The 558,169-nt window shown below is 56.3% G+C and overlaps 12 protein-coding genes, 4 long non-coding RNA genes and 2 pseudogenes across 26 annotated transcripts; 7 read left to right on the top strand and 11 right to left on the bottom strand.

The window, feature by feature from the left end:
* Positions 1-14,694: 14,694 nt before the first annotated feature.
* On the bottom strand, positions 14,695-20,937 carry CBX4 (chromobox 4). The gene is made up of 5 exons (XM_012756309.2): positions 20,637-20,937; positions 20,449-20,492; positions 19,239-19,304; positions 17,140-17,206; positions 14,695-16,884 (listed from the first exon to the last, which is right to left on the bottom strand). The coding sequence occupies exons 1-5, from the start codon at positions 20,703-20,705 to the stop codon at positions 15,460-15,462; spliced, it is 1,671 nt and encodes a 556-aa protein (XP_012611763.2). The 5' UTR covers positions 20,706-20,937; the 3' UTR covers positions 14,695-15,459.
* Positions 20,938-33,508: 12,571 nt separating this feature from the next.
* On the top strand, positions 33,509-36,877 carry LOC142861896 (uncharacterized). Its single transcript, XR_012912993.1, has 3 exons — positions 33,509-33,849; positions 36,015-36,273; positions 36,383-36,877. It is a non-coding gene; the product is annotated as an uncharacterized LOC142861896 (long non-coding RNA).
* Positions 36,878-102,755: 65,878 nt separating this feature from the next.
* TBC1D16 (TBC1 domain family member 16) lies at positions 102,756-179,709 on the bottom strand. Its single transcript, XM_075994014.1, has 12 exons — positions 179,631-179,709; positions 164,939-165,178; positions 161,506-162,103; positions 113,702-113,863; positions 112,976-113,123; positions 111,871-112,035; positions 111,214-111,362; positions 110,327-110,461; positions 109,365-109,551; positions 106,404-106,583; positions 103,931-104,077; positions 102,756-103,047 (listed from the first exon to the last, which is right to left on the bottom strand). The coding sequence occupies exons 2-12, from the start codon at positions 165,114-165,116 to the stop codon at positions 102,802-102,804; spliced, it is 2,295 nt and encodes a 764-aa protein (XP_075850129.1). The 5' UTR covers positions 165,117-165,178; positions 179,631-179,709; the 3' UTR covers positions 102,756-102,801.
* Positions 179,710-185,878: 6,169 nt separating this feature from the next.
* Positions 185,879-220,567, top strand: CCDC40 (coiled-coil domain 40 molecular ruler complex subunit). The gene is made up of 17 exons (XM_075994013.1): positions 185,879-186,004; positions 188,348-188,505; positions 189,287-189,370; positions 189,446-189,665; positions 198,921-199,078; positions 199,245-199,367; positions 202,559-202,680; positions 203,998-204,241; positions 204,328-204,510; positions 208,991-209,236; positions 210,441-210,654; positions 211,929-212,098; positions 212,793-212,884; positions 214,527-214,647; positions 216,024-216,212; positions 218,121-218,279; positions 219,398-220,567. The coding sequence occupies exons 1-17, from the start codon at positions 185,908-185,910 to the stop codon at positions 219,644-219,646; spliced, it is 2,829 nt and encodes a 942-aa protein (XP_075850128.1). The 5' UTR covers positions 185,879-185,907; the 3' UTR covers positions 219,647-220,567.
* LOC109729484 (uncharacterized) lies at positions 185,998-192,993 on the bottom strand. The gene is made up of 3 exons (XR_002221521.2): positions 191,587-192,993; positions 189,326-190,257; positions 185,998-186,110 (listed from the first exon to the last, which is right to left on the bottom strand). It is a non-coding gene; the product is annotated as an uncharacterized LOC109729484 (long non-coding RNA).
* Positions 220,568-220,814: 247 nt separating the features above from the next.
* LOC142861895 (uncharacterized) lies at positions 220,815-221,903 on the bottom strand. The gene is made up of 2 exons (XR_012912992.1): positions 221,551-221,903; positions 220,815-221,083 (listed from the first exon to the last, which is right to left on the bottom strand). It is a non-coding gene; the product is annotated as an uncharacterized LOC142861895 (long non-coding RNA).
* Positions 221,904-221,978: 75 nt separating this feature from the next.
* GAA (alpha glucosidase) lies at positions 221,979-235,933 on the top strand. The gene is made up of 20 exons (XM_012756287.2): positions 221,979-222,142; positions 225,341-225,942; positions 226,559-226,704; positions 227,685-227,850; positions 227,933-228,029; positions 228,390-228,509; positions 228,593-228,711; positions 228,789-228,920; positions 229,824-229,934; positions 230,553-230,666; positions 230,778-230,862; positions 231,827-231,944; positions 232,436-232,569; positions 232,674-232,825; positions 232,972-233,120; positions 233,472-233,613; positions 234,033-234,182; positions 234,603-234,767; positions 234,975-235,127; positions 235,460-235,933. The coding sequence occupies exons 2-20, from the start codon at positions 225,376-225,378 to the stop codon at positions 235,517-235,519; spliced, it is 2,880 nt and encodes a 959-aa protein (XP_012611741.2). The 5' UTR covers positions 221,979-222,142; positions 225,341-225,375; the 3' UTR covers positions 235,520-235,933.
* A 3,579-nt stretch (positions 235,934-239,512) lies between these two features.
* On the bottom strand, positions 239,513-253,555 carry EIF4A3 (eukaryotic translation initiation factor 4A3). Its single transcript, XM_075994012.1, has 12 exons — positions 253,322-253,555; positions 250,674-250,746; positions 249,585-249,651; positions 248,763-248,825; positions 248,017-248,149; positions 247,717-247,797; positions 244,633-244,774; positions 244,084-244,222; positions 243,359-243,474; positions 240,107-240,214; positions 239,881-240,008; positions 239,513-239,758 (listed from the first exon to the last, which is right to left on the bottom strand). Exons 1-12 carry the CDS (start codon positions 253,488-253,490, stop codon positions 239,742-239,744), a joined length of 1,236 nt encoding a protein of 411 aa, XP_075850127.1. The 5' UTR covers positions 253,491-253,555; the 3' UTR covers positions 239,513-239,741.
* Positions 253,556-260,891: 7,336 nt separating this feature from the next.
* On the bottom strand, positions 260,892-261,650 carry LOC105866730 (lactoylglutathione lyase pseudogene; annotated as a pseudogene).
* An 8,960-nt stretch (positions 261,651-270,610) lies between these two features.
* CARD14 (caspase recruitment domain family member 14) lies at positions 270,611-295,156 on the top strand. The gene is made up of 20 exons (XM_075994011.1): positions 270,611-270,895; positions 272,381-272,518; positions 274,026-274,351; positions 277,230-277,397; positions 278,138-278,257; positions 279,118-279,243; positions 279,758-279,913; positions 280,900-281,013; positions 282,730-282,872; positions 283,061-283,155; positions 285,113-285,176; positions 285,385-285,577; positions 286,924-287,050; positions 287,283-287,523; positions 288,589-288,652; positions 289,208-289,322; positions 290,422-290,595; positions 292,798-292,919; positions 293,568-293,683; positions 294,145-295,156. The coding sequence occupies exons 1-20, from the start codon at positions 270,685-270,687 to the stop codon at positions 294,350-294,352; spliced, it is 3,021 nt and encodes a 1,006-aa protein (XP_075850126.1). The 5' UTR covers positions 270,611-270,684; the 3' UTR covers positions 294,353-295,156.
* A 166-nt stretch (positions 295,157-295,322) lies between these two features.
* On the bottom strand, positions 295,323-304,410 carry SGSH (N-sulfoglucosamine sulfohydrolase). Of its 3 annotated transcripts, none has more exons than XM_020280979.2 (8): positions 304,278-304,410; positions 301,643-301,803; positions 300,925-301,030; positions 300,556-300,706; positions 300,095-300,251; positions 299,740-299,821; positions 297,780-297,983; positions 295,323-296,771 (listed from the first exon to the last, which is right to left on the bottom strand). In XM_020280979.2, the coding sequence occupies exons 1-8, from the start codon at positions 304,363-304,365 to the stop codon at positions 296,212-296,214; spliced, it is 1,509 nt and encodes a 502-aa protein (XP_020136568.1). In that variant the 5' UTR covers positions 304,366-304,410; the 3' UTR covers positions 295,323-296,211. The 3 variants fall into 3 exon arrangements, with proteins under 3 accessions (XP_020136568.1, XP_075850125.1, XP_075850124.1); XM_075994010.1 differs by having other exon boundaries at positions 296,269-296,493; XM_075994009.1 differs by having other exon boundaries at positions 296,351-296,725.
* SLC26A11 (solute carrier family 26 member 11) lies at positions 304,364-323,125 on the top strand. Of its 3 annotated transcripts, XM_075994007.1 has the most exons (17): positions 304,364-304,546; positions 305,665-305,913; positions 306,452-306,644; positions 307,020-307,105; positions 308,863-308,942; positions 310,107-310,249; positions 312,259-312,434; positions 312,844-312,916; positions 315,964-316,014; positions 316,253-316,313; positions 317,049-317,104; positions 317,333-317,473; positions 318,532-318,659; positions 318,991-319,090; positions 319,445-319,578; positions 320,700-320,772; positions 321,913-323,125. In XM_075994007.1, the coding sequence occupies exons 1-17, from the start codon at positions 304,364-304,366 to the stop codon at positions 322,002-322,004; spliced, it is 2,019 nt and encodes a 672-aa protein (XP_075850122.1). In that variant the 3' UTR covers positions 322,005-323,125. The 3 variants fall into 3 exon arrangements, with proteins under 3 accessions (XP_075850122.1, XP_075850121.1, XP_075850123.1); XM_075994006.1 differs by lacking the exon at positions 312,844-312,916 and having other exon boundaries at positions 315,964-316,141; XM_075994008.1 differs by lacking the exons at positions 318,991-319,090; positions 319,445-319,578; positions 320,700-320,772; positions 321,913-323,125 and having other exon boundaries at positions 315,964-316,141; positions 318,532-318,661.
* A 2,674-nt stretch (positions 323,126-325,799) lies between these two features.
* Positions 325,800-328,277, bottom strand: LOC142861850 (uncharacterized). Its single transcript, XR_012912956.1, has 3 exons — positions 328,015-328,277; positions 326,910-327,078; positions 325,800-326,602 (listed from the first exon to the last, which is right to left on the bottom strand). It is a non-coding gene; the product is annotated as an uncharacterized LOC142861850 (long non-coding RNA).
* Positions 328,278-328,829: 552 nt separating this feature from the next.
* LOC142861849 (10 kDa heat shock protein, mitochondrial pseudogene) lies at positions 328,830-329,195 on the bottom strand (annotated as a pseudogene).
* Positions 329,196-332,123: 2,928 nt separating this feature from the next.
* RNF213 (ring finger protein 213) lies at positions 332,124-426,881 on the top strand. 5 transcript variants are annotated; one of them, XM_075994001.1, is made up of 69 exons: positions 332,129-332,310; positions 333,952-334,182; positions 342,001-342,158; positions 345,439-345,582; positions 349,504-350,025; positions 350,287-350,409; positions 350,997-351,172; positions 351,578-351,736; positions 351,948-352,150; positions 353,814-354,097; positions 354,680-354,936; positions 355,941-356,138; positions 358,889-359,111; positions 359,454-359,509; positions 360,952-361,105; positions 361,996-362,157; positions 363,144-363,233; positions 363,925-364,047; positions 368,052-368,232; positions 370,276-370,449; positions 370,806-370,955; positions 373,464-374,050; positions 375,269-375,434; positions 376,250-376,467; positions 377,431-377,571; positions 377,678-377,842; positions 378,523-379,675; positions 380,662-380,855; positions 381,417-381,572; positions 382,523-386,131; positions 387,661-387,797; positions 388,190-388,285; positions 389,500-389,618; positions 390,336-390,455; positions 390,893-391,038; positions 391,384-391,531; positions 391,800-391,938; positions 394,142-394,333; positions 395,182-395,327; positions 396,527-396,681; positions 398,250-398,462; positions 398,806-398,984; positions 399,569-399,689; positions 403,374-403,474; positions 403,585-403,767; positions 404,493-404,662; positions 404,759-404,858; positions 406,903-407,014; positions 407,565-407,778; positions 408,013-408,203; positions 409,033-409,155; positions 409,740-409,850; positions 410,263-410,502; positions 410,850-410,931; positions 411,737-411,771; positions 413,106-413,200; positions 414,354-414,513; positions 415,081-415,261; positions 416,803-416,894; positions 417,518-417,769; positions 418,494-418,626; positions 419,014-419,097; positions 419,421-419,601; positions 419,852-420,053; positions 421,489-421,566; positions 422,076-422,270; positions 422,789-422,878; positions 422,971-423,149; positions 424,830-426,881. In XM_075994001.1, exons 2-69 carry the CDS (start codon positions 333,981-333,983, stop codon positions 424,981-424,983), a joined length of 15,777 nt encoding a protein of 5,258 aa, XP_075850116.1. In that variant the 5' UTR covers positions 332,129-332,310; positions 333,952-333,980; the 3' UTR covers positions 424,984-426,881. The 5 variants fall into 5 exon arrangements, with proteins under 5 accessions (XP_075850115.1, XP_075850116.1, XP_075850113.1 ...); XM_075993998.1 differs by lacking the exon at positions 345,439-345,582 and having other exon boundaries at positions 422,971-423,177; XM_075993999.1 differs by lacking the exon at positions 345,439-345,582 and having other exon boundaries at positions 332,130-332,310; positions 334,037-334,182.
* On the bottom strand, positions 404,852-440,923 carry ENDOV (endonuclease V). Of its 3 annotated transcripts, XR_012912990.1 has the most exons (10): positions 440,821-440,923; positions 440,319-440,490; positions 436,727-436,861; positions 436,436-436,475; positions 435,368-435,480; positions 434,376-434,444; positions 433,866-433,994; positions 431,534-431,607; positions 430,273-430,621; positions 404,852-405,819 (listed from the first exon to the last, which is right to left on the bottom strand). XR_012912990.1 is itself a non-coding variant. In XM_075994004.1 (9 exons), the coding sequence occupies exons 1-9, from the start codon at positions 440,874-440,876 to the stop codon at positions 430,387-430,389; spliced, it is 1,023 nt and encodes a 340-aa protein (XP_075850119.1). In that variant the 5' UTR covers positions 440,877-440,923; the 3' UTR covers positions 430,047-430,386. The 3 variants fall into 3 exon arrangements, 2 of the variants coding, with proteins under 2 accessions (XP_075850119.1, XP_075850120.1); XM_075994004.1 differs by lacking the exon at positions 404,852-405,819 and having other exon boundaries at positions 430,047-430,621; XM_075994005.1 differs by lacking the exons at positions 404,852-405,819; positions 434,376-434,444 and having other exon boundaries at positions 430,047-430,621.
* Positions 440,924-442,908: 1,985 nt separating this feature from the next.
* On the bottom strand, positions 442,909-546,712 carry LOC109729477 (E3 ubiquitin-protein ligase RNF213-like). The gene is made up of 67 exons (XM_075994002.1): positions 546,665-546,712; positions 545,619-545,764; positions 539,569-539,726; positions 537,746-538,033; positions 537,063-537,238; positions 536,498-536,656; positions 536,083-536,285; positions 534,124-534,407; positions 533,284-533,540; positions 532,082-532,279; positions 524,777-524,993; positions 524,232-524,287; positions 522,621-522,774; positions 519,970-520,131; positions 517,298-517,387; positions 516,485-516,607; positions 511,667-511,847; positions 508,781-508,954; positions 508,287-508,436; positions 504,818-505,404; positions 503,433-503,598; positions 502,407-502,624; positions 501,304-501,444; positions 501,033-501,197; positions 499,199-500,351; positions 498,030-498,223; positions 497,312-497,467; positions 492,750-496,358; positions 491,085-491,221; positions 490,599-490,694; positions 488,916-489,034; positions 488,085-488,204; positions 487,502-487,647; positions 486,997-487,144; positions 486,594-486,732; positions 484,565-484,756; positions 483,529-483,674; positions 482,225-482,379; positions 480,463-480,675; positions 479,942-480,120; positions 479,235-479,355; positions 475,241-475,341; positions 474,948-475,130; positions 474,066-474,235; positions 473,870-473,969; positions 471,323-471,434; positions 470,566-470,779; positions 470,141-470,331; positions 468,472-468,621; positions 467,545-467,634; positions 466,861-467,100; positions 466,432-466,513; positions 465,591-465,625; positions 457,467-457,561; positions 456,035-456,194; positions 455,275-455,455; positions 453,643-453,734; positions 452,767-453,018; positions 451,165-451,297; positions 450,716-450,799; positions 450,212-450,392; positions 449,761-449,962; positions 448,223-448,300; positions 447,517-447,711; positions 446,906-446,995; positions 446,635-446,813; positions 442,909-444,965 (listed from the first exon to the last, which is right to left on the bottom strand). The coding sequence occupies exons 2-67, from the start codon at positions 545,716-545,718 to the stop codon at positions 444,812-444,814; spliced, it is 15,174 nt and encodes a 5,057-aa protein (XP_075850117.1). The 5' UTR covers positions 545,719-545,764; positions 546,665-546,712; the 3' UTR covers positions 442,909-444,811.
* A 5,273-nt stretch (positions 546,713-551,985) lies between these two features.
* On the top strand, positions 551,986-556,579 carry LOC142861890 (uncharacterized). The gene is made up of 5 exons (XM_075993984.1): positions 551,986-552,055; positions 552,623-552,737; positions 552,857-553,110; positions 555,449-555,879; positions 556,261-556,579. The coding sequence occupies exons 1-5, from the start codon at positions 551,986-551,988 to the stop codon at positions 556,453-556,455; spliced, it is 1,065 nt and encodes a 354-aa protein (XP_075850099.1). The 3' UTR covers positions 556,456-556,579.
* The last annotated feature ends 1,590 nt before the right edge of the window (positions 556,580-558,169 follow it).

The raw sequence follows: 558,169 nt of genomic DNA, 5'->3' as shown, positions 1-558,169 counted from the left end.
CCAGCACCTCCAGGAATGCACCACTGTCCCCACTCACCATGGGGCAGCAGCAGGGAGACCAGCACCTCCAGGAATGCACCACTGTCCCCTCTCACCATGGGGCAGCAGCAGGGAGACCAGCACCTCCAGGAATGCACCACTGTCCCCACTCACCATGGGGCAGCAGTAGGGAGACCAGCACCTCCAGGAATGCACCACTGTCCCCACTCAGCATGGGGCAGCAGTAGGGAGACCAGCACCTCCAGGAATGCGCCACTGTCCCCACTCACCATGGGGCAGCAGTAGGGAGACCAGCACCTCCAGGAATGCGCCACTGTCCCCACTCACCATGGGGCAGCAGCAGGGAGACCAGCACCTCCAGGAATGCACCACTGTCCCCACTCACCATGGGGCAGCAGCAGGGAGACCAGCACCTCCAGGAATGCACCACTGTCCCCACTCACCGTGGAGCAGCAGCAGGGAGACCAGGACCTCCAGGAATGCACCACTGTCCCCACTCACCATGGGGCAGCAGCAGGGAGACCAGCACCTCCAGGAATGCATCACTGTCCCCACTCACCATGGAGCAGCAGTAGGGAGACCAGCACCTCCAGGAATGCACCACTGTCCCCACTCCCCATGGGGCAGCAGCAGGGAGACCAGCACCTCCAGGAATGCACCACTGTCCCCACTCACCATGGGGCAGCAGCAGGGAGACCAGGACCTCCAGGAATGCACCACTGTCCCCACTCACCATGGAGCAGCAGCAGGGAGACCAGCACCTCCAGGAATGCATCACTGTCCCCACTCACCATGGGGCAGCAGTAGGGAGACCAGCACCTCCAGGAATGCACCACTGTCCCCACTCACCATGGAGCAGCAGGGAGACCAGCACCTCCAGGAATGCACCACTGTCCCCTCTCACCATGGGGCAGCAGCAGGGAGACCAGCACCTCCAGGAATGCACCACTGTCCCCACTCACCATGGGGCAGCAGCAGGGAGACCAGCACCTCCAGGAATGCACCACTGTCCCCACTCACTCCTTTCCTCCTGCTTGGGCATGGAAGGGTAACACAAAACACATGGACCCCAGATTGGGCTTCTTCCATTTCCACCCTGCTCATACCTGTCCCCCACAGTCACCGGGATACTCCGCACACCTTCCTAGGAGCAGTGGCCAAAGAAAGAGGGGGCAGAATTCCAGTAACCAGAAAAAAGAGAGAACTTAGTCACCAACCACTTGCGGTTGATATTAAGCCAGGGGTGGACAGCCTCCTGGGGGCAGTTTTAGCAGGAGGCCTCCGGGGTGGTGGCCTGGAGAGACTGTAGGGGCGGCAGGAAGGTGGGGAAGGAAGAGAGCATCGGCTCGGCCCCTCTGCTCACTCTTCTGCTCAATGGGACGGTCTCATCTTTGGAGAACAGGGCCATTCTGGTCATCTGGCATCCCAGAAAATTTTCCACTCATTTCCTCAGTACCCGTCCGTCCATCCGCCCATGCTCCTGCCTACTTCTCCGTGCTGGCCACGCTCAGTGTTCAGGGTTAGGGGTGTTTTCACGAGTAAGACAGACCTGAACTCTGCCCTCGTGGAGCCTACAGCTTGGGTGCCAGGACAGGAATCCAAAAGCCACCCGAGTTATGTAATTTACAGTCGGTAAGCTCCACGGAGGGCGCGCCTTGGCTCCCGTTGGGAGCATTAACAGAGGTTACCTGGGGCGGGGGCGGAGCAAGGTCAGGTGGAAGTTTTCCGAGCAACCTGGGCTTCTGGCTCAGGACTTGTAGGGCCGGCAGCTCAGCCGCTGGGGATGGGGCCTGAACTGGCGCGTGAACGGAGTAGCCACGGACACAGGCAAGGTGGGAGTGACCACCGTCTTGTCAGCTCTCAATTTGGGGAGAGGAGAGGCTGCAGAGAAACTCAGGTGTGAGGACAGAGGCGGAGTTGCCAGCGCTGCAGAGCAGGTGGGGTGACCGCAGCCGCTTGGTCCTGGAGGCTGCCCTGAAGCCGCGCCTGACTTGGGAGGCCCCCAAGGGGCCGAGCCGGCTCTGGGGTAGGCTGAGGTGTTTGGGTCTGAGCCGGGACTTGGGCACATCCCATGCAAGCGCTCTCACCTGGCCTGCGGGAGCGTGGGTCCCCAGGTGGAGGCCGCAGAGGACGGGCTGTTCCCTGGTGCTCTGAGAAGCTTTGTTGGCTGAGGAGTGGGGCTCAGTCTCATTCACCTGCTAGAGGAAGGGTCCCCGGGCCCCTCCAAGGCTCCGTCCAGCTCCATTCTTGGGGTGACTCTCTGGTCCCAGGAAGCTATTCACATTTTTTTTTTTTTGAGACAGAGTCTCGCTCTGTTGCCCAGGCTAGAGTGAGTGTCGTGGCATCAGCCTAGCTCACAGCAACCTCAAACTCCTGGGCTCAGGTGATCCTCCTGCCTCAGCCTCCCGAGTAGCTGGGACTACAGGCATGCGCCACCATGCCCGGCTAATTTTTCATATATATATTTTAGTTGTCCAGCTAATTTCTTTCTATTTTTAGTAGAGACGGGGTCTCGCTCTTGCTCAGGCTGATCTCGAACTCCTGAGCTCAAATGATCCACCCGCCCCGGCCTCCCAGAGTGCTGGGGTTGCAGGTGTGAGCCACCGCGCCGGGCCACCATTCACTTTTTAGGGTTCGTCTCAGTCCAGGGCCGATGCCTCAGGTGCGTGGGCGGCTGTGGTGGCTCTGCCGCCACGTCTTCAGGGGAAGCATCCTGGCCAGCATGTTCCTCGCATGGAAGACTCCCTGTGGCAGTGGCACAGCGCCATGGTTAGGGGCCCGGGCGACCTGGATCTAAGCCGGGCTCTGACACCCACGAGCTGTGTGACCCCGGGCCAGGTACCTGGCCTTTCAGGGCTTCCGTGTCCTCAAGGGGGTAATAGTGGTACGTGTATTTTCAGGTTACGGCAAGGACTAAAAGACAGAAGGCGTGTAAGGGCTCTTCCATCATGCTGGGCTCGGTGAGCAATCGCTAATTGCGAGTTATTACTGTTAAGAGGTCATGGGGACACCAGGCAGTGGTGTGTGCCCAGGGGCTGGTGTCACCTGGCATCTTTCCTAAGTTTGAGCTGATGATGAAAATCATCAGAGAGAGAGAGAGAAGGAGGGAGAGAGGGAGGGAGAGAGCAAACAAAACACCCACAAGCTCTGCAAAAGGAATCTCTATTTCGTAAATCAAAGAAAAGTAAAGGACAAAGACCAAATCCAGTAACTATCGTTAGACATGAGAGACAGAGACATGAGAGACAGAGACATGAGAGACAGAGACCTCCCTCACCCCCACCGCCATGAGCAGGTGGGAGATAACAGCGACGGCCCCGGGACCCTTGGAAAGTCCCTGAGGACGCCGTGTGGCCGGAGAGCCAAGGGTGGTCACGGTCCCCTGGGATTGCTACTCTTTTCTGAGGCAGCGGCGGCAGCTGAGACCTTGTAAACGGAACTCACTCATTCGGTCAATATTTATTCAGACCTTCCGGACACTGTGCCAGGCTGTGCTGGGGAATGAGGGTGACATTGTCCCTACCAGCGAGAGACATTCGGTCCAGCGGCCGAGGGAGACAGCACAGGGACCCCCACAGGGTGCTGCCCGGCACGCAGTCCCCGTCTGCAGCCCCGGCCGGCGCGGTGGAGGCTCTGCACCTCGAGCTGAGGGTGGAGGTGGAGGTGGAGGTGTCGAGCTGAGGTGGAGGGTCGAGCTGGGGACTTAAAAGCCCCAAGAGTGGGGGCTCTTTCCTGCCTCGGGTAATTTCCGGGCCTCTGCGTGGCTGCAGGGCATGCCGAGGGGCGAGAACCGTCTTGCGGCTGCCGAAAAGCTCCTCGCTCCTTGCGCGGTGCTGGGCAGGGAGGGCCAGGAGGACACTTCCATTAGGGACTTCCGTGCGCCCGGGGCAGCGCTGAGCCAGCCAGCGCCGTGTCCGGAGCCCGCGCCTGCAGAGCTCGGGAGGCGCTTCGGGAAGGGCCACTCTGGAAGGCATTATTTATAGATCCGACTGCCCACTCTTATCTTGAGGACAGGAATTTGGGGCACCAGGTCACAAGTTGGTCTCTTCCTTCGTCAGCAATCCATTCGACGCGGCCGTTCCCACGCCCACCGCCCAAAGCCTGGGTGACACGAAGAGGTGGCTTGTCTGCAGGAGGCCCAGCTGGTCCGGAGCTGGAGGCAGGTTTCATCTCCCCGGCCAGCCGGGGAGGCGGCTGGAGCAGACCAGGAGGCCGCCTCTAATGTTTTCAGCGTCAGTACCGTCCCTCCCTGCTGGCGCGCCAAGACTGGACCAGCTACACTGGCCCTCTCGGTGTGTTCCCTGTAATGCGTGGTGTGAGTTTAGATCTTTCGACAACGCCACAAGGGAAGCTAGACAGCCGTCGACAGCAGCGTGCAAACGGCAGTGGACGGGGTTCGGAGGGCCGCCTGCCTCCTCCATCTCCCGCTGCTTCCTGTCTCTTAGTGGCTCGCGTTTCCGTACGGTTCCTCTCCTGGCCCTCACTGGGATGGGGCAGGGGCCAGTTCTGTTAGGCGAGGCTCCTCTGCGAGCGTGTTGGCCTGCGCCGGTTCTGCACGAGCCAGCTTTCCTGGGAGACCAAGGTCAGGCCTAGCTGGGGTCTGTCATTCCCAGCGTGTCACGTGTGCCAGGGGACAAACCAAACTGTGAGCCACACTGAGCCAAACGACCAGAGGGTTCCGTTCCTTCCTTCACGCGCCCTGTCGGTCATGACGCGAGAGAATGGAAGGCGTCACTCTTCTCCGGCATCGCCTGAGGTCGGAGCAGGAGCTCCCAGCAGGAGGAGGGCGGCCCCGGGGCCCAAGGGAGCATTAGTCTTAGGTCTTCTCACCAGAGGCCTGACGGACATCCCTGGGCCCAATGCCGTCTCCCAGGGCCTGGCCTTGCACCTGGCCCCGTCATGACAAAATAATTCACCTCTTCCAACCTACACTTCCCCAGATGAAGTGAAATGACCAGGTGGCCAAATTAACGACCAAGTCAGCAGGCAGGAGCGTGCTGGCTGTGACCAGCCCTGGACAGGGCGCAGGCGGGCTGGGTGGTCATAGTAACATTCTCTGCTCTTCACCGCCTCCGCTGAGCTGCACCACCCGGGTGCTTCTCTAGCCCATCTCTAAGCGTATGGGACAGGGATTGTCACCTCCACTTTACTGGCGAGAAGTCCAGGACTCCCCGTCCTTCTCCCCTCTGCTGCTTATTTCCTTCCCTCTTGTCCTCTCTCCCTTCCTCCCTTCACTCAGCGGGTAGCCCCGGAGCACCTGCCAAGCTCTAGGCACAGCGAACAGCAGTGAGCAAGACCCAGGTGCTACCAGGGGAGGGAGACAGGAAAACACATCTGTGATCCAGGCAAGGATGCCTGCCCTAAAGAAGGAAAACTGCACCATACAGTGGACCCTACTTTGCACCAGTGGCCAGGGACGGCTTATCCCAAGAGGTGGCGTTCAGGAGATGACCTGGTAAGATGAGCCACCTTTGGAACCGCTCTTGGGGCAGAGCCACCGGCCCCAGGTGCGGAGCTGGTAAGCACAGGCAGGCAGGTCCGCCTGGCCCCCCAGCCCTCACCCTTCCTGCCACATCCTGCATCCTCACCGGCCCAAGCCCACGGCTGGGCTCAGCAGTGCGGTTCAAGGGGCCAGACTGAGCTGCAGGTGGCTGGGAGCTCCCTGGTGCAGGGCCTGGGCAGCCGTGGCTTTGCCCTCCAGACCCCCATTCATGTTTGTGGGGAAGGTGGGGTGAGGTGGGAACACGTGCACTCAGGCCTTCAGGCAGGCGGCGGGAAACAACTCGCCCGGACTGTTCACACCTGTTCCGGGCTCCCAGCTTTGGGGTCCTTCCCAGACCGCCGCAAGGCTCCAGGGCCAGCACCTGCCTCTCACGCCAAGGGGGCGGCTCCGGGGACCTCTTTTTAAATTTCAACTCAGCATTTTTTTTGCCAGTTTACAAAAAAGTTGCAAGATTAGTAAAGAGACTTTCATATATGGTCTTCATCTGCGTTCAGCAGCTGTTAACGTCTGCCCCGTTCACCTTATCATCCCTCCCCGACCCTGGGAAATACACGTGTGGGTAGACATTTTTCCCAAACCATTTGAGGGTCTGAGAGTGAACTGGAGACTTTGTGCCCCTTTGCAGCCAAACAGAGCAGTGCGTTTTCCCTAAGAACAAGGACTTTATCTGACACAAGCACGGTGCGATGATCAGAATCAGGATGTTTAACATCCACCCAAGGCTCTTGTCTAACCCACGGTCCATATTCGATTTTGTTGATTTCCTCAATAACGCTCTTTATAACTAGTTTTTTTTTTTTTCCTATTCCCTATTCCAAGGGCCAAACCAGGACTGTGAACTGCATTCATTGTCCTTTCTTTCTCGTCTCCTTTCACTGGGGCTGGGCCTCAGCCCCTCTCTGTGTCCCTCACCCTTGGCTTTTGGACAAATGCACGTCTGACCTTTCCCCTCCCCCGGTGGGACTCAGGCTCTGCATCTTTGGCAGGGACGCCGCCGCAGCGCCGGACACACACGGCGTGAGTTTGGCATAACACTGGCAACGCTGGCTTCCTTCCCTTCCAACTTGGTGTTTTCGAGCCACCCGGTTTTTCCCAGCCTCGTTTCTGCCTTTGTGTCTTTCTGTCTCCGTTTCCGTTACGATCCTTCTCCATTTCTTCGTCCCTGCCCCGTTGGTCTCCTTGCCCTTGCTCCTGTCTCTCTGTCTCTCAGGTCTTCTCCTGGCTTCCTCTCCTGCCGCTGCTTCCTCCCTCGACTTTGGTCCTGTCAGCACTCTCGTCCCCTTTCTCTCTCCAAAATGCTGAGATGCCCACGTGAGTGCAAGTGCATAACAGACCACCCGCCAGGTCAGCGGCAGCTGAAGACCCCGTTGGATGCACCCTCTGGTTCGTGCTGCTTTCGTAAGAGGAATCGGGTGGAAATGAGGAGAGTTCACTCCTAGGGGTAGACCTGGGAGGCGTCGTAGTCTCCCCGAGGCGAGACCTCATGCTCCAGAGCTGACCCCAGGCCCGGGAGAAAGGGCTTCAGGGAAAGCCTTTCTGCGCCAGAGTCCCCCTTCCCCGCCCGCCGACCGCCTTCGGCCTGCCCACTGCCTTGGGTCCTTTCGCTCGGGAGGGTGCACAGACCCCAGACTCCCCTCCAGACCCAGGGTGGAGGCTCACTGTGGTTTGGCCAGGGCTGAGCAGACACTGTCTTTCTGCCAAGGCAGAGCCACCTGGAAGCTCTGAGGTTAGCAGGTTTCTCACCACCGTGGACAGCGGGGCCCACGGCAGCCTTCGTCCCACTTGGTGGTCACTGGGTTGGAGGACGACCAGACCCTCACATCTTTCTGGGTTAGGCCCAAACCACGGTCTGGAGAAGAGACGCTGCACCACGGCACTCTGACAGCCACACTCGGCCACTCACTCTCTGCTTAGGCCTTGAGTCTTGAATTCTGTTCTCATCATTCCTATTACTATATCCAACTTTATGGTAGACGGACTGATGAACACTGCTCCTCATCAGAACTCAGATATCCACCTGCGGGCAGAGAACGACCTCTCTTGGATGAAACTGGCAACTCACCATGATGTTGGCTTTCGTCTTCTGGGGGCTCAATTTCCCCATCTGTAGAACAGGGGCTTGGACTAGAAACTCCACGGCCCTCTCTGACCCGAGCTTCCAGGAACCCATGACCCCGTTGTCAGTGGGCCAACCTTCTCCTCTTGGAAGGGCAGGTGACGCCATTCCCTGCCCACTGCCCCATGGAGCTGATCCTGCTCTGGCCCTGATCATGACCATGATGGTTATTAGGTGCGTTTCTGTGTGTTTCTGTCCTGGACCGGCCCCAGAGACTTTTTAGCCTTCCGGTCCCTCTGCAGACATTTGTTTTCATCCGAGTCTGTAAGAGGAGACATCTCTAAGGACCACAGTGAAGAAAAAGACAAAGGGAAGAAACGTTCCAGGCCACCCGTCTGGTTCTTCCCGCCGGGCCAGGGCTGGGTGGCACCATGTCCAGCCCCTGGCAGCCATCGGTGCGGGGTCGGCCAGGCGCAGGTTCGGGAGTGAGCAGCTCAGAGGCTGGGACCAGCCTCCTCTGTGCCTCTCTGGTGTGACACAGGCCCAGCAGACTTCAGAGCCACAGAGGCCCCGAGAGCTCACGCCCCACGCAACCCTCTCCTCCTGCACACGAGACGCCCAAGGCCCAGGAAGGGGAAGCGATGTGCGCGGCAGTGGCAGAGTGGGGACCAAACCCGGAGGCGCATGGCGCTCCCTCATTCGTCTCCCGTGTTTCTCAGCTCGCAGGCTCAATAACTCTCTCCCATCCCCAGACTCCTCGGCAGGCGGGAGGAATAGCTCATGTGAGTCAAAAGCAATTTGCAAACATAAATAATTTTCAGTGCCAGGAGAGGAGCGGTGGGAATGCACGGAAGGCTGGGAGGCGCACCGCCGGCCCTGAGTCCCCCCAGCCCGCTGGTGGCACAGTCCAAGAGCCCTGTCCATGGAGCAGGAAACGGACACAGGGTTTTGGGGTCCCAGCTTCTCTACAGGGGCCGAGGAAAATAGATGGTCCCTGCTTGCATTTGGAAGAGCCCGGCCTTCCTCCTCCCAGCCTGTACTCTTCCTTGTCCCCAACCCCAAACGGCAAGTATCCTAAAAAAGGGTGGGCGGCACACCATTATTTTGTTACATTAATATCATCTCAGTGTCCTATTCCAAAGGAGCGTCACGTAACTGTGCTGTTCTTCTCAGTTTGGACACAGCTTTACAGAAGCCAGGTGACCACCCAAGACCACTCTCTGACCGTGATGAGTATTTGCCATTTCCCCAGCATACCTGGGCTCACGCTGCCAGCCACCAGCGCCGCCTCTCAGGAGATTTTGGAGGACGGTGGTGGGAGGGGCTGGAGAGCCGGTGCCACTTTGGAGGGCTGGGAGCCTTCCACACACCTTTTCCAAAGCCCACCCCAAGAGGCCGTCTACAGCAGAGAAAAACAATGAGAAACCAGATACCATGGAATTAGTGAAGAATTTCCCAGATGAAACAGGAAAGGGAGGAAATCCAGGGGGGTTGCATTACACCTGGCGCAGGTTGAAAGGGTCCGGGCCCGTTGCTGGCAGTATTAAACTCCAGGGTGCGTTTGAAAGGGCCTTTCACTCGGGCAGCAAGTGAGAGGCATGCCTGCCAGGACAGGCTGTGTCGCGGCTGCAGCCCCGCAGCCCCCTGCCTCCCACACGCACACACACACGCACACGCACACGCACACATGCACACAGGATGCCCCTTGTGAATGCCAGCTCTCTGCCCCAAACTAGGGGCAGAAAACTTGCAGATAACTGGTTACGAGAAATAATTATCGCCGCCAACATTTATTTACTTATTTATTTAATATGAGCAGAGAGATCGTTTGGACCAAGTTTGAGGACTGCAACCTGGGAGCACAGTTTCACGTTGCCCTGAATATATGGTCCCCACGCGGAGCCAGCATTCAGTGAGCCCTGACAGTGTGTCAGGCCTTCTCCATACAGTGCACGTGAAGACCAAATCCCAAAATAAAAGAGTGCGTGCTCTGTCCTCTGCGTGTTGCTCACAGCGTGTGTGCGCGCGTGTGTGCACTGTGGGGGCACATGCCCGGCCACACCTCTACCGTCCCGAGCTGCACATTAAAGCTGCATACATGAGGATGAGGTGGTGGCCGTGGTGTCAGGAAGCGTATGCCATGTACCGCCAGGCGAAATACAAGAATTAAACCATGAGTCTTCTGGTACTGACTCCAGGATTATCCTCAGGGTCTGTTTCCCAAAATTCAATTACTACATAATTACCTGGAGTCTCCTGAAATGCTCACAAATGCATCAGGTGAGGAGCGAGGGGGCGGCAGGGCCCCAGAGCAGCTGAGCGTGTGCCTGCCAGCTCTCTGCCCGCGGAGGGGGGAGAGGGAACAGCCTCTGGCTTTGGGGAGCTGAGGCTCCTGAACGCTGGGGCTCCTGGGGACCGCGCTGGGCCCGGGTTTGTGGAAGATGTTACCGGCTTGCAGAGCAGGCACCGGCTTCCCTGCCTGAAAGCTGCAGTCTCTTCCCCACACACACGCACAGAGGACTCTGTACAGACACGGGCGCGAGGCATGTGACTCCAAGGTATCGGAGAACGGCGTGCCCGCTGGGGGAGTGCAGGAGATACCCAAGCCCTGCCCTGAGCCTCTCAGGAGCTCCAGGCTCCGTCCGTCCGTCCGGGTGGAGGAAGGAGGCCCATGCTCGCATGTATATTGCAGTGTGCAATTGATTGACAGTGAGTGGTGGGCGGGGGTGGGGAGGGCAGTGAACAGTGAACACTGTAGTATTTCTACAGAGCAGGCCCTGGTAACGGCTGGAATAATCTAGAATAACCTCAGGGAGAGGATGGGGCCTGAACTGCTCCTGAAGGACGCACAGAACCCCAGAAACTGGGGGCAGGGCCCCAAGGACACAGAAGATGCCAGCTCGGAATCCCTCTCTCTCTCCACGGACAGGCCGTTTGACCTTGGGCAGGCTACTCAAGCCCACGCCTCCCTATTGCCACCTTCAAGACAGGGAGGATGACAGGACCCACCTCATGGAGGTGGCGTGGGAATTGAATGAGATAATCCCCCTGAAGTATCTAGCCTGTAATAAGCACTCAATCAATGTTAGCTGTTGTAGCCAATTGCAAAGGGAAGAGGCCAGGAGGAGGGCAGAGTTGGGGGTGGCTTCCAAACTAGTGGCTGCAGGAAGTCGCTACTTGCATCCAAGAATAACAGCCTCGCCTTCTCGGAGGAGCAGCAATCCAGAGAGCCATAGGGTGCGCCTGTTTGGAGAAGCATGAAGATTTGGTTTTGTCCAGGTGCAGGCTTGCTAATGTGTGGCTTGTCCCAACTCTCTCCTGTCCCCATGTCATCCTCAGCAATCCGGCATAAAGCTGGGAGGCTGACACTGAGGTCCCGGGTCAAGAACTAATCCACCCAGCAGGACCCCAGTTCTGGAGAGAGGGAGGGGCTGGACGGTTGTTCAGAGGTAGCTGTCACTGCAGACTGTCCCTTGGTCAAGCTTAAGGCTCCAGGCCAGAAGTCATTAGAAGACATTTAGATCTGACCTGTGATGTCTAACGTTCCCTCGTGAAAAAATGACCTGAGTGTACACTCAGGGGGTTTCCAGACATGCTCAAGGCTTTCCTCTTGTCCCAAACCATCTTTACCACCATGGCTCTTCTTTTAAGGTGACGAGGAAACTGAGGTGTAGTGAGGTAGCAGCTCTTTGGTAGGGGCCTGGGTACACCACACAGATCCATTCAGTCCTCCTCGTATGTTCTAGAAGCTTGCTGTTTGGTGTTCGGGGGAGTGGCGTGGAGCTTTAATTCAGGAGCCCAGAGTGGGCCAAATGACACAGGGGCCAATCTGGTCTCCCCACTTCTTTGTCTTGGTTGGATCACGTGCACAGAGAATTCCTACCCCACCTTCACCTTAAATCACAGGTGAGGGCTCACGGCATCCGGTCACCCAGCAACTACTCCATGCCCTGCCAACCTGCCCAATATCATTATCATAACCGCACTTACAGGACAGGTGGCTTTCAGCTTTGTGAGCCTTCTCTCTCCTTTGGACTAAAATGTCCCCATGGGCAGAGACAGACCGTGTTGACTATTCAAGACTGAAATAGAGCTTCCAGGGAAAATCCAGGATGCCCAGCCAAATTTCAATTCTTACATAAACAATGCTTCCTTTTTAAAAAAAAAAAAAAAGTGGAAATATGTTGCAAATATTTCATGGGGCATACTTCTACTAAAAACTCATGGCTTGTGCTTCTGAAATTCAAACGGAACTGAGTGCCCTAGAGTTTTATTTGCTCAATCTGGTAACCCTGGACCCCAGGCACCCCACGTCGGTGGCTCTCCTCTCCCGAGCCCCAGTGGGATCCAAGGAGCGAGCTAACACTGCAGGGCTGACCTTGGCTCTTCTGGAAATGAGTTGGGGGGAGGGGCGAGCTCCAGGGAGACAGAGCCAAGGACTGGATGGGGCTGGTGCAGCAAGGGCCTCCTCCTTGCTGGGTTAGCTCAGGTGAGGGCCCCACGGCATCCGGTCACCCGGCAACCACTCTATGCCATGCCCACGTCAGTGATGCCAGCATCTCTGTCGTAACCACACTTACAGGATGGGTGGCTTTCAGCTTTCCGTGCCTTTTCTCTCCTGTGGATCAAAACGTCCCTATGGGCAGAGCCCCACCACGTGGGCTCAGCACCGCTAGAAAGGTTCATCTTGAGAAAAAGGAAGATGTTTGGGTTTCCCAGTGTGCAGTGTTAGGACCCCGGCTGCCTGCTCTGCTCCTCTTCCCCGAGCTTGGGCTCTGAGTGGGGGCTTGCGGACAGCCCTTCGCTTGTGAAGTGCTGGGCACAGACATGTCCAGGCCCCCCTTGGGAAGAAGCTGTCTGCGCCCAGGAGAGCTGCAGCCACTCGACTCTGCCCACCCCAGGAACCCTTTGAGGAGAAACTCTCCAATGCCAGGGCCCCGACCCCCTCAGAGCATTTCAGAACGTTGGATGTCTTTGAAGGTCTATGTCCCAGGAGGCCCCGGGGGTGGGTCGCCGTGAGGTTCTCCCGACAGCCAGCTTGGTTCTAGAATCAGCAGAGAACTTGGACACGCTGTCAGCCCATCAGGACTTCAGACTCTCACCCCAGAGAGGCTCAATCTCTCTGGGGACTTAGTAGGACAAGATGCTCAGGTGGCACCTGGCATATCTGAGGAGGTCAGCAGATGACAGGGCCTTGCCTTCTAGGGACAGAGGGGGTCTTGGACACTCTGTTGGGTCTGACAACAGGCTGGATGCCCCCCCCCCCCCCCCCCCCCCCCCCCCGGGAGCTCCTCCGACCTACCCACTAGGCCCCTGCCCCCGTGTCTGCCTTCTGGCCTCAGGCTCCAGGCTCTTTCCACGCCCACCCTCCCTCCTCCAAGCCACATCCCAAAGGGCCCTGCTACTTGGCCTGGTTTCCAAGGCCTCAGGCCACCTGCAGGCCACATCTTTCCAGGAATCTGTAACATCTTCTTTCCCTGCCCCCCCTTCTGGAGTGCCACCCCTACCTCCCCTCCCGCACCCCTAGGCCCAGCCTTCAGAGGCCACCTACTGGAGGGCCCTCCGCAGGGGCTAAGGCTCACTCCCAAGTCACCAGCTGTGCAAGGGTGCAGACCTGAGCAAGGGCTCCCCTTCTCGCTCCCGAGTTCTCAGCTTTCCTCGGCTGGAGACACAGGGAGACGCAGCCCATGTCTGGCACGGGCCTTTGTGCACCAGCAGCGAAGACGGGCCAGTTCCAGCGCTGAGCAGGCCATTCGCCAGAAGCAAGATCACCCGCCCTCCGCTCCCAGGGTGGCAAAGGGCATTCATTACTTGGGGGTGGAGAGGTAACTCACTCTAAAGGGTGTTTGGGGTGATGGGGGTGGTGGGAGGGACAATTCACAACAGCCAGGGCAAGGAACTCCCAACGGCTTTTTTTTTTTTTAAAGAACTTCCCTTCCCTCCTCCCCTCCCCCGCTGGGCTCCCCTCCCCCACCTCCAGCCGCTGGTGGCCTGCAGCCAACACTGGCCACACTGTCCGCATTCAGGCCTCCCCGCCTTCCTGGCCCTCTATCTCTTCCCTGGCCTGCCCACCGCCGCGCTCCCCCCCCACCCCCATTCTGCACCGCGTGGACCTCTTCTGCCCCGGTGCCCCGCACAGGCTCGGCCCCTGGCCAGGCCCGGAGGCCAAGGGCTTTGGAGGACCGCGGCCCCGGCCCTGCCCGGCCACCTCAGGCAGGAGGAAGATCGCTGCGTCTGCAGAAAGCTGGCTAGGCCGCCACACTCCCGGGTCACAGCTCCCCCGCTGGCCGAGCCGCACCCAGGAACACAGCCCACTCCCCTCGCCCCCTCGGGCCCTTAACCCCTTCCTCCCCAGCGACACCAGGGCCTCAGCCTCGCCACCCCAAGGGACATGGGTAAGGACTCCCGCTCTCCTGGCTCACTGAGGAAGCAGGGGTGGCAGGTCGTGCTCGCCCCGCCGCCTCGCCCTCCCCATCCACCTCGCAGGAAGCCCCCCGCCCCCCACCCCGGCCGCTCGCTGCGCCTCCACTCCGGGCCTCGGCCTGGCGGTTTCCGGGGAGAGCGCCTGACAGAGCCCCAGCGGCTTCCTCGGTGGGGCGGGGCCGGCAGGCTCGCTGGGGAGGGTGGGGGGGTCCCCGCCCCGCGGAACCTGCCCTACCGGGCGCGGATTATTAGGAAGGAACTCCCCTGCCCGGCCAGAGCCCGGGCGTGCTATGCCCCCGGGGGGTGGGGAGGGACAAAGGTCAGCCCCTGGCGTGCGGGGGCCGCGGGGTTCTAGCCCCACCCGCGTGTCCGCGCCGCTCGCCTCTGCACCGGCTCCTCCACCACCCAGGTCCCGGGGCTCGCCAGTGCCGTGGGCAGCGCCAGCCCAAAGGCCCTGGGGGCGGGGATGGCTTGCCCCCCCCCCGCAGGAATTCCCCTTTCCAGCCCAGTGCCTCCCGACTTCCCGGGGAGCCGGGTCACCCTCCCGCGCCGGCGCCGCGGCCCGCGAAACCAGTCCACTCCGCTTGTGCGGAGGCTGAGCGCGGGACGCGAAGCTCTGCCCCGGCCGAAGGCGGAAGTGGGTGGGGAGAGGGGAGAGCCACCTACCCCGACCTCCGACGTTCCCTAGTGCTTGTCTCAAACAACAAAAATGCACCTTCAACATCTCCATTTAATATTTACATTCAAGCAGGTAATAATTGGAAGCTTATAGTTTAGACATTTCTAGTAGCAGCAGTTTCTAGAGAACTCCTTTAGCCTTTTAACAAACTCTTTTTTTTTTTTTTGCACATAGAAACAACACATCCATGTGTACAGTATCAAAAAATATATACCAAGGTTACTGGTATTGCAGTTCCTGGAAGGGGAGGAAATGAAATCAACCAAAACACTGTAGGTGGGGGAGTCAACAGAAAATAGTTTGTCTGATATAGAATATAACATGATCTAGAGGAAACTCCATAAATCTAGGTTTTTATATTTCAATATATAAATACCTACAAATAAATATATATATAGCAGCCCGAATGGGGGGTGATCGGGCCTTTTGAGCTCAAACAATACATTTCAATAATAACACCACGTACAAAGGGGTAGAGTCAGCACTTGACAAGTTAGCACGGTTAAAATATAACACTATAGAACTCTGAGGCCGCCGCGCGCGGCTGCTGTCAGTCCCGGGGGTCCACAGGGGAGGAGGGGCCGGTAGCTCGAGACCCGCAGGCACCAAGTGGAAGGAGCCTCCGCCGGGATCCGACAGACAGCCGCCCGCCCTCCGAGGGACGTGGTCACCGAGGTCCGACGTCCTCGCCCCGGGGCCAGCCCAGATCTCCCGGGGTTGGCGCGAGGAGAGCCGGCCCGAGGCCCCAGGTGCTAAGCCCCCTGCGGAGGTGGGCCTTCCCCTTCCGACGCCCTCCGGCTACACTGTCACGTACTCCTTGAATGTAACGGTGAGGCAGTTCGCGGTGACGTCGGTGATAATTATATTCCCAAAGAAGGGCTTGAACTCGCTCAGCGGCTCCCCGGGCTCGTCCTGGGCCTCGGCCGCAGGCTTCTCCGCTGCCGTAGCGGTCGCCGCAGCCACCGCCACCGCCGCGGGCGCCTCGGGCTTCACGTGGAGGGAGCTGGGCGGCTCCCCGGCCTCGCTGCGCGTCTTGACGCAGCGCAAGTCTATGGGCTCGTCCAGGTCTGAGTCCAGCAGGATGACCTCCGGCTGCGGGAGGGCGGCGGCGGCGGGAGCGGGCGGCGGCACGTCGGCGGGGTGCTCGGCTGCAGGGCTGCCCCCCAGGCAGGTGGGGGTGCTGATGCTGCGCGCGGTCAGCCGCTTCTTGCAGGGCTCGCGCTCGCCGTGGGTCTCGGACAGGCAGCGCTTGCGCGCGTGGGAGAGATTCAGGCCCACGTTGTGGTGGTGGTGGTGGTGGTGATGGTGGTGGTGGTGGTGGTGGGAAGGGGGGTGCGTGCCCCGGGCCGGGTCCCAGGCCAGCAGGTCGGGCTTGGTGGTGAGCTGCAGGGGCTGCTCGCCAAAGGCCTCCTTGGTCGGGGACAGCTTGCGGGAGATGGCGTCCTGCGGCGGCTGCGGGTCGACAGCCCCAGGAGCTTCTTCCTCCCTCCTCTTGGAGGGCGCTTCCACCTTCTTCTCCTCCGTGCTCGCTGCCTTTTTAAAAGTCCTGTCGCCCGGGGGGTGGCGTTCCTCCGAAGCCCGCTTCTTGTGGCTGGGGGAGCGGGCCTCGCCCTCGGCCCCCTCGCCGGACTTGATCTTCACGGCCTGCATGCCATTCTCCATGTACTTGCTCATCACGATCACGATGCGTCCGTTCTTGTTCTTGTTCTTGACGATCTTCATCTTTCCTCCAATCCCGTTGCCTGTCACAGCCTCCTTGGGGGCCGGCGTCATTCCGTTGGGGGGGCCCTTCTCGGGGCCTTTGCCCGGAGTGCCAGCCGCACCGGCTAGGGGCTTCACAGCTCCCAGGTAGCCCTTGGCTCCGGTGCCGTGCGCCCACTTGTCAGGCGGGTGGCTCTTGGCCCCCAGGTCCGGGCAGGTGGGGCTGGGTGCCTCCTTGTGGCCACCCTGGTACTGCAGGTCGTACATTTTGGGGTCGGGCTGGTAGGGGTGGTGCTTCTTGCTGTTGAGCTGGTAGTAGTACTTGCCGCCCTTTCCCGGCGGCGGGGGCTTGCCCGCCCGCTCCTTGCTGTGCGGCTGGTACTGGTGGTGCTTCTTGCTGTTGAGCTCGTACTGATGGCCCTGGCCCTTGCCCTGCGAGCCCAGCTCCAGCTTGTTACGGTTGTCAGTGGAGGAGTCCTGGAGACCCGTCAGTACATTGGAGCGACGGGCAAAGGTGGGTACCTGAGGGAACGGGGTAGGGGAGGTGAGTGGAGGGAGCAGGCTGGCCCCACAGGATGCTGGGAGCATCAGAGGGTCCCAGCCCCCACTGGTTTGTCGCTGTGTCGTGGGGGAGGGGTGGGGAGGCCTAGTAGAAAGGAAGCGGAATTGGGGTGTTTCGGAGGAATTGCCCCCGCCCTCTGGCCCTGGAGGCAGCTATGGTGGCAAAGTCAAGGGAGGGGCTCCAGTGTGGCCCTGGGGCACGCTGCATGTATTCACCTGCACAACCAGCGGTTTGGGCTTTGGCCCTCTCTTCCGATATCCCATCAGCTGCTCCTGCCGTTCCCTGCGGGGAGGGAGCAGAGGGGCAATGCTGTTAGCCTCAAGGTCGCCTCGCCTTCTCGTTACAACCTTTGATGACAGCCCCCTCCCTTCCGAGACCATCAGGTAGGCTGCCAACAGGGCAGGAAGGGATAAAGGAGCTCCAGGCAGAAGGCTGCCTGTCACCAGCTGGGTGCCTCATCCAGGTCCCAGAGCCCACTTATGCCGGCACTAGCCCTCATCTGCCCAACAGGTCCTGGACAAAGGCCTCTCCCACCTCTGATGCCGCACCTGAGCTGGCACCCGAAGCCTTGCCTACCTGCTCGGGAGGCAGCAGCTCAGGGCTGCACCTCCAGCACTGGCGCCCACAGCCTCAGGCCTGTGGCTCTGCGCAAAGTGGAGTGGACGGGGGTCCAGGGAATACAACCGAGTCCAAATGAGGTGTGTGCGGACCTTGTCCCTCCCCTTCAGATGCAGGGGATGCTAATGACCTCATTAAGATTCAGATAACGAGTGCCGCCAGCAGAAGGGAGGACTCATTTTCTTAAAGGCCAGCACTAAACAGGGGGAGGGGCTGTGCCCTTGTTTACACAGCGGCAAATGAGCCAATTAGGGGCTGGGGGTGGGGGCAGGCCACCGAGGCCAGGGTCTGGTCAGGTTTGCAGCCACCAGGTGAACTGGCTTTGCGCTGCCGGCTGAGCAGGTGGGCAGGGCGGGGACGGAGAGGCCCCGCCTCCTAGTTGGAGCCCAGCTCCCGGCCGTCTCAATTTCCAAATTATTAATAAAGCCCACCGGCGGAGGCTCTGGTCATTATAGCCACCAGGCTTCGGTCTGCCGGGCCAGCTTAAGGGTGACCTGTGGCTGGGGGATGGACCGTCCCAGGCACAGCCCAGCCCGTCCTGGGAGAGGGTGCATCTCCAGCGTTTGCCAAAGTTTTAGCCCACACCTGGGCCAGAACCCTGCTCTCCAGCGACCCTAGTCACCACCCCATACCCTCCAACTGCCCGTGGGCTAACCCACAGGAGTTCCGCCACTGCCCTGGGGCGGGGCGGCCTGACTCCGAAGTTGCGTGGCATTGCAACAGCCTGGGCTTTAATTCTTCGGGGACCCATTATGCAACATGGCATCAGCCGCTGACATGGTTACAGGGCGGTGAACTCCCAGGTGGAGTCGGGCAGGATCCCCGCTCGGCGCCACCCCGCGTTGCGGGGGAGCAACTTCCCCGCCAGCCCAGCCGCTGGCTCAGAGGGTCTACAGTTAGGAGTTTTAGCGCCAAATACGCCACAGGAAATAATGCAAAATAAAAGGGGGAGGAGGGATGGAAGGCGGCGGGTGGCCGAGCTCCGAGGGCTCCGGCTGCTCCTCCTCCTCGCCCTTCCCCCTTCTATCCTCCCCGAAACAGAGAACCGCAGCAGCCACCGCGGCGAATCCAGCTGCAGCAGCTGCAGCGTGACAAGCATCTGCGCGCAGGAGGATGAGCCCCTCGGAAAAAGCCACCCCTTCACCATCAGGCAGCACCCACCCCAGCCCCAGGGCCAAACTCCCCCTGTCCTGAGGATGGGCACCGTGCCCCACCAAAAAGCCCGGTGAGATGTGAGTGAAGGGCACCTGCAGCCAGACAGAATCTACTCCCGGCCTAGCCCCAGCTCCCTGGGGGGTGAGGGTGTGGTGTCAACTTTTCTCCAGCCGCCAACAGGTTAAGTTCAGTTCCGTGACGTCCGGGCAGTTTCACAATGCCAGCTCCTCAGAGCTGCACCGCAAGGTGCCAGTGCCAAGCGGCCAGTGGCTGCAGGAAAGCAACACCTAGGCTCCGGGGGTGGGGCTCCAAGGTTGCAACAGGAGGGGGCTGCGGAGAACCCCACAGCGCAGCCCCGAGTTCTCCCGGTGGCTGCAGGGCCACCGTACACACGCTTCCCAAAGTTTCCCCAAAACACAAGCCTCATCTTCCCTACCCCTGCCCCGCCCCCACCCACAAGCTGCAGCAACCGCCAAGGACATTGGTTAGAGGAACCGAGGCCGCAGCCATTGCCCGTTCAGGCCGGTTGGGGGGCGCTCACCTGTTCTGGAAGGCGATCAGCAGCCTGGGATCCAGGATGTTCTCCTCGGGTTCCCACGTGTTATATCTTGCAAGGGAAAAGGGAGGGGGACACCGTGTAAAAAAAGAAAAAAGAGCCAGCTTTGCGGCCTCCAGGTGGGGAGTGACATAAGGCCCTACTCTATCTTCATGAACCGAAAGCTATTTAGCTGTGTATGTGGAGGGTGGGGGGTAGATTTCTGCAGGCCTGACATGGTCCCTACGTTGTCCCCCCCCCACAATCAAAATAAACACACAAGGGCAGGGAGAAAGGGGAAGGGGAAGGAAAATGGAACTAGCAGTTTATTTTGCAGTTGTCAAGAATTTTAAGCATGTTACTGCGACATGTTCCAAAGCCACTTTGCTCACCAGGAACCCTGCGTGCAAAGCAGCCCAAATGCAAAGTCTCAGTCCCCTCCTCCTCTCCCCAGCCCCGAGTCTCCGAGAGGGCTTCAGCCTTCCTCCATCTGACCCCTAATCGGATAAGCAACAGCAGAGCGGCCCCCCCACACCCCTTCGCGGCTCCGGAGCCCGCTGTCACGGGCAAGCAAACCCCAAATACTCAGCAGCACGAAAATATGCCTCAGTGTGTGTGTGTGTGTGTGAGTGTGTGTGCGTGCCTGCGCGTCTCTCTCCATCCGGTGCCTTCGCATTACAAATTAAAGAAAAAAATTCCCCACCAAAAGCGCTGCAGTGACAGTTCCCAACATTTTCTGCCTTTTTTCTTCCCCACCCTGCACCACTAGGAGGGAGGAGGCACACAATTGCAATTTCGTCGCTTTTTAATTTTTTTTTTTTTTTTTTTGGTTTTGCAATATGGAGCCGTTCGGTGGAGGGAAAGGGGAAAGGAGCCATTTTCTGCTGCACATCAGTCAGTGCCTGCGCCCTCCCTCCCTCCGCCGGCCTCCCCGGCTCGGCCCCGCGTCTCTCCAGCTCCTCCGGCTCCTTTTAGTGCATAAATTAGTGATGGCATTTCCCGGAGAGCGGAGCACAACACAGGGCGCCGGGCTCGGGCTCGGCGGCTCGGCTTCCCCAGTGCCTGCCACCGACTTCCCCACCCCCTCCTCCCTCTACCCCACCTCCACCCCGCCTCCCGTCCGCTCCCCCCACCACCCCACCAGCTCGGCGGGTCCGGCAGCCCCGCGCCCCGCGCCCCGGCCCCCGCCCGTCCTCCGCCCTCCGCCGCTACTTACTTCGGGGACCAGCCTCTCCATTTCACCAGATACTCCACTCTGCCCTGAGGGGAAGAGACAGCACTCCATCAGCTTCCGCGGGATCCCCGGCTCCGGCCCGCAGCCTCCCCACCCCCTCCCCGCCTCCTCGCGGGCTGCTCCGGCCGCTGCTCGCTCGCCGCCGCGCCGCCGCCCCCGCGCCGCCCTACCTTGCGGATCCGCTTCTTCTCGATGCTCTCCACCGCGAAGACGTGCTCGCCAACAGCTGGCAGCTCCATGGCCGAGCCGGAGCGCGCCGGGCGCGGGCGGCTGGCGCGGCTGCAGACGCTGCTGGCTCCCGCCGGCGCCCCGCTGCCGCCCCGGCCGAGGCGCCCCCGCTGCCCGCGCCGCCCGCCCCGCTGCCGCCGCCGCTCGCCCCGCACAGCCCGGCCGGCCCGCCTCCGCCCGCGCCCGCCCCGGCTCCCGGCTCGCGCTCGCTCAGACAACTGAGCCCGGGCCGCGGCTGCACAAGAACTCATGCAAATCCCGGACGTCAGCGGGCGGGGCCTCGCAGGGCCAGCTCGGCGTCAGGGGGCGGGCCGCGCCGCGGATTGGCGCAGCCGGGCCTACCGGAGGCCCCGGGCCCGGGCGGCGGGGGGAGGAGGAAGGACGCGGGAGGGGGCAGCCGAGGAGGAGGGCGCCGGGGAGGTGCAGGGGGAGGGATCTGCGAGCCTGGGAGACGGAGGCTGGAGGGAGGGAGCGGGACCGGGGAGAAGAGGTGTGCCGGCCCGGGGCGCAGAGCTTGACAGGGCCGGGAGTGTCTCCGCGCGCACGGCCCGGCGTCTGGGGCTCCCCGCCTCGCCGCTCGCCCTCAGTGTGCACGGCCCGGGGACCCCTGCTGGGGCCACGGAAGCCTCCGCTGCAGTCCCGCAGTTCCAGTTGCGCCGAATTGCGTCATGTGCGGCTCGGGAGGTTGGGGACCAGCCGGCAGGCGGCGGAGTCGGGGCAGGGGCAGCTCGCGCCCCACTCCGCGCGCCCCGCCCCGAGGCTTCGGGCATTTAGGAAGGCGAGGAAGGGAAGAGAGAGGGCGGGAGTAGACACAGGACTGGGTGCAAGGAGAGCGCGAAGACAAGGAAGGGGACAGAGCAGCAGCCAGCCCTGGGGCCCTGGCGCTCAAGAGCCTCGGCATGACGGGGCTCCGATTCCGGTCGCACCCAGATCCTCCGCGGCTCCGAGTTTACTCTTGGCCCTCTCGCCAGCGGGGCGAGCTGTCCACTTTCTAGGAGCCCCCAGAGCCAAGCCGGGCGAGAGGCGCGGAAGACAGGGCGGGGCGGGGATGCCTGGCTGTGCTTGGGGCCCGGAGGGACTTCGTGGGGTCCCAGGAAGGGCCTCGAAAGAGGGAGCGGGGAGGGCCGAGAAGTCGAGGCTGAGCGGGGAAGGGCTCGGCGCGAAGGGGAGGCGAGTGGAGTGGCCGAGGAGCCACGTATTCGTCGGGAGCTCCGGGACCCCGGTTCCCGGCAGGCAGCGGCGCCCAGGCCCTGGCCGCGGGAGGAGCCGCGAGTGTGAAGTTTAGCACCTCCGGCGGCGAGACGGCGCGTTCCAGCGCGCGGCTCCTGCGTCCGGCTGGGGGAGCTGCTGCGCCCCGTTCGGCCTCCCGAGGGCGCCGCTGGCGGCCCGTGCGCTCCGTGGGGTCGGGGTGGCCGGCCTGGGAGGGGACGCCTGGCCTGGGGTGGGTGCGGGGCCCCCCATCCCCGCTCATGAAGGGCCACGAGCAGGAAGCTTGTGCAATCTCCTGGCTGAGTCTCCACGGAGAAAGCAAAAGAGCAAAAGCCTAGGAGAGTGGAGCGAGCGAAGGGGCGGGCAAAGAGCCATCCGGGTCTCCACAGAATGCCGGGTGGGGACGGTGCGGGGGCTCGGGGGAGCAGGGCAGGGATGAGGTGCGGCAGCCAGCCCCGAAGCCCGCGCGGGGCTCGCGTTCTCCCAGGAATCCAGGAGAAGCCCGCCCGAGGGCTGCCTGGCGCTGAATGCACGCGTTGACTCCACCATTTCATCGCCACCTCGCAGCTTCCGCGGCCGCCGAGGCTCCTGCTGTCCGGAGGCCGCCGCGGACCGGAGCCCACGTGGCTCCGCCCCCGAGGGGTGCTAAGGGTGAGGGTCGGCTTCTGGCTACAGCAGAGGGGCTGGGTCTGCGATGGAGCTCAAAGGAGCTTGAGCACAAACCTGGGATTTTCCCGGAGTTGTGGGGGTGGGGACAAGCAAAGTGTGACGATGGCTGCCTGCATTTCCCCCCTCCACAAGGGGCTCTCGGGGGATTATAGAAGCTGGGGGGCTGGGGGTGCACAGGAAAAGGTGTTTCTACTTCTGCTGTTTGGCTTCTTCCTGGCATTCTTGCCCATGGCGAGGAACTGTCCTGCGGGACAGCTCTGCAGCCAAAGGAGAGAGGTCCCCGAAGGCCTGCGGGCGAAGCTCCTGTCTGCGCGACAGTCACCGGTCCACGCTGAGCCAGCCGCCCAGGCCGTGGTCTGCGCTGTCAGTCGATCGGGAGGTCTGCAGCGACCTTGTCCCGGCTAGTCCCCTCGTCCGGGAAGGGGCTGAGCTTCCCGACACTCTGCCCGCCCCCTTACTTGAAAATCCCCAGGAAAATCTGTTTGCAATGGGTGTTTCCGTGGCATCCAGGTCGGGGGCGCCAGGGAGGGCGAGCAGCCGCTGCAGCCTCCCTGCCACCAGGGGCGTCGGACTCCGCTCTGCTTGCTCAGCCCAGGCCCCTGGGGGGCGGGGGGACCACGCGGGATCTCGGGGCCACACGGCGGGACCCGGTGCCCCGACGGCGAGTTTGCGCTGGAGCCGGGCTGAGCCCGCCGCTGAGCTGGGGAGGAAAGGGGGGCTCCGGATCTTTTCTGGAGCTGCCTGTGCGGCGCTGGCGCAAGGAGACTTCAGGCTCCCCAAGACTGTGGGAGGGGCTGCCCCAAGCACTTCAGAAGCGCGAGGAGACCCCGGCCACCCCCTCTCCTGGCCTTTTTGCTGAAGACGACTCGGAAAGTGACCACAATACACGAGCACCCGCCGAACGCAGCAGCTCGATTCCCTCGCGCAGTTATTTTGACCTCCTGGAGGGTGGGCAGATAGGTAGAGGGGCCGACTGACTCCCAGACCCCTATTCTAAGCTCAGTGGCCCGGCCCTAGAGCACCCCTCAACTGCTAGCGGCTGTGGGCAGGGGTCCAGGTCCGCAGGAGAGCGAGTGGGCGGCAGGGAGCAGGCGGGGACAGAATCCTGGGAGTGAACCGTGGAGCCCCTGGAAGCTCCCCTGAAGTGCCCCGCAAGCCCTTCCTGGGAAACCTCCTGGGGCTGCCATCGCCATTCCTCCCCCTGTCTTGATTCCCCCAGGGAGCCGCAGGCAAGACCAGCCCGAAACCGGGGATTCCCAGAGGCTTCGTGAGGCTGGGGCCCCTGTCCCCGACTGGGGACACCCAGACCCCTACAGGGAACCCCAAGAAGGGTCGCTGGCCCATGCATTTGACTCTGCCCCCTCCCAGACAGAGTAAGGTCGCGCCCCTGGGCTGCACTGACAGGCAGAAGCCAGCCAGATGCCACCTGGATCTGGGCCCCCAGGGCCCCTCAGGGGCCCCTGAAGAGGAGCCACGCCACCTCGCCCAGCAGTCGGCCGTGCCTGGATGGGGAGGAGCTGGAGAGTGGACCCTGGACAAGTCGGGACCTTTCAAGGCTGTGGACTGGAGGAAAGAGACATGACCGCTGCCAACCCCAGAAAATAAACGGGTTTTTAAAGGAGCCCTCTCCCTGAATGGGTGCTCTGGGCACGGAGACTGCCGCCCCCGCCCACGGAGCCTAGGTCTGGGCTCTGCCGGGAAGGGGCCGCTTGTGGCTTCCCGGACCAGTCCCCGGACTCGGAAACCTCTCGACTCGGTGTGGTTTTCCAGGTCCCCGGACGAAATTTCAGATAGCCGAGGGGGGATTTACTAGTAACCGATACAAAATCTGCCCGAGCTTTGACAAAGAACTCACTTCTCCCCCTCGTCCTCGGCAGGGAAATTTGCCTTTGACTTTAGCGCTGGTGTCTGCAATATCGTGCCGGTGGCGGCGGCTCAGGGGGAGCTGAGCTGGAGGGGCCGCGCTGGGAGGGGAGGCGGCGCGGCAGCCCCGTACTCCGCCCCCACCCTCCCGGAGAGGTGGCTTTGTTTCTACGGGTGCCCCTCCGGCCTCTTTGTCCCGACTCCCAGGTTTCTGCTCTTTGTCACACGACCCGCATAGGGTCAGTTTTCATTTGGGTGGCGAAGCCCCCGACGCCCCTGAGTGCCCCCCACCCCCAGCGGACCGGACAGCCTGGGGGCTGTAGCCCAGGTTCCAGGCGGGATGACCCGGCCGGGAGCGCGGGCCGGGCGGGGACGTGGGCCCGGAGCCCCGCTTGGCCTTGGTCCTTAGGCAGGGCCCGGGTCCCCCTCGGGGCCACGCGGCGCCCGCAGGGCCGCACCTCCGCATTGCGGAACGCTGGGGTCGCGGGCGCAGCCGAAGCAGGACGTGCGTTTTCTACGACGTCGGCTGATCCACCCCCTCCCAACGCCGGGGCAGCCTCCCAGGCCCGCCCGCAGGAGCCCACCCGGCCCGGCCCGCGCGCAGTCGCCAGGCTCCGCCGGCCTGGAGATCCGCGCCCCCGGGATCCATATTTCAAATATGATCTTTGGAACCGCTTCCACCGCCGCCGCCGCCGCGCCGCGCCGCGCGCTCACAACGGCTTCGGCGTACTGTGTGTTTTATTCGGGTTTCGTTTGTACAAGGTCTTCCCGCGGCTCTCCTCTGCCCCGGAGGCGCGCCCCTCCACGCCCGCCCCTGCGTTTTGCTTTGGGGTGCCCCCGCCGCGCCCCGAAACCCAGCGGGGCCCACACACAGGGCAGATTTCTTTCTTCCTTTTCCCAACCAAGAGCTGCTGCAGTAAAACCCGGGAATGAAATAAAAATCTCTAGGCGGGCCCCGAAGTGGTCGTCAGCCGAAGGGTAACCGCCACCCCCGCTCCCCTCCCCCCTCGACCACCCTCCCAGCTCCCGGGCTCCCGGCGCGCCAAGGGTTAAGCGCGCGCCCGCGAGGGGTATTTGGCGTGGGGGGCGGGAAGAGGGGGCGCGGAACGCCCGCGGGCGGGGAGGCCGGGCTCGCGCTCCTTCCCCTTTCCCCGACCGGGGAGCAGGGGGCGGCAGATCGGAAGGGCCCAGTGCGTCTCGCCTTCCCGGCTGGCCTGGAGCCGGGTCTGGCCGCGGCCCGGAACCGCGAGGACGCTGCTTGGAGGCCGCGTCCTGCGTAGCCCGAGCGGGGGAGGGGGCGGAGGCTCGGGAGCCGCTGCCGCGCGTCGCTGGCCAGCTATCGATCCCCCCGGGGCGGGAGAGCGGGGAACCCCGCGGGACACCTGGGGGGATGTCTCCGCAGGATCGAGGGGCGAACGGAGGGGGTGTTCAGGAATCCTGTGGCCGTGGGATGGCGGCCGGGAGGGCCCAGCCAGACCGCAGCTCGGCCTGTACTACAGGGGGCGGGGGTCTGGTGGTAACACCTCGGGCACCCCCAAAATTCCATATTGTCTGCCTTGGGCCGGGGCTTTGCACACTTCCGAAGCTGAGTCTGGCCGCAGTGGAACGTCATCCCTCCCCTTCCAGGCCCCCACCCCCACCCCTCTCCCCATCCATCTCCTCCCCCCTGCCCCCACTCCATCCCCTCCCCTCTGCTCCCCATCCCTTGGGCACCCAGTCCATCTCCTCGCCCCTCACTCCCAAATCTGATAGAAATGCGTGGGTGTCCCCCCAGCCCCACCTCCAGAAAGATACCCCAGGCTTGCCCGGGAAGCCCACCTCCCCAGCTTCTCCGGGAAGGGAAGGCCGTTTCCTGGGAAGGTCCCCGAGGACCGCCCCGCCCTCCAGAGATCTCTCTGGCTCCTCACCTGCCAGCCCCGAGTGCCCAGGCGGGGCCGGGGCGGGGCGCACCGGAGCCTGCACTCGCTACGCCCTCCCCTAGGGGGCGGGCTCCCCCCGGGCTGGCGGGCGGCTCCGGGCCTGCCCGGGCGGTCCCTGCGCGCCTCTCCTCCCGGGACGGAGTCCGCACGCGGGCAAGGTGGGGGGCTCGCTGCGGTGGGGGCTGGGCGGAGGCGCCCGGAGCACCTCGTCTCCTGCGCACCCTGTCCCCTCCCCCTCGCTCCTGCTGCTGCCGCCTTTGCAGCCAGGAACGACCAGCTCCACGGGGACTTTGGACCTCAGGAGCCCCTGCACGCTAGGGCGACACGTGTCTCGGTGGGGAGGGCCGTTGTCTCCCCAAACCGGTCTTTGCCCGGCGTCCTTCCACTCCGGGGAGGAAAGGCCACACGAGGAGGAGCATACACGTGTCTTTTCATTTGAGGCTTTAAAAGGAAGTCGCAGGTCCACAGCATCACAGAGCCCCTGGTTCTGCTGCCACACAGGGCCAATAAGAAGCAAACTGGTCTTACAGGGCGAGTGTCCGCAGAAACCCAGCCTGCTCACCATAGGAACCAGGGGCGGGGGAGCCTAGAGCCAGAGCCCCGCCAGGAGCTGCTGTCTCCAAGCCAGGTTCACTAAAACAGTGTTTGCGTGGCTGAGAAGCACTGCCTCTTGGAAGTGTCTCTCAGACCTTTCTCCGCAAGGGATGTCCCTCCTGGGTTGCTGACTTAGGAAACTACAGGCCCAGGAGGCCCTCCAGGGAGGGGGAAGGGGCCCCAAGATCTAGACCTCTGGTGGAGACAGTGACCTTGAAAGAGGACAGGCACTGGGTTGGAACATTCTTGAGATTATTTAGAACCACTGGATGAAGTTCCAGATAAAATTCAGTATTTCATTTTTTTCCGGGCTCAGACGGGCGCTGGAAGAAATATTCTGAGTGTGGCAGTGGGCGTGTTCGGCTGGTGAAGGGCGTGAGTGGGCACACGTGGGGTGGGGCTGCTTCAGTCCCGGGAGGCTCAGTGCAGGGCCCGCCACACTTTTCAGGGCCCAAGAAAATGTTAATTTTTAAAAAATTGTTTATTTTTAAAATTAATTGTGGTAAAATATATACAACAAAATGTATCATTTTAACTTTTTTTTTTTTTTTTGAGACAGAGTCTTGCTCTCTTGCCCAGGATAGAGTGCCGTGGCGTCAGCCTAGCTCAAAGCAACCTCAAACTTGTGGGCTCAAGCAATCCTCCTGCCTCAGCCTCCTGAGTAGCTGGGACTACAGGCATGCGCCAGCATCCCCCGCTAATATTTTATATATATTTTTAGTTGCCCTGCTAATTTCTTTGTATATTTAGTAGAGACGGGGTCTGAGCTCTTGCTCAGGCTGGTCTTCTGGCACTCCTGACCTCGAGCGATCCTCCCGCCTCAGCCTCCCAGAGTGCTAGGATTATAGGAATGAGCCACCACACCTGGCCCATTTTAACAATTTTTAAGTTTATAGGTCAGTGGCATTAAGTACATTCACAGTGTTGTACAGTCATCACCACCTTTTATCTCCAGAACTTTTTCACCTTCTGTCTCAATGACTTTGACTACTCTAGAGACCTTGTGAATGGAATCACACAATATTTGCTTTTTTGCGACTGGCCTGTTTCACTTAGCATAAAGTGCCTAAAGTTCATCCTGGTATAGCATATGTCAGAATTTCTTTCCCTTATGAGACTGAATAATAGTCCATTGTACGTATATATAATTTCTTTCAAAATAGGAAGAAAAAAACCTTTAGGTCAAAAAGAATGTTTTAATATATAACATGGATGTGTTCAATTTTATACCAATGCAGTTGTAAAATGTAATTTTTAACATGTTTTTGTGGAGGAAGAAGCCAAAGTTGGAACATAGTCTTGTTCTGGGTGGGGGGGAGAGTTTTGAGAACTCGCCTCTGGGGAGACTGGTGGATGGGGCCACCGGCTTGGCCCGTGGACGGCTTTCGGCAAAGCAGCTGTTGGCCCCAGACTGATGGCCCTGGGGGCCCAGAGCCCACCTGAATACCTGCCCTGGTACATGTGGGCGTCCTCGGGCCAGCTCTCGCTTCAGAACGCTGGCTTCTGCTCGACGCTGCTAAGATACAAAGCACGTCAGTGAAACAAGGAAGACCAGGAGAGGAACACACAAGGCCGGCCTTTCTTCCCCGGTTTTATGTGAAGAGTTCAATTCCGTGGAGCTCTGAACCAGCCCTGGCACTAGGAACCCTCCCGGATGTCCATCTGGCCTGTGTCAGCGAGCTGATTGCCCTGCGATTTGACAGTAATGGTTATAATGGGGCGATTTTATATTCTTGGACTCATTCGGATGGGAAGGTTCAGAGATGGACCCGTGTTCCCCACCCCCCACCCCCGGGCTGGATACTGGTGCTTTCTTTGATTCTAAAGAAATGGCAGAATCTCGTGGAAGAAGGGCTGTATGGAGAAACGGTCCTTTTTGGACCCGTTGGTGGATTGCTGGGTTTTCCTTTGTTCAGCCTGGAGACCAAGGACTAGCACCGCAGAAGCCAAGAAATGCCGCGCAGAACCAGAGAAGCCCTGCGGCGGAAGCCTGTGTGGGAGAGACGTCTTTCTCAGGATGTTGAAGAGCAGCTCCAGCTGTACCCGCGCGGGGCGTCTGCGGCCGGCTCCCTCCCACCCACGCTGCCGACGTGACTTTCCCTCTCCTTCTTGCTTAGCCAGCGGGCGGCGAAGGTACCTTCCCATGTGCGCTAAGCCCGGCTCTGCCTTCTTTCCCCAGATGGGCCCTGACAGACAGACAGGCAGACGGGCAGATGGGCGCGGATGCAACGCTGCAGGTGCCAAGCGACAGAGCCAAGGGGCACTGGCTGGGGCCCTGGTCATTTCCCGCTGGCTTCTCTGCCGGACCCAGGAGAGCCACGCCCACCTCTGACCTCGCACATGGCGAGAATCACGAAGAAACGCTGTGGCACCTGTGTGTGTCCCGGAGGACGCGTCCCCGCGCTGGGCCAGCCCTGGCGTTCCAGAAAGGCAAGGCTGACGCATGCAGCCCGCAGAGCTGTGCACGCCGCCGCTGAGCGGCATTGATTACGCCACTGTCGTTTTTCATGTCGCTCATTAGAAGCCCGATTAGCAGCAGTGCACGCCAGCGATTTCCCGCTCGAGTCAGACCCGCTGGTCCCACGGGGGCGTCACTGGACCTGCCACCTGGGGGTCTGCGTGTCCTCCCCCTGGGGCACGCTAGGGTTATAGATAGAAGGGCACCCACCTGACCACCGCAGCCCCAGGCAAACAAGAGCTTTCTCGTGAGGTCCTGGGACTGGGGGCAGCAGGAAGGAGGAGGCTGCCTGGTGCAGAGTGGGTGTGGGGCTGTGCGTTGGGCAGGGAGGAGGAGTCCCCCACCTTTGCTGGTGCCTGTGTGGCCCCGTCCCTGCACGGGGGCCTTGCACAGGCTGGGAGACATGGAAATGCGCCTTTAAGACCAACGCAACGCCAGAAGGTAGAGACACTCACGCAGGAGCCGGGCTCCAGGTTGCCAAGGTGAACCCGTCAATAGAGTATTGAACAGGCCCGTGCGCCTGGCCGTAATTGTCTGTTTCGAAACAGCCGGCCTCTGGTCCCCTCGCTGGGCAGGGGCCGGGCTGGGCAGGAGCGTCTGGGAGAGTGAGCAGCAGCTTTCTGGAACAGAACCCGCCAGAACCCCGCTCCTCCCTCCCCAGGACACGTTCGTCTGAAACCTAAGAGACCTAGGAAAGCTTTCTTTCCTTGCTCACTCCTACCTGGGCTTGTGACTTGAAGTGACACAAACAGCATCCCAGCCTGCCGGAACTTGTCCGCCCTCTATCAGAGGACCCTGCTCTCCAGGGACCTTCTCACCAGACTTTCCCAACTCCCTGCCAGACAAGGCCCGTGGGCTGTCCGTTAGCTCTGCAGGACAAAATGACAATGTGGGGCCCCTTACTCAATAATTATCAATAATTTCAAGATGGCGGCGCATTCAACTGGCCTGGGGCCATTCTGATCTCGGCCGGTGGGGCTGCACAGGCTCCACACCCACAAAACCAGCCCTGTCCCCTCCTGCGGGGCTCACCGCCCCTGTCTCTCCGTGGATGTCCTGCTCCTGTCTGGTCTCAGCTTCCCTCCGGGTCTCTCGGCCTCTGGCCTCCCGCCCCCAGCAGACTGGCTCACTCCAGCAATCAGAGTCCTCAAAAGAGGTGAGCTGCCCCATTAATCTTTGTCATCCCTGTTGGGGGAAACTCCAGTGGTGGCCCCCGGGGTCAGGGGTCCTGCTCTGGCCCAGATGACCAGGCCGGCGCGGCAGTGGGCAGAGTCAGGACAGGCCAGGGGCAAAGCAGGCATCTTGATGTGTGGCCTCGTTGGTCCATAAGCCTGCTAGGACCCCCCAGCTGTGGTGTGTGCACACTCAGTCACCCCCTCCCAGCTACACGCACCCTTGCTTCTCCACTCCACCGCATGCGCCTCCCAGGCCGGCTGCAGCTGAGTGAGCAGCTCACTCATGCGGTGGAGACACCCCTACATGTGGGGTGTACCCCAACTCGTCTGCTCCTTCCAGACAGCTTTTGTCTTCACCTCTGTCGTGGGAGCCCCCTTGGGTCCTGGGTCCTAACGCCCGATGTGGTGTCTCCACTCCTCCCAGCTGGCCCCGCCAGCTACTGGTCAGAGGTCCAGACTCCAGGGGCTTGGGCCTGATTGGACTCTCAGACGTGGCCAGTCGGGGCAGTTGAGATGGGGGGATGCGGGGTGCGTCAGACACCTGTCTGCATCCCCCTGCCACATGGAAACAGGAGAATAGAGTGGTTAGAGCCAGACTGGCCCAGGATTCTCCTAGCATCCCCACCTGCTGCCTGTGTGACTCCAGGCCTCAGTTTACTCATCTGCAAAAAGGAGATGAGACCTTCTCAGCTCAGCACCCTACAGAGTCCTCCAAGGCCCCACCTCAGGTGTCCCCATTGCTCCCTGGCTTCCTTTCCTGCCACTCCCTCCCTAGCACACTCTGCTCCTGGCACACGGGCTGCTCCTCTGGTCCTCACACATGCCCGGCGTGGTGCTGCCTCGGGGCCTTTGCACGGGCTGTGGCCACAGCCTGGAGGGTTCTTCCTCACACACCTGTGTGGCTCCCTCCTTTTCACTCAAGTCTTCGCTCGGATGTCAGCAATGTCAGCAATGAGCTGAGTCCAACCACCCTGTCTATGGTCCCACCCTGCCCCCGCCGGCATTGCCAGTCCCGTTTCCTGCTCCGGCAGCACCTTCTCCCCCCAACAGACAATATCATCTGTGTGCTGGTGACATTCCTTGTCTGTGTCTCTCGCCGGAACTGAAGAACCTCAAGGGCAGGGACCTGCTGAACACCCTTCTCTGCTGTGTCCCCAGCATCTAGAACAGTCTCTGGCACGACACAGATGTCCGGAAAACATCTGTCAAACCAATGTTGGACAAATAGGACTTTTGTGAGGACCGAGATGAGTTTACGCAGCCAGCAGTGTGCTGGAGCTAGAGCCTACTGGCTTGCGAGAGCCGTTGGCCACATTGTCAGAAACTCTGCGACCAGTTGTTAAACACAGCCATTATCAAAAATGAAATAATTTAAATTTGCAGCGAAAGAAATTATATTAAAAATAAAGGTAATAAATGCTCAAAACTCCCTCTTTCCTAGTTATGTTAAACATTTTACTGTTAACATGTTCTTGAGGTTGTTTATGCGTATTGCATCTGTATGTTGCAAACACCACGTGGCACAAGTAGCGTTCAGTGGGGTCACCGTGGTTGCTTGAGATCAGCCGTGGTGGGAGTGTTTACACCACAGCAAGCAGCAGACGCTGCAAATCCTGGTTCAATTTATGGTTTTGTTGACTGTCTAGATAGTCTAGTGACAGACAAAATGTCAATGATGCAAATTAAACTTCAAAGTGTGTCCTGTCTGTAGCCCTTACGTTGTGAATAGCACAAAAAAAAACTGAGGAAATGCTCTTCCAGTATTGTAAAACTATTAGCTGCTTCATCAAAGACGTCACTGGCATCATTACAAACAAGTGAAGTTTGACCTATTCCTTCATTGTTTCACTTTCCCTTTCCTGGTTAACTGAAACGAGAATATCAGTGCCCCTTCAGGCGAGAACTACACTCATTTACCAAGGACAAGCCCAGGCTGGGAACTGATCCGAGAGTTTGGCAAAAAGCAGTGAGAACGGCCTGTGATTCCGTTGGTTATATGGCGCTGACAGTGAAGAGTGTTGTATGTTTCATTATAATTTGTAAATTGCGTGCTATGCATCCTTTGTATCAGTAATATTAATAATAAACAATTAGACATATATGCATGCATACTTTCCCCACCCCCACCCCGCCCCAGAGAGCCAGTTGCGACTGCTAAACATTTAGTAGCACCTCAGACAGGGACCAGCCCAGAGGAAGCATTTAGATTATTGTAAATATTGTAATAAATGAAATGAACACTAAAGTGGGGCTGAGGCTGAGGGCACTAATTCAGCCCCATAGGTAGCCAGCCCCCCAGAAGGCAAGGACACAGGAGAGAGACCAGGCTGAGGGCACAGAGCAGGTGTCAGTGGACTGGGACTGCAGGTGGCAGGAGCCATGGCTTATTAGACATGGCCACGGCAACGCCCAGCCAGGCCTGTACACGATGCCCTTCAGCTGCTTCTCCCAGGGTAAGACGCTCCTTCATGCAGGGCACAACCCCCTGGTGCCCGGCCCCCGGGCACTGTCCTGAAGGCAGAGGGCCCCAGGCCCCTGGACGAATGCCACACTGTCCTTGGGCCTGCCCACTGCTGCTGCTTCCTCTCTGTCCTCCTTGCTGTTAGGGGACCTCGTGTCCTCAGACTGACCGGGTCCACTTCCCCAGCCTCTGCATCTGCTAAGCCCAAGGAGGGGCTGGTCCAACCCAAGCCCCGACCCTCCTCCTGCTGTTGGGAAGGAATTATCCTTTTTTCAGTTTGTTTTTAAAATATGTTTGCATGAAGCGTGCTTCAGTTGGGGTGGCCAGGGAAGGCCTCCCTGAGGAAGGCGCGTGTGAGGTGCAGCCTGGATGTGGGGGAGGAACCAGGCGCGTAACCATCCAGGAGGAATGACCAGGAGGTCATTCCAGGGAGCTGGGGCAGTGGGTGCAAAGGCCACAAGGCCGGCACCAACTGAACTCATTGGAGGACCAGAAGGAAGGCAGGGGGCGGGGCCCAGGCTGGAGCAGGAGGAAGGAGACTGGATTCCCGTTGCTTTGGGAAGCCTTTGGAGATTTTGAGCAGGGCAGTGGGGAGCCAGGTGGCAACGGCAGGCCCAGCCCCTGGGCCACATTGCACTTCCCAGGACTGGAGGAGGAGCCTGCGGGGTCAGCGTGTGCTGGGGGGAGACAGCAACCGGGCAGCGCCCCCTCCGATGGGCTTGCCCCACCAGCGAGGCGCCTCGTCAGGAGGACCACCTACCTCTCCCTCTGAGGGGCGCGGGTCTGGAGGCCTGAAAGCCAACGACGGTAAGGAGAGGGCTCGGGACAGACTCCGGCAGCCAGGCTGCATAGGTTCTCGTCCCAGCTGGGCCGTTGACTCACCCTGTGACCTTGAACAACCGGTTTCATCTCCCCATGCCTCAGTTTCCCCTTCTGAAACCAGGGCTAAGGATAAGATGGTCGGTAGTCATGGAGGTGAACTGGATTCCTCAGCAAAGCGCTCGGCACAGCGCCGGGCACGGGTCCGTGTGCAGCACACGGTAGCCGCTGCTGCTGCGTTGATTGCTTTCATCGTCACTACTGAGACCAGGGAGCGCCCAGGGCAGCCAAGCCCGGCCGGAACCCCTGCCCAGGAAGCCAGTCACACGTCCCTGTTGGCCGGAGGGTGGGCTGGGGAGTCTGTGGCCAGGGCCTCCTGGGTCGCGCCCACTGGGATAAAGTCTGCCGGAGATGGCCCTGCCCCTCCCCAGTGGCTGAAGAGTTCCCCCGGCCAGTTGCTGGCCTTCCTGGGACCTCGGAATGTGACCTTGTTTGGAGCCAGCGTCTTCGCAGGTGTAATTCAGGTGGGGCTCCAGAGACCAGAGCACCCCAGGTTAGGGTGGGCCCTAAATCCAGCGGCGAACAAGACTGAGAAGGAGTCTGGCACCTGGACTTACGATCTCTGGTCTTCAGAACTCAGAGAGAACAATTTCTGTGGTTTTAAGCGCCAGGTCTGGGGGTGTCTGCCGTGAGCCTCACCTCTGGTCCCGGCGTAAGTCCTGCGTCCTTTCCTCGCCGGTGGAGACAGAAGGGCCGCTGCGCCGGTCTCCCGAGTGCCGGCCGTGGGCCCGGCGTCGTGATGGGGCTTCTCATGTCATTTCCACGCCGAACCTGCGAACTCTCCGTTGTTATCCACATGCAGATGAGGGGACACGCGTGACACGGCCCTGACCTGGCCCTGAGAACACGGGAGGACACGCAGAGAGAGAGGGGTGACTAGCCCCGGAGCCGCTGCTTGCGTCTGCCCTGCAGGACTCCGGAAAGCAGCCACTCGGGGAGGCACGCGGGCACGCACGGGGACTTAGCATGGGAGCCGGCGCTCAGCTACGGAGGGGAGAGGTCCCAGGGCCTGCCGCCTGCGAGCTGGAGGGCCGGGAAGCCAGCTGTGGGACTCAGGGTGGGTCTGAAGGCCCGAGAAGCAGGCGCTCCGATGTCCGAGGGCAGGGGAGGCGGGTGTCCCGGCTCCGGAAGAACCGCTCTTTCTCTTCCTTCCGTCCTATTAGCATCTGGCCCCACGGATCGGTGATGCTGACCCGCGCTGGGGGGGTCTCCTTTCCTCCTCTACTGATCAAAGTGCCAATCTCTTTGGGACACACCCTCAAAGACACACCCAGAAATAATGTTTTACCTGCTACCTGGACAGCCCTCAGCCCCAGCTCCTATATATCTACACCCGATTAAATAAAGCGAATCATCCCATCACCAAAATGCCCCGAGTGTGCAACATACAGCTGAGTGGAAGAAGCAGTTCACCAAAGGGATGAAGCGCGATAATGTTTGAAACCCCATAGTCCGCCGGGCGGGGGCAGTCCCAGCCACCCAGGAGGCCGAGGCAGGAGGATGGCTTGAGCACAGGAGTTCGAGACCAGCCTGGGCAACATATTGAGACCCCCGTCTCTAAAACAAAACAGAATAAACCCATAGTTCTCTCTGAACACACGTGACAGGTCCGGAGAGAGATTTCCTGGGGCCGTTCTCTGCCTGCCCCCCCCCCCCCCACGGCTCTGCCCTGGTCCAGCCCTCACCACCAGGTGCCCGGAGCAAGACACCTGCGGCCCTGGTCTCTCAGCTCCCTCCCCTAATCTGCCTCAAATACCCTCTCAGTACTTCTTCCCTCCCAAGCTGCCCAATTCCCTTGTCTGAGCACCAAAGACCTTCTCCTGGCACCCACCTCCTGCCCAGGTCCTCCTCTTAGCCTCGTGTCTGCTCCCTGCTCCCCTCGGGGAAGCCCTGTCCCAGCTGGGCAGCCTCTCTGCAGCCCACCTTTCAGTTTCCGGCCTGCTCAGGGGGTGCCCCTTCCCTTTCAGGGGAGGGAGCTGGGGGACAGTCCCCTCCGGAGCAACCCTGCATCCCAAGCATGGCTTTGAGGCCCTTTACTCACATCTTGGTTCCTCACAGGAGCCCTGACATCTAATTTTATCTCCACTTTACAGATGGGAAAACTGAGGCTCGGGCACCGACTGAATGGCCTCACTCGGCGGCCGGGTGTCCGGTTTGGGGTTGCAGACAACGGGGCTCCCCGGTCTGTGCCTTCCCAGTCACCCGGCTCCTGCTGGGTGCCCGGCACCTCGTGTCCAGCCGCTGGCCAGCCGGTCCCCCTGCCCCGCGTGAGCTCCCCCTCCACGCCGGCACTCACATCTGCGGCTCTCGTGTTGACACTTCACCCCGCCGCATGGGACGGCGACTTGACCGGTGGGTGTCTGTGTGTGCGTTCATGCCTTATCTCCTCCGCCGGCCTGTAAATTCTGGGCTGGCGGGACGTGCCTGCCATTTCTCCTTTATCTCCTCGCGTCCCCGGCAGGCTCTCAGGCACCCGCGTGGGGACCCTATTTGAAGGAATGTGTAACATGTGGAGTAAACAGCGCCGCCGACCATGGAGGATGCCTTGGCAGGGCGTCGCAGCGCCAGCTACGTCCTGACCTTTGCTCTCGGCGCGTTGCGAAACGCCTCCTTCCGTGCTCCCAAGGGGCTGGGGCGGACATGGAGGCGCCCGCGTGGCCGAGGAGACTCACAGGGGCCAGGTGACTTGCCCTGCTGCCCTCTGCCCTCCTGCGACTGTGCAGAGTGGTAGGCCTTTCTATTTTTGGCGGCAGCCAGGGGCGGCGCTGACCCATGGAAATATCAAATGAGCCACTCGACGGATTTGGACACATTAAAAAAGTGAACAAACAAACAAACAAACAAACAAAAAAACCCCAGGCAGTGTTCATTTTAATAGCATATCTTATTTTAGCCTAGCATATCCAAAATATTTTCATTTCGACGTCGGATTGGCATAAAACTTATTAATAAGATATTTTACTTTGTTGTTGTTCTAAGTCTTGGGAATCTCTGTGGAGTTTGCCCGTGACGGCCCCTCTCCACTGGGACCCCCTGAAACCCAGGTGCCCTGTGGCCACGTGTGGCTTGTGGCCTCCGTGATGGGCAGCACGGGTTTGGGGCGAGATGGGATGACGTCCAAGTCCAGGTGGAGCAAACTCCTCTGGAACCTTCCGTTATGTCCCTGGAAGCCCCCGGGGCCCGAGGCGGCCAGTGTCTGTGGTCATGGGGTCATTTGTGCATCTGTGTGGCCGGCCCGGCATCGGCTTAGCTCGGGGGCTTCCTCCGGGCCCAGACAAGTACAGACAGAGAGAGCAGCCTCCAGCCCGCCTCCCCGGGAGGCCCACCCAGGTGGACTTAGAAAATGCGATCAGAGGCAGGATGGGAGGGATGTCGAGCCGGGTCCCTGGATCCAGAAGGTCACATCAATAATGTGTCATCCACTCGCCAGAGCTCACCGCGGGGCTCCCGCCCTGGGAGACGGCGTCCTGCAAGGGCCTGTGAGGCTGGCTGGCCGGCAGGTGTGGCCGGGCTTGGGTTTCCTCTGGGGGAGGGTTTCTTCCTCCCCTCGAGCATCCCGGGCCTGGGCTTCGGTTTCGGGCGGTGAAGCCGCTGATGTCAGCGGCCGGCGCCTCCAGGTGTCTGTGGCCTCCCCTGGAGGAGTCTGCGGATCGTTTCGGTGGATGCCCTTTGCCGGCAGCTGAGGGTAATTACGGGCTGCGTCCTTGCAGACCGGTCTGCGCATGTGTCTCTCGCAGGGCTGGTGGCCCGGCCGGCCGGGGCGGCCTCTGCGCCTGCAGCTGCTTGGTGAGATGTGACGAGCTGGGACTCCGAGGGGGGCCTTCCCTTGGCGGCAGCCGGGGCCTGGGACCGAAATGCCAAAGCCCTCTGTGGCAGAGAGGGCCGGGCCTGCGGGGCTCCTGCCATCGGCGGGGCTGTGCTGGGGGTGTGGACCTCCCACCGCCAGGCACAGACTCTGCCCCCAGGGGCTCTGCCCATCCCCGGGGGTCCCTGTGCTTGTCCTCTGTCCCTCCGTGTCTGTCCTCCTGTCCTGGTTGAGCAAGTTCCACCCACCAGCCTCGGGGTCCTCCAGCCACGCCAGGTCCCCTGCCCTCGCTGGGGTGTGTTCCGGCTGCTCCTGGGTGCTTGCCGCCGGGGTGTCTGAGGTGCTGGCGGAAGTGTCCCCCACCTGCCCCCAAATTAATGACCCCAGAACGCGACCTTGTTTGTAATCAAGTTTAGGTCACAGTGGACTAGGGTGGGGGCCCTTAACTCAATATAACTGGCGTCCTCGTAAGAAGAGAAAGACTCGGGTGCAGGGCACGGACACACAGGGAAGGGCGTGTGAAGTGGAGGCGGAGGCTGGGATAGTCCATCTGCCAGCCGAGGAGCACCAAGGGCTGCCGGGAGCCCCGGAAGCTGCAGGAGGGAAGGACTGTCCTCGTGAGTGCGGCCCCGCGGCACCTGGATTTTGGACTTCGGGCCTCCGGGAGGTTCAGAGAATCAACTATCGTTGTTTAAGCCACCCAGCTTGTGGTCATTTGTCACGGCAGCCCTAGGACGCCCCTCGCCTGGGCTTGGCTGCAGGACTAGGAGAGTCCCGCCTCTGCCCCTGCTCTCGGGGCACCCCGGGCCTCCCCGGGCCTCCCAGGCCGTGGCTGAACCCGGCTCCGTGTGCAGGATCCCTGAGCTTGCACATTTTCAGGATCCCAAAGGATTTATCTGAGCTCACCAGACGCGATCACAGCCAAGCCGTGACCCGCACTTGACAAGTGATGCAATCGAGCCTGACTCTTGACAGTGTTTTCGGGAGATTAATCCGGCAGCCGAGGGCGGGGTGGACGAGAACAGGCAGACCAGAGCAGGTTAGGGCAGCAGGACCTGCCGAAGCTGTCAGCACCCGAACCAAGGTGACGGGGTGGTTAGAGGTGACAGTCCCTGGGAACCGGCCGAGGGCAGAGTGTGCCCGACAGCCTGGGCACTGTGGCCCGGCAGGAAGGTCAGCAGGCGGAGCCGAGGGGGCCCGGCCAGCCAGGAGGACGCTCCGTGGGCCACTGGCAGTGCCAGCAGGGAGGGCTGTGTGGCGTGGTGGTGAGCGGCCACCTGTGCCGCAGCCTTGGCTCCGCCCTGCCCGCGGGTGGGGTCCTGGCCTCAGTTCCTCGTCTGTGAAACGGGCCCCACATGGCCCAGCCCGGCCCCGCAGGGCGAGGTGCAGGAGGACGGTGCCCAGCTGCTGCCGTGGCCGTGCTGTGGAGAGCAGTCTGGAGCGTGGAGAGGGTCGCTCTCTGTGGAAAGCAGAGGGAGGAAGCTCGGGAGGCCGGAATGTCCGGGAGGGCAGGGAGGAGACGGTGCCACAGCCAGCAAAGGAGAAAGGGCTGGGAGACCCAGGCGAGCGGAGGGCCCTGGGGACGGAGCCTGGCTAGAGCACCACCACTGACCGGGCGGAGCAGACTCGGAGTTCCCGAGGGATGGGGCTGGGGTACACACGGGCACACACACATGCACACGGGCACACACAGGCACACACACATGCACATGGGCACACACAGGCACACATACATGCACATGGGCACACACATGCACATGGACACACATACATGCACATAGGCACACACCGGCACACACACAGGCGCACACATGTACATGGGCACACACAAGCACACACACACGCGTGTGCAGGCAGCAAGACTGCTTACTGCCCATGTCAGTGCAGACTGCCAGAGAGGAAGTGAGGGAAGGGCCATCCGGGCGGAGGGTGGCTGGGGATGGTGCGCGTGTCCCCCTGACGGCAGAGACAGGTGTGGGGCAGCAGCAGGAGTGGGAAGGATTAACATGGGGGGAAGTGGGCTGCGGGGAGCTGAGACAGGGTCTGCTCGAATAGGGGCAGGCCGGTGGACAGTCCTGAGGCCGGCGTGCAGCACCGAGGCCCAGGCCCCGTGCCCTGGCATGCCAGGGCAGTGAGGAGGCACTCACCCTGGCCGTGGTCTTTCCAGAAAAGCCAAAGACAAGGTGGTCTGTTGGGGGGAGGGGCCGGGCCTGGCAGAACCTGCAGGGGCAGAGGCTGCACGAGCCTGCCCTGTCCCTGGTGGGGACCTGCCACCTGCCACGGGTGGACACAGCGGCGGCTCAGGCCGAGGGCTCGGCCTGGCTGGTGTCCAGGGGCTGAAGGCCTGAGTGTTGGTCTGCACAGGCTGGAAGTGGCCCAACTCCCCCTCCCGCCCCGCCCGTTGGGCGTCCCAGGCCGCCAGCAGAGAGCTCTGAGCTGAGCGTGCCGGGACCACGGCCCGCGTCTCTCCACGGCATGCATCTGCACAGAGGTGCCCGGAGGGACGGTCACTCCGTTGTCATCACCTCGGGGCCGTAGCCTTCTGGTGATTTTTATTTTCTTCCTTTGCTCTTTTGTGGTTTTACATTTAGTTCACAGTCACCACTCACTGTTTTCTCCAAAAACAATAGAGCCACGGAGCGCCTCCTCCCCAGCAGCCCCTCGTAAGGACGAGCTGGAAGGAGGAGTTTTTCTGCCTGTGCGGAGCGTCTCGCAGGTTCTGAGAAGAGGGATGGCTTCTCTGAGCCTGGTGGGTCCTGGGGGGACCATCGGCACCACCCCTGGACGCGACAGCCCCCCAAGCCCTTCCCAACCTTAATCACAGTCCGCACCTGCCCAGCCACCTGCCTGGCTCTGCCCTGCGGCCCCTCCCCGCTTGTGGCTGCGGGACCTCACCCCTCCTGCCCTCCCAGGAGGCAGCACCTCCGGCCAGAGGGCTTCGCTCACAAGCAAAGGCACTGGCAGGCCTCCCGTGACCCCACGACCCTCTCTGGCCACTGCCCTGATTTCTCTGCTCCCTCCACTTTCTCTTCTTTTCTTTTCTTTTTTTTTTTTTTTTTGACAGAGACTCACTTCTCTTGTCCAAGCTAGAGAGCCGTGGCATCAGCCTAGCTCACAGCAACCTCAAACTCCTGGGCTCAAGCGATCCTCCTGCCTCAGCCTCACAAGTAGCTGGGACTACAGGCAGGGGCCACCATGCCCGGCTAATTTTTTTCTGTATATTTTTTAGTTGGCCAATTAATTTCTTTCTATTTTTAGTAGAGACGGGGTCTCGCTCTTGCTCAGGCTGGTTTCGAACTCCTGACCTGGAGCAATCCGCCCCCCTCGGCCTCCCAGAGTGCTAGGATTACAGGCATGAGCCACCGCGCCCGGCCTTCCCTCCACTTTCTCATTCCGTCTCCCAGGGCGGGTCTGGGCACTGGACGTGATCAGGGGTCCCCGGGCCATCCTCACGTGTGGCCGAGCGGAGATCCACCCAGCCCACAGCCTTCCAGAATAGCACCCATCCTCGTTGCCTTAACCGACGGCATGCTGGTAAATGTTTAATGATCGGCTCTGGAGGATGGGGACAAAAAGCCCATGTGTGTCCCGTTAGCCAATCTCCCTGGTGTGAATGTCCCCACTGTGCCGTTCAAGCTACCAGTGTGAAGTGTCCTGGCCAGCACGGTCCTGGAAAGGCCACAGCCTGGCACAGCTCCACCTGCCGGGGGGTCTCCCGGGCCCCGCTCTGGTCCCTGCGCTGGCTCACCTGCCCCTCTGGAAGCTGGCCGGGCCGTGGATGAACATCCGCTTTGACGCCTGCCTCGGAGGGAAAGATGAGGGGCCTGCACTGGGCGGCTGGCAGGGGCAGACAGGGCCCCGCTTTACAGTTTTGCAAAGCTCTGTGACGATGTCAGACTGGAGTCTGCAGCGATGTGGCCCTGAGCACACAGCTCCAGTCCTCGTGCCTGAGCCTCCCGAGGGACGGGTCCCAGGCCGGGGGTGGTCTGCGGTGGCTGGCTGGCACTCAGCAGCTATTCTGCGCCTGCCCCCTGTGGACAGAGGGCAGAGAAGGGCGTTTCTCAGACTTCCAGGCCTGAGCCGGCACGTTCCTGGGGAGGTGGAGAGTGGTACACGGGGGCCCACCTTTTCCCTGGCACTCGGGGTGCTGGGCAGTGTTCTGGGGCCAGTCACTGGCTCTGGGGGTGCTGGGAGGCAGGTGAGGGTGTCCATTTTGTGGCCAGCATGGATCTAGCAGGTGTGGCGGGTCACAGCCACGACAGGCTGACCACCCCCAGCCCCACGACAGGCTGACCAGGTGTTCTGGAGCCAGCGGCCCCACCCCCACCCTCCCGATGTGGCAGAGATGTGGGCCCCTGGTGAGTCCACCTGGGGGTGTCTTGGGAATCAGCTTGGAGGCCCAGGGCGCCGCAGTCTTCTTCTTCTGCAGCCCTCCCGGTGATTCGCGACCTCCTACGCTCGTTTTCTGCCATAGGTGGCTGGAGCGGCTTCCTTTTTCTGTCTGAACCCTGGCCTTGGTCACCTGGAATCCTTATGACTTGTGGCCTTCGTCTGAGTCCTGGGGCCTCCAGCTCCACAGGGTAGGGGGTGTTCTTTTGTCGTAGCGGAAATTGGTTGTATGTGTTAAGAAATGCAGACCCTGAGCTGGGACTGTGCCATCTTTTCAATAGGTCCACGCACCTGGCAAACACGCACCTGGAGAACACGCACCTGGCGAACACGCACCTGGAGAACACACACCTGGCAAACATGCACCTGGCGAACACGCACCTGGCGAACATGCACCTAGAGAACATGCACCTGGCGAACATGCACCTGGAGAACACGCACCTGGCAAACATGCACCTGGAGAACACGCACCTGGCGAACATGCACCTGGCGAACACGCACCTGGCGAACATGACCTGGAGAACATGCACCTGGAGAACACGCACCTGGCAAACATGCACCTGGAGAACACGCACCTGGCGAACATGCACCTGGAGAACACGCACCTGGAAGAACTGCAGTCACCGCAGCACAGGGTCTTGGAGGGAGGGGACGCCTGTGTGCAGCGGCCGTGGACCCTAGAGGAACGCTGCCAAGCCCGTGCCCCAGAGTGTCCCCACCGAGCTCCTCCCAGACGCCCCTCCCCCGTGACTTCACGCGTGATCTTAACGACCTGGCGGAGGGAGGACGAGAGGGACGACGCAGAAGTGAGACTGGCTGCTGGGCAGGCGGACGGCGGTGAGTAATGGCAGTTGACAGCGCGGAGGAAACTGAAAACTATAAAAACAAACGCAGCGCCAGAACGCAAAACCATAACCAGGTCGGGGGAGGGGGTTGCCGGGTCCGGAAGTGCAGCGTGGCCCCCACCCTGGGGCCCTGAGGTTGTCACCACCTGAGGTTGTCACCAGCCCTGCCGTGCTGTGAAGGCCACACCCCAGACCCGTCAGGGAAACGGCCGACTGCGCCGGGCCCTGCGGTGGGGCAGCGCCATCAGCCCCCACGCACCCTCCGGGGACCTTCGAGAGGTGCCGGGCGGGAGGACGAGGCGGCGTGGATTTTTGCCTTTGTTTGGAATTCGGTCGCTCCTTAACAATGCAACAGTGTCTAAAGAGACTGTCCACATAAGTGACTGTTTTATGAAATACATATTTTTATCATAAAGTAATACATGTTTACTAAAAAATACTGGAAAATGAATATAGAAAGGAAGGAAGGAAGGAAGCCTATAATCTATGACCCAGAGACGGTCACTGCTGACCCTTGGGGATTTCCTTCCAGTCTTTCTCCGTGCCTGTCTCTCTTCTGTCTCCGTCTCAGGCTTGGTTCGTGTCTATATCTGGGTTGCTCTCTCTCTCTCTCGCTCGCTCTCTATGTGAATATATTTTCAATTTTAAAAACAGGCCAGGCTTGGTGGCTCATGCCTGAAATCCCAGCACTTTGGGAGGCCAAGGTAGGAGGATCACTTGGGGCCGGGAGTTCAAGACCAGCCTGGGCAACATAGTGAGACCCTGTCTCTACAAAACAATAAAAAATTAGCCGGGCATGGTGGCACTCGCCTGTAGTCCCAGCTACTCGGGAGGCTGAGGCAGGAGGATCGCTTGAGTCCAGGAGTTAGAGGCTGCAGTGAGCTATGATGACGCCACCGCACCCCAGCCTGGGGGACAGACTGAGACCTTGCCTCAAAAAAATAAAATAAAATAAGAAAAAGAGAAAACAAAAATTTTAAAAACAGATAATGACACCAGTGTGTTCATTCGTCTGTGTCCTGCTTTTCCCTTTTTTTTTTTTTTGCCCCTCCCAACAGGGGATTTAAAAAAACCCAAACCCAAACCAAAACCCCAGTTACTTGACACCTTTCAGTGAAGGTTGCCAGATTTTGCAAATAAGAATATAAAACACCTGCTTAAATCTGAATTTCAGATAAACAATGCCCCTCCCGTGCTAATTTGGGACGCGCTCATGCTGCAAGGTGATTCGTTGTGTATCTGACGTCACCCGCCACCGGGCTGTATTTTGTCTGTGGGCCGTCTCTTCCGCGTGCCGAGCGCTCAGACGCTGGGTGGGGGGGATTCAGTCTGGGCCCCTGCACACCTCCCTGGGTGGGGCCCTGAGGCCGGTGACTCTTGGCTTCGGCCTGGTGCCCCCATACCTGCCACGTCCCAGCGGGGGGTGGCGGTTACCCTCATTGTTCGTTTAACCCCCACAAGAGCCATGAAGCCCATTTTTCAGAAAAGGAAGGGCAGCCTCGGGCTGAGTCACCGTCCGGGATTTCTCAGCCAGGGCGAGGTTCGGACCCAGGCCTGCCTGACTGAGCTCTTTTTGGTGTGAGCTGAAGAGAGTCACCGCAAGCCAAGCCAGGTGGCCACGAGTTGGGCCCCGAGAGGAGCAGGCTGACGCCAATCCTCCCAGGTGTCCCCACCCTGGGACACCCCGCTCCCTGGTGTGCCCTCCCCCAGTTGCAGGTCTGGGCAGGTGGCAGCTGGACGCAAAGCCAGGGCCTGCCCCTAGGGCTCCGGGCTTTTGAATTGCTGGCGGCAATTTCTCCCGCGCCCTCAGGGCTTATTTAAAAGGAGTTAAAGTGCGGCAGTCCCGGAGGGAGAGGTTAAATGGCAAGGATGGAGGGTTAATTGCTGGCTTGGGGATGGGCAGGCCTATGGAAGGCTCTGGAATGGGGAGCTCAGTCTCCTAGCTTTCCCACCTCTTGCAGAGCCCCAGGCCTCAGCCCTTTCCCGACCAAGGTTCCCAGACGCAGATGGGCCTGCGGATCGGGCAGAGAGGTGGGTACAGCACGGGCCTGGGACTCTGCGTTCAAATAAACACGACAGGACTCGAAGGCAGGAAGCCCACTCCGGACACTGCCCCTTAAGCACTGGTCCCTGAGACCCCAGCCCGAGAACAGCCCTGGGAAAGAGGGAAGGAAGGTGACCTCCCACCTTTCCACCCCCTCCTTCCTCCCTTTCTCGCTCCCGGCCCCTCCCTTTGCTGGGTTGGGAGTCTGGGGGCGGGGGGGGGGGGGGGGGCTGACCCTGTGGCACCCCAAGGGCGCCCTGGAGGTCCTTCCCCAGAGCTGCCAAGAGGCCGGTGGATGGGACAACTCAGTGGGCCCCCCACCGCCCCACTCGCAGGCACAAGCCTGGGCCCCCCTGGGAGTCTCAGCCCTGGAGGTGCAGGGCAGAAAGGACCTTCCACAGCCTGGGAAAGGAAGCAACCAAACCATCCTGCCCCAGCTGCAGGCGCACCTGGGCGCGGGCCCTGTCGGCTGGGGGCACACATGGGGGGGGAGCCACAGCAGCCCTGGGCTTTTAATCCAAGCCCCGAGCGGGGTGCTCCCTGCAGGGGTGCTGAGTGCTCCAGCTGGGAAACGTGTCCCGGGGGTGGGGGAGGGAGCGGCAGGCAGGACGCTTCTGCGGCATTTACTCCCGTGCACGGGGAGCAGACAGGTGACAGCCGAGCAGAGGGTGGGAGGTGGAGCCGGGCTGAGCTGGGGGCGCTGGGTGGCCGCTCAGGGCTCGGATCCAGGGTGCAGGGCAATGTGTGGAGTGAGTGCTGCAGGGGCCACAAGCAGGTGCCGTCTACCCCTGGGGACAGAGCGGAGGGCCAGCGTGGCAGCAAGAGAGATCCGGATAGGATGGAGGGAAGGCCCTGCTTCCTAGACGTTTCTAGACGTCTCCTTGCAGACTGACGGGTGTCTCGGGTGTCTGTGAGCAGCTCCCTTTTCCCCGCGCTCGGGGTGGGCTCATTAAGAGGGTTTGCAGGCTCTGAAAGGCGTGGCTCTGGTTCCGGAGGCCACTCCGGTGGAGAAGGTGGCGGAAATCACACTCCCGGAGGAATCTGGCTTCCCTCGAGTCGCTGGCCCGGCGGGATCCCTGAAGCCCCCCGAAGCTCCCCCACCCCCCCAGGCCTGGCACAGCCCCTGCCTCTGTTTCAAATGCTCGGCTGTCACTGTCGTGAGGGTCCCAACACGTCATGAACAAGGCACCCTGCGCTTTCACGTTGCACCGGGCCCTGCAAGTTACACCTTTGGTCCTGCAAGTTACCACTCTGGTCCTGCATGGGGCCTCGCGAGCAGAGGCTCGGGCTCAGCGCAGTGGTGCGTCTTCCGGAGGGAGACCAGGTCAGGAGGGCCCATCTCTTGCCCCTAAGCTCACCAGCCAGAACACCCACTGGGGGAGGGGCACCAGGACATCCAGGGAAGGAAACAGGAGGGGTGGGGCACACATGGCCCCTGACACCCACCTGCGTGGAGGCCGGGGGAGGAGGCAGGGCCGGGGGAGGAAGCACCACCAATGGCCTTGGCCTGTCCCACCTTTCCACCCTTGGAGGCCTTTTCTTTCCCACCTCTGCCCTCATTTACTGCCGAGATGTCATTGTTATCACCCCATTTCACAGAGTGAAAAATAGAGGCTCGCAGGCTTAAGGCTGAGGGTCCCAAACCCGGGTGTCCGACTGGCTGCCGCCCGATTCTGGTGTCTGGCTAAACTAGAAACAGCAGGGTCCCACTTCCAGAGTCCTTATTTAATAGGCCTGGGATGGGATCTGGGGTTCGTATTGTTTAAAACGCCCCAGACTTGTCCCCGACTTGGGGACTTCCATATTAAGTCTTTGTCCAGGGCTACACGTCTGGAAAACATCAACTTCAGGATTTGAACTCAGGGCTTTCACAACACTGGGCAGGACTTGCTGCCAGGGGCGGTGGTCCTGGGACTGAGGGTGAGTGCAGTCGGGAGGAGTTTGGTTTGGTTCGTTTTTAAAAGTCACCTTTTTGGCCAGGCACAGTGGCTCACGCCTGTAATCCTAGCACTCTGGGAGGCCGAGGCGGGCGGATCGCTCAAGGTCAGGAGTTCTAGACCAGCCTGAGCAAGAGCGACACCCCATCTCTACTAAAAATAGAAATAAATTAATTGGTCAACTAAAAATATGTAGAAAAAATTAGCCGGGCATGGTGGCACAGGCCTGTAGTCCCAGCTACTCGGGAGGCTGAGGCAGGAGGATCGCCTGAGCCCAGGAGTTTGAGGTTGCTGTGAGCTAGGCTGATGCCACAGCTTGGCCAACAGAGTGAGACTCTGTCTAAAAAAAAAAAAAAGTCACCTTTTTGTTTTGAGACCATCTTTTATTCACACGTTGCTGTACCGCTTGGTACAGAGTGACCCCCGTGTGCCCTCGACCCAGGGTCCCCAGTGGGGATGTCTTGCAAGACTACGGTGCAATATTGCACCGAGACACGGATGCTGATGCAGGACACTGATCTCCCTGGCAGTTCCCCGGTTCTGCTGCACGTTTTGTGTCTTTTGTTGACACAATTCCATCACCCGTGTGGCTCCACAGATCCACCACCGCAGCCAGGATGCTGCCCGTCCCAACCCCACGGGACCCCTCGGGCTGCCCTTCTGTGACCCACCTTCCTCCCCTCTCTCTGCCCACCCCACCCGCAACCAGGAACCACTACTACAACTGTTCTGTCTCCATTTCTACAAACTCGCCACTTCAGGAATACTACATGAATGAAATCATATGCCATGGAACCTTTTGGGATTAGCTTTTTTTTTTTTGAGACAGAGTCTCACTTTGTTGCCCAGGCTAGAGTGAGTGCCATGGCGTCAGCCTCGCTCACAGCAACCTCAATTTCCTGGGCTCAAGCAATCCTGCTGCCTCAGCCTCCCCAGTAGCTGGGACTACAGGCATGCGCCACCATGCCCGGCTAATTTTTTCTCTATATATTAGTTGGCCAATTAATTTCTTTCTATTTATGGTAGAGATGGGGTCTCACTCTTGCTCAGGCTGGTTTCGAACTCCTGACCTGGAGCAATCCGCCCGCCTCGGCCTCCCAGAGTGCTAGGATGACAGGCGTGAGCCACCAGGCCCGGCCAGGATTAGCTTTTTTTTTTACCCCAATAATAATTTCCTGGAGATTCACGAAAGGCGTGTGTGTCGACAGTCAGTGCTTAGATCGCTGAGTAGTGCTCCACGATGTGGATGTTCCACAGTTTGTCACCACTGAAGGTCATGCCGGGGTTTCCAGCTTGTGGCTGTTATGCATAGAGCTGCTGTGGACATTTGTGTGCAGGTTTTGACGTGCACGAAAGCTTCCCTCTTTCTGGGATAAATGCCACGAGTGCAGTTGCTGGATCGTATGGTAATCGTGTGGTAATTTTTTCCCGGCAAACTGCCAAACTGCTTTGCAGACGGCTTAGCCATGTATGAGCGATCCGGTTTCTCTGCACCCTCACCAGCACTTGATGTTGTCGCTATTTTTTATTTCCGACAGGAGTTAGTGACATCTCACGGCGGTTTTCATTTGCGTTTCCCTGGTGGCTGGCCATGTTGAGGGGGTCCCTTCGTGTGCTTACTCCGCCTGTATATCCTGTTCTGCAAAATGTCATCATTGAATTTGAAGTGAGTTTCTTATAAGCAGCATACACTTGGGTCATTTTTGTGTATGTGTGTAATTGTAGGAAAAAGTTTATTGGCTGATCATTGTTTGAATCTCGGAATTCCCCCATTGATGGAACCGATACAAAATGTTATTAATAGGTATTAATCCATGCTCACCCCCCAAATAAAGTTAACATTATGGTAAAACTGAGTCATTTTGGGATTGCTGTTAACACTTGAACTAATATGTAAATGAGTGTGCACTAACACTTGAGTTTCCTTCTCATCCTCATACAATTTAACTTCTAGTTTCAACCATCTGATGCCAAAGTCTAAAGTATCCTCATGGGTGAAAAGTGTGTGACAACCATTTAGACAGTCAAACGAGACAGTGATCGTTATTTGGTGGTGACAAAAAAGGCTGCAGTTTATGCTTATACCTGCAGTTAATGGAGATCATTCTATCCAGGCAAAGAAATTAAGGAGAGCTGTGAAATCCGAAAAGACAACTAGAGGAGCCCAGGAGAAAGAGGCAGCCTGAGCCCAGCCACTGCAAGCTGGTACGCACCCTGTATTTTCAGAAAGTAAGCAAGCCAAAACTGCACACTGCTCTCCTTACTGGCCAAATAGTATGTTTTTCCTCAAAAGGTCTTGTCCAGGGTTGCATTCCACTGTACCTGGTATGGAATTAGCCCACAAAACACAATCACATTTTTCAGAAGAAATATTATACATAATACATTCAGAATCGCTGATTGCTTTTTGTTTGTCTTTCTGTGAATGTGTAGGTGCTTTTATGTTTGTTTGTTTGTTTGTTTGTTTTGAGACAGAGTCTCACTCTGTCACCCAGGCTAGAGTGCAGTAGCATCAGCCTAGCTCACAACAACCTCAACTCTTGGACTCAAGCGATCCTCCTGCCTCAGCCTCCCGAGTAGCTGGGACTGCAGGCATGCATCACCGCGCCCGACCATCCACAGCTCCTTGAGGCCCTGGTTTTGTTTTTTGTTTTTCCTGCCAGTACATTGGCTTTCTATTGTTCAGATTGGGTAAATTATACTGATCAAGCCCATTGATTGTACCTCTATTATTCCATTCCACTATTAAGCTTGCTAATTTCTGTTATTGTATTTTTGAGTTCTATAATCTCCATCCTGTTCTTTTTTTATATAACTGTTTATTTGCTGAGATATCTTTATTTCAAGAGAACTTGCAATTGCTTGCTGAAGCATGGTTGCGCCGCTGTAACATCCTTGCCGGGGATTCCCACATCTGATTCGTCCTGGTGTGCTGTCAAGGTTGTCTTTCCTTGTTCAACTTGGGGCTCTTTCTGGTCTTGCCATGTTGGGTGACTTTTTTTTTATTGTACCCTGGACCTTTAATCTATCATATCAGGAGACTCTGGGTTCTCTACTAACCTTTTATTTTCGCAGCGTTCACTCTGCTGTGGTCCAGCATGCCCGCTGCTGTGGCCGTGGTTCCCGTAGCAATCGAATCTGCAGAGCCCTTGGTGTTGGCTGGTTCTACTGCGTTAGTCTCACGCCGTCGGGGCTGCTGCGGTCCCTGCTGGTTCTGTGTAAGGGGCAGAAGGACTGTCCCGGGTCAGGCCTACTGCTGCCTCTGGGTAGTGCAGGGAGTGTCCCGCCTACAGGACAAGGGGGATGGGGTTCCTCTTGCGGGGGTCCCTGCCACCTGCCTCTCTCAGCGGGGACCGGGGGAGACCAGGCCTGGTAGGGGGACGAGAGGCCTCTCCTGGCCACTCACTGTCCGTGGGCAACGGGGCTCTGCCCGGTGCCTTTGCGGTCCCGCAGCTCACCAGGTGCTGTGGGGGGACTTTAACCCGGGGGAGGGACGAACCTGTCCGGCTTGCCTGGTTTTGCCAGGTCACGGATCAGGAAACTCTGGGCCCGGGTCCTCTTCCTCTGCTGGGCAGAGGCTCACAGGACGCTGTGGCGCCGTACCGTTGTTGCTCGCGTCTTGTGTGTGGGTCCTAACCTGCCTGCTTCTGCCCGTCAGCTCTCAGAGCTCCCCTTGGCTGGTCTCTGGCGTTATGTCCAGGGTTTCCAGCTGTGCTTTGCAGGGAGACGCAGGGAGAAAGGAGCCTACGCCGTCTTGTCTGGAATGCACGTTCCGTTTCATTCCGTAAGATGGGCCGTGTGAGAGTAAGCTTGGAAACCAGTGGGAGGGACGCGGTGGAGGGAAGGTTGAGGTTGCAGTCAGAGAGGGGAGACTGAGGATGTGGCCGTCCCCCAGGGCTGGGTGGTCATGTGCTGCCCTGTCCGCAGCACCTGCTACAGTGCCTGGAACACACCAGGAGCTTGGTACCGGTTCTGGGGTGGAACCGACCCAAACCTGCGGGGAGGGGCTCCCGTGAGCAGATGGGAGAGAAGGAGAGCCGGTTTGGGTGGCGCTGGGGGGGTGAGGATGACGAGGACAGTCTCCCGCAGGGCAGACGCAGCCTGGCGCTGACACAGAAGTGCGGGGCGCTGGGGGCTGGGAGGTCTGAGGATGCAGAGAGTAAAAGGACAGGGTGACATCGGCACACAAGTGGCCACATCTCCCCTCGAATGCCTCTCAGTAGGCCATCTAACAAATACTGGGTTGTTGGTTTTTGTTCTTTTGAGACAGGGCCTTGCTCTGTCGCCTGAGCTGGAGTGCAGTGGTGCCATTGCAGCTCACAGCCAACTCCCCCTCCAACTCCTGGGCTCAAGCAATCCTCCTGCCTCAGCCTCCCTAGTAGCAAGGACTACAGGCTACTATGCCTAGCTAGTTTTTCTATTTTTATTTATTTGTTTATGTTTTGAGACAGAGTCTCACTCTGTTGCCCAGGCTAGAGTGAGTGCCGTGGCGTCAGCCTTGCTCACAGCAACCTCAATCTCCTGGGCTCAAGCAATCCTCCTGTCTCAGCCTCCCAAGTAGCTGGGACTACAGGCATGCTCCACCATGCCCAGCTAATTTTTTCTATATATATTAGTTGGCCAATTAATTTCTTTCCATTTATAGTAGAGACAGGGTCTCACTCTTGCTCAGGCTGGTTTTGAACTCCTGACCTTGAGCAATCCGAGCGCCTCGGCCTCCCAGAGTGCTAGGATTACAGGTGTGAGCCACCGCGCCTGGCCTAATTTTTCTATTGTACAAATGAGGTCTCACCTTTGCTCGGGCTGGTCTCGAACTCTGGGCCTCAAGCCCTGCAGGCCCCCGAGCCGCCATCTCTGCGCCGGCCCCACCCAGGCAGGCGCGCACCCCAGAGCTTCCCCCAGTTAAAGCTCTAGGAGCAGAGACTCGTGAGCGGGAGGGAAGAGCTATTCCCCGCTCAGCCTGTCAAAAGCCGCTCATCCGAAACACCGCAAAGAGATGCGGGCGGGGGGAGATCTGCGCCAAGGCTGGAAGCCATGCTGGCGGGCCAGGCGGGGCCCATTCCCCAGTAGCCGGGGCGGGGGCGGGGGTGGGCGTGAGGTGTGCTGGGGCACAGGAGAAGGAGAGGGGTGCCACAGCAGGCCAAGGGGCCCCCCACACCTTTCCCGGGCTCTGGATTGGCTGTCCTGTTCACCCTAGGCCCCCCAGCCCTCGGCTGCATGCCTGGCCCCCGCAGGGCCTGGGCCTTCCTGCGGGGAGATGTCCTGGAAGTGCCGTCTCCCCACATGGGGTGTGTGTGAGAGAGAGAGGGACATGCACGTGTGTACACGCATGGTGTGTGATGCTTGCATACGTGTGCCTATGCATATGTGCGTGTGTATCATGTTCAATTTCCTCAATGTTCAAAAAGCTCATACATTTGATAAGAAACAGATAAACAACTTGGCAGGAAAATAGGCAAAGGATATAGACAAGTAATTCATAGAAAAAGAGATTCAAATCATTGCATTTAAAACACATGTAAAGGCGGGGCGCGGTGGCTCACGCCTGCAATCCTAGCACTCTGGAAGGCCGAGGTGCATGGATTGCTCAAGGTCAGGAGTTCGAAACCAGCCTGAGCAAGAGCGAGACCCCGTCTCTACTATAAATAGAAAGAAATTAATTGGCCAACTAATATATATAGAAAAAATTAGCCGGGCATGGTGGCGCATGCCTGTAGTCCCAGCTACTGGGGAGGCTGAGGCAGGAGGATCGCTTGAGCCCAGGAGTTTGAGGTTGCTGTGAGCTAGGCTGATGCCACGGCACTCACTCTAGCCTGGGAAACACAGTGAAACTCTGTCTCAAAAAAAAACAACACATGTAAACCCCAATAAATATAACATTACTTAAATATATGGCTACGATGACCACATGGTTTCTTGTGAGCAAACAATGTTTAGCCTCATTGATAAAAAATGCAAATTAAGACAATGAAGTGATACACTGTTCATCCTTTAGGTGCTAACATTGAATATAGGCACTAAGATCCACTGAGGCGAGAAAACAAAACCAAAAGAACCCTGGGGGAAACTGACATTGGGTGCATGCCTGGTGGAAATCTGAATTGCAAGAACTTTCTGGGAAAGTGATCGAGCAGTGTATCTACTGAAAGGAAAATCATACACGTGAGCTTTGGCCCAATGATTCCACTTTGGGGACCTTCTTTAGTAGTATATGAAAATAAATGTCAACATATCTCAAAAAAGCGATTATAATTTTTAAAAGAAGAAAATCAAAACTCCCGCTCTTTGAAAGACACTGTTAAGGGAATGGAAAGACATCAACTAGGAGAAAATACCTGTAAATCATACATCCAACGAAGGACGTGTAAGAAGAAGATAAAAAGAATGCTCAAAACTCTATAATAAGAAAACAAACAAGCCCCCTCCTGCCCTCCCGCCAGCTCCCCTAAATACAACGATATATGAAAATCGATATAAAGGCATTGTTTACAGTGGACAAAATGAAAGCAAAACAGAAACAAAAAAACCCAAAGAAATTGGAAGTAATCTCTAAATGCACATCTCTAGGGGAATGATTATCTACATTGTAGCATATTCACACCGCAGCCTTGGGAGGGAGCAGGTTGAATCTACACCGTGGCAGGGGAGGACCCCCAAGCATTTGGTAAGCCAGGGAACAAAAGCCAGTAGGAGCCGCGCGGTAGGAGCCCCAGTTTTTGATATGATCAAGCAATAAGTAGCCCCCACCGCCCTGCACTGGACGATGGTGGTGTGAATGTAAGAAATCTGTGACAGGCCGGGCGCGGTGGCTCACGCCTGTGATCCTAGCACTCTGGGAGGCCGAGGCGGGCGGATTGCTCAAGGTCAGGAGTTCAAAACCAGCCTGAGCAAGAGCGCGACCCTGTCCCTACTAAAAATAGAATGAAATTAATTGGCCAACTAAAAATAAGTAGAAAAAATTAGCCGGGCATGGTGGCACATGCCTGTAGTCCCAGCTACTCGGGAGGCTGAGGCAGGAGGATCATTTGAGCCCAGGAGTTTGAGGTTGCTGTGAGCCAGGCTGACGCCACGGCTCTCTAGCCAGGGCAACAGAGTGAGACTCTGTCTCAAAAAAAAAAAAAAGAAAAAGAAAGAAATCTGTGACAAAATCCCAAACCGACTGCTGATGCTCGGTGCCCTGGAGAAGTGAGAATGGACGGAAGGGGGGGGGAATTATGAACTTTTGTCTTTCCATGACTTCGTTCGTTAAAATGAGGATGTGCTGCTTTTTAAAAAGTTTTACAGATATAAAATTGCGATACTAAAACTCACATAGTTAAAAGGTATAATTTGATAAGTTTTGACACATGTATACACGCACCCATCAAACTGTCACCCCCACGGATAGGGAACACCTCTGTCACCCCCCAGAATTTCTCTCTCCGGCCGTCCCTGCTTTTCCACCCCCTAATCCCGGCTCCAGGCAACTCCTGGCTGCTTTTTCCACCTGTCCCGTGGATCCGTCTGCACTTGGATGAGCGGAATCGTGCAGTAGGAAGCCTCTTTGGGCTCTTGCACCCAGCACAGTCACGCTGAGCCTCATTCATGTGTCGTCCTTACGAACAGCGCATTTATTTTTATCGCATAGTGCCGTTTCGTTGTATGGAAATAACACAGTTTGTTTATCTGTTCACCTGCTGAGGGGTCCTTTCCGGTTTTTGGCTATTACAAATACAGCTGCTTCGAACATGTCTGTAGCAGACTGTGTGTAGACTTGCACTTTCATTTAAATACCGAGAAATGGAATGGCTGGGCCACATGAAAGGTGTATCTTTGACATTTTAAGAAACTGCCATGCTTTTCCAAACCGATTGTACCATTTTTCATTCCCACCAGCAATGCAGAGAATTCTAGTTCCTCCACGTCCTCATCAAACACTTGATAGCATCCCTCTTTTTATTCCGGACATTCTGATAGGTGGGTAGGCGTATCCGGTCACGGTTTTTTTTGTTTGTTTGTTTTTTTGTTTTTTGTTTTTTTTTTGAGACAGAGTCTCGCTTTGTTGTCCAGGCTAGAGTGAGTGCCGTGGCATCAGCCTAGCTCACAGCAACCTCAAACTACTGGGCTCAAGCGATCCTCCTGCCTCAGCCTCCCGAGTAGCTGGGACTACAGGCATGCACCACCGTGCCCGGCTAATTTTTTATATATATATCAGTTGGCCAATTAATTTCTTTGTATTTATAGTAGAGACAGGGTCTCACTCTTGCTCAGGCTGGTTTTGAACTCCTGACCTCGAGCAACCTGCCCGCCTCGGCCTCCCAGAGAGCTAGGACTACAGGCGTGAGCCACCGCGCCCGGCTCCGGTCACGGTTTTAGCTTGCATTTCCCTAATGACTCATGGCATGCCTCATCTCTCCAAGTGCGTATTTGCCATACGTGTATCTTCTTTGATGAAACGTCTATTCAGACCCTATGCACAGTTGTTTTGTTTGTCTGGGGGTTTTGTTTTTCAGGGGAGCAGATGGGGGTTTGTTTTCTTATTATGGAGCTTTGAGCATTTCTTTTTCTATTGTTCTTACACGTCCTTCGTTGAATGTATGATTTACAAGTATTGTCTCCTAGTTGGTGTCTTTCCATTCCCTTAACGGTGTCTTTCAAAGAGCGGAAGTTTTAATTTTTTCTTTTAAAAATTATAATAGCTTTTTTGAGATATACTTCACACACTGCAGAATTCACCCATTTAGGTGCTCGACGCAAAGATCTTTACTATGCAGGTCTGAACTGCACCAGTCCGCTTAGGTGCAGATTTTCTCCTGCCTCTGCACCCCCTGAGACGACAAGACCAGGCCCCCCCTTCCTCCTCCTCCTCAATGGGAAGACATGGGGATGGACACCTTTATGGTGATCCACTTCCACTTAATGAGCACTAAATATGTTTTCCTTATGATTTTCTTAATAATCTCTTCCCTAGCTTCCTGTATTGCAAGAATGCAGTATGCTATATATATAACAGACAGAATACATGTTAATTGACTGTTTCTGTTATCAGTGAGGCTTCTGGACAACAGTAGGCCATTAGTAGTTAAGTTTTGGGGGAGTCGAAAGCTATACATGGGCCGGGCGCGGTGGCTCACGCCTGTAATCCTAGCACTCTGGGAGGCAGAGGTGGGGGGATCGCTCAAGGTCAGGAGTTCAAGACCAGCCTGAGCAAGAGCGAGACCCCGTCTCTACTAAAATAGAAAGAAATTAATTGGACAACTAAAAATATATTGAAAAAAGTTAGCTGGGCATGGTGGCGCATGCCTGTAGTCCCAGCTACTCGGGAGGCTGAGGCAGGAGGATGGCTTGAGCCCAGGAGTTTGAGGTTGCTGTGAGCTAGGCTGACGCCACGGCACTCTAGCTTGGGCAACAGAGTGAGACTCTGTTTCAAAAAAAAAAAAAAAAAGTTATACATGGATTTTTAACTATGTAGGAGGTTGGCAGCCCTAGGCCCTACATTGTTCAAAAGTGAACTTATGTTAACAGATATGTGTAAACAGTCAATTTTAGAATATTTCGTCACCACAAAAGGAAAACCCATACCTATCAGCAGTCACACCCCAATTTTCCCGACCCCCCAGCCCTAGGCGATGACTAATGAATGTTTTAAATTTTGATAACTCCAATTTATCAAGGTTTTCTTTTGTGGAGCTAACATTTGGTGTTGTATCGAAGACATCTTTGCCTAACTCAAGATCAGAAAAATTTCCTCATATTTTTTTCTTAGAAGTTTTATAGTTTTAGGATTTACATTTAGGTCAATGTTCCCTTTTGAATTAATTTTTGTATATGATTCACAGCATGGATTGAAACTTTCTTTTTGTACATAGATATCCAAATATTTCATTTTTTGAAAAGACTTCCCTTTCTCTACTGAATGGCTTTTGTGTCTTCATAAAAAAAAAATCAGTCCTTCATGTATGTGCAAATCTATTCTGTTCCATCAAATCTATTGGTCCGTCTTTGCACTAATATCACACAGTCTTGGTTACTGCAGCGTCCTAATGATCTCGGTACTGGATAAGGTTAGCTCTCCCACTTTGTGCTTCTTTTTCAAAGTCATTTTAGCTAGTCTAGGTCTCTTTATATTTCTATATGAATTTTAGAATCAGCTTCTCAATTTCTACCAAAAAAAAAAAAAAAGCCTACTGGGATTTTGGTTAGGATTTCACTGAATGTGTAAATAAATTTTGGGGGAAGTGATATCTTAACAATACTGAATCTTTTAAGCTATGAACAGAATATCTCTCTCCACTTATGTAGGTCTTCCATCATTTCTCTCAGTGATGTAGTTTTCAGGTAATACGGCTCTGTCCTCTTTTGCCAGATTTATCCTTGAGTGTTTCCAACTTTTGGTGCTATCGTAAATGACATTTAAAAACTTTTTTAAAAATGTTTGTTTCTTGGCCGGGCGCGGTGGCTCACGCCTGTAATCCTAGCTCTCTGGGAGGCCGAGGCGGGTGGATCTTTTGAGCTCAGGAGTTCGAAACCAGCCTGAGCAAGAGCCAGACCTCATCTCTACTATAAATAGAAAGAAATTAATTGGCCAACTAATATACATAGAAAAAATTAGCCAGGCATGGTGGCGCATGCCTGTAGTCCCAGCTACTCGGGAGGCTGAGGCAGGAGGATCGTTTGAGCCCAGGAGTTTGAGGTTGCTGTGAGCTAGGCTGATGCCATGGCACTCACTCTAGCCTGGGCAACAGAGTGAGACTCTGTCTCAAAAATCAATCAATCAATCAATCAATCAATGTTTGTTTCTTGTTAGTATATAGAATACAATCGATTGTTACCTATCGATGTTTATCCCGAAAACTTGCTAAACTCACTTATTAGTTCTAGCAGAATTTTTGGTAGATTCCATTCCACTTTCTACATAGATGACGATGTTGCGTGCAAATAAAGACAGTTCTACTTTTTCCTCTCCAATCCGGATGCTGTCTTTGTCTTCCTTATTCTCAGGCTAGAACCTCGAGTGCAAGGCTCAGTAGCGGTGGGGAGAACGGACGCCCTCGCCTGGTTCCCCTGGGGGCAGGCCTTTAGCTCTTCAGCGTTTATTTTGATGTTCACTGTGCCTTTCTCATAGATGCCCTTTACAAGTTGAGAAAGTTCCGCCCTGGTTCTCCAGCCCCCGCAGACGGTCGGTGGTGGGACTTCTCCAGCTGCACAGCTGAGCGAGCCGGTTCCCCTAATAGATCCCTCTCCCGTATATATGTGTGGGGAGGAAGAGAGAGAGAGAGAGAGACTCTCTGGAAAGTTCCTAGCCACTGTTAACATCATGAGAACAGTTTGGGCGACACCGAGGTAACCCGGCGCCCAAGGCGAGTGGGCTGGGCCTCACATGCGTGGACGAGGGCGCATGCCCTGCGCTGGCCACTGGGGCGCCCGGCGCTGTTGAGTGAGCGCGTGCGCTGTGTGGCCGCCACGTTCAAAACGCCTGAGCGAGGAGAGCAACAAATCCACACCGAGCTTTGCGTGAAGCTTGAACGTTCCTCCGCGGAAACCATTCGGATGATTCAGAAGCTCTCGGGGACGGTGCAATGAGCGCAGTGCAAATAAAGGCGTGGCACAGACGCCGGAGGTGGCCGAGAACCTGCTGACCGCGGCCAGGCGCTGCAGGGCCTGCAGCAGCAGGCACCCGGGCACGCCGCGCGCACGGTCGGGCACAGAGGCCGGGAGGGCTGCGTGCGGCCCCAGGCGCCCGCCTCCAAGGGGACTGTGCTGTGTGCAGTGCCGCTCGCAGCTTGTGTCTTCTTTCACAGATGTCTCTTTTTCACCTTCCATGGCTGGATGCTTGCGTGTGTGCGCACCCGCGTGTGTGTGCACGCGTGTGTGTGTGCGCGCGCGTGTGTGTGTGTGCGCGCGCGTGTGTCTCCCTGGAGGACTCTGACGGAAACAACCTCTTTATGGGACAAAGGCTGTCTGGAGCCCCTGCCCCTGCTCCAGCCGGAGGGTCGCTGGGGAGCCCTGCCCTGCTGGTGTCCTGGGACTGCGTCCCGCGTGCCTCCCGGGGTGGAGCCAAGGATGCCGGTGCCCCGTTGGTGCTGCCACCCCCCCAGTAGTACTAGTGCCACAGCCACACCCCAGTACTCTGGTGTGTCCTGGGACCCCGTTGGTGCTGCCACCGTTGGTGCTGCCACCCCCCCAGTAGTACTAGTACCACAGCCACACCCCAGTACGGTGTCTGCCCCGTTGGTGCTGCCACCCCCCCAGTAGTACTAGTACCACAGCCACACCCCAGTACTAAAACTGCTAGTGCTACTGCTGCTGCTATTACTACTAGTACTGCTGTTGCTACTACCACCAGTACTACAACTGCTAGCACTAATACCACCACTATTACTACTAGTACTGCTGTTGCTACTACCACCAGTACTACAACTGCTAGCACTAATACCACCACTATTACTACTAGTACTGCTGTTGCTACTACCACCAGTACTACAACTGCTAGCACTAATACCACCACTATTACTACTAGTACTGCTGTTGCTACTACCACCAGTACTACAACTGCTAGCACTAATACCACCACTATTACTACTAGTACTGCTGTTGCTACTACCACCATTACTACAACTGCTAGCACTACTACCACCACCACTATTCCTACTAGCACTGCTGCTGTTACCACCGCCAGTACTACAACTGCTAGCACTATTACCACCACTGTTACTACTAGTACTGCTGTTGCTACTACCACCAGTACTACAACTGCTAGCACTACTACCACCACTATTACTGCTAGTGCCGCTGTTGTTACCACCACCAGTACTACAACTGCTAGCACTACTACTACCACTATTACTACTAGTACTGCTGCCACCCCCTAGTACTACAACTGCTAGCACTACTACCACTGATGTTACTACTAGTAGTGCTGCCACCCCCAGTACTACAACTGCTAGCACTACTACTACGACTGTTACTACTAGTACTGCTGCCACCCCCAGTACTACAACTGCTAGCACTACTACCACCACTGTTACTACTAGCACTGCTGCTGTTACCACCCCCAGTACTACCACTGCTAGCACTGCTACCACCACTGTTACTACTAGCACTGCTGTTCCCACCACCACCCGGCAGGGACACACAGAGGGCCCACGGAGGGGGAGCCCTGCCCTGTGGCCATGGTGCTGGACAGGGCTGGACGGGCGGGGCAGACGGCCTCAGCCATTGCAGCTCAGAGCGGAGGGTGGCACGTTCTAGAAGCATTGGGGCTAGGGCGCAAGAGACGCCCCGAGGTCTCGGCCGAGCCCTTTGGTGCTGCTCGGGGCTCCCGGGCTCTCGGGGCGCTGCTGGCGAGTGAGGGGCTGAGATCGGTGGCCAGAGCAGCTCTGGGAGTGTGGACTGTCCCGCCGCCCCGCCCGCCGGCGTGACCTCGCGGGACCTCCTGCCCTCGCAGATTTCGCCTCCTCCGGCTGTAAATGCGCAGACGGGACCAGACGGCAGACTCGGCGCTGTGACTGCAGACGAGCTGGGCCGCCCCGGCTCCTTCCCAGGGTGCTGTTCTCCAGGCCACGAGCAGAGCAGGCCCGGGCGGACAACGGACGGAGGTTTGGGCTCCTGTCCGGCAGTGAACTCGGAGAGGTCCGGCGGGTGCAGGCTGGGGTGTGCTGGCATGTGCACACAGGCATGAGACGGCATGTGCACGCGTGTGAGAGCGTGTTTGGGGAAGCGCCCCGCACCCACTGGAACCCCCAACCCCCCAGCACTTTCTCCAGGCGGCCAAGGCCGAATCCTAGGCAGCCTGGGTGGGCTGGGCCCCGTCCCTTTTCCTGGCCTCTGGGAGCCCTGGCTTCCTCTGACCCCAGTTATTTTTAGGCCGTCTCCCTGGGGCGGGCTCCCTGGGGACCTGGTGCAGCGAGTCTGCCGCTGTCGCCTCCAGCTCCTTCCAGGCGGGGCAGGGCGGGGTGCAGCATGAAGCCAGGCAGGCTCTGGACCTGGGTTCCGGCAGCGAGATGGGGAGAGCAGACTCGGGGGTTGGCGGGAGGGGGTGTGGGGCAGGTAGGGGTGACAGGAGCACGGAGGGGGCTCGGCGCAGATCCTGGATTCCCGCAAGAGCTTGACAACCTCCACTGGGCCCAAGGCCGGGTGCATTTGTCCTGGGCCAGCCGGCCGGTGCTCCTGCGTTTGCAGGCGTCATTGTCATTCCGTCCCACCCTCACGAAAGCCTGGGGACAAAGACAGGCAGCCATAGATAGTGATAGCCAGTCTCCTCCCTCTCTGCTCCCCGTGCCCTGCCCCGGGGTGTCAGTCCTGCCGGGAGGTGGCTGGGTGTGAGGGCAGGGAGGGCCCTCTGCCGGGTGGCCTGTTGGCCTTTGAGGCTGGGTAGAGGGCCTGGACCAAGGCCGCGCGGACGTGCACGGCCCTGAGCGGGCGATGGCGGCACACGGAGGGCGCTCAGCAACGGTCAGACAGCTTCCCTCCTCCTCCTCCTCCTCCTCCTCCTCTGCCCTCGTTGTCACCACTGCCATCTTCCTTGTCCTTGTGCTGCCACCGTCCTGTCCTCACCACGACCTCAGCAGCGTTGTCGTCACCCTCGCCATAGTCATCGCGGGACAGGGAAGAGGGAGCCGGGGTGGGGCCACACCCCATTCCTGACGTCTTGCCTGCCCAGGGCTGTGTGGCCGCAGCCGGCTCCCTCGCGTCCACAGGGGCCGAGTCTCCACGGTGCACAGGCCCACGCTGGGACCCAACTTCCCGAGGGCGGGTGGCCGACTCTTCTGCTCCTTCCCCAGACGTGGGCGAGAGGCTCAGCCGCGGCCCCTGACCCCTCGCTGGAGGCTCCTGCGGGGACCCACAGGGCTGGGGCGCCAGTCCAGAGATGGGGCGCGCGCTTCCGCTTCTGGGTCATGCCCAACCTGGCTTGGCTTTGTTGTTATTGTTTTTTTTCTTTTGAGACAGAGTCTTGCTCTGTTGCCCAGGCTAGAGTGAGTGCCGTGGCGTCAGCCTAGCTCACAGCAACCTCAATCTCCTGGGCTCAAGCAATCCTCCTGCCTCAGCCTCCCGAGTAGCTGGGACTACAGGCATGCGCCACCATGCCCGGCTAATTGTTTCTATATATTTTTAGTTGTCCAATTAATTTCTTTCTATTTATAGTAGAAACGGGGTCTCGCTCTTGCTCAGGCTGGTTTCGAATTCTTGACCTTGAGCAATTCTTGACCTTGAGCGATCCTCCTATCTTGGCCTCCCGGAGAGCTAGGATTACAGGCGTGAGCCACCACGCCCGGGCCTGCTGTTATTGTTTTGTAAAGATAGTCCCTTCCTTCCTCTGGCTGCCTTCCTTCCATTTGAATTTAAATTGTTTTAGAATAGGTTACACCATCACTGGCTATAAAATCTAAGAGATGCCAAGGGTTTGAAATCTCCCGCCCTGTCCCAGGGCTGTGAGGGCTCAGTGCAAAATGAAAAAAAATCATTAAGAATCATTAGGGAGATGCTAATTAATGCTACAATTGGGTACCAGCTACTGCAAACAAAAGGCAAACACAAAGCAAAAACTACAAGTGTGGGCTGTCGAGGGTGTGGAGACGTTGGAAGCCTCGTGCAGCGTCAGCAGGAAAATAAAAACGGAGCAGCCACCGTGGAGAGGAGTGCGGCCGCCCCTCAGATGATCAAAACGAGAGCTGCCCTGTGAGCCGGCAGTTCCACTTCTGGGCACGTGCTTGCTGTGGTTGGAGCCATGGTGTCCGCTCCAAATTTATGTCGAAACCTAACCCCCAACCCAACAGGGTTAGGAGGCGTGGCCTTTGGACGGTGGTTAGGCCATGAGGACTCTGCCGCCACGGATGGGACTGAGGTCCAAGGGGGCTCCTCCCTGGGACACCAGTGCCCTGGGCTGGGGCCTTCCAGCCTCCCAGGACTGGGAGAAATCAGTCTATGCTCTTTAGAAATGACCCAGTCTTGGCCGGGCGCGGTGGCTCACGCCTGTGATCCTAGCACTCTGGGAGGCCGAGGCGGGCGGATTGCTCCAGGTCAGGAGTTCGAAACCAGCCTGAGCAAGAGCGAGACCCCGTCTCTACTATAAATAGAAAGAAATTAATTGGCCAACTAAACACATATAGAAAATTTAGCCGGGCATGGTGGCGCATGCCTGTAGTCCCAGCTACTCGGGAGGCTGAGGCGGGAGGATCGCTTGAGCCCAGGAGTTTGAGGTTGCTGTGAGCTAGGCTGACGCCATGGCACTCACTCTAGCCGGGCAACAAAGCGAGACTCTGTCTCAAAAAAAAAAAAAGAAAAAAGAAAAGAAATGACCCAGTCTAAGTATTTTGTTTTAGCAGCACAAACAGACTGCAACTGCACTCAAAAGAGTCTAAAGCAGGGTCCTACAGAGGCCCACGCTCACAGCGGCATTATCAGCAGTGGCTGGGACGCAGGAGCAGCCAGTGGCCGTGGAGAGAGGAACAGACAAGCAAGGAAGCTGTGGTCTACCCGCACGGTGGAGTAGCACGCAGCCCCGAAGAAGGACGTCTCGACGCACACTCCAACACGGGGGATCGGGATCACCGAAGACTTCGCGTGCTGAGCGAAATAAGCCAGACACGAAGGACAGACACTGTGTCTGTCGATTCCACTCCTGCCAGGAGTCTGGAGCAGGCAGACTGGCAGAGACAGACAGTAGGGGGTGGCTACCAGGGGCTGTGGGGACGCGGAGGGATGGGAAGTTACCGTTTCATGGGAACAGAGTTTCAGTTTGGGAAGATGAGAGGGGTTCTGGAGGTGGCCGGTGGTGGCGGCAGCACGGCAATGTGAATGTACCGAGTGCCACTAGACACTTTAAACAAAGGTTGAGAGAGTACATTTTCTGTCATGCATATTTTGCCATACTGATAAAACTGGGGAAAACATTATTAAGAATTGCAAGGTGGTGGCAGGAGGGCCCTCGGAGCCAGGCTGTGTCACTGCACGGGTGGCAGCTCCGGAGGCGGGCCTGTTCCTCCTCCCCGGGGCTTCTCCAGGTGTGTCTCCTCTGCGCCTTCCAGAGATGCCCTAGGAACACCACGGATTGGGGAGCTTTCCCCCTGCTCTCTTCACACGAGCCAGGGCACGGCCCTCCCTGGACCCGGCTGTCTTCCTCTCGTGTCCCTAAACATTTCTCCGTCCCAGAACAGAAAGGGCTTCCTCATGTCCCCGACAGCTGCCAAGTGGCCCATGGCAGGGACCTGCCACAATTTATTTAGCTGCATCGCCGATGAACATTTAGGTGGTTTCCGCCTTTTTTTTTTTTTTTTTTGAGACAGAGTCTCACTCTGTTGCCCAGGCTAGAGTGAGTGCCGTGGCATCAGCCTAGCTCACAGCAACCTCAAACTCCGGGACTCAGCGATCCTCCTGCCTCAGCCTCCCGAGTAGCTGGGACTACAGGCATGCGCCACCATGCCCGGCTAATTTTTTTTTTTTTTGTATATATATTTTTAGTTGGTCAATTAATTTATTTCTATTTTTGGTAGAGACGAGGTCTCGCTCAGGCTGGTTTCGAACTCCTGACCTTGAGCAATCCACCCGCCTCGGCCTCCCAAAGTGCTAGGATTACAGGCGTGAGCCACCACGCCCGGCGGTTTCCGCCTTTTGAGAACACAAAGGACGCTGCGACGTCAGTGAGCGCGCACTACTTGCACCGGCGTGGTAATTTCCAACGCGCCGGTGCACCCGGGAAAGACTCCCAGACCTGGGATTTCCGAGTCAGAGTCAAACCAAACTTGCGTAACTTGGTCAGATACCGAGAAATGCTCGGCGAAGAAGTTGTGCTAATTTATATGCATGAGAAATGTGTTTACCCACGAACACAATCTGCAATCAAAGTTTCTGATCCTTGCCAAATAAATAAGTGAAAAATTGTATTCCAGAACAGTTTTTAATTTGCATTTGTCTCGCAAAAAGTGGAGTTGATGATACCAGAAGTGTGAGCAACAAAAGGGAAAAAGAAAAAAAAAAAGATAAACTGGACTTCATCAAAACGAAAACTTGCATGCGTCAAAGGACATTATCAGGAACTTGAAGAGACCACCCGCAGAATAGGAGACAATATCTGCAAATCGTATATCTTGTCAGGGTCTAGTAGCCAGAATATATACGGAGCTCTTATGATTTGACAACAAAAAGACAAATAACCCAATTAAAAAATGGGCAGGGGACCCGAACAGACATTTCTCCCCAGAAGACGTGCAAGGGGCCTACAGACTGGAGACGTTGCCCAGCGTCACTAATCGTTAGGGGCACGCAAACAAAGCCGCCATGGGACACCGCTTCACCCCCGCTGGGGTGGCCGTTATGGAAAAGGGAAGGCGGGGTGGCGACAGCCGGGAAGAGGTGGAGAAACTGGAACCCGGGTCCGTTGCCAGTGGGGTTGTAAACCTGCACGGCCGCTGTGGAAAACAGGTTGGTGTTTTTTCAAGAAGGGAAACATGGAAGGCCGGGCGCGGTGGCTCACGCCTGTAATCCTAGCACTCTGGGAGGCCAACGCGGGCGGATTGGTCGAGGTCAGGAGTTCGAAACCAGCCTGAGCAAGAGCGAGACCCCGTCTCTACTATAAATAGAAAGAAATTAATTGGCCAACTAAACACATATAGAAAATTTAGCCGGGCATGGTGGCGCATGCCTGTAGTCCCAGCTACTCGGGAGGCTGAGGCAGTAGGATTGCTTGAGCCCAGGAGTTTGAGGTTGCTGTGAGCTAGGCTGACGCCATGGCACTCACTCTAGCCTGGGCAACCAAGCGAGACTCTGTAAAAAAAAAAAGAAGAAGAAACACGGAATCACCATCGGATCCAGGAATCCCACTCCCAGGTGTGTCCCCAGCAGGGACGACGGGAACCCCGACAGCCAAGTGCACAGACACGGTCACGGCAGCATCACTGAGGACGGCCGAAAGGAGAAGACGGATGATGTCACCGACAGGTCGAGGGCAAACTGCGCCCACCTGCGCAGGGGGACGTCACGGGGCCAGGAGAAGGGGTGAAAGTCTGGCACGCGCTATGACGTGGGTGGAACCCTGAACACGTGCTGCGTGAAAGGAGCCACACACAAAGGCCCACGTTTTACGTGAGTCTATCTGTGCAAAGTGCCCGGCATGAGCAAACCCACAGGGAGACGCTGGTGGCTCTGGCGTCGGGGGGGGGGGGGGAGGCGACTGCCAGTGGGTGTAGGACGGTGAGATGGTGAGGGTGATTCGGAGCCGGACGGAGGTGGTGGCTTCACACCATGGAGGTGCTTCCTAGGTGCCAATGAACTGTTCGCTTTAAAATGACTAATTCCGTGATGCCAATTTAACTTCAATTAATAAAAAAAAAAGTGGAATCGGGCATATTTTAATGCGTTCGGGAGCCACGTGTGTTTCCTTGCCTGTGAGCTGGTGAGGGCGTCTGACCGTTTTTCTACCGAGTCATTGATTTTTTTTTTTTAAATGAATGTGTAATTCTGTGCTTTTAAAGAAAATGATCTTTTGTGATGAACTGCAAATCTTTTTCTCCGTTTTAAATTTTTTTTTTTTTCTGAATTTGGTTATGGTGGTTTCTGTTCTGGAGATCTATAAAAATAATACAGTCATTTGTAATTGAATTTAGTATTGTTTTTTTTATGGCACCTGGTTTTGGAGTAAGATTTAGAAAGAGCATTAGAAAGTTCCTCTGTGCTTTCTTTTTTTTTTTTTTTTTTTGAGACAGAGTCTCGCTTTGTTGCCCAGGCTAGAGTGAGTGCCATGGCGTCAGCCTAGCTCACAGCAACCTCAAACTCCTGGGCTCAAGCGATCCTCCTGCCTCAGCCTCCCGAGTAGCTGGGACTACAGGCATGCGCCACCATGCCCGGCTGATTTTTATATTATATATATTAGTTGGCCAATTAATTTCTTTCTATTTTTATGGTAGAGACGGGGTCTCGCTCAGGCTGGTTTTGAACTCCTGACCTTGAGCAATCCGCCCGCCTCGGCCTCCCAGAGTGCTAGGATTACAGGCGTGAGCCACCGCGCCCGGCCTCTCTGTGCTTTCTTAACAGAGATGTTTAGGTGTCTTAGAGCCGTCCGGAATTTGTTTGGTGTTGGGTGTGATTAGGTTCGGATTTACTGTGGGTGGTGGCTGGGTGGTCCCCACACTGTTGGCGAAGTAGCTCATCCTTGCCCTCTGGGCTGAGGTAGGTGCCCTGCAGGTTGGTCCCAGGACGGGACGCTGAGACTCTGGGGCTGGTGCCCACTCTCAGGCACACCACCACGGGCACCCAGGGAGGCGAGGTTGGGCAGAGCTGGGCCGCCACGCCGTTGGAAGAGTGGCCTCAGCCCACCCACGGGAGCTCCGGAGCTGGGATGGCCCCCTAGAGGGCCCTGAGTTGAGGCCTGAGGCCAGAGACCCCGGCCATTGTGCCATGACCTCAGCCAGTCCCTGGGCGAGGCTGCCCCAGCAGGGAGCAAGGCCCTCCGGATCCTGGTTGGTTCCCTATCAGCTTCCTGGGGCTGCTGCAACAAATGACCATGAACTTGGTGGCTCAACTAGAAATGCGTTCTCCCTCCCCCAGTTCAGGAGGCCGCTGTCTGCTCCAGGTGTGGGCAGGGCTGGGCTCCCTCCAAAGGCTCCCGGGCAGGGGCCTGCCCGACTCTTCAGCTCCTGGTGGCCCCTGGCCGTCCTTGGCCTGTGGCTGCCTCTGTCGTCACATGGTCTTCACCCGTGTCTGTGTCATCTCTTCTGTCTCTTATAAAGACACTTTGTCATTGGATTCAGGGCCCCCTTGGGTAATCCAGGATAAGCTTGTCTCCGGGTCCTTCGTTTAATCACATCCGCACACGCCCTTTTTCCGGGCAAGCTCCCATCCGCAGGTCCTCGGGGTCGGGACGTAGACGTACCTCTCTGGGGGCCGCTGTTCCACCCGCCAGAGTCTCTCCGCCCGGGGAAACGTGGAGGGAAGGCTCTTTGTTCAAACTCTAGCTCCCACCCCACGGCTGGTCCCAAGGCCAGAGGTGACGTCATCTAGACGCCATGGCCCTCCGCTGGCGCCTCTGCTGACCTAGGTGGCTTATCCGGGTGGGGGATCCAGACCCTGATCCCTGAGGGCTCTGAGCCCCTGGTGTCACCGTGTCCTTCTCAGGCTGAGGCCACTGCGCCCGTGCATTTGCCATGAAACTGGGCACGGGAGAGGAAGACGCCTCGCTGGACTCTCCCTGGCGCGGCTCACGTCCCTGCCCTGCATGTAACCCCGGCTGCCCGATGCCAGGACGGTGGCTCCCCTCTTGCTTGCTGGGTTCTTGGCACAAGGACCCGAAGTGCTCAGCCAGCGGCTGGCCGTAGCTTCGAGTTTAACGGCAGCCTTGATGCAAGTCCTGGTGGGAAGGTGCCCCCCCCCCGCCCCCCCGGAATCCGGGCTTGCAGACTCGCCAAACCTGGCGGGGTGAGGTCGGATAGCAAACCCCACCCCCTGCAAGTGAGCCATTGGGGTGGCAGTAGGTAGGGACACTCCTCCTTTCACCACCTTCCACGCCCCCCCCCCCCCCCCACGCAGACCCTGTCACGGTGGTTGACCGCAGGTGTATTCTGCATCCCAGAGGATGACGTCACGTCCTTGCGTCATCTCAGCCACACCCTCAAAAGGCCACTGTGGCCTCCGGGTGGTGCAGTGTGTGCCAGAGCCAGTGGGTGCCCTGGCCACGGGCACATTCCCACACCCCCGTGGCCATAAATGGGCCCCTTGGGCCAATGTGGGCATTTTCACTTTCTGTCCCCCCGAGGCTGGGCTCTGAGGGGAGCCTGCTCCTGCCTCTGGCCGTGCTTGTGCCCGGTCTGGATGGACAATCCCCATCCCACGATGGACCCCGCAGGGCCTGCCTGACCTCCTGGCTTGGCGGCTCCGACGCGCCCAGCTCCAATGACAGGCGGGTGCAGCTGCACGCCTGTCGACACTGCCCGCCCGGCAGGCCAGCTCTGGTCGGGCCCAGGAGCACACGCGGAGCTGGTTTTCAACCGACGCATAGCTCTCTGCTGCAAATTGCAAGTGGCGTGGCTTTGCTCCAGCCCCCAGGGGGTCTATACTGTGATTCTCCAACTGGGGCTGGCTGTCGGCAACGTGTGGCATCTTTTTTTCCCTGCAAGACACTTCTAAAGCCATCGGGTCTGCAGGGTCATGTGTTCGGGGTGGCAGAGCCGTCTCCGCTCCAGGTCCCCTGCAACCTGGCGGCCTTTCCTGGGTTTCCAAGTGCGGAACACGCGTCCCCTCACAGTGGGAGCAGGTATGAGACACGATCGTTTGTCCGCTTTTAACGCCTCAGCAGGCCTCAGACATCCAGCCCCGCGCAGACCTTGCAGGGTTTAGCTTCCACCCCCTGGGCCGCGTGTGTCTCACCCGGGTTTCCAGAGTGCTAGCCACTTCTTGCCCATCTGCTCTGATTAACACGATGACATCAACCTGGTGGACCTGCATGGTGTTCTCGGGAAAGTCCGGGTCCCGCAGGGCCACGGTGTGACAGATGGAAGGAGAGCTAACACAGCCTCGGGGCAAGACAATAATTGCACGCCGCCGCCCATTCCCCGTGAGCGCCGACTCCCGCTTCCTTTGTGATGGGGGGCGGGGGGGGGAAAGAACGCATTTGCCGGATCAATGGCCACATATCACGGACCCGAGGCCGCGTCACTGTGCGTTGGCGGAGGTAGCACATCTGGAAGAACAGCTGCAGTTGGGGCGCCACTTAGTTGGGTTTGCTGCAGTCCACTGTCACGCTCCAGGATTTATCTGTGCTTTTAAGAGTGAGGCTAGAAGATCGAATGGGCACGCGAGAGGTGACCGCCAGCCCTGCAGCCATTAGGTCTTGGAGGGCGGTGCTAATCTCTGCCATCCCCCCTCCCCAGGAGGACACGCCTTGTGTGGACACCCCCTCAGCTGGGGGTGGCGGAGTGTCAGATTCCTACTGCTGCAGTAACAAAGCGCCAGCAACGCAGCGGCTCAAAGCTACACTGATTCATGGCCTCACAGCTCTGGAGGCCAGGGGTCCACAGCGAGTTTCACCGGGCTGAATTCCCAGGTGTGGGCGGGGCCGGGCTCCCTCCTGCAGGCTCTGGGCACAATCTACTCCTCGTCTATTCCGCCTTCTGGAGGCACCTGCGCTCCTGGCCGAGGCCGTCCCCTGTCCTTACACCCGGTATGTGGGGCTGAGTCCTGCTCACCTGGCTTCCACTCACTTCTTCCACCGCCACGCCCCTCCCTGGCCTCCCTGCCTCCCTCTTCCACCTACAGGGTCCCCGGTGATCACATCGGGCCCACGCAGATGGTCCCGAGCGATCTCCCTATCTCAGATTCACCTGCTTCACAACTTTGATTCCAGCTGCAAACTTCGTTTCCCTTTACGTGTAAGGTGACAGGGTCCCAGTCTCCAGGGACCAGAGCGTGGGCTTCTTTGGAGGCTGTTTTCCTGCTGCCGTGGTGAACGTCTGTGTCCTCCGCAGATGCATGTGCTGAAATCCTAACTCCCGAGGTGATGGCACTGGGAGGCAGGGCCGTTGGAAGGGGGTGAGGTCCCCGGGGCAGAGCCCTCCCGCACCGGCGCGGTGCCCTCACGAAACACGCCCCGGGGAGCTCGTCACCCTCTTCCCCGCGTGAGGATGCAGGGCGAAGGTGCCACCCGTGAACCAGACGCTGAATCTGTGGGTGCCCCGATACGGGGCTTCCCAGCTTCCAGGGCCACGAGTGACACATTCCTGTTGTTTATGAGCCTCCCAGTGCCTGGTGTTTTGTGACAGCAGCCTGGGCAGCGTGGACACCCGCCCACCGCACAGTGGGTGCCATGTCAAAGGCTTCCGCTTGCTCCTCGTTACAACAGCTCTTGCTTCATGGACAGATGGATGAATGAAGGAATGCATGACTGTAGGGGTTACATCCAGGCCACGAGACATTCGGGGACCAGGAGGTGGCCCTGGGTGGGCCTGGGGAGACAGCGAACCCCTGTGAGCCACACCAGGCAGGACGCTATTTGTTACTTGGCCTTTGCACTCTGCCAGGGTGGGGTGGGGCACAGTTACACTTTGGGTCCCCACAGGTCACCTTGGACACCGTGGGAACAGTCCCTTCTCTCCAGTGCATGGTAACCTAGGAAATGGCCACAGGTCCTTTAGGGAGGCACTGGGGGACTGGTCGTGGGGCAGCAGCCCCCACCCCCCTGGCAACCTCGCCTCTCCTTAGGCAATGGGTTTGGGGTCTGAGAAGTGCCACCAGTCTGCAAACTGGACAGGGGACCACGGCTGCTTCAACTGGGCAGCTGCCCCCGACGCCGGTCATGCGTCCGCGATTCCCGCAGGTGTGCCCGCGAAGCCACGCCCCTGCTGGCCGCCCGTCCGTCTTGCCCCCTGCTTGTGAGCCGTCCTCGCAGCCGGCCGAGGGTCAGCACCCGCTGCCCCGACAGTCTGCCCTGGCCGCCTCTGCGAGAATGGCATCCACTCTACCCGCCGGTGAAGCTGGGTTCCGACGTCCCCAACGCCGTCGGGCGGCCGGTGCGGGACTGGCGTCCTCCACCGACATTCCTGCCCACAGAAGAGTTTTCCACGTCCCTTACTGTGCGGGCTGGCGGGTAAACCCTCCGGGGTCGCCCGGAACACGGGCGGGTGGCCCGTCAGCCTGGCGTGGGTAGCCACCTCGGCGGGGAAAGGTCGCCCAGCCTGCGTGTGGCCCCTTCCCGCCGTCTGGCACGCTTGCTCTGGCATTTTGACTGTACTTAAACACAAAGCTTCCTCCCTTCTCCCTTTCCGCAGACCCCCTGTCTACTCACGGTGCGCTGTTTGCTATTTAACACCACACTCAGTGACGAAAAACTAAAGGTTAGAATTATTAGCATGCATTTCAGCATCTGCCTTTGTAGGGTTTGATGACAGTTTTAATTGCAGAGGTGAGAGCATTCAACTCACACGCGGAGTCACTGAAATAGCGCGATCCCCGTTTCCTGGCCTGTCCGTGGGCACACACCTCGCCACCAGCAGTGGAGTGGAGATGCCGACAGAGCTAACCCAGCTGCCTTTCCTACTTCTCGCTGGGCGCACTTCCCGCCAGCACCCCGGCTCCAGCCTTCTGCGAGCAGGAAGGACTGGGGGGGGAGGGGAGGCGCAGCGGCCAGCCCGGCATCGTCCCCTGCCATCGGGTAGGTAGCCTCAGTGGTCGGCCGACACAGGGGAGTGACACGCGTCAGAAAGGGCACAGCGTGGGGCCTCGGTCCTCCCTGCTGCTTAGAATTCCATCGCTCGGCTCTTCCCACGTGCGCAGCAAGCTCTGGTTGGAACAGAAAGCGTGGGCTCTGAGCCGTCCGCCTCCCTGAGCCCTCGGCGTGGACGTCACTTGCCTCCTCGTACCCGCTCGGAGCCTCGCCGGACGCCACGGGGCGAGCTCTGCGCTGGGGGGCACTGCCAGCGCCGCGTGCCGACAGCCGTGCGCTGCGTCTGCCCGTGCCCACGCCCCGCGGGCCCCGAGCTGCAGTCACAGGACGCAGTTCAAAGATGGAATTATCACGAATTTCGAGTCGGCAACGGCAGGGCATTAAACGAAGCGCAGGGTCCTTCTAGGCACGGGGCCCCTGTGACCTCGGAAGTAGTATTCCCGCTGCACCAGCCTCTCTATGCGCACATACGCCTGCACCTGTGCGTACATCATTTACTTGTTTTACAACTTGCTTTTTGTTGCCTAATAATAATACGCCTTGGAAAACTCTCTATATGGGAATATACATATTCTATAAAAATATACTGAATTCCCGCATAGAATTCTAATAATGTATCAAAATCTCTTTAGTCATTTTTTTTTTTTTTTTTTTTTGAGACAGAGTCTCACTCTATTGCCCGGGCTAGAGTGCCGTGGCATCAGCCTAGCTCACAGCAACCTCCAACTCCTGGGCTCAAGCGATCCTCCTGCCTCAGCCTCCCGAGTAGCTGGGACTACAGGCATGCGCCACCATGCCCGGCTAATTTTTTCTATATATTTTTAGTTGGCCAATTAATTTCTGTCTATTTTTAGTAGAGACGGGGTCTCGCTCTTGCTCAGGCTGGTTTTGAACTCCTGACCTTGAGTGATCCACCCACCTCGGCCTCCCAGAGTGCTAAGATTACAGGCGTGAACCACCACGCCCAGCCTCTTCAGCCAATTTTCAATTGACAAGACTCTTTCTTCCTCAATATTTCACTCTTACAACTGTACTTCAAACATCTCTGTGCACTTGCACAAATGTTCCTGTCCCTTTGCTCCTGCAGGCTAGCTGAGCTTCTAGAAGTGGGAGGTATGACCCACGGCGCATGGAGATTGGATGTTGTGACAAATGTTACACATTTCCAGTTGCACCCCTCCCCCACGGCGCACGCCTGTCCCGCACAACTCCACCGCATTGGCATTGTCAGAGTTTTGCCTCTTTGCCAACAGGATAGGTAAAAATAGCTCATTGCTGTTTTTACTTTTGATTAATTATCGCTAAGATTGAGGATTTTTGTCATATGTTTTTTGACCCATTTGTATTTCTTTTTTTTGTAAACTGACTATCTGTATTCTTTTAATGATGGGCCACTGCTTTAAAAAAAAAAAACAAAAACCAACAACGATAGACTTCTAACGCTGGAAAGTTTTAGACACGCAGAAAGGCTTGGAGGACAGCGCAGGGGTTCCCATGCACCCTCCACCCGGTTTCCCCGTCACTAATGTCTGCCGGGAGCCTGGGTATCTGCCACAGATAGTAAGCCAACGCTGATGTGCTGCAGCTCACACTTCATTCACAGGTCCTCCCCGTTTGCCTGTTGTCTCCCCCCAGTCCCGGGTCCCACAGGCACCAACCCCTCCCGTCTCCTCCGGCCCCCGTGGCTGCGGCGGACTCTCAGCCCGCCGTGTGTGTCACCACCCCTGCAGTTTGCAGGTGCGCTGGTCCGTGTCTCATACAGTTTCCTCCAGTGCGCTTTGTCTGACGTTCCTCTCCTGATCACGCAAGGGCTCTGTGTGTTCGGGGGAGACCACGGAGGGGACGCGCCCTTCTCTCCCCATCACGCCCAGGGTCCACGCGCTCAGTGGGTCGCCCACCTGGACCCTGGCTGAGGTGGAGGCGATAGGTTTCTCCGTGGCGATGTTCCTCTTTTCCTTTCTTCTCCTGCTTCCCCGCTGCCCTTACCGTGTTTCCCCGAAAATAAGGCAGGGTCTTATATTCATTTTTCCTCAGGAAGACACCCTAGGGCTTACACATTCTCAGGGGATGTGTTATTTTATTTTATTTTTTTTAAGTACGGTACAACAATCTACATTGATTCAAAGAGAGTGAAGTCGTCTTCTTCTGGAACATAATCATCACTCTCCAGACCCCGAATTCCATCCTGAATTTCTTGCGACTCTATTTCCTTTTCTTGCGACTCTGTTTCCTTTAGAACCATCGGCTCCAATCTCTCCTGTCGAGCACCAGAGCTCTCACGGGGCAGAGGAGAAGGGCTGCTCGTCTTCTTTCCTGCTCCTCAACGAAATGCGTGGGTTGTGCAGATGCGCTGCGTAGCCACGCCGTCACTAGGTCTTATTTTCGGGGTGGGGCTTCTATTGTACAAATGCTTAGAAATCCTGCTAGGGCTTGTTTTATGGGTAGGGCTTAATTTCGGGGAGACACGGTACGTTTTCCTCTGCTTTGATGTGTGTGAACACATCGGAAAATAAGCCGTTTCCCTGCTAGCGTGGCACAGCCCTCCCCCCCCCCCGCTGTCTTCTGACCCCGCTGGGGTGCTGGGTGCTTGGCCCCCCGCTGCCGGGTCCGTGCCACCCCTTCCAGCCCTGCCCACGACCCGAAGCCTGGAGCGCTCCCCGGGTGATCAGAGCCAGGCCCCCCAGTGCCCAGCCCTTTGCCTTCTGGCTCCAACTCCAGTGTCAGGCTGGGCCTAGCTGTGCTGCAGGTCCCAGGCCTGTCCCCAAAGCCAGGTGACCCGCCAGAACTTCAATTTCTATGTGTCCAAAGTGAAACCCATCTTCCCCAGGAATAGCCCCTCGTCCAGCCTCGACCGCCCCAGACCCTTCCGTTGTCCCTGGACGTTTCCAGAACCTGCCCCTTCCTTTGCTGACCTCACGACCTCTACTCGATGTGCCAGAAAGGCCTCCGGACCGGACCGGTCAGGCTGACCAACCAACCAGGCTTGCACGGACTGAGGGCGTCTTGGGGGATGGGACATTCGGTGCTGAAACGGACGCTGGTCACCCTACAACTGCGTCCCTGTGTCCTCCCCACCTTTCCTCCAGCAAACACCAGGTAACAGCTGCAAGGCAGCTCTTCCCGTAACTAAAATCCAATTTCATTTCTCTCCTGCTTAAGACTCCAAACACCTCTGGATAAATGTGCCCCTTAGCGCAGCCTGCCCTGCCCCTCCCCTGGAGCTTCCAGGGCAGTTCTGCACCGAACGGCATGTGCCAGGGAAGGTGGCCAACAGGCAGGTGCAGGCCAGGACACATCTTTGTGTCTGCAGACCATTTTTCCTTTGAAATTGCGTTGGTTTCCTGGGGCCGCTGTAACACTACCACGAGCTGGGTGGTTTGCAGCAACAGGAATCTATGGTCTTGCAGTTCCGGGTGCCAGGAGTCCCACAGCCGGCGTCCGCGGGGCTGGTTCCTTCCGAGGCTCCGAGGAGAGTCTGTTCTGTGTGCCTCTGGGCCGCTCCTGGGCCGTGGGCAGTCCTTGGCCTTGACGCGCAGACACGTCACTCTGGCCTCCGCCTCCACCTCTGCACGGCCTTCTCTCTGTGTGCGTGTCTCTCCGTCCTCTGCTCCCCTCACAAGGTCACCGTGATTAGTCTTAGGATCTACCCTACAGCCAGGAGGACCTCATTTCGGAATGCTAAACTGATGACACCTGCAAATACCGTATGTCCTCCTTTTCTGAGGCTCTGGCTGGACGTGAGTTTGTGGAGGACACTATGAAACCCGGGAGATAGTCTGGAGGCTGAGGGTGTTGTTAGAGAAACTGAGGCAGGTGCCTGCATCAGTTCTCAGGGCTGGGGGTGTGATGAATGGCTTTGCTGGCAGCATGCCTGCCCCCAGCAGCAGACGCAGGGGGCCCCTGGGAGCACGCCTGAGGAAGGACCAGGAGGCAGGGCAGGCAGGGGGAGAAGCCAGGGGAGCTCTGCAGACCCTGGGGCACTCTGCAGACGGGGCGGCCCCTTGGCGCTGGCCTGGGCTGGGGGACGGGGGCTGGAGCCCCAGCGGTCACTGTGCCTTAGGAGAGGCCTCTCTGCCACAGTAACCCTCCCAGGGGGCCCACAGGTGAGGGCTGCTTGGTTTGGGAAGTCAGCCCTTTATCCCAGAGGGGGATCTGGGTGTCCGCCACCATGGGTCCTTAGGTGAACCTTTCCGTCCCTGAAACTCCCTGACTGCACAGGACGCCCACCCCTGACTGGTGGCCACGTTCACCCTGACTCAGCCACACCCACCAGACCCGAGCCACGCCCACTCCTGTCTCACAGCCCCGCCCACCAGGAAGAGCAGCCACAGCCACCTGACCTATGCCCTCCCCCACTAGATAGCAGCCACGCCCACTGACCCACAACCACGCCCATTCCTGCCTCACGGCCCTGCCCACTGACCTGTGTCCACGCCCACTATGATGAGTAGCCCCACCCACCGCCTTTAGCCCATGCCTACTGGGATGAGCAGCCCCGCCCACCGACCTGTGCCCTCACCTGCAGGCAGGCCATAACCCCGGACCCAGCAGGAGGCCCTGGAGTCCCAGTGGGCCTCCCCACGGGTTTCGGTGGGTGGGGTCAGACCCCTCGAGGAGAGGAGGAGCTAGAACGAGGCAGAGCTGGGATGTAAACCCATTTCTGGAGCCTGTCATAACCTCCAGTGACCTCTCTGTGCCAAGGTGAGCCCCTTGGCCAGGCCACGCTGTGAGCTTTCTGTCGGCCCGACCTTCCCCAGGCCAGTGCCTGCTGGTGGCTGCACCCGTGGTCTCCTGGGCTCCCCTGGGCTCTGGAGGCAGCAGGGGCAGCCGGTTGCCCTTTCCTTGCTCCCACCAGCCTGGCCAGCTGCAGGGGGGTGGAAGGGGAGGGCTAATTGGGGCTCCGTATTCACGGTCACATCCCTATTGCCTGTGTGACTGGCCTGACCCTGCAGTCCCCAGCAGTGGGACTCAGCTCCCAATCTGCCCACTGACCCCTTTGATTAAGGGCCAGGGAGCCCCAAAAGCAGCCAGGCTGACCTCGGCCTCCTGTCCCTAAGTACTGTGTCCAGGACGCCTGTCCCCAACCTCTAGCCCACCCGACCTGCCTTCTGGAAGACTTCCCACCCGGGCCCCAGACACCCATTCCCTGTTCCCGCCAGGGCTGAACTCCCCCACGGTGGCCTCACCAAGCCCGGGGTGGTCAGGCGGCTGCTCTGAGGCCCCTCGCTCAGCCCTACTCCTGCCTCAGATGTTCTGGAACAGGAAAGTGATTCAGATGGTGCCGGCAGCAATGACCCCACTCCCTTAAAAGGCTGCATGTGACCAGAGGTGACATGCAGAAGCACCATCCACTTCATCTATTCATTCATTCATTCACTCACCCGCCATGGGTCTGCCGAGCCAGCGCCTGTGCACAGCTCCGGGGTGTGACCCGGAACAGGGTTCCCTGCTCCTCACTGTCTGCGATCCCTCAGTGGAGGGGAGCAACCAGCAGACGGCCACTCGGTCAAAAACAGTGGCCGCCGCCGAGTGCCAGGGAGAGAGCAGCACAGGGAAGGGGCTGGGGGTCCCTGCGTATGCACGCGTGTGTGTGTGTGTGTGCACAGTGCGTGTGCGGCCTGGGAGAGGGCAGGCAGTGCAAGTGCAAGTGACCTTGGAGGAGAGCTGGGGGGTGGGGGGCCAGGCGGGAGCATGTCTCCAGGAGCCCGGCTGCAAGGAGAGGGAGGCGGCCAGCAGCTGAAGGTGGAAGCTGGGCGGGTGGGCAGGTGGGCGTGCAGGGCAGCTGGAAGGAAAGCTCCGGCGGGAGCAGAGGAGGTGAGGCCAGGAGCCTGGGGGGCGAGGGGCAGATGGAGGAGGGGCTGGAATGCTTGGAGGACTCTGGGCGCAGTTGGGGATGTGGGGTGGTGGGCAAGCCGGATCAGGACAGACTGGTGGGCACGGTGGGGGAGGGGTGACACCTTGACTGGGGGGTGCTGAGGGTTTACCAGGGGCTCAGAGTGAGAGGCCCTGCCTGCTGTCCCCCAACCCCACCCCCGGCCGGCCCCGCCCACTGCCGGACCTGTCCTGAGGGGCGTGTCCAACCCGCCAACTCTGCTGCTGGGCGATGCCACCAGGCGGGCCAGGGCACAGGGTGACCTCTCCCCTTGGGAATGAAGAAGGAGGGTGCCAAGTCGGGCGCCCGCCGGTGGGGTAATTGCCACTTGGTCTCCTGCCCATTTGCCTTGAGTGGAACCAGCTGGTGCTCAGCTGGGGCCCAGGGGCCGGCCTGCCCCCCACGCCCGCCGAGTGCCTCCCTGCCCGCCCCGCCAGCCCCACTGCATTCCCCCCAGGGAGGAGCTGCCCTCTGGCCGCCTGATGCCTCCGCAGGTGAGTCACGGCTGCCTCGGGGAGGGAGGGGCTGGTCCAGGGGCTCGCCCGGAAGTCAGCATCACCCCAACTCCAGCCGGACCTGCCCAGGGCTATTTGCACGTGAAGAACCAGACATTTTCTTGGATCCTTTACTCGGACAAATCCACTGTGGACGTTTGGGGTATTTCCTTCTGGTCTCTTTACTGTGTACACCTGTGCACATATTTCCTTTAACGGTGACATCAGAATGTACGTGCCCATTCATAACTTCAGGGACATTTATTTCCTCATGAGTCTTAAAATATTTAAAATGAGATATAATTAATATACCATAGACTCTCCCATTGAAAGTATAAAAATTCAATGGTTTTCAGTAAATTTCAGTTGTCAACCATCACCATCATCTAATTCCGGAACATTGTCATTGCCCCTAAAGAAACCCTGTTCCCATTAGCAGTCACTGCCCACCCCTCCCCCACCCCAGGCAAACCACTAATCCGCTTTCTCCCGGTGGGTTTGCCTGTTCTGCATGATCACATCAATGAAATCACACAGAAGTCTTTTGGCGTCTTAATATTTTCGAGCCCCCATAGTAAACGGGTGTCCGTGCTATGTCGGGTGTTTCGGTTGTCTGGGGCGTGCTCTTGCTTTGGCCCGGTCAGGTCTAAAGGGGGACTGTGAGCTGGACCCTAGTGCCCTCCCGGCCTTTGCACGCCCATGCTGTGCTACCAGAGGGGCCCACGGGCACTGGGTCTTCCCCCAGACCCACCCCACCCGAGAGGGTACCCCAGTGCTGTCAGCATTGGCCAGAGGGGATCAACAAATGTTGGGGGGTGACACACAGATGGGACCGTTGCCTCCCCGCATGCTCGGCTGTCCTGCCAGTGCCATGGCCCTGCTGAAGCTGGGGGACACGTCTGGAACTCCTCTCCCAGCACCCAACACGTGCTCCCGGGAGGTCCTTTCCGGTGGGAAACCATCATTCCCTGACAATGGAGACGATTATCGGAAAGAGCCACCCAGGCGTGGCCAAAAAAGTGAGCAGTCCTGCTTGGAAGGACGTACTGTCCAGCTGAAAGCAAAACCAGTGCTGGGCGCGGAGGCTCCTGCCTGTAGTCCCAGCATTCTGGGAGGCCCAGGAAGGAGGACCAGTTGGGGCCAGGAGTTCAATCAGCTTGAGCAACATAATGAGACTCCTTCTCTACCCAAAATAGAAAAGTTAGTCAGGAGTGGTGGCACACACGTGTAGTCCCAGGTACTCGGGAGGCTGAGGCAGGAGGATCATCTGAGCCCAGGAGTTTGAGGCTACAGTGAGCTATGACGATGTCACTGTGACGTCACTGCACTGCACTCTAGCTCACACAAGAGACTGAGACCCTGGCTTAAAATTTAAAAAAAAAAGAGAAAGGAAGCAAAACCTGAATCAGGCTGCAAAGTAACGGGAGCGGAGTTTTCACGTGTCTCGTCAAACCGATTCTAAAAGGCAGCGCCCAAAATATTCTCAGCCACGGTCAAGCACCAAAGCTACGGGCAGGTCACCCCAACAAGCCATCTCCCCAGGGACTCTGTGCTGGAAGAGGGGGTGTCTGTGGGAAGTGAAACTGGGGCCCGGTGGGGGGGAGCTGTGTCTATTTCCCTCCTGTGTGCCAGGGCAGGGAGGCAGCAGTTCTGGTCACGGGGCAGGAGTGACCGGCTGGACGCTGCTCGGGGTCCCTGGAAAGCCCCTTCCCTTGCAGAGTGCTTAGTGTGTCACCAACAGTCCCTGGAAAGGCAGTGACCCAGACGCTGCCCTGTGTGCGTGCCCGTGTGCGCACGTGTGCGCGCGCCACACACCGGACATCTCCCTGTGCACGGTGCACATGCACACACCCACCCCACACAGACACACGGGCAAATCGTCACCCACAGACACGCCGTGTCCTCTGCGGAAGGCAGGACCCCACCACCCCGGCGTTTCCAGACTCCCTCCGAGCAGCACCTGTTTCGGTCGTGCCCAGGCTGGTGTGAAGTGCACTGTCTCCTGCTCCATCCCTCTGGGGCAGTGGACCTGCGGTCCTGGGTCCCGACTGGCCCCGCCCCTCCTGTGCCCTGTGCCCTGGGCCAGCCCAGTCAGGACATGTGAGTGGACGACACACAGGCCACCACCGGGACAAGTGGGGCTGTCCCCACAGAGAGGGCTCCCCTCTTCCACCAACCTCAGCTGCTGGGGAGAGAGGCAGATGCAGGTGGTGGTGGGTGCACCAGCTAGATCAGAGGGGGCCGACTTTTCGGGGGAGGGGGTTCTTTTATTTATTTATTTATTTATTTTTAAGACAGAGTCTCAATCTGTCGCCCGGGCTAGAGTGCCGTGGCGTCAGCCTAGCTCACAGCAACCTCCAAATCCTGGGCTCAAGCAATTCTCCTGCCTCAGCCTCCCAGGTGGCTGGGACTACAGGCATACGCCACCATGCCTGGCTAATTTTTTCTACATATATTAGTTGGCCAATTAATTTCTTTCTATTTTTAGTAGAGATGGGGTCTTGCTCTTGCTCAGGCTGGTTTCCAACTCCTGACCTTGAGCAGTCCACCCGCCTCTGCCTCCCAGAGTGCTAGGATTACAGGTGTGAGCCACCGCGCCCGGCCAGGGAGTGTCCTTTTAAAACCATAGAAACTCACAGGCCTGTATGAGTTAGATGGCAGTAGCATTTCGGGTGTCTGATAAGGACAAGGCTTACTCTGAATCCCATAATAATTTCAGAGGACTTTTGTCACAACAGGACTGGGACGACTGGAAATTGCTGAATGACTCTCTGGCGATTGAGCAATCACAGATGAGTTACTTGGTGACCTTCGCTGAACATGGGTGGGCACAGGATTCTCGGAGCCCCGAGGGACACCAAAGAGAGGATCTGTGGCCCCTAGGGGTGGAGGCCACCTGCTGGGGCCCCATGTCAAGACAGGGGGAGGACACCTCCCCTGGCAGCCTCCACCAGCTGCCCAGGCCGGGCCTGCAGGGGAAGGGGCCCTGGAGTTCAAACCCAGTCTGGTGGCATCCCCTGTCCTCACTGCCCTGGCCACTGCTGCCTGGGTCCCCTGTTGCAGGAGGTGGCTATCCTGGAGTCCAGGGTCCCCCCAGTCCTGGCCCCCTGCTCCTTCCTCCCCAGGTGCCTCTGCTCTGAGGAAGTAAGACAGCCCAGCTGGGGCGGAACAGGTCAGGCTGCACCTGGCAGCCAGTCCCAAGAACGCGGCCACATGGCCCTCCCCGCTGAACTCTGCACACCCTCCAGCCTTCTCCATCCCTGCCAGCGCCGGGACTCTCCCTGCCAGCGAGCAGCAGCTCCTCGGCCCTGCGCCCGGCCTGCGGGGTGTGCAGCCAGGGAGGGAGGGGCCCTGCCTGGTGTCACCCGCAGGCCAGTTACCTGTGGGCAGTGGGAAGAGCAGCAGAGACTGGGGTGACCGGCCTGGGTTCCAGGCCCAGCTCTGCCTGCAACTCACGATAAAACCTTGGCTAAGTTATGGACGGGCTCTGGACCTCAGTTTCCCCGCAGGAGGCATCCGATCTCCTTTGAAAGATGCCCCCTTCCATCTTCTGGGGACTGTCAGAGCAAAACAGCTGGAAAGGCAGGAGCCAGACTGGGGACTCGGGGTCCTCATTGCCTGGAGTCCCGCAGGCCCAGGCGGCTCTTGCTCAAATGTCAGCGGCCGTGGGGGGAGGAGGGCGTCCTGCTGCCCTCTGGCACCCCGCCCCCACCCCCGCCGCGCAGTGGGCATGTGCAGGCCCTTGAGGGCTGGAGGGCGCAGGCGGGGGTGCAGCCGTGGGGTGGGGGAGGGTCCCAGCGCAGTGCCCGCGGCCGCCCCGGGGGGCGTGTGCGTGAACGTCTCCACTGGCAACGGGCGGTCGCCCGGCAACCTGCGCACCCCAGGCCCCCGCGCCCCGGGGAGCCCCGAGGGGGGCGGAGGCGCCTGCGCTCCTCAGCCCCTGCTGCGGCGGCGGGGGCGGGGTGCGTGCGGTTGGCAGAGGGAAAGGCAGCCTGCTCCAGGGCCCGCGCCAGGTCCCCTCGCTGGAGCTGCTGGCGGGCACCTGGGCGGACACGTGCTGCCGCCAAGCAGGCGGAAACCCAGGCTGCCCGCTGGGGCCCTAACTAGCCCCTTCCCTTCCCGGGAGGGAGAGCAGGGCGCCCCAGCAGAGCCAGTGCCCTGGGCGGCGGGCCGCGGTGCTGCGTGGGATCCGGGCTGTCTAAAACGACGTCCAACTCTGGGCTGGCCCCACTGGGGGCTGCTGGGGGCTGAGGGCCCTACCTTGCCTAGTCCTCGGGGGCTGGTCCCCCACCGCACCTGGCTGATTAGGGGTTTCCCCGGGGGTGCCTGCATTTCTAGGGGTTGTCAGCCACTTCCTGCACCAGCCTGATTTGGACTTTCCTCCCCACTTGAGACCGAGCAGTCCAACCAACCCAAGTACCAGCGCAGGAGTGTGGCCCGTGAGCTCGGGAAACGGCTGCACCCCCCGACTCTGGTAGGAGGGGGTTTGGCCGCTGCCGTGGTGACCCGCGGCCTCACCCCTCTCCTGGGCGGTTCACACTGCACCTTAGGCCTCCGAGAGCCATGGGAGCTTCTACAGACGTAGCCTTCCGTGGTTTCCCACCAAGGACCATGGTGAGGAGCATGGGGTGCCGGGAGGGTGGGCGCACAGGCTTAGACGCAGCCAGGACGGCTGCCACCCAGTGCCACCGCTCTGTCCCTGGCAGCCTTGGCTGTGAGGCTCATCTTCTCTGCGCCTTGCTATCTGGAAACTGAGGGAGAGCCCCCCCCCAGTGCCTTCTCAACATCCATGGTGACCCCACATAGCTTCAGGGCACTATGGGGCTGTGCCACTTCCCAGCAGGGTGACTGTCAGCAGCTTCCTGACTTTTCTGGGCCTCGGCTTCCTATGAAATGGGGACGGACTCAGGCTTTGTGGGGCTGAGTGTGGTTGTCCTGCTGTGAGTGGGCCTGTGGGCCTCTCCCTTCTGGGTCCACTTCAGGTCCTTGAAATCTTCCTTGCTACTTTGCCCCGAGGTTTTTTCCTTTGGGCCTCTTCCTCCCCTACACCTCCCCACCCCCACCCCCGCCCCATCATTTTATTTCATCCCCCTCGCTCCCTTTTCAGGATGTATTTCTTCTCCTCTGCCTGCATGTGCATGCGCCAGGCCCTGCCAGCCCCTGCCTGCCACCCGCCCCGCTTCCCCAGGGCTTGCCCTCTTGTCGCCAGGGGCCGGGGCCGGGGCTGGGGGCGGCTGTGCTGACATCACGACGTTTGTCCGCCCGCTCCTTGCCCAACGCAAATTCCACCCTCGTTCTCTCTGAATCAATTCACTTTTATTGCCTCAGCTGCTCAAAAGCAATTTTTCAAGAACAAAAAGGTCAGCACGTCCAAGACTAATCAATTCTCGGGGAGCTCCTGCCACCGTCAGGGGAGCGGGGAGGCGCCCCGCCCTGCCCGCCAGCCCCTCCCGCCAGCCCCATCACTTTATTGCCTCATGATGCCTGTCATTAGCGACGCGTTTGAGACGCCCCACGGTGTTCTTACAACATAAAACCTGGCGACGCGCAGAGGAGGGGCTGGGCTCGTTTATGGCCACTGGCTGGCGGGCTCCGGAGGGAACGGCTGAGCTGATGGATGGCCGGGGAAGGGGAGCCGGGACAGGCAGCGTCCAGCCACTTGTTTAAAGGGACAACCCCAGAGGAGCCGGGCCCTGCCTGCCAGCTGCAGGCCCAGCCCTCTACCCCATCTCCATGGCCTTGTGTCACCTCACTGTCACCCCTTCCGGGAATCTCCCCTCGAAGCCACCCTGGCCCCTACCGCAGCCCTGCTGGGAGGCAGCATACACCTTCCCGAGACTCTCCCCTCCCCCGGCCCCCCACCTCTGGGACAGGGTCCCTCCAACCCTGTGAGGTCTGCACTGCCATTCCACAGATGGGGAGGTCGAGGCTGAACGTCACAGCAGTGGGGGGTGGCAGGCACAGAGCTGGAACGGCGCTGTGGCCTGCTGAGCTTCCGTGCACAGGCTGCGCCCGGGGAGAGCCAGGCCTGCCCCTCCAGGCCCCAGCTGGCCCCGTCCCTCCCCGTCCTGACACCTGAGACCTGAGACCACGGCAGCTAGACGCACGGAGGCGCCGCACTGCGCGTGGATGCCCCTTCATCCCCACGACAAGCCTGTCGCAGGCGCCCTTACGTCCGTTTTCCGGACAGGGAAACTGAGCCGGGAGGGGCAGCACCGCGCTCAAGCCCACACAGCTGGAATGTGCCGGTTGGTGGGGGGGGGAGCGGAGTGGAACCCAATGTCGGCATTTTGCTCTTTTAATCCTCTTTTTAAAATGCCTCAGACTACGGAACATCTGGACTCGGCGCATCCGTAGATGCAGAAGGCAGACTGGGGGCTGCCGGCTCGGGGAGGGTGCTGGGAAGGGGGAGGGACTGCGTGATGAGCAGGGGTCTCCTTCCGGGGTGACGAAAATGTTCTGCGACTCGACAGAGAGATGGTTGACTGACGCCGTGAGTGTGCTAGACGCCACTGAGTCGCACACTTTATTTTTTTTATTTTTTTTTTTATTCTTCTTTTTTACAGTTGAGGGTGAAGGGAACGAGTTGCACACTTTAAAAGGGGTGATCTTGGCCGGGCGCGGTGGCTCACACCTGTCATCCTAGCACTCTGGGAGGTCGAGGCGCGGGTGGGGGGGGATCGCTCAAGGTCAGGAGTTCTAGACCAGCCTGAGCAAGAGCGAGACCCCGTCTCTACTAAAAATAGGAAGAAATTAATTGGCCAACTAAAACAATATATAGAAAAACATTAGCCGGGCATGGTGGTGCATGCCTGTAGTCCCAGCTACTCGGGAGGCTGAGGCAGGAGGATCGCTTGAGCCCAGGGGTCTGAGGCTGCTGTGAGCGAGGCTGACGCCATGGCACTCACTGTAGCCCGGGCAACAGAGTGAGATTCTGTCTCAAAAGAAAAAAAAATGGTGTGTGTGTGTGTGTGTGATTTTATGTAATGTGTGCTTCACGTCGATAAATCATTTGGGGGGAAAAAACAGCCACCTGTTTGGCAAGAGGCTGGGTGACCCGCCAGCCCTGGTGTCCCTGAGAAGGGGCCTGCGGCTGCTCTCCTGAGAGAAGGATGTCCCCAGGAGAGACTTGGAGACATCCTCCACCCAGCAGGAGGGTCACCTGTCCCGGGAAGCCCCCCCAGCTGACCCCACCTGCTTTGACGACTCCCCCAAACACGGTGGCCTCTTCGGGGTCCGGGAGTGCAGTCTGCGCCCCGCTGTGTCCTGTGCGCAGGAGGCCTCCAGTCTTGTCCTCTGCAGGGCCCCGTCCAGGCCAGACCGCAGCCCGTCACGCCTCGCTCTGCCCGGCGGCTCCTGCCCTGCCAGGCGGGACACGCACACCATGCATTTCCAGCTCCTCCCGAGGGCCCGGCTGCTCCTTCAGCCCTTGGCCTGAACTCCCCCGTCCCACCCACCCCCATCTGAGCTGAGCTCCCAGATGCTTTGGCCTTCCTGGAGGCCCGAGAGGTCATCTGGGGAACCCTGGGCCTGCCAAGGCGCGCCCCCCCCCCTGGCTATCTTGCACTGGACAGTGACGGGGAGCTCACTGCTCTGTCTAGGAGAGAACTCAGCGAGTCTCCGTGGAGTCCTAGACGGGCTGCCCTGCCGCCAGAGGCTGGGCACACACGGGGATTCCGGCTGCTCCCAGCTCCCCGCCTGTGGTCTCCGAATGTCCCCGACGTGGGCCCCTCCCCGCCTGCCCCTCCTGCCCTCCAAGGCCGAGTCCATCAGGAGCCCCTGCTGGCCAGGCCTCCCTGCCACCCGGGAAGGTGACACTGGGGCAGGGGCCGATGCCCAGTTTTTTGTCCCAGAGGCCTTGGGCGGCCTCTGTCCCAGGATGAGACGGGGCTCAGAGCAGAAGTAGAGCCTCGGACAGGTGAGTCTCTGTGGCACGTGGGCCTTGAGGCAGCCAGGGGACTCGGCCCCTGCCAGGAAATGGGCCCGGGGCCAGGCTGGAGCCTGCCCCTCCCTGCTCCGAGTGCGGAAAGACCCGGTGGGATGACGGTGCCCGAGGACAGCAAAGGCCAGTGTCTCTAAGCGCATTTGTTTCTTTGACAACAGCAACGACCTTTGGTGAGCCCTCTCCCTGTCCTAGGCCTGGCGGTAATGCCAGCCGGACCCGTTCCCCTTTAACCCTGCCTAGCCAGTGCCGGAAGGCCTGGCCCTGGAGGTGCTGCCCTGCACACGGGGAGGCATGGCAGGAGGCCCACCAGAGCTCCTCTCGAAGTGGCAGGTCCCGGCGTCCACACCCGGCATGGCCCGCCCCGCTGGTCCCCCGCCAGCACGCCTGGCTCCCAGGCCTCAGAACTTGATCTGTTTCCCTGTGCCGGTGGCCGGGGCCCCTGCCAAGTCCTGGGCTGTGCCCCAACTGCTGAACGTTCTAAGAAATCCCTCCCGGGGTTTTCTCAGAGCCCGGGTGAGGCAGGAAGTCCCCTGGGGCTGAGGGGACCGTGGTGGCAGGTGGCACCCAGAGCTCCAGGCGGGGGCACTGGTGTCCGGCACCTACCCGATGACGGGGGTTCGCCCCAGCGGGCTGGGCTCCCCGCCGCCTGCCCTGCTGACAGAGCGTGCACCCCGGGGAGCCCGCGTGCCCGGGCCACAGAGCCGTGCCAAGCCCCCGTCCTGTCTGACTCTGGTCCCCCCAGCCTGGTCAAGGAGGCTGGCTCCCCACACAGCCGGCGGCCTCCCCGGGGCATATTTCTGACAACAGTGGCTGTTGTCACTTCACACTCAGATGACCCCGGATCAGCTCTGCCCGGCTGCTGCGTCCCACTGGCCGTGCACCGGGGCAGTGCAGCGATGGAAATTGACAACCTGTTTTATTTCTTTATAATGGAGTAAAAATAAACATTTGTGGTTTGACCAATAACTATATATTTTCAAACCCAGCCAGTCAAGGCAACGGTGTCTCCGGGCGACCTGCGTGGAGCAACACCGCTGAGTGGCTCTGAGATTTCCCTCGGTCGTCCCAAGGCCTGGTGCCTTGGGGTCCCCCCACCCTCCATCCCCCACCAGCTCCTATTACCCGCCCCTTTCGTGCCTCTGAACTCAGGGGCCACACTGTCCCCTGAGCTGGCCATCATAATGGGATCCATTATAGTTCCAAAGATACAAAAAAAAAAGTGTGGGGGGTGCCCAGGAATTTAGCCGCACCCGGAGAGCAGCACAATCAGCCATTGTTGTCAGAAGTCTCCCGGTGATAAGAAGGGTCTAGAAATGCCGATTGCAAAACGGAACAGGAAAGTTCAAGGCCGAGAGATAGCCAAGGAGGTGGGCGGCCCCTCGGGCCACGGCCAAGCCCCGGGGCTGACCAGCCCCTCGCCACCAGGCGTGGCGGGTCCCTGTGTGTGTCTTCACGGCTCCCAGGAAGGGGCATGGCTCCGTGTCCCCCACGGCGCCCGGCTCCCTGTCCGCACGGGGTGGTCCAGCCCCCTCTCTGAAGCCACTCACACCTCCACGAGGGCACCCAGGCACGGGCACTATGACAGCCGCTTTGTTTGCCTGGGGTGTCTCCTGGCCTCTTCACACCCTCCTCCCACTCCTGCAGGCAGGGAAACTGAGGCACAGAGATGGGGACCAGCTGCTGGGACCTGAACTCAGAGCCGTGGGCTCCAGGTTTTCCTTCGTGTCACGCAGCTCCCCATGTATCCCGGGGGACCGTCCTTGGGTGTCTGTTTGCAGGAAGCACTGCCGGTGGCCTTGAGCTTCCTGCGTCCTTCCCGCTGGCCGGTCCGAGCGTTCTCTCTGACGGCATCAGTGGGCCCCCGGCCAGGTGCGGTGGGGACTGCGTTGCCCCTCCCCAGGGCTCAGTGCTGTCAAGGCCGCCCCCACCCCCGTGCCTAGACCCCCATCTGGCAGATTCTTCCCGGGGACACCTGTCCTGAGCTGTCACTCCCCTTGGCATTAGCAGCCCAGAGGTAGAAGGTGAGTGGGGCCCGCAGAGACCCCTACTGGCTTCGGGTGCGGGCTCCAGGCCAGGCTGCCCCGATTTGAACCCAGCTGTGCGACCTCAGGCAGGTTGCTTCACTTCTCTGTGGCTCAGTTCCCTAATCTAGAAAACGGGTAATCATGGCCTCCCCCCACCCCTGCACGTGGCCATTGTGAGGAATGACGGCGAGTGCTCAGCCAGGTCCCTGCCACGTGGTGGGTGCCCAGAAAGTCTCCGCCCTCTGAGTTAGCTCCAGCCCAGCCCTCGCTGTACAGACTGACCACCCAAAAGCTCAGGTCCCCCCTTTTTCTGGATCTGGTGCTCTTGCCATCTTGGGGTCACCTTTCCAAACTGAATTGCTGCAGCAGCCTGCCCCTCCGTCTGCCGACCGGCAGCCAGAGAGCCCCGTGCCGGTTCCTGGCCCTTCCCCAGTGGGCACCCGCCACTTGCTGGGAGCAGACGGCATCTGGGGTCCACAGGGCCAAAGGCATGGGGTGCCAGCAGCACAGGCACAGGGAACCCCTGGACCTTGGAGCTCCCCTACTGGGGTAGGCTGGTTAGGGGCAGGGAGGACACCTGCCAGTCAAGCCTCCAGAGCTCCCCAGCCTCCTGGGCTTGGGAGGGGTCCCATGCCCCTCCCCCCACATGGTGGCTCCTGGCCAGCAGCCCCCCCAGGGACACAAGATCGTCCCAGGGCAGAGTCCCTCCTCGTAGATGCCTCATCCCTCCATGGGGCTGTGGGACCCCTCCCCTGCCACCGCCTTCCCCAGCCCAGTGAGGCCAGCTCTGCCCCGATGCCCCCTTCCCCCCTGCCAGAAGTCAGCCCAGCGAAGGATACACAGCCACGGAGCCACTCGGGAGGCCCCTGCTCGCTGCCTGGCCTGGGCCACAAGCGGCAGGTGCGCAGGGCTGCAGGAGGCGTCTCTGTCCAGGTCCCCCAACCCCCATTGGCCGGGGCTGGGTACATGGTGGCCGCCTTGGGGCCGGAGACCTGAGTGTCACAGTAGCCATGGTGGGCGGCTAGACCCAGGACTCCCTCGCTGGCCACGTGGGGCTGGGCACGGGTTCGCAGTGACCCTGGGCGGCGGCCAGGCCCAGGCAGACTTCCCAGCCCGGGATGCCCCTCCTTTCTGCCCCTCTGAGTCCGTGCCCCCACCCTGCGCTGGGCTCACTGCCCCACCCGCCCGGGTTGCCTCTGAGCCGGAGCCGTTCCCTCTGCAGCTGGCCACACTCAGGCCAAATTGTCCCCAAGCTCTGTGCCTCCTTTTCCTCCTCTGTGAAATGGTCCGGCAGCTGCTGGTCTGCCGGGTGCTGTCAGGGCCGGGCAAGCCATGGACAGAGACAGCTGGGCCAGCACCGCCATCCCGTCCCCTGGTCTTCCCCTCTCGTGCCTGCTGTGAGGTTGTCACCTCGCCCGTGGTAGGTGAGGCCCAGAGCATGGCCATGTTTGGCTGGGGCTGTGCAGGGCAGCAGAGGTGGGGACGCCCAGGCCAAGGAGGCTGTGTGCACGGAGCTAGCTCCCCGCCGCTGTGTGCTCCGGGGCCTCCCGTGCCCAGCACCCGGCCGTGCTCTGCACCTGCTATGTCACGCTTTTCATCCCATTCCTGAAACGAGTGCTAGCCACGGCTGCCCTTACTCTCTGCCTTTCATGGGGGGAGCAGAGTGAGGCTCAGAGAAGCTGAGACACTGGCCCCAGGACACACAGCGAGAGAGAAAGGCCTTGATCAGAACAAACGACCCTTGGTGCCCAGGAGACCCCATGGGGCAGCGAGACCCTTCCCAAGCTCGGCGTCTCCGGCCCCCCGCCCGCCTCTGTGACTGGCTCCGCGGCCCCGGCGCTCAGGGCTCTAATCTTATCGGCCCATCGGCACTTGTCACGGCCTCTTTTATGGTCTGTGTACTCTGACATGTGTCCATACTGGTGGCGACGTTCCTTCATTCAGACGGTATTTGCCCAGCGTCCGGGGGGGCTGGGTTATTAATTATTACCCGGCAAACACCCAGAGGCCGCGCAGGCCAGGGCCCGAGCGGGTGTGGGGGACTCGCAGGCGGGCCGGCAGTGCGGCCGAAGCTCCCCGGGCCAGGTGGGGTCACCGGCCTGCCTCAGTGGTGGAGGTGGGGGTGTCCAGGCGTGGGGGGGCCGGTGGGGGGACAGAGGTGGGTGTGGACAGAGAAGCCGGGGGCGGGGGTGAAACTGAGGGCGTGGATGCATTGATTTGGGGGAGGAGCCGACTTCATTTCCTTGGAGCCCCCCACATTTCCGGGGGGACAAGCAGTGTGCCAGGAGCCCACTGAGGTCAGAGAGATGGCGTGACGTGCCCGGCAGGGACAGGGCGCTCGGGGCAAGGTGCAAGCGCAGGCCTTGCTCCCCCGTGCAGGACACAGCTCTCCGAGGCAGGGGCGGGAAATGAGGTGCAGGTGGGGTAAGGTGGGGAGGAGTGAGGCGGGGGGACGTGGGGGAGAGCCCGCCCCGCGTGGCCCGTCCCTCACCCCCAGGTGGCCGGGAGAGTCCAGACAGAGAAGGGGCAGCCCACAGGGCGGGTCGCACCCCAGCCCGGAGTGGGTCTGATGACCTTGAGGTCCCCCCCACCCGACTATAAGACACTTAATAACTCTTCCAGGAGCCCCCCAGGAGGCGTCCCGACTGGCAGGGTGAGCTTGGGGGTGTCCCGCAGACAGCCTGGGACAGTGGCCACTGGACACAGGGCTCTGTTTACCCAAATACAGAAGACAGAGCGGTCGTGACGCTGTTGTCCTGATAGGCCGTCCGTCCGTCTGCCCGGGGCCGGGGCGGGGGCCGGGGGCCGGGGGCCAGGGGCCGGGGGCCAGGGGGCCGGGGGCCGGCGCTCCCAGCCCAGGTCCGAGGCTGTGCATGTCCTTGTCCAGGGCTGCCTGTCCCTGCGGCCCTTCCAGCTCCGGCTGAGCCAGGCCGAGCCGACGACCGCCAAGGAACACCGGGAGCTCACAAGGCCCGGCCAGCCTGAGTCCCCAGGACAAGGGGCCCGTGGGGCAGACAGACCCCGCCTGGGCTCTGGGGTGGGGTCCAGGCCCAGCCCTGGACGTGGGTCCACAGCTGGTGAGGTTTGCCGGAGACCAGCGCCAGCTCTCAGCGCACTGGGACGCGTCACGGCTGTGGGCGTTACCGAGGTGCTCGGCGCCCGCCCGGGCCCCCAGGTGCCTGGTGTTCCTCCCGGGCCCAAGCGTCCCTTCTTTCGGCCTCTGGAGGCAGCTGGGGCTTGCTCAGGCTTTGTAGAGAGAGGTCAGCCGGGCAGGGACGGACAGAGGGAGGCTGGTGGCGGAGGGCTGGGCCCCTGCGGGGTGGCGAGGGGCCCTTGCTCCAGGGAGGCGCTGGCTCGCTGGGGCGGGGGCTCAGGGGTTCGCAGGTCCTTGCCGCCCTGGCCGGCGTGCAGAACTCTCCGGCAAGTGGGCGGCCACGGGGATGGGCAGGGACATCCTCCTGCTGGAGCTCCCTCTGCCCTCGGGATTCGCCGGAGTGACTCCTTGGCAAAGCCGCCGGCTCGCACCGTGTCCTTCTAATCAGATTCTCCCAAACTCCGGCTGTCACCTGCTGATTGATATTTATCTGCAGCACACCGGATGCGCTTAGACGGGTGGGCCGGAGGGACGCAGGCGCCCTCCCCGCAACCCTGGCCGGTTCCCTGCCCCCATGCCCCCTCCCTCGGCGCCCTCCCCGCCCCCACTCTGGGCGGTCGCTGCGGCACTTGGGCTCTGAGGCGGAGGTGGCTGAGCCTGAGAAGAGGCCGCTGGGTGTGAAATCAAAAGAAACTGCAACAAAGCCCCGTCCGCAGCTACGGGGTGCATCTGGGCGGCCGGCCGTCTTCCTACTGAAATGGGGACCAGCGGAGGATTATACTTGAGGACGCCAGGTCCCACTGTGCCTGCACGCGCCTCCTTCTGCCCCGCCCGGCGGGGACCCCTCGCTCCTTTGACCTCGTGAGGCTGGGGGCATGGAAACGCCGCGGCTGGCAGCGTCGGGACAGCGGGACAACCTCGGGAAGGCCACCTCCCTTCTCGGCGCCCCACAGGGCAGAGGGGAGCCCCCTTTCTGCCTAAGATGCCCTCTGCCAAGCAGGCCCCAACCCAAGCTTTGGAACGTGCTTTCTAGAAAGGCCCACAGCCTAGGGCGGTCCCAGTGCTGTCTGGGCACCGCAGTCTCTCAGGTACCGTCCATGCCTGGTACCATGGGCGTGGGGGGGGGTACACTCGGGGAAGCCACAGGGAGTCTCCATCGTTGTATTGTCCGGATTTGGGGAACTGGCCGCCCACCCTACAAACTGACCTTGGTGTTGTGGGTCAGTTTCAGGTACGTGATAGGGTAGGGGGCTCCGTGTGGAGGCCCAGAGGACCAGGCTATCTGGTGAACCAGTAGCTGAGTCTCAGACCCCGGGGGCCCCTCACCCTCAGGGGACCTCGCTGGGGCTGCCCTGGCAGCTGCGCCCCGGTTCAAAGGGTCGCGGGAAGGGCAGCGGTCCCTTTGCCAACACTCTCACGTCTGCAGGATCCCGGGAGTGGGTGGGCCGCTGCCCTGTGGCCACTGTGTGGGGGAGGGGAGGCAGAGAGGTCGGGAGGGGCTGCAGGCAGGAGGTGGGGGGCCAGCTCCCAGCCTCTGTCCCACCTGCGGGCATTGCAGAAACACCTGTGCGGGCGGCACCTGGCCCCACCTGCACTAACCACGGATCCGAATCCAGTCTGGGGGACTCCCCGACCCTGAAAGACCCCCACCCCCATCGTGCAGAAGACCTCGGTTCTTCATCTCACCCTCCCTGGACACAGGCAGCTCACCTGCCCTGGGCACCTCCTCGCCCACCTGCCCCTGTCCCAGTGGAGCTCCCGCCCTGCCCCCACTCTCTCAGGCTGGCTGACTCTGAGGCCGGAAGTTCATTCTGCCTTCCTGGTTCAGGAGGTCACGTGGGAAGACACGGACCTGGGAAACTGCCACCTAAATGCATCACTTGGCAGAAGCTGGGGGTTTATCAGAAAACTGAGAGGATGCCCGGGCTTGGAAGAAGGGCCACACGTGCCCGGAGGAGTCTCCAGGTGTGCGCCCTCCTGTGCAGGTGCGTGGGTGGCAGTCCCGTGGCCTGGGGCTCTGTGGGTCACCGACACGGTATTTCAGGAGGTTTCCAGTTTTGGCAGATAGAGGGTGGAGGCCGGACAGCTGGACACTGCTCAGGGAGACCCCATCTGGCCACCACCCACCCACCCCGAGACACGTGTGGCCGGTAGGTTTTGTGTCTCCGTGAGTCGTGCTCACGTGGGCTGGATTCCCTCACACGGAGGAGACTGAGCCACACCGAAGGGGACTGTCCACCCCAGCGTCCACCCGCCTGTTGTGGACCCTCCGCACCCTGGGACGAGTCAGCGGCGGGTGTCTCCCCACCGAGGACACGTGTCCATACCGGCAGCCTACGCCCGGGACCCTAGGGGTCCAGAAGGCCTAGTGGAAGGGCCACCAACAGTGGCTCTCCTGGTGCTGGCCCCTGGGCAGCTCCTCATGCGGCCACTAGCGCCCTGGCCCAGTTCTCCCCACCAGACAATGGGGAAGGGCTGCTTGGTGCTCACTCCACGGACTCATTAGCCCTTGATAACCTTTATTATGCTTCAGTCTTTATTTTAAACAAGGCCCCGTCCTATATGCTTTTGAGGCCTTGGGAGCCGCTCTCAGAAGCCTCCACCTGCCCCCTGCAGCTGGTGTCCAGGCACCAGCCACAGACCCCCAGTGCACCTGGTCAGAGCTCTGACCTCCCACCCTGCAAGGACTGCTGGCCCTGGCCCGCCGCAGGGCTCCCGTTAGATTGAAAACTCACCACTGGCTTGCAGCCACTAGGACCCTCAGTGTCTTTTTCTATTGCGCTTCCCCGTGGCCAGGAATCGAGAGCTTTATCAGTGAGCTGTGCGTGTGGGCCCGGTGGGGGCTGCCCCTTTTGCTGACCCACACGCGCCCCTCGTTGCCGGGGGGCTTCGACACCGCGCCTGCTTCCTGGGGAGCCCGCGCCGCGGCAGCCCCGTGGCGGCATCCTCTTCTCAGCCTCCAAACGCCCCATCAGGAAAATCATTGAGTCATTCTCTCTAACGGCTCCAGATATCAGGCGCCTTCTTTTGTTCCGCGTTGAAGAGCTGATGGCATCTGACCTGTCAAGGCAGACTTCGCTCCCCATTCAAAACCTGAATGGCATATTTTCAAACCACTTTGTCTAAATTACATGGTGCACGCCCCGGGAGCCGGGGGAGCCGGGCGCTCTGCGGAGACGCGGAGGAGGAGGACCACGGTGGGGGGGCAGCGGGGGGGGGCGTGGATGGAGGAAGAGCCATGGCCATTGCAAGTGTCGGATGCCAGACTCGGAACGCTTCCGCGAGGTCCCTGGCAGGTGGCTTCTGGTGGGCAGAGGGCACGGAAGTGGTTACAGGTCGGGGAGAGGGCCCCACGGTGGCCCTGGGGTCTAGGGCTTCCCTCCTGCATGTGTGTGGGGTGGGGACGCCCGGGACGACTCTCACGGGGACGAGATGCAGGTGTCCTGGGCGCCAGAGCCCCAGCCAAAAAAGCAGCAGAGCCAGACCTCGGGAGACGTTGGATTTGGACCCAGGGTATCTCGGCGACAGCAGGGGCCAGGCCAGAGAGCCCCCCCGCAGCCCTGGCTCATCGTGTGGAGGAGGGCGGGTGGAGGAGGAGACGCCGGCACTGGGTTGCGGGGGTCGTGCTGGGGTGCGACTTGATGGAAATGAAATAAGGTAAGTGACGTTTCCTGCTCACCCAAGCCTTTGGAGCAAGAGTCACCTGTGGAGACAGTGGGGAGCCCAGCAAGCCGGCCCCAAAGGCACGAGGTCCACGTCGCCTCACCTGGGCACCAGGAGGGCAGCTTTGCTCATCTGAGGGTTTGCAGGCTCCATGCACGTCTGTTCCGGAAACCAAGCAACCCCGATGTGCCCCTGCCTTGCCTCCCTGGGGCGAGCACACAGTGTGACGGTGCTAGCTGCATGGATGCACGAATGCATGAATGAATGATGTGGAAAACCCCCAGCCAATAGGGCTGTGCACAGGACGCCCTCTCTGATGTGAACAAGACGCCGGATGAACGTCCGTCCCCATGTGGCCTCCGCCGCTGGCTGGGGTGTGAACGCCGGGTCACACACACTGCCCCGCCGTGCTGCAAACATTCCCTGGCCGGGCACTGGCCACTGCACGCCGGCTACTTACGGCAGAGCTAAGGCTTGGATGCTGTATCCCGCCTCGGCCACGTCCAGGGAGCCGGGAGGGACAGGGCCAGCCAGGGGCCCGAGGCTGGGGTCACGATAGGCCTCGTGCCCCTACAGGGCAGACCTGTGGGGTGGGGAGGGTGTCCCTTCCCAAGGACGAGCTGGCCCCTGCCCTTGGGTACAGCCGCACCCCTCCTGCTGCTCCTGCTGCTGCGGCCATGCCGTGGAGGTGCTGGGCCGAGCCCTGCGCACACAGGCGCCTCCCCTCCCCTCGGCCATCGCGGTTGCAGCTGGGGCTGGGTCTGCAGGCACCGTGGGGAGGCAGCACCTCCCGCTTCCAAGTGGACAGGGGGTCCTGTAACCGAGCCAGCGCCACGCACGGGGGCGGTGCCAGTTCAGGCGTCTTTCCTGGGAGAGGCCTCTGACTGTCCTGGCACCTGCCCCAGGTGCCCTGGCACCTGCCCGGCCTTGGGCAGGGGCACCTGGCACTCGGAGAGGGCTGGCGAGGCCCTCAGATGTCAGGCCAGGAGGGAGGGAGGCGAGACGCACCCTGCAGACGCGAGGCCCACGGTGGTATAGACAAGTTGCTGTGTTTCCCCGAAAATAAGGCAGGGTCTTATATTTATTTTTCCTTAAGAAGACACCCTAGGGCTTATTCTCAGGGGATGTATTATTTTTCTTAAGTACAACCATCTACATTTATTCAAATAGAGTGAAGTCGTCTTCTTCTGGAACATCATCATAACTCTCCAGACCCCAAATTCCATCCTGAATGTCTTGCGACCCTATTTCTTTTAGAACCATCGGCCCCAATCTCTCCTGTGGAGCCATAGAGCTCTCACGGGGCAGGTGAGAAGGGCTGCTCGTCTTCTTTCCCGCTCCTCGACGAAATGCGTGGGTTGTGCAGATGCGCTGCGTAGCCACGCCCAGCACTAGGGCTTATTTTCGGGGTAGGGCCTATATTGCGCAAACGCTCAGAAATCCTGCTGGGGCTTATTTTATGGGTAGGTCTTATTTTCGGGGAAACACGGTACTAACATTACCCCGAACCCTCGGCAGGCAAAACGGTGGAAATATATAATAAGGGGAAAACAGCTCAAAACCCCAGAAGGGCACTTCAGTTGGGGGATGGACTTGCCACCCTGCCCGGTGCTCCCGGAGACCCAGGAGTGACCTGCCCACCCTGGACGCCAGAGCCTGATGCCTGAATTTTCCCTTTAACTCCCACCCCTAACAAGGTCAAATTCACCTTGTTTGCCTCCTTTAAAAAGTCCACAAATGGCAAGACTCAGGCTTTTCCTGAAACCGGAGCCCGGGCAGCTAAGGCCCAATGAAACACTGTTTGTGTTTCCAGGCGCGGGCTCGGGGCTCGGGCTCCCAGTGGCTCCGGGGCTAACGGGCCCTTTCCCATTTCGCCAGTTCTCCCACCGTCTCCCAGGGCAGCCCTTCCTCCTGCCCCCCCGCAGGCCAGGTGCCACCCCTGGCGAGCCCTTCCAGCTCCTGGTCCCCTCGGCCCCCACACAGCTCCCCTTCGCTGCCCCGCCCCCACCCCGGGCCGGCTGGGCGTCCCTGCTCTTCCGAGAGGCCCTCTCTGCGTGGCGCCCGCCAGGTCCGACCCAGCAAACCCCACGGAACCTTCTAGAGGTGCTGCGCAGCGTCCGTTTGTCGTCAGAACGGTTTTATTTACTCTGCAGTGGGATCCGAGAGAGAGCAGGAAGCCTTGCTGGGGCCATGGCTAGAGGGGTCGCGGTGGCCAGCCCTGGGCCTGACCAGGGGGCGACCGCGTTTAAACAACAAAGCAAAACGACACAGAGAACAAATCGCTGCGTGGACGTCAGCCACTGCCTGGTCACGCCGGGACTTCCATGGCATTTCCCACCACACTACAACAACAACAACAACAACAGAAAACTGTCCTCCTCCCCCCGAAGTGCTGGGTCTGTCTTTGAACTCGAGACGTGGGAGTCAACGCAGCGGATGTAAAAGGCTGGGCGTCTGCAGGCCGTCCGCATCTCCCGGCTCCGCCCAGGCTGCCCCCCACCCTGCCCCCGATTCAGACCCGGGAGGCCGGAGGAACCCCTTCATTCAAGGGGGCGCCCAGGGAGCTCTGCACACGCATGTGCACACACACGGGCACACACGGAGCCTCGGGGCGGCTGGGGACGTGTTTCATGCTGCTGCTTCTTCACCACGGGGGTGGGCGGGCGGCGTGGAGTGAATGTCACGCAGGAGGCACAGAGAGGTTCGCCGCCCGCTGGGGACACACAGCTCGGCGGAAGGGAGCGCGAGGGTCTGCTGACTGCAAACCCCACCGGGGGTTGCTCTTCGACCGGGAGCTGCTGAAGGCTACGGCCAGAGGTCTCTTCCCTGAGTGGCAGGCGGGTCCCTGGGACTTGGTAAACAGCCTCGAGGCAGCTTTCGCACACTCGGTTCCCCCATAGCAGCAGCCTGGGCGGGCATCATGATTCCCACTTTACAGATGAGGAAACCGAGGCTGGGGAAGGCAAAGGCCACATGCCTGGCTAACTGGGTCGGGGCTGTCCGACTCCCCAGGACTCTGGGGATGGGCCAGGCCGGTCCTGGCCCCCTTGGCTCCGGCGGCACCCTGCACATGTGTTTTCCCAGGGGACCCCCTCCGTCTCCCCCCCAGGCACAATGGCCTGCAGGGGCCTGTTGGACAGACGTGCGGAAGGTGCTTCTGCCCAGTGAGCCCCGGCACCCCCAGGCTCCCGGCAGGGCAAGGGGAGGCTGGACAGGAAGGAGTTTCCGCTTTCCGCGGGGCCTGGCCACAAGTGGATTCCCATCACCCTGGGGCTGCACACCCCCCCCCCCCTCCCAGTTATTTCTGCCAAACAAGCAGCAGACACGGGAGCTCAGAGGGGCCTTTCAGGAACTGAGCCCCATGCCCCACAACCATGGTGTACAGCCCTCACCCCATGTCCTGCTGCCCCCACCTCCCTGCCCAGCGGCCACCCATGAAAGGCCAGAGCCAGGCGCCCTCTGCCTGCCACTGCCCCTTAGCCCGAGAGAAGCCCCTGTTTCAGAAGCAGCACCCTCACCCTGCCCAGCCGCCCTGCCGCCCCTGCAGGGCTTCAGCCTGGGCGGCCACGGGAGACACAGGACAAGGGGCAAGGTCCTCTCCCACCCGGATTCGTGGCACTGTCTGCTGATGACGTCCACGCCCAAAGCTGCTCGCGGAGCGGCCGCCCCCACTGCAGGCCCTCCTCCCTGTCTAGTTGCCCACGACTTTGTGAGTTCTGAGTCTCCCTGGCTGGGACGTGACTCAGAACCTTCCGGAATAGCACGCCATTTCCCTCTGCACCCTGGGGAGGACACCAGGCTCCTTCCAGCCCAGATCACTGAGGGCTCACCTGCCCCCAGGGCCACCATCGCCCCAGTGGGGGTCCTGGGAGGCGAGCGCTGGGCCCCACCACAATCGTCCAGCCCGACCACGCCACCCCTCGGTGCCTGCGGACCACCGTCAAAGGCACCTCTGTCCCCAGGGCCCCGAGTGACGGTCGCTGTGTGGCACTGTCAGCGCAGAGACTAGCAGGGGGGCCAGACCCGCGTCAACTTCTAAGTATGCGCGCCCACGTCCACCGGCCGATAACATTAAGTGTCATTTTAAAAAATGGGTTAAATAAGCAGCGTTGCTGAGGAGGGCGTGCGGGGCTGACTGCGCCGTGTGCACGCCCTGGCGGTGGGAAGGCTTGGAGTCTAATGACTGAATTATCACCCTAATGCCTTTTGCTGGCTGGAAATAATCCCGGGGCAACAGCTGCCGCAGGGTTTTGGCTGGTTTGCTCTAATTGCATCCAGATTAAGGGAGTTGTATGAGAGGCGGGTTTCTCTCTCCCACCGGGGTAGTGTTTCCTCGGCCCCTGCCCTGCACACCCGCTCTGGGCGCCCAAGGTCCTGGCTGGTCCAGGAGGTGCAGATCTCACTGGGGCCCGGGCCAGCCCACGGGGAGCGTGCAGTGATGGGGGTGTACTCAGTATGGAAGGTGTGGCTGGTCAGTCTGGGGGGCCCGTGGGGGCGAGGGATGCGGGAGCCGGGAGTCCAGAAGGAATGCCTTCCACCCAGAGCCCTCTAGAGTGAGTGGACCCCTGCCTGGGCTTGCACCCTCCGCCCCCAAACACAGCAGCCCGAAGGCACAAGGCATCTAGTAGAACACAGGAAGGGAGCGGGCACGGTGGCTCCCGCCTGTGACCCCAGCATTTTGGGAGGCCAAGGCGGGAGGATCCCTTGAGCCCAGGAGTTTGAGATCAGCCTGAGCAACATAGTGAAATCCCATCTCTACAAAAAATTTTTTTAAAACATTAGCCGGGCATGGTGGTGGCACCTGTAGTCCCAGCTACTCAGGAGGCTAAGGCAGGAGGATCACTTGAGCCCAGGAGTTGGAGGCTGCAGTGAGCTATGATGCCAACACTGCACTCCAGCCCGGGCAGCAGAGCAAGACCCTGTCTCAAGAAAACAAACAAAAACACCCCACAAAAATCCAAAGCAAAGCAAAACAAACAAACAAAAGGCATGCTGTCCTGCTGGGGAGGGAGGGAGTGTTCCGGAGCGGTGTTGCTTCGACCAAGACCTCCGGTGGTGGCAGACTGACTGTCACACTGGTCCTAGTCCTTTGCTCCTCCAAATCCTCAGCCTTCTGCCAAGTGGCTGTGCAGAGGGGATGCTGAGGGGAGGGTCCATTGCCCCAGCCCTCGGTCTGGCCACGCGGCCTGCTTTGGGGGCAGGCGTGGTCCCGCCAAGGCTCGGACAGGCACCGGCCCACTTCTGCCTCCTCCAGGGCCAGCCTGCACGGGGATGTAGGGACGCAGAGAACAGTGCCAGCTTCCATCTCCGCACCTGCGGCACCCCGGTTGGCCCCAGACAGGGGCGAGTGAGGCCCACCTAGGCCAGAACCGCCCAGCCCAGACCTCTGCTTTGCAGGCTCCTGTGCCGGGCGGACGCAGGTTGCTTTTGGCCACTGAGTTTTGGGTTGTGTGTCCTCCAGCCACAGCAGTGTGGCAGCGGACAACTGATAAGCCTGCTCGGGGGGTGTGGCCCTGGAGGGGGTCAGGAGCTATGAAGAAGGGCAGCCCCCTTTCCCAGGCGCAGAGTGGAGGGGCAGCCCTCCCCCACCGCCACCCCCAGGGCCCTGCTGCTGGACGGTAAGGGCCAGACCCCCAGGGGCTGGGCACTGATGGGGACCCAGGATGGTGTCCCCAAAGGCTCTCGGACACAGGGACTCACGGACATGGGAGCGTCTGCCAGAGACCGTGGGTTCCTGGAGAACAAGGCAAGCCGGGCGGGCGGCGCTGGCACGTGGTACCCTGCCCTTCCCGGCTGGGAAACGTCTTTCCCGAGTGGCGCCGCCCCGCAGCGCCAGCCTGCGGCGAGAAGGGCTGTGAGGGGAGGAAGCCCTCGCTCTCCGCCCTGCGATGACTCGTGGCACAGCGAGGACTTCTCCCAGGATACGCTGGCGGGTTCAAGGAGGCACTCGAGTCTCCGTGCGGCCACCAGGCTAAGACGTGGCTTTCGGTGCAAACATCTCGGACACTCGTGAGCTGGCCGGGAGGCCTCACGCCACAGCTCACACGCCTGCCTCTGTCCGTCTCTGAGGCCCAGCGAGCAGCCGACGCAGTCTTTGGAGGTGGGGAGCGTGCTGGGAAGGCCTCGTTCCCTGAGCGCTGCTGCCATAGCAGGGTCGCTCTCGCGCCTGACCCCTGAGAGGCTGACTTCTGGAAGACTCACGTTCACGGCAGAGACTGCAGGGAAGCGGGAGAGTCTATTTGCAGGTGCCTTGGTCTGGGTTGGTCAGGTGACACACTAGCACTTCCCTGGGACAGAGCGGGTTCTCTTCGGAGAACCTTGTACACACATGCGTACACACATACACACACACACAGATGCACACACAAATGCACACATATGTGCACACAATGCACACAGACGCGCACACACAAATGCAGACACGTGCACACACACATGCACACAAACGCACACACGTGCACAAATGCACAGACTCACTGACGCACACATATGCACATGCACACACACATGCAGACACAGACGTGCACACACACATACCACACATGTGCACACATGTGCATAGACTCACACATGCACACACATGCACACACAAATGCACACACGTACACACACATGCACATGCACACACATCCACACAGATGCACACACAAATGCACAAACTCACACACATGCACACACATGCACATACATGCACACACGTGTACACACAAATGCACAGGCATACACACGCACGCACACACACATGCACAGGCACACACATGCAGATAGACACACATGCACACACATGCACACACGAATGCACAAACACAGACTCACGTGCACACATGCACGCACACACAGACACACACACAAATGCACACACAGATCCATTCATCCCCCAGTTGGTTGCAGTATTCAGCGGGGCTGACGTTAAACCACGCCGAGCCCCACGCAGAAGACCCTCGGCGACGGGAAAGGAATCCTGCTCTTCTCCCACCAGGGGCCAGCCCCGCGGCAGGCAGTGTCCTCCACACACCAGGGGCGTGACGTGTCTGGGTGGACAGTGGTGAAGCCCCACGCTCCTCTACCCTGAGATCAGCTGGGCTTTTCCCCTGTGTTTTGGGCAGACGTCTTCACCTCGGTGTCACAGCTGTGGCCGGGGAAGCTGTGGGGCGCCTGCTTGGCTCCCTCGGAGGGGACGGGTGCGACGAGGAAGCGTGTCTGGCTTGCAAAGACGTCGCTGGGGCTGGACAGGACCCCCGCCCGTTCCGCAGCCCTCGGTGTTGGTGGGTGAACAAGGCCTTCTGCTCTTCTCAGTGCCCGGCCGTGCCACCTGGTTGCCAACGAAGTGGGAGGAGCCCCGGGGACGAGCCGGAATCCTCCAAGGCAGCCAGCAAGAGCGCCTGGCCGGCCTGCGTCCGGGTGGCGGCCACGCGTCCCTGTCCGGCATCCCCCGCTGGCTCCTGGGGCGGCTGGTCGGCCTCACTGCTGTCGCTTCCAGACTGCGACTTTGCGTTGATACGCAAAGGTCCCCTTCATGTTGCCCAGAGGCATTTCCTCTCGTTTCTTCCGTCCCTGTCCCCTCCACGCCCGCCCCACCCCCTCCCACGCCCGGGACCCCCGGCGAGGGCCCCCAACCCGTGCACCGCAGGCGGAGCCCACCCTATTTGCGGAAACCGAAGCCCTCTCGAGGCGACTTCGGGCCCTTCTTGCCGTCTCTGGGGGGCTTGGGCGAAGGCGTCTCCGCCGTGCCCCCGTAGGGACAGCCCTCCGCGCCGGTGTGGCCGGTGCACTCCACGGCAGGCATGTACCCGCTGTCCCACATGCCCGTCCCGCACAGCTTGCACAGGTCGTGCAGGCTGCAGGGGACCCGAGGCAGCAGGCGGAACTGGTAGAGCAGACTCCTCGCCTGCAACGAGACAGCACGGGCTGTCAGGAGGGCGAGGGGGACAGCCCGGCGGCCAGGGGTCCCCCCAGGAGGGGCTCAGGAACAACAGCAGCCAGGCAGACACCTGGGGGCTGTGTCCCAGGCTCGGGCCCCAGGGCTGTGCCGCCACGTCCCATCAACACCAGCACGCGGGGCCCCTGGTCTCCCGTGGCCGCAGTGCCAGGCCCCAGGGGGCCCGGGGCGGTGCTCGCATGTGGCCCGAGGTTAAGAAGGCACCCAAGCAGCCCTCATCGGCAGGGGCAGCAGGGCGCTGTCTGGCCCCTTGGCAAGACCCCATTCCAACTCAGACCCTGGCGCTCTGCTCTGGGGCCCGCCTTCAGGCCCTGCAGGCTGTTTCGGGCGCCCTGTGCAGGCGGCACCACTGACCCGGGACCCCTCCTTCTGCCCCTAAGGGCCGGCAGAGAGCTCTGACCGGCAGCATCTCCAGGAGCAGTCTGGGAAGCCAAGGAGGGGGCAAAAGCCCCTGGTCCCTCCGTTCCAGCCAGCCTCGGGTGAGAAGCTGCTCCCCAGAGGTGGGGAGCCTGTCTATCAGCCCCGGGAATGTGTCCATTCCACCCCGGAGAGGGAGGCTCCTGTGTTGGAGGCTGATCAGCGAAGGAGCCCCTGAAGAGCGTGTGCACAGCCCTGCGGTGACGCTGCCAAGCCAGAGGGGCTGTGACAGGTGCCGAGGCCTCAGCCTGGAGCAGGAGCTCCCAGGCAGCAGGGTGGGTGGGGGAGGGGCTCCATAAATGTGGAGGGTGTGGCAATGTGTGCAGGGCCAGGGCCCCAAGTATGGGGGCGGGGCTTATGCGTGGGGGCGGGGCTTATGCGTGGGGCGGGGCTTATGCGTGGGGGCGGGGCTCACCTTCCTGAGAACCAGCTCCCCGTTCATGTGCATGGCCAGGTTCCCGAAGTGCAGGAGCATCTGGTCGGTTGCCAGCTGCTGCTCGATAACGTCATCCCCGTAGATGGCCACGATGGCCACGCAGATGAAGAGGTGGAAGTAGTCTGTCTGGGGGGGGGGAGTGGAGTTCAGATAAGGGTTCTGGTCGAGCCCCTGGCCCAGCCTTGAGAGGGAAACTGAGTGCAGAGGTGCAGGATGAGGGCCCCAAGGCAAGGTGTGTGGGTTCGGAGCCCAGGCACTTTGGTCCTCAGTTTCCCCACCTGCGAATGGGACCATTCCTACATCCCCAGGCTCTGTGACACCCAGAGGGATGAAGGTGAGCTGAGCACACAGGGGCTGCTAGGACTCCTTTGGGAAGCAATGTGGGTGGGCTCGTGGCGGGGCAAAGACCACCCTTCCTCTGCAGACAGGTCTGCTCTCCCATGGAGTCACTTAGGAAGGTCTCGGGACGGTGTGCAGGGAAGGCTGGGTCAGAGCACACCCGGGTGGGTGGTGGAAGATGTCCCCAAGGAAGAGCCTGTGGCTGCCACCCACCGGTCAGCCTGCCCTCCGCCACCAGGCCGAACGTGCCCCAGACCCCACTCCACGGAGCCGGATGTTCTCCTGCCCGGATGCCTCAAGGCATGCACGTGCCTTCCATGCACGCTCGCTTCCCGGGCAGGGAGAGGACCCGGAGCACCAGGAAACCCGAGTTTGGTCTCCCGACATCGACGGCCCAAACCAGGCGGAACGGCGTCCCCAGCCCAGAGCCCACGAGGAGGGCAGAGGCCGCAGGTGGCTACTCCCGCACCCCAGCCTGCGCCGGGGGACCGCCCCCAGGCTGCCCGGCCTCTGCCTCTGAACTAAGCCGGAGGGTCTTGCTTGGCTCCCTCTGATCCTTTCGAGGGGTTTGCACTCTGGCTGGGGTGAGAAGCAGGGGAGGAGTTCCAGGAGGTGGACGCCAGCTTCCCCCGGGCGGGAGTGTGGGAGGGAGAGGCAGCGCAGTCTGCGTGGGCTGCACGCAGCGCCCGGGGCAAGGAGCCGGGCGGGCGGCCCCCACGGCAAACCAGCAGGGCCGCTGGAATCCAGCCTTTTCTCGCTCAAAGTTAGCGGCATAGCCTGGCAGTGGCCTGCCCTTCCGCACAGCTCACTCCTGGCTAACTATCCTCCCCCTCACCATCATCTCAACCCGAGACCCGAATGCCACTGCGCTGACCACGGCGTGGGCCCACATGCGGCTGCATTCAGCCCGAAGCCGGAGAACCAGGGAAACTCCGCTTTGTGGCTTTAACGGAAACGGCAGCCAACGGAAAGGAGCCCGTGGTCCTCCCTCCTGTGATTTCCACCAGGTTTCATTGAAGCTGGGACACGCACAGAGCGCAGCCACGAACGTCGCCAGGAGAAACGGCCTGTCCGTTGGGCGCTCCGAGTCCACTGTAACATTCGCCTGAAATCACGGGGCGGCGGTGGCGGCTTTGCTGCTGGGAGAACACGCAGCGAGGCTCGATTTATTTATTTCTGGGGGGAGACCCGGCATTTCGGACCCTCCCTGCCGCGTTTCGCCCCGAACATCCGCATGGAGCACGTTAACCACGGCGGGAAACGCCTCGCTTCATTCTGCGAGAGACCCCGGCCAGGACGCGTGAATTCGAGGCCGCTCGTGGCATTTCTGCAGACTCGCTCTCATCCGATACGGTGCCCGCACGACAGCAGGATGGGAGACGCTGACGCCGATTTCTGCAGCTGGCGGCGTTGGCGCCTGCCCGAGGGGCTCCTGCACTGGCAGCGGCGTTGGCGCCTGCCCGGGGGGCTCCTGCACTGGCAGCGGCGTTGGCGCCTGCCCCGGAGGCTCCTGCGCCGGAGGTGGTGGAGCTGCCGCGGTGGAGCACGGAGCGGCTCTCCAGGGAAGGGTCCTCCCTCCTGCAGGCCTCAATCCTCCTTTTTTAAAAAAAGGCGGATGGATCCACAGACACTTGCCTTTCCTTTAACGAGGGCCAGCTTGTCCCTGACTTGGGCGGCAAAGCCACGTGACTCCCGGAGGGGCTGACACGGAGGCCGGATTGGGCCCCTTCCCTGCAGGAGGGTGGTGGTGAGCGGGACTCCGAGGCTGGGCAGTTTCAAGGGGACGGGTGTTGATGGCCCGGCTCCTGGGTGCAGCGTCCTGGGCTGCTGTGGCCTTGCTCCGGCCCCGACGGTGTCGCTCACACCGATTGGTCGCGACGGGAAGGGGCTCAGCCCCAGAAGGCAGCGATGAGCGCGGCGGGCAGGCCATCTGCCCACTTCAGCTACTTGGGAGGCGCGGCGAGCTCCGCAGCCGGCCGCGTGGGAATGGAAGCAGTGCCGCGCACGGGGCTGGCCCCTGGCCTACGTGGGCAGGGGCGGGGCCCTTCCCAGAGGCCGCGCACAGGCAGGTGAGGGTCGTTCAGGGGCTACAGTCCCGGCTTCCCCGGCTCACCTGGTAGTGGGCCCAGCAGGCCTCCCAGATCCGCAGGGCCTCGGCCTCGGGGAACTCCCGCTTGAAGCAGAGCAGGAGCCAGCGGTGGCAGAAGAGCATCTGCAGCCCGTCCTCGCCCAGCGAGACCAGGTGCTGGTAGAAGCGCAGGTGCGTCAGCCGCAGCAGCTCCCGCAGGTACAGCTGGGGGCGAGGCCGGGCACGTGAGCCCCGCCCCTCGTGGGCTCGTCCACCCGGCCCAGGGGCCCCGCTCCCACTGGGGCCCTCCACCCACTGGCACGCCTGCCACCCGCTCATGTCATCCTGCCTCTCGCATTTGGCTGCCCCTCCCTCTCTGCCAGTGTGTCCCAGACGGAAGCCTGCTCTGGAGGCTGTGGGGTGGCCTCGGGCAGACAGCGTCACAGCCTGGTGTGGTCGGGAAGCTGGGCAACCGCCGCCCAGCCTCGCGGGCACACGGGGCTGTTTCTAGAGCCCACCCCGCCCAGGGAAGGTGGGCAGGTCATCCGGGGACCCCTGACGGTCCAGCCCCTCCTGCTCTGACCACGAGATGCGTCCTCTTTCAGGACTGATTTAGGGCAGGAAGAGGACGTGTGTGAGCCCCAGGACACTGGATTCCTGTGGCGAAGGTCACCTCCCAGGGACCTGGGACAGGATCAGGGATATTTCTGGCAGCGCCCGCACTCGGGCTGCTGACTCCACCAATGCCACTGGAAAATCCGTCTCTGCAGTTAATGAGTCAGCCAGCCACGTGCGGCCGTGAGCCTGTCGGGGCGAATGGCGTCAGACCCTGTAACTGCCTCCCAGGTACCGTGGAAACCTGACATCATACCAAGGGAGAACCTTGGGGCAGGGCTCAGTGGCCACACACCGCCCTCCTGCACTCACGGCCGCCCTCTTGCTTGAGACAGCTGCTGGAGCCGCGAGGATCCTGCTGACCGGCCAGCAGGCCCCACTGCAGCCAGGGCAGGCCCCACTGCAGCCAGGGCAGGCCCATGCAGGCGGCTGACCCCACTGCAGCCAGGGCGGGCCCCACTGCAGCCAGGGCAGGCCCCACTGCAGCCAGGGCAGGCCCATGCAGGTGGCTGACCCCACTGCAGCCAGGGCTGACCCCACTGCAGCCAGGGCAGGCTCCACTGCAGCCAGGGCAGGCCCCACTGCAGCCAGGGCAGGCCCACGCAGGTGGCTGACCCCACTGCAGCCAGGGCTGACCCCACTGCAGCCAGGGCAGGCTCCACTGCAGCCAGGGCAGGCCCCACTGCAGCCAGGGCAGGCCCCACTGCAGCCAGGGCAGGCCCACGCAGGTGGCTGACCCCACTGCAGCCAGGGCTGACCCCACTGCAGCCAGGGCAGGCTCCACTGCAGCCAGGGCAGGCCCCACTGCAGCCAGGGCAGGCCCACGCAGGTGGCTGACCCCACTGCAGCCAGGGCTGACCCCACTGCAGCCAGGGCAGGCTCCACTGCAGCCAGGGCAGGCCCCACTGCAGCCAGGGCAGGCCCCACTGCAGCCAGGGCAGGTCCCACTGCAGCCAGGGCAGGCCCACGCAGGTGGCTGACCCCACTGCAGCCAGGGCTGACCCCACTGCAGCCAGGGCTGACCCCACTGCAGCCAGGGCAGGCCCCACTGCAGCCAGGGCAGGCCCCACTGCAGCCAGGGCAGGCCCACTGCAGCCGGGCAGGCCCACACAGGCGGCTGACCCCACTGCAGCCAGGGCGGACCCCACTGCAGCCAGGGCGGGCCCCACTGCAGCCAGGGCAGGCCCTACTGCAGCCAGGGCGGGCCCCACTGCAGCCAGGGCGGGCCCCACTGCAGCCAGGGCGTCCCCCACTGCAGCCAGGGCAGGCCCCACTGCAGCCAGGGCAGGCCCCACTGCAGCCGGGCACACAGGCGGCTGACCCCACTGCAGCCAGGGCTGACCCCACTGCAGCCAGGGCAGGCCCCACTGCAGCCAGGGCAGGCCCTACTGCAGCCAGGGCAGGCCCACACAGGCAGCTGACCCTGTGCATCCCCCTCATACCTGCAACTAAGGTGCCTCCAGCTTCCAGCTGCAACCCCAGCCCCCGCCCTCAAGTCCTCTCTGCTGTGGGCTCCCCCGGCTGGGCTTCAGCAGCCCTAAGGGTTAGTCTAAAGGACATGCTCCCCCGAGAAGCTCTGCCCTCACTTCACATGGCAGGTCTGGTCCAGCAAGACCAGGTCACTCGGTGTCACCCTCCCAGATGCTGCGCTCGGCCCAGCCTTGGCGAGACACCGAGCCCAGGGCCCTGCTGTCCGTCACGGCGTGTTCTGCATCACCGTCCGGCGCTCGAATCCTCTGCACACACTGCCAGCTCCCAGGCCCAGCTTCCTCCCAGCCCGGAGGGTGAGACCACGCCCCAGTGCCCGGTGATGACACCTGGCAGGTGACATGGGGCACACGCAGGGAACATGGGGTGCCCTGGCTCGGTCCCTGGGCCACACACTCCCTGGCCGCCTCACCCAGCTTCCCTTGTCCCCCAACACTCAGTGCCGCCTGGTCTACAGAGGGCTGACCCTTGTGGGGAGCCCTTGAAGGGAGGGGTGCCAGTTGGGCCCCCCAGTAAAGGCCAGCTGTCCTCAGGCTTGGGTCTGAGAACTGCCCTGGGGCCTCAGGAGCCTCAGCTGTGCTGGACGCCTGCAGGGGCAGCCCAGATGCCCCTGAGAGCCTCTGTTATAAAGCACAGGTCCGGGGGTGCCGGGGCCTCCCCTTCCTGGCCCTGCCAGGGGGCCTGTGCAAAGAGGTGGTGGTGGGGGCACCCCAGAGACCTGGGAGCAGCACCCCTCCTGGAGCTGGCTGGCCCTCCCCCAGGGCCCAGGGCTAAGTGCCCACTGACCCCGGCAGCCAAGCCGCACACCACCACCCAGACCCCACCGGCAAGAGGAGGGGCAGCCTGTGCCCACCCCTGCCCCCGGCACCCTCAGACGCGCGCACGCCCCACCCCCAGCCTCACCAGCTGCTTCTCCATGTCCTCGTCCCGGGGAGAGCTGACAAAGATCGTGTTCTGCATCAAACCCACAAAGCACCAGAAGGTGTCGGACTCGTCCAGGACCTCGGCCAGGATGGGGGCCACCAGGTCCGACATGCCCTGGGAGTAGCCGACGGCGGGGTTGTACACGGCGTAGTTGAGCAGGATCCTCCTGCGGGGCGGGGGGACAGCATCGGGTGGTGACATGCCCCGCCCCCCCGCCGGCCTCGTCCAGGCGTGCCACCCACAGAGCCCTGGGCTGGGGACCTCGGCTGCCCGGCCCCCACCTGCCTCGGCCTCGAGGGTGGGGTGGGGCAGCAGGTTCCCGGCAGCTCTGTGGCTGCTCGAGAGCCCACACGTGTGGGGTCAGACACACGGGCCCCGCTCTGCGAGGGTGGCAGCCCGTGATTAGCCGTGTGCCAGGCCCAGAGCCTCGGGAGCAGGGGGCTGGGAGCGGTGTCAGCCTGATCTTCTCAAGGGTCGACTGCCTGGGACACGAGGCGGACACAGGCAGGGACGTTTCCATGAGCTGCTAATTTTGTGCAATTGCTTGCCAGGCTGCAGCAGCATGCGGGAGATGCCAGCCCCCCACCCCCCCGCTCCGAGTGGCAGGACCCCTGGAAGACCACCCACGGGGAGGCCCCTCCACGGGCGGTGTGAGCCAAGCGAGGACAGGCTCGGCGGGCGCCCCGGGACAGCTGGCCCCCTGCGAGGGACCTGCTCGCCTACGGGCCTGGGCCTGGGTTTCCACGGCCACGAGGTGCCAACCGAGGCAGCCCGTGAACAGCTCATCCCCGTGGCTGAGCCTCGACAGCTCGGATTTGGGGGGAGGGCCCCACGGAAGCCTCCTTGGGCTCGCCCACCGCCCGCCGGGGTCAGGCGAGGCACCGGCAGGTGCGCACGGGGAGCGGACGGGAGGCTGGGCCTGCCCCCGGGCAGCGGGGTACCTCATGCTCTCCACGTTCGGGTTGCCTTCCCCTCGGAAGAACTGGTTGCTGCGATCCGTCCGGACCACGTCTTTGTCCACGGTGAACTGCACGTTGCGCCAGAAGGCGCTGTGCTCCTCGGGCGTCATGGAGAGCCTGTGTGGGGCACAGCGCCCCGCCCGGCGTCGGCCACCAGCACGCCACCCGGCGGGGCTCTGAGTCGCCCGCTCCAGGAAGGGGCCTCCCCGGCCCCTGTGCCCCGCATGGGAACCGGCTGCTCCTGCCGCTGGCAGGCCCTCCCCTGGCACGGGAGGGGGGTTGGTGCTTGTCCAAGGTCCCCCCCAAATTAACCCGGCCTCGCCGGCCCCGGCGTCCCTCCCAGAGGGGAGAGGCGACTGCTGCCCGACGGTAATGAGGCCTGGGCCCCGGCCCAGCGTCCCGGAGGGGGGCCGCGCAGGGCCCGTGGGGGACCGGGGGCTTCGCCCAGTCCTGGCCTCCCGGAGAGAAGAGCCCACGGCAGCCCCGTCCGTGAGGCCCAAGTGGGACGGGGCAGGGGCGGTCCTGATCCCGATTCCTCCGCCCAGGGGCCCCTCCCCGCCCGGCCTTCAGCTGCGGGATGTCAGCGCCTGGTTGAGTCTTTTGAGCGAGAATTCTAAAACCTTGACATGTGAGCTAACGAGCCCCTGGGCCGCGAGGCCCGCGGGAGCGAGCGCTTGGCACGGCGGCCACCCTCGCCCACCCCACCGCTGGCACTCCCGGGAGACCCCTTCTCGAAGGACGCTGCGGGTCACCAAACGTACCACCAGCGGGGCATGGCACCCCCCACGGCCTTTTCGGATGGCATTTCCCCCCCCCCCCCCCCGCGGCGCGGTGGGCGGGGCGGGGCGGGTGGCCACGCCTGCGGTTACCTTTTCTGCTGGATCTCAGAGTACTCCTTCCGCTTCTGCACACGCAGCGCCTCCCGCTCCTCGGACGTGGACCCGTGGCTGTAGTAGCGCAGCAGGAAGGGCCAGACCTCCCCCCGGATTGACACGTCAATGCCGCCAAAGAAAATGGCCTGGAGGGAGCGGCGAAAGTTGGGGAGGGGATGAAACAGGGCAGCTCAAAGGACCCCCAAATCCCCGGGGATGTGTTTTGGTGGCTCTGGTGCGCCTGGATTCACGCCCCTGCGATTTGCACATGTTCACAAGGGGAGCCCGGGCCTCCTCCGTTCCCATACTGCACACAAACCCGGCTCATTTCAATGTCAATGCCCCCCCGGGGCGGCGCTCCGATTAACGTGTGGTTCTCACGTCATGGCCTAATCCCCGTTTTGGAAATGCCGCGTTTCCCTGCAGACACTTCTGTGCAGGCTGACACGGTATAGCCCCCCGGCCCGGCCGGGAGGGCGGTCCTTCAATGCCGTCGCTTTGATTGCTTTATTGCTTTATCGACAGGTTCGCGCCGGGCCTCCCGCGAGGGAGTGGGACCCTCCCGGGGGAGGTGGCCCTGTGGGTACGGCCCGCCGGCTGGCCGCGCACACGCAGCCCTCCTTCCCCCGCCGGCCGGGCCCGGTGGGGCCTCACCTTGCGCAGCTTGTACTCCTCCTCCACCTGGCCCAGCTCGTTCAGGTGGCCTAGCCAGGCGGAGACGTCCAGCCGCCGGTACATGCTCTCCTCGGGGTGCGTCTCGGAGGACGGCAGCTTGGGGCGGCGGATGGAGAACTGCATGCACGTCTTTTCCTGGGCGACCTGCCGGACAGGAGGAGAACTGGGCAAAGGTAAGTATCCCCGAGGCAGGGCTCTGCGGGCCAGCAGTGCGCTTCCCAGGGCCTAAAAGCCTCTCTCTCTCTCGCAGAGGGAGGGGAAGGGCATCCCCCCTGCATACAAACCCCTAAATGGCAAGTGTAATTAGGCGCAATTAAAATGAAAATACCTTCATCTTAAAATCGGTTTCCCTTTGGTGCTCCCTCCCCCCCCCACTCTCCCTCCAACCCCAGCAGCAAAAAAAAAAAAAAAAAAAAAAACCGGGATGAATGCCTCTCATGGCCTAACTTCCCTCTGCCGGGAGGGCCCGCAATAAATCACATGTGATTGGCCACATACAAAGGGATCGCTGTTCTGCGAGCAGGGAGCCGGCCTGTCAGATTGTCTCCGCGAGCAGCCACGAATCCCGGGCAAAACTGCAGCTGACATTTAATTCAAAAATCAAAGGTTGTGCGGAGTAGGGGGAAAAGAGCCGTGCTACTGTAATAAGGGGAGCCGGCGGGAGGCTCTGTGGGAAGGAAGGGAGTTTTAAAGTCAGCTCCGTCCCTAATAAGCACATACGGCATCTTAAACAGATAATTAAAGAGCTCTTATTACATTTGTATGTAGGTTGAGCAAAATATGGCAGGAAGTTCTTGTCAAAACACGATTTTTCAAGTGCAGGGCGCTGACGGCACAGCGAGCCCTGGGCACACACGTCTCAAGCCCAAAGTTGCTGCTACCCGGCAACCACGGGGCCACCGGAAGCTTCCACGGGCCACGCCCCGGGAGCCCACGGACACGGGGACCCAGGAGGAGAGAGGCGTGCTGGGGAGGTGCCGAGTCCCCGGTGGGGACGAGAGTGCTGGCAGCCCGGTGTCCCCGGGGTGGGGGTGGGGGAGTCCTGTCCCCGACCCAGGGCAGCGCGGGGGACCCGCGGGGCTACCTGGTCCTTGAGGTGCGTCTCGGCGCAGTACTTCCACTGCTGGAACACCTCCGACAGCTTGTCCAGCCCTCCGTGGTGGAAGTGGAAGACCTTGTACTGGCTCTCGCGGCTGGCGACCACCAGCTGCCCGCTGGTGCAGGCCTCGTCGCTGCGGGGCGGGGGGCGAGGCCCGGTGAACACGCGAGCACAGGTTTCTAGTCCCCAGCACGACCAGGGCCCGCGCCCACCAGCCCCAGGGGCAGGACACAGTGAGTCCCAGTGGCGTGTGTGGCCACAGGCGGGAGGGGACAGAATGGCACCCACGTAAAAACTATCGCCTCCTGGCCGGGCTCGGTGGCTCACGCCTGTAATCCTAGCACTCTGGGAGGCCGAGGCGGGAGGATCGCTCAAGGTTAGGAGTTTGAAACCAGCCTGAGCAAGAGCGAGACCCCGTCTCTACTAAAAATAGAAAGAAATTAATTGGCCAACTTATATATACATAGAAAAAAAAGTAGCCGGGCATGGTGGTGCATGCCTGTAGTCCCAGCTACTCGGGAGGCTGAGGCAGGAGGATCGCTTGAGCCCAGGAGTCTGAGGTTGCTGTGAGCTAGGCTGACGCCACGGCACTCACTCTAGCCTGGGCAACAAAGTCAGACTCTGTCTCAAAAAAAAACCAAAAAAAACCCACTGTCACAGGCCTCCTCTGTGCACAGGGCGGTGGCGAGGCAGCCGGGAGTCCCCGCTTACCTGAAGAAGAGGCGCAGGGAGCGCATGTGGCCCAGGTCCACCCGGAACACGCCGCAGATCTGCTCCAGGGCGCACGCCCGCTGCGGCTCGTCCCAGCGCGGGGTCTGCGGGAGGCCGTTGCTGTCCGGGAGTCGCAGGCCGGCGTCCGAGCCGGACGGGGGGCTGGGGGGGGGCAGGTCACGTGAGGGCCACACGCCTCCCTGCCCGTGTGCGTGGGCCGGGGGAGGACGGGGCGTGGGGGAGGCCAGGCACACGCACGGACAGACACCGTGACCGTGCCTGGCCCGTGGCAGGCTCCGCGCGGCCACCTGCGGATGCGTGACCGTGCGCGTCCCACTGCTGATTGTGTGCAGGTGCATTTCGGCGGGCGGGAGGAGGCACCGCAGTGATCAGATTCCGTCCTGCTTCCGTGGAGAGAGGGAGTAAGTCGTCATAGAGACGGTAAGTCGTCATAGAGACGGACGAGGCGGCACTGACTGCGGGTCCTCGCTGTGTGACCTGGGGCAGGTTACCAAGCCTCTCTGAGCCCTTGTTTCCTCGTTAATAAAGTGAGGGTAAGAAAGGGCTTTGTGCAGAAGGAACGACCCTGAAGCGCTCGGCACGGGGCCAGGTCCTCGGGGCTTACTGTGGGTAGCAGTTTTGTGACAATTTCGGAGAGCATAGGGCTTCTGCTTTGATTTAAACTGGTTCATTATGTCCCTGAAAAAAACATAGGCTCACTTTAAGGTTCAGGAAGGAAACATTTGGATTATTGATACTATTAATAGTGAGCGTTTGTAATATTAAAACACTTAGTGTGGGCCCGGCCCTGGGTTAAGGATTTCTCTCGTGCGTGTGCTTTTATTGCATATTATTCTCAGAAAAAATCCTACGAAATGAGTAGTGGTACTATCCCCTTTGTACAGAAGAAAAACCCGAGGCCCAGAGAGGTTAAGCAATTTGCCCATGGTCACACAGCTAGCAGGTGGTAGAGCTGAGGTTAAAACCCACTTTGGAGCCCATGTTCTCAACAGCATAGTTTACAGTGTCTAAGTCTGCAGTTCAGCAATAAAACCCCATTTTATTCTGCTTTTTAAAAAAGTCACGAATTTGTTGCATTCTTGATTGCAAAATATCCTACTCCATTGACTCAGCCACACCACAGATGACATCCTGTGTCTTGAGTGACGTTTAGAGACGCCTGCTACGTAAAATCAGATTGACAGCAAGAGTCATCTCTGGACCCCCACCCGGGCACCCCGCGGAGACTGGGCGGCACGGGCCTCACCCCGCTTCCTGTCTGAGCTCGGAACGGGCGGTCAGACGCGGTTACCCCAGAGGCGGCCAGGGTCTCTAAGGGAAGCGCCTTTGGGTGTTGTGAGCTCCCTCCTTCTCAGCTTGGAACGTCCTGCAAGAGAAGCCCGGCCTGTTTAGACCCCGTTGCTGCTTCCGGAACGTACCGGGCCTGCCCGAGGCCGCCCGTGAGCCGGGTCCTTCCACAGCCGGGGCCGCTGGGGCTCTCAGAGGAAACACGACAGCAGACGGGCAGGTGGGCCGACCACCCGAGCCACCGAGCCACGCGGCAAACCGGGCTCCAAACCAGGGCCCATGTCCCAGGTCTTCCCCGTGGGCGCTGACGGCGCTGCCCCGTGACATCGCTGCTCGCAAAACAAGGCACGCGCAGGTCTGCGCACGGCCCCGCCACCCCGCCGACGCCGCCTTTCACATCCGCTCGCCCAACAGCGGGGTGCAGTGGCCGGGGCGCCTGTACCCCACTGGTCTCCCGCCAGCACAGCCTGACCCCAGACCTCCCAGCATTCTGTGTCCCGCTCACCCTATGGGCAGGCCGAGGTCTCCGGAAACCAGATAGAAGACAGAGACTCGCTGGGGCAGAGTCTCAGACGGGAGGCCCCCGCCCGCTGCTGTGGCCCCCGGGTGTTGGGGGGAAACAGCCACTTTCAAACCTGGGGAGTCCTGGAGAGAGGGCCCCCCCCCACCTCCCCCAGCAACTGGCCTCCGGGCAGAAGTCTGCTTAAACCCTCTCCCGGCTCCTCAGGGGCAAATTATTTGCATTAACTTATTGATTCACTTATTAATTCAAGACACTGTGCTTGGGAGCCACAGCTGGGTTTCCAGGGGTTCAAACTGGAGGCAGGTTGAGGGAGGCTTCATCTCTGTTTATCTGGGGCTCCTCGTAGCAGACTCCGCCCCGTGTGGTCCAGCAGGATCCCCGTCGGGACCCCATCTGGACCCCGTCTGATCCCCGTCGGGACTGGCTGCCATGGGTTGGGCGGCATCTTTCTCCACCCCAGCGCCCGGCACTGGCTTGGCACGGAGCACACAGCCATTTCACACTTGTGCCTGCAATGACCAGGCACAATGTCTGGGAATTTTGAAGTCATAGAAAAAAAATATTTTTTTTTGAGACAGAGTCTCACTGTTGCCCGGGCTGGAGTGCCGTGGCGTCAGTCTAGCTCACAGCAACCTCAGACTCCTGGGCTCAAGCGATCCTCCTGCCTCAGCCTCCCGGGTAGCTGGGACTACAGGCATTCGCCACCATGCCTGACTAATTTTTTATATATATATTTTTAGTTGTCAAGCTAATTTCTTTCTTTTTTTTTTTTTTTTAGTAGAGACGGGGTCTCACTCTTGCTCAGGCTGGTTTCAAACTCCTGACCTTGAGCGATGCTCCTGCCTCGGCCTCCCAGAGTGCTAGGATCACAGGCGTGAGCCACTGGGCAGGGCCAGAAAAAATTTTTTTAAAGGAAATAAACCCTGGGGAAAATGGAAATACATACAGTTTTCAATTTTTGATTCTCTTTGAATACGGGTAAAGCAATTTGGTTTTGAGAATATTCATAGATGCTACAAATAATTTGGCTTATTTATAAAATTATTATGCGTGATGCATTAGAATTAAAAGGATGGGTTATTCAGGCAATAACTCCCAAGACGCTATTGAGTTAAAAATGTCTTATGGATAGAAATAGATGATGTTCAACTTTAGGAAACGTAGCATTTCTTCGTCTCTGCCATTCGCTGAGGATCACCAACATGCAAAAGCAGAAATGAAAAGGAGAAGTCGGCACCATCACAGCAAAACGGAAAATCAGTTCTTTCTTCCCCAGCATGGTAAACTAGGCAATGTCAGAAACAGCTGTGGATGGAAAATGGCCTCCGGTGCTTTGCAGCTTGTCTTATCAAGGGCGGCGTCTGTGTCCCCAGCCCTGAATCTGGGTGGCCCCGGCTTTGACCAATAGACTGTGGCACAGGGGTGTCCGGTGAGCGCCCGAGCCTGGGCCTCGGAAGCCTGGCAGTTGCTGCCCCCCCCCCACCCCCCTGCCGGCACAGAGTTGGCAAGAAAGATGTGATGGTGAGAGACACGCAGCTGCCAGGCAGCACGGGAGCCCCCGCACCCGAGAACAGGGACTGCCTCGGACCCTCCACCCCAGTGCGGTCTCTGGATGGCGCACCCACCTGAGTCCACCCCGGAGAGCCCAGCAAGACAGCCCGGCCCGGCGTGTCCAAACTGTCCAACCTCGAGAAGGAAAAGGCTGTTTGCAGTTGCTAAGTTCGGGGAGGTTTGTTACACGGATAACCGATGACACACGGCGGCGTCTATTTTCAGAGAAGCTTGAGCAGGAGGAAGACGAAACCATCAAACACTGAGTTGTGGTTCTCACGTCCAAGGGACACTGGGCCCGGGCCTTAACGTTATTTAAAATATCCGAACCTCTAAGTTCGCTCTTTGCTTTTCTTCGCCCCGAGCCCGTTTTGTCGGCTGAACAAAAAGTCGATGGCAAGCCAGCTGTGGGTCCCAAGCACAGTGTCTTGAATTAATGAATCAATCGATTAATTAATGCAAATAATTTGCCCCTGAGGAGCCGGGAGAGGGTTTAAGCAGACTTCTGCCCGGAGGCCAGTTGCTGGCTGGGGAGGCGTGGGGGGCCCCCTCTCTCCAGGACTGCCCAGGTTGGAAAGCGGCTGTTTCGCCCCCTCCCCCGGATCACGGCAGCAGGCAGGGTGGCCTCCTGTCTGAGTCTCTGCCCCAGCAGGTCTCCGTCTTCTATCTGGTTTCCGGAAACCTCGGCCTTCCGCGTAGGGTGAGCAGGACGGTGTGCCGGGGCGTGTGTTAGGCGTGGCGGTAAGAAGGATGGGGAGGGAGGGGCCTGCAAACAACGGCACCCCCAAGCGGCCCCCATCAGTGCCCAAACTTGGAAGCCCTTTTCAAGACAGATGCCGTTTGGTAAGGAACGGATAAGTAAATCTACATAACCGTGGTACGCCCAAGCAAGGGAGTATTGTTCATCGCCGAAACACAAACAGGAGCTGCCGGGCCGCGGGAAGACAGGGAGGAGCTTAAATTAAGCATATCACCGAGCGGAAGAAGCCAGTCTGAAAGGCCACATGCAGCGTGACCCCAACTCCGTGACGCTCAGGAAAAGGCAAAGCTGTAGGGACAGGGAGAAGATCGGTGGCTGCCAGGGGTTTGGGGGAGGCAGGGGGAACAGGGGGAGCACTGAGTGTGTTTAGGACAGTGAGGCCACCCTGTGTGACTCTAGGGTGCTGGACACCTGTCATCATACCCTTGTCCAGAACTACAGGACGCATGGCACCGAGAGCGGGCCCTACCGCAGCCTACAGACTGTGGGTGACAACGACGGGCGCTGTAGGTTCACAGAGGGTGACAAATGTCCCTCTCTGGTGGGGAATGCTGATGACAGGGGAGGCTGTGCCGTGTGGGGGCCGGGGGTGCCCAAACTCTGTACCTTCCCCTCGATTTTGCTGCAAACCTAGCACTACTCCAAATAACAAAGTCTGGTTTTTTTTTTAATGAACAAAATGAAATAAGCCAAGGAACAAACTGGGATATATATATATATATAAATAAAATAAAGATTGATACTTTTAATATGTAGAAAAACAGGTAAGTCTAAAAGAAAAAATAATAAATGCCCAACAGAAAATTGGCAAAGGAAAAGAAAAGACAATTTAGTGGATGATAAATACAAGTAACCAATAACATTTTCATGTCCAGAGTAGTGAGATAAATTCAAATGGAAATAAGATAGCTTTTGAGGAGAGGGGGAGCCAGGGACTTATGAAATTGGCAGCAATTAAAAAAATTATAAAATCCAATGCAGGCAAGGATTTGGGGAAACAGACACTCACACACGGCTTGGTGGAGGGGTGGGTATGAACTGGCAAAGTTTCTCTGACTGGCAGTTTGGGACCAGGATGCAAAAGGCTTAAAAATGTTTATCCATTTTTCACTCCTTACTTTAGTTTCTAGGAATTAATCCTAAGGAAATAGCTGGAGGTGCCCCCCAAAATACATACATGTATAGATGCAGAAAAAAGCACTTGACAAAAATCCAGTTCTCATTTATGATAAAAACTGTCTGCAAACTAGGAATAGAAGGGACCCTCCCTCCTCAAACTGATACCTACAAATATTCTGCAGTCGGCGTGGTACCTAATAGTAAAAGCCTCAACTGTTTCCCCCCAAGACCAGGAACAAGATAAAGACTCTGCTCTCACCACTTCTAGTCATTGCTGGCAGGAGGCCCTCCTCACCCCAGCTGCATACGACAAGAAAAGGAAGGAGAAGGCCTAAAGATTGGAAAAGAATAAAACTGTTCCTATTTGCAGATGACACAATTGTTTATGTGAATAAAAACTCATGGAAGTGACAAAACAACTATTAGAAATAATAAATGAATTTAGCAAAATTGTAGGATAAAAGGTTAATATAAAAAAAGTTAATACAGAAAAATTAATTGTAACCTTAAACACTAACACGCTAGCAATGCACAATTGGAAAATGAAATAAACATTCAATTTATAGTAGCAAAAAAATAAACCCCAAACCCCACATAAACTAATTAGGAATAAGTCTAACAAAAGACATTTAAGACCTGTACAGTGAAAACCACAAAAGATTGCCAAGAGAAATCAAAGGCCTAAATAAACAGAGCTACACCAAGCCCATGGATTAAAATAGTCACCACTGTTAAGATGGAAATCTTGCCAAACTGATCTATAAATGCAACACAATCCCAGTCAAAATTCCAGCAGGAATTTTTGTTAGAAATTGACAAGTTGGCTCTAAAATTTTGAGCTGGCACAACCAGAACAGTTATTAAAAAAAAAAAGAACAAAGTTCAAGGACTTATGGGACGTTGAGACTCATAAAGCTAGTTTGGTATCAGTGAAAAGATAAATGTGATAAAATAGACAAATAATCAATAGAACACAATAGAAAATCCAGAAATAGACAAATATGATCCACTGATTATTGACAAAAGGGCAAAAGCAATTCAATGGAAAAAGGATGGCTTTTCTCCGAATGATGTTGGATCAACTGAGTATCTGCACGAAAAAAGTTAATATCAACCCTTTCCTCATGTCATACCCAAAATTAACTCAAAATGGATCACAGGCAGATGTGAAACTTAAAGCTATGAAACTTCTAGAAGAATCCTTCACAGAAAACCTCTGCGACCTTGTGATAGGCCCAGATTTCTTAGGTAGAACACAAAAACTCAGAAACTGAAAAAGAAATAAGAAATTGGAAAATTAAAGACATTATTTTGTTCACAATACTCCATTAGAGGAAACAAAAACGCGCAAGTCACAGCCTGGGAGAAAATATTCACAAACATGTATTTAAAAAAGAACTTGTATCCAGAGTATGTATAAGAAACTCTTAGAATGCAATGGTTTTGGCTGGGCAAGGTGGTGCACACCTGTAACCCCAGTGATGTGGGAGGATGGCTTGAGCCCAGGAGTTTGAGGGCAACATGGCAAGACCCTGTTTCTAAATATATATCTATATCATATATATATATATCCAATATACATATATATCCATATATATATCCATATATATATCTCCTATATATATATATATCCAATAGTACTGTTAGACAAAGTTTTCTTCAATACAAAACCAAGTCAACTGCCATGAAGTGAGTCTGTAAAAACAACAACAACAACAACAACAACAAAACCAAGTCATTACCATGAAAGAAAAAAAGAAAATAAATTAGGCGTCGGTAAAATGAAAAACTCCTGCTCTTGGAGGGACATCCTTAAGAAAACAAAAGACAAGCCACAGGCTGGGAAAAGATATTCGCAAAACAGACACCTGATAAAGGATCTGTACACAGAATATGTAAAGAATCCTCAAAACTCAGCAATAAGAAAACACCACAATTTAAAAAGAGGCGAAACGTTTGAACACTTGGCCAAAGAAGACCCCCCGGGCGGCGAACACGCCCGGGAGGAGGCGCTCGGCACGATCCGTCGCCGGAGAAACACAAACGGGAACCTCAGCGCGCGGTCGGGAAACACGGTGCGACAGGCCGCGCACCTAAGAGCGACTGCGGACCGCCACTGCGCGGTGCTGGCCGGGTGCCCAGCCACGGGAGCCACCAAACCCGCTGCTGCCACGGCGCAGGAAAGAGCCGCTTTGGAACCCGGTCTGGCCGTGTCTCATAAAGCCAGACAGGCACTTACCGGTGACTCAGCGCTCCCCTCCTGGGTCTTTACCCAAGACTCCATGTGTGAACTAAGCTGATGGCGGTCTTAGTCACGATGGCAAAGCCAGAAATGGACACCTTTCAACTGGTGAAGGAAGGAACAAACAGCGGCACCTGCTGCAAAAGGTTCACGCTATTTGGCAATGAAAAGGAGGGAACTGGCCGGGCGCGGCGGCTCACGCCTGCAATCCTAGCACTCTGGGAGGCCGAGGCGGGAGGATCGCTTGAGGTCAGGAGTTTGAGATGAGCCTGAGCAAGAGCGAGACCCCGTCTCTACTATAAATAGAAAGAAATTAATTGGCCAACTAAAAATATATAGAAAAAATTAGCCGGGCATGGTGGCGCATGCCTGTGGTCCCAGCTACTCGGGAGGCTGAGGCAGGAGGATCTTTTGAGCCCAGGAGTTTGAGGTTGCTGTGAGCTAGGCTGATGCCACGGCACTCACTCTAGCCTGGGCAACAGAGCGAGACTCTGTCAAAAAAGAAAAGAGAAGAGAAGAGAAGAGAGAAGGAGAAGGAGAAGGAGAAAGAGAAAGAGGAGAAAAGAGGAAATTGCGTATACACACAACATGGGTGGATAGCGAATACATCATGTTAAGTGAAAGAATCCAGACCCAAAAGGCCACGTGAAAAAATAGCATCCTTAGTAATCAAGGAAACGCAAATTAAAACCACAACGAGATACTCCCAGACACCTGCTGGAATGGCTAAAAGACCGAGATCACACCAGGTGTTGGTGAGGACATGGGGGACCGGAGCTCTCTTACACGGCCGGTGGGAATGCAATATGGTACAGCCACTGCGGAAAACAGCTTAGCGATTTCTTAAAAATTAAACAAATACCTGCCATATGATCCAGTTATCCCACTCCCAGGTATTTACCAAGAGAAATGAAAATATGTCCACTTGCAAAGTCTTGGATGCAAACATTCACAGTAGCTTTATTTGAAACAGGTAAGAACTGAAAACGACACACTCTGTATTCATGGCTAAAAGTAGAAACAAACTGTGACGCGCACACACACCGCAACACTGCCCAGCAACGAGGAACGAACCATCGACACAGACAACGGGAGGCTATATCGCAAAATTGTGTCGAGTAAAAGCAGCAAGGCAAAAAAGAGCACATACTGTATGGTTCCATTTATATAAAATTCTAGACAAGGCAAACTCATCTATAGTGACAGGAAGCAGATCAGTCATTTTTTTTTTACTTTTTCCAAATTTTATTGTGTTGAAATACAGCTAACATCAAATTTACCATCTTAATCATTTTCAAGTGTGCAGCTCGGTGGTATTAAATGCATCTTCATGACACTGTGCAACTACCACCGCCTTCCATTTCCAGAACTTTCCATCCTGCAAAACTAAAGCTCTGCACATATTAAACACCAAGTCCCCGTTGCCATTCCCCACCCCCGGCCCCAGGCGACCGCCCGTCTGCGGTCTGTCTCCACGAATCTGGCTACTCTATATATGTGGACTCACACAGTGTCTGTCTTTCTGTTCCTGGCTTATTTCCTCAGCATGGCGTCCTCAACCTTCATCCGTGTTGCAGCGTGTGTCAGAACTGCCTCCCTCTGTGAGGCCAAGTAACGTCGATCGTATAGACGGACCACGTTTTGTTCCCCCGCTCATCTGTCGATAGGCACCGGGACGTTTCCGTGCTTTAGCCATCCTGAACAACGCCGCTACGAACACGGGTCTACACACATCGCTTTGTGTCCCTGCTTCCGATTCCTTTGAGTATAGACCCACAAGTGGAATTGCTGGATCATCTGGTGACTCTGTCTTTAATGTTCTGAGGAACGACCAGACTGTTTCCACAGTCTGGGATCTACTGGGATGCCCCACTTCACGTCCCACGGCAGGCCTCAGGGTTCCGGTTTCGCCACATTCTCCCGACACTTATTTTCTGCTTTTCGATAGTGGCCATCCTAGTGGGTGGGAGGTGGCCTTCCTTACAGTCCTGATTTGCATATTCCTAAGGATTAGGGGCACCGGGCACCTGTGCATGCAAGTATGGGCCATGTATACGCCTTCTTTGGAGAAATGCCTTTCCAAATTCTTTGACCATTTTTGAATTGGATTATTTGGGTTTTTTTGTTGCTGAGTTTTAGGAGTTTTCTATGTATTCTGGGTATTAATCCTTTATTAGATGCATGATTTGCAAATATCTTCTCGCATTCTGCGGTTTGCCTTTATATCCTGTCGATAGCGTGTTCTTTTTTCTTCTTTTTTTTATTTCAGCATATTATGGGAGTATAAATGTTAAGGTTACATATATTGCCCATGCCCCCCACCTCGAGTCAGAGCTTCAAGCATGACCATCCCCCAAACGTTGCACATCTCACTCGTTGTGTTTGTATATACCCCCCCTCCTCCCCCTCCCACCTGCCTGACGCCTGATAAATGTTTTTCCTATATGTCCACTTAGGTGTTGATCCATTAATACCAATTTGCTGGTGAGTACATGTGGTGCTTGTTTTTCCATTCTTGAGATACTTCACTTACTAGAATGGGTTCCAGCTCTATCCAGGAAAATACAAGATGCGCTATACCACCACTGTTTCTTAAAGCTGAGTGGTATTCCATGATATACATATACCACATTTTATTAATCCACTCATGAATTGATGGGCACTTGGGTTGTTTCCACAACTTTGCAATTGTGAATTGTGCTACTATAAACATTCGAGTGCAGGTGGCTTTTTCATAAAGTGACTTTTGATCTTTTGGGTAGATGCCCAGTAGTGGAATTGCTGGATCAAATGGTAGATCTACTTGTATCGCTTTAAGGTATCTCCATATTGCTTTCCACAGAGGTTGAACTGGTTTGCAGTCCCACCAGCAGTGTAGGAGTGTTCCTCTTTCTCCACATCCACGCCAACATTTATTGTTTGGGAACTTTTTGATAAAGGCCATTCTCACTGGAGTTAAGTGATATCTCATTGTGGTTTTGATTTGCATTTCCCTGATGATTAGAGATGTTGAGCATTTTTTCATATGTTTGCTGGCCATTATTCTGTCTTCTTTTAAGAAGTTTCTGTTCATGTCCTTTGCCCATTTTTTCATAGGGTTGTTTAATTTTTTCTTGCTGATTTTCCTGAGTTCTAAATAGATTCTAGTTATCAGCCCTTTATCAGATGTGTAGCTTGCAAAAATTTTCTCCCATTCTGTGGGTTGTCTGTTTGCTCTCTTGACAGTTTCTTTGGCTGTGCAGAAGCTTTTTAATTTGATCAGGTCCCATTTGTTTATTTTTGTTGCTGCTGTGACTGCCTTTGGGGTCTTCTTCATAAACTCTTTGCCTAGGCCAATGTCTAGAAGAGTATTTCCAATGTTTTCCTCTAGAATTCTAATAGTTGCACTCCTAACATTCAAGTCTGTTATCCAGCGTGAGTTGATTTTTGTGAGAGGTGAAAGGTGTGGTTGATTTTTGTGAGAGGTGAAAGGTGTGGTTGATTTTTGTGAGAGGTGAAAGGTTTCAGTCTTCTACAAGTGGCTTCGATAGCGTGTTCTGATGCACAACATTTTAAAATGTTCATAAGATCTAATTTGTTTATTCTTTTATTGCCTGTGTTATTGGTGTCACATCCAAGAATCATTGCCGAATTGCAGATAAGCCATTTTGGGGGCAGGGGCTGGAGGGAGGGATAGGTAACAAAGGGACACACATGTAGGGGTGACATCTGTGTCCATTATCTTGACTGTGGTGATGATCTCATGGGTGTATGTTACATACATCAAAACCGATCAAATTGAACGCTTTAAACATGAGAAGCAGGCCGGGCTCGGTGGCTCACGCCTATAATCCTAGCACTCTGGGAGGCCGAGGTGGGCGGATTGCTCGAGGTCAGGAGTTTGAAACCAGCCTGAGCAAGAGTGAGACACTGTTTCTACTATAAATAGAAAGAAATTAATTGGCCAACTAATATATATATGGAAAAAATTAGCCGGGCATGGTGGTGCATGCCTGTAGTCCCAGCTACTCGGGAGGCTGAGGCAGGAGGATCGCTTGAGCCCAGGAGTTTGTTTGAGGTTGCTGTGAGCTAGGCTGACGCCATGGCACTCACTCTAGCCTGGGCAACAAAGCGAGACTTTGTCTCAAAAAAAAAAAAAAAGAAGTATATTGTACAACATTTATACCTCAATACATTTGTTAAAAAAAAAAAACAAACCCACCAATAGTCAGCTCAGTATTATTGCTACATTTTCAACCATGGAGAATATTTTAATATATTTCGGTAGATTCATATAATTAATAATACCACTAAGTGATTATAAAGTATTTTATAAAAATATTTAATGGCCAAAGAAAATGCTCAATGCGATTATGCTGAATGAGGAAAGACACAAACCTATATGAAAAATATCAATATAGTTTTTCTATAACACACATTTATAGGTATTTCGTATTTACATAAATTCATTGCAGGAGTAGAAAATGATGCTAACATCATAATGATCCTCTCTAGGTGGTACGATTATAGTTTGTTTTCATCTTGTTCTTTAGTTTTTCAAATTTTCCGAAAGGAATAATACATCATTTTGATAATCAGGAATAATGAGCTAATCTTCTATGCTCATTTTTTTAAAAAAGAAGTCTGCATTTCTTATATTATTAAAGCAGTAAGGAGAGTTCAGAGAAGTAGAGGGCGGGTGAGGCATAAATGACAGCTCATCGCCATGGCTACCACTTAGTGGCCGTGGCGGCTCTGGGCCAGGAGCTCCGCCTGCTGCTCTCCGTGGCTCCGAGGGGGATAAAATCAACCCCACTTTATAGCTAAGGAGGCTGAGGCTAGAACACCGCCCCAGGTTTCACAGCCGGCCAGAGACAGGGAAGGGACAGACAGCCGGCTGTGGCTGACCCCTTTGGCAGATGACTTCCAGAGACAACGGTGACAACTACTGGGAAAGAACACACCCAATTCTAAAAAAACCAAAGTTTCTCAAAGGATCCCCCTGAGACCATGTCAGCTTCTCCCCTCTTCCCCACCGTGCTGGTCTGAAACCGTCCGTGGGCAGGTCCTGCCGAGAGTCCGGCTCCCACCCCAGCCCGGCACCGTCCCCTCCACAGCTGCCCTTCGCTCCTGTCCTCCTGCCCCGCGAGGGGTCTCCTGGGGCTGCCGCAAAACCACTGCCACAACTGCGTGGCTGACAACAACAGGAAAGTGTCCCCCCGCCGTTCCGAAGACCAGAAGTCTGAAACGGCGGTGTTGGGCAGGGCCACACTCCCTCTGGAAGTCTAAGGGAGATGCCTGTCCCCGTCCCCGACCCCGGCGATCTGTGGCCTGCCTGGACTTGCAGCTGCGTCCGATCTCTGCTCCCATCACCACGTGGCCGTCTGTGGACCTCTGAGAGTCTATTTTCTCATGAGGACAACACCATTCACTGCATTAGGCCCACCCCAATCCAGAGTGACCTCATCTTAACTAATTATTAAAAATCTGCAAAGACCTTATTTCCAGGTTCCAAGTGGACGTGAACTTGGAAGGACACTGTCCAACCCCTTAACATGCCCCCACTATATCACAGGCAAACTTGGCCGATGGCTTCCTCTCCGTGTCCCATAGCCTCCTCTCTCCCTGCTCAACCTGCATTGCCCTCTCTCTCTCTCTCTCTCTCCATTCCCCTCAATCTTTGCACTCTCCCAGGCCCAGCTGAACCACCACATCCCCCACGCCGCTTCCCTTTGATCCTCAGACACTAAGCAGAGTGTCTGAGACACGTAGCAGCTCCAGTACACGCTGACTTTTCTTTATCTCTTGGCAAATCTTCAGAAATCTATGAGTCATCTTTGTGTTTCACTTTCGACTTTGTATGAAAGTCACTTGCTGATGCCAAAACCAGACAAAGACATCACCACAAAATAAAACTTCAGACCCTTATGAAATCCCTTTTCAATAGATACAAAAATCCTCAACAAAATACTAGCAAACGGAATCCAGCAGCATATAGAAAGAACCGTACACCGTAACCAAGTGGGATTTATCCCAGGAACGCAAGATCGGTTCAGTGTATGAAGATCCATCAATGTAATATACTAGATCAATAAAATAAGGGACAAAAACCACATGATCATCTCAAATAGATGCAGAAAGACATTTGACAACTCCGATATCATTTCATGATATAAACAACCACCAGACTAAAAATAGAAAGAAACTTCCTCAATCTGATAAAGGGCATCTATGAAAAACCAGCAGCTATGAAAAATCCCCAGGTTCAATGGTGAAAGACTGAAGCTTCCCCCATGAGATCAGAAACAATTCAAGGACTTTTACCACTTACCGCTTCCATTCCACACTGTACTGGAGGCTCTACCCAGGGCAGTTCGGCAAGATAAAGAAATGAAAGCCATCCAGAAGGATAACAAAGAAGAAAAGCTATCTCTGTTAGCAGACAACATGATTTAGCAGATAGAATACCCTCAGGAATAGAAACCCCCACACAAAATATCTACTGAAACTAACAAATGAATTCAGTAAGATTGCAGGATATAAGATCAATATACAAAAATTAATTGTATTTTTATACACTAGCAATGCACAATCCAAAAGCGAAATTAAAGAAAAACAATTCCATTGACAATACACACACACACACACACACACACACACACACACACACACACAAGACGTATGAGACTTTTGCACTTAAAACTACAAAACATCGTTGAAAACAATTAAAGGCCCAATAAATGGAAAGACATCCCATGTTCATGGATTGGAAGCCTTATTGTTAAAATGGCAATACTCCCCAAATTGATATATAGATTCAACATGATCTTTATCAAAATCCCAGCTGCCTTTTTGGTATAATTTATTGGCAAGCTGATCGTAAAATTCATATGGAAATGCAAAGGACCCAGGATAGCCAAAGCAATGAGTGAAAAAGAAGAATGAAGTTGGAGGCTCACACTTCCTAATTTCAAAACTTACTGCAGAGCTACTATAACAATCAATGAGGTACAGGCATAAGGATAGACACACTGATCAATGGAACAGAATCGAGAGTCCAGAAACAAACCCACACAATCTATGGCCAGTTGTTTCCAACAAGAGTGCCAAAACAAATCGGTGGGAAGAGAATATTCTTTTCACCAAGCGGTATCGGGAAGACTGGATATCCGCGTGGGAAAGAACACAGTTAGACCTTAACCTCACACCATCTGCAAAAATGAACTCAAAACTGATCAAAGACTTAAGTGCAAGCACTAAAACCATAAAACTCTTAGGGGAAAACATAGGCATAAATCTTTATAACCTTGAATTCAACTATGTTTTCCTTGATATGACATCAAAAGCACAAGCAGCCAAAGGTAAAAATAGATTTAATCTGACTTCAGAAAAACGAAACACTCCCGTGCCTCGAAAAACATAATCAAGAAAGTGAAAAGACAACCTCCAGTATTGGGGAAAAAAACATTTGCAAGTCATCTACCTGGCAAGGGACTAGTACCTAGAATATATATATTTTTAAAAATCCCTTTAAAAGAATAAAAAAATGCACAAGGGGTCTGAATAGACATTTCTCCAATGTACATATATAAATAGCCGATAAGCGCGTGGAAATGAGCTCCACACCATTAGTCACTGGGGAAATGCAATCAAAACCTCAACGAGATGCCGCTCCGTGCCCACGCGGATGGCGGTAATGAAAAGGTGGACAAGATGCGTGCTGCTGAGGGCGCAGAGAAACCGGAACCCTTGCGCACGGCTGGCGGGGACATAACACGGAGCAGCAGCTACGGGAAACGGTTTGGCAGCTCCTCGAAAATTAAACATAGAGTTAACATGTGTGACCAGACAATTCCCTTCCTAGGTATGTATCCAAGAAAACGGAACACACATGTCCCCATAAAAACTCGCACGCAAATGTTCAGAGAGAGGCATTATTCATAATACCCCAAAAGGGGAGGCGGACACAAACGCCCATCCACGGGTGACTGGAGAAACACAACGCGGTGCACGTAGAGAACGGAGCATTGTTCAGCGATGAAAAGTAGTTAAGTTACAACCCAGTTCAGTTGTGACGACGCTATGCTCAGCGAGGGACGCCAGCCGCAAAAGGCCCCACGCTGTGTGACCCATTCACAAGAAACATCTAGAACAGGCAAACTCGGAGAGCACGCAGGTCAGTGGTCGCCAGGGGCTGGGGGCGGGAGGGATGCGGCTGTAACTGCTAAGGAGTGTGGCGTTTCCTTCTGGAGTGGTGAGAATGATCTAGCATTAGACAGTGACGACGGTCACACGACGTCAGGAGCGTACTAAATAAATGCCCCTGCCCCTGCACCGTGCACTTCACAAGGGGGACTTTCATGGCGGGTGAATTATCTCGATAAAAAGTCACCCTGGGCCGGGCGCGGTGGCTCACGCCTGTGATCCTAGCACCCTGGGAGGCCCAGGCGGGCAGATTGCTTGAGGTCAGGAGTTCGAAACCAGCCTGAGCAAGAGCGAGACCCCATCTCTACTATATATAGAAGGAAATTAATTGGCCAACTAATATATATATATATATAAAAAAGCTGGGCATGGTGGCACATGCCTGTAGATCCAGCTACTCGGGAGGCTGAGGCAGGAGGATCGCTTGAGTCCAGGAGTCTGAGGTTGCTGTGAGCTGGGCTGACGCCACGGCACTCACTCTAGCCCAGGCAACAAAGCGAGACTCTGTCTCAAAAAAAAAAAGTCACCGTGCACCCATTCTCTCTGGTCCGATCCATCTTGTCCATCTCTTAGCAAAAGTCCTTGCACACATATCTGTTAATTCAACAAAACATTCCAAGTGTCCCCCTGCCCTGTGGACAACCGTGCAGAGCTTCATTCTGGTGGGGACAAGGCAGCACACGCACGGACATACCCGTGTCATGGGGGCCTCAGGGCCCTGAGCACGGGGTGGGAGGCAGAGGGGGTCTCGGGGAGCCTCGGTGGGGCCTGCAGGGTGGGAAGTGCCAGCGAAGAGCCTGGGGGATATAAGGCACGAAGCCAGCTGGGCACGTGAGAAAAAGCCCCGGCCGCTATGTCTGTTCTATCGCGAGCACGGCACCGCCCTGGAAACACGGCTCGGTCTGCTCTGACGCTGCTGGTCTGCCTCTCCTCCTGGTGAGCGATCGTGCAAATAACTTCACGGGAATATACACGCTCCCTTTGTTTCTTAGTTGCTTAACATTTGCAAGCAATGATCGAATCCATTTTTGTGGTTAAAAAATTAAAAACACGCTGGAGTGTGCAGAATTAGCGCTGGAAGCCCCGTCCCGGGCTCTCCCCGTCCCCCTGGGAAGTCACTGTCGTCGGTAGTTGGGTGACTCTTACGTGTTCACACGTGTGGCCCGCGGCTCTGGCAGGGACAGCGCCCGTGCCGGGCAGCCTGGGGGCCACGCACAGGCCACACAGGCCGGGAGCTGGGGCTGGTGGGAAGCTCTGTCCACGCTCGCCACCCACGGGGACCGCCACGAGGGGTCTGTGGTCCAGGTTCGGAAATGTGGCAAGAGGATGGAGGTGGCGGCCACCCTGCTTTCGAAGTGACTGTGTGGCCGTCTCCCCGTCGAGATGCTGCCGGAGCCTTGGTTTTCCATCTCTGAGCTGGGCTGGGGCCTCGGCACCTCACCCCAGTCCCGCCCCCTCGCCCGCCCGCCCTCTCCAGGTAAGGCAGCCCCGGGAGGACGCCATCTGCCCGTCACTGTGTCACCGGCCTTGGCCCACGGGCAGCAGGTGCAGGAGACGCCAACGGCTCACCTCTTCACTCGCAGGGCCACAAGGACCGGCCAGGCCGCGCGGCCTTCCCCACCCCTCCGGCAGGCTTCGGATTTCTGGACAGCAAGCTTGGTTTTGGTTTGGCTTCTTGCCTTCAGATTTGGTGGACCTGACGTCAGGAAAGCCAGTCTTTGGGGTTCAAGGAAGAGCCAGCCACACCTGCTCCCCTGTGACCCACCTGGACGGACACGCCGGGCGTTGCGCAGCCCAGCCCTGGCCGGCGGGCGTTTCTGCCGCGGCGGGCCCTGCCGCGCTCGGCCCCAGCTGGCCGCGAGGTTTCTTGGAACCTTTGCCTCCTACTTAAAAGGGCGCTCCGAGCCAACCAGGTGTTCTCTAAGCCTGGCTGTGAAGATTCCTTGATCAGTTAGACACAAAGCTTGCTCAAAAGAATGAGACCTGGAGCCCCCGGAATGTCCTCTGAAGCCCCTCCCCCTACATCCCCCCCACCCCGCCCTGATTTTGCAAGATCAGTGCATGACAAAAGTCCTGCATGGGTGAGGGTGGGGTGGGGGTGTCGGGCATTAGGAGAGGCGACACCCACAACAGGGCCCCCCTGGAGCGGGAGGACACACATCACTCTCTACCCAGGTCTGCCACCGACCACTCGCAGCTTCAGGTCCCCACCAACCCGCCGAAGCTTGCCGCCGGCCGCCCACCAACCCGCCCCTGGGGCACCGAGCACGATGCAACTCCGGGCGACGCCTGCGTCTTCCCACGGCTGTGGCGCAGGAGCCCCACGTCCGAAAGGCCCCTGGGGCCGGTTTTGGGGCCACTTTGGGCCACTTTGCTGGTGCCGAGGCCTGGCAGAGCCTCCGGGTCTCAGGATGGCAGGGCCTTGGCAGGGGGCTCCCTAGGCCACGTGCACAGACCACCCTGCACCCGCATGAACCCTGCTGGTCGGCAGGCGAGGCCACCAGCCGGGTGTGGGGGCACCAGGAAGTAGTGACGGCCCTGGGCGCTTCCAAGTCTGTTTCGTCCCTGGGAGGCTGAGGGATCCACACACCGGTCGCCTTGTGATCCGGACGTTATTAACTGTAGCCTGTCCAGGCAAGGCCGAGAGCAAGGACGGGCTGTTAACAAAGGAGGAACCAAGGCTGGGCGCGGTGGCTCACGCCTGTAATCCCAGCACTCTGGGAGGCCGAGGTGGGTGGATCATTTGAGCTCAGGAGTTCGAGACCAGCCTGAGCAAGAGCGAGACCCCATCTCTACTAAAAATAGAAAGGAATTAACTGGCCAACTAAAATATATAGAAAAAATTAGCCGGGCATGGTGGCGCATGCCTGTAGTCCCAGCTACTCGGGAGGCTGAGGCAGGAGGATCGCTTGAGCCCAGGAGTCTGAGGTTGCTGTGAGCGAGGCTGATGCCACGGCACTCTAGCCTGGGCAACAGAGTGAGACTCTGTCTCAAAAAATGAAATAAAATAAAGTGTAGCTATCAGACCGACATAAATACGCCCAACTGATTTTGCACTGTGGCAGGGGCCGCACGGAGCTCGGGGGTTGGAGATTTTGCTGACATCTCTGTCATCGGAGTGCCCCACTCCACTCTGCCGCCTCCTGGCCTGTCCCCTCCCGGTTCACACGGCCGGAGTGGGGGTGCCGCAGGGACACGAGATGTGACAGTCTCTACCTGCTGGTGAGCCGCTGTGGTGACTTGGAACGAAAGTCCAGGGACCCTCTGTTGGGAATCAAATCCAGCATGCGACCCAAGCATTTTTGCTGCCCACGAGTTCACTGTCAATGTCCCACCCACCACAACGTTCCGCCTTGCCTGGGGGCATCTCACCCCTTCCCCCAACAGAAAGAGCCCCCCGTTCCACGCTCAAAGCCGTCCTGAGGCCCCATCTCCTCCACGCCCCTAAGTGAAGAGAGGGGAAGACACACGGACCCCCCCAATCATGGGGAACACGATGCGTCAGCCACACAATTACAACGCCGGGGAGAGGAAGAGGATGGCACCAGAAGGGATTAGCGGGCAGCAGCGGCCTCCACCTGCGGGCCTCTGACCCCACAGAGAGGGCGACCGCCTTCCCCGATGCCACCCCCGGCCCCATCCCTTTCCCGGGCTCTCTGGGCTCCCCGATGTCCTCACAGCCACCAGGGGGTCGGAGTCCCGCTCTCTGCTCCTGAATTTCTCTGTGAAAGAAACGCTGACTCGGCCGCTGGACTCTAGATCTCTGAGACCCCATCAGGCTCCAAAGCCCCGGCAGTTTCCAAACTGCACACTAGGCTAAGCGTTCCCCGAGGGGCCGAAGCCCGTCTGGCACGATTAGCATCTCACTCACTCGTGCAGTGCGCTGGACCCCCCAGCTCCCACCGCCGGGCTGGACCCCCTGCCACCCAGCTGGACCCCCCACTGCCAGGCTGGACCCCCCACCGCCGGGCTGGACCCCCTGCCACCCAGCTGGATCCCCCACCGCCGGGCTGGACCCCCTGCTACCCAGCTGGACCCCCCACTGCCGGGTTGGACCCCCTGCCACCCGGCTGGACCCCCCACTGCCAGGCTGGACCCCCTGCCACCCGGCTGGACCCCCACTGCCGGGCTGGACCCCCCACCGCCGGGCTGGACCCCCCACCGCCGGGCTGGACCCCCTGCCACCCAGCTGGACCCCCCACTGCCAGGCTGGACCCCCCACTGCCAGGCTGGACCCCCCACCGCCGGGCTGGACCCCTTGCCACCCGGCTGGACCCCCCACTGCCAGGCTGGACCCCCTGCCACCTGGCTGGACCCCCCACCACTGGGCTGGACCCCCAGCTCCCACCGCCACGGAGGCCTCACGGTCCTCGCTCACACAGGATGACGAGGGATGTCGCTGCCGGAGCGGCGGCCAGAGCAATAAACCGTGGCCACGGTGGCGACTTCCGCAGCGGGGGCGGGGCCCTCAGTGCTGGGAGTCCCACGGGGACATGGTCCCACTGGGCTGGAGATGCCACTTCTGACGGGAGCGGAAATGGAAAGCCGTCAGACCAGAGGTGGCCGATGTCTGTCGCCACAGCCCCTGGAACCCCGCCCTGAGGTCGAGCTTCGGAGTGTCACCTCTGGGCACCGGACACAGTCGGGCTCTGCCGGCCAGAGGGATTTGAGAGTCACGAGGCAGAACAATGGGGACAACCCCCAGCTCCTGGCACGGCATCGCTCTGCCGGGGCCGGGCGGGCAGCACTGGGGCCGGCGCTGAACCCCCAGAGCCGCGGGCGCGGTGAGCTCGGGCGGGGTCCTCAGGAAAGGTGTGGATGCCGGGCAGGCTCGAGCGGGCACCGTGTTTACCACCAGCGTAGTTTGGGAGGAGACAGCCAGGCCCAGCCTCTCCTGCTTCCTCCACCAGCCCGTGGGGGTCGGGGGTGGCGGGTCGGGGCGTGACGGCCTCCCAGGAGCCCACGGCAGGTAGGAGGGGAGGATGCACCTGTCCTTTGGGTGCTATTTTTATTTTCACTTCTGCTTAGTCAAGCGGAGTGATTGCATCAGATCTCCCAGGAAAATGAATTAAAAAAATCCACTCAACAAATGCGACCGCCGTCCTGAGTTTCCGAGTTTCCGTGTGCATTTATAACTGTTACACGGCGGACACGCCACGGACACGTGACACCGTGCTGGGCTCTTTCCGCTTAACGTCATTACACGGTGTCATTCATTACGGGCTGGAGACTGCGATGGCAGCAGCCATTTGTTTTCCCTTCTCCCTTAAGGCATCTGCAAATCTGCTCGGAGGCAAAGGGACGCGGGTACGTCTAATAAATAAAGCAAAATAATTAATAGCGCCGGCAGCCTGGAGACCACTCCCAGCCGCTCCCGCCCGGGCTCCTGAGGACCAGCTGTTCCGTCCCACCCCCTCCCGGGTCCTCCCTGGATCTCGCGCCAACTCGCAGACGGTGGCAGCGGCCCTCCCCAGCCCGACGGGAGGGACAGTGCGGTGAGCACTCTTCCCCCGGATTCCAGAGGGAGCCAACGTGGGTGAGCAAAGAAGGTGACTCTAAACCAACGTGCTCTCATTGGCATCAGGTGCTCAGCCCTTCTGGTCACAGGCACACCTGAGAAATTTCTAGAAAAAAACGAAGGGCCACACAGGTTCTGGCAGGAGCCGGTCCCTCCCCAGGCTGCGCGGGCCCCACCCTGGAGCCGGGCAGAGAACACACCTGGTGTGTGTGTGTGGGAGGCGGGGCACACCCCCCATACGTCCAGCAGGGGGAGGGGGAACTCGGAGGTCCCCTAGTGTCACCAATCATGTGGCCCTTTCTAAATGAAACGGTGACACCGCCGTACCCGACGCCAGCACAGTTCTGGGGGAAGACGGGGAGGGCCAGCGGGCAGGAGACGGGTGGGACCGGCCACTGCAAATGCCCCCGGGCGTGAACATGTTCCCACGCCGTCTCGGTGGGACCAGACATTCAAGCGTCATCCAAGCACTCTGTGGGGACAGGCAGAAGCTCTCGCTGCTTCTCACGGGCCCGGGTTAACGAGTGCCACAAAGAGGCCTTGTGCGGTTTTCTGCAAAGACGCCCCGGGCCCTGCCACCAGCCCCGAAGGAAGTGGCTCCGTGACCCGCTGGGCTCCAAATCACACGGGCCTCGCCAGGAGCAGGCAGGGACCCGGCCTCCTCTTCACGCCCCCAGACACGCGCCCCTGGTGGGTGGAGCTCGGAGAGCGGCTCAGAAGCCCTGGCAGGTGTCTTTGCTGACGGGAGTCTGGGTCGGGGCTCTGCTGGCCAGCGCTTGGGGCTCGCAGGACCACGACCCTCCTGCGATTCCCGAATGGGTCTGTGATGGTCAAACACAGGGCGCTGCAGGCTCGCCGGGGTCTGCCCCGGCACCTGCCCGTCCCCAGGCCTCTGGGCCCCTCGTCCCTGGCCTGGAGAAGCAGCTCCCTATTCCCAGATGCAGCCGAGAGGCTCCCCGGGCCTCCTGTGCCTCCCCACACGCCCCTCCGCTCTGCAGAAACCGAGTAATCACCACCCGGGCCGGTGGTTTCCCAGCTTTCCCATGACGTTCCCCTAGGCAATTTAAAAACGGAATGAATACTAGTAATAATTTGACTAAATTTAGGTGTCCCCCTGAGGCACCTGATTAAATTTCATGAACTCTTGTCAGGCTTTCAGCCCAAATTCCCCTTCTCTGTCGGCTTCATGGTGACCAGCATATAGGGTCAGCGAATTCCACCGCACGGGCTGGCACTTTGCTTCCCGGGGTGACAGGACAATAGGAAGAGGCTCCCGGGGAACGAGCAGTGGGAGTTTGGGGTGCTGTGTCATGGGTCAGGGAAACCAGGGTTTGTCCAGAAAAAGAGCCTGTGGTCATAGAACCCCAAAGCCCCTTAAAGGACCCCGAAGATCATCAGGCCTGGTGCATTCACTTCCCTAACGAGGACACTGAGGCACAGGGGGTGAAGGAACCAGCTAAGAGACACGGCTGGTGGGGGGGGATGGGGAGAAGCCAGAACCTCCCAGATTGGGAGCCACTGGGCTTTGTGACACCCCAGGAGGCTCTGTCCCACCTTTCGGCCAGTCTGGGTTCAGCTGAACCACCTCTGGGAGCCCCAACAGCAGAGACGACCTGACCTGACCGGCTCCTCCAAGCACACCTCCTAAGGTCCTCGGAGTGCACACCCGGGACTGCTCGAATCCGTGCCTGTCCCCAACACCAACAGTCCCTGCAGCTGCAAGCGGGGCCCGGAGCTGGCCCTGAGCCGCTGGGACCCAGGCTGGAGCTGGTGTCCGTGACCCGGGCTCCGGGAGGTCCCAGGGGAACTGAGGTTGTTCTCTGATGCTCCCAACCCCAAACTGCAAGTCACAGCGATGACAATCACCTGCACCCTTTGGCAGGGCCGTGGCCGAGCATTGATACTCATTTAAACTCCATCCACACGCTTGACATCAAGAAACCGAACTTTTTACACACCGCCTCACGGCATGAGCGTTGTAAGAATAGAATCGGCTTCAAACCCCTTTCCTCCCTGTCCTTGTTCTCCAGCCCCGGCCTTGGCGTCCGGCGCGGCCACGGCGCCCCCCGGCCAGGCCCCGCCCGGGCCCGAGCATCCAGTGCACACCAGGGTTGGGACCCTGGCTGACGACGTGCTCAGAGCAAAAGGGCCATTTGCCAGCCGGGGGAGGGTGGCCCCTGGAAGGCGGCTCCCCTGGGTGCTGCGGCCGCCTTGGTCAGTCCTGGGGGAGGCTCTGCCCCAACCTCCGTGCCGGGCCTCCGCCGGCAGCTGCACTTGCACAGAGCCGGCGCAGGGCGGAGGCGTGAGGTTGACAACGCCCCGGTTAGCGGCCTGCAGGGAGGGGCTGCACGGCGGAGGCCCTGGGTGTCCCCAGCGGGTTAGCGCCTTCCTTCCTTCACACCCATGTCGCAGAAGACGCCGAGTGAACACGCAGGCAGAAATCTGCTCGAAACCTATCAATTACAGAGAAATGCAAACGAACGTGATTTTTAACCCGCCCTACCGCAGCCCTGTATTTTCTAAGGGGTGGAAACCCGTGCTGGGAGGTGTGCAGTCAGACGGGCACCCTCCGCCAGCAGCGGGGCACCCGCCCTCTGAGCACCCACTGGCTCTTCTCTAAGCGCAAAAGGAATGTGCTCATTGCCACAGAAGCAACACGCCAAGTGTGTGAAGGGAAACAGCCTGCCCTTTCGCTAGCCTCGGCCCAGCCTCAAACCTGCTCCTCTGGGGCAGCGCCGGGGCGTTCTGTGTGTGTGCACACGCTCACACACGCGTGCACACACGCTCACACATACACACATGCTCACATGTACACTCACACACGCTCACATGCACACATTCACACACATGCACACATGCTCACACATTCACACGTACACACTCACACACGCTCACATGTATGTGCACACATGCTCACACACGCACACATGCACACACTCACACACATGCACACACGTACACACGCTCACATGCACGTGCACATATGCACACACGCTCACACATACATGCTCGCACATGCTCATACACACACATGCACACACGCTCACACGTACACACACTCACACGTACATACACACACTCACACACACACTTACACACACTCGCACGGACGCGCACACGAGAAAGCAAAAATGAGGCCCCGCTGTCAGTGCTGTGTCAGCCTGGACTGCCCAGGGCATCTGTCCCAGCAGGCCAGGGTCGGCCGTGGCTCCCCCTAAGGGCTGCTTCAGGCTCCGTGTGTTTCTTTAAACCGTCCCTACAGAGAAAGACTTGGGACGTGACTGATTTCATTTCTTCGTGAGATAAATAACATTGCACTGAACGTCTCCGCGTGTGCGTGTGCGTGTTCCCACATTCATGCCTCCTCTTTTGTCTTTTCCCTACTTTCCAAAATTTCCTTAGGGAGCAAGTGTTACTTTTATCACTAAAAATGAAAAACTCTCCAAAACATGGGAAATATCAAAAGAAAAAAAAAAAAAAAAAAGCAAAGCCCACCTTCCGTGAAATGATAAATTATGCCACGCAACCAACCCACAGGACCAACAGGGAAATCAAACAAGTAGGTCAAAGACCACACCTAAGTCAGCTCCAGGATCCTAACAGAAAATAACAGCAGGCCCTAATGCCGCCCCACCCGGCTCCCGTCTGAGAGGGGGGCCCAGCTTCCTCCTGGCCACCAAGCCACCCTCTGGCTTCAGACCCGGCCCCTCGCCGGGGCTCCACACAGGACCACACCCGGGGCTCTTCTTGCACAGCCCCGGAGCCCAGGAGCCCGCGATCGAGGGGCCAGCAGGGCTGAGCTCCCTCCGAGGCCCCAGGGGAGGGTCCTCCTGCCTCCACTGGCTCTGGTGGTCACCCTGACCCTTGGCTGAGCCTGAGCCCGCAGGTGCACTGCGCCCACCTCTGCCTCCGTGTTCAGGTGTCTCCTCCTGGTGGCATGTGTCGTTTTCTGTCTTTCAAGAACACTCCTTGGATGCAGGGCCCACCCTAATCGGGGATGACCTCATCTTGCTCCTTGCCTGCAAAGACCCTATTTCCAAATAAGGTCACGTTCTGAGGTTCTGGGCGGACGTGAGTTCAGGGGTGGGGGAGCTGCCCAACCCACTAGACACCGTTCCCAGCCACTGAAGACACATTCAATGACGTTTTGGACAGGGAAGCCCCACCACACGTGTGCAAGGCAGGAAGGCCACTCCGAGGCCAGGCAGGTGACGGCGGCCTGGCCGTCACTCTCGGGGCCCACAGCTGCTGGTAACGTGGCTCAGCCCGGCCCGTGCACCCTTCGCCCCGCCAGGGAGCCCCGCCCCCGCCCGAGACCTGGCGCTGGGTCCAAACCGGGGGTCAAGGCGCCTGCGGGCCACGCCACCCCCGTCCTTGTCGCCGCCATTTCTCGTGGATCTCCATTTGCTTTCCAAACGTGCATTTCCCATCATAAACTGCGCTAAACGCTATTTAGTAGCTAATTAGCTTTCCTGGCGAAGACCTCTCTAATTGCGCGCTCCCCCCCCTCCGCCGGGCCCTCGGGGACGCCGAGCTGTCCTAGGGCATTTGTTCCGCGGGTTCCTACCTCTCAGGCGCAACTCCGAGGCTGACGACAAACTGCCAATCACGGCTGCGGAGGTCAGGGGGGACCAAATTAGGAGCCCTCCCCCACCGCCAAACCTGCCTGGCGAAGCTTCATTTCAATAAGAAAGCAAAAAGGCTATGAAAAATAATTTTTCCCACCGAAACTCTCCGCCGGGCGGCAGAGGGGACGCCGGACCCCGCGCTTCGGCAGGGCCGATCTCTGCTTTGAAGCCTTCTAAGGGGACTCTGTGTTTTGGCTGCTCTGGCACCTGCCGTCCGTCAGACGGAGAGATAATCAGGAAATAAAGGCTTTTGATTAGCGCTCGCATAAATCACCGCGGTGCCAATCACCTCCAGGTCCCCGAGCTCGGGAGGCGGCAGAGGCGTGTGGGGTCCCCGTCCACATGCCGGCCACATGCTGGCCGACAGCCAGCCCGCGCCCGTCTCGGACTTCGTATTTTAGGAAGGTGTAGAAATGCACACACACAGTCCACACCACGGGTCCACGTCCACTGCGTGGATGCAAGGTGGTCCTGGCGAAGTCCAACCCAGGCAGCTCGGACTCACAGAGCTCAGGAGCAGACTCTTCAGCGAGCCCCACTCTGGGGACGTTTCCAGAGCACCCCCGCCTGCCGGCCAGCAGCTACATCTCCCTGATGTTCCATCAGAAAAGACAAAAGAGACCACAGCCGCCGCCCCGTGCCAAAGCCCGGCCAGGGTTCTGTCTGCCCCGACGAGGTGACCTGCGCCCACGACACCCGAGGTCCTCGCCTCCCACTGAAGGGTAGGGCCAATGGGCTTCACCTTGGAAGCCGCCACTCGGGTTGGGTTTCCCATTCCCTGGGACGGTCTCAGCAAGCCCGAGCCCCTAAGCGCCGCGGCTGAGCCTCCGCGGGGTGACGCCCTGGGTCAGGCCAGCGGGAAGGCCTGGCTGGAAGAGAAGCCCGAAGCCAGCCCGGTGCAGGTGTCGGCGGCCGGCTGGGGCATTTGCCGTGGCCCCTGGCAGGAGCTGGGCCCTGAGGTCCGCTGGGCCCTCTCGTCCTGGGGTCTAGGCTGCCGTGGACCCGTCTCCCCTCCGCAGGGGCCTGGGAGCGACTCCACCTGGGAAGTATTTTGTCCCCAAGGAGAGACCCCGAACGTGAGGTGGGGACCTGGCACCTCCACGGAGGGCCACGGAAGGCCAGCACCGGGCTGTGTCCAGTGTCGCTGTCCACGGCAGAACTGGCCTCCAGCCAGGAGCGGGAAACAGGATCCTGGAGAAAACTGTTCCGGAACATCTTGGTCTGGGTGGGGGCGGGGAACACGCATTTCTTTCAGCCTGGCTATTTTACGAACAGAGTAACTGGGTACCAGAGCCTGCCCAGTGACCGGGAGCCATTACTCCTGCGGAGAGTGAAGGCTGGGGCGGGCGCGGAGACCGTCCCCACGGAGGGGACCCGTGGCTGGGCCTGTGTCCCTCCCTGCCGTGGCCTCTGTGGGGGAACCCCGGGCGCCACTGGGAGCGGGGTCTCAGGGGGAAAGGGAGTTAAGTCAGAAGCGAGAGACTGGGGTGCAGCGCGTGGGGCGTATCGCTGCCCGCAAACGGCGCCGGCTTCCAGGCCGGTGAGGAACCTTCCTTCACGCAGCTGTAGCACAGACAGACACGTGTGCGCCGTGTGCCGCGTGCGGGCTGGGGAGGAGCAGCTGGCGGTGCGCAATCCCACACCCTCCGATGTTCTCGGAGTTTTGCGGGTATGGGATTTGGATGGGAGTATCTTGTTTTCATTTATTTATTATTTTTTTAAGAGCAGAGTCTCACTCTGTTGCCCGGGCTAGAGTGAGTGCCATGGCGTCAGCCTAGCTCGCAGCAACCTCAAACTCCTGGGCTCAAGCGATCCTCCTGCCTCAGCCTCCCGAGCAGCTGGGACTACAGGCATGCGCCACCACGCCCGGCTAATTTTTTCTATATATTTTAGTTGGCTAATTAATTTCTTCCTATTTTTAGTAGAGACGAGGTCTTGCTCTTGCTCAGGCTGGTTTCGAACTCCTGACCTTGAGTGATCCTCCCGCCCTAGCCTCCCAGAGTGCTAAGATTACAGGTGTGACACATTGTGCCTGGCCTGGATGGAAGTATCTTAAATACGGAAAACCTAGGTTGCCCAGCAATTCTGAAAGTGGTTTTAAAAAAAGGAAAAAAAACAAAACAAAACAAAACAAAAAAAACCTAAGGAAGAATTTAAACAGGTGTAGGAGAAGGAGAGGGCACTGAAATATTCCTCTTCTGACTCCGAGGATTTTTAAGTTCTTCTCTCTGAAACCCTGGTGCGTGTGTAAGTGTGTAGAAAGGAGACAGGGAAGATGGTATCATGCACTCCCAGAAATAATGCCATTTATTTACTCCGAATGTTCTCCCTGACCCCTACCTGGGAGGCGCTGGCCTGGCCACCAGCCTGGGCCCGGCCAGTGGGCATCTGCTGAGTCTTTTACAAATTCCCAAAGTCACAGAGCAAAAACCACACCCTGCACAAACGCCACCTCCCTGCAAAGCCACCCGACGGGCCGCTCTCCCTGGCTTCAGCAACAGTCGTGGCCAACCTGCCCAAACCGAAACCGTGTTCCTCCTGTGGACTGTGCACGGCCACAGGCCCAGCCCAAAGCCCGTTCAGTCTGCTCCCCAGGCAGTGTTCCCCAGGGCACAGCAGGCAGGACCGCCGCATGCCACGCAGTCGTCATGTAGTGCACACACAGCCCGCCTCGCCAGCGGGGTGCACCCAGTGCACCAGGTTCCTGTGTTCTGCACCCCACCATCCTGTCTGCACACACCAGCAACCTAGCAATGCACTTCCAAGCAAAGGAAAAAAACTGACTTTATGGCTTAAAAAGACTTTTTTCCAGAGGCTCTATACACGGCCCTTTCCTCGTCAGGCCCTGCTTGTTGTGTCAGCTAGAGCCACGCACAAAGTCTAATTCTGCTGGGTGGTGGTGTGTACCCCCGCCACCCCCGCTGGGAACGGTCCTGCCTTCTGGGCTGCGCCAGGCTGGACGGCGCCACCTTCCCCAGGTGCTTCCGGCGCCCTCAGTCTCCCTGCCGAGGAAAGCCCTTTCTTCAGACAGTAAAAGAAAGTAATGTTTCCCCAAAGGAAGCTTTTTAAATTGGGAAAAAACAAAAAAATCAGCGGGCATGAGTAGGGACGTTTTTCCATCATCCATGATACAAAAGCAAACCCCCGGCCGCCTGCCGACAGGATTCCCAGTGGCCCGAAGGACACCCCACACTGGAGGGACCGCCGGAGACCTTCGAATGCATCACCCCGCACCCTGAGTCGGAGATCCCCGCGGCAGACGAAACAGCTGCGGCCACCAGCACGGGAAGGAATTCTGCCCGTTCAATAACGGCGGCGAAGTCCTCAAAGTCAGAGCTGCTCCCAGGCCCTGCCCGGGGTGGCACGGTTCAGTTCAGCATGCCCAAGCCCCGCCCCCAGCAATTCAGCCCCGTCATCTCCACCGGGTGGCCTTGACCTGGCCACCTTGCCACTCTGCACCTTGTGTGAGCCAGAGGCTCAGGAATGTGCAACGTGCTGGGTTATTTCCAGGATGAAAAGACATAAGTTTTTTCACCTGCCCACAGAGACAGTCTTCCCTCCCAACCGTCGGGCACGGCAGACGGACCTTGTAGAGTTCAGAAATGTTCCTAATACTTCCCACGTGGGCAGGCCACACGGGTTGTTTGCAGACGGGCAAGTGTCCACGCGCACATCTGCAGATGGCCCTGGTCACGGTGACAGTGTGCAGAGCCAGCCAGGCTCTCGGGCTCCAGGCTGGGCCATCCTGGAGCAGTGACCCCAAGATCCTCACTGGGGCCTCCTTCGGGGCGGTCCCAGCCAGCTGGCCATCGGGGTACACCTCACAGGTGTCTCAGGACCCCTGGACTTTGGACCATGCACATGCGTCTGGGCTGCCGGGCGTCGGCCTGGAAGCCTCCGTGCCTCTGGCATCCCCACCCCTGACAGTGACCCCGCTGTGTGGCCGCCTGGCGAGGTCCAGCCCACTAATGGGAGGCCGGTTCCTGGGAAGCCGCTTCTCCCAGCTCGGCCCCGCAGAGCCAGCACCACCCTTTGCTATGGGCCGCGAGGCCAAGACACAGCAACCTGCACGAAACACGTGACCGTCCTCACGCCATGCACGGTGGCCCAGACTCTGGCCCTGGCCAGTCTCACCGGAGGATATTACAGGAAAAGATTAGTGGGGTGGGGGTGCGGGGGAGCCGCTGTGCCCTCAAGGCTGGAGGCCAAGCCAGCCCCTCCCTGGCACCTCCTTCCGGATTCCCAAAGCGCTGCCCGCGGGTCCCCACCCTCCTTGGGGCCTGGCAGCCAGCGCGGCCTTCCGTGCAGCGTCCACGCCCAGGCACGTGTGCTCGCGGTTACAAACTCCCAACGACAATGGGGAGCGTCTGTTTTCCTAAGCTCATAAAAACGCTGGGAAAGCGTCACCTCTAATCTTGACAAAGCTCTGGAAGCTTCTGTCCAGGTTTCTCTGCCCTTCCCGGCAGGTCTCTCGGAAGGACCAGCTTTCAGAACCCGATAACTAGACTTCGCTTTCCGCTGCCTGGACGGAGGCTTCGCCGACTCAGACGGAACAAGCCACGTGGATGGTGGGTCCCTCTCACAAGGCGCGCGCGGTGCCCGCCCTGGGTGCCCGCCCTGGGTGCCCGGCTGGCTCTGGGCGGCGGGAGCCCAGGTTCAGCGCTCCGGCCGCGGCGTGGCGTCTGCCCTGCGCGACCCTCCCTCTCGTTCCAGCCGGGGCAGAGGTGAGCCTGGCGGCACCTGGGGCGCGATTTCCCAACACCTGACGTTCCTGATTACCGGGGTGGAGACACCTGCACAGGCTCGTGGGCCCTGATCCAGAAAAGTCGGCTCTCAAACGGCTGGAAGATGTATACCAAAGGTTGTTTCTCACGCACCTAGTTACCCTGGCGATCACCATAACTTCTTTTCCTTTCCCTTTTTTTTTTTTACACTGTGGGATAAAGTGCGCATGGCATGAAGTTCACCTTTCCAATCACTGTTGCGTGTGCCGTGTGATGCACCAGGCACATGCACACGGCTGTGCGACCGTCACCACCAGCCACCTCCTGGACTCTTTCGCCTTCTCCCACTGAAGCTCTGTCCCCACTGGACACTCGCTCCCACTCCCCCAGGCCCCGGCACCCTCTACCCTACTGTCTCCATGAATCTGACGGCTCTGGGTGCTCACATGGGTGGCATCACAGATTTTGGCCTCTGGGGACTGGCTCATTTCACCTAGCACGGTAATGACATCAGGGTCCACGCACATTGCGACCTGTGTCGGCGACTCCTTCCTGCTGAAGGCTGAGCAATAAATACTCCGCCGTGCGCAGGGACCGCACTTTGTCATCTGTCGGAGGACGCTGGGCTGCTCCCACCTTGGGCAGCCACCGTGGATGACGCTGCCGTGAACAGGAGGACACACGTATCTGCTGGAGTCTCCGCTCCCCATTCCTCTGAGAACCTTCTGTCCGTTTCTAACATGTTTATATGGGGCATGGATGTCTATGCAAGCATAAGAATTTTTTTTTAAAGGCAGGAGGCCACGAAAGACAAGGTCGCCCTGGAGACTCAGCTGGGCTGTCCTGTGGTTCACGTGTGCACACGGGGTGGGGTGGGGTGGGGACGGGAAGCAGGCTGTGCCCGGCTGCATGAGTCCACCCGGTCAGCCGAGCGTGTCTGGGATCCAGCTGGTCTCTGGGGGGCCGAGGCGGGCACCAGGTGGGCGGGCTGAGGTCACGCTGGCGGCTCTCCACCCACCAGACACCCAGAGAGGGGGCAGAGAGTAGATGGGGCACAGGAAGCTCGTCCAGCAAAGCCCTGGCTGAGGGGGGCCCTGGCCTGGAGCTGAGTTGCGCCCCAGCCCCAGCCCCTGGCACTGCCGTGTGTGTAAGGGACGGCCCAGCCCTTGTAAGTGCTCACGGGCACTTGCTAGTGAATGTCCATATTATTTAGGGTCCACCAAGATCAGCCAGGGAGGCGGCGGGGGAGGAGCGAGGGAGGACAGGGAGGGACGGCAGGTAGAAGGAGGTCCCTGCAGTCCTTGGCAGGTGGGGCGGGGGCGGGGCGGGAGGCGGGCGCTGCGGCTGGGACGGCCCCGGGCTGATCTGGGGGAAGCCCGCCATCTGCTGGGCACCCGGGCCTCCCTCCCCAAGCGGGTGCTGCCTGCACGCAGCGGCGGAGTTTCCACGGGGCCCAGGGGGGCAGCTCGGGGCGGTGCCAGGGCCACGGTGCCCAAACCCAGTTCTGGACCAGGGGGAAAGGGGCTGACTCTCTGCAAGGAGCCCAGGGCCCAGGCGGCCCCTCCGTCCTCACCCCCCCCAGCCACGGCTGCAGCAGGGCCTGCGTGGCCGCCTGCCTGCCTGCCCGCCCGGGAGGCTGCTCCCCCTTGTCGGCCCCACAAAGACGCCTCTCTGCAGCTCCCCGCGTGCGGCGGGCGCATAAAGCATCCTTTCACCCAGGGTGGGTCTGGCGGCAGAGCGAGGCCACCTCCCCCGGGGTGTCCCCGGCCAGGCTCCCGGCTCCGCACGGCACTGCTGTTCTTGGCCTGCTGTCCGTCCAGAAACTCGCGGGACCGTCCCTTTCAGCCACTGCCAGGGAGACTTTCCGGACACAGAGTCCACCCTGAAGGTGACGCCCACGACTGTCTATCCGTGTCTCCCCAAAGCGGGGGGACGGTGACCCACATCGAGCGGGGGCCACCGGAACGGCGAACACGCAGAGCCCAGGTGGGGGGAGGGCTGCCGTGTGCCCGATGTCACTCGACACCCGTCCCGGCAGCCCGCCAGGCGGGCAGAGAGACCGTAGCTACCAAAAATAATCCTCCCAGTGTTTAAATATTTACAGAAGCAAGACAGATCCTGATGCCTGCACAGCCCACCGGTCCTGCCCCAACCGCCAGCCTCCAGGCGCCCCCGAGGGGGGCACGTCTACCACCCACCCCCGTCTTTGAGGTCCTGGGTCTCCTTTCCTCTCCCTCCCTGCCGCCTTCCCCAGTGACCACGAGACAGCCTCTAGCCCCCCCTTCCTGCCAGGACACCCCACTTCCACCTCCTTGCTCTCACGTCACCCCAGCCCTGGCACCGCCCGCCCCCAGCACCTCCTGCTCCTGAGCCCCTTGAAAGCAGCCTCCTCTCTAACCAGGGAGCCTGCACCCCACCCTGGAAACCGCCGAACAAAATGTCACACAAGTGGCATTTGGCCATCTAACCCCAGGGGCTGGTCTCACTGTCCCCTACTCCAGGGACCCGAGGTGAGGCCGAGGCCGCAATGCCAGGCCACACGCTGGAGGAGCCAACGCCAGCCCCAGCCCAGGCGGGAGCCGGGCCCACACTCGGATGCCAGTCCTCACGGCGGTCTGACGGGGAGGTGGCAGCCTCGCGGTGCGGACGGGAAACAGCCAATGAGAGTAACGGCCGGCCAGCACACGTGGCCAGGCAGAGCCAGGACGTGGCCCAGGGACTTGGCTCCAGGGTCCCCCACTTGGAGACCCCCTGCGTCACCGCCTAGGGCCAAGGAAGGAGGGGCTCGACCGAGGCCACATGCTTCTACCAGCCGGTCCCTTCCAAGGGGCGGGAGGTGCACAAGTGTGGCCGGGTGTCCGGCTGCCCTCGGTCATCAGGGAAACCCTATTTTCAGGTTCCTGAAGCAGATTCCCCACCGCAAGGAAGCACGTTCTGTCTGTGCGTGGGGGTGGCGGCCACCAGGCGCCCTTTGTCCCCTGCCCCTGCAGTGCAGGTGCTTAAGGGCTGGACTGGCCGGACTGAAAGGAAAATCCACGTGAAAAATGCCCTTTCTGTTTGCTTTGCAGGGGAGGCCGGGAGGGCAAACAGACGCGGGTACCAGAGTATTTCCACTGCCAGTCGAAAGGTCGTTTGCCTGCCCCCTCCCTGACTTTTTGGGAGGATTTCGTCAGCGGCTGGGTCACGTTACAACAGCCAGGCACGGAGTCCCAAAGGCCCCGCACGAGCTCCCCGACTGCCCCCGGGGGGTGCTGCCACGTCACTGCCTCTGTGACCTCAGATCTCTGGAAACCCAGGTGGGCCTCCGGGGCCCTGCCGGGGCTGCTGATGCAAGAGTGGGGGTGGGCTCTGGGGGCCTCTGGCTTCCTGCCCCCAAGGGCCCGGAGAGCGTCCACGAGTCCCGGTGCAACCAGTCAGCCAGGTTGCATCAAGCCCTCCCAGCGCGGCTGTCTGTCACTGACGGGTCTCATTTCCCTGGTGACACCGGGAGCGCCAGTCCCGGGGGAGCTGCCTCTGCAGGAGCCCGGACTTCCTCCTTCCTGGTGCGGGAGGGCTGATGCCCTACTTCCTCCCTGGCCCGACAGCTCCAACAGAAAGAGGCCAGCTTTGTGCAGGCTGTCTGCGCTCCGGAAGGCGGCCGGCAATAGCCTGGGCTCACGATGAGCCACCAGGTGCAAGGGCGCCACCGGGCAGCAGCTCCCCTGGGTGACACGCTTGGCTGGTGGCTTCCGGAATCCCAGCCCAGAGCCAGGCTCAGGGCTGCCGCCCTCCCTACAAGGGCGACAGATCCCTTCCCGACCGCCTGCACCGCTCTCCACTAAGGACGCGGGAACAGGAGTCTATGAGAAAGGACTGGCCGGAGAATGTCTTTTTGTTTTTTGTTTTTTAAAAGCAGGTCACCAATCTGTACAGACCCATGCTGGCCAGTCCGGTGACCTCAAGCTGCACGTGGCATCGGCACTCGAAGTGTGGCAAGCCCGACCTGAGCTGTGTTCTCGGTATAAAGTGCGCACGGGATCACCAAGACTTGGCAAAAAGACAGCATGCAAAATCTCTCTCACCGACAGCGGTTTGTACTGGTCACGCATTGAAACCACGCCATTTTGAATATACTGAGTAAATTCAAAAATTAATTTTACCTTTTTCTTGACTTTAACCACTTCAGTACCAGCGTTGCCTACAGTCGCCAGCCACAGATGAACGCGCACAGCGACTCTAGCCGGCAGCCGGGGTATATGACTTTTCCGATTTTTCATTTATCAAAATAAAATTGTGAACATTCGAAAATAACGCAATGAAAACATATATGTACATGTTGCCTTTTCTGATCTTTACATGACAAGTAAAGCTGCCTGTAAAGTAAAACAAGCTTCCGGTGCTTTCAAGCTTTCCTCATCGCACGAGAGCAAAGCGGACCCGCCGTCGATGCGCAGCGCAGGCCGCCGTGCGGACCGTGGGCGCCGCTGCGGGCAGGGTTTCGAGGCCAGTGAGCGCCGCGCCCAAGTGGTTAAAAAGTGTAGCTATCAGGCCGGGCGCCGTGGCTCCCGCCTGTAATCCCAGCACTCTGGGAGGCCGAGGCGGGAGGATCGTTTGAGCTCAGGAGTTCAAAACCAGCCTGAGCAAGAGCAAGGCCCCGTCTCTACTAAAAATAGAAAGAAATTAATTGACCAACTAAAAATATATAGAAAAAAATGAGCCGGGCATGTTGGTGCATGCCTGTAGTCCTAGCTACTCAGGAGGCTGAGGCCGGAGGATCGCTCAAGGTCAGGAGTTTGAAACCAGCCTGAGCAGGAGCGAGACCCCATCTCTACTAAAAATAGAAAGAAATTAGCTGGACAACTAAAAATATATAGAAAAAATTAGCCGGGCATGGTGGCGCTTTCCTGTAGTCCCAGCTACTTGGGAGGCTGAGGCAGGAGGATCGCTTGAGCCCAGGAGTTTGAGGTTGCTGTGAGCTAGGCTGACGCCACGGCACTCACTCTAGCCTGGGCAACACAGTGAGACTCTGTCTCAAAAACTAAAAATAAAATAAAGTGTAGCTATCAGACCCACATAAATATGCCCAACTGATTTTGGACAAAAGGGCAAAAACACGTCAATGGAGGAAGAATAGCCCTTGTGACAAACAGCGTTGGACATCTGGACACCGAAACTGAACCTTGGCCTAAATAAAATGTTTAGGGAAATCACAGGAGAAAATCGTCAGGATCAAGAACTAGGCCAGGAGCTCTCACACTTGACATCAGAAGCGTGATCCATAAAAGGAGAATTTGATAAACTGGATTCGTCAACATTAAAGTCTTCTTGCTTTGTGAAAGATCCTGTTGTATGAAAAAAAAAAAAATGCAGACTTGCAGGAGCGTGTGAATCCCACACCCACAGAGGACTGTTTCCAGAATGTGTAAAGAACTCTCAAAACTCAATAGGAAAACCTGCAGTAGAACATGGGCACTTTGGCTTGAAGAAACATTTCGCCAAAGAGGACGTGCAGACGGCAATAAACACACGGAGGGTGCCCACGTCACCAGCCGTCGGGGAAACGTGAGCTAAACCACGGCGAGCTGCCGCTACACGCCCGTCAGAATGGCTAAAAAAGAAAAAAAATAGTGACACCACCAAATACTGGTTAAGATGTAGAAAACCTAGGTACTCATAAATTGCTGGTGGGAATATAAAATGGTACAGCCACTCTGGGAACATTTTAGCGATGTCTTCTAAACCTAAACGTACAATCGGTCTCTGCGCGACCAGCCCTCGCATTCCTGGGAATCCATCCCAGGGAAATGAAGGCGCAAGTGCAGACGAATCCCACACGGGGACGTCCACAGCGGCTTCCCTCGGGACGGGCCCAGGTGGAAACAGCCGTTAATGTCCCTGCGTGGGTGGGTGGCTAAACACACTGCAAGGCACCCACACCCTTGCTACTCAGTAATAAAAAGGAGCAAATTCTTGATACATGCCACCTCGATGGCACTTACGGGGACCATGCTGGATGAACAAAGGCCACATCCTGTCAGACTCTATTTACATAAAATTCTCATAGACAGAGGTGGCTGCCAGGCTCAGGGCTGGGGCAACCACACCAGGGTGGCAGGAGGGAGCCCTGTGGGAGGGAGCCCTGTGGGAGGGACCCATTCTGCGTCTTGGTCGTGACGGTGGCGACACGAAGCTACACGTGATACAGCTGCACAGGGCCCTACACGCCACATGATACAGTTGCTCGGGGCTCTCTACCCACGTGATACGGCTGCACAGGGCTCTACACCCACGTGATACGGCTGCACGGGGCTCTACACCCACGTGATACGGCTGCACGGGGCTCTACACCCACGTGATACGGCTGCACGGGGCTCTACACCCACGTGATACGGCTGCACAGGGCTCTACACCCACGTGATACGGCTGCACGGGGCTCTACACTCACGTGATACGGCTGCACAGGGCTCTACACGCCACGTGATACGGCTGCACAGGGCTCTATACCCACATGATACGGCTGCACGGGGCTCTACACCCACGTGATACGGCTGCACGGGGCTCTACACACCACGTGATACGGCTGCACGGGGCTCTACACACCACGTGATACGGCTGCACGGGGATCTACACACCACGTGATACGGCTGCACGGGGCTCTATACCCACATGATACGGCTGCACGGGGCTCTACACACCACGTGATACGGCTGCACGGGGCTCTACACGCCACGTGATACGGCTGCACGGGGCTCTACACCCACGTGATATGGCTGCACGGGGCTCTACACCCACGTGATACGGCTGCACCGGGCTCTACACCCACGCGATACGGCTGCACGGGGCTCTACACCCACGTGATACGGCTGCACGGGGCTCTACACCCACGTGATACGGCTGCACGGGGCTCTATACCCACGTGATACGGCTGCACGGGGCTCTACACCCACGTGATACGGCTGCACGGGGCTCTCTACCCACGTGATACGGCTGCACGGAGCTCTACACGCCACATGATACGGCTGCTCGGGGCTCTCTACCCACGTGATACGGCTGCACGGGGCTCTACACCCACGTGATACGGCTGCACGGGGCTCTATACCCACGTGATACGGCTGCACGGGGCTCTACACACCACGTGTTACGGCTGCACGGGGCTCTATACCCACGTGATACGGCTGCACGGGGCTCTACACGCCATGTGATACGGCTGCACGGGGCTCTCTACCCACGTGATACGGCTGCACGGGGCTCTCTACCCACGTGATACGGCTGCACGGAGCTCTACACGCCAGGTGATACGGCTGCACGGGGCTCTCTACCCACGTGATACGGCTGCACGGGGCTCTCTACCCACGTGATACGGCTGCACGGGGCTCTACACGCCTCGTGATATGGCTGCACGGGGCTCTCTACCCACATGATACGGCTGCACGGGGCTCTACACGCCTCGTGATATGGCTGCACGGGGCTCTATACCCACGTGATATGGTTGCACGGGACTGTACGCCCATGTGATACGGCTGCACGGGGCTCTACACCCACGTGATACGGCTGCACGGGGCTCTACACGCCACGTGATACGGCTGCACGGGGCTCTATACCCACGTGATATGGTTGCACGGGACTGTACGCCCATGTGATAAGGCTGCACGGGGCTCTATACACCAGGTGATCTGCACGGGATTCTAGATGTCATGTGACACAGTTGCATGGGACTCTACACGCCAGCTTGAGAGCTGCAGGTTTCTGTGCAACCTCTGTTTCCCGGTGTGGAGACTGGACTGGTTTTACCGGGATGTCACTACTCAGGGAAGGTGGGGAAGGGTACCTAGGACCACCCTGTACATTTATTTGCAACTTCCTGGGATTCTACAGTTATTTCAAAATAAAACTTTTTAAAAAAGTGACTAAGAGACTATTTCAAATCACAGATGTGGCTCACGTGGCATTTTGCTGGACCATGCTTGTCTAGACCAGGGGTCAGCAAACGGTGGCCTGAGGGCTAAACCGAGGCTGCCGTTGTCTTTGCACAGCCTGTCAACTAAGACTCTTTTTTTTTTTTTTTAATGAATAGACTTTATTTTTTAGAGCAGTTTTAGGTTCAAAGCAAAATTAACCAGCTTACGGTGTTCCCGTGTGCCTCCCCGGGGGGACACGCAGTGTCCCTCTGTCAACACCTTGCACTCCTGTGGCACATCGGCCACCGCTGACGAACCCGTATTGATCGCCCGTCAGTAATGACCAAGGCCCCCGGTCGACGCCAGGGCTCCCCCTCAGCGCCCTGCAGGCTGCGGGTTTGGACAGACGCACGGCGTCACGTATCGGAGGGGCCAGCTTCACGCCCCCAAAACCCTCCACACCCGCCGATTCCTCCTTTCCCCCCTTCACCGGGAACACCCGGCAGATGCCGATCTTCTCACTGCTGCCATAGTTCTGCCTTTTCCAGAACGTTCTACGGCTGGGAGCAGGCGGCATGCACCCTTCTCAGACCGGCCTCCTGCCCGGGGCGCCGTGCACTGCAGCGCCCGCCAGCGCTCCGGGGCTGGGAAGCATGCAGACCTCTCCTTAGCGACAGACAGCGTTCCCTGCACGGACGCACCGGGGTCTGCGTCCCCCTCTGCCCACTCGGGGACCTCCTGGCTGTTCCCACGTGGGGCGTTTATGAATGAAGCTGTTAGAAACATTTGTGTGCATGGTTTTGTGTGTGTGTGTGAAAGATGGTTTTGAACATTTAAAAATGCTGAAAAAAAATCAAAAGGAGAATATTTCATGTCATGACGCATGAAAATTATATGAAATGCAAATTTCAGTATCCATGCTAAAAGTTTTCACGGCACACAGCCACGCCCACGCACGTATGTTGTAGAGCGCGGCTTTCTTGCTACAAGGGTTAAGAAGCTGCAGCAAAGACCACGTGGCCCCCAAACAGAAAATACCTACTATCCGGCCTCCCCGCCCACCGCAGGGACAAACAATTATGCTCCCCAACTCTGAAAGGCCAGGAGGAAAGGAACCAAAATGCTTAGCGGCAGTGTTGGTGGGGTCAAAGCCGTGTTACGTTCACCCCCTTTCTAAAATGTACACGGATCACGTTTGTCACCGTTACAGCAGTTTCTACGGCTTCTCTGCTCGGGCCCCACCAACCTCTCTGGGGATCTGCTCAGCCCCGGGGGCCGACGGGCTGGGCCACGCCTGGGAAACTGAGGCATGACAGAGACGAGGGCTTCACAAGGGCCTGATTCCGTTTTGGTCTTTTTTGCTTCTTGTCTTAAACTCCAGAGTCACTGTCTCGGCCAAGAACTCATGTGCCGCGGCTCCGTGCAGGTGACTTGAGCTCTGCCTCTCAGCCTTTCCTAAAACGAGGTGAGGACAACCTGGGCCTGGGGCGTTGAGTCCAGGATTACAGTGAGCACCCACAGAGCCTGTGCTGGGGAGACTAGTGCCCCCCAAAACTCATGCCCACCCGGAAACTCCAAACGTGAATTTATCTGGGGACGGGACCTTTGCAGATGTGGCCAGATTAGGATGAGGTCACACTGGAGTGGGGTGGCCCTAATCTGACGGCTGGTGTCCTCCCGAGAAGAGGGAAGTCTGGACGCAGAGACGCCCAGAGGAGGCCACGTGAAGACAGAGGCAGAGGCTGGGGTGAGGCTGCCACAGGCCAAGGAACACCTGGGGCCACCAGAAGCTGGAAGGGACTAGGAAGGAGCCTCCCCCGGAGCCCAGCCCCGCAGCTGCCGTGACGTTGGACTTCCGGCCTCCAGAATCGTGAGGGACTCGTCTCTCTTGCTTCAGGCAGCCCACTTTGTGGCACTGTCTGACAGCAGCCACAGGACACTAAGACGACACTGAGAACCTCCAGCAAACTGCTAAGTGTCAGGCCGGCGCGGTGGCTCACGCCTGTAAACCCGGCACTCTGGGAGGCCGAGGCGGGCGGATTGCTCAAGGTCAGGAGTTCAAAACCAGCCTGAGCAAGAGCGAGACCCCGTCTCTACTATAAAATAGAAAGAAATTAATTGGCCAACTAATATATATAGAAAAAATCAGCCGGGCATGGTGGCGCATGCCTGTAGTCCCAGCTACTCGGGAGGCTGAGGCAGGAGGATTGCTTGAGCCCAGGAGTTAGAGGTTGCTGTGAGCTAGGCTGGCGCCACGGCACTCACTCTAGCCTGGGCAACAAAGCGAGACTCTGTCTCAAAAAAAAACAAAACAAAAACAAAACTGCTAAGTGTCAGAAAAGTGCCACCTGCGATTGTTACCATCGCGGTAACGGTTGCCACCCACCTATCCTGTGCTTTACTCGCATTGCCTTGCCTGGTCCTCACGAGGGTCCCATTTCTCAGATGAGGTCACCGAGGCCCAGAGAGGCCAAGGCCACACCCTCGGGATGTCAGGTGGCGTCTGGACTCACAACTGGGCGTCTGACCCCAAGCTTGCCCCGGGGCCTCTCTGGACCCAGCCGGCCAGCCCTGCCCCCTCCCCAGACACCGAGTGCGGGCCAGACGGACGCTCCGGAGCCGCCAGGCACCGTGCAGACCCGGCGCGAATTCCTTGGCAGCCCCTGCAAGCTCCCGGAGCTGGCGGCAGCTGCCTTCTGCTGGGAGCTCCCAGAGCGGAGGGCAGCCAGGGAGGAGGGCCGGGCGTCCGCCTGGCTTCCTGGCCTGGCAGCGAGACTCCCAGGGTGCGACCGTCCCGCAGCCATTCCTAGACCGACCGTGGCCGCGGGCCAGCCCCCAGGCTCGGACCCGCCAGCTGCCCTTCCTGTAGCAGCTTCCCTCGGACGCCCAGTGACCGCCACCCTCCGGGCACTGGGGGAGCAGCTAGTGACTAGTGCCGGCCACCTCGACTGGGGGAGGGGGAGGCAGGGGGAGGGAGAGACGCCGCGCAGAGCCTGCCAAGTGCTGCAGAAACACAAGACAAGATTAGTCCCCACGAAGCGCAGAACAGATTGCAGGGTGTCGGGCGATGGGATGTTTTAAAGAAATAAATCTCAGCTCCCGGTTACAGAAGCGCAAACAAACCCAAACAACAGATCCTCGGAAGCTGCCAGCTTCCCGGCTGCCAGGCTGCTGCTGGGGGCTGGGGTGGGGCTGTCCCCGGAGCATCCTCGGGGGACGGCGGGTGCCCGCGGGCGCGCCCGTGTGCCAGCGCTGTTGGCCCACGACGGAGCTGACGCTGGGGGTCTGGTCCTGAAATCCGGGAGGATCAGGGGGCGCAGCCCCCCTCACCCCGCTCCCAGCCACCCCACTTCCGAGGTTGCTCTGGGCCCCCTCGCCTCTCGCCTGGGTGGTGGCAGCAGCCCCTGGACCAGCTCCCCGCACCTGCTCTCCCCGCCACACTCGTCCCCGGTCCTCGCCACTGCTGGGGCGGCCCCTGAGATGCGCCATCTGCACCAGGCCGCGGTGGCCAGGAAGAAAAGGACCGGCAAGGCTGTCTAGGAAAGCCACCGCCGGCAGGAAGGACCTGGGTGGGCTCTGGGGGGCCTGGGTGGACGCTGCAGGGGCGCTGGGTCTCAGTCCACCGAGCTCAGTTATTCTGGATCTTTCTTAGAGCCTGGGATTCTTCCCCGAGAGCCTCATTCCTGTCCTCCGTGGGAGGACGGGCCATTACACCGAGTCATAGTGCCATCAATAATTCAGCCGCTATTAACTGCGATACCCTGTTGTCAGAGCGCCTTCTCCTCCTAAAGGCAAAAGCACTTAGGATGCCTTTTATTTCGGCCTCGTGCGCCCTGCGGGGGTGGGGGGAGCCGGCACCTGCCGGGTGGACCCAGAGGTGGGGCAGTAACCCACGCGGCCCCTGTCACCAGCCCTGGCCGGCTCCAGTCTCCTCCTGTGGCTTCAGCAACCTGAGCCCTCCTGCCGCCACGGCCCCTCCCGAAGGCAGGGTCGGAGGGGGCAGCTGTTGGGCCCTCCTGCCCTCGCCCCCTTCGCTCCAGCAGACTCCCGAGGGCCTACTCTGCGCTGGGAGGGAGGCTGCCAAGAACGTCTCCTCTAGACCTGCGCCGGCCAACCCGGAAGCCCCTGTCACAGGTGGCCATTAAAATGTAAAGTCACCGAAGATAAATAAGATTTAAAAATCCAGTCGCTCGGTTGTACCCGCCACATTTCCAGCACATGACAACCAAACCCTGCAAGGACACCACCCGGCCCGTTCCATAGCCCCACATACCACCATTTACCTGGGCTGGCCACCCAGAGGACCCTTGGCAGGAACGACAAGAGGGTGCCATTTCCCCGGGGAGAGGCTAGCAGGTGCGGGTCGAGGAGCCCAGTGCCCAGGTGCAGGGCAAGCCCCGTGCAGGGTGGCGGGCGGCCGGGCCGGGCCGGGCCTGAGGGTGCGGGCCCCCACCTGTCTGTCAGCAAAACGTGGGTTCCATGCTCAGATCAACATCATCACAGAATGACATTTCTGAAAATTGGGAAAGGGGAAGTAATGTGCTAATCACCGTGCTGACGCGTTGCCGTCCACCCTGGTGGCCACTGGCCACGCCTGCTGTTGACGTTTATGTGGACAGAACGTAACGTTGAAAATTTGGCTGCTCAGTTGCACCGGACACAGGAGCCACGTAAAGGTGGCAGCTGCCGAGAGGGACGGTGTGCACAGCCCCGGTCCTGGCGGAAGTCGCGCGGGCAGCGCTGCTCTGAGCTGCCCCTCACGCCTCAGGCCGTTCAGGGCACAGCCACAGCGGGAGCCCCGCCTGTCCCCCCGCTTTCCGCACACTGCATCCACGCTGCAGCACGGCCCTGACCAACGCTGCGTATGCTTCCGCCTGGTCGCACCGACGTGCTGAACCTCTTGGGGGTCACAGACTCTTGGGGAAGTCGCGGGGTCCCCTCCTCTTAAGCATGTGCCCCCCGAGCATGCACACAAAGCGGGGTGCCCCTGGGCCTCAGTGGAAACTCCTGGATCCCACAGATGAACCAACTTTGATGTACCCCCTCCTCTGCTGTTGGGTATTTAGGTTCTTTTCTTTGTTTCCGGCTATAAAGAACACGGTGATGAACATCCTCACGCACGTGGGTTCTTCCTCTCTTGCTGCAATTCGGGTTGTTTCCCAGGATGGGTCCCGAAGAGGCCCTGTGACTTGGGGAGCAGAGACCGTGCTTTGGGTCTCACCCGGGTCAGCCACGCACATACCCGGGCAGGACCGCCGACACCGCGCCGGCCCCGCAGGGTTCTGTGATGTCACGCGCTCGCCCACGGGCTCCTTACACTGCACCGGGCGCCTTTCGGCACAGAAGCCAATGACAGGCTGCCCCTGGCCTTGCCTGGTGGCCACCCTCCCCATCACAGCCTAGCACTTGGTTTCTGGCACTGGCGGGCACAGGACGAGACAGCCCAGAGCCCGGGCCTGCTCGGGAAAGCTCAGGCTCTCAGCGCAGCCGTGACAACGAGTCGGGGGCAACAGCTGTCCCCGTCAACCCGTCCCCCAGGTCGGCACCGAATGCTGATCTGGTCAAGGACGTCCAGGCCGTCAGTGTGCTGGGGGCTGGGCAGGCGCGCCCGCCTTGCAGGAAGCAGGCCCTGCCCAGCTGTGGCCCACAGGTGGCACACCGTGGGACACTGCCATGTCTAACCACTCGGCCCTTCCGTGACCGGCTCCTCCGAGATCCCAGGGGGCCGGCCCAGGCAGACGCAGCGTGCCAGCGCAGTTCTCCAGGTCCGCCACTAGAGGGGCCCCGCGAGCCAGCCTGCAGCTCTGCCCTCCTGGGGCCTCTTCCCAGTCAACTGGAACCTTTGCCCCAGGAGCCGCGACAGGTGCACGAGGTCCTCAGAGCCACTCCACACACACGGGGTGGCCGGTGCTCTGGGGACCTCGGCCCTGACGCCGCTCCCTGCCCCAGGGCACAACCTCTGTCCCTTTGGTCCCCTTCACCGGGAGGGGGGTTCTCATCTCTGGCTGCACCCTGGGGAGCCCCTGTTGGAGCCCCCTGGGGAGCTCACGCTGGCCCACCCCGCGACGCGGGTCCCATTGGTCTGGATGCGGCCTGGGCATCGGGATTGCGAAAAGCTGCCCCGGGGTCCTCGTGGGCAGCCGGCTGGGGACACCAGCTCCACCGAGTCCACGCCCACCGGTCCACGCACTGCAGGGGAGGGGGAGGGTCGAGGAGCGGCAGCTGCGCTTCCGGGGCCCACGACGCGGTGGGGGCCGAGGCCGCACCCGGGACGGCAAGAGCAAAGAAGCAGGGAATGCTGGGAGACGCAGATTCCAGCCCCTTCCGGATCCACATCTGCTTTTTTCTAAGCTCCCAACGGTCTGTCTCTGGCCACGGGCTGGCTGTGGTTGCAGCCACGGTGACTCCGAGTCACACCTGTTACTTCCGCCCTGGAGACAGGCCTTCTCCACATCCTCCCCGAGCTGAGGCCCTCGCTCCCGGGAGGCAGGCAGGGTCCCATGCATGTCCACCTCGTCCCCTCACCGTAACCGTGCTCAGCCAGCCGCAGCTGAGTTGGACCGATACAGGTCTGAAGGGCCACGAGGACCCGTCCGGGGCTCCGTGGCAGAGCGGCCCACGAAAGGGCGGCACAGACGGAGCCGCCAGCCACGCGGGCATGAAGCCTTTTCTGCACCCTCGTGGGGGTAGGCGGGGAGGAGGTGAGCACCCCAGCCCCAGCCTCCCATGGAGGACGTTCCCCCAGGCCCGGCTCGCCGACCACGTGCCCCAGGCTGGCGCTCAACCTCACCCCGACCAACCCTGGGAGGGGGCTCTCGGCCCCATTTCACCCCCGAGGCAGCCGAGATTCGGGCTCGGGGGGTGACTCTCAAGGTCACACGACTAGGCGGTGAAGCCAGGATGGGAAGCAGATGTGTCGGGCTCGAAAGTTCCCACCACCATGGCCACCGCTCCACCGCTTGCCTCCCAAGAGTGGGCCATGCAGGGCGGGGTAACAGCGGGCCGAGCAGGAGAACAGAGAGGCCAGCCACCAGTAGCACCCTCCTTGGCCAGGGGACGGAGGAGGTGGCCCCAAAAACCAAACACGGAGGCACCACGGGGGCTGAACCTCACGCACACCAGCTGGGCGGGAGGAGCCTGGATGGAGGGGTGGGCAGGGCAGGGCCCCAGCCAAGGAGGCGAAGCTTCACCCTGCCGGGTCCCAGGCAGAGGCAACTCAGCACCACAGTCCTGCAGACCCCTCGGCAGTGACAAAAATGTCTCCTGACACTGCCACTAGTCCCCTGGGGACAGAATCAGCCCCGGTGAGAATCCTTGCTCTGGAAGAACCCGGAGACGCCGGGCACTGGGTGTGTAAAAGCTGCCCTGGGGCAGCGCCCCGTGCGGCCTGGGGAATGCGGGGCCGAGAGTGCGTTTTCATAACCCAGAAAACGCATATGACTGTGCTCATCTTGCAAACGGGGAAGCCGAGGCTCACAGAAGATAAAGAACTTTCCGTGGTTCACACCAGCCAGTGGTGCCAGGACTCAGCTCCGAGCTCCTTACGAGGGGCTGCTGGACAGAGAGCTGCACGGGCCAGGTTCTGACTCGGGTTCTGCTGCGAGGTCCTCGGCCCGAGAGTGTGGGCCCAGCCTGCCACCCCTCTGGGGCTCGGCGGCACAGACAGACCTCTCCCTGCACCTGGGCTGGGGGTGCACAGACGCCGGCAGGTGCCGCCGCACTGCCTGCGTGGCACCACCAGGGGGCGCTCTGGCCGAGCCAGGCCAGGGCTGGAGTCTTAGCCCCAGCCTGGGGGGCTCCCTGGCCCCAAACTCGGCTGCTGCACAGCTCAGCGGACCTCGCCAGGGAACTGGCCTCTGCGATTGCACCTGACTGCGTGCTCTTATCTGCGCTCTGAGTGCTTGGGATAAATGGCACCAGTTCACCCTCGGGCTTCAACGGACCAAATCTTATTGAAGGGATGAAATCAGGAAATAATCATCTCAATCCAATTCCTGCCGCAGCCAGCAAAGCGTTTGGTCCTCACGCCCTGTCCCTGTGCTCCCTGGCTTACCTGGGTCTGCTGTGACCTTTTGTGCTCTAGCTCTGGTGCAGAGGCAGCTGGGTTCGAACCCCGGCCCGGCTTAAGTCCTGGCTGGGTGCCCTCCAGCAGGTCACTCACCCTGTCCGAGCCTCCCTTTCCCCTTCCACACGAAGGAGGTAATATTAGGACCCCCCTCCCTGACCGGGTTTGGGGCTGTTGAAAGCATAGAAAACGTACAGTCCACAGCACAGCGTCCAGTCCCAGGCAATGCTCCAGCCACCGACCGTAGCAGGAGCCCGGCTCGTGGCGTGAGCTCAATAATTAATCACGTGCCCCCTGACTAATGCCGGCTCTTCTAATGTCCACTGTCAACGCCATCATTCACCTGGAACCCTAACCAGGGCAAGGACCACAGCCACAGCCAGAGCAAGGGGAGGGGCTGCGGGAGGCGGTGCAGCCCCACCTGGCCTGTGCAACCCACGCACTGCTCACCCTCCTTGTCACACCCACCCCGAGTGGCCCCGAGGACCCCCGTGACACCTTCCAGGGGTGAGGGACCTGCGGCCTCAAGGCCGTATGTGGCCCTCCACAGATCCCTTCAATCAAACCCAAACCTCACAGGACAAATCCCTCATTAAAAGCATTTGTTCTGTACATTTGGATCCAGCTAACCGGCTGCACAGGAGGATCCAGAAGGCCACACGTGGCCCCCAGGCCGCAGGTCCCCAGCCCCAGCCTCAGCCTGGGCTCCAAGGCCGAGGGAACCCGCCGCAGGGCATGGGTTGAACTCTTGCTCCCCTGGCCCCATGAAGAGCTGCCACTGAGTCCCCCCGTTCTAGGCACTCCAGCTCCCCCGGGGTGCCCAGCAGCTGCCCAGGAGGGTAAAAGCCACCAACACTCCCCCAGGGCTGTGCTCCGGCCTTGCAGATGCAAGGAGGAGAAAGGCTAAGGCTCCCCAGGGTCCCAGTGGGCCGGGTCACGTGCCTGGAGGGTCACAGTGCGGAGAGGGCTGGCTGGGGACCACGTGGAGCAGCCGGCCCTGTAATACGCCTTACGACGCCCAGGCCTCTGGGCATCTGCCTGGGGACTACCCTCCGCGAGGAACAGACGGCACCAGGACTCCTGGGGCCCTCGGCCTGGAGGGACTGTTTGGTCCCAGGTGAGGATGCTACGGACAAAGTCACCAGCCACCGGGCCAGGGACACAGAGGGACACCGTGCAGAGCCCTGGCCTCGGGGAGGGGCCGCCAGAGGTCAGCATCCCGGGCAACGACTCAGCTGGTACCCGCAGCCCAGGTCGGGCCTCAGGGCCACCCCAGATCCCCCTTGGCCGGGACCAGGGACTCACCTGCTGTCGCTTTCCAGAAACACAGAGCCGTGGCTGTCGGCCAGGGCCGCGCGCACGGGCGAGAGGCAGAAGGGCGAGGAGAAGGCGTCCAGGTCCGAGTCGAAGGAGCTGTCCCTGCTCACGCCCTCGGCCGACAGCTCCAGGGAGCCGTCCCTCTCTCCGGGCTCGGGCCGCGGCTCCGGCCCCTCCTCGGTGCCGTCCTGGGAGCTGAGGGTGGACAGGGTTCCGGAGTCGCTGTGGGCCGGCTGCAGGGCCGGCAGGGGGCTGTCCTCCCCCAGGCTCTTGGCCAGCTTCTCCCCGTCCTCCAGCGAGGGGCTGGGGAGCGCGGCGTCGCCGGCGCTCTGGGCCACCCCCAGGATGTCCTCGTCTCTGGGGGTGGGCGGGGGCCGTGGCTCCGTGGGGGAGGACTGGTGGAGGCCCCCCGAGCTCTGGGCGCGCCGGGCCCGAGGGCGGGGCGCCTTGCGGACGGGCGAGCTCTCGGGGGTGATGTATCGCAGAGCCTCCTCGTCCTGCCTCTGGATGCGAGAGTTGGGGACCCACGCCAGGATGAGGGTGGCGCCCAGCGTCTCGTCCTTCTCCATGTACAAGCACAGGTAACCTGTGGGGGCAGCAGGGCGGGTGGGTTGGCGGCGGCGGGAGCCGCGGGCGGGGCCCTGGCGCTGCTGCGCAGGCCTGCTCCTCCTAGAGCTCCCGCCCCGGGCAGACCAGGGCGCAGCCGGCCCCAAGCAAAGCACGCGAGGGGGGCTCGGTGGAAGCTCACACACACTTCCAGCAGAGCCAGGGGGACCTGGTCCCCGAGCTGCTACGGCCTGTCCCGGGCTTTTGCAATCAGGAGGAGGTGTGCTGGGTCCCAGCGCCCACCCCGCCCCAGGGCTCTCCTGGCTGCGGCAGCCTCCGCTTCTGAGCAAGCCCGGCTGCACAGCACTGGCAGGGGCGGTAGAGAATGGAGACTTTATGTCACAGAAGGAACACATCCCGGCTGGGGTGCCTGGGCCTCTTCCAGTCACCTGTGGCTGTAGGGTATTCCTTTTTTTGTTGTTTTATGTGGCTTTTTGGACAAAAGGGCCACCTCTGAAGCTGCTGGGCGAGCGAGGACGGCAAACACCGGGGTGCTGGTGGGGACGGACAGGTGCGATTTCTCCCAGGCCAGCAGCAGCGGGGGCTTGGGGGAGCCTGGGTTTGGGGGAGGTGGCATTTCCTCACGCAGCACCAAGCCCTTTCGGGATACCTGGCGCCAGTCCCGCCCCCTCTGTGCTGGGAGGCCTCCAGGGCGGGGACCCCCAGCGCCCGCTCAGCTCTGCCCCATTTCCGACTGAGGCTGGGAAAGTCGGGGTGTCCCTCGGTTGTGCGTAAGCGTGGCCCCAGCCGCCAGTCACGCAGCTTCTTCGGGACTGGGTGGAACCGAGCCCCCGCCCCTGCCTTGATACCCCTCTGCCTCCCAGCGCCACGGGAAGCCGTCCAAAGGCCTGGTGCGAGAGCCTCCGCGCCCCTCCCACGGGGCCGTGCCACCGGGGGCCTGCACCTCCCCCAGGGGCACAGTGCCTGGGACTCGGGCCCAGAACCCCCCACCCGCGTGGCTGAGGCCGGGAGTCCAGGGCAGGAGGAGTGGGCTGGCGGCCGCTCTCCTGCTCCGGGCCCTGGATTCTGCCCCTGAACCTGACGTCCGGGTCACAGGAAGATACGCTTATCAAGGCAGGAGGACACAGCACGCTCTTTAGACATTCCATGAGCATGATTTAATCTGTGTGGTTTTTTGTGGGTTTTTTTTTTTTTGAGACAGGATTTTGCTATACTGCCCAGGCTGGCCTTGAACTCCAGGGCTCAAGGGGTCCTCCCACCTCGGCCCCCTGAGTAGCTGGACTCCAGGGTGCCCCACCACCAGGCCCCGCTGAACTTTTTGTCTTGTTTAGCAATTTACGTGTTCAAAACTCTACTGAAACACAACCTGCATACGGCAGAGTGCCCAGATCGCGCTGTGACTTATAACTTTTAAATATGTCGAGGTCTGGTCTGGGGCCTGTCTGTGCCTCTTGCCCTGGGCCCATGCAGCAGAGGGGGGACAAGTCCCTGTGGGCCACAGGGGACTGCAGGAGCCCGGGACTACCTGGAGGCAGGCGGGGAGAACCGAGGACAGCCCAGGGAAGAAGGCTCAGGACCCCACCCTCACCCCCATCCCCACCCCCACCAGGCAGGCTCTCTGAGCAGCGGGGGCCTCACCCGCCACCGAGGCCCTGCCCACTCCCATGGGGCTGTTGTGCAAACTCAGTAAAGCAATAGCTGTATAAAGCAATACGTCTATTTGTTGCAAGTCACTCACACAAACGACAAGGGACCTTGTAGGCCTCGGGTATCACTAACCCATCTTTTTGGTCCACCTTTGGGGACAGGAGGGCCAGCCTCCAGGGCGGAGCTGGACCTATCACCCCAGAGCCCCCTTCTGGGAGGACAGCCACAGTTAGTTTCACATTCTAGAAAAAATACACCAAATGCACTCATCTCTCTTACGAGCTATGGCCCGGGGCCTAGGATGTCCTGGCTCAAATGTAACCTGGGCCCTGCCAAAAACAAAACAAAACAAAAACACATAGTCTCCTTCTCTTTGGCTCAGCCCAAGAGGACAGCGTCTCCGTCCCCACAGGAGGAAGTTGCCCCCTCCAGGAACCACAGGAACAGGCCTGCAGGTGTCCCAGGGAAGGCTGCAGGTGACGGGAGCCCAGCACGGGGTGGGGGGGCAGAGAGGCCCTTTGTCCATGTCCACCCTGAGCGCCCGGCCAGAGCTTCTGCCCGACTTTTGAAACAGTTTGTTTTCCAGGGCAGAGGGTGACCAGGAGCAGGGATTCCTAGGGGGTTCCGGCCCATCCCCCGACCACAGCCCTGCCTGACGCTGTCTGTTCTCACCTCGGCCTGAGGGACGGGGTCCTGACGCCAAGCTCGGGGTCCTAGAGGGGAGGGCCCCACTCCCTCGCCTGGCGGGCAGGGGGCTCCAGCCCCCACCTTCTGGGACCTCAGTGAACTTGTCAGCACAGTGGTAAATTCCTTAACCCATTCTGCCCCACCCCGTGTGCACGGGTCAGAGGTCACTGACGCCCCGCACAGCTGGGGACATGAGGCCGGAGGAAGTGAGACACAGCCTGCCAGGCAGAGCCGGTGACTGGAGAGAGGTCAGCAGATCAGCTGGGCCCTCCCCAGGCCTGTGACCTTGGGGTCCCCCGTTCCCTAGGCCTGTGACCTTGGGGTCCCACCTCCCCAGGCCTGTGACCTCAGGGTCCCCCTCCCCAGGCCTGTGACCTCAGGGTCCCCTGTTTCCCAGACCTGTGACCTCGGGGTCCCCCGTTCCCTAGGCCTGTGACCTCGGGGTCCCCCCTCCCCAGGCCTGTGACCTCCGGGTCCTCCCTCCCCAGGCCTGTGCCCTTGGGGGCCCTCCCTGGCTCACCTGGGTGGTGCTCCCCCAGCCCCTGCAGCCCCTCCGGTGGGTGCACGCAGACATTGTTCTTGGAGTAGATGATCTCACCATCCAGGACGGAGGGGGACCCGCTGCCACCGCCCGGGGTGAGGGTCAGGAGGTCGGAGGCTTTGGAGGAGGCCCGGCGAAGGAGGCGGCCCAGAGACATTGCCGGGCGAGTGTTTCCATCCTCCGCACGCTTAGGCCCGGGCGGGGCTCGTCAAGATCTGCCTGGCAGGGGAGAGAGAGGAGATGCTTCAAGGTCAAGGTCGAGGACTTGTGCCAGGCCATCCCTAGAGCTATGTCACACCAGCGGGCACCCAGCGGGTGCTGGTTAACTAGAGGAAGGGGTCCTGCTAGTGCACAGCCATGTGCGGGGCAGGCCAGGGCCTCCGCCTCGGGGTGGGGGGTCATTCTTTTGTATAGGGGAGCAGCCTGTGGGGTGCAGGATGCAGAGCAGCCCCCCGGGCTGGGCCCCCAGATGCCACTCGCATTGCCCCAAGGAGAGCCACTAGGCCAGAGTACACATGTGCCAACCTCCAGGGCTTAGTCTCTCTGCTGGTACTGCCACAAGTGGGCACCGCCCCCCTGAACCTCCCACCCTGTCCCCGCTGTGTGTCCCCACATCCTGATGCCCAAGGTGTCACAAGTACCATCTGAAGAGCCTGCCTTTACATGCAATTCATTTGTTATAAAAGACACTAGAAACAAAAGGATCAGTATCCATGATACATAAAGAACTCCTACAAACTCACTGGAAAAGGAGCAACACCATCCCAACAGGAAGACCAGAGATACACACAGGAAGAAAACCAAAGAACTGATAACCATAAATTCTCAGTTTCAGACAAATGTCCAACACACAACAGACTGGCAGAATCAATTTTAAGTCTTAATATACTGCAGGTTGGTGGGGATTTGGGGAGAGAGCTCTCAGGGGCTCTGGTCCACTCAAAGGCCAGGGAGTGATGTGGCCACGTAGGGCACAGGGCCGACCCCAGAAATTCCACTTCCAGGTGGAATTTAAGGTGGTTAGGGGACACACCCACTGGGGGTGACCCCTCGGTGCACAGGTGAGCAAACTGCTCTGCAAACGGCCAGAGAGTGACCGCCCAATGCTGCCCTTGTCGGGAACAGCTGCAGACAACAAATGGGTGTGACCAGTGAAAATTTACGGGGAGACATGGAAGCTGGAATTTCATATCATTTTCACGTGTCACCAAAAGAAAAAATCTTCTTTGGACCTTTACCAACCATTTTAAAAATTCAAAAATCACCCTTAGTTCTGGGGCTGTGCAGAGCAGGCAGAGGCTGGATTTGATCCATGGGCTGCAGAGGGCAGCCCTGCATAGACCACCCAACTGCATCCGAATACTCCACTCTACCTGTCCGATCACCTCCTGCCACCCCCTCCAGGAAGCCCTCCAGCCACCCTCGGTCTAAAGGCTTCATCTCACATTATGACATATGGTAACCAAGTTGTGAACATTTTTTAAAAATCTCATGGTAACCTATACATCAAAAACTACGTTGTCTTTCCACATAAATCGCCTGGAAGAGCTGTATCCTTACTCTAACAATGCTTCCGTTGTCCAGAATATTTTTAGAATTCAGGAATTACAAGGCCAGTTCACGAGTGACATAAGAAAACAAGTCTCCTGTGTCTAGACCAGCCATGCCCGATAGAAATATAACAAGAACCACATATACAATTTAAAATTTCCTGGTAGCAGCTGGGCGCGGTGGCTCACACCTGTAATCCCAGCACTTTGGGAGGCTCAGGCAGGAAGAGATGTTTGAGACTAGCAGTTCAAGACCAGCCTGGGCAACATAGTGAGACCCCACCTCAACAAAAATTAAAAAAAAAAAAAAAATTAGCAGGCATAGTGGTGCACGTGCACGCCCAGCTACTCAGGAGGCTGAGGCAGGAGGATTATTTGAGCCCAGGAATTCAAGGTTGCAGTGAGCTATGATTGGGCCACTGCACTCCAGCCTGGGCGGCAGAGCAAGACTCCGTCTCAAAAAAAAAAAAAAAATTTTTTTTCCTGGTAGACACATTTTAGAAAGTAAAAAGAAACAAGTAAAATTAATTTTAATACTTTCTAACCCATTGTATCCAAAATATTATCATTTCAGCACGTAATCCACGTGAAAAAAATCATTAAAGAAATATTTTACATTCTTAAAGTTTTCAAAGTCTGGTGTACACTTTGCACATAAGCACGCTGAAGTTCCGACCAACCACGTATTGCGTGCTGGTGACCTGGCGTGGCCGTGGCATCCGCAGGGGACGAGGCCACGGCAGGGCTGGATCCTCCCCTCCTCGGGGCCGCAAATGGTGTGAGTGTAACTGCCGGGGTTGGCCGCAAACAACTCTCAGCTGCTTCCAGAAATCAAAACCATCTTTAAAGTGAAGATGTTTTGCCACCACTGAGGATAATTAAAAGAATGTGCTGGAGGTTTTGAAGGAGATTCCAAAATACAAGTGCTCCGAATGTGGTGTTTTCCCACCTACCAGCACGCGTGGCACCTGGCGTGGGCTCTAGGAGGTACGTCCCAGGTGTGCACTCGTGTGCAAATGGGAAAACAGGTGCCAGCACCCAGAACATTTGGAACAGGAGACCTTTGTCCGCCACCTGCAAGTTCCGGCTCCTCCCCCATCCTGCTGGGGCCGCAGGGCCAGGCCTCCCTCCGCCTCCCGGATCCTGCTGGAAAGACCAGGCCCCCTTTGGATAAAGCAGGGCATGTCTGTTAAACATTAGCCAGGATTATTTGCTCTCTTTAGACAATTCGTGGCCGGGCACGGTGGCTCACGCCTGCAATCCCAGCACTCTGGGAGGCCAAGGCGGGCAGATCGCTTGAGGTCAGGAGTTCGAAACCAGCCTGAGCGAGAGCGAGACCCTGTCTCTACTAAAAATAGAAAGAAATTAATTGACCATCTAAAAACATATATACAAAAAATTAGCCGGGCATGGTGGCGCATGCCTGTAGTCCCAGCTACTGGGGAGGCTGAGGCAGGAGGATCGCTTGAGCCCAGGAGATTGAGGTTGCTGTGAGCTAGGCTGAAGCCACAGCACTCACTCTACCTGGGCAACAGAGTGAGACTCTGTCTCAAAAAATAATAATAAAAAAAATAATAATAATAAAAGACAATTCTGACTTACTTTTAAAATCTACTTGCTCCTCCGAGAGCCTGTTCCGTCTAAGTTAAACCTGGTCCCCAACCTCTGGCAGCCCTCAAAGTAGAAGTGAACACCCCTTCACTGAGTGTGCATATCCCTTAAATCTTCCAATACATATTTGCGTATTTTCTGCCATCTTCCACGTCCTATCTAAAAATAAACAAATGAAAAATGTAAAAAACTCCCCCACTGGAATGCTATCGTATCTTGCTTTCAGTGACATCATAAATATATTTCACTAGGTGATGTGGGTCGAACTGTACCCCTACGGTTCACGTGTTGAAGTCCTCACCCCCAGTACCTCGGAACATGACCTTATTTGAAGATAGTGTCTCTTTTTTGTTTTTTTGAGACAGTCTCACTCTGTTGCCCAGGCTAGAGTGCCTTGGCGTCAGCCTAGCTCACAGCAACCTCAAACTCCTGGGCTCAAGTAATCCTCCTGCCTCAGCCTCCCGAGTACCTGGGACTACAGGCATGCGCCACCATGCCCGGCTAATTTTTTCTATATATTTTTAGCTGTCAAGCTAATTTATTTCTATTTTTTTTTTTTTAGTAGAGACAGGGTCTCACTCTCGCTCAGGCTGGTTTCGAACTCTTGACCTTGAGCGATCCTCCCACCTAGGCCTCCCAGAGAGCTAGGATTACAGGGGTGAGCCACTGCGCCCAGCCGAAGATGGTGTTTTTATGGAAGTGACTGAGTCAAAATGAGGTCATTAGGGTGAGCCCTAATCCAACGCCATTGGCGTCCTCATAAAATGGAAGTTTGGAGACAGACACGAGTATACCAGAATGCCACGTGACCTTAAGACAGCATCCACAGGAGAGAGACCTGGGACAGATCCCTCCCTCACAGCCTCAGCAGGAACCAAACTTCCCGACACCCTGACCTTGGACCCCTGACCTCCAGAACAGGAAAATGGCTTTCTGATGATCCACCCACCTGAGTCAACTGTCCTGTTTATGAGACACTTGTGTTTCTCTCGGTGTGCTTTGTCAATTTGCTGGGCTGTTGGAATTCTTATTTGATGCGTAAGAACTCTTTACAAAGCAAAGATCATAATTCCCTGCTACAGGTGCTGCACGCTTGTTTTTCCTAATTTGTTTGCCTTTTAATTGTATCATATATCTTTAAGTAGAGAAGTTTTAGACTGTCGTGACAAATTGTAGTAACTTTTCCTTAGTGATTTCTTTTATGACTTTTGTACTTTATATAATCCTTCCCAAGCCAAAGATCTGTTAAGCTTTGGTTTATATTTTCCTATAATTTTCTTAAGCTTTCACTGTCTAATGAACTACCTTTGGTATTTCAAAAAGCCTAATTCAAAGTGCACATTTACCAGAAAAGGCCTCAAATGTTCAAGTATCAACCCGTTCAGTGAATGAGTGTTCATGTTGTTTTTATTTAATATTTCTTGTTCTTATTGTCACTCCATTATGCCTGATAAAAACAGAGAAATTGGTCATAGCTTAATAAAGCTGGGATGGTTGTTATATAAAACTTCACAGAGGCTGGGCATGGTGACTTATGCCTGTAATCCTGGCACTCTGGGAGGCCGAGGTGGGAGGATCGCTCAAGGTCAGGAGTTCCAGACCAGCCTGAGCAAGAGTGAGACCCCGTCTCTACTAAAACAAAAAAAATAGAAAGAAATTAGCCAGACAACTAAAAATCTATATAGAAAAAAAAAAAACTTAGCCGGGCATGGTGGCGCATGCCTGTAGTCCCAGCTACTCGGGAGGCTGAGGCAGGAGGATCGCTTGAGCCCAGGAGTTGGAGGTTGCTGTGACCTGGGCTGACGCCACGGCACTCTGGCCCGGGTGACAGAGCGAGACTCTGCCTCAAAATAAATAAATAAATAAAACTTCACAGAGAGCTTACAAAGAGTGTGGCCTTGGCTGTGCCGTGAGACCTGTAGGGTTTGGCCCACATTCCGGTCCCGACCCTCGGCCCCTCCCTCCCTGCACAGGTGGTGGACGGACGTGTGCAGGACCCACGGTCCTCGTGCCGCCAACACGCCCCCGGGGGAGTAACTGCAGTGCAGGCACAGCTCGGCGGGCAGGAGGGAGGTGGGACTGTGACAACAGCCTCTGCCTGCTGACGGCACCGCTAATAAAACACGTTCTCGGAAACTCACGGGACTGCCCTGCGGGAAGCCACGCAACAGCTCCTCGCCCTGCTGGGCGGGCGGCTCGGCCCGCGGGCTCCAGGCCGGCCCCGGGAGGCTGGGGGGCGTGCGCGGCCGGCCGGCGCCCTCGGGCCACAGCTCCAGCCACCGCTCCCCCGGGAGGGCCGCGGGCCCCCAGAGACGGCCTCCCTGCGCCCGCAGTCCCCCACCCGTGTCTACACTGCCCTCTGTACACCCACTCCCGCTGTCCGGGTGTACCTCGGACAGGACTAAAGGGCGTCTTGGTTACACCCAAATTTTGGCAATTATGAGCACAGCAGCTATAAACCTCTGTGCACAGGTCTGTGTGGAGGACTAAGGAAGTAGACGCCATGGCACTCTAGTCCAGGCAGACTCTGTCTCAAAAAAAAAAAAAAAAAAGAATGACACAATAGTCTCCCTGCCACTTCCTTTATTTTGTAGGGCAGTTTTAGGTTTGCAGAAGAATGAACAGAAAGTACAGAGTAAAAAATATATAATATATTTCTGTATTTCTGTTGATGTTAAAAAAAATAAAAAAATAAAATATAAAAAAAATATATAATATAAAACACCCCGGGTTTGCCTATTCTTTTTATTTGTGCACTGCACACTAGACACACTGCACACATAACCACACACTGACACTACACACACATTACACACATACACCCCCACACCACACACACTGTATATACACACTGCATACTGCCCACGCTACACACGCATACCACAGGCACTGCACGTTCATCACATACACACCACACACCACACACATGCCACGTACACAGTTCACCCCTCACCCACACAGACGCGCTCCCCAGGTGCCCCTCCCCCGCCAGCACTGGGGTGGCCGTCAGCTGCAGGGCTGGTCCCTCCGGCCAACGTCACAGCAGACGATGACGGGACGGGCGTCGTGGATACCAGGCACAGGGGCCTCCTCCCCACCCAGGTCGCGCTGGTCTGTCCCAGGGCCACGTGTCCCCGGGCAGGAGGAATGTGGGTGTCACACGGCTCCCACTTCATGGAGCACAGGGTCGGCCCTCCCGTGGGGCATCCGACAGGGAAGCTGCGCCCCAGGGCCCGTCTCCTCAGCCTCCCGCGTCTCCCTGGTCGGCGTGTCTCCCTGGTCGGCGCCTCTCGCAGGCCCAGCAAACCGCAGCCTGGGTGGCAGGAGGCTGCGGGGCGGGGAGGGGACCCCCACGAGTCTCAGCCTCCGTGGCACGCGGGGGCATCAGCAGCCTGCCCGAGAGGGAGGGGGTCCCGGCCAGAAGGAGACCTGGCCCCTCCTGCACCCGCCCCGCCATCCATCCCGCCCCTCCTCCCAACCTGCTAACGCGGGGACCCCGGTTCCCACGCCAGCTGCCAGGGGCGCAGGGCAGGCCAGGCGGGCAGCACCTCCCCCGCCCCTAGCTCCTCTGCACGCCACGGCCTCTGCCCACGCAGGGATGGTGCCGGAAGGTTCCATTAGCAGCCCCACGCAGGAGACGACAGGCCGTGGTGGAGGGAGCGGTCCTGAGGCCTCAGAGGCCCATGAAGGCGGGAGGGCGAGGTCACCGGGGCCCGCCCTGCGCTGAGCCCACGGGTGGCCGCCACGGCGGGCGCGCAGGGCTGCAGGAAGCCTCCACGCCGCTCTGCGGCCGAGGCCGGGACAGCGGGCACGTTCTGGGGACGGAGGGTGGGGACAGTCACACAGCACTGCGCACGCACTTGATGCCGCTGGACCACACACTCCAAAATGCTTAAAGTGGAAACCTCTATGCTACATATAATTTAGCACAAATAAAAAGAATAGGCGAACCCGGAGTGTTTTATATTATATATTTTTTACTCTGTACTTTCTGTTCGTTTTTCCGCAAACCTAAAACTGCCCTACAAAATAAAGGAAGTGGCAGGGAGACTATTGTGTCATTCTTTTTTTTTTTTGAGACAGAGTCTGCCCGGACTAGAGTGCCATGGCGTCTACTCCTTAGTCCTCCACACAGAAACCTGTGCTATAAACCTGATAGCCGCTGTGCTCATAATTGCCAACAAATGCCCAGGAGTTTGAGGTTGCTATGAGCTAGGCTGACGCCACAGCATTCTGGCCTGGGCAACAGAGTGAGACTCTGTCTCAAAAAAAAAAAAAAGTATTATCCAATCGGAGTGGCTTGTCCTCTTGCCGAGCCGTGGCCAGTGAGTCTGTGCAGGTGTTTAAGTTGATGTAGGAAACAAAGGATCTGACCGGACTGCACAGGCCAAAACGTAGCAGCGTTGCTTCCCTGGTCCCTCTGGACTGGCCGTTGTAGAAGGCGCCACTCTGTGGGCGCGGGGCCTGTGTCCACGCTGGCTCACACACGTGCTGGCTTATGGCTGCTGCACCCACGTTAAGTGGCTCTGAATTCAGTAGTCTCCTATAGCTGCTCATTGCACACTCTAGCATTCTGGAAGGGAGGGACGAGACATACTTGGCAGTGTCGTTTGACAGCCTTTCACCTTTCGATCTCTGCAACTAAAATGCTCTCTTTAAGCAGGGTCAGTTGTGTTGCTGTTTGGGTGTTGTCAATACCACCATCCAGCCCTCATTTGGATTTTGGCTTGTGGTGCGTTCGCTGCTACTTGACCACAGACGGTGAGCACCTCGTGCAGGCACAATGCAGACTTCGCAGGTAACTGAGTTAATGCCCTAAACCTTGGTTCCTTCATTTTAAATGCAAGTCGATGGTCCTTTCGTCACTTGTGAATCCCGAATGTGATGTATGTGTGAGGCAAGTGTGTTTCTCTTCCGCGTTATCCTGCAACCTGACGTTAAGTACAACAGAATGGGGAGTCGTGTCAGCCCCACAAGGGCTCATCCCAGTGGCGAGACCGGAGGGGACATCCCCAAGCCGTGTGGCCCGAGGATGGGTCCCGAGCCGGGCTGCCTGCAGGATTCATCTCCCCCTTTGATGCACAAAGCCCGGGGTCCCCAGAAAGAGGCGGCGAACCTGCCTGGTTCCGGAGGGTGCTGGGAGCTGGGGCCTCGCCGAGCGTGCCAGCGACGTGTTTTGTGGGAGGAAAAAGATCCCTGTTTTCCCCGTGTCCGGCTGGTGTTTAACAAGGCACGTCTTGTCCCCGCGCTTTGTTGCCCGGGCTTCCAGGGCAAAGCAGGTGAACCGGTTTCCGGCGGCCACATGGCGGTAACCGGAGCACAGGGCAATTTGCGTCTGAGCAGTCTGACAGTGCAAGGCCAAGGGCATAGTCAGCTGTGGGCTTTGTTTCCCGACAGCTTCTCAGCGGCCAGTGCCCCCCTCCCCCGTGCCCTACCTGCTCCCATCCCTGGTGCAGCCAACAGCTGTCACCAACGGGCATGGGCTGCATCTCCCAGCTTGGTGGGAACTTCCAGCTCCGTGAGGGGCCGGGGCCAGGTATGTCTGTCCTGCTGACCGCTGCCTCCCAGCCCTGGCCCAGAGCGGGCCAAGACGGACACGAGAGGACCAAGAGAGGAGGCTGGTGCGGTGCCCTCTCCTAGTGGCCCCAGGCCGCCCTGTTACTTTGGTCTTGGTAGGGAGTCTCTTCTGGAAGAGACTTTTGCACCTTTGCTCTTGCTCGTTTCTCTGCGTGGGAACCGACGGGGCCCTTTACGCCAGGACGGGAAACCGAGGCTGCGGGTGGAGGTGCCTCCGAGGGCGGCACTGGTCTGGGAGCATGTGGCTTTCCTGTGCCCGTTCCCGTGCTCTCTCGGGGACATTGGGGCCAGGTGCACTCCTCTCTCGGGTTCTAGGCCTCATCCTACTGCTTAACGGGGAGTTGCACTTGGCGGGGACTTGGCAGGTCGGTGGGTGAGCCAATCACAAGCCTCCCTGGGAGTCAGACTTGTCAGCTCCCTGCAGTGTGCTTGGCGTGGTGTGGTTGGCAGGAGAACGGACGGCCCCGGAGTTGTCCATGTCCTAATCCAGAGAACTTGTGGGCGCGCTAGGTTACGTGGCCAAGGATTGAGGTTGCAGGTGGAATCGAGGTTGCTAGTCAGCCGCCCTTGAGATGGGAGGTCATCCTGGGTTACCCAGTGGGCACAATTAGTCACAGCGTCCTTAAGAGAGGAGGGGAGAGGCAGGGGAGTCAGGGCCAGAGCGACCCACGTGGGAAGGACTCGACCAGCCGTTGCTGGCTTCGAGGCGGAGGAAGGGCCCACAGCCAAGGAACGTGGCGGCCGCCAGAAGCTGGAAAGGACAAGAAAACAGATTGTCCCCTGGAGCCTGCAGAAGGAACCAGCCCTGGTGACACTTTGATTTTAACTCAGTAACACCGAGTTGGGCTCCTGACTCCAGGACTGCGAGGTGATACACTGTGTTGTTTCAAGCTGCTACATTTGTGGCGATTTGTTACCGCAGCGATAGGAGGCTCATACGCATGGCATGGGAGTGCTTTCTAAGGAAGCGGTGGGGAGACTATTGTGTCATTCTTTTTTGTTGTTGTTGTTGACAGAGTCTGCCCCGGGCTAGAGTGTCCCGGCATCATCCTAGCTCACAGCAACCTCAAACTCCTGGGCTCAAGCGATCCTCCTGCCTCAGCCTCCCGAGTAGCTGGGACTACAGGCACGCGCCACTATGCCCGGCTAATTTTTTCTATATTCATTTTTAGTTGTCCAGCTAATTTCTTTCTATTTTTAGTAGAGACGGGGTCTCGCTCTTGCTCAGGCTGGTCTCAAACTCCTGACCTTGAGCGATCCTCCCACCTCGGCCTCCCAGAGTGCTGGGATTACAGGCGTGAGCCACCGCGCCCGGCCTATTGTGTCATTCTTAATCTGTGTTTACTCCTTTCTGGTTTTTTGGTGACTTCGCCTCTTTCTGCATCTGGGAGGGCTCTCTCTTCTCAGGTATGAAGCACCTAATCTTGGGCAATCAATTTTGGTTAATAGATATTTTAAATTCACCCTCTGTAAATATCCACGAGGAGACCGCACCCCACCACTACCACCCTGAGTTAGAGGAGCTTCAGTTGCCTCCGGGCCGAGTTTTGGTGGCCAGGCCGCTCCCAGAGGGAGGGTGGAAGGGACAGGCAGCGGCCAGATCTATCCAGGCTCCAGCCCAGCAGCTGGGCGAGTTCCCAACAGGGTGAGAAAGAAGAAGAATGTGCTACCCCCTCCCAGCGCACTCTGGCATGTCTCCCGCCCCTGTGGCTTCTGTGGTTCTTACACCCCCCCTTGAAGGCAGCTCCCCATACTCCAGCTACCTCAAAACCCCCCTCCTGGGGGTGGCTGTCCGTTCCTTTCCACCAGTGCAGCTTGGCCCTGCCAGCTGTCCGAGGCTGAGAGCCCAGCTCTCAAAGGTGCTCTGACTTCGAAAGCAGGGCTCCTCAAACTTTTTAAACAGGGGGCCAGCCCACTGTCCCTCAGACCGTTGGAGGGCCGGACTATAGTTTTTTAAAAAAACAACTATGAACAAATTCCTATGCACACTGCACATATCTTATTTTGAAGTGAAAAAAAAAAAATGGGCAAAAACACCTGCCTGTGGCCCACGGGCTGTAGTTTGAGGACTCCTGATCTAAAGAGTTGCAGGTTGATGAGAAAGAATGACTCTTGGTGGAGGGTTTCTGCAGAGCTTTTGGTTTTATTAGCATGTGTGTTTTTGTTGAGGGGAGGCCAAGTTGTTCTTTCCTTTTGAGTTACACAATAGCCTATTTTGCAAAAATCTGGCCTGACCTCGTGGTCACTGATGACCTCGAGCATCAGAGAATCCAACTAGTGGCCGGGCGCGGTGGCTCACGCCTGTAATCCCAGCACTCTGGGAGGCCGAGGCGGGCGGATTGCTCAAGGTCAGGAGTTCAAAACCAGCCTGAGCAAGAGCGAGACCCCGTCTCTATCATAAAAATAGAAAGAAATTAATTGGCCAACTAATATATATAGAAAAAATTAGCCGGGCATGGTGGCGCATGCCTGTAGTCCCAGCTACTCGGGAGGCTGAGGCAGGAGGATCGCTTGAGCCCAGGAGTTTGAGGTTGCTGTGAGCGAGGCTGACGCCACGGCACTCTGGCCCGGGTGACAGAGTGAGACTGTGTCTCAAAAAAAAAAAAAGAGAACCCAACTGGTAATCATGCCCATCTCAGATGCCCCATCTCACCATCTCAGATGGTGAGAAACCAGCACTGGCATTTTTACTTCATACCTTTTAAAATCATTGCCCTTTTTTTTTTCCCTCTGTACGCTCAAGCTGACGCGCTTGTGGATCTTGGCTTCGCTCCATCTGCGTGTTCTCGGTGCCAGCTGCCGAGCCAGCATTGCCACGCTCTCCGTCAACAAAACAAGGCGTGGGGGACTTGGAGGGAGGTGGCCTCCTGCTGGGCGCAGCGTGGCGGGAACTGCTGGGGACGTCTGGCACTCGGGGCCTCATCAGCCACGATCGGCAAGCGGACACAGACAGAACCATTCCAAAGTAAACGTGTCGGATGCAGACGCATTCGCGGAGAGTGGGGTTCACGGCTCTGTGTCCGTCTCGCCCTGCCACCATGGCCAGCTAATTTTTTCTATATATATTAGTTGGCCAATTAATTTCTCTCTATTTTTAGTAGAGACGTGGTCTCGCTCTTGCTCAGGCTGGTCTCGAACTCCTGAGCTCGAGCAATCCTTGAGCCTTGGCCTCCCAGAGTTGGACGATGCATTTGGACTCTCTGTTCCCTTCTCTGTATTAGCCGTGACAGGAGCTACTGCGAGCATGAACCGAGCTCCGTCTTCAAGCGGCCCGATTTCTCTCATCCTTTGAGGGTGGTTATATAAGTTCCGAAGATAAAGAACATATTTCAGATCAGATTTCACCGCTGGTAAAAGCAGATTTATTAGAGATGCAAGCCCGGGGCCCAAGGGACACACGGGATTAAAAACACCAATAAGATCAATAGGATGGAAACTACCACTGAAGCGCACGCAGAGATTTCCTACATCACTGCCCCGTGTCGGGGAAGAGAAGAGCGCAGACTTACGCTTTCTCTCTGTGCTCCGGCCTCTCCGTGCACATCCGCAAGTGATGCCCCACACCCCACGCACCAGCAAGATCAACCTCTGCCGCTGCAAACCCTCCCCGTCAAGAGCCATCCTCCCCCACCGGGTAATGTTGCATGAAACTAAGTAGCTAATCTTACAAGAAAGGAGTCAGGCCTGTGAAAATCTAGGGGTCCCTCAGCCGGGGAACGGGAATGGGGGAGCTGAAATGTTCCCAGGAGGTTGGTGTTGCCAGGCAACCTGATCGGCTCACTCCCCAGAACGCCCTGCAGGGACCCTGCCCGGCCAAGCTCTGAAGGTAAGAGTGGAAATGTGCACAAATGGTGAATTCCACTTCTGCCTGCGATCCCTTTCCACCCCACAGACCACACAAACAGGGAGCCAAAAGGCAAAAACAAAATGGTTTTTACAACCTAGCTGAATGTGAAAAATGCAAATGACGGTCACTGATAATCACGATAAATGGTAACAAGCACTTACTCTAGGCCAGGCACTCGGTGCAGGCAGTATGATTATTCCTCTTCCACAGACGGGGAAACCGAGGCACAGAGGAATTAAGTAAGCACTATGTGCCAGGGCTGGTATCTGAACCCCACAGTCTATCTGCGCATGCCACGTTCTTGTTCTTAAACACTGCACCTGGCTGTCCAAAACCAAAACGGGCCGGAGAGACCAGAGCAATGGCAGGTAGGTGCTGCAACATCAGCGGCTGTTTTCTCAGATGCCTTTACACCCAAGACTGGTATGAGAAGCCAGTGGTGACACGGAATTAGCTCACCTCCTTGCACTTTTAAGAGTCACTTGGGAGAGAGTGTATATAAGAATGGTGGGGACCCATTAAGAGAGGGAAGGCAGTGTGTCACAACGGCTTTCTGGAGCTGGGGCATCGTGGGCCTGAGGTCTGTCACTCCCAGCTGCATGAACTCAGGGAAGTCACTCCTAGAAGCCTCAGTGTCCCCATCTGCAAAAGGGCGATGACCGCAGTCCCGACTTCATGGGCTTGCTTTGTTAGGTAAGTGAATTCATCTGTGACAATCAGGAGCTATTTGCACAACCACCATAACTGCTAGAAGATTAAATAGTTCTACTGATGAAAACTTTCTTTAGCCATATTCCGAGACTCTGCTCACCGTAAACACTCTACATACAAAAAAAATGGGGCTACAGAAAACAAAATAACTACACTCAGCATACAACGTGCCTTTGAAAAAAGCAGACAACAGCCAGCCATTAACAAACTCTATAATGAGTACTAAAAGGTATTCCTCGCTTTAATAATCCTTTATTTGCAAAAGTTTTCATGACTCTTTAAAGTGTTTAATAGTCACTAATTAATCTTAATGTCAACATTTCCAATGAGGAATTTCTAGAACTAATGCACAGATCTTTTAAAGCACTTTAATCTATCCTGACGGATTTGGAAAGGAATCCCCCGCCCTCTGACAGTGAGCCCATCACGACACCTGAGGAGCACTTCCCTTTTCTTCCCAGATAAAAGAATGAGGCGTCTTCAAGTAGCAAAGAAAGCGGATCATTAGGATCCAATCACAGGGGCAGCCAACCAGCCCGGCTCCTCACAGGAACTCCACGAGGCAGCGAGACAAAGTTTACACCCGAAACAGACCAACTTTTACTATGCCTCCCTTTCTATTCGTTTTCTATTTCTGAATCAAATCTAACTAGATTGTGGCCAACATATGACACCAACTTCCGAGTGTGGGGATAACAGGATTTCAAGACTCACCGGCTTCTGGCAAGATTCCTTAGGTTATTTTTAGCAATCTTAAATTGCCTTTTCTTTTCTTTTTTTCTTCCTCTCGTCCTTTCTATTCTTTTTTCTTTCTCTCCTTTCTTTCTTTTTTTTTTTTTTTTAATGAAAGAGCAAGGGCGCTGAGCGCAGGCGGAGGGTGCGGGTCCGAAACAGCTCAGACCACCCGCCCCACAGGCCCCGGGGTGCGAGGGGCGCGCGCGCCCCGGAGTGGAAGCACACTTGGGGGGGCTGCGTCCGCGAGCGCCGGCACCCCACAAGGTCCCAGTCGCGTGCTCCGACGATCCAGCCAGACAAAGACCGCTAGGTCCCCGGTCCACGGCTCCAAGCAGGCGGGACGGAGGCTCCCCGAATTAGGCCCAGTCCCGGCCCGGGGCGCCCCCACTAGCCGCGGAGAGGGTCCCCGGCTGCCCCTAGCGTGATCCTGGGTCCTCCCCCAACACCCGGCTCTTGCTAGCGCCCCGCATCCCTGGGCTGCGGCTGGACTCGGCCCCCCGCCCCGGCCCCTCCCCGGCCCGGCGGCTGCAGGCCCACGCGCCCCGCGCGCCCCAGCCCGGCTCCGCCGAGGGGCGCTGCCCAGTCCCCGGTCGGCCCCGCGGCCCCGGCTCCCGCCACCCGGCCGGGCCCGGACACCTACCCGGGTCCCGCTGCGGGGGCCGGATTCGCGCCGGTTCTGGGAGCTGCCACCGCCGCTGCCGCCGCTGCAGCCGCCTGCGAGGCGCGGCGGGGCGGGGACGCGCGGGAGGCCCGGCCCTGGCCCGCCCTCGGCCCGCCCCCTGGCCCGCCCCGTCCGCCTCCGGGCGCCCGGCCCGGCCCCTGTCCTGGCCCTGGGCCTAGTGCCGGGTCCCCGCCGCCCGCCCTGGCCCCGGGCTCTGCCCCTGACCCGAGCTCCGCGCCCCGGGGAGGCTGGACCCCTGGGACGGCCCCGCGTGCGCCGGCCTCTCCGAGCCACCCTCGGCACCTGGTGTCCACGGCTGGGGCGAGGAGGGCGCCCCCCCCGCCGTGAGGCCACTGGGCCTGCCGCCCGCGCGACCCCGGGGACGGGGAGAGGCGGGCGCCAGCGCGGGGTCCCGGCGCCCGCAGCCCCGCGGCTCATGGCATCCGCGTCCCCAGGCGCCAGCGGCTTCCTCGGGACGCCTGAGTCGCTGGCGGGGCGCACGGTGACACCTGTCGCTGCAGAAATGAGGCGGGGCCGGGACGCGCAGGGTGAGGACAATGCACACTTGTGCTTTAGCGTGTTTACTAGCTGGATGTCCTGTGTCTGTGCGCACACGCTGGCAGAGGGGGCACAATGGCCTCGCCGCCCGCGCCCGCCCGCCCCGCGCCAGCCCGGCCGGAAGTTGACGGCGTCGCCTAGCAACGGCGATGGCGGAGCCGGGTGGCCAGGCGGGCGGGTAAGCGGGGCCGAGAGACGCCGTATCCAGCGGCCGGGCCGCGCTCCTGGGTCGTACGCGCCGGGTGCCCGCGTCGCCCTCCGTAGCCCCTCTCTGCGCCCCTCGCCTCCACGCCCTCCCCGCCCGCTCCGTCCCTTCCTTCCCGCTTCCTGGGCCGTTCCCATCCTCCGGTTCCCCCCGCTGCCACCGTGCGTGCCCCTCTCCCTTCTCCCCTCCTGTCCCTTTGTCCTCTGTCACCCCCTCCCCTACTCCAAGCGCACGACTCCCTCTAAAACCGGGGACTCGCCGCCCTGTGGTAACCATGGCAACCTCTAGGCGGGTATCCCCCCCTGTGCTGGGGACCGCAGGGCCCGGCCCCGCGCCTCCCTCGGGGTGACCACGGAAGTCCCTGCAGCCACAGAGGATGGTTAGGTGAAGGTCACTTAACCAGGTGCCACCAGGCCTTGGCCTGCTCATGCTTTGTTTAAAAGGACAGAAGCGGTTTTAAAGAAGTTGACCTTTTCGCCTTAAACATTTGCATACACTTTCTTTAAAAAAAAAAAAAAAAAAGGTAGGTCTATGTGAATGTGCTGACATGGACAGACATCCAGGTTGCCTCAATTGAAAAGACTCAATGTAAAACAGTAGGTGTAGTATGACCTCTAATTTAGGGTTTGTGTGTGTGTGTTTAAATGCATAGAGAAAATGGAAAGAATGTAGCCCCAAATCTCATACTATTACTAGCGGCTGTCTTGGGAAAGAAAGGGAAGATCTTGCAGGGAACTACCCTGTCTGTGTCCACATATCTGCATTAGTTTGAGAAAGAAAATTAGCTTGCACTTTTAATTTTAAGAAATATTCTTAAAATGTGACTCAGCAAGGTCTTGTGCTACATAAATCACGGAGAAACTCACAAAGTCTCTAGAGCACTCGTTCTGATCTGCACCTTCTCCTACTTTGTTTCTTCTCCCCAGTTTTGTCCCAGACCCAAGAATAGTTGAGGTGGATTTTCTGGGGTGATCTCTTCCTGCTGTTCCTTTATTTTTTTCTATTTTCTTTTTCTTTTCTTTCTTTCTTTCTTTTTTTTTTTTTTTTTTTTTTTTGAGTCAGAGTCTGACTCTGTTGCCCAGGCCAGAGTGCCGTGGCGTCAGCCTAGCTCACAGCAACCCCAGACTCCTGGACTCAAGCGATCCTCCTGCCTCAGCCTCCCGAGTAGCTAGGACTACAGGCATGCGCCACCATGCCCGGCTAATTTTTTCTATATATATTAGTTGGCCAATTAATTTCTTTTTATTTATAGTAGAGACGGGGTCTCGCTCTTGCTCAGGCTGGTTTCAAACTCCTGACCTCGAGCGATCCACCCACCTTGGCCTCCCAGAGTTCTAGGATTACAGGCGTGAGCCACCATGCCCGGCCCCTGATGTTTTTTTAATGTTTCAATAACTGACTTTTCCATTTGTTCATGAAGCGCCTCTTTTGTGGCACCTGGGCCCCCTGGTCCTATGGTGAGTGGCCAACAGGACAAAGGCATGGCCCACGCCTGCGGGGGGCAGAGAAGTAACAGGATGTAAACTGGGGTGCAGAATCGGGGAGGGGACCAATGCCAAGAGAAAGAAAACCATGACCTGAAACTGTTCTCTTGTTTCTCTGAGACCAGGTCTGTCCCCAAAGGCGGGCCAGCCTCTGACGGAGAGGAGCAGCAGAACCAGGAGGAAGGCCACGGTGGCAGGGTAATATAAAGCTGGTGGTGCTGGGGGGTTGTTCTGGGGCTTGCATTTGCTAGAAGGTAAAGAGAATTAGGACTTGGTCAAATAAATCGTATGACGACCCTGTTCCCTTGCACTGGAACAAACCCAATTACGTTGCGGAGAAACTCATTTTCCTCCTACCCCACTCCCAAGCAATCAGTCAGAAACGCCGAAAAGACATCCAACTCCCGGGTTGCCCTGAGCGTTCAGAACTCGTGTCTTGCAACGCAGGGTGCAACACGATTATGAAAACCAGAGAGAACAGAGAAACGAAAGCATGCGACACGATCTCTCACGTGCAAACGCAGCTTGCCCACCAGTATAATCAGCCCCGAACGAAGAACGCCCCACAAGGCCCTTCTCACTTTGTGTCCTGGTTTTCTTTCCTCTGCCACGCCACTGCAGGTGTCAGAGAAGGACCATGGCCAGGGAGGTGGACAAGCCTCGGGGGAAGCTGCAGAACATCCTGAGAGGGAAGGCACGACTGAAGGAGAAGCTGCACTTGCAGGGGACCCCGAATTTGAAGAGGAGTCTGAATATGAAGGGGAGTCTGAATATGAGGAATTCGTGATAGAAGAGTATGAATTTGAGTTAGAAACCATCTCCCCTGAAGTGCAGGTCAGCTCCGTGGATCTGGCCTATTCCCAAGGCAGCCCGCAGGAGCCGCAGGGAGGGGAGGCGCCCAGCCCATCAGGGTCACCCCAGGAAGTCCCGGGCTCCCCTGAGCAAATAAGCCGGGAAGCTTCTGGAGCCTCAGTGAGCAGATCGGTGAGTGGCCCCAACTTCCATTTTGTGCAGGTGCCGCACTGCCCACCTGGTTTGTCCCCTGTGTGAGGAGCCGGGGGATACACTGGAAGTGCACATTGCAATCCCTGTTAGGAGTTTCTTCACTAACTCAGGTCTCAGGGTCCGCTATCAAATGTCGAGAGATCCCAGACTCCTCTTCGGTGTCCCCCAACCCAAGGTTGGTGACGTTCCATAGCCACCCTCCATGCTCCCGCATGCAGGCCTCCAGTCTTCCGGGGCAGTGTGGTCCGATACGGAGCATCAGTGCATCAGTCACTTGTGACGACAGAGCACTTGACAGGTGGCTAGTGAGCCGGAGGTGCTGCGCTTTCGGTTTTTTAAGATCCTAACGAATTTACACTTAAGTGGCCACCTGTTGCTAGTGGCCACCATATGGGACAGTGCAGTTCCAGATAGTAACAATGACAGTAGTTACAATTCTTATGTATTTTTTATTTTAAAAAATGTTTTAGCCGGGGGTGGTGGCACGAACCTGTAGTCCCAGCTACTAGGGACGCTGAGGCAGGAGGATCGCTTGAGCCCAGGAGTTCAAGACCAGCCTGTGTAATACAGTGAGACCACAGACACTGTCTCAAAAAAGTTTCTTGGTTTTTTTGGTGGGGCGCGGTGGCTCTTGCCTATCATCCTAGCACTCTGGAAGGCCAAGGCAGGAGGATCGCTTGAGCTCCAGGTTCAAGATCAGCCTGAGCAAGAGCGAGACCCTGTCTCTATTAAAAATAGAAAAAATTAGCCGGGCATGGTGGCGCATGCCTATAGTCCCAGCTACTCGGGAGGCTGAGGCAGGAGGATTGCGTGAGCCCAGGAGTTTGAGGTTGCTGTGAGCTAGGCTGACACCACTGCACTTTAACCAGGGCAACAGAGTGAGGCTCTACCTCAGGAAAAAAAAAAACAACAAAAAAAAACGATTTAAGAACAACAAAAACCTGAACAGTGTCTTCACCTTTGTATAGGTGAAGTATAGGTCACTTGCTGAGCTGTAAACCCAATTTAAATTCTTGGGTCCAGTTTCTAGAAAATTCACCAGGAAACAGTTTCCAAACACGATCAACCAGGAGGCAGGGACAAACACTGGCTCTCAGTGTTCCGAAGGGATGGGGACGGTGAGAGCGGGAACCGTGCCCGGCGTGTGTGCGGACACCTCCCCAGCCCCTCACCAGGAGAAGCCTGCCCTGGACACTTGGGGGTGGGGGTGGGGCTCTGGCTCCGGGTCTCTGTTAATGTCATTATGATTCCGGATGCCTCAGAAGTCATTTCTAGAGCCACCATCACCTGAGGAAGGACAGTTAGAAAGAGCATGGGCTGGAGGTGGAGGAGCCTGGCACCGAGCCTACCCTGCTGACTGTGCAAACCCGGGCAAGCTCTTCCGCTCCTCCTGCAGGTGACAGAATGACTGACAGCCCACTTGTGGGGCTGAGGTGAGGGCAGCACGGGATGATGGTTGTAAAGGCTCCTTGTGAGTAGTGAGGCACTGTCCCGTCTGTTGTTACTAACAGTCACCACTTCTTCTTCAGCAATAACTATCGTCCACAATAATGACTGCAGGAGCCTCTTTCAAAGCTGAAATGGAGCCAGGTGTTTTTATATTTCCTTATTGAAATTTCCCTAAAGGGGGATGGTTTGAAAGAAGAGAAGAAGAAACAGTCTTCTAGGGAGAGCCTTGCCCAGAGCTGAGGCTTTCCAGCATGCTTTTTTTTTTTTTTTTTTTTTTTGAGATAGAGTCTCACTTTGTAGCCCAGGCTAGAGTGCCGTGGCGTCAGCCTGGCTCACAGCAACCTCAAACTCCTGGGCTCAAGTGATCCTCCTGCCTCAGCCTCCCCAGTAGCTGGGACCACAGGCATGCGCCACCATGCCCGGCTAATTTTTTCTATATATATTTTTAGTTGGCCAATGAATTTCTTTCTATTTTTAGTAGAGACGGGGCCTCGCTCTTGCTCAGGCTGGTTTTGAACTCCTGACCTTGAGCGATCCTCCCGCCTCGGCCTCCCAGAGTGCTAGGATTACAGGCGTAAGCCACCATGCCCGGCCCCCAGCATGCTTCTATAAGATGCCCAGAGACATTGTTTCCCATCCTCTAGATCAGCATTCAGTATCTAGCACTCACCGCGCCTCAGTAGTCCACTTAGCTGCAGATCCGGACAGGCAGAAGCCACTCCTAGATTCCCCGGGGGGAGGGCTAGAAGGGCGGGGGACCTGCAGCCTTGGGGCCACATGTGGCCTTTTGACCGAATCCAAGTTTTACAGAACAAATCCTTTTCTTCTGTGAAGTTTGGATTTGGTCAGGGGGGACACACTTGGGGACCCGGAGGGGCCACAGGTGGCTCCACTCCGTGCCGGGGATATTTTCTATTTTGGCCATGTGCAAAAGCCAAATAATCTTTACATCCAAATGGTTTTCTGTGACTTGAACACCTACGTTGAATCTTGAACAATTTATCAACCTAAATAACAGACAGAAAAGAGTCTCTCTCAAAGAAAATGACATTTATTCAGGGGTGGGGCACTGCAACGGGAATACGACGTGTGCCATGGTAAACTACGTTCACATGCAGGAGGTGAAGGAAGACGGAGGCTTTTAAAGGAAAAATGAGGAGGATTCCTCAATTGTTTTGAGATAGCTATCCTTGGCTGCAAGGGTGGTGCCAGCCAAGGCTGGAGAGCCAGTTGCTGGGCAGACGTCCTCGCACAAGTTATTTCTTGTATAAGGTTATGATGGCTTTTGCAGAAGGATGTGGTTTTTGCAGAGTCTTTTGCGATAGTTTTTGTCATGAGAACCCTCCCTCTGTGGCCTTCCCTGGCTATGTTTTTCGGGGTTCTTTTTTTTTTTTTTTAATGTGAATAACTCCATTCGGATTCTGAAAACTTTCACAAATGTAAGGACTGGAAACTGAGTAAGTTCTCAGCGGTGAGTAGACCCTCACTGGCTCCGTCCCGGCTGTTCTTGCCATAGGCAAAATCCCCAAAAAAGTCGCAGCAGAAGGTCTTTCCCATGGGGTCGCGACACCGCTTGAGGCTGAGCCGTGGGAGCAGCAACGTGTCCTCAGACATGGATGAGCCTTTCTTGGGCATGGAGGAGCAGGAGCCAGGTACCGCCAGACCCGCGGGGCGGGCCTGCCCCACGGGATACGCCGCTCGGCGCGCGCTGTGCTGTGCAAGCCGTGCCGCTCGTTTGTTTCGTGTATGGCTGTGAGCCTGAAGATAGAAACATCGTTTAGCTGGGTGCGGTGGCGCACGCCCGTAATCCCGGCACTTTGGGAGACCAAGGCAGGAGGGTCGCCTGAGCCCAGGAATTCTAGACCAGCTGGGCAACACAGCAAGACCCCACCTCTACAAAAAAATTTTAAAAGTAGCCAAGCTTGGTAGTATATGCCTGTAGTCCCAGCTACTTAGGAGGCTGAGGCAGGAGGATCACTTGAGCCCAGGAGTTTGAGGTTGCAGTAAGTTACGATGGCACCACTCCAGTCCAGCCTGACAGAGGGAGACCCTGTCTCAAAAAATATATGTATGTTGGCCAGGCGCGGTGGCTCACGCCTGTAAACCTAACATTTCTAGGAGGCAGAGGCGGGCGGATGGCTCAAGGTCAGGAGTTCGAAACCAGCCTGAGCAAGAGCGAGACCCCCGTCTCTACTAAAAAAATAGAAAGAAATTAATTGGCCAACTAAAAATACATAGAAAAAATTAGCCGGGCATGGTGGCGCATGCCTGTAGTCCCAGCGACTCGGGAGGCTGAGGCAGGAGGATCGCTTGAGCCCAGGAGTTTGAGGTTGCTGTGAGCTAGGCTGACGAGATGGCACTCTAGCCTGGGCAACAGAGTGAGACTCTGAGTCAAAACAAACAAACAAGCAAGCAAACAAACAATATATATATATATATAATATGTATATTATTATATTATATTATTATTATAATATATAATATATATTATTAACAGGTATGGATATGGACAGATTATTAACAGATATGGATAACATTTATTGAGCATTTACTGTTTTGTTTTGTTCAATCTTTAACCGGACCAAGTAGGAACCATTCTCCGTTTTACAGAGAGGCACGCTCAGAGCAGCAGTAAGCGACTTACCCGAGTAAATGCCAGCATAGGCCCTTCACCCACCGTGGGCGCCACGGACGGCCACGGCCCACTGCCTTCTGGTCCCAGAGAGAGGAGCGGGTGTGGGCGCACCCGCTAAGAGCGCCTCTGTCAGCTGGGTTGGGTTTCAAAGGCTCTCCTGGGACCCCCGTCTTTGCACTCGGCTCGGGTACCCCAGTTCTGTGCATGGGCGGGCACGTGGGGTGCCCCGATGCCCTGACGGCACCAGTGCACACACCGACGGCCCAAACCCCGTGTTGTTCGTAAGTGACGTGAAAATAGCACGTGCTTCGGAACGGGGATCTCTCCAACTCGGAGCGACAGAAAAGCTGCAACGAGAGTGTCATTTGTTATAATGTCATTGATTATCGGCTGTTTCCCCCTAAAAAAAAAAAAAAAAAAAAATCAAACCTGGTCCATGGGTAAGCGACCTCCTTTCCATTCACTCTGTGTATAGAGAAGGCTCCACAGAGTAAGTTTCCTTCTTTGAAATGTAACCCTCGCTGTGGAGTGTGTCCGTCCACCCACAGAGGTTGCTGTGAGGGACATTTCTGAACCCGAGCCACTGGGGTGCCTCTCTCTCTGTCCCGCTGCCTGAGGCGGGTGACGCCCCCAGTGGGACTGCTGAGCATGCCCTCTGCCAGCTGCCCAGCGCTGTCTGCCGTCCCTCCCCCAGCAGAGCCCCTCCCCCAGCAGAGCCCCTCCCCCAGCAGAGCCCCTCCCCCAGCAGTGCCCCTCCCCCAGCAGAGCCCCTCCCCCAGCAGTGCCCCTCCCCCAGCAGTGCCCCTCCCCCAGCAGAGCCCCTCCCCCAGCAGAGCCCCTCCCCCAGCAGTGTCCCTCCCCCAGCAGTGCCCCTCCCCCAGCTGTGCCCCTCCCCCAGCAGAGCCCCTCCCCCAGCAGTGCCCCACCCCCAGCAGTGCCCCGCCCCCAGCAGTGCCCCTCCCCCAGCAGTGCCCCTCCCCCAGCAGTGCCCCTCCCCCAGCAGTGTCTCTCTCCCAGCAGTGTCCCTCTCCCAGCAGTGCCCCTCCCTCACCAGTGCCCCTCCCCCAGCAGTGTCCCTCCCCCAGCAGTGCCCCTCCCCCAGCAGTGCCCCTCCCTCACCAGTGCCCCTCCCCCAGCAGTGCCCCTCCCCCAGCAGTGCCCCTCCCCCAGCAGTGTCCCTCCCTCACCATTGCCCCTCCCCCAGCAGTGCCCCTCCCCCAGCAGTGCCCCTCCCTCACCAGTGCCCCTCCCCCAGCAGTGCCCCTCCCCCAGCAGAGCCCCGCCCCCAGCAGAGCCCCTCCCCCAGCAGAGCCCCTCCCCCAGCAGTGCCCCTCCCCCAGCAGTGCCCCTCCCCCCGCAGAGCCCGACCAGCTGACGGACGGGGCCCACCCGGCCTTCCTGGACCGCCTCCAGCAGTTAAGCCCGGACGGCCAGCTCCTGGAGGACAGGAGGGAGTCCGAGGGGAGCGACGAGGCTGAGGAGGAAGCATCCCAGCTGGTGGTGTTGGACCCAGACCACGTAAGGAGACTTTCTTGTGCCCCTCACGCGCGAAGGAAGACTCAGCCGGACCCTGAGCTCCCGCATGCGCGTCCCTGTCTCCACTGTCCCTGCACATCGCCTGCGCCGCTGTGGCGCGTGCTCTGGGTTCCCCTCGTAGGCGCGCACACCTGAAGTCGGCCTGCCTCGCCCCCCCCCCCGCCGCTGACACCTGGGCCCCATCTCTCTTTGGGGGGCCGGGATGGGGGCTGTCCTGGGCGCTGTAGGAGGCTCAGCCGCATCCCAGGCCTCCGACCCCTAGATACGGGGAGCGCCCCTCCCTTAGGGCGACAATCACTAGTGTCTCCAGACATTGCCAGTCCTTGGGGGGTGGGGTGGGAATATGAGCAAAATCCCACCCCTCCCCGGCTGAGGCCTCAGCCCGAGTACCAGCCCCGCTGGAGTCCCCCTGCCAGCCCTCTGGCGCGCGGCACAGGCGAACGCAGTGGGAAGCTGTGGCTCGGGCAGCTGCAGGGAGGAGCAGGCTTGGCCCTGAAAGTTCTCGGCGCGCCAAGTGGATGGGGCAGGCCAGGCCGTCCCCACCCACTGGACCCCCGCGTAACGGGGCTGACCTGGGCTGACATGCGGCTCGCCCGGCGTTCTGCCCAAACCCGCACTCAGTTGCGCAGTGCCTGGGGCGAGACCCGGAGGTGGCTTCGGGCTGCGGCTGCCCCACTGAGACCCCTAGGCAGGAGCGCGGCGGGGCAGGGGTGCTCAGCCGGGCGGGCGGGACCGTAACCGGTGTGCTTCTCCACCCCTCCAGCCCCTGATGGTCAGATTCCAGGCCACCCTGAAGAGCTACCTTAACCGACAGATAGAAAAGCTGAAGCTGGAACTTCAAGAGCTGGTGAGTCCCTGTCCAGTCTCCGGCCCAGCGGGCGGGCGCCCGCGTCCCTTGACCCGGCTCCTCCCTCCCGCGCAGGGCGTGGCCAACAAGCAAAGCCGGACGCAGCGGCAGGAGCTGGGGGTGAACCTCTACGGGGTCCAGCAGCAGCTGGCCCGCCTGCAGATGCAGCTGGAGAAGAGCCACGACCGCCACTTGGTGGCCGCGTGCCAGAGGAGGCAGAAGGAGGAGGAGCTGCAGGGCGTGCGCGCGCTCCACGCCAAGACCTCCGAGGCCGCCAACCAGGAGCGCAAGAAGCGTAAGGCAGCTCCGCGTCCCGGCACGGGGTGCCCCCACGCGCCACCGAGTCCCCGAGGGGTGTCCCCATGGGGGGTCCCCACGTGCCTTAGAGACCTCCAGGGGCGTCCCCACAAGGTGTCCCCACGTGCCATCGCGGGGCATCGAGAAAAGCAAGGTGCGTGCGTCCCGCAGGGACTCCCACCCTTTGTAGGCAGGGAAGGCGCGTACATATCTTAAAAGGCACAGAAGTGGGCACAGGCAAACGCTGACACCGCCCGCCCGCGGTCGGTACAGAGACTCCCCGGAGGGGAAGGGGGAGGGGAGAGGGAGGGCGAGTCAGGCGTGCGCGGTAGGGTGGAGGCGAAGCCCTTCCCAGAGCGCAGAGGCCGCCCGGAGTCCGGCAGCCGGGGTCCCAGAGCAGACTGATGGGAAATCGGGCAGCTCTGGAGTGAGACGCTCCCCGCGACGTGGCGACCACGGAGTCGAGGATGCCGGACAGCCGACGGTGGCTTCCTCCCGGCTACCGATGGCTTCGGTTTTTACCCTTTGATGTTTCCAACTTTCATGACGGACTCCATTGCTGTCCTAGTGGGGAAGTGGTCTCAAGGAATCTGGAAGGAAACGCAGTCACATGTATATATATCCCAACCGCTCTGGAGAGAATACTGTGGACCCCCAGACGTGCAGGAGAGGTTTCTGGAACCTTTGCAGTTAGGGCGAGTGGGCATTGATCAAGAACCTCTGTCCAGGCGGGCGCGGTGGCTCACGCCTGTGGTCCTAGCCCTCTGGGAGGCCGAAGCGGGAGGATCGCTCAAGGTCAGGAGTTGGAAACCAGCCTGAGCAAGAGCGAGACCCTGTCTCTACTATAAATAGAAAGAAAACTAATTGGCCAACTAATATATATAGAAAAAATTAGCCGGGCATGGTGGCACATGCCTGTAGTCTCAGCTACTTGGGAGGCTGAGGCAGGAGGGTCGCTTGAGCCCAGGAGTTTGAGGTTGCTGTGAGCCAGGCTGACGCCACGGCACTCACTCTAGCCTGGGCAACAAAGCGAGACTCTGTCTCAAAAAAAAAAAAAAAAAAAAAAACCTCTCTCCAGCTACCACCGAATTAACAGGAAACTCCAAAAAAGGAAGAACATGAAACCACACTGACACCAAGTCTGCATTCTCCAGATACAGTAGAATCTCCACCGACCGGAAGGAGGACACGCACCCCGCCCCCTCCACACCAGCAGAGCCAGAGCAGAGTGCCTGCCAGCGCCCCTCCGCTGGGTGCAAAGAGTAGATGGGCGTCTAGAAAGATCCAAACACCCTTGAGGACGTTGGGTGCTTCCCTGAGATCAGCAGAGTGCAGCAGCAGCAGCCCTGCACCCACGGCTCGGTGACCCCAGGGCTGCTGCCACCACGCCGTCCCTTAAGGGAGACACAGGCCCTGGAGAAGGCCCACCCCACCTGCCTCATCTGGGAAGCCCCCACCGGTGCCTGAAGCTTCACATCAAAGTGGGGGTCACCGGGGCGATCCCCAAAGACAGGAGGGGACAGGGCTCCCCAGACAGGGCTCCTTCAGCCCTGATTTTTGCAAAGACAGCCGGCGCGGCCCTCGCCGGTGGTATTCCGCGTGAGGTTTCAGAGGGCACGCATCAGCCGGCGAGAACTGCGTGTTAGGAAAAGGCACAACTGAAACTAAAACATGCATTCAGCGTCGCCAAGAAAGGCACGGAATAGACAAAGGAAGGGTGCCGAAAACTGAATCTGTGAACTAAAGGCGCGATTCGGGACATCTTCCCCGAGCATGGAGCCTCACCCAGGACGACGGACACCGTGAGAAGGGCATAAAGGACGTGCAGGGCAGACGGGCAAACCCGTGTCCCCTTTCAGGAGACCGGAGGCAACAGCCAGGGACGGCGGAACAGCTGCGCGACTTCCGGAAAGACAAACCTTCAGACGTGCAAACTCGCGGAGGGCCGGCAGCCGGGAGGAAAGACAGACGCGCCTAGACACAGCCAGCGGAACGCTCGAATTCCAGAGATAGAGGAAGAGGATGCTGCAGGCGTCCAGGCAGGACAAACCCGGACGGCCGTCGAGGACAGACCCTGGGCTGCCCCTTGGAGGAGCCCAGCCCAGACTCCGGGTGGATCTGTTCTGGGAAGGACCAGGCAGCGTCTGTTTCTTGTTTTTTTTTTTTTTTTTTTTTTTTTAAAGCCTTCCAGATCATTCTAGTGTGCAGTCAGGGCTGGGAATCACAGATCTTAAATGTAAGTGGCAGTGTGTCATCGCTTGCCGAGTTCTAGGGCCACACTGCCGTTGCAGACGCACGCGAGGGCTTCTGGGCAAATAAGGCAGAGGAAATAGGAAAAAGAAATTAATAAAAATCACAAGCAGGTGCTGGTGAAGTAAAAAAAAAAAAAAAGGGCAATAAATTGACGTGGCAAATTACTTATTTTTTTAAATGACCAGTAAACTTCTGGCATGTCTGACAAGGAACAAAAGGGAGATAATACGAGCAGCAACGTTGGGAGTGAGGACAAATCAGGGAAGTTTTTTTGTTCTTTTTTTTAATTTCGAGAAAGCCATGCCTTGTACCGGTTTCATCAAAAATGGTGTCAAAAATCTTGTTTTCGGCCAGGCGCGGTGGCTCACGCCTGTAATCCTAGCACTCTGGGAGGCCGAGGCGGGAGGATCGCTTGAGCTCAGGAGTTTGAGAGCAGCCTGAGCAAGCGCGAGGCCCCGTCGTCTCTACTATAAATAGAAAGAAAATTAGTCAAACAACTAAAAATAGAAAAAATTAGCCAGGCATGGTGGTTCATGCCTGTAGTCCCAGCTACCTGGGAGGCTGAGGCAGGAGGATGGCTTGAGCCCAGGACTTTGAGGTTGCTGTGAGCTAGGCTGACGCCACGGGACTCTAGCCCGGGCAACAGAGTGACACTCTGTCTCAAAAAAAAAAAAAAAAAAAAAAAATCTGTTTTCCCTAAAATCCGAGTATTGGAAGATACTATGGAAGAGTCATAATAACACCCCCCACACACCCACACACACAAGGATCAAACACTTCCAGTGTTGTCAACCCTCCAGGGAGGAGAAAGTTCAGGAAACTCTCTGCAGGTTTGTCTAGGATGCCCGGTGTCACGCTCACTGCAAAAGCTGACAAACAGAGCAGAAAGCTACAGAGCTGTCCCACTTAGGAGGTGTGAAAACCCTAAAATAAATTGGCAAATTAAATTCAGCAAGGTATTAAAAGAAAAATACTTCACAGCCAAGTAGCATTTACTTCTGGAATTCAGGAATAATTTGCTATTAGGAAATCTACTAATTTAAAACATTGTATTTATAAACTAAAGGAGGGGAAAAAAAAAAAAAGGTTTTTGTGGGTGGATGCCAAACGGGTGTTTGAGAAAACTCACCATGCCTCCCAAACTAGGATAGAAGGAAGGTTCTTCCTAAGTTCTTATCTGAAGGTAGAAGGCGGCACTGGAGACCACAGCTAAAAATCAGGAACAAGATGAGCGTGTCCGCTGTCACGTGACCCAGCGCTGTTTTGGGAGTTCCGACAATGCAAGAAAACAGGGAAAAGAAATGAGATGCGGATTTTGGAAATGAGGTGCTTGAAATTCTCATCCTCTACTGGTGAAACCAATGGGAGCAGTGAGGAATGGGTGCCGCAGCTGGGTGCCAGAGCTATGGCTCTCTCCACCAGAAACACGCAGCTAGGGATTACAGTTTTCAAAAATTTTCAAAAATTTTCATTCATAATAGCCGTCACTGCTACAAAGTACTTAGGAATGAGTCTAGCAAGGAAGGAGTGAGCCTATCTGGAGGAAGACAATAAAATTTTACTTGAAGGGCATAAAACGAATTTAAATAAGTGGAGCAGCCACGTCACTAGATGGGGGGACAAGTAATGTAAAAATGTCATTTCTCTCCACGAAATTCCAATTAGAGTCCATGATGGGATGGGTGTTTTGGGTGAACTTAAATTTATGTGGCATAATTATTTACTGATTTTGAAAAAGTAATGCACTGTCGATCCTTGTGCATCTTTTAAAGATATTTTTGCACGGATGAGCAGAGTCACAAGGGTGTGTGTATCTGTTTTCTCTCTTTTTAAAAACTTAAAACAGCTGCATGTTATACCTACTGCTCTCTGTTCCTTCCTTTTGTCGCTTAGCCATGTGTGCCGGAGACTGTTCTGTGTCAGCACATAAAAGGCCTCTGTTGCGAACAGATTGATCTTAAAGTTCACACGGAAGGCCAAGCGCACAGGGATAGCCAAGGAGATTTTGAAAGGGAAAGGATAACGAAGGACGTTTTTGGTATGAGGCCCCAAAACGCAGTATAACTCCATCATCGTAAAGACAAAGTCAGACTGGGAGGAACACAGACCGGCAGATCCAAGGATGGCAAGTTCTCCAAGAGAACCTGGAGGAAATTGATTTCAGAACTTATTAACGGCCTTTGCACGCTACATAAATGTACAAAGCCGCGTCTTTAAGTCGCCAAACCTTTTTGGATCATGTGGCTAACTGAAGAGTAAATACAGAGAGCCCTGTGTCACTCTATGACAACTAAGTGTCAGGTCCAATGAGGATCCAAGAACACTGCGGGGGCATCAGGAGAACACGTAGGATCACGCTTGTCACCGTGGCGGGAGGAAGCTCTCCCTAAACATCGGGAGGACAGGGGAAGAGGACAGTGACAGGCTTGGTTATATAAAAACAGAAAAACGTACCTGTTGGAAAAGCACAACAAAGTTAAAAGACAAATGAAAATCGGGACAAACGTTCGAAATACCCTTGGCGACACCCGTATCTCCTGTGTTAGTCTTCTGTCGCTTCATAGCAAATTGCCACACACTTACGGTCTTAAAACCATCACCGATGGCCGGGCGCGGCGGCTCACGCCTGTAACCCTAGCACTCTGGAAGGCCGAGGCGGGCGGATGGCTCGAGGTCAGGAGTTCGAAACCAGCCTGAGTGAGACCCCGTCTTTACGAAAAATAGAAAGAAATTAATTGGCCAACTAAAAATACATATACCAAAAAAAAAAAAAAAATCAGCTGGGCATGGTGGGGCATGCCTGTAGTCCCAGCTGCTCGGGAGGCTGAGGCAGGAGGATCGCTTGAGCCCAGGAGTCTGAGGTTGCTGTGAGCTAGGCTGACGCCACGGCACTCACTCTAGCCTGGGCAACAGAGCGAGACTCTGTCTCAAAATAAAAAACAAAAAACAAAAAAAACCAGCCGCCGATTATATGAGATCCGTTAGCTCACAGCTCTGCAGGGCAGAAGTCCTGTGGGGCGAGTCCGGGTTCTCTGCTCGGGACGTCCCAGGGCTGGAATCAGGTGTGGGCTGACTGAGTTCGCTCGGGGCCGCTCCGGGGAAAATCCTCTTCTAGGCTCGTTCACGTGGTCGGCAGAGTCACGTCTCTGGTGCCTGCTGGGCCTGAGGTCCCAGCTTCCTGCTGGCAGCCGGGGGGGCCTCTCAGTGCCCAGGGACCACCCCCGTTCCCTGCCGTGGGGACCCCTCCATCTTCAAGCCACCAACGGAGGATTTCTCCCTGGTGGGATCCCTGCCCCCCTTGGAATGTGCCTGATCCCCCCTTGCCACCAGCTGGAGAAAACGCTCTGGTTTGAAAGGGCTCCGCGCTGAGGTCAGACCCACCGGCCATCTCCCTCCGGCCACCGGACGTGGCACAACCGGGGAGTAACGCCAGGGGGCAAAGGTCGGGGAGGCTTTTGGGAGGCTCCGCCCACCCTGTTTTGTTGTATGTCCCAGCGGAAGAGTGGCCAGGGTGGGAGCAAGAAATCCAGAGGGGGAAGAAGAGCCCTGGCCACCAAACTGAGCGTTGGTTTGCCTTCCCCGGGGGTTAAAGGAAGGACAGGTACAAAGGATAGTTGAGACGCCAGCTTTTGGTCACTCGCTCGGCCAGCAAAGAAGACAGGCGTGGACCTTGGTGCTCTCGAGGAGCGCGGACCGCACCCCCGCACGGCGCGGCCCCCAGACCAGGGGGCTTAGACGGCAGGCGTTTGTTCCCTGGCAGTTGGAGAGACTGCAAGTCCAGAGTTCCCGAGGCCTCTGTCCGCGGCTCGCAGACGCCACCTTCGCCCGTGTCCTCACGTGATCACACACGCCTCCGTGCACGTCTGTGTCCTGACCTCCTCTTCTTCTTCTTTTTTTTTTTTTTTTGAGACAGAGTCTCGCTTTGTTGCCCAGGCTAGAGTGAGTGCTGTGGCGTCAGCTTAGCTCACACCGACCGCAAACTCCTGGGCTAGAGTGATCCTTCTGCCTCAGCCTCCCGAGTAGCTGGGACTACAGGCATGCGCCACCATGCCCGGCTAATTTTTTTTTCTATATATATTAGTTGGCCAATTGATTTCTTTTCTATTTATAGTAGAGACAGGGTCTCGCTCTTGCTCAGGCTGGTTTCAAACTCCTGCTGACCTCGAGCAATCCGCCCGCCTCGGCCTCCCAGAGTGCTAGGATTACAGGCGTGAGCCACCGCGCCCGGCCCTGACCTCCTCTTCTTACAAAGACACCGGTCCTACTGCGTTAGGGCCCAGCCTGATGACCTCACTTAGCCACCTCTTTAAAGACCCTGTCTCCAACTACAGGCAGGATCTGCTCCCACAAATGGGTGGCGGGCCGGGCGGGGGGCACTGCTCAGCCCACAACAGGGAAGAACCGCAGCAGTCTTCTCCCAGGGCAGCTGGGCCGTGCCTCCTCCCAGACAAAGCGTGCTTGCACTCCCCCCAGCATTCTCACGTGAGGGAATTAAGCCGAATAAGTGATAGTTAAAATGTGCAGAAACGCACACGGGGGCAGTGGCTGGAGGTCACTGCTGTAGAAACTGCCCAGAAGGAGCCACAGCGAGGGGCGAAGACCGAAGAAGAGGATAGAAGAGCAGAAGGTCAGTGAGCTGTGAGCTAACTCCAAGTGCCCTCGTATCTCCATTTATTAGAGGCCAAGAAAAGGAAAAGAGAAAGAACCGAAAATACTTAAATCAAGGATGAAAAATTTCCAAATTCGGGCCTGGTGCGGTGGCTCACACCTGTAATCTCAGCGCTTTGGGAGGCCAAAGCAAGAGGATCGCTTGAGGCCAGGAGTTCAAGACCAGCCTGGGCAACATAGCAAGATCCCATGTCTCTACAGAAAAACTTTTTTTTTTTTTTTTTTTTCAATTAAGGCAGGAGGAGCCCAGGAGTTTGAGGTTGCAGTGAGCTGCGATGATACCAGTGCCCTTTAGCCCGGGTGACAGAACAAAACTCCGTCTCAAAAAAAAAATTTTTTTAAATTAGCTGGGCACAGCAGACCAACTCGGGAGGCTGAGGCAAAAAGGTCACTGGAGCTCAGGAGCTGGAGGCTACCGTGAGCTATGATCAAGCAACTGCACCCCAGCCTGGGCGACAGAGAGAGACCTGGTCTCTGAAAAAAATATATATATTTTTAATTTCTGAATTTGGTGAAAACCATGAACCAACAGATCCAAGAAGCTCAACAAATCCCGAGCTCCATGAAGAGCTATGCCAGGCACACCGTAATCAAATTGGTCAAAACCAGCAATGAAGAAACGCTCTTAAAAGGAGCTGCATGCAGTTTTTCCGCTGGGCGCGGTGGCTCACGCCTGTAATCCTAGCACTCTGGGAGGCCGAGGCGGGTGGATTGCTCAAGGTCAGGAGTTTGAAACCAGCCTGAGCAAGAGCGAGACCCCGTCTCTACTATAAATAGAAAGAAGTTAATTGGACAACTAAAATATATATAGAAAAAATTAGCCGGGCATGGTGGCGCATGCCTGTAGTCCCAGCTACTCGGGAGGCTGAGGCAGGAGGATCGCTTGAGCCCAGGAGTTTGAGGTTGCTGTGAGCTAGGCTGACGCCACGGTACTCTAGCCTGGGCAACAGAGTGAGACTCTGTCTCCAAAAAAATTGAAAAAATAAATAAAAAATAAAATAAAAGGAGCTGCAGGAAGAGGTCTCGCTGTTCACAGAGGAGCCAGCATGTCCGCGGCCTTGCGTCTTCTCCCCGCAACCCCCCACCAGGCCTCTCTGCTGCCGCTGCGCTCCCCGCCGGGGACTCTTAGCCGTGCAGAGCTAGAGCGTGCTGCTCTCTTTTTGGTAGAAGTTTTACAATGATCTTGTATTTTAAAGATTTGCGTTTCGAGTGTAAGCGATTTCTTTCGAGAACACTGGACTCCAATATGGTATTCACCCAGCAGCCTTTGACCTATAATTCCGTTTTCAGTCTGGATCCATTCCCGGAAGAAGGAATGCCCCGTGCCAGTGAGCAAACCGGTATTGACTGAGGTGTAGCTCCCTAAATAAATGGGCCTTCTAGCTTTGTAAAATCCATCTCATGTGAGTTTCGTTAAAGGAACCAATTCCTCGGGGCTTAGTCTCGTCTAAGAGGGCCGACACAAACCTGTTGTCTGAGTCTGAGCGGGGCGGGCAGTGCTGCTGGTGGAGCCCCAGTCCAAGGGGACAGCCTTTGCCCTTCCCGGCCAGCACTGCCGCATGGGAAGTATGTCCCCTGACATACTGAGGACTTCAGTGGTGCTCAGCCCGCCCTCTGTGCTCTGGTTTCCTCTTAGGGGACTTAGGACTCTGCCTAGGGCCACAGACCCTTCAGTGGTAAGAAATCTGCACATCAGCCGGGCGTGGTGGCTGACGCCAGTCATCCTAGCACCCCGGGAGGCCGAGGTGGGAGGATCGCTCAAGGTCAGGAGTTTGAAGTCAGCCTGAGCAAGAGCGAGACCCGGACTCTACTGAAAGTAGAAAGAAATTAATTGGCCAACTAAAAATATATAGAAAAAATTACCCGGGCATGGTGGGGCGTGCCTGTAGTCCCAGCTACTCGGGAGGCTGAGGCAGGAGGATCGCTGGAGCCCAGGAGTTTGAGGTTGCTGTGAGCTAGGCTGACGCCACGGCACTCTAGCCCGGGCGACAGTGTGAGACTGTCTCAAAAAAAAAGAAAGAAAGAAAAGAAAAGAAAAGAAAAGGAATCTGCAAATCAAACGTGAAGCCGTCCCACACTCTTTCCGCTTGTCCTCACGCTGGGCGAGGAGCTCTGGTACCTGGTGGGACACGGAACAGCTTGTCGCAATCTGTGGACGTAGATTACACGTGCTTTTATCTCTTCAGCGGGATTGCAAGCTCCTCCATGGCAAAGCCCGGGCCTTTGTAGTGTCAAGGCAGTTCCCCCGCTGCCGCCCCCCAGAACGGCTGGGGGTGCCCTGGGCCCCCGGTCCCGGCGTGGGCGCCGGACCAGCCTGTGCCTCCTCCCACAGTGGCGGCTCTGCAGACGGAGTTGGAGACCTTGGTCCTGAACCTCTTCTACCTGCAGAACGTCGACCAGGACGTGCAGGACGACATCCTCGTGATGAAGCAGGTGGTGAAGAAGGCCGAGGTGGACAGGGCGCGGGCGGAGACCGAGAAGAAGAAGCAGGTACTGGGCGAACGCCAACGGGGCGGCGCACCCTCAGCGACCCCTGGACCTCTGCGCTTCCAAAAGGGCGCTCGGCACGGCCGTTGCGGGCGGGGGGCGGCGTTGCCCCGGGTCGGCTTAGGCAGGATTTGCCTTTCCGGCGCGGACGTGTCCTTGCCGTTCCCAGGACCTGTTTGTGGACCAGCTCACCAGCAAGGCCAAGCAGCTGGAGGAAGACATCGCGCTGTGCGAGGCCCAGTGCACCGCCCAAGCGGAGGACACCCGCACTCTAAGGAAAGCCGTGAGCGAGGTAAGAGCGGCGCCCGCGGCTCGGGGCCCACCCCGGGGTGCTGGTGGCCTTGCCGGGACAGTGCCTGCCTGTCTGTTGGGTGGACGGCTGCAGCCAGCTGTGGCCCCAGCGAGCCACAGGCCCCGTGAGGTTGAGAGCCGGGCCTGGCACACCTGCAGGTCTCCGTGAGCATCTAGCAACATCTGGGGGAAGAGGGGCGGGCCAAAAGCCCACCTAATGGGTACCGTGAACTGGGGGACGGGCACATTTATAGCCCGGACTCAAGCCATGTGTCAAAAACATTGGTACCCCCTTAATATTTTGAAATGAAATTTAAAAAAAAAAAAAAAGAACATCTAACCCTCCGAGCCACGGCGGAGGAGCAGTAGAAACCGACCGACTGGAGGCCAAGGCAGGCGGATCGCTCAAGGGCAGGAGTTAGAGACCAGCCTGAGCAAGAGCGAGACCCCGTCTCTACTAAAAATAGAAAGAAATTAGCAGGACAACTAAAAATATATAGAAAAAATTAGCCGGACGTGGTGGCGCATGCCTGTAGTCCCAGCTACTCGGGAGGCTGAGGCAGGAGGATCGCTTGAGCCTAGGAGTCTGAGGTTGCTGTGAGCGAGGCTGACGCCACGGCACTCACTGTAGCCCGGGCAACAGAGTGAGAGTCTGTCTCACAAAAAAAAAAGAAAGAAACTGACCAATTGATGGCTGGTTTTTTATTCCTATTTCATAGCCAGTGGGTGACTATAAAGTCTAGCAGGAATTCAGGTGTTCTAGTGTCTTCTTGCACTTTTGATGCCAGCTTGCGGGGGCCGGGGGGCTGAGCCCTTTGCAAGCTCCTTAGCCTGCAGGGGCCTCTTCCCAAAGGACTCTCAGCCCCGGGGCAGTGGGCGTTCCGTGTGGAGTGAGGGGACAGTGGTGACTGAGTGTGTGGACGCTGCTCCCCGCGGGTGCAGGACTCTGCTCCTCCGTGGCCAACACCGGAAGTCAAAGTTGCCGCGACTTTTTTTTTTCTTTTAAGTCTGTGAGTCGCCTTCTGCATTCCCGTGCCCAGGAACCACGGGAAGGAAACAGAAACTTGTATTGACAGAGAGAGGAGGACGGGGACAGACAGACACACCCAGTTCCTAGGGTGGAGGGAAGGGACAGGGGCCCCATGCCGGCCCGTCCTCCCCACCTGCAACCAGGATCCGGAACCCCAGGTGGAAAGCAGCTTCTTAATCAAAAAAGCGGTTCTGGCCGGGCGCGGTGGCTCACGCCTGTAATCCTAGCACTCTGGGAGGCCGAGGCGGGCGGATTGCTCCAGGTCAGGAGTTCGAAACCAGCCTGAGCAAGAGCGAGACCCCGTCTCTACTAAAAATAGAAAGAAATTAATTGGCCAACTAATACATATAGAAAAATTTAGCCAGGCATGGTGGTGCATGCCTGTAGTCCCAGCTACTCGGGAGGCTGAGGCAGCAGGATTGCTTGAGCCCAGGAGTTTGAGGCTGCTGTGAGCTAGGCTGACGCCACGGCACTCACTCTAGCCTGGGCAACAAAGCGAGACTCTGTCTCAAAAAAAAAAAAAAAAAAAAAGCGGTTCTTGAGTTTATCTGGAAGCAAGTTGGGAGCGCTCGCCGAGAACCGTTCCGGAAGGGGCCATTGACACCGGGCGCCCGGCCGTCCCCGTCTGCCTGGGACTGATGGGTTCTTGGGATGTGGCAATTCCCGTGCTGAACCTGGGAGGCTGGGCAAACCTGGGTGGCAGGTCACCCACCCAGCACCGAAACGTGCCGTAAAGCCCCCCAGGCTAAAGCGGTGCGTGAGGAGCGTGGGCAGGGGAGCCGGCAGGACGGCCCAGACACAAGCCAAGGCCTGTGCAAAAGTCTAGGAGGTTATAAGCTAGCAGAGAGCTCGTGGATTATGCATCTAGTGGTCTGCAGGCATTTGGTTCGTTTGGTTAATCATTTGGGGAAAATAAAACAAAATAAAGTCTTTTCCTCGTATCAGACACTAAAACAAATTCCAGATGGAATCAAGTTTAAATGGGGAAAACGCAGCAGAAGAAAACAAATGAAAATGTTTACGTAATCCCGGGTCGGGGAGGCCCTAGGACGCGTGACGCCAGGAGCAGAAGCCTCACGGGGGATGGCGCCACCGGCCGGCTGCGAGATGTCGCAGAGCAAGACCGCGCACAGAGCGCAGAGCCAGGGGGACGCCAGCAGACGGACTTACTAGCACTGGTGAATTTGGGGTGTGAGGGGACGTGAAAATCAGCAGGAGACACCCCCGTCCTGGTGTGCCCTCCCACCCCGAAGCCCGGCCTCCCGCTCGGTCTTAATTCACTCGTGGCAGTGCCCAACGGACGCTCCATCCACGAAGGAAGGGACCCGGCCGGCAGAGAGGGGAAGAGCGACAACGGCCCCACGCTGCGGGCACAGCGCAGCTCAGTCTGTGTGGAGGTCGTTGGTCATCACAAGGACAATATTGTGCAGGCCGGGCAGGGTGGCTCACGCCTGCAATCCTAGCACTCTTCGAGGCCGAGGCGGGAGGATCGTTCGAGGTCAGGAGTTGGAGACCAGCCTGAGCAAGAGCGAGACCCCCGTCTCTACTAAAAATAGAAATAAATTAATTGGCCAACTAAAAATATATAGAAAAAATTAGCCGGGCATGGTGGTGCATGCCTGTGGTCCCAGCTACTTGGGAGGCTGAGGCAGCAGGATTGCTGGAGCCCAGGAGTTTGAGGTTGCTGTGAGCTAGGCTGACACCATGGCACTCACTCTAGCCTGGGCAACAAAGGGAGACTCTGTCTAAAAAAAAAAAAAAAAATTGCGCAAACTGCCTCCTTCCCACCCCCCGCATATCACTGCTTGGACTTTATTCCAAGGAAACGGCTAAAGGCTTCCCGCAGCGCATCTGGTCCAAGGCAGGAGAGCAAGGAGGAAGCCGGGGTGCCTTTGAGGATGTGCTCTCGGGAGTGACCTTCCCCCGTCGGCCGCACCTCGCTACCGCCCGGCCCAGGGCGGGAGGGGTCGGCACAGGGCAGGACAGCGTCCGGCTCCCGCCCCTCTCCGGGCCGCCTTAGAACCGGGTCCTCCCGCCCGGTGGACACATGGACAGCTGCGTGAGGGACAAGAGGACAACTCGGGAAACTTAGGCTCTGGCATCCTTCCTGGGCCCCGATGCAGGTGAAATGAGACAGGTGTCCCCTTCCCTCTGGGCCGCAGGCGTCCACGGAGATAGACGCCATCACCATGGAGAAGAAGCGCATCCTGCAGCAGTGGTCCTCCAGCCTGGTGAGCATGAAGCACCGTGACGAGGCGCACAGGGCCATCCTGGAGGCGCTCAGGTACGGCCCGGCCCGCGACGGGAGACCCCCGGGGACGGGGGTGTGGGGCGGGGTGGCCCCCAGGCTAGACAGGGTTTTGGTGCTTCCTAAACCCCCGCCGACTCCCCGCGGCCCTGGGAGTCTTGCCGCCCAGCCGGGCTCACTGCCCGCCGCCCAGCGGCAAGCCGGGACACCAGGTGTTGTTAGGGCAGAGGGAGGGTTCGAGTCCCCAAGCAAGAGGCAAAGCTCACTGAGCAAAAAGCAAGGTACGTTCGCCACGGACAGCGAGCGGGCCCCGGCACTACAGGAGGCCATGGAACAGTTTTAAAGATAAAACGCATCTATGTTTAAATGTAAAAGAGTTTTAAAACTTGGGCTTTCAGTGGGCAGTAGTTCTAGTGATGCATTAGGAAATAACGGTCGAGATTCGGCGAGCGGGTACGCAGGTGCGGCTGGGGGAAGGGGTGAGTTCTAGTGTCGTTAGCTCAACGGGACGGCTGTAATTTGTTGTATATTTCAAAGTCGCTGGAGGAGGAGATTTGGAATGTTCCCAACACAAAGAAACGATGCACCTTTGAGGTGATGGGTGTCCCAGTTACCCAGACCCGGTCATCGTGCACTGCACACTTGCGTCACAGTATCACACGCGCGCCACAGACATGCACAACTATTATGTGTCTGTAAAAGTTAAAACTAAAAACGATTCTTAAAAGACGTGCCTATGGACAGGGCGCGGTGGCTCACGCCTGTCATCCCAGCACTCTGGGAGGCCGAGGCGGGAGGATCGCTCAAGGTCAGGAGTTCAAAAACCAGCCTGAGCAAGAGAGAGACCCCGTCTCTACTAAAAATAGAAAGAAATTAATTGGCCAACTAAAAATATATAGAAAAAATTAGCCGGGCACGGTGGCGCATGCCTGTAGTCCCAGCTACTCAGGAGGCTGAGGCAGGAGGGTCACTTGAGCCCAGAAGATTGAGGTTGCTGTGAGCGAGGCTGACGCCACGGCACTCACTCTAGCCTGGGCCACAGAGTGAGACTCTGTCTCAAAAAAAAAAAAAAAATCAATCACAGGTGCCCCACAGACATGCACAACTATTATGTCTTTATAAAAATTAAAACTTTCAGACATTGTCTTCCAAAAAAAAAAATTAAAAATTAAAACTAAAAAAGATTCTTAAAAGACGTGCCTGCAATGAAAAGGGTTGCCTTCCCAGTGCATTTCTCTCCAGGTGGAATTCCACCTCCACGCAGTGAGCTTCCCCGAGCTGGGCACGGCTGGATGCTCCGTCCCGTCCCCCGGTGCCTGGCCCGTGAGCGGCTTCGCTCCCCCGTTTCCGCAGGCAGTGCCGGCACCAGTCCAAGTCCATGGACGGCGAGATCGAGGCCTACAAGAAGTCGATCACGCAGGAGGAGGAGAAGAACGAGAAGCTGGCGCGCCTCCTGAACCGCGCGGAGACGGAGGCCAGCCTGATGCAGAAGCTGACGGCCCAGTGCGTGGCCAAGCGGGAGGCCCTGCAGGCCGAGTTCCACACCTACAAGCTGGCCCTGCAGGACTCGGAGGACGCCCTGGGCAAGGGCTACCAGGTACGGCCACGCCCCTGGCCCCGCAGGCCGCGCCTGGCCCGCGTCGGGCCTCCCGGCAACGCCCACCCCGTGGCCCCGCCTTCCAGGAGCACGCGGTGGCGGCCAGCGAGCTGCAGGCCCTGCGGGAGGCCGTCCGCGGGGAGCTGGAGCTGAAGAGGTCCATGGACGCCGCCATCCAGGAGAAGCTGCAGGAGCACATGACCTCCAACAAGATGACCAAGTACTTCAACCAGCTCATCCAGAAGCTGCAGAAGGAGAAGACCAACATGGTAGGCCCGCCCTCGCCCGAGCGGGGCGCGCAGGAGGGGGACGGGTCCGAGGGGACCCGGGGGAGACTCCGCGTGAGCAGGGGGGCCTCCCCTGCCCGCCCGTCGCTCACCGTCCCCTGGTTGTAAAGGGGCCGGGTTTGGCTGTAGGAAACCTGAAAACGCAGAAAGGCATAAAAAGAAAGTAGGACGGAGGCATTCCCACCACGGGGGCAGCCTTCCTAAGCGCTCGGTGAAGGCCCTGCTGGAAACGTTTCCATGCACAGGTACATGTGCACACACGGAAACACACACGCACTCCTGCACACACACTTACGCAGACACACTTGCACACACAAACACGCACGGATATGTACATGTCCCCACGCACACAGCAGCAAGCGCGCACACGCACACAGGCACACGCTCACACACTGACACTCCTACACACACACAGACACACTTGCACACGCAAACACGCAGGGATATGCACGTGACCCACGCACACAGCAGCAAGCGCGCACACGCACACACGCACACGCTCACACACTGACACTCCTACACACACACAGACACACTTGCACACGCAAACACGCAGGGATATGCACGTGACCCACGCACACAGCAGCAAGCGCGCACACGCACACACGCACACGCTCACACACTGACACTCCTACACACACGCAGACACACTTGCACACGCAAACACGCAGGGATATGCACGTGACCCACGCACACAGCAGCAAGCGCACACACACGCACACACGCACTCACACACGTGCACTCCCGCAAACACGCACACAGACAGACACGCCTGAAACAACAACCGACTCATCGTGTGTCAGCCTCGAGGTCCGTTGTAATCCATTTTTAATTAATTTCACTGAGCCATGACACAGAAGACCGCACAAAGAGTAGGATATGATGCGTTTTTCACTACTTGTGTAGTTTTTCGTTTAGTCTGTTGACCACATTCAACGTAACATTTCCCCGGGCTGTTAACTGTTCTTTGAAAGCCCACATTTCCATTTCTGCACAACGTTCCACCCCACGAACGTAGACACCTCGTCTGCTGACAGTTCTCTCGGCAGACGCTTCGGGCTGTTTCTAGGTTTACACGTTGTAAATAGGTCGGCTCTGAACATCCTGGTCGTGAGTCTCTGTCCACGTTTCTGAGGACAAACTGCTGGAGCAGAAAGCCTGGGTCACAGGGCGCGGTCACTGCGCGGCCGGACAGCACTGCCTGGCCCGTCACCACCGAAGGCTGATTTGCCCTGGGGCCCCCAAAGTGTGACTTTGGCCTCCATGGCCGGGTGCAGGGGGGCGCGGAGGCCCAACGGTGAGCTCATCTTGCTTTCCCTGGGGTCTTGCTTTCCCCTTAGCTGGGGTCAGGGGGCCCCATGTCCCCAGAAAACAATCCCTCATCTGAATTGTCCCCTCCCGCCTGTTCCGTGGTGTGACTCCCACTGGAGCCCCCGCCTTGGGGGGCCGGGCCAGACGCAGGTCCCGCAGAGGCGCCTGCCCACGGCCCCTGCAGCCGTAGGGAGGCAGCACTCGGCCGGGGCCAGCTCCTCGGCAGCCGCTGTGAACGCGTGTCTCGCTTCTCCAGCTCCCACTCGGGTTCCCCTGGGGCTCCCACCCCGGCTCTTCCGGTTTGGCCCTTCTGGGAGGTGGACAGAAGGGAGGCAGGGCCCCTCCGGGCCTTAGGCCGAGGTGCCTCAGTGGCTGGAATGTGAGCCCCACTGCCGTGTGACCCTGGGCCACAGGGGGCCCAGCTGTTTTACCTGGCAGGTGTCCAGGTGTCAGATGATTACAGGTAACCGTCTGAGAACTCGAGCACGGTGCCTGGGGAGGGCCAGAGGCTGCCGCCCAGACGGTGCCATGGCCCCTGGCTTGGTGGTGACAGTCAGGGGTAGGCCCAGCTGAGCCAAGACTAAGCCGACGCCCAGCTGATGGGTCTCACCTGGCCTGGAGGGTGGGGCCCCGTGTCCTGGCTAGCAGCTTCACCCCCCCCCCCACGGACACTCTGGGAGGATGGCAGCTCTCTCCTGGCACCTCGACCATGCCAAGGAGCAGGGGTGACAGGGCTGGCACCAGCTAGCCACATGCACACGCTGGCTGTCTCTGGACATGCTGGGGCAGTTCCCATCTGTCCTTTCCCTGGGAGGCAGAGGCAAGGCCCCAGGCAGCTAAAGCAGCAGCCTGGAGTGCACCGGAGAAGATGGGTGTGAAGTAGCCTGCCCAGCCCTGCTGTGGCACAGCCCAGACCAGGCCACAGCCCCAGCCACCAGGCCCCAGCCCCAGTCCGCAGCTTCAGCCACCACCCGCCAGGCCCCCAGGCCCCAGCCCCAGTCCACAGCCTCAGCCACCAGCCGCCAGGCCCCAGCCCCAGTCCGCAGCCTCAGCCACCAGCTGCCAGGCCCCAACCCCAGCCCCCAGGCCCCAGACCCCAGCCTCAGCCCCCAGCCCCCAGGCCCCAGCCTCAGCCCCCAGCCCCCAGGCCCCCAGGCCCCAGCCCCCAGCCCCCAGGCCCCCAGGCCCCAGCCCCCAGCCTCAGCCCCAGGCCCCAGCCCCCAGGCCCCAGCCCCAGCCTCAGCCCCAGGCCCCAGGCCCCCAGGCCCCCAGGCCCCAGCCTCAGCCCCCACCCCAGGCCCCAGCCTCAGCCACCAGCCCCCAGGCCCCAGCCCCCAGGCCCCAGCCTCAGCCACCAGCCCCCAGGCCCCCAGGCCCCCAGGCCCCCAGGCCCCAGGCACTCCTCAGGCCATACACGTACTACCTCCAGTGTACAGCAGAGGGCAGCAAAGAGTGCCGGACCCACAAATGCCTCTATTACGGCAATTTTCCAACAGATGCCCCTCAAACTCTTGAACAGGGGACACTTTCTGAACTTCTCGAAAGCCCCGTGGCTTGGTGGGAGGCAGGCGAGGGGCATATCTGGGAGGACGGGCAGAGTGCGGATGGACGGGACCATCAATAGGGGGCTGGGATCCAGGAGGAGAGTGGGCAGGGGTCTGGGACGGAGCAGGTGTCCTGGGAGGTGGCCGGGGTGGGCCCTCCGAAAGGAGCACAGACAGCCAGGGGCGGAGCTGGGGGCAGGGCAGGTGTGCTCGTGCCAGCCTGGCTGGTGGCGGTGGCACGGGCTGGAAGGGACTTGGGGACTGCAGCCCCCACGGGGTGGCCAGGCTGGGGCCGAGAGTGAGGCAGGGACCCCTGCGGGCCCCAGACGCCTGGGGCCCCCTGGCAGAGGAGGAGGAGGCAGTGAGCTGACGTTGCCACGGGACTCCAGGCGCTTCATGCTCCTGCTCCAGGTGGGCGCCCCGGGAAGTCACCGGAGCCCGCAGGTGTCACCGGAAGAGAAGCCGAGGTGGCCCTGGGGAGGCTGGGCAGGAGGTCAGGCCACCCACAGGGCCACATCCCAGGGAAGGGGACCCTGCCCTGTGTCGAGAGCATGTTGTGTTCCAAGCAACTCCGGCCACCTGGCTGTGGCCGTGTGTGACGGCTGCCTCACCTCTAACCCTCACACGTGTCCTCACAACAAACCCTCCGTGGCAGGAAGGCTTCCGAGTGAATCTGTCTTCTGCCACCCAAGGGGCCCACAGAGGCGGTGGGGCGGCACCGGCTGGGAGACCTGCCGGCGTCTACAGAGCTCTGCGAGGCACGGAGGACTCTCGGTCCCGGCTGGACTCACGAACCGTGCCCCAAACCCAATGGAGTACTGCGCGGCCATTAAAACCTATGCGACGTGGGGCCGGGCGCGGTGGCTCACGCCTGTCATCCTAGCACTCTGGGAGGCCAAGGCCGCAGATTGCTCCAGCTTGGGAGTTCAAAACCAGCCTGAGCAAGAGCGAGACCCCGTCTCTACTAAAAATAGAAATTAACTGGACAACTAAAAATATATATATAGAACAAATTAGCCGGGCGTGGTGGCGCATGCCTGTAGTCCCAGCGACTCGGGAGGCTGAGGCAGGAGGATCGCTTGAGCCCAGGAGTTTGAGGTTGCTGTGAGCTAGGCTGACGCCACGGCACTCACTCTAGCCTGGACAACAGAGCAAGACTGTCTCGAAAAAACAAACAAAAAACCTACGCGATGTAGGAGTATCAGACACAATTTACCAAACTAGAAAGGAGTGTGATTCTATCTGGGGGTCTAGGTGGGGAGACTGGCAGGAAAGCTCTCGACTCCGGGCGGTGACGGCGTTGACCTCGTGGCTGAACGCGCCGCCGACGCCTCTGCCCTGTGTTTCCCCATTTCCCCCACGGTGCACGCTGCTGTTGGACTAGAAAAGCCGACGGTGTTTCCTCCCTGCTCCCTGCGAGGGCACTGTCTGGGTTCCCACAAGCAGGTCCCTCGAGGGCTCCTCGGGACGGGGAGGAAACCAGCGTCCCCCTCTCCCGGCCGCGCGTTTGGAAGTTCTGCCCCGGCAGCCGGGGAAAGGGCGGACCCGCGAGCCCGCGTGGGGAGACAGCGCGCTCACACGCGGCGCGTGTCCTCTCACCAACCCAGGTGACGCACCTGTCCAAGATCGACGGCGACATTGCTCAGGCCACGCTGAACATCACCAACACCACCTGCCGGCTGGAGATGCACCAGAGGACGCTGGACGAGATGGACAAGGAAGTGAGGGGCCTCAACGAGCTCATCTCCAACAGCGAGAGCGAGATCTCGCGGCGCACCATCCTCATCGAGCGGAAGCAGAGCCTCATCAACTTCCTCAACAAGCAGCTGGAGCAGATGGTGGCCGAGCTGGGGGTGAGGCCCGGCCGCCCCGGCGCCAGGGCGGGGCCGCGGCCCTCTCAGAGCTGCCCGGGGTCAGAAACGAGCTCGCAGGGGACGCGGCAAAGCCTCTCCTTCCCCTGCCCATTCTGCAAACAGAATGGCCTGGGCGGCCAGCACGCTGCTTTCTGCAAGGCCAGACAGTAAAGGTTCTGCCTTCGTAGCCAGGAAGGAGCCCCGGCAAGACGCAAAGGAAGGGGCGTGGCAGGGAGACGTTACTTATGGCCACTGAAATTTAAATTCCATCTCATTTTCGCCTGGCATGAAATATTCTTTTTTTTCTTTTTCTTTTCTTTCTTTTTTTTTTTTTGACTCTGACTCTGTTGCCCAGGCTAGAGTGAGTTTTGTGGCGTCAGCCTAGCTCACAGCAACCTCCAACTCCTGGGCTCAAGCGATCCTCCTGCCTCAGCCTCCTGAGTAGCTGGGACTACAGGCATGTGCCACCATGCCTGGCTAATTTTTTCTATATATATTAATTGGCTGATTAATTTCTTTCTGTTTTTAGTAGAGACAGGGGTTCGCTCTTGCTCAGGCTAGTTTTGAACTGACCTCGAGCGATCCTCCCGCCTCGGCCTCCCGGAGCGGTAGGATGACAGGTGTGAGCCACAGCGCCCGGCCAAAATATTGTTTTTGATTGTTTGTGTAGCCCGTGTACGACAGGCGGCCGCTGGCCCCGACCGATGTCTAAGAGCAGTGGTCTCACGAGTTTGCGGCTTGACGCCCGGCTCGTTGTCCTGGTACATGCAACCTCAGGACCCCACCACGGGCCTCCAGTGCCCGAGTAGCTCAGGCAGCCGGGGAGCGCTGAGCTGCACTCCAAGCACCCCAGAGCCCCCTCGCTGCTCCCAAAGCCGCAGGGCCCAGTGGATGCTGAGGGAGCAACTCCCTGAACCCCGGCGGGTGCTGTCCGAGGACCACTGTCAAAGCCCCTTCGGGTGACAGGGCCCGGCCCGTTGGCGCACCCACAGGGCCGCGGCCCAGGGAGCCCCCAGCAGGGGGCTGACCAGAGCCCGAGATACCCGTGCGTCCCGCAGAGGGTCTGCGGGACCCGAGAACACGCCCTAGGGCCCTGGCCCTTCTGAGAGCCAACCCGGCCCCCCGTCCTGCAGCCTCACGACCTCAGAGTCGAGCCGTGAGCCCAGGGAGGCTCGTTCTGCTGCTTGACAGACGTCCCTTCCAGGGGGAAGAAGTCGGGCCCCTGGAGCTGGAGATCAAACAGCTGACCAAGCTGCTGGACGAGCACAGCGCCATCGTGACCAAGTCCCAGGTGACCTGGCTGCGCCTGCAGCAGGAGCTGGTCGCGGCCACGCAGGAGCACGAGCAGCAGCTGCAGACCATGGCCAGGGTCAAGAAGGAGATACACATCTTGGAGCAGAAGAGGCTGCGAGTGGAGAGTAGGTGCCGGCGTGCCGGGGTCTGTGGGGGGCCCCGGGGGAGGCTAGGGGAGGGATCACCTCTGGGCGGGCGTCCCACCGTGTGTGGGGGGCACATGGCTTGGCTCCCACTCAGCCTCACAGCAAACAGCAAAACGCCACGATACATCTGCAAATACAGACCACTGCCCGCCTGGACACCGGTTTGCAGCCGCAGGGCTGAGGAAACTTACTGAGTTTGTCCGAGGTCACAGACTCGGGGCTCTCCTAGCGGCCACCCTCCCTGCCACCGCCAGGAGGCTCGGGTGCAAACGCTGCCCTGCGGAGCCAGGGTCCTGCTGGGCCGGCCGGCCTGCTCCAGCGGGGCTTAGAAAACTGTCCCTCGGGGGCTCCCCCAGCCCCTGCTTGCCCCGGGCAGTGTCTAGGACCCGAGGGCCTGCCGCACGGGGCCGGGTGCCCGCAATGGGGCAGGCAGGAGTCCTTCCAGGGCCACGTCCCCCCACGAGGCCACCTGCTGAGACATCTCCGTCCCACCTGGGCCTGGGTCGGGGCCCATGTGGGTCAGGCCTGCCACGATGGGTGCCCCCACGGGAAATGCTGCCCGGATGCATCGGAGCCACCCCCTCTCAGAGGCCTTGCTGTCCTCTCACCCTGCCCTCGGGCCGCCCAACCCTGTCTGTCCGTCGGAGAGCAGAGAGCACTGAAAACCCTCCTGGCGCTGTCGGTCAAACAGAGGTGCCGCAAAGCGAGATCTGACTGAGACACAAAGCCGGGAGACGGGGCGAGGCCAGGGAGACAGGCTCGGGTGTCCAAGCCGGGCGCAGGCGGGGTGACAGTGGCCGGGCGAGCAGGAGGAGCCAGGGGTGTACTTGGGGGGAGCGGCCAGGTGACCCAGCTGTGCACGTGTGCCGTCCTCCTCCTGTCTCAGCATCCAGAGTGTCTGCCACGCTCTGCCCTCTGGCGGGGGCAGGGTGCAGGGGGCAAACGGGCCCCCCTTTCCCGGAGACTCGCAGCGTCCAGGCGCCAGCCGTGTCCCCACTGTCCAAGCAACCGCTCGTGTCCTCGGGGCAGGGGGAGCCTGCTCCCGCCCCGACTCCCACACCTCCTGGCTGTCCCCGCACGGGGTGGGGGGGGTCCTGCCAGCCGCCTCAAAAGTCCAGGCTCGGGGACCTCAGCGGCAGGCGGGACGCCAAGGACAAGGGGGCAGGAGCAATGCCCGGCGGCCCCCTCAGCACTGCCGCCCTCCCGCGGCCCCGCCCACGCCTCTGTCCCCCCCACGCCTCTGTCCCCTGCAGGCAAGATCCAGCAGGAGAGGAAGGAGCAGAAGGAGATCGAGCGGCACATGCGGGACCTGGACAACGACCTGAGGAGGCTCAGCTTGCTGGTGTGCAAGAGCCGCGGCAGCTCGGAGCAGCTGCAGCGGGACAACCTGGCCACCGAGGGCGAGTTCGTGCGCGCGCTCAAGGTCAGGTGCCCCCCGAGCCCCTCCCCCCGGCCCCCCGTGTCCCGCTGGCCCCCGCGCTCAGGATAACGCACCCAGGCACACGCCTGAGCACACGTGTCCTTGATGCGGGTGTTCTTCCCCCGGGACGCAGCGTCCCTGCCGCCTGTGAGGGGACTTGGGCCCTACTGCCCGGGGCCAGGGTGCCCTGCCCCCCCCCAGCTGGCCCGTCCCCTGCCCCCGCCTGTGAGGGGACGGGGCCCGACTGCCCGGGGCCAGGGCGCCCTGCCCCCCGAGAGCTGGCCTGTCCCCTGCCCCCCGCCTGTGAGGGGACTTGGGCCCGACTGCCCGGGGCCAGGGCGCCCTGCCCCCCCACAGCTGGCCCGTCCCCTGCCCCCGCCTGTGAGGGGACGGGGCCCGACTGCCCGGGGCCAGGGCGCCCTGCCCCCCGAGAGCTGGCCTGTCCCCTGCCCCCCGCCTGTGAGGGGACTTGGGCCCGACTGCCCGGGGCCAGGGCGCCCTGCCCCCCCACAGCTGGCCTGTCCCCTGCCCCCGCCTGTGAGGGGACTTGGGCCCGACTGCCCAGGGGCCAGGGCGCCCTGCCCCCCCACAGCTGGCCCGTCCCCTGCCCCCGCCTGTGAGGGGACTTGGGCCCAACTGTCCAGGGCCAGGGCGCCCTGTCCCCCCACAGCTGGCCCGTCCCCTGCCCCCGCCGCAGGCCGCAGAGCGGGAGACCCTGGAGATGCAGGACAAGCTGAGCCAGCTCAGCGAGGAGAAAACGACCCAGCTGAACAACCTGCTGGAGGCCGAGTAAGTCCCCGTCCTGCCGGCCCCACACGGTCATGCGTGTCCCTGCACCTGCAGCGCCCGTGTGCCCTGTGTTGAAAACCGCCTGGGGAGAGGTTCTGGAACCCACCCCCGAGCATCCCGGAAGAGCCACGGAAGCCGCGGAAGCCAGGGCAGGGAGCTGACCCACCACGCTCGGGGGCAGCTCCCGGGCCCAACCGGTCCTCGCAGGAAATCACGCGTGCGTGTCTTTGGGATAAACTTTCTTTAAAAATACGCATTACTTTTTTTTTTTTTGAGACAGAGTCTCACTTTGTTGCCCAGGCTAGAGTGAGTGCCATGGCGTCAGCCTAGCTCACAGCAACCTCAAACTCCTGGGCTCAAGCGATCCTCCTGCCTCAGCCTCCCCAGTAGCTGGGACTACAGACATGCACCACCATGCCAGGCTAATTTTTTCTGTATATATTAGTTGGCCAATTAATTTCTTTCTATTTATAGTAGAGACGGGGGTCTTGCTCTTGCTAAGGCTGGTCTTGAACTCCTGACCTCCAGCAATCCTCCCGTCTCGGCCTCCCAGAGTGCTGGGATTATAGGCGTGAGCCACCGCGCCCGGCCAAAAATATGCATTGATTTTATGCCTCTGATTTTTAAAGGCACACGTACCCAGCTCCAAGCATTTTAACCAGTGACGTGCGTGGGGGAGCAAGGGAAACGGTCGTCCCACCCCTCTTTCTCCACCTGCAAACCACCGCGTAGGGTAGCTTCTCTCTGATCTTGCTCTGGCTGCAGCGAGATTGCGTTTGTTCTGCATGTTTCCCCTGGACGCGGTGTTATGGTTTTGTGGCCATCTCTTGGCACCCATGCATGGGGCTCCACGTCCCCAGCTGGGACGACCGCCGCGGCGCCGAGGGGTGTCTGCCCCGCTCCGGAAGGGAGCGGACGGCAGAGGAACCATGGTCCTTGTGGTTTGGTAGAGCCTGGGCGTAAAGCCACGTGGGGGCGCGTGTCTTTGGTGAGGTCTCGATAGTTTTTAGACTATTGGTCTGCCTGTTCAGGCTCTTTTCTTCTTCTAAAGTCAACTTTTATCAATTCGGTTTGCTTTCTCAGCTCCTAAAGTTGTACATTCGTGTTCTCCCCCTCCCTCCCTCCCTCCCTCCCTTCCTCCCTCTCTGTGTCCCCATCTCTCTCCCTCCCTCTCCCCCCCTGTGCCACAGGTCTGTCTGTCTATGTCAGGGGTTGGACCGGGTGCGGTGGCTCACACTGTAGCCCCAGCACTCTGGGAGGCCGAGGCGGGAGGATCGCTTGAGGTCAGGAGTCTGAGACCAGCCTGAGCAAGAGCGAGACCCCGTCTTTACAAAATACAGAAAAATTAGCCGGCAGGTAGTGGCGGGTGCGCACCTGCCGTCCCAGCTGCTCTGGAGGCCGAGGCAGGACGGCACCACTGCACTGCAGCCGGGTGACAGAGGGCGGCACACACCTCTGTAAGGAGCCAGGCGCAGCGCACGGCTCGGGCCTCGTGAGCCCGGGGTCTCCGTGCTCGTGAGGGCTCCACGCGGCCGTTGTAGCTGGAGAGCTGGGTGAGGCCGCAGAGGGTGAGCTCGCCGGAGCGTCCGGAAGAAAACTCCGCACCTCGCCTGCTCTTACCCTGCCCGTCCCACCCCTGCAGGCACCAGATTATGCTTTGGGAGAAAAAAATCCAGCTGGCCAAAGAGATGCGCACCTCGGTGGACTCCGAGATGGGCCAGACGGAGACCCAGGCCATGAAGACTGAGATCCACAGGATGAAGGTGGGAGGACAGCGGCGTGGGCAGGGCCAGGTGGCGCCGCCCGCGGGCTCCGGGGACCTGTCGGCACGGAGTCCCCAGCTCCCCCAGCCCCCGTGGGAGCCACACAGGCCACCCTGGCCATGGCAATGGGGGGATTCTGGGGAGAGACACCCCCCCCCCCCCCCCGCCCAGCACAGCGACCTGCACTCAGCCTGCCCGAGACCTGCCCGCCAGGCAGGGTCTGCCCCCTCTGTTCTGCGCGCACAGAAACCTCACGGGACACACGGGAGCACGTGAGTGTCACCGCACGCCAGGCAGTCCAGGCACTCTGCTGTTGCAGAGCATGGGCTGTGACCCAAGAACTTCACGACCCGCTGACGAGGTGTGTCCCCCTGCGCGACAAAGAGAGTGTCACTCGGCGCAGGTCCCCAGAACGCCCCGTCCCGCCCCTTGTGGCCGCGGCCTCTCTCCGGGGGTCACACTGGGCGAGATTCCGTCGCCTTCAGCAAGGCTGGCCATGAACTCTCAAGCGAGCACCAAGCCAGCGGCTCAGGGCCTCAGGCCAGAAACAAGAGCAGTTGATAAAAATAAACGTGGCGTCGCTTTGACAGTGCTGTCCTCGATAAAAAATCCCTCTGGAATTTTTAAATTTTATTTATTTATTTATTTATTTTTGAGACAGAGCCTCACTTTGTTGCCCAGGCTAGAGTGAGTGCCGTGGCGTCAGCCTAGCTCACAGCAACCTCACACTCCTGGGCTCAAGCGATCCTCCTGCCTCAGCCTCCCGAGTAGCTGGGACTACAGGCATGCGCCACCATGCCCGGCTAATTTTTTCTATATATTTTTAGTTGTCCTGCTAATTTCTTTCTATTTTTAGTAGAGACGGGGTCTCGCTCTTGCTCAGGCCGGTCTCAAACTCCTTACAGGCGAGAGCCACCGCGCCCGGCCTCCCTCCACCATTCTTAACTTGGGGATTCCTGCTTGTTGTCTTGTTTTTTTTACATCAACTCTAGACACAACGTAGAAAGCATAAAATGCGCGCTTGTCTGAAACCGCGGTTTGATGGGCTGTGACAGGCGCACACGTCCACGCAGCCACCTTAATACTTCTGTGGCTCCAGGAAGTCCCCCCAGCCCAAGCCCCAGCCCTGGGGCCCTCAGACCTTCCGCCAGCCACTCCCGACGTCACCGTCTGATAAAGCCACGGAGCGTTTGTCACAGCCGGGAGAGTAACCTTGCTACCGTACCAGTCAGGCTTCCCCGTGACGCTACTTGCAGACCTGTGTCTTCCCCCCCCCCCCAGGGCGGCCCGCACTGGTCCCCCGCAGGACGGAGACCCTGTGAGTGGAGGGCTCCGAGCGCCCCGGCCCCGCCCAGCCCCTCTGTCCTGTGCCCCAGGTCAAGCACGCGCAGCTGCTGAAGCAGCAGGAGAAGATGATCCGCGACATGGAGCTGGTGGTGGCCCGCAGGGAGACCATCGTGACGCAGGCCGACGACCAGGACAAGGCCGGCCCGAAGGTGCTCACCCGGACCGACTTCCACCACAGGCAGGCCGAGCTGCGCCGCAAAATCAGGGACGTGCACAAGGTGGGGAGCAGCTCGCTGCCGTGAACGAGGAGGTCCGGACAACCCCTTCTCCCTCTGTGGCCCCCGGAACGTTCCAGAAGGGTGTTCCTGCTCAGGCGCCACGCCCACTGTTGGAGGCGGGCTGTTGCTCTCTGGCGTCCACAGGTGTCCCTCGCAGGGGGCCGTGTGCAGCACCGCCCCCACCCGTCTGGCCGGGGCTGTCCTCCCCACGGACCCGCCCCCACCCCGCCCTTCCTCCCGAGAGCTGCGGTCGGTGCTGCCCGGCCGTGGCTGTGACAGAGGTGCCACTGGGCACGGTGGGGACCGGGGAGCCCCGCCAGGAGCCGGGTGAGCCCACCTGCTCTGGTCTGTGCTGGCAGTGGGGCCACCGCACCGCCCAGGCCTCGACCATGCCCCCTGTGAATGGGGAACAGGGACCGAGACCCGGCTGGGCCGGGGTGTGGGCGCCAGGGCCATCAGAGGGGCTGCGTGCCCAGCGGGTGTTCTGGGCAGTGCGAATGCCGCCGCTGTTCCGGGGCCTGTGGGCGGAGCGCCCACACCTGGAGGGAGCTGCCCAGGGCCACGCACGGCCATGTTTCCGTCCGTTTCTGCTTGACCGAGTGGCATCAGAGAGGCTGGGTGTGGAGGGACAGCCATCCGTCCAGGCCCGGAGCTGGAGCTCGGGACTCACCAAGAGCCCGCGTCCCTGTCCCAGGGCAGCATCGACCAAGCATGTGGGGCATGACCTGCCCCGCCGGGAGGGGCCCAGCCAGGGCTGCCCCATGGCCACCCCCAGCCATTGCCTGGCCAGGGCTCAGGGCTCAGACCTCCTCTGCCTGGCTGTGTGGCACTAAGGCCAGCTGAGGGCATGGCCCCAGAGTCCCAGGGTTCCACTCGTGGCTGGGCAGACTGACCTCTCAGCGCCTTGGTTTACTGACCTGCAAAATGGGTACCCACCTTTTAGGGTCATCCAGAGAATTACATGGATAGTGGTGAGATAGGCCCTGTAGGGGTAGGTTTCGTGCAGAGAAAAGTTAGAGGAAAATGACAGACATCCTTGACCTGCTCGTTTGGAAGTTACTGGAAGTTTCCGGAGAGAGGTGGCAGGGAAGCCTTTTTTCAGTCCTTGTTGGCCACGCTGACCACTCCTGATGTCCACCCCTCCTTGGCCTCCCGTCCTGGCCCCCAGCCTGTCCTCACTGCCCTGGGTGCCTCCTCCCCGGTCCCCTGCCAGGACCCCCACACCGGCCCCCCACGCCACATCTGCAGCACACAGTGCCCAAGGCCCCCTGCCCCCGAGCCACGCCCAACACAGCCACCACCACTGACACACAGACCGGTCCTTTCTCTGGACCCCCCAGTCCTGCCCCGTCCTTCGAGTCCGGCCAACTCTGAGTCACCGTCGTCTCTTCCCCCTCCCCACGCCTGGGCCCGTCAGCCACCACACGCCACCGGGTTTTCCTTTCTCCGAATTGTGCTGCTTCCCCCGAGGATGGAACCCACGCTACTCGGGCGGTGCCGGCCTCCTCCCCTCCCCGTCTGCCAGGGACGCCCCTGAAGACCGTGTCCTGCGTGGACTCTGCAGAGGCCTCCCCCCCCCCACCGTCCCACGCTCCCCAGCCCCCTCCGCCCCGAGGCCGTGGCCCCCGCTCTTGGTGCACAACCCAGTCCCCATGTCCGAGCGGACAGACCCGCTCAGGTCTCTCTGAGCCACACCTGCCTCGGGGACCGGTCTGCACCGTGGGCACCTTGCGGGCTCCCCACTCTCCGGGCAACGGGTCCCCAAAGGGTGGAGACTCTGACTCCCCTTCGGGGATCCTCCTGGCGGCTGACACGGAAGGCACCTGGCAGGTCCTCACGGCCCGACCCCTGTCTGTCCGCCAAGGACCCAGGATGCCGGGGCCCAGCAGGGACCTGTTTACCTCCTAGGCCACCGAGGAGTGCAGCCAGACCCTCCTGGAGCTGGAGCAAGCGCAGAGGAGCTCGAGCGGCGCCCTCGTGGAGAAGCAGGAGCAGCTGTCGAAGATGCAGTCCGACCTGGACACGCTGGAAGACCACCTCAGCCAGCTCTCGGCCCTCAAGATACAGGTAAACGAGACCCGGGGCGTCAGCAGGGCTAAAGGCACCCCCGGCCGTGGGCGTGCCACTCTCAGAGGAAGTCCTGTGTCTCCCAGGGTCGAGGCCTGTCCTGGCCCGGTCAAGCGTTCCTGAAACGGCACCGCACGTGGCCGCGGTCTGCGGCTCTGTGATTCGCTCACTCGACAAGCACTGACCCTGTACCTGTCCCGGGCCAGGCCCGGTTCTGGGGGCCGGGGCTCCAGAGCAGAACAAAACAGACGAAAACCCCTGCCCCCCTGGAGGTTACATTCTGGGGGCAGGAGACATGATAAACAGAATAAAGAAAAAAGAGAGGGTGTGTCGGATGTGATGACGCTTTGGAGAGAAAGGAAACAGAGAAGGAGCATCAGGGCATCGGGTGGGCCGGGGGCCCGAGGCCTTGGGCTGGGTGGTCTGAGAAAGTCACGCAGAGCTGACAGCATTCACTCAAGACCCGTGGGATGCAAGGTAGGGGCCACCCCAGGCAGAGGGGACAGCCCAGCAAAGGCAGGCCCTGGGGCGTGTGGGCAGAGGGCCCCGCCCGGACTGTGATGATGACGCGTGGTCTTGACTTTGGGCTTTTCTCTGGGGGCAGGGCTTTGCGGGGAGGAGTAGCTGGGGCTCCAGCGGGGTCCTCCGGCTCTGGTGTTGGGTGTGGTGGGAGGGGTCGAGGGTGGACACGGGAGGCTGTCTGAGGCCACCACGGTGCTGCAGGACGACAGGATGCAGGGACCAGGTGGCTGGTGAGAAGCTGCCGGATTCTGCACATACATAATCCAGAAGCCGCCCGGCCGGGATCTCCCACTGGACTGGGCCATGGCTTGGGCAGAGAAAGGGCCTGAGCGTGACTCCAAGGGCCCAGCCTGGTCAACTGAGGCAGGCGGGAGAGCGAGGGGCCGTGCACATAGCAGGTGCCGGGAATGTCTTCTAGATGGCGGGCCAACCAAGAGGCTCTGACCTAGTGGGCGGTGGCCTCACAGGTCCGCCCTCTCAGGGGCGGTCTCCTCTCCTGGCCAGCATTTCCTCGCACCCGAGTTTACTACGTGGGGGCCGCCGGGCGTCCTCCTTCCGATAAGCACAGCCTGACGCAGGGTCTCTTTCCCACTCAGAACCTCTCGGAGATCGTAGCCCTGCAGACGCGCGCCAAGCACCTGCAGGCGGCGAAGGAGGACAGGTACGTGTTCCTGTTCCGCTCCAAGCAGTCCCTGCAGGTGGAGCGCAGGCGCCTGGACGACCGGCTGGCCCTCATCGCCACCATCCTCCACCAAGTGCAGAACGAGTACCCCCAGTTCCAGAAGGACCTGGTGAAGATCAGCCAGAAGGTGGCCAGCAAGCTCCAATCGCTGGGGCTATCGTAGAGGGCAGCCGGGATGCCGCCATCCACGGCTGCCCCACCCCCAACCCCCAGGAACAGATCCAGAAATGTGCTTGTTGCGAGGGACTTGCAACCCTGTGTCCCTATAAACCACCTGTGCCCTCCGCTCGACCCCACCTAGGAGAAATAGATAAGCCAGCCCACCACAGGCACTGCGCAGCCACTCGGCAGTTTAACCAAGTAAAACCTGACTTCCCAACCGGCCGCTTTCCAGCCAGCCTCGGCTGGCGAGGCCGTGCCCGGGGTGGGCGCAGACACCCCCCCACCCACGCTGCACCTCGCCGCCCCGATAACCCTTCCGCTGGTGAGGCTCCTCGCAACACCCGCCGTGGTGAGCAAAGGGCGGGAGCCGAGGTGCACCTGGCCGGCGGCCTCAGAGGCTGCTTCATCCCTCAGCGCCCCTCCTAACAGGAGACCTGAAACCCCACCAACTTCCCCCCGGTGTTTGCCATCACCACCCCCAGAAAACTCAGGCCTCTTCTCCTCCCCTCACGTCCAGTTCGAGTTAAATTCACACTCGCAGCCTGCGGGAGAAGGTCAGGGACCCCAGACAGGTCATTTACGGAAGCAGGTGACCACTTTAGTAAGAGCACCGCTTGGGTGAATACTGAGAGACCACGTCCCCCCGTCTGCTCACCTGTCTCTTCGTCACTATTTCTATTTTGAGATGGGGGTCTGGCTGTTGCCCTAGGCAGTCCCAAACTCATGGGCTCAAGGGATCCTCCCGCCTCAGCCTCCCGAGCAGCTGGGACTGCAGGCAAGCGCCACCCGGCAGGCCCAAGTCTTCATTATTAACACTGTGCTCTCTCCACACCCCTGCATTTCCAAGTACTAACCACCTAGTGGCTGCATTGCAGTGTAAAGGAAAAAATGTTCTATAAAATAATTTCATCCTCAAACGTTTCAGCAGAAGAATTATAAAAATCTTTTTCTGAATACGGGAGTCAGGTGTATTTATTCTAAAACATTGCAGAAATGCAGACCCTACAGCCTGGTGCAGGGGGAGGTCTTAATGCTGCCTGTGTGTTGGCGACTCCCCTCTGGGACTGTTTCCGAGCACACATTCTGTCTGGCAAGTTAAGATTAGACTTCGTTCAGTTTCTGTGTCTCACTTCTAAAAGTGTGCTCATCATAATGTAAGCATTTTCCCATTTTATGCAAAAATTCCTTATGTCAACGTTTTCACAAACGTTCGGTTTTATAGGTTATCACGTGTCTTGATTATTCCTTTACAGAATAGAAGTAAATTACACACAGGATTTAAGGGGCTTCCCAATTATGGCTGTTGTTTGCCTCTCCACCCTGAGCATCTTTGCGTCTCTGGAGAGGTCTCTGTCGAGGTCTCTGTCCTGCCGGCTGGATTCGCAGGACCGCAGCTTGGCCGGCGCTTACGAAGTGCTAACAGCTGCAGGGACAGGGACTGGGCCGGGACAGGGCCAGCAGGTGCCACAACCCACCTCTGACCCCAAAGGAACCGGGGCCGCGGGTGGCACGACCCACCTCTGACCCCAAAGGAACCTGGACCGGGCCGGGACCGGGCCAGCGGGCGGCACAACCCACTTCTGACCCCAAAGGAACCGGGGCCGCGGGTGGCACGACCCACCTCTGACCCCAAAGGAACCTGGACCGGGCAGGACCGGGCCAGCGGGCGGCACAACCCACTTCTGACCCCAAAGGAACCGGGGCCGCGGGTGGCACGACCCACCTCTGACCCCAAAGGAACCTGGACCGGGCGGGACCGGGCCAGCGGGTGGCACAACCCACTTCTGACCCCAAAGGAACCGGGGACCAGGCCGGGACTGGGCCAGCAGGTGCCATGACCCACCTCTGACCCCCAAAGGAACCGGGGACTGGGCCGGGACCGGGCTAGCGGGTGTCATGACCCACCTCTTATCCCAAAGAAACCGAGGACCGGGCCGGGACCGCGCCAGCAGGTGCCACGACCCACCTCTGACCCCAAAAGAACCAGCAACGGCGCGACCCTGCAGGCGCGGGCGGGCCTCTCCCGGCAAGGTGCGCGCTCCCCCGGGACGCCATCCCGGCCGGGCAGAGGCCCGTGCTGGGAGCGGGGTGCCTGTGCATGGGGGCAGGGAGACCCGCGGAAGCCGGGGAGCGGGGGACCCGGGCGCGGCCCCGGGGCCCGAGTCGGAGCCCGACGCGGAAGGGCGCGGGGACGCGCCGAAGGGCCCGCCTGCTCCGCCGCCGCCGCCGCCAGGGGGCGCCGCGCACCCTCGCCTCGGGCGCCTGCGCGGGCGGGCGGCCGCGCCACGTGACCCGAGGCCCCGCCCCGGCGCGCGCCCAGCCGCGACCCCAGAGTCCCCGCGCGGGCCGGGCGCGCGTGCGCGGAGGTGAGCGCCGGGGCGGCGGGACCGGGCGGCCCTGCGGCGTCGGGCCCTGTGTGGCTGGGGCTGCGGCGGCTTCCCGGTTGGAGAAGTTGAGGAGCCTGTGGCCGAGGCCGCGCGGCGGCGGGCTCCCACCGGTGAGGCCCGGTAGGGTGGCGACCCCCCAGTGGCCCGGGGGTCCCGGACACGTCCAGATTCTCGTCCCTCCGCCCAGGGCCCAGCGAGGAGGGCTCTGTGCGTGCCGCATCTCACGGGGAGAAGGGGAAACTGAGGCGCGGGGACGGGGAGACACCTGACTTCTGCCCGGGCTGCCAGTGGCAACACCCGGGAAGCGGGTTTGGACCCGCGGCGGGTCCGGCGCCCTCCCCGAGCACGAAGCTGGAACCCCTGACCTTGAGCCCTCCCGTTTCTCTCCGGTTGCCAAGCGTGGCCGCAGCCGGAGCCAGCCCCGCGTGGGGCTCGGGCTGCACGCGCCTGCTCCGCATTTCTAGGGTGTCTTCCCTCTTTGAGGGACGCAGTGCTTAGTCCTGGCCGTGACCCCAGTGACCCCAGCCACCCCTGCCGTTCCTGAGAGGTGCCTGGACCTGCCCCCGATCTTGGGTCTGAACCCCTAGAGTCAGGGAGCTCCACATCCTGAGTGTGGCCCCGGGGACCCGCTCTGAGTTCCCTCTGTCCGTGTTTGGTCTTTGTCCCTCATTCCTGGCACACGGCACCTGAACCCTTTGGAAACTGTGTGGTAAGCGTGCCTGTGTTTGTTCACGGGATGGCTGTTGGCTGGGGGCACCTAGGAAGTTTCAGGACAGGGACGGGAAGACCAAGGCCTGATTAGAGGGTTAGGACTCCCTCCCTCACGCCCACCTCCAGAGAGGGGTGAGTGGCTGGAGACTGAGGTCATCACCAGTGGCCAATGTCTAATCCACCCTGCCTACTGGGAGCCCCATTGAAAACCCCCGAGCACAGGGCTTGGAGAGATTCCAGGTGGGTGAACACTCCGGGTGCAGGGAGGGGGCACATCTGGAGAGGGCACGGAGGTGCTGCCGTCCCCCAACCTTGCCTTTGGTACCTCTTCCTTCTGGCTGTTCCTGAATTCTGTCCCGTGTCCTTTGTAACAAACCAGCATATGTAAGAAAAGCACTTTCTTGGGCGGGGCACGGTGGCTCACGCCTGTAATCCTAGCACTCTGGGAGGCTGAGACGGGAGGATCATTTGAGCTCAGGAGTTCGAGACCAGCCTGAGCAAGAGCGAGACCCCGTCTCTACTATAAGTAGAAAGAAATTAATTGGTCAACTAATATATATAGAAAAAATTAGCCAGGCATGGTGGCGCATGCCTGTAGTCCCAGCTACTTGGGAGGCTGCTGCAGGAGGATTGCTTGAGCCCAGGAGTTTGAGGTTGCTGTGAGCTAGGCTGCCGCCACGGCACTCACTCTAGCCTGGGCAATAAAGTGAGACTCTGTCTCAAAAAAATAAATAAAAATAGAAAGAAGTTAATTGGCCAACTAAAAACATTCAGAAAAAAAATTAGCTGGGCATGGTGGTGCATGCCCGTAGTCCCAGCTACTCGAGAGGCTGGGGCAGGAGGATCGCTTGAGTCCAGGAGTTTGAGGTTGCTGTGAGCTAGGCAGATGCCATGGCACTCTAACCCGGGCGACACAGTGAGACTCTGACTCAAAAAAAAAAAAGAAAAAAAAAGAGAAGCGCTTTCCTGAGGTCATGGGAACTCCTGAATTTATAGCCAGTTTGAATTTATAGCCAGTCACTGGAAGTACAAGTGACAACCTTGGACCTGGAGCTGGCATTTGAGTGGGGCAGTCTTGTGGGACTTGCGCTGAATCCAGGCAGGTAGTGTCAGAACCGAATTGAGTCGTAGGACACCCAGCTGACACTGGAGAGTGGAGGGTTGACCCATGTGAGGAAGAGAACCCCACATATTTGGTGTCGGAAGTGTGAGTGCCACAGTGGAGCCCAAAGAGCCCTGATTTAGCAGTGGCCCGTGGTGGGACACCAAGCTCTGCTGCCAGGCGGAACACTCCCCACCCACCCTTTTGTGACCAGGATAGATCAGACTCCCTAGGGCCGTAAGTTCCCATCTGGCGTGTGACTTTTTCCCAGGACCTAAGTGTTGGTGGCAGTGTTGTGTGTCTCACAGCCTCCTGCTGCAGGGAGCTTCCGTGGCAAGGCCCACGTCCTTTGCTCTGAAATCATCCCTGCAGCTGCTCCGAGGCCCATTCCTCAGAGACCAGACCCCTCTGATGTCCAACTTTGGTTTGAGGACCCTGCCCCCGTGGACACCCACACACACAGCCTTGCCACTAGGAACCTTCGTTCTTCTTCCCTGGGGTCACACTTGCATCCAGAGGTGGCCCCTCCAGCCCTCGGCTCCCTGCCGTTCTCTCTCAGATCAGAGGGGCTCCCTTGATTTAATCCTTGCGCGTCCATCTGCTCTTGGAGTTGGACTAATACAATACGATGTTCTTTTTTTTTTTTTTTTTTTTGAGACAGAGACTCACTCCTGGGCTCAAGCGATCCTTCTGCCTCAGCCTCCTGAGTAGCTGGGACTACAGACATGCACCACCAATTTATTTCTATTTATAGTAGAAACGGGGTCTCACTCTTCCTCAAGCTGGTCTTGAACTCCTGACCTTGAGCAATCCACTCACCTTGGCCTCCCAGAGTGCTAGGATTACAGGCGTGAGCCATTGCGCCTGCCCGGCCTACAATGTTCTTTATAAAATATTTAGAGCGTTCAGATACGCAAAGCGAGATAACATTCACTTGTTAATGTGACCTCACATCCTTGTATTGGCACCTGTGGGGCTCCAGGTGCAGCTGCCCTGGCAGAGATCCCGTTTCTCCCAGGGCCACAGGGCCAGGAGGGGCTCTGGTCTGCGAAGTCCTGCTGTGTGGCTTTGCCACCGTGTGCTGGTCCGCAGGAAAGGGACTGAGGGAAAGTGGTGGGTCCCCCAAGTGCTTAGGGGTTGCCAGAATCACTTCCACTGACACCTGGTCGGCCAAAAGTTAGTAACTGCAGTCACGACATCTATGCAGAAGTGGGGCTCCCTCTGCCTGCTGCTGTGACTTGTCCTTTCACTTGTCAACCCATCGCACTGGGTCCTTTTGTAACGTTTTGGAAGCCTTCTTAGTGGGGTCTTCCACTGTCGGTGCTTTCTCTCTCCCTGCCCCCCCCAACCCTAGTCTAAACATTGCTGCCCCAGCCTGCCTCGGCCTCCTCGCCTGAGCTCTGGGAGGGAGGGTGTACGCCCCCTCCTGGGTGCTGCCAGGTGAGCTGCTGTGGGTGTTGAGCCGGCTCCCACTCCCCGCTCCTTCTGCCCGCAGGCCTCCGGAGCTGTCTGTGCTGCCCGGCAGCCGCCATGGGCAGGCAGGCCCCGACCATGGATGCAAGGTGGCCGCCCTGCACCCGTCCCCTGCTGGGGGTCTGCACCTTCATCTGCCTGGCCACCGCTGCCCTCCTAGGGCACATGCTGCTCCATGATTTCCTGGTGGTCCCCCAAGAGCTGGGTGGCTTCTTCCCAGTCCTGGAGGAGACCCGCAGAGCTGCCCAGCAGGGAGCCAGTGGGCCAGGGCCCCGGCGAGCCCAGGAGCACCCTGGTCGGACCGCAGCGGCACCCACACAGTGCAACGTGCCCCCCAACAGCCGCTTCGACTGTGCCCCAGACAGGGCCATCACCCAGGAGCAGTGTGAGGCCCGTGGCTGCTGCTATGTCCCAGCAGGGGGTGACCCGCCGGGCGCCCAGATGGGGCAGCCCTGGTGCTTCTTCCCGCCCAGCTACCCCAGTTACAAGCTGCAGAACCTGAGCTCCTCGGAAACGGGCTACACGGCCACCCTGACCCGCGCCACCCCCACCTTCTTCCCGAAGGACGTCCTGACCCTGCGGCTGGATGTGCTGCTGGAGACGGAGAGCCGCCTGCACTTCACGGTGGGTAGGGACCCGGCCTGGGCAGGGGACAGGGAGGGCGCACGCGGGCAGGGACAGGAGGGAGACACAGGCACTCCCCGAGGGGTGCGTGTCGCCCTACTGCGTGTGGAGCCCCTGGTGGGAGCCGAGGGGTGGGCAGACGCAGTGGCTCCCTGGGAAGGTGGGGACACCGTGACAGGTGTTCAGAAGGCAGGCTCAGGGCTCCATCTTTGTGAGAAGGTAGCTCAGGGAGAATAAGGTTTTATTTGCTGCCAGACGTAGCAAATAAAAGTACAGACGCCCAGTAAACCTGAACTCCAGGTGACCAAGGAATTTTTTTTTTTTTTTTGGTGTAAGGATGCGATATTTCAGACACACTTAGGCCAAAAAACTATTGGTTATTGATCTGAAATCCAGAGTTACTGGGTGCTCTGTATTCTATCCGGCGACCCAGGGGAGGGCCCTTCTGGCTCTGTAGATGAGGACACGGAGGCCCAGGGAGGCGGAGCGACCGCTCCGCGCTCACACGCTGGTGCGTGGCTGTGCTGGGCCTCACCTGAGCGCTCAGAGCAGGCTGTGCCCTAGAGGGGGGCGGGGTGGGGGTGGGGCGCTGGCTCACGCCCCTCTCTCCTTCTAGATCAAAGATCCCGCTAACAGGCGCTACGAGGTGCCCCTGCAGGCCCCGCGTGTCCGCAGCCGGGCGCGTTTCCCACTCTACAGCGTGGAGTTCTCGGAGGAGCCCTTTGGGGTGGTCGTGCGCCGGAAGCTGGACGGCCGGGTGCTGTGAGTGCCTGGTCCCCGTGCCCCTGCCTCAGTGGGGCCGCCCTGCCTGCCACCGACCCCTGACCCCGTCACAGTCCACCCTCCCCATGGGGGCCGCCCAGCACTTGACCTCCAGGGCCTCCGCCTGGGCACCCAGTTCTTGGCGTGGGTTTTCCCCAGGACACTCTGGCGACGTCAGGAGACGTTTCTTTGCTGCCACAGCTCAGGGGTGCTACTGGCATCCAGTGGGCCGAGGCTGGGGGTGCCCAGGACGGCCCCACAGAGGGTGACCCAGCCCAAGATGTCAGCGGTGCCGAGGCCGAGACACCCCCGTCCAGTCCGAGGTGGTGCCCCTGCCCCAGGCCTTGTGCTCTCACCCGGTTTTATTATTTATCAAATACTGACACGCCGCCTACCACACACTGGGCGTGCAGTCGTTCACTCATGTGATCCCCACGACTACTCAGAAGTAGGGGCTACTTCCATCCCCACGTCCCAGACAGGGACACCAAACCGAGGCACCGAGCAGCGAGGTGGCCTCTCTGTGCTCGCGTCCCTGCCCTGATGGCGCGTGTTTGGATCCCTGCTCTCAGGAGTCCTTCCGCTTCCCTCACTGCGGGCTGCAGCCGCCAGCCCGGGTTGCCCCGCGGCGGGCCCCGGGCAGGCGTGTCGAGACAACGGGCAGATGCATGGGTCTCGCCCTTGCCATGCCTGGGTATTGGATGCGCCCAAGCGTTCTGGGGTTGGGGGTTGGCCGCGGACTCAGGCTCCGTGGCTGTGACAGCCGTCTGGGATGGCACGGGCCGGCCGGGCAGCCCGCCTCTCTGAACGTGCCCTCGGTGCACTTCTCGCCCGGGTCGGGGTGCCGGGCTTGTCGGACCTGGCATGGCCGCCTGTCCCCGGGTCAGCACGTCCGAGCTGGCCGGGCCACTCCAGCGTCCTGGGCGCGAGGCCGGGCGGTCTCTGGGAGCGTGTGAGGGAGCCTGGCCTCCACCCCGCAGGCTGAACACCACGGTGGCGCCGCTGTTCTTCGCCGACCAGTTTCTGCAGCTCTCCACCTCCCTGCCCTCCCAGCACCTTGCCGGCCTGGCCGAGCACCTCGGGCCCCTGATGCTCAGCACCAGCTGGGCCAGGGTCACCCTCTGGAACCGGGACGTCGCCCCCACGGTACAGGAGCGGCGGCCACGGGGCGGTGGGGGTTGCGGGGTCTGGGGTCACGGGCTGAGGCGCCGTTCCCCGTGTACCGCAGCCCAACACGAACCTCTACGGGTCCCACCCTTTCTACCTGGCGCTGGAGGACGGTGGGTCGGCCCACGGGGTGTTCCTGCTGAACAGCAACGCCATGGGTGAGCCACCGCCCTGGGCAGGGGCCGGGCCTGCGTTCTCATCTGAGGCATGCGCCTGGTGGGCCCAGGCCTCTACCAGGTCTGCCCGTCCGCGCCCCTAAGGGGGTTCCGGGACCCCCGCCCGGGAGGCGAGCAGAGGCCAAGAAGGAGTCTCGGGCCCCGCTGCTCCGTATCCTCACGTTACACGCTGGTTCTGCACAAGCTGGGCTTGGCACGGCTGCCCCCACCCCACCCCACCCCGCCTGGCCACACCGCTCCCCGTGGGAGAGCCTGCTTCTTTGCTTGTGGGTGGCCCGTCCTCGGGGTGCAGGGCCCTCCGGGTGGGGCGTTTGTCCCTGAGCCCCAGGGCTGCTCCCCCAGACGTGGTCCTGCAGCCCAGCCCAGCTCTCAGCTGGAGGTCGACAGGGGGCATCCTGGACGTCTACGTCTTCCTGGGCCCGGATCCCAAGAGTGTGGTGCGGCAGTACCTGGATGTCGTGGGTACGGCCTGCCCCCGCCCCGCCCCTGCCCCGTCCCCGCCCCGCACCCCCGCCCTGCCCTTCACCAGCCGGCTCCGCCCGCAGGGTACCCGTTCATGCCGCCATACTGGGGCCTGGGCTTCCACCTGTGCCGCTGGGGCTACTCCTCCACCGCCATCACCCGCCAGGTGGTGGAGAACATGACCCAGGCCCACTTCCCGCTGGTGAGTGCGCGGGCGGGGCGGCGCGGGCTGCTGGGCGCGGTGCCCAGGCCCCAGCAGCGGCTCCTGTGCTGCCGCAGGACGTCCAGTGGAACGATCTAGACTACATGGACTCCCGGAGGGACTTCACCTTCAACAGCGACGGCTTCAAGGACTTCCCGGCCATGGTGCAAGAGCTCCACCAGGGCGGCCGGCGGTACGTGATGATCGTGGTGAGTGCTCCTCCCGTCCCTCCCTGCGGCATCTTCCCTGCTGTGGCCACTGGCAACAATTTCTGAGGGTCCTTTTGGTATGGAAGGAATGTGGACAGGTTTGTAGGCGTGGCCCCTACTGTCCACGGAGGCCCAGTTCAAGGTCCCTGGAAACACCCGTCCGTTTCTCAGGACTCTTTACTTGCAGGTTGCTTGAGCTGCCTGCAAACAAAAGGCGGGGCACGATGAGCTGATGTCCCCAGCCCTGGAAAGCGGGGGCAGCCGGGACGGTGGAGGCTCCAGGTGTCTCCTGGGCCTGCCTCGACCCCGGGCAGCGCTGTCCCCTGGAAAGGAGGGTGGGAGGGCCCTTCCGTCAGCTTCCCAGGGCGGCCCCCGGGTCACCTGGCACGCAGACAGAACCTTCCCGGGTCCGGGCCAGTCCAGCCAGAGTCTGGTGCCGGGCCCTGCGGCCCGGAGGAAGGATGGGCGTGAGGAGAGCTGGGAAGAGCTGGCGGTCACCGCCACAGGGACCCCTTCGGCAGAGGAGAGTCAGTTGCCGAGAGGTGTGGGATCACGCCGATGTCACCGTGTCTGTCGTTGCTCTGAGAGCTGCAGGCTTGGTGGCCGCTCAGAGCAGGGGGCGTAAATACAGACCTTTTCTTTTCACTTTTATTATGGAAGAAATCAGTGATCGCTGTAGAACCTTGTAAAACTCTAGGAGGCTTAAGGAAGGTGTTGCTCATGTCCTGGTCTGTCCCCTCGGCCTCCCGGCCGCCCCAGGCAGATGTGTGTGTCCACGCACGGCTCCATCACCTGCCCTGCCCTGCCCAGCGCTGCCTTGAGGGCCTTCCCCGCGTCCCGGTGCCTGGTGCCAAGGCCCTGGGCCACGTCCCTCCCCTCCTGACTGGCTCCTCCTGCCCCCAGGATCCCGCCATCAGCAGCGTGGGCCCAGCCGGGAGCTACAGACCCTACGACGAGGGGCTGCGGAGGGGGGTTTTCATCACCAATGAGACTGGGCAGCCGCTGATCGGAAAGGTAGGTGGGGTCCGGGGACAAAAGGGCAGAAAGCAGAGGCCACCGGGCAGTGGGAACAGGACAGCTGCTCAGGAAGAGGGTGGCATTTCAGAAACTGTCATGTCTGGGGGGACAGATAGGGAAGGCCAAGTCACAGTCAGGGTGACGGCGGCTCCTGACAAGGAGTGCCACCTTGCCGTGTTCCATCTCGGCTCTGTGACTTAATGGGCGGTGGGCCCAGCCAGCCGTGAGCTCCGCAGACCCTCAGTGAGGCCCTGGGGTGCTCCTTGTCCTCCTGGCCCCCGGGGCCTTCCAGGGGGGTGGCTCTGCAGGGTTGCACCCTCCTCCCAGCGTGCAAGTGTGTGGGACTCAGTTCCAGGCTTGGACAGGGTCCTTCTTGTGATGTCTCCGGTTCTGCAGTCCAGCCACCCCGGTGGATGTGTCAGGGTGGCCCCTGTTCTCCCAGGGCCGGGCCCCTGCCTACATCAGTGCCTGTGGGGAGAAACCCGCTCATTGACCCCAGGACCCAGGTCTCTGGGTTTGCCGATTCGGGCACTGACGAAGAACGGGACATGGCAAGGCATCCGTGCGTGCTATTGGGAGGGGCCGGGCCCCCAACTCTGGCCTCTTGTCATTCAGGTGTGGCCCGGATCCACCGCCTTCCCCGACTTCACCAACCCCGAGGCTCTGGACTGGTGGCAGGACATGGTGGCCGAGTTCCACGCCCAGGTGCCCTTTGACGGCATGTGGATTGTAAGAGCCTCCCCCCCCCCCCCGGCCCTGGGCATCCCTGTGGCCCCTGGGGACCAGCCCCACTGTCTCTGCTCTGGGCAGGGCCACCCACCATCCGGGCTTCTCCTGCAGGACATGAACGAGCCTTCCAACTTCGTGCGGGGCTCCGAGGACGGCTGCCCCAGCAACGAGCTGGAGAACCCGCCCTACGTGCCCGGTGAGCTCGCCCTCCCGCCTCCCGGGTGCCGCCTCGTGGGGACTCATGGCTCAAAGCGGCATTTCCTGTCCCTGGTCTGGGAGCTCAGAGCGCTCATTTCTGAGGAGCAAGGGGCAGCGCCAGCCGGGGGGCGGTGAGAGGGGAACCCCAGGAGGAGGGTGCAGGCCAGGAGACGCCAGCCAAGCGCCACAGACACGGACGGGCAGGGGCGCGGCCTTGCTGAAGGGTATGGTGTTAGTGACACGCAGTGGGGCAGGCAGGGCACACTCCGCTCAGGACCCCCTTGATAAGTACAGGGATCCCTCAACGGGGTCTGGCATGGCGGAGAGACTGGGCTCAGCTCCAAACACCGAGGGGCCAGTGGAATTTACAGCCAAGGGGCAGGTGGGGTCGGTGGGTGGGAAGTTAGCAGGAGGGAAGTTGGGTTGGGGGATTCTGGCCAAACCAACCCAAAAGGACTCTTGCTGAGACAGGCCAGGGCGACCAGACATCCCCTGGGGGTGGCCGAGGGTGGTTAGATATTGAGGATGGGCCTTCCTGCTAAGCTGACTCAGCGGGTTCTTCGCTAAAACCGGATTCTACAAGGACGTGCACAGGCGGGCCCAGGAGGAGGGTTGGGAGCCTGAGACAGAAGTGGCGAAGCAGAGAACCTCTGTTACCCCGCAGAGGTGGGCGTTGCACGGTTGGGTAGACGGGCAGGGGACACTTGTGAGTCCAGGGACGGTGCTTGAAAAGTCCAGGGTCCACAGGGGCCAGCCCTCAGCGCCCAGCTCAAGCCTGTCTTTGGGGACGGTGGAGACTGCACAGGGACATGTCCCAAGTCCCAGGGTGACACCGTACACGGAGGAGCGCCGGCAGGCAGGGGGGTGGGAGCAGGTTCTGGAGGCACCTGGGGAGGGGTTGGTGCGGGCTGTGGTTAGACCCACTGCAGGGGGGCTCCTCAGAAACCAGCCCCGTCTTCCAGGCGTGGTTGGCGGGACCCTCCAGGCGGCCACCATCTGTGCCTCCAGCCGCCAGTTCCTCTCCACACACTACAACCTGCACAACCTCTACGGCCTGACCGAAGCCATTGCCTCCCACAGGTGAGGCCCTGCCCAGCCCGCTCGGCCCTGCCCTCGCAGCCGGCCCCACGCCAGGGCTGCGAAGAGGGGCCCGGCCTCCGCAGGGCCCTGGGCATGGGGAAAGGGGAAGCCCAGATGGCGCCCACTGCTCCCCCGCTCCCTCCTGGTATGGCCGAGCTGGAGCTGTCCCTCCCACGTCTTGCCTGGTGCCTGCAGAGCAGGGACCCGGGTGTTGCTAGACCAGGGGGGGGGGCGGTCTGCCCCAACAGGGGCCAGTGACCCTGCAGGGTGGGGGGCGTGGCTCGTCCGCAAGTGTAGTCAGGCAGCCCAGGGAGCACTGCTGTGCCCAGCAGACAGTGGCAGGGACCTCGCCGTCCTCCCCTCCATCCTCTGTCTCATCCCGCGCAGCTCCTGGCTCCCAGTCCCACCAGGTGCTCCACCCAGGCGGGTGGTGACAGGGTTCCTGGGTAGCCCCACTCGCTCCTCCCTCACGGCGTCCCCTGCCCGCCCAGGGCCCTGGTGAAGGCTCGAGGGACACGTCCCTTCGTGATCTCCCGCTCAACCTTCTCCGGCCACGGCCGATACGCCGGCCACTGGACCGGGGACGTGTGGAGCAGTTGGGAGCAGCTCTCCGACTCCGTGCCAGGTGAGCACCGCCGGGAAGGGGCTGCCCGGGGAGCACTGTGCCCCTCCGGGGTCGCTGGCCCTGCTGCAGGCAGCCTGAGGCCCGGCCTGACTCTGCCCTCCCAGAAATCCTGCTGTTCAACCTGCTGGGGGTGCCCCTGGTGGGCGCCGACATCTGCGGCTTCCTGGGCAACACGTCGGAGGAGCTGTGCGTGCGCTGGACCCAGCTGGGCGCCTTCTACCCCTTCATGCGGAACCACAACGACCTGCACAGCCTGGTAGGTGGGGCTGGGGGGTCCCACCCAGCCAGACCTTGCCCTGGCAACCCCCGTCCCCACACAGTGGCCAGGGAGTGCCCAGGCCTGCGGGGTGGAGACGCCAGGGGACCTGCGGCCCCAGGGTGTCCTTTCCCGCCCGGCCGCAGCCTCAGGAGCCGTACAGGTTCAGCGAGCCGGCCCAGCAGGCCATGCGGAAGGCCCTCGCCCTGCGCTACGCGCTGCTGCCCCACCTCTACACGCTGTTCTACATGGCCCACGTCGGCGGGGAGACCGTGGCACGGCCCCTCTTCCTGGAGTGAGTGACCCGGGTGAGGGTGGCGTGGTCTGCGTGTGCCAGGGGGAGGGGGCTGACCATGAACCGGGAGTGAGTGAGCAACAGAGCGAAGCCCAGGGCCGGCCCCTCCCCGATGCCATCACTGGGCTGCCCGCGGTGGCGGGCGGCGAGAGGGTCATCTCGGCCTTGGTGCCGACTTCCGTCTGCTGCAGCCAGCCCCGCCTGGTGACCTGAGTCCCCCGACCCCCGAGCTCCCCGAGAGGGGGTCCAGCTCTTTGTGGGCCTCCCAGCGGGTCTGTGTGCTGACTACAGACGGCCACCTCTGTCCCAGCCCGGACCCCACGCCCACCTGCCTGTCCCTGCCGTTTGAAGGTTCCCCGAGGACCCCCACACCTGGACCGTGGACCGCCAGCTCCTGTGGGGGGCGGCTCTTCTCATCACTCCGGTGCTGGAGGCCGGGAAGGCTGAGGTGACTGGCTACTTCCCCTCGGGCACCTGGTACGACCTGCAGACGGTGAGTCCTGGGGACCCTGCGCCAGGGGTCTGGGAGGCCAGGGCAGCCCCTCCCTCCTGTGCTGCGGCTGTGGCCACGACCGGGTGGTGGGAAGGGGCGTCTGTGGACTCCTGGCCACGTGCCAGGCCCTCGCCGGGGGCTCTGTGCACACCCTCCCGTCAGTGCCTCACGGCATCCCCGTTTTCCAGATGAGAAAACTAAGGCCCCAGCAGGTAACCTCTCTGGCTCTGCCCCCACGGAGTGCTGGGAGGGTCCCTGCCGTGGGCCCCCATCTGCCCCTGAGGTCACAGCCCGGCTTGTGTGTGCTCGGCCTCCTGGGCCTCCACGCGGAGCTGGGAAGCAGGAGCACGTGGCTCCCAAGGATGGTGTGGGGGCTGGGCACTGCCTGGGGCCCTTTTCCAGGGGACGTGTCCTTCCAGGTGCCAGTAGAGGCTTTTGGCAGCCACCCACCGCCGCCTCCAGCACCCCGCAGGCCAGCCGTCCACAGCCAGGGGCAGTGGGTGACGCTGCCAGCCCCGCTGGACACCATCAACGTCCACCTCCGGGCAGGGCACGTCATCCCCCTGCAGGTACCCGGGCCGGGCGCTGCGGCGCAGGGTGGACGCTGCGCTGCCCAGGGGGGCGCGGGCAGCTGGGGAGGGGAGTGGGAGGAGACCTAGGCCTCACGCCCCAGGTGGGAGGAGACCAAGGCGCTGTCGCCCAGCGCAGGGAGAGGCCGTGGCCCACAAGGGCAGAGCGCAGCCCGGCAGTCACTCTGCATGTCACAGACTGCGCCAGGGCCTGGCGTCCTGAGGCTGTGGGTGGCACTTGAAGTGGGGAGGGTCTCCGGCCCACCTGAGTGGCATCAGCCAGGCGGTCACCACAGCATGCAGCCCCTCAGCAGCGGGCGTCCTGTGGATCCTGGTCTCCCGCAGCCCGGGGCTGTCCCAGCCTAGCGTCCCCCACCCCAGGCCTCTGTGTCCACACCACGCGTCCACCCCCTTGTCCAGGGCCCCGGCCTCACCACCACAGAGTCCCGCAAGCAGCCCATGGGCCTGGCGGTGGCCCTGACCGAGAGTGGGGAGGCGCGAGGGGAGCTGTTCTGGGACGACGGGGACAGCCTGGGAGTGCTGGAGCGCGGGGACTACACGCTGGTCATCTTCCGGGCCAGGAACGTAAGAGCCGGGACTGCCAGGCTGTCGGGGTGGGGCCGACTCGGGGTCACCGCCCTGCTGTGTGAGGGGAGCCGCTCTGCCCGGCGGGCCGGGTAGCTCTGCCCCTGGTCTGCACGGAGGGTGGCCATTTCCCGACGCCGTCGCCGTCCCCAGCCATCTGCTGTCACCTCCACGCTTTGTCTTTCCGCCTCTCTCTGTTCCGGCCAGAACACGGTCACGAACGAGCTGGTGCGCGTGAGCGGGGAGGGGGCCGGCCTGCAGCTGCGGAAGGTGACCGTCCTGGGGGTGGCCACGGCCCCTCAGCAGGTCCTCTCCAATGGCGTCCCCGTGTCCAACTTCACCTACAGCCCCGACACCAAGGCAAGAGGGCTTTTGCCTCCCAGGGTGGGTGAGGGCGGGGCACTGGGGCCTCTTGAGGGGCAGAGGGCCGTGCTCCTCGGGGAGCAGGGGCAGGTCGGGGCCACTCGAGCTGTGCCTGTCTTCTCCTCGCAACTGCCTTCGAGGGTGACGCCAGCTGGGCACAGGGAGGTGGCTGGTGCCACGAGCCACAGTCCCCCACGCGGGCCGGGAAGAACAGGGCAGGCAGCCTCCCCAGGGCCCGACAGACCCGCGCCCACACCCCCCATCCGCCAAGCCCCGGCGGTCTCGCTCTTGTTGGGGTCGTTCGGTTCAGTTTTTCCTTTCTTTCCCAGACTCTGGACGTCCCCGTCTCGCTGTCCGTGGCGGAGCAGTTTCTCATCAGTTGGTCTTAGCCAGCGGCAGCGGGGCGATCCTCCGGGGGGAGGCCGATTTCCCCGAGAGGCAGAGCCTGGCGCCTCCTGAACGCTCACGTTGCCCGTCGTGTCTACCTCCTGGGTCGGGGCTTTGAGGTTTCTCCCTGATCCCGCACAGCTGCCCTGTGCACTCTGGGGCTGCTCCATCCGGTGTTAAAAGGACTGTGTCCCCCCCCCCGAGCCCCCGCTTTCTGTCCCTGACGCCAGAGAAGGTGCTGGGACGGGGAGTGCGGTCCTGTCACGAGTCTGCTGTGGCCCAGTGAGAGGACAGAGCTCTGCTGCCCCCACAGGCCCCCCAGACAGCCGCCTGCCAGGCCAGAGAATTCGTAGGCCTGGGCAATCCTTAATCTTTTAAGTGCAATTGTTTTTAATAAAAGGGCATTTGGAATCCTCCTCTGCTAGCCCTGCTGGGACTCAGGGCAGGGAGGGTGTATCCCAGGGCCAGGAAACAGGCGGCCCCTGACAAGCCCTGGACAGTCCTGGGGGTGAGCCCCTGCCACCCAGCCTCTGCCCTGGGGGAAGACACCTGGGGTTTCACAGCTCAGCCCCCAGCCCCCGCACTCTCCTCCCAGCTGGGCCCCCAGTTCCGGGCAGTGAGTTACTGCCTGTGGCCAGGGTCAGCTTCACGCGTGAGCCACACAGGCCCGGAGGGCCCAGGTTCAGAGGGCGCAGCGGGGTTTAATGGTCTGCTGTCCTCATCTTGAAATTCTTAGTAACTTTTTAGCAAGGGGCCCTGCGAATTATGCAGCCTGTCCTGGGGTGGAGAGATGTTTCTACTCCCATTTATACGTTGGTATAAATTAATGGGAACGCTCTTTCCCTGACCAGTGGCGAGTGATCAGGAAGCCTGCGGCTGATGTTAGAAACCAGCTGGGAATCGAGTGTCAGACACTAGTCAGGGGCCTGGTGTGGGGCTGGCAGGTCCTTGGTGCTCTGAAGACGCCCGCCCTCCTGTCCATTCGCAGGAGGGGTCGGGGTGCGGTCCCAGGCATCCCTGAGTGTGTCTCAGCTGCTTGCAGCCTCCGTGGTGCAAACCAAAGACATCAATAATTGACTGTCACCTGCAGAGAAGCCCTCTAGCGGCCACCTCGGGTCCTCACGGGCCTCATCTCTGTTCTTCCTGACCTCGGAGGCCCAGAGAGGAGCTGGAAGGTCTCCCCGGCCCTTGGAGACCTGGTGGCTGGGGCCAGAGAGAAAGCCAGGCAGGAGGCTCTAACTGGACAGGTCGACCCTCCGCAGGGGGCCTGGGGCTGGGGGTAGCCAAAGGCTGCTCAAGTTCAAAGGCAGAATTCACAGAGCTGCTGCGGTGTTGCCTGCGACTGCTCCCTCAGGCTCCTGTACTACTGCGTGTGACGTCAGGAACCAGCAGATGCCGCAACAGTGACTAGCTGGGTCACCAGGAACAGGGCAGTGGCAAGAGCAGACCGTCCAAGTGGGCACCGGCTGTAGTTTTCCTTTCTTGTGACACCTGTCTTGGTGTCAGGTAACGCAGCCTCCCAGGATGAGTTGGGAGTGCTGCGCCCTGTGTTCTGAGAAAGGGTTTATGAAGGGTTGGTGATAACTGTTTAAAGGTTTGGACTCCACGCCGAGCCTTGCTTGGTTGTGGGGATGCTCAGGTCAGTCTTCCTACCGGGAGGTCTGTTCCGATTTTGTATTTCTCACCGAGTCAGTCCTGGTTGTTCTTTCCAGGAGTTTGTCCCTTTTATCAAGGTTACCTATTTGTTGGCACGTAATTCATACTATTCTTATACCCTTCGTATCCAGCAAGGTCAGCTGTAGAGTAGCACCTCATCCCTCAGTTTCCTGAACCTTCTTTTCTTGGTCAGTCTCACTAAAGACTTGTCAACTTTGTTGATCTTTACAGAGGACCAACTTTTGGTTTTAATTGTCTCCATTAGTTTCCTATTCTTTCTTTATTCCTACTCTCGCCTTTATCATTTCCCTCCTGCCCCTTGCCTTGGGCTTGGCTTGCTCTCGTCACCGCAGGCGGACAGTTCACATTTACTGGAGTTACGGACGCCGCTGTTCCCGTGCTAGTCTCGCCTTTTGTCCCCTCTCCGTCCACCTCTCCAGTCCCGTTTCCCCTCCTCAGCCTCTTTTGACCACATCTTCCAGATTCTATTGTCTCCCACATTGGCTATTTCTGTTTCACTTTTTTGACTGCTTTAGGGCCCAAACCTAAAAATTACTTAGTTTTATACATGTCACACATCTTTAATTCATCACAATCTGCCTTCAAGCAAAGAATCTTGACAGTATACGCCCGTGCCTTTCTCTGGCTTTCTGCTATTTTGTCATATATTTCGCTTCTATATATGTTGTTACTTTTGTTTTAAGCAGTCTTTAAATCTTACTATAAATCTGCCAACAGTGTAAACATTACCATTCTATCTCTGTACTAAGACACATACTAAAGGGCCAGGGTTCTGGGAACAGGCTTACACTGCTAAAAGAGTATAAATTGGCACAAAAGTGTTTTTGGAAAGTAATTTGGAAAATATGCCTTGATCCAAAAAACCACTTCTAAAGATTACTTATCCTAAACATGTTCAAACATGAGGACGGGCATCAAATTGTTAAGTGATTATCTTTGGAAAGAAAGATTAAGGATAACTTAAAAAAACTATACATTCTGTTTTCTACAGGGAGGTTATGGTTTGGTAACTAAGTCACACAACCCAGGGCTTTCCTTCTTGCCTTGGCTGCCAGGAACCTGGCGAAGCCCTCAGGGTCGCCACAGCCATTTCCCCGCATGACTCACCAGACCTACCCCCAACTCCACGCTCAACCGCCACAGGTGACAGCTGGCCCCTCTGGCCTCTGCAAGGCTTGTGGCCCCGACTGCGCCCCAGAACCTCCACAAGCCCCCCAGCCCATCCCGTGTCAAGGCGCATGTCCCATCGCTCCCCTTACCACACCCCTCCCCTGGTGCCAGCGGGAGCAACCATGACCTTCTGGCCCACAGAGCCGTTCCCTCAAAGGGAACTAACACGTCCACCGCCCTGACTGCCCAGGGGCCAGGTCGCTCCTCAGAAGTCTGCACCTGCTGGAACCACCAACAGGAACACCTACTCCAGCCTGTCAACACTTAGGATCGATGATGTTTACATCTTTGATAATCACCTGCCATTGCCCCATCACTTGCACAGCTGAACACTGTCATGAATGTTGTTTTGGTTTTTTCCCTTATTACCACCTTTCCCAGTGTGTGAGGTAGGCAAAGCCCAATCCCGTTTCCTGCCGCCCCCTCCCCAAGTCACCGGCCCTGCACGGCACACTATCAATCCAGAATGATTCTCACGGGCAGCGGCAGCCTTCTCCTTAGCTGTCCCGCCGCCAGAGCGCCGCGTGAACACCGGCCAGCTCCTCGTCTGCGAGTCTCACAGCAGGTCCCGCTGAGGCCATGCAAATCCCATCGAGGGAACCCGCACGTGCACTGCTGCCGGGCACCGGCCGTGGTGGGTGGTGTCATTGCTGCTGCTGCTGAGTAACTGCCCCCAACACACCTGTACCTGGTTCCTGCATAATCACTCTTTGCCAGGAACTCGTGAAGCCACCTGGGCCTCTCACACAGGCAGGTACGGCCTCACCGGGTCTTGTTAACCACGAGCTGTCCCCCAGCTGGGCAGGGCAGAGCCACTGCACTTCAACCCAGTCCTGGTGGCGCGGCTGGGCTGCAGCCATACTGAGCGGCAAGGACCCAGTCATGGCTCTGGTCAGAGGAAAGTCTGTTCCGTTCATAAACTACACATCCACGTGCCTTATGCTGCAATCACCTGATAAACTTCAAAATATTTCTAAGCTCCCCCAAGCCTGGAAACTGAGATTATCCCAACCCAGCTGGGAAAGGGAGAAGCCAGGCAGTTGACCATTTCCATTTGAAAGATTAGAAATGGAATGAAATGACCTGCCCAAGACTACACGGCAAATCACCAGAAAAGGTGGATGTACCTTAAAAAATATAAACTAGAGTTCATGGCAAAAGTTTTAAATGTTTAATGAAAAAGACTTGCAGCAATGCATTATTTACATGTGGATAAGAAAAGTCAGCAGCAGCAGCCTGGAGCTTTTCCTGGGGGCGCTCTGAGAAGAGATTTCACATAAACCCCTTTAATGGAAGCTGACCCTAAGTGTTTCCAAACAGGACTACAAAATACGTGAGCCACCTCCAACACATCTACAGCGCAGTGGGACTGTTTCTTCAGATCAGATCGGCAACTGAAAGTGAAAAAAGATAGTGATTGAGAGAAAATACAAACAAAATGAAAGCTCGCAAATTTAAGGGTGCACACTAGACTTCTCAAATGAACAAAAACAAATAAGAACAAGATATTTCTTACCGTTCATAGGCATTTCATCAATCTGAGTGGAGTAGTACTGCTCAATATCCCGGAGGATGCGGATGTCATCGTTCTTTACAAAATTAATGGCCACACCCTTTCGACCATATCGACCTGATCTCCCAATTCTTCAGGAATAAAACAAAATTACTTTAGTAAATATAGCAAAAAAGACTTAGCAAATGTATCAACAAAAGTGAAACCAATGAAAAACTTGCGGCCCTACCTGTGTATGTACAGCTCTCTGTTATTGGGCAGGTCGTAGTTAATGATGAGGGACACCTGCGGGACATCCAAGCCCCGGGCCCAGACGTCTGTGGAGATGAGCACTCGGCTGCAACAGGAGGGGGTACCGGAGTCAGTCACCTTTGTCTTAAAAGCAGACTGGACCTGCTTCCAATACTAATTGTAAACAAACCTGGACTATGCGTCCAAAACACAGCGATCACCCCTCACGCAGCCCGTCTGCAAACGCAAAGTGCTAGGGCAGCACCAGAAAGACCTGCTCAGGGCCAGCTAGTCTATTTACTTAGGTCATGTGTTCCACTAGATAAAAAAAATTAGGTATCTTTTACCATACAACATTTAATTTGTTTAAAGTCATTCCCAGACCAGTCCCAGTAATTGGGAAAAATATTTTATTTTTGCCTACCAAAATATCAATTAAGAGTAACCTCACTGATTCTGGTTCAGTGGCTGTACTGTTTTCAAATCTGAAATGTGACCCAGACCACTCCCCTTCACCTTGGAGTCTGACACAGTGCAGAGCTGTGCCGTCTGCCACGGAGGTCAGGGCCCCACTTGCCCACTGAGAACCTGCAACGTGGCTGGTCTGAAGTGAGATCTGCGTAACTGCAGAATACACACTAGATTTTGAAGACTTAGTACAGAAAAGGAATGTAAAGAATCTCATAAATATTTTAATACTAATTACACTGAAATTATATAATATCTTAATAAAATACATTATTAAGAATAGAGGCCAGGCATGGTGGCTCACGCCTGTAATCCCAGCACATTGGGAGGCCCAGCTGGGAGGATCACTTGAGCCCAGGAGTTTAAGACCAGCCTGGGCAACACAGTGGCCCCATCTCTACAAAAAAATAAAAAATTTAGCTGGGTGTAGTGGCAGGTGCCTGTAGACCCAGCACTCAGGAGGCTGAGGCAGGAGGATTGCTTGAGCCCAGGAGTTCGAGGCTGCAGTGAGTTACGATCATGCCACTGCACTCCAGCCTGGGTGACAGAGCAAGACCCTGTCTCTTAAAACACACACACAAACAAATAAACTTCACCTGTTTCTTTTTACCTGTTTTAATGTGGCTACTAGAAATTTTAAAATTACACATGTAGCTTGACTTCTATTCTATTGGACACCACTAGTCCAGAGTCATTAGAGTATTAAGGAACAGGAGAACAGGAGACAGAAGTTCAAAGCATGGGAGAGATGTCCCTGCTAGCACACCACACACACCCAGAGTCCCAGAGGGACAGGAGAGAAAGAGCGGGGCTGGAGAGGATTTGAAATGCTAAGGCTGAGAGAATCCAGAAGTCCTACAAATGCCAACAAGAGACAGAAAACTAAATCCACACTAGACATACCAGGGTAAACACTGATGAAAACAAAACACAAAGAAAAACAAACCATCCTACAAAAAGACATTGTTTCTGAAGGAACACTTAGACTGGCAGCTGACCTCCCGACAGCAGCAGTGGCAGCCCAGGCCCAGTGAACTGCGCCATGGAACCGACCTCCAACCCAGAACTCTCTCTCAGCAAGCACCCCCTTCAAGACACCTGAAGGAGATATTTCAGAGTGGAGTAGACATTTTCAGACAAATTAAAACAGATGATTATCACCAGCAGACCCAAGTCAACATAAATATAACAGATATTCTTCAGGCAGAAGGAAATTCATCCCAGCTGGAAGTTCAGAGATGAAGGGAAAGAGGAGAGTAACCAACACGGCCAATATGGATCTAAATGAGTGCTGTTATTGCAAATGAAAATGTCTTGTGGGCTTAGAAATAAATCGAAATACATGGCAACACTAAGTTTGGGGGATAAATGAAGTTAGTGCTTCCAGGTCCTTGCATGTCTAGAAAGACAGTGAAAGTACCAATTAATGATAGAGAACAGAGACAATATGTCACAGCTATAGGGCAGCTACTACATAATATGAAAACATACACATCTTCCAAAATAAGAAAGAGGGAAAAGGAATAGGGAAAAAAGGAACCACAGAAAAAGTATAACAAATGCACTTATGAGACGGTCAATTTAAAACCAAATAATCACAGGTCGGTTAACGATGGGGATGGGTTGTAAGAAACGTGCCGTTAGGCGATTTTGACGCCGTGTGATCACACGGTGTACTGACACGAGCCCGACGGCAGAGCCTACCACAGCGTGGACTGTGCGCTACAGCCCACTGCTCCCGCGCTGCGGCGCTGATCACCATAGCAACAGAAACCCGACGGGAAGTATCCGTGCATCTAAACACAGAAAAGGTCTGGAGACACAGTATTATATGATCTTAGGGACCACGATCCCATATGCAGTCCACCACCGACCAAAATGCTGTTGTGCAACACCACTGTTAATCAGTATTTACAGTAAATGAAACAAGAATAAATGCTCCAATTAGAAGATAACTATTATAATTATTAGACCAAAACAAAAACGCAAAACTCTGTTTCCAAGAAATACACCTAAAACGTAAGGATACGGAAGGAACGTAAAAAGATGAGCACATGTGCTAAGTGAACACCACCCAAAGCAAAGCTGTGTGGCTCCAGCAGATGAGCAGGTTTTAGGACAAAAAGGATTGCCACAGATAAAGACACTTCAACGATAAGCTAAATTCTTCAGATACCATAATTCTACAATTACATGTAGTCTCGGACTAAGTAAAGCAAAAACAGAACCACGCAGAGGATGACCTTGTCTACCCACTCTCAGCACTGGCCATGCAGGGAAGAAAACCGTGAGAATGCAGAGGAACTGAGAGCACAACCAGCAGCCAATCCTAACGGGTGTGTCCTGCGTGAGCACACCGGGCGCCCTCCCCACCCGCACGCCTTCCCCGCCGGCCGTTAGCTGGGCCACAGAGCAAGTTGGAATAAAGTTCAAAGCTCACAAAGCACGTTCTCTGACCACTGTGGAATTAAACTAAGAACTAATCACAAAAAGATGAACAGAAAACCCCCATTTACTTGGAAGTGAAATACACTTCTAGATGAGGCACACAACCTAGCCGGTTCAGGCCACTCATCTCCCCGACCTGATGTCGCACAGGAACATGGGGTTCTCCCCTTTCTACAGGGTCACCTGCTCTCCCCGAGCCTCAGCCGTGAGAGGAGGGAGCAGCGTCCCCCAGGGTTTTGGGGCAGTGGGACTGGGGCAGTGCGCGTGAGCTGAACACAGCGAGGCACCCGGGACGTGCGCACCCGGAACCGGCGCCAGAGCGCAGCCGACTGACCTGGCGCCGGACCGGAACTCCTTCATGATGGACTCGCGCTCCTTCTGCGGCATGTCTCCGTGCATCGAGGACACGGTGAAATTGGCTTCTCTCATCTTCTCCGTCAGCCAGTCAACCTACAAATCGGATCAGAGATGCTACTGGACGCTGCGTATTCAGGGCTTTATTTCGGTTTGCAGAAGCAGTATGAACACTCCTGAGGCAGCTTCTCCCAACTCAGACCAATCTTCACTGCATGTGCAGAAAACTCACCTTTGCCCAGCAAATACTGGGGCTCACTCACAAAACTCCATTAATTCATTTGTTCCATATAGCAATTCTTTTGTGGGGGAGGGCATGTCTGATTATTCTCATTTAAATTTAAGTCTCGTGAGAACACAGTCCAACTCCTTTTCCCTTTCCAGGAAAGCGGCAGGAGGTTCTCAGTCGCGCCTCCCCTGGGGAGCTGAAACTGCTGGGGCTGCCCACCTTACACCAATCAAACGTGAACCTTTAGGGATGGGACCAACATCAACATCAATATTTTTGTAAATCAAGCTTTACAGGGACACAGCCATGCGCGTTCCTTTGATTACTGCCTACGATCGCTTTTCCAACAAAGACTGCACCCAGAGAGCCTAATATGTATTATTGGTCCTCCCCAGAAAAAACTTGATCTAAGCCATTAAGAGACTCAATCTTCCATTTCCCTAAAACATCATCAGACAAATGAAGAGGCAGCGTACCTTCCTCTTGGTGTTACAGAAGATGACCGCTTGCGTGATGGTCAGTGTGTCGTAGAGATCACACAGGGTGTCAAACTTCCACTCTTCTCTTTCCACTGCCACAAAAAACTGTTTGATGCCTTCCAAAGTCAACTCATCACTGGCGGACAAAGACACAGCCTGTTACACTCGCACCCTTCCGACCGGGACTCGAGGACGAGCTAGGGCCCTCTGGGGAGGGCCACGCCGCCATCGCCCACAGCTTTGCCACGGGTCGCCTACCTGTCCCAGCCACAGTCCTGTCCTGTCCCTACTGCCGCCACACAGGCCCCTGCTCTGGACCTGCCTATTCACAATTTGCACCACCTCGAGTATGGCTCTAAACAAAACACACTGATAACTAAATACTGGAAGCTAATTTTTAAATTTGGAATTACTTGGTCAAAGGAGAAAGAGTGTTATAATCGCTTATTTTTCAAAAAAGGAAATTAGGAAGAATTTTCATGTTTTAAACCCTCTTACAGATGCAACCCAATATTTCAGTAACACCTGAGAAGAGGGCACTCTTACCGTTTTACCAGGATGCGGATTGGGTCCGTCATGAACTTGTTGGTCATCTCCAGGATTTCGTGGGGCAGCGTGGCACTGATAAGGACCACCTGCGTGGCCGGAGGCAGGTACCTGTACACGTCATAAATCTGTTCTTTAAAACCTGGAGGAGAAGCAAGACACCAGGGGCTGTTTACGGCTGCACGCGAGGGAACAGAAGCTGCCCGGCCCAGCTGACAGGACCCTCCGTGCTGCAGAAGCAGGCAGATCCACACACCCTCTCTACCCCACTCTCCACCGACCGGGAGTTTGCTGGTTGAGGGAACTGGGTTTCTCCTGGGTACGTCCTTAATCTGAGGTTCTGTGGAGACCATGGGCCCACCCCGAGTCCTGGATACCACATATCAAAAGCGATGGAAACACCAGCCCCAAGTCACCCACAACCCAGAAGCCCCCAGGGCAGGCGCGACTTGGTGCCACCTGCTGCTGCCCTGTGAGGATTTGCACGCAGTGTGGCTGCATCTGCCACACTCGGTTCCCACCCTGGAAACCATGGAGCCCAAATCCGCATCTCCACCAAGTCCCAGGGGACACAGATGCGCTGGTCTGGAGACCTCTGTTGGAGAACCTCCGCCCTAAGGGACAGGAGCCCAAGAGCCACTCACTACCAATGGCGTCCTCAGATGCAAAAGTGACTCTACTGAGTGCTTTGTGGGAACTGAACCTTTAACTTGACCGAGGAGCGGAACCTTCACATTGGGCCCCAGACAGGTGCATGGGACGGGGCAGGGCAGGGGTCTCCAAGCTCAGGATGAGAAGCAGCCCGAGCACTAGCTTCTGGGCACCTCAGAAGCTATTCAGGAACCCGAGACCGAGGAAAATGACCCCAGGGGGTTCTCCACGTGTGCTGCTGGTTGCTGCTCAGAAGCAAAATCCTCGCTTCACAACCCGGCCACCTCACGCTCCATTCTGGTGACACTGCCCGGTCACTATTCGAGGGAACTGCTGTCACCTAGAGGTCCTCACATATCTGTCCTCCTTTAGGGAGAACATGAAAGACCTAAAAAGTATACATCTAAATCCTATCTTTAAGAGTGAAAACAGCCCAGACAACCAATAAAACAGAACTGGCCATATAAATTGGAGAACATCCCTACAACAGAGTATACCGAATGCCACAAAAAAATGTTGCATTTTTCTTATCACGGACAGGTAAGTTTACTAAAAAGCAGTTTATGAAACAGTACACACAAAATGATTCCAAGTTTGTTAACTACAGCTGTGTACAAAAAAGTCTACAGACACACATTTTCTGATTTTTATTTTTAAAAATTATGTCATTACAATGAATATATATTTGCTTATATAATGACATTTGCTTATATAATGCTTATATAAAAGGCATTTGTAAAAAGCCTGGGCTCCCTCTGGTCTTGTCCTCCATCAACTCAAGACTCCCCTCTGGCCATTTCTGACTCCCGTGACAACCAGCCCTCTGGACCAGGCTGCCAGTGACGGTCCCCATCTGCTGAGTCAACTACTGAACCTTTCTTTCATCATCACATTCACGGCCCCAATGCCTGGCATGTGGCAGGCTCTCCCCTACTCTGGGTAAACACTAACGAGACATACAACAGACGGCAAAAGTACGGAAAAGGAGAGCAGTGAGCAGGACAAAGCCCTGGATTTGAAGGGGAAAAGTCAGATGTACACAGGGAATGTGACCACACAGGCTTAGGAAGGGGGCCACTGAAGGTGGCACAGGAAAGGAAAAAAAACCTCAAGGAAATTAAGTCTGGGTCTGTCATCTGGGAGTCCCCGGAGTAAAGCCAGCACGGAGATGGTCACCTGCAGCACTCTCGGGCCACGGAAGCCAGCGTCACCCTCTGCTAGGAAAGGAGGGCTGCCTGGCGCAGACACTCAGCTCTTCTTCCACCAGACCCTAAGAGGCCAAGCAGCTCACCTCGACTAGCGTTACGGAGGTCACGAGTTAATGTCAGAAGCAACAAAATGCTTCACCTCTACACCATCCTCCTTTAAGAACAGTTCCTATTTTACAAAGACTTAAAACAGAAACACTGTGAAGAGAACTGAAATGTATTCAAGCTTAAGTGCTGGGCTCCCTGGTTTCTTATTTTGAGAGCAAAGCAAACAAGTCTGTGTGGCTAATAACTGATCCTCTCCACTTTTTAAGAAGAGTTCAGAGAACCCTGCAGGAGAACAGTGGAAGGCAAACAATAGGAGGCAGAAGTTGGACTTGCTCGAGGTCACAGATGTGCCCAAGGCTGGGCCCGGACAAAGGGATGTGGACTTGCGTATAAAGAGTCACATACCCAGCCACGCTGGCAGGTACCGCAAGGATGGTCACGTCCTCGTCTTTCGCAGAGGGAAGTCTACGTGTATGTGTACACACACATACCTGCTTTCCACACACACCTCTACATACCTGTCTAGAACAAGGTTCATCTAACGTTAATGACACTATTTCTAGGTAGCGGGTTTGGGGTGTTTCTTCCTTAGGTGGGCGGAAGCATACTTTTCTGTATTACCTAAATTCTGTATAACTGCTATTTAGTCACACTTGATGAGCTTTAAGTAAATAAATAAAAAATGTTTTTTAGAAACCCACTTTTTGTGTATGTATTTTTAAAAAATTAATTACATGCAGAGGCATTTCTGTCCTTTGTAGCCTGGGAAGGGGAAGAGCCATGCTGCTCACAGGACAAACGTGTGCGCACGAGGAAAGCTCTATGCTTCCAAACAAACTCACTGGCACGCATGTCCATCCATCGAGGCCAGGTGTCCCGGAGGGCTCCGTCTCAACCCTGCACCTGACGCGGCTGTGCCCACCCACCAGCGCACCGTGCTCCACCAGTCTGGGCCAGGATGCCGCTGTCCTGGCTGTTACTGGTCTCACAAACCCACACCATAAAAAAGCAAACCAGGGAGTTTATGTTCATAATCACCCCCCAAGGCACAACTGGTTTTCCATAAACAAAATACTACTCATACTCAGAACGCTTCCCATTAGCTACACATTTCAACTTCATCCTGTGAAAATTTAAGAAGAATTATGCCAACAGAAAATTCTTTTATTACTCATACCTTTATTCAACATTTCATCAGCCTCATCCAAAACCAACATCTTGATAGCTCGTGTCCTTAAACTTCTTCGACGAATCATGTCTATAAAATTAGATTTTGAAACAATTACACCTGTAATTGTTGAGCTGGCCGTCCCGGCTGGCCTTGCAGCATGTCAGGGACCTTCCCTTCCCTCCCACCAGTGACCCGGATGCAAAAACCCACCGCCGCAGCACACCAAACTGAAAACGGTCCTGTATGACTTAAGCACTGCTTACAATCACCACTTGCAGCACAATTTTTATAGACAAAAGCGCTTACCAAAGACTCGCCCTGGTGTGCCTGCGACCACGTGCTGTCCGTAATCCAGCTTCCTGATGTCCTCGCCCACATTGGTGCCCCCGATGCAGGCGTGGCACTGGACGTTCATGTAGTCGCCGAGAGCAAGCAGGCCCTGAATCAAAACCCAGGTTCATGTCCAGAGCATTATAAAGTCAGAGACACCTGAATCTTCCAAAAATGGAGATCATTTCTATTTCAATTTAAGATGATCGCCATTCGTTATTAATGTCATTATTTATAGCATGAAACCACACAATTCTCCTCCTAGTCTTCTCTCTGCCAAAATGAAGTTAATTTTGCTGGTTTCTCATTACAAAAGCAATACATATTAATATACAGAAAAGAATACATAAACTTTATAACCCTATCTACCAAAGCAATAACATTAACACCTTTACATCCTTCCAAAATATATATTGATAACATCTAAGTATAAAACAATTAGAATTGTTTTGACTAAAAGGAATTTTGTTGTTGTTGTTGAAAAAAGCACATTCCTAAGGCTGCAAAACCCTGAAAACTGAAAGCTACATTAAAAATGACTTAACACAAACCAGCAATTCACGAAGTAATATACAATGATTTACAGCAAAATGTTAAGAAATCAGGGAAAAAATTTTGAGGAAACTGAAAAGCGAGGTTAGATTAAGTGAACCAACTGGTGTTTTACACTAAATCACAAAAGGACACTTGCAAGCAGGACCCGCCATCTCTAATGCCCTCACCTTCTGGATCTGCACAGCCAGCTCTCGTGTGGGGGCCAAGATCAGAGCCTGGGTTTCACGAACCTGGTGGAACAGTCAATCAGAACAAAAGAATCCTCAGTGTTGTCAAGGGTGAGACCCCAGAAACTCACACCCAGATCTACTTTAAATATCATCTCACATTAACCATACTTTGATTTCTGACAGAGGTAAGCAAATCTTAATGTCATTTACACTGCAAATCCAGCAAAAATCACGACATGTCAGTCAGGATTTTTGCTTGCCAACAAAAATTTCCTCTAGTTTTTTTAAAAATTATCAGTTTAAACAAAAAAAGTTATGAGAGGGTATTAGCCGGCTCAGATATTAATGTGCAATTAAGGTCTTCTTAACATATTTAAGTTAGTACAACTAAAGAATTTTAGGCCAGGCGTGGTGGCTCACGCCTGGAATCCTAGCACTCTGGGAGGCTGAGGGCGGGCGGATCACTCAAGGTCAGGAGTTTGAAATCAGCCTGAGCAAGAGCGAGAACCCATCTCTACTAAAAATAGAAACACATTAATTGGCCAACTAAAATATATAGAAAAAATTAGCCGGGCATGGTGGCACATGCCTGTAGTCCCAGCTACTCGGGAGGCTGAGGCAGGAGGATCTCTTGAGCCCAGGAGTTAGAGGTTGCTGTGAGCTAGGCTGATGCCACGGCACTCTAGCCGGGGCAACAGAGTGAGACTGTCTCAAAAAAAAAAAAAAAATTTTAAAATTGTGCTTTTCGAACACTATAATTACAGAAGAAAAAGCAAGTGTATCCTAGAATTAAAGAGCAGTTTAAGAGTGGCAAATTACCTGAATATCCAAGCACTGAAGGACTGAAATACTGAATGTGGCCGTTTTGCCTGTGCCAGACTGAGACCTATTTGAGAAAACAGGGTAAGTGGGATTTAGAGGGGGGACCTGTGCCACTGTTCCCTCTGCACCTCGCTCCAGAGGCACCGGGGCTGCTTCTCCCAAGCAGATGCCTCCTCCCATCCCAACAACATCTTAACTGCAAGGGGTAGGACTCAGGCACAGCATCACAACTTCTAAATCTCCACGAGGACAGTAAACGTGGCTTTTGCATTGGGGGCGATAGAGCCGTACAATCTGTAACTTCAAGAGGTGTTTTATAGGTGACAGAAAAAGAGGGACTCTCTTTTAGGCAAATAAAACTCTTTTCTATGATTTTTGAACTGATACTGTCCTCTAAAAAAATTTTATAAGAGGCTTTTTAGAAAGCAGGCAAATGAGGAATAAAGCTATTAAAAGAGCATTATATACAATTCCACATGTTGACTGATAGCTAAGCAAAGCTGGCTAAAAAAATAAATAAATAAAACAAAACCTTGCCGGGCGTGGTGGCTCACGCCTGTAATCCTAGCACTCTGGGAGGCCAAGGCGGGTGGATCGCTCAAGGTCAGGAGTTGAGCAATCTCCTGACCTTGTGTCATACGTGCAAGGTGGTAGCACGTGCCTGTAGTCCCAGCCTGAGCAAGAGCAAGACCCCGTCTCTACTATAAATAGAAAGAAATTAATTGGACAACTAATATATATAGAAAAAATGAGCCAGGCATGGTGGCTCATGCCTGTAGTCCCAGCTACTGGGGAGGCTGAGGCAGGAGGATCGCTTGAGCCCAGGAGTTTGAGGTTGCTGTGAGCTAGGCTGACGCCACGGCACTCACTCTAGCCTGGGCAGCAAAGCGAGACTCTGTCTCAAAAAAAAACCTTTTATACTACAGAACACAAAAATGAAAAAATAATCCTATGGCTGATGTCAAGGAAATAGCTGGGCCCGTATGTACAGAAACTGAGGAGACAAAGCTGTCCCTGCAATGCATTGAGCCGTGCTATGCTTCCCCACCGCAGGTCTAGCTGCCCTCTGCACAGGGGGCAACTTACTGTGCGATGACGTCTCTCCCTTTAATTATCTGCTTGATAGCTCGCTGCTGGATTGCTGATGGTTTTTCAAAACCTGCAAGACAAGACAGAAAAATTCAGCTCTCACCATGACGACAGCATTAAAACCACATACATACCATAAACTTCTCAAAGGCAGACATGGTTTTTGTTTTTTCAACCACCAACCCATACTAACCCGTCCCCTAGCCTAATCCAATGTTTGTCATTGTAAGCGCTCAAGGCGCAGGGGGGCTCAATGAATTGGGCTAAAGTGGATTTTTATACTAATATGGGATATTATTTGGAAACATATAATATCTGTAAAAGGAACATCAAACTGTATAATATATAGACACCAGTTTTGTTTTTAAAAAAAATCCCTGGGGCTCGCAGGTTCTGGAAGTATGGGCATCAAATGTCATTGGTGGTTACAGCAGAAGAGCAGGGTGGGGAGAAGCTCGCTTTTTACTCTAATTATGTCTGTATTGTTCGATGATATCACAGACAGCCTACATTTTTTGTTCATCACTTTTTAAATTAAAAAAAAAGGCCAGTAGCACTGTAGTCACTGCTCTTCCCTATTAGCTAGCATTAAGTCTATGCATTGCTCATGTGGTCTACAACTGTACCTAATCTGCTGGGTTATATTGTGCGGTGTCCAGCGCTGTTCTGTGTGGTTGCAGCTACATTAACTACAATATTATCTTTCTTGCACAGCAGTTACTACCAAGGGATGAGACTATTTTGAAGGACAAAAAGTATTTTTCGGCCGGGCGGTGGCTCACGCCTGTATTTCTAGTACTCTGGGAGGCCGAGGCGGGTGGATCCTTTGAGCTCGGGAGTTCGAGATCAGCCCGAGCAAGAGTGAGACCCTGTCTCTACTAAAAAAAAAAAAAAATAGAAAGAAATTAGCTGCATAACTAAAAATATATATGTATAAAATTAGCCGGGCATGGTAGCACGTGCCTGTAGTCCCAGCTACTCAGGAGGCTGAGGCAGGAGGATCGCTTGTGCCCAGGAGTTTGAGGTTGCTGTGAGCTAGGCTGACACTACGGCACTCTAGCCCAGGCAACAGAGTGAGACTCTGTTTCAAAAAAAAAAAAGTATTTTTCAAGCAGTCAAATAAAACTTTATGTACAAAATTCTCTTTTAGTGTTTTGGTACTCTTTTTAGAAATGTAGCACAATTTCTCACCTTAACACAAGAGTAAATATAAGAGATGACTTAAACTAGTCATGAAGTATATGAATGTGAAACCAACAAAGGTATCTTAGAGCAGGGACGCCCTGGGTGCCAAGAAGGCAGGTGGGGCTGTCCCCCTCAGTGAGGCCCGGCTGCGGTGCTTCCTAGTCATCTGCCATTACCTCAGCAACTACATTTCACTTTGTCTAAACTGTCTGAGCATCAAGAACTGTTGGATAAAAGATGTCTCAGTCCCAGGCATTAAACATAATCAATGCTGATAATTCCCACCTGCGTCCCCAACCTGACCTTTTCCCCAGGCTACCTGCCCGCAGAACATCTCCAACAGGATGGATCACAGACCTCTCAGACAGACCAAGGCAGAGCTCCCAATTCTGCCTCCCTGGCATGCTGCCTGCCTAAGCAGACAGCACCCACCTAGTTACTCAGAGCACCAAGAACTCACACTCCAGTCCTCCCTCCTCTGCCGCTCATATTCAATCCATCAGCCAAGACCATGAGCCCTATGTACTCCATCTCAAACGCAACACCGTTGCCTCTCCCAGAGACTAGAGCAAAAGCTCTCAACTCATCTCTCTGCTTCTTCTCCTTCCTCACCTCACCCCAAGTCCAGACACCCAGAATAACCTCTGTAACTGTAAGTCTGATCATGTTGCTTTGATGTTAACACCCTCCAGTGAGTGGCTTTACACTGCACTCAGAAATGAAGTTCAAGTCTTCATCACCGTGTTTCTTCAGTAAATTGGGCTCCTGCCTATCCCTCCAAAATTCCACCACAGGGAGCTTCTTTCTGTTCCTGGAATGCACCCGGCTAAGGGTTGCAAGGCCCTGGCACCAGCTGTTTCCTCTGCCCTGACTGCTCCTCCCTCTGCTCATAACAGGCTCCCAGTCCAGATCTCGACTAAAATGTCATCCCCTCCTGGCAGCCCCCTCGCCTATCTGCTCCACTAATGCTCTCCTCCCCGAAGTCCTATTCTACTCAACCACCCCGCCTTGTGTTCTCCATAGCAACAACCGCTGCCCGAAGCAACCTTGGTTTTATGTTGTTCTTCTCCCAAAGAAAATTGGGAGAACGTAACGGCACGTACGTTCCGTGCCGTAACGGCACGAACCTGTCTGGTTTACCGCTAATCCCCCAATGCCCACAGCCAATAATAGATACAAAAGTTATTTGCTGAGCGAATGATCCCGAAGCACCGGGAAGACTTTGCAGCCCCCGCTGGACCCAGCTCGGCACCCTCCCTGTACCAGGAGCAGGCACCGAACGAACCCACGCGAATCAGGGGGCGACCGGGTGCCGGGGGCGAGGGTCGCACGTCATCGAGCCCCGACCTCGGCCCTGGCCCTGCTGAGGGACCAGTAAGTAACCTGGCCCGGCGACCCCCGGCCGGGCCCCGCGATCCGGCCCGCGCCTCCGGCCCACCCCGCGGCCCGCGCCCACCGACCGTAGGCGTAGATGCCGCGCAGCAGGTCCTCCCGCAGGCCCATAGTGTCGAACGTGGGGGTCACGTCCACCTCCTCGCTGGTCTCGAATTCTACTTTGGTCATGTCTTCCTCTTTGAGCAGCCGCTTCCGCGCCGAGCCCGAGGTCGCCATCGTGGCCGTGGCCGCCATGATTCCGACCCGCTGAGAGCAGAGCGCGCGCCGCGGACCTACTTCCGGTTTCCGCCGCGGCGCCGGCGCCAAGAGGGGTTGACGTCACCGCGCGCGCGAGCGTCGGACGTGCGTCCGTGCGCGCATGCGCCGGGGTCGCGCCAGGGGAGGGGCGGGGCGCTTCTCGTCACGTGAGAGGGGAAAGGGCGTTTGTTTCCGGGAAAGGATTGGTGTTGCTGCTCTCGCGCGATGTGGAGCTCCCGCGGGGTCTCGCGAGGGGCGGTCCCCAACCGCCTCATAAATAGAGTGCAGAGGCGGTAGGAGGGATGAGACTTATGCTTCCGCCCGGATGGAGGTGGTCTGTTTGCCGGGCGGGATGTCGAACCGGAGCTGGGGGAGCAGGCTGACGGCCGGGCGCGGTGCCTCTGCCCGGCGTGGGGTCCCCGGCGGTTCCGCGGCCAGAGTCCGTCGCTCCGTCGTCCCTCAGGCGGGCCGCGTCGGTGAGCGCGCGGGCCCAAGGCTCCGCCACCGCGGCCGCCGGCGGAGCGCCGCGAGGAGTTGCGGCCCGGAGGATGGGCCTGCGGGCGAGCGTGCCTGCGGGCTGCCGCCGCCGCCGGCGTGTTCGGGTTTGCGGGGCCGAACGCCTGCCCGGGACCTGGACGTGCAGGTGCTGACCCGCCCTCGGTGGCCCGCGGACGCCAGGGACGCGGCGCTAGACAAGGACGCCGAGTGTCGCGTCGACTAAAGGAAAAGCATGAAGCTTTTAAAGAGTTAAAGTTGGTTTTGTGCAGCCGTCTGGCCGAGGACTGTGGACCCAGGCCCACCGTCCGGAACAGCCTCGGGGAGGGCCGCCGGGCACAGGCCCCCGCCCACTGCTAGATGCCGGCGGCGAAGGCGACGCTGGAGCACGTGGAGGTGCGGGCGGGAGAGCACGTGTGGTCACAGAGCACGGACGCGCCGCCTCTAGCCCCACCGGACATTATCGTGTTATGGGTAGGACGAAGCAAGGACGGGGGTCATTTATCTTTTAAGGAATACAGCGACGCGGGCAAGTGACACGTGCTGCATTCTGTTTTGCCTTTAAGCCATCCCTCCAGAGAGCTGTACGCTGTCACAGTCAGGGGTTGCGAAATTGTGCTGGGCAAGTAGGAAGGAACAGACGCGACTTTCTAAGGTTTGCTACTTTGTCTCACGATCTCATCGATCATTTTCACGTTGCTTGTTGAAATGGTAATATTGTGGATAGACTGGGCTAAATAAAATGTGCTTTTTAAACTAGTTACATCTGTTTCTTTTTATGTCTTTTAAATGTGGCTACTGTAAAAAATTTTAACTCAAGTACTGGACTGCTTGCTCTATGCACTTAACACTTGGTGGAAGGGAGAGGAAAGTAAAGTGAGGATTACTGACTTTAAGAATGCTAGTGTTAAATTATTACACTCTTCTACTAAGTGCAAAAAGGATCATTGCCTCTCTTGCACTTGTTCAAAGTGTTTTAATCTTATTCATGGTCTGCCTAGACTTGTGGTTTTCCTCCACGTTTTTGTGAGTAGATGATCTAACATTTTACACATTTTCCACCATTTTCTTGGTGATGTTGTTTATGCCACGTCTGAATACTCATGTTAGAAGCCTCTTCCCTTTTTGAAGAGCCAATAGCTTTTTAGCCCTGAGTTCACGCAAATGACAGGAGCTGGGACTCGGCACAATCACTGGGTGAAGGATGCTCTAGGGAAAGTATGGGGCATAAACAGACGTGGTCCCTCCCTCCTTGAGATTAACTGGGTGAGATGACCTCCCCCCAATATAAACTGTGGGAGGTGAGGTGCCAGAGACTGAGTGGTGCTGGGTGAAGCGTAATGGCCCTGTCCACCTCTGGCCAGGAGGCCTCTTTTCTTAGACACCAGGGAGCCCTGGGACAATAAGGAGTGTAAGTCCTCTCTTTGGAGAACTCAGAGCTAGAAGGGAGTGCAGGAGATTGTGGAAGACCTGTGTTTTTATTATGTAGGAGAGGGGACCGTGGGTAAGTGCACAAGAAAAAGAAGTCTCAGTAGAAGAGATTTTTCCCTATTAAAATATGGTTCGTGCTTTTACAAGGTCTATGTGATGCTCACTGAATTAAAGTGTCAGTATGATTCAAAGACCCTCATTTTGTTTTGTGTAGTAGGCAGTTACAGTCTAGTCAAGTTATGTATGTTGAGAACATGCCTTAGTTATGTAACCTATTTGTTAATAAAATATTTGTTCTGCGTAGCTGTGCTATGCTGTGCATGGCATCTACTTGAAAAGCAAGAATCGACCACCTGCTCAGCTATCCGTACACAAGTTCCCTGCTTAAACTTCCAGGTTAATGCTTCAATTCTTATCAGAAATCTCAATCACCATTCCAAGTAATGGTGACATGGGTACAGACATGTATCTTGTCTTATCTCTTTTACTGAGGGAAAAATTAAGGTCCGGTCTGAGAAGTTCAAGTGCCCTACAGCAAGGCCTAGAAAGAGGCCCAGCTCTGAGTTCCCTGAACAGTGACTTTATAGAGCCTGGGCTCTTCCTCCCTGGGCCCCTCGGTCAAGAGAAGAGGCCTCCCGGTGGTCTTGAAGGTGCACAGGCCGGTTAAGCTCTGTCTCGGCTGCTTGCTGTCTTGGCACCTCACTTCCCACACTGCTTCTATTTTGGGGAGGGGGTCTAATCTGCAGGAGGGCAGGGGCTGTGTCTGTTTAGTCCCTGCTGTTTCCCTGACCCACAGTGGGTGTCGAGTAAATAGTTGCTGTCTAGCTCACTGTGTGGACGTCCAGAGCAAGAGGGAGGGACACCGGGCACAGTCCTGCCCAGCTAGGAGCATCATGGGCTCTGGCAATTGCTGCAGGCCAGATGGGAGTAGCCCAGAAGTTGCCACCTCTCAGACAGAACCCAACCTGTCCCTTTTCTTCTGCCCACGTTGGCTGCGGGAGTCAGGGTGGAGAAGGTTGGCGTGACTGGCGTCTGCAGTAGCGGAGGAGGTCGCAGGCAGCGCTGCTCGGCTGGGCTGGGTCCACCTGAGTCATCACTGCAGGAGGTGATGTCCCGGACGGAAGGAACCTGGATCTGATCGCAGGGGCGAGAGGCTGTCCGGAAGAGTGACTTCCTGCCAGACGTCCCCACCCATCACCTGGTATTAAATGCTGTTCCTTTCCAGGCACAGCCTCTCTAAGCCCACGCAGCTGGGGTGGGGCACCATACTAAACACTGCCTGACCCCACCTCACTGCCGTCCCAACTCCGGGACCCCCCCCCCTGCTGGCTGGTGTCCCGCAGATGTGCAGGGAGCACCTCCCCTGCACTCTCTGGTCCAGCTGCTGGGCGGGCGTAGTGGTGGCACCTGCCCCCAGAGTTTTTGTTCCAGAGGAGGACAAAACTGACAAAACACAAGTATGCAAGCTACTTACAGGTTTTATAATGCTGTGCTGCAAATGTAGTAAGGTAAAGTGGAAGACAGTTAACGGGTTGCTGATTAACCTGGGTGACTGGAGGAAGGTGCCACCTGAGCTGAGTCAAGAGTGGGTGGCCACGGTTACCCCAAGGGGTGGAGTGTTCCAAGAAGAAGAGACAGTGACACAGGCATGAGGTCAGCACCGACTGAGGGACAGAAGGTCCGGGCGGTGGTAGCACAGGGAATGCAGGTGGGGTGGGATGGGAGGAGCTGTGAGCCCTGGGGAGAGATCACACAGGGTCTCAGTGAAGTAGAGTTTAAATGTGCATTGGTTGCCATAGGAACCACTTTAGGGTGGTCTGTCTTTAGGGGGAGGGCATGTCTGATAAACGGTTTAGAAAGATGATCTGCCGGCCGGGCGCGGTGGCTCACGCCTGTAATCCTAGCACTCTGGGAGGCCGAGGCGGGTGGATTGCTCGAGGTCAGGAGTTCAAAACCAGCCTGAGCAAGACCCCGTCTCTACTAAAAATAGAAATAAATTAATTGGACAACTAAAAATATATATACAAAAAATTAGCCGGGCATGGTGGCGCATGCCTGTAGTCCCAGCTACTTGGGAGGCTGAGACAGGAGGATCGCCTGAGCCCAGGAGTTTGAGGTTGCTGTGAGCTAGGCTGACGCCACGGCACTCACTCTAGCCTGGGCAACAAAGTGAGACTCTGTCTCAAAAAAAAAAAAAAGAAAGATGATCTGGCTGGGAGCCCAGGGGCAGGGGTGGCGGGAGTGGTGGTGGGAAGGCTTAGGAGATGTTCCAGAGTGAGGCTGGCAGGGCTGGTGGCTGGGATGGGCGGGTCGTTAGGCTGGAGAGGAGGAAGATCAATACCTGGGCGTCTGGGGTGAGCCTCTGGGGGCGCAGGCACAAGCTGGGGAAGCTGGGGGGCGGCATCATGGTGGTTTGGCGTCAAAACCGACAAGCCTGCTGGCCCACACCTGTGGTCCCAGCTACTCGGGAGGTTGAGGCAGGAGGATCGCTTGAGCTGGGGATCTGTGATCGGCCACTGCACTCCAGCCTGGGTGACAGAGCAAGACCCCGTCTCTGGAAAAAAAAATCGACACAGCCAACAAACACATGTGCACCCGTGTTCGTAGCAGCAGCATCCACAAGAGCCCAGTGGCCACCGACAGACGAATGAATAAAGAAAACGGAGCACCCATGCAGTGGAATATTATGTGGCCATGGGCGGGAGTGGGGCACTGACACACGGCACGATGTGGAGGACCCTCAAAGGCATCCTGTTGAGTGAGGAAAGCCAGTCACAGAAGGCCAGGTGCAACATGTGAAATGTGTGGAATGGGGAATCCACGGGGGTGCAAGGCAGATGGGCGGTTGCCAGTGAATGGCAGTGTGGTGGGGGTTGCTTAGTGGGTGTGTGGTTTCTTTTGGGGGTGATAAAAATGTTTTGGCCAGGCGCACTAGCTTGTGCCTATAGTCCCCGATGCTTGGGAGGCGACGTGGGAGGATCCCTTGAGCCCAGGAGTTCCAGGCTGCAGTGAGCTGTGACCACACCACTGCCCTCCAGCCCAGACTCAAAAAAGTTTGGAACTAGAGAGAGGTGGTAGTAGTCACATGGCATCGTGAAATTAACAAATGACACTAAATTGCTCACTTTAAAAATGATTATGTTGGCTGGGCGCGGTGGCTCACGCCTGTCATCCCAGCACTCTGGGAGGTTGACATGGGAGGATGGCTCGAGGTCAGGAGTTCGAGACTAGCCTGAGCAAGAGTGAGACCCCGTCTCTACTATAAATAGAAAGAAATTACTTGGCCAACTAAAAATATATAGAAAAAAATTAGCCAGGCATGGTGGTGCATGCCTATAGTCCTAGCTACTCAGGAGGATTGCTTGAGCCCAGGCGTTGGAGGTTGCTGGGAGCTAGGCCGACGCCACGGCACTCTGGCCCGGGCAACAGAGCAAGACTCTGTCTCCAAAACAATAATAAATAAGTAAACATAAAAATGATTATATTGTGTGAATTTCACCTCAGTTTCTAAAAAGAAGGGAAAAAATCCCTAGCTTTGACGTTGCCGGTGAAGTGTGAGGCGCGCGGACAGCCAGGCGGAGCTGTCGGTGGGCAGCGGTGGACAGCAACAGGCACGGCGGGTTCTACCCGCTTCCGCGCCGGCGCAGTGCCGCACTGGCGCGGCCGGAGCTGGGTGTGAGGCCACGTTGCCGGCTTGGTCTGGGGCCAGGCACGCCACAGAGCCACACCCCGGAACCCAGAAAACGCCGTGTCCCTCGGGAGGATTCCTTAACTAATTACTTTAATCAATGAGCTCTACAGGCATTTCGTAAGTGAGACTGAAGAAAACATTTTCTGACCTGGCGCGGTGGCTCAGGCCCATAATCCTAGCTCTCTGGGAGGCCGAGGCGGGAGGATGGTTTGACCTCAGGAGTTGAGACCAGCCTGAGCAAGAGAGAGACCCTGTTGTAAGGCTGGTGGCGGCCCCCTCCCTTCCCTGGATCAAAAAGAAAAGACTGGAGACCAGACCCGCCAAGGACAAAACTGCCAGGCCCCGCTGAGAGGATCCACACCCAGATGTCCACCTAGATAAGAATGTTTTGGCTCCTGGATTCCACAAATACCCCTCCTAAAATCCCCAGCTCTTCCCGCCAAAAGTCCCTAGCCAGGCCCAAAGGATATAAAAGGCCTCAGCCCCTTCAAACAGCGGCAACTTCCGGCCCCCCCCCTTGGGGCCCCAGAACCTCGTCCACGAGTGTATAATAAAGCCACGTGGTTTGGCCCCCCACTCTTTCTCTTTCTGTGTCTCTTTTCTTTTCGCCACCGCCGAAAAACCTTACACCCGTCTCTACTAAAAATAGAAAGAAATTAATTGGCCAACTAGAAATATATATAAAAAATTAGCCGGGCATGGTGGCGCGTGCCTGTAGTCCCAGCTACTCGGGAGGCTGAGGCAGGAGGATCGCTTGAGCCCAGGAGTGTGAGGTTGCTGTGAGCTGGGCTGATGCCACGGCACTCTAGCCCAGGTGACAGACTGAGACTCTGGCTCAAAAAAAAAGCAGAGACATTGTGAGGTTCCTCTCACCTTCAGGGCACTCTGCTGGAATTTCTTTGTGTTTTTCTATAACTATCTAGAACTTTCTATGTGCCAGGCACAGCAGCGTGTGCTTTCCCACTGTGAAGAAGGTTCCGTTGTCCGCACCACCAGAGATGTCGGAAAGTCAAGGCTTGGGTGGGGCGGCTAGCACCCGGCAGGGCCGAGACCCCGTCCGAGAGCCCATGTTCTTGCTCGCTCTGCCCGAGTGGCCGCGCCCTCACCTATGTCTCTCACCAGGAGGAAGAGACTTGGGGTGGAGGCCCTGGAAATGACCTCTGTCCATCTGCGTGATAATCCTTAAGGCGCTTCCTCCTGGGGCCACAGAGTCACGGTTTCCCGTCTTTCCTGGGCAGTGTCTGCACTGGTGGGAAACGGGCACCCGGCCAGATTCTAGACCTCACGGAAGTATCACTGCCCTGGAGGTGTGGACACAACAGGGAACAAGAAGGACAAGAATTCTTTTTTTCTTTTTTAGCTTCTAAAGGGAATTGTTTTTTCGGGGTTTTTTGGGTTTTTTTGAGACAGAGTCTCGCTTTGTTGCCCAGGCTAGAGCAAGTGCCATGGTGTCAGCCTAGCTCACAGCAACCTCCAACTCCTGGGCTCAAGCGATCCTCCTGCCTCAGCCTCCCCAGTAGCTGGGACTACAGGCATGTGCCACCATGCCTGGCTAATTTTTTCTATATATATTAGTTGGCCAATGAATTTCTATTTATAGTAGAGACGGGGTCTCCCTCTTGCTCAGGCTGGTTTTGAACTCCTGACCTCGAGCAGTCCGCCCACCTTGGCCTCCCAGAGAGTAAAGGGAATTGTTTTAATCATTAACTAAAAAGTAAAGTTATACAACTATATTCAAGGACATAAGGTAAAGCATTACTTTAAAACCAGAGTGATGACTGAACAGTTAGGTGAAAAAAAATCCGGCTGACATAGGAAAGGGAAATGGATTCAAGAATAATTTGAATTGCAACCGTGATCCACCAGTCCTAGATGCTTCTGCTATCTGAATATCTTGAATCCCATTATTGTTTCCTTTTTAACCTCTGCCTTCACCAAAATCTCAAAAGGAGCATTTTCATGGCACTAAGTAATAGTCGCCATTCTGTTAGGATTCAAAATTTCAATCCGGTGGCCGCCAGGATCTTGAATAAATGCCAGGCCTTTCTTCTTTCACCATCATCAGGTTTCTTCACAAATTTGCCTCCCAGTTCTTCAAATCTTTTACGAGCACCGTGTACATCAGGAACAGCAATTCCAATGTGACCCGGCCCTCGAGGGTCTGAATGGCCACTGTGGGCACTCTGGTTTCATCATCTTCAGTGCCCCGATTGCGTGTCAGTTCACGTGTAGCTTTTCTGGAGAATACCCATGCTACTTTTTCATCTTTATCTTTGGGGATGTCATTTTTATCCCCATAAGCCAAGAAATAGAGGGAAAATTTCATAATAGGAAAATCTTAACTTTTGGAGAAGCGTCATTCCAAGAACTCACTCTAGTATAAAAATCCAGTGACTTCTTAGGATCCTTAATCTGCAGCATGGTCTGCTGCAATAGAAAATCCTTCGTGCTGGGGTCTGAGCCGGAGCAGCAACGGAGGGCAGCCTGGTCCGTGAGGCCGCCGGACACGGGCTGCGGATCTGCCATTGCCGCGCTGAAGTATCAATGACGTCGCCACCCAGGAACAGGCCAGGACATGAATTCTTGTCTTGGGCGGGTTACAGGCTGACAGTTGGGAGGTGGGCAAGAACCCCGCCTGGAATGGCTCTCGCTGCACCGGGGCAGAAAGTCCAGGGAAGAACGCCGAGCCAGGGCAGGGGCGGGGTGGGGGGGGCGCAGGATGGAGGTCTGCGAGCCCATCACACGGGACGAGCTGGAAAGGCCTCTCTGGGCAGGTGGTGCTTGAGTGGAGTCCTGAGGAGGTGAGGAAAAGAATGTCCCAGGCCAAGGGAACAGCAAGGCGAGGGCCTGGGGCAGGTGAAGGGGCGCTGTGGGCCGCGCCGCGGACAGAGGACTGGAGCGTGGACTCCTGCTGCAGGCAGCTACGGGGGCACCGGAGGACGTCGGGGCCACTGCAAGGACCCACGCAGGGGAAAGGGGTGACCAGATTCTAGACCTATCTCAACATAGGAGAACAAGACTTCCGTCTAAATCCGAATAACAGCTGTGAAATGTTGACTTTAGACACATCCCCGGGCCTTATTTAGCTACTCCCCATAATCGGTCTTGAGAACCAAGAAGGGCCCAGAGTGTATCCCAAGCTTCCCAGGACTTTCCCAGGGTAGAAATGACGGTGACCTGGGCTGAGTGTTCACAAAGGAGCGAGGACCCCCCACACACACCTGAAGCCATCCCCTCAGGCCCCACCTGCTGGGGGTCGGCCAGAGGCTCGGACAAAGGTTCCCGGGATCCCGCATGGCCGTGGGGACGACTGCGCTTCCGTGGTGGCGTATAAGGCGCTGCTACTGTGGGACGTGCCTGTCAAACCTGCTCGCCCGCTGCTGTCGGTGACAGGGCCAGGTCCTCACTTCTCCAGGGACAGGAAGGTAAGTGCGGCGGCCTGTCGGAGGGAGCAGGTCAGCAGACGGAGGGAGGGCGGGCGGGTCAGGGGGTCCGAGAGCTGCCCCGGGGTGAGAGGGGCCGGCTCCCTCCTGGGGGCGGGGGAGGGGGTGGAGGTGGTGCCTGGCTTGTGGGCTGGAGAGCGGAAATCGGCGTGTCCTTGTTTGCTTAGTCAAGTTACTGGAACAGTCTCAGCTGCAGCGAACCACCCAGCCAGGGATCCCTGCTCTGTGCTGGCTCCTCGCTGCGGCCCCAGGCTGGGAGCGGGGAGGGGGTTTCAGTTTGGGTGTGAAGTGAGCAAGACCAACCTGCTCTGGGCGCTGAGGGTGCAGCTGGATGGTCAAGGCACCGCAGGGCGAGATTTGAGCTTCACCCGCCCCCCAGGCTGGTGGGGTCCACACATCCGTGGGCCTCAGTTTCCCTACCCTTTCCCTGAAGCGTGCCCTCCGGTGCTGGCATCCTACACTCCAGAGTGTAGTGCGTGTCTGCCTGTGTGTGTGTACGTGTGTTTGTATGTGTGTGTACGTGAGCCCGTGACACCCACGGTTTTTAATTGCCACTTGGGTACATGAGCTGCTTCGCTGCTGCTCGAAGAATGTACTCAAGTGACTACTACTTGGCTACACCCTCTTATACCCTAACCCCAGGAGGGCTCTTGGGCATCCCTCAAACCTGTTGGTTGGGGTCTAGAAAGTCCTGGAGAACCTGTCTGTAGCTGCCCTGGGGAGGCAGCTTGTGGCCTGAGCCGGCCTGGCTGCCTGAGTTCCCGTGGATGGGAGTGGAGTCAGCACGAGGGCAGTGCTGGGGACCTCCCCCGGGGGTCCTGTGGGTCTCGGGTAAGTGGGGGTGCGGGGGGACTTGGACTACAAGAAACCCTGGAGCCGACTGTGGCCGCCTAGACCCAGCCCAGGGAAGGCGTCAGAAGCACCTGCCACCAGCGCTGGTCCTGGGGCATCCTCAGAGACCTGCCCCCGGAGCTCCCAGAGTCTTGGCTACGGGCTGGAGAGGTGGCCCCTGGCGTCTCCATGTGATAAAATATCGGAGGGCATGCCAGAGTGACTTTGCTGACAATGAAAGTCACGATTCTGTGAGCGGCAGCTGTTGGGTCATTGGCTGTTTGGTGCCAACGTATTCACAGGGTCAATAACCTGTCAAAGAAAGGTCTCTGAGGCCACGAATTAGTGACGCCCATGTTTCCCACCCGCTTCCGAAGCCAGGCCCGGGCTCAGCGCCCGTGTAAGTAGACGTTGCAGAGAGATTTGGGGGAACGTGAGGATTTGACAAAGGTGCTCCACTCTCCTTCGACAAGTGGGAAGTTAAAAAAATCCTGCCTCAAGAATAGGAAATGGGGCCGGGCGTGGTGGCTCATGCCTGTAATCCTAGCACTCTGGGAGGCCGAGGTGGGAGGATCGCTCAAGGTCAGGAGTTCAAGACCAGCCTGAGCAAGAATGACACCCCGTCTCTACTAAAAATAGAAAGAAAATTAATCGGCCAACTACAATATATAGAAAAAATTAGCCGGGCATGGTGGCGCATGCCTGTAGTCCCAGCTACTCGGGAGGCTGAGGCAGGATTGGATTGCTTGAGCCCAGGAGTCTGAGGTTGCTGTGAGCTAGGCTGACACCAAGGCACTCTAGCCTGGGCAACAGAGAGAGACTCTGTCTCAAAAAAAATAATAATAAATGGCTTCAGTGGTCACGCTGCCTCTTGTAGGTCTCGTGGCCTGGGCTTCTCCCGCCACTGAGCACGGGCCTCCCGTCCCCAGGACCCGCTGGGGGAAGCTGTGGCGAGTTCTGGGGCCTTTTCTGTGGCTTCCCCAGACCTTCCCAGAGTTGCTTCTCTTCAGATGCCCAAACAGGGGGACCCCAGGCCCCTCTCCCCACAACCTGCCCTGGGGGCTGTGCCCTTGCACCCCTCCATGGGTCTCCGGGCTTGTCCCTCAGCTTTCAAAGTTTGTGGCAGAAAGTTGTTTTCCTTTCCTCATTTTGTGACTATGCCTTTATTTTTTTAAAAAAATTAGGGCCGGGCGTGGTGGCTCACACCTGTAATCCTAGCATTCTAGGAGGCTGAAGCAGGTGGATTGCTCAAGGTCAGGAGTTCGAAACCAGCCTGAGTGAGACCCCGTCTCTCCCAAAAATAGAAAGAAATTAATTGACCAACTAAAAATATATATAGAAAAAATTAGCCGGGCATGGTGGCGCATGCCTGTAGTCCCAGCTACTCGGGAGGCTGAGGCAGAAGGATTGCTTGAGCCCAGGAGTCTGAGGTTGCTGTGAGCTAGGCTGACACCACGGCACTCACTCTAGCCTGGGCAACAAAGCCAGACTCTGTCTCAAAAAAAAAAAAAAAAAATTAAAAAAGTAATCTGGGGTTCATTTTGCCAGGAACTGGGGGAGGGAGATCGAGTGAGTCTGCCGAGTTCGGCTCCTTTGCCGGCTGGGCTGATGCCCTGTGCCGAGGCTGACCCCGCGTCTCTGTGCTTGCGTGGTGGAGGCGGCTGTGCTCCTGGTTGTCATCTCAGAAGGCGCGAAGGGAACCCCAGATGCCTCTGCACGAGCCAGAGGCATCCCTGGGGTGCCACGGGGTCAGCTGCAGGGGACAGGGGGTCTGGGAGGAGGAGGCCGGGGGGCTCACCGGAGCACATGCCCCTGCTCGGCACCGCCGGGGCAGGAGGACGCGGCCGGGGGTGGGCGCTGGATGGTGAGGGCCCGGCTGCGATGGAGGCCCAGCCCAGGCTAAAAAGGGAAGGGGAGGAAGGTGGGGTCAGGTGCCCCCGACACTGGACGGCCAGCCCTGGCCTCAGGGCAGCCAGGTCACCCCAGGAACCTCCTCTCCCCCTCTGCCTCCTGGTAGGGGGTCGGAGGGGAAGGCAGGATGGGTTGGCGGCAGCTCTGAGATCTTTTTTTTTATTAAACAACTTCATTGAGATATTATATAATTCACAAGCCGTACAATTTTCCCATTTGCAGTGGCTGTGCGTGTATGCACATATGTGCAAACGTCTCCCCGTCAAGTTCAGGGCATTTTCCTCCCCGCTGAAGGAAACCATCCTGCACCCTTAGCTGCACCCTGATAGATACGGGGCCCTGGGGACCCCTCAGCTACGCAGAGCCAGCTGGATTTGTGGGGTACGACCGTGCCCAGGGCCTGCTGCTTGGTTTATTGTCCTGCTCTTGCTGCCTTGAAATTCCGAATACTTTTTCTTAAACAAATACCCGGTATTTCCATTTTGCACCGAGCTCCACAGATATTACATAGCTGATCCTGAGGCAGGGTAGGAGATCGGTGGGGTTCGAGGGCGGAACCCCAGCGATGCCGGCGTCTGCCGGGGGGAAGCCTTCCCGTGAAGTCTGCCCATGGACGGCACTCCCTGGGGATGGGTGGGCACTCCGGGACTCGGGCCCCTTTCCAAGTCCCCTTTGCCCCGTGCATTCCTGTGGCTGCCGTGATAGACCACCACGAACTGGGTGGCTCAAAACGGCAGCAATTTACTGACTCACAGTTGCGGAGGCCGGAAGTCAGCAGGGCCGTGCTCACCGCGGAGGGAGGGTCTGTTCCATGCCTTCCTCTGAGCGGCTGGCGTTGCCACCAGCCCTCGACACTCCTGGGCTTGCGGTCACATCTCCCAGCCTCTGCCTGTGCCATCCAGTGCTCTACCTGTGCACCTGGGTCCCTTCTCCTCTTCTAAGTAGGACGCCGGTCCCTGGACTGGGGCCCGCCCTGATGACCTCAACTTGGTGATATCGGCAAAGACCTAGTCCCAAATAAGGCCGTGCTCACAGGGACCAGGGGTTAGGACTTCAACATGTCTTTTGAGGGGACACAATTCCAAACACCTCGATTCACGAGCAGCGATCACCTGTTCCCCAGAAGGAACGGGATGGGGTTCGGCACGGCGGCCAGGCAGCTGCTCTGGGCTGCCTCCCCCCACCCTCGCCCGCTGGCCCCTCTGGGCCCTTTGCCGTCCGCACCCCTCTCCAGGCCGTCTCCCTGGGTGAGCGGCTCAGGGGAAGAGTGCTCGTGGGCTCCGGCCCTGTGGCGAGCCCCGCGCGGGCCCGTGGACACTTTGGGTGGCTGTTGTGCCTGTCAGCTCTCCTTGCTGTCATAGGGCTCAAAGTCCAGGCTCACACTGGTTCCGTTCTTCTTCCAAGTACTAAGGAAGCGTCTGCACTTGCTGAGACAACCGCAGGGGCCAAAGGTCCGAGGAGTTATTTCCTGGATTAGCGTTTGTCCTCTTTTCCCCCTTGCGTTTGTCTTTAGTGACCGAACTTTTTTTTTTTTTTTTTTTTTGAGACAGAGTCTCTCTCTGTTGCCCGGGCTGGAGTGAGTGCCATGGCATCAGCCTAGCTCACAGCAACCTCAAACTCCTGGGCTCAAGCCATCCTCCTGCCTCAGCCTCCCGAGTAGCTAGGACTACAGGCATGCGCCACCGTGCCCGGCTGATTTTTTCTATGTATTTTAGTTTGCCAATTAATTTTCTTTCTATTTTTAGTAGAGACGGGGTCTCGCTCTTGCTCAGGCTGGTCTTGAGCTCCTGAGCTCAAATGATCCTCCCACCTCGGCCTCCCAGAGTGCTAGGATTACAGGCGTGAGCCGCCACACCCTGTCTAGTGACGGAACTTTGAGTTTTAGAGCAAGTCCCCTGGCGTGAAACCGCTGTCGGGTCATCTTGGCACCAGTGTGGCTTTAATTTCATCTCACCTGGAGCCTGCAGGAGCCGGCACCACACCTGGCTCTGGAGGCACTTGGGAGCAGAGGGTCTCCTCCTGCTGCAAGGAGCTCCTGCAGAACGGAGTCCCAGCCTCTCGGTGAGTCCTCGGTGGGGGGGTTGGGGGTCGGCTCCCAGGCTGGGGGGTGGGGCTGTCCGAGCAGACCAGGATCTCCAGCCGTTATTTTCTATGTATTACACAAGAGTTGGTTTGCTCTGGTTTTTGCGAGAGGCACGCAGCCCCAGCTGGTCCAACCTGTCATTCCAAATGAAACAACCAAGCCACAGGAATCCACAGGTCTGAGAGGAACACCCCCACCTGAGCCCAAGAGATTCACCAGGTTGGTGGCTTCGGCGCTTCATGCGATGGAGAACAAGTAGACACAAACCAATGTCCTTCCACAGAAGCACCGACACATCAACTGTGGTTTATTCGTGTAGCTGAATCCAGTACACAGTTTAAAAAGGAACACGTGTGCATCAAGCCACATGTGTCAAACACGCAGAGTGCAGCCCCTGCTCAGAGCAATACTGTCTACCTAAAGGTAGAGTTGCCGGTGACGACACTACGGATGTAAAGTTACCGTCTGGCGTAAGGGACCACGCAAAAATACTGCACATGGTTTGTAGGCACTTCCATGTGTAGGGAATGATTTTAAAATATGCCCAGCAGTGACCTCTGGGCAGACAGGGCAGGGGAAAGGGACCAGAGAGAACAAAAAGGCATCAGCTGTCTCTCTCTCTTTTTTTTTTTTTTTTTTTTTTGAGACAGAGTCTTGCTTTGTTGCCCAGGCTAGAGTGAGTGCCGTGGCGTCAGCCTAGCTCACAGCAACCTCAAACTCCTGGGCTCAAGCGATCCTCCTGCCTCAGCCTCCCGAGTAGCTGGGACTACAGGCACAAGCCACCATGCCCGGCTAATTTTTTCTATATATATTAGTTGGCCAATTAATTTCTTTCTATTTATAGTAGAGACGGGGTCTCGCTCTTGCTCAGGCTGGTTTCGAACTCCTGACCTCGAGCCATCCGCCCGCCTGGGCCTCCCAGAGTGCTAGGGTTACAGGCGTGAGCCGCCACGCCCTGCAGAGCTGTCTCTTTAATGATGCATTTCCTTGAAAAGAAACCTAAAGTGCAGTGTGTTAGGATGGTTGAACATGCATCCGTGGTTGAATGGCAGGTACATGGGTATTTGTTCTATCATTTGCAGGATTTTTTATATGGCTGAAACAGTCCCCAGTTTTAAAACATTTTTAAATTACTTATACGGATTAGTGGGCTGATAGCCTTGGGCCAGTGCCAGGAGGGCAGGGAGGGACTCAGGTGCGGCCACAGCGGTGGACACAGCTCCTCTGCAGAGCTGGGCGCCCAGGCGAGTTCCCGGGACCGGGAGGCTGGGCAGGTGAGTGCCGAGGTCCTCCCAACATCATAAGGTCCTAGGTTCTAGACCAGCCAGCGTGTCACCCTGAAAGCTCGTGTTCGAGTTGCTTCGTGCGCTTTGTCCAGACAGACCCGGGGCCTGTGACACCGGCTGGTCGGTCTGCCCCAGGCTGTCCTGCCGTTTGCTGTCTCTCTACCCTCTTAACCCCCCACCCCCCCTCCCCCCCAGCCGAGCTGTCCCAGCCTTTACTGTGCCGAAGTGTCCTTTGTTCTGTGGTTTTGCCTGGTTCTACAACACGCTTTTGCTGAGAGTCGCTGCCCTGACACATGTCCCTGTGTGTCCTCCGGGTCAGTGTGCAAAGGGCCACACGCAGGGCGGCTTAAAACAGCAGAGGTTTATTCGCCCACGCTTCTGGAAGCCAGAGCCCACGCCAGAGTGTCCAGGGAGCAGCCTTCCTGGCCCCTTCCAGCTCGGGGGGGCCCAGGCGTCCCCCGACTTGAGCCGTGTCACTCTCTGCCTCCTCTGCGTGTCTGATGCATGCCCTCCTCTTAAAAGGACACCGGCCACTGGATTTGGGGTGATCTCAGCATAAGTGAGTACGCCTGCAAAGACCCTCTTCACAGCTAAAGTCACATTCTGAGGTTCTGGGTGGATGTGAGTGTTGGGTGGCAGCTCTTCAACCCGCTGTCGCCTCCTTGTTAGGAATTGTCAGCCCATACAGATGTAGAAACTGAGGCTAAAAATAAAAAATAAAGGAATTGTCAGCCAAGGGGAATTCCTCTCGCACACCCCTGAGCCCCCTCCCCGATGCCCCTACAGCCAGGATTCGGGGTCCCCAGATGGTGCTCTCGTCTAGGTAGGTACTTGGTGTGACCGCCACCAGAAAATAGGAGAGGGAATGTCTGCCCGCCTTGGCACACAAGTCACCTCTGCACTGAAAACCGGCAGGTGTCCTCACACCAAGTGCAAGCCGTGTGCTCCCCATGCAGGCACTGTTCCAAGGCACATGGGCCGGCCCCGCTTCCCGCCCGACTCTACCACCCCTTCCGTGTAGGCCGGGGCACTGCCTCCGACTGCAGGGCTGGTGGCCCCACCGTCCAAACCCTCAGGTCGGTTCTAGGGCGGTTTCCCAAACTTTTTCATCATCACTCCCTAAGGAGCCTGTTGAGAAATCTTTTTCCTAATTGCCCTCCCATGAAATATGAATATCCCTTATACCGTGTATCTGTTTATGTGTGTCTGTGCTTTACACATAGAAAAATAAGAATTTTTGCCCCCCCAGGAGAGGGTCTAGCACCCCTGTTGAGAATGCAGGTTTCAAGACCCGTGAGAGAGCTGGGCTGGGTTTTAATGTCACTTTCACAGGTGAATCGATTCCCGGCACCAGGAGCTTCCTGTGCTTTAAAGGCAAACCCAGGCCGGGCGCGGTGGGTGTGAGCCACTAGCACTCTAGGAGGCCGAGGCAGGAGGATTGCTCAAGGTCAGGAGTTCGAAACCAGCCTGAGCAAGAGTGAGACCCTGTCTCTACTAAAAAAATAGAAAGAAATTAACTGGCCAACTAAAAATATACACAAAAAATTAGCCGGGCATGGGTGTAGTCCCAGCTACTCGGGAGGCTGAGGCAGGAGGATCACTTGAGCCCAGGAGTTGGAGGTTGCTGTGAGCTAGGCTGACGCCACGGCACTCACTCTAGCCTGGGCAACAAAGTGAGACTGTTTCAAATAAATAAATAAATACATAAAGGCAAACCCAGTCTGCCCGAACCAGATGCGGCCGGTGTCCTCTGGCTCTGCTCGGGGAGAATTGATCTGACATTGCCCCTAAGGATGGCTGTCCCCCACCCCGACCCCACTGGCCGCGAGACACCAGGGCTGGGGTCAGGTGGAACTCCGGTGCAGGTTACAGGACGTTCCTGACGAGCCGAGTCGGTCGTCTCCTTCTCTCCCAGCACCGTGGGGCCGGCCGTGTGCACGGAAGGTCCCCTCGGGCCCCGGGAGCCGTCTCATCGACCCCACCCCATTGCCGCCCCATCCAGGGCCCCCCGGGCGCCGTCATGGCGGAACTGGGCCGCAGGGACTCCACGCTGGCGGCGCTGGACGAGGAGGCGCTGTGGGAGATGATGGAGAGCCACCGCTGCAGGATCGTGCGCAGCGTGTGCCCCAGCCGCCTCACGCCCTACCTGCGCCAGGCGCGCGTGCTGGGCCAGCTGGACGAGGAGGAGGTGCTGCACAGCGCCCAGCTCACCAACAGCGCCATGAGAGTGGGTGAGCGCCGGGGTGTCGAGGGACGTCAGGCACCGCAGGGGCTGGAGTTCCGCACGCTGGGGACCCTGTGCAAGTTCCCAGGGCGGCCCCAACATGCCACAACTGGGGGCTTAAAACAAAAGCAATGTGCTCTCCCGCGGTTCCGGAGGCCGGAAGTTGGGAACCCAGGTGTCCGCAGGGCCCAGCTCCCTCCAGGCTCTAGGGGAGGGCCCTTCCTGCCTCTTCCAGCTCCTGGGCCCCCAGGCCCTCCTGGGCTTGGGCAGCCTCACTCCCACCTCTGCCCCTGTCTTCACCCGGGTCTCCTCTGTGCCTTCTGTCTCTTGCACGGGCACTTGTCGTTGCATTTAGGGCGCACCGGGTGTTCACGATGATCTTTATCCCTTATCTCAAGGGCTCCCACTTAATTACAGCTGCAAAGACCCTTTCCCCAAAGAAGGGCCCAGGGATAGCTTCTGGGTGGATGTGTCTTTTGAGGGGGGGGCCCACCATTAAACCACTACGAGTTGCCTTTGGAATCAGTTCTGCTGGTCTGACTAGCTGGGTTTATCCATTCAAAAGTGGGGGTGCTAATGGCTTTACCATATAAGGTTGTTAGGAGAGCTAAATGAGCTGCTGTTTATAGCATACCCATGGCAAAGTCTGCGCCCTAGACAGCAGGCAGTGTTAGCTATTAACATTATGGCTAGGCCGGGCGCGGTGGCTCACGCCTGTAATCCTAGCACTCTGGGAGGCCGAGGCAGGCGGATTGCTCGAGGTCAGGAGTTCGAAACCAGCCTGAGCAAGAGCGAGACCCCCATCTCTACTATAAATAGAAAGAAATTAATTGGCCAACTAATATATATATATAGAAAAAATTAGCTGGGCATGGTGGTGCATGCCTGTAGTCCCAACTGTTGGGGAGGCTGAGACAGGATTGGATTGCTTGAGCCCAAGAGTTTGAGGTTGCTGTGAGCTAGGCTGACACCACAGCACTCACTCTAGCCTAGGGAACAAAGCAAGACTCTGTCTCTCAAAAAAAAACAAAACATTACGTCTGTGCATGTTGGCCTTATAATCCTCAAATGCAGAAGAGATCAACCCAAGCTGGTAATTCCAGCTGTGAGCGGTGGGGTCCGGGCCCTGGGAGCAGAAGGCCCCTGAATGTATCCCCCCGGGCCCTGGGGAGCTGCTGTTTCCTCCAGCGACATTTTGCCCGCATACAGCGACTGTGCCTCTGCACTGAGCCCCAGCCTGCCTGGGAGGTGCTTGCGAACAGGGCTCCTCTTCCTCATCCCGCATCCCCAGCTCCAGGCAGAGCACGGAGGCCCCGTCCCAGGCTGGCCTTTCTCAAGTCTGGGTGAGGCCATGCGAGTTAAGGGAACCTGAGAGGGCTCATCCCGCCCCACAGATCCCAGGAAGCTGACCTCACCTCCTGATCCCTAGGCGTGCGAGGGTGTCCCCGGGGGAAGCCAGCTTGGCAGCTGGAACACGGCTCTCTCTCCCCAGGACACCTGCTCGATCTGCTGAAGACCCGAGGGAAGAACGGGGCCATCGCCTTCCTGGAGAGCCTGAAGTTCCACAACCCTGACGTCTACACCCTGGTCACCGGGCTGCAGCCTGACCTTGACTTCAGCAACTTCGGAGGTGAGAGCTCCGCCTTTGACTGGGGGGTGGGCAGGAGCTTCCTGGAGCCCTGGGCTCCCGGTAACCCCGGGCAGGATGTTCTCCCCCGAGGCTGGGGTCCCTGTCCCTGTGCCCCATGTGTGGCGGGCGGGCAGGACAAGGAGCCCCTGGGCCTTGGGGCAGGGGCTCCAAGAGGAGACCCCTGTGGGCAGGGTCTGCATTAGGGAGGCAGAGGGGAAGCCAGTCTCTCCTGGGACAGCTCCTGGCATGTCCCTTCCCTTGCCGGGCAGCCCAGCGCCAGCTCTCAGGAGGGGACGAGGGGCCCCTGCCGGAGGGCGAAAGGAAGCAGAGCCTTCCTCGCCTTTGCGCACCTGTCTAAGCACACAGGCTCGCTCCTGCTGGGTGGAAGATAAGGCCATTGTCATTAACTGAGTCATTGTGGGCCTTCCTGGAGGAGCTGTTGAAAGATTTAGGTGCTCAAAGCAGAAGGACTCATGTAACTCAAAACTGGATAATAAACTGTTCTTTCTGTCTGGCTGAACAGTACGTTTATGTTATCTAGAGTTCTGTTAGGCAGAGTCACATGTGCCACTACGTTTTAATTGGGTGACATTAAAATGAGTTTGCTTTAAGAACATCTCAGCTGGCAAGGAGGGTCGCTGGGTCTGAACAGTGGGGTCTCACGGGAAGGCGGAGTGGGTAATACTTGTGCCAAAGCTATGAGTCACGCAGCCAAACTACCACGGCTGGGTGAGGCCCAGAAGCTTTTAGGGGGACAGCAGGTCAGGGCTGGGGGCCTGCTGGGGAGCCTGGGCAAGGGACACGAAGTTCCTAAGGGGAATGGTGCAGGGCGGGGCTGTGCCTCAACCCCTCTCCCCCCTGCTCCCCCGCCCACCTGCCCCTCTAACCCCCTGCCCACCTGCCCCCTGCCTACCTTCCCTCTTGGCCACTCACCCACCTGCCCCCTGCCTACCTGCCCACCTGCCCCCTGCCCACCTGCCCCCTGCCCACCTGCCCCCTGCCTACCTGCCCACCTGCCCCTATCCACCTGCCCCCTGCCTACCTGCCCACCTGCCCCTATCCACCTGCCCACTTGTCTACCTGCCCACCTATCCCCTGCCCACCTCCCGACCTGCCCATCTACCCCTGCCCACCTCCCGACCTGCCCATCTACCCCTGCCCACCTGCCTACCTGCCCACCCCCTGACCTGCCCACCTGCCTACCTGCCCACCCTCTGACCTGCCCACCTGCCTACCTGCCCACCTCCCGACCTGTCCATCTACACCTGCCCACCTCCCGACCTGCCCATCTACCCCTGCCCACCTGCCTACCTGCCCACCTCCCGACCTACCCACCTGACTCCTGCTCACCTGCCTACCTGCCCACCTCCCGACCTACCCACCTGACTCCTGCTCACCTGCCTACCTGCCCACCTCCCGACCTGCCCACCTGACTCCTGCTCACCTGCCTACCTGCCCACCTGCCGACTTGCCCCTTGCCCACCTGCCCCTCTGCCCCCCGCCGCAGGCCTCATGGAGACGTCCAAGCTGACCGAGTGCCTGGCGGGGGCCATCGGCAGCCTGCAGGAGGAGCTGAGCCAGGAGAAGGGGCAGAAGGAGGCGCTGCTGCGGCGGTGCCAGCTGCTGCAGGAGCGTCTGGACCTGGCCGAGGCCCGCGCCGAGGGCCTGCGCCAGCTGGAGGCCGACCACGGCCGCATGAAGCGCGAGGTCAGCGCCCACTTCCACGAGGTGCTGAGGCTGAAGGACGAGATGCTCAGCCTGTCGCTGCACTACAGCAACGCGCTGCAGGAGAAGGAGCTGGCCGCCACGCGCTGCCGCGGCCTGCAGGAGGAGGTAGGCGGGCCTGCCCCGCGGCCCTGCTGCCGTCCCCCGGGGCCTTTGCACTCGCTGGTCCGTCTCCCGGGATCCCGCCCCTCTTCCTTGTCCAGCACCTCCCTGCCCCAGAGCCCTGGCCACGGCCACTCCTGGAAGCCGGCCCCTGGTAGCCTGCAGGGCGGCGAGGTGGCCTGGCTGGAATGGCACACCTGCCTGGAGCAGGCCTGGCGGTGCGGGGCCCGTATCGGCAGACCCGCCTGCGGCCAGGCCCAGCCCCAGCAGCGACGTGGGCCGGTCGGTCTCTGGCGCCTTCCTTCGTCCTCCTCAGAGGGCTGCATGGGGAGGACAGTTGTCAGGCTCGGCCTCCAGCTCACTCCAGTGCCTTTCACTCCTGCTTTGGTTGGGGAGGATGTATTCACCGGTCTGTGAGCCGTCTTTAAATATCGAGGGTGTTCGTTTTTTTGTCATTTTATTTGTTGTTTGCTTTTAATTTTTGAGTTTTAACTTTTTATTTAGATAAAATTTCAAAATTTTAAAAAAACACCCGAAAATGGTACAAAGAATATCCATAGACCCTTTCTTTATCATTTGCACTTTTTTCTCCCCGCATTTCCCTGTCTGCCTCTCTCTACCTACACACCACACACTATACACACCACACACACTGTACACACACACACACTGTACACACACACACTGTACACACACACACTGTACACACACACACTGTACACACACACACCGTACATATCACACACACTGTACACACACACACTGTACATACCACACACACTGTACACACACACACTATACACACCACACACACTGTACATACCACACACACTGTACACACACACACTGTACACACACTGTACACACACACTGTACACACCACACACTGTACACACACACACTGTACACACCACACACTATACACACACACACACTGTACACACACACACTGTACACACACACACACTGTACACACACACTGTACACTCCGTGTCCTGTGACATGCCCCCTCGCTGTGGAGCACCGACTTCCCCTCCGCGTCCCGAGATGTTCTGGGGTCAGCTGCTTCTCTAGGGCCCCGGTTTCTTCCAGAGGGCAAGGTCTGGGCACTGGGCGTGCCTGCCGCTCTTAGTGTCTTGGCTTCTCGGCCCTTTTAGGAGACAAGGCTGGGTAACGTGCACACACATGCATGTAAATATACATACACATATAGTGTGTGCAAGTACATGCACATACACAATACACACATGCACGTGCACGTGCACACACATGTATATAAATATATGCATGCATATAATGTGTGCAAGTACACACATACACAGATACACGTCCATATGCACGTGCACACACGCACATAAATATACATACACATGGTATGTGCAAGTACATGCACATACACAGATACACATACGCATATGCACGTGCACACACATGCATATAAATTATGTACATGTAGAGTGTGTGCAAGTACACACACAGATACACATACTCATATGCACATACATACATGTACATAAATATACACACATACACATATAGTGTGTGCAAGTACATGCACACACAGACACACATAGTATATGCACGTGCACACACATATATAAATATCTATGTATGCATATAGTGTGTGCAAGTACACACACACACATACACATACGTGTGCATATTTTGGAAACCATAAGCCCACACCCTACCTGTAATTCCACACGGTCCCGTGGCTCTTTCTTACCTGCAGTGAGCTTCTTCCTGGCGGGACACCCCCTCCCAGCGTCATTGCACACTCGCTCGCCGGCTCAACCCTGCAGTTCGACTAAAATAGCTTCGAATCGCGTTGCCTGCACCGTGCAGGGAATGAGCCCACAGGTACACATGTGGGGTTGTGAGCCACCTCCCTCCGCCACCCAGTGCGTGGCGAGCACTGTGTCCGTGAGCTACCGCGGCCCCGCCTCTCTCCCTCTCTCTCCCCCACGTCTGCACGGAGGTCTTTGAACTTGTTTGAGACATAATCAGGCTCGTTTGTGTCCGTTCACTTTCAGTCTCAGGCTTCCCCCTCTCTTCCAGTTCTTGACCATTTAATCTTCTTTTCGGACATGCAGAATATGACACACCCAACCCAGCTGGCCTGTGGCGGGAGCTCGGTCCTCGCTTACTGGGAAAGTGCTCGCTGGGCGTGGGAGGGCAGCCTCTTCCTTCCCTGCCTGCCCACAGCCAGGGGTGAGCGCCCTGGTCCCCCTGATGCCCAGACTTCCCGGGCTGGCCTGTGGGGGACGTCTCCTCTCCCCAGGGCCACCACGCCCCGGCAGGAGAGGCCGGGCCGTTGTTGCCCTCGGGCGCCTTCCAGAGGAAGGAGGCCGGCAGGACCTGGCCGGGCAGTTTCCAGAGGGCCAGGGCCGCAGACTGCGCCCCCGGGGTGGGTGCTGTGTGCCGTCTCAGCGTCCGGGTCCCACCTGCCCAGGCATCTCCACCCCACCTGACTCGACTTCCCTCCTTCTTACGTCTTACTGATTTTCATCAACCTGAATTCCCTTTATCAGATGTATTTAGCAGAACACGGAGGAGCAGAGCAGCTGGCTGTTCCTCCCTGGCCATGGTTATGACTATCGGTTTAACCGGAGCGGGAGGAGCTGGTTGCCAGGTTCTGGCGGGGGAGACCCCGGCCGGGCAGCTTAACTGCCATCCTCTTCCAGAAAAGAGCCGAATGCTTTCTCCTCTTGTGAGCAACCGGGGCTATTCGCCAGGCGAAACCCTCTAACAGACTTTGCAATCTCGGGGCAGGAAACCCTTTGAGAGCGTCACGGTTGAGAGGCAGGTTGAGAAATCCACCGGCTCCTGGTCTGGGGCAGACGCTGGTGGCATCGTGTGTCCTCCCGTCCCCTCTCCCCGGCAGCTGTACCTGGCGAAGCAGGAGCTGCAGCGCGTGAACATGGTCTCGTCCTGCGAGCTGGAGTTCCAAGAGCGGACCCTGAAGATGGCCAGCGACCTGGCGCCTGGGGACGAGGAGCTGACCCGCCTGAAGGAGGAGAACGAGAAGCTGCGCTCGCTCACCTTCAGCCTGGTGGGTTCCCGCCCCGGCGCGCTCGGCGGGCCTGTCCCCAGCACCACCCGCTGGCCCCGGGCTGGGGGGTTTGGGACAGGAGGTCTCCTGGAGGCTAAGCACGGGGGGAGGCGATGTAGTGACCCACGTCTGCCACGTTCTCGCTACCTCCTCCCCCGTCCCCAGCCCCCGGACCTCGGCAGAACGAGCAGCTGCTGCTGGGTGTGCCCTGGAGTGTCCCGCTGCGCTGGCTTCCTGCTGGCGTCTCGTTTGGGGTGGCCTGGGCTAGTCACTAAGGGCTAAGTCATGTGGGCTTTGCTTTAAGGATTGGGGAAAAGAAACCTCTCTGCCTGTGAAACTCCTGCCCTTCTGCCCACTGACTGAGACGTTCCACAGGCAGACACTCAGGGCGCCGGGCGCCGCCCGGCCTGCAGCCTGGCTGGCTTCCGGGGAAGTGGGCGTGGGCGGGGTGACTGGCGGCTTCTCCCTCTCTCGGGGACGCTGCCCGTGAGTCTCCCGGAGGAGAAGGCGGAAATAAATGGCCGGGAGGAGGAACCGTCGTCCTTTCAGGTTTTCAGCCTTTCTGACTCTCCGTCTCCTTGCCCACGTGCTGGTATCGCGAGAACCGAGTGCCTCTTTTCCCACTGACGACCGCGGCTTTTCCCTGCTGCTTTCCCGCCCCGTGAGCAGGGGTGAGGACTCTGCTCCCCCGGGGGGCTCTGGGCAGGCCAGCGCCCCGAGCAGGCCTCTCTTGGCTGCAGGCGGAGAAGGACATCCTGGAGCAGCACCTGGACGAGGCGCTGGAGAGCCGGCAGGAGCTGGTGGACCGCATCCACTCGCTGCGTGAGCGCGCCGTGGCCGCCGAGAGGCAGCGCAAGCAGGTGGCCCGGCTGCCCCGCCTTCCCCGAGACCCTCAGGGCTGTCCCAGGGGCGGGGGCTGCGTGCCTGGGGAAGGCAGACCCTGTGATCCACAGGGAGCCTGAACGATTCTGCTCGGGGGCCCGGCGCGGGGCTCGCGCCTGTAACGCTAGCACTCTGGGAGGCCGAGGCGGGAGGATCGCTGGAGCTCAGGAGTTTGAGGCCAGCCTGAGCAAGAGCGAGACCCCGTCTCTACTATAAATAGAAAGGAATTAATTGACCAACTAATATATATAGAAAAAAATTAGCCGGGCATGGTGGCGCATGCCTGTAGTCCCAGCTACTCGGGAGGCTGAGGCAGGAGGATCGCTTGAGCCCAGGAGTCTGAGGTTGCTGTGAGCTAGGCTGACGCCACGGCACTCTAGACCTGGCAAAACACTGAGACTCTGTCTCAAAAAAAAAAATTCTGCTTGACTAATCTGTTGATCCTCGAGGCTGTCCCTTGGTCAGAGCTGCCCTGAGCAGCAGCTCACGGTGCAGACGGGAGACCATGGTTGGGCGACAGGTGACCGGGGTGAGAGCCAGGGATTCAGTCTGGGAGAGAACAGGGGAAAGGAGATGGAGAGAACAGGGGAGGGATTTCTGTATTTGGGGATGTTGAATAAACCAAACACAACCATGCATGCAGCACTCTGCATGTTTAGATGACTAAATTAAAAAATAATCAGCATAGCAGTTCTCTGGATGTACCCCGAAACCTCCCACTCAAGAGATGAGCCTGATTTCACCCTAGAACCGCCTCCCTCTGCCCCTCGCTCCCCGAACCCCGAAGCCCAGACCCTCCCACCTGCCACCCTCTCAGGCTGTGCTTCCCTCCGTCCAGTACTGGGAGGAGAAGGAGCAGACCATGCTGCAGTTCCAGAAGACCCAGGTGGACTGCCAGCTCTACAAGGACAAGATGAACGCTCTGCGGGGCCAAGTGTCCGAGCTGCAGAAGGAGCGCGACCAGGTAGCCGGAGAGGCCGGCCGAGGGGCTCAGGGGGAGGGGATGCCGGCCCCCGCCGAGTCACAGCTGGGAAGCCCCAGCCCCACTGCCCGGCCGCCCCACACTGGCCTGTCTGGGTGTGGCAGAGCGCGGGGCTGGGTCAGGGGACTGTCTCACGGCCCGCCCCGGTCTCTGGTCTGGACTGTGAGCTGGATGACAGCTGGGCCCAGATCTCAGGGCCTCACTCCTGGGTCCGCACGAGGCTTCTTAGTTCCACTGCCATCCACTGACACATATGCTCTGTCATCCTCCCTGCTTTTATTCCTGGCACAAGACGCTGAGAAAGTCTGCGCCCCAAATACTGGGTTTTACTAAAACTGACTGCACGCACGGACATGAATGAAATGAGCCGTGAGATCGTGCAAGTCTGCTCAGCGGTGTCGGGTGAACTCAGAGAGGAAACAGGGCGCCCCCTTTCTCCAGCCGAGACCCCCCTGCCGCGTTGGCGGCGCCCTCAGCCCTGTCTCTCGGCCCACAGGCCTACGCTGCCAGGGACAGCGCCCAGCGGGAGATTTCCCAGAGCCTGGGTGAGAAGGACTCCCTCCGCAGGAAGGTGTTCGAGCTGACGGACCAGGTCTGCGAGCTTCGCACTCAGCTGTGCCGGCTGCAGGCGCAGCCTCCGGGTGGGGTGAGTGTCCCCCTGCTAGGCCGGAGGGGAGGCGGGGAGGCCGGGCGGCGGGGGTGAGCCCGTGTCCAGGCTGGGCCACACGCTCCCTGCAGAGACAGCTGGACTTAACTGGGCCTGGCTGGGCGGCCGGCACACCGGCTCCCGTGAGCGGACCGTGCTGGGAAACCTCGAAGATGCACAGCTAGGCGAGTTGAGTCTGCTTCTGCGTTTGCAATGACAGTTTCACCCATGTCCTAGAAGAGGGAGCTTGGCTGGCAGAAGGTTCTGGAGCTGGTCAAGTGTGGCGATCAGTGTGGAACCGTCTCCATAGATGACGCGTTCCTGAAATGTTTGAAAGTCAGATGTCCCCGAGCTGAAGGAGGGAACAGAGGGAGCTGTGTTCCCGAAGCCAAAATCACCAGGAAGCCTCTAATTATGGGCGGGCACAGCCCCAGCTGGGCGGGAGGCCAGTCGGACCCTCCCCGCCCCACGCAGGGTCCACCCCGCCCTTCCTCCGCGAGCCGCTGCCCCAGAGCAACCGTGTGAAAATACACGTGTGGACACGTAGAAAAAAACCCTGGCGGGGAGGGACAGGCCCCCAAATGCAAACCGTGCTCATTCTGAGTATGGGGTTGATGGTGAATTTTGTTTTCTTCTCTAATTGGTTCTGTTTTCCCCTGCGATTTTCTACGTGGAGTGTGTGTGTGCACGCGTGTATGTGCGTGTGTGTACATGTTCGTGCGTGCGTGTGCGTGTACTGTACGTGATTTTTGAGAACCAGTGAATAACAGGGCGTTCTCTGAAAGAGCGCCAGGCATCAAGCGGGGTTCTCCCGTCTGCTTGGCCGGCAGCTCCTGGAATGGGGTCCCAGGCCGGGGGACGCAGGGTCCGCGCTGTTTTGCTCGGAGGGTGGGGACGGGTGGCAGTGAGGTGGCAGAAAGCCTGCGGGCATCCGGGGGGAACCGTCCCTGCGCTAACTGCCTGTCTGGCCGGTCTGTCTTTGGCAGCCCGAGCAGGAAGCCGGGGCCCGGGAACCTGGGCCGCGGGGGAAGCAGCGGCTGGTGCGCATGCGTGCCATCTGCCCGCGGGAGGACGGCGGCGAGGGCAGCCTGCTCAGCTCCACCGAGGTAGGGCCGCTCCCCAGCCCCGGCCCCGCACGACATGCGGGTCAGACCTGGTGCCTCCCGTCCAGACCAAAGCCAGCCTCTTTCCACCCTATCCCCGTGGGCAAGCAAGAGGCTGATGCTGCTCTGAGAGTTTAAACGGCAGAAATGTGGCTCTCACGGTTCTGGAGCCCCGAAGTCCAAAATCAAGGCGCCGGCAGGCAGGGCCAGGCTCCTTCCGGAGGCTCTCAGAAGGGGACCCTTGCTTGCCTCTTCCCGCTCCGGTGGCTGCAGGGATGCAGGGATGCCGGGCGCTCCTGGGCTGGCGGCCGCACCCCTTCCGCGGTGGCCCCCGTCGTCACCTGAAGTTCTCCCCGGCGGGTGTCTCCGCCCAGTGTCCTCCTCTTAGAAGGACGCCAGGCCTACGGGATGTAGCGCCCACCTTGGTCCCATCCCACCTTGTCTCAGCTTCATGACGTCCGCAAAGACCCTATTTTCAAACAAGCCAGGTTCACAGGTTCCGGGCAGTTGTGAATTCTCGGGAGAATTCGCTGTTCAACCGGGCGTGGACGCTCCCAGGACGCCGGACCTGCTGTCTCAGGGCCGGCCTGGGCCTTCCCTTCCTGGGCTATCCCGCAGCGGCCGTCGCGGTCCTGCTTCCCTTGGGGCAGCGGGCTCCGCTCACCTGCTCCCGCCCGGCCTCCCAGGGAACCGGGCGTCTTCCCCAGAACACTGAGCACGCCCGAGCAAGGACCATGTCACATGCAGCACCAGTGCCAGGGCCCCGTGGGCCAGCGCCAGCCGCAGCCCAGACTGAACCGGGTCCCGCTTCTGCCCCGTTCGAAGCCCTTCAGTGCCCCGTGACCCCCCAGGACGAGTCCAGCCCAGCCTCCCTGTGGCAGTGTCGGGGGAGGGGGCCCGGGTGCTGGGGACCGGCCCCCGCGGCTCTCCTTACAGGGCACACGGCTCACCGTTAACGTGCCTCGTGGGCGCAGGGCTGGAACCTCCTTGCCCGCAGCCTGCTGTCCCCGCCGCACCCCTCCCCGGGGCCTTGTAGCCACTCCAGGGAACCCCGAGCCTGCTTCCCTGCTCTCTGCCTGCCTGATCCTCGCTCTGGCTCCCTCTGTCTGGGGCGTGGCCACCCCGCGCCCGCCTCCTCCAGGAAGCCCACTCTGGCCTCCCTGCCTGCCCGTGTCGCCCACACCCTGGCAGCCACCCCTGCAACCCAGAGATCCGGTTCCTGTTGGTACCCCGGCCCAAGCATGGCTCCTTGCTCGGGTGTGCGCCCCATCCTCAAAGGGCCTGGCACGTAGTAGGTGCTCAAGGAACACCTGCTAGGAGAAGGAAGGGGCCTCATCCGGGTCTGCACTGCACAGCTGGTGGCCCCGGCGCTGCGCTCCGCGTTCCGCACGTCGCGATGGTCAGAACCCTCGGAACGCAGCCTCCCCTCCCCCGGAGGACCGGAGTCCCGCTCCCGGCCGGTCACAGCCCCTCTGGGCCTCGGTCGCTTTCTGTGCGAAGTGGGCAGCCGCGCCCGCCTCGCAGGTTTGCTGTGAGAACCAGGCCACAGGGCACGTGGGGAGCACCTGGCAGCCCGGCCCGCGGCAGGTGCTCAGTGGACGTGGCCACACTGTGCGCCCTCCCTCCCACCCCGGCCGTGGCTCACTCTCTTGCACACTGGGACTGCAGGGAGGGCCGTCCCCGCCCGCGCCCCGCCGACCGCCACCCGCCCTCCTCCAGTCCCAGCTGATGTCCGACCTGAGCGCCACGTCCAGCCGAGAGCTGGGGGACAGCTTCCGCTCCAGCAGCCCGGTGCCCCCCAGCCAGCAGTCCCTGTACAAGCGGACGGCCGAGGACTTCCGGGAAGACTCCTGGTCTCTAAGGTAGGGCGGGCACAGCGTCAGGGGCCTTCCTGGCAGCTTGCTGGGGACGCCGGCCCAGACGTGGGGCCATCTGGGCACTGGACATGGCAGCTTGTCCCCCCAGACCCCCGAGCTGGACCGGTGCTGGGGGGCCGGGCCGTGGACGGAGCAGGGATGCAGCTGAGCGGGCTGCTGCTTGTGCTCCACAGCACCTGCCTGGAGATCCTGGAGGTGGACCCAGGAACCCCCACGGGAGATAAGGGGGGCGACGCAGACCTGGACTATGAGATCCTGGACGGGGCAGGTGAGACCCACAGCCCAGCTCCACGGCAACCGCCTCACCTGGCGGCACAGCAGGAAGCACTGAGATGGCCCCGGCCTCTCTCCAGGGGACGGGTGGATAGTAGCAAACCAAGGGCCTTGACCTTGGCCTCTGGGGAAATCCAGGCAGCTCGAGCCAAAGCCCAGCTGCACTGTTTGCTGGTGTATTTTGTTTAGAGCCAAGAAAGAGGTGGTACCTGCATCCACGTCCAGCCCCGGCCGGGGTGCTCAGGCTTCCCGGTGGGATCAGGGCGGCAGGCTTAGGTGCTCAGCTGCGCCGACGCCGTGCAGGGTGATGTCCACCTGCCGAGCGCCGCTCCTCCTGGGCGCTGGCCCTGAGGCTCCCTCTCCTGTGGCTTCCCCTCACTTTGTGGTTGCACGGGCCCTCACTGCCTCCATGTCCACGGGCTCCTCACCGTTCCCTGCACACCTGGCTCCCTGCCCAGGGCCTGCACACAGCAGGCGCTCAGCTCCCAGTGTGGAACGCACCCCGCCACCACCAGGGGCGCGAGTGCCCCGTGCCGTCCCCCACGGCGTTGCCTTTGTGCTTTCTGTGGGTCCCGGGACCCTTGCGGACACGTACGCGCTTTTACTTACAGCAGTGGTAAACTGAGAAGCCCGCCAAGGCACGTCCAAACTGGACGTGAGACCATCAACAGGAGGGCTTATTCCTCTGTTTCCCTTCTGCTAAGACTCTACAGAGTGCCCCAGCTTCGCACGCTTTTAATGGCTTTGAGCTCAAATACACCCGGAGTGCATGGTTCACTTCGTTTGGCTTTGAACGTAGCCGTGAACAGGATTCTGGCCCGTGAGCGGGCACGGGCCACCCGTAGCGGCGACTGTCAGGTCTGCTGGCGCAGGTGCCTGAGCGCAGCTCACAGGAAACGCAGCCGAGGGCCATGGGGAGCTGCTCTGAAAATGCGAGAGTCTGGGGAAGCCTCGGGAGCCTCTAGTCCTAGGACCGCCGGCTCGAGACCTGCCACCGCCTTCCGGGCAGCAGGAGGCAGCCACTGGTCGGTACCGGCACTGCTGCCACTTGGACACTCGAGCCCAGGCTCACGCTAGAGCGAGTGCCGTGGCCTCAGCCTAGCTCACAGCAACCTCAAACTCCTGGGCTCAAGCAATCCTTCTGCCTTAGCCTACCAAGTGGCTGGAACTACAGACATGCGCCACCACGCCTGGCTAATTTTTTGTATATATTTTCAGTTGGCCAATTAATTTTTTTTTCTATTTATAGTAGAGACGGGGTCTCGCTCTTGCTCAGGCTGGTTTCAAACTCCTGACCTCGAGCAATCCACCCGGAGTGCTAGGATTACAGGCGTGAGCCACCTTGCCTGGCCTTTTTGTCTTTTAAAATACAATGCAACTCATCAACTCTGGTGTTACTGCTGGGGGTGGTGGCTCACACCTGTAATCCTAGCACTCTGGGAGGCCGAGGCGGGCAGATCGCTCAAGGTCAGGAGTTCGAGACCAGCCTGGGCAAGAGCAAGACCCCCCCCCCCACACACACACACATTAAAAATAGAAAGAAATGAGCTGGACAACTAAAAACATATAGAAAAAAATTAGCTACTCGGGAGGCTGAGGCAGGAGGATTGCTTGAGCCCAGGAGTTTGAGGTTGCTGTGAGCTAGGCTGACACCACGGCACTCTAGCCTGGGCAACAGAGTGAGACTCTGTCTCAAAATAATAATAATAATACTGGCAACTCATTCAAATACCACACGACGACAGGTAGAGGTCCGTCACTCTGATCCTAGGAAGATGACGTCAGGGTCCGAGGCATCAAGGGAGGGGAGGAGGAGGAGCAGCAAGTTCAGCCTCAGCAGAGGGGCAGAGCTGGCAGGAGCTGCCCGAGGCTGGGGGAAGTGGGGGCCGGGATTGCAGGGGCTGGCGGAAGCCGGGTCTGCACGGGGCCTGTAGCTCTCCGCTCCCTCCCAGACCTCTTCCCGTGGGGGAGCAGCCTGCAGCCGGTCTCCTGCGCAAGCCTCCAGGACTCGGAGAGGTGAGGGGCGACTGGGGAGCCGGGCCTGGAGGTGGCCGGGCAGAGTGTGACAGTGTTGGGAGGTGACAGCCTTTCCAAGCGGAGGGCAGCAGGGAGCGGGGAGGAGGATTCCGGAACGCGGGGGCCAGAGGGAGGCCACGGGGAGACGGCCCCGCCGCCGCTGTCCGGCTCTGGGCAGCGCGAGAGCCTGGCGTCTCCCGGCCTGCAGCGGCGTGCCCATGCGGCGGAGACCCGCGCGCAGGATCCCGAGCCAGGTCACCGTGCTGGCGTTCCAGGGCGACCGGCTGCTGGAGCAGATAAGCGTCATCGGCGGGAACCACACGGGCATCTTCATCCACCGGGTCGCCCCCGGCTCCGCGGCGGACGAGATGGCCCTGCGCCCCGGCACCCAGATCGTGATGGTGAGCGAGCTAGGCCCTCCCTGGGGGCCGGCAGAGGGCGGCAGGAGACTCTGGTGGCCTTCAGACCCCACAGAGCTGCTCTGGCCCGGCTCTTCCCGCTCATTTCTGGGAGGCAGCCACGTCCTGGGGGAGACCCGGCCACCCGCCCAGGCCTGGCCTTCTGCAGCCCGGGAGCTGGGAAGCTGGCAGGGCGTCGGGGCAGGGGACACACCCTCCGGAGGGTGGACCAGGCCCCCCGATGGGGCTGTCTCCTGTGCAGGGCTTTTTTTTTTCTTTATTTTTTTTACTTTTTTATTTCAGCATATTATAGGGGTACAAATGTTAAGGTTATATATATTGCCCATGTCCCCTCTCCGCCTGGGCTTTTTTTTTTCTTTACCGTGATGATCTTATTGTCAATTTGGGGGGCTGTGCACTAAAATACACACATGATACAAAATTCACTATTCTAACCCTTGGGGGCATTCTCTGAAACTTTTTTTTGTTGTAAAACGTACGAAACTGCTGGGAAGACAAATGCACATAAGTGTACACCCTAACTAATTACTAAAAAGTGAATGTGTGGGCAGGAAGTGACTTTGATGTGGCCCACAAGCAGAATTGTTAATATTAAACTTCATGCTTTAGCCAGGGGTGGTGGCTCACGCCTGTAACCCTAGCACTCTGGGAGGCCGAGGCTGGAGGATGGTTTGAGCTCAGGAGTTCAAGACCAGCCTGAGCAAGAGTGAGTCCCCGTCTCTACTAAAAAAATAGGAAGAAATTAATTGGCCAACTAAATATATATAGAAAAAGGCCGGGCGCGGTTGCTCACGCCTGTAATCCTAGCACTCTGGGAGGCCAAGGCGGGTGGATTGCTCAAGATCAGGAGTTCGAGATCAGCCTGAGCAAGAGCAAGACCCCGTCTCTACCATAAATAGAAAGAAATTAATTGGCCAACTGATGTATATATAGAAAAAATTAGCAAGGCATGGTGGCGCATGCCTGTAGTCCCAGCTACTCGGGAGGCTGAGGCTGGAGGATCGCTTGAGCCCAGGAGTTTGAGGTTGCTGTGAGCTAGGCTGATGCCACGGCACTTACTCTAGCCTGGGCAACAAAGTGAGACTCTGTCTCAAAAAAAAAAAAAAAAAATATATATATATATATAAATTTAGCTGGGCACGGTGGCACATGCCTGTAGTCCCAGCTACTCTGGAGGCTGAGGCAGGAGGATCGCTTGAGCTCAGGGGTGCAGGTGACTGGGGAGGGCCCGTCGGTCCCGTAGGTGCCCTGCACCCTCCCTGAGCCCCCACAACACTCCTGTATCCAGAGCCCTGGCTGAAAGAGGCTGACCCTCGACCCGCCCTCAGGTTGACTACGAGGCCACGGAGCCCCTGTTCAAGGCCGTCCTGGAGGACACCACCCTGGAGCAGGCCGTCGGGATTCTCAGCAGGGTGGACGGCTTCTGCTGCCTGTCCGTGAAGGTCAACATGGAGGGTACAGACACAGCCCCATCTCCATCACCCTGGGTTCCCCCGCTGCACCTCATCCAGGCTGCACCCCAAGTCCCCGGGGCCCCCCAAGGCAGCTGGAAACTTGCCACCCGCTGACCCCAGCTCCAGGGTGGCCTCTGAGATGGGGGAGAGTCCTCCTCCTTTCTCTCCCACATTCATGTTCTAGAACCTTCCTGTGTGTGCTCAGCCCTGGCTCATCTGGTGCTCTTTATCAGGTTACAAGAGGCTGGTCCAGGACCTGGAGGCCAAAGTGGCCACTTCAGGGGACTCGTTCTACATCCGGGTCAACCTGGCCATGGAGGGGAGAGCGGAGGGGGAGCTGCAGGTGCCTTGCAACGACATCCTGCACGTCACCGACACCATGTTCCAGGGCGGCGGCTGCTGGCACGCCCACCGCGTGAGCCCCTACACCATGAAGGACACCCCAGTGCACGGCACCGTCCCCAACTACGCAAGGTGAGCATCGGTCCTGCCTTGGCATGTCCCCGACAGGCCCACGGGGTGGCACCGCCTGGCCTGGCTTGGCATGGAGGGACCCCTTGTGCCCAGGAGGAAGCAGTGGCCTTCCGGAAGATTCCCTTCACCGACAGCAGAGCCCACTGCCCAGGAATAGAGGGTGGGGTGATGAGACGCCCCAGAAGGGTTCCCCAAGGTCACTGAGGAGGACAGTTGTGCCGTGTCTCTGGAACTTGGGTGGACCTCAGGCCATGGCGGCACACGATAGACCAGGGTTTCTCGGTCCCTGTGCTACTGACACCCGGGGCCAAATCCCCCCGCTGTCCTGGGCGCCATGCAACCCCTGCTCCCCACCCACGGGTGCCAGGAGCACTCCCAGCCCCCAGCTGTGACAACCAAAACCGTCTCCGCCCATCACCAAGGGTCCCTTGGGGTTGGGGCCGATTGTGCCTGTTTGCCCAGGACTCTTGGTTTTGGCACTGAAAGCCCCTATCCTGGGAAACCCCTCAGTCCTGGGCAAACTGGGACAGTTGGCCACCCTCCCTGGGGAGCAGCAGTGCCCCTCCCCGCTGAAAACCAACCTTCAGGGTTCTAGACCAACCTATGGGGACCTCTAAGGTTCACGTGCACGGACCCATGGTGCACGGAAGGTTCTAGCGCAGCATAGGAGCAGCCTCCACCCAAGCTGCTTGTTAGTGTCCCCCCCACCATCCGGACGCAGCATCTCAGGGATGGGCTGAGGCTCTGGAGTCCTTTTAGAGCCCTGGGGGTGCCTGCGGCCCTGGGGGTGCCTGCAGCCCTGGGCAGGACGCAGCTCCAGCTGGGTCGGCCCCTCTGTCTGTGCAGGGCTCAGCAGCGGGGTGGGTCCCTCCGTCTGTGCAGGGCTCAGCAGCGGGGTTGGGTCCCTCCGTCTGTGCAGGGCTCAGCAGCGGGGTGGGTCCCTCCGTCTGTGCAGGGCTCAGCAGCGGGGTGGGTCCCTCCGTCTGTGCAGGGCTCAGCAGCGGGGTTGGGTCCCTCCGTCTGTGCAGGGCTCAGCAGCGGGGTTGGGTCCCTCCGTCTGTGCAGGGCTCAGCAGCGGCTCATCTCGCTCATCCAGGACGTGACCCAGCAGTGCGCCCCCACCCGCAAGGTGAGCCCCACCTGGGGTGGGCTGCAAGAGGGGTGGGTGCTGGCGGGGGGCGTGGCATGTGAAGAGTGTGGGCTGCGATCCCAGAGGGATGGCCTGCCCAACTCCCACAGGGCCCCTCCAAACCTTCCTGCAGGCTCCCGGGCACACTGCTCCTCTCTGCTCCCACACCCAGGCCACCTGCTGCTGCTGCTCATCCCCCCAAATTCCCAGCCCTCTGGGTCGGGCCCCCTTGTGCTCTCCAGACGCAGAACACTCTGCAGGTTGCTGAGCACCCACCTGTCCCCAGGCAACCTGCTGGGACAGGTCTCCCCTGGATCACAGCAGGGCGAGGCTCAGGGGGACCCCTGCTCCCCCCTGCTTGGGGGCTGCCTGCATGAGGACCCTCTCCTGCCTCTCACCCCTGGGCACCCTGGCTGCTCGAGGGCACAGTCTGGCAGTCCAGGGACCACGCTGGATTTGCTCATGGGCAGGGCACCAGGGCAGGGTGGGGGTGCTGGGGGGGGGCCAGGCCCCGTGTTGATGGCTTCAGCTCTTCCTTGCCCCTTCTGTCCCCAGCAGTCTTCTGGGGGCCCACAGAAGCTGGTCCGCATCGTCAGCGTGGACAAGGCCCAGGCCAGCCCTCTGCATCCGTCCTCTGACCAGGGCCAGTCGGCCCCCAGCAGGGTGGAAGGTGAGGCTGGGGCGGCGGGCACAGGGGCTGCCTGGCTCCGCGTGTGCAGGCAAGGGGCTGCTGGTCGGTCTCTTAGTTTTAGTTGGGGGATGCCACTCATTTCAGCCAGGATTTTTTTTTTTTTTTTTTTTTTTTTGAGATAGAGTCTCACTTTGCTGTCCAGGCTAGAGTGAGTGCCCTGGCGTCAGCCTAGCTCACAGCAACCTCAAACTCCTGGGCTCAAGTGATCCTCCTGCCTCAACCTCCCGGGTAGCTGGGACTACAGGCATGCGCCACCATGCCCGGCTAATTTTTTCTCTGTATATTAGTTGGCCAATTAATTTCTTTCTACTTATAGTAGAGACGGGGTCTCCCTCTTGCTTAGGCTGTTTTCGAACTGCTGACCTCGAGCAATCTACCCGCCTCGGCCTCCCAGAGTGCTAAGGATCTGTTTTTTAAGAACCACGATTGGTGTCCCTGTGTCCTTCCCAAGAACACTTGAGCTACACATCTTTAACATCCTGTAAACCGATGCTCCTCCCTTCTGTAATCTGCCCCCAAAAAAGTAGTCCAGAAGCCCTGGTATAACTGTGTTGACAGCAGTCTTTTTGGAATAGTAAAATCTCGAAAACTACCCAAGTGCCCAACATTATACAAACCAGTAGATCCCCGGACGGCCCTGAGTGACAGCGTGTGCGGGAGGTCACGGCAGAGGTGGGAACGGCCACCCCCGACAGGTTGCACTGCACCGTGAGGACAAGCAGGGGTGGACGCAGATTGAGCGAATCATGCTCAGTTTGTCGTCTTGTGGGAGTTTCCTGGGTGTATAAAGGGGCTTTTGACAATGGCCCAGGATAGAAGGATGGTTGGGAACCTGTGCCCTGGGGGACGGGCTAAGGAGGAGGGTAGAGGCAGGAAGAAACCCTGGCTCCCTCCCTCCTGCCCGGGGGACTGAATTGCCAGCGGCTGAGGAGCTCGTAGTTAATGTCACAGCGAGCACACACCATGGGTCAGCCTGGGTGCCCGGCCTGCCGCAGGGAGTGGGGCAGGGCGGCCCCTCCCGGGGGCGGTGGGGCCTGGGCCGGCTGCTCACGGCGCCTCTCCCCCTTCTCCTCCGCAGCCCCCGCCGGCATGTGCTTCTGGGCCGAGAGCTGCGTCACGCTGGTGCCCTACAGCCTGGTGCAGCCCCACCGGCCCGCGCGGCCGCGGCCCGTGCTCTTCGTGCCCAGGGTGGTTGGGAGGATGCTGAGCGAGAAGCTGAGCCTGCTCCAGGGGTTTAAGAAGTGCGGAGCAGGTACGCCCCCGGGGGTCCCGCCTGGCCGTGGAGGCGGGCAAGGCTCTGGCAGAGCCGAGGGAGCAGCAAGGAGGTTGCTGTAGGAGTCTCTGAGGAATCCCATGACAGATCACCGCAAACTGGGAGGGTGGAAATAGCAGGGTCATTCTTTCAGTGCCGGAGGGCAGAAAGGCGCCGGCAGGGACGTGCTCCAGGGGAGGGTCCCAGGGTCCCACCCCACCTCTTGCAGCTCCTGGCAGCCACGGCCACCTTGGTGTTTCTCTGACTTCAGCCTCTGTGGTCGTGCTCTCTCTGCCTTCTCTCCAGGACACCTGCCATTGCATTTAGGGCCACCCTGATCCAGTGTGACCTCATCTTAACTAATTACACCTGCAGGGACCATATGTCCAAACATGGTCCCATCCTGAGGCTCTGCGTGGACACTGTTCCACCCAGCACACTTCCTGCTGGCAGTCAGCCTCCTACCGACAGGCGGTGTGGCCCAGGGGCGCCATCCCCTGCTAAAAGCCGCTCAGTCGGTGTCCTGGACCCCCAGGAGGCAGCTAGCACCCCACTGAGCAGACAAGGCAGCTCCCCACTGGCCCAGTGGTGCTGGGTCACGAGCTGGGGGTGACGAGCCCTGTGCTACCCTCTTGAAGTTCACAGCGAAGACAAGGAAGCAGGTGCAGTCCACGTGGCTTCTCTAGTAAGCACCTACTGTGCGCCAGGCTCCATGTGGGAGCTCTAGTAAGCACCTACTGTGCACCAGGCTGCATGTGGGAGCTCTAGTAAGCACCTACTGTGCGCTAGGCTCCATGTGGGGGCTCTAGTAAGCACCTACTGTGCACCAGGCTGCATGTGGGAGCTCTAGTAAGCAACTAGTGTGTGTCAGCCTCTCATAGGAGCTCTAGTAAGCACCTACTGTGTGCCAGGCTCCATGTGGGAGCTCTAGTAAGCACCTACTGTGTGCCAGGCTCTCGTGGGAGCTCTAGTAAGCACCTACTGTGCGCCAGGCTCCATGTGGGAGCTCTAGTAAGCACCTACTGTGCGCCAGGCTCCATGTGGGAGCTGGAGATGCCGAGGGCCCTCAAGGGTCTATTCTGCTGCAGGGACAGACACCTGGGACGGGCAGGCGGGTGCGATGGGCCAACATGGAAGCGGGTACAGCACTCAGAGGAGCTGGCGGATTCCCTGGCGTGGGGGGAGTTTGTGAGCAGAGCCAGGCGGGGCTGACGGCACAGGCACGGGCAGCAGCAGGGGCCACGCCGCGTGGGACTGGGCGAGGCTGGGGAGGCAGCGGGCCGGACGTGCGCTCGCTCGTGTGTGACGCGCAAGGGAGAGTCTGCGAGGTTCTCAGAGCCAGGGGAAGACACGGTCAGGCTTGATCTTTGGACGCCCGTCCTGAAAGCAGAACGGAAGGCGGATCGGAGAAGGGCTCGGCTGGGGGCTGGGAGATGTCACCGGGCGCTGGCAGAGCAGTCACGGGAGGACGGCATGTGCAGGCTGGAGTCACGGGGCCGTCTCAGGAGCGGGGAGCGGGCCCGCAGGCACGAGCGGTTCTGACTGTGGGGCCTGGCTGGCCGGGAACGGGGGAGGATGTTCAGGAAGAACACCCTGGGTGGGGGCTTCAGCGGTTTATTTGGAGCATGGCTCTCAGCCCCGGCACCGTGGCAGGCCCGGGCCGGGCCACTCTGCTGTAGACGCTGTCCTGAGCACTCCAGGGGTTGAGTGTCCTGGCCTCAACCGACTAGATGTCACAGCACCCCAAGGTCGTGACAACTGAAAATGGCTCAGACGTCGCCAAGTATCCCCTGGAGGACAAACCTGTCCCTGGGAAAAAAACAGCGACTTAAGGGGTCACGAGATTTCTAGGTGTAAGAAGTCAGACATGCAAGTTTGGAGCTTGAGGAAGTGTGGGGGGGGAGTGTTGCTTGCGCACATCCATCCGCTCATCTGTCTGTCCATCCGTCCATCCTGCCCCCTCACTGCCCCATCCACACCTGATGCTGACCGAGCGCCTGCCACGTCTGATGGCCCCACGTGGGTGTGCAGGGCACAGACCCCTCCGAGTGGGAAGAGCGGGCTCAGGGTTATGGAGTGGACACCTCTGTGAGAGCTTCTCCCAGAGCTAGGGGGCTCATGGGGTGGGGTGCTCAGCAGGGAGCCCCATCAGGACCCCCATGCAGCTGGGTATGTGACCCCCCCATCCGATGTCACCTTCAGAGTACTTGAGCCAAGAGGAGTATGATGCCTGGAGCCAGAGAGGGGACATCGTCCAGGAGGGGGAGGTGTCCCGTGGCCACTGCTGGGTGACTCGCCGTGCCATAGAGTCCCTCATGGAAAAGGTGAAGGGCGGGGCCTGGGGGTGGCCGCTCCTGCTGTGGGCCCAGGGAGGATTCGGGGACGCCGCTGTGCGCAGGAGGGTGACGGGGAAGAACTGACCCAAGGCCTGGGGGAGGGACACCCAGCCACGATCACGCTCAGTGGGGTCCACACCTTGCCTGGGCCAGTGGGTAGGATCCGCGTGATCGTGTCTGAGTCTTCAAACTCCTTAAGCCGCAGCTTGCCCAAGCAGGAGACGTTTCATAGATATTTGGAAGCGAGCGCGTAACACGCAGATACCCACACTCTCCATGTCGGGAGGCGCCCGCTGGGCACCGGAGAGCTTCCCCCTACACGGGCCAGGCCACCCCCGCCCGGCCACCCCCTGCGCACAGAGGTCAGGGGGGCTCCGTGCAAAGGCTGCCTCAGTGCAGCAGCGGCAACTTCTTCCAGATTTTCACCTGGAAAATCTAAGGGCTGGAAACCCTGAGGACCGCGCAGCCAGCACCCCCACGTGGGAAGCGGCAGAGCCTCCTCCCCGTCTCCTCTAAGACCCAGTCCCGCCCGGCCGTCCTCTCCGCCCCCAACCCCAGGGGCGCTCCAGCCCCGGGTGGGGCTCCTTTCGCTGCCTCCCAGGCCCCTGGTCCTCACTCACTTCTCCCGTCCCCAAGAACACCCACGCCCTCCTGGACATCCGGCTGGACTGTGTCCGTGCCCTGCAGAGGATGGAGATCTTCCCCATCGTCGTCCACGTCTCCATCAACGAGAAGGCGGCGAAGAAACTCAAGTAGGTGCAGGCTGGGCCGGGCAGGGGTCTGCACAGGCCTGAGCTCCCCAGAGCCCACAGGGTGGGGGGGGGCTCTGAGCACCCTGCAGGCGCCCGGGAACTGGGAGTGCGGACGGGCAGTTTCCAAACACTGTCCAGCTGCCCTCGCCCGGGGTTGCGGGGGGGGACCTGCCACCTGCGTCAGCCCCACTGGGGCTGCGCACCTACTGGGGCTCCCGCAGTTGATGCGATCCAGCCCATGTTGGCCCAGGACCCAAACTGCTGGAAACCATCACTGGGTCTGTGGCAGGGGACAGACCCCTTTACCGTCCGAGAATGCAGGTTGTGTTCCAGACAACCTGCCCCCGCCTGTGCAGTGTCACTCGGGGCCCAGGTCCCGTCTGCTTCACGAGGTCGGGGCATGTGGGCAGGTTCCGTGGCATGGCTCCCCTGAGCCCGCCCCCCATCTCCGGCCCCCGCAGGAAGGGCCTGCAGCGGCTGGGCGCCTCGGAGGAGCAGCTCCTGGAGGCAGCCCGGCAGGAGGAGGCCGAGCTAGACAGGGCGCCCTGTCTGCACAGCAGCCTGGCTGCCGACGGCTGGAGCGACCTGGACAGCCTGCTCGGCTGCGTGCGCCTGGCCATCGCGGACGAGCAGAAGAAGGTGGTGTGGGCAGAGCACAGCCCCCCCTGACACCCTCGTGGCCCCTCCTGGGGCCACGGGGACCTTCGCCCACCTGAGAACGCAGCCCTGTTCTTTGAGCTCGGGGCCTCTCGGGCACGGCTGTGGGGTGCCCAGCACACGAGGCCAGCTCTCCCCTCTCTGGCCAGGGCCTGGCCTTGAACGCTCGCCACGTGCAGGTTGTGAACAGTGGGGCCCTTGTCTTCGCTCACCTTTCTGTAGAAAGCATCTCCCCCCTTCCCTGGGGCTTGGCGTGGTCTGAACCAGTGACTCTGGGAACGTTTCTGCAGTGGGCGGGGGTCTTCCCACACCCTCCCCAGAGCTGGAGGCCGCAGCCCGCTCCAGAAAACCACGTGTCTGCAGACTGCCCCACCTGAACGCAGGGAGGCTGCACCTTCACGTTTCCGGGTGTCCAAGGGCTGGTTCCAAACCCACCGAGGCAGCAGGGTGGGAGCCTGTCGCCCCCACCCCCAAGGTCGCTGCTGCCCTGCGCAGAGCAGCGGCACAGACCCCGTGTGCCGTAGCCCCCACGCGCTCTTCTCGGGTCTGATGCCAAGGGATGCCTCCGTAACTCCGGTTCAGAGACACCAGCGTGTTCACCTGTAAATAAAGCTTCCACGTGACAGAAACAGCATTTTCAGTGGGTCTGTGCCTGGCAGCCTCCGTGTCCAGCCCCCCAGCCCCGGGGTCCAGGGGGCGTCCTGGAGAAGCCTGGTGCAGACCCCTCCGGACAGGCCTGGACTCCTCCTGAGCCCGTGAGCTGCCTCCCCCACCTGGCATCGTGCCCCAGACCCTTCCTGGGGCCAAATATCTTCCCTCCACCTCCAGGGCTGGGGAGCCATACAGGCACGGCTCAGGCGGGTCCCCCCACCTCCTGGCCTTGCCTCCTGCCCCCAGGACTGTCCTAGACTGAGTGTCATTTTGACAGCTGGGTCCAGGAATCACATTGTTCTAGGATCTGGGTTTGTATTATCATAAACCATTTAGAAAATGAACTTCTGTATATTTTACTAAACGAAAGGCTTTTACAATACTCTGTGGCTTCCTCGCCACCCCCAGTATGGAGTCGATGGCAGGGGAGAGGAGGGAACCCCCGCCTGCCAGGTGTCCCAGGCCGAGATGCTGCTCCCGTGGAGCGTGGGGGCAGGGCAGGTTCTGGCACATTCTCCACCGAATGCTGGTGCCATCCAAGGAGAGCCAACCCAAGACAGAGGACGGGGCACTGCACACCTTCGTCTTTGGACACGCTCGGAAAGGACAATTTTGCCCAGAAAGACGACAGGCTCAGGCTGGGCAGGGAGCTGCCTGTCAGCAGACGCCCTCCTGGGCTGCGCCTGACCTTGGGGCAAAGCAAAGGAAGCAGAAACCAGCCCCAGGTTGCTCCAAGGCTTCTTCTGGACCACGGCTTGGCAAGAGCCAGATGCCAGGCTGCCATGTAGAGCATGGTTTGGACACACCGGCCACCCATGCCCTTGTGGCACAGAGGCCCCCACCTCCTCACGGGGGAAGGGCTCCAAAGACTGAAGAGGGTTTCAAGTCCCTCCACCTGCAGGTCCCCAAACCAACCCAGAAAACAGACTCCCTTGTTGTGTCCCACTCTGTCCCCAGGGCCCCCCTAGAATTCCCGTGCCAGGACACAACTCAGACACAAGGACGGTGGTGTCCCCTACTATGGTGGCAGCTGTCCTGGGGGGAAGGGCTGGGGCACACGCCTGGTCCCCCTCCAGGCAGAGGCAGGAATGACACCAGCATCTCAGAAGGGCCAGCATCACCGACCCAGGGCTGGTCTCCTCCATCCCCAGCCGAGAAGGCCAGGTGGCCAGCGGCAGGAACATGTCTGAGACGGGGAGGGTAGGTGCCTCCGGGGGCTGTCACAGCTCGTTGTGGAGGGGCCGGCACTGGGGGGAGAGCTTCTCCTCCAGGACTCCATCAGGGGCGCACACCCACGGGTCCTGGGTCTCCCACTGCCACTTGGCCAGCTGCGCCTGAAGCATTTCCAGCACCTGGGCGAAGTGCGGGTGGCCAGCCAGGTTCTGGGTCTCGTGGGGGTCCCGGCTCCGATCATAGAGCTCCCAGCGCGCCCGGTAGTAGTAGTGGTGCAGGTCCTTGTACCAGCCAGTGGGCTGCCCGGCCGTGGTGCGGTTCAGGAGGTCCTGGAAGGTGGGGGAGACGTAGAAGTCCTGGTCGATGGGGAAGGGCATCCGGAAGCTGAGGTTGTGCACCAGGCGGAAGTTCCGGTGGTGCACGGAGCGCATGGGGTAGGACATGGTGACCTCGTGGTGGCTCTGGCTGCCGAAGACGGTGGTCCAAGGGGGCTCGGCCTCCAGCGCCGGCAGGAGGGACCGGCCAGTGAGCTGGACAGTCTTCGAGCCAAAGATGGCGTAGCTGGGGTAGGGGATGGAGAACCAATCCAAGACCGTGGGTGTGAGGTCTGCAGAGCAAGCAGCGGCTCAGTGCGGCGGCCCCAGGGCCCAGGAGCCTGAGCCACTCTGGGAAGCTGGTGGCCACTAGATCAAACCCCCAACAGGGAGGTGTGGCTCTGGCACCTCCCACGGTTACACTGTCTCTCTGGGCCACGATGCCTTTAAACGTATAGCAAGAGGCCCCGACTTGGTGACATTGGGGACCCTTCTACAACCCTGTGGACCAGAAAGGAAGCACCCTATGTAGGAAGCCTTGTCTATGCCTGCTGTGCGGTGTGGCCACAGCACTCTGGGCTCATGGTTTGGGGCCGAAGAGAGAAATGTGGGCCCTGAGTGCACTGCTGCCCTGAGCCTGCCCTGCCTGGTGGCCCTGCCTGGTGGCCTCGCCTGGTGGCCCTGCTGGGCAGTGGGCAGGGGTGGCAGCTTCCACCCTGGGCCAAGGGGCTCACCCCAGGCCCCTCACAGTCTTCCCACACCTGCAGGTTTGTCTATGATGGGGGACTGGGCATCCCCAGGTCTCTGTGGACATGGGCAGGGTCTCGAGGTGCCCAGGTCCCCGGGCAGGTGCCACAGGGAGCAGCGATTCTCAGAGAGGGTCCCTGGGGCCACAGTATCCTGTCACCCGGGAACGAGTCAGACACGCAAATTCTCAAGCCCCAGCCCAGGCCCACGGACTCAGTCTGGGGGTGCCACGAGGGCACTGACAAGCATCGCAGGGGGCACTGGTGCTCACGTGTGGCCCACTGGAAAAGGCCACGGCGTGGACAGCAGCGAGACTGCGAGACCTGGGCTAGAATCCTAGCAGGTGCTGCTGACACCTGTGTGACCCCGGGCAGCTTACTGCGCCTCTGAACCTCATCCTTTCCACCTGTAGGACGGGCGCGTCTGTCCCGCCCTCACCCAGGTGGGTGTGAGAACCACACGCGGCAACGGGTGCAGGGCAACGCCTGCTGCGAGGCGGCCCCGCCGAAGGTTCACCTCCGCCCGGTCCCCCGCCTGAGAAGACAGAGCCGTACCTAGCAGGCTCACGTAGGCCTCGCTGACCTGGCCCCAGCGTCCTGGGTGCTCCGGGGAGGACACCAGCAGAGGCTCGGCGGTGCCCGGCCAGTACAGGTTGGTCCTGCCGCTGGGGAAGGGGATTCCGTTGTCAGACGTGAAGATCACCAGGGTGTCGTTCAGGGCACCCGCTCCACGCAGCTCCTGGAGCACGAGTCCGACCCCTGCAGGGGCGGGGGTGGGCAGCAGGGCTCAGCCACAGGCACGACGGGGGGCACGGGAACGCGCGCAGACTCACCACCTCCGCACGCGGCCGCTGGACCCTGCAACACCCTGCAGGTGCTCCCACCAGCCGGGCCCCTCGCCCAGCACCCACCCAGAGCGGCCCCGTGTGGACCGCCACGGCCTCTGGTCGCCCCTTGGCACTGCTGTGCCACCTCCACGCGGCTGCTTCCTGCCCTACGCCGGTTTCTGTGTTTTCTGGAATCTCATGTCTGTCCCAAGGAGCAAAGAGAAACAGACGTGGGCCAGAAGACAGGCTTTCCTCTGCAACTCACCCCCTTCCCAGGTCGTGGCACCAAGAAGGACACAGCAAAGGCACCGACCTCCTATAGCGGGGAGAAATGAGACTCCCCCAAAAGATGTGTTGCATAAAAGAGTTGTTGCATAAAGGGATTTTGCGGCCAGGCGCGGTGGCTCACGCCTGTCATCCTAGCACTCTGGGAAGCCGAGGCGGGGGGATCGCTCAAGGTCAGGAGTGTGAAACCAGCCTGAGCAAGAGCGAGACCCTGTCTCTACTAAAAATAGAAAGAAATTAATTGGCCGACTAAAAATATATGGAAAAAATTAGCCGGGCATGGTGGCGCATGCCTGTAGTCCCAGCTACTCGGGAGGCTGAGGCAGGAGGATCGCTTGAGGCCAGGAGTTTGAGGCTGCTGTGAGCTAGGCTGACGCCACGGCACTCACTCTAGCCCAGGCAACAGAGTGAGACTCTGTTTCAAAAATAAAATAAAATAAAATAAAAAATAAAGAGATTTTGCAGATATAATTAAGGCTCTTGGGCCGAGATCATCCTCAAGTACCCGGGGGACCCTAATCCAACGACAGGGGCCCTGCTAAGAGGAGACAGAGATGGAAGGGGACGCATGGGAAGGCTCCTGCACATTCAGGCAGAGACAGGAGCCATGTGGCCGCAAGCCAGGGGAGGAAAGCATCGCCACTGCCCAGAAGCTAGAAGAGGGAAGGTGGGAGCCTCCCTAGGCCTTTGGGGGGGCGGCCCTGCTGACACCTTGATTTCACAGCTCACTGCAACCTCCAACTCCTGGGCTCAAGTGATCCTCCTGCCTCAGCCTCCTGAGTAGCTGGGACTACAGGCACCACCCACCATGTCGGCTAATTTTTGTTTTTAGTAGAGATGGGTTCTCCCTCTTACTCAGGATGGTCTTGAATTCCTGGCCTCAAGTGATCCTCCTGACTCAGCCTCCCAGAGAGCTAGGAATGCAGGCGTGAGCTACCGCACCTGGCCCAAATTTCTGTAGTTCTAAACTACCCAGTTTATGGTTCTTTGTCACAGCAGCCACATAACACTAACAACCCCCTCCAAGTTCTACACTGCATAACCTAGGGAACTCCAAAACCCCAAATCTGATCAAATCCCATTGCTGGAAAAGTATGTGGAGTGTTTGCCAAACCTCTGGGCACCCAAAGGATGGGCCCAGGAGCAGTTCCGCATCAGGGCAGCCCGGGAGTGAGTCCCGACACCACCCCCAGGACGGGGCTGCCGAGTCCAGCCCTCGCCCAGCCCCTTCTCTGAATGTGATCTCTGCCCAGCCCAGCCCCGGGCCTTCCACAGGGAGACCTGGTCACACTGTGCTGCCAGTGGGAACCCCCCCGGGGCAAGCCTGACCGGCTGAGAGGCGCCGGGCCCAGGAGGGGGGACGGAAGCCTTGGCACGCCCCACCGCCCAGCCCGTGAGCCCACCTTGGTCCATCCGGCCGATGGTGGTGTACTGAGCCGCCAGGTCGGCTCGGGCCGCTGGGGTGTCAGGGACGAAGTAAGGCACCTGGGAGGCAGAGGCGAGCTTGGAACAGGGAGATGGGGGAGGGGTGGAGATGCTAGCCTTCCCCCCCCAGGGCCCGGAACCTTCTTCCTGCAAATGGTGAGCCCAGAACGACTCCCGCTGGCCGCATCACCCCACACCTCTGGGGTTGTCTGCGGCCCCGAGGATGGGGACCTGGGCCCAATGCAGCCGGAGGGGCTCTCCTTGCAGGCTAACCTCCCACCCCCTGGGCGACGGCTGGTGGGCGCCTGGGAAACACGGCGAGGGCCCTCCTACCAGCACGTCCTGGGGGCTGTAGGTCTGGGGGGTCCAGTCTGGGATGCGCCCCATGCCGCTCTCCCCATTGCCAAACTTCTCACAGAAGGCCCCGTACTGGGGCTGGGAGTGCCCGCAGCGGTGGGGGTCGTGGAAGGCGACGTAGAGGAAGAAGGGCCTGCACGTGGGGGGAGGGGCTTCATGTCCCGTCAGGGGGCCGACACACACCTGGGCAGCACCTTGACTCTCCACCCGGCTTTAGGCAGAGACACCCCTCCCGGCTTTGCCCACTCCCCTGTATCTGAAAGTCCCCCTGCGACCCTCACTGCCGGATTCCCCATATCCCTTCTTCCTTGGGATTCTGGAACCTTCTCCCCCAGCCCGTCTGTCTCCCCCACCGCGAATCCCAACTGAAGACTCTGGGACACGCACCTCGGGCTAATGGCCGGGAGGTCTGGCCGTGAGTGAGGGGCAGCGCGTACCTGTCGTCCTGGGTCTGCAGGAACTTCCGGACTAGCAGCTTAATGCGAGTGATGTTCCGCCCCACCTGGAGGACGGAGCCGTTCTCCTCCGTGTAGGCGAAGTCGAAAGGGTACACCGCCTCGGGCCCCACGTGCTTCTTCCCGATGATGCCTGCGCGAGGTACACGCCTGTCCAGAGCCCCTGGGCCCCCTACTCTCTCTGTGCCCTTCTCCGCCCCCCCAGGCGCCCAGGCCCTGGGCTCTACCTGGTCCCACAGCCCGGCCAGGAATCCCAGGCCCAGTCCTTAGGACAAGGCACCCGGCCTCCCAGACCGCGGCCTCAACCCCTCGTCTCACCCTGCACCCTGCCAAGGGCTCCAAGCGCCTCACCTGTGCGCACGCCGGCTTGGCTGAGCAGCTGCGGCAGGCTCCGCACCTTGTCGAAGGAGCTGAAGTGGTGCACGTCCTGGTGCAGCCCGTACATCCCATTCTGGTGCTGCGGCAAAGGCAAGTGAGGCCCGGCCCCAGCCCTCCCGGGTTCCCCATTTCCCCCTCCTTACGGCCGCACCATGGAGACCTTCTCCACCGCCACTCCTAGCCCGAAGGCCCACAGGACCCTCCCGAGAAAGGAGGACGTGGGCAGAAAAGAAAAGGATGCGGAGGATCGCAAGCCAGCCGCACGGTGGCCCTGGCGTTCATCTTGTGCATCTGTGCTTCCCAACTTTTCTAACTATGATCACACGTTGTGGAGAGAAATGGACACAGCCAGGCGTCTTTTTGTTACCTAGCTACTTGACATCGTAAAAGAAATCATCGTGTGTGTTAAAAAGTCATCGGCTGCTGTATGTGAGAAGGAAGGGCCTCCTGGGCCGCTGCAGCCCATGCACAGACGCCGGTGGCTTACAGTCCCTGGGAGAACCTTCCGGGAGGCGTCTGCATGTCTGCACACCATCTCCCCCTGAGCTTTCGCACTTGCTCACAGTGGGGTAATATCATCGGCTCACACATCAAGGGGAAGCGCCCTCACACACCCACGTTCACAACAGCCAGGGGTGGAAGCAACCCACGCCCCCCTCCATCCCCTCCTCCCGCCCCCCTGCCAACCCACCTGGGGCAGGCCGGTGAGCAGGCTGGCGCGGCTGGGAGAGCAGCTGCTGACGGAGGTGAAGGCGTTTCGGAAGATGAGGCTGCGGCGGGCCAAGGCATCCAGGTGAGGGGTGGAGATGGCGCTGTTGTTGTAGGCGCCACTCTCAAAGCCTCCGTCATCGGCTGGGGAAGGCGGGAGACAGGGAGGACATGGTGGGCCGGCGTCAGGAGGCACAGCACGAGCGAGTGAGGGGGCCTGTCGTTGCGCGGCACAGGCTCGGGCTGGGGACGCCAGGAGGGCAAGATGCCCAGATGGGCATGGTGCCCAGGAAGCACGGTTCTGGCCCCCAGCAGGCTTGACACCTGAGTGGGTATGTCAGACAGGTATGACACCCAGAGGGCATGTGAGCAGGTGGGCATGATAATCAGGTGGGTGTGATACCTGGGCAGGCATGGCACCCAGCAGGCATGATACCCCAAATAACCTTGACATTCAGCAGGCATGCTACCCACACGGGCATGTTACCAGGTGGGCATGTTACCGGGTGGGCATGTTACCAGGTGGGCATGCTACCCGTGTGGGCATGCGACCCGCGTGGCCACGTTGGCAGGCAGTGGCTAAGTGCACAGACACAGCGCACTGGGCAATCCTGGGCTCTGTGGAAGCAGCAGGGGCCAGGAGCGCCATGCCCAGTGCACGTCTGAGGACCTGTGCCCGCACATCCCACCACCACCTCTCACTGGTGCTCAGCACCCAGCCCCAACCGCCCAGTGACCCTGCCGATTGTCAACCCCTTCACCAAAGGGGTGAAGCAACCAGAGAAGTGCAGTGCAGCACCCGGGGCCACACGGCGGGGCAGCAGACAGGCCTTGAGCTCCTACAGCCACAGCAAGCTCCTCCTTCCAACATGGAGCAGAGCACGCCAGGGGCACCCTGGAAGAAGCTGGTGGGAACCCCCAGGGCAGCACCTCCCCAGCTCCCTCAGAGGCACTGCGGTCCTTGCACAGAGGGGTAGCTGTGGCTGTCCTCCAGCTGGGCTACTGTCTTGCACCCTGTGGGACCCACTGGGTGTGAGCCACTGGCCAGACGGAGGGACGTGGGGTGCTGGGGTGTGACGTTGGGAGTGCATCCTGCCTGCAGGCCAGGCGCAGAAGCTGCCCTTCTCCAAACCCACTTAGATGGTCTCTGAACTTGGCTATGGACTGAATTGTGTCTTCCCAAAACTCCTGCGTTGAAGCCCTAACCCCAATGTGACTGTATCTGTTGATAGAGTCTTTAAGGTTAAGTGAGATTATAAGGGGGCCCTAAGCTAATAGGGCTGTGGTCTTAAAAAGAGGAAGAGAGACCCCCAACCCACATGAGGAACAGTGAGAAGGCGGCCACCTGTGAGCCAGGTAGAGAGCCTTCCTCACAACCCCACCCTGCTGGCACTCTGATCTCTCACCTCCAGCCTCCAGAGCCGTGAGAAATCAATGTCTGCTCTTTGGTACTTTTTTTTTTTTTGAGACAGTCTCACTCTGTTGCCCAGGCTAGAATGAGTGCCGTGGCATCAGCCTAGCTCACAGCAACCTCAAACTCCTGGGCTCAAGCGATCCTCCTGCCTCAGCCTCTCAAGTAGCTGGGACTACAGGCATGCGCCACCATGCCCGGCTAATTTTTTCTATATTATTAGTTGGCCAATTAATTTCTTTCTATTTTTAGTAGAGACGGGGTCTCGCTCTTGCTCAGGTTGGTTTTGAACTCCTGACCTTGAGTGATCTGCCCAGCACGGCCTCCCAGAGTGCTAGGATTACAGGCCTGAGCCACTGAGCCCAGCCCCTCTGTGTAGTACTTTGCTATGGCAACCTGAGCTAAGACAGGACCTAAGGGGGGGGGGGCTGGATCGCCTGGGATCCCAAAGGACCCAGCGCTGACCCCGGTCCTCGCAGGACCTGGATCGACAGAGCCCATCCTGCACCAGTGGCCCTGGGAGGTGGATTGGCAGGAGGGCTGTTTATGCTGCAACGAGCAGATCTGCAGCCCAGAGACCACAGAGTGAATCAGAGACGGCGGGGCTGGCAGGGAGCCAGACCTCAGAAGGGGAAAGAATCTGAGGCCTTATGGCTTGTCAGGGGCCCTGGCACCCAAACAGGAAGTCTTGTGAACAGCACGTGCTGGAGGGACCTGGGCTCGGGAGAGGGGGTGGGGTTGGGGGAGAGGATGGGTGGGCAGGGGGCCTGCGCCCTTCAGACAGGAGAAGGGAGCTGAGCCCCCGGCTCTGAGGTCTGAGAAGGCTGGGGCAAACTTTTGGGGCACAGGGGGTGCGCGGGGAGAGCCAGAGGGTCCCTGCCCGCGTCTCTGGGGCCCTGGGCAGCAGCCCCTCGCCTGGCGTCCCCTCTGGGACCTGCGCCCCGGGCTCCGCGAAGCCGCCCCTAGGCTCGGGACACGGCGGGCAGGGGTGCGGCGCTGAATGCGGACGACCGCTCGGACCGGCCGCTCGGAGGGATACACGGACGTGCGGGGCAGCAGGGGGAGACGCGAGGGACGGCCGCGGGGCCGCCCGGGCCGCCGGGGCAGGACACCCGGTCCGCACTGCCGCTGGGGGAGGGGCGAGCGGCCGCCCCCGGGGACAGCAGCAGGTGGCCGCGGGACGGCGCGCCCGGGAGGCTGCACTCACCGAGGATCAGCAGCACGTTCCGGGGCCGCGCCCGGCAGAGCCCCAGGACGAGCAGCAGCGCGCAGCAGGCGGGCCCGGGGCGGCGCATGGCGGCTCCCGCTCCGGCTCCGGCTCGGCCCGGCCCACCCGAGCTTGGTCCCGCCCCGCCAGACCGGGCGGCCCGCCCCTCGGTCACGTGCTCCCCAGGCACCGCTCCCGCTCCGGCCCGTGCGATTTCTGCCGACCCCGCCGCGGGGAAGCCCGGAGACCCCGACTGCGGCGCGCTGCGGGTGAGTCCGCGGACCGCGGCGGCCGGCGAGCAGGGCCCGGGACCGCGGCGGCCGGCACACGCCCGGGTCGCCGGGGCCAGCGCAGGGTCCGAGAGGGCGGGCGCCTGCTGCGGGGATCCCCACCGCGTCCCGCTGGGGTCCCCCCAACTCGGCGGTGCTCAGAGCCCGCGGGCCGTGGACCGTCAGCCGGCGGGGTGTCTGGACCACAGGATGGGGCAGGCGGAGTGGGGGGGGAGATGGATTTTGTCCAGAGCAGCGCAGCCGGTCCGGGACAGGGACCAGGACAGGGGGAGGGGCAGAGGCGGGGGGGAGGGGGAGAGGGAGGGACAAGAATAGGGGCCGGGACAGGGGCGGGGACCGGGACAGGGGCGGGGACCGGGACAGGGGCAGGGACAGGGGAGGGGACGGGACAGGGGACTGGAACTGGGGCAGGGGCAGGGGCAGGGGCGCCAGACCCCAGAGGATGCTGCTGCGCACCTTGAATTCTCGCAGGCACCTCTGACGTTTTCTCAGAACCGACTGGAACCCCTGATCTGTGAATGCCACAGGTGGGGGCTGAGTTAGGCGTGGCCTCGGTGGGGGACCTCCCCCCAGCACTGCAGTCCGCCGGTGGTGGGTGGCGCGGGCATTGCTGCGCACTTGGAAATCCTCGGAGCCCCCAAGGGCCTCTGGGCCCCGCCCCCACCAGCACCCTCCCGCCGGGCGCTGAGTGCGTGGGGACCCTGCTTCTCTCTGCCCTGCACCCCACATTCCCTGGGGAGGGGAGAGAAAAGGAAACATTCTTTAGGGAAGAGAGTCTAATTAGTCTTTAGGCTTCTCATTAAGAAATAGTTTAGATTCTCATCTGCCAGAGTTGTTGGAGGGAGAGAATGCGCCCGGAGTTGGGCAGGAGGGTGCAGGGAGAGGGCATGGTGGGTGGCGGGGTGGCCCAGTCCCCCTCTGCACGGATGTTGCCTTCGTCTCTCAGACCAGCATGGCTCCGGGGATCTAATCCCTCTGGCTCAGACCCCTTGAGAAGGAGAAGATAGTGTCCCTGTCCTGATGCCCTGGGCCTGGCCAGTATCACTGGGTCCTCAAAGCCCAGGCCCTGACTGCTGGTCTGTTGCTCGCACCCCCAGCCCCACCTCCGTAGGATGCCCACCTCCGAGAAGGCTCTGGGTCAGGCCAGGTCCTCCAGCCCGGGCATGACCCCGAACACCTGCTGCTGCTCCCGGGGGGCTGTGCAGAGGCGGCTGCCCATCCTGGCGTGGCTGCCCAGCTACTCTGTGCAGTGGCTGAAGATGGACGTCATCGCTGGACTCTCGGTCGGGCTCACGGTCATCCCCCAGGCTCTGGCCTATGCTGAAGTGGCTGGACTCCCGCCCCAGGTGAGGTGTCTGTCCCTGCTGCTAGCCACATCTTCTCCCCACGGCCTGACCCCACTCGGGCCTTAGCACCTGTCCAGAAGCAGGGTGGAAATAGGTGGTATCGATTCCAGACTGCAGCCTTCCCGGGTTTCCAACCCCAGGAGGCCTAAGAAACCTTTGGTTTACAGTCTGTAGCCTGCGACGCACTCCTCTGCCCGCATGTCACAGACAGGCACCCAGCTGGTCCAGAGCGATGACTCACGGCAGCACGCACAGACCCAGACGGCACACAGGCCTCTGTGCTCCCCGCAGGCAGCACCAGCCCCCCACTCTGTCTGCCCATCAGCACCCCGAGGCCACAGCTGGTTGCCGCTAAACCCTAATCACCGCAGGTCCTCAGGGGCTAACGGAGGGCGGTGGCACTCCCTGCCTGCGTGTGCAGGTGTGCCCAGCGCAGAGTCGACACCCACAGATCTCCGGTGCCCGGACATGCACTCCAGGGACACGCGTGGACCGGCCTCAGGCCTCCTGGGTGCTCACGGCCACCTCTTCCCGACAGTATGGCCTGTACTCTGCCTTCATGGGATGCTTCGTGTATTTCTTCCTGGGCACCTCCCGGGATGTGACTCTGGGCCCCACGGCCATCATGTCCCTCCTGGTCTCCTTCTACACCTTCCACGAGCCCGCCTATGCTGTCCTGCTGGCCTTCCTGTCCGGCTGTATCCAGTTGGTCATGGGGTTCCTGCGTTTGGGTAAGACTCTGCCTTCCTGCCGCGGGCAGGACGGGCTCCGGTTCTGCTTTTCCTGGGGTACTGAGGGAGCTACCTCTTGGGGTACCCTTGACATCAGCATTTCCTTGCTTGAGTTCCAAGGGCAATGTGTGTGTTGAGGGGGGTGAGGCCCCCGGTCCTACTCTATTCTGCTCGGAGGGCAGGACACTAGAGAAGTACCCAGGGCCTCAGACCCTAGACCTACTCTCCAAAAATAGCCCAGAGAGGGCGTGTCACTCGTTAGTCCTTAGCTCCCTGGTCCCTCCCATGCCATCTCTCCCAGCCCACATGTCCACCCTCGTCCTCTGGGGCCAGACGGATCTGGAACCAGCTCAGCATTCTCTCCCGGTCGGCCAGGGTTCCTGCTGGACTTCATTTCCTGCCCTGTCATTAAAGGCTTCACTTCTGCTGCTACTGTCACTATTGGCTTCGGACAGATCAAGGTAGGCACAGTGTCCACCCAGAGCTCTGCCCTCTGGCCGCTGCTAGTTGGCACAGGGGCACCTGGGAGCAGGACCAAGGCCAGTCCTGGTATCTGTGGCAAGCAGATGTCTTGCTGTTTGAGATTGTGTATTCTTAGTGGGTCAAGAAGCACACAGTTCTCTCATGGGTCCCTTATTAATAAAATGACACTCCCAGGGGAGGTGTTGAGTGATGGTCAGTTTTTACAGCGAGTGACTGGAGGAACTGGTAGCCTCGCCCACCGGCCGGCCCGTGCAGTGTTGGTGCCCGTGGGCCTGGCTGGCTTCCGTGCAGCTGCCTGTCTGCGCACCCCCCCCAGGCCTCACCGGCCACGGGCACACTGCTGGGATTTCAACAGGCAATTATTTCCCCATAGTAGTTTAGCTAGATGATTTTGGTTTTATGCTTTTTTTCAACATCTGTTTAATATTTTTCAAATGCCATGTTTTTTTTATGTTTCTATTTACAACATCTATAAGATGTACTAAAGTCAGTGATCCTGAGTTAATGATGTAATTTATTGTCTGTTTTCTGGGCCCTGAGTTCCTCCAGGGCAGGGACCGTGTGCTTCCGCCCATGGCTGCCCAGTGCCATGCCCGGTGCCGTGCCCGGTGGGGAGTAGGGAGTGCTCGCTGGGTGTGTGTGGAATGGGATAGGGCTAAGTTCCATGCATGTCCATGCATGGGGCTGGGGCCCCAGATGGCAGACTCGGGGCCACCCCCCTGCTGGTGACAGCGTCCCAGAGAGGCCCGGTGGAAAACCCAGCACGGGAGACTGTGGAAACAAAGCAGCGGAGGTACTTAGCACTCTGTGCACCAGGCACTGGGTGACACAGTCCATGTGCTTTGTTGTCACCGCACCCCCGGGAGGCAGGTCTGTCGTCATTGTCATTTTAGAGAGGAAATAGCTTAGGTGAGGGTGAATGTGACTTGGGTACTAAGTGCACACACGCCTGGGTAAGCTTGGAAGATGCTGTCTCGGGGTGGTTCGTCCTTTATTCTGGAAACAGCTTTCGTTTTCAGTGCCAAGGATGTTTTTCTGTAGGGCCCTAGTGAGAGTAGAGCGCGCCTGTACGCATTCGCGCTTGGCAGCCCAATGTGTCACCCTGGGAGTCCGGCCTCGACTTCCCTGCCTACACCTGATACTCCCTACCAGCTCCGGAGAGACAGAAAGAGCTTAAAGCTCCAGGAGGAGCCCCCCACCCCCTTGGCCAGGCATCCCCAGCCCCTGCGCTTGGGGAAAGAGTGTTTCTTTCCAGCAGGGGGTGGAGCCGTGTGGGCGTCCCGGGACAGACGCGGTCTTGAGCCAATGGCAGCAAGGGTCCACGTGATGGGGGCGGGCTGATGGGTGATGGACATGGCCACGAGCCAATGGAGGCAAGGCGGGGAGTGGTCGGTCCAGGTGCCTGGTCCCAGGACCCGGGCCTGGGAGTTGTAGAACCGGTCTCCCAGCTTTGGGATCACACGGGGTGTTTTTTTCTTAGCCTGGGAAGTAACTTAGAGAAGCATGTCATTGACCCAAAGGTTGTGAAGTGCCATCTCTTTGATCTCCTTCCATGGGGGGCTTGAGAGAGGCCAGGTGGTCCCCTGAGAGCCCTGAGCTGTGCCCCAGGAAGGGCCCTGGGGGTCGGGGGTCCTGCCCCAGCCCAGGCCCAGGTGGTGGGAGGGAGCGAGGGGAGGTGCGGGCAAATTGCCTTAGGTCAGGGGCCAGTGATCTGATCAGCTCTCTGTTTGCACAGAACCTCCTGGGACTGCAGAACATCCCCAGGCAGTTTTTCCTGCAAGTGTATCACACCTTCCTCAGCCTGGGAGAGACCAGGTACTGGGCAAGCTCTTCCTCCCACATCCCTGGCCCACTTCCCCCTGCTCGTCCACCCTGGGTGTCATTTATTTCTCTGGGGGAGGGGGCCTTACTGCTGACAGGGGTCCCCAGGGCAGCAGCAGCAGCACCTGGGAGCTGGTTAGAAATGCAGACTCTCAGGCCAGGCCCCAGACCTGTTGCATCGGTCAGCGTTTTAACGAGAAGCCCATGGTTTGAGCCTGAGAGCCCGGCAGCGTGGCATGCTCCACAGAGCTTTGTTGGGCGGCAGGAAGGAGGAGAGACCCTGCAAAGAAATGCAGGCATTCTCTCTTCCTCTCCCCCTCACGGGGTTGTAATTTATCCACGAAGAGAACACAGGGCGTGGGGAAGGTGACACCAACAGAACGCAGCTGCCGAAGGGAAGGGATGAGGGAAGGCAGCTGGAGTACTGATGGAGACAAAGAGATCCAGGCAGCGCTGGGGAGAGGGTCCCAAGCCAGCGCTTCTCTTGGGTGGTTTCAATAAAGAGACAAACCCAGAGGCAGCCAGGATAGCTCTCCCGGTCCTGGAAGGGACCCTGGAAGGGACAGGAGAAGAGATGGTTTGCGGGGAGCTGTAGAGATGTCTGCCTGGTGCCAGGGGCTGGGGTGGAGGGTCCTGGACCCTTGTCTTCTATTCTCTGACCAGCCGCTGAGGTTCTCCAGCAGCTGAACCCAGCTGGAAGCCAGGGGCTTCCAGCCTCCAGGGGGCCAGTGGGAGTGGAGCCTGACCAGTCAGACAGCGGCACTGGGGACAGAAGTGAGAGGGGTCTTACCGAGTGCATAGGCCAGAGCCTTCTAGAACAGACCCTCGTCTGCAGTACGTCGGCTGTAGTCCCCGTTCCCTGTGGTCACTCATCCTGTTCTGCACACCTGAGTCCCAGAGAGCTGTAGGACTGAAATAGGAAGGGGTGGTCCTGCCACCAGCATGACCGGCCTCTTACTCCCAGTCTTGCACGGGTCTGTGTACTTGCTGACTGTGGGGCTCAGTTTTGAAGTGGGATAGTAGATTGCTTAGGAGAAAACACAGAGACAGTTGAGGGAGAAAGGCTTCCAGCAGAAGCAGCAGCCGGAGGCCGGGAGGCTTGAGTCAGTGTGAGTCCTGGGCAGAGGTGGGTGGTGACGGTCCTCTGTCTCTCCGCAGGGTGGGTGACGCCGTGCTGGGGCTGGTGTGCATGGTGCTGCTGCTGGTGCTGAAGCTCATGCGGGACCACGTGCCTCCCTTGCACCCCGAGACGCCCCCCGGCGTGCGGCTCAGCCACGGGCTGGTTTGGGTTGCCACGACAGGTGAGGGGCCCCACTTGGACCCGTGCGGGCATGACTTGGACACTGGCGTATTTAGGACTCAGTAGGCGGCCCTGATCGCATCCAGAGCTCAGACTGCTGTCTGCAGCAGCAGCAGCTCTCAGCCGGAGGTTATTCTGTCCCCCCCGGCAACGCTTGGCGATTCTGGGAGACACTGGTCGGTGCTCCTGGGAGAGGCTTTCCTGGCCGAGAGTGGGCAGAGGCCAGGGGTGCTGGGGACACCCTGGGGTGCCCGGCTTCTCGCAGCGTCTGGCCAGTGTCTGCAGTGCCTTCCTCTTCTGGTGTCACGGATCGCTGCTCTGCTACGGGGACCCGGGCCTGTCCTGGGTGCACTGAGGACAGACTGCTGCCTCCCCGGGGATGGCCTCTTGATACACCGATGGCCACGTTGCCCCTGTCACCTTGTAGTCTGCACCATGGCCTTTCTCAGGGACCCTGTGGTTACCTGCGGCCCAGCCTGCAGCCGCCACGCCTGAAGCCGCAGCTCGGCTACTGCTGGCGAGTGTGCGGTTAAACAGACCCGGCTGGTCTTGCTGGAATGTGTTTTCTCTCCGGACCTGGCTCAGCGCTGCTGACGTTCTGGGCTGGACGCTTCGGACCAGGCCGCTCTTTGCTGCGAGAGGCCACCATGCCCCGCAGGGTGTTTTTACCTCTAGAAGTTGAGTTTGGCTCTCTTTAAACGTACCTCCCACATCTCTGCTTACCAGGCTTATTCTTTCCTCTAGCTTTTCAAATATGTGGCCTTTCGTGACAATTACTGTTTTAATTCTGTCATCTTTAACTGTGTCACTTTAGGGTCGGTCTTTCCTGATTGATTTTTCTCCGTGTTACCGGTGGTATTTTCCTGTGTCTCTGCCCGCCTCGCAGTTTCTGCTTGAGTGGGTGCCAGACTTTGTGAGTTTGACGTTGGCTTGCGGGGTATCTCTGCATTCCGAGAGTCTTCTGGAGCCTTGTTCGGGTCAGGGTTAAGTTACTTAAGGCAGTTTGTTCCGTTCAGGTCTTGCGTTAAGCTTCACGGGCTGGACCAGACCTGTGATTCCAGGACAGGCCCACTCAGGCCCACCACTGGATTTTGCAAATACAGTTCCACTGAGCTCCGGTTTATTCACGGCGTCTGTGCTGCTTTTGTGCAGAAACAGCAGAGTCAATGAGTTGCAACACAGATTATGGCCTGCAAAGCGAAAAGCGTTTACTATCAAGCCCTTTATGGAAAGAAATTACCGGCCCCAGGTCTAGGGCTAATCCTTACCCACTGCAAAACTCCACTGAATCCCGCTGCCCCGTGAATTCTGCGGTTTTCTCGCTCTGGCTGGTGTGAGTCCCTGGGGTCGTCCCCTCCCGGGTGGATTGGGAGGTGTCCGCACAGCTTCGCCCTGGTCTGCGCACCTGGGCACCCTTTGCAGGGCTCCGGAGCTCTCCCGTGAACCTCCTGTCAGCCCAGGCCCTGGCCTCCTCGGACCCCCGGCGTTCACCCCTGAGCCCGGGGAGAGCCCCGGGCACTGCCAGGGGTCCCCCCGCCACACACGGGGCCCTGGGGACTCTGCCGAGGCCATTACAGACTCACCTTGATGGTTTCCCGTGTCCGTCACGCCTGATGGCCAGCACCTTGCAAACCGTTGTTTCCTGTTTTGTCCAGTTTTTGGTAGCTTTAGGCAGGCGGGTAGCTCTGGGCTCTTCCTCCGGCTTGCTTCAAAGTGGAAGCGCCCGGCATCCGATTTCAGAGTGTCTTTGCCGCCCTGCATGTGGTCTGTGCGTTGCCCTGGGGACATGCAGGAGGAGGCGTGTGCACCGGTCCCCACGTCATGCGTGCTCCACAGAGCCACCTGCTCACGCCTGCCACACGGACCCTTGGGTCTGTGCTGTGTTTCCAGGGTGCAGAGTTTGGGGTTGCGGCCGGGGCAGGCGTCTTCTGCCCCAGCTACCCGGGCGCAGAGGTGCGTCCGTGCGCTGGCCGGGAGCGTGTTCCGCCACAGCGTCTCTGTCTCTCCTAGCCCGCAACGCCCTGGTGGTGTCCTTCTCGGCCCTGATGGCCTACTCCTTCGAGGTGACCGGATGCCAGCCTTTCGTCCTCACCGGGGAGACGGCCGAGGGGCTCCCTCCCGTCCGGACCCCTCCCTTCTCGGTGACCACTGCCAACGGGACGATCTCCTTCACCCGGATGGTGCAGGTGGGCAGAGACAGGCGCCAGGACACCACCCCCCCGCCTGGTGGCACGTCCACGACGTGTCTGCGTAGGGACGGGGGGGGGGGGTCTGAGCTCAGTGAGGACTGCCGAGCGCTCAGTTTCGAGAGGATCCCAGACTGGACGTGGCCTCAAGGGACAGCCCGTTTGTGTTTCTGCCTCGAGCCCGGGGCTGTTTCTCCCACTTCGGACACCGGGCAAGGATGAGCTTGCCGTGTTCCTCTGGGCATCTTGGTCCTTCTGCGACGAGGAGGTGGTCCCTGCCCGTGTAAGCTCACGGCCCTGCAGGCGCACTGGCTCCTGGCAGACGTAGAGAAGGGCGGGTCACTGCCGGTCAGCCCCGTCCCCTCCTGTCCGGTTGGGCAGGCCGCTCACCGTCCCTCTCTCCTCTCAGGACATGGGGGCGGGGCTGGCCGTGGTGCCCCTGATGGGCCTCCTGGAGAGCATCGCGGTGGCCAAGGCCTTCGGTAAGACGCCCGGCAGCCCCACTCCAGGCTCACCTGCCCGTCTTGGCTTTCCTGCTCGCTTCTATCACTCTGATTTTAGAAAGGCGAATTTTTATCCAGGTCGCACACGCTCATACGTGTGTAACACACATACACACACACGAACACGTATACACAGGCAAAGAGGGATTTACGATGAAAACCCGTGTGCTTGTCTTTGACTTCTAGTCATCTCAGCTTGTATTCAGAGAGGGTTGTAGTTGAAAACATTTAAAGATTTGCACAGCCTGTGTTTCTGTGGAACAAAAGCTGCTTCCACCGTGGCCCACGGAAGCTGAACGTGGCCCACGCTGGGGTGGGGTGCGCGTGCCCGCCGTGCGGCACCTTGCCCTGTGGGTGCGCTGGGTGCAGATAACCTCACCAGCTACAGCGAGGCGTCAGGTAAGTTAGGAAGTGACGAGATTCAAGTACTGTCTTCTTTTCTGACGTCATTGTTTAATTAAAAGTTTTAATCTAATTGGTAATAATGGCTGGGTTTAATAACAGGCCCACAAAATTCCTACACGTGTAACAGTAACAACGTGCTTTCTCCCTCTGGCTCAGCCCCCGGGAGGCCGGGGGGCACCGACCCACTTAAATATCTGCATCTCCTTTAGCAAGTCTCCATGCCTCCGTCCTAAGTCGAGGCTGTTAAACCCTCCTGCCCTGCTCCTTCCCACTGGGGACCAGGTGCTCCCGGCTTGGGGTCATCAGTGTGGACACCACTGTTATTCTAACCTGTAACTGTAATGCAGTCCTCCTTGCCTTTAGCGAGATGTAGATTCTAAAGGTTAAAACCCAGTGAATATTCTCGTGACTCCATAAGGGTGTTTACTGCCCAGCCCAGGTTGTACCAGGATAAGTTCCTTCTCCAGAATTCCAGGGCTCTAACCTTCACCCCATTCAAAGGAGACTCTTTTTTCCTTTTTTGAGACAGAGTCTCACTCTGTTCCCCGGGCTAGAGTGAGTGCCGTGGCGTCAGCCTAGCTCACGGCAACCTCAAACTCCTGGGCTCAAGCGATCCTCCTGCCTCAGCCTTCCGAATAGGGACTACAGGCATTTGCCACCATGCCCAGCTAATTTTTTCCATATATTTTTAGTTGTCCAGCTAATTTCTTTCTATTTTTTTTAGTAGAGACAGGGGTCTCACTCTCGCTCAGGCTGGTTTCGAACTCCTGACCTTGAGCGATTCTCCCGCCTCGGCCTCCCAGAGTGCTAGGATTACAGGCGAGAGCCGCTGCGCCCGGCCAGAGACTCCTAACTAATATCAATTCAAGAAGGTTTTCCAGATTCCACCAGTTGCTCAAAATCACACCACAGTTCAGTTCATTCCATACTTGGCTTGTGTCTTGCTCAGTCATTGTTTTCCTGAGTATATATCTTTCTGTTGCAAGAAGAAATATAGGTGTTTCCTCCAATTGTACATCTTACGGCTTTTACTCTTCTTGTCTGCTACTTAGAAAACTTTATTTTTGTCCTTTTTGTGAGACAAAGTCTTGATGTGTTGCCCAGGCTGGACTTGAACTCCTGCCTCGGCCTCCTGAGTAGCTGAGACAGACACATTCCCTTTTTTTCTGAAGTCACCCGACCTCCTGGCCGTATCTATAGAGCTGGTCACTCTTGTCGGAGGTTGACAGACTTTGTCTGCTGCTTGCTTTGTGTGGCCAGTGGCCTAAGAACGACTTCCACATCTTTTTTTTTTTGAGACAGAGCCTCGCTTTGTTGCCCAGGCTAGAGTGAGTGCCGTGGCGCCAGCCTAGCTCACAGCAACCTCAGACTCCTGGGCTCAAGGGATCCTCCTGCCTCAGCCTCCCGAGTAACTGGGACTACAGGCATGCGCCACCATGCCCGGCTGGTTTTTTCTGTATTATTAGTTTGCCAATTAATTTCTTTCTATTTATAGTAGAGACGGGGCCTCGCTCTTGCTCAGGCTGGTTTTGAACTCCTGACCTCGAGCAATCTGCCCGCCTCGGCCTCCCAGAGTGCTAGTGTTACAGGCGTGAGCCACCGTGCCTGGCCCACATTTTTAAATGGTTGGAAAAAGTCAAAAGAAGAAGAATAATTTGTGATGCATGAATTGTATATGAAGTTCGAATCTCAGTGTTCACAAATAAGATGTGTTGGAACACGTCATTCTCATTGGGGAGTGTGTCATCTGTGGCTGCTTTTGTGGTACAACAGCCAGAGCTTTGTGGCCACGACGGAGCCCTGGGGCCCACGGGGCCTAAAATACTCACGGTCTGGTCCTTGGTGGGAAAAGTCCGCTGGCGTCTGTCTCAGATGCCTGCTGCTGGGCCTCCCCTGACGTCCTTGCTCCTCGCTGAGACGGCCTCGTCTTCGACTTCTAGTCATCTCAGCTTGTAATCAGAAAGGTTTTTAGTTTAAAACGTTTTTCTTGGCCGGGCGCGGTGGCTCACACCTGTAATCCTAGCACTCTGGGAGGCCGAGATGAGCGGATTGTTTGAGTTCAGGAGTTCAGAGACCAGGCTGAGCAAGAGCGAGACCCCCGTCTCTACTAAAAATAGAAAGAAATTAGCTGGACAACTAAAAATATATAGAAAAAATCAGCCGGGCGTGGTGGCGCATGCCTGTAGTCCCAGCTACTCGGGAGGCTGAGGCAGGAGGATCGCTTGAGCCCAAGAGATTGAGGTTGCTGTGAGCTAGGCTGACGCCATGGCACTCTAGCCCGGGCGACAGAGCGAGGCTCTGTCTCAAAAAAAAAACAAAAACGTTTTTCTCATCAGAAAAGCAGTAACTGCGTATATTTGTTGTAGACAGTGTGGAAAGTGCGGCGGTGAGTGAAGGAGGGACAGGTCACCCCTGAGCCCTTCGCTCCCCCGGTTAACTGCGGCAAACACCTCGCTCCGCCTCTTTCCGCCCTCCGAGGTGCCCATGGACCCGCTTCTGTGCACGTGCACATGCGTGTTTGTGAAACTCAGCGCTGTGTAGAAACCCATAACCTGTTCTCACTTCACGAGCGAGGGCTAGCAGATGCCATTCAACCTGTCTTTTCCATCCGTTCTCTCCAGCGTCTCAGAATAACTACCGCGTGGACGCCAACCAGGAGCTGCTGGCCATCGGTAAGACTCCAGGGGCCCGGGCGTGCCCCCTGCGTCCCTCTGAGCTGTGCGGAGTGTCGCGATGGTCGGATTTTCAGGACAAAGCGCCAGGGGCATGGTGGTCCTTCCCTAAAAGAACGAGCCCCAGGTTCGGGCCCCTCGTGGGGGTCCCTCCACCTCTGCCCTCCTGTTCCTTCCTGGTTCCGTCTCCCCGCCACCGTCTCTTTTCCCTCCTCACTAACCCCCGCTTCCCCCCCAGGCCTCACCAACGTGCTGGGCTCCTTCGTCTCGTCCTACCCGGTCACGGGCAGCTTTGGACGGTGAGTGACCCGTCCCTCCTCTGCGCCTGGGGGAGGGCCCTTTGCCCACCTGCGACGGCGTATTGCTCCTGTCCTGGTTGGGGGTGTCCGTCATCCCTGTGTCCGCTGTTGACTGGCTGGGACGGGGCTGGGGGCCACTGTCCTCCAGGGTCCCCCGGCTCCTGCACGCCAACAGACGGCACCTCAGGTCAGCCCTGGAGAGTTCCCCACTCGTTCTCGGTGCCAGGCTCATTCCTGACGGGACCTGGGACAGGAAGGACGGTGGCTCTGCCCTGAAGAGATCCAGACCCTCTTCAGTGGCCGCTGTCCCTCGCCATGGGGACCCTCTGGGTCAGGACTGCAGGGTGGGGATGACCCTCGGCTTAAAGCAGAAGAGCAGGCGTCATCCAGCAGGGCCTGGTCCCCAGAGCCAAGGACCCCGGCCCTGCTGGGTTGGCCCCACCCGGATGGGGAGGAAGACAGAGTGGGTGGGAATCTCAACGGCCTGGCTCTCTCTGGTTTGTGTTCTTATGGTCAGTGAGAGATGATGTGTGTCGCCTAAAAACAGCAGGACGGATTGAGCACAGCTGCCTGTGGCTGTGCCCTAAGTCTCCTGGCCTCGGCGCCCCCACCCCCACCCCTGCTTCCCACCGGCCCCTCGGAGCCACCGGCCCTGGGAGACCAGCCGTGGCCGCGTGGCCAGAGGCTGCCCCTTCCCTCCCGGCCCCCGGTGGTTCAGTCTCTCGTTTCTTCCAGGACGGCTGTGAACGCCCAGTCGGGGGTGTGCACCCCAGCGGGGGGGCTGGTGACAGGTGAGCCCCCCACTTCTCCCGTGGTGCCCGTGGCGGTGAAAGTGGGGGGGGCCAACAGCCAGAGACGGCCCTGCCTGGTGGGCCACGTCCCCTGGAGCCACGCCGGGGGCTGGGGGCCGTGTTGCTCATGCCCCCACCCCCTCGTCCCAGGCGAGGCTCCTCCCCACAGGGGGCTGCTTGCTGGGCGGGCCCCTGACCCCCAGGTGACCGGCGCCCCGTGCCCTACAGGAGCGCTAGTGTTGCTGTCCCTCAACTACCTGACCTCCCAGTTCTACTACATCCCCAAGGCCGCGCTGGCCGCCGTCATCATCATGGCTGTGGCCCCGCTGTTCGACGCCAAGATCTTCCGGACGCTCTGGCGCGTTAAGAGTATGTGTGTCCCGCCCCAGGCGTGGGGAGGCTGTGGTGCGGCGCCTGCGAACGCAGGGTTGTCCTCGGTGCTCCGCAGCTGGGGGCTGGAGCTGGGAAGCTGGGCGGTCCCAGGACAGAGGGGTGAAAGGCCAGGAGGTGGCCGCAGAGGTGGCCCGTGGCTGGCAGGCCGTGCCAGCTGCAGCTCCTCCTTCCCGAAAGGCTGCTGCACCGCTCCGCGGGGTCCTGGCGCAGCTCCGGCGTGGAGCGGCCCTGCCCGTCGTCCCCACGGGTGGCCCAGCTGAGGGGGACTTCCTGGGGGACCGGCAGGGTCCAGCGTATCCGCTGACCTTGCTCCACTGGCCACAGCGCCTCGGGGCTTCCTGAGCCGACTGTGCCTTTCGTGTAACAAATTTCATTTTCTTTTGCGTGTCAAAGCAGCGCTGGAAGGATTTATGTAGCTCGTTTGGCATTTTTGGGGGCAGCCCCGGCAAGTTGCCGCGTGGAGGGTCCTTTGTATAGTATTGCATCTGATCCTTAGATCAGCCCCAAGCATCAACGCGCCCTCGTGCAATATAGCAGATGCCACCGAGGGAAACCGAGGTCCAGGGAGGGTGGGGATGTCCGAGTCACGTGTGTCTGGTGGACTCCACCGGGGCTGACCCCCAAGCCCAGCACTTTGCCCCAGGACACCTCCTCCTTGGCCAGGGGTCCCCAGGGCTCACGTGACCCTCAGCCCCACCTCTCAGGCCGGCTCTGTGCCCGGCCCCTCCTCCTTTGGCACCGACGAGCCCCTGCCGTCCTCCTCCTCCTCCTGTCCCGGCAGGTCTTGACCCTGGCTCAGCAAAGACGGGGAGGGGATTTGACCTTGGGCCGCAGCCCCCATCCCCACGGCGTGGCCTCTTTGGCAGCTGCCGTCCTCAAATCCCGAGAGCGAGTCCCTGTGGGGGCCACTCCGGGTCCATGAGTGTCCCTACTCAGTGCGGGAGAGGCCAGGAAGCATCCTCCCGGGTGTCGGGGCCGAGTCGGAGCCTCAGGGAGGAGGGCGTGCCCCTCAGCCAGCCGCACCCCTCCCCTAGGGCTGGACCTGCTGCCCCTGTGCGTGACGTTCCTGCTGTGCTTCTGGGAGGTGCAGTACGGCATCCTGGCTGGGGCGCTGTTGTCCGTGCTCATGCTCCTGCACGCCGTGGCCAGGCCCCACACCCAGGTACCGCCCGCCCCCGGGGGAGGGGGAGCACCCCGTGGCAGGAGGCCTCGCTCCTCAGCACGACTCTCTCTCGGGTTGTGAGCTCACCGAGTGACCGTGGCTGCTGCTGACGCCGCTGCTCGCTGGCGCGCAGGCTCACCCTCTGGTTACAAACCGCAGTGCTCACCGCACTGCCCGTGGGCTGGCCTTGGGGGGCCCCCGCCAGCCCCCACTCCCCGTCCCCTCCAGTGCGCTGGGCCTGCCTGGGTCGGGGCTTCCTGCCCGGGACGGGCCACACCTGGCGGAGGCCGCCCTGTTGGGCCTGCGTCCGGCAGCCACTCGCTTCCCTCAGGTGTCCGAGGGGCCGGTCATCGTCCTGCAGCCGGCCAGCGGCCTGCACTTCCCTGCGGTGGAGGCCCTGCGGGAGGCCATCCTGAGCCGGGCCCTGGAAGGTACGTGGGCCGGGCCCAGACGGAGCTGAGGTCGCCCCAGCTCCCCACCCCGCCCTCTGCACCCCAGCCGGGAGGATCCGGGGTGTCCCAGCGCACAGGACGTCCCCTGCGGACGCCTGGCCTGACACCTGCTCTGCTCGGTGCTGCAGCCGGGGTGGCGGTTCCCCGCACGTTGCTCCCCCGTTGCCCCGTTGGCCCCTTCCTGGGGAGCCCAGGCACCTCTGGTCCTGGGAAGGCAGCGGGGGCTGCTGTCCCCGAACAGCCATGGTCCAGGGAGCCCTTGCCGGCCTCACTCTGCCCCTGGCCAGCGCACGGGCTGCTTTGCCCGGCGTGACCGGCTGGCCTGTCTCCCAGCGTCGCCCCCGCGCTGTGTGGTCCTGGAGTGCACCCACGTCTGCAGCGTCGACTACACCGTGGTGCTGGGGCTCGGCGAGCTGCTGCGGGACTTCCACCGGCGGGGCGTCCGCATGGTCTTCGCCGGCCTGCAGGTGGGTGAGCCGGGGGTCAGCAGCCGCCGTGTGGCCTTCCCGCCAGCCCCGCCTGCCTGGGCCGTGGCGCTGCCCGAGGGTGGACGGCCCAGGGTGGACCTGCCTGGCTCCCACACCCACCCGGCCTTCCACCCCCCGACCCTGTCAACCGGGGAGCGGCAGCCCCCTGCCCTCCAAGGGGTCACGTGTGTGGCCTCATCTCCCCGGCAGTCAATGCCAATCTACGTCCTCAACCATGCCGTCCTCGGGGCTGGGGACACAGGGTGAGTGACAGCTGGTCCCTGCTCTCGGGAGCTGTGGTTTGGGAAGCGGGACACACGTCGGTGTAGAACTGTGTGCAGAGAGCTGTTGTTGCGGCTTCAGAAGGCTGCAGGGGACAGGTTCCCGCGGCGACTGTCCTGGCAGGGCACAGGTGAAGGTCCCGGGCGGGGCTCGTCGGGGTCGGTTCCTCGGCTCTCGGAAGCCCGGGCCGTGCCGTTCCACCGCGGTGCTTTTCTTCCCGCCGGAGTGAGACCAGGACGGGCACAGCCTCGCCCGGGAGCGTTCCGGGCGGTGCGGGGCCGACGTCCCGGGGAAGTGGCCGGGGTCAGCAGCAGGAGGGGTCGCTGTCACTGCAGTTAGGTGTCCTCCCTGCCGCGTCCTACGTGGTGGCATGTGGGGGACGTCGGCGTGTCCCCCAGGTTTGCAGAGATGTTTGTGAAGTAGCCGTGAGACCGGGCGCCACTTGAGCCCAGCACTCGGGGTTTCGTTCACTCTCAAACCAGCCTGCGAGGCCCACACCCGCCTCATCCCCCTGTCCAGCCGCAGCCACCGAGGCCCAGAGAGGCTGAGTGACCTGCCCGGGGTCACACAGCGGGGGTGGCAGGCTCTGCTCCTCACCTTTCGTCCCGTGGCATGTCCACGGTGCACGTCTTGTGTCCTCCTGGTCTCTGGAGACGATTCCTTTGCAAATGTGCCCGTCTGGCAGCCTCCCCGGGAGCAGGGGTTCTCTCCACCTCCCCGTGTGGACGTGAAGCCGCCCCTTTCCGGGGGTGCTAAGACGGGGTGCCCACGCAGGCCGCCTGCCCCGTGTGTCACAGGGGAGCGTCCCTGCCCTGGGCTAAAGTCTGTCTGTCCCCCAGGTCCCCGTTCTCCGTGCCCTGCTGTCCGCCGACCTGAAGGGGTTCCAGTACTTCTCCACCGTGGAGGAAGCAGGTGGGTGAGGTCGGACACCCCACGGGGAGCTGGGACAGGCGGCCGCGCCCCCACCCCGGGGGGTCAGGCCGGAGCATGGCGGTGACTCCAGAACCAGTGGCTCTGGGACAGGGAGAGGACGTGACCGCAGGCGGCCAGAGGTGCCCTAGGCTTGCAGAGCAGGTGCTGCCGGGCCTCTGTCTTCCGCGAACGTCTCAACTGCAGCGAGAGCCACGGCCGGCGGAGGGGGCGGGGCGGGGGGGCTCGAGGTCGGGGAGGCCCCTTCCTTCTCTAGGACGTGTTTTTTAGCACGGGGCGGAGGGTTCAAGGTAAAGTTTAAATACATTAAGCAGAGAGGAGCTTAAGTTTGCAGCTTGAGTTCTGACGGATGGATCCATATGGGTAGAATCTGAGATCATTCTAGAAAGTTCCCTCATGCCGCCCCGCCCCCCATCCCCCCCACTCCCGGCCAGGAGGAACCACCATGCTGATTTCTGCCACCGTAGGTTAGTTTTGCCTGTTCTAAAACTTCATAAAGATTGCTCTTGCGGGCCGGGCGCAGTGGCTCACGCCTGTAATCCTAGCACTCTGGGAGGCCGAGGCGGGCGGATTGCTCGAGGTCAGGAGTTCGAAACCAGCCTGAGCAAGAGCGAGACCCCGTCTCTACTATAAATAGAAAGAAATTAATTGGCCAACTGATATATAGAGAAAAAATTAGCCGGGCGTGGTGGCGCATGTCTGTAGTCCCAGCTACTCGGGAGGCTGAGGCAGGAGGATTGCTTGAGCCCAGGAGTTTGAGGTTGCTGTGAGCTAGGCTGACGCCACGGCACTCTAGCCCAGGCAACAGAGCAAGACTTCTCAGAAAAAAAAAAAAAAGAGCGGGGCTCCCTGTCGCTGTTGCCGGGCGCAGCTCAGTGGGGCAGAGGGGCTGGCCTGGCCGCCAGGTGCCTGGAGCAGCGAGGGGGTTAGCGGTCACCTAGACGGCAGCAACTGCTGGGAGAGACGTTTCGCGGTTGGGGATGCCAGCCTGCGTGAGCCCCGCCACCCTCCAGCGCTGGCGCCAGGGCCCTGAGACTCGGGCCTCCCACCCCTCTCCGTGGGCGGGCCCGTCCTCACCCCACCATCCTAGCGCTGCGACAACTCAACTCGTGTTTCCTGCAGAGAAGTACCTGAGGCAGGAGCCAGGGACACAGCCCTACAACGTCAGCAAGGACTCCGTGCTGGAGCACAAGGTCGCCCTGTTGGAGGACTAACGGAGCCGCCGGGGGCGTGCAGAGCGCAGAGGAAGGTGTCCCGGAAGGTTCCCCTCACTGTGATCTGAGGCCGCACACAGACACGCCGGCCTGGTAGGCTGAGAACAACCTGAGCAGGTGACCCTGGGGGAGGAGAAGGAAGCCCCGTGTGGACCCACAGGGGGGACCCGCTGGCTCCCTGCGGGGCAGTTGGAAAAGTGCCTCCCTGCTGTTCCCCGGCATGGACGATTTTGGAAGAGCGGTGTGGAGAGAGCCTTCTGGGGCGACAGGCACGTGAGAAAGGAAGGAGCAGGGTTCCAGCCCGGGCCGGGGTGGCGTCCTCGGCCCCCAGCACCTGCCAGGTTCTGGGTGGGTTCCACCTTTGCACCGGGCAGCGGCCGGGGCGGGGCGGGGCGCAAGGGCATCTGGGAGACCGGTCTGCTCCTGGTGGCAGCATTTGGAGAGAAAACCAAGGTGTGCCAAGTGACTTAAAGTCTCTATTTTTTTTTTTTTTTTTTTTGAGACAGAGTCTTGCTTTGTCACCCAGGCTAGAGTGAGTGCCGTGGCGTCAGCCTAGCTCACAGCAACCTCAATCTCCTGGGCTCAAGCAATCCTCCTGCCTCAGCCTCCTGAGTAGCTGGGACTACAGGCATGCGCCACCATGCCCGGCTAATTTTTTCTATATGTATTAGTTGGCCAATTAATTTCTTTCTATTTATAGTAGAGACGGGTTCTCGCTCTTGCTCAGGCTGGTTTCGAACTCCTGACCTCGAGCAATCCGCCCGCCTCGGCCTCCCAGAGTGCTAGGATTACAGGCGTGAGCCACTGCGCCCGGCCTCTATTTTAAAATGATTTTGTGATTTTTTTTAAATGAAAAAGTTAATAGCTTTGGTGGTTTTTGTAAGAATCATAAATGCTTATTGTAAATAATACAGGAAAGCATTCCTCCTTCTCCCCCCCCCCCACCAGCCCTCTTGGGTGATCACTCCAGACGCCTCCAATATGCATATCCGTCTGTCACCATGTGGACATAACGTTTACAGTTTTACATACATGGGATCATTTCATACGTGGTGCTCTGCTCATGCAGTCGTTTGATGTGAAGTATTTATTGTGATAATAAATAGTGTTAGAATGCGTGATTCTCACTGTCTACGTATTTTGTCCGGTATGTGCACCCTACTTAGTGAGCCCTCCGGTCCCCGTGTGCACGGGTTATGGACTGAACCGTGGCCCCACAAACGCTGCAGTTGGAGCCCCACCTGCAGTGAGACCCTGTCTGGAGATGGGGCCTTTAGGAGGGAATTAGGATTGAATGAGGTCACAGGGTGGGGCCTTGAGCCGGTAGTGTTAGTGTCCTTAGAAGGGACGCTGGCGAGCCCGGTCTCTCAAGATCACACCAAGGAAAGCCCCGATAGGACACAGCAAGAACGAGTCTGCAGCCAGCCATAAACAGAGGCCTCACCGGAAACCAAATCGACCAGCACCGTGATCCTGGACTTCCAGCCCCCAGAATCGTGAGAAAATTCGTTTCTGTTTTTTAAGCACCCCCAGTCTGGAGTATTTTGTCACAGCAGCCTGAAACTGCTCGTGTTATTATTTTTACTTGCTCGCACTAGGGGTAATCCCTAGGGGTCTATGGTAGCCTGTAGGCTGCTGTCCCTGGACATGCTTCAAGAAAGACCTCACTGGCCGGGCACGGTGGCTCACGCCTGTAATCCCAGCACTCTGGGAGGACGAAGCAGGCGGATTGCTTGAGGTCAGGAGTTTGAGACCAGCCTGAGCAAGAGCGAGACCCCATCTCTACTAAAAATAGAAAGAAATTAGCTGGACAACTAAAAATATATAGAAAAAATTAGTTGAGTATGGTGGCTCATGCCTGTGGTCCCAGCTACTCGGGAGGCTGAGGCAGGAGGATCACTTGAGCCCAGGAGTCTGAGGCTGCTGTGAGCTAGGCTGACGCCACGGCACTCTAGCCTGGGCAACAGAGTGAGACTCTGTCTCCAAAAAAAAGAGAGAAATAAAGACCACTGTGCAGAGCCACAGGCTGGCAGCCCCCAGGTACAGGGCCAATGTCTGAACCAAATCGGCCAGCACCATGGGGACCAGGGGGCGGACCAGTGCCGGCCAGTCCAGCCAGGCTAGGGCCCCTCTGACTGGTGGGCAGTGCTGCTCTGGGCTCCCCACTGGGCTGCCTTCATCGTCTCCAGGTTCCTTATCTTCAGCCCCCTGGCCTCTGTCCCCCCAGCCCCTGACCCGGTCAGGTTCATCGCAGTCACACACCTCGACTCGGTGGCTACTTTCTCAGAAGCTCAGACCGAGGTGCTCCGGCAGCCCGGGGCAGCAGTGGGGGCAGGGGGGTGTGTGTCACAGCACCGTTAGAAACTCAAAGAAGTGGAAAGCAACCTGCACATCTCTGGGCACGACGGAACAAGATGCAGACTGAGGACTAAACTCTGATCTTTTTCTTTTGCTAAAAACTCCTTCCTAAGGAGGCCAGCTGGGTCAGGCTGACAAACGGTAAATTCCCACTAAGCTCTAAGCTCGCCAACCTGATTCTGGTATGGCATTAACATCACCTAAAAGATAAGAAGCCCCTGTCTTAACTCAAGCATCCTAGCAGATGCCTATCATAAATTTAAAATATCTTAAAGCATCCTAGCAGGTGCCTATTGTAAATTTAAAACATCCTCCTGTCTGGACCTCCCCCAGAGTGCTCACACCCTTATCTTAAAATAAGCATATCCTTTCTGGTCTTCTAGATAAAGTCTAACTCTTTCAGCCAATTGCCAGCCAAGAATCTTTAAACCCACCTGTAACCTGTAAGCCCCCCCCCCTTGGAGATGTCCCACCTTTTTGGGCCAAACCAATGTCTGCTTCTCATGTATTGATTTGTGACTTTGCCTGTAACCCCTGTCTCTCTGAAAATGTATAAAACTGAACTGTCACCCAGCCACGGCGAGTCCACTTGCCCAAGTCCTCTTGGCAGTGGCTCCGGGTCATGGTCCTCAAACTTGGCTCAGAATAAATCTCTTTAAAATTATTTTGCAGAGTTTGGCTTTTTTTTTCGTTGACAAGACCGACGCCCCTCTCTGTGAACTTTGAACACAAACCGAACCGTTCTAGGACGGAGGGGCTACAAGCCTTCTAGAAAAGTTCTAGAAAGACAGACATCAGACTCATAGAAGTAGTTACTCCTCGGTATTACCTCTTAGGTTGATTTTAACGCAACCTGCGTGGTTTAATTTTCCAAAGAACAGCATATACATGTATTACTTTTTAATTCAAAACTAATTTTAAAAATAAAAGAGAGGTGTGGATAGAGTTTGGAATTCAGTGTCAGAGGGGCTGGGAAAACCGCCCAGGAGTTTGAGGTTGCTGGGATAGCTAGGCTGACGCCACGGCACTCACTCTAGCCCAGGCAACAAAGTGAGACTCTGTCTCAAAACAACAACAACAACAACAACAACAAAAAAACCACTCTCACAAACTCAGAATAGAACTTCCCCACCCAGATAACAGGGCATGTGTGCAGAGCCCACAACTAAGAGCGCGCACAGCTGTGTGCATGTGTGGCGCCCTCCCGAGATCAGGCAAGACCGGGATGTCTGCTCCCACACTCCCATTCAGTATCGTGCCGGAGATCCTAGCAGGAGAAATTAGATGTTTTAAAGGCATCTAAAATGGATAGGAAGAAGTAAAACTGTCAGGTAACATGTTTGTATATGAAGAAAATATATAGGTATTGAATGTATATTAAATACACATATACACGCGTTAACAGACAAAAAGCCAGACTCCTTAAAATAATTTTAAAGGGATTTACTCTGAGCCAAATTTGAGGACCATGGCCCGGAGACAAGCCCAAGAAGCCTTGAGCAAGTGGACTCGCTGTGGCTGGGTCACAGTTTGGTTTTATACATGTCAGGGAGACAGGCGTTACAGGTAAAGTCATGAATCAATACGTGAGAGGCACAGGTACATTGCTTTGGCCTGAAAAGGTGGGCCATCTCGAAGGAGGTGGGGGGCTTACAGGTTATAGGTGAGTTTAAAGATTCTTTGACTTGTAATTGGTTAAAGACGTGCAGCTTTGTCTACAGGCTTGGAATGTTTTGACACAAGGAGCTGTTCATGGGAGACAAGCCACCCGACGTACATTTGTTGTGTACATTGAGGACCTGCAGGCGTGTCTTGCATAGCCTTAGGCCTTGTTGATGGGTTACAAAGGATGTCCCCAAGAAAGGAGGGCGCTTGATGAGGCAGCTCTGACCTTCCTCCTCCTGGCAGGCAATTTAGTTTTAGGATGTTCCTTTGGCCTGGGAGGGGTTCCATTCAGTCAGCCAGTGGGGAGTGAGGCTTAAAATTTGACTTTAGTTCACACAGGCCTGCAGTGTTTACAGAGCGCCTGTTCACACCTTCCAGCCACACAGGACAGCGTCAGTCAGGCACCACCTTCAGCCAGGCTCCCTTCCAAGGTTCAGTGCAAGGCGCGGTGACTGAAAGCTTGGCCACTCATCCACGAGGCCTGATCACAGGAGTGAGGAGGAAGGAAGGAGAGCCCACTTTGCTGGCAAAGGAGGAAATAGGGTAGGCCTTCACGTCTCAAAACCCCAAATTCCCTACACATGGGCAGAAATACAGAGCTTTTAAAGGCAGGGTTCTCAGCATCAGGCAGTTACTGTGGTTAACTATTCTAATCCCATCTCAGCCAAAGGCGAGCTTGTGAACTCTGCCGCTGCCCACCTGTGAGTTTTAACTAAAGACTTAACCTGCCCCAGGGATGCAGGCCTCTGCAGTGCCCAAAAGAGTGGGGGGAGTTTTAAAAAGACAGAAAAATCTTTCTGCCAGCCCTCCCCCCCACCCTTTTCCGGGTCATTCCCTCTTACTGTGGGGTGGGGAGGAGTGGGGAAACTAATCAAGTCTCACCCAGGACACTGCAGGCAAACGAAGCCAGAAGAAAGCAGGAAAATGCAGCCACCTGGGTCACGGGCGGTGACTTCAGTGGTGGTCAGGGGCCTGGCGATGGCCATGTGAGGTCTCCCGAGGGCCACCCATCCCAGCCAGAGTTTGCTCTTCCGTCTCTACGGCCTGAAGCCTGTGGTGGGGACACCATTCAGAGCTGATGCAGGACTCTCCCTGCATCAGCCTGGGCAACATTTGACTCTGGGACTCTTTTTTTACTTCGTGGGGTCAAAGGAGCATGACCCCCATTCAAGAGCATTTACAGCACCTAAGTGGACACATAGGTACTACGGTAATAGGGTGTTGGGCAGGTGGGAGGGGGCAGGGGGCGGGTATATACATACATAATGAGTGAGATGTGCACCATCTGGGGGATGGTCATGACGGAGACTCAGACTTGTGGGGGGAGGGGGGAAAGGGCATTTATTGAAACCTTAAAATCTGTACCCCCATAATATGCCGAAATAAAAAAAAAAAGAGCATTCAGGCCCAAAACATAACCGGCTCCTGGCCCCTGCCAGCCAAATTTAGCCTCTCTCACGTAAACTAATAACAGGAAAATATCTAATGTGGCAACTGTCAGATACCAGCTAGAGACCCATGCTCTGAGCTCTGGGCTGTCTGTCCCCAGCCAGCAGGCACCCTGTCTTCACAAACATCTGAAAAGAGCCCAAGGAAGTGCACATCTTTCTCTTTACACTCTGCTCCCAGCCTCTATATCTGTTTGTGAAGACTTTGAGGTCTTCCTTGAGGAGCTAGGGGCTGACAGCAGGGGGCCAACCCCAGCCTCAGTTTCCTGCCCAAAACCATGTCTCAGGGGCGGAATCACATCCCTGCATGAGCCTGACTTCCGCTCAGAGATAACAAAGTCTCCGGGAACAGAGAAAAAGCAAGACAGACAGACACCTTCACACAACAATTACTGCTTTTTTCCTTCTCTCTTTGTCCCCAAAAAAGCAGCAGCCAGGTGGCCTCCCTGCTGGCCTCTCCCTCCCCTCCTTGGGGCTCCCCCTCCCTCCTGTGTCTCTTCTAAAAGGACAAAATGAACGTTTTTCCTTTTGCATCTTACTCTCTGCCCGTGCGGAGGCTTTTCCACCCTGCGTCGTGGTGTTCTTTTTTTTCTGTGGGGGCGTCCTGGCCACAGTTGGGGTCTGAGGGCCGACTGGCCAGCAGCCGCCACCAGCGCCGGGACTCCGGCCCTTCCTGCCCTGCGGCTTTTATCCACACGGTCCTGGAATAATTGGGGGTGCTCTGTTCATCCCTGCGCGGCCCACAAGCCCTGCTGTGACTCAGGCCGCGAGCCCCGTGACCTCTTGTGGAGCAGGGACACAGAGCTGTGGACTCAGAGCTGGACAGCTGTGGCTCCAGGCCAGGGCCTTCCTGCACAAGGCCCGTTGTTCTTTTTTTTTTTTTTTTTTTTAGTGATTATTAATTTATTATAAAAGAGAGACATGGGCCGGGCGCGGTGGCTCACGCCTGTAATCCTAGCACTCTGGGAGGCTGAGGTGGGCCTAGCACTCTGGGAGGCCAAGGCGGGATTGCTCCAGTTCAGGAGTTCAAAACCAGCCTGAGCAAGAGCGAGACCCTGTCTCTACTATAAATGGAAAGAAATTAATTGGCCAACTAAAAATATATAGAAAAAATTAGCCGGGCATGGTGGCGCATGCCTGTAGTCCCAGCTACTCGCGAGGCTGAGGCAGGAGGATCGCTTGAGCCCAGAAGTTGGAGGTTGCTGTGAGCTAGGCTGACGCCACGGCACTCACTGTAGCCTGGGCAACAAAGCGAGACTGTCTCAAAAAAAAAAAAAAGAGAGACGTGGAAATTATTTACATGATGAAAGATTTCAGAACTTCAGTGGAATGAGCTTCACGCCAATGCCATTTCAATAGTGATTTATTTCAGTCCACATACTTTCCAAGAATGTCCCCATCTCTAAATAAGAAATAATCCTTGTCATCTAGAACTACTTTGGTGCCTCCATATTCTGGGAGGACTTTGTCTCCAACTTTCACACTAACTGGTTGAATCTCTCCACCCTTTCCTTTGGAGCCCGATCCAACAGCCACTACTGTTGCTTGCGATACTTTTCCTTGAGATTTTTCTGAAGCATAATGCCTCCTTTGGTTACAGTTTCGGCTGCACTCCTTTCAACCGGTAAAGGTCAAAAAGGGAAAGAAACTCTCTAAATGCTCGTCCTGCCATGACTCCCGCCGTCCCAGCTCCTACTCTGCTCTCGTGCGCCGCTGCAAGGAGACCCCACGGCCGGTTGTTCCTGCAAGCCCAGGGCTGCAACCTCCCCGCACACCGCTCCCTGCGAGGCGTGCTTGTCTGCCGCGGCCCTGGCTGGCAGGACAGCGCAGTCCACTCCGGCGACGGCCCTGCTGTGGGGCCCGACAGCCACAGCGGGCTTATCGGGATCTGCAGGGCGGGAGAGAAGTGCAGCGTGGGGCGTGTTTGGGGCCCGACGTTCTGCAACCAGAAGGCCAAGGAAGTTTCAGAGGACAGGGCATCCTCCGGACAGGATGAGAAGAGGGTGGACGTTGGGTTTCTGCGGTGGCGTGGGCGGGGCTGGGCTCAGCCCTGCAGGACTGCAGCCTGGCCTGAGCGGGGCAGGACACCTTAGTGAGTCAGGAGGCACAACGGCGAGTGTTGGAGGCAAGGACCCTCAAAGACCCTCAACTCTTTTTCCATTAAAAAAAAAAATCTTGTCATGACTTTTTCCATTAAAAAAAAATAATAAAAAAAAAAAATAAATAAAAAAAAAAAGACCCTCAACTCCCCTATGACTCGTCCTACGCACGCACGGGCTTCGCCCTGGAGCTGGGAATGCAGAGCTGTCAGCTCACTCCCTAAGGCTGGATTTAAACATCTCTTTGCCACCCCACCGAAAGGGTGAATGAATGATCCAAAGGACACATGTCACACTCGGGCTGTGTGGGAGCCACATGGATGGTTTATTCACCTGGGTGCGGGGAGGGGGTAGCGTGCTGAGTCCAAAAAGCAAGTCAGCACAGAAGGGGGTTTACTGAGGGTTTTTATAAAAGGGGACAGCCGACCCCCTCCCACCTGCCCTGTTCAGTTCTTTGTTTCTGGGCCAAACAGGCAGGTGAAGAATCGCTTCCTGCTACGTGCAGCACGGGACGGTGGGCAGAACGGCGGTTTGTAGTAAATTATTTTTCAAATGGCCAACTCCTACGGCCCCTTTGACCCAGTCACATCCATCCTTCTCGTGGTCCTTATCAGGAGAGCTGGGCAGGGATGGCCTTGGCCTCCATCAGGGAGGGAGGGGGAAGGAGTGCTGGCTGCAGCTTCTGTTAGATCTACAATGTGGGGGCTCCCCAGACTCCTGCAGCTGTTGTTTTAACAAAAGCCCAGGTTTTGCGTTAACCACATACTTTTCAGGTTCCCACCAGGAATAAACCTAACACCCACCATTCCTCTAAGGAGTAGATAAGCATAGAGAGAAGGGGGTTGAAGGGACACCCCCTGGGGGCGTTAAAATGGCCTCAGAAATGCAGAAGCCACCCTCCTTTGTGGGGCCTGGTCTCCCCCTGGGAGGACTCTGATTCTTAGAGGTTGTGTTGGGTTTTGCAGTTCGGGCTGATCAGGAAGCAGACTCAGCCTGCGACTTGTCCAGGGTGGCCATCTGGTAGAGCCAGTGCCCCTGGACCCCACCAGGCTGTGGTGCCCTGGTGGCCCAGCACACCCTGCTGGCCCCGCCCCTGAGGTGGTGACTCCACTGGCCCTTCACAGACTGCCTGTGACTTGGGGCCAGGCTGCCAGGCCTCCTCCCCTGGACCTTGCAGTGCCCCTCAGGGCATACCCAGGAGGGGCCACTGGGCCTGGGGCTGGCTGTGCCTCTGGTCTGGAAGGGGGTCCTGGTCTTGGCCAGCACTCTGCCGGTGTCCCCCAGGCCTGGCAGGTGGCATGGGTGGCACAGGGCAGAGGCACCTTCTCCTTCCTCCTGACATTCCTGTAAGGGGTCCCGGCAGGCACTGCGTGCAGTCCAGGAGCCGTCTCCCCGGGTCCTGGTGACACCCTCTTCCACCAGGACCAGGAGTGCAGCCTGTGGCCGCCCTCTGTCAGCTGGGCTTTGTGACGGGGTCCAGCCGGTCCCGCCTGGCGCCCCCTTCTCTCATGAGAAGCTCTGTCTTGTGGGGCACGGCTGCATCACCCCAGGGTAAGCCCCAGTGGGGGAAACCGTGGCCGTGGGGTGGCGTGGGGTGGCTGGTCGTGTTGGTCTTTGTGGGAAACACAAAATACTTGGGACCTGAGCCAAGTGCCCCAAGCACTGCCCGGAGCTCAGATGTAGGCCTGGAGACCAAGCACCAGAGAAGCCCGCCCAGCAAGGGTGTGGGCGCTGCAGGAGGGGCATCCCAAGAGGGGCACCCCAAGAATGACAGAGCTGGGGGCGCCCGGCCCAGAAGGAAGGACAGTGCACGTGGAGAGGGTGGGGAAGGCGAGGGTCAGAACACTGGGTGGCAAAGGGGTGGGGTCGGCTGGGACAGTCAGCACCGAGGCGTCTGCCATTCCCTTATTATTAACCCTCCAAGGGCTCTGGGAAGCAGCACTGTGAGCCTCACAGATGAGGAAACTGAGGCACAGAGGGGACGGGGTGCGGGTGCGGGTGGAGGTGGCCTCTCCAAGGCAGGTGTCTGAGCGCCCAGCGCGAAGTGTCCACCGCCCTCGGGTGCAGCAGCCACTTGGTCCGGTCCGCACAGTCCCGGGGCGATGGGCTGGTGACCTCCGCCGCGCTCCCAGTGGCCTCCAGCTGGGCCGAGTGACCCGCCTCGCGTGCGCGGCCCTGGACACCGTCCGAGGTGCTGGGCGCTCAGGAGATCCCGGAGAGCGACATGGCCGTACAGGCCGGGGTCAGGGGTGCGGGGACGGGTCCTGGCGGTGGGGACCGCAGGGTGCGGTCCGCTGTGTTCGCGATGCCTCATCCAGTGCGTGCACGGGGCCCGCGGGGCGGGGTGCGGGGCGCAGGGCGTGAGTCCCCAGGGCCGGGGCCCGGGCCGGGTGCGCGTGCCTGGTTCCCGCTGCCGGGTCCCGCAGGGCGGGGTGCAGGGTCCCGCGGGCCGGGTGCGCGGCGCCTGCGTCGGGATGCGCGAGTGTCCGGCCGCCGCCCTCCCGCCTCTTCCCGGCCGCTCCAAGTTTCGGTTTCCCCTCCGGGGCCGGTCAGGGCGCGCCTGATCGGCCCCAGCGCGGGCGGAGGAGTGTGTGGGGGGGGTACCCGGGCTCAGACCTAGACCCGGTCCTGGACAGGGACGGCCGCACCCCGCGCCCGCGGCTCCGCCCGGAACCTTCACTCCAGGGATTGCGGCGCCTGAAAAGCGCAGCTGCAAAAGACGGGTCTTTCCCCACGGTGAGTTCTCAGAGGAAGGCACCGCCCACCCGAGCGAGCGGCGAGCGGCACCCGCTGGAGGCGGCAGGGGGGAGCTCCAGGCCTGGCGGGGGAGGGGCAGGGAGCAAGTGCAAAGTGACCTCCCCGCCCCCGCTCTTCCATGGGGGTTGGGGGATGGGGTTTGAAGCAGTGCCCGGGGAAGAGAGCCGGAAGTGTCAGCCAGCTGGGGGAAGAGTTGGGAGCCTGGGGCACTCGCCTCTGTCTCTAGGCTCCTTGTGCAGGTTCCGAGCAACTAGATGCTTGGGGGGGGGGGATTCCTGAGCCTGTTCTGAGTTTCCTTGTCTGCCAGGAAGTGCAGTATTGGAGAGGGAAACACTTTGGGTGGAAAGAAAGAGGCCCTGGGAATGGGGAGTCATGGAAGATGTTGGAGTGAGGGAGTGCCCAGGCAGCAGTGGTGGTGCTTCAGGGGATGTGTAGAGAGGGGGAGGGGCGGCATGGGGGCCGGGGCCTGGCTGGGGCAGGTGTAGGGAGTTTTAAGCTCTCCCTCTACTCTCTGAAGGAGAGAGAACTTGAGTCTCTGGAATAAAATGACAGTAGACAGATGTCAGGAGTAGAGGCCTCCAAATTTATTGTGTGCAAACGGGAGCCTGACGCAGGAAGGGCCTGGTGATGGCAGTTTTCACAGCCTCGGGCAGGGGCCTAGGGAGGGGGTGGCCTCTGGGTAGAAGGTGTCTTGTCACACAGATGCAGTCTCAGGGGATCTCCTGCCCCTCTCCGCAGAACTGCTGGGGCCCCTGGCGTCTCTGGCCGGCCTCTCCTCTCTGCCTGCAGGACCGTCCCGCGGTCCCTCTCTGAGCAGGCGCGGGGCCTCTGCTGGAACACGGTCCACGAGTATCGAGTTCCTTTGTAGCCACAGAAGTGCTTCCAGGTGGCGTGGCTTAGTCTCCCGAGCCGGTGAGGCCAGGCAGCCGCACACACCTCGTCCCGTCCCGGATCTGCAGGCAGGAGCTCACGGTGTGCTGAGACCACCGGCTCTGGCCGCTGCTCCGGCAGTTGTGGGTCCCGGGCCAGCAGACAGGGCGGTGGGTGGGGCAGGGCCCTTGGGAGTCTTGCCGTGCAGAGAGGCGGTGGCCATGAGTTGTCTGCACCCTTGGCCTGCACACAGTAGGAGCCTTGGAGGCCGAGTGCCCAGCCCGAGTCCCGGCCTTGACCCGGCTTAGCTGAGCCCCCCGCCCTGGTTTGATGCCACCCCCACAGAGGCTGCTCTGAGGGCAGAGGGCAGCGCCAAGCACGGGGGCTTCACCGGTGGCCCCGTGAGCTGTGAGAGCTGTTCCCGTCTTGATCCTCACCTGTGGTGGGGGACGAGGAGGCCACCGCCTTGCTCTGGGCACGCCTCCAACGCCTTACCTGCCTCCAAGCCCCCTCCTCCCTTCAAGTTCTCGGAGGCTGTTTCGGGGAAGTGACAGGGACGGGTCTCAGACTTGCTGAGCTGGGGAGGCTCAGAGCTCCGGGGCTGGGGGCGGGGTGTGGGCTGCAGGGGGTGGGCGGGCAGGTGAGAGAGGAGCTTGGGATGGAGAAGTGACAGGGCTACTGGCTATAGGGGATGTGCTGGGTTTCCATTGACCAGGGGACCTCTGGGCCACTGCAATTTCACTTTCCCAGAAAATGAAACCGAAGCCGGTCCTGGTCACATGACAGCAGGCGAGATATATAAGGGGCCGCCTCAGACTCCTGCTCTTGCTTCCAGACCTGCAGCTGGGCAGACACGGCCTCCAGCAGCCCCCGCCGGAGGCATGGAGTGTCCTTCGTGCCAGCATGTCTGCAAAGAGGAAGCCCCCAAGTTCTGCAGCCAGTGCGGACACAGACTGCCTCCTCCTGTGGCCCCCGTGGCAGGTGAGGCCCCGGGGAAGATGGGGACCCAGTGGGGCAGTGGGGACCCCCGGAGGTGGGCAGCCAGCCTGTCCTGCCGCCTTTCCAGGAAACGGGAGCCGTGGCCAGCAGGCAGCCCAGGCAGGGCGGGGTCCGAGGTGGCTAAGACTCCCCCGAGAAGCACTTTCCTTAGAAGAACAGTTTTATTGGGTCCTTTGCTGGAGGAGCCTGTGGCTTGTTAAACTTTCGGTTTCGTTTCCTAGTGAGAACTCAGGGCTCTGCTTGCCCTCGGGAAGGAGGAGTGTCCGGCTGAGCTGAGGGGTCTTAGAGGGTCCAGCGGGTGCCATGGGGAGTCGGAGGTGTTGGTGGGGCTGTGTTTGGGAGGGCCAGGGAGGGAGGCCCGTGGAGAGACGGGCGGAGCAGGGTGTCAGGTGCGCCCACCTGCTGACTGGCCGGGTCCGTCCTCAGTTTCGTTGGCTTCCACGACCTCAGACTGTGGTTCCCCTCTGGGCTGCTCTCCCTGTCTCTCTCGGTGGCTCATCCACTTCTGTGGTTTTAACTGCCACCCACGCACTGGCAGCCCCGTTCATCCTTCCACCCTGAACCTGGCGCCTGAACGCCGCCGCCCCGTGGCCTGGGCGCTGGGTGAACCTTCAGCCCTTCCAGGTGCGGAGCCCGCTCCCCTCCGGCCGGCTGGTCCTTCCCGCTGCCCCCGCCCAGCCCCAGCCTGTCCCCGGCCCTCTCCTTCCTTCACAGCCCACATCTGCCGTCCTCGGGGGTGGTGGCAGTGGCCCCTGCTGGCCCCCGATTTCCTTCCTGCCCTGCCTCTGACACTCGCACAGCAGAGTCAAACCACGAACCCTCCCCGACCCCTCCGCTACCAGTTCAACTCGGAGCGCAGGCTGGAGTCCGTACAGGGGCCCACAGGGGCCTCCTAGACGCTGCCCACCGGTCCTGCTGCCCTGCTCCCCGCGGCCCCAGAGCCCGCCGGCTCCCTGCCCTTCCTGGACACACTCGGTGTGCTGCGACCGCACAGCCGCCGCTTCCCTCCCTCGGCCTCTGCCCAGCCGGCCCCTCTGGGGAGGCCGCTCTGACCGCCCATCGGAAGCTTCCGCCGGCCCCTCCCCAGGCGCCAGGTGCACCCCACCGGCTCTTCTCCTCTCAGAGCCCTCGGGCCACACCAGCGTGGCTTCCTAGGGGACCTCTGCTCCTCCGTGCACTGCTTTGTCCCAGGGTCCTCACGCGGTGCCTGGCGCACAGCAGGTGCCGGCGTTTACTTGCTGCGTGCACCAAAGCAGGTTCACGGGACCCCGTGTAGTTTGTAAACACGTGCTGCGCGGGCGTGTGAGGTGCACGCGTGTCTGCGGCAGAGCTGCCTGCCGCTGGGGACTCCCCGGCGCTGCGCGTGTGTGACGGGGCTGGGTATGAGCCGCCGGTTCTCCGTGTCTGCACAAAGTGCTCGCGATGCAGGTGCCTTCACGGGGCTGAGAGTGTGAGTGGCCACCGCCGGCTGTCTCTCTGATTTTCTTTTGCTGCTGACTCTTTGGGGAGGAACTTGGCTGACACTCAGATTTAAGAGTTTCATCTTTTCTTTTGGAATACTCGGGACTTGATGGGTTGCAGAGCTGCAGGCACACCTGGTAAGTGTCCCAGTGGCTGCTCCCGTTGTCACTTTCTTGCTGTTGAGTTACCCATCATGGGATGGCTGAGCTTTGGGTCACCAGAACGCCTGCCTGGGTGGAGGGCCTTGGGAGCAGAGGGTCTTTGGAGTCCCAGAGATTAAAGTAACAAAAGCAGTCTGCTTTAGCCAGGTGTGGTGGCACCTATAGTCCCAGGTACTGAGGAAGCCGAAGTAGGAGGATCACTGGAGCCTAGGAGTTGGAGGCTGCAGGGAGCTATGATTGGGCCACTGAACTCTAGCCTGGGACAGAGAGCGAGACCCTGTTTCAAAAATAAATACATATGTAGATACACACACACACATACATACGTACATATAGATACACACACGTGTGCATACACACACACATACAAAACCCAGTCTGCTTACCTGGGATGTCCCCAGCACTGCGCTAAGTATGGAGGGAGGAGCTGTCGTAGCTTCCCTTTCACAGATGGCTGAGTGTGAGGCGCAGAGAGGTTCTGTCACTTGCCCCGAGTCACACAGCCAGCGCCTGGCAGAGACAGGATAGAACCCCGCAGAGCCCAGTGCCCTGGCTGGAGCGCAGCTGAGGATTTGCTGCCCCCTGTGGAGCGTGGGAAGGTGGACGCTGGGGTGGCTGCTGCCCGCCTGGGCTCAGTCCCGAGCAGCTCCAGCCCTCCCCTCGGCAGAGTGCAGCGGGGGGAGCGGGAACGGAGGCCGGGCCTCAGGAGCAGAGTTAGCGGCTGTCACAGGGGAGCAGGGCGGACCCCGACTGTGGCCAAGAAGGGCTGTGCCGGAGAGACAGAGCCCTGGGGGGCTGCGTCTGGCTCTGACCCGTTTGGGAACACGAGCAGGCTCGCTTGCATGCTCTGGGAGGGTCCCCTCTCCCTCTCCCCGCCTGCGATCTTATGCGAGGGGCTCGGAGGGGCCGTGAGGGTGACAGGCCTGCGTGTGGCAGAGCGGGAAGAAGGGAAGGCCTGTGTGAGAACGTGGGTGTGTGGCATTTTACGGAATGCCATAAGTCTTCTCATGCTTGAGCCAGAGCCAGCGGCAGCCTTCCTGGGGCGCCCATCCCGGCGGGCGGGGACAGCAGCAGGGCAGCCGTGCCCTCGGGCCATTCAGGGTGGCCTGGGTCCTCCTCACGCCCCAGCCCTGACTCTATTTGAAGGAACGGAAATGTAAGCCAAGGTGTCAGGGATCTGGCTGGGGCCGCTGGGGAGGCAGCCGCTCCTGCCTCAGCCACTTACTTGCAGGTTCACCAGGTGGCCCTGGGCTCGGGCATCCAGACTCGGGCTCGAGGGCGGCAGGAGAGGGGCGCAGGCAGGCCCAGCCCTGGGAGCCGGCAGGGCGGGGGTCTGTGGGGCCAGTGGAGGCCACTGTGCCCTCTGCCCGGAGGCGCCTGGCTGCCTGGTCCTGGGGGTGTCTTAGGTGTCAGTGTGCCTGGATTAAGGGGTTCCTAGAGAACTGGTAAAGCATAACGTTAGGATGTGTCCGTGAGCGTGTTTCCAGAGATTATCGCGTGAGTCTAAGGGGACTAGGTGGGGAAGATCTGCCCTCAACATGGGCAGACACCATCCCGCGTCACTGTTGCTAATTTTGGTAGAGACGGGCTCTCGTTCTTGCTCAGGCTGGTCTCAAACTCCTGAGCTCAAGTGATCCTCCCGCCTCGGCCTCCCAAGTAGCTGGGACTACAGACATGCACCACCAGGCCCTGCTCATTTTCTCTTTTTGTAGAGATTGGGGGGGGGGTCTCACTCGTGCTCAGGCTGGTCTCAAACTCCTGACCTCAAGTGATCCTTCTGCCTTGGCTTCCCAGGGTGCTAGGGTTAGAGTTGTGAGCCACGGCGCATTGCCAGATTTTTGTGTGTTGATTTTATATCCTGCAACTTTACTGAATTTATCCGTTCTGAGTTTTTTGGTAGAGTCTTTATATTTTTCTATATATAAGGTCATTTTTTTTTTTTTTACAAACAGGGACAATTTGACTTCCTCCTTTCCAATTTGGATGCCTTTTATTTCTTTCTCTTGCCTAATTTCTCTGGCTAGGACGTCCAGCATTATGTGGATTAAAGGGGTGAGAGAGGACATCCTTGTCTTGTTCCAATTTTTTTGTGGAAAACCTTTCAGCTTTTCCATGTTCAGTAAGATGATAGTTGTGGGTTTACATATAGAGCTTTTATTACATTGAAGTACTTTCTTTCTATACATAATTAATTAAGAGTTTTTAATCATGATGTAGGCTGGGGGTGGTGGCTCACTCCTGTAATCCTAGCACTCTGGGAGGCGTAGGCGGGCAGATTGCTCAAGGTCAGGAGTTCGAAACTAGCCTGAGCAAGAGTGAGATCCCGTCCCTACTAAAAATAGAAACAAATTAGCTGGACAACTAATGATATATAGAAAAAATTAGCTGGGCATGGTGGCGCATGCCTGTAGGCCCAGCTACTCGGTAGGCTAAGGCAGAAGGATTCCTTGAGCCCAGTAGTTTGAGGTTGCTGTGAACTAGGCTGATGCCACGCCACTCTAGCCCGAGAAACAGAGTGAGACTCTGTCTCAAAAAAAAAGAGTTTTTATCATGAAGCAATGTTGAATTTTATCAAAGGCTTTTTCTGCATCTATTGAGATGCTCATATGGTTTTTGTCCTTCACTCTACTGATGTGATGTATGATGTTTACTGATTTCCATATGTCGAACCATCCTTGCATTCCTGGGATAAACCACACTGGATTGTGCTGTATTATCTTTCTTCTGTGCTGTTGGATTGGGTTTGCTTGTCTTTTGTTGAGGATTTCTGCATCTGTGTTCATCAGGGATACTGACCTGTTGTTTTCCTTTTTTGTTTTGTCCTTGCCTAGTTTTTGTATCAGGGTTATGCTGGGCTGGTAGAATAAGTTGAGAAGAATTCCTTCCACTTCAATTTTTTTGAATTGTTCGAGAAGAATTTATATTAATTCTTCTTTAAAGTTTTGGTCAAATGCGAAACCATCCAGTCCTGGACTTTTCTTTGTTGGAAGACTGTTTATTACTGACTCAATCTCATTACTTGTTATTGGCCAGTATGGGCTACTTCTTCTTGGTTCAATCTTGGTAGGTTGTATGTGTCCAAAAATTCATCTATTTCCTCTGGATGTTTTAATGTATTGGTATACAGTTGTTTGTAGTAGTCTCTGATGGTCCTTTGTATTTCTGTGGTATCCATTTCTGATTCTGTTTATTTGGGTCTTCTCTCTTTGTTTCTTAGTCTAGCTGATGATTTATTGATTTAGTTTATATTTGCACAAAACCAATGTATTGTTTTGTTGAACTTTCGTATTTTTTTAGTCTTAATTTTGTTTATTTTTGCTGTGACCTATATTACTTCTTTTCTCCTACTAAATTTGGGTTTGGTTTGTTCTTGCTTTCTAGTTCCTTAAGGTGCATTGTTAAGTTGTTTGAAATCTTTCTAGTTTTTTGAGGTGGGCACTTATTGCTATAACTTGCCTGTTACCACTGCTTTTTCTGTATCCCATAGGTTTTGGTATGTTGTATTTCTATTTTAATTTGTCTGAAGGAATTTTAAATTTTTGTTTGTAAGTTCTTCCTTCACACATTGGTTGTTCAGGAGCATGTTTTTAAATTTTCATATATTTGTATAGTTTCAAATGTTCCTCTTGTTATTGATGTCTAGTTTTATTCCATTGTGGTTAGATAAGATGCTTGATATGATTTAAATTAAAAAAAATTTTTGAGACTTGTTTTGTGTGCTCACATATGACCAATCCTGGAGAATGTTCCATGTGCTGATTTTTTAAAAAAAGTGTATTCTGCAGCTGTTGGGTGTAATGTTGTGTTAGGTCCATTTGGTCTATGGTGCAGTTTCAATCTGGTATTTCTCTGTTGATTTTTTTGTCTAGATGATCTACCCAATGTTGAGAGTAGGGTGTTGAAGTCCCCGACTATTATTATACTGAGGTCCAGCTCTCTCTTTAGATCTAATATATTTGCCTTATATATCTGGATGCTCTGCTGCTGGGTGCGTATATATTTGCAATTGTTATATTCCCTTGCTGAATTGGTCCCTTTATTATTAGGTAATGTCTTTGTCTCTTTTTACAGTTTTTGAAGTTTCTTTTGTTTATATGTTTATAGCTATTCCTACTCACTTTTGGTTTGCATTTGCATGGAATATCTTTTTCCATCCCTTCACTTTCAGTCTGTGTGTGTCTTTACAGGTGAGGTGAGTTTCTTGTAGGCAGCATGTAATTTTGTCTTATTTTTTAAATTTATTCAGCCAGTCTATGTCTTTTAAATGGGGGAGTTTAATGCATTTACCTTGAAGGTTATGGCTGATAGGTGAGGACTGCCATTTTATTGGTTGTTTTCTGGTTTATTTTTTTGTATATTTTTTGTTTCTTACTTGCTCTCTTATTTATTTTTATAATTGTGTGGTTTTCTATAGTGGTAAGGTTTGATTTCTTTCTCATTCTCCTTTGTGTATTGGCTCTACCAGTGTGTGTTTTATACATTTTCATGTTTTCATGATGGTGGTTATCACCTTTCTATTTCCAGATATAAGCCTCTGTTGAGAATTTCTTGTAAGCCTGGTCTACTGGTGAAAAAGATAAAGAGGCAGAAAGGGATGGCAACTTCTGAGTATCCGTAGGCAGGGCGAGGAGTTACGCCAGGAACTCCAGTAAGCCAGCCCTAGACTGTTCTGTCCTTCTTGCCAATGGCCCTGTCCCTGAGCCAGTCACTGGAGCCAGGGGAAGTACCAGGTTCTGACTGGGTTAGGCCTGTCAGGGCTGTCCCTCAGCTGGGTGTGGTGGGAGGCAGCAAGCTTCGAATCCCCAGTTGATATGAAATATCTGCTGCCCAGAGAAGTAACCGTGGCTGTGTGTTACAACCTTCTCCAGCTTTCATTTTTTACCTGTAATGTTTTTTTTGTTTGTTTGTGTGTATGTATGTAAGTAGAAGTTTAGAGGATTAATTGTCAATTCTGAGCCCTGTGAATAAACTTCGTTAATTCCTGAGCGCTTATATGCCCAGGCACTTGGGCTTCAAAGAGAAATAAGGGCAGCGTGTTCCAGAACTTTCACGGGAGGAAAAAGGCAGTGATGAAACTGGGTGACAGGAGAGGGAGGAGGGCAGGGATTTGGGGAGCAAGTACGCAGGGCAGGGGACTAGCCAGGGCAGGCATAGGGCCGTGGAAAAGACTCTCTGTGGGTGGGGCTGAGAGAAGTTTCTATATGGAAAATCAGATTTGAAATGGTACCGCTGGGAGCATGTGTCAGAGTGGTGGGGTCTCATTGAGACCCAGGGTTTGAAAAGAGGGAGCCCTTGAAGAGTGTCTAAGTCCATTTTGTGTTGCTATAAAAGAATACTTGAGACTGGAGAATTTGTAAGGAGGTCTATTTAGCTCGGTTCTGCAGGGTGAGCAGTTCAAGTGCATGGCCCCGGCTCCTGGGAAGAGCTTCTTTGCAGACTCACAACATGGCAGAGAAGGTCAGAGGGGAAGTGGACACATGCAAAGAGGAAAACCTGAGCGGTGTCCTGGCTTTATAACCCCCGCTCTCAAGGGAACTAACCCAGGCTACGGGGGTCTGCCCCAGGCCCCACCTCCCAACACTGCCACTTTGGAGCTCAGATTTCAGCACGAGAATGGTGGGAACAGACAGGCTATGTCTAACGCATAGCAAGGGTGAGGTTGGGGGGCTCCTGGATCAGGTGCTCAGTGCTGCTGGGTGTCGGCCCTGAACGTGCGTGATTCTGGAGGCAGACTCCTGGGCAGACGGTGCTGGACAGAGAAGTGTCCGGAGAGCCCTGGGTTGCCGCTGGGAGAGGCACCTGCTCCGGAGAGAATGGTAGGAATTTTTTTGGTAGAGGAAGATGGCGTGGCCGGCTCCCTTTGAGAGCCGTAGAGTCTGAGGTGCCACCCATGTCCCTGGACAGCGTCCAGGTGAATATGCTGATGTGGACGTTGTCAGGGAGGGGCTGGACATTCGGCCTGCACCCTGCCTCTGTCTGATTTGCCCTCGTTGTGGGGGGCTGGGGTGCCTGGCCCCTTTCTGCCCACCTGAAGAAGAAACCAGGGCCTGCTCAGGTCAGGGGGTGCAGGAAGGACCTCGGAGGGAGGAGCAGGCTCGCCCCTCACACGCGAGTGGGGAGGGCCGTTCCCTGTGCTGCTCCCTGGCCGAGGCCTGACCCTTCCTTTGTCTGCTTGCAGATCCCGGGCGCAGTGATGCTGCAGCAGCCCCGGAGGGCGGCTTGGAGTGTGGGGAGGAGGCAAAGGAGGAAGGGAGCCCTTGCCTGACCCCAGGCTCAGGTGATTGTCCAGAAAGCCCAGACGAGCCCTGTTCCGAAGCCCCTTGGACTGTCCAGCAGGTGAGTGTGCCGCCCCGCCTCCCCGTTCCCTGTTCTCGCTCTGCACGGAGCTGCCGCCTGGTGCAGTTTCATCCGTGGCTGAGCAAGGTGGGCGCTGCGTCTCCCTTGCTGGCCCCTGTGTCCCCACGGTGTCCTCTCCAGGGCAGCCTTGCTGCACAGCTGGCCCCCGCAATGCCACTGCTGAACCCCGCCCTCTGGCCAGAGCAGAGCGGCCCCTTCTGGGCCTGATGAGTCCGTCGCCAGAGTCTCTGGGTTCCAAGCCTCTGGAGTCCCCGCCTTCCCTGTCCCTGCACAGGCCCCGACACTGTGCGTTTCCCGGAAGCCGTGGCTGGGGGCGGGGCTGAGCTTCAGTCACACGTGTGTCCCCCCGTTCTCTGGGTGTGTTCCTGTCCAGGGTGCAAGCCCAGAGGTGCCCCACAGCTCTCTCTGGGTGCAGGGCGCGTGCTCGGGAAACGCGCTGGCTGGTGGGATGCTCTTCCTGGGAGCGCGACTGAGCCCTCTTCTGTCTCCCTCCGGCCTCCGACAGCCCCGTAGATGAGTCAGACCCCTAGAGGATGCATCCCCAGGGCGGGAACTGGTGGGAGCAATAGGGAGGCCTTCCAGGGCGCGTCCTGGACGTGTTCAGTGAGCGTGATGAGAAGAGAAGGGCTGCGGTGCTCACGCTCACCCCTGTGCTGACCCAGCTGGCTGTGTCCAGCTCCCTGGTGTCCTGCTGGGCACTGGACAGTGGAAGTTTCCTTTCCTTCCGTGTGGGGGCTGGCATTCTGTCTGTTGCTCCTTGTGGGTGGTACCCCGTGGCGGGGCTGGGGTAGCCGTGATGCCTCGGGCAGTGCTGTCCGGGGGTGCGCGTGGGTGCGTGTGCACTTGAGTCATTGCCTTGGAGAGTCATCCCTTCCAGAGCGGGGACGGTCAGCCCCGAGCCTGGACCACCTGGGGTAAAGTTTGGGTAAACTCTTTTTTATACCTAACTGGGAGCTCTCAGGGCAGGAACGTGGCTAAGGGGAGGGTGTTTCTTGAAAATGCTGAAGGGCAAATGAATGTGCTGTCGCCACCTGCAGCAGATCACATCTGGGGCCAACAGTAAACGTGCCAAAGGCCCGGGAGGAAAAGCTGGGCAGAGGGTTACCTGGGAGGATAAGATTTTGGGAAGTTCCCATGTGCAACGGGAGGCTGCAGAAATGCCCGAGGCGGGATGTGTTCTCAGAAGAGACCTGAGGGACCTACGCCATCGTCACCGGACCGTCAGGGGCGGTGCAGGCCAGAGGCGAAGGCTGAGGCAGAGCTGCCCCAGCCGGGGGCAGGGGGGCTGGAGGAGGCCCCAGCACAGGGTCCCTCTGCACAGACTGGGAGAGTACCGTTTTCCCTTTTGTGGCTCCTGGTGTTTAAGGAAATCTCTGTCACACCACTAACTGGCAACTAAAGAAACAGACTAAAGAAACAGAGACTGTGGAGACCACATCCAGCAAAGAATAGCCTTTCCTAGTCCTGTCGGCTCATGCCTGTAATCCCAGCACTCTGGGAGGCCAAGTGGAGGATCACTTGGGGCCAGGAGTTCAAGAGCAGCCTGGGCAACATAGTGAGACCTCATCTCTACAAAAAGTTTAATAAAAAGAATTAGCTGGGTCTGGTGGCTCCTGTAGTCCCAGCTACTCAGGAGGCTCCCTTGAGCCTAGGAGTGGGAGGCTGCCGTGAGCTATGATGATGCCACCGCACTCCAGCCTCGGCAACAGAGCAAGACCCTGGCTCTTGAAAAATAAGAACAAATAGCTTGTGTATGAATGTCCATAGCTGCATTACTCACAGTAGCCAAAAGGTGAAGCAACCCAGGTGTCCCTCAGCAGACGGGTGGATAAACAAAACGTGGTCTGCACACACGGCGGAGCATCATTCAGCCGTAGAAGGGAGCGTGGGGTGACACAGGCCACAGTGCGTGGACCTCAGACGTGGTGCTCAGTGAAAGGAGGTGGCTGCAGATGGCCTCGTCCCGTAGGATCCTGTTTGTGTGGACGTGCAGAGTGGACAAACCATGGGGACAGGCGGTAGTCAGTGGTGTCCAGGGGCTGGGAGGAGGGGACAGGGAGTCACTGGCTCATGGGCACGGGGTTTCCTCCTGGGGTGACGAAAGCGGGAGCCACAAGAGCTGGTGGCTGCACAATGCTGTGATGTGCTCACTGCCACTGAGCTGTGTACTGCAAAGCGGTTCCTTCTGCGGTATGTGATTGTCACCTTGGTATAACCGTGCTCAGTACCATTGTCACGGCAGGGGTTTGTACAAAAATGCCTAAGTGTGCACACACGAAAGACATCTGGAGGGAAGTGTGCAGTGCCCGCCGATGGCGCTGTCTCCGGTGATTGGCTTATGGGGGCTTTTACGTGTGTTCCCAACCGCTCGGCGAGCCTGTGCAGCTCAGTCCAGGGGTGGCCCGTGCGTTCTAGAGCGAGGCTCCTCCGCACAGACGCCGTGTTCTGAGGGTGGGGGGTGAGGGCACCAGGGGACCAGGGGAGGTGTCCCTGCAGCTGAGGCAGTGAGCTGGTGGCCAGCTCGTCACCTGGTGCGGAGTGGGGAGGTCCCCACCCAGCAGTCGTGGAGTGGGTGGAAAGTGCAGACAGTAGGGAGGTCCCGCCCCTCCTGTCACCTGGGATGACCGTCCTCCACCTGGCCTCTTCTCTGGTGGCCCTCGGATGCCGACCGGGAGCCCTTTGCTGACTCTTGCCCCCTCTTGAGGGGCTCGTGGGCTTGCGCCTCTGAGGCGAGGGCAGCGCAGACTGTGCTGGAGCCTGGAGCGAGGGTGGAGCTTCCCTCCCTCGGCTTCCCTCTGGGCTGCTGGACCTCTGGAGCTGCCTGGCGGGGCGGGAGGTGCTGGGGGACGTGCCCGCCGAGGACCCCGCCTGCCTGTGTCGGCCTCTGGGGGTCCTGGAGGCCTGGCCTGCTCTTCTCGGGTGTATCTTTTCTGAGCACTAGCCTCAGCGTTGGGACGGCGGCCCCAGGGAGCCGGGAGCCCAGTTGGCCTGCACGGGGGCGGGGAGCCTACTTGGTGGGTGGCGACCTGGGTGCAGGGCAGTTCTCCCACTCGGATTCAGATTTGCTCTGCCTGCAGGAGCCCTTGCTGCGTCCCCCTGCAGCCTCCTGCCTGTGGGCCCCGACTCCCGGGGCTGCTGAGTGTGGCTGGGTCCCCAGGAGGGGGCGCCCTGCCTGCGCCTTCCTGAGAGGAGGCGGCACCTTTTGCCATGGCCAGGCCTGGGCGGCCCTGCTCCGTCTGGAGGGGCGGCGTCTCAACAGGGAGTTGCGCCCGAGGTTTTTGCAGATGCTGCGGACGACACCTCTGGTGAGTTGGACGCTGCTGATTCCGTTCCCAGCAAACAAAGAAAGAAGGACGCAGCCCCGTTCGAGGTCACCGAGCTGTGTTCTGCAGACTCAGAGCAGGCAGTCTGCACAAATAGCCAGACTCGCTGCCTCCGGGCAAGGTGTGGGCCGAGCCCCTGCACCTGCCGTCCCTAGTCCCTTACCCTGGGAGGCTGCTGGGGAACAGACGTCCTCGGTCACACCTGCACTGGTCTGTGACCCGGGACGTCCTGCCGATGTCACGTGTCAGCTCTCTTGTGCATGTCTTCCCTGCCACTCCCTGCCACCCATCACGTCATTTGTCGTGAAACTCTCCCCTTTGGCCTCTGGCTCGTCTCTCCCAGCTGCCGCCGAGTGGGCAACGCAGCGGTCCTTGTCACGGCAGGTGGCAGCAGGCTGGGGCCAGGCGGGCGGCGTGGAGCTCCGCTCGCTTGGGCTGTCGCGGGCGCCGGGCTCCATGTAGTCTCTGGTTTCTGGGAGTTGAGAGCCCGACCTGCTCTGTGGAACTTAGCAGCATTGCAGGGCTCTCTGACGATGCCAAGACGAATCTCGCTAATGCGTGCAGTGAAAGCGCTTTTGCTTGTGAGGGGCGCAAGGAAGCTCTGTCACTGAAGAGCCACGCACGGGAGGTCTGTCACTTTTCACAGGCGGTGCTGGGCACTGACGTCTTTCCTGAGTAAGACGGTCCTTTGTCACGAGCACCTGCTACCTGCTGGTGCTGGGCGCCAGGGGTCGGGGAAGGCCCGAGAGCCAGGCGTGTTCTCTATGGCCCGCTCGGCCGTGAGCTCGCCTAGGTGGCACTTGGTGAAACCGGCCGCGGTCGACACGGGGCTGCGCTGGCCCAGGGAGGAAACACGGTGGGGCACGGGGCCGTTCTCGGTAGCAGCGGGGATTTCAGCACCAGCGGGCCGGGCAAAGGCCTGGTGTGGGGGTGCGAGAGCCCCGCAGAGGCGCTTTCCTGAGGGGGCAACCGGGGGCTTCGTGCCGCGAGGACGTCGGTGCTCACCCAGGGCCGTGCGCTCCGTGGACAGTCGATGAGCCAAGCAGTAGAGCTTCTGTTTTTATGGAAGTTGACAAAAGAGATACTAGAGTCTATCCGAGCTGTAAATCGTGAGAAAGAAGAAAAATGCACAGGAGAGTGACAGAAGCCCATCTGCCCTCCAAGTGGCTGAGGACGGGAGATTCGGGGGCCGCTTCCTGGGTGGGCTGTGCTTGCTGTCTCCAGGTGAACCCGAGACCTGCTGTGTGGCGGTGACAGTGGGCACAGCTCGCGGTGGCCCCTACATGTGCTGGGTGGCTTTCGGAGGCTCTTGGCATGCTTTGCTCCTCTGGCCACCCTCATGATGGCCCTGTGACATAGCGACACCGGTTATCTCCGTTTTGCAGGTGGGGAAACTGAGGCACATGGGTGGCTCAGTATCCACTGGGGTCACGCAGCTGGTGTGGTGTGTCATGAGCTGGGTGGGGACTCAGGCAGGCCCTCCGGCACCAGCCCCCTGCCTCGGTCCTGCCGTCCGGCAGGGCACGAGGCAGCCGGAGGGCGGGAATGGTAGGATCGCCTCTTGGAGGCTCAGCTGACTTGGGGCCTCCTCTCGAGGCGAGGTCGCCGGCACCCGCAGCGGAAGCCCGTGCAGCGTCTGCCTGTTTCCGGAGGGCCTCTGGCTTCCTCCTCACCGCTGGCTGGCGCCGGGCCCGTCCCAGACTCTGCTCCGGGCGCTTCCTCGCCGCCACGTTCATGTTGGTAATGGCTTTACCTGCACGCCAGCAACCTGTGTCGTCTCAGCTTTACGCACAGGGAGACGAGTTCGTCAGGGTGAGCCAGGCCAGGGCCCGCACGCTCTGCCAGGAGACGGTTCCAGAACAGGCTCTGGGTGCCAGCTCGCTAGAAGGGGTGCTGGTGAGATGCCGGGGAAGGTGACGCTGCTCTTGGCCCAGCCTCCCCCTGCGTCCGTCCAGCCCTGGTTAGCAGCAGCTGCCACCATGGCCTCTGCAGGCATTGTGACTCTTGTGGCCCTGCCTGCCCTCACCAGTGCTGGGCTCTGCCATGTGCCCTGTCTGTGTGGCTGGCCCATCCCAGCCCGGATTCCTGGACCACCTGCTGAGGGATGTTCCCTCTTCCCTTTCAGCACTGTGTGTGGGGCCGGTGCCCTCTGCATGTTGTCCCCCACCCTTGGCCTCCCACCTGTCTGCTGCACCCTCTTTACGGCCCCAGCCTGGACCCCTGTAGCAGCCTGAGCCCGAGACCCCCACGCCCATCACCCTCCCTCAGCCCACTAGTGCCAGTGTTCTGCTGGACTTGCCGCCCGGGGTCAGAACTGCCCCCTCGGGTCTTGTTGGCACCAGATGCTGCCGGGACTGGGGCCACCGGCTGTCTGGACTTGAGGCTGTCTGGCTGTCAGAGCCACCCAGCCCGATCCTGTCTGTAACCCTGACCCCGCCCACTCGCCTCCCTAGCTGGCCCCTTGTTGGCCGGCCCTCCTGGTGTCCTCAGCAGCTTTTCCAAACTTCAGCTTCACCAACTCATTTGAAGCCCCTGATTTAGAATCTGCCTTCACTGGCGGGCGAGTCTCCCCTCTGCACCAACGTGCACGAAATGTGCCGTCTAAGGGGACAGGACGGGTGCTCCCAGACGTGTGGGGGTGGGTGGCCTGGGTGTGGGGGCAGGGACACAGGCCGAGGGCGGCTGGAGCTGAGCTGGGGCTGTGCACAGGGAGCTGGTTGCCTCCGAGCTTAGCGCGCAGGAACGCCGAGGTCCTGGGCCCGGAGCATGCGCTGCCCGGCCTCCCCAGCCCACCTGGCCAGTTCAGCCCTGGCCAGCTTCATGCCCTAGCCTGGTGGGCATGCGTTCCCCTCCTAGGGGCCACAAGGGGCTGGCTGTTGGCTGGGGGCTCCTGGAGTGTCAGTGACGGGCCCCTGCGGTGTGTCCTCGTCCCTGCCCTGCCAGCTGCTGCAGAGAGGGCGTATGGGCCCCGGGGCGCCTGTCCCTGGGTGCTGTTCTGCCGTTTCCCTTTCCCAGACGATCAAACCCCAGGCGTGGGGTGTGGGACGGTGCAGGGTCACGCCCGGCTGCCAGCCAGTGTGGCGGGGCCCGTCATGCGCAGCTGGGTCTCAGGGCCTTTATGAGTCACTTGCACGTAGTGACACGATCCATGCGTGCTCCGGAGCAGCGTCCCCGGGAAACGGGAGCATCAGCCCCCCTTGGGGTCTGGGGTCCCCACACCCCCTCATAAGCTCCATTGCTGATTCCTGCCCCAGGCCCTGGCGCTCCTGCCCAGAGTGCAGGGAGGAGCCACTCAGACTCCGGTTCGCCTTGCGGCCTCCCCTCCCCCCTTGAGTTGTGGCGCACAGAGTCTTTGCCTAGCACAGCACGGAGAGCCGCCGTGCACCCGGCCAGCAAGGGTCCCGCCCAGCAAGGATCCTGCCCAGTGGGGCCCTCGGCGCTGCTCCTGGGGTCCGAGTGTGTGGCTTGCGCAGCGTGGGCACTGGTCCTTTCCTTACCTTTCTTTTTTTTTGAGACAGAGTCTCACTCTGTTGCCCGGCTGGAGAGCCGTGGCATCAGCCTAGCTCACAGCAACCTCAAACTCCTGGGCTCAAGTGATCCTCCTGCCTCAGCCTCCCGAGTAGCTGGGACTACAGGCATGTACCACCACGCCCGGCTAATTTTTTCTATATGTTTTTAGTTGGCCAATTAATTTCTTTCTATTTTTAGTAGAGACGTGGTCTCGCTTTTGCTCAGGCTGGTCTCGAACTCCTGAGCTCAAACAATCCGCTGGCCTCGGCCTCCCAGAGTGCTAGGATTATAGGTGTGAGCCACTGTGTCCGGCCCCTTTCCTTTTTTAATTTCATTCTTTCCAGTGAAGAACTTGCAGACTCGATAGATGCAAGGTGGTTTGGTCGAGCTAAGCTAGATGGACTTGAAGAGTTGAAGAGAAAGTTGGAGGAAACATTGGCTGGAGCGTAGTAACTCTAAGAAATAAAACGAGTATCTCCCTTTCTGTTTAGAGCAAAAAGAAGAAAAGGAAGAATGCTCAGAAGACTTCCGCTTCTGCGGGGCTTGAGTCCTTGCCCCTGTCTCCTTCCAGCCCCCAGAGTCTGAACTTGCCTTCAAACCCTGGGTCCCAGGATGCAGCCCGGCCCCAAGGCCAAACTCGGCAGGGTAGTCAGACCGGCGAGACTGGCAAGACGCCGCTGGAGGGTGACAGCCCCTCTGCACACGCCCACGGGGAGGTTGGTGACAGCCCCCCGCAGGGTCAGGCTGCGGCAGGACCAGGAGCAGCCACGGGAGGCTCAGCTCAGGGCAGCCCGTCACCCCAGGGCCAATCAGAAGGGAAGGATCAGCACCCCAGCCTCCCTGTGGGGGGATCCCAGGAGGGGGCCAGCCCTACCGCCACCGCTTGTGAAGGCCGCCCTGGGGCTCAAGATGCTGCCCCCGGGCTCCTGCTGTCTGAGTCAGAAGCCTGCAGCTCTGAGCCCGGGACAGAGCAGCAGACCTCCAGCCAGCAGGCGAGGGACCCAGCCTCTGGGGTGAGTTGTCAGGGAGTGGTGCCCAGGGCTGCCCTGGACACCTCTGCTGTGCTGGGCAGCCCAGGCGCCGCTTCCCTCCCTGGGAGGGTGTCCTTGGGGTCTTACTCCCAGGGTGGGGGCGTGGACCGGACTGGACTCCCTCTGCACCCAGGGTGCCGCTCCGCTCGTGGCAGATGCAGACCCATAAGCCATTGAGTTCGAGTCTCCCTGGTCCATCTCGTCACCTTGGCTCTGATGCTTTGGGGTCTGTGTTCCTTCCAGGCAAGTGATGCTACGGCTGAGCCAGCTGATCCGGTTGAAGGAGACAGGAAGGAAGTGAAAGACAAGGCTCCAAAGACGAAACAGCCACCAGCAACCACGCCTGCTTCAAAAAGAGAATGCCAGGTGAGCTTGTCCTTCCTGCCTAGCTGCACCTGTGGTGCCTTCTTGCTGCCCATCTTTCCTTGGATCACTCCGGGAATATTTATTAGGTGCTAGGGATACAGTGGGAATGAGAGCAGGCCCCTGCCCTCATGGAGCTCACAGTCTAGAAAAGAGAAAGACAGAAAACTAAGCCAGGCAGTGAGAAGTGCCATGAGAGAAGGAGGGTGAGGGGAGGTGCTGGGCAGGCACAGGGGGACGTGCCCGCATCGCAGGCGTGGATGGGCAAGGCCTCCCTGAGGAGGGAGTGAGAGGCGAGCCATGGGGACGTCTGGGGTGTCCCAGTCCAAGGGGATGGCGTGTGCAAAGGCCCTGGCGTAGAGTGTGGTGGGCCTGTTCCCAGAGCAGCAAGGAAGCTGCCGCGCCCAGGAGGAGAGACCATGGATGAGGTTGGGGACAGGCGCTCTTGGTGGCCGTGGTCAGTGGGCCAAAGGCACGGAAGGCCCCGAGCAGGGAAGGGAAGTGGCCACTCTGGCTGCTGTGAGAAGCGTCCGCTGTCGGGGCCACCGTGGAAGCTGGCCGTGACGGTCGGGGCTGCGTGCTCGTTCCAGGAGGCCGAGACCAAGGACGAGGCGGCCGTTACTGGGGAGAACGCTGCTGAGAAGGAGCGCGGGCAGGGGGGAGGCCCGAAGGAGCCAGAAGGGAACAGCAGAGGCTGTGCCGCGGCTGCGAAGAGCGAGAAGGAGCAGAGCCACCAGAGCGCCATCCCGCAGGAAGTCACGGCCAGGTTGGGTGTGGCCCCTGGCGGGGGAGGTGGCAGCCTGAGGAGCCAGTGCCCTCTGGTCGGGGGGCTTAGCTCCGTGGGAAAGGGGACTGCGCAGGAGGTGGGCGGGGAGGGGCACCTGTCCCAACTGCTGTCTGCCCACAGTCCCTGGAGTCCCAGAGCCTTAGGGAGCTGGGGGGCTGTCACCACCCAGACCCTGACTGGTGCCTCCCGCGCTGCCCCCAGCACTCCAGAGGGGGGCAGGGTCGGCCACTGTGTGCCGCCTTCCTCTTCCTCCGTTTCAGAGGGACAGGAGAGAGGACCCACGCGGTGGGCAGGGTGGGATGTGCACTGGATTCTAGGGTGCGTGTGCACTCGGATGGGTGGGCGGATTCTGCTACGACCAGATTCCTCCTTGGCTTCCCGCAGCCCGCCGAGCCCCGGAGAAGGCGTCACGGTGTACTTCCACGCCATCCTCTCCAAACACTTTGATTTCAACCCCGACCGCCATACGTTGTTTGTCCGCGGGGGAGGGGAGCTTGGGCAGCCGCAATGGAGCAGGCGCGTCTGCGAGCTGCACTGCACCAGGTGAGCCCCCCGCGGGCAAGACGAAATCTCCCTGGCCGTGCCTTTCCGTGACATGTTTCCTCGTGGCCCTTTTTAACCATGTCTTGTTCTAGAAGCCTCCTGGTGGTCAGCATCGGTTTGCACCTTTGGGTCTGCACTGCATGCTGTGTTTGAGGACTGCGATTTCCGGCGTAGGATTTTGGGGTAACTGGCTGAACCCCGTTCTTCACAGGCACCTGCCCGAGGAGGGCTGGCTGGTCGAGGGCAGCGCCGTCATTTCCAGGCGGCACCTGGACACACCCATCCCTTACAAGTACGTCGTTGGGCACGACAAGGGCTCTGGGGAGTACGAGTTCATCTACAAGATCCCGCAGAAGAAGGGCGAGCACGTCAACCGCTGCCTGTGCATAAAATCTTCACTCCTGGGCGCAGGAGGTAAGCGCGCAGCTGGTTGGGTGCCAGGGCTGCGGGACGGCCTCGCTCTGCAGAGCGCGGACTCGCCCGGTCCGTGCAGGTCCTCTCCGCCCCTCGGCGTTCCATGACGGTTGGGTCATGTCTCTGGTCAGTCAGAGACACGTTGGCTCTCCCTTTAGCGCAGCGTGACTCACCGCTCACTTGCAGGAGGAAACGGGGAAGGATTTTTGATTACGAGAGAGGGGAGAAAATGCAGCTGGCGGAAGGGCTGGGTGCGGGTACGGGGCAGCAGGGACGTGAGCAGGTCACAGGCATTCCAAAGCCGCATCCCAGGCTCCTGCCGCCTGTCGCCCTGCGCACCTTTTGCTCACCCGTCCACCTGCTGGTGCCCACTTGGGGGCTTCTCCTCCCGGTGGGGAGCACTGGAGCAGCGCCCTCTGGGGTCCCCACACCTCACTCCTGTCCTCCCTCCCGGTGCTCCGCCTGCACACTCTGCTTGTCTTGCTCGACCCTGACTCCCAGCCCTGCCCCGCGCAGAGTCCTGGGGACACTCAGGGCTCCCTCGCCTGTTCCCGCCCCGCAGCGACCTTCGTTGACCTTCGTTGCCTGGTGTGCAGTGTCTTGTAAACAGATGTCTTGTTTGTTTTGTTCGGTTGTTTAGGGCAGACACAGAAGAGTGTAAATCTAGTCCCTATTATTCTACCTTGGACAAAGACAGAGTCCCAGTAACTCTTCACAGTACACCTTTCTCTTTTCTTGCGAGTGTGGTTTCGACCGCTAGACAGTGCACTCTGAGAAGTTAAGCTTTGAGAAAATAGGCATTCGTCTGATGACCCCCTAAATAAACACGGAATTCCTAATGTGATAAACGCCACCTGGATGCCCCAGTGAAAGGGACGCGTGGTGGGGATTTGGCCTGGAGGTCAGGAGAAGCTTGCTGGGAGGTGAGGACTGAGCCACGGCTACACAGTCACGAGTCTGGCAGGGCGGGGCGGGCGGGCCTGCCGGGGAACCCGCCCTGGGGTGCAGCCGGCCAGGAGACCTTGGGAGGCCGTGCAGACGCTGGGCACGCTGACTGACTTTCACCTGTGTGTGTTCATGCGGCCTCTGGCCATCTCTCCGTCCTCTTTTGCTGTCTAATTATTTTACATTTGACCTCATCTGGTACCGCAGGACCACACGCATACCCTGGGCACCTGGTCCTAAGCGCAGCTGTGAATTCAGGCCCCCCCCTGTGCCGGGTTCCCCGCCAAGGGCCGACAGCACTGGCACCAACTGAGGAACCTAGCAGGGTGGTGCCCCATTGCTAGTGCGGGACGCAGTTGCAGTACAGCGTGCGGGACCTCCCGGTGATCGTGTTTAAGGAACTCAGTTACCAAGCTTGCTGAGCCACGGGGTTAGATCTGTCGTCATATTTTCAGGTGCTCTGAATCCTGTGAGCTCGGGTTTCTCTCCCATCACGGTGGGGAGTCTGGGCTGTCTGTCCGCACCGGGTAGGGGCCAACCCCGGCGCGGCGTGTGGACGGCGTCAGTTTGCCGGGTCTTTGGTTTTCCTCCTTCCTTCCCCTCCTCTGGCCCACTCGCTCCCAGTTCTGCCCGTCACCATCAGCCCTCTAGGGCAGTGTCTGGGTCTCAAGGGTGTTCACCATCTTGGGTACAATACTTTTCTTTCTGTCCCTCTTAGAGTGGCATCAGTACGATGACATAATTTGTATGAGGCCTCCTGGGACGTTCCAGAGAGTCCTGAACCACATAACAGATATGACGAGGAGGTCGCTGGTGAAAGGGAAGCAGCGGGCCGCCACCGTGATGCTGGACAGCATCTTCAGCGTCCTCCAGACCTGGGATGCCATCAACTTAAACAGCTTCTTCACCCAGTTCCAGCAGTTTTACTCTGTCGTCCGAGCGCCTATGATCTACGAAGGACGGGCACAGCCATGGAGCGATTTGCACTATGGAGAGAAAGAGGTACCAGGCTTCCTCTGTGTCACCAGCCGCGTCACCTGACCTACTAGTGTCTGGATGACCCTGTGACCCCATGGGTCAGGGTGCAGGTGGGGGCAGGTCATCTTCTCTGTCCTTCCCTCCTAGTGCCACCTCCTGATCCCCCCTGCCCTCCCTGTGTCCCCCTCCCCCCCCGCTGCACATCTGAGCCCCCGCCTTGGCCCCGAGTCCTCCATGGCCTTGGGGCAGAGTGGACAGAGGGTGGAACAGCTTCTCCCAGCGGGGTCGTGGTCTGGGTGGACTTGAGGCAGCCCTGGAGCCACTTCTCAGGTGACAAGTGAACCCCTGTGAGCATCGAGGTCCCCACCTGAGAGTCCCCTACAGGCCGGGGACTCTGGACCGCGCCTCTCTGCACTCCTGCGGCTCCCAGCGGTGCGGCTCCCCGGCGGTGGGGGTGTGTGAGCCGTCCGTGGAGCCCTCCCTGCCCCTTGGGGCCTCGGTCCCCTGGCCGCTGCTGTGGAGCTCACGGCAGTGACGGGCAGCTCTGACCACCTGTGACCGAGTCAACGCCGTGGTTCACGCCTCTTCCTTTTCTCCTGGGACCAGGTGAAGAAGGACTTGTGGGAGTATTTGAAAAAGCAAATGGACCCATTTCTGGACGGGTCGGGGGACTCTCTGCCTGACGGCCGCCCGGTGAGGAGCAGACTGAGAATGGGCCTGGTCGTGCTTTTCTCGGTGGAAAAGTTCGGCTTGCCCATGTCAGAAGATGACCTGGACTTGCTGTGTCGCATGCTTGTCCCGGACGCCAGCTCACTGCACGATCTTCACGACGACCTCAGCCACATCCTCAGGACAGCTCAGAGGTATTGTTAATTTTTTTGTCAAGAGGTTTTACGGCCACTCGTAGGGATTTTATCTGATTGCAAAACACGTGCTGGACAGAATGGCTGGAAGCCCAGTGAGGAAGAAACAAAACCACCCCGGATTTTACCACTCGCTGTTGCCATTTCAGTGTTTCTTGCTCTAGCCTTTTCCTAGCACATGTATCATTTTAAACTTTATTAGATTCCACATGCTGTTGAATACCTGCTTTTCAGAAGCTCCGTGCTGTCTCACGCGAAGCCTCCGTGTGCGTGCATTTGGGGGTGTCGGGGCGCGACGCTTGCCGCAGGCGTCCGGCTCGAGGGCGTGGGCAGGAGTGGCGGGCGTCCTCCGCAGCCTCTGCCTGGAAGGTTTGCCGGAGACCCGGCGGTGGCCTTTGACCTGGTGGGGAGACCTCCTCAGACCCCCCGAGCCCTGATGGTCGCAGGGGCTGTTCACAGTGTTTTCTGTGGCTGTGCCACTTGGACCTGAGAGTAACATCAGGCAGGTTTTATTAGGACATCTGCCTCTTGGTGTGGCAGATTACAACACCCGGCTCCCCCTGTGCACTTAGAAAAGGAGGAGGAAGGTGGCGAGGGGCGTGCAAAGCCGCCCTCACGTGTCACAGCGCTGACAGGTACTCGCATTCCGTGACGTGAGGAAAGGCACCGGGCTTCGTCCGTGGGCTCACCCCTCACGTTGAAAAAGTTGCTCTGTGTTTGGACTTACCGCGACCAGGTGGCCTGGACTCAGCTCCCAGCTCTGGCGCACGGCAGTCGGTTACGCAGCTCGCACCCCACTTCTCAGCCTCCCGCGTGGGCGGCAATAGCCCACCGGGGCTTTGCCGTGGGGATCCAGGGGCCCACGAAGGGCCCGAGGCACCAGGGTGGGGGCCCAGTGGAGCGCGCAGGTGCTCGTGCGTGTGTGTGGGGTGCGCCCTTTCCCTGGGGACAGCGGAGCCAGTGGCCACCCTCGGCTCACGGTGGGGCCTCCGCTCCCCTTCTAGCTGGCGCCAGTACCTGGTGGCCCTGTGCCACTCGTGCGTCGACAAGCGGCTGTTCCGCTGGCTGGGCACGCTGCCCGTGCTGCACCACTGTGAGAAGCCGTCCCCTGGAGGGAAGGACACCGGGAGTCGGCCTGAGGACACCTGGGCAGCCCTCGAGGGACTCTCCTTCTCGCAGTTCCGGGAGAAAATGGCGTGCCGGTAAGTCGCGGCGCGGCACTGGCGGGTGCAGATTTGGGACTGACGCCCGTGCCGCGCTGCCCGGAGCCCCAGTGGGCTCCACGGTGACCTCCGTCCCGCTCCTGACGGCGCGTGTGACATCCGCTTCTTTTAGCATTTTAAATCCTAAAACTGTAAAGAATGACGCAAAGCTGACCTGCAGCCCTAGAGGTGACCGCCGTTGCTCTCACTGTGCATAGACATCCGGGCTTAGCACAGATGTGGGCTTGCGGGGGCTTCATGTGCTGGAAAGATGAGAAGGTGCCGTCAAGTGTCCGCCACTTAATGTTCTGTGACCTTTCCGTGTCCACACACACCTACATCGTTACCATGGCGACTGCTGAGGGCGCCATCTAAAGTCCGTGCCAACTGTCATTTAGCTGGTTCTCTGTTTTCGGGCATTTGGGTTGTTTCTGCAGCTTCGTTTAGTAATAATGTAACAAGCATCCATACGTTTTTGCTGTTCAATATTCCCTCGAGATAAACGCCCGCAGGTAGCACTGCTAGGTCGAAGGCTTTGCGCGCTGTCAGCCGCGCACCTTTGCTCGCCGAGAGGAGCCATGGCCCTGTTATAATCCCGGTCCCCGACCCCAGCTCGAGGACCTCAACCTTGATCACAAGGAAATGCTACTGGAAAAGGTCTCAGGGGAAACTTAGATGCATATTTAATTAACTTAGTGACTCGTACTTATTTAAAATCATGTTATAGGCCGGGCGCGGTGGCTCACGCCTGTCATCCTAGCTCTCTGGGAGGCCGAGGCGGGTGGATTGCTCGAAGTCAGGAGTTTGAAACCCGTCTGAGCAAGAGTGAGACCCCATCTCTACTATAAATAGAAACAAATTAATTGGCCAACTAATATATATAGAAAAAATTCTGCATGGTGGGACTACATAGTGCCTGTAGTCCCAGCTACTGGAGAGGCTGAGGCAGGAGGATCGCTTGAGCCCAGGAGTTTGAGGTTGCTGTGAGCTAGGCTGACGCCACGGCACTCACTCTAGCCCAGGCAACAAAGTGAGACTCTGTCTCAAAAAAAAAATAAAAAAAAATAAAATCATGTTATAAATCATTATTAAATTATATTATAATATATTGATTTAGATAATTTTTTCTCTGACATTTCACCAATTTCAAGCTCTTTGCCAGTTGAGGTGTTTCAAGTCAATGTGATTGTCTTATCCAAACAGTAATAGTCTATCCAACAACATTGAAAATAACGAGCACCTTTTTAAAGGCTGGAGTTAGAGGTCACTCCTCCGTCTGCAGGATGATTGGGGAGAAGCCCTGGACCAATTGGAGATACGATGTGAATCCATCCTCTGCGGGCCATGCACGTCCCATTAAAAACTGCACTGTCGCACTCCCAACCAAGTACCAATGACAGGCTTAGTAGAAACAGAAAAAAAAAAATCCTAAAATTGGTATGGATCCACAAACTGCTCCCTTTTATTTTATTTTTATTTTTTTTTGAGACAGAGTCTCACTCTGTTGCCTGGGCTAGAGTGCCATGGCGTCAGCCTAGCTCACAGCAACCTCAAACTCCTGGGCTCAAGCGATCCTCCTGCCTCAGCCTCCCAAGTAGCTGGGACTACAGGCATGCGCCACCATGCCCAGCTAATTTTTTCCATATATTTTTAGTTGGCCAATTAATTTCTTTGTATTTTTTGGTAGAGACGGGGTCTCACTCTTGCTCTGGATGGTTTCAACCTCCTGACCTTGAGCGATTCGCTGGCCTCGGCCTCCCAGAGTGCTAGGATTACAGGCGCGAGCCAGCATGCCCCGCCAATTGCCAGCTTTTGGAGCCCCAGCACAGTTCCATAGAATCAGAGTCACCTAAGATCCTTCGCTGAGCTCACCCGGATTGTTCGATCCTGGAAACTCATGAATAATTCATCAGAAGGCCTAATTCTTGCTGAACCCTTTTTTGTGTTGTGGTGAAACAGACATGACGTAGAATTCTCCGTGTTGACCACTGTTGCGTGCACAGCGTCCTGCGTTAAGGACGTCCACATCGCTGTGCGGGTGTCACCACCATCCCGCTCCAGAACTTTCTCATCCTCCCAAACCAAAACTCTGTCCCCATTAATCATTAGCCTCTCATTCCCTGTCCCCCTAGCCCTGGTCACTTCCCTTTTACCATCTGTCTCCAAATGCTCGACTTCTCTGGGGACTTTGCACGGGTGGGACCAGCAGTATCTGTCCTTCCGTGCCTGGCCCTTGCCACTCAGCACAATGCTGCCGAGGTTCATCCATTTCCGTGAATTCTTAATATGCTGCTGCTTACTTTCCATTCGATTCATTACTGATTTTTGTTTCCCATTAAGCATTTAAATCTTTTTTTTTTTTTTAGACAGAGTCCAACTCTGTTCCCTCAGCTAGAGTGCAGTGGTGTTACCATAGCTCCCTGTAGCCTCAAATTCCTGGGCTCAAACAGTCCTCCTGCCTCAGCCTCCCAAGTAGCTGGGACTACAGGTGTGCGTCCCCGTGCCTGGTTAATTTTTGTATTTTCAGTAGTGGTGGGGTCTCACTGTTACTCAGGCTGGTCTGGAACTCCTGGCCTCAGGCAATGCTCCGGCCTGGGCCTCCTAGAGTGCTGGGATTATAAGCATGAGCCACTGCACCTAGCCCATTTAAATCATTTTTGAAATCTGGACTTCTTAGACGCCCCAGCACTATTTTCATTTGTCTTAACTCTGTTTTACTGCTCTCACTGCGTCCTATTTCTCTTATACAGGAGCGAACCACTTAAGTATGTGGTAGGGAAGAGGCATTTGCTGAAGGTAGACGAATATCTCTTCCGATCCTGGTTTAGCCTGCTGCCTCTGAGTGTCTTGGCTCAGTATATGGAGAACTTCGTTGAATACCTGGGCCATTTTCCTGCTGGTGTCCTGGACTGTCTTCTGGGGACTTACTACCGGCTGGGAGGACTTACGAAAATCTCTTACCAAAATCTGGAGGTCTGTTGTCTCTTTAGTCCTTACTTAGCAAAAGCAGATTGAAAACTACGCATTGAAGGCTCTCGATTTTCCTTTTGTGGAAAACAGACACAGTGAAGCACCAAGAAATGAGAGAGTCCAGAGAAGTCATTATTTATTAGAGCTCAAGGTTGATTTCCTCATTTTAAATCTTGAGTTTTATTTGTGAGAGATGCAAGATTAGTATATGAGCATGGTAAAATCTGTAAGAAGGAAAGCATTTATATCTTATGTACTTTGGATTTTTTCCAGCTCCATTTTTAGCAATGACAGTGGTGTCGTGATTAATCTTCTTTCCTGTTTTTCTTTTCTTCACCACCCTAGGATGTTGATAGCATTTTAAAGATGCTGTTGCACCTCCTGGGCGCTTACCACCACAAGTAAGTAGGAAAGCAGAGCGCAGCCTCTCTCGGGCCCCAGGCTCTCCCTGTCACTGCCCCGGCTGGCGAACCCATGGGGAAGGTGACAGCACTTGGCCGGCTTCTCCCTTCAGGCCATCAGCACGGTCATCCGAGTCCTTTCAGCACTTCAGTACGGCGCTCAGCGGTTCAGCCGGCACTTATAGAATCCGCTTTGCTCTCGTGTGATGAGGAAAGCTTGAAAGCACTGGAAGCTTGTTTTACTTTACAGGCAGCTTTACTTGCAATGTAAATCAGAATAGGTAACATAGACATGTATGTTTTCATTACGCTATTTTTAAATGTTCACAATTTTATTTTGATAAATGAAAAATTAGAAAAGTCAATTCAATAAAAGTTGACGCTCAGCTGTGCGCCTTCATATCACGGCTGTTGGCTACAGTCCATGTTCGGCTGTGCGCATTCATCTGTGGCTGTCGACTGTAGTTGACGCTCGTACCGAAGTGGTTGAAGGGATGCGATAGATGTCAGCTGCTAAGATTTCCGTTTATTTCCACCCGCCCTTTTCCCCTTTACATTTATCCACGTATTTTTAAGCGATCATCATATTTGTGTTTGTGTGCTGCATTTCTTTAACATTTAGCCTTTAGATGTTTTTTGCAAAACACGTAAAGCTGAAAATAAGCACCCAAGGTAGCTTCACGTAATTATCAGAAGTCATTTGCGTATGCAAGTGTGTGTGCTCTGACGCCCTGTGGCGCGAGTGTGCGGAATGCAGGACAGCAGAAACGTCCCAGGGAGCGACGCATGTTCTGACTCTCGGGGCACTTCCAGCGTTCGCTCACCGGGGCTCCCGGGTGATCAGGAGGCAGGCGGCAGCGCCGTGTCTCCATCCGTGGCGAGCACCTGTGACTGCAGGGCCCCAGCACTGTGTCCCAGAGTCACCCAGCGAGTCCTTTCTCATGGCGCCCCCAATCTGCCTTCTCACCCACCCGCCGCCTCCCAGCTCTGCCCCGGGAGTCAGGAGCACGGGCCCGGTCCGCAGAGTCGGGTCGGTGGGGACGCCACACGCACCGCGTGCTCTCCTGCCACTTCCTTCCGTCTCCCCCTTTCCCGTTTTCTTTATCAACATTTTAAACAATTTATGTAGTATTTTAACATTTAGTAATATGTGTCCCTTGCTTATTTTCAAATAAGGGAATGCACTTAGAAATATTTTAACTTGCTTTTGTTAGAACAGTTGAGACTACAGAGGCAAAACAAAAGGGCTTTGTTTCCATTTTATCGTAGTCACTTCTTAAAGACCGATGGAAAAATTGTCCGGGTGCTAGCCGAGATGAGGTTGAATAAAGGCCTCGCAGTTAGTTATCTTAAAGGGAAGGGACTGGGTTGCCACACTGGGTACCGTCCTCTCGTTTCTCCTCAACGATTGCAGTGCTTTCTCTCCACTCCTTCCGGGGCAGCATTCCCGAGGAGACCTTGTCACAGTCCTACCCGGCCGTGTGCCTGAAGCTGCACGAGGCCGTCTGCGGCGTCACCAATACCGTGGACTTTTATGAGATTCCCGCCTTGTCGGCCGAGATCGTCCGCACTGTTGTCGCTCTTCAGCCCGCCGTGGTGAGTGGGGTGGACGCACCCGCGTCCTGCCCAGGGTCGGTGTGGAATTTAAGCAGCCTCGATTACAAAGGGACCGGACTCAGTTCTCGCATGGCTGGACCGAGAGTGAAATACGGGTCGGGCACCCACGCGACGCAGGCCCGGTCCCGGGCGCTGAGGGTGTCTCGGGTGCGCTCTGCCTCCTGCGCTCCCTCGAGAGGGAGGGAGGAAGGGAGTTCCTGTGTGGCCCTCCGATGGCCCCCGGAGGTGGAAGAGCTGTTCAGGCCAGGCCTTGCCTGCACGGCGACCTTGCTCTTTCCTGGGCTGCGTTGTCCACTGTGGACCATGGGGATCACATTCTTCCCAGACACGCACGGGAAGCACGGTCCTTCCCACGCGTGCGTGCGTCTTTTTGTTATAACTGGAATGCAGCAGCCTGGCACACAAGGCCACCCGTGTGTCCTCAGGCACACGCCCGCGCCAGGCCTGGCCCTGGCCCCAGGAGGACCCTGCTCCTCTGTGCCCCCGTCCCCGTCACTGAGGAGCAGGGCCCAGGGTGTCTGCCCGCAAGCTTGTCTGGGCTTCCCTGGGGTGCTCTTGCTCACCCGCTCTGCCCCCTAAGGTCAAGGCCTGGGGGTCCGCCTGGGCTCTCCTTGCCGGGGGACGTTAGCGCCATTCCTTCTCCCCTGCTTTTCTCCCGTGTCTCCCTGTCGGGGTGAACCTAGCAAGCACTGGGGAAACGAATGTGCTTTTGCAAGGTAGGCATCGGGCCAGGCCCGTGTGCCCCTGGCGCGTGGCTGCGCCCCCAGCACCCACCGAGAACGCCAGGGGAGCAGCAGGGTGGGGCCTCGAGGAGACTCTCCGCGCCCCTGCGCGGCGGGACACTCAGCCCCTCTCTTGTGTGATGACAGGACTCAGGAGGATGTGGGAAGGAAGCCGGGAAGAGTTCGGTTCCGACACTCTCCCAGGGGACTCTGGCTACTACTAGAGCTTGGCTCCACAGAATTCTTAAGAAGAACATGTTCCAGGAGACACATTCATCTGTCTCACTCACTTATTCCAAGGAAATCCAGGTAGGCCCTGCTGATGGCTTTTGGGTAGGGACGTGGTTCATCACAAATTTGTGGAGAGTCGTGGCCACGGGCTGGCGGCCAGGCGCCCGCTGTGAGCCTGCACGTGTGAAGTGGCGGCTCTGCTGTTCCTGGCAGGTCCTTCCTGGGCAGACAGGAGACATCAGGTGTGAATGCTGCCGCCCGGCACCCGGGCTGGGCCGTGCTCCCTGGGGTGGCGAGGGCGCCCCGCGTAGGGAAAGGTGCTCCGTGGCCGTGGCGTGCAGGGCAGCACCTGGGCGCACCTCAGTACCGAGGTGATAGGTCAGGTTGTGACCTCGGAAGTGGAAGGAAAGGTGACAGGAAGAGCAGTTTGCGGGGATACGGCAAGACTGGGTCTGAATCCGGGGAAAAGAGAATCCGGCCAAGTTGGTGGGGAGTGGTGAGGGTTCCACCGAGAGACGTGCCGGGCAGAATCTCGGGCACAGGCGGGTAGCAGTGAGGACGCAGAAGCTGCTGGATTTGGAAATTGGTCGCCGGTGACCTTGTGAGCTAGGCCGGGAGCGCGCTCTCAGCCTGGAGGAAATGCCCTTGGTGAGGAGGACCGAAGGGGAGAGAGGGGAAAGAGCGCCGCTGTGTTACAGCCACAACTCGGGACTGCGGTCCATATGGGTGTCGTTGTGCTGTTCTTACAACCCCTTTGAAAGTTGGAAATTTTTCAAAATAAAATGTTGGAAGCAAACGCTTCCAGAATAAAAAGCAGTGACGCAGCAGGAAGGCCGGGGACATGCACGGGTGCGTCGGGGCCCCGGCTCTAGAAGGCCGAGCTGAGCCGCCACTGGGACTTGCCACTAGCACAGCTGGCTGGTGGCCAAGGTGGGGCCCGGGTGTCCCTGCAGCCCTGCTCGCTGTCTCATCGCGATGGTGTGTCTTTCTCTTGTTGCCCGTGAAGGCCCACACTGTGGCCTTCAGTCGTCACAGCGGCTGTGACTTGTGTGCGGGTTTTGCAGGTCTGGCGGCGGCTGGTGGAAATAGACTTCCCCGCGGAGCACGGTTGGAAGGAGTCATTGCTGGGAGACTTGGAAGGGCGGCTCAAACAGGTACCAAAGTTGGGGGACGTTCCTTTCAGGGAGGGAAGGAAGGGTGGAAGCCACCAGACCACTGGCGACAACCAGCGCCAGGAGCGGCCTGTCTGAGCGCATGGCCTCTCCGTGCGCAGGGCGCAGGATGGATCTCGACTCCGAGTCTCTGTTTCTGACCCAGAAGGCTGTCGCACAGCTCTGCTGTGACGTTGCAGAGAGTAACGCGGGCACAGCATCTGGCCATCATGGGTCCCCCAGGCACACGCGGGGTCCAGCCCGCCCACAGGCAGCGGCTCCGGTGGCCTGTGGCTGTCAGGAGCCTCCCAACACAGGGACGAGTGGACAAAGCACGGACATGGCCTTCATTTGAGCTAAGGCCTGCGACCCTAGGAAATGAGTTTTTACAGGAGAGTTTTATGTCTCACTGTTCAGTGGATCCTTTTAAGGAAAAATGAGTTATTTCTCACAGTCTGCCTGTTTTTGTGAGCTGCTGTGCCGAGTTCTTTTTCTCTGGAGTTGGAAAAGAGACTCTCCTTTTAAGTTTAGCCTTGCTGGTCCGACGGCGGGAGGTGGGGGGACGTGCTTGGTGCGGGGCAGGAGGTTGGAATCGTGGGAACTGGCAGAGTGGCGGGAAAGCGAAAACACCCGGCGCTTCCCGTGGGTGTCAGAGCGCGGCGTGCAAGCGCTAACCCGCCTCCCATTTGCGCAGGAGAGGCCCCTCTTGCAGATCCGGGCCTACTGCAGCTCCCGCTGGGACTCCGCGGGCTCCGAGGACGCTGTGGCCAAGACCTTTGAGAAGTGTGTCATTGAAGCCGTGAGCTCAGCCTGCCAGGTGACCAGCGTCTGCTTCCTGGGAACCGGGGTCCACGGCCATCCTGCGCTGGTGGGACTGGGAACGGGAGTGGGCGTGCCCTCCGCTCGCCTGGGAGAGGGGCCGAGACCCCGCGTCTCCGTCTCCCCGCTCCCTGGAACGCCACTCAGCTTCCGCTGCTGGATGGCTGTCGGGTGCCGTGCGCAGTCACGGCCACTCTCACGTGACATCGAGTCACACGGTCTTGCAGGGGACTCCTGAAATGTCCCTGTTGGTATCGTGGCTACTGGTTTGTGTTATTGTCTGCTAACACTTGCCTAGCAAATACGCAGTAAAACGCTCCAAAGGTCGAGCAAACATTTATGGAAGGCAAACGTGTGGAGCTGAAACGTTTCTATCAATTTACTTAGTTTTTTCCTGCAAAGTGGGAAGAGATTCCGCCCCACCGCCTGGAAGGCACAGTGTCCCGTGCGGTCCCGCGTGGCGGAGGCTCCCGTGGCTCGCGGCTTCGCTCGAGTCTCCTAACTGGACACCTTGAGCTCCGCTCCCGCGCTGGCTCAGGGCAGGGGTCAAGGTCACTGTGAGGTTATTGTAAGGTCCTTGTCTTGTGGTGACTAATAATTTTCCTTTTTTGCTACACACTTACTGAGATATCAGCACATACCAGACAATCCCCCCACCGAAAAGTGCAATTCAACCAGTGCTGGTGTATTCGCAGGCAGGTGCAGCTGTCTCCACAGTTTCAGAACGTTTTCATCACCTCAGAGAGAAACCCCGTCCTCTCTAGCTGTCACCCTCCACCCCTCCCGGCCCCAGGCCTCCGCAGCCGCCAGTCTACTTCCTGTCTCCGTAGCTTTCTTTACTGTGGGTCGTCATATGAATGCAATCACGGCGTACTTGGCCTTTCGTGTGTGGGTTATTTCCCTGAGCATGACGTTTTGTCTCTGTCCTTGCTGTGGCCTGTGTCAGTACAGGTTGAGTATCCCTTCTGCAAAACGCTTGGGACCAGAAGTGTTTAGGATTTGGGATGTTTTTCAATTTTGGAATATTTGCATATACATAATCAGATATTGAGGCAAGAAACAAAGTTTGTGTTAAGTACTTATGTGTGGACATTTTCCACTTGTAGCATCATGTCATTGCTCAAAAATTTCGGGATTGGGCCGGGCATGGTAGCTCACACCTGTCATCTCAGCACTCTGGGAGGCTGAGGCAGGAGTTCACTTGAGCCCGGGAGTTAGAGGTTGCTGCGAGTGAGGCTGACGCCACGGCGCTGCACCCAGGGCAACAGAGTGAGGCTTCGTCTCAAAAAAAACCAAAAAAAAAAAACCAAAAAAATAGTTTGGGATTATGGAGCATTTTGGATTTTCAATTTTCAGAGTAGGTATGCACAACCTGAATGTCATTTCTTTTCCTGGCTGAGTAATATTGCGCTGTGTGGCTACACCATATTTTGTTTATCCATTTGTCCACTCGTGAACGCATCTGGGTTGTTTCTACCTTTTGGCTCTCGCAACTGTGCTCCTGTAAGTGTTAGTGTCCGAGTTTATAAGTGGACAGATGTGCTCGTTTCTCTTGGGTATAGACCTAGGAGTGCAATTGCTGACCATATGGCAAGTCCGCGTGTAGTTGATTGAACAACTGTCAGACTGAGTTCCAAAGCTGCCGGCCCACTTGCGTTCTCACCAGCAGTGCGCCAGGGTTCCACAATCCCCACCAACATGTGTTCTTTAACTTTATGGTTCTGGCCCTCCTAGTGGTGTGAAGTGGTATCTCGTAGTTTTTATTTGCATTTCTCTGATGACTAATATCAAGCATCTTTTCACATGCTTATTCTATATTTCTGTATCTTTTTTGTTCTTTTTTCTTCTAAACAGCTGAATTTAAGATTCATTGTATCTTCTTTGGAGAAGTGTCTGTCTATTCAGGTTTTTTGCCCATTTTTAAAATTGGGTTATTTGTCTTTATTATTCAGTTGTAAGTGTCTTTTTATATTCCGTCTACAAGTCCCTTGTCAGATATATGATTTGCAAGCATTTTTCTCCCATTTTATGAGTTGTTTATTCACTTTCTCGAAGGTGTCTTTGGAAGCACAGAAATCTTTCATTCTGATGAAGTCCAATATATCTATTTTTCTTTTTTTGCTCATACTTTTGGTATTAAGGAATCCTTTGCCAAATCCTAGGTCATGAAGTTTTATAGTTTTAGCTCTTACATTTAGGCCTTTGATCTGTTTTGAGTTACTTTTGTATATGATATAAAGTAAGGGTCAAATTTCATTCTTTTGCATGTGGATATCCAGGTGTGCCGGCACCATTGCTGAAGGAACTATATTTTCTCCATCTAATGGTCTTGCCACTCTTGTCCATAAGCTGTTGACCATATGTGTGGGTTTATTTCTAGACTCTTGATTCTGTTTGTTGATCTATAGGCCTGTCCTTATGCCACTACCCTATTGTTTTGACTGCTGTTGCTTTCTAATAAGTTTTGAAATTATGTAGTGTTGAGTCCTCTTACTTTGTTTTTCTTTCTCAAGGTTGTTTTGGCTATCCTGGGTCCCTTGCCATTCTGTAAGAATTTTAGAATCAGCTTGTCAATTTCTATCTGGCAGTCAGCAGGGATTCTGATAGGGAGGTCCCTGAAAGTATAGGTTGGATTGGGAAACATTGCTATCTTAACAGTGTTGTCTTGGGAACTATGAACATGGGATACTTTTTCATTTATTTAGATCTTTTAATTTCTTTCATCAGTGTTTTATAGTTTTCAGAGTTTAAATTTTTCACTTCCATTGTTACATTTATATCTAAGTACTTTATTTTTTGGATGTGCTTGTAACTAGAATTGTTTTCATAATTTCATCTTTGGATTATTGATTGGTAGTGTGTAGTAATACAGCTACTCCTTGTACCTCGTATCCTGTAACTTTGCTGAGCTCATTCACTAGTTCTAATAGTGTGCATGTGAGAGACAGAGATCATGCCATCTACTAATAGAGAGGGTTTTGCTTCATCCATTCCAATCTGAATGCCTTTTATTTCTCTTGCCTAATTGTCCTGGTTAGAACCTCCAGTACAATGTTGATTAGAAGTGGCAAAATTGGGCATCCTTGTCTTGCTCCTGAATTTAGGGGGACAGCTTTCTATCTTCCACCACTAGGTATGTATGATGTATCTGGGGCTTGTTCGGGGATGCCTCTTATCAGGTTGAGGAAGTTCCTTTCCATTCCTAGTTTGTTGAGTGTTTTTTATGACAAAGGGTAGTTAGATTTTGTCAAATGGTTTTTCTGTGTCTATTGAAGTGATCATGTGATTTTCTTCTATTGACATTAACTGATATTTGAGGTTAAATCAACTTTCCGTTCTTGGGATAAATTCTACTCGGTCATGGTGTATAATTCTTTTTTTATATGTTTCTGGATAAGGTTTTCCTTTATTCTTTTCAATGTCAGGAAGTATCTATTGTAAATTCACCCTGTGTTTTTGGCTAATTACTGAAACTTTGCCAAACTTTGAACCTAAAAGAGAAAAACATTTTCTTTCTTGGTGGAGAATTAGAAAGGGAATTAAAATGTATATGTTGTTTGTAGGCAGTTTTTAAAAAGCATTACAGTTCAGGAATATAAAATATATGATGTATTAAAGGTTTAATCATTTTTGGTATTTTTCATGACATGAAACTCCAGGAAAAATGTAGCAACTGGCCAGAAATGTTGAAAATATGTGTTGGAAGGAAGGAATGTGATTTGTGGGTTGTACTGGTGTGGGCTTGTGTATGCTGATCTCAAGGAGACAGTACGCAGGGAAATGAAGAAACATTAAATATCTTAAGAAATGTTAAATATCTTAAGAAGCATTAAGTATCTTAAGTATCTAAGAAATGTTAAGGATCTTACTGCTGTACTTTTTTGAGGCCTTGGAATACAGTTATGATGCATTTCTGAAATGCTCCTGGAGGGCAATTTACTTCTATCATCTATAATCAAACCAATAAAAAAACTTCTAAATTTCCCTCTTATTTTCTTACAGTCACAGACGAGTATCCTTGAGGGAGTCTCTTACCACGATTTGCAGAAATTCGGCACCCTTGTGTCGGCCGTGATCACCAAGTCCTGGCCTAGAGACAGAGGGGAGGCCGTGGATGACCTGGATGAAATTTTTAAGCACCTGCTCACGTGGCCGGATGTGAAGCATCTTTTCAGACTGTGTGGTATGCTTTGGTGGGCGACAGGGGTGCTGGGAACGTCAGCTCGGTGTAGCCGGTGTCCTCCGGAACTTGGGGAGCAACAGGGAGCAGAGTATTTGAGCCGATACTCAGCGGGGATGGGCTGACGTTTGATAAAGGGAGCAGACTGGACAGAGATCCAGGAAGGCTCCGATGTCTTGCACTGTAAAGAATAGCTCGTACTAAAGCCACCACTTGCTGAATGCCTACTGTATACCAACAACTGTGCCGACACAGTGTCCTTGAGCTAGTGCTTTCTAAATGGCCTTTTTAAGGCCCCCGATTTTGAGAGGAGGAAACAGAAGTGGAGAATGCAATGGGAGTTACCCAGGGTCTCAAAGATTGTAAATATTAGAACTATTAATATTATAACATCCAACCCCAAGTGTGTCTTGCTCTCAAGCCATTCTCTGTTATGCGGAGACGAGTGAAGAACGTCCAGCCCAGTACTGATGACCGGGACAGACAGTGAAGTGCTGCACTGTCTGATTCGTTCACCCTGCCCCTCGCTCCAAGTATGTTGTGATCCCAGAGGGAGAGAGACATACCGGCCTGAAAGTGTTATAATCAAGTTTACGAGTAAGACATTAGATTCAGATCCTTTAGTGGGAAAGCACTGGGTTTGGAACTAAAACTCCCAAGTTAGATGATTGTGAGTCCCAGTTCCATCAGATAACTGGGACAGCCAAACAAACAAACAAACAAAAAACCTAAGCACCTTACATGTTAAGGTAGTTGTAGGGATACAATATTTATAAGATGGTTGAGGTGGGAGAGCACTACACATTAGTGAAAGCTACTTACTTCAAAAGATTATATTTGTGTTGTTTTGTTTTGTTTTGTTTTGAGACAGAGTCTTGCTTTGTTACCCAGGCTATAGTGAGTGCCGTGGCATCAACCTAGCTCACAGCAACCTCAAACTCCTGGGCTCAAGCTGTCCTCCTGCCTCAGCCTCCCGAGTAGCTGGGACTACAGGCATGCGCCACCATGCCCGGCTAATTTTTTCTATATATATTAGTTGGCCAGTTCATTTTTTTCTATTTATAGTAGAGATGGGGTCTCACTCTTGCTCAGGCTGGTTTCGAACTCCTGACCTCGAGCAATGCGCCCGCCTTGGCCTCCCAGAGTGGTAGGATTACAGACGAGAGCCACTGTGCCCGGCCTGTTTTTTTTTTTTGAGACACAGTCTCACTCTGTTGCCCAGGCTAAAGTGAGTGTGGTGGCGTCAGCCTAGCTCACAGCAACCTCAGACTCCTGGGCTCAAGCGATCCTCCTGCCTCAGCCTCCCGAGTAGTTTGCTTATCAACTCATCCACTGAAGGACATCTTAGTTGCTTGCAAGTTTTTGCAATTAAGAATAAAGCTTGTATATTTGTTTTTAACAGTAGAGATGAGCTTAGTCTTCTCCTGATACTTTATGACTCTAATTACTGGGAAAGAAATATTCTGGTGTTTAAACATGTTTAAATATTCTGCCCTCTAAATTGATCCTAAATTTCACATTACAAGCTTTGCAAGACAGCTAAGATGTGCAGAGTGTTAAATTGTCATACTGATGTTTTTCTCTCTATATATATGCTATGAAAATGCTATATAAATGCTATGAAAACCAGCTTGTTGGTCTTTGCCGGGTGCGACTGCATCCTGGTGCAGCGTGCCCTGCTGCTGCAGCTGTGCTCACAGTGGGGGTCTGAAAGGTCATGTGCAGTCTAAGAAACATATTCAGGGTACTGAAGGGGGCACAGGTTTAAAAAACCCAAGACAGGTGGTTCTCCTGGCTGCTTCCCATCGGGAAGCTCTGTGAACAAGGAGGTCATTCAGGAGATGAGTTTGGGTAGGACCCGACCCTCACGGGTGGAAGGGGAATCTGGGAAGCGAGGAGCACACATGCAGGTTCTGCCGGACTCTCGCTTGTGTCGTGTAGACGCTGGGGCAAAGCAGCGAGAGCTTATTGGGAGTTCCCTCGTCAACAACCTTGGGGTGGGAGGTGGGAAGCCCGCTGTTCCGACTGTGTTCTTCATCCGATCAGGAACTGATGAGAAAATATTAGCAAATATCACAGACGAAGGCAAGAAGCTGATGGCCACTGCTGACTCTGTGTTGACAAAAGTTGCTGGTGACCTGCTAAACGGGACGGTCCTTGTCGGGCAGCTGGAGTTGATTATGAAGCACAAGAATCAGTTTCTTGACATCTGGCAACTAAGTGAGTACCAATTTGAGGATGCACTTCAGGCTGCTGAGGAACTACAGGGAAAGGAAGTGTTCGTGTCTGCCTGTGCGTTTTTGCAAAGAGGGGACTTTTGAGCCTTATAACCAGTAGCTCTTGCCAGCAGGTTGATCGGGGCTGGAGTGTAATTCTCAGGGAGGTCATGGGAAAGGGGTGCAACGATGGGCAGCTCAGAGCTCAACGCTGTGTCTCTTCCACGCCGCTGAGCGCCGGCCTGGCGCACTGACGGCTGCCCGCGGAGGGGCGCGCGGGCACGGGAGGCCGCGGACACGCCCGCCTGGAAACCGTGTTGATCCGGTCTGTTGGGTTACTTGGTTGTTGTTGTTTTCCAGAGGAAAAATGTCATTCACCCCAGGAGAAATTAGCTGATATGAAGAAAGTGCTGGATTGGAGAAAGGAAGAACTAGATTTTCTAAAGAAGGAGGAAAGTTACGTTGACGGCCTGCTGAAGCTGTGCGAGAGTGTGAAGCACCTGGTGCCAGGTGGAGTCTTAAGAATCCAAGTAAACGAAAGCGGGTGGTCTCTAAGGGCACAGGGTTAGAGGAGAATACCATGGAATCACCATAGCGCACCTTTATTTTGGGGTGAAGGCTTCGTACAAAAATTTTTAACAAAGTTGCATGTGCATTTGCCAGAGGTATCAGTTTCACCTATTCTGGTACTTACCTGCACGTCTCTCAATAACATGCATGATTCTCTGGATTCTTCAGTGTCAGCATCTTATCAACGTCCCAGTGTGGACGATGAGGGCTTAGATCTCTGCGTGTCCCGTCTTTGCCCTGCACACGTAGCCTTTGCCTCTCCCCTTACTCCCTGCTATGTTGTGATTTAAGCTGGATCAAGATTTAGGGTTTAAGTCATCCTCACTGTCTAAACATGCTGTTCACAAGTGAGCCATGAAATAGATGGAAATGATCCTTTTATTAATGCATTTCTTGCACAAACTGTTGTCCATACAATTATATTTCTTGTCATTTGCTTTGTGTTCATTGTATTTATTTCTAATTCAATCGCAAACTCCACCAACTGTCTGAATTTCCTGTGAAGACAGTCTGGTCTTTGAGAAGGAATCTGCGAGAGCTGGCCTGGAGATGCCGTCCTGACGTCTTCCTTCACTTTCCGGCATCCCCTCTGCCTCTCTCCGGGGTTCAGCCTCTTCCTGTCTCCTTTGCTTGCTCTCTGCTGGCTGTGTTTTGGTAGAACATGTCCTCTGTCACCTTCCTGAGTCCTTGTGTTCCTAAGGATGCCCTCATCCTAGGTCAGTTGTCTGTGTGTAGACTGCAGATCAGAAATCATCCTCCTTCGGAACTTGAGCGTGTCGGTCCGTTGTTGTCTCTGCAGTGTTGCTGCTGGGAGTCTGACGCGATACTAACCCCCGACCCTTTGTGTGTGAGATATCTTCCTCTCTCTGGAAGCTCCTGAGACCTTTCTGTCCCTAATAGTCCCAAATTTCGTTACGTTCCTTGGCATGGATCTATTTTTCACCTACTCTACTGGGCATTAGTAGGTAGGTCTTTCTAATGTAGAAATCTAAGTCCTTGAGTTCTGGGAAAGTCTCTTGAATTATTTATTTTTTTCTCTTGCTGAGATTCATAGTGGACATTGGACCTCCCGGAAGGGTCGTCTAATATTCATCATTTTTCTCTGCTATTTCCCACCTCTGCTTTTTGCTCTGCTTCCTGAGAGATTTCCTGAGAACTTGGTCTTCCAAGCTGTCCATTCAATTTCTTATTTAAGCTCTCATGTATATATTTAATTTAAAGGAATTCTTTTTTTTTCCTCTGAATTGTCCTTTTTAAACATTATGCTGCTCCTGTTCAGGGTTGCAATAGCTTCTCTATCTGAGATTACTGGCGTTTTGCTTTAGAGATTTTCTTTTTCTTTCCCTTGCATGGTTTCCTATTTCCTCTGGGTGGTTTCAATCTATTGGTTTGTTTTGACTTTCTACTTATGTCTGGAATTGTCTGTTTTTATGAATAGACAGCCCTGACACGTGGGTTGGGCCCTGCGGGCCTGAGCCGGCCGTCTGGACTCTGTGCCGCCCCAGGGCCCGAGGCTCGGCCTTTCAACTGCTGTGTCTGGAGGCCCCTCTCTTGGGCCGGTCAGATTTCCAGTCTCCTGCCGGTGCCAGGTTTCTGGGAACCAGGAGGGAGAAGAGGGCTGGCGAGGCCTTGGCCCTGTGGGCCGTACTCCCGCAGCCCTGTGTTCAGTGGGCCCCACCCTCCTCTATCCCCTTGCCCACCCCGCTCGAGCTCCGTTCCCTCCTCCTGGACTGCAGTGCATGTCCTCTGTGTGCTCCCCGACACAGGGCGCGTGTCTGGAAATGCCTTTTTTTACCATGGGTCTGTGACTTCCTATTGAGAACCCTCCGCGTTATCCTGTCTAGAAAATAAACCACCTGTATCGCCTGTCGGGGTGCAGGAGGGGTGACCCACGTGCTGTGTCACCAGGTGGGGGTGAAAACTGCTGTCCTGCACCCCATCTTGAACAGACTCTGAACCCGGCCACCTCATTTCGTCAGCACCTCCCAGTTTCCAAGGACCTGTGCAAGCAGCGTGTGCGCTTTTAGGGAATCCTGAGATAGAAACCGCTTGACCTCGGCTTGCCCCACTACGGCCTTGGGATTCTGTGTTCTGGCCTAATAGGTCATTTACCGCTGGTGCAGCTGGTTTTCAACTTGCAAAATTTTGTTGCTGTTGCTCCTCCTCCCATCCTTGTTGGTGTACTGTCGTTGGGGTGGGATTTGGGAGAGAGCGAAATAGATGCGTGCTTTCCGACTGTCTTTACCGGGAACCACGATGCTTGCTTTACCACGTCAGTCGTTTACTGACGACTCGGCACAGGGAAGGGGCGTCCTGCGCGTTCTTACTGAGCAACTGTGTCCGTGTGAGCTTCCTTAGAGACGCGGGGACAGTCACACTGGGAGAGTAGAATGAAATGCTGTCGTTATGAGAACTCTGACTTCTTTCTTGTTCTTATTGTTTCTAAAGTGGACTTTGGAGAGGTTGCAAGAAGACGCTCAGAGGACCTGAGCAGTAAAAGGTTAGATGACGCCGTGACAGTGAGACTGCCCGCCTCCTCCCACCAGCCAATCACAACACACTACCACTTGAGCCCCCAGGTCCGAGAAATGGCTGAAAAGGTAGATTTGCTGAAAGACAGCCACATCTTCCAGATCTTCTGGAAGGAAGCTGCAGAGTGGTTGAGTCAGCCTGCAGAAGAATCAGAAGGGCAAATACTGCAGCTGGAAGAGGTGTATGATGATCTGTATGAGCCTTGCTACGAAAAGTTCCTTGCACTTTATCAGGACCTGAAGTCAGGAGAGGTCACCTTTGCGGAAATCAATGTCTTCTTCAAGGACTTTGTGAATAAGTACAGTGAACTGACGACAGAGCTCCAGGTCATGGGTGCTGTGGACAGCCAGAGCCCACGGGACTGGATCCGGGAGCGGGTTGGGCAGATCAGGGAGTACCATAACCTGCACCAGGCTGTCAGCGCGGCCAAGGTCATCTTGCAGGTCAAAGAGGATCTGGGACTGACTGGCGACTTCAGTGTTCTTTGCACTTTACTACATTTTGTAAGTTACCTACTAGGGACTCCGGGGGTGGCGGTGGGGGCAGGGTGTCCTGCCTGAGACTCCTTGGGAGCCACGGGCTTTCTGGCTGCAATAGCTGCACAGGGCGATTTAGCAGCTTCCTTCAAGGTTCTCGTTTGTGTTGTAGTAGAAGCCTGAGCATGCACCTTTGTTTATAGACAGTGTGACTGCTCCTTTGCTATGAGAGTTTTCTTGGGTCAGTGTGAGGATCAAGGATTCAGGAAGGGGCAACGATGCTTTTAGTAATCATATATTTATAAAGAGTAATAATTGGATCTCTTTAGGTTACAGAAGCAAACAGAGAAAATACTGTGTTGGCTGTCCGGTTGCATCCCCTATTTTATTAAGAAGCAGTAAATGTCTCAGGCTCAGTGGGTCAACCAGTTATCCCAGCACTCTTGGAAGCCAAGGCAGGAGTATCACTTGAGGTCAGGAGTTCGAAACCAGCCTGAGCAAGAGTAAGACCCTGTCTCTACTAAAAATAGAAAAATTAGTCAGGTGTGGTAGCACCTGTAGTACCCGTTACTTCGAGGCTGAAGCAGGAGAATCACGTGAGCCTAGGAGTTGGAGGCTGCAGTGAGCTACGAAGACGCCACTGTACTCTACTCAGGGTGACAGAGCAAGACTCTATCTCAATAAATAAGTAAATAAAATAATAGTGACAAAGTTAAAAAATTTTAAAAAAGAAGTGGTAATGATAAGTTGTTTCTATTAGAGTTAAGAAGTGAGTCTTTTGCTTTCTGTTTTCTAGGTGAACATTTGTAAGGTATATGTACCTGTGTTATAGTACAGAGCAGTGTTACAGTGATTCAAATTAGCCCAAGGTTAGAATCAGACACATGTAAACCCAAATCCCAGTAGCATGTCCTGGGGAAGCTGCTCTGGACCTGTGTTTCTTTACCGATAAAGCAGAAAAAGCAACACGTACCTGGCAGGGTTATTGTGAGGAATGGGTTTTAGAATCCACATAAGATGCTCGGCAGACTGTCAGTCCAGAGCAGGTACCGTTGACTGGGCAGAGACAGCCATGGAGGTGACGTGGTCCACTTCCGGGGTGAGAGCCTGGCCGGCCTGTCACCGCGGCGGCAAGTCCTGGAGTCCGGGGCCGGGGCACGGCCGTCGGGGTGGCCGGCGTTGCCGCTCACAGACTCTGGGGTTGCAGGTGACGAGTCCGGTCCACAGCAGAGCTTTGTCTTGCAGACTGATAACTCTGAGGACTTCCGCCACGAGAAACTGGTCCAGATCAGCCCGCAGCTCATCCGGGCCAAGAAGATGCTGCAGGACATGAGCGAGGCCCGGTGCCGGTGTCTGCAGGCGCTGTCCGGGAGGAAGGAGTTCATCGGCTGGGTGCGGGAGGCGCTGGGAGGTAAGAGCCAGGAGTCTGGAGAGGGCTTCCAGATGGTTCTCCGTGTGGTGTTCCTGACTGTGGAGAAGTTCTGCCCTTGGTCATGCTGCGCGGTGGGCGGAAGGGCGTGCCTGCGTGCCCTGGGAAGGCGGGCCGTGCGCCGGCCGCTGCTGGAGTCCCGTCTGCACGGCCCTCTCGCGTGCTGGCCGCACCTCCCCCGCGCTCTGCCCCGTGGGCGCTGCCAGGAACGGCCCCAGATCCTTTCTGTGTCTCCGCCCCTCAGCTTCTCTTTGGGTGGAGAAGGAAGCTCTTGCCCACGAGAGATGCTGTCCAACACCCCCATCGGTGTGGTGCACTCCGTGGTGGAATTTCAGTTCTGTAGCTTAGATGCCTTTGCCCGAGTTGAGAGGGAAGAGGAGAAGGTGGGACAGGAGGGCAGAGGGCAGAGGGCAGAGGGCGGGGGCCGCGCTGGTGTGCAGCGGGGTCGGGGCTAAGAGGCTGCACTGGCTCCAGGCCCATCAGGAGCTTCACGGCTCCCAACGGTGGACTTTTTGGTCTCACTCTGGCGCCCAGGCTGGGGCGCAGCAGCTCAATCACAGCTCACTGCAGCCTCCAGCTCCTGGGCCCAAGCCATCCTCCTGCCTCAGCCTCCTGAGTAGCTGGCACCGCAGGCGCCGCCACCACATAGCTGCATTCTTAATGAAACCGGAAAGTGGATAAAACCTTAAAATTTATCAAACATCCATTTATGGCGTCGCTAAAGAGTCCTGTGCAGGACAGAGCCCCGTGCCCGTGTGGGGCAGTCCTGTGCTGACCTCCTCTCCTCTCTTCCCGAGGCATCAACGAGCTGAAGGTGTTCGTGGACCTGGCTTCCATCTCGGCGGGCGAGAACGACATAGACGTGGACCGGGTGGCCTGTTTCCACGACGCCGTGCAGGGCTACGCCCCCCTGCTGTACAAGCTGGACGCCAGGGCAGGGTTCGGCGCGTTCATGGAGCACCTGGCAGAACTGTGGAAGGCTCTGGACAACGACCAGCACCTGCCCAATAAACTGGTGAGTCTCCTTCCTGCTCCAGAGCAGGCCGTGTGGAACGCAGCGTTGCTCTGGCAACGTTAGGGAAACGCAAACGACGGAGGCTTGTACGCAGCCATTTAAGATGATGTTTAAAAAGGTTTTCTCACAAATGGAAATTCTTTCTCCATCTTGCTATGTTAGAATGCAGGATACAAAATTACTTACAAACAATAGTAAACTATGGCACAAAACATGTGGAGAAAAGATTAAAAGAAAATATGCTAAAATGTCACCTGTGTTTTTCTCTGAAAGGTAGTAATTGTCATTTCAATCGGTCACTTCTGGATATTCTCCATGTTTCCACAGTCGATGCAGATTAGTGTTGTATAGGAAAGGTGAACGTTTAGGTGTAAGTGAACTACCCGGACCAGGGTCTGCGTTGGCTTACAGGAGTCCCGAGTGGTCCCGCGCCCGGGGCGCTCAGGACAGCCGGCTCTGCGGGTGGCTGGGCAGGATGTGACCAGGCACGAGCAGGTAGAGCTGTCCTCACTTCTGCTGGAAGCCCACACCAGAACGGGCCTCGCTGCCGTCTTTCCTTAACTCTCCATCACACTCAGGGACCACAGTAGGACATCGGGCACTTAGGCCCCTACGGCCCGGCTGCAGCTGGCGCCACTCCGCAGGGCTCCTCGAGTGGAGCGCCGCCCGTGGCTGCTCACCCTCAGCCGTGTATCCAGAGTCCCAGGTCATGGGCCTTGGGGCGCCGGGTGCTGGCGGAAACGTGGGTGCAGCGGCACACAGAGACGGAAACCCGGCATGGCGGGTCCTCAGGAGGACAGGCAGGAGCACACAGGAGCCACCTGACCCTGCCACGGGCACTGGGCGGGCAGCGGTGCCCTGCACCTGGGGAGGAGTGACAGGAGCAGAGGGGGAGGAGGCACAGGAGGACGGGAAGGAAAGAAGTCACAGGGACCGTAGCCCAAACCTCTCCTGTCCCAACAGAGTGATTCTGCCAGGAACTTGGAGTGGTTGAAAACAGTGAAGGACAGTCATGGGTCTGTAGAACTCTCGTCCCTGTCCCTGGCCACCGCGATCAACAGCAGAGGCATCTATGTGATCGAGGCACCCACAGGTGGCCGAAAGGTGAGCTACCCGTCCCCAGGCGCAGCTGTGGGCGGCACGTGCAGGCTGCTGCGCGCCCAGGGGCTTCCGCCGCCCGAAACCGCCTCTGACACATGGCCTTTCCCAGGTTTCCCCGGACGCGGTTCTGCGCCTGATCCTCCCCGAGGGCCACGGTGGCCACGAGGAGACGCGGGACTACTCTTTGGAAGAGCTGAAGGAGCTCTTGAACAAGCTGATGCTGATGTCTGGCAAGAAGGATCACAGCAACACTGAGGTGGACAGGTTTTCTGAGGTGAGGACGCGAGCGTGTGGGGTGCTACGCGGCCATGGCCATCGCACGCTGGGGGCTGGGCACCGTCACAGCTGCGGCACCTGAGAGGGGGGGACGGTCTGAGCGGGGTCTGAATGGCGAGGCTGGCTCTGCTGCAAGGCCCAGGGAGAGCGGAGTTCGCGAGTCCCACATGGTGCACGTGGCCCCGGGTCGTGGTCCCCGAGAGAGGTCTGCGGGGGGCAGGCCCTTGGGGTAGCAGTTCTCCTTGTGGTCCACAGACTGAACTGCCACGAGCTGGCAGGTGGTCCACCATTCTACAGAAACCACCCAGTGGGTAGTTCTCAGTCTGCAAGTCGGCCAGAATCCCAGTCTGTAAGGTTTACACGGGCATCCTTCTTCCGAACAGAAACATGCTGACACAGTGCACCGGTTTATGTAACAGTCTCTCAATTTTATCGTGGGTTCTTTCGTTAGATTTCATTTGTATTCTGGAAATGATAACCTTGATTCCTACGCCCGACTGCTTCCTAGAGACAGCCCCTCCCATTAGGCCGGCCACACAGATGAGGAAGGCGGGCCTTCTGCCTGCCCGGGTCACACAGGGAACCAGCTCAAAGAAACAACCCGAGTCCTTGAGTGACAAGCCTGCATGTCGTCCTCTAGGGCAGCTCTGCAGTGTCCCCTCCTGTCCTGTTCCCCAGGTGTTCTGCAGCGTGCAGAGGCTCGTCCAGGCCTTCCTGGACCTCTACCGTGCCGGGAACATGCTGTTCAGGAGCTGGACCGCCGAGATCCACTGCTCGCCCCGGAGGGGCATCTCCGTCCGCATGGACTTCGGCCTGGGGCTGGTGAACCAGCTGACGGGGAGCGGGGACGTCACTGGGCTGCTGGAAGCCGTCTGCAAGCAGATGGAGCACTTCCTGGAACGCTGGGAGAGGTTCGTGACGGAGAAGCGCACGGAGCACTTTCACCTCAACTTCTACACGGCGGAGCAGCTGGTTTACCTGAGCACGGAGCTCAAGAAGGAGGCACCCAGCGAAGCTGCCCTAACCATGCTGTCCTTCATCAAAGGCCGCTGCACCCCGAGGGACGTCTTAATGGCCTCCGCGGGGCAGGATGAGGAGGCCGCCAGGTACCGCGTGCGCAGAGTGGTTAAGGAGGTGCAGCGGGTGCTCTCCAAGTCCAGCCTGGAGGACAAGCTGCAGGCCATCATGGAAAAGTCCATGGGCTGCCTGAGTGCCTTCCTGCCCGACTGCCTGGACCTGGAGGCGCTGGGCCGCTGTCTGGCTCGCCTGGCGGTGATGGGCGGGCCCCTCCCGGAGCGGGACCTCCCCAGAGGCCTGCACGTCGGCCAGCCCAACCTCGTGGTCTGCGGCCACTCGGAGGTGCTGCCGGCTGCCCTGGCCGTCTACATGCAGGCGCCGGACCAGCCCCTCCCCACCTACGACGAGGTGCTGGTCTGCACCCCGGGGACCACGTCCGAGGAGGTGGCGCTGCTCCTGCGCCGCTGCCTCTTCCCGGGCTCCCGCGGGCGCAAGGTCTACAGCCTGCTGTTCGCAGACCAGCTGAGCTACGAGGTGGCCTGCCAGGCGGAGGAGCTGCTCCAGCGCCTGCGCACTCAGCCCCACCGGGAGGACTACCAGCTGGTGCTGGTGTGCGACTGTGACCGGGAGCACTGCTACCTGCCCTCGGCCTTCAGCCAGCACAAGGTCCTCGTCACGCCCCAGGCTCCCCTGGAGGCCATCCAGGACTACCTGGCACGTCACTACCGGGTCCCAGAGCAGAGCCTGTCGGCGGCGGCCGCGTTCCAGGACCGGATGTGTGTTGGGATCGTGGCCTCGGAGAGAGCGGGTGTCGGTAATGACCATGGGGGCGGGGTAATAACTCTCTGTCTCCAGGGGCCACCGACGACCCTGCCTCCCCAGCAGCGGCCGGTTCTGAGGGAGCTTCTCCACCCTTCTGCAGGTGGAGACGCTGGTCTCGGGGAGGGCCGGACTCCTTGTACCAGAGCGAGACACCCTTTCTCACCTGGTGTCCCGAATCGGGTACTTCCTGGACCCCCTACGCCCTTCCTCCTCTACGCAAATCTCTGCGGTTTACTTTTCCCCCTCAAACTCCAGGGTCTCTCTGGGGTTGATGCTGGTGGACAGAGCGGGGGTGTGCCTGCTCTGCCTGCAGAGAGGCCGATGCCCTCGACCTGGCGTCAGTAGGATCATGTCCCCTGCAGAGACACGGTGGTTGCCATTGTCTTGCCCCACAACAATACTACACTCCGTTAGGACAAAGGTGCTCTCCCTCCTCCCACCCCCCAGCGTGTCTTTGCTGTCACTGTCACTCACAGTCTTGCACAGCTTAAGGACGTTCCCCCGACAGCGGACCATGTGTGTGGCGGTGGTCCCCTAAGAGTAGAATACCACATGTCCCTGTGCCTTTCTGTGCTGAGGTCCACAGACACTGGCACGGTGGCTCAGCTGCCGGCCGTGTTCGGGACAGCCCGGGCCATGCAGGTGTAGCCAGGAGCAGCGGCTATGCCGGGTGGCTCAGGCGTGTGGTAGGCGAGACCTGCTACACTTGGGTTTGTGTAAGCTCTCCGTTTCTCAGAAGGCATCCCCGTCGCCAAGGACGTGTGACAGTGTTTCCACTGCTGTCATTCATAGCAGGGAAATGGCCAGGATAGTGAGCAGGTGATCGCTAGGACACGTGAGGATTCAGAAGTGTCTTCTTTAATCTCGTGTTATGTTGCCTCAGTTTTAAGCTTTATGCAGAAGGAAGTAACTGGTAATAAATCTTTCTGCATCCTGACTCTGCCCACAGCCCGGGACTAATTTCCATCTCTGTTGCAGGCAAGTCTCTCTATGTGAAGAGATTGCATGACAGACTGAAGCTGATGTTAAAGAGCAGGGAAGTGCCTCTGAAAACCATTCGACTCATCGACCCTCAGGTGGACGAGGGCCGCGTCCTGGGCTCCCTCCTGCCGTTCCTGGCCGCACGGTATCAGGACAGACCCGTGATATTCCACGTGGACGTGACCTCTTCGGTAAGTGCCCTCGAATTTCAGCCGCACGGACACATCGACAAGACATAATCCCACATGGTGACTTTGCCTCCTCCCTGTGGAAAGAATTTCTTCTTTCTGCGTGGACAGTCCTGCCTCTCTTAACAATGAGGGTATGTTCTGACAAATGCACCGTTAGGCGTTTCATGGCCGTGTGGACGTCAGTGTGCTCCGCCAAGCGGCGCGGTCCGGCCCGCTGCACGGCGAGGCGACGTGGCCGGGCCTGTTGCCCCGAGGCTGCAAAGCTGTACGGCACGCGACTGCGTGGACACTGTGGAAACCGAGACACGGTGGCTTGTGTGCACCTAAACACATCTAAACGTAGGAAAGCATGGTAGAGACACAGCACTGTAGTCGTAGGGGACCGCCGTGGCACAGGTGACCCGTCCACGCACGGCAACACTGTTGGCAGCGCATGGGTGGCGCGGGCCCGTGTTAACCATCAGTATCGCTCTGTCGAAGAACAAACTCAGAGGATGCTCAGGGTTGCAAGAACTCATCGTCATTTTGTGTATTTACAGACCCATGTCATTCCGTCCTTAGGTGCGGACTGGAGTTTCGGTGTTTCTTTTCAAACTCCTCGTTTTGCAGTACTTAATGGACATACATGGGAAGATGTGGCTCCGGAAGCCGTGCCATTTATATGTCATTGAAATCCTGGAAGGGAATTCCGTGCTGCCCAGGAGGTCCTCGACGCCGGTCTGTTTCGTGGGGCATTTTCTCGTGGTGTGGGAGGGTCTCCACTTCCTTCGGGGCCCACCACAGGGGTAACGTGTTCTGGCAATGCCACGCTTTTGCCTTACTGAAGCAGCTGAATGCACTGTTAGTAAAGAAAGTTTAATCTTTAAACTTGTTTTTAAATGATGTCTGCAATAAAAATACTCTTCTAGCCAGGTGCGGTGGCTCACGAATATAATCCTTGCACTTTTTGAGGCCGAGGTAGGAGGATCGCTTGAGGCTGGGAGTTCAAGGCCAGTTTGAGCAAGAGCAAGAACCTATCTTTACAAAAAATATAAAAATAAGCCAGGTGTGGTGGCGCCTGTAGTCCCAGCTACTCTGGGAGGCTGACCCAGGAAGATTGCTTGAGCCCAGGAGTTTGAGACTACAGTGAGATATGACGCCATTGTAGTCTGGCCCAGGTGACAGAGAAGACCCTGCCTCAAAAAAAATACTCTTACATTAATCAGCGGTGTCTTAAATCTGTTCAATTCAGGCATAATGCCGTATGTCACAGTTTAAATCCCAGCTGTGCTCTGAATATGGTAAATTCGTTTGCTGAGAGAAGGCATCTTTCCTGCAGGCTCTGATGGGAAGGAGACTGTTGTCGGGAATTTCTTAGCAAACATTTTTATGCTCACACAGGTGTATACGTCAGTGCTTAATGGGGAAGTCCTGTTGCAGGAAGCTGGGCTAGAAAACGCCCTCTCTTCCTAAGAGTGTGGCTCCCACCATTCGGCCTCCACAATACCTTAATGTGCAAAACACATCCAATGTAAACAGTAAAAAGAGTCTACGGAAACCTACGTATTTTTAAGTAATTTTTTTTTTTTTTAGGTTCGTCCCATAAAGATCCCATGGAGGGTCGAAACACGAAAAGCATTTGTTAGGAGGCTTAGTCATAACCACATTACCAACTCTCTCCTTTCCAGGGTGCACGTGCCCCCCAGTTCGGTTTTCTGGACATCTTCCCAAAAGTCACCTGCAGGCCTCCCAAAGAGGTGCAGGACATGGAGCTGAGTCCTGAGAGGAGCGACCGAGAGCCCGGGATGGATCTCGTAGAGTTCTGCAGCGAGACTTTCCAAAGACCTTACCAATATTTAAGACGATTCCATCGAAACGAAAACCTAGACCGGTTTCAGTACCAAGAAGGCTCCATTGAAGGCAACCCACAGGAATGCCTCCAACATTTCCTGATTTACTGTGGGGTGATAAACCCGTCTTGGTCGGAGCTTCGGAACTTCTCGAGGTTCTTGAATTACCAGCTGCGAGACTGTGAGGACTCTCTCTTCTGCGATCCAGATGTCATTGGAGACACCTTGAGGGGCTTCAAGAACTTTGTGGTGACGTTCATGATCTTTATGGCAAGAGACTTTTCTACACCGACACTTGACACCTCTGACCAAAGCCCAGGGAGTTACACGGTCCCCATGGATGGGGTTAAGGAAGAAGATTTGGCCCCTTTCTCCCTCCGGAAGCGGTGGGAGTCAGAGCCCCACCCGTACGTCTTCTTCAACGCTGACCACACCTCCATGACGTTCATAGGCTTCCATTTACAGCCCAACCAGAATGGCGGTGTGGACGCCGTCAACCGCTTGACTGGGACCGTGATCAAGAGGGATGTCATGACCGCAGAGCTGTACAGGGGGCTGCTGCTTCAGAGGGTGCCCTTCAACGTCGACTTTGATAAACTGCCCAGGCACGAGAAACTCGAGAAGCTCTGCCTGGTCTTAGGGATCCAGTGGCCCATAGACCCTGATGAAACGTACGAGCTCACTACAGACAACATGCTCAAGATCCTTGCCGTTGAGATGCGGTTCCGATGCGGGATCCCGGTGATCATCATGGGAGAAACCGGCTGCGGGAAAACCAGGCTCATCAAATTCCTGAGCGACCTGCGGGGCGGCGGGGCCGACGCTCAGACGATAAAGCTGGTCAAGGTCCACGGAGGAACGACGGCGGACATGATCTACTCCAAAGTCAGGGAGGCTCAGGACATCGCTGTCCTCAATACGGCCAACCATCAGCTGGACACCATCTTGTTCTTGGACGAAGCCAACACAACGGAAGCCGTGAGCGCCATCAAAGAGGTCCTGTGTGACCGCACGGTGGACGGCCAGCCCCTGGCAGAGCGCTCTGGCTTGCATGTCATAGCTGCCTGCAACCCTTACCGGAAGCACTCGGAGGAGGCCATCTGTCGCCTGGAGTCTGCCGGTTTGGGCTACCGGGTCAGGGCGGAGGAGACGGCGGACAGGCTGGGCTCCATCCCCCTGAGACAGCTGGTGTACCGCGTCCACGCTCTGCCCCCGAGCCTGATTCCCCTGGTGTGGGACTTTGGACAGCTGGATGACACTGCTGAGAAGCTCTACATCCAGCAGATCGTCCAGAGACTGGTCGACTCCGTCCGTCTGGAGCCGGCCGAGACCCGTGTGATCACAGAAGTGCTTTCTGCCTCTCAGGGTTTCATGAGGAAGAGACAGGACGAGTGCAGCTTTGTCAGCCTCCGGGACGTGGAGCGCTGCGTGAAAGTTTTCAAATGGTTTTACGACCACAGCGAGATGCTTTTAGTAAAACTGGACTCGTTGGTCCGCGAGTCCAACACCAGCAAGGGTCACGTCCAGAGAGACCCCATCCTCTGGTCCCTGGTGCTGGCCATCGGCGTGTGCTATCACGCCTCTTTAGAAAATAAAGACTCGTATCGCAAAGACATTTGCAGGTTCTTTCCAGAACCGTACGATGACAGCAAGGTTATTCTGGAGGAAATAACTCGAACACAGGATCTCTTTCTGAACGGCGTCCCTCTGAGGAGAACCATCGCCAAGAACTTGGCTTTGAAGGAGAACGTCTTCATGATGGTCATCTGCATCGAGCTCAAGATTCCTCTCTTCCTGGTGGGGAAGCCTGGCAGCTCCAAGTCTCTGGCCAAGACCATCGTGGCGGACGCCATGCAAGGCCAGGCCGCTCACTCGGATCTCTTCCGCAGCCTGAAGCAGGTCCACCTGGTGTCCTTCCAGTGCAGCCCGCATTCCACGCCACAGGGCATCATAGGCACCTTCAGGCAGTGCGCCCGCTTCCAGCAGGGGAAGGACCTGCGGCAGTACGTGTCCGTGGTGGTGCTCGACGAGGTGGGACTGGCGGAGGACTCGCCCAAGATGCCCCTGAAGGCTCTGCACCCGCTGCTGGAAGACGGCTGCGTCGAAGACGACCCCGCCCCCCACAAGAAAGTCGGCTTCGTGGGCATCTCCAACTGGGCCCTGGACCCCGCCAAGATGAACCGCGGCATCTTCGTGTCGCGCGGCAGCCCCAGCGAGCAGGAGCTCACGGAGAGCGCCAGGGGCATCTGCTCTTCCGACAGCCTCGTTCAGGACAGAATCCAGGGCTTCTTCGCACCCTTTGCCAGAGCCTACGAGACGGTGTGCGAGAGCCAAGACAAGGAGTTCTTCGGGCTTCGCGACTACTACAGCCTCATCAAGATGGTCTTCGCCGTGGCGAAAGCCTCCAACAGAAAGCCTTCCCCACAAGACATCGCGCAGGCCGTCCTGCGCAACTTCAGCGGCAAAGACGACATCCACGCTTTGGACATCTTCACAGCCAGTTTGCCGGAGGCAAAGTGCTCGGAAGAAGTCAGCACTGTGCAGCTGATCAAGCAGAACATCTACGGGGCTCTGGAGAAGGTGCCAGGCAGAGGGCTGGACGACGTGGACTCCCGCTACTTACTCGTGCTCACCAAAAACTACGTGGCCCTGCAGATCCTGCAGCAGACGTTCTTCAGCGAGGGCCAGCAGCCGGAGATCATTTTTGGTTCCAGCTTTCCCAAGGACCAAGAGTACACCCAGATCTGCAGAAACATCAACCGCGTGAAGGTCTGCATGGAAACGGGCAAGATGGTGGTGCTGCTGAACCTGCAGAACCTCTACGAGAGCCTCTACGACGCGCTCAACCAGTACTACGTCTACCTCGGGGGGCAGAAGTACGTGGACCTGGGTTTGGGGACCCATCGTGTCAAATGCCGGGTTCACCCAGACTTCCGCCTGATAGTCATCGAAGAGAAGGAGGTTGTGTACACTCGCTTCCCCATCCCCCTCATCAACCGGCTGGAGAAGCACTATCTGGACCTGAGCACCGTGCTGGAGAAATGGCAGAAGAGCATCGTGGACGAGCTCGAGACGTGGGTGGCGAAATTCGTCCACGTGAAGACGGATCTGTTGCAAGCCAGACACAAGTACAGCCCTTCTGACGTCTTCATCGGCTACCACTCGGACACCTGCGCCTCGGTGGTGCTGCAGGTCACAGAGAGGCAAGGCCCCAGGGGCCCGACCGAGGAGCTTTACCAGAAGGTGTCCACGGAGGCCAAACTGACCCTGCTGGATTGCGCCACCCCCGACGCCGTGGTGCGGCTGAGCGCCTCCTCGCTGGGCTTATTCGCTGCTGAGTCCCTGTCCCGGGAATACTACCACACTCAGCAGCACGACTCCTTCTCGGATTTCCTGTGGGCTCACCTTGAAGCGACAAGCCAGGAAAGCCATGCCGTCTTCACGGAGGTGAGTGCCTTTCTACCATTTCGCTCTGTCCTCTTTCGCCTAAAAGTCCTGAATCCCTAGGGCCAGGGTTCAAGGTTCTTTTCAAGTCGGTGTATCAGGACCATAGTGGACATGCCAAGACTTTGGGTCCTCTCCGTGGTAAGTGCGGGGAGGACCAGGTCCTCATGCGAGTTCCATTTAGCCTCGGTTTGAGTGTCTGCTGCTGTGCGGGCTCCGTGCCGACAGCAGCATCAGCGTCAACCAATGCAGCCCCGCGGCCGGGTGCCTAGCTAGGCGCGCTGGGGATGTGGAATCAATGGGCCCAGGGCCTGTCCTTGGTGTTGTCCACGTGTAACGTGGGAAGACTGGCACGGGCACAGATGCCGTGGATCGTGTATGGTAAGTGAACGCCGTGTTCAGGGCAGAGAGGGGCAGTGCAGATCAGGATAAAAGGGCAGACGAGATTTTCTCTAGGACAGGCCCCTCCAGCTGGCCGGAAAGGGATTCTGGGCAGAGGGCCTCCATGGGCGAAAGTTATGGTGTGACACGGCCCCTTCTGTGTAGGAGGCCACAGGGCGCCTTTGGCCGAGCTTAGAGTTCAGGGCTGTGAGCACTGAGACGGGGAGCAGGTGCCCTCAGAGAGAATTCGTGGGGGGCCATGAGTCCGCGTGGCCCAGCTCTGGCTTTGCTGTGCAGAGGGGAGTGACGGAGGAGTGTGTGTTTGGATGTGTCCCTCTGCCGGGGTGATGGAGACAGAGTCTGATGAAAGAAAGGCCATTGTAGAACAGACCAGTGGGGAGGCTGCTGGGACAGGGACGATGAGAGGCGTGGACGGAACTGAGAAGTTGGACACAAATCAGCGGGCTAGGGACACCCAAGGAGGGGCTCTGGAGGTGGAGTCCTGGAGGGGTGACTCCCTGGATTCCTCCCCAGAGGGCTGGGGGTTTGCTTCATTGTGATCGATAATCCAGGAATGAGTGACAGATTTTGGGGGCCAATGGCAAAGTGTATTTGGGACACGTTTTGCTGTCTGTCCTGCAGTCGGGGGTAGCAATCTGAAGCTCGGTGGTAGGGCCAGGCCTGGAGATGGGATCCGGGCGCTAAGACGGCAGCATGTCTTAAGAAACGTTTGGGTTTGCACCGTGGGGCGTGATCCACGGTGGAGAATTGCTAACAGCAGGGGACGGAGGTGTCACCAACTGCTGACTGCTTCAGGAGACGGGAAGCCACATGATAAGAATTGGCATCTGTGCTGAGCCGTAAAGGGTCATGAGAATCCCAAGTAGTGACCTAAATAGGAAGGGACGCTGGCATCTAGGAAGGAGACTTTTGCATCTTTGGGGCAGGGTGGAGTGTTTTCTCCGGTACCTCTTGATCCCTGTAGGCTCTGCTGGCCTCAGCACCGCCTTGTTTCTGAAAAATCTGTGGGTTTGGATTCTTTTCTCTCTGTGCCAGCGCTGAGCCCATAGATGTCGGCGTACCATCCTCAATTTCTGCCACCTAATCCTACTTGAATTCTGGCAAATAATTTGCGTCTCCTAACTTCGCAGGTCACCACTTTCTCCAGACTGCTGACGAGTCACGACTGTGAAGCCCTGGCGTCGGAGCTGGCAGGCAGGGCCGCGAAACCCACAGTCCTGTGGCTGCAGCACTTCTACACGGAGCAGTCCTTCCTCAAGGCGGTCCGGTGAGGCGCCCTGCCCGCCCTCCCCTCCCGGCCCACCGAGGGCCGCTGCTGCCCTGCGGCTCTGGCGCCAGCCTTGGTTCACGAACTCTGGGGACGCGTGGCTGTGGAGAGCGTCAATGCCGAGTCCCCAGGTGTCCTCCTCACGCTCATGTCCTGCAGCCCAGCACCTCCGTGACAGCGTTCCCTGAAACCGCTGTCCTCATATCGCACCGGGAAGCATTTGTGGGGTTTTGAAAATTTCTCCACGAGATTGTCTATTCGTCTTATAGGAGAAAAATCCCCCTGAATGGTTCTTTCTACACGTAGCCTTCGTATTTTCCATCACTTTACGGAATTCTGTTATCCACTTTTTAGGACAGAGAACTCATTGGAATAATTTCCTTTTCTTTCAGAAACGGCTTAACTTGTGCAGCCGGATGCAAAATCCTCATTATTCAGACAGATTTTGAAGACGGAGTTCACAGTGCTCAGCTCATTGCCTCGGCTAAGTATGTTTTTAGTGTTTTTCTCGGAAAACTACACAAGAAACCCAAAGTTTACTGAGGAGCTCCTAAAGAACGTCTTCCAGTATCGTATCATCATAAACATGGAAATAGAAATAAGAAAAACTCTCCCCCTGCTCACTGTGCCGTGTGGACTAGAGAAACTGGAGAGACGAAAAGAAAAGGCTAAAAAGAACAGCAAATAGTGAAATGCAGGAAGTGTAGATAATGGAAATTACAATAAGATATAAATGGATGTCCTTGAAGCGTATGTGTGCAGAAATGCTTTGGTAAATGTTAATTTGAATTACACATATTTTACTTATTGCCGGTTCAAGGGCAATAATGGTATGTAAATGCTTTCGTTCATGTTTAGTGGACGTTTTTATCGTGTTCAGAAGGGGAAATCTGAATTAACTGTGTTTTCTTATTACTTAATGTTAAAGTAAAAATGATTTCTAGGCCCTCTTTTTTTGTTGAGACAGAGTCTCACTCTGTTGCCCTGGCTAGAGTGCCGTGGCGTCAGCCTAGCTCACAGCAACCTCAAACTCCTGGGCTCAAGCGATCCTCCTGCCTCAGCTTCTCAGGTAGCTGGGACTTCAGGCACCCGCCACTGTGCCCGGCTAATTTTTTCTATTTTTACTTGTTTGGCTAATTTCTATTTATAGTAGAGACGGGGTCTCGCTCTTGCTCAGGCTGCTCTGAAATTCCTAAGCTCCAGCGATCCTCCTGCCTCGGCCTCCCAGAGTGCTAGGATTACAGGCGTGAGCCACCGCGCCCGGCCCTCTGGGCCCTGTTAAAGCACAGGATGGCGTATTTCAGTTCATGGCTGAGTTACATCCCGAGGGAAACTGGCTTTGGAGAACTGGGGGTGCACAGAGCTCCTCCTCGAAGGGGAGAGTTCAGCCAGCCCCACCTGTGTGTGTTGGGGCCAGCCCCCTGCGGGGCACACGGCAGGGTTTCTGAACAATGAAGGGATGCCCCTGCAAAGCAGAGGGACCCGGCAACGGGAAGAAGACGAGCCTATTGAGGAAGGACTTCCCATCCTGTCCTAACAGAATAAGTCACAGGCATCAGGGTGTGACATTTCTTTAAAGCCAATCAAAACGGGAGGCCGTGAGACTGAGCCCTGCAGCGCCGAGGACGCCCTTGAGCAGCTGCACGACGTTGCTTTGCTTCTTTGCCTGTTCTGTTTTGATTTTTCTCTGTTTGTGAAATAGGTATTCTGCTGTAAACGAAATCAACAACATACAAGGGAACGAGGGCTGCGTCTTAGTCTATTTCATCACAAAACTGTCCCGGATGGGAAGCGGAGCATCCTATGTGGGATTCCATGGAGGTAGGACCATAATCTTAGTGAATGTATCTATCTAATACTGTGCTTTTGTCATTTGGTCCTATGCTGTACATGTCTGAAATGAGAACATTAATGTTAATCGCAACAATTTTCTTTTCCGATGCAATTAGATTTCTTACCAGTAATTACCATAAAAAACACTGACCTAGGGACTTGATGCTACAGCACTGAGCATTTCCTTCATTTACTTGTAGATAAAGCCTTGATTAGTCCCTCTGGCCCCTCCTGCGGTTAGGTGGACACCAGAGGAGAGATTCCCACTCGTGTTGAATCGTGTTCAGGGCCGGGGATGGGATCTTCACACAATTCTCTCTGTTTTTCTGAGTAACAGTGAACAACTACTTATGACGTAGGACAGCCAGTATTCTAGAAGCAGGGAATTCACAGATAACGGAAGGCAGGCCTAGCAGGTGTCTCACTAATTACGATACAGCAAATCTAAGGACACCCTTATAACAGAATCGCAGGCCTTATCCCGATATCCTTCCCAATCTGTTACTTCGGGTCTTAACACTGAGTTTCTGCTGGAGTTGTTGAGAGACGCGTAAGAGAAGCGGTGGGGCGACGTCTGTGTAAGTACGCTCGAGGGTTGGGCCTCCCGGCCATTCGTTCACCGTCAGTGCAGTGGACGCTCGGGACGAGCAGCGAGTCCCTGCTCCTGCGTGACGAGAAGGTTCCTCGTGGCTTTGTTCCCCACAGGGCTATGGCGGTCTGTGCACATCGACGACCTCCGGAGATCCACAGTCATGGTTTCGGACGTGACGAGGCTGCAGAGCGTCACCGTCAGCCAGCTGTTCGAGCCGGGAGAGCAGCCGGAGCGTGAGTGGCGAGGGGCGGACTTGCAGGCAGCGGGCGGTTCCAGCAGGCGGGGCCGGGCCGCCGTCACCTCCGCAGGAGCTCAGCACGGCCCTGGCGTGACTGGTGACTCCTCTAGAGCACAGGGCCACGCAGCTGGTAGCCTTCCCTCGAGCAGAAGTGAGTCTTCCTGAGTAGGGACGGCCCTGGGAGTGAGTGAGCTCTGTGTGCCTCGGTTCCAGGCTGGAGGGACGGGGCTGCCGCCGGAGGGCCGCACTGAGTGGGTCCCTTTGGGGCTGAACCTCATGAGAGACATCCTCCCGTCCAGAGACCCACCACAGAGCTGGGGGCTGGGGACGCCCGGGAGTTGGAGCCTGAGCATGCAGACCCCAGACGCTGCCACCGGCACTCCGCACCCCACCTTGTGAGTGGTGACCAGATGGCGTTTGCTTCGATTGCAGTGGCGATGGGACGCGGGGCAGAAGATGACGGAGAGGAGGCGATGGAAACAGAGAGCAGCAGATCCGGGGAAACGGCAGACGGGGACATGGAAACAGAAAGTTCTGGGGGGACGGAAGATGAAACCTCCCAGACGGGAGGCCGTGATGTAAGTTCCAGTTTTGGGGCCCCATGTGCTGCTGGTGACAGGTCTGAGCTGCATCTTCGTAGTTAGAGGAGTCCATGCAGCGGTACAGGGGTTGGGCTGATGTCTCTCGTCCCCAACACGAGTCACCGTGTCCTGGTTGGTTATCAGGGAATCAGCCAAGGGCACCTGTGCCGGCAGGTGGTAGCTCGGCACTGTCAGCTTTGTCTGTGAAGGCCGCCCCCGCCCCCCATGCTGCCTGCGTGCCGCTCGGACACCCCCGAGGGGCTCGTGGCAGTGGTTCGGTAGTTTGGCTTGTCCCCGCCAGGGACTGGCAGACACAGAAGACGTGACTGTCCCCACCCACAGGCGCAGGTCCTGGACACCACGCGGCTGCTGAGGAGCTGCGTGCAGAGTGCCGTGGGGGTGCTCAGAGACCAGAGTGAGAGCTGCGGGCGCAACATGCGGAGGGTGGAGCTTCTGCTCAGCCTCCTCAGCGAAGACAGCGAGCGCAGCGGTGAGTCCCCGCCCCTCGGCCACCCGAGTGGGCTCTTCCCCAGGAGTGAGAATCTTCCCACCCAGTGTCGGGGGGTGGGGGGCGCCCTTCTGGGTTTCTGTGGCTCAGCAGAAGCGGCCCACGCGGTGGGGCTCTAAGAGCACCTCTCACATTGCGCTCTGGAGTCGCCTGGCGGGAGGACTGCCCATCCGTGGGTTGGGCGGAAGCCGGGGGCCCGCAGCGCGGTGCCCGCGGATACGCTCAGCGTCCGTCCCTCTGCCCTTGACAGCGTCTTTCCTGCGCGTGTCCAAGATGCGCCTCCACGATCTTTTAAAGAAGCAAGAAGAGAGCCACCTCCCCAGCCTGAAGCAGTGGGTGTCTCGGGAGGCTTCGAACCAGGACGCCCTCCAGGAGGCGGGCACGTTCAGGTACCAGACGGGAGACGGAGCGCGCAGGACGGCGTCCGTGCGCGGCGGGGCGTGGCCCCTGTGCGGAGCCCTCTCCAGCGCGCTCGGGCTTTCCACCCTCTGAGCCAGGCAGAGCTGTCGCTCTTCCTCCAGGAGCACAGAACCAATCTGGGCGGTGGTTCTATAGGTGATTGTTGGACTTTTCTCTTTTTTTATGTGTGTTCAATTTTTTTTTTTTTTTTTTTTTTTTGGAGACAGTCTCACTCTGTTGCCTGGGCTAGAGTGCCATGGTATTAGCCAAGCTCACAGCAACCTCAAACTCCTGGGCTCAGGTGATCCTCCTGACTCAGCCTCTGGAGTAGCTGGGACTACAGGCATGAACCACCGTGCCCAGCTAATTTCATATATATATATATATATGTATACATATACATATATATATTTAGTTTTCCAGCTAATTTATTTCTATTTTTTTTTTAGTAGAGGCAGGGTCTCACTCTTGCTCAGGCTGGTTTCAAACTCCTGAGCTCAAATGATTCTCCTTGGCCTCCCTGAGTGCTGCGATGACAGGCGTGAGCCACCGCACCAGGCTAAACTTTTTTGTAATAACAAAACTTGAAAAACTAGATTGTGTTCTTATAGGAGGAAAACGCTTACTAGCATGTTGTAAACCTTAGGAAGGGACGCTATTTTAGGTAATTAAATTAGAAAGGTGATATGCGGGAGGGAACAGAAATGATTCTCCAAGTCCTGCTGCTCAAAGTAATGATAATCACAAAAACAGGACCCAAGAGTGTCATTACTGCCCGTGGTCCTTGACCCTTTGCTCGGGACTCACCTGTGATGACCTCCGAGGCCCCGTGTTTGGAGGAAGGTCTCCGAGACAGAGGATCAGCCGTCCTGGCTGGCAGGGCTGTAGACTGGTGCCTGCCTTCTCTGCTCTGTTTCCTCGTCTCTAAAGGAAAGTTGAGTCCAGCCCTCAGTGCCCTCCACTGCCGCCGCTGCATTCTGGGGACAGAACGGCATTGACTGAAAGGGTGGGCTTGCTGGCGCTCGGCACGGCAGGGGCTTCTCTGGTTTTTCTTCCACTTCTCGTTTCTTTCCTCATTACACCTTCTGCAGGAATTTCATAAGACCAGTTAGGGACCTGGAGATATTTTCACTTCCCTCGGCTCTTGCTGTGGGTTTCATGAATACTTCTCCAGATCCGCACGTCCAGCCCCCTCCGGCCACCCCTACGTGGCAGGGCGTCCTCCGTGTGCGGGCATGCAGCGCTGCCCGGCCTCTGCTTTGCCCCGGTGTGCCGGCGACCGCGGCACTGACCACTGGCTCTGTCCCTCCCACGGCACCAGCAGCGCCTGCGTGGCCGCTGAGATGGGGTCGGAACTGCGCCCGTTCACGCCACCCGTTCCAGAGCTGGGCGGTGCTCCAGGAGCTGCCGGTTGACTGTGCCTGGACTTGGGGACCAGCTCCGTTCCCCACTGCCACAGTCTCTGGACTTAAGTCGTTTGCCCCCTTGGGGTTAAACAGCCCAAATCCTTGGAGTCCTTCTGTCCCAGCTCCCAGTTCTGCCAAATAGGCGCAGCTGCTCCCGTGGGTGGCTCTGACCTTGGCTTTTGTAGTCTGTGTCCTCCTCCTGGTTTGGTGAACCTCTGTCAAGGGGATCTCTTTGCTCATTCGCAGGCTTAGTTTTCTCATTTTAAAATTCTCTTCAGGTTCCTGTGTATTATATACTTTAAAAAGTATATATATATATATTTTTTTGAGACAGAGTCTCACTCTGTTGCCTAGACTAGAGTGCCACGGCATCAGCCTAGCTCACAGCAATCTCCAACTTCTGGGCTCAAGCAATCCTCTTGCCTCAGCCTCCAGAGTAGCTGGGACAATAGGCACGTGCCACCATGCCCGGCTAATTTTTTCTATTTTTGTTGTTTGGCTAATTTCTTCCTATTTATAGTAGACATGGGGTCTTGACAGTTTATTAGATGTAGAATTAAGCTCCATTCCAGTTCTGCTTCTAATCATAGATATTTCCATTTGGGAGTTTCTTTTCTAGTACTAAAAAATGATGAAAATTTCAGTGTACAGCCATAGCTATAGTGCAGTAAGTAGTAGACTAGATGCTTTGTTAACGCTCAAGAAGGAATGAACTGTCCAAGGGTGGCAGGCACTCCGCCGTGGTCACGTTCACCTTGACGGGCTCCCTCTCTCTCCTGGGCTGCAGGCAAACCCTGTGGAAGCGAGTCCAGCGGGCTGTCACGCCTCTCCTGGCACGAGTGATATCGTTCATCGACAGAGACGGAAACCTCGAGCTCCTGGCCAGGCCAGATTCTCCGCCCTGGGCAAGAGACCTTTGGATGTTTATTTTCAGTGACACTAAGCTTCTGAACATTCCTCTTGTGATGAATAACGCAAGGTGAATAGAAGACTTTGTTTTAAGGGGAAAAAATCATAAAATAGTAGCACTTTTAATATGTTCTCCCAGGTGTTTGATAAAACACAGATACTGCCTTTAGAATGACATTTGTGGGCTCCTCTTGCTGCGTAGAGGATCAGGCGTTGCAAAAGAAGTTCACTGAGGTTCTGAGGAATCCTCGTTCCTCGCCACCACCTCATTTCCCGCTTTCCCAGCGCCCACTCTAGCTGAAATAGCCCGGTGCGACTGGGGTGTGACGGGGACGCTGCGCTCACGAGAGCCGTGGTGCCTGTTCCCTTTTCCTGTCCCTCGTCCCACGCGAGGAGCTGCACAGCCCAGCCCAGGCCTGACCTTACAGAGCTCAGCTCAGCTGGCCTCCCGAGAGCGTCCTCTTTGCATTGCAGGGGGTGCCGATTCTGGGACACGGGTTAATGAGGAATATATAAATAAGTGGAATTCCGAATTGCCAGAGGAAGCTCTTACTTAGAAGACAAGGTGCCGCTGATGTTTGAGAAAGAAAAAAAATCGCTCTGACAAATCATGCTCTGTATCAGGAGGTATCAGAGAAGAGCAGGTGCAGGCACTAGAGGACTTGTTCTGCCAGAGCGTTTGGGCAACTTCCCCACCAGCCTGGGTTTGCTCTTGTCTTGTCTGTAGAGCAAAGGGATTGCATGAGGTAGTCCCCTCGCTCCTTCATGGCGGGAACCCGCACCTGCAGAGTGGACCAGCAGCTGTCTGTGCAGCCCTCAGCACCCTGTGACTGAAGGGAACTTGCAACACTGCTTGTTGTCGTGTGTTCTGAGTGACCTCTCATTAGGCACATTCTGTCCTCCTTTGCCTCCTTGCAGAGCTGAAAGTGAGATGCCCTCCATCGTGGTGCAGAACTACATGAACCTTCCAGAGAATGCTTCCAGTGACGTCCCATTTAGCTGGAGAATCAAGGACTACCTGGAGGAGCTTTGGGCGCAGGCTCAGTATATCACAGATGCGGAAGGTGAGGCCACCTCGGGACAGGGCAGGGCCGGCACGGGCGGATCAGCCTGTCACTCACAAAGACGTTGCCTGACAATAAGCAAGTAGACGATGGCCGTCTATGCCAAGGCTCATTTTGGAGGCTTCAGTTTTAACACTGTTTGTGGAACAGCCTCAAACGTACGTCATTCCTTCATGTAACGTTTCTGCGGAAGGAGCGAGAGTCCCCAGCAGGGTTCAGGAGCCTTCCGGTCCCACGGCAAAGGGAACCCTGAGAGGAGTGTCAGTGCCATGGTGGCCAGGGGTGCAGCGGAATGGGGCGCGTTCTGGCAAGAAGAGGACTGTTCCCTGCCACCAGTTGGGCATTCCCACTCCGAGGTTTCTGGAAGCTAGGGCACGAAACTCAGGAGGTGCCTTCAGCTGGGCCTTTCACAGAAGACGCCAGCCGCTAGAGCATCCTCCTCCCCCAGACTGAGCCGCCAGTTCCTCCTGGGTCACACAAGCCCAGGCGTGGCGCTGCGCTCTGCTGCCGAATGCCGAGGAGTGTGGCCATAGTTGTTCCAGAAACGCCAAGAATAACACAACATTTTTTGAAAAGTCATCTTTCATTCACCGTTTCTTTACAAAAGTGGGGAAAACACGCAGATGAGCTTATTTTTGGAGATTAGCATTCTGCCACTTTTGTTGGACAAACTTGAAGTAGTCTTTCTCCTGAGGAGAGAGCGTTTCCTTTTTCAGGGCGGCGCTCTGACCGAGCCTGCTTTCCTGTGATAGCTGCACCTCGGGGCCGGCTCCCCGTCCACTAGAAGCCAGGTCTTTCTGGTTTGACGGTTCTGGGTCCCCAGCCTCTCAAGAGCAGCCCACTCGCTCCTGATTTACTCGGACCCTGGGTTCCCGAGCATGGTAGGACTTGTAGACGCGCAACACACAACTCTGGTGTCTGACACCGGACAGTTTTTACCCTTTGGCCGCTGCCTTGCCTGTCTGTGGCCAAAATTTACCATGGATTCTGACTTCCTTCTTTATTCCACTGGAAAATACCTTATACGACTAGACAGCGACCATTCCTTTTATCCCCCATGAGATCGGGCATTTGGGGCGCCGTATCTGGGCTCCCACCACGGCCCTGCTCCTGCATGGGGGCCGGGCTCTTCTGGACGGGAGGTGAGTGTCGGGGTTTAGAGTCGCACTCCGAGCCACTCTCTGGTTCCCTCTCTGCAGGGCTGTCACAGAAGTTAGTGGAAATCTTCCGGCAGACTCCGCTGGGCGTGTTTCTCGCCCAGCTCCGTGAAGAACAACAGCAAGAGCTTCTGCAGCGCTACTGCTCGGACTTTCTCCTCCTGACCACGCGTGTGTCCTCGCCGGAGGAACTAAAGGTAGAGACTGACACTGGGCCACGTGTGCAGCTTACGTACCGTGGGCCAGACGCAGAAGCAGGCACGTGTCCTTGACTGTGGGGAATGCTGGGGTCTGCGGGGGTCTGCTGGGGTCTGCGGGGAGGTGGTAGGTGGGTCGCTGCTCGGCCTTCTGGCCTCGCAAAGTGCTGACCCTCCACCCACTGCCCAGGCCACCTAAAACACGGAACCTTCTGTCAACCTGGGGAGACCTCCGATTTCCCTGTCATGCCTTCTTTTTAAATGTTGAGTTCCTCTGCAAGATAATTACGGTCAATATCTAACTAACCCCATCGGGTAAGAATAAGAAATGAAATTCAATGGAAAGAGTAGTACTTTCGACTACCTAGAAATTGTAAACTTCTCTCTATAAAAAAACTCACACGTGTGAGGAGAACATCCTGAGAAGCCATATCACTAGAGGTGAAGGTATTCTTAGGGATAAGAAAATACCCTAACTTTAAAAATGGGTAATAGTTATAGAAGCACTTTTAACAGAATAATCATATTAATATCAACATGCAGAGAACACTTGAAATTGCTCAGCCTCACTAGTAAATCAACGAAATGTGTAAACAATTTTGAGACTATTTTTACCTACTCATTTGGCAACACGGAGTTTTTTTTTGTTTGTTTTTGAGACAGAGTCTTACTCTGTTGCCCAGGCTAGAGTGAGTGCCATCAGCCTAAGCTCACAGCAATATCAATTTGCTAAGCTCAAGCATTCCTTCTGCCTCAGCCTCCCAAGTAGCTGGGACTACAGGCATGCACCATCATGCCAGGCTAAATTTTTTATTTTTATTTATTTTTAGTTGTCCAGCTAATTTCTTCATATATTTTTAGTAGAGACTAAACGGTCTTACTCTTGCTCAGGCTGGTCTCGAACTCCTGAGCTCAAACGATCCGCCTGCCTTGGCCCCCCAGAGAGCTAGGAATCCAGGTATGAGCCGCCGCGCCTGGCCAGCAACACGGAGCTTGAAGGCGGAGGGCAGCGAGCGCTGCAGAGAAAGGCGGCGGCTGCTCTGGACCCGCCCGGCGGGGCGCTGCCGCTACCTCACAGAGCCTGAACGTCTCACTCTGTCCTAAGAAAATTACTGGACACATGCACAGATATTTTATTCATGGGAATGTTCTTTTCAAATTTGTCTCAAAAATTAAAAATTAGAAACCATTGTTCAAAAATAAGAGATGGACAAATTAAAATATAGCAATTCATTCAGTGGGTTATTAAGCAGCCATTAAAAACGATGCTTTCAAGCAGGCTTAGTAACAGAGAGCAGAGTAATAGACTGACACAGAGAAGCGTCCGTAACGCAACGAGCAGCGGGAAACATCAGGACGACGCCGTGACCCTAATTGGGAAGGACAGGGAGGGGAGGCAGACGTAAAACCGGCCAGAAGGAGCCACACCAGACAGCAAACGGGATGCTGACACTAAGCGTGACCTCCAGTATGTTCCCGTAGTGTCTGCATTGTCCCGATTTTCCACGGGGGAAACATGCCATTTTCATGAATTGAAAATATATGCTAAAAACTTTTTCAACCCCCAGCTCCTGGAGGTGGCTCTGTGGTCCGGCATCAGTGAGCTGAGAGCAGCGTCGGGAAGGCCAGAGCAAGGGGTTTCCTTACCTTGGGTGCACCTTGCCTACCTGCACTTCAGGAGCCGGCTGCAGAACCTCTCCAGAATCTTGACGATCCACCCCCAAGTTCTATGTAGCCTGGCGCAAGCCTCGCAGAACCGCCAGCTGGCTGGCCCTGAGATGGTACGGCTCCTCTGGGGGAAGGCCCAGGCCGAGGACAGGCCCGAGCGAGTGTTGGGGTGTTGCCAGCTCCCCCCTGCGAATGGAAAGCTTGCGGGGCTGTGCTCTAAGTGGGGGACTCCTCCCCGGGGCGTACGTGTCGGTATAACTCAGAGATTTAGGAAGACATCCAACTAATGCTTCCTGTATCTCAAGACAAGAAAAGGTTAGCTTAGAAGCCTGGAACACAAGAACACACTGGGCGAACAGCCAGGCGTCTGGCCTGAGGGTTTAGAGCAGCCCCTAAGGAGGGAAGGTGGGGAAGGAGGGCCACAGCTCAGGCACGCACCTGTTCCCATGTCCCCAGATGCTGGACGTGACTGCAGCGACGGCCTGTGTTGAAATGCTGACGAGAGACGCCCTGAGGCCCAGCCCCCAGGCCTGGGTACAGCTGGTGAAGAACCTCTCCACGCCCCTCGAGCTCGTCTGTGCGGACGGGCACGTGCGCGGCAGCACAAGGCTGACCGCAGCTGTCGGGGAAGTCCGGTGAGGCCCGGAGCCCGTCCCTGCTGCGTGTGCTCGCCGGAGCCTGCCGCGTCCCGGGCGAGTCGTGGGAAGCACCAGCAGAAACTCCTGCTGCGGGAAGGGCTCTGCTCGTTCGCTCACTTTGCGTTTGCTGGGCGCTTGTTAAGTGCCAGGCATGTCATCGGTGCTGCAGACGCCCAGCACTCGGGAGAAGGCCGTGCGTTCACGAGCGGGTGCCTACGATGCCGCGCGGGAACTGCTGTGCGGGAAGGAGCCGTTAGCAAGGACGGCGGGGCTGGGCAGGGCGTGCAGAGAGGGACAGGCCATCAGCGTCAGAGAGACGGTTCCTGCGCTGGGCTCTAGAGGCAGGTGGGCCTGAGCAGGTCGCAGTCATGGCTCGCGTCGAGGCATCGCATATGGCACTTGAGTCTCCTCTGAGAGCGGGCACAGGTGGCGGGTCGGGCACTGCATCACGGGTCCGTGGGGAATCTGTGCTGCTGGCCTGTGCCCGGGGCCCTCTCTTCTCTCCCTGTCCTCTGTCTCCACACCTGCCCCTCTCCCCATGTCCTTTTGTCCCTGAGTGAGTGACACCCCTCTTTTGACAGACACCAGTGGAATCGGATTTTATCCACTGCACTCTTTGTGGAGCACGTGCTCCTGGGGACGGAGAGCCAGGTCCCCGAGTTAAGTAAGCTGGTGACCGACCATGTTTTCCTGCTGGACAAGGTGAGTGTGTGGGCTCGGCCCGGCAGTGAGTACCGAGCCACCTCTTTGCAAAGTGAGGAATAACTGAAACGTGACCTGACGCTTATCTGCAGGTGTAAACTGTGTTCTCTCTCTTCCAGCTCTCTGAGATTTTATCTAGAGGTGTAAAGGAGCACGATTTCATCAACATGCCAGTAAATTTTCAATGTCTAATTGCTTCGTTATTTACCTTCTCCTGATTGCTAAGTCGGGGCATACCATTTAGGGTTCTGTCGCATAAAGAGGAACTACTGTGGGAATCGCATGCACACAGGGACTCAGGCAGGCAGCAAGCTTGTGAAGACTCTGCGAGGAATTACGGGGCCTCGGGGGTGACCCCAGAGCAGACATCACCTGGCCCTCTCGGGGAGCCGCTTGTCACCATTGCCACGGCAAGGAGACAAGACGCAGAATGCCATAGGGATTGGGATTTCGAAGCAGAGTACTGTTGATGGGACCCAGACAACAGGAAGCCACCACGCCTCTGCCCCTTAACATCCTTTATAAAGCTAGTGACAGCACAGGACAGCACCCCTGCAGAAAAAGCCATCTCTGTGATCATGCAACGATGGCTACTCAGCAGAACACGGCCTCTGCCTGGCTCACCCCATGGGCTGCACAGGGCCACGTCCAGAGGTCTTGCCGTCAGGCCGTCTAAGCAGGGCAGCGTTAGCCGTCCAGCCTGCGGGTGCAGGAGGGCACACTGAGGAAGGCTGGCTTGGAAGCTAGGTGCTGTCTCCTCGGACATGGCCAAACGTCCATGGCTTAAATGCAGCCTCCGCTTATTTCTCGCTCATAGAGCAGGACGGGCACAAGCAGCCCCGGCTAAGGGACCAGCTCCCCAGAGTCAGGTACCCGCACTCCTGTCTCGTCCCTTCGCCTTCCCTAATGTGCAGCCTCGATCCTGGGGTCTCGGAAGGCTGTTCCTGGTGGCACAGCCCACGGGACAGAAGGAAGGGGAAGCGGAAGGCACGCCCATTCTCTTTAAGAGAACAGCCCAGGACATGCGCACTGTGCGTGCTCTGCCTCTCACCGTGTCACAGGTGACAGTCTTTCCAGAAGTTCTGCTGCAGATCGTAAAGGCACCATCAGCTTTGCAGTCTGTCATATCCCCACCTTTGCCATCATCCACCCAACTAGGCCACTGCCATATTTTTTTTATTTCGGTAAAATACACATAACATAAAATTTATCGTTGTAACTGTTCTTAAGCGTACAATTCAGTGACATAACTACATTCACATTGTTGTGCAATCGTCACCACCCTGTCCATCTTGAGCACTATCTCATTTTCCCAAATTGAAACCCTCTCTCCATTAAACACTGACTTCCCATCCCCACGCCCCAGCCCCTGGCAGCCACCTTCAGCTTTCAGTCCACGTGAACTGGACTATTCAGGGGCCCATGTAAGTGGAATCACATGGTCTTGTTCTTTTGTGTCTGGTTATTTCACTTAGTGTGTGGTTTTCGGGGTTCATCCGTGTTGTAGCATGTGTCAGAATTTCCTTCCTTTTTAAGGTGCATAATATTCCACTGTATGGATAGGCCCCTTTTGTTTATCCATTCATCTGCCGAAGGACATTTAGCTTCTGTCCACCTTTTGGCTACTGTAAACAATGCTGCTGTGAACATGGGTGTACAAGTATCTGTTTGGGTCCCTACTTTTAATTCTTTGGGATATATACCTAGAAGTGGAATTCCTGGATCATATAATTCTATGTTTAAATATTTGAAGAATTACCATGTTCTTTTCCACAGTGGCTGTGCCATTTTACATTCCCACCAGCAATGCACCAAGGTTCTGATTTCTCCATATCCTGGCCAACACCTGTTATTTTCCCTTTTCTTGATAATGGCCATGTTGATTGGTGTGAAGTGGTATCTCACTGTGGTTTCAATGTGCATTTCTCCAATGACTAGTGGTACTGAGCATCTTTTCACGTGCTTGTTGGGCCTCTGAATATCTCTTTGGAGAAACGTCTATTCAAGCCCATTTTTGAATCGGCTTTTTGATTAACAAATCACATTTATCAAGGTATTAAAAACACATACATCATTTCCAAGTAAGATTAATCCTGGGAGTTCAAGGATGGCTCAAGATCAGAAAATTTGTAAATGTCATCAGTTACATAAATTAAAATGAAAACTCTAAATGATCATTTCAAAAGGTGGAGAGGCCGGGCGCGGTGGCTCACGCCTGTAATCCTAGCTCTCTGGGAGGCTGAGGCGGGCAGATTGCTCGAGGTCAGGAGTTCGAAACCAGCCTGAGCAAGAGTGAGACCCCGTCTCTACTATAAATAGAAAGAAATTAATTGGCCAACTAATATATATACAAAAAATTAGCCGGGCATGGTGGCGAATGCCTGTAGTCCCAGCTACTTGGGAGGCTGAGGCAGCAGGATTGCTTGAGCCAGGAGTTTGAGGTTGCTGTGAGCTAGGCTGATGCCACGGCACTCACTCTAGCCTGGGCAACAAAGCGAGACTCTGTCTCAAAAAAAAAAAAAAAAAAAAAAAAAAAAGGTGGAGAAAAAGCATTTGATAAAATTTATGATTTCGGGAAAAAGGCTCTTGGCAAACTAAGAATAGAAGGGAACTCTCCTTAAGCATGAATGCCCAAGGCTTTACATATCAGAACATCTACACAAATATCACGCCTAACCACAAAATTCCATGCGCGTAGCTATTAAACTCACTAATCATGTATCCCTGAAGACGTATGTTTCCTGGAAACCAAGGCTTCCATTTCTTTTTTTCTTTCTTTACTTTTTCTTCTTTTTGAGACATAGTTACGCTCCATCATCCCAGGTAGAGTGGGTTGGCGTCAGCCCAGCTCACTGTAGCCTGAAAAATGGTGCCCAGCCCCATTTATAATAATAATAGAGAAACTTCCCATTTGCACTCAAGCAGATACATGTAAGAATGTTGAATACAGGATGTTGTGAATTGTGAAAAATTGGAAAAATCTAAATGCCCATTAACCAGAAAACAGGTAACTGGTACATTCATCAATGGATACCACATAGCACGTAGTGAGAATGATCTAGACCTCCATGTGTTAGTGCAAAGTGTAAGCTGCAGAAGCCTATGTAAGGTGTGACATCATTGATACAAAGTTTTAAAACATTTGAAACAATAACATAGTGTTTATGTGCATACAGATGTCCTAAGAGCAGAAATTTAGGGATACGGCTATCTCTGGGGAGGGGAGAGAGGGACATGTGATCAGAGAGGGACATGGAGTTCCAACTGTACTTGTAATGTTTTCTCTCTTTAAAAAGTGATCTAAATCAAATATCCCTAAAATGCTGAGATTTCCCAAAGCTTGGTGGGGGAACGCAGAGGGTAAATTGCATTTTATTATTTGAGGTTTGAAATCTCATAATAGCAAGAGGAAGATAGACCTTAAAAGAGAAAGAGAGAAAGGGGAAGATCAGCAGTTGGGAATGTGGTTCTTCTCCCTCAAAGCAGCATAATCACAAAGGGCGTCCCGGCTGAGGAAACTGTGAACAGAGAACCCCGAGGCCTTGTGCTGTCCCCCAACTGCACAGCCCAGCCAGCTGGTGCAGTGGGTGCTGCACTGTACCCCCGTCGCCTCGGGAGGCGCGCCTGTCAGGCCGGGCCCCGCCGTCCCCACTGTTGCTGACTTCTCATCTCACCTTCCTGCAGTGTCTTCAGGAGAACTCTGACATCAAGACCCACAGGCCTTTTGTGGCTGTGATGAAAGTCCTCTGTGAATGTAAGGACAGAGCCAGCAGGACCCTCACCAGGTGAGACCTTTGGCTTGGGATCCATGAAGGAGCAACTTCTGAACCTTCGGTGTTTTAGCTTCTGCTGGCCAGCTTCTCTGCTTCAGAACCAACCCCCTTCTTGGTTCTAGGGGTGGGATTCAGCCGTGCCCCATCTGCCTGGGAGACGCACAGGATCCTGTCTGTCTGCCCTGTGACCACGTGTACTGCCTGCGCTGCATCAAAACCTGGCTTGTCCCCGCACAGATGATGTGCCCCTACTGTTTAACTGCCTTGCCAGGCACCTTCTCTCCAACCGTTTCCCAAGTACACAGGTGAAACATCCTTTCTCCTTTTCCCCCCTTTTGTTTGCAGATACAGTATTCAAAATTATAAACTCTATTAACCTTCATTTGGTAGAAAACCCGACTTCAGGGAATTATCCTAAGAGAGACCACCACTAACGTACCTTCGTAAACATCCACTGTCTCAGAATTATCCTCTCTCCAGGATATGCACGTATAGACTTGGGAAACAGCAAATTTAGAGCAAATAAATCAGAAAGTATTAAAGCCCTCACTAGAGGCTCAAGGAATTTAGATGCAACTGGTCTGTCCTCGTCATTGTGCAAATGTCACTTATGCTCACTGACCTGAGGGTAAAACCGGCTCTTGTTTAGCTTTGCAGAGGAAAATAAAAGGAGCTGAAGCTCTCTGGGCTCAGCAGGCCTCAGGCCTGCTCTGGAAGTGGTTGGTTTTCCTTCCCCTTCCCTCCCTTCTGTGGCCCTGCACGTGAGCACCAGGCTTGCCTGGCGGGTGGGCTCTTTGACATACTTTGAGACACTGGAGGCTATTAGCTGGCCCAGTGATGGAAGCGTTTCCGGAAAGAGATGAGTCTAAATACTGTTATTGCAGTTTTGAAGACCAGCTGTAAGCAACGTAAGGAGTGACTTGAATCTTTCAAAATGAAATGCTGTCCATAATCCCACATCATTCTGTACGGAGGGATTTTGGAACACATTCTACAAGGTTTTTGACTGTGTTTTTCAACTGTTTCCAAGGAGAGCCATTGAAAAACATGCCCAGTTCCGGCAGATGTGCAACAGTTTCTTTGTAGACCTGGTCTCCACCGTGTGCTTCAAAGACAACACCCCGCCTCAGAAGGAAGTGATTGACAGCCTGCTGTCGCTACTCTTTGTACACAAGGAACTCTTAAAGGACACTCCCCAAGGTAAGTTGCTTTTTTCCTGTAAACCTAAAAATTCAGTTCTTCATCTCACTCTTATATGTCAGATGCAGTGAGCTACCTTTCTCTTTCCGGTTTAAGGACACCATGAACACACAAAATCCCTCTCTCCGTTTAACGATGTTGTCGACAAGACTCCGGTCATCCGCTCGGTGGTACTGAAACTGCTTCTGAAGTACAGGTAAGAGCACCTACCTTACCTTTGAGATGTGCTTCTAGAAAGCCTTGACTTCTTTTTTTCATTGTCATGGCTTTTTCTTTGCTACCAAATGTTCTTCTCATGACTAGTAGCTAGTTCATGATCACGGGAGGGTTTTCAGTGAGGGATGACCTGGCTTGTCTGTCTTGGTTGTGTGTTTCGACACTTTCACAAATAGGCACGGGAGTTTGGTCCACCCACAGCACATACTTAGCAAGAAGAAAACAGAATGCCGGGAAGGGACCATGGTGTTGCGAATCAAGCAGAACTTGTGAGTTCTGAGTCCTGGTTCAGAGCTACACAGTTTTGTGATTTTTTAGGATGGTAACTTAGAATCTCTATCACCCTCAATGTCCTAGGTGTCCTCTAAGTTTATGTTCCCCTGAACATGGGCTCTATCAGCATATTTCCTTGGTTAGAAAGGATGTTGACAACATGTGAGAATATTGCCACCTGTGGTCCTTATGTTGATCTAGCATTACGGTTCTGAAAGTGTCGGTGTGGATCCGTGGGTGTGGGGGAGGTCCCTGAGGTCAAAGCTATTTTCAAAATAATACTAAGACAAATCTGCCTTCGCAACGTGTTGGTATTTGCACCAATGCTACAAAAGCAGTGGCAGGTAGGACTGGCATCTTCGCATGAAGAAAGCCGTAGTAGCAGCCATTGTTTGCTTTACTACCATGCAAATGTAGGTTTTTAAAATGCAAGTTTCACTTATTAATTTTACTGACTCTCAGCCCCGGAGGATGGACTTTTAAAATATTTTGTGGAAATGGGCAGTGCATACAGTACACTCTAGCTGTATACCAAAGTGCAAAGGTCATCTCAAAGAGGATCACTCACAGCAGTCTTGTACGGACGGGCCGCTTTCTCATGGAATGCCGCTTGCCTCGCAGGAATGAGTGACAGCTGCAGTTGTTCAGACCTGGGCATCTGGCAGGCCCTGTCGGGGAAACAAGCAAAGTGAGCCTGTCACATCAAAGCAACGGAGAGTGTTTGTTGCTAATGATAAGATTCAACATTTGAGCAAAAATTAACATTTTGGAAAACTTGTATTCTCCACCATGAGCTTGTTAGCTTTCTAATACTTAAGGCCTTTTGGAGGCAATACGTGGTGATATGAATGAATGTAGATTAATATAGAGTAAATATGTCAACTTTTGCAAGATCTATACAGCTCAGTGAACCAATGTTTTTCAAACGGCCAATGCCTAATGTCACAAAGTCATGTGTGAGTGAAAAAATAACCCATTTAAAAATAGCGCAAGGGATACCCATGGATTTTATTGTAACTGACTATGGAAAGTGCATCGATACGGTTTCCCGTTCCACATTACAACTAACCTATAGAAATGATAATTTGTCAAGCTGTGGTATAGTATCAAAGAAGAATATCCACCACTACCTGCAAAAACTATTAAAACATTTCTCCCTTTTCCAACTATATAAAGTGTGAGGCCCGAGTTTCTTTATATACTCCATAGAGCACAACTGATCAGAAGCAGAAGCAGATATATATAATAAGTCACCTGACTTCTGTTCAGCCAGGCATTAAAGAGATTTGCAGAGATGTAAAACAAAGCCACTCTTCTCACTAGTTAATTTTCAAATCTTGGAAAATAGTGTATTATTTTAAATGTTATTTAACATATAATGGATTATTGCTATTTAAATGAGCTATTATTTTCAAAATGTTTTAATTTTTAATATCATAAATATTGATAGCTATAAATCAGATAAGGAAAAGTTCTTTGGGGGTCTCAATAATTTTTAAGATTTTAAATGGATCCTAAAACCAAAAAGTTTGAGAACAGCTGGTCTAAACTATGGAATTTTATATTCTTCCAATCTTGTGTTAAAATGTGTTCCATAAAATCATGATGTAAACTGTATATCCATATGTATGTTTATACACACAGACACACACAGAGAAATGGACGGACAGGTGACTGACAGAAGCCTTTTTGGGGAGTAAGATGGGTCTCCAGATGTGAAATAACCATGAAGAATATTTCTGTTTCCACAGCTTCCATGACGTAAAAGATTACATTCAGGACTACTTGTCCCTGTTGAAAACTAAAGCTCTCATAACTGAAGACAAAACTGAGCTGTACATGCTCTTTATCAACTGCCTGGAGGTACGCTCTCACTTCCCTGCATGTCTTCTGCAAACCATCTGAACCACATGGTTTAATGCAATGAAAAAGTATTTTCGAAAATTTACAGACTATAATTTTAGTCAGTAAAATTATCAGGTGCCATGTTCCATGCTGAAAAACAGACAGGTTCCAAAGACATTGCTCCTGTCCTCAGCAACTGTATGCATTGGCACTCATGTGCTAGAGGAACACAGCACCAAATCCGACAGTGCTCACGCCAGATGGTGACCTATGAGTACTTTTTATTATCCTCCTATTTTAACATCCAAAAGTTTTTATAATGTATAATAATGAAATTAGATGATATGAAATTGTTTTCTCATAGGTTTGCTTTTCCTCTCCTTCTTGCCCCAAAGATAGAAAAGAATGTTCGCTTTCCAGAATTCAAAACATTTACACTGAAACTTAGAACAATACTATTAATTCTCCCATTATTCTCCATAGAGTCACACTGTGGCAATTCCAGAAGGTCGGGGAGTTGTATATTAAAAATATTTGTATCCTTTTGTTTTTGCTCTTTGATCCTTAGGATTCAGTGCACGAGAAGACCAGTGCTTGCTCCAGAAAGGATGAACTGAAGAACCTACGAGAGCAAAGGCACTTCCTTGAGACGTATCCCCAGGCAAGCCGTGGCCAAGAGGCTGCCCGCGAGGCTTCGGTCGAATACCTGCAAGAGATCGCCACCGTCCGCCTCTGCCTCGACAGGGCTTCCGACTTCCTCGCGGAGCTGCAGGGAGGCTCGGGCAAGTCTTCCTACTTTGAGCTTAAAGACCGGTTATTTAGAAGTTGCGGAAGAATGGGAAACTGGTTCTTAGGATAATGCTGGTCCTTACTACCTCCTCTCTCTCCTGGGTGCGTTTTACTGTGACTCCCTAAAGAGGCAGCCCCATGCCCCTAGACTAGCTTCGTGTCCTGTGATAAATATCCCGAGTCAGTGGGTCACCCGTTGCTCACCCCCCTTCTCCCCGGACCCGCAGAGACGGCGGAGGAGAAGCGAAGCTACCTGCGGCAAGTTGAGCGCTTCTGCACCTGCGTGGAGAACGACTGGTACCGGGTGTACCTGGTGAGGAAGCTGGCCAGCCAGTGGGGCATGGAGTTCGTGCAGGGCCTCTCCAAGCCGGGCCACCCGTGCCAGTGGGTCTTTCCCAAGGGTGTCATCGAGCAGCAGGTGAGAGCGGGCTGTCAGTGCCCCCCGCTAGCACTCCCCCTGGGGGCCCATATTCCGCCCCACCGTTACCCTCCCCGGAGCCGGGAAGGGGCACACGCGTGTCTGCATGGTCCCTTGTCTCTTCTCCAGCTAATGTGACCCAGCTTGTGAGGACGCTTAGACCACCCGCCTAGGGCAGAGAGACAAGTTTGCATGCACCTGCAGGTCTCTGGTTGGCCATCCACCTGCAAAGCTTGTTTAGACATCACTTCTAATCAAATTCGACACACAGAAAGTGAAAGAATGTTTCTGTGGCCTTTGCTTTCAGCAAAGTAAAAGGGATTCACCCTGCAGGATATGTCCTTTTTGCCTCTGGCAGGCAGGAAAGGTTGAGAATGAGAACTGAGGATGGAAGAATAGTAGTAAGTTCAGCTCTCAGGGGTCTTTTCCAGGTGCTCAGAAATTAACAAATCCTATTGTCTTGGGATTTCAAAAATAGTACTAAGAACCCTGACTTTTTTTTTAAACTACCAGCTGGGGTTTAGAGTTGACCTAGTGTAAGTCACCCAGCCTTTGGTGCTGCTCTTTGAGGAGTGAAGGCAGCGCCCAGGTCAGCACTGCGCCCTCTCCAGGCTGTTCATGCACTTACACCCCTTCATCTACCATGGTGGACTTTCTTTCCAAAGACAGCAAGGGATGTCACCTCTTGCCCAGGACTGGGGAATCCGGGCTCAGCCGCCTTTGAACCTCTGATGACTCCCTGGATCCTCTACCTATTGAGTGGCTTCTATGCAAAACATTCCCCCTGCAGTCCACACTCTGTTTAACCCCTGTCTTCCTGGTGCTGCAGAAGGACCACCTGGGTCAGATAGACCGATACCTGGTGTACGGTGATGAGTACAAGGCTCTTCGTGATGCCACGGCCAAAGCTGTCCTCGAGTGCAAGCCCCTGAGTATTGTTACTGCCATGAAGGTAGGACGGGCCCACGGCTTCTCTCTGGTACCAAACGGCACCCCTCAGGGCCTGTGTCTTCTCTGATTCATGCCTGGTGATGCCGGGTGGTGGCCAACATGCCTACCAAAATTCACATCTGTCTGTATATTCACACATCTGCTTGTGTGTGTGTGTTTAAAATCTCACCTTTAAATTGGTCTGGTCTTGCTCCTTTTGAGTCATTGTTTTCCTTGGCATTGTGCCAGGCAAAGAGGAAAGAGAAAATCCCATCTCTGTACAGGAAAACTTATAAGACCAGTGAAGTAGTCAGAAGAAGACTAGATGGTGATTTCTGTTAATTCTGTCATAAGCTGTCTGATAAATATGCATGGAGTTTACTCAGAGAATATTTTATAAACCTTGTGGCCCGAGAGTGGCTGACCGGAAGACGGCCCACGGGCGGCATGATCCCAGGTGTCTGGGCCTGGGAAGGGCTCCCCCGCCCCTTGGTGGGCTGAAGGCTCATGCACGTGCCATATTCACATGGAACCTACCCAGGCCCCAGGCCCTCAGACAGAGCTGTATAACTGCTACATTCTCACTGGATGTCCTTGCTTTTGCAGGCCTGCAGGGAACCCAAAGCCCAACAGGCAGTCCACTTACTGTTGGCACTTTTCAAAGAGGTGGCTGTTTTATACAGATCCAGTAACACGAACCTCCATCCTAAGCGGGAGGTGAGTACCCGTATTCTGGGCTTGTGTCCACAGTCTCCTTATTTATGTGGAGGGACTTTTGGAACAGAATAAAAGTCATGAGCAAAAATCATGCCCAGAATTTTTTATCTAGGATGGAGGTTTTCAACCTTGTTATGCAGAGGAACTGTTTTCTGTTTAACACAAAGGTTATAGAATTACAATGAAAAATAACACAAAGATACATAAGAATGTAAGATAATGTTTACCAAAATAGAAAATAAAAATTAATGCTTAGGTATGGGGTTGCTGTATTCATATATGCAAATTCTCTTCTGTAAAGAATTTCCCCTCACGTGGTGGTAATTTATCCATATTTACCTTGATATTTGATGTGTATTTGGTATAAAAATGTATGCCTATTTATATCTTAAAAATATCCTTTTCCCGTTAGCAACGCGAGGCTGTGAACAAGTTCATCGAAGAGTGCGAGGTGTTCTCTCCTGCTGTCAGATATTTTGCGACATCCCTTGTGGAGAACACTCTACCGTTGCTGAGGAAGAGCCCCGGTGACAATGGCCTTGAAGGAACAGTGACAGAAATGGCCATTCACGCTGCAGCCATCCTCCTGTGTGGACAAAACCGAGTCTTGGAGCCGCTAAAGAACTTGGCTTTCTCCCCAGCCACCATGGTGGTAAGACTGGGCTGGGATTGCATCGGCCTTCCCAGCAAACACTTCCAGCGGTTCGTCACCGTCCAGACCCAGCCTGTGGCCCTGGGAAATGGGAACCTCTTTAGCTCTGACGTTCTGCACCTGCCTCTATCTCACCTGATCCGTTAGCCCACAACAGTAGGGAAAAGCTCACCTTGCCCTCTGTAGTTTCACAGAGAAGAGTTATATTTTCGTCACAGGCAGCTTTTGAGGTCAGGAAGAAAGCAAACAAAAAGTTCCCTCTCTTAGCCTGGGCCTCTTGCTGGACAATCGCAGCCCAGCAGTGAGCTCACTCACCCAGAGCCGGCTCTGCCTCTTTGCTCTTTCAGAATGCCTTTCTTCCGACAATGCCTGAGGACTTGCTGGCTCAAGCCAGGACCTGGAAGGGTCTGGAAGGAGTCCGTTGGTACAGTAAGTGCTGGCGTCTGGGGCGGAATCGCGCTCCTCTCCGCTTCGCGGCACGCCCGACTGCCACGTGAGGCATCGGGTTAGACTCGGGATCCACGTGGCTTACACCGAAAGGTCCGAAGCCACCTGCCTTTCCTGCCTGTGGGCGGCTGCAGAGTGTGAATGGCACCCTGCTGGCCAGACGATCCAAATCCCTTCACTTTTCAGTGGGATGGACAGGACCTTTTGGGGTGCACATCCGTTCCCTGGAATGTGCCATTTGAGGAAAGGGGGGACTGGAGACCACGTCAGGGCTCACTCAAAGGCCAGTTACAATACAGCAAAGTTTCCCTCCCAAAAGTAGCTCTTTTGAAGTATAGAAACGGTAGACAAAATGATATCATTCATGGCTTTATGTAAATTTTGCTGTTGCCTTCAGTAAATAATCTTTTTAAACCAGTTTTTAAAGTTGTTATAATAAAATAAGCTCGTGGCACCAGAAAGAAAATCAAAGGGAACAGAAGGGTATAAAATACTGTCTACCTTGCCTCCAAAAGTAACCCCCGGCACAGCCTGTAATCTAATTTCTCTCTGCTCTGTAAAACTCAACTCAGACGCTTTTCTCCAGCAATGATTACTGAGCTCCAGGCATGTGTCAGACAACTGAACTAACAAAGCAGCTCGAGATTTCCGGGAAGGCACTCCGGACGGCCACTAAACGTCACGCTGTGGTCAGGGCCAGAGAGTAGGAAGTTAGCTTTCCCTCTGCAGCGTAGGTTACGCGCCGGAACCTCATTAGCTGACGAGTGTCCTGTTGTTCTTTTACCAGCTTGTCCCAACGGCCATCCCTGCTCTGTGGGAGAGGTGAGTCTTGGTATTTAACATGGGGTTTGGGGGGCAACAGGTGCATTGCTCTGGGTCTCAGGAGAGAGGCGGCAGACAGAGGAGGAGGAGAGCGTGGGTCGTGGCTGTCTAGAGCACAGGTTCACTTTGGAGCATTCAGGGTGTCCCCATGGAGCGTCTGAGCTGACCAACCAGGGCTTCTAACCTCAGCACTGTGGACGTGCTTCTCTCCTGTGGGCCTGTCCTGTGCGTTGTGGGGTGTCCAGCAGCGTCCCTGACCTCAGCTCACTGGATGCCAGGAGCACTTCCTCTCCTCTCTCGCGGGGTGACAGCCGGAAACGTCTATGGGTATTGCCCCTCCCCTGGGAGACACAACTGCTACTGATGGGAACTGCCACTGCCAATCCTTCTTTAGCCACTGCAGTGTAGGACCAGGGACACTTGTCCCTCCAGAATGGCAAAGTGCCGCCTGGCCCCTAGGCTGGATGCCTAGCCCAGAGATAGGTACGGCGTGGATACCAAGGGATAAGAAGAAGGGAGTTGGGATTGCAGCCACAGGGACAGAACTGTACAGTATCCATCTCTGCACTCCAGCACCTAGCCCAGGCCCTGCTCACAGTGTGTCTGCACTTGCTGAGCGAGAGGCGGTCGACTGAGCTGACACACGCTGTGTGATACAGTAAATAGGAGACATGGGAGGACACTGACAAATACACTGTATCTGTCTGAGCTTCACTGACTTCCTTGTCCATGAAAGGAGGAGACTGAAGTAGATTCTTTCCAAGACTGATCCCGGCTCTGAAATCCGAGGCTGGTTTGGTCTGTCACGCGCTGTGATTCTCAGTACAGAATAGCACACTATCTGGTGTTCAAAAATGAGCCTTCCTTCGGAAGTAGTAAATCTTACAGATGGATTTTGTTTTTAAATAAGAAAGTCCCCATGGATGTAAGGCCATCGGTTTGGAAGCTGTCACGGTATTCCTGGTGCTAGATGAGGAAGCACTAAGGTCCGGTGGGTGGGTTAGGCGTCAGAATAGAAAAAAGTGATAAATACGAGAAAGGAAGATTGAATTTTATATGTTTGTCTATGAAGTGTCACTCCGTTTGGGAATAAAACTTAAATGGTCTCAGCTATTTTTTTAAAAAGTCCGAATTTGCCCCTGTAGGATGTAATTCCTCTGAGTGTCCCCCGGCGCCCCGTGGCTCCTCCTGTGCCATGAGCACACGCCAGAACACGCCAGCCGAGTGGCGCTCACCTCCTCCTGTAAGGATGACGTCATTTGCAGGATGGCATCTGGGCATAAAATGACACTGGCTCCAAAACCAATTCTGAGTAACATTTTTCTTCTCCCTAGTGCGGCATGCCAATGGAACAGAGCTTGTGTGTGGACTGTGGCGCTCCAATTGGTGGTTCCAATCACAGACCCCACGATGGCTTTTCTGTTATCCAGTATGTAAGATTGCACTTCCTTTCTGCGTAGTCAACCATGGGTTGGGGGCTGTTTTATTCCAGCTGCTAAAGTGATAATAAATACAACATTAGTTGCTATAGTACACTCGGGCCAGTGTCATACTGGACATCAATGCCAACGTCCGGCCGTCATACAGCAGTGAGGTATTGATCTGTCCTGGGCCCACTGGGCTCAAAACACAAAGCAGGCTACTTGTTAACACTCACTAACATTAATACTTATTAATACTGATGTCTCCCAGTTTGCCCCAGGTGCACCTTTGTAGAAATATACTTGACATGAACAGGTGACCTAATTCAGAGGACATCGAAGTCTGCAAGACTTCACCTTGTCTTCACCTGGCCACTGGGACCAGGCATGTTTCTGTGTTAGTAGATGCCATCTCCTTTGTAGACTATATTAGCTTTCTAATTTTTTTTTTGTTTTGAGAAAAATGAAGGAGACATAGTCAGTCTTATCCAATCTTAACCAGATTTTAGAATCCAGATAAAAATCTGATCTCAGAGTCCCACGCTGAGATGAGTGTGGTTATAAATGCTCCCTTCAGAGAGTTGGTGGGACCTGTCTGTGGTCATCATACGTTCTGTTTTGGTGTAGTCACAGCCTAAAATATTCTTACCTATTATCTCCACAAACTATGAGAATGTCCTGAGATCTCTCATACTTTCACAACTGCATGTATCTGTCATGCTGCATCTCCTGTCTGAATGTGATACAAAACCCTCCTCCAGACCTTGGGTCCAGTGTTTTATTTGAGAAACATTAAGAAGGTGTGGACCATGCCACGTTGCTGCTGCCACTCAGACTCCAGCTGTCCCCGCCCGCAGAGATGTCAGTGGGAGAGGCAGGTCGGGCGTCCGTCCTAACCCCCTGCCCAGGGACCAGCACAGCAGCTGCAGGGGCAACCACTGCACACCTAGAATGCTGTGCGTCTGGGCAGCCAGGAAGCTGAATGTGTAATGGAAAAGACTCTTGGGAAAGGAGTCTGGGCTCAGGAGAAGAAGTACTTTGAACGTTGTTTTCTTGAAAACTGTGTACCTGGTCCCCACGTCCTAAGACTCTGCAGGGTGTCAGAGAGCTCAGAAGAAATGACCCTTCTCAGTCCTCACCTTGTCCTCTCTCTGCTTCCAGACACAGCACAGACAGAACCCAGACTGGCCACGTGCTGGGTGACGCGTGTCGCAGAGGTGTGGCGGTGGCGCCTGACCGAGAGCTGTCCCCGGCGGTCTTCCTTCTCACCCGCCTGCTCACTCACTTGGCCATGCTTCTGGGGGCCGTCCGAGACCCGCAGGTACAGCGTGGCGCTGCGAACCATGGGTTTCCCTAGTGTAGGAAGAACCTGCGGTAGCGTTTTTACAGGGAGCCCTCTGTCTAAAAAGTCCTGGCCACCACCTATGGATTTTCAAAATATCACTGAAAACCAGTCTACAAAGCAATATAAAATTTACACTCCCTAATTTTTCCCACTGTGGCATTTGACAGTATGGGAGAACCACTCATCACATGATAGAAAACTCACTTTACATGAACAACTCTGTGTCTTCGGCCCACGACTGGGAGTGGAGAGGCTAATGATTTTACCAACGTGTTCAGAAAGAGCACACTGCATTTCCTCCAAGTCAGTATTAAGCAAGATGGCAAAAAGTGCAGGTTTGAACATTCTTCATTTCACTGTGACAGCATCAAAGCCAGCAGCCGTTTGTTCCACTCTGCTGTTTCAATCACGCCTGGACCACTGCACGGACTTCCTAGAAACCACCCTCTCCTTTGTGCTGGTTTTCACTCCGGCTGGCTTCTCCCAGGCCGCCATCTCCTCTACAAACAGGTCGCACTGACTGCTCGTTCTGTTGCCCCACAGGCTCTGATGAACATCATCAAGCCGCGTGTGCGGGATCCGAGCGGCTTCCTGCGGCAGCACGTCCAGGCGGACCTGCAGCAGCTGACCAGGATGCTGGGAAGGAGCGCCGACGAGACCACCAACGCCGTCCACCTCGTCCTGCGCAGCCTCGTCCAAGAGCAGCACCTGCCCTGCGGCCAGAGTAAGGAGAGAGGGCCAGGGCGGGCCAGGCAGGGGCCCACGCAGAAAACTGCAGAGACCAGGCTCCCTCCCCGTGGCTCCAGAGTGGCAGACAGGATGGTGTGCAGAGGCCGGGAGTGGGGAGCAGGAGGCGCTTTGCCTGCCTGGAGGGCGGCCGGAGCCCCCGTGTCCTTCCAGTCACCCCGCCCGGCCAAGAGCCGCACTCGGGCCCGCGCGCACACAGTGTTCAGTGTATGTGTGTGGGGGAGCTGTTGCAGTCCAGTCAGCCTGTGGGTGACTCGCCAGCCCCCCCTGGGAGGGCAGGGTGTCTGCAACAGGTGACGTGTGACAGAGAGACAGTCACCGTCACCGCGTCTGCTTTCCTGACAATATCCTAGTCATATGCTGACCTGGTGTGTTTACACGTCCGGCTTGTTACAGGAAAAAGAGCAGGCACGATATACTGTATTCACGGAGCTAATTTTCTATTTAAAAATTTTAAATTCATACAGAAAGAAAAGGTCTGTAAGGTAACATAGTAAAAATGTTATCTCTGAGTAGTGGAATTAAGAGTGATTTTTGGCCTGGCACGGCTGCTCATGCATGTAATCCAGGTGCTGTGGGAGGCTGAGGTGGGCGGATTGTTTCAGCTCAGGAGTTCAAGACCAGCCTGAGCAAGAGGGAGATCCCATCTCTACTAAAAAAATAGAAAGAAATTAGCTGGACAACTAAAAATACATATAGAAAAAATCAGCCAGGCATGGTGGCACATGCCTGTAGTCTCAGCTACTCGGGAGGCTGAGGCAGAAGGATCGATTGAGCCCAGGAGTTTGAGGTTGCTCTGAGCTAGGCTGATGACTCGGCACTTTAGCCTGGACAACAGAGTGAGACTCTGTCTCAAACACAACCAAAAACAGAGACTGATTTTTATTTTCTTTTTGCTTGTTGGCAAAGATCACAATTACCATTGTGAGGACAATGTTATTTAAAATAATAATAATAGCAATAAAAAACCCTGCCCTGTGAGGAAACAAATCTATTCCCACTTCAGGTGCTTCTTTGCCAGACGCCAGCATCAGTACTTACTTTCCATTTAGCAAAATCTGATTTTATTTTAAGCCTCCTATTCTGGTGTGATTTCAGCTAGGTGCACACACCCCATATCACAGGACAAAACAGCAGATCCCAGGAGCATGGGGACAGTTCCCACAGCACTCTGTGTCCTGCGCCGCAGGCTTGGGCAGGTGGCTGAGGTGGCTGATGGTGGCCTGGCCCAACTACTGCGCCTAGATTTTGAAATCTAAGTTCTGTCCTTTCAGTAATTTTGCTAAAAATAGCTTTAAGATTACAATCATGTGGGTTAGAGAAATTTAAGAGATTGGACTATCTTAAAAAAGGTTGGCGGTAGCAGCGGGAGCTATTTTAGAATACTTAGGTTAAATTAGGAAGTTGTGACCCCGAAAGGAGCATTATTTCTATTTAACATTTATTTAGTGTTTGCTGTATGTAGACTGCCATGTTTTTATTCCTTTAGTAACCTATACAGTTCGGGTTTCTTTATAGGGCTTTTAAATTTTGATGCAAAACTGTCAACCAAAGAAATGAGAAACAACTGGGAAAAGCAAGTTGAAGCTATTATGTTACCTGAACTGCAGGTGGGTGCTAAGTGGTCACAGCCACAGAGCTACTTCGTCTGGGGATGGGGTCCCAGGCATCTCCTGAGCACCCCCTGCCGATGTCCCTTGCGAGGGTGTCCTCAGACACCTCTCGCTGAGCCTTGGGCTTCGATGCTGTCCCCCTGGCACCACCATCCTCCTGTTGTCCTCAGATACCCGTCCCTCCGCACTGCCTGTGAGTCCAGAAGGGGCAGGCAGCAGCTTTCTCCCCACTGCTTTCTCAGCGGGATGTGCAGCCAGAGGGAAAAGAATAAACTGTCATGTAGGGACCCACTGAAAATGCACTCACAATCACAGATTGATTACTCTCTGCTAGATAAGAATATTACCGAGAGTAACTAAGCCATCAGAGAAAAAAGTCAGTAAATAAAAGTATGGGAACAAAATACAGGTCCCCGAGTCCCATTGTGTTTGGGGAGTTACAGGTCCTCAAACAGGGAAAACTTAAATATAATAATATATGATAAAAGTGAGTATCTGATCACAAGCTCAGATGAGGAGAGTAGAGTAAGATGCAGACGCCCACTTGCAATGTCACTAGTTGCCCAATCTGTTTGTGATTACGCCTCACGTCCAGAATTCTGTATCATTTTCTTCCTTAGCATCTAGATAAAACCCTTCAGACCGTGAACACTCTAATCAGCAAAGATGAGCGTATCAGCTCTAACCCTGTGGCCAAAATCATATACGGTGACCCGATGACCTTCTTGCCCCACCTGCCCCGGAAAAGTGAGGTCCACTGCTCAAAGATTTGGAGCTGCAGAAAAAGGATCACAGTCGAGTACCTGCAGCACATTGTGGAGCAGAAGAATGGCAAAGAAACGGTGCCCGTCCTCTGGCAGTTCCTGCAGAAGGTACGTCTGACTCCCTGGGACTGCCTCCCCCTCGCTGGGCAGACTTCCCCAGTAGACCTGAAGGCCCGGGGCTCTTGTTTAGTGTAATCATTCCTAAGGACTGAACCTCTCAACAGACTACTTCAGTGCTTTGATTTTGAATAGAATGTCTGTAGCAGAAGACTCTGAGAGATTTTTTATACACATCAAACTGTACGACAGCCTGAAGCATAAAGTCAGAGCTGACATACACACACAAGATTACTAGTAATCTACACAGAGCTTGAGGCCAGGAGAAGACCTCCGGGATCACTCAGCAAGAGAAAAAAGAACACACATCCTTGTCAGCTGTGTCTGTGCATCTTCGTCCCCCAAGGCCAGGAGACACTGGTCATCAACCAGTGTCTGTTGAGAAAGAAAACTGTCAAGAATGTATAGCCAATATAAGGCCAGGCATGATGGCTTATGCCTATAATCCTAGCACTCTTTGAGGCCCAAGCGGGAGGATTGCTTGAAGCCAAGAGTTCAAGACCACCTTGAGCAAGAGTGAGACACTGTCGCTATTAAAAACAGAAAAATTAGCTGGCCATGGTGGTGCATATTTGTAGTCCCAGCTACTTGGGAGTCTGAGGCAGGAGGATCCCTTGAGTCCAGGAGTTTGAGGTTGCCATGAGCTATGATGATGCCCCAGTAACATTTTTTAGGTAAATATAAAAGTATTGTTGGGTGCTCTTCCCTGCTACAGGAAGCAGAACTGGGACTGGTGAAGTTCTTGCCTGAGATTTTGGCCTTGCAAAGGAGTCTAGTGAAGCAATTCCAGAATGTTCCACAAGTTGAATACAACTCCATCAGAAGTTTCATTAGCAGCCAAAATTCAGGTATGACTCTGCTCCAGTGAGATTAGGATTCTCCAGTTTGGTGCTTTAAAAGGACCACTCCAGTGAGGACACAGGGTGGGGGCAGGGGCATTGAGGGTTCATGGGTGCTCTACACCCTAAGCTTTTAGCATGAAGGGAAGGGTGCTAGATCCCCCAAAACAAATCAGAGGCTTTTGCTGCAGCTGAGAAGCAGCTCCCTCTCTCCAGCTCCTCAGATTCTGCTTAGTGCTTAAAACAGTGATCCGAACGCACTGGTGAGTGCGCAAAGACGCAGAGCTGGGCTGCGTCCACGGTGTCACTGTGCTGCGTCCACGGTGTCACTGTGCTGCTCTGGACTGGCAGGGTGGTCGCTAGCGTGGGGCTCTTACCAAGTGTTTTGTTCACCAGATGGGTTGAGACAGTTATTTCAGGAGAGAATCACCCTCTTTCTGTCGACATGGAACAAGCTGAGGAGGTCGCTTGAGACCAATGGTGAGTGTCCTGTTCCCCTCACGCTGGACGTTGCAGGAGGACCCGTTCCCAGAGCTTTTCTAGCACCTTGTCAGTGCTGAGTCTACGCATCTTGATGGTGGCGCCAGATAAGAGAAATAGCATGTCAGGGAAAACAAACCCTGAGTCCTTTCCAGTCCGTAAGTATGGAGTCACAGCGGAGCTGAGAGCATCTGAAACTCGTCAGCATCCGAGAGACTGGAGGCAGAAGCTGGAGACCTTGCTCCCAGCTCCCGGGTGACCTGAGAGGACTGACGCAGCCTGGCGCTGAGCCCCTTGCTGAAGAGCAGCCCTGTCACTTACAGGTGAAATCAAGCTGCCTGCAGACTACTGCAGTGTGGACCTGGACCTGGACGCCGAGTTCGAGGTCATCCTGCCGCGTCGACGCGGCCTCGGCCTCTGTTCGACCGCCTTGGTTAGCTACTTGATTAACCTACACAATCAAATCGTCTACACGGTGGAAAAGTTCTCCAACGAATGCAACAGGTATGTGCAGGGGCCACAGGAAGCCGTGCCAGCTCGACCCGGGTTCCTGAGCCCACGGGGACAGATGCAGGCCAAGCTTAGCTCCGTCCCCAGCAGACGCTTCCTCAGCCGCGCCCACCGGTGTCCCACCCTCGCGTGTGCTTGGTGCGCTCAGAGTGTGAGGACACGAAACAGGAACTGCTCCCCGCACGCTGGAGAGTCCGCCCGCGCGCTCGGCCTGCACACTGAGCGCTGCCTCTGTGTCCCTCAGCTATTCTGTGGACGCCTCTGAGGTCACCGACCTGCACGTCATCAATTACGAGGCGGAGCGGGACCTGACCCCGCTGATTCTGTCCAACTGCCAGTATCAGGTGGAGCAGGGCGGCGAGACCTCGCAGGAGTTCCACCTGGAGAAGATCCAGCGCCAGGTCACCAGCCGCTGCCTCCAGGGCAAGCCCAGGCTGACCCTGAAGGTAAGGCGCTGCCCAATGCCCACAGCAGGGCGGGTCTACGTCGCCACCCGCACCCGCAGCTATGTGACCACGCCCGCGTCTCTGGGCTGGGTGGCTCTCTTGAGCGCTCTGCTGTGGCGTCTGTGCCTCAGTGCTCCCAGGGTCTGTCCAGGTCCTCACGGACTCACCGTCTAGGTTTTTCTACCGTAGTTAGCGGCCCCACCTACCACCATCGTTTCCGCTCTCCCTTCAGCCTCCACACGCATCTGCCATGGGCGCCATCAGGTGTGCCCTCTGTGTGTCCTCACTGTCTGTCTACCGCCGCCCACTCGGGTCCACAGCACCCATCCTCGCGCCAGACTGCCACTGCGGCTCCTAACTGGACCCAGCTCCAGCCTCTGCAATGCACCTTCCTAGAGCCAGATCCGTTCCCCTCACCCTCGGTGGGGCAACCTGGCCTGGCCTCCCACTGCACGCAGGATCAGGCTCGGGCATGCAAGGCCCTGGAGCTGGCCCCATCCCAGCCTCCCTGCCTGGCCCCTGCCCTCTTCTCCCTTGCCTGCACCATGTCCCGTGACCCTACGTGCTGGATTAACACAGTGGGTGCTTTCCATCTCTCTTCTTTCACCTGGACAGCACTTGTTCCTTCCAGCTCTAAACACACTGTACTTAAGTGTATTTATTCCCCTTAGTGCCCACAATTAGGCTGGGAACAGCTTGGAGCCAAGGCTGTTTTTAATTCATTGTGATATCTGCTCTCTGGCAGAGTGACTGCCTTGTCCACGGTTTGTGCCCACTAGTTACTGGAGGAGTCTATGAATGACATACCTTCACATTCCCATGTCCCCCAGTGCCTCTTGTGTGAACAAGCCTACATTATTCTACATGACAATATCGGCTTGGAGGCTGGGCACAGTGGCTCACACCTGTAATCCTAGCACTCTGGGAGGCCGAGACAGGAGGATCGCTCAAGGTCAAGAGTTCGAAACCAGTCTGAACAAGAGCGACACCCCGTCTCTACTAAAAATAGAAAGAAATTAATTGGCCACCTAAAAATATATAGAACAAATTAGCTGAACATGGTGGCACATGCTTGTAGTCCCAGCTACTCCGGAGGCTGACGCAGGAGGATCGCTTGAGCCAATATGTTTGAGGTTGCTCTGAGCTAGGATGACACCATGGCACTCTAGTGCAGGCAACAGACCAAGACTACTTAAAAAAAAAAAAAAATCTGCTTGGCCATCATATCCTGGCTAAATTCCTTGTGGTGCTGTGTTTCCTAGACTGTGGATTAAACACAGACATCATGGACAACAGACAGTGGTCTGCTCTGCCTAGTAACGCCCTGAACAGCGTGGCACTGCAGCTCAGTTACTGCTGAAGGACACATTTGTCATCTGATGGAAACCTTCACCATGGATTTAACTGCCAAAAACTCTTTTTTGTCTCAATTTAGGGAATACCCACTCTGGTATACAGACATGACTGGAACTACGAACATCTCTTTGTGGACATCAAGAACAGAATGGCACAGGTGGTCACACTAACCTTTGTCCTTTGCACAGTGTTGTTTGCCTCAGCAGAGTGCCTTCGTCATATTAGGACCGCTCTAGCCTCCCCCCACCCCTCCGTGTTTTCTGGGAGCGGCAGTTTCCGAGGCCTCCCTAAGAGCCAGGTGCTCTTTGCAGAGTATCAACAGATTGCCAGCTCGTGGGGTTAGTCCTTAGTGATGACATCATGACCACGTATGCTGAGCAAAGGGCCCACAGAACTTAGTTATTCCTGCTCTCGATGTGACATAGAGAGGGACACCTCCGTGTGTCTCCATCATCCCACAGGGTTGTTCTGAGCAGTCACTGAGCTTGTGCCCATTTCTAAAACTGTCTGTAACACTGCCTGGCACTTAGCACCAAGTACCAACTGTGACTATGAGAGTTTGTCCCACCTTGGGCTTGGGAAGTGGAGAAGCTAAGCTCCTTCACCAGGTAGTGAGAAGCAAGAAGCCCAGCCTATAGACCCTCTCTCCTGCTTTTGACTTCCCAGAACTCCCTCCCCAAGTCGGCCATCAGAGCCATCAGTGGACAACTGCAGTCCTACAGCGATACCTGTGAAGCTCTGTCCATCATAGAAGTCACCTTGGGGTTTCTGAGCACAGCAGGCGGGGATCCAAACATGCGCTTGAATACGTATGTCCAAGACGTCTTGCGAATGGGTGACCAGACAGCTCTCGTGCTAAAGGTGGGTCTCACAGGAAGCCCCTCTTCCAAGGGAATCAGCGCTGCGCCTCACCTTGGTCTCCCTGCTTCCTGCTAGGAAGACCACCGTTCAGGAAGCATCAGTCTAGGCACCCCCAGCAAGGAGGGGGAAGCAGGGGAGGCAAAGACAACCCCTCCCCCAGTCGGTCCACAGTGCAAACAGAAAACGCTGGGAATGGCGGCGACACGCACGCACTCAAAATGCTGGCAGTCTAGATAGAGCGCACCACAGACAGGACTGAGGACATGGGGCAGCAGCAAACTGCACGATGCCAATGGACTCTGACATGCTGAGGGAGGGAGAGGCCTATCAGAGACATTTTATGAGGCAGGTGCATTAGTGGATGGAATGGAGGTGGCCTTCACCATGCGGGAAATCAAATGAGCACAGAGCAGAAAGGAATGAAAAATGCCTATGTGGACGGCGCTCAGGTTCACTGACGCGTGGCAGGAGTCGGGGCGTGAGGACTTCCCTTCTCAGAAATGCCGTTTCTCTTCCAGGCCTTGGAGAGGTGTCAGTTAAAACACAGCATTGCCCTCTGGCAGCTCCTCTCTGCTTACAAGTCCGAACAGCTGCTGCGACTGAACAAAGTGAGTGGGCCTCTGTCTCTTCCCGGGATGGAGGGAGCTGTGCCCCTCTCTTTGCAGGCTTTAGTGTCTCACTTGTCCTTCTTTCATTTCAGGAGCCTTTTAGGGAAATCAGCTCAAGGTACAAAGAGGACCTCAGCCCAGAAAACGCTAAGCTGCTCGGCACTTTCCTGAATCAGATTAGCCTGGATACCTTCCTGCTGGAACTCCACGAAATGATGGTCTTGAAACTGAAGAACCGCCAAGACCAGGACAGTTTCAATCCTGAGTGGATGTATGGATCTGCACACCTGAGGGGCGGGGTAGATGCCGAGGGCTCCGCTGCATGTCCGTGATCTTCCATAGACACAGAAATCATTCTTTTCCTGCCATAGGGTCCCATTACCTGCTGTTTTGCCATGAGCAGGGCACCCAAGGACTTGCTTTTTGGTTTCAATCTCTACTGGTTATTTTGAAAAATAATTATGGCAGTCTTATATTCTCATTCTAACAAGTATACTTAACTGTGACAAAGAAAGATGCATTTTAAATTTGATAGAAAAAGCTGCACCAATGTCTAAAAGAGTGTGTGAGAATACTCAACATAAGGCTGGGCCCGGTGGCTCACACCTGTAATCCTAGAACGCTGGGAGGCTAAGGCAGGCGGATTGCTCAAGGTCAGTAGTTGAAAACCAGCATGAGCAAGAGCCAGATCCTGTCTCTACTAAAAATAGAAATTAATTGGCCAACTAAAAATATATACAAAAAATTAGCTGGGCATGGTGGTACATGCCTGTAGTCCCAGCTACTCGGGAGGCTGAGGCAGGAGGATCGCTTGAGCTCCGAGTTTGAGGTTGCTCTCAGCTAGGCTGCAGCCAGCACACTCTACCCAGGGTAACAGAGCGAGACTGTGTCTCAAAAAAATAAAATATACCCAACACAAGATTTTACCAGCTTTTAGATATATGCCAGTCTAATGGCCAAAAACTGGTATCCCATTTTGTTACGTCCTTCCTGATTGAGTGATGAGGCCAAGCACATTTTATATTTATCAGCTACCTATATATCCTCTTCTGAATTACCTCTTGGTATGCTTTCATTAGTTTTCTTCAGGGATCCTGATCTCTTTCTTCATGATTTGTAAGAGATCTTTGTATAGAACAGAGATTAGTCCTTCATGTTAAGTGCTACAATTGCTAACTCAGGCTTAAATTTCATGAAGTCAAATTTGATAGAATTCTCCTATAACGTCTCCATAAGAAAGTACACCTATAAGGGTTTCCTCATCCAGAGGTTATAACATATCCTCCTGTTTTCTTGTGCTTTTATAGTTCTATAATGCACACTTATTTTGTTACCCAATATATATTTATGTGTAGTGTGATGTAAGGATTTAACTTTACTGTTTTTCTTTAAAAATGGATAATCAAACTCTAGTTGTCCTAACCAATACATTTCATATTTGCTATTTTCTTCTACGATACTCTAGGAATATACCTATATACATTCATATTATTTGAACTTATTAGTAATTCCTTATTATCCTGGACTTTTAGTGTAGAAAATAATGATATCTTTCCTAGAGAATTTATAATCTTTATTAATATAAAACATGAAATGGAATACGCGCTCTTTTAAAATGGTGAGGCGCAAAAAAAAAAAAATGGTGAGGCGTTGTTTCTTATGCACCCCTGTAAATAAACATCCCATTACTAGGGTGCCCGACGTCATCTGACGGGCCAGGATCGAGGCGAGCTCCACGGGCTGCAGGGGGGTGTGCGCTGCACGCGGGGGGCAGGCGTTGTGCGCCACAAGTCCGCTGCATAACTCCGTAGCTGACTGACCGTCAGCTGACCCTGGGTATTGCTGGTCTTAATAAACACTGCCGTTCTACTGAGCACTGGAAAAAGGAACTGATTGGTGCCTGTATGTTATTTGGGAGGCTTTTACATGCTCTCTCTTCTTGGTTTTTCAGCCTGAGAGACACTCTGGTAGTGTGCTTGGAAACTAAAGAGAGTGAAATTCTTCCTGAAGTGGAGTACCAGTTCCCGGGAGAGATCCTGCTCTCGAATTGTGTCTGCGTGTGGAAAATGGCGGCCGCGCTGAAACGGGATCGACAGAGGCGATAGCATTGCCTCCTCAGCGCTATGTTTGGGGAGACTTGGGGGGAAGGCTCTGGCCCCGCACCCACGGCCGGGATCCCACCACCGGCCGCTGCCGCGGTGAGTGCTCAGGAGGAAGCTGTTGGCGCAGCACTCAACGCAAGACCAGGGTGTGCTGTGTGAGCTGCTTCTGAAACAAGGATGTATCCAAACTTCCTCATCCTGTGAAATCTGTTCGTTCGAGGAGTCGACGAAGACTACGTGGAATTGGAAATAACCTGCCATCGTTTACATCGCAGGAGGGACAAAGAAGCTTCTCAGCCTCACAGGCAGTGATGGCCGGTGTCTGGAACCTCTGGCACTTCCTCAGACACAGGTCCCTCCTCAGACTACTGCATAATTAGAGGGAGGGGACAAAACAGATCACTAGTTTTGCCTTTATCCTTTTTCTAAGTTATTCTATACTCAGGAAAGAATCTGGTTTTCTTCTTTCTTCCATGACCTTAAATTCTGAGTACTATACAGATATTTCTGGGTTTCCAAGAAGATGTGAAAAAGTAGTAGCCTTTTCTGTCTTATCACAAATACAAGAAAAATCAGGACATTCTGTAAGTGCCTTAAGACCAAACTAACAAGATCCCAGCAGACCCTCGTGAGTCACTGCCACGTCTCAGAGGGCGAGAGCCAGAGAGCCTGCGTTGTGAAGAGCTCTGGGCCGGCGTCAGGGACACTTCTGGGTCTTAGTTTCCTCACGTACAAAGAGAAGGGAGTGGGTTGGTGGGCAAAGGTCCTTACAATTCTAAAACGTTTAAATTCTAAATGAACGTTGATTAATGTCAACTTGGATCAAAGGCATGGTTTTGGCAATCCTGTGGGGAGTTTTTGGTTGGCTAGCATTATGCCAAATGATCGCGCAGTTGTAGCGAGATCTCAACCTCCCCGAGTGTATGAATACCTAGGCCTTTATTTGGGTCTCAGCCAAGGCACAAAAACTAACACCCAGACAGAGTACAAAACCACTTAAATTTCTGAAAAAGGAGAAAGAAAACAGTCAAGTAGCCCTGACCTTGTGCTGCTTTTCTCATTGTGTTATCTTTCTCCCCTCTCCCCGCCAAATCTACTTTGGTACTTACGACCTCCCTAGACTAATCCCTGTTCCTGGGTAGCTCAGTACCCACTTGCACTGAGATCACAATAGCAACTGTTTACAAGTTAGAGGCAATATTCTTAATATGCATTTAAAGTGAGTTAATGACTCAATCAACTCGCAATTGGGCCCAAGGAGTGAAAGCTACAAAAATTCAAAATGCTAGTGTAGGACACGGCCGTGCACACCTTGAGCACCACTGGCGGGAGGTGCAGAAGGACGGCACCATTTTCATCACTTTGATACGTGCTTCAGTGCTTGACGGAGTCAGGCAGTAACATTTCATACAATATCCACTTGCATTTAGTAACCTGTGATTGTTTTATCATTCTGAACTATGCAAAGCCACTCCCCACAGACAACTGCATCCTGGACTGCCTATTTAATAGATGTGGGGAGTTGGGGTTGGCATGTTTTCATCTCTTCAACTTGTATTTGGAACTCCTTTGATACCTCAGCTGGCAGGAAGCTCACCCTGGCCATCGGGTGGCAGCTCACATCCAGTTTCTCACTGTGCCACACCTTAGCAGGTGGGAGACAGGGGTCAATCTCTGGCTATGAAAGCCTTTCCCCCCCCTCCTTTGGCCTGGAATTTTTTCTCACTTTTAGTAAAGATTTTTAATTAAGATGTTTCATTTTGTATGTTATGCTTTAAAACCTTAACTGTCATATCCTGCATTATGTTGTTTGTACAAAAATACACTGGCCTAGCACAGGCAAAAGTACATTTTATTTTACTTGTCATACCTGTTTTAATAAACTTGAGCTTTTCTGCTAAGGAATCCTTCTCTTTGGAGGCAGAGCTTCTATTCATGGTGCATGGACATCAACGAGGCTTCTGGGGTTTCAATTTTTGCAGAAATGTTGTTACTGAAGTATCCATGAAGTGGAAGGGTCAGTACAAAAAATGTACATTCTGGTTTAGAATGTGAGACGGTAAACTTTTCCTCTGGACAGAAGGACAGCAGAACTGTTGGGTCCAAGGTGAAGTTTAGTGCCACTCCCCGTGGCTGATCTCAGACTTACAAGCTGTGTGGAGTCCTGGAGGGAAGCTGTCCCGTGCCCCGCCTGACGTGACTTTGCTGGAAGCAGCAGAGCTGCAGCCAGCAATGTGCAAGGAGAGGAGCTAACTCCTGCCAATGCCTTGGGTTGTGAGAGGGGAGGAGTGCCTCGTAACAGGAAGGAAAGGTAGTGAGGGACTGGGGGTGGGGTGGGGGGGCTGCAGGTAGGCTCAGTGTCATGTTTGAGGGGTAAAAATGCCACTCAAAAGTGGAAAATTGCATTTTCTCTTCCAAAGAGGAAGGTTCCTTCAGGAGAGAAACCTGTGGTCTGGAGCCACAGCTAGAAGAGACATGCTGGTCTACAAAGAAGACGTACTTTGTCCTGCCGCCAGGCTTGCCTCTTGACCCCACGGTTTCTGTTCCAGACCCCAGGTAGTCACTCGTCTCATATATTATCCACTTGCATCTAGGAAACTCAGTTGCCTCATCTCCCACCCTCCCAACCCCTCTACTCATTTTCACTCCCACCCAAATCCATTTCCTTGGACATCTCCCTATAGCACGCTGCAGGTGACTTACCTGAAAATCTTAACAACTAATCATTGTCCCCTTGAAGACATTATTGGGAGTGCAAATTATTTACCTACCTTCGATGGTTACAAGATTTAGTCATTTGTCAACTGAGACAGCCAGGAGCTATTTCAGTTATTCCCATGTGTTCAGGCAATTCCAATTTAAAAACAAACTTCCAGCAATAAATGATCATTGGGAAGAAAAAGTCAGCTCAAAGTGCCAGCTAAGTAGGTAAGTCTACTTCAGTCTAGCCATGCATGTGCCCGCTAGTGTGCTCCAGGACAGCCTTCCTGATTTTACACATCAAATCCAGGCTCCAGAGGGGAGGCCCAGAGCAGACCCTATCTTGGGGGCCGAGGGCCCACCTGCTTCTGGCTCCCGAGTGGTGCAGGCCCGAGCCTCCCGCAGACCAACACAGGCCCAGTGGACACTCTCCTCCGTGTGGGAGGTGTCTCACCAAATGCTTGAAGGGGGAAAAATTCCCGTTTTCTTACTGATTATTTTTCTAGATGACTTCATTTCTAAGAAGGGGGTAGTGGAGAGGGAGGAGGAGGAGTGAGGAGGGAGGGAGCGCTGAGGCGGCGGCAGGAGAACAACAGAGCCAGGCCGGGAGCCTCGGCCGGGCCGGGGGCCGTCTGTCCTGACCCCAGGTTTCCAGCCATGTGTGGGCGTTTCTTCCTCCCATGGGACCCGCCAGCCCCCCACCCCTGGGGCAGAGGCTGGCTCTCGTCCAGCAGGGTCAGGAGGGGAAGGGGCTTCGGGAGCTGTGTCTGGGGTGTGCCGTCCCCCGCCCCCCCTCCCCCCACAGACAGAGCTGAGAATGATTCCGGGACAGACGTCTCCTCGTCCCACACGCCACTGGGAACAGCAGAGCCCACTCTGGCCGGCCCAACGGAACCCAGTGCGGGATATTAGGAAGCTCATAGAATCTTCCAGAGAGCCTTGGCCTCCATGTAACCAGGGGCAACACCCACCACACGGCCTCCCCTACTGGCACAGACCCCCGCAGGCCACACTGGCTGCTTCAAACACCAGGGCCCTGTACCGTCACCCTCGCCAGACAGGGGTCCTGGGAGTGTTTGCTTTCTGCTATCACTCACTTCCAAGCTCAGTCAGGTGGTCTGGGCGCCGGAGCAGGCCCTGTGCCTGCAGTGTAGCCTCGAGGGAGGCAGGGAAAAGACACAGACCCCGGCCTGTCTCCCCCCACCCCAGCTTCTGCTGCTTTGGGGTGGTGCAGGGCAGAGCCCCCCCTGCTATGGTGAAGGGACCCCTTGGTCCACTGGGCAGAGGTCTTACAGAAAGCCAGACTCCACAGAAAGGCCCGAGTGCCCAGGGCTGACAACCATGGCTCCTCCTCTGGCTGCTGACCCCAGAGGCACAAGGGCCGAGCCGCCGCGCTGGGGTGCTGCTTGCGCCCTCACACTGCGGAACGGGCGTGTGGGTCTGGCCCACGGTGCAGACAGTCAGCAGCCCGAAATGACCTGGCCAGTTCCTACTGTCCTCGTGCCCAAACCCAGCCCCACGCCCTGGTGACCTAAGGCACGTCCCTAAGAGCTCTCTGGGCTGGGAGCTCCCTGTACACCCACAGCTATGACAAGCACAGGGGGTGTCTCAGTCACAGGATGGGGAGCGAGGAAGCCTGTGTGGGCTGTGACTGTGACTGTGACCCATCCTGTGACTGAGACGCCCCTGTGCTTGTCACAGCAGTGGCTGCACAGGTGCGCAGGAGGACAAAGCGCATCATCAATAGGAGGCGGGACCTGGGCCAGTCCTCTTGCCCATAGGCTCCCCGTGAGGCACCTGTGGAACATGCTGGAAACTGCTTCCCCCAATGAACACCCAGGGACACTGCAGCACCTGATGGCACCTGGTCACCCTGGCAGCCCCAATGAGCATCTCGCCTCCTCCTGTGCCTGCTGTGCCATGGGGAGGGGTCGGCTGGGCGCCGCACGCACAGCCCCACTTGTCCTGGAGTAAGCCCACTTCTTGTGGAAATTTCTAGAATAGAGGCTGCACCATCAAGTGAGGGCAGCTACATAGGCTGGGCCTCTTCTGTACCTGCACCCCTGCGGCCCAGGCCTACAAATGGGCTTTAGGTTGGGAGCAGTGGGGAGATGGGGCACGGCACCCTGCCTCACAGTGCAGACTTTCCCTGAGTGTCCCCCGCCCCCGCCCCACCCTTGGCTGAAATGAGGCTCACCTCCCCCTCCTCCCAGGCCACGCAGCTGCACCATGGGCAGCACAGGTGTTGGGCCCGAGGGACAGCAGGCGGTACCGAGGCCCAGCCACCCCAGCTCAGAGCCCTCCCAGGTTAGGGCGGAGGCGGCTCAGCAGGGCTGGTTTACAAACGAATCCTGGGAAACAACAGAAACGAGCAAGCAGAGCCGGTGTGTTCAAAGGGGCGGGTGGAGCAGCAGCCAAGGGGCTTGTCCAGGCTGGCGACCCTGAATCCTCTTCCCAGCTTCAGGAAGGTGTCTCACACGCTGTCAGACAGGTCTGGCACTGGGCTCGTGGGCTCTGTCTTCCTCTAAGGCACCCTGACCATGGACCACCAGCTAATGCCAGAGCAGGGAGGGACGGTCACCTCCAACCTACCTCGAGCGGTGCTGTGCCTGCTATGTCCCCGTGAGTGGCGCAGTGTCTTCAGGGACTGGGCGCTCCACCCACAGCTGGGAGGTGAGGTCCCCCAAAGTCCCTAGAGACGAGCTCCTACAGGCGGTCATGGTCCCGAGGCCGGAGTTGGGTGGCTGGTGGTCTTTGCATCTTCACGGTGTCCAGCTCCACTCGACGGCCGGCCTTGCCCTGTTGCTCCTGGGAGGCTGGCTTTGGGGCTTTCAGGTCTGTCCTAGCACCTTGGCTGCGGTGCGCTGGAGGCCTGGCCTCACTGGTGGGCTCTACTGAGACTCCTTCGGGGCAGGACTTTGGCCTCTGCACTTTCTGGTTCCTGGTCACGACGTGGAGAAAGGAACAGCAGCATCAAAGGCCAGCTCCAGCCTGAACTCCCCCTTGCTCCCCAGGTGGTCCCTGGAAGCTGCGGCAGATCCGGGTCCCCAGGGCCTGCTATGGGGCAGGCAGGATGGGATGGCCGAGCTGGGCAGCCCTGGGAGAGCTCAGCAGTCCCCTCGATGCTCCCTCAGGTGTGAAGGCAGCTTATGAAGGCCTAGGGACAGCCTCGGCTTGGAGGGAAATGGGCAGAAAGGGAGAGCAGCTCGCAAGCAGCTCCTCAGGAGAGGCAGCAGCCCCCAGGCCTGGGCGCCTGGCAACCTCCACCCAGGGGAAGGGAGCAGCCGCTCAGTGAAGCTCCGCACAGGCCTGAAACCCACACTGCCGGCTGAAACCCGCTCTGCTGCTTATCAGCACTCTGTGCCTCAGTATTCTCATCTGTAAAGGGGATCAGTATCACAGCAAGACTGCTAAAAGGATCAAACAGTCTGCGCAACGTGTTTAGAACAGCGCCTTGCGCTGTTAGCTGCGATGGCAGCCTGTGCCCGCACAGCCTCGCTCTGTCTCACAGGGACCAACAGGAGAGGAATGACCACACCTGCCCTGGGGTGAGGACACCGAGCCTCGGAGAGTGCAGACAGCACCACAGCTTGTGCACGGCTGGGTCGTGTCTCACCCCAGAGGCCATGCCCTTCCTGCAGAGCCTGTGCTCAGCCCTATTGGGCGGCGGGGCTTGGGCCAGACAGCCATGATCTGAGGGCTCTAGGGGGAGGGGAGGTGTTTCTGGATAGTTCTCGACAGACTCGGAGGCCACACCACTGTCCCCTCCTTCGAGGACCCCTGCGGTGCCCCCACCAGGGTGTCTGCCGGACACTTCCTTCATGCAGCTGCCCCGGCCTCTCTAGGCACTCACCTCTCCTGCCCAGGGGCGGGCGGCCCAGGAAGCTCCAGGGTCCTGCGGATGTGCTCTCGGGAGCGGATGTCAGCCTGGAAGAGAGGGGAGAGGTGCTGGGTCCTGAGCTGGCCTTCGGACCGCCCTGCCCTGCCCAACATCCTAGAGCAGGTGCCTCCATTCCCTGCGCAAGAAGCCCACCTGGAGCGCACGTTTCGCATAGGTGCCACTGTGCACAGACACCGCTCTCTGGGGACCTGGGCAGTAGCCCATTGGTGTGTGGGTGACAGGGCTGCCCAGAACCCCAGGGGCAAGGCCCTGGAACAGCAGTTTCGAAACCGAACCTGGCAGTCCCTGAGGGGCCCAAGCAGCTTCGAGCAGACTGGCTAAGGGTGGGGTCCTGGGTCTCCCCCCGGTGTCAGCTGCTCGGCTCCCACTGGGTCACAGCTTGAGCTGCCCTGCAGGTTTCGCTTCAGCCAAAGGTTTCCCTGCTCAACCCTCTTCTCCAAGGACTCTCCGCCCAGCCGGTCTGTCCTGTCTCCCGACTAGTACCAGTGGTGACCCCGGTCCCATCTCCCAGATCACCAGAATAAAGAGGGCCTGTGGGCTGTGGGCGGGGACCAGGGCAGACCCCAGCGGGGAGGGCCACAGAACAGGGCTCAGGTCTCAGTGGGAAGCCCCTGAGCCGGGTGGCCCTGGGAAGCCTGAGATCCAATCTCCCAGTGGCTTAGATCAGCTTCAGGGCCACGTGACAGACAGCGACAGGTAATCCCTCCTGCTGCTCCTGCTTCAGGAACAGGGAGGGCCGGTGGGCAGGTACCCATGACGGACAGGTGACCCTTCCTGCTGTCCCCTGCAGCAGCCCAGCCTGGCCAGCAGGAGGGCGCTGTGACCCAGGGGCTGCGCCAGAGCCCCAGAGGAAGGGCCCAGACGCCAGGACGGGAGAGGGCAGCCGCTGACCCCACCCCGCACGCTCTCCCAGAAGCTTCCGGAGGCAGCGACAGGAGGGAAACTGTTAAGAGGCGAGTAGGCCCAGGCAGAAAATCAGCCATGAGCCAGAGCCGCCCTGGTGGACAGGACGGTCACCCCCTCCCAGCAGCGGGGAGACCGTGGGCTCCGGGCGCAGACTGGGCGGCACGTCCCATCCACTGCTGGCTCTTCTTCCTCTGGGATGTAGACCCAGGACGTGGCAAGCTCTTCACGTGCTCTGCACAAAACCTTGCCCTATTTGTAGGTGCTCCAGGTACTTTACAGGCCAGCTGTCCCCTCCCCCACAAGGGCAGGGGCCACTGCTCCTGTCGGGGAAATCCAGGCGGAGAGGGACAGAGGCCTGCTGCACCGCACCCGGCAGGTCTGCGGCAGCCCAACCTAGAGGTCCCTCGCTGAAGCCTGGGGGGGTCTCTTGGGTTTTCTCCCAGGCCACACAGCTGGGTTGGAAAGGAAGGGGAAAGGCCTCCTGGGAAAAGGAGACGCTGCTCGCAGGCTTTGGAACCCACGCACCTGCCACCCAGCGATGCTCTGGATGGGGAGAGGGCGAGGCGAGGCCGAGTGCCACGGACGTGTGCGGGCTGCTGCTGCCCCCTGGAGGCCACGCCGCATGCTGCAGCCGGGAGGCACGAGGCCCAGGAGGTGGGAATGGCGGGGGCCATTGGGTGGGGGCATTTCCACTGAGCGGCCCGCCCTGCCTCTCTGCTGAGTGGCCGCCCCAGCACAGGCTGTGGGGCAGGGAGCGGGGAAGACGGGAAGCAGCGGAGGCAGCAGGCCACGGGGCCCCTGGTCCAGACTGAGCGCGTGAGCTCGCAAGGCCCGCGGTGGGCATCTTGCACCCGGCTGTGTCTCTCGCCACAGGCTGAGCTCTTCCTCGGCCCAGCTGACGGGTTCGCAGAGCTCCGACCCCTGCATCCCAGAGCACCAGTTACGGTGCTGGGTGCCCAATGTGCCACACCTGTCCCCCGGCTGGTGTCTCAGGTGCCACTGCAGCAGTCCTGCAAGGGCCTCCTCCCTCCAGGTCCTGAGGGGCTGAGTGGGACTCTAGGACACCGGCTGATACAGGTGATTCCCAAGCGACCCTGGAATCTGGGCATGGGAGGCTCCGAGAGGCTGAGAGGCTGCATGCGGGGCACAGCAGGTGACCTCCTGGGAGCTCCGTACCCTCGGTCCACTCTCCTGCCTCCGGGACCCAGCAGGAGGGCCAGCTTGCTCTCCAGCAAGGTGCCGTGGACCTGCCTTGCCTGGGGTCCTGTCCTCATGTCACTGCGCTCTGACCCCAGGTGAGCTGATGGGGAGCTCATGAAGGGAAGATGGTGGGGAGCAGAGGAGCACGTCCCCCCTGCCACACCCCGTGGCCACCCACCTGGCGCACGGGCTCGGGGATCCGGAACCTGCAGCAGCGGTGGGTCAGGCGCACGGCCGTCTCCAGGCCCATCTTGTGGCCCACAGAGATGTAGAGGGGCTTGGTGCTGCGGTCGTGGCTCCGCAGGGCCTGTGACAAGGAAGAAGAGGGCAGTCCTACGCACTGGCCACTGGGACGCGGGCAGAACCGGCCTCGGTGGCTGGGGCTCTGACACAATGTCCCGGGCAGCAGGAGGGAGCCTGGAGGTGTGGGGTGCTCTCGGGGAGCCTTCCTGCTCTCTGGGCACAGGGCCGCCCCGCCCCACAGTGGGTGGGGTGAAACAGGTGCACACATCACATCCCGGGGCCCTTGTGGCTGGAGGATGGGGAGAAGAACACTGTCCGGACTGGGCATGAGTGAGCGTGTGCATGTCTGGGTGCACATGCACGCGTGTGTGAAGGAGCTGCTGCCCGGGCCACCCTGCCTCTCGGACACAGGCCCTTGCTGGGGCACAGGGCCCGGGCCACGCACCATTCCCAGGACGGTCCCAGAGCTTCCCGTCAGAGGGAAGGAGTCTCCTCCGGCCTGCAGGAGCTGGATCTGCAAAACGGGGAGGAACACTGGGAAACGCAGGGCTTCTCTGGGCGGGGGCTGGAGGCGTGCCTGGCTGTAGCTGCAGCAGTGGCTGCCGGGCCGGGGAAGGGCAGGGCCTGACCTCACACGGGAGCCTGAGACGGCCCTGAGCACACAGTGGCGCAGTCGGGCCTGGGTCAGGGCGCTGCCCACAGGCCTTGCCAGACTGGTAGAGACACAGGAGTCACCTGCTGCCCAGTGGGCCGCGACCAGCACTGAGGCCGCTTCCTTCCTGCTGCTCTTTCCGCTTTGGGCATTATTTGATTCAGCTCAGAAAACCATTATTTTGAGGGGTGGGTTGGCCCACTGAGCGGACCTCGCGTCCCTGTCAACTCAACAGACTCCTACTGAGCGAATGCTCCATGCGGGGACCCGAGAGCCCAGAGAAACAGGAGATGTGGGCTTTGCTCTCGGAACTTCCCGTCCCGCAGGAGAGCCGGGTATGTCACTGGCTCCTACCAGAAGGGCCTCAGAGGAAGGAGGAGGAAGGGTGCTGGTGGCAGCTCTGGGTGGGCTGTGGTGTGTGGCACAGAGGCAGGGCCTGGAGACCACAAGCACCTGAGTGTCCTGGGGAAGGGATAGGTGGCTGGGCTGGAGCAGGGGTGGGAAAAGCACCAAGCACCGCTGGGACAGCTAGAAGCCCGCCCTGTCCCCAGGACCTACTTGGTGTGCAATGGCAGCAGAGGTGAAGGGGACGAGAGAGGCGAGCACACCCACGAGGCGGGAGGGAGCTAGGGGAGTCCCAGCACTGCCCACAGGACCCCAAGAGGAAAGCGGGGCGGCCCCAGAGGAGAGTGGGTCTTCCTCACTCCAGGCCACCATCCAGGGACAGCATGCGCAGGCCAGGCCACCCAGGTATCCCCGTGCCCAGCCCTTGGGCTCCTGTTTACCTTCTCCTTGTGCAAGGCGTTGTTCTCCAGCCCATCCACGTGCAGAAGTTTCTTGGCCACCCCAATGCAGGGTAGACCCGTAAGGACGCCAAGGTGACAGGCCACCCCAAAGCCTGCCAGGGAACAGACGGTGTGGCTGGAGCGCCTAAGCCCTGCAGCCTGGAGACGTGGGGATCGGACAAACCAGAATCTCACCGAGAACTTGCCCAAGTGAGCAGAGGGCTGTGGACGGGCAGAGGCTGGAGAGACCAGACCTGCGACCAAGCTACCCTGAGGTGAGGCCCTTCTGCCCCAACTTCCCGGGTGTGAGGCTGGGCGAGGCTTCCCTCCACCTGGCGCAGTTGGCTGCCTGTGGTGTACTCGCTCAAGACACCCTCCTCCGCTTCTCATTTTCGGAGCTCTACTTCCTCTCCCCTTACCAGCTACCCTCCGGCCTCTGCATCTGGCCCCTCCACATCTGGGCCTCCTGCTGGGTGGCCTGCACTATAGCAGCCAGAGTCCCGGCACCACATCTAGGTAGGCATGTGGCCACCCTTTGGCTCTGGACTGCCACGCTCTGGGGACAGCTGCTGGGGAAGCCTTGTCTGGGGCTGCGGCTGCGCTGCCCTCACATTTGCATCTGACGGTAGAAGGGCCCAGTTCCACCAGCACTGCTCCCTGGGCCACAGCTCCCCAGTATCTGAGGGGGAATGGGTGCGCCTATCTGGTTTCGGGTGAGGACACCTGGCTGGCAGGTACTGGGCGGGCAGCCGCAGGGGCTACTCTTAGCTCGGACCCTGTGATGTTTTGTAGTGGTCAGGTCTAAACTGGATGGTGGCACCTGGGCAAGTGCAGGGCGCTGCAGGGGAGGCAGGGAGCGGGCAGGAGCAAGGTGAAGAAGGGGGCGTCATTTCCTGGCTGGAAAATTATGTGTCCTGATCAAGAAAATGAGCCAAGAAAGAGCCGAGGGTGCTGCTGGCAGCAGAGGCCATGGGGGGGGGGGGGCGCGGGGCGGGGAGGGGCTCGAGGCATATTGCTCGGGGACGTCAGAGGGGCCCCCATGACCCTCTCTTTCAGGAGCAGGATTACCTCGGTGGTGGAGCACCCCGTTTCCATCCACGAGAATGACCTGCAGAGCCACGGGGAGAGTCACAGGGTCAGCTGAGCCCCCCTCAGCCCTGAGGCCGGGGCCGCCCTGGGGCAGAAAGTGGGGACTGCCGCTTCTGGCATCCAGCTTTCTACAGAGGAATCTCACTCCTCTCCTCCAGAAAGCTCACGCGGTCTCTCCCTGCTACGGGTGGTGGCAGCAGCCTGCAGGGGCCTTCCTCCCCCAGGGGAAGCGGAGGGGCCTTCCTCCTGTCCTAGGAACGAGGCACCTGCCTGGGGCATGAGGCCCGGCTCCTTCGCCTGCAGCCGCCGCACGGCATCCGCCAGGAAGGGCACCTCTCGGAAGGCCAGGAAGCCTGACACGTAGGGGGCCGTCAGGCTGACCATGCGGCTCTCCTCGTACACCACCTGCCACAGGCATACTGGTCAGCGGGTGGGCATGACTCCTGCACCTGCCCTCCCTCCACCCTCCACCCCATCACTTCTTTCATCCGTCCATGCCAACAACCCTCCCTCTCCCCCACTGCCCCCCTATGGGATGATAGCTTGGAAAGAAAGGGCTAGGGGATGTGCCCTGCAAATCAGTGCTGGGAATTCAACTCCATGTCATTCAAAGCAGCCCCCCGGACCTGGTCTGTAGGAGGGGCCCTGGGTCTGTGTCTCTCTCTGGAACTCGGCTAAGGTTGGCAGCCAGCCTCAGCCCACCTGCCCCTTGCTCTCTTCAAGTCTCCTCCTTTGTAAATTAAAGCTGACACTACCCTACCCCCCACCTCCGTGGGTTGCTGGAGGCTCAAAGAAGACAAAGCTCCAGAAAGCACTTGCACAAAGAGCCAATATCGCATTTACACTCTGCAGGGCCCTGGGGGAAAGGCCATGTCTTCAAAGAGGTTGTCAGAACAAAGCAGGCAACACTGGCTTCATGAAGAGATTTCAAATAACTCAGAAACAGCACAGTTGTGATCTCAGAGTGAGACAGTCTGAAAGAGAACAGGGGTCCCCGTGGATGGGACAGTCTCAACAGAACCCTAAGGCTGCAAATACTCCCCTAGAGGAAGGGGAGGATGCCATGCTTGGTGGCGCCCAGGATGGCAGGGGCGACTCAAAAGCCTCTGTGAGCTCGAGGCGGCGTGGAGCGCTTCCGAGGAGAGGCAGCAGCTGGGTCTGCAGGGGGAGGCTAGAGTCAGGGGCCTGCATGGTCGAGAGCTTTCCAGAATTGCTGGGGAAAGCCCAGAGAGCTTTGCAAAGTACAGCTCCCTTTCTTAGGGTTTCTCTGGCAAAGAAATTATTTTTCAAACTAAAAAGACCCTAACACACAGCATGGAAGAGGGCAGAGCTGTCAATACCTGATTAGGACATTAGAAGGCGTCCACTTAGAGTACAACACGGCAGACTCGAGTCTGCTGACCCTGTGCTTTCACTGCAGTCAGACTGGCTGGGACGCAGACCCGCGTTTGCCCCTAGACATGGCACACCTTCTCCGGAGCCTCTGCCTGCCTGCATCTGTTACCGAGGCCCCCAGATCTCTTGGTTACAGCCTCCAAATCACAACTTCCGCTCCTCCCGGGGCTGGGGCAATAATTAAATATGCCTCAGAGAACTGATGACTCTGTATTAGAATGGAGGGCTGGAGTTTGTCCTTTCGACACTGTCATCAATAGCTCACAGGAAACTTATCAATGACCCAAAGTAGGGAGAGTCCAGTCCCAGGAGTGAAAAGAGAATTTGGGTTTATAGTGAACTCAGCAGGCTGGACTGCTGAACCCCGTGAAAGGTGACTTTTCCAAAGTCCTTTCCTTGGCTAAACTTTCACAGCCAGGGACAACAAATGCTGACTAAATACCCAAGTAGCAGGCTCTCTGCTTGGGGGTATCACCCTACCCCTGAGAAGCTATAGTCAGTGGGAAAAACAGAATTGTCAACAGCTTGCTTAAATATGACTTGAGCAGTGCTGTAACAGCACACGCATCAAAGAGAGGCCTAGGACGCAGACAAGAGGGTGATTAATTCAGAGCCAGGGAAAGTCAGAGGGAGAAGCGGATGATCTCACTGCTCTCCACACACGCACTCATTCATTTCCCCCACCCTGCGAACTGGGCATCAATACCACCATCCTCCTCAAGTTACAGAAGAGGAAACAGAAGCCAAGAGTGGTGAGGTGGGGAGTGGCAGAGCTGGGGCATGAGTGAGCAATCTGGCTCCTGGGACTATGCTCTGACCCCAATGCTGGCCTACACAATGGCCAGGGGACCTCTAAGGTCAGGGACCACTAAATACCCAGATCTTAGCACACAGTGGGCACTCAACACATTTGTGCTGAATATGGACTGAAAGGGGCCTTCCAAGTAAAGCACAAAGCCACCAAGGCAGGAAGACGTCTGCCATCTTTGGGAGCAGGCAGAGAAGCAATGACAGGGGAGCCACCACCAAAGCTGAGAATCCGCAAAGGTTTCCTTGTCAAACGCTTCTTTGGTCAAGGTTTTCTGAGCTTTCGACTCTAAGAGAATCACGGATCTATTTCAGGAAGATTCGAGTGTCTATGTGCCAGGCATCGGGTTAGGTGCCTAGGCTACCACTGGTGGGCGAAATGACATGGTTTCCACCATCGTGGAGTTTACATTCTGATGAGGGAGACAGGCCAATTCCATTCCAGTGTGACAAAAAGGAAGTAGAGGGTTGCTGTTAGAGGGTCTAAATGTTTGTGTCCTCCCAAATTCATATGTTGAAATTATATCCCATATGCTATTAAGAGATGGGGCCTTTGGGGAGATGATTTTATCACCATGTGAGGACACAGTGAGAAGCTGGCAGTGTGCAAGATTGCAGAAGGCCCTCACCAGGACCAGACCATGCTGGCACCCTGACCTCAGACTTCCAGCCTCTGGAACCTCGAGAAATAGATTTCTGTTGTAAGCCTCCCAGCCTAAGGTACTTTGCTGCAGCAGCCTGAACAGATGACAACGAGGGTGCTGAGGGGCAACTCCTGGTCTGGTGGGATGAGAGGGGGCTTACTGGAGAGAGCAGCGTCTAAACTGAGCCTAAGAGATGAAGAGGAGTTATCCAGGTGAAGAATATTCCAGGAGAGGAAACATTACTGCAAAGGTTTGGCAGCAAACACAGCATGGCACCTTTGAGGGATTCCAAGTGGGTTGTAGGTTGTAGGTTGAAGGGCTGAGGCTGGTGGTGACAGCTGAGCCCATAGTGCCACATTAAGCAGGGGACAGATCACCAAGGACTTTTAAGGCATAGCAACAAGAGTGAACTTTATTTATCATGAGGTCAGGAACTTTATTTACTACAACTGAAGTGTGGTGCCACAAGCACACTTGCTTTTTAGGGAAATCACTCTGCCACCAGTACTGAGAATGGACCGCCTGAGCAACACTGGAAGCTGGGCATACATGAAGATACTGCTTGGGAAACTACAGGAGGGGGGATGGCAGCACAGGAAGGGAAGAGGGCTGAGAGGATGCAGCCAAGGGGACAGATTTCAATGACATTTAAGACGCAAAAAAAAAAGGGAGCTAGTGTGCAACTGGACGTTGAGGGGAAGGGAGGGGGCCGGGGAAGACACAGAGTTTCTGGCTTGGGGAACTGGGGGTATGGTGCTGCCGGTCACAGAGATGAGGAACCCAAGACGACAAGCAAACTTGGAGGTAAGATCATGGGTCAATTGTTAACAATCACACAATTCCCTTAGTTTTTTGCCTTTTTCTCCCTCTAAGCCTCCCCAGCCTATTAATGAAATCCTACAAACGAGAAGAAGGGCTCTGTCCCCGCAATGCTCCCTGTCCTGGAGCCCGTCTCTGAGCTGCGGCTAACCGGCCCACCGAGGGGCCGGTCCTAGCTCACCATCCCTCCCGGTTACCTTGAGCTCAGGGTAGCTGAGCACCACTAGCGAGGCACAGGCGCTGACACTGTCCCCTTTCACGAAGGACACGTCAACGCCCCCGACCCTCTGCAGGCCGGAGAAGGCAGGGTCCCCCTGCCAGGCCTCGGTGTCCCGATCTACGACGCAGGCCTTCAGCCGGGCTTGCTCCCTAGGAGGACGGAATGTCAAACCGGGCCTAGGGTCCCACCCTGGGCTCTCCCACTCCACCCCCGCGGCCGCGGCGTCCTCCGGTTCCCACAGAGCCAGTCCCCCGGGTCTTAGCCCCTCTCCTTCGGGTGAGGGCAAGGGACACGCCTGCGAGGGACAGCAGCGCCCGCCGCCCGCAGCAGACAACGCCTGAGGGCCCTTTCTCCCGCGCGGCAGCGGGCAGAGCGCCGGCCGCTCCGAGTCCGCGGCCGGGGCGTGGCGAAGCCGAGGGGTACGCGAAAGGCCGTGTGGCCTCAGCGCCCGGCGCCTGCGCGTCGCCCGACCCCATTACCGCGTCCACAGCGACAGGGTTTCCTTCGGCGGCCGCCCTGCCGCCTTCCGAGCCATGCCTCAGCCCGCTCACGTCACTTCCGTCAACGACAACGTCACTTCCCTGAGCGCCTTCCGCACACGCTGCCCGCCCTCGTTGCCATGGAGGCGCTGTGGTCGCTGCAGCCGCCGCCGCCGCCGCCGCCGGGAGCCGCTTCCCAGCGGCCCGGCTGCCCACCGTGGTCCTCGGGCCCTCGTGGCCGCCTCGCGGAGGCCCTGCGTGGTCACACACGCACACGTACGGCCTCGTGTTGCCCCCGCGAGCGATATCGCCTGGGGCGCCGGGACAGCTGGAGCCCTGACGCGTGACTGGCGCTAGGAGCCCTGGGACGCCGGGTTCCGCCCCCACAGAAGGACCGTCCCCGGAACACCCTGTGGAGACGCTGGTGAGGTATGAGTTTTGTCAGCATTCGCTCTCCTGGGGAAAGCACTTTCCTGGCGCTTGTTTTTCCCAGCTGCAAACGGGATTCACGGTGCTGGAGTGTGAGCTGGACCACTTGGGTGCGGCGCTCCCGGCGGCGAAACCCTGCCCACAGCCGCGCTCACGGTCGGCGGGTCCGCTTTCCTGTTGTGTGGTGAGGAAAGCTTTAAAGCACCCAAGCTTGTTTTACTTTACAGGCAGCTTTACTTGTCATGTAAATACCAGAATAGGTAACATACACATATATGTTTTCATTACGTTATTTTTAAATGTTCACAATTTCATTTTGACAAATGAAAAATTAGAAAAGTCACGTCACGGCTGTTGGCTAAAGTCTCCCTGCCCGTTCATCTGTGGATGTACCGAAGTAATGAAACGACCCTGAGGGGATTAGAAAAGCGCAGAATGCAATATAAATGCTAATTGCGGCTCCAAACTGTTAATATTCAGCCCAAGGACACAGGTTTTCTCCACCCACCTCCCCAGGTGATAAGCAGCATTGCACTCAGCACTTTCTGTACTAAATGAGGGACGCTGTCCTGGAGCACACTAGCGGGCACCTGCTTGGCTAGACTGCCGTAGCTTTACCTGCTTAGCTGGCCCTTTGAGATGACTTTTTCTTCCCAATGATCCTTTATCACTGGAAGTTTGTTTTTAACTTGGAATTGCCTGAACACACGGGGATAACTGAAATAGCTCCTGGCTGTCTCAGTTGACAAATGACTAAATCTTGTAACCATCGAAGTTAGGTAAATAATTTGCACTCCCAATAATGTCTTCAAGGGGACAATGATCAGTTGTTAAGATTTTCAGGTAAGTCACCGCCAACATAGGGCTGAAAGGAAAATGCAGCGTGCTATAGGGAGATGTCCAGGGAAATGGATTTGGGTGGGAGTGAAAATGAGTAGAGGGGTTGGGAGGGTGGGAGATGAGGCAACTGAGTTTCCTAGATGCAAGTGGATAATACATGAGACGAGTGACTACCTGGGGTCTGGAACAGAAACCGTGGGGTCAAGAGGCAAGCCTGGCGGCAGGACAAAGTACGTCTTCTTTGTAGACCAGCATGTCTCTTCTAGCTGTGGCTCCAGACCACAGGTTTCTCTCCTGAAGGAACCTTCCTCTTTGGAAGAGAAAATGCAATTTTCCACTTTTGAGTGGCATTTTTACCCCTCAAACATGACACTGAGCCTTCCTGCAGCCCCACCAATTCCCTCTCTACCTTTCCTTCCTGTTACGAGGCACTCCTCCCCTCTCACAACCTAAGGCATTGGCAGGAGTTAGCTCCTCTCCTTGCTGATTGCTGGCTGCAGCTCTGCTGCTTCCAGCAAAGTCACTTCAGGCGGGGCACAGGACAGCTTCCCTCCAGGACTCCACTCAGCTTGTAAGTCTGAGATCAGCCACGGGGAGTGGCGCTAAACTCCACTGTGGACTCAACAGTTCTGCTGTCCTTCTGTCCAGAGGAAAAGTTTACCGTCTCACATTCTAAACCAGAATGTACATTTTCTGTCCTGAACCTTCCACTTCATGGATACTTCTGTAACAACATTTCCACAAAAAACGAAACTCTTCCCAGAAGCCTAGTTGATGTCCATGCACCATGAATAGAAGCTCTGCCTCCAAAGAGAAGGATTCCTTAGCAACAAAACTCAAGTTTATTAAAACAGGTATGACAAGTAAAATAAAATGTACTTTTGCCTGTGCTAGGCCAGTGTACTTTTGTACAAACAACATAATGCAGGATATGACAGTTAAGGTTTTAAAGCATAAAATACAAAATGAAACATCTTAATTAAAAACCTTTGCTAAAAGTGGGAAAAAATTCCCAGGCCAAAGGAGGGGGGGGAAAGGCTTTCATAGCCAGAGATTGACTCCTGTCTCCCACCTGCTAAGGTGTGGCACAGTGAGAAACTGGGTGTGAGCTGCCACCCGATGGCCAGGGTGAGCTTCCTGCCAGCTCTGAGGTATCAAAGGAGTTCCAAGTACAAGTTGAAGAGATGAAAACACGCCAACCCCAATTCCCCACGTCTATTAAGTAGGCAGTCTAGGATGCAGTTGTCTGTGGGGAGTGGCTTTGCATAGTTCAGAATGATAAAACAATCACAGGTTACTAAATGCAAGTGGATATTGTATGAAATGTTACTGCCTGACTCCGTCAAGCACTGAAGCACGTATCAAAGTGATGGAAATGGTGCCGTCCTTCTGCACCTCCCCCCAGTGGTGCTCAAGGTGTGCACGGCTGTGTCCTACACTAGCATTTTGAATTTTTGTAGCTTTCACTCCTTGGGCCCAATTGTGAGTTGATTGAGTCATTAACTCACTTTAAATGCATATTATGAATATTGCCTCTAACTTGTAAACAGTTGCTATTGTGATCTCAGTGCAAGTGGGTACTGAGCTACCCTGGAATAGGGATTAGTCTAGGGAGGTCGTAAGTACCAAAGTAGATATGGCGGGGAGAGGGGAGAAAGATAACACAATGAGAAAAGCAGCACAAGGTCAGGGCTACTTGACTGTTTTCTTTCTCCTTTTTCAGAAATTTAAGTGGTTTTGTACTCTGTCTGGGTGTTAGTTTTTGTGCCTTGGCTGAGACCCAAATAAAGGCCTAGGTATTCATACACTCGGGGAGGTTGAGATCTCGCTACAACTGTGCGATCATTTGGCATAATGCAAGCCAACCAAAAACTCCCCACAGGATTGCCAAAACCATGCCTTTGATCCAAGTTGACATTAATCAACGTTCATTTAGAATTTAAAAGTTTTAGAATTGTAAGGACCTTTGGCCACCAACCCACTCCCTTCTCTTTGTACGTGAGGAAACTAACACCCAGAAGTGTCCCTGACGCCGGCCCAGAGCTCTTCACAACGCAGGCTCTCTGGCTCTCGCCCTGAGACGTGGCAGTGACTCACGAGGGTCTGCTGGGATCTTGTTAGTTTGGTCTTAAGGCACTTACAGAATGTCCTGATTTTTCTTGTATTTGTGAGAAGACAGAAAAGGCTACTACTTTTTCACATCTTCTTGGAAACCCAGAAATATCTGTATAGTACTCAGAATTTAAGGTCATGGAAGAAAGAAGAAAACCAGATTCTTTCCTGAGTATAGAATAACTTAGAAAAAGGATAAAGGCAAAACTAGTGATCTGTTTTGTCCCCTCCCTCTAATTATGCAGTAGTCTGAGGAGGGACCTGTGTCTGAGGAAGTGCCAGAGGTTCCAGACACCGGCCATCACTGCCTGTGAGGCTGAGAAGCTTCTCTGTCCCTCCTGCGATGTAAACGATGGCAGGTTATTTCCAATTCCATGTAGTCTTCGTCGACTCCTCGAACGAACGGATTTCACAGGATGAGGAAGTTTGGATACATCCTTGTTTCAGAAGCAGCTCACACAGCACACCCTGGTCTTGTGTTTAGTGCTGCGCCAACAGCTTCCTCCTGAGCACTCAAAGCGGCAGCGGCCGGTGGTGGGATCCGGGCCGTGGGTGCGGGGCCAGAGCCTTCCCCCCAAGTCTCCCCAAACACAGCGCTGAGGAGGCGATGCTATCGCATCTGTCGATCCCGTTTCAGCGCGGCCGCCATTTTCCACACGCAGACACAATTCGAGAGCAGGATCTCTCCCGGGAACTGGTACTCCACTTCAGGAAGAATTTCACTCTCTTTAATTTCCATGCACACTACCAGAGTGTCTCTCAGGCTGAAAAACCAAGAAGAGAGAGCATGTAAAAGGCTCCCAAATAACATACAGGCACCAATCAGTTGTTCCTTTTTCCAGTGCTCAGTAGAACGGCAGTGTTTATTAAGACCAGCAATACCCAGGGTCAGCTGACGGTCAGTCAGCTACGGAGTTATGCAGCGGACTTCTGGCGCACAACGCCTGCCCCCCGCGTGCAGCGCACACCCCCCTGCAGCCTGTGGAGCTCGCCTCGATCCTGGCCCGTCAGATGACGTCGGGCACCCTAGTAATGGGATGTTTATTTACAGGGGTGCATAAGAAACAACGCCTCACCATTTTTTTTTTTTTGCGCCTCACCATTTTAAAAGAGCGCGTATTCCATTTCATGTTTTATATTAATAAAGATTATAAATTCTCTAGGAAAGATATCATTATTTTCTACACTAAAAGTCCAGGATAATAAAGAATTACTAATAAGTTCAAATAATATGAATGTATATAGGTATATTCCTAGAGTATCGTAGAAGAAAATAGCAAATATGAAATGCATTGGTGAGGAAAACTAGAGTTTGATTATCTATTTTTAAAAAACAGTGAAGTCCTTACTTCACACTACACATAAGAATAAATAGGTTAAAATAATATGCAGTAGAGAACTATAAAAGCACAAGAAGAAAACGAGGCTATTTTAAAACCTCGGGATAAGGAAACACTTATAGGTGTATTTTCCTATGGAGACTGTACAGGAGAATTCTATCAAATTTTACTTCATGAGATTAAAGCCTGAGACAGCATTTGTAACACATAACATGAAAAACTAATGTCTCTTCTATACAAAGATTCTTATATATCATGGAGAAAGAGATACAGATCCCTGAAAAAAAAAATAACCAAAAGATACGAAGAGGTAATTCAGAAGAATATATACAGCTGGCTAATAAATATAAAATATGATTGGCCTCACCAGTCAATTGGGAAGGACACATGAAAGTGAGATACCAGTTTGGGGCATTAGATTGGCAAATATGTAAAAGCTGGTAACATCTCGTGTTGGGTATTCTCACACACTCTTTTAGACATTGAAGCAGCTTTTTCTATCAAATTTAAAATGCATCTTTCTTTGACACAGTTAAGTATACTTGTTAGAATATAAGACTGCCATAATTATTTCATTAAAAACCCAGTAGAAGGCCGGGCGCTGTGGCTCACGCCTGTAATCCTAGCTCTTGGGAGGCCGAGGCGGGCGGATTGCTCGAGGTCAGGAGTTCAAAACCAGCCTGAGCAAGAGCGAGACCCCGTCTCTACTATAAATAGAAAGAAATTAATTGGCCAACTGATATATATATAAAAAATTAGCCGGGCATGGTGGCGCATGCCTGTAGTCCCAGCTACTCGGGAGGCTGACGCAGAAGGATCACTCAAGCCCAGGAGTTTGAGGTTGCTGTGAGCTAGGCTGACGCCACGGCACTCACTCTAGCCTGGACAACAAAGTGAGACTCTGTCTCAAAAAAAAAAAAAACCCAGTAGAGATTTAAAACCAAAACGCAAGTCGTTGGGTGCCCTGCTCATGCCAAAACAGGTAATGGGACCCTGTTGCAAGAAAGGAACGATTTCTGAGTCTATGGAAGATCACTGACGTGCAGCGTAGCACTCGGCATCTACCCCGCCCCTCAGGTGTGCAGATCCATACCTCCACGCGGGATTGAAACTGTCCTGGTCTTGGCGGTTCTTCAGTTTCAAGACCATCATTTCGTGGAGTTCCAGCAGGAAGGTATCCAGGCTAATCTGATTCAGGAAAGTGCCGAGCAGCTTAGCGTTTTCTGGGCTGAGGTCCTCTTTGTACCTTGAGCTGATTTCCCTAAAAGGCTCCTGAAATGAAGCAAGGACAAGTGAGACACTAAAGCCTGCAAAGAGAGGGGCACAGCTCCCTCCATCCCGGGAAGAGACAGAGGCCCACTCACTTTGTTCAGTCGCAGCAGCTGTTCGGACTTGTAAGCAGAGAGGAGCTGCCAGAGGGCAATGCTGTGTTTTAACTGACACCTCTCCAAGGCCTGGAAGAGAAACGGCATTTCTGAGAAGGGAAGTCCTCACGCCCCGACTCCTGCCACGCGTCAGTGAACCCGAGCGCCGTCCACGTAGGCATTTTTCATTCCTTTCTGCTCTGTGCTCATTTGATTTCCCGCATGGTGAAGGCCACCTCCGTTCCATCCACTAATGCACCTGCCTCATCATAAAATGTCTCTGAAAGGCCTCTCCCTCCCGCAGCATGTCAGAGTCCATTGGCATCGTGCAGTTTGCTGCTGCCCCATGTCCTCAGTCCTGTCTGTGGTGCGCTCTATCTAGACTGCCAGCATTGTGAGTGCGTGCGTGTCTCCGCCATTCCCAGCGTTTTCTGTTTGCACTGTGGACCGACTGGGGGAGGGGTTGTCTTTGCCTCCCCTGCTTCCCCCTCCTTGCTGGGGGTGCCTAGACTGATGCTTCCTGAACGGTGGTCTTCCTAGCAGGAAGCAGGGAGACCAAGGTGAGGCGCAGCGCTGATTCCCTTGGAAGAGGGGCTTCCTGTGAGACCCACCTTTAGCACGAGAGCCGTCTGGTCACCCATTCGCAAGACATCTTGGACATACGTATTCAATCGCATGTTTGGATCCCCGCCTGCCGTGCTCAGAAACCCCAAGGTGACTTCTATGATGGACAGAGCTTCACAGGTATCGCTGTAGGACTGCAGTTGTCCACTGATGGCTCTGATGGCCGACTTGGGGAGGGAGTTCTGGGAAGTCAAAAGCAGGAGAGAGGGTCTATAGGCTGGGCTTCTTGCTTCTCACTACCTGGTGAAGGAGCTTAGCTTCTCCACTTCCCAAGCCCAAGGTGGGACAAACTCTGTAATAGTCACAGTTGGTACTTGGTGCTAAGTGCCAGGCAGTGTTACAGACAGTTTTAGAAATGGGCACAAGCTCAGTGACTGCTCAGAACAACCCTGTGGGATGATGGAGACACACGGAGGTGTCCCTCTCTATGTCACATCGAGAGCAGGAATAACTAAGTTCTGTGGGCCCTTTGCTCAGCATACGTGGTCATGATGTCATCACTAAGGACTAACCCCACGAGCTGGCAATCTGTTGATACTCTGCAAAGAGCACCTGGCTCTTAGGGAGGCCTCGGAAACTGCCGCTCCCAGAAAACACGGAGGGGTGAGGGGAGGCTAGAGCGGTCCTAATATGACGAAGGCACTCTGCTGAGGCAAACAACACTGTGCAAAGGACAAAGTTTAGTGTGACCACCTGTGCCATCCTGTTCTTGATGTCTTCAAAGAGATGTTCGTAGTTCCAGTCATGTCTGTATACCAGAGTGGGTATTCCCTAAATTGAGACAAAAAAGAGTTTTTGGCAATTAAATCCATGGTAAAGGTTTCCATCAGATGACAAATGTGTCCTTCAGCAGTAACTGAGCTGCAGTGCCACGCTGTTCAGGGCGTTATTAGGCAGAGCAGACCACTGTCTGTTGTCCATGATGTCTGTGTTTAATCCACAGTCTAGGAAACACAGCACCACAAGGAATTTAGCCAGGATATGATGGCCAAGCAGATATATATATATATATATATTTTTTTTTTTTTTTTTTTTTAAGGAGTCTTGGTCTTTTGCCTGGGCTAGAGTGCCAAGGTGTCAGCCTAGCTCAGAGCAACCTCAAACTCCTGGGCTCAAACTATCCTCTTGCGTCAGCATCCAGAGTAGCTGGGACTACAAGCATGTGCCACCATGCTCAGCTAATTTGTTCTATATATTTTTAGGTGGCCAATTAATTTCTTTCTATTTTTAGTAGAGACAGGGTGTCGCTCTTGTTCACACTGGTTTCGAACTCCTGACCCTGCGGGATCCTCCCATCTCGGCCTCCCAGAGTGCTAGGATTATAGGCATGAGCCACTGTGCCCAGCCTCTAAACAGATATTTTCATGTAAAATAATGTAGGCTTGTTCACACAAAAGGTACTGGGGGACATGGGAATGTGAAGGTATGTCATTCACAGACTCCTTCGGTAACTAGTGGGCACAGACCGTGGACAAGGCAGTGAGCAGATATCTGCCAGAGAGCAGATATCACAATGAATTAAAAACAGCCTTGGCTCCAAGCAGTTCCCAGCCTAATTGTGGGCACTAAGGGGAATAAATACATTTAAGTGCAATGTGTTTGGAGCTGGAAGGAACAAGTGCCGTCCAGGTGAAAGAAGAGAGATGGAAAGCGCCCACTGTGTTAATCCAGCACGTAGGGTCACGGGACACGGTACAGGAAAGGGAGAAAAGGGCTGGGACCGGGCAGGGAGGCTGGGATAGGGCCAGCTCCAGGGCCTTGCATGCCCGAGCCTGATCCTGTGTGCAGTGTGAGGCCAGGAGGGCCGCCCGACTGAGGGTGAGGGGTCCGGATCTGGCTCTAGGAAGGTGCATTGCAGAGGCTGGAGCTGGGTCCAGTTAGGAGCCGCAGTGGCAGTCTGGCGCGAGGATGGGTGCTGTGGCCGCGAGTGGGCGGCGGTACACAGACAGTGAGGACACACAGAGGGCACACCTGATGGCGCCCATGGCAGATGCGTGTGGAGGCTGAAAGGAGAGCGGAAACGATGGTGGTAGGTGGGGCCGTCTAGGTAGAAAAACCTAGACGGTGAGTCCGTGAGGACCTGGACAGACCCTGGGAGCACTGAGGCACAGACGCCACAGCAGGGCGCTCAAGAGAGCCACCCAGCCCAGAGATGCGGGCGTGGTCACACAGCTGCGGGTGCGGGTGGCGACGTAGACCCGCCCTGCTGTGGGCATTGGGCAGCGCCTTACCTTCAGGGTCAGCCTGGGCTTGCCCTGGAGGCAGCGGCTGGTGACCTGGCGCTGGATCTTCTCCAGGTGGAACTCCTGCGCGGTCTCGCCGCCCTGCTCCACCTGATACTGGCAGTTGGACAGGATCAGCGGGGTCAGGTCCCGCTCCGCCTCGTAATTGATGACGTGCAGGTCGGTGACCTCAGAGGCGTCCACAGAATAGCTGAGGGACACAGAGGCAGCGCTCAGTGTGCAGGCCGAGCGTGCGGGCGGAGTCTCCAGCGTGCGGGGAGCAGTTCCTGTTTCGTGTCCTCACACTCTGAGCGCACCAAGCACACGCGAGGGTGGGACACCGGTGGGCGCGGCTGAGGAAGCGTCTGCTGGGGACGGAGCTAAGCTTGGTCCGCATCTGCCCTGTGGGCTCAGGAACCCGGGTCGAGCGGGCACGGCTTCCTGTGGCCCCTGCACATACCTGTTGCATTCGTTGGAGAACTTTTCCACCGTGTAGACGATTTGATTGTGTAGGTTAATCAAGTAGCTAACCAAGGCGGTCGAACAGAGGCCGAGGCCGCGTCGACGCGGCAGGATGACCTCGAACTCGGCGTCCAGGTCCAGGTCCGCACTGCAGTAGTCTGCAGGCAGCTTGATTTCACCTGTAAGTGACAGGGCTGCTCTTCAGCAAGGGGCTCAGCGCCAGGCTGCGTCAGTCCTCTCAGGTCACCCGGGAGCTGGGAGTTAGGTCTCCAGCTTCTGCCTCCAGTCTCTCGGATGCTGACGAGTTTCAAATGCTCTCAGCTCCGCTGTGACTCCATACTTACGGACTGGAAAGGACTCAGGGTTTGTTTTCCCTGACATGCTATTTCTCTTATCTGGCGCCACCATCAAGATGCGTAGACTCAGCACTGACAAGGTGCTAGAAAAGCTCTGGGAACGGGTCCTCCTGCAACGTCCAGCGTGAGGGGAACAGGACACTCACCATTGGTCTCAAGCGACCTCCTCAGCTTGTTCCACGTCGACAGAAAGAGGGTGATTCTCTCCTGAAATAACTGTCTCAACCCATCTGGTGAACAAAACACTTGGTAAGAGCCCCACGCTAGCAACCACCCTGCCAGTCCAGAGCAGCACAGTGACACCGTGGACGCAGCCCAGCTCTGCGTCTTTGCGCACTCACCAGTGCGTTCGGATCACTGTTTTAAGCACTAAGCAGAATCTGAGGAGCTGGAGAGAGGGAGCTGCTTCTCAGCTGCGGTAAAAGCCTCTGATTTGTTTTGGGGGATCTAGCACCCTTCCCTTCATGCTAAAAGCTTAGGGTGTAGAGCACCCATGAACCCTCAATGCCCCTGCCCCCACCCTGTGTCCTCACTGGAGTGGTCCTTTTAAAGCACCAAACTGGAAAATCCTAATCTCACTGGAGCAGAGTCATACCTGAATTTTGGCTGCTAATGAAACTTCTGATGGAGTTGTATTCAACTTGTGGAACATTCTGGAATTGCTTCACTAGACTCCTTTGCAAGGCCAAAATCTCAGGCAAGAACTTCACCAGTCCCAGTTCTGCTTCCTGTAGCAGGGAAGAGCACCCAGTAATACTTTAATATTTACCTAAAAAATGTTATTGGGGCGACAGACTTTGTGGCTGGCCGGGGGGCTTGTGGTTTAACCAGGGCAGCATGTCACTTTATATGACACACCGTGGAGCTTGGAAATGGGACAATGGCCATCCATTTCTTTCAGCAAGTACCTGTGGCCAGTGGAGCGCATTAGAAATGGAGGATGAAGACAAAGCCCCACCCTCGTAGAGCTGACACATCCACCACGTGTGCCGAAGCTGACCAAAGAAACCTGCCTCTTGGGCCCATGTGACCAGCTTGGTATGGGGAGAAGCTACTGGAAGCAGAGACCAAGAGCACAGGCAGCAGAGGCTGGCGCTCTTCCTGGGTGTCCTTCTGGGGACCCAGGGTCTGAGCATCCTCAGTGTGATGAAACTGCACCTTACAAAGTCCTTCCTAGTGTGCATTAATTTTAACTGAGCACACAAAACGTTCCGAATCATCTTACTTCTTGCTAGACTGTAAATACTAGTCCATGGAGGGAAATGATTAGAAAATCTGTTGTAGAAAATGAAAATTCAAATGGATGAAAGTTGGAAACTCTGTACTTCTATTTCTAACAAATGTGACTGAGACATTTTATTGGTTCCCAGCTCCAACCCTACCACAGCCAACACACACACACTCTCTGCCACCTTCAATCCATGCAAAATGGTTTAGAAACAGGGAAGATTTTTTAAATTATTATTTTGGCTATGTATGCATTCTTTTTTTTTCTTTTCTTTTCTTTTTTTTTTTTTTTTTTTGAGACAGGGTCTCTTGTCTCCCTGGCTGGAGTGCAGTGGCGTCCTCACAGCTCACAGCAACATCAAACTCCTGGACTCAAGTGATCCTCCTGCCTCAGCCTTCCAAGTAGGTGGGACTACAGGCGAGATGCCACGCCCAGCTAATTTTTCTGTCTTTAGTAGAGACGGTGTCTTACTCTTGCTCAGGCTGATCTTGAACTCCTGCCCTCAAACGATCCTCTCTCCTTGGCCTCCCAGAGTGCTAGGATCACAGGCGTGAGTGACCGTGCCCCACCTGATTTGGGCTATACATTCTTAATAGAAGTTTTCTTATTCAATAGATACTCATTGATGATGAAAGACTCCCTCGAGGATGTGTGTTCTTTTCTCTCTTGCTTGAGTGATCCAGCAGGTCCTCTCCTGGCCTCAAGCTCTTTACAGATTACTACCAATCCCAACTCGTGTGTATATATCATCTCTGACTTTTATGCTTCAGGCTGTCATACAGTTTGATGTGTATTAAAATCTCTCAGAGTCTTCTGCTACAGATATTCTATTCAAATAAAGCACTGAAGTAGTCTGTTGAGATGTTCGGTCTTTAGGAATGATTACACTAAACAAGAGCCCCGGGCCTTCAGGTCTACCGGGGAAGTCTGCCCAGCGAGGGGGAGGCAGTCCCAGGGAGTCAGACGTACCTTCTGCAGAAACTGCCAGAGGACGGGCACCGTTTCTTTGCCATTCTTCTGCTCCACAATGTGCTGCAGGTACTCGACTGTGATCCTTTTTCTGCAGCTCCAAATCTTTGAGCAGTGGACCTCACTTTTCCGGGGCAGGTGGGGCAAGAAGGTCATCGGGTCACCGTATATGATTTTGGCCACAGGGTTGGAGCTGATACGCTCATCTTTGCTGATTAGAATGTTCATGGTCTGAAGGGTTTTATCTAGATGCTAAGGAAGAAAATGATACAGAATTCTGGACGTGAGGCGTCATCACAAACAAATTGGGCAACTAGTGATTTCGCGGGCATTTCGTGGGCATCTGCATCTTACTCTGCTCTCCTCATCTGAGCATGTGATCAGATACTCACTTTATGTATTATTATTTAAGTTTTCCCTGTTTGAGGACCTGTAACTCCCCAAACACAATGGGACTCGGGGACCTGTATTTTGTTCCCATACTTTTATTTACTGACTTTTTTCTCTGATGGCTTAGTTACTCTCGGTAATATTCTTATCTAGCAGAGAGTAATCAATCTGTGATTGTGAGTGCATTTTCAGTGGGTCCCTACATGACAGTTTATTCTTTTCCCTCTGGCTGCACATCCCGCTGTGAAAGCAGTGGGGAGAAAGCTGCTGCCTGCCCCTTCTGGACTCACAGGCAGTGCGGAGGGACGGGTATCTGGGGACAACAGGAGGAAGGTGGTGCCAGGGGGGCAGTATCGAAGCCCAAGGCTCAGCGAGAGGTGTCTGAGGACACCCTCGCAAGGGACATCGGCAGGGGGTGCTCAGGAGATGCCTGTGACCCCATCCTCAGACGAAGTAGCTCTGTGGCTGTGACCACGTAGCACCCACCTGCAGTTCAGGTAACATAATAGCTTCAACTTGCTTTTCCCAGTTGTTTCTCATTTCTTTGGTTGACAGTTTTGCATCAAAATTTAAAAGCCCTATAAAGAAACCCAAACTGTATAGGTTACTAAAGGAATAAAAACATGGCAGTCTACATACAGCAAACACTAAATAAATGTTAAATAGAAATAATGCTCCTTTTGGGGTCACATCTTCCTAATTTAACCTACGTATTCTAAAATAGCTCCTGCTGCTACCGCCAACCTTTGTAAAGATACTTCGATCTCTTAAAATTTCTCTAACCCACATGATTGTAATCTTAAAGCTATTTTTAGCAAAATTACTGAAAGGACAGAACTTAGATTTCAAAATCTAGGCGCAGTAGTTGGGCCAGGCCACCATCAGCCACCTCAGCCACCTGCCCAAGCCTGCGGCGCAGGACACAGAGTGCTGTGGGAACTGTCCCCATGCTCCTGGGATCTGCTGTTTTGTCCTGTGATATGGGGTGTGTGCACCTAGCTGAAATCACACCAGAATAGGAGGCTTAAAATAAAATCAGATTTTGCTAAATGGAAAGTAAGTACTGATGCTGGCGTCTGGCAAAGAAGCACCTGAAGTGGGAATAGATTTGTTTCCTCACAGGGCAGGGCTTTTTATTGCTATTATTATTTTAAATAACATTGTCCTCACAATGGTAATTGTGATCTTTGCCAACGAGCAAAACGAAAATAAAAAACCAGTCTCTTTTTTTGGTTGTGTTTGAGACAGAGTCTCACTCTGTTGTCCAGGCTAAAGTGCCGAGGCGTCAGCCTAGCTCAGAGCAACCTCCAACTCCTGGGTTCAAGCAATCCTTCTGCCTCAGCCTCCCTAGTAGCTGGGACTACAGGAATGTGCCACCATGCCTGGCTGATTTTTTCTATATGTATTTTTAGTTTTCCAGCTAATTTATTTCTATTTTTTTAGTAGAGATGGGGTCTCCCTCTTGCTCAGGCTGGTCTTGAACCCTGAGCTGAAATGATCCGCCCACCTCAGCCTCCCACAGCACTCGGATTACATGCATGAGCAGCCGTGCCAGGCCAAAAATCACTCTTAATTCCACTACTCAGAGATAACATTTTTACTATGTTACCTTACAGACCTTTTCTTTCTGTATGAATTTAAAATTTTTAAATAGAAAATTAGCTCCGTGAATACAGTATATCGTGCCTGCTCTTTTTCCTGTAACAAGCCGGACGTGTAAACACACCAGGTCAGCATATGACTAGGATATTGTCAGGAAAGCAGACGCGGTGACGGTGACTGTCTCTCTGTCACACGTCACCTGTTGCAGACACCCTGCCCTCCCAGGGGGGCAGGCGAGTCACCCACAGGCTGACTGGACTGCAACAGCTCACACACACACACACACTGAACACTGTGTGCGCGCGGGCCCGAGTGCAGCTCTTGGCCGGGCTGGGTGACTGGAAGGACACGGGGGCTCCGGCTGCCCTCCAGGCAGGCAAAACGCCTCCTGCTCCCCACTCCCGGCCTCTGCACACCATCCTGTCTGCCACTCTGGAGCCACGGGGAGGGAGCCTGGTCTCTCTGCAGTTTTCTGCGTGGGCCCCTGCCTGGCCCGCCCTTGCCCCCTCTCCTTACTCTGGCCGCAGGGCAGATGCTGCTCTTGGACGAGGCTGCGCAGGACGTGGTGGACGGCGTTGGTGGTCTCGTCGGCGCTCCTTCCCAGCATCCTGGTCAGCTGCTGCAGGTCCGCCTGGACGTGCTGCCGCAGGAAGCCGCTCGGATCCCGCACACGCGGCTTGATGATGTTCATCAGAGCCTGTGGGGCAACAGAACGAGCAGTCAGTGCGACCTGTTTGTAGAGGAGATGGCGGCCTGGGAGAAGTGAAAACCGGAGCCAGCCGGAGTGAAAACCAGCACAAAGGAGAGGGTGGTTTCTAGGAAGTCCGTGCAGTGGTCCAGGCATGATTGAAACAGCAGAGTGGAACAAACGGCTGCTGGCTTTGATGCTGTCACAGTGAAATGAAGAATGTTCAAGCCTGCACTTTTTGCCATCTTGCTTAATACTGACTTGGAGGAAATGCAGTGTGCTCTTTATGAAGACACTGGTAAAATCATTAGCCTCTCCACTCCCAGTCGTGGGCCGAAGACACAGAGTTGTTCATGTAAAGTGAGTTTTCTATCATGTGATGAGTGGTTCTCCCATACTGTCAAATGCCACAGTGGGAAAAATTAGGGAGTGTAAATTCTATATTGCTTTGTAGACTGGTTTTCAGTGATATTTTCAAAATCCATAGGTGGTGGCCAGGACTTTTTAGACAGAGGGCTCCCTGTAAAAACGCTACCGCAGGTTCTTCCTACACTAGGGAAACCCATGGTTAGCAGCGCCACGCTGTACCTGCGGGTCTCGGACGGCCCCCAGAAGCATGGCCAAGTGAGTGAGCAGGCGGGTGAGAAGGAAGACCACCGGGGACAGCTCTCGGTCAGGCGCCTCCGCCACACCTCTGCGACACGCCTCACCCAGCACGTGGCCAGTCTGGGTTCTGTCTGTGCTGTGTCTGGAAACAGAGAGAGGACAAGGTGAGGACTGAGAAGGGTCATTTCTTCTGAGCTCTCTGACACCCTGCAGTCTTAGGACGTGGGGACCAGGTACACAGTTTTCAAGAAAACAACGTTCAAAGTACTTCTCCTTCTGCTGAGCCCAGACTCCTTTCCCAAGAGTCTTTTCCGTTACACATTCAGCTTCCTGACTGCCCAGACGCACAGCATTCTAGGTGTGCAGTGGTTGCCCTTGCAGCTGCTGTGCTGGTCCCTGGGCAGGGGGTTAGGACGGACGCCCGACCTGCCTCTCCCACTGACATCTCTGCGGGCGGGGACAGCTGGAGTCTGAGTGGCAGCAGCAATGTGGCATGGTCCACACCTTCTTAATGTTTCCCAAATAAAACACTGGACCCAAGGTCTGGAGGAGGGTTTTGTATCACATTCAGACAGGAGATGTAGTATGACAGATACATGCATTTGCAAAAATATGAGAGATCTGAGGACATTCTGATATTTTATGTAGATAATAGGTAAGAATATTTTAGGCTGTCACTGCACTAAAACAGAACGTATGGTGACCACAGACAGGTCCCACCAACTCTCTGAAGGGAGCATTTATAACCACACTAATCTCACCGTGGGACTCCGAGATCAGATTTTTATCTGGATTCTAAAATCTGGTATTGGATAAGATTAACTGTCTCTTTCATTTTTCTCAAAAAAAAAAAAAATAAGGAAGGGAGGGAGGGAGGGAAAGAAAGGAAGGAAAGGAAGGAAAGGAAGGAAGGAAGGAAGGAAGGAAGGAAGGAAGGAAGGAAGGAAGGAAGGAAGGAAGGAAGGAAGGAAGGAAGGAGAGAAAGGTAATATAGTCTACAAGGGAGACAGCATCTGCTGACACAGAAACATGCCTGGTCCTGGTGGCCAGGTGAAGACAAGGTGAAGTCCTGCAGACTTTGATGTCCCCTGAATTAGGTCACCTGTCCATTTCAAGCATATTTCTACAGGGGTCCACCTGAGGCCAACTGGGAGACATTAGTATTACTAAGTATTAATGTTAGTAAGTGTTAACCGGGTAGCCTGCTTTGTGTTTAAGAGCCCAGTGGGCCCAGGACAGATCACATACCTCACTGCTGTATGACGGCAGGACATTGGCATTTATGTCCAGTATGACACTGGCCCGAGTGTACTATAGTAACTAATGTTGTATTTACTATCACTTTAGCAGCTGGAATAAAATAGCCCCCAAACCTATGGTTGACTACGCAGAAAGGAAGTGCAATCTTACATACTTGATAGTAGAAAAGCCATCGTGAGGTCTGTGATTGGAACCACCAATTGGAGCGCCACAGTCCACACACAAGCTCTGTTCCATCAGCAAGCCGCACTAGGGGGAAGACAAGCGTTACTCAGAATTGGTTTTGGAGCCAGTGTCATTTTATGCCCAGATGTCATCCTGCAAATGACGTCCTCCTTACAGGAGGAGGTGAGCACCACTCAGCTGGCGTGTTCTGGCGTGTGCTCGTGGCACAGGAGGAGCCACGGGGCGCCGGGGGACACTCAGAGGAATTACATCCTACAGGGGCAAATTCGGACTTTTTTATAAAAATAGCTGAGACCATTTAAGTTTTATTCCCAAACGGAGTGACACTTCATAGACAAACATATAAAATTCAATCTTCCTTTCTCGTATTTATCACTTTTTTCTATTCTGATGCCTAACCCACCCACCGGACCTTAGTGCTTCCTCATCTAGCACCAGGAATACCGTGACAGCTTCCAAACCGATGGCCTTACATCCATGGGGACTTTCTTATTTAAAAACAAAATCCATCTGTAAGATTTACTACTTCCGAAGGAAGGCTCATTTTTGAAAACCAGATAGTGTGCTATTCTGTACTGAGAATCACAGCGCGTGACAGACCAAACCAGCCTCGGATTTCAGAGCTGGGATCAGTCTTGGAAAGAATCTACTTCAGGAGTGAGAAGTAAGATGACGGACGAGAAACAACACCAGACAGAGTGTCTCTGCAGAAAAGGAAGATTCTAGCAGAATTTAGAAGAAAGAAGCAATAAGATGAGCAAACATCGGACAAGCGTCAGTAAGAGGGGTACCTGAGACCATGGGAGACTCCGCGGAAGGAGGTTGCAGAGGAGAACTGGGAGCAGAGACCTCCGGAGCAGCCTGGAGACTAGCGGCAAGGGTAGGCGAAGTGGTTAACTTGCCCCTCCCTTGCATCTCAAACTGCTGGTGGGCTCCCCAGCGGGTCTAGAGACCTGCGGACACCAGCCCAGAGACAGCCACTGCCAGCGAGCGGTAAGCCTGTAGTAGACGCGGCACCAGGCTCCTAACTCCCGCAGGGCACCTCCCTGTGCACAGAACCAAGCCGCGAGGCAGGCACCATATTGCCTCATTCTCCCCTACCCTACCCTATCTGCAGCTACCGAGAGAGACAATATAGCCACCAGCCAGAGGCATCTCCAGAGAACGGGACCTTCCCTTTTGGGGCCCTACAGCTGACTGAGGGGAACTCAAATGGTAAGCTCCCTACCCGCCAGCCCTCCCAGGTGCTGCTGGCATGATGATCCCAGGAGAACGGGGAAGACCCTGAGGCTGAGAGACACAGACCCAGCTTGGGCTCCCCGTGGGTGAATTGGGACCAGCACTCCTCTCCCTGGTGGGGATATAGTTTGAACTCTGGGGCCCAGAGGTCAGACCTGCAGACCAGATCCCGCGTACCCAGGTCTCATATTGCCCGGGGCACAGAAGGGATATACGTAAACAGCCTACTGAGGTGTGTGTGCCTTCAGGGGCAGATCAGCATCCTAGAGGGCAACCTTCCTCCCAAAGGGAGGCCGTGCACCCAGCCTAGGTGGCGTTCCTGTGCAGGGAACCTCCCAGCCAGCATCACAGCCAGGGGAGGCCCAGTGGCGTGAGGTCTGGCCTGCTGGCAGAGGCCCAGGACTAGCTTCAGAGTTGGGGAGGGTGGAAAGAAGTGAGGCCGCTCTAGACTGTGGGTCTCAGAGAGCCCCACTTCCCTTGCAGACTCTCTGACTGAGTGGGGCCATTCCAGCCCTTCCCCTGGCAGCTTTTCCCAGAGGCAGAGAACAGAACTTTGAACCCTGCTAATGGCATTGGTGATGCCTGAGGGCAGGCTTACCCAACCCAGCTTCGCCCAGACTCCTAGACCAGCCCTCATTGAGGGGGAAAAAAGGACACACCTGGAAGTCCCAGGGCCCCACCCACCACCTGAGGCACTAGAGTGCCTCTCTAGAGGAACAAGAGCTAGTTACAGGACACAAAAACAACAGCGTAGCCTCTTCCTCCAAGCAAGCAACACCTACTGACAGGGAGGACATTCTGCACACCCTTTTCACAGCACATACTGACTCATCATACAGGGAATGGTCGAATCTCACCCACATTCACCACCTACTGGCTCAGAAACTAAACAAGGTGTCTGAATACCCAAACGAAAACCTAAAGGAAAGAAGCAACAATTGATCGACATGAGAAGAAATCAGCGAAGGAACTCCAGAAATATGAAGAACCAAATGGAAACCACACCCCCAAAGAGGAGCACCAGCCCCTTAGAAACGGACACCAACCAAAATCAGGCAACCAAAGTGACAAAAGAGGAATTTCAAATGTGGATCATAAGAAAATTCAATGACCTGCAAGAACTACTCCATAACCAACACAAAGAAACCACAAAAAGCCTCCAGGACCTGAAACAAAAGTTCACTAAAGAAATCAATACAATGAAGAAAAGTTTAACCAAACTCCTAGAAATCAAGAGTCAATTCAGGGAACTACAAAATACAGTGGAAAACCTCAAGAACAGGGTAGATTAAACAGAAGAAAGAATCTCAGAGATTGAAGATAACACCTTCCAATTAAATAAATCAGTCACAGAGATAGAGCAGAGAAACAAGAGAAAAGAGCAAAGCCTACAAGAGATGTGGGATTATGTGAAGAAACCTAATGTGAGGGTCATAGGGTTACCAGAAGGGGAAGAAGAAAACACCCAAGGGTTGGACAAGCTATTTGAAGATATAATAGAGGAACATTTCCCAGGCCTTGCCAAAAATCTCGATATACAAGTTTAAGAAGCTCAGAGGACCCCTGGGAGATTCAATGCAAATACGAAGACTTCACGACATGCAGTCATCAGACTGACCAAAATATCAACTAAAGAGGCCCTTCTAAGAGCTGTAAGACAAAAGAAGCAAGTAACATACAAATGAAAGCCAATCCGAATAACACCAGACTTCTCTACTAAGACCCTACAAGCAAGGAGAGACTGGGGCCCCATTCTCACTCTCCTAAAACAAAACAATGCCCAGCCTAGAATCTTATTCCCTGCAAAACTAAGTTTTGTATATGAAGGAGAAATCAAGACATTCTCAGATAAGCAAAGACTGAGGGAATTCACCAAAATAAGACCAGCCCTTCAAGAAGTACTCAAAACAGTGTTACCCACGGATCAGCACAATCAACACTCACGAATGTAAATCTACTCAAAGCTAAAGATCAAAGCCCCGATACTACAATGGCTCAAGAGAGAAAACAAAGCAACAAAGTTCAACCCAACATAATGAACAGAAATGTGCCCCACCTATCAGTTATCTGAATAAATGTGAATGGCTTGCACTCTCCACTTGAGAGACATAGGCTGGCCAAATGGATAAAAAAAACACAAACCAAGTATCTACTGACTTCAGGAAACACATCTAACCTGCAAGGATGCAATTAGACTAAAGGTAAAGGGGTGGAGAACAATATTTCAAGCAAATGGAAGCCAAAAGAAAGCTGGTGTGGCAGTGCTGATTACAGATAACTTAGTTTTTAAATCAACAAAAGTAATAAAAGACGAAGAAGATCACCATATAATAGTGAAGGGTACAGTCCAACAAGAGGACATAACAATTCTAAATGTATATGCACCCAACCTTGGTGCACCCAGATTCATAAATCAAACTCTACTGGATCTAAACAAATGGATAAACAACACCACCATAATAGTTGGAGACTTTAACACCCCACTGACAACACAGGACAGATCCTCCAAACAGAAAATCAACAAAGAAATAAGGGACTTAAACAGAACCCTAGAACAAATGGGCCTGACTAACATTTACAGAACACTCTACCCCCAAACCACTGAATATACGTTCTTCTCATCAGCTCATGGGTCATTCTCTAAGATTGACCATATCCTAGGACACAAAGCATGTCTCAAACAATTTTAAAAAATAGAAATCATACCATGTATCTTTTCAGACCACAATGGAATAAATGTAGAAACTGATCCTAACAGAAGTCCTCATTTCTACACAAAGTCATGGAAACTAAACAACCTTCTGCTTCATAAACGAGGAAATCAAGATGGAAATCAAAAGATTCTTTGAACGCAACGACAAAGGTAACACAAGATACCCAAACCTGTGGGACACAGCTAAAGCAGTCCTGAGAGGAAAGTTTATTTCCATAAATGCCTATATCCAAAAGTCGAAAAGATCACAAATAGACAATCTAATGAATCATCTCAAAGAGCTGGAAAAAGAAGAAAAGACCAACCACAAACCCAGCAGAATAAGTGAAACCATTAAGATCAAATCAGAACTAAATGAAATTGACAACAGGGAAACTATACAGAAGATTAATAAAAAAAAAGTTGGTTCTTTGAAAAAGTAAACAAAATTGACACACCATTGGCTAGAATAACGAAAAGCAGAAAAGAAAAATCTCTAATAAGCTCCATCAGGAATAATAAAGGAGAAATTACAACTGATGCCATGGAGATACAAGATATAATTTATGAATACTACAAAAACCTCTATGCACACAAACTGGAAAATGTGGAGGAAATGGACAATTTCGTAGAAACACACAGCCTCCCTAGGCTCAACCAGGAAGAAATAGAAATCCTGAACAGACCAATATCAAGCACTGAAATTGAAACAGCAATAAAAAAACCTTACTAAAAAGAAAAGTCTTGGACCAGATGGTTTCACACTTGAATTTTACCAAACCTACAAAGAAGAACTGGTGCTGATCCTGCAGAAATTATTCCACAACGTCAAGAAGGATGGAGTTCTCCCCAACACATTTTATGAAGCGAACATAACCCTGATACCAAAACCAGGAAAGGATGCAACAAAAAAAGAAAACAACAGACCAATATCCCTTACGAATATAGATGCAAAAATTCTCAACAAAACCCTAGCCAATCGAATCCAAGTGCTTGTCAAGAAAATAATTCATCACAATCAAGTGGGCTTCATCCCAGGGATGCAGGGATGGTTCAACATATGCAAATCTATAAATGTAATTCACCATGTAAACAGAAGTAAAAACAAAGACCATATGATCCTCTCAATAGACGCAGAGAAAGCATTTGACAAATTCAACACTCTTTTATGATAAGAACGCTCAACAAAATAGGCATAGACAGGGCTTACCTGAAAATGATACAAGCCATATATGACAAACCCACAGCCAATGTCATACTGAATGGGGAAAATTTTTGAAAGCATTCCCACTTAGAACTGGAACAAGACAAGGTTGCCCACTATCTCCACTTCTGTTCAACATAGTGCTGAAAGTCCTCGCTACAGCAATCAGACAAGAGAGTGGAATTAAGGGCGTCCAAATGGAAGCAGAAGAGATAAAACTCTCACTATTTGCTGATGACATGACATTATACCTAGAAAACCCCAAGGATTCAACCATGAGACTCCTTGATCTGATAAATGAATTTGGTAAAGTCTCAGGATACAAAACCAATACACAGAAATTAGAGGCATTCATATATGCCAACAACAGTACAAATGAAAACCAAATTAAAGACTCAATTCCATTCAAAATAGCGACAAAGAAAATAAAGTACCTTGGAATATACTTAACTAAGGAGGTAAAAGACCTCTACAGGGAGAACTATGAAACACTGAAGAAGGAAATAGCAGAGGATGTAAATAAATGGAAGAATATACATACCATGCTCGTGGGTCAGCACAATTAACATTGTTAAAATGTCTATACTACCCAAAGTGACCTACAGAGTCAATCCAATCCCTATAAAAATACCATCAACATTTTTCACAGATACAGAAAAAATAATTTTATGCTTCATATAGAATCAGAGAAGACCCCGTATAGCAAAATCAATCCTAGGCAATAAAAACAAAATAGGAGGTATCAATTTACCAGACTTCAAACTATACTACAAGGCTATAGTCATTAAAACATCTTTTTACTGGCACAAGAACAGGGACATTGACCAGTGGAACAGAACAGAGAACCCAGATATAGAACCATCCTCATATAGCCAACTAATCTTCGACAAAGCAGACAAAAACATACACTGGGGAAAAGAATCCTTATTCAATAAATGGCGCTGGCAAAACTGGATAGCCACATGTAGAAGACTGAAACAAGACCCACACCTTTCACCTCTCACAAAAATCAACTCACACTGGGTAACAGACTTGAACCTTAGGTGTGAAACTATTAGAATTCTAGAGGAAAATGTTGGAAATACTCTTCTAGACATTGGCCTAGGCAAAGAATTTATGAAGAAGACCCCAAAGGCAATCCCAACAGCAACAAAAATAAACAAATGGGACCTGTTCAAATTAAAAAGCTTCTGCACAGCCAAAGAAACTGTCAAGAGAGCAAACAGACAACCCACAGAATGGGAGAAAATTTTTGTAAGCTACACATCTGATAAAGGGCTGATAACTAGAATCTATTTAGAAATCAGGAAAATCAGCAAGAAAAAATCAAACAACCCTATCAAAAAATGGGCAAAGGACATGAACGGAAACTTCTCAAAAGAAGACAGAATAATGGCCAAGAAACGTGAAAAAATGCTCAGCATCTCTAATCATCAGGGAAATGCAAATCAAAACCACAATGAGATATCACTTAACTCCAGTGAGGGTGGCCTTTCTCAAAAAGTCCCCAAACAACAAATGCTGGTATGGATACGGAGAGAGAGGAACACTCCTACACTGCTGGTGGGACTGCAAACTAGTTGAAGCTCTGTGGAAAACAATATGGAGATACCTCAAAGTGATACAAGTAGATCTACCATTTGATCCAGTAATTCCACTACTGAGCATCTACCCAAAAGATCAAAAGTCACTTTATGAAAAAGACACCTGCACTCGATTGTTTATAGCAGCACAATTCACAATTGCAAAGCTGTGGAAACAACCCAAGTGCCCATCAATTCATGAGTTGATTAATAAAATGTGGTATATGTATACCATGGAATACCACTCAGCTTTAAGAAACAATGGTGATATAGTGCCTCTTGTACATTCCTAGATACAGCTGGAACCCATTCTACTAAGTGAAGTATCTCAAGAATGGAAAAACAAGCACCACATGTCCTCACCAGCAAATTGGTGTTAACGGATCAACACCTAAGTGGACATATAGGAGTAACATTTATAGGGTGTCGGGAGAGGGGGATGAGTGTATGGGTATATACAACCACAATGAGTAAGATGTGCAACATTTGGGGGATGGACACGCTTGAAGCTCTTACTTGAGGGGGGAGGGTGCATTGGCAATATATGTAACCTTAACCTTTGTACCCCCATAATACGCAAAAATAAATAAATAAATAGAGGTCGAGATGCAAAAAAAATCTACTTTAGTCTCCTCTTTTCATGGACAAGGAAGTCAGTGAAGCTCAGACAGATACAGTGTATTTGTCAGTGTCCTCCCATGTCTCATATTTACTGTATCACACAGCGTGTGTCAGCTCAGTCGACCGCCTCTCGCTCAGCAAGTGCAGACACGCTGTGAGCAGGGCCTGGGCTAGGTGCTGGAATACAGAGATGGATACTGTACAGTTCTGTCCCTGTGGCTCGCAATCCCAACTCCCTTCTTCTTATCCCTTGGTATCCATACCGTACCTATCTCTGGGCTAGGAATCCAGCCTAGAGGCCAGGCGGCACTTTGCCATTCTGGAGGGACAAGTGTCTCTGGTCCTACACTGCAGTGGCTAAAGAAGGATTGTGGCAGCGGCAGTTCCCATCAGTAGCAGTTGTGTCTCCCAGGGGAGGGGCAATACCCGGAGACGTTTCCGGCTGTCACCCCGCGAGAGAGGAGAGGAAGTGCTCCTGGCATCCAGTGAGCTGAGGTCAGGGACGCTGCTGGACACCCTACAACGCACAGGACAGGCCCACGGGAGAGAAGCACGTCCACAGTGCTGAGGTTAGAAGCCCTGGTTGGTCAGCTCAGACGCTCCATGGGGACACCCTGAATGCTCCAAAGTGACCCTGTGCTCTAGACAGCCACGACCCACGCTCTCCTCCTCCTCTGTCTGCCGCCTCTCTCCTGAGACCCAGAGCAATGCACGTGTTGCCCCCCAAACCCCATGTTAAATACCAAGACTCACCTCTCCCACAGAGCAGGGATGGCCGTTGGGACAAGCTGGTAAAAGAACAACAGGACACTCGTCAGCTAATGAGGTTCCGGCGCGTAACCTACGCTGCAGAGGGAAAGCTAACTTCCTACTCTCTGGCCCTGACCACAGCATGACGTTTAGTGGCCGTCCGGAGTGCCTTCCCGGAAATCTCAAGCTGCTTTGTTAGTTCAGTTGTTTGACACATGCCTGGAGCTCAGTAATCATTGCTGGAGAAAAGCGTCTGAGTTGAGTTTTACAGAGCAGAGAGAAATTAGATTACAGGCTTGTGCCGGGGGTTACTTTTGGAGGCAAGGTAGACAGTATTTTATACCCTTCTGTTCCCTTTGATTTTCTTTCTGGTGCCACGAGCTTATTTTATTATAACAACTTTAAAAACTGGTTTAAAAAGATTATTTACTGAAGGCAACAGCAAAATTTACATAAAGCCATGAATGATATCATTTTGTCTCCCATTTCTATACTTCAAAAGAGCTACTTTTGGGAGGGAAACTTTGCTGTATTGTGACTGGCCTTTGAGTGAGCCCTGACGTGGTCTCCAGTCCCCCCTTTCCTCAAATGCCACATTCCAGGGAACGGATGTGCACCCCAAAAGGTCCTGTCCATCCCACTGAAAAGTGAAGGGATTTGGATCGTCTGGCCAGCAGGGTGCCATTCACACTCTGCAGCCGCCCACAGGCAGGAAAGGCAGGTGGCTTCGGACCTTTCGGTGTAAGCCACGTGGATCCCGAGTCTAACCCGATGCCTCACGTGGCAGTCGGGCGTGCCGCGAAGCGGAGAGGAGCGCGATTCCGCCCCAGACGCCAGCACTTACTGTACCAACGGACTCCTTCCAGACCCTTCCAGGTCCTAGCTTGAGCCAGCAAGTCCTCAGGCATTGTCGGAAGAAAGGCATTCTGAAAGAGCAAAGAGGCAGAGCCGGCTCTGGGTGAGTGAGCTCACTGCTGGGCTACGATTGTCCAGCAAGAGGCCCAGGCTAAGAGAGGGAACTTTTTGTTTGCTTTCTTCCTGACCTCAAAAGCTGTCTGTGACGAAAATATAACTCTTCTCTGTGAAACTACAGAGGGCAAGGTGAGTTTTTCACTACTGTTGTGGGCTAACGGATCAGGTGAGATAGAGGCAGGTGCAGAACGTCAGAGCTAAAGAGGTTCCCATTTCCCAGGGCCACAGGCTGGGTCTCGACAGTGACGAACCGCTGGAAGTGTTTGCTGGGAAGGCCGATGCAATCCCAGCCCAGTCTTACCACCATGGTGGCTGGGGAGAAAGCCAAGTTCTTTAGCGGCTCCAAGACTCGGTTTTGTCCACACAGGAGGATGGCTGCAGCATGAATGGCCATTTCTGTCACTGTTCCTTCAAGGCCGTTGTCACTGGGGCTCATCCTCAGCAACGGCAGAGTGTTCTCCACAAGGGATGTCGCAAAACATCTGACAGCGGGAGAGAAGACCTTGCACTCTTTGATGAACTTGTTCACAGCCTTGCGTTGCTAACGGGAAAAGGATATTTTTAAGATATAGCAAAGAAGAATATGTGGATTCAAAGGTTTGCTCTAGGCATACATTTTTATACCAAATACACATCAAATATCAAGGTAAATATGGATAAATTACCACCACGTGAGGGGAAATTCTTTACAGAAGAGAATTTGCATATATGAATACAGCAACCCCATACCTAAGCATTAATTTTTATTTTCTATTTTGGTAAACATTATCTTACATTCTTATGTATCTTTGTGTTATTTTTCATTGTAATTCTATAACCTTTGTGTTAAACAGAAAACAGTTCCTCTGCATAACAAGGTTGAAAACCTCCATCCTAGATAAAAAATTCTGGGCATGATTTTTGCTCATGACTTTTATTCTGTTCCAAAAGTCCCTCCACATAAATAAGGAGACTGTGGACACAAGCCCAGAATACGGGTACTCACCTCCCGCTTAGGATGGAGGTTCATGTTACTGGATCTGAAAAGTGCCAACAGTAAGTGGACTGCCTGTTGGGCTTTGGGTTCCCTGCAGGCCTGCAAAAGCAAGGACATCCAGTGAGAATGTAGCAGTTATACAGCTCTGTCTGAGGGCCTGGGGCCTGGGTAGGTTCCATGTGAATATGGCACGTACATCAGCCTTCAGCCCACCAAGGGGCCGGGGAGCCCTTCCCAGGCCCAGACACCTGGGATCATGCCACCCGTGGGTTGCCTTCTGGTCAGCCACTCTCAGGCCACAAGGTTTATAAATATTCTCATCGCTTCTCGGCCTTTTGGCTAAGATCAAGTATAAAATATTCTCTGAGTAAACTCGATGCATATTTATCAGACAGCTTATGACAGAAGTAACAGAAATCACCATCTATTCTTCTTCTGACTACTTCACTGATCTTACAAGTTTTCCTGTACAGGGATGGGTTTTCTGTTTCCTCTTTGCCTGGCACAATGCCAAGGTAAACAAGGATTCAAATCCAGACCAATTTAAAGGTGCAATTCTAAACACACACACAAGCATAGGTGTGAATATACAAAGAGATGTGAATTTTGCTAGGTACGTCAGCATCTTTTGTATGAGAGAAATCCTGGAGGACATGATTCTTAAACAGGATCTCAAAGGAAGTGGTGGACATTAAGCGGAAAGGAGCTGATGGCCTTGGCAGGTCAGCAGGTTACAGCAAATCTGTCTACCTCAACCACTGCTGCTGTCCTGTTCCAGCCACTGGCACACTCACTGGCCAGGTGCACCACAGAAGCCATGGGCACGTGACTTCTGATACAGTGTGTCGCTCAATTAGGCCACTTCAGTGGCCAAAACCCGGCATCACCTGACAGGAACCAGAGAAGACACAGCCCCTGAGGGGGGCCATTTTGTACCAGAGAGAAGCCGTGGGCCCGTCCTATCTTCATGGCAGTAACAATACTCAGGGGCTTGCACTTGAGGACAGCTTTGGCCGTGGCATCACGAAGAGCCTTGTACTCATCACCGTACACCAGGTATCGGTCTATCCGGCCGGGGTGGTCCTTCTGCAGCACCAGGAAGACAGGGGTTAAACAGAGCGTGGACTGCAGGGGGAATGTTTTTCATAGAAGCCAGTCAATAGGTAGAGGATCCAGGGAATCATCAGAGGTTCAAAGGCGGCTGAGCCCGGATTCCCCAGTCCTGGGCAAGAGGTGACATCCCTTGCTGTCTTTGGAAAGAAGGTCCACCTTGGTAGATGAAGGGGTGTAAGTGCATGACCAGCCTGGAGAGGGCGCAGTGCTGACCTGGGCGCTGCCTTCACTCCTCAAAGAGCAGCACCAAAGGCAGGATGACTTAAACTAGGTCAACTCTAGCCAGGCATGGTGGCTCATGCCTGTAATCCTAGCACTCTGGGAGGCCGAGGCGGGTGGATTGCTCAAGGCCAGGAGTTTGAAACCAGCCTGAGCAAGAGCGAGACCCCATCTCTACTATAAATAAAAAAAGAAATTAATTGGCCAATTACTATATATAGAAAAAATTAGCTGGGCATGGTGGCACATGCCTGTAGTCCCAGCTACTCGGGAGGCTGAGGCAGTAGGATTGCTTGAGCCCAGGAGTTTGAGGTTGCAGTGAGCTAGGCTGATGCCATGGCACTCTACCCGGGCAACAGAGTGAGACTGCTGATAAAAACGAGGCCGGGCGCGGTGGCTCACGCCTGTAATCCTAGCTCTCTGGGAGGCCGAGGTGGGTGGATTGCTCAAGGTCAGGAGTTCAAAACCAGCCTGAGCAAGAGCGAGACCCCGTCTCTACTATAAATAGAAAGAAATTAATTGGCCAACTGATATGTATATATAAAAAAAAAAATTAGCCGGGCATGGTGGCGCATGCCTGTAGTCCCAGCTACTCGGGAGGCTGAGGCAGAAGGATCGCTGGAGCCCAGGAGTGTGAGGTTGCTGTGAGCTAGGCTGACGCCACGGCACTCACTCTAGCCTGGACAACAAAGCGAGACTCTGTCTCAAAAAAATAAATAAATAAATAAATAAAAAAATAAAAACTAGGTCAACTCTAAACCCCAGCTAGTACTTAAAAAAAAAAAAAGTTTTTAATACTATTTTTGAAACCCCAGGACAATAAGATTTGTTAATTTCTGAGCACCTGGATAGGATCCCTGAGAGCTGAACTCACTATAATTCTTCCATCCTCAGTTCTCATTCTCAACCTTTCCTTCCTCCTGAGGCAAAAAGGACATATCTGCAGGCTGAATCCCTTTGACTTTGCTCAAAGTAAAGTCTTTCACTTTCTGTGTGTTGAATTTGATTAGAAGTGATGTCTAAACAAGCTCTGCAGTTGGATGGCCAACCAGAGACCTGCAAGTGCATGCACACTTGTCTCCCTGTCCTAGGCGGGTGTTCTAAGCATACTCACAAGCTGGGTCACGTTAGCTAGAACAGAGACAAAGGACCACGCAGACACGTATGTGCCCCATCCTGGCCCCCGGGGAGGGTAAGTGGGGGTGGAATGCGGGAGCTGCACCAGCCCCCGGTGGAAGTGCTGCGGGGGGGGGCACTGACTGCCAGCTCTCACCTGCTGCTCGATGACACCCTTGGGAAAGACCCACTGGCACGGGTGGCCCGGCTTGGAGAGGCCCTGCACGAACTCCATGCCCCACTGGCTGGCCAGCTTCCTCACCAGGTACACCCGGTACCAGTCGTTCTCCACGCGGGTGCAGAAGCGCTCAACTTGCCACAGGTAGCTTCGCTTCTCCTCCGCCGTCTCTGCGGGTCCGGGGAGAAGAGGGGTGAGCAACGCGTGACCCACTGACTCGGGATATTTATCACAGGTCACGAAGCTAGTCTAGGGGCATGGGGCCGCCTCTTTAGGGAGTCACAGTAAAACGCACCCAGGAGAGAGAGGAGGTAGTAAGGACCAGCATTATCCTAAGAACCAGTTTCCCATTCTTCCGCAACTTCTAAATAATGGGTCTTTAAGCTCAAAGTAAGAAGACTTGCCCGAGCCTCCCTGCAGCTCCGCGAGGAAGTCGGAAGCCCTGTCGAGGCAGAGGCGGACGGTGGCGATCTCTTGCAGGTATTCGACCGAAGCCTCGCGGGCAGCCTCTTGGTCACGGCTTGCCTGGGGATACGTCTCAAGGAAGTGCCTTTGCTCTCGTAGGTTCTTTAGTTCATCCTTTCTGGAGCAAGCACTGGTCTTCTCGTGCACTGAATCCTAAGGAGCAAGAAGAAAAGGATACAAATCTTTTTAATATATAAGTCCCCAACCTTCTGGAATTGCCACAGTGTGACTCTATGGAGAATAATGGGAGAATTAATAGTATTGTTCTAAGTTTCAGTGTAAATGTTTTGAATTCTGGAAAGTGAACATTCTTTTCTATCTTTGGGGCAAGAAGGAGAGGAAAAGCAAACCTATGAGAAAACAATTTCATATCATCTAATTTCATTATTATACATTATAAAAACTTTTGGATATTAAAATAGGAGGAAAATAAAAAGTACTCATAGGTCACCATCCGGCGTGAGCACTGTCGGATTTGGTGCTGTGTTCCTCTAGCACATGAGTGCCAATGCATACAGTTGCTGAGGACAGGAACAATGTCTTTGGAACCTGTCTGTTTTTCAGTGTGGAACATGGCACCTGATAATTTTACTGACTAAAATTATAGTCTGTAAATTTTCGAAAATACTTTTTCATTGCATTAAACCATGTGGTTCAGATGGTTTGCAGAAGAAATGCAGGGAAGTGAGAGCGTACCTCCAGGCAGTTGATAAAGAGCATGTACAGCTCAGTTTTGTCTTCAGTTATGAGAGCTTTAGTTTTCAACAGGGACAAGTAGTCCTGAATGTAATCTTTTACGTCATGGAAGCTGTGGAAACAGAAATATTCTTCATGGTTATTTCACATCTGGAGACCCATCTTACTCCCCAAAAAGGCTTCTGTCAGTCACCTGTCCGTCCATTTCTCTGTGTGTGTCTGTGTGTATAAACATACATATGGATATACAGTTTACATCATGATTTTATGGAACACATTCTAACACAAGATTGGAAGAATATAAAATTCCATAGTTTAGACCAGCTGTTCTCAAACTTTATGGTTTCAGCACCTATTTAAAGTCTTAAAAATTATTGAGACCCCCAAAGAACTTTTCCTTATCTGATTTATAGCTAACAATATTTATGATATTAAAAATTTAAACATTTTTACAAAGCTGAGCATCCTCTTAAAAAAAAAAAATTAAACATTTTGAAAATAATAGCTCATTTAAATAGCAATAATCCATTATATGTTAAATAACATTTAAAATAATACACTATTTTCCAAGATTTGAAAATCAACTAGTGAGAAGAGTGGGTTTGTTTTACATCTCTGCAAATCTCTTTAATGCCTGGCTGAACAGAAGTCAGGTGACTTATTATATATATCTGCTTCTGCTTCTGATCAGTTGTGCTCTATGGAGTATATAAAGAAACTCGGGCCTCACACTTTATATAGTTGGAAAAGGGAGAAATGTTTTAATAGTTTTTGCAGGTAGTGGTGGATATTCTTCTTTGATACTATACCACAGCTTGACAAATTATCATTTCTATAGGTTAGTTGTAATGTGGAACGGGAAACCGTATCGATGCACTTTCCATAGTCAGTTACAATAAAATCCACGGGTATCCCTTGCACTATTTTTAAATGGGTTATTTTTTCACTCACACATGACTTTGTGACATTAGGCATTGGCCATTTGGAAAATATTGGTTCACTGAGCTGTATAGATCTTGCAAAAGTTGATATATTTACTCTATATTAATCTACATTCATTCATATCACCACATATTGCCTCCAAAAGGCCTTAAGTATTAGAAAGCTAACAAGCTCATGGTGGAGAATACAAGTTTTCCAAAATGTTAATTTTTGCTCAAATGTTGAATCTTATCATTAGCAACAAACACTCTCCATTGCTTTGATGTGACAGGCTCACTTTGCTTGTTTCCCCGACAGGGCCTGCCAGATGCCCAGGTCTGAACAACTGCAGCTGTCACTCATTCCTGGGAGGCAAGCGGCATTCCATGAGAAAGCGGCCCGTCCGTACAAGACTGCTGTGAGTGATTCTCTTTGAGATGACCTTTGCACTTTGGTATACAGCTAGAGTGTACTGTATGCACTGCCCATTTCCACAAAATATTTAAAAAGTCCATCCTCCGGGGCTGAGAGTCAGTAAAATTAATAAGTGAAACTTGCATTTTAAAAACCTACATTTGCATGGTAGTAAAGCAAACAATGGCTGCTACTACAGCTTTCTTCATGCGAAGATGCCAGTCCTACCTGCTACTGCTTTTGTAGCATCAGTGCAAATTCCAACACGTTGTGAAGGCAGATTTGTCTTTGTATTATGTTGAAAATAGCTTTGACCTCAGGGACCTCCCACACACCCATGGATCCACACCGACACTTTCAGAACCGTAATGCTAGATCAACATAAGGACCACAGTTGGCAATATTCTCACATGTTGTCAACATCCTTTCTAACCAAGGAAATATGCTGATAGAGCCCATGTTCAGGAGAACATAAACTTAGAGGACACCTAGGACGTTGAGGGTGAGAGAGATTCTAAGTTACCATCCTAAAAAATCACAAAACTGTGTAGCTATGAACCAGGACTCAGAACTCACAAGTTCTGCTTGATTCGCAACACCATGGTCCCTTCCCAGCATTCTGTTTTCTTCTTGCTAAGTATGTGCTGTGGGTGGACCAAACTCCTGTGCCTATGTGTGAAAGTGTCGAAACACACAACCAAGACAGACAAGCCAGGTCATCCCTCACTGAAAACCTTCCCGTGATCATGAACTAGCTACTAGTCATGAGAAGAACATTTGGTAACAAAAAGAAAGCCATGATAATGAAAAAAACGGGCCAGGTATGGTGGCTCAGACCTGTAATCCTAGTACTCTGGGAGGCCGAGTTGGGCAGATCGTTTGATCTCAGGAAATCGAGACTAGTCTGAGCAGAAGTGAGACCCTGTCTCTACTAAAAAATAGAAAAAATTAACTGGACAACAACCAAAATATATATATATGTAAAGCTAGCCAGGCATGGTGGCTCATGTCTGTAGTCCCAGCTACTCGGGAGGCTATGGCATGAGGATTGCTTGAGCCCAGGAGTTTGAGGTTGCTGTGAGCTAGGCTGATGCCATGGCACTCTAGCCCGGGCAACAGAGTGAGACTCTGTCTCAAAAAAAAAGAAGAAAAGAAAAAACAAAGTCAAGGCTTTCTAGAAGCACATCTCAAAGGTAAGGTAGTTGCTCTTACCTGTACTTCAAAAGCAGTTTCAGTACCACCGAGCGGATGACCGGAGTCTTGTCGACAACATCGTTAAACGGAGAGAGGGATTTTGTGTGTTCACGGTGTCCTTAAACCGGAAAGAGAAAGGTAGCTCACTGCATCTGACATATAAGAGTGAGATGAAGAACTGAATTTTTAGGTTTACAGGAAAAAAGCAACTTACCTTGGGGAGTGTCCTTTAAGAGTTCCTTGTGTACAAAGAGTAGCGACAGCAGGCTGTCAATCACTTCCTTCTGAGGCGGGGTGTTGTCTTTGAAGCACACGGTGGAGACCAGGTCTACAAAGAAACTGTTGCACATCTGCCGGAACTGGGCATGTTTTTCAATGGCTCTCCTTGGAAACAGTTGAAAAACACAGTCAAAAACCTTGTAAAATGTGTTCCCAAATCCCTCCATACAGAATGAAGTGGGATTATGGACAGCATTTCATTTTGAAAGATTCAAGTCACTCCTTACATTGCTTAGAGCTGGTCTTCAAAACTGAAAAAACAGTATTTAGACTCATCTCTTTCCGGAAACGCTTCCATCACTGGGCCAGCTAATAGCCTCCAGTGTCTCAAAGTATGTCAAAGAGCCCACCCGCCAGGCAAGCCTGGTGCTCACGTGCAGGGCCACAGAAGGGAGGGAAGGGGAAGGAAAACCAACTACTTCCAGAGCAGGCCTGAGGCCTGCTGAGCCCAGAGAGCTTCAGCTCCTTTTATTTTCCTCTGCAAAGCTAAACAAGAGCCGGTTTTACCCTCAGGTCAGTGAGCATAAGTGACATTTGCACAATGACGAGGACAGACCAGTTGCATCTAAATTCCTTGAGCCTCTAGTGAGGGCTTTAATACTTTCTGATTTATTTGCTCTAAATTTGCTGTTTCCCAAGTCTATACGTGCATATCCTGGAGAGAGGATAATTCTGAGACAGTGGATGTTTACGAAGGTACATTAGTGGTGGTCTCTCTTAGGATAATTCCCTGAAGTCGGGTTTTCTACCAAATGAAGGTTAATAGAGTTTATAATTTTGAATACTGGGGGGGGAAAAAGGAGAAAGGGTGTTTCACCTGTGTACGTGGGAAACGGTTGGAGAGAAGGTGCCTGGCAAGGCAGTTAAACAGTAGGGGCACATCATCTGTGCGGGGACAAGCCAGGTTTTGATGCAGCGCAGGCAGTACACGTGGTCACAGGGCAGACAGACAGGATCCTGTGCGTCTCCCAGGCAGATGGGGCACGGCTGAATCCCACCCCTAGAACCAAGAAGGGGGTTGGTTCTGAAGCAGAGAAGCTGGCCAGCAGAAGCTAAAACACCGAAGGTTCAGAAGTCGCTCCTTCATGGATCCCAAGCCAAAGGTCTCACCTGGTGAGGGTCCTGCTGGCTCTGTCCTTACATTCACAGAGGACTTTCATCACAGCCACAAAAGGCCTGTGGGTCTTGATGTCAGAGTTCTCCTGAAGACACTGCAGGAAGGTGAGATGAGAAGTCAGCAACAGTGGGGACGGCGGGGCCCGGCCTGACAGGCGCGCCTCCCGAGGCGACGGGGGTACAGTGCAGCACCCACTGCACCAGCTGGCTGGGCTGTGCAGTTGGGGGACAGCACAAGGCCTCGGGGTTCTCTGTTCACAGTTTCCTCAGCTCAGGACGCCCTTTGTGATTATGCTGCTTTGAGGGAGAAGAAATATATTCCCAACTGCTGATCTTCCCCTTTCTCTCTTTCTCTTTTAAGGTCTATCTTCCTCTTGCTATTATGAGATTTCAAACCTCAAATAATAAAATGCAATTTACCCTCTGCGTTCCCCCACCAAGCTTTGGGAAATCTCAGCATTTTAGGGATATTTGATTTAGATCACTTTTTAAAGAGAGAAAACATTACAAGTACAGTTGGAACTCCATGTCCCTCTCTGATCACATGTCCCTCTCTCCCCTCCCCAGAGATAGCCGTATCCCTAAATTTCTGCTCTTAGGACATCTGTATGCACATAAACACTATGTTATTGTTTCAAATGTTTTAAAACTTTGTATCAATGATGTCACACCTTACATAGGCTTCTGCAGCTTACACTTTGCACTAACACATGGAGGTCTAGATCATTCTCACTACGTGCTATGTGGTATCCATTGATGAATGTACCAGTTACGTGTTTTCCGGTTAATGGAGATTTAGATGTTTTGCAATTTTTCATAATTCACAACATTCCTGTATTCAACATTCTTACTTGTGTCTGCTAGAGTACAAGTGAGAAATTTCTCCATTATAGTTACAAATGGGGTCGGGCACAGTAGCTCATGCCTATAATCCCAGCACTCTGGGAGGCTGAGATGAGAGGATAGCTTGGGGTCAGGCGTTCAATACCAGCCTGAGCAAGAGTGGGACCCCATCTCTACCACAAATAGAAAATGATAGCTGGGCATGGTGGTAGCCACCTACAGTCCCAGCTACTTGGGAGGCTGAGGCAGGAGGATGCTTGAGTCCAGGAGTTTGAGGCTATAGTGAGCTAGGCTGATGCCACTGCACTCTACCTGGGATGATGGAGTATGACTGTGTCTCAAAAAGAAAGAGAAAAAAGAAATGGAAGCCCTGGTTTCTAGGAAACGCACATCTTCAGGGATACACGATTAGTGAGTTTAACAGCTACGTGTATGGAATTTTGTGGTTAGGCATGATATTTGTGTAGATGTAATGATATATGTAAACCCTTGGGCATTACAACCTTAAGGAGAGTTCCCTTCTACTCCTAGTTTGCCAAGAGCCTTTTTCCCTCAAATCATAAATATTATCAAATGTTTTTTCTCCATGTTTTGAAATGATCATTTAGAGTTTACCTTTTAATTTATGTAACTGATGACATTTACAGATTTTCTGATTTTGAGCCCTCCTTGAATTCCCAGGATTAATATTACTGGGAAATGACATGTGTGTTTTTAATACCCTGATAAATGTGATTTGTTAATCAAAAAGCCAGTTCACAAATGGGCAAAGGACTTGAATAGACGTTTCTCCAAAGAGATATTCAGAGGCCCAAAAAGCATGTGAAAAGATGCTCAGTATCACTAGTCATTGGAGAAATGCACATTAAAACCAAATGAGATACCACTTCACACCAATCAACATGGCCATTATCAAAAAAAGGGAAAATAACAGGTGTTGGCCAGGATATGGGGAAATCTGAACCTTGGTGCATTGCTGGTGGGAATGTAAAATGGCACAGCCACTGTGGAAAAGAACATGGTAATTCTTCAAAAATTTAAACATAGAATTATATAATCCAGAAATTCTACTTCTAGGTATATATCCAAAAGAATTAAAAGTAGGGACCCAAACAGATACTTGTACACCCATGTTCACAGCAGCATTGTTTACGGTGGTCAAAAGGTGGACAGAAGCTAAATGTCCTTCGGCAGATGAATGGATAAACAAAAGGGGCCTATCCATACAGTGGAATATTATGCACCTTAAAAAGGAAGGAAATTCTGACACATGCTACAACACGGATGATCCTTGAAAACCTCACGCTAAGTGAAATAAGTCGGACACAAAAGGACAAGACCGTATGATTCCACTTAATGTGGGTCTCTGAATAGTCCGGTTCACAGAGACAGAAAGCTGAAGGTGGCTGCCAGGGGCTGGGGGCGTGGGGATGGGAAATCAGTGTTTAATGGAGAGAGGGTTTCGATTTGGGAAGATGAGGTAGTGCTCGAGATGGACAGGGTGGTGACGATTGCACAACAATGTGAATGTAGTAATGTCACTGAATCATACGCTTAAAAACGGTTAGAATGGTAAATTTTATGTGTATTTTACCGAAATTAAAAAAAATATGGTCTGGGCGTGGTGGCTCACACCTGTAATCCTAGCACTCTGGGAGGCAGAGGCAGGCAGATTGCTCGAGGTCAGGAGTTCGAAACCAGCCTGAGCAAGAGCGAGACCCCGTCTCTACTATAAATAGAAAGAAATTAATTGACCAACTAAAAAATATATATATACAAAAAATTAGCAGGGCATGGTGGCGAGTGCCTGTAGTCCCAGCTACTCGGGAGGCTGAGGCAGTAGGATCACTGAGCCCCGGAGATTGAGGTTGCTGTGAGCCAGGCTGACGCCACGGCACTCACTCTAGCCTGGGCAACAAAGCGAGACTCTGTCTCAAAAAAAAAAAAAAAAATATATATATATATATATATATATATATATGTCAGTGGCCTAGTTGGGAGGAAGATGGCAAGGGTGGGGATATGACAGACTGCAAAGCTGATGGTGCCTTTACGATCTGCAGCAGAACTTCTGGAAAGACTGTCACCAGGAACACGGTGAGAGGCAGAGCATGCACAGTGCGCATGTCCTGGGCTGTTCTCTTAAAGAGAATGGGCGTGCCTTCCGCTTCCCCTTCCTTCTGTCCCGTGGGCTGTGCCACCAGGAACAGCCTTCCGAGACCCCAGGATCGAGGCTGCACATTAGGGAAGGCGAAGGGACGAGACAGGAGTGCGGGTGCCTGACTCTGGGGAGCTGGTCCCTTAGCCGGGGCTGCTTGTGCCCGTCCTGCTCTATGAGCGAGACATAAGCGGAGGCTGCATTTAAGCTGTGGACGTTTGGCCATGTCCGAGGAGACAGCACCTAGCTTCCAAGCCAGCGTTCCTCAGTGTGCCCTCCTGCACCCGCAGGCTGGACGGCTAACGCTGCCCTGCTCAGACGGCCTGACGGCAAGACCTCTGGACGTGGCCCTGTGCAGCCCACGGGGTGAGACAGGCAGAGGCCGTGTTCTGCTGAGTAGCCATCGTTGCATGATCACAGAGATGGCTTTTTCTGCAGGGGTGCTGTCCTGTGCTGTCACTAGCTTTATAAAGGGTGTTAAGGGGCAGAGGCGTGGTGGCTTCCAATTGTCTGGGTCCCATCAACAGTACTCTGCTTCGAAATCCCAATCCCTATGGCATTCTGCGTCTTGTCTCCCTGCCGTGGCAATGGTGACAAGCGGCTCCCCGAGAGGGCCCGGTGGTGTCTGCTCTGGGGTCACCCCCGAGGCCCCGTAATTCCTCACAGAGTCTTCACAAGCTTGCTGCCTGCCTGAGTCCCTGTGTGCATGCGATTCCCACAGTGGTTTCTCCTTATGCGACAGAACCCTAAATGGTATGCCCCAACTTAGCAATCAGGACAAGGTAAATAACGAAGCAATTAGACATTGAAACTTTACTGGTGTGTTGATGAAATCGTGTTCCTTTACACCTCTAGATAAAATTCTCAGAGAGCTGGAAGAGAACACAGTTTACACCTGCAGATAAGCGTCAGGTCACGTTTCAGTTATTCCTCACTTTGCAAAGAGGTGGCTCGGTACTCACTGCCGGGCCAAACCCACGCACTCACCTTGTCCAGCAGGAATACATAGTCGGTCACCAGCTTGCTTAACTCGGGGACCTGGCTCTCCGTCCCCAGGAGCACGTGCTCCACAAAGAGTGCAGTGGATAAAATCCGATTCCACTGGTGTCTGTCAAAAGAGGAGTGTCACTCACTCAGGGACAAAAGGACATGGGGAGAGGGGCAGGTGTGGAGACAGAGGACAGGGAGAGAAGAGAGGGCCCCGGGCACAGGCCAGCAGCAGAGATTCCCCACGGACCCCTGTGATCCAGTCCCCGACCCGCCACCTGTGCCCGCTCTCAGAGGAGACTCAAGTGCCATATGCAATGCCTCGACTCGAGCCATGACTGCGACCTGCTCAGTCCCACCTGCCTCTAGAGCCCAGCGCAGGAACCGTCTCTCTGACGCTGATGGCCTGTCCCTCTCTGCACGCCCTGCCCAGCCCCGCCGTCCTTGCTAACGGCTCCTTCCCGCACAGCAGTTCCCGCGCGGCATCGTAGTCACCCGCTCGTGAACGCACGGCCTTCTCCCGAGTGCTGGGCGTCTGCAGCACCGATGACATGCCTGGCACTTAACAAGCGCCCAGCAAACGCAAAGTGAGCGAACGAGCAGAGCCCTTCCCGCAGCAGGAGTTTCTGCTGGTGCTTCCCACGACTCGCCCGGGACGCGGCAGGCTCCGGCGAGCACACGCAGCAGGGACGGGCTCCGGGCCTCACCGGACTTCCCCGACAGCTGCGGTCAGCCTTGTGCTGCCGCGCACGTGCCCGTCCGCACAGACGAGCTCGAGGGGCGTGGAGAGGTTCTTCACCAGCTGTACCCAGGCCTGGGGGCTGGGCCTCAGGGCGTCTCTCGTCAGCATTTCAACACAGGCCATCGCTGCAGTCACGTCCAGCGTCTGGGGACATGGGAACAGGTGCGTGCCTGAGCTGTGGCCCTCCTTCCCCACCTTCCCTCTGTAGGGGCTGCTCTAAACCCTCAGGCCAGACGCCTGGCTGTTCGCCCAGTGTGTTCTTGTGTTCCAGGCTTCTAAGCTAACCTTTTCTTGTCTTGAGATACAGGAAGCATTAGTTGGATGTCTTCCTAAATCTCTCAGTTATACCGACACATATGCCCCGGGAAGGAGTCCCCCACTTAGAGCACAGCCCCGCAAGCTTTCCATTCGCAGGGGGGAGCTGGCAACACCCCAACACTCGCTCGGGCCTGTCCTCGGCCTGGCCTTCCCCCAGAGGAGCCGTACCATCTCAGGGCCAGCCAGCTGGCGGTTCTGCGAGGCTTGCGCCAGGCTACATAGAACTTGGGGGTGGATCGTCAAGATTCTGGAGAGGTTCTGCAGCCGGCTCCTGAAGTGCAGGTAGGCAAGGTGCACCCAAGGTAAGGAAACCCCTTGCTCTGGCCTTCCCGACGCTGCTCTCAGCTCACTGATGCCGGACCACAGAGCCACCTCCAGGAGCTGGGGGTTGAAAAAGTTTTTATCATATATTTTCAATTCATGAAAATGACATGTTTCCCTGTGGAAAATCGGGACAATGCAGACACTACGGGAACACACTGGAGGTCACGCTTAGTGTCAGCGTCCCGTTTGCTGTCTGGTGTGGCTCCTTCTGGCCGGTTTTACGTCTGCCTCCCCTCCCTGTCCTTCCCAATTAGGGTCACGGCGTCGTCCTGATGTTTCCTGCTGCTCGTTGCGTACGGACGCTTCTCTGTGTCAGTCTATTACTCTGCTCTCTGTTACTAAGCCTGCTTGAAAGCATCGTTTTTAATGGCTGCTTAATAACCCACTGAATGAATGGCTATATTTTAATTTGCCCATCTCTTATTTTTAAACAATTGTTTCTAATTTTTCATTTTTGAGACAAATTTGAAAAGAACATTCCCAATGAATAAAATATCTGCACAGGTGTCCAGTAATTTTCTTAGGACAGAGTGAGACGTTCAGGCTCTGTGAGGTAGCGGCAGCGCCCCGCCGGGCGGGTCCAGAGCAGCCGCCGCCTTTCTCTGCAGCGCTCGCTGCCCTCTGCCTTCAAGCTCTGTGTTGCTGGCCAGGTGCGGCGGCTCATACCTGGATTCCTAGCTCTCTGGGAGGCCGAGGTCGGCGGATCATTTGAGGTCAGGAGTTCGAGACCAGCCTCAGCAAGAGTAAGACCTTTTAGTCTCTACTAAAAATATATGAAGAAATTAGCTGGACAACTAAAAAAAATATATAAAATAAAAAATTTAGCCTGGCATGATGGTGCATGCCTGTAGTCCCAGCTACTTGGGAGGCTGAGGCAGAGGGAATGCTTGAGCTTAGCAAATTGATGTTGCTGTGAGCTTAGGCTGATGGCATTCACTCTAGCCTGGGCAATAAAGCAAGACTCCGTCTCAAAAAAAAACAAAAAAAAAAACTCCATGTTGCCAAATGAGTAGGTAAAAATAGTCTCAAAATTGTTTATACATCTCGTTGATTTACTAGTGAGACTGAGCAATTTCAAGTGTTCTCTGCATTTGATATTAATATGATTATTCTGTTAAAAGTGCTTCTATAACTTTTACCCATTTTTAAAGTTAGGGTATTTTCTTATCCCTAAGAATACCTTCACCTCTAGTGATATGACTTCTCAGGATGTTCTCCTCACACGTGTGAGTTTTTTATAGAGTGAAGTTTACAATTTCTAGGTAGTCGAAACTACTACTCTTTCCATTGAATTTCATTTCTTATGCTTACCCAATGGGGTTAGTTAAATATTGACCATAATTATCTTGCAGAAGAACTCAACATTTAAAAAGAAGGCATGACAGGGAAATCGGAGGTCTCCCCAGGTTGACAGAAGGTTCCGTGTTTTAGGTGGCCCGGGCACTGGGCAGAGGGTCAGCACTGAGCGAGGCCAGAAGGCCGAGCAGCGACCCACCTACCACCTCCCCGCAGACCCCAGCATTCTCCACAGCTAAGGGCACATGCCTGCCTCTGTGTCCCGCCCACAGTACGTAAGCTGCACACGTGGCCCAGTGTCAGTCTCTACCTTTAGTTCCTCTGGCGAGGACACACGCGTGGTGAGGAGGAGAAAGTCCGAGCAGTAGCGCTGCAGAAGCTCTTGCTGCTGCTCGTCACGGAGCTGGGCGAGAAACACGCCCAGTGGAGTCTGCCAGAAGATTTCCACTAACTTCTGTGACAGCCCTGCAGAGAGGGAACCAGAGAGTGGCTCGGAGTGCGACTCTAGACCCCAACCCCCATGCAGGAGCAGGGCCGTGGTGGGAGCCCAATCGCATGGGAGATAAAAGGAACGGTCGCTGTCTAATCGTGTAAGGTATTTTCCAGTAGAATAAAGAAGGAAGGCAGAATCCATGGTAAATTTTGGCCACAGACAGGCAAGGCAGCGGCCAAAGGGTAAAAACTGTCCGGTGTCAGACACCAGAGTTGTGTGTTGCGCGTCTACAAGTCCTACCATACTCAGGAACCCAGGGTCCGAGTAAATCAGGAGCGAGTGGGCTGCTCTTGAGAGGCTGGGGACCCAGAACCCTCAAACCAGAAAGACCTGGCTTCTAGTGGACGGGGAGCCGGCCCTGAGGTGCAGCTATCATAGGAAAGCAGGCTCGGTCAGAGCGCCGCCCTGAAAAAGGAAACGCTCTCTCCTCAGGAGAAAGACTACTTCAAGTTTGTCCAACAAAAGTGGCAGAATGCTAATCTCCAAAAATAAGCTCATCTGCGTGTTTTCCCCACTTTTGTAAAGAAACGGTGAATGAAAGATGACTTTTCAAAAAATGTTGTGTTATTCTTGGCGTTTCTGGAACAACTATGGCCACACTCCTCGGCATTCGGCAGCAGAGCGCAGCGCCACGCCTGGGCTTGTGTGACCCAGGAGGAACTGGCGGCTCAGTCTGGGGGAGGAGGATGCTCTAGCGGCTGGCGTCTTCTGTGAAAGGCCCAGCTGAAGGCACCTCCTGAGTTTCGTGCCCTAGCTTCCAGAAACCTCGGAGTGGGAATGCCCAACTGGTGGCAGGGAACAGTCCTCTTCTTGCCAGAACGCCCCCCATTCCGCTGCACCCCTGGCCACCATGGCACTGACACTCCTCTCAGGGTTCCCTTTGCCGTGGGACCGGAAGGCTCCTGATCCCTGCTGGGGACTCTCGCTCCTTCCGCAGAAACGTTACATGAAGGAATGACGTACGTCTGAGGCTGTTCCACAAACAGTGTTAAAACTGAAGCCTCCAAAATGAGCCTTGGCATAGACGGCCATCGTCTACTTGCTTATTGTCAGGCAACGTCTTTGTGAGTGACAGGCTGATCCGCCCGTGCCGGCCCTGCCCTGTCCCGAGGTGGCCTCACCTTCCGCATCTGTGATATACTGAGCCTGCGCCCAAAGCTCCTCCAGGTAGTCCTTGATTCTCCAGCTAAATGGGACGTCACTGGAAGCATTCTCTGGAAGGTTCATGTAGTTCTGCACCACGATGGAGGGCATCTCACTTTCAGCTCTGCAAGGAGGCGAAGGAGGACAGAATGTGCCTCATGAGAGGTCACTCAGAACACACGACAACAAGCAGTGTTGCAAGTTCCCTTCAGTCACAGGGTGCTGAGGGGCTTCAGAACACAGGGTGCTGAGGGGCTGCACAGACAGCTGCTGGTCCACTCTGCAGGTGCGGGTTCCCGCCATGAAGGAGCAAGGGGACTACCTCATGCAATCCCTTTGCTCTACAGACAAGACAAGAGCAAACCCAGGCTGGTGGGGAAAGTTGCCCAAACGCTGTGGCAGAACAAGTCCTCTAGTGCCTGCACCTGCTCTTCTCTGATACCTCCTGATACAGAGCATGATTTGTCAGAGCGATTTTTTTTCTTTCTCAAACATCACCTTGTCAAGCGGCACCTTGTCTTCTAAGTAAGAGCTTCCTCTGGCAATTCGGAATTCCACTTATTTATATATTCCTCATTAACCCGTGTCCCAGAATCGGCACCCCCTGCAATGCAAAGAGGACGCTCTCGGGAGGCCAGCTGAGCTGAGCTCTGTAAGGTCAGGCCTGGGCTGGGCTGTGCAGCTCCTCGCGTGGGACGAGGGACAGGAAAAGGGAACAGGCACCACGGCTCTCGTGAGCGCAGCGTCCCCGTCACACCCCAGTCGCACCGGGCTATTTCAGCTAGAGTGGGCGCTGGGAAAGCGGGAAATGAGGTGGTGGCGAGGAACGAGGATTCCTCAGAACCTCAGTGAACTTCTTTTGCAACGCCTGATCCTCTACGCAGCAAGAGGAGCCCACAAATGTCATTCTAAAGGCAGTATCTGTGTTTTATCAAACAGCTGGGAGAACATATTAAAAGTGCTACTATTTTATGATTTTTTCCCCTTCCCATAAAAACAAAGTCTTCTATTCACCTTGCGTTATTCATCACAAGAGGAATGTTCAGAAGCTTAGTGTCACTGAAAATAAACATCCAAAGGTCTCTTGCCCAGGGCGGAGAATCTGGCCTGGTCAGGAGCTCGAGGTTTCCGTCTCTGTCGATGAACGATATCACTCGTGCCAGGAGAGGCGTGACAGCCCGCTGGACTCGCTTCCACAGGGTTTGCCTGCAGCCCAGGAGAGAGAGGGAGCCCGTCAAGGTGAACGTGACCACGGCAGGGTGCCTGCCACCCTTGGACAGTTCATTCCTTCTTGAGCGTTAACAAAGCATCTAGTCTACTACTTACTGCACTATAGCTATGGCTGTACACTGAAATTTTCATCATTTTTTAGTACTAGAAAAGAAACTCCCAAATGGAAATATCTATAATTAGAAGCAGAACTGGAATGGAGCTTAATTCTACATCTAATAAACTGTCAAGATCCCATGTCTACTATAAATAGAAAGAAATTAGCCAAACAACAAAAATAGAAAAAATTAGCCGGGCATGGTGGCACGTGCCTATTGTCCCAGCTACTCTGGAGGCTGAGGCAAGAGGATTGCTTGAGCCCAGGAGTTGGAGATTGCTGTGAGCTAGGCTGATGCCGTGGCACTCTAGTCTAGGCAACAGAGTGAGACTCTGTCTCAAAAAAAAAAAAAAAAAATACTTTTTAAAGTATATAATACACAGGAACCTGAAGAGAATTTTAAAATGAGAAAACTAAGCCTGCGAATGAGCAAAGAGATCCTCTTGACAGAGGTTCACCAAACCAGGAGGAGGACACAGACTACGAAAGCCAAGGTCAGAGCCACCCACAGGAGCAGCTGCGCCTATTTGGCAGAACTGGGAGCTGGGACAGAAGGACTCCAAGGATTTGGGCTGTTTAACCCCAAGGGGGCAAACGACTTAAGTCCAGAGACCGTGGCAGTGGGGAACAGAGCTGGTCCCCAAGTCCAGGCACAGTCAACCGGCAGCTCCTGGAGCACCGCCCAGCTCTGGAACGGGTGGCGTGAACGGGCGCAGTTCCGACCCCATCTCAGCGGCCACGCAGGCGCTGCTGGTGCCGTGGGAGGGACAGAGCCAGTGGTCAGTGCCGCGGTCGCCGGCACACCGGGGCAAAGCAGAGGCCGGGCAGCGCTGCATGCCCGCACACGGAGGACGCCCTGCCACGTAGGGGCGGCCAGAGGGGACTGGACGTGCGGATCTGGAGAAGTATTCATGAAACCCACAGCAAGAGCCGAGGGAAGTGAAAATATCTCCAGGTCCCTAACTGGTCTTATGAAATTCTTGCATAAGGTGTAATGAGGAAAGAAACGAGAAGTGGAGGAAAAAACAGTGAAGCCCCTGCCGTGCCAAGCGCCAGCAAGCCCGCCCTTTCCATCAATGCCGCTCTGTCCCCAGAGCGCAGGGGCGGCAGTGGAGGGCACTGAGGGCTGGACTCAACTTTCCTTTAGAGACGAGGAAACAGAGCAGAGAAGGCAGGCACCAGTCTACAGCCCTGCCAGCCAGGACGGCTGATCCTCTGTCTCGGAGACCTTCCTCCAAACACGGGGCCTCGTGGTCATCACAGGTTAGTCCCGAGCAAAGGGTCAAGGACCACGGGCAGTAATGACACTCTTGGGTCCTGTTTTTGTGATTATCACTACTTTGAGCAGCAGGACTTGGAAAACCATTTCTGTTCCCTCCCGCATATCACCTTTCTAATTTAATTACCTAAAATAGCGTCCCTTCCTAAGGTTTACAACATGCTAGTAAGCGTTTTCCTCCTATAAGAACACAATCTAGTTTTTCTAGTTTTGTTATTATGAAAAATTTTAAACAGACACGAAAGTAGAGAAAAGAGTCCAACAATCACCTATAGAACCACCGCCCAGATTGGTTTTGTGCTCCTGGAGGAAGAGCGACAGCTCTGCCTGGCTCAGAGGGTGGAAAGCCCGAGCGCGCTGGAGAGGGGGCTCCGCACAGGGGCCACGCCCCGCCGCGCACGGACGCCGTCCTGCGAGCTCCGTCTCCCGTCTGGTACCTGAACGTGCCCGCCTCCTGGAGGGCGTCCTGGTTCGAAGCCTCCCGAGACACCCACTGCTTCAGGCTGGGGAGGTGGCTCTCTTCTTGCTTCTTTAAAAGATCGTGGAGGCGCATCTTGGACACGCGCAGGAAAGACGCTGTCAAGGGCAGAGGGACGGACGCTGAGCGTATCCGCGGGCACCGAGCTGCGGGCCCCTGGCTTCTGCCCGACCTGCAGGTGGGCAGTCCTCCCGCCAGGCGACTCCAGAGCGCAATGTGAGAGATGCTCTTAGAGCCCCACCGCGTGGGCCGCTTCTGCTGAGCCACAGAAACCCAGAAGGGCGCCCCCCCCCAACACTGGGTGGGAAGATTCTCACGACTGGGGAAGAGCCCACTCGGGTGGCCGAGGGGCGGGGACTCACCGCTGCGCTCGCTGTCTTCGCTGAGGAGGCTGAGCAGAAGCTCCACCCTCCGCATGTTGCGCCCGCAGCTCTCACTCTGGTCTCTGAGCACCCCCACGGCACTCTGCACGCAGCTCCTCAGCAGCCGCGTGGTGTCCAGGACCTGCGCCTGTGGGTGGGGACAGTCACGTCTTCTGTGTCTGCCAGTCCCTGGCGGGGACAAGCCAAACTACCGAACCACTGCCACGAGCCCCTCGGGGGTGTCTGAGCGGCACGCAGGCAGCACGGAGGGTGGGGGTGGGAGGCGGGGGGCCTTCACAGACAAAGCTGACACTGCCGAGCTACCACCTGCCGGCACAGGTGCCCTTGGCTGATTCCCTGATAACCAACCAGGACACAGTGACTCGTGTTGGGGACGAGAGACATCAGCCCAACCCCTGTACCGCTGCATGGACTCCTCTAACTACGAAGATGCAGCTCAAAATTGTCACCCAGCAGCACATGGGGCCCCAAAACTGGAATTTACATCACGGCCTCCCGTCTGGGAGGTTTCATCTTCCGTCCCCCCAGAACTTTCTGTTTCCATGTCCCCGTCTGCCGTTTCCCCGGATCTGCTGCTCTCTGTTTCCATCGCTTCCTCTCCGTCATCTTCTGCCCCGCGTCCCATCGCCACTGCAATCGAAGCAAACGCCATCCGGTCACCACTCACAAGGTGGGGTGCGGAGTGCCGGCGGCAGCGTCTGGGGTCTGCATGCTCAGGCTCCAACTCCTGGGCGTCCCCAGCCCCCAGCTCTGTGGTGGGTCTCTGGACGGGAGGATGTCTCTCATGAGGATCAGCCCCAAAGGCACCCACTCAGTGCGGCCCTCCGGCGGCAGCCCCGTCCCTCCAGCCTGGAACCGAGGCACACAGAGCTCACTCACTCCCAGGGCCATCCCTATTCAGGAAGACTCACTTCTGCTCGTGGGAAGGCTACCAGCTGCGTGGCCCTGTGCTCTAGAGGAGTCACCAGTCACGCCAGGGCCGTGCTGAGCTCCTGCGGAGGTGACGGCGGCCCGGCCCCGCCTGCTGGAACCGCCCGCTGCCTGCAAGTCCGCCCCTCGCCACTCACGCTCCGGCTGCTCTCCCGGCTCGAACAGCTGGCTGACGGTGACGCTCTGCAGCCTCGTCACGTCCGAAACCATGACTGTGGATCTCCGGAGGTCGTCGATGTGCACAGACCGCCACAGCCCTGTGGGGAACAAAGCCACGAGGAACCTTCTCGTCACGCACGAGCAGGGACTCGCTGCGCGTCCCGAGTGTCCACTGCACTGACGGTGAACGAATGGCCGGGAGGCCGAACCCTCGAGCGTACTTACACAGACGTTGCCCCACCGCTTCTCTTACGCGTCTCTCAACAACTCCAGCAGAAACTCAGTGTTAAGACCCGAAGTAACAGATTGGGAAGGATATCGGGATAAGGCCTGCGATTCTGTTATAAAGGTGTCCTTAGATTTGCTGTAATTAGTGAGACACCTGCTAGGCCTGCCTTCCGTTATCTGTGAATTCCCTGCTTCTAGAATACTGGCTGTCCTACGTCATAAGTAGTTGTTCACTGTTACTCAGAAAAACAGAGAATTGTGTGAAGATCCCATCCCCGGCCCTGAACACGGTTCAACACGAGTGGGAATCTCTCCTCTGGTGTCCACTTAACCGCAGGTGGGGCCAGAGGGACTAATCAAGGCTCTACCTACAAGTAAATGAAGGAAATGCTCAGTGCTGTAGCATCAAGTCCCTAGGTCAGTGTTTTTTATGGTAATTACTGGTAAGAAATCTAATTGCATCGGAAAAGAAAATTGTTGCGATTAACATTAATGTTCTCATTTCAGACATGTACAGCATAAGACCAAATGACAAATGCACAGTATTTAGATAGATACATTCACTAAGATTATGGTCCTACCTCCATGGAATCCCACATAGGATGCTCCGCTTCCCATCCGGGACAGTTTTGTGATGAAATACACTAAGATGCAGCCCTCGTTCCCTTGTATGTTGTTGATTTCGTTTACAGCAGAATACCTATTTCACAAACAGAGAAAAATCAAAACAGAACAGGAAAAGAAGCAAAGCAACGTCGTGCAGCTGCTCAAGGGCGTCCTCGGCGCTGCTGGGCTCAGTCTCATGGCCTCCCGTTTTGATTGGCTTTAAAGAAATGTCACACCCTGATGCCTGTGACTTATTCTGTTAGGACAGGATGGGAAGTCCTTCCTCAATAGGCTCGTCTTCTTCCCGTTGCCGGGTCCCTCTGCTTTGCAGTGGCATCCCTTCATTGTTCAGAAACCCTGCCGTGTGCCCTGCAGGGGGCTGGCCCCGACACACACAGGTGGGGCTGGCTGAACTCTCCCCTTCGAGGAGGAGCTCTGTGCACCCCCAGTTCTTCAAAGCCAGTTTCCCTCGGGATGTAACTCAGCCATGAACTGAAATACGCCATCCCGTGCTTTAACAGGGCCCAGAGGGCCGGGCGCGGTGGCTCACGCCTGTAATCCTAGCACTCTGGGAGGCCGAGGCAGGAGGATCGCTGGAGCTTAGGAATTTCAGAGCAGCCTGAGCAAGAGCGAGACCCCGCCTCTACTATAAATAGAAAGAAATTAGACAAACAAGTAAATATAGAAAAAATTAGCCGGGCACAGTGGCGCCTGCCTGTAGTCCCAGCTACCTGAGAAGCTGAGGCAGGAGGATCGCTTGAGCCCAGGAGTTGGAAGTTGCTGTGAGCTAGGCTGACGCCACGGCACTCTAGCCAGGGCAACAGAGTGAGACTCTGTCTCAAAAAAAAAGAGGGCCCAGAAATCATTTTTAGTTTAACATTAACTAATAAGAAAACACAGTTAATTCAGATTTCTCCTTCTTTTTTTTTTTTTTTTTGAGACAGAGTCTCGCTTTGTTGCCCAGGCTAGAGTGAGTGCCGTGGCGTCAGCCTAGCTCACAGCAACCTCAAACTCCTGGGCTCAAGCGATCCTCCTGCCTCAGCCTCCTGAGTAGCTGAGACTACAGGCATGAGCCACCATGCCCGGCTAATTTTTTATATACATATTAGTTGGCCAATTAATTTCTTTCTATTTATAGTAGAGACGGGGTCTCGCTCTTGCTCAGGCTGGTTTTGAACTCCTGACCTTGAGCAATCCGCCCGCCTCGGCCTCCCAGAGAGCTAGGATTACAGGCGTGAGCCACCGCGCCCGGCCCAGATTTCCCCTTCTGAACACGATAAAAACGTCCACTAAACATGAACGAAAGCATTTACATACCGTTATTGCCCTTGAACCGGCAATAAGTAAAATATGTGTAATTCAAATTAACATTACCAAAGCATTTCTGCACACATACGCTTCAAGGACATCCATTTATATCTTATTGTAATTTCCATTATCCACACTTCCTGCATTTCACTATTTGCTGTTCTTTTTAGCCTTTTCTTTTCGTCTCTCCAGTTTCTCTAGTCCACACGGCACAGTGAGCAGGGGGAGAGTTTTTCTTATTTCTATTTCCATATTTATGATGATACGATACTGGAAGACGTTCTTTAGGAGCTCCTCAGTAAACTTTGGGTTTCTTGTGTAGTTTTCTGAGAGAAACACTAAAAACATACTTAGCCGAGGCAATGAGCTGAGCACTGTGAACTCTGTCTTCAAAATCTGTCTGAATAATGAGGATTTTGCATCCGGCTGCACAAGTTAAGCCGTTTCTGAAAGAAAAGGAAATTATTCCATTGAGTTCTCTGTCCTAAAAAGTGGATAACAGAATTCCGTAAAGTGATGGAAAATACGAAGGCTACGTAGAAAGAACCATTCAGGGGGATTTTTCTCCTATAAGACGAATAGACAATCTCGTGGAGAAATTTTCAAAACCCCACAAATGCTTCCCGGTGCGATATGAGGACAGCGGTTTCAGGGAACGCTGTCACGGAGGTGCTGGGCTGCAGGACATGAGCGTGAGGAGGACACCTGGGGACTCGGCATTGACGCTCTCCACAGCCACGGGTCCCCAGAGTTCGTGAACCAAGGCTGGCGCCAGAGCCGCAGGGCAGCAGCGGCCCTCGGTGGGCCAGGAGGGGAGGGCGGGCAGGGCGCCTCACCGGACCGCCTTGAGGAAGGACTGCTCCGTGTAGAAGTGCTGCAGCCACAGGACTGTGGGTTTCGCGGCCCTGCCTGCCAGCTCCGACGCCAGGGCTTCACAGTCGTGACTCGTCAGCAGTCTGGAGAAAGTGGTGACCTGCAAGGTTAGGAGACGCGGATTTTTTGCCAGAATTCAAGTAGGATTAGGTGGCAGAAATTGAGGATGGTACGCCGACATCTATGGGCTCAGCGCTGGCACAGAGAGAAAAGAATCCAAACCCACAGATTTTTCAGAAACAAGGCGGTGCTGAGGCCAGCAGAGCCTACAGGATCAAGAGGTACCGGAGAAAACACTCCACCCTGCCCCAAAGATGCAAAAGTCTCCTTCCTAGATGCCAGCGTCCCTTCCTGTTTTGGTCACTACTTGGGATTCTCATGACCCTTTACGGCTCAGCACAGATGCCAATTCTTATCATGTGGCTTCCCATCTCCTGAAGCAGTCAGCAGTTGGTGACACTTCCGTCCCCCACTGTTAGCAATTGTCTACCGTGGATCACGCCCCACGGTGCAAACCCAAACGTTCCTTAAGACATGCTGCCGTCTTAGCGCCCGGATCCCATCTCCAGGCTGGCCCTACCACCGAGCTTCAGACTCCTACCCCCGACTACAGGACAGACAGCAAAACGTGTCCCAAATACACTTTGCCATTGGCCCCCAAAATCTGTTGGTCGTTCCTGGATTATCGCTCACAATGAAGCAAACCCCCAGCCCTCTGGGGAGGAATCCAGGGAGTCACCCCTCTAGGACTCCACCTCCAGAGCCCCTCCTTGGGTATCCCTAGTCCGCCGATTTGCGTCCGACTTCTCAGTTCTGTCCACGCCTCTCGTCTTCCCTGTACCAGCAGCCTCCCCAGTCGTCTGTCTGTTCTACAACGGCCTTTCTTTCATCAGACTCTGTCTCCATCACCCCGGCAGAGGGACACATCCAAACACACACTCCTCCGTCATTCCCCTCTGCACAGCAAAGCCAGAGCTGGGCCACGCGGCCTCATGGCCCCCCACAAGTTCTCTCTGAGGGCACCTGCTCCCCGTCTCAGTGCTCACAGCCCTGAACTCTAAGCTCGGCCAAAGGCGCCTTGTGGCCTCCGACACAGAAGGGGCCGTGTCACACCATAACTTTCGCCCATGGAGGCCCTCTGCCCAGAATCCCTTTCCGGCCAGCTGGAGGGGCCTGTCCTAGAGAAAATCTCGTCTGCCCTTTTATCCTGATCTGCACTGTCCCGCTCTGCCCTGAACACGGCGTTCACTTACCATACACGATCCACGGCATCTGTGCCCGTGCCAGTCTTCCCACGTTACACGTGGACAACACCAAGGACAGGCCCTGGGCCCATTGATTCCACATCCCCAGCGCGCCTAGCTAGGCACCCGGCCGCGGGGCTGCATTGGTTGACGCAGATGCTGCTGTCGGCACGGAGCCCGCACAGCAGCGGACACTCAAACCGCTAAATGGAACTCGCATGAGGACCTGGTCCTCCCCGCACTTACCACGGAGAGGACCCAAAGTCTTGGCATGTCCACTATGGTCCCGATACACCGACTTGAAAAGAACCTTGAACCCTGGCCCTAGGGATTCAGGACTTTTAGGCGAAAGAGGACAAAGCGAAATGGTAGAAAGGCACTCACCTCCGTGAAGACGGCATGGCTTTCCTGGCTTGTCGCTTCAAGGTGAGCCCACAGGAAATCCGCGAAGGAGTCGTGCTGCTGAGTGTGGTAGTATTCCCGGGACAGGGACTCGGCCGCGAAGAAGCCCAGCGAGGAGGCGCTCAGCCGCACCACGGCGTCGGGGGTGGCGCAATCCAGCAGTGTCAGTTTGGCCTCCGTGGACACCTTCTGGTAAAGCTCCTCGGTCGGGCCCCTGGGGCCTTGCCTCTCTGTGACCTGCAGCACCACCGAGGCGCAGGTGTCCGAGTGGTAGCCGATGAAGACGTCGGAAGGGCTGTACTTGTGTCTGGCTTGCAACAGATCCGTCTTCACGTGGACAAATTTCGCCACCCACGTCTCGAGCTGGTCCACGATATTCTTCTGCCATTTCTCCAGCACGGTGCTCAGGTCCAGATAGTGCTTCTCCAGCCGGTTGATGAGGGGGATGGGGAAGCGAGTGTACACAACCTCCTTCTCTTCGATGACTATCAGGCGGAAGTCTGGGTGAACCCGGCATTTGACACGATGGGTCCCCAAACCCAGGTCCACGTACTTCTGCCCCCTGAGGTAGACGTAGTACTGGTTGAGCGCGTCGTAGAGGCTCTCGTAGAGGTTCTGCAGGTTCAGCAGCACCACCATCTTGCCCGTTTCCATGCAGACCTTCACGCGGTTGATGTTTCTGCAGATCTGGGTGTACTCTTGGTCCTTGGGAAAGCTGGAACCAAAAATGATCTCCGGCTGCTGGCCCTCGCTGAAGAACGTCTGCTGCAGGATCTGCAGGGCCACGTAGTTTTTGGTGAGCACGAGTAAGTAGCGGGAGTCCACGTCGTCCAGCCCTCTGCCTGGCACCTTCTCCAGAGCCCCGTAGATGTTCTGCTTGATCAGCTGCACAGTGCTGACTTCTTCCGAGCACTTTGCCTCCGGCAAACTGGCTGTGAAGATGTCCAAAGCGTGGATGTCGTCTTTGCCGCTGAAGTTGCGCAGGACGGCCTGCGCGATGTCTTGTGGGGAAGGCTTTCTGTTGGAGGCTTTCGCCACGGCGAAGACCATCTTGATGAGGCTGTAGTAGTCGCGAAGCGCGAAGAACTCCTTGTCTTGGCTCTCGCACACCGTCTCGTAGGCTCTGGCAAAGGGTGCGAAGAAGCCCTGGATTCTGTCCTGAACGAGGCTGTCGGAAGAGCAGATGCCCCTGGCGCTCTCCGTGAGCTCCTGCTCGCTGGGGCTGCCGCGCGACACGAAGATGCCGCGGTTCATCTTGGCGGGGTCCAGGGCCCAGTTGGAGATGCCCACGAAGCCGACTTTCTTGTGGGGGGCGGGGTCGTCTTCGACGCAGCCGTCTTCCAGCAGCGGGTGCAGAGCCTTCAGGGGCATCTTGGGCGAGTCCTCCGCCAGTCCCACCTCGTCGAGCACCACCACGGACACGTACTGCCGCAGGTCCTTCCCCTGCTGGAAGCGGGCGCACTGCCTGAAGGTGCCTATGATGCCCTGTGGCGTGGAATGCGGGCTGCACTGGAAGGACACCAGGTGGACCTGCTTCAGGCTGCGGAAGAGATCCGAGTGAGCGGCCTGGCCTTGCATGGCGTCCGCCACGATGGTCTTGGCCAGAGACTTGGAGCTGCCAGGCTTCCCCACCAGGAAGAGAGGAATCTTGAGCTCGATGCAGATGACCATCATGAAGACGTTCTCCTTCAAAGCCAAGTTCTTGGCGATGGTTCTCCTCAGAGGGACGCCGTTCAGAAAGAGATCCTGTGTTCGAGTTATTTCCTCCAGAATAACCTTGCTGTCATCGTACGGTTCTGGAAAGAACCTGCAAATGTCTTTGCGATACGAGTCTTTATTTTCTAAAGAGGCGTGATAGCACACGCCGATGGCCAGCACCAGGGACCAGAGGATGGGGTCTCTCTGGACGTGACCCTTGCTGGTGTTGGACTCGCGGACCAACGAATCCAGTTTTACTAAAAGCATCTCGCTGTGGTCGTAAAACCATTTGAAAACTTTCACGCAGCGCTCCACGTCCCGGAGGCTGACAAAGCTGCACTCGTCCTGTCTCTTCCTCATGAAACCCTGAGAGGCAGAAAGCACTTCTGTGATCACACGGGTCTCGGCCGGCTCCAGACGGACGGAGTCGACCAGTCTCTGGACGATCTGCTGGATGTAGAGCTTCTCAGCAGCGTCATCCAGCTGTCCAAAGTCCCACACCAGGGGGATCAGGCTCGGGGGCAGAGCGTGGACGCGGTACACCAGCTGTCTCAGGGGGATGGAGCCCAGCCTGTCCGCCGTCTCCTCCGCCCTGACCCGGTAGCCCAAACCGGCAGACTCCAGGCGACAGATGGCCTCCTCCGAGTGCTTCCGGTAAGGGTTGCAGGCAGCTATGACATGCAAGCCAGAGCGCTCTGCCAGGGGCTGGCCGTCCACCGTGCGGTCACACAGGACCTCTTTGATGGCGCTCACGGCTTCCGTTGTGTTGGCTTCGTCCAAGAACAAGATGGTGTCCAGCTGATGGTTGGCCGTATTGAGGACAGCGATGTCCTGAGCCTCCCTGACTTTGGAGTAGATCATGTCCGCCGTCGTTCCTCCGTGGACCTTGACCAGCTTTATCGTCTGAGCGTCGGCCCCGCCGCCCCGCAGGTCGCTCAGGAATTTGATGAGCCTGGTTTTCCCGCAGCCGGTTTCTCCCATGATGATCACCGGGATCCCGCATCGGAACCGCATCTCAACGGCAAGGATCTTGAGCATGTTGTCTGTAGTGAGCTCGTACGTTTCATCAGGGTCGATGGCCTTCTGGACCCCTAAGACCAGGCAGAGCTTCTCGAGTTTCTCGTGCCTGGGCAGTTTATCAAAGTCGACGTTGAAGGGCACCCTCTGAAGCAGCAGCCCCCTGTACAGCTCTGCGGTCATGACGTCCCTCTTGATCACGGTCCCAGTCAAGCGGTTGACGGCGTCCACACCGCCATTCTGGTTGGGCTGTAAATGGAAGCCTATGAACGTCATGGAGGTGTGGTCAGCGTTGAAGAAGACGTACGGGTGGGGCTCTGACTCCCACCGCTTCCGGAGGGAGAAAGGGGCCAAATCTTCTTCCTTAACCCCATCCATGGGGACCGTGTAACTCCCTGGGCTTTGGTCAGAGGTGTCAAGTGTCGGTGTGGAAAAGTCTCTTGCCATAAAGATCATGAACGTCACCACAAAGTTCTTGAAGCCCCTCAAGGTGTCTCCAATGACATCCGGATCACAGAAGACAGAGGCCTCACAGTCTCGCAGCTGGTAATTCAAGAACCTCGAGAAGTTCCGAAGCTCCGACCAGGACGGGTTTATCACCCCACAGTAAATCAGGAAATGTTGGAGGCATTCCTGCGGGTTGCCTTCAATGGAGCCTTCTTGGTACTGAAACCGATCTAGGTTTTTGTTTTGATGGAATCGTCTTAAATATTGGTAAGGTCTTTGGAAAGTCGCGCTGCAGAACTCTACGAGATCCATCCCGGGCTCTCGGTCGCTCCTCTCAGGACTCAGCTCCATGTCCTGCACTTCTTTGGGAGGCCTGCAGGTGACTTTTGGGAAGATGTCCAGAAAACCGACCTGGGGGGCCCGTGCACCCTGGAAAGGAGAGAGTTGGTAACGTGGTTATGACTAAGCCTCCTAACAAATGCTTTTTGTGTTTCGACCCTCCACAAGATCCTTATGGGACGAACCTTTATTAAAAAAAAATTACTTAAAAATACGTAGCTTTCCATAGACTCTTTTTACTGTTTACATTGGATGTGTTTTGCACATTAAGGTATCGTGGAGGCCGAATGGTGGGAGCCACACTCTTAGGAAGAGATGGCGTTTTCTAGCCCGGCTTCCTGCAACAGAACTTCCCCATTAAGCACTGACATATACACCTGTGTGAGGATAAAAATGTTTGCTAAGAAGTTCCCAACAACAGTCTCCTTCCCATCTTAGCCTGCAGGAAAGATACCTTCTCTCAGCAAATGAATTTACCATATTCAGAGCACAGCTGGGATTTAAACTGTGACATACTGCATTATGCCTGAATTGAACAGATTTAAGACACTGCTGATTAATGTAAGAGTATTTTTTTTTTGAGGCAGGGTCTTGCTCTGTCACCTGGGCCACAGTACAGTGGCGTCACATCTCACTGCAGTCTCAAACTCCTGGGCTCAAGCAATCTTCCTGGGTCAGCCTCCCGGAGTAGCTGGGACTACAGGCGCCACCACACCTGGCTTATTTTTATATTTTTTGTAGAGATAGATTCTTGCTCTTGCTCAAACTGGCCTTGAACTCACAGCCTCAAGCGATCCTCCTACCTCGGCCTCAAAAAGTGCAAGGATTATATTCGTGAGCCACCACACCTGGCTAGAACAGTATTTTTAATGCAGACATCATTTAAAAACAAGTTTAAAGATTAAACTTTCTTTACTAATGGTGCACTCAGCTGCTGCAGTGAGGCAAAAGTGTGGCATTGCTGGAACGCGTCACCCCTGTGGTGGGCCCCAAAGGAAGTGAAGACCCTCCCACACCATGAGAAAATGTCCCACGAAACAGACCGGCCTCGAAGACCTCCTAGGCAGCACAGAATTCCCTTCCAGGATTTCGATGACATATAAATGGCACGGCTTCCGGAGCCACATCTTCCCATGTATGTCCATTAAGTACTGTAAAACGAGGAGTTTGAAAAGAAACACCGAAACTCCAGTCCGCACCTAAGGACGGAATGACATGGGTCTGTAAATACACAAAATGACGATGAGTTCTTCCAACCCTGAGCATCCTCTGAGTTTGTTCTTCGACAGAGCGATACTGATGGTTAACACGGGCCCGCGCCACCCATGCGCTGCCAACAGTGTTGCCGTGCGTGGACAGGTCACCTGTGCCACCAGGGTCCCCTACGACTACAGTGCTGTGTCTCTACCATGCTTTCCTACGTTTAGATGTGTTTAGGTGCACACAAGCCACCGTGTCTCAGTTCCCACAGTGTCCACGCAGTCGCGTGCCGTACAGCTTTGCAGCCTCGGGGCAACAGGCCCGGCCACGTCGCCTCGCCGTGCAGCGGGCCGGACCGCGCCGCTTGGCGGAGCACACTGACGTCCACACGGCCATGAAACGCCTAACGGTGCATTTGTCAGAACATACCCTCATTGTTAAGAGAGGCAGGACTGTCCACGCAGAAAGAAGAAATTCTTTCCACAGGGAGGAGGCAAAGTCACCATGTGGGATTATGTCTTTGTCGATGTGTCCGTGCGGCTGAAATTCGAGGGCACTTACCGAAGAGGTCACGTCCACGTGGAATATCACGGGTCTGTCCTGATACCGTGCGGCCAGGAACGGCAGGAGGGAGCCCAGGACGCGGCCCTCGTCCACCTGAGGGTCGATGAGTCGAATGGTTTTCAGAGGCACTTCCCTGCTCTTTAACATCAGCTTCAGTCTGTCATGCAATCTCTTCACATAGAGAGACTTGCCTGCAACAGAGATGGAAATTAGTCCCGGGCTGTGGGCAGAGTCAGGATGCAGAAAGATTTATTACCAGTTACTTCCTTCTGCATAAAGCTTAAAACTGAGGCAACATAACACGAGATTAAAGAAGACACTTCTGAATCCTCACGTGTCCTAGCGATCACCTGCTCACTATCCTGGCCATTTCCCTTCTATGAATGATAGCAGTGGAAACACTGTCACACGTCACTTGGCAATGGGGATGCCGTCTGAGAAATGGAGCGCTTACACAAACTCAAGTGTAGCAGGTCTCGCCTACCACACGCCTGGGCCACCCGGCATAGCCGCTGCTCCTGGCTACACCTGCACGGCCCGGGCTGTCCCGAACACGGCCGGCAGCTGAGCCACCGTGCCAGTGTCTGTGGACCTCAGCACAGAAAGGCAGAGGGAAATGTGGTATTCTACTCTTAGGGGACCACCGCCACACACATGGTCCACTGTCGGGGTAATGTCCTTAAGCTGTGCCTGACTGTGAGTGACAATGACAGCGAAGACACGCTAGGGGTGAGGGTAGGGAGAGCACCTTTGTCCTAACGGAGTGTAGTATTGTTGTGGGGCAAGACAATGGCAACCACCGTGTCTCTGCAGGGGACATGATCCTACTGACGCCAGGTCGAGGGCATCGGCCTCTCTGCAGGCAGAGAAGGCACACCCCTGCTCTGTCCACCAGCATCAACCCCAGAGAGACCCTGGAGTTTGAGGGGGAAAAGTAAACCGCAGAGATTTGCGTAGAGGAGGAAGGGCGTAGGGGGTCCAGGAAGTACCCGATTCGGGACACCAGGTGAGAAAGGGTGTCTCGCTCTGGTACAAGGAGTCCGGCCCTCCCCGACACCAGCGTCTCCACCTGCAGAAGGGCTCCCTCAGAACCGGCCGCTGCTGGGGAGGCAGGGTCGTCGGTGGCCCCTGGAGACAGAGAGTTGCCCCCCCCCCATGGTCATTACCGACACCGGCTCTCTCCGAGGCCACGATCCCAACACACATCCGGTCCTGGAACGCGGCCGCCGCCGACAGGCTCTGCTCTGGGACCCGGTAGTGACGTGCCAGGTAGTCCTGGATGGCCTCGAGGGGAGCCTGGGGCGTGACGAGGACCTTGTGCTGGCTGAAGGCCGAGGGCAGGTAGCAGTGCTCCCGGTCACAGTCGCACACCAGCACCAGCTGGTAGTCCTCCCGGTGGGGCTGAGTGCGCAGGCGCTGGAGCAGCTCCTCCGCCTGGCAGGCCACCTCGTAGCTCAGCTGGTCTGCGAACAGCAGGCTGTAGACCTTGCGCCCGCGGGAGCCCGGGAAGAGGCAGCGGCGCAGGAGCAGCGCCACCTCCTCGGACGTGGTCCCCGGGGTGCAGACCAGCACCTCGTCGTAGGTGGGGAGGGGCTGGTCTGGCGCCTGCATGTAGACGGCCAGGGCAGCCGGCAGCACCTCCGAGTGGCCGCAGACCACGAGGTTGGGCTGGCCGACGTGCAGGCCTCTGGGGAGGTCCCGCTCCGGGAGGGGCCCGCCCATCTTCGCCAGGCGAGCCAGACAGCGGCCCAGCGCCTCCAGGTCCAGGCAGTCGGGCAGGAAGGCACTCAGGCAGCCCGTGGACTTTTCCATGATGGCCTGCAGCTTGTCCTCCAGGCTGGACTTGGAGAGCACCCGCTGCACCTCCTTAACCACTCTGCGCACGCGGTACCTGGCGACCTCCTCATCCTTCCCCGCGGAGGCCATTAAGACGTCCCTCGGGGTGCAGCGGCCTTTGATGAAGGACAGCATGGTTAGGGCAGCTTCGCTGGGCGCCTCCTTCTTGAGCTCCGTGCTCAGGTAAACCAGCTGCTCCGCCGTGTAGAAGTTGAGGTGAAAGTGCTCCATGCGCTTCTCCGTCACGAACCTCTCCCAGCGTTCCAGGAAGTGCTCCATCTGCCTGCAGACGGCTTCCAGCAGCCCAGTGACGTCCCCGCTCCCCATCAGCTGGTTCACCAGCCCCAGGCCGAAGTCCATGCGGACGGAGATGCCCCTCCGGGGCGAGCAGTAGATCTCGGCAGTCCAGCTCCTGAACAGCATGTTCCCGGCACGGTAGAGGTCCAGGAAGGCCCGGACGAGCCTCTGCACGCTGCAGAACACCTGGGGAACAGGACAGGAGGGGACACTGCAGAGCTGCCCTAGAGGACGACATGCAGGCTTGTCACCCAAGGACTCGGGTTTGTTTCTTTGCACTGGTTCCCTGTGTGACCCGGGCACGCAGAAGGCCCGCCATCCTCATCTGTGTGGCCGGCCTAATGGGAGAGGCTGTCTCTAGGAAGCAGTCGGGCGTAGGAATCAAGGTTATCATTTGCAGAATACAAATGAAATCTAACGAAAGAACCCACGATAAAATTGAGAGACTGTTACATAAACCGGTGCACCGTGTCAGCATGTTTCTGTTCGGAAGAAGGATGCCCGTGTAAACCTTACAGACTGGGATTCTGGCTGACTTGCAGACTGAGAACTACCCACTGGGTGGTTTCTGTAGAATGGTGGACCACCTGCCAGCTCGTGGCAGTTCAGTCTGTGGACCACAAGGACAACTGCTACCCCAAGGGCCTGCCCGCCGTAGACCTCTCTCGGGGACCATGACCCGGGGCCACGTGCACCATGTGGGACTCGCGAACTCCGCTCTCCCTGGGCCTTGCAGCAGAGCCAGCCTCGCCATTCAGACCCCGCTCAGACCGTCCCCCTCTCTCAGGTGCCGCAGCTGTGACGGTGCCCAGCCCCCGGCGTGCGATGGCCACGGCCGCGTAGCGCCCCTCACGCTCGCGTCCTCACCTCAGAAAACCTGTCCACCTCAGTGTTGCTGTGATCCTTCTTGCCAGACATCAGCATCAGCTTGTTCAAGAGCTCCTTCAGCTCTTCCAAAGAGTAGTCCCGCGTCTCCTCGTGGCCACCGTGGCCCTCGGGGAGGATCAGGCGCAGAACCGCGTCCGGGGAAACCTGGGAAAGGCCATGTGTCAGAGGCGGTTTCGGGCCGCAGAAGCCCCTGGGCGCGCAGCAGCCTGCACGTGCCGCCCACAGCTGCGCCTGGGGACGGGTCGCTCACCTTTCGGCCACCTGTGGGTGCCTCGATCACATAGATGCCTCTGCTGTTGATCGCGGTGGCCAGGGACAGGGACGAGAGTTCTACAGACCCGTGACTGTCCTTCACTGTTTTCAACCACTCCAAGTTCCTGGCAGAATCACTCTGTTGGGATAGGAGAGGTTTGGGCTACGGTCCCTGCCACTTCTTTCCTCCCCGTCCTCCTGCGCCTCCTCCCCCTCTGCTCCTGTCACTCCTCCCCAGGTGCAGGGCACCACCGCCCGCCCAGTGCCCGTGGCAGGGTCAGGTGGCTCCTGTGTGCTCCTGCCTGTCCTCCTGAGGACTTGCCATGCCGGGTTTCCGTCTCTGTGTGCCGCTGCACCCACGTTTCCGCCAGCACCCGGCGCCCCAAGGCCCATGACCTGGGACTCTGGATACGCAGCTGAGGGTGAGCAGCCACGGGCGGCGCTCCACTCGAGGAGCCCTGCGGAGTGGCGCCAGCTGCAGCCGGGCCGTAGGGGCCTAAGTGCCTGATGTCCTACTGTGGTCCCTGAGTGTGATGGAGAGTTAAGGAAAGACGGCAGCGCGGCCTGCTAGGGTGTGGGCTTCCAGCAGAAGTGAGGACAGCTCTACCTGCTCGTGCCTGGTCACATTCTGCCCAGCCACCCGCAGAGCCGGCTGTCCTGAGCTCCCCGGGCGCGGGACCACTCGGGACTCCTGTAAGCCAACGCAGACCCTGGTCCGGGTAGTTCACTTACACCTAAACGTTCACCTTTCCTATACAACACTAATCTGCATCGACTGGAAACATGGAGAATATCCAGAAGTGACCGATTGAAATGACAATTACTACCTTTCAGAGAAAAACACAGGTGACATTTTAGCATATTTTCTTTTAATCTTTTCTCCACATGTTTTGTGCCATAGTTTACTATTGTTTGTAAGTAATTTTGTATCCTGCATTCTAACATAGCAAGATGGAGAAAGAATTTCCATTTGCGAAGAAAACCTTTTTAAACATCATCTTAAATGGCTGCGTACAAGCCTCCGTCGTTTGCGTTTCCCTAACGTTGCCAGAGCAACGCTGCATTCCACACGGCCTGCTCTGGAGCAGGAAGGAGACTCACCAGTTTATTGGGCAGGTGCTGGTCGTTGTCCAGAGCCTTCCACAGTTCTGCCAGGTGCTCCATGAACGCGCCGAACCCTGCCCTGGCGTCCAGCTTGTACAGCAGGGGGGCGTAGCCCTGCACGGCGTCGTGGAAACAGGCCACCCGGTCCACGTCTATGTCGTTCTCGCCCGCCGAGATGGAAGCCAGGTCCACGAACACCTTCAGCTCGTTGATGCCTCGGGAAGAGAGGAGAGGAGGTCAGCACAGGACTGCCCCACACGGGCACGGGGCTCTGTCCTGCACAGGACTCTTTAGCGACGCCATAAATGGATGTTTGATAAATTTTAAGGTTTTATCCACTTTCCGGTTTCAGTAAGAATGCAGCTATGTGGTGGCGGCGCCTGCGGTGCCAGCTACTCGGGAGGCTGAGGCAGGAGGACGGCTTGGGCCCAGGAGCTGGAGGCTGCAGTGAGCTGTGATTGAGCCGCTGCGCCCCAGCCTGGGTGTCAGAGTGAGACCAAAAAGTCCACCGTTGGGAGCCGTGAAGCTCCTGATGGGCCTGGAGCCAGTGCAGCCTCTTAGCCCCGACCCCGCTGCACACCAGCGCTGCCCCCGCCCTCTGCCCTCTGCCCTCCTGTCCCACCTTCTCCTCTTCCCTCTCAACTCGCGCAAGGCATCTAAGCTACAGAACTGAAATTCCACCACGGAGTGCACCACACCGATGGGGGTGTTGGACAGCATCTCTCGTGGGCAAGAGCTTCCTTCTCCACCCAAAGGAGAAGCTGAGGGGCGGAGACACAGAAAGGATCTGGGGCCGTTCCCGGCAGCGCCCACGGGGCAGAGCGCGGGGGAGGTGCGGCCAGCACGCGAGAGGGCCGTGCGGACGGGACTCCAGCAGCGGCCGGCGCACGGCCCGCCTTCCCAGGGCACGCAGGCACGCCCTTCCGCCCGCAGCGCAGCATGACCAAGGGCAGAACTTCTCCACAGTCAGGAACACCACACGGAGAACCATCTGGAAGCCCTCTCCAGACTCCTGGCTCTTACCTCCCAGCGCCTCCCGCACCCAGCCGATGAACTCCTTCCTCCCGGACAGCGCCTGCAGACACCGGCACCGGGCCGCGCTCATGTCTTGCAGCATCTTCTTGGCCCGGATGAGCTGCGGGCTGATCTGGACCAGTTTCTCGTGGCGGAAGTCCTCAGAGTTATCAGTCTGCAAGACAAAGCTCTGCTGTGGACCGGACTCGTCACCTGCAACCCCAGAGTCTGTGAGCGGCAACGCCGGCCACCCCGACGGCCGCGCCCCGGCCCCGGACTCTAGGACTTGCCGCCGAGGTGACAGGCCGGCAAGGCTCTCACCCCGGAAGTGGACCACGTCACCTCCATGGCTTTCTCTGCACAGTCAACGGTACCTGCTCTGGACTGACAGTCTGCCGAGCATCTTATGTGGATTCTAAAACCCATTCCTCACAGTAACCCCGCCAGGTACGTGTTGCTTTTTCTGCTTTATCGGTAAAGAAACACAGGTCCAGAGCAGCTTCTCCAGGACATGCTACTGGGATTTGGGTTTACGTGTGTCTGATTCTAACCTTGGGCTAATTTCAATCACTGTAACACTGCTCTGTACTATAACACAGGTACATATACCTTACAAATGTTCACCTAGAAAACAGAAAGCAAAAGACTCACTTCTTAACTCTAATAGAAACAACTTATCATTACCACTTCTTTTTTAAAATTTTTTAACTTTGTCACTATTATTTTATTTACTTATTTATTGAGATAGAGTCTTGCTCTGTCACCCTGAGTAGAGTACAGTGGCGTCTTCGTAGCTCACTGCAGCCTCCAACTCCTGGGCTCACGTGATTCTCCTGCTTCAGCCTCCAAGTAACGGGTACTACAGGTGCTACCACACCTGACTAATTTTTCTATTTTTAGTAGAGACAGGGTCTTACTCTTGCTCAGGCTGGTCTCAAACTCCTGACCTCAAGTGATACTCCTGCCTTGGCTTCCCAGAGTGCTGGGATAACTGGTTGACCCACTGAGCCTGAGACATTTACTGCTTCTTAATAGAACTAGGGGATGCAACGGGACAGCCAACACAGTAGTTTCTCTTTTTGCTTCTGTAACCTAAAGAGATCCAATTATTACTCTTTATAAATATATGATTACTAAAAGCATCGTTGCCCCTTCTTGAATCCTTGATCCTCACACTGACCCAAGAAAACTCTGATAGCGAAGGAGCAGTCACACTGTCTATAAACAAAGGTGCATGCTCAGGCTTCTACTACAACACAAACGAGAACCTTGAAGGAAGCTGCTAAATTGCCCTGTGCAGCTTTTGCAGCCAGAAAGCCCGTGGCTCCCAAGGAGTCTCAGGCAGGACACCCTGCCCCCACCGTCACCCCCAGAGTCCCTAGTAGGTAACTTACAAAATGTAGTAAAGTGCAAAGAACACTGAAGTCACCGGTCAGTCCCAGATCCTCTTTGACCTGCAAGATGACCTTGGCCACGCTGACAGCCTGGTGCAGGTTATGGTACTCCCTGATCTGCCCAACCCGCTCCCGGATCCAGTCCCGGGGGCTCTGGCTGTCCACAGCACCCATGACGTGGAGCTCTGTCGTCAGTTCACTGTACTTATTCACAAAGTCCTTGAAGAAGACATTGATTTCCGCAAAGGTGACCTCTCCTGACTTCAGGTCCTGATAAAGTGCAAGGAACTTTTCGTAAGAAGGCTGATACAGATGACCATACACCTCTTCGAGCTGCAGTATTTGCCTTTCTGATTCTTCTTTTGGCTGACTCAGACACTCTGCAGCTTCTTTCCAGAAGATCTGGAAGATGTGGCTGTCTTTCAGCAAGTCTCCATTTTCAGCCATTTCTCGGACCTGGGGGCTCAAGTGGTAGTGTGTTGTGATTGGCTGGTGGGAGGAGGCGGGCAGTCTCACTGTCACGGCGTCATCTAACCTTTTACTGCTCAGGTCCTCTGAGCGTCTTGTTGCAACCTCTCCAAAGTCCACTTTAGAAACAATAAGAACAAGAAAGAAGTCAGAGCTCTCATAACGACAGCATTTCATTCTACTCTCCCAGTGTGACTGTCCCTGCGTCTCTAAGGAAGCTCACACGGACACAGTTGCTCAGTAAGAACGCGCAGGACGCCCCTTCCCTGTGCCGAGTCGTCAGTAAACGACTGACGTGGTAAAGCAAGCATCGTGGTTCCCGGTAAAGACAGTCGGAAAGCACGCATCTATTTCGCTCTCTCCCAAATCCCACCCCAACGACAGTACACCAACAAGGATGGGAGGAGGAGCAACAGCAACAAAATTTTGCAAGTTGAAAACCAGCTGCACCAGCGGTAAATGACCTATTAGGCCAGAACACAGAATCCCAAGGCCGTAGTGGGGCAAGCCGAGGTCAAGCGGTTTCTATCTCAGGATTCCCTAAAAGCGCAGACGCTGCTTGCACAGGTCCTTGGAAACTGGGAGGTGCTGACGAAATGAGGTGGCCGGGTTCAGAGTCTGTTCAAGATGGGGTGCAGGACAGCAGTTTTCACCCCCACCTGGTGACACAGCACGTGGGTCACCCCTCCTGCACCCCGGCAGGCGATACAGGTGGTTTATTTTCTAGACAGGATAACGCGGAGGGTTCTCAATAGGAAGTCACAGACCCATGGTGAAAAAAGGCATTTCCAGACACGCGCCCTGTGTGGGGGAGCACGCAGAGGACACGCACTGCAGTCCAGGACGAGGGAACAGAGCTCGAGCGGGGTGGGCAAGGGGGGAGAGGAGGGTGGGGCCCACTGAACACAGGGCTGCGGGAGTACGGCCCACGGGGCCAAGGCCTTGCCAGCCCTCTTCTCCCTCCTGGTTCCCAGAAACCTGGCACTGGCAGGAGACTGGAAATCTGACCGGCCCAAGAGAGGGGCCTCCAGACACAGCAGTTGAAAGGCTGAGCCTCGGGCCCTGGGGCGGCACGGAGTCCAGAAGGCTGGCTCAGGCCCGCAGGGCCCAACCCACGTGTCAGGACTCTCTATTCATAAAAACAGACAAACAATTCCAGACATAGGTAGAAAGTCAAAACAAACCAATAGATGAAAACCACCCAGAGGAAACAGGAAACCATGCAAGGGAAAGAAAAAGAAAATCTCTAAAGCAAAACGCCAGTAATCTCAGATAGAGAAGCTATTGCAACCCTTTATAGGAGCAGCATAATATTTAAAAAGGACAATTCAGCCAGGCACGGTGGCTCACGCCTGTAATCCTAGCACTCTGGGAGGCTGAGGCGGGTGGATTGCTCAAGGTCAGGAGTTCGAAACCAGCCTGAGCCAGACCCCATCTCTACCAAAAAAAATAGAAAGAAATTAATTGACCAACTAAAATATATATATACAAAAAATTAGCCGGGCATGGTGGCACATGCCTGTAGTCCCAGCTACTCGGGAGGCTGAGGCAGTAGGGTTGCTGAGCCCAGGAGTTTGAGGTTGCTGTGAGCGAGGCTGACGCCACAGCACTCACTCTAGCCTGGGCAACAAAGTGAGACTCTGTCTCAAAAAAAAAGTAAAATAAAAAATAAAAAGGACAATTCAGAGGAAAAAAAAGAATTCCTTTAAATTAAATATATACATGAGAGCTTAAATAAGAAATTGAATGGACAGTTTGGAAGACCAAGTTCTCAGGAAATCTCTCAGGAAGCAGAGCAAAAAGCAGAGACGGGAAGTAGCAGAGAAAAATGATGAATGTTAGACGACCCTTCCGGGAGGTCCGATGTCCACTATGAATCTCAGCAAGAGAAAAAATAAATAATTCAAGAGACTTTCCCAGAACTCAAGGACTTAGATTTCTACATTAGAAAGACCTACCTACTAATGCCCAGTAGAGTAGGTGAAAAATAGATCCATGCCAAGGCACGTAACGAAATTTGGGACTATTAGGGACAGAAAGGTCTCAAGAGCTTCCAGAGAGAGGAAGATATCTCACACGCGAAGGGTCGGGAGTTAGTATCGCGTCAGACTCCCAGCAGCAACACTGCAGAGACAACAACGGACCGACACGCTCAAGTTCCGAAGGAGGATGATTTCCGCTCTGCAGTCTACACACACACGACTGACCTAGGATGAGGGCATCCTTAGGAACACAAGGACTCAGGAAGGTGACAGAGGACATGTTCTACTAAAACACAGCCAGCAGAGAGCAAGCAAAGGAGACAGGAACAGGCTGAACCCCGGAGAGAGGCAGAGGGGATGCCGGAAGGTGAAGGAAGACGTCAGGGCGGCATCTCCAGGCCAGGTCTGGCAGATTCCTTCTCAAAGACCAGACTGTCTTCACAGGAAATTCAGACAGTTGGTGGAGTTTGCGATTGAATTAGAAATAAATACAATAAACACAAAGCAAATGACAAGAAATATAATTGTATGGACAACAGTTGGTGCAAGAAATGCATTAATAAAAGGATCATTTCCATCTATTTCATGGCTCACTTGTAAACAGTGTTTAGACAGTGAGGATGACTTAAACCCTAAATCTTGATCCATCTTAAATCACGACATAGTGGGGAGTAAGGGGAGAGGCAAAGGCTACGTGTGCAGGGCAAAGACGGGACACACAGAGATCTAAGCCCTCATCGTCCACACTGGGACGTTGATAAGATGCTGACACTGGAAAAATCTGGAGAATCATACATGTTATTGAGAGACGTGCAGGTATGTACCAAAAAGACCACTCCAGAAGAGATGAAACTGATACCTCTAGGAAATGCACCTGTAACTTTGTTAAAAATTTTTGTGCAGAGCCTTTCCCCCCAAATAAAGCTGCGTTATGGTGATTCCTTTCCATCGTATTCTCCTCTAACCCTCTGCCCTTACAGACCACCCGCTTTCGTTTACTTGGATTCTTAAGACTCCACCTGGCACCAGGTGCTTCACACTCTCGCACAGGTTCAGCAGGCCGTCAACGTAACTTTCCTCCTTCTTTAGAAAATCTAGTTCTTCCTTTCTCCAATCCAGCACTTTCTTCATATCAGCTAATTTCTCCTGGGGTGAAAGACATTTTTCCTCTGGAAAACAACAACAACCAAGTAACCCAACAGACCGGATCAACACGGTTTCCAGGCGGCCGTGCCCGCGCTCCCCTCCGCGGGCAGCCGTCAGCGCGCCAGGCCGGCGCTCAGCGGCGTGGAAGAGACACAGCGCTGAGCTCTGAGCTGCCCATCGTTGCACCCCTTTCCCATGACCTCCCTGAGAATTACACTCCAGCCCCGATCAACCTGCTGGCAAGAGCTACTGGTTATAAGGCTGAAAAGTCCCCTCTTTGCAAAAACGCACAGGCAGACACGAACACTTCCTTTCCCTGTGGTTCCTCAGCAGCCTGGAGGAATTGCATCCTCAAATTGGTACTCACTTAGTTGCCAGATGTCAAGAAACTGAGTCTCGTGCTTCATTATCAGCTCCAGCTGCCCGACGAGGACTGTCCCGTTTAGCAGGTCACCAGCAACGTTTGTCAACACAGAGTCAGCAGTGGCCATCAGCTTCTTGCCTTCGTCTGTGATATTTGCTAATATTTTCTCATCAGTTCCTGATTGGATGAAGAACACAGTCGGAACAGCGGGCTTCCCACCTCCTATCCCGAGGTTGTTGACAAAGGAACTCCCAATAAGCTCTCGCTGCTTTGCCCCAGCGTCTACACGACACAAGCGAGAGTCCGGCAGAACCTGCATGTGTGCTCCTCGCTTCCCAGATTCCCCTTCCACCCGTGAGGGTCGGGTCCTACCCAAACTCATCTCCTGAACGACCTCCTTGTTCACAGAGCTTCCCGATGGGAAGCAGCCAGGAGAACCACCTGTCTTGGGATTTTTAAACCTGTGCCCCCTTCAGTACCCTGAATGTGTTTCTTAGACTGCACATGACCTTTCAGACCCCCACTGTGAGCGCAGCTGCAGCAGCAGGGCAAGCTGCACCAGGATGCAGTCGCACCTGGCAAAGACCAACAAGCTGGTTTTCAGGGACATTTTCATAGCATATATATAGAGAGAAAAACATCAGTATGACAATTTAACACTCTGCACATCTTAGCTGTCTTGCAAAGCTTGTAATGTGAAATTAGGATTGATTTAGAGGGCAGAATATTTAAACATGCTTAAACAACAGAATATTTCTTTCCCAGTAATTAGAGTCATATAGTATCAGGAGAAGACTAAGCTTATCTCTACTGTTAAAAACAAATATAGCAGCTTTATTTTTTTTTAATTTTGTTGTTGTTGTTGTTTGTTTGTTTTTGAGACAGAATCTCCCTGTATTGCCCAGGCTAGAGTGCCATGGCCTAGCTCACAGCAATCTCAAACTTCTAGGCTTAAGCAATCCTTCTGTCTCAGCCTCCCGAGTAGCATGCGCCACCATGCCTGGCTAATTTTTTCTCTATATATTTTTAGTAGGCCAATTAATTTCTTTCTATTTTTAGTAGAGATGGGGTCTTGCTCTTCTTCAGGCTGGTTTTGAACTCCTGACCTTGAGCGATCTGCCCAACTTGGCCTCCCAGAGTGCTAGGATTACAGGCGTGAGCCACCACGCCCGGCCAAAAACAAATATAGCAGCTTTATTCTTAATTGCAAAAACCTGGAAGCAACCAAGATATCCTTCAGTAGGTGAGTGGATAAGCAAACTGATCCATCCAGACAGTGGATATTATTCAGTGATAAAAAGAAATGACTAGGTGGGTGTGGTAGCGCATGCCTGTCATCCCAGAGCTTCTGGAAGCTGAGGCAGGAAGATCACTTGAGGCAGGGAGTTCAAGACCAGCCTGGGCAACATAGCAAGATGCTATCTCTACAAAATAAATTTTTAAAAAATTATCCAGGCATGGCGGCTTGCACCGATAGTCCCAGCTACACAGGAAGCTAAGGCAGGAAGACTGCTTGAGCCCAGGAGTTCAAGGTTACAATGAGCTATGATTTCACCACTGCACACCAGCCTGGGCAACAGAGCAAGACCCTGTCTCTAAAAAAAAAGACCTACCAAGCCATGAAAAGACATGGAGGAAATTTAAATCCATATTGTTTAGTGAAAGAAGCCAATCTAAAAGGCTGCATACTACAGAATTCCAACTATAGGACATTCTGGAAAAGACTAACGGGGAGGGAGCAAGGGTGGCAGAGCACAGGTGATTTATAGGGCAGTGACAGTGCTCTGTGTGATGCTGTCACGGTGACACGTGTCATGATGCATTTGTCCAAACCCACAGAATGCACAACACCAAGAGTGGACATTCATGTCAGCTATGGACTCAAAGTTAATGATAATGTATCAACACTGGATCATCATTTGTAAAAAATATACCATACTAATGCAGCCTGCTGCTAATGGGGTACAGCATGCGTGATGGGGGAGATGGCTGAGAACTCTGTACTTTCTGTTCAGTTCTGTACACCTACAACTGTTCTAAAAATGTTTACTAATTTTAAAAATACAAATATCTTATCAAGTAAGTAGCTTTCACTAATGTGTAGTGCTCTCCCACCTCAACCATCTTATAAATATTGTATCCCTACAACTACCCTGACATGTAAGGTGCTTAGGTTTTATTTTTTTGGGCTGTCCCAGTTATCTGATGGAACTGGGACTCACAATCATCTAACTTGGGAGTTTTAGTTCCAAACTCAGTGCTTTCCCACTAAAGGATCTGAATCTAATGTCTTACTCGTAAACTTGATTATAACACTTTCAGGGCGGTATGTCTCTCTCCCTCTGGGATCACAACATACTTGGGGCGAGGGGCAGGGTGAACGAATCAGACAGTGCAGCACTTCACTGTCTGTCCCGGTCATCAGTACTGGGCTGGACGTTCTTCACTCATCTCCACGAAACAGAGAATGGCTTGAGAGCAAGACACACTTCGGGTTGGATGTTATAATATTAATAGTTCTAATATTTACAATCTTTGAGACCCTGGGTAACTCCCATTGCATTCTCCACTTCTGTTTCCTCCTCTGAAAATCAGGGGCCTTAAAAAGCCCATTTAGAAAGCACTAGCTCAAGGACACTGTGTCAGCACAGTTGTTGGTATACAGTAGGCATTCAGCAAGTGGTGGCTTTAGTATGAGCTATTCTTTACAGTGCAAGACATCGGAGCCTTCCTGGATCTCTGTCCAGTCTGCTCCCTTTATCAAACGTCAGCCCATCCCCGCTGAGTATCGGCTCAAATACTCTGCTCCCTGTTGCTCCCCAAGTTCCGGAGGACACCGGCTACACCGAGCTGACGTTCCCAGCACCCCCGTCGCCCACCAAAGCATACCACACAGTCTGAAAAGATGCTTCACATCCGGCCACGTGAGCAGGTGCTTAAAAATTTCATCCAGGTCATCCACGGCCTCCCCTCTGTCTCTAGGCCAGGACTTGGTGATCACGGCAGACACAACTGTGCCAAATTTCTGCAAATCATCGTTAGAAACTCCCTCAAGGATACTCATCTGCGACTGTAACAAAATTAATAAAAGAGGGAAATTTAGAAGTTTTTTATTGGTTTGATTTTAGATGATAGAAGTAAATTGCCCTTCAATGGTATTTCAGAAATGTATTGGAACTGTATTCCAAGGCCTCAAAAAAAGCAAAGCAGTAAGATCCTTGAAGTTTCTTAGAGCATCTTCAGTTCACAGCGTACTGTCTCCTTGTGCTCAGCACACACAAGCGCACACCAGTGCAACCCACGAATCACATTCCATCCTTCTGGGTCACATTTTCAACATTTCTGGCCAGTTTCTACATTTTTCCTAGACTTTCATGTCATGAAAAATACCAAAAATGAATAAACCTTAAATATACTATATATTTTATGTTCCTGAACTGTAATTCTTTTTTTAAAAAAACTGGCTACAAACAACACATACATTTGAATTCTCTTTCTAATTCACCACCAAGAAAGAAAATGCTTTTCTTTTTTAGGTCCAAAGCTTAGTTAAAAACACAGGGTAATTTATAAGAGATATTTCCTGACATTTAAAAGAATAAAGGAAAACTTTATCCAGAAATATATATACATAAAAGAATTTGGCCGGGCGCCGTGGCTCACGCCTGTAATCCTAGCACTTTGGGAGGCCGAGGCGGGCGGATTGCTTGAGGTCAGGAGTTCGAAACCAGCCTGAGCGAGACCCTGTCTCTACCAAAAATAGAAATAAATTAATTGACCAACTAAAAATATATATACAAAAAATTAGCCGGGCATGGTGGCGCATGCCTGTAGTCCCAGCTACTCGGGAGGCTGAGGCAGTAGGATCGCTGAGCCCCGGAGATTGAGGTTGCTGTGAGCCAGGCTGACACCACGGCACTCACTCTAGCCTGGGTAACAAAGTGAGACTCTGTCTCAAAAAAAAAAAAAAAAGAATTATACACCATGACCAAGTAGAATTTATCACAAGGATGGAAAGTTGATTTAACATCAAATCAAATGTCAGTTAATGTCAATAGAAGAAAATCACATGATCTCTTCAATAGACACATAAAAAGCATTTGACAAAATCTAACTACTCTTTGTCATAAAAAACACTCAACAAACTAGGAATAGAAAGGAACTTCCTCAACCTGATAATAGGCACCCACGAAAAACCCACAGCTAACGTCATACCTAGTGGTAGAAGATAGAAAGCTGTCTCCCTAAATTCAGGAACAAGACAAGGATGCCCACTTTTGCCACTTCTATTCAACATTGTACTGGAAGTTCTAACCAGGACAATTAGGCGAGAGAAAGAAATAAAATGCATTCAGATTGGAATGGATGAAGCAAAACCCTCTCTATTAATAGATGGCATGATCTCTGTCTCTCGCATGCACACTATTAGAACTAGTGAATGAGCTCAGCAAAGTTACAGGATACGAGGTACAAGGAGTAGCTGTATTACTACACACTACCAATCAATAATCTGAAAATGAAATTATGAAAACAATTCTAGTTACAAGCGTATCCAAAAACTAAAGTACTTAGATATAAATGTAACAACAGAGGCGAAAAATTTAAACTCTGAAAGCTACAAAACACTGTTGAAAGAAATTAAAAGATCTAAAAAATGAAAAAATATCTCATGTTCATAGTTCCCAAGACAACACTGTTAAGATGGCAATGCTTCCCAATCCAACCTATACTTTCAGGGCCCTCCCTATCAGAATCCCAGTTCACTCTCATATAGAAATTGACAAGCTGATTCTAAAATTCTTACGGAATGGCAAGGGACCCAGGATAGCCAAAACAATCTTGAAAAGGAAGAACAAAGTAAAAGGACTCAACACTACCCAATTTCAAAACTTATTAGAAAGCAATAGCAATCAAATCAGTAGGGTACTGGCACAAGGACAGGCCTATAGATCAATAAGTAGAATCAAGAGTCTAGATATAGGCTGGGCGCGGTGACTCACGCCTGTAATCCTAGCACTCTGGGAGGCCGAGGCGGGCGGATTGCTCAAGGTCAGGAGTTCGAAACCACTCTGAGCAAGAGCAAGACCCTGTGTCTACTATAAATAGAAAGAAATTAATTGGCCAACTAATATATATAGAAAAAATTAGCCGGGCATGGTGGCATATGCCTGTTGTCCCAGCCACTCAGGATGCTGAGACTATAGGATTGCTTAAGCCCAGGAGTTTGAGGTTGCTGTGAGCTAGGCTGATGCCACGGCACTCACTGTAGCTTGGGCAACAAAGCGAGACTCTGTCTCAAAAAAAAAGAGTCTAGAAATAAACCCACACATGTATGGTCAACAGGTTATGGGCAAGAGTGGCAAGACCATTAGATGGGGAAAATATAGTTCCTTCAACAATGGTGCCGGCACACCTGGATATCCACATGCAAAAGAATGAAATTTGACCCTTTCCTTACATCATATACAAAAGTAACTCAAAACAGATCAAAGGCCTAAATGTAAGAGCTAAAACTATAAAACTTTTAGAGTAACACACAGGAGTAAATCTTCATGACCTAGGATTTGGCAAAGGATTCCGTGATACCAAAAGTATGAGCAAAAAAAGAAAAATAGATATATTGGACTTCATCAAAATTAAAGACTTCTGTGCTTCGAAAGACACCTTCGAGGAAGTGAATAAACAACTCATAAAATGGGAGAAAAATACTTGAAAATCATATATCTGACAAGGGACTTGTATGTAGAATATAAAAAGACACAACTGAATAATAAAAAGACAACCCAATTTAAAAAGTGGGCAAAAAATCTGAATAGACAGACACTTCTCCAACTAAGATATAATGAATCTTAAATTCAGCTGTTTAGAAGAAAAAGAACAAAAAAGATACAAAAATATAGAAATATGGAATAAGCATATGAAAAGATGTTTGATATTAGTCATCGGAAAAATGCAAATAAAAACTACGAGATACCACTTCACACCACTAGGAGGGCCAGAACCATAAAGTTAAAGAACACATGTTGGTGGGATTGTGGAACCCTGGCGCACTGCTGGTGAGAACGCAAGTGGGCCGGCAGCTTTGGAACTCAGTCTGACAGTTGTTCAATCAACTACACGCGGACTTACCATATGGTCAGCAATTCCACTCCTAGGTCTATACCCAAGAGAAACGAGCACATCTGTCCACTTATAAACTCGGACACTAACACTTACAGGAGCACAGTTACGAGAGCCAAAAGGTAGAAACAACCCAGATGCGTTCTCGAGTGGACAAATGGATAAACAAAATATGGTGTAGCCACACAGTGCAATATTACTCAGCCAGGAAAAGAAATGACGTTCAGGTTGTGCATCCCTACTCTGAAAATCCAAAATGCTCTATAATCCCAACCTTTTTTTTTTCTTTTGAGACGAAGCCTCACTCTGTTGCCCTGGGTGCAGCGCCGTGGTGTCAGCCTCACTCACAGCAACCTCTAACTCCCGGGCTCAAGTGATCCTCCCACCTCGGCCTCCCAGAGTGCTGGGATGACAGGTGTGAGCTACCATGCCCGGCCCAATCCCAAAATTTTTGAGCACTGACATGATGCCACAAGTGGAAAATGTCCACACCTAAGTATTTAACACAAACTTTGTTTCTTGCATGGAATTTGCCCCCCAATATGATTATGTATATGCAAATATTCCAAAATTGAAAAACATCCCAAATCCTAAACACTTCTGGTCCCAAGCGTTTTGCAGAAGGCATACTCAACCTGTAATGACACAGGCCACAGCAAGGACAGAGACAAAACGTCATGCTCAGGGAAATAAGCCACACACGAAAGGCCAGGTACGCCGTGATTGCATTCATATGACAACCCACAGTAAAGAAAGCTACGGAGACAGGAAGTAGACTGGCGGCTGCGGAGGCCTGGGGCCGGGAGGGGTAGAGGGTGACAGCTAGAGAGGACGGGGTTTCTCTCTGAGGTGATGAAAAGGTTCTGAAACTTGGAGACAGCTGCACCTGCCTGCGAATACACCAACACTGGTTGAATTTCAGTTTTCGGTGGGGGAATTGTCTGGTATGTGCTGATATCTCAGTAAGTGTGTAGCAAAAAAGGAAAATTATTAGTCACCACAAGACAAGGACCTTACAATGACCTCACAGTGACCTCGACCCCTGTCCTGAGGCCAGCGAGGGAGCGGGGCTCGAGGTGTCCAGTTAGGAGACTCCAGCAAGAGCGGGAGCCGCGGGAGGCTCCGCCACGCGGGACCGCACGGGACACTGTGCCTTCCAGGCGGTGGGGCGGAATCTCTTCCCACTTTGCGGGAAAAAACTAAGTAAATTGATAGAAACGTTTCAGCTCCACACGTTTGCCTTCCATAAATGTTTGCTCGACCTTTGGAGCGTTTTACTGCGTATTTGCTAGGCAAGTGTTAGCAGACAATAACACAAACCAGTAGCCACGATACCAACACGGACATTTGAGGAGTCCCCTGCAAGACCGTGTGACTCGATGTCACGTGACAGTGGCCGTGACTGCGCACGGCACCCGACAGCCATCCAGCAGCGGAAGCTGAGTGGCGTTCCAGGGAGCCGGGGAGACGCGGGGTCTCGGCCCCTCCCCCAGGCGAGCGGAGGGCACGCCCACTCCCGGTCCCAGTCCCACCAGCGAAGGACGGCCGTGGACCCAGCACGGTTCCCAGGAGGCAGACGCTGGTCACCTGGCAGGCTGAGCTCACGGCTTCAATGACACACTTCTCAAAGGTCTTGGCCACAGCGTCCTCGGAGCCCGCGGAGTCCCAGCGGGAGCTGCAGTAGGCCCGGATCTGCAAGAGGGGCCTCTCCTGCGCAAATGGGAGGCGGGTTAGCGCTTGCACGCCGCGCTCTGACACCCACGGGAAGCGCCGGGTGTTTTCGCTTTCCCGCCACTCTGCCAGTTCCCACGATTCCAACCTCCTGCCCCGCACCAAGCACGTCCCCCCACCTCCCGCCGTCGGACCAGCAAGGCTAAAATTAAAAGGAGAGTCTCTCTTCCAACTCCAGAGAAAAGAACTCGGCACAGCAGCTCACAAAAACAGGCAGACTGTGAGAAATAACTCATTTTTCCTTAAAAGGATCCACTGAACAGTGAGACATAAAACTCTCCTGTAAAAACTCATTTCCTAGGGTCGCAGGCCTTAGCTCAAATGAAGGCCATGTCCGTGCTTTGTCCACTTGTCCCTGTGTTGGGAGGCTCCTGACAGCCACAGGCCACCGGAGCCGCTGCCTGTGGGCGGGCTGGACCCCGCGTGTGCCTGGGGGACCCATGATGGCTAGATGCTGTGCCCGCGTTACTCTCTGCAACGTCACAGCAGAGCTGTGCGACAGCCTTCTGGGTCAGAAACAGAGACTCGGAGTCGAGATCCATCCCGCGCCCTGCGCTTGGAGAGGCCGTGCGCTCAGACAGGCAGCTCCTGTCGCTGGTTGTCGCCAGTGGTCTGGTGGCTTCCACCTTTCCTTCCCTCCCTGAAAGGAACGTCCCCCAACTTTGGTACCTGTTTGAGCCGCCCTTCCAAGTCTCCCAGCAACGACTCCTTCCAACCGTGCTCCGCGGGGAAGTCTATTTCCACCAGCCGCCGCCAGACCTGCAAAACCCGCACACAAGTCACAGCCGCTGTGACGACTGAAGGCCACAGTGTGGGCCTGTGACAAGAGAAAGACACACCATCGCGATGAGACAGCGAGCAGGGCTGCAGGGACACCCGGGCCCCACCAGCCAGCTGTGCTAGTGGCAAGTCCCAGTGGCGGCTCAGCTCGGCCTTCTAGAGCCGGGGACCCGACGCACCCGTGCATGTCCCCGGCCTTCCTGCTGCATCACTGCCTTGTATTCTGGAAGCGTTTGCTTCCAACATTTTATTTTGAAAAATTTCTAACTTACAGAGAGGTTGCAAGAACAGCACAACGACACCCATATCGACCGCAGTCCCGAGTTGTCAGTTTAACACAGCGGTGCTCTCTCCCCTCTTTTCCCTCTCTCCCCCTGGGCCCTCCCCACCAATGGGCATTTCCTCCGCAGAACCATCCTAAGTTGGTAGCAGACTTCCCGACACTCCACCCACCTTTCGGCTCTACAGCGGTGGGACAAGTGTCCCATTCGGGACGGTCAGCATGGAGAAGACACTCTAAGGTGTCCCCACCCACATTGCTCCAGGTGTCCCCCTTGTCCTGACCATCTGGACCTGCAGACACATGCTGCACTTCATTACCAACTCTCTTTTCCCAGTGTCCCCAGCCTTTTTTCTTTTATGATGTTGACAATTTTGAAAAGTTCAGACCAGTTATTTTGTGGACTGTATCTTGACCTGGTTTGTCTCATACTTTTCCCATGATTTGATTCAGATTAAGATATTTTTGGCAGAAACATTGTGAGGCTGAACCATATGAAAATGCACTTTTTGTAGGTCAAGCCTGGTCACCTACCTGCACCTACCTGCACCTGTTCCCCGGGGTGATGGTCCCCCTCAGCCTCGTGTGAACAGGCCCATGAGACCCATCTGGGCTCTCAGGGCACCGTTCTCCACAGGGAGAAAGAACCCCAGCTTTCAACAACGTCAGGGCACCTGCATCTCCCCAAACCTCAGTTTCCTCCTTTATAAAACCGGGATAACAACAGTATCGACCTCAGAGTAGCTGTTTAGTAATAATTACATTTTAATTTTTACCACCAGTATTACTGCATTTAACTTAGAATCATTCTGTCATGTCCGTGGGTCAATGGCTGTCCCTAACTAACACTTAATGCTTGGGGGATCATATCATTTAGAATCTTGAAATAATATTTTATAAATCAATTTTGTTTTGGCAGGATTTAAGTCTGTGAGTCTGAACACAGCAATCAGAGAAGGATTTTCTTATTCTTTGAAAGTCACAAGTTGCTCAGCAGGGTGTTCCCCCCTGCAGTCCCAGCTAGTCGGGAGGCTGAGGCAGGAGGATCGCTTACGCCCAGGAGTTCAAGGCTGCCGCGAGCTGTGATGACACCACTGCACTCCAGACTAGGGGACAGAGCAAAACTTCATCTAAAAAAAGTCACATGTTGAAATCTGCAACTTTCATTCTTGACAGAAAACGGGCAGTGGCTGGAGGCCTGGGTCTTGTTAGGAGACAGAAAAGTCTGGAAGTTCACTGTGAGGCACAGATGTAGTCATCAGGCAGACGCTGCAAGGAAGCCACTGACTGCTCTATGGCGTAGGCCCGTGTGGGGCCACCTCCCACAAGAGCCACTCGTCACACACAGGGACTGACACTGGCACCAGGAGCACAGCGTAACCACTACTAACCATCAGCATTCTGTTTGCCCATGTTGCTCTTGCAGCTACTTTTCTCAGTGACTTTTCTCAGAAAACCACGCCTCTGGTTTTCCAGGGAGCCAGAAGGGAAATGGGCTTCGCTTCAGAGACAGGATGTGCAGCCAACTGCGCAGGACGCACCTGGTCCACAAGCCAGAGGTGCTCACATTTCACGTGGACTATGAGACCAAATCTCTCCCCAAGCACGATCACGAGGGGGCCTGTGGTCCGCCTCGCACCCTGGAAGCTCACCTGGCTCAAAAGGTACGGCCTTCACAACTGCTGGGACGCAGGAGAGACAGAACGACACCAAGAACGAGGCAGAGCAGGCAGCACCCTGGCCGCCCCTCCCCCAGCCCTCCCCCGGTCGCCAGCAACCGTTTTCCAAATCCAGCAACTTCCGCATCCTCACTGCTACCCGTCTGTGCCTGAGATTCTGCCCGGCACGTCTCTCGGTGGAACCCTCCCCCCTCCCCACCATCCTGTGCTGGATTTTCTTTTTCCCAGATCCAGACCCGCAAACTGCTCTTCCTGTCACCTTTCCTTCCACTTCCGAGGTCACAACTTGACCCATCACCTCGGTACTGAGGTGCGCCCAGGTGCTGCCCTGCACGCCACAGCCGCGGAGCACCTTTCCTGATGGGGGGCGCCCTTGCCACCCCAGGGAGCACGGCCCAGCCCGGGTGCCGGGCGGCAGCATTCACACCTGGTGTCTCCTGTCTGCCCAGGAAGGACCTGCCAGGGACGGCAGAGCCGCCACTTCACACGTGCAGGCTCACAGCGGGCGCCTGGCCACCAGCCCGTGGCCACGACTCTCCACAAGGTCGAGACAGACCACTGTCACGCCACGTCCCTACCCAAAAGCCGTCAGTGGAGCTTACCTGGATTTCCTCGGAATAAGTGAGTGAGACAGATGAACGTGTCTCCTGGAACATGTTCTTCTTAAGAATTCTGTGGAGCCAAGCTCTAGTAGCAGCCAGAGTCCCCTGGGAGAGTGTCGGAACCGAACTCTTCCCGGCTTCCTTCCCGCGTCCTCCTGAGTCCTGTCATCACACAAGAGAGGGGCTGAGTGTCCCGCCGCTCAGGGACGCAGAGCTTCTCCTCGAGGCCCTGCCCTGCTGCTCCCCTGGCGTTCGCGGTGGGTGCTGGGGGTACAGCCACGCGCCAGGGGCACATGGGCCTGGCCCGACGCCCACCTTGCAAAAGCACATTCGTTTCCCCAGTGCTTGCTAGGTTCACCCCGACAGGGAGACACGGGAGAAAAGCAGGGGAGAAGGAATGGCGCTAACGTCCCCCGGCAAGGAGAGCCCAGGCGGACCCCCAGGCCTTGACCTTAGGGGGCAGAGCGGGTGAGCAAGAGCACCCCAGGGAAGCCCAGACAAGCTTGTGGGCAGACACCCTGGGCCCTGCTCCTCAGTGACAAGGGACAGCCCACCCCTTGGCCAAGAGGGAAACCGAAGGCCCCTCCCATCGCCGCCTGCTCTTGGTGAGGCAGCTCCCTTCATCCCTCCCCACAGGACAGCCTCTTCCCCGGGGCTCAGGCCCTAGTGGTGCCCTCTCTATCCCTCTCGCCCCTCCCCTCCCCTCCCTCCAGCCCCTCCCCCTTTGCTCACCAGAAGCACAGTGACCCTAAACAAACACAGCTCAGGCACCAGGCCCCCACTCCTGGGAGGAGCCCCCCCCATGTTCCGTGCTGTATGTCTATAACACAGCCCCCAGCCTGGACCTGCTGGTCACCCTCCCTAGACCTTCGCTGGGAACCTCGAGGCTGGGTGGTGTGGTGGCCAAGGAGGAGCTGGCCACAGTGAGAGAGACAGACCGTCCACAGGTAGACAGACACATAGACGTGATCGCCAACCACGGCAAGTGCCAGCAGGACGGGAAAACACAGGAAGGTAGTTTTCAAAAGGTGTAAAGGGGGCGGGGGAGGAGACCCCGCCTGCTGGCAGAGGGCGGCCGGGGTCACGTGGAGCTTAAAGTGCTCTTGGAAGCTGGGCCTCTGACAGGCTTGCGTGTCCCTCACGCATGGCTGGGAGCGCACAGGGAGACCAGGCAGGATGCAGGGGGTGGGTCTCCACTGAAAATGGAACAGGCACTTGCTGAAGGTCCCCGGATGGCACCGCACCTTCTAGAACCACCCAGAAGCCTCAGCATGGCGTTTCTGTCCCTGTGGTCTTGCCCTTGCTGAGAATGCAACTTCGGCCCCTGGCACCCCCTTAACTGCAGCAACAGCCCCAACACATGCCACTCCCACCTCTATCCACTGCCCAACACGGGTCTGGCCAAGGCTCAACACTGACACACGCCGCAAGCCCCCCAAGGCTGCACATGCACCCCAGACCCTCCTGCTGCGCTCCCTGGGGCTCCCACCGAGCGCCCTGCAGTCCTACGGCCAGTACAGCAGCGTCCACCCAAGGGGTTTATAGACATGCGTCATGTGGTTTCGCTTTATTTAATTTTAGTATTTTAAAGCTTTTCCTCTGTTTCTATGGCACAGGGTGAGTATTTTGACCATGATGTGGATCAGACTAATCTAAGATCCCAACCAACACCGAAGAGAGTTATTTCTGCAGAAAACATATCCCAAATATCTCTTAATTCAAAATTGAAAAACTTCTTAAACATAGTTTATTTGGAAGCTGGCACCTGCCTGAGATGGCTTAAATAGCACCGCTCCTGGAGAAACGGATCATCTTGCAGCGATACTGATGGTTAAAGTGTCATTTCAAAGAAGAAAAACGGAAAGGAGTGAAGGTTAAACATAGATTGTTTTCTATCACTAAAGTCACAGTTCTGACTTGAGTATGGTTAAAAAACTAACGGCCAGTCCAGACGTAAAACCTTACATCACTTTCACAGCGAGGCCCAGAGTGGGGGACTGACGCACAGAAACGGACAGGGAACCACTGGTATCCCCGACCATGCGGACACATCTCAGAGACACGATGCCTCGTGAACAGTGGGACCAGAACGCGAGCGCTGGGGGAAGAGGTAGGAAGGGTGGCGCCTTCATGGGGGTGGGGACAGGGGGGCGCAGAGGAGCAGGGTCCTCGAGGGGCCAGGGCCGGGCCTGGCGCATGGGCGTGTGCCTGAGGACACACGGGTGGCCTTGTGTGCCAGGCTGCTGCATTCTTGCGACGAAAAGACGCACGCACGCGTGGGAAGGACCGTGCTTCCCGTGTGTGTCTGGGAGGAACGTGGTCCCCACAGTCCACAGTGGACAACACAGCCCGAGAAAGAGCAAGGTCGCCGTGCAGGCAAGGCCTGGCCTGGACAGCTCTTCCACCTCCGGGGGCCATTGGAGGGCCACACAGGAACTCCCTTCCTCCCTCCCTCTCGAGGGAGCGCAGGAGGCAGAGCGCACCCGAGACACCCTCAGCGCCCGGGACCGGGCCTGCGTCGCGTGGGTGCCCGACCCGTATTTCACTCTCGGTCCAGCCATGCGAGAACTGAGTCCGGTCCCTTTGTAATCGAGGCTGCTTAAATTCCACACCGACCCTGGGCAGGACGCGGGTGCGTCCACCCCACTCACCACGGCGGGCTGAAGAGCGACAACAGTGCGGACGATCTCGGCCGACAAGGCGGGAATCTCATAAAGGCCCACAGTCTTGGTGACACCGCAGACAGCCTCGTGCAGCCTCAGGCACACGGCCGGGTAGGACTGTGACAAGGTCTCCTCGGGAATGCTGCCCCGGAAGGAGTGGAGAGAAAGCACTGCAGTCGTTGAGGAGAAACGAGAGGACGGTACCCAGTGTGGCAACCCAGTCCCTTCCCTTTAAGATAACTAACTGCGAGGCCTTTATTCGACCTCATCTCGGCTAGCACCCGGACAATTTTTCCATCGGTCTTTAAGAAGTGACTACGATAAAATGGAAACAAAGCCCTTTTGTTTTGCCTCTGTAGTCTCAACTGTTCTAACAAAAGCAAGTTAAAATATTTCTAAGTGCATTCCCTTATTTGAAAATAAGCAAGGGACACATATTACTAAATGTTAAAATACTACATAAATTGTTTAAAATGTTGATAAAGAAAACGGGAAAGGGGGAGACGGAAGGAAGTGGCAGGAGAGCACGCGGTGCGTGTGGCGTCCCCACCGACCCGACTCTGCGGACCGGGCCCGTGCTCCTGACTCCCGGGGCAGAGCTGGGAGGCGGCGGGTGGGTGAGAAGGCAGATTGGGGGCGCCATGAGAAAGGACTCGCTGGGTGACTCTGGGACACAGTGCTGGGGCCCTGCAGTCACAGGTGCTCGCCACGGATGGAGACACGGCGCTGCCGCCTGCCTCCTGATCACCCCGGGAGCCCCGGTGAGCAAACGCTGGAAGTGCCCCGAGAGTCAGAACATGCGTCGCTCCCTGGGACGTTTCTGCTCTCCTGCATTCCGCACACTCGCGCCACAGGGCGTCAGAGCACACACACTTGCAGACGCAAATGACTTCTGATAATTACGTGAAGCTACCTTGGGTGCTTATTTTCAGCTTTACATGTTTTGCAAAAAACATCTAAAGGCTAAATGTTAAAGAAATGCAAGCTGGGCGTGGTGGCTCACGCCTGTAATCCTAGCACTCTGGGAGGCTGAGGCGGTCGGATTGCTCGAGGTCAGGAGTTCGAAACCAGCCTGAGCAAGAGCAAGACCCCGTCTCTACTATAAAAAAATAGAAAGAAATTAATTGGCCAACTAATATATATAGAAAATTAGCTGGGCATGGTGGCACATGTCTGTAGTCCCAGCTACTCGGGAGGCTGAGGCAGGAGGATCGCTTGAGCCCAGGAGTTTGAGGCTGCTGTGAGCTAGGCTGACGCCACGGCACTCACTCTAGCCTGGGCAACAAGCGAGACTCTGTCTCAAAAAAAAAAAAAAAAAGAAAAAGAAATGCAGCACACAAACACAAATATGATGATCGCTTAAAAATACATGGATAAATGTAAAGGGCGGGTGGAAATAATACAAAATCTTAGCAGCTTAATACAACATCTATCACATCCCTTGAAAGGACTTGGATGACTGCGCTGATGGCCTGAAGGGAGAAGCTGGCCAAGCGCTGTCACCTTCCTGCTACGGCTGCCCGTGCGAGATAGCCAGCCGGGGCAGTGACAGGGAGAGCCTGGGGCCCGAGAGAGGCTGCGCTCTGCTTTCCTACTTACTTGTGGTGGTAAGCGCCCAGGAGGTGCAACAGCATCTTTAAGATGCTATCAACATCCTAGGGTGGTGAAGAAAAGAAAAACAGGAAAGAAGATTAATCACGACACCACTGTCATTGCTAAAAACAGAGCTGGAAAAAATCCAATGCACATAAGATATAAATGCTTTCCTTCTTACAGATTTTACCATGCTCATATACTAATCTTGCATCTCTCACAAATAAAATTCGAGATTTAAAATTATTTTCTCCACCCAAAAACTGTGAAAGGAAAGACAGCATCTATGAAGTGCATCCCAAGCGATCACGTCCGGCTCCGCCCTGTGCCGTCAGAAATGACAGAAGGCCACAGTCTCCTTGAACGGCTCTCACTGAAACAGAATAAACTCGAGGAAATCAACCTTGAGCCCTAACTAATAATGACTTATCTGGATTCTCTCGTTTCTTGGTGCTTCACTCTGTCCGTTTTCCAGAAAAGGAGGATCGAGAGCCTTCAGTGCCTAGTTTTCAATCTGGTTTTGTTAAGCAAGGACTTAAGAGACGACAGACCTTCAGATTTTGGTGAGAGATTTTCGTAAGTCCTCCCAGCCGGTAGTAAGTCCCCAGAAGACAGTCACCAACAGGAAAATGGCCCAGGTATTCAACGAAGCTCTTCATATACTGAGCCAAGTCACTCAGAGGCAGCAGGCTAAACCAGGATCGGAAGAGATATTCGTCTACCTTCAGCAAATGCCTCTTCCCTACCACATACTGAAGTGGTTCGCTCCTGTATAAAAGAAACAGGGACAGAGAAATAGGACGCAGTGAGAGCAGTAAAACAGACAGAGTTAAGACAAATGAAAATAGTTCTGGGGCCTCTAGGAAGTCCAGATTTCAAAAATGATTTGAATGGGCCAGGTGCAGTGGCTCATGCTTATAATCCCAGCACTCTGGGAGGCCCAGGCAGGAGCATTGCCTGAGGCCAGGAGTTCCAGACCAGCCTGAGTAAGAGGGAGGCCCAGTCTATACTCAAAATGGAAAAATTTGCTGGGTGCGGAGATGCACACCTGTAGTCCCAACTACTCAGGAGGCTGAGGCAGAAGGATTGCTTGAGCCCAGGAGTTTGAGGCTACAGGGAGCTATGATGACACTACTGCACTCTAGCTGGGGCGACAGAATAAAACTCTGTCTAAAAAAAAAGAGAGATTTAAATGCTATGTGGGAAACAAAAATCAGTAATGAATCGAATGGAAAGTAAGCAGTAGCATATTAAGAATTCACGGAAATGGATGAACCTCGGCAGCATTGTGCTGAGTGGCAAGGGCCAGGCATGGAAGGACAGATACTGCTGGTCCCACCCGTGCAAAGTCCCCAGAGAAGTCGAGCTTGTGGAGACAGACGGTAAAAGGGAGGTGACCAGGGCTAGGGGGACAGGGAATGGGAGGCTAATGATTAATGGGGACAGAGTTTTGGTTTGGGAGGATGAGAAAGTTCTGGAGAGGGATGGTGGTGACAACCGCACAGCGATGTGGATGTCCTTAACGCAGGACGCTGTGCACGCAACAGTGGTCAACACGGAGAATTCTACGTCATGTCTGTTTCACCACGACACAAAAAAGGGTTCAGCAAGAATTAAGCCTTCTGATGAATTATTCATGAGTTTCCAGGATCGAACAATCCCGGTGAGCTCAGCGAAGGCCCTTAGGTGACGCTGATTCTACGGCACTGTGCTGCGGCTCCAAAAGCTGGCAGCTGCCAAAATAAATACAGCACGGTGCACAGAAGCGACCGAAAGTTATGAAAAGCCTATCGATAAAGGCCCACTGGGTACGAAAGGCCACTGTCACCTGAAAGGCTGTGTTTAGGGCCGACGCTGGTGTCTGGCCATGGCCCAGTGTTAACTAAATTTCTTCCAGATAGTTGCTATACCTTTGAAGGGCATTTAAAATACATATAATCATATAAATAATTTTAGTTTGCCTTTAATTTCAAAGGGTCCCAGTAATAGTGAAGAAACAAGACTTAGCTCACTCATTCACCCTGAACGTCCGCAGGCTGCTACGGGGGGGAGGGGCTGCTGTAGGCGGACGGGATGTGGAGTAGCGTCCCCGCCAAAAGACAAAATAAATGGGAGCAGTTGCCTGCGCTTGGGAATTAGCAGTAGTACTAATTTTTTTCATATTTAATTTGGATGTTTTTTAATTTAATTTTTATACTAAAATTTGATTTCTGCTTTTCCTTTCATAGATCGTGCTTTCTATGTATTCTCTGAGAAATCTTACCACGAGACTGAATTATTTAGAAGTGTGCTGTCACATTTGCAAATATTTAGGGTTTTTCCAGGTGTCTTTCTGTTAGCTCAGCTGCGGTGAAGGAACACGCTCCCTCCGCAGGATTCAAACCCTCTTCAACATCACGAGAGCTGTTTGGTCGTCAATGCTGGATGTGCACACTGCCACTGTCGGGGAGTTCCACAGGTGCCAGTCGGGCCCCCTTGGTCAGGAGCGCTGCTGTCTAGGTCACCTACATCCGCACTGTGCCCTACCGTGACAGAGGCTGAAAGCTCCAAATGGCATTGCAGGCTTACCTATTTCTCCTCTCTGCTCTACCGGTTTTTGCCATCGTGTTATCTGATTTCTATTTGTCATGTCTGTCGTATGCTCCTCTGCTATTCCTTCCTTCCTCCCTGCATCCCTCCCTCCCTCCCTCCCTTCCTTCTGTTCTTTTGAGACCTAGTCGTGCTCTGTCGCCCTGCCTAGAGTGCAATGGCATCATCATAGCTCTCACTGCAACCTCAAACTCCTGGGCTCAAGGGATCCTCCTCCCTCAGCCTCCCAAGTAGCAGCGGCTACAGGTGCACACCATCGCAGCCAGCTAATTTTTCTATTTTTTGGAGATGGGGTCTTGCTCTTGCTCAAGCTGGTCTCAAACTCCTGAGCTCCAGCAATCCTCCCACCTCAGCCTCCCAGAGTACTGGGATTACAGGCGTGAGCCACCCCACCTGGCCTGACTTTCTTAATTGATGAGATATGTATATTTTAGTATTCCATTTTACCTTTCATTTAACATTTTTTTTGAGTTTTTTTTTTTTACTTTATTTTAGCGTATTGGGAGGGTACAAGTGTTAAGGTTACATATATTACCCATGCCCCCCTCCCCACTTGAGTAAGCGCTTCAAGCGTGCCCATCCCCCAAATGTTGCACATCTTACTCGTTTTGGTTGTATATACCCATCCCTTCCTCCCCCTCCCACCCTCTGGACACCCGATAAATGTTACTCCTATATGTCCACTTAGGTGTTGATCTGTTAACACCAATTTGCTGGTGAGGACATGTGGTCCTTTCATTTAACTTTTAGCTCTGCATTTATAAGGAAGCTTTGGCTATCCTCCTCCCCCCTACACTGCCCCACCTCTAATGCCCGCTATTACGCTCTCTGCTTCTATAAGGTTAACTTTTTTAGCTTCCAGGTAAGAGTGAGAACATGTGGTATTTACCTTTCTGTGCATGGCTTATTTCATTTAACATAATGTCCTCCAAGTTCATCTATGTTGCTGCAAATGACAGAATTCTGTTCCTTTTTATGGCTAAATAGCATTCCACTATGTATACGTACAACATTGTCTTTCTCCATTCATCTGTTGATGGGTGCTTAGGTTGATTCCACATCTTGGCTACTGTGAACAGTGTTGTAGCAAACAAGGGGTGCAGATGCCTCTTTGATACCCTGATTGCCTTTCCTCTGGATAAACGCCCAGTGGTGGGGTGCTGGATCATATGATAGTTCTATTTTTAGGTTTTTGAGGAACCTCCACACTGTCCTCCATAGTGGCTGTGCTAATTTGCACCCCACAATGTGTAAGAGCCCCCCTTTCTCTGCATAATCACAGGAATTTTTTAATCTTTTTGGTAACAGCCATTCTAACGGGGATAAGATGTTATCTTGTAGTAGTTTTGATTTGCATTTCCCTAATGATTAGTGATGTTGAGCATTTTTTCATATACCTGTTGACCATTTGTATATCTTCTTTTGAGATGTCTACATAGCTCATTTGCCCATTTTTTAATCAGATGATCATTATTTATTTATTTATTTATTTTTGCAGTTGAGTTATTTGGGTTCTTTTAATCCCCTGTCGTATGAATAGTTTGCAAATATGTTCTGCCATTCTGCAGGTTGTCTCTTCACCTTGTTGATAATTTCCTTTGCTTTGCAGAAGCTTTTAGGTTTGATATAATCCCATTTGCTTATTTTTCCTTTTGTTATCTGTGCTTTTGAGGTCTTATCCATAAAATATCTTCCCAGAACAAAGTCCTCAAACATTTTCCCAATGTTTTTTTTCCAGTAGTTTCATAGTTTTGGGTCTTCCATTCTAGTCTTCCATCCACTACAACTTGATATTTTGTATTTAGTGAGAAATAAGGGCCTAGTTTCATATCCGTCTGCATATGGATATCCAGTTTTCCCAGTGTCTTTTATTGAAGAGAGTGTCCTTCCCCCAGTGAATGCACTTGCACCTCTGCCAGAAATCTGCTAGCAGTAAATATGTGGATTTATTTCTTGGTTCTCTGTTCTGTTACATTGGTCTAGGTGTCTGTTTTTATGCCTGTCCCATGCTGTTTTGATTACTGTAGCTTTGTAGTAGAATTTGAAGCACAATAGCGTGATACCTCCTGCTTTGCTCTTTTTTTTTTCTTATGGAACAAAAACTTTAATTGCCATTGCAAAAAACATCCGTATTAAGTAGAAACTATTTCCGATAAACATAACATTAGTAAAGAATATTTCTGGAAGGTGGAGGTAATGGGATTTAAAATTCTGGCAGCAATAGAACAGTCCCAGATGGTTAGGCTGAGGCCAACATACAAAGAGAACAAAATCATTGTCTATGGAGAATTTTGGACAAAACCTGGAGAAATATTACACTGCACATAAGCCAAATTGAATTGGTTTTACAAGTGTTGTAATGTTTCACATAGTAAAAGGTTTTTTCTACATGTGCTCTAATTTCACAGCAAGAGTGGCACAGAAGACCTAAACAGAAGATGGCATTCGCGCAAGACATCCACCTCTTTCTACAATAACGCATACAATTCAAACCGATTAACTATCGTGACAGCTGGGGCTTCTGCAGGTGCAAGGTGGTGGTGATGGAGAGCATGGTCCCTGGTATTGGCATTTAGAAAGCAGCTGCCACCTTCTACGTGTGTTCTCTTTTTGCAGTTTTTCTTCAGTTTTCTTAATTAATTCTGCTGTTGTTGCTGCTTCTTAGCAAAACTGGTAAAAAAAAATAATAATTATTATAATCACTGAACACAGCACTCTGGCAATCAAGAAGCTTAAAGCCTTTAGCCGTCCAGGGCACAGAAAGTGGCACGCAGCACTCAGGACTCTGGTTAGCCAACTAGGTGGTCTTGACTCCCCCAGCTCTCCCGGTCAGGCCTTCGCAGCAGGTCTGACTTAAGTTTGTTTCAAAGCCAACATAGGAAAATTCTGGTTCTGGAGTGATGTGAATACTCCGGTAAGTTCCAACCGATTTTATTCAGTCCACGGAACAGCCACCGGGAGTAAACAGTGTGGCATCAATGACGACCTGGCATCAGGTCACAGTTCTGCTCTCACACGTGGCACCAGCACTGCCTGTCATGTGGAGCCGCTCCAGAACTGCTGGGTCAAGCTCACGGACCAGAGTTTCCAGAGTTTGCCTGGGGGCTGATAACTCCACTCTGGGAATGGAGTATGTAAGAACCAACAGCCAGAATTCTTAGGTCCCGTCAATGTGCTGCTCCACCTGGGAAAACTGCATTAAGAACTCCGCTTGTTCATGGAAATTCCAGCGTGGGTGCCGTCGGTGAGCAGGCTTCGTGGAATTCTTACCAGAAGACAAGTGGCTCTGAATCGAGTCAAATCCGCCGTAACCCCGAGCGAGCTGCGCAGGGCACCGAGCTCTCAGCAGGAGGGCGGCAGCACATCTTCAAAGTCAGACTCTCTGAGTACGCAGTTTCCTGCTTGTCAGCTTTTGTCACCTAGGACTGAACTCTGCATGTCCTTCCAAAGTCTGTCCTACTCACATCTTGGGAGAGCGAGAAAGTATCCAACTCCTTGGTGGAGAACCAAACCCCCAACCCCGTCTCGGTCCTTTCAAAAAAATGAGAGAACCAACAACCACAGAAAATCAGCTGCATTAAACCGCCGCGGCCACCTCTGCTGCGCATTCTCCCAGCGGGGTCACTGAGGTTCAGGTTCCTTTTTCAGCGATCATGTTATATTAATTTTTTTAAGAACTAATAACATTTTCCTGGCTTTCTCCTGAGTGGAAGTGGAAGGTCAGTCTGTTGGAAACAGGCAGACACAGTTCTGCCTCCGGCAGCAGCCGCTGCCCTGTTAGGGACGGAGCGAGCGCAGGCTTGCTCAGGATTGCTTTGGGCTTTTTGTGGATCCGTACAAATTTTAGGATTTTATTTTCTGTTTCTACTAAGCCTGTCACTGGTACTTGGTTGGGAGTGCGACAGTGCAGTTTTTAATGGGACGTGCATGGCCCGCAGAGGATGGATTCACATCATATCTCCGATTAGTCCAGGGCTTCTCCCCAATCATCCTGCAGACGGAGGGAGTGACCTCTAACTCCAGCCTTTAAAAAGGTGCTCGTTATTTTCAATGTTGTTGGATAGACTATTACTGTTTGGATAAGACAATCACATTGACTTGAAACACCTCAACTGGCAAAGAGCTTGAAATTGGTGAAATGTCAGAGAAAAAATTATCTAAATCAATATATTATAATATAATTTAATAATGACTTACAATGTGATTTTAAATATGCATGCATCATTAAGTTAATTAAATATGTGTCTTTTTTTTTTTTTTAAGACAGAGTCCTACTCTGTTGCCCAGGCTAGAATGCCATAGCGTCAGCCTAACTCACAGCAACCTCAAACTCCTGGGCTCAAGCAATCCTCCTGCCTCAGCCTCCAGAGTAGCTGGGATAATAGGCATGTGCCACCATGCCTGGCTAATTTTTTTTTTCTGTATATTTTTAGTTAGCCAATTAATCTTTTTCTATTTTTTTTAGTAGAGATGGGGTCTCATTCCTGCTCAGGCTGGTTTCGAACTCCTAACCTTGAGCGATCCTCCCGCTCCAGCTCCCACAGTGCTAGGATTATAGGTGTGAGCCACCACGCCCGGCTAAATATGCATCTAACTTTCCCCAGAGACCTTTTCTGGTAGCATTTCCTTGTGATCAAGGTTGAGGTCCTCGAGCTGGGGTCGGGGACCGGGATTATAACAGGGCCATCGCTCCTCTCGGGGAGCAAAGGTGCACGCGGCTGACAGCGCGCAAAGCCTTCGACCTAGCAGTGCTACCTGCGGGCGTTTATCTCGAGGGAATATTGAACAGCAGAAACACAAGGGTGCTTGTTACATTATTACTAAACGAAGCTGCAGAAACAACCCAAATGCCCGAAAACAGAGAACCAGCCAAATGACAGTTGGCACGGACTTTAGATGGCGCCCTCAGCAGTCGCCATGGTAACGATGTAGGTGTGTGTGGACACGGAAAGGTCACAGAACATTAAGTGGCGGACACTTGACGGCACCTTCTCATCTTTCCAGCACATGAAGCCCCCCCAAGCCCACATCTGTGCTAAGCCCGGATGTCTATGCACAGTGAGAGCAACGGCGGTCACCTCTAGGGCTGCAGGTCAACTTTGCATTCTTCTTTACAGTTTTAGGATTTAAAATGCTAAAAGAAGCGGATGTCACACGCGCCGTCAGGAGCGGGACGGAGGTCACCGTGGAGCCCACTGGGGCTCCGGGCAGCGCGGCGCGGGCGTCAGTCCCAAATCTGCACCCGCCAGTGCCGCGCCGCGACTTACCGGAACGCCATTTTCTCCCGGAACTGCGAGAAGGAGAGTCCCTCGAGGGCTGCCCAGGTGTCCTCAGGCCGACTCCTGGTGTCCTTCCCTCCAGGGGACGGCTTCTCACAGTGGTGCAGCACGGGCAGCGTGCCCAGCCAGCGGAACAGCCGCTTGTCGATGCACGAGTGGCACAGGGCCACCAGGTACTGGCGCCAGCTAGAAGGGGAGCGGAGGCCCCACCGTGAGCCGAGGGTGGCCACTGGCTCCGCTGTCCCCAGGGAAAGGGCGCACCCCACACACACGCACGAGCACCTGCGCGCTCCCCTGGGCCCCCACCCTGGTGCCTTGGGCCCTTCGTGGGCCCCTGGATCCCCACGGCAAAGCCCCGGTGGGCTATTGCCGCCCACGAGGAGGCTGAGAAGTGGGGTGCGAGCTGCGTAACCGACTGCCGTGCGCCAGAGCTGGGAGCTGAGTCCAGGCCACCTGGTCGCGGTAAGTCCAAACACAGAGCAACTTTTTCAACGTGAGGGGCGAGCCCCCGGACGAAGCCCGGTGCCTTTCCTCACGTCACGGAACGCGAGTGCCTGTCAGCGCTGTGACACGTGAGGGCGGCTTTGCACGCCCCTCGCCACCTTCCTCCTCCTTTTCTAAGTGCACAGGGGGAGCCGGGTGTTGTAATCTGCCACACCAAGAGGCAGATGTCCTAATATAAACCGCCTGATGTTACTCTCAAGGTCCAAGTGGCACAGCCACAGAAAACACTGTGAGCAGCCCCTGCGACCATCAGGGCTCGGGGGGTCCGAGGAGGTCTCCCCACCAGGTCAAAGGCCACCGCCGGGTCTCCGGCAAACCTTCCAGGCAGAGGCTGCGGAGGAAGCCCGCCACTCCTGCCCACGCCCTCAAGCCGGACGCCTGCGGCAAGCGTCGCACCCCGACACCCCCAAATGCACGCACACGGAGGCTTCGCGTGAGACAGCACGGAGCTTCTGAAAAGCAGGTATTCAACAGCATGTGGAATCTAATAAAGTTTAAAATGATACATGTGCTAGGAAAAGGCTAGAGCAAGAAACACTGAAATGGCAACAGCGAGTGGTAAAATCCGGGGTGGTTTTGTTTCTTCCTCACTGGGCTTCCAGCCATTCTGTCCAGCACGTGTTTTGCAATCAGATAAAATCCCTACGAGTGGCCGTAAAACCTCTTGACAAAAAAATTCACAATACCTCTGAGCTGTCCTGAGGATGTGGCTGAGGTCGTCGTGAAGGTCGTGCGGTGAGCTGGCGTCCGGGACAAGCATGCGACACAGCAAGTCCAGGTCATCTTCTGACATGGGCAAGCCGAACTTTTCCACCGAGAAAAGCACGACCAGGCCCATTCTCAGTCTGCTCCTCACCGGGCGGCCGTCAGGCAGAGAGTCCCCCGACCCGTCCAGAAATGGGTCCATTTGCTTTTTCAAATACTCCCACAAGTCCTTCTTCACCTGGTCCCAGGAGAAAAGGAAGAGGCGTGAACCACGGCGTTGACTCGGTCACAGGTGGCCAGAGCTGCCCGTCACTTCCGTGAGCTCCACAGCAGCGGCCAGGGGACCGAGGCCCCAAGGGGCAGGGAGGGCTCCACGGACGGCTCACACCCTCCGCCCCCGCCTCCCTGCCGCACCGCTGGGAGCCGTGGGAGTGCAGAGAGGTGCAGTCCAGAGTCCCTGGCCTGCAGGGGACTCTCAGGTGGGGACCTCGATGCTCACAGGGGTTCACTTGTCACCTCAGAAGCAGCTCCAGGGCTGCCTCAAGACCACCCGGACCACAGCCCCGCTGGGAGAAGCTGTTCCACCCTCTGTCCACTCTGCCCCAAGGCCACGGAGGACTCGGGGCCAAGGCGGGGGCTCAGATGTGCAGCCGGGGGAGAGGGGGACACAGGGAGGGCAGGGGGGTCAGGAGGTGGCACTAGGAGGGAAGGACGGAGAAGGCGACCTGCCCCCACCTGCACCCTGACCCATGGGGTCACAGGGTCATCCAGACACTAGTAGGTCAGGTGACGCGGCTGGTGACACAAAGGAAGCCTGGTACCTCTTTCTCCCCATAGCGCAAATCGCTCCAGGGCTGTGCACGTCCTTCGTAGATCATGGGCGCTCGGACGACAGAGTAAAACTGCTGGAACTGGGTGAAGAAGCTGTTTAAGTTGATGGCATCCCAGGTCTGGAGGACACTGAAGATGCTGTCCAGCATCACGGTGGCGGCCCGCTGCTTCCTTTTCACCAGCGACCTCCTCCTCTCTTCTGTTACGTGGTCTAGGACTCCCTGGAACATCTCAAGAGGCCTCATACAAATTATGTCATCGTACTGATGCCACTCTAAGAGGGACAGAAAAACAGTATTGTACCCAAGATGGTGAACACCCTTGAGACCCAGACACTGCCCTAGAGGGCTGATGGTGACGGGCAGAACTGGGAGCGAGTGGGCCAGAGGAGGGGAAGGAAGGAGGAAAACCAAAGACCCGGCAAACTGACGCCGTCCACACGCCGCGCCGGGGTCGGCCCCTACCCGGTGCGGACAGACAGCCCAGACTCCCCACCGTGATGGGAGAGAAACCCGAGCTCACAGGATTGAGTGGGCCTGAAAATACGACGACAGATCTAACCCTGTGGCTCAGCAAGCTTGGTAACTGAGTTCCTTAAACACGATCACCGGGAGGTCCCGCACGCTGTACCGCAACTGCGTCCCGCACTAGCAATGGGGCACCACCCTGCTAGGTTCCTCAGTTGGTGCCAGTGCTGTCGGCCCTTGGCGGGGTACCCGGCACAGGGCGGGGCCTGAATTCACGGCTGCGCTTAGGACCAGGTGCCCAGGGCATGCGTGTGGTCCTGCGGTACCAGATGAGGTCAAATGTAAAATAATTGGACAGCAAAAGAGGACGGAGAGATGGCCAGAGGCCACATGAACACACACAGGTGAAAGTCAGTCAGCGTGCCCAGCGTCTGCACGGCCTCCCAAGGTCTCCTGGCCGGCTGCACCCCAGGGCGGGTTCCCCGGCAGGCCCGCCCGCCCCGCCCTGCCAGACTCGTGACTGTAGCTGTGGCGCAGTCCTCACCTCCTGGCGAGCTTCTCCTGACCTCCAGGCCAAATCCCCACCACGTGTCCCTTTCACTGGGGCATCCAGGTGGCGTTTATCATATTAGGAATTCCATGTTTATTTATGGGGTCATCAGACGAATGCCTATTTTCTCAAAGCTTAACTTCTCAGAGTGCACTGTCTAGGGGTCGAAACCACACTCGCAAGAAAAGAGAAAGGTATATTGTAAAGAGTTACTGGGACTCTGTCTTTGTCCAACGTAGAATAATAGGGACTAGATTTACACTCTTCTGTGTCTGCCCTAAACAACCGAACAAAACAAACAAGACATCTGTTTACAAGACACTGCACACCAGGCAACGAAGGTCAATGAAGGTTGCCGCGGGGCGGGAACAGGCGAGGGATCCCTGAGTGTCCCCAGGCCTCTGCGCGGGGCAGGGCTGGGAGTCGGGGTCGAGCAAGACAAGCAGAGTGTGCAGGCGGAGCACTGGAGGGAGGACAGGAGTGAGGTGTGAGGACCGCAGAGGGCGCTGCTCCAGTGCTCCCCGCCAGGAGGAGAAGCCCCCAAGTGGGCACCAGCAGGTGGACGGGTGAGCAAAAGGTGCGCAGGGCGACAGGCGGCAGGAGCCTGGGATGCGGCTTTGGAATGCCTGTGACCTGCTCACGCCCCTGCTGCCCCGAACCCGCACCCAGCCCTTCCTGTACCCAGCCCTACCGCCAGCTGCATTTTCTCCCCTCTCTCGTAATCAAAAATCCTTCCCTGTTTCCTCTTGCAAGTAAGCGGTGTGTCACGCTGCGCTAAAGGGAGAGCCAACGTGTCTCTGACTGACCAGAGACACGACCCAACCGTCATGGAACGCCGAGGGGCGGAGAGGACCTGCACGGACCGGGCGAGTCCGCGCTCTGCAGAGTGAGGCCGTCCCGCAGCCCTGGCACCCACGCAGCTGCGCGCTTACCTCCTGCGCCCAGGAGTGAAGATTTTATGCACAGGCAGCGGTTGACGTGCTCGCCCTGCCTCTGTGGGACCTTGTAGATGAACTCGTACTCCCCAGAGCCCTTGTCGTGCCCAACGACGTACTTGTAAGGGATGGGTGTGTCCAGGTGCCGCCTGGAAATGACGGCGCTGCCCTCGACCAGCCAGCCCTCCTCGGGCAGGTGCCTGTGAAGAACGGGGTTCAGCCAGTTACCCCAAAATCCTACGCCGGAAATCGCAGTCCTCAAACACAGCATGCAGTGCAGACCCAAAGGTGCAAACCGATGCTGACCACCAGGAGGCTTCTAGAACAAGACACGGTTTAAAAAGGGCCACGACGAAACGTGTCACCGAAAGGCATGGCCAGGGAGATTTCGTCTTCCCCGCGGGGGGCTCACCTGGTGCAGTGCAGCTCGCAGACGCGCCTGCTCCATTGCGGCTGCCCAAGCTCCCCTCCCCCGCGGACAAACAACGTATGGCGGTCGGGGTTGAAATCAAAGTGTTTGGAGAGGATGGCGTGGAAGTACACCGTGACGCCTTCTCCGGGGCTCGGCGGGCTGCGGGAAGCCAAGGAGGAATCTGGTCGTAGCAGAATCCGCCCACCCATCCGAGTGCACACGCATCCTAGAATCCAGTGCACATCCCACCCTGCCCACCGCGTGGGTCCTCTCTCCTGTCCCTCTGAAACGGAGGAAGAGGAAGGCGGCACACAGTGGCCGACCCTGCCCCCCTCTGGAGTGCTGGGGGCAGCGAGGAAGGCACCAGTCAGGGTCTGGGTGGTGACAGCCCCCCCAGCTCCCTAAGGCTCTAGGACTCCAGGGACTGTGGGCAGACAGCAGTTGGGACAGGTGCCCCTCCCCGCCCACCTCCTGAGCAGTCCCCTTTCCCACGGAGCTAAGCCCCCCGACCAGAGGGCACTGGCTCCTCAGGCTGCCACCTCCCCCGCCAGGGGCCACACCCAACCTGGCCGTGACTTCCTGCGGGACGGGGCTCTGGTGGCTCTGCTCCTTCTCGCTCTTCGCAGCCGCGGCACAGCCTCTGCTGTTCCCTTCTGGCTCCTTCGGGCCTCCCCCCTGCCCGCGCTCCTTCTCAGCAGCGTTCTCCCCAGCAACGGCCGCCTCGTCCTTGGTCTCGGCCTCCTGGAACGAGTACGCAGCCCTGACCATCATGGCCAGCTTCCACGTTGGCCCCGACAGCGGACGCTTCTCACAGCAGCCAGAGTGGCCATGTCCCTTCCCTGCTCGGGACCTTCCGTGCCTTTGGCCCACTGACCACGGCCACCAAGAGCGCCTGTCCCCAACCTCATCCAAGGTCCGACCCTCTGGCATGGAAGCAGTCCCCACCCCTCTTCTCCTTGAGGCAGCAGGAGAGGTTGGATCTCAGGGACAGTCGCCAGCAGCCCTCCCCAGGGTACCTGGATCAGGCCTGCCTTCTAGGAGAGGAGCCGTCTGCAGTCGTTTGGCCCAGGGATGGATGGCCCCAGAAGGGGCATGCTGGGCTGTGGGGCCTGGCTGTACCCACCCCACCCACCACGCAGGGGACTGTCCCAGACAGCCAGGCTGGCAGCCCCCCGTGAGGACCCCAGGCCAAGCCACCCTCCACCGCACACCTAGGGCAGCACCCACCAGCCCCAACCCCCTTCGTACACACAGAACTCCACCGTCTGATGGATAAAACCACGCCTCCCAGGGCGGTCGGCAGGCGCTCTCCTCCAGTGTCGGGTAGAGCATGTCCCCACACTGGCTGCCCAAGAGTCTCTGCGTTTCTGAACTGCTGTCTTCGACCTCCGCCCATCGCTCTGTGAGCATGTGGTCGGCGCTATTTCTCAGCAGGCGTCGGTAGAGCCCTGCGGCCATGACCTTCCACATGTGTGTGAACCTTTCCTGGCCTTGGATCATCCAGTTCTGAGCTTGCCAGTTTCTGGGCTTGCCAGTCTACATGGGCACAGTAATACGAATAAGGTTCTTTTCGTGAGGCTTAGACATTTTCCGTAATTTTATGAATGTTTATGTATATTTTCTGGAACTCTACGGCGGCTGTTTTACACTGAAATCTATAACCAATCTGGTACCGGTCGGCACTCCACACCTGCAGATCCGACCAACCACAGATCAAACATATTTGGGAAAAAATAATATAAATTTCGAAAACGCAGTATAACAGCTACCTCCACGGCACGTACACCGCATCAGGCACGATAAGCAATCAGAGACGTGTCAAGTCCGAGGGAGGAGGGCGCAGGTCATGCACACACCCTGACCCTTTTGCTGCGCCGTTTCACGCCAGGGACTGCGGCGCCCTCGGATTCTGGTGCCCCAGGGGTCCTGCAACCAGCGCGCACGGACACCCAGGACCCCTGCGCATGCCGGCGTGCGCGAGTTGGGAATACGCTCGTTTCCCCCCTGCTGAGTCGTGGTTCAGACAGCCACGCTTAGACAGCCACGCTTAATGCCTCAACCGCCACATCTGCTTTACCACGCCCCCGTCCCCAGGCACTGCAGCGTCACCCGATCTCCCAGTTAGGGGTAAGAAGGGCTTTACCCAAACTTTACCCCAGGTGGTCCAGGCTCGGGGCTGGCCATCCCCGCTCTGGAAGGGATGACTCTCCAAGGCAACGACTCAAGCGCACACGCGCACCCCACGGACAGCACTGCCCGCGGCATCACGGCTACCCCAGTCCCGCCATGGGGCACCACCCACAAGGAGCAACAGATGGAATGCCAGCCCCCACCCGGAAGGAAAGGAAACTTCCACTGTCCAGTGCCCAGCAGGACACCGGAGAGCCAGACACAGCCAGCCGGGTCCGCACAGGGCTGAGCGTGGGCACCGCAGCCCTTCTCTTCTCATCACGCTCCCTGAACACGTCTAGGATGCACCCTGGAAGGCCTCCCTATTGCTCCCACCAGTTCCCGCCCTGGGGACGCATCCTCTAGGGGTCTGACTCGTCTATGGGGCTGTCGGAGGCCGGAGGGAGACAGAAGAGGGCTCAGCCGCCCCCCCAGGAAGAGCATCCCACCAGCCAGCTCGTGTCCCGAGCACCCAGAGAGAGCTGTGGGGCACCTCTGGGCTTGCACCCTGGACGGGAACACACCCAGAGAACGGGGGGACACATGTGTGACTGAAGCTCAGCCCCGCCCCCAGCCACGGCTTCCGGGAAACGCACAGTGTCGGGGCCTGTGCAGGGACGGGGAAGGCGGGGACTCCAGAGGCCTGGAACCCAGAGACTCTGGTGACGGACTCGTCAGGCGCAGAAGGGGCCGCTCTGCTCTGGCCAGAGGGCAAGGTTCAGCAGTGGCATTTCGGGGGCCAGCTGTGCAGCAAGGCTGCCCTGGAGAGGACACCGTGGGGACACAGGGGCCAGCAAGGGAGACGCAGCGCCCACCTTGCTCAGCCACAGATGAAACTGCACCAGACGGCAGCTCCGTGCAGAGCGAGAACAGGGAATGGGGAGGTGGGGCAGCACACTCACCTGCTGGACAATCCAAGGGGCTTCAGAACAGGGGTCGTCTGGGCTTTCTGGACAATCACCTGAGCCTGGGGTCAGGCAAGGGCTCCCTTCCTCCTTCGCCTCCTCCCCACACTCCAAGCCGCCCTCCGGGGCCGCTGCAGCATCACTGCGCCCGGGATCTGCAAGCAGACAAAGGAAGGGTCAGGCCTCGGCCAGGGAGCAGCACAGGGAACGGGCCTCCCCACGCGCGTGTGAGGGGCGAGCCCGGTCCTCCCTCCGAGGTCCTTCCTGTGCCCCCTGACCTGAGCAGGGCCTGGTTTCTTCTTCAGGTGGGCAGAAAGGGGCCAGGCACCCCAGCCTCCCACAACGAGGGCAAATCAGACAGAGGCAGGGGGCAGGCCGAATGTCCAGCCCCTCCCCGACAACGTCCACATCAGCATATTCACCTGGACGCTGTCCAGGGACGTCGGTGGCACCTCAGACTCCACGGCTCTCAAAGGGAGCCGGCCACGCTGTCCTCCTCTACCAAAAAAGCTCCTACCATTGTCTCCGGAGCGGGCGCCTCTCCCAGCGGCAACCCAGGGCTCTCCAGACACTTCTCTGTCCAGCACCGTCTGCCCAGGAGTCTGCCTCCAGAATCACGCACGTTCAGGGCCGACACCCAACAGCACTGACCACCTGATCCAGGAGCCCCCCAACCTCACCCTTGCTATGCGTTAGACATAGCCTGTCTGTTCCCACCAAAGCTCATGCTGAAATCTGAGCTCCAAAGTGGCAGTGTTGGGAGGTGGGGCCTGGGGCAGACCCCCGTAGCCTGGGTTAGTTCCCTTGAGAACGGGGATTATAAAGCCAGGACACCGCTCAGGTTTTCCTCTTTCCACGTGTCCACTTCCCCTCTGACCTTCTCTGCCATGTCATGAGGCTGCACAGAAGCTCTTCCCAGGAGCCGGGGCCATGCACTTGAACTGCTCACCCTGCAGAACCGAGCTAAATAGACCTCCTTACAAATTCTCCAGTCTCAGGTATTTTATAGCAACACAAAACTGACTCAGACACCCTCCAAGGGCTCCCAGTTTCCAAACTCTGGGTCTCAATGACTCACCACTCTGACACATACTCCTGGCAGTACCATTTCAAGTCTGATTTTCCATATAGAAACTTCTCTCAGCCTCACCTGCAGAGACTCCTCTCCATAACCCTATGCCTGCCCTGGCTAGTCCCCTGCCCTGCATACTTGCTCCCCAAATCCCTGCCATCCTCCCTCTCCTATCACCCAGTTTCATCACTGCCCTTTTCCTCCTGTGAAAGTTTTGGAACATGCTGTCCTTATTCCCCTTTGAGTCCCAAGTGCCTGGACATATGAGTGCTCAGGAATTAATAAAGTTTATAAACAAGACTCAAAATTGAAAACTAATCCTCTAAACTTCTACTTACATACACACACAAAAAACATTACAGGCAAAAGTTAGAAGCTGGAGAATATTTTAACACACAGCCAGAGTCACTTCTCTGGGCAGCAGATATTTCATATCAACTGGAGATTCAGAGCTTGCTGCCTCCCACCACACCCAGCTGAGGGACAGCCCTGATCAGTCTAACCCAGTCAGAACCTGGTACTTCCCCTGGCCCCAGTGACTGACTCAGGGATGGGCCCATTGGCAAGAAGAGCAGAAGGGTCTAGGGCTGGCTTACTGGAGTCCCTGACATAACCCCTCACCCTGCCTACAGATACTCCCAAATAGCCATCCCTTTCTGCCTCTTTATCACCACTAGACCAGGCTTACAAGAAATTCTTAAGGAAGGCTTATATCTGGAAGTAGAAAGATGATAAATGCCATCTTGAAAACATGCAAATCTATAAAACACACTGGTAGAGCCAATACACAAAAGAGAATGAGAAGGAAATCAAATCTTAACACTATGAAAACCACACAATTATAAAAATAAATAATAAGAGAGCAAGTAAGGAACAAAAATATACAAAAAAATAAACCAGGAAACAACCAATAAAATGACAGGCCTCACCTATCGGCCATAACCTTCAATGTAAATGCATTAAACTCCCCCCCATTTAAAAGACATAGACTGGCTGAATGGATTAAAAGATAAGACCCAATTACATGCTACCTACAAGAAACTCACCTTACCTGGAAAGACACACACAGACTGAAAGTGAAGGGATGGAAAAAGATATTCCATGCAAATGCAAACCAAAAGTGAGTAGGAGTAGCTATAAATATATAAGCAAAAGAAACTTCAAGTTAAAAACTGTAAAAAGAGACAAGGACATTACATAATAATAAAGGGATCAATTCAGGAAGAAAATATAACAATTGTAAATATATATGCACTAAACAGAAGAGCACTCAGATATATAAAGCAAATAAATTAGCTCTAAAGGGAGAGCTAGATCTCAGTATAATAATAGTTGGGGACTTTAACACCCCTCTCTCAGCATTGGGTAGATCATCTAGACAAAAAAAATCAACAGAGCAATACCAGATTGAAACTGCACCATAGACCAAATGGACGTAACACAACATTACACCCAACAGCTGCAGAATATAATTTTTTAATCAGCACATGGAACATTCTCTGGGATTGGCCATACAAAACAAGTCTCAAAAAAAATTTTTTTAATTGAAATCATATCAAGCATCTTATCTAACCACAATGGAATAAATCTAGACATCAATAACAAGAAGAACTTTTGAAACTATACAAATATATGTTAATTAAACAACATGCTCCTGAACAACCAATGGGTGAAGGAAGAACTTACAAACAAAATTTTTAAATTCCTTCCAACAAATTAAAATAGAAATACAACATACCAAAACTTATGGGATACAGAAAAAACAGTATTAACAGGCAAGTTATAGCAATAAATACCCACCTCAAAAAACTAGAAAGATTTCAAATAAACAATGTAACAATGCACCTTAAGGAACTAGAAAAGCAAGAACAAACCAAACCCAAATTTAGTAGGAGAAAAGAAGTAATAAAGGTCAGAGCAGAAATAAACAAAATTAAGACTAAAAAACAATGCAAAAGAACAACAAAACAGTAAGTTAGGTTTTTTTTTTTTGCAAAGATAAATTAAATCAATAAATCATCAGCTAGACTAAGAAACAAAGAGAGAAGACTCAAACAGAATCAGAAATGGATACCACAGAAATACAGAGGATCATTAAAGACTACTACAAACAACTATATACCAATAAATTAAAAAATCCAGAGGAAACAGATGAATTCCTGGACACATACAACTTACCAAGACTGAACCAAGAAGTAGCTGGTACTGACCAATAACAAGTGATGAGATTGAGTCAGTAATAAAAAGTCTTCCAACAAAGAAAAGTCCAGGACTGGATGGTTTTGCATTTGACCAAAACTTTAAAGAAGAATTAATATAAATTTTTCTCAAACAATTCAAAAAAATTGAAGTGGAAGGAATTCTCAACTCATTCTACCAGCCCAGCATAACCCTGATACAAAAACTAGGCAAGGACAAAACAAAAAAAGAAAACAACAGGTCAGTATCCCTGATGAACACAGATGCAGAAATCCTCAACAAAAGACAAGCAAACCCAATCCAACAGCACAGAAGAAAGATAATACAGCACAATCCAGTGTGGTTTATCCCAGGAATGCAAGGATGGTTCGACATATGGAAATCAGTAAATGTCATACATCACATCAGTAGAGTGAAACACAAAAACCATAGAGCATCTCAATAGATGTAGAAAAAGCCTTTGATAATATTGAACCGCACTTCATGGTAAAAACTCTCAATTAATTAGGTATAGAGAGAAAGTACTTGAATGTAATAAAGCCTCTATGTATAAACCCACAACTATCATCTTACTGAACATGGAAAAGCTGAAAGGTTTTCCATGAAAAACCAGAACAAGACAAGGATGTCCTCTCTCATCCCTTTAATGCACATAGTAGTGGACGTCCTAGCCAGAGAAATTAGGCAAGAGAAACAAATAAAAGGTATCCAAATTGGAAAGGAGAAAGTCAAATTGTCCCTGTTTGCAAAAAGCATGACCTTTATATAGAGAAAAATATAAATATTCCACAAAAATCTCAGAACAGATAAATTCAATAAAGTTACAGGATATAAAATTATTGTACAAAAATCTGGCAACGTGCTATGGCTCACACCTCTAATCCTAGCACTCTGAGAAGCCAAGGTGGGAGGATCACTTGAGGGCAGGAGTTCAAGACCACACTAAGCAAGAGTAAGACCTCACCTCTACAAAAAGAAAAAATGAGTAAGGCCTGGTGGTGCACACCTGTAGTGCCAGCTACTTGGGAGGCAGAGGCAGGAGGGAGGATCACTTGAGCTCAGGAGTTTGAGACCAGCCTGAGCAAGAGCCAGAGCCCGTCTCTACCAAAATTAGCAAAAATGATGCTGGATAGTGTCTGCCCATGTTGAGGGCAGATCTTCCCCACCTAGTCCCCTTAGGCTCACTCAATAATCTCTGGAAACACGCTCACTGACACATCCTAAAATTATGCGTTACCAGTTCTCTAGGAACCCCTTAATCCAGGCACACTGACACCTAAGATACGCCCAGGACCAGGCAGCCAGGCGCCTCCGGGCAGACAGCACGGTGGCCTCCACTGGCCCCACAGACTCCCGCCCTGCCGGCTCCTAGGGCCGGGCCTGCCTGCGCCCCTCTCCTGCCGCCCCCAGAGCCAGTGTCTGCCAGCAGCAGGCAGCTCTGCCGCAGACACGCGTGCACCTCACACGCCCGCGCAGCACGTGTTTACAAACTACACGGGGTCCCGTGAACCTGCTTTGGTGCACGCAGCAAGTAAACGCCGGGCACCTGCTGTGCGCCAGGCACCGCGCGAGGACCCTGGGACAAAGCAGTGCACGGAGGAGCAGAAGTCCCCTAGAAAGCCACGCTGGTGTGGCCCGAGGGCTCTGAGAGGAGAAGAGCCGGTGGGGCGCACCTGGCGTCTGGGGAGGGGCCGGCGGAAGCTTCCGATGGGCGGTCAGAGCGGCCTCCCCAGAGGGGCCAGCTGGGCAGAGGCCGAGGGAGGAAAGCGGCGGCTGTGCGGTCGCAGCACACCGAGCGTGTCCAGGAAGGGCAGGGAGCCCGGTGGGCTCTGGGGCCGCGGGGAGCAGGGCAGCAGGACCGGTGGGCAGCGTCTAGGAGGCCCCTGTGGGCCCCTGTACGGACTCCAGCCTGCGCTCCGAGTTGAACTGGTAGCGGAGGGGTCGGGGAGGGTTCGTGGTTTGACTCTGCTGTGCGAGTGTCAGAGGCAGGGCAGGAAGGAAATCGGGGGCCAGCAGGGGCCACTGCCACCACCCCCGAGGACGGCAGATGTGGGCTGTGAAGGAAGGAGAGGGCCGGGGACAGTGCTGGGGCTGGGCGGGGGCAGCGGGAAGGACCAGCCGGCCAGAGGGGAGCAGGCTCCGCACCTGGAAGGGCTGAAGGTTCACCCAGCGCCCAGGCCACGGCGTGGCGGCGGTGTTCAGGCGCCAGGTTCAGGGTGGAAGGATGAACGGGGCTGCCAGTGCGTGGGTGGCAGTTAAAACCACAGAAGTGGATGAGCCACTGAGAGAGGCAGGGGGAACAGCCCAGAGGGGAACCACAGTCTGAGGCCACGGAAGCCAACGAAACTGAGGACGGACCCGGCCGGTCAGCAGGTGGGCGCACCTGACACCCTGCTCTGCCCGTCTCTCCACGGGCCTCCCTCCCTGTCCCTCCCAAACACACCCCGCGAACACCTCCGACTCCCCATGGCACCCGCTGGACCCTCTAAGACCCCTCAGCTCAGCCGGACACTCCTCCTTCCCGAGGGCAAGCAGAGCCCTGTTTCTAGGAAACAAAACTGAAAGTTTAAAAAGTCACAGGCTCCTCCAGCAAAGGACCCAATAAAACTGTTCTTCTAAGGAAAGTGCTTCTCGGGGGAGTCTTAGCCACCTCGGACCCTGCCCTGCCTGGGCTGCCTGCTGGCCACGGCTCCCGTTTCCTGGAAAGGCGGCAGGACAGGCTGGCTGCCCACCACCGGGGGTCCCCACTGGGTCCCCATCTTCCCCGGGGCCTCACCTGCCACGGGGGCCACAGGAGGAGGCAGTCTGTGTCCGCACTGGCTGCAGAACTTGGGGGCTTCCTCTTTGCAGACATGCTGGCACGAAGGACACTCCATGCCTCCGGCGGGGGCTGCTGGAGGCCGCGTCTGCCCAGCTGCAGGTCTGGAAGCAAGAGCAGGAGTCTGAGGCGGCCCCTTATATACCTTGCCTGCTGTCATGTGACCAGGCTCCATTTTGGTTTCACTTTCTAGGAAAGTGAAATTGCAGTGGCCCAGAAGGTCCCCTGGTCAATGGAAACCCAGCACATTCCCTGCAGCCAGTAGCCCTGTCACTTCTCCATCCCAAGCTCCTCCCTCACCTGCCTGCCCACCCCCTGCAGCCCACACCCCGCCCCCAGTCTGAGACTGTCCCTGGGAAGAGTCATGGGTCACTTCCCTGGCCGAGGGGAGGAGGGGGCCTCCAGACAGGTAAGGCGTTGGAGGCGTGCCCAGAGCAAGGCGGTGGCCTCCTCGTCCCCCCCACAGGTGAGGATCAAGACATGAACAGCTCTCACAGCTCACGGGGCCACCGGTGAAGCCCCCGTGCTTGGCGCTGCCCTCTGCCCTCAGAGCAGCCTCTGTGGGGGCGGCATCAAACCAGGGCGGGGGGGGGGGCTCAGCTAAGCCGGGTCAAGGCCGGGACTCGGGCTGGGCACTCGGCCTCCAGGGCTCCTACTGTGTGCAGGCCGAGGGTGCAGACAGCTCATGGCCACCGCCTCTCTCCACGGCAAGACTCCCAAGGGCCTGCCCCACCCACCGCCCTGTCTGAGGCCCGGGACCCACAACTGCAGGAGCAGTGGCCAGAGCCGGCGGTCTCAGCACACCGTGAGCTCCTGCCTGCAGATCCGGGACGGGACGAGGTGCGTAGGCAGAGAGGAGAGGCCAGCCAGAGACGCCAGGGGCCCCAGCAGTTCTGCGGAGAGGGGCAGGAGATTCCTTGAGACTGCATCTGCGTGACAAGACACCTTCTACCCAGAGGCCACCCCCCCAGGCCCCTGCCTGAGGCTGTGAAAACTGCCATCACCTGTCCCTTCCTGCGTCAGGCTCCCGTTTGCACACAATAAATTTGGAGGCCTCTACTCCCGACATCTGTCTACTGTCATTTTATTCCAGAGACTCAAGTTCTCTCTCCTTCAGAGAGTAGAGGGAGAGCTTAAAACTCCCTACACCTGCCCCAGCCAGGCCCGAGGCCCCATGCCGCCCCTCCCCCTCTCTACACATCCCCTGAAGCACCACCACTGCTGCACTTCCCGGCAGACACGGAAACTCAGAAGAGGCTCAGGAAATCCCTCCCCACAAAGCATCCTGTTGCTCTGAGCCTGCACAAGGAGCCTAGAGACAGAGGCGAGTGCCCCAGGCTCCCAACTCTTCCCCCAGCTGGCTGACACTTCCGGCTCTCTTCCCCGGGCACTGCTTCAAACCCCATCCCCCAACCCCGGGCACTGCTTCAAACCCCATCCCCCAACCCCGGGCACTGCTTCAAACCCCATCCCCCAACCCCCACGGAAGACGGAGGCCACTTTGCACTTGCTGGTCCTCCCTCCCCACCTCCTGCGGGTGCCTCTTGCTCCGTTGGGCGGTGCCTTCCTCTGAGAACTCACGGTGAGGAAAGACGCGGTGTCTTTTGCAGCTGCGCTTTTCAGGTGCTGCAATTGGTGAAGGGAAGATTCTGGACGGAGCCGCGGGCGCCAGGTGTGGCCGTCCCTGTCCAGGTCTGGGTCCGCCCAGCTCCTCGGTCCGCGCTGGGGCCCATCCGGGGCGCCTTGCCGTTGCGGAGCTGTCTCTGGCCTCCCGGGAGTGCCTTGCGCGGGGACCCGGCCCCCCCCCCAGGGGAATCCGAAACCTGGAGCGGCCGCTGCAGGGAAGAGGCGGGAGGGCGGCGGCGGACACAGGTGCATCCAGACGGTCGCAGGCGCCAGGCACCCGGCCCGCGGGCCCCTGCACCCGCCTGGGGGACCAGGCAGCGGGACCCGCGCACGCACTGGAAGCAGCATCATGAGCCCAGCGGACAGCGCCCTGCGGGCCGCACCCCCGGAACCCGCACCCAGGACCCCGGCCCCAGCCCGCTTCCCGCCCGCTTCCTGCGCGCTCTGTGGCTCCCCAGGTCTCCCGAGCGCGCAGCACCTCTGACGATGTCCAAGCCGCGCATGCGAGGCGGTTCACTCGGCCCGCTCGAGGCCACTCGGAGCGCCGCGGAGGTCACCAGCCCATCGCTGGGGGACTGTGCGGACCGGACCGAGTGGCCGTCGCGGCCCAGGGCGGTGGGCACTTCGTAGCGCCGCGCCGGGCGCTCAGACACCGGCCTTGGAGAGGCCACCTCCGCCCAGGGCCCGTCCCGCCTCCCCTCTGTGCCTCAGTTTCCTCATCTGTGAGGCTCACAGTGCCGCTTCCCAGTGCCCTTGGACGGTTAATAATAAGGGAATGGTGGACGCCTCGGTGCGTACCGTCCCAGCTGACCCCACCCTCCTCTCCCCTCCCAGCTCCCCTGAGAACGAACCCTTGGAGGGAGCTGGGCCTCTGAGCTCCTCACCACTGACTTGCAAAGCCCGGGCTCCGCCACCCAGTTCTCTGACCCTCTCCTTCCTCACCCTCTACTCGCACTGTCCTTCCCTCTGGGCGGGGCGCCCCCAGCTCTGTCCTTCTTGGGGTGCCCCTCCTGCAGCGCCCGGGGCTGTTGAAAGGGGTTGCAGATCTGCATCAGATTGGTGCTGACTGATTAACACTGTGGTGCTCGAAGGGCGGTGGTCTTCACCAGGGATCGGGGTTGGGGGGTAGTCCCACATCTGAGGGATGGGAGAGCAGTGTGGAGGGGAAGGGCATGCCTCTAATGCTTGCTAGGGAGAGGCAAAGATATAAAGTGTAACCAAAATGTTAAAAAAAAAAAAATTATCAGGTGTCGGGCAGGTGGAGGGGGAGGCGGGGGTGGGTATTTACACACGTGGGGGGATGGCCAGGCTTGAAGCTCTGACTCAAGGGGGAGGGGAGGCAAGGGCAATGTACATAACCTTAACGTTTGCACCCCCATAATATGCTGAAATAAAGAAAGAAGAAGAAAGGGGGGGCTGCAGAGCGCGGCAGGTGCAGTCAGGAACTGCTGCAGCCCCTTCCTTTCTGGTTGGCGGCAGGTGCAGTCAGGAACTGCTGCAGCCCCTTCCTTTCTGGTTGGCGGCAGGTGCAGTCAGGAACTGCTGCGGCCCCTTCCTTTCTGGTTGGCGGCAGGTGCAGTCAGGAACTGCTGCAGCCCCCTTCCTTTCTGGTTGGCGGCAGGTGCAGTCAGGAACTGCTGCGGCCCCTTCCTTTCTGGTTGGCGGCAGGTGCAGTCAGGAACTGCTGCGGCCCCTTCCTTTCTGGTTGGCGGCAGGTGCAGTCAGGAACTGCTGCGGCCCCTTCCTTTCTGGTTGGCGGCAGGTGCAGTCAGGAACTGCTGCGGCCCCTTCCTTTCTGGTTGGCGGCAGGTGCAGTCAGGAACTGCTGCAGCCCCTTCCTTTCTGGTTGGCGGCAGGTGCAGTCAGGAACTGCTGCAGCCCCTTCCTTTCTGGTTGGCGGCAGGTGCAGTCAGGAACTGCTGCAGCCCCCTTCCTTTCTGGTTGGCGGCAGGTGCAGTCAGGAACTGCTGCGGCCCCTTCCTTTCTGGTTGGCGGCAGGTGCAGTCAGGAACTGCTGCGGCCCCTTCCTTTCTGGTTGGCGGCAGGTGCAGTCAGGAACTGCTGCAGCCCCTTCCTTTCTGGTTGGCGGCAGGTGCAGTCAGGAACTGCTGCGGCCCCTTCCTTTCTGGTTGGCGGCAGGTGCAGTCAGGAACTGCTGCAGCCCCCTTCCTTTCTGGTTGGCGGCAGGTGCAGTCAGGAACTGCTGCAGCCCCTTCCTTTCTGGTTGGCGGCAGGTGCAGTCAGGAACTGCTGCGGCCCCTTCCTTTCTGGTTGGCGGCAGGTGCAGTCAGGAACTGCTGCAGCCTCCTTCCTTTCTGGTTGGCGGCAGGTGCAGTCAGGAACTGCTGCAGCCCCTTCCTTTCTGGTTGGCGGCAGGTGCGGTCAGGAACTGCTGCAGCCCCTTCCTTTCTGGTTGGCGGCAGGTGCAGTCAGGAACTGCTGCAGCCCCTTCCTTTCTGGTTGGCGGCAGGTGCAGTCAGGAACTGCTGCGGCCCCTTCCTTTCTGGTTGGCGGCAGGTGCAGTCAGGAACTGCTGCGGCCCCTTCCTTTCTGGTTGGCGGCAGGTGCAGTCAGGAACTGCTGCAGCCCCTTCCTTTCTGGTTGGCGGCAGGTGCAGTCAGGAACTGCTGCGGCCCCTTCCTTTCTGGTTGGCGGCAGGTGCAGTCAGGAACTGCTGCAGCCCCTTCCTTTCTGGTTGGCGGCAGGTGCAGTCAGGAACTGCTGCGGCCCCTTCCTTTCTGGTTGGCGGCAGGTGCAGTCAGGAACTGCTGCAGCCCCTTCCTTTCTGGTTGGCGGCAGGTGCAGTCAGGAACTGCTGCAGCCCCTTCCTTTCTGGTTGGCGGCAGGTGCAGTCAGGAACTGCTGCAGCCCCTTCCTTTCTGGTTGGCGGCAGGTGCAGTCAGGAACTGCTGCAGCCCCTTCCTTTCTGGTTGGCGGCAGGTGCAGTCAGGAACTGCTGCGGCCCCTTCCTTTCTGGTTGGCGGCAGGTGCAGTCAGGAACTGCTGCGGCCCCTTCCTTTCTGGTTGGCGGCAGGTGCAGTCAGGAACTGCTGCGGCCCCTTCCTTTCTGGTTGGCGGCAGGTGCAGTCAGGAACTGCTGCGGCCCCTTCCTTTCTGGTTGGCGGCAGGTGCGGTCAGGAACTGCTGCGGCCCCTTCCTTTCTGGTTGGCGGCAGGTGCAGTCAGGAACTGCTGCGGCCCCTTCCTTTCTGGTTGGCGGCAGGTGCAGTCAGGGACTGCTGCGGCCCCTTCCTTTCTGGTTGGCGGCAGGTGCAGTCAGGAACTGCTGCAGCCCCTTCCTTTCTGGTTGGCGGCAGGTGCAGTCAGGAACTGCTGCAGCCCCTTCCTTTCTGGTTGGCGGCAGGTGCAGTCAGGGACTGCTGCAGCCCCTTCCTTTCTGGTTGGCGGCAGGTGCAGTCAGGAACTGCTGCAGCCCCTTCCTTTCTGGTTGGCGGCAGGTGCAGTCAGGAACTGCTGCGGCCCCTTCCTTTCTGGTTGGCGGCAGGTGCAGTCAGGAACTGCTGCAGCCCCCTTCCTTTCTGGTTGGCGGCAGGTGCAGTCAGGAACTGCTGCAGCCCCTTCCTTTCTGGTTGGCGGCAGGTGCAGTCAGGAACTGCTGCGGCCCCTTCCTTTCTGGTTGGCGGCAGGTGCAGTCAGGAACTGCTGCAGCCTCCTTCCTTTCTGGTTGGCGGCAGGTGCAGTCAGGAACTGCTGCAGCCCCTTCCTTTCTGGTTGGCGGCAGGTGCGGTCAGGAACTGCTGCAGCCCCTTCCTTTCTGGTTGGCGGCAGGTGCAGTCAGGAACTGCTGCAGCCCCTTCCTTTCTGGTTGGCGGCAGGTGCAGTCAGGGACTGCTGCAGCCCCTTCCTTTCTGGTTGGCGGCAGGTGCAGTCAGGAACTGCTGCAGCCCCTTCCTTTCTGGTTGGCGGCAGGTGCAGTCAGGAACTGCTGCAGCCCCTTCCTTTCTGGTTGGCGGCAGGTGCGTGACAAACAGCGCCAGGACGCCAAAGTCCAGGAGTCGGTTTCCTGCCCTCCAGGGAGAAGGGGTTGTCACAGAGACGAGGCTCTGTCCCCGGGAGTGGTCGGGGCTGTGGCTCCTTCTCCTGCTGTTCACTCAGGCACTCGGTGAAAGCAGATTCTCAGAAAGCCACTAGGCACGGGAGAGCCACGTCTCTGTCCCGCGCGTCCAGCCCTTCGGAAGTTGCGCACAGCAGAGCTCCTGCAGGTGCCTGTGAGCGAGAGGACTCACGGGATTATTCTTCTGACCGTTACCGGGGGGATTGTGGGATTAGGTCTTTTCCTGCCATCAAATATTTTTGCAAGGCCGCCCTTTAACGAGGCAGACGAGGGCGTGACGCAGGCGGCAGGTCTTTGCAGGTGGTGTCACCGGCGGCTGTTGCCGCCCAGCCGGGTCCATCTGCCCACTGCCCACCAGGCAGGCAGTACACTCGGTGAGCAGTTCACGGCAGAGAAAGGGTCTCAGACATTTCTCAAACCCGCCTCCCCGAGAACTTGGGGGACGGGGTTTTTAAGGATAGCTTGGCAGGCAAGGGATTAGGCAATTAGGTTTGTTCATTGGGGCCAGATTACAGGGGTGTAGAAATCATCTTCTCGTGCTGCTCCAGTCCTGGGGTCACAGTTCCAGGAGAGTCGGTTTCTTGGTGGGGACCACTGCTCTAGGGGGGCCCATGGACCCACCGGAATGCGGGGCCTGAAGGTATCTTGCAAACTCCCTTTAGATTTTGGAAAGGTGATGTCACCTAGGGAGAAAGGTAAGGATCTTTATGGACACAAGCTGCTGGCTCCGGAGTGGCAGTTACAGGGGGACAGTTACTAATTATTATCATCATTGTTCGCTAGGCCCTCACCGCAGTCCTCGCCTTGCACCCCGTGCTGAAGGGCGGCGTCACAGCCTTGCCCCTCAAGGACGGTCCCCTGGCTACAGCAGCCTTGGCTCTGGCTTCTCCCCCTCCCCCTCCTGGGGAGGAAGGCTCCACGCGTCCCACAAGGGGCCGTGCAGGACCTGCCCGGGGAGATGCCACGCGAGGTCAGCAGAGGAGCCCCGACTCCCGGCCGCGCTCGGCACCGCTGAGCCCCCAGCCCCTGTCCTCGCCGTTGTGCTTCTTGACTCACTAAGGTGTCCTGCCCCACTCAGGCCAGGCTGCAGTCCTGCAAGGGCTGAGCCCAGCCCCGCCCACGCCACCGCAGAAACCTGACGTCCACCCTCTTCTCCATCCCGTCCGGAGGATGCCGTGTCCTCTGAAACTTCCTTGGCCTTCTGGTTGCAGAACGTCGGGCCCCAAACACGCCCCACGCTGCACTTCTCTCCCGCCCTGCAGATCCCGATGAGCCCGCTGTGGCCGTCGGGCCCCGCAGCAGGGCCGTCGCGGGAGTGGACTGTGCTGTCCTGCCAGCCAGGGCCGAGGCAGACAAGCAGGCCTCGCAGGGAGCGGCGTGCGGGGAGGTTGCAGCCCTGGGCTTGCAGGAACAACCAGCCTTGTGCAGGAAGGCCCTGGCCTGGAGCCACAGCTGTCTGGCTCTGAGGCCACAGCTCTGTGTCCCTGCTCCACAAGAGGTCACGGGGCTCGCGGCCTGAGTCACAGCAAGGCTTGTGGGACTCGCAGGGATAAAGAGGGCACCCCCAATTATTCCAGGACCCTGTGGATAGAAGCCGCAGGGCAGGAAGGGCCGGAATCCCGGCGCTGGTGGCAGCTGCTGGCCAGTCGGCCCTCAGACCCCAACTGTGGCCAGGACGCCCCCACAAAAAGAGAGAACTCCATGACCGGTCTGCGGCAGGGTGGAAAAGCCCCCATGCAGGCGGAGAAAGGTTTCTCACGCAGAGAGTAAGATGCAAAAGGAAAAATGTTTATTTTGTCCTTTTATTTCATTTTTGAGACAGAGTCTCACCTTGTTGCCCAGGCTACAGTGAGTGCCATGGCGTCAGCCTCGCTCACAGCAACCTCAAACTCCTGGGCTCAAGCAATCCTCCTGCCTCAGCCTCCCGAGTAGCTGGGACTACAGGCATGCGCCACCAAGCCTGGCTAATGTTTTCTATATATTTTAGTTGGCCAATTAATTTCTTTCTATTTTTAGTAGAGACAGAGTCTCGCTCTTGCTCAGGCTGGTTTCGAACTCCTGACCTTGAGTGGTCCTCCTGCCTCGGCCTCCCAGAGTGCTAGGATTACAGGCGTGAGCCACCCCTGGCCAGCCACCATGCCCGGCCAGCCACCATGCCCGGCCAGCCACCATGCCCGGCCAGCCACCGCTCCTGGTCTATTTTGTCCTTTTAGAAGAGAAGGAAGGAGGGAGGGGAAGAGAGCAGGGTGACGGGTGGCAGCCCAAAGAAGGGGAAAGGAGAGGCCAGCAGCGAGGCCACGTGACTGCGCTTTCATGGGGATAAAGAGAGAAGGAAAAAATAGTAATTGTTGTGTGAAGGTGTCTGTCTGTCTTGCTGTTTCTCTGTTCCCGGAGAGAGGCACGGTCAGGCTCATAAATGGATGTGATTCCACCCTGAGACATGGTTTTGGGCAGGAAACTGAGGCTGGGGTCGGCCCCCTGCTGTCAGCTCCCAGCTTCTCGGGAAGAACTTGAGGCTACAGAAACAGATTTAGAGGCTGCGGGCTGAGTGTAAAGAGAAAGATCTGCACTTCCTTGGGCTCTTTTCAGATGTTTGTGAAGACAGGGTCCCTGCAAGCTGCCTGCTGTCTGGGGACAGAGAGAGCCCAGAGCTCAGAGCATCGATCTTTACCTGTTATGGGAAAGTTGTCAGATTAGGTATTTTCCTGTTATTTCAGCTGCGCCACCCTTACAGTTTACGTGCCACCATGACAGTTTACGCCCTTACAGTTTACGAGAGAGACACAGAGAGACAGGGCAGTTAAGCTGTTCACTAAATGGGCTTTGGGTGTGTCAATGGGAAAAAAGCCAAACTGTGTAAAATAATTCTAAAGAGATTTACCCTGAGCCAGATTTGAGGACCATGACCCGGAGCCACGCCCAAGAAGCCTTGAGCACATGGACTTGGGGTGGCTGGGTCACAGTCTGGTTTATACATGTCAGGGAGAAAGGGGTCACAGGTAAAGTCATCAATCAATTCGTGGGAGGCAGACATTGGTTTGGCCCAAAAAGGTGGGCCAAAAAGAAACATGTTATAGAATCAAAATTGACAGGGAAACACTCCCCCCCCCCGGGGGTCCCATGGCTAAACTCACTGCTGATTAGATGTGTAAAGCTTGTTGCTGATTGGATGCTCTTTGAATCCCATCGCTGATTGGATAACTCCTCATGCTCAATAGTTGATTGGTTGTGTGTAACCCCAAGAAGTGTATAAAACCGGAGGAGAACAAGGAAGCGGGGCTCAGAATTTGGTGGCGTGCCCCTCTGAGCCCGCCAGCGAAATAAAGGCTGATTCTCCGACCCTCTGTGTGCCGCTCGGTTCTTTCCCCGGTCAGTCCCTGTGACACTTGCCGTAAACATCGTGTCATTTCATTCAGAGTAAATTACTACTGACAAAATTCTATTTGTCTATTTGTTTGACTATTAGCCAAAATTCCCTAATAAATTCCCTTTCATAAACTTTATCCGATCGTGCACGTACCACACACTATCTACAAAACATATCCTAAAACTTTCTGTTGTGTCCTAACATTCCCTTTCCCTAAATAACCATTTTAGGACAAAAAAAATTCCATGGACCCCCCGAGCTCCCTCCCGCCTCGTGTGTGTGCTCACCTGGCTCGTCCCCTTCACCTCTGCTGCCCTTGCACACCAAGTAGGTCCTGGGGACAGGGCGGGCTTCCAGCTGTCCCAGCGGTGCTTGGTGCTTTTCCCACCCCTGCTCCAGCCCAGCCACCTGTCCCTTCCCCAGGACACTCAGGTGCTTGTTGTCTCCAGGCCCTGCCTCTGTGCCACACACCACAGCCCACCCAGAGCTGCCACCAGCACCCTTCCTCCTCCTTCCTCTGAGGCCCTTCTGGTGGGAGCCAGTGACATACCCGGCTCTCCTGCGGGACGGGAAGTTCCGAGAGCAAAGCCCACGTCTCCTGTTTCTCTGGGCTCTCGGGTCCCCGCATGGAGCATTCGCTCAGTAGGAGTCTGTTGAGTTGACAGGGACGCGAGGTCCGCTCAGTGGGCCAACCCACCCCTCAAAATAATGGTTTTCTGAGCTGAATCAAATAATGCCCAGAGCGGAAAGAGCAGCAGGAAGGAAGCGGCCTCAGCGCTGGGCGCGGCCCACTGGGCAGCAGGTGACTCCTGTGTCTCTACCAGTCTGGCACCTGCGCTTGCCAGCGCTGTGGCCCTGGGCCTTCCCTCGGCCCGTCGCCAGGGTGAGACAAGGCCTGTGGGCAGCGCCCTGACCCAGGCCCGACTGTGCCACCGCGTGCTCAGGGCCGTCTCAGGCTCCCGTGTGAGGTCAGGCCCTGCCCTTCCCCGGCCCGGCAGCCGCTGCTGCGGCCACAGCCAGGCGCGCCTCCAGCCCCCGCCCAGAGAAGCCCTGCGTTTCCCAGTGTTCCTCCCCGTTTTGCAGATCCAGCTCCTGCAGGCCGGAGGAGACTCCTTCCCTCTGACGGGAAGCTCTGGGACCGTCCTGGGAATGGTGCGTGGCCCGGGCCCTGTGCCCCAGCAAGGGCCTGTGTCCGAGGGGCAGGGTGGCCCGGGCAGCAGCTCCTTCACACACGCGTGCACGTGCACCCAGACATGCACACGCTCACTCATGCCCAGTCCGGACAGTGTTCCTCTCCCCATCCTCCAGCCACAAGGGCCCTGGGATGTGATGTGTGCACCTGTTTCGCCCCACCCACTGTGGGGCGGGGCGGCCCTGTGCCCAGAGAGCAGGAAAGCTCCCCGAGAGCACCCCACACCTCCAGGCTCCCTCCTGCTGCCCGGGACATTGTGTCCGAGCCCCAGCCACCGAGGCCGGTTCTGCCCGCGTCCCAGTGGCCAGTGCGTAGGACTGCCCTCTCCTTCCTTGTCACAGGCCCTGCGGAGCCACGACCGCAGCACCAAGCCCCTCTACATCTCTGTGGGCCACAAGATGGGCCTGGAGACGGCCGTGCGCCTGACCCACCGCTGCTGCAGGTTCCGGATCCCCGAGCCCGTGCGCCAGGTGGGTGGCCACGGGGTGTGGCAGGGGGGACGTGCTCCTCTGCTCCCCACCATCTTCCCTTCATGAGCTCCCCATCAGCTCACCTGGGGTCAGAGCGCAGTGACATGAGGACAGGACCCCAGGCAAGGCAGGTCCACGGCACCTTGCTGGAGAGCAAGCTGGCCCTCCTGCTGGGTCCCGGAGGCAGGAGAGTGGACCGAGGGTACGGAGCTCCCAGGAGGTCACCTGCTGTGCCCCGAACGCAGCCTCTCAGCCTCTCGGAGCCTCCCGTGCCCAGATTCCAGGGTCGCTTGGGAATCACCTGTATCAGCCGGTGTCCCAGAGTCCCACTCAGCCCCTCAGGGCCTGGAGGGAGGAGGCCCTTGCAGGACTGCTGCAGTGGCACCTGAGACACCAGCCGGGGGACAGGTGTGGCACACTGGGCACCCAGCACCGTAACTGGTGCTCTGGGATGCAGGGGTCGGAGCTCTGTGAACCCGTCAGCTGGGCCGAGGAAGAGCTCAGCCCGTGGCAAGAGACAGAGCCGGGTGCAAGATGCCCACCGCGGGCCTTGCGAGCTCAGTCTGGACCAGAGGCCCCGTGGCCTGCTGCCTCCGCTGCTTCCCGTCTTCCCCGCTCCCTGCCCCACAGCCTGTGCTGGGGCGGCCACTCAGCAGAGAGGCAGGGCCGGCCGCTCAGTGGAAATGCCCCCACCCGCTGGCCCCCGCCATTCCCACCTCCTGGGCCTCGTGCCTCCCGGCTGCAGCGTGCGGCGTGGCCTCCGGGGGGCAGCAGCAGCCCGCACACGTCCGTGGCACTCGGCCTCGCCTCGCCCTCTCCCCATCCAGAGCATCGCTGGGTGGCAGGTGCGTGGGTTCCAAAGCCTGCGAGCAGCGTCTCCTTTTCCCAGGAGGCCTTTCCCCTTCCTTTCCAACCCAGCTGTGTGGCCTGGGAGAAAACCCAAGAGACTCCCCCAGGCTTCAGCGAGGGACCTCTAGGTTGGGCTGCCGCAGACCTGCCGGGTGCGGTGCAGCAGGCCTCTGTCCCTCTCCGTCTGGATTTCCCCGACAGGAGCAGTGGCCCCTGCCCTTGTGGGGGAGGGGACAGCTGGCCTGTAAAGTACCTGGAGCACCTACAAATAGGGCAAGGTTTTGTGCAGAGCACGTGAAGAGCTTGCCACGTCCTGGGTCTACATCCCAGAGGAAGAAGAGCCAGCAGTGGATGGGACGTGCCGCCCAGTCTGCGCCCGGAGCCCACGGCCTCCCCGCTGCTGGGAGGGGGTGACCGTCCTGTCCACCAGGGCGGCTCTGGCTCATGGCTGATTTTCTGCCTGGGCCTACTCGCCTCTTAACAGTTTCCCTCCTGACGCTGCCTCCGGAAGCTTCTGGGAGAGCGTGCGGGGTGGGGTCAGCGGCTGCCCTCTCCCGTCCTGGCGTCTGGGCCCTTCCTCTGCGGCTCTGGCGCAGCCCCTGGGTCACAGCGCCCTCCTGCTGGCCAGGCTGGGCTGCTGCAGGGGACAGCAGGAAGGGTCACCTGTCCGTCATGGGTACCTGCCCACCGGCCCTCCCTGTTCCTGAAGCAGGAGCAGCAGGAGGGATTACCTGTCGCTGTCTGTCACGTGGCCCTGAAGCTGATCTAAGCCACTGGGAGATTGGATCTCAGGCTTCCCAGGGCCACCCGGCTCAGGGGCTTCCCACTGAGACCTGAGCCCTGTTCTGTGGCCCTCCCCGCTGGGGTCTGCCCTGGTCCCCGCCCACAGCCCACAGGCCCTCTTTATTCTGGTGATCTGGGAGATGGGACC

This window comes from Microcebus murinus, chromosome 18 (genome assembly GCF_040939455.1).
Source record: "Microcebus murinus isolate Inina chromosome 18, M.murinus_Inina_mat1.0, whole genome shotgun sequence".
NCBI lineage: Eukaryota > Metazoa > Chordata > Mammalia > Primates > Cheirogaleidae > Microcebus > Microcebus murinus.
This window is presented reverse-complemented; position numbering and strand designations above follow the sequence as displayed.

Coding starts and splice junctions, on each gene's coding strand:
- LOC109729477 (XM_075994002.1), bottom strand. CDS start 545,718: ATGGAGTGTCCTTCGTGCCAGCATGTCTGCAAAGAGGAAGCCCCCAAG. Junction 470,332..470,565: donor GGAGCTGCAGGGAGGCTCGG/GCAAGTCTTCTT, acceptor CCGGACCCGCAG/AGACGGCGGAGGAGAAGCGA. Junction 456,195..457,466: donor GATGGCTTTTCTACTATCAA/GTATGTAAGATT, acceptor CTCTGTTTCCAG/ACACAGCACAGACAGAACCC.
- GAA (XM_012756287.2), top strand. CDS start 225,376: ATGGGCAGGCAGGCCCCGACCATGGATGCAAGGTGGCCGCCCTGCACC. Junction 232,826..232,971: donor ACAACGACCTGCACAGCCTG/GTAGGTGGGGCT, acceptor GCCCGGCCGCAG/CCTCAGGAGCCGTACAGGTT. Junction 234,768..234,974: donor TCATCTTCCGGGCCAGGAAC/GTAAGAGCCGGG, acceptor TGTTCCGGCCAG/AACACGGTCACGAACGAGCT.
- LOC142861890 (XM_075993984.1), top strand. CDS start 551,986: ATGCGGGGCCTGAAGGTATCTTGCAAACTCCCTTTAGATTTTGGAAAG. Junction 552,738..552,856: donor CAGGCCTCGCAGGGAGCGGC/GTGCGGGGAGGT, acceptor CTGCTCCACAAG/AGGTCACGGGGCTCGCGGCC. Junction 553,111..555,448: donor CCCCATGCAGGCGGAGAAAG/GTTTCTCACGCA, acceptor TGGTTTTCTGAG/CTGAATCAAATAATGCCCAG.
- TBC1D16 (XM_075994014.1), bottom strand. CDS start 165,116: ATGTCTCTGGGCCGCCTCCTTCGCCGGGCCTCCTCCAAAGCCTCCGAC. Junction 162,104..164,938: donor GCTGGGGGAGCACCACCCAG/GTGAGCCAGGGA, acceptor CTGCCCCCACAG/GTTACCTGTGCTTGTACATG. Junction 109,552..110,326: donor CCGAACGTGGAGAGCATGAG/GTACCCCGCTGC, acceptor CCCGCCCCGCAG/GAGGATCCTGCTCAACTACG.
- ENDOV (XM_075994004.1), bottom strand. CDS start 440,876: ATGGCTCGGAAGGCGGCAGGGCGGCCGCCGAAGGAAACCCTGTCGCTG. Junction 436,862..440,318: donor TCAGCTACCCTGAGCTCAAG/GTAACCGGGAGG, acceptor TGCCTGTGGCAG/GTGGTGTACGAGGAGAGCCG. Junction 433,995..434,375: donor CTGGGACCGTCCTGGGAATG/GTGCGTGGCCCG, acceptor TCCTTGTCACAG/GCCCTGCGGAGCCACGACCG.
- RNF213 (XM_075994001.1), top strand. CDS start 333,981: ATGACAGCAGGCGAGATATATAAGGGGCCGCCTCAGACTCCTGCTCTT. Junction 370,956..373,463: donor TGTGAAGCACCTGGTGCCAG/GTGGAGTCTTAA, acceptor TTGTTTCTAAAG/TGGACTTTGGAGAGGTTGCA. Junction 379,676..380,661: donor CTCGGAGAGAGCGGGTGTCG/GTAATGACCATG, acceptor TCTCTGTTGCAG/GCAAGTCTCTCTATGTGAAG.
- SGSH (XM_020280979.2), bottom strand. CDS start 304,365: ATGCGCCGCCCCGGGCCCGCCTGCTGCGCGCTGCTGCTCGTCCTGGGG. Junction 300,707..300,924: donor CCAAGCCGGCGTGCGCACAG/GTGAGGCGCTTG, acceptor TACCTCGCGCAG/GCATCATCGGGAAGAAGCAC. Junction 300,252..300,555: donor CTGCAGACCCAGGACGACAG/GTACGCGCTGCC, acceptor CCCCACGTGCAG/GCCCTTCTTCCTCTACGTCG.
- CARD14 (XM_075994011.1), top strand. CDS start 270,685: ATGGCGGAACTGGGCCGCAGGGACTCCACGCTGGCGGCGCTGGACGAG. Junction 288,653..289,207: donor AGTGCGCCCCCACCCGCAAG/GTGAGCCCCACC, acceptor TTCTGTCCCCAG/CAGTCTTCTGGGGGCCCACA. Junction 292,920..293,567: donor TAGAGTCCCTCATGGAAAAG/GTGAAGGGCGGG, acceptor CCCGTCCCCAAG/AACACCCACGCCCTCCTGGA.
- CBX4 (XM_012756309.2), bottom strand. CDS start 20,705: ATGGAGCTGCCAGCTGTTGGCGAGCACGTCTTCGCGGTGGAGAGCATC. Junction 20,493..20,636: donor AGAAGAAGCGGATCCGCAAG/GTAGGGCGGCGC, acceptor TCTTCCCCTCAG/GGCAGAGTGGAGTATCTGGT. Junction 16,885..17,139: donor CCAAACCGCTGGTTGTGCAG/GTGAATACATGC, acceptor CCGTTCCCTCAG/GTACCCACCTTTGCCCGTCG.
- CCDC40 (XM_075994013.1), top strand. CDS start 185,908: ATGGGGTCGCGACACCGCTTGAGGCTGAGCCGTGGGAGCAGCAACGTG. Junction 199,368..202,558: donor TAAGGAAAGCCGTGAGCGAG/GTAAGAGCGGCG, acceptor TCTGGGCCGCAG/GCGTCCACGGAGATAGACGC. Junction 204,242..204,327: donor CCCTGGGCAAGGGCTACCAG/GTACGGCCACGC, acceptor CCCGCCTTCCAG/GAGCACGCGGTGGCGGCCAG.
- EIF4A3 (XM_075994012.1), bottom strand. CDS start 253,490: ATGGCGGCCACGGCCACGATGGCGACCTCGGGCTCGGCGCGGAAGCGG. Junction 250,747..253,321: donor GCGCGGCATCTACGCCTACG/GTCGGTGGGCGC, acceptor CTTGTCTTGCAG/GTTTTGAAAAACCATCAGCA. Junction 248,826..249,584: donor TTCAGTGCTTGGATATTCAG/GTAATTTGCCAC, acceptor CTGTTCCACCAG/GTTCGTGAAACCCAGGCTCT.
- SLC26A11 (XM_075994006.1), top strand. CDS start 304,364: ATGGCGGCTCCCGCTCCGGCTCCGGCTCGGCCCGGCCCACCCGAGCTT. Junction 305,914..306,451: donor TGGCTGGACTCCCGCCCCAG/GTGAGGTGTCTG, acceptor TCTTCCCGACAG/TATGGCCTGTACTCTGCCTT. Junction 318,660..318,990: donor TGGCCAGGCCCCACACCCAG/GTACCGCCCGCC, acceptor CGCTTCCCTCAG/GTGTCCGAGGGGCCGGTCAT.